At 47.4% G+C, this 576,716-nt stretch overlaps 2 protein-coding genes and 1 long non-coding RNA gene across 5 annotated transcripts; 1 reads left to right on the forward strand and 2 right to left on the reverse strand.

The window, feature by feature from the left end:
* Window positions 1–23,423: 23,423 nt before the first annotated feature.
* On the reverse strand, window positions 23,424–34,797 carry LOC140429574 (uncharacterized). Its single transcript, XR_011949125.1, has 2 exons — window positions 32,152–34,797; window positions 23,424–25,539 (listed from the first exon to the last, which is right to left on the reverse strand). It is a non-coding gene; the product is annotated as an uncharacterized lncRNA (long non-coding RNA).
* Window positions 34,798–38,387: 3,590 nt separating this feature from the next.
* Window positions 38,388–162,020, reverse strand: LOC140429575 (hippocampus abundant transcript-like protein 1). Of its 3 annotated transcripts, none has more exons than XM_072516759.1 (12): window positions 161,703–162,020; window positions 115,209–115,301; window positions 96,345–96,407; window positions 93,096–93,223; window positions 85,885–85,999; window positions 73,461–73,679; window positions 72,070–72,183; window positions 69,242–69,313; window positions 67,589–67,701; window positions 67,223–67,320; window positions 47,703–47,848; window positions 38,388–41,338 (listed from the first exon to the last, which is right to left on the reverse strand). In XM_072516759.1, exons 1-12 carry the CDS (start codon window positions 162,003–162,005, stop codon window positions 41,129–41,131), a joined length of 1,674 nt encoding a protein of 557 aa, XP_072372860.1. In that variant the 5' UTR covers window positions 162,006–162,020; the 3' UTR covers window positions 38,388–41,128. The 3 variants fall into 3 exon arrangements, with proteins under 3 accessions (XP_072372860.1, XP_072372859.1, XP_072372861.1); XM_072516758.1 differs by having other exon boundaries at window positions 115,209–115,304; XM_072516760.1 differs by lacking the exon at window positions 161,703–162,020 and adding an exon at window positions 134,936–134,965.
* An 8,774-nt stretch (window positions 162,021–170,794) lies between these two features.
* LOC140429576 (kelch domain-containing protein 3) lies at window positions 170,795–475,084 on the forward strand. Its single transcript, XM_072516761.1, has 19 exons — window positions 170,795–170,889; window positions 171,046–171,132; window positions 182,576–182,648; window positions 192,036–192,078; window positions 223,949–224,027; window positions 240,728–240,816; window positions 243,385–243,531; window positions 244,174–244,225; window positions 271,624–271,724; window positions 291,749–291,834; window positions 291,930–292,008; window positions 328,482–328,567; window positions 356,516–356,603; window positions 369,785–369,833; window positions 411,748–411,835; window positions 420,010–420,110; window positions 455,993–456,077; window positions 464,208–464,312; window positions 474,712–475,084. The coding sequence occupies exons 2-19, from the start codon at window positions 171,071–171,073 to the stop codon at window positions 474,814–474,816; spliced, it is 1,518 nt and encodes a 505-aa protein (XP_072372862.1). The 5' UTR covers window positions 170,795–170,889; window positions 171,046–171,070; the 3' UTR covers window positions 474,817–475,084.
* The last annotated feature ends 101,632 nt before the right edge of the window (window positions 475,085–576,716 follow it).

A 576,716-nucleotide genomic window follows, 5' to 3' on the forward strand; every position in this document is an offset into this window, starting at 1 on the left:
ACAGATATCTCAACTCCACCTTATCAAAGACCTTCTCTGCATCCAGCACCACAATCACTTCCTGTTCATCGCCCTCTGCCTGAGACAACGCCACATTCAACAGGCGCTGCACATTGGAAGGCAATCACTTACCCTTCACAAATCCCGTCTGATCCCTCCCAACCTGAGCAGCAACTGCTTCGCCAAAACCTTTACGTCCATATTCAACAACAAGATAGGTCAGTATGAACCAAGTTCCACCGGTCCCCTATCCTTCTCAAATGGAGGCCTGACTCATCGTTTCTGGGAGCACTCCTGGAGCCACAACATCCTCCAATTCTTCCACCAGCAGCAGAACCAACCTGCCTGTGAACTTTTTATAAAGCCCCACTGGGAACCTATCTAGCCTTGGGCCTTCCCCATCTGCATATTCCCAATTGCCTTCCTGACTTCCTCTTTCCCCAGTGACTCCTCCAATCCCTCCAGGTCGTCCTTTTCCACCCTTGGACAAACCAACCCCTCCAAAAAATCAACTATGTCCGAATGGTTAGCACTGTTGCTTCACAGCTCCAGGGACCTAGGCTCAATTTCGGCTTTGGTCACTGTCTGCAGAATCTGCACCATGTCTGCGTGGGTTTCCTCCGGGTGCTCCGTTTCCTCCCACAGTCCAAAGATGTGCTCGTTAGGTGGATTGGCCATGCTAAATCGCCCTGACTGTCCAAAAAGGTTAGGTGGGGTTACGGGGATAGGGTGGAGGTTTGGGTTTAAATCGGGTGCTCTTTCCAAGGGTCGGTGCAGACTCGATGGTCCGAATGGCACTGTAAATACTATGATTCTATGAATTGCACTGAAGCAAGATCTCAAAACCCTTTGCTATTCAGTGACAATAGTGTAGGCCACTGACAATAGTGTAGGCCAATGTCAAGTTTAAAACATATTAATATGCACTTCTGCTCTACTTCGGATTGACACTTTCCCATCATTTATTGGAGATTTGGTTTAGCACGAAATGAATTGAGAAACACTGTAATATTAATCACAGTATATTACTCCTACATTTTACATTTTGACTTCACAAGTAAGCGCATACAATCTGATCCCCAATGATGAATTGTAACTTCAGAATCAAACTGTAGGAACCAATCCCCCATTTATAACATTGTTCCAACCAGTCAACCGGTTCCAAAGGAGTTAAAAAAGCATACTTATCAATCCAAAACTGACTTTTGCAACTTGACCGTTGATCAGGCTACAAAGTGGGGGTCACCTCTGAAACTTTTTTGACAACACTTCTTGTCCAGAATCTTGCCTCTTCGGGTGCTTCCAGTACAAAACCAGCGACGGGCCTATCACAGCTTTGGGTTTTATCCCTTTACATGAACATCATGCTATGTCAGGTCAGACTACTATTAGCTTATTGATCGGTTCCGGACGTTGTTTAATTTAATTGGTCTTTAATTACATAACATGTCAGTTCAAAACGGACAGTTTATGGAAGACAATAACTGCTTATTTACTAATCTTGATCAGATTGTGAACAATGAGTGTTATTCTTCAGCTAAATCTTGGCAGCCCATGATGTTCCGTGGCTTATCGAAAGTCAGAAATATTACATTGTCTGAGCGGTTCCTGCTAGCATGGTATCTTTCAGAAACAGGCTTACATTGATTTGGAATGAAAATCCATTTTTCCCAATATACTTATCAATTGCATTGTTTCACTAGAACTCAATCAAGGTACATTTCTTAAAAAGATTACTGGCCGTAACTTTCTCTGAGTGACAATCAGCGGCGCATTGTCACTCACTCCTGACTTATCTGCGCTTAAATTCTAAAGCACCTGTCTTGCACAAGGAGCAGTACAAATGAGAACATGCTCCCTTTTTACAGCACTTGCTGCTGTAAAGCAGGTGAGTTTAAAGGTCCAATCGAAAGGGACAAGGTAGGTTTCAAAGGTAGGTTAATGAGATGTGGGGATGGGGGTTCAGACATCATGGGGATGGGGGTTCAGACATTGGAGGTGTTGGAGTGTTTGGACATCCGGGGGGGGGGGGGTGTTTGGACATTAAGGGGAGGGGAGATCCAGGCCTCGGGGGAGTTGGGGGGAAGGAGTCGGACATCGGGAGGGGGGTCAGGGCATGGGGTGGCCGGGGTGGGGGAAGCGTGGTCTGGCCTATTGTGGGGTGGAGGGGCCATTCGGTCGAAGGAGAAGGTGGGGCGTTGTGTCCATGTCGGGCTCGATCTGGGTCTGTAAAATAGTTAAGCTGATATTGGAAGTGCTTTTATTACTTCTAACTCTTTCAGAGTAACAATGTAAAACTGGCATATCCTTCCGAAGTTAGTGCAGTGCAATTGGTCCAGGGTAAATGAGGTCCCAGGTTCGACCCCAGCTCAGGGTCACTGTCCGTGTGGAGTTTGCACATTCTCCCCATGTTTGCGGGGGTTTTGCCCCACCCAAAAATGTGCAGGGTAGGTGGATTGGGTAAGCTTAATTTTCCAATAAATTGCCCCTTAATTGGAAAAAATGAATTGGGTACTCTAAATTTATTTTTTAAAAAGAGGTGTAACATGGTTTTTAACAACATACTGAGTTCCTACTTACTGTTGACAAATCTCGCTAGCCCTGGAAAATAAATCATTTGTGGAGTGCAAAATTTCTCCATTAAGATAAATTTTATGTTTTTATAAAACTGTGAGATTATATTTCATCTTCTACATTAATCCCATGTGCATGTTCCAATCATTTATTTTGCTCTCTATAAAATTGATTTAAAAGTGAAGGGAAGTCGGTGCATTTTACTTAATGGTTTACTGTATGTGAGAATACTTTCAATGTTATTAGCTTCTTTACCGTGCTTGATGGTTTCAGTGCTGTTGGATACTTTATGATTCCCTTGACTTGGTGTCAGATTCAAACTAGCATCAGGAAAGGGGAAATCCACCCTGCAGAGAGTATTAGATTGTCAGGAGCAAATGCAATTGCTTTGCCACTAATTGCATAACCTGGGCTGTCATAAAATATTTCTTCAGTGAGTGCTTGGCGCAATGGGTAATATGTGAGTCAGGAGGTTGTGGATTTGAGCTCCTTTCCAGGAGTTTGCAAGGAGTAATAATCAAAGTATCGTCTTGCATCATTGACTTTGTCTATATATGTCTTTCTGGAACCCATCTCTTCATTCACCTGAGAAAGGAGCAGTGCTCCGAAAGCTAGGGATTCGAAACAAACCTGTTGGACTTTAACCTGGTGTTGTTGTAAGACTTCTTACTGTGCTCACCCCAGTCCATCGCCGGTATCTTCACATCAAGAGTAATATTGAGGAAGTGCTGCATTTCTGGGAGTGCAGTCCTTTGGATGAGATGCCAAATGGAGGGTTTTTTGCATTTCCTTTGGTATGCAGAACAATACTTTTCCCTGTACCTTGGTACACATAACAATAAATCAAAATATATTTGAGACTAATTGAAGAACTATACAGAATTAAATCGATATCCTGACCACCCCCCCGGACACTACCACTAAAATCAGATTGACTGGTCCACGACATTGTTATTTGTGGGGTCGTGCTATGTGATGCATTTGTGAGGTGTTTCTGATGCAAAGTAAATTTTGTTTTCTGGGGTGTTCGTTTAGGAATATTCCTTCCTACTCCTGTGCTCACTGTTTCTTTGCCAAGTTGCCTTGATTCTTTTCTCACAATCTTGGTGAGAGAAATAAATCTTACAGTGGCATTAGCACCTGCTTTGATGTCTAAACATACAATTAAATCGTGGAGAGGCAGTTGGTAACTTTGAAAGTTAAACAAACATATGGTTTTGTTTTTCTCCAGACATGCTACTTTCTTGATCTTAAATTGTGTCTCCTTGTAAAGCAATAGGAACAATCTTACTTTGTCATAACTATTTGTCATTTTGAAAAGTTCCATCAAGTCATTCCTGAACCCGTTCAATTTTACGGAAAAGTACCGAACACCTCCACATTCTTCACCCATGCCATCTCTTATCCCAGTCAGTCTACAATGCACATTTGCTGCTGTTTTATATCCTTGCTGTAATTGTCCTCCACTGCGGTGAAACAAGTAAGGTCTTGTTTGCACAAATCCAGCATTGTCTTTGCCCTTTTTGGATCCTATATCTCTACCTACAAAGCCAAAAGTTCAATGTGACCTTTCAATGGTATAATTTACTTGATTGTCATCTTTAATGATTGCACACCAATTCTTTCACCTTCAAGTGGAAAGGGACTGACTACTTCTGTTCGGGAGAAACTGATTGAGGGAGTGTAACACAAAATAATTACTAAATTGAGCAGATTTTTAAAAAATTATATCAGTTTTAACTTATATAATATGCATTTCTGCAAGCTGCTGCAATTTGGATTGACAATTACCCATCATTTATAGAAGATGATAGTTTTGGCATTAAATACACAGTAATATTAATCACAGTGTATTACTCCTACAATTTATATTTTAACTTCTCAAGTAATTGCACACAATCTGACCCCCAATGAGGAATTTAAAAAATAAATAAATTTAGAGTACCCAATTTTTTTCCCCAATTAAGGGGCAATTTTGCATAGCCAATTCACCTACCCTGCACATCTTTTTGGGTTGTGGCGGTGAGACCCACGTAATACGAGGAGAATGTGCAAACTCCACACAGACAGTTACCCGGGGCCGGGATCAAACCCGGGTTTTCAGTGCTGTGTGGCAGCAGTGCTAACCAGTGCACCACCGTGCTGCACTCCCAATGAGGAATTGTAACTTCCGAATCAAACATCAAGGTTATGCTGGGATTTTCAGATGGGTATCTTATCTATTAAGGATTTAAGTGCGACTTATTTGGGTAGGTAATTATATGTATTTTAAGGTTAAAATACCATACAGTAAACTGATTTTTCTAAACCTTTCTGCCTTTTACTCTTTGTTAAAGAATAAAAGTGAATGACACTTAATGCGCTAGGAGTAAATTTCTTTCATCTCTGCTTTTGAAGTTGTTGTCCAAACACAGGAAATTGTGCTATGAAAAGATCACAATGGTGTACACCTTATACAGAAAGGCAGCATAAGACTGGGGAAACTGGAGACATTAGATCTAAACATGTAGTTTAAATGGAAGTTGATGTCCATCAAAATTCATTGAAAGTTTTCTGCAAAGATCACAAAGCTTTCACATTTGCATAATAAGCCAGTAGTGGTTTGCTGCCCCCTATTGATAATTTCGCATAAGAGCAGAATTAATAGCATACAGCAGGGTTGTCCAACCCCCAGCCCATGAAGCCCACCATGCTTCTGTATTTAGGCCCACGGACCCCATTTTCAAAATGTCAGTAAGTGAGGTAGAAAATTTTGCAAGGATCAAGCGTGCCTGTCAGTAGCAAATATGGGAGAGAAACAGTCTCTAAATGGAGGAACATACGACTTCGGAACAGGAATAAACCATTTAGTCCTTTAAGCCTGTTCTGCCAATCATAGCTTTTAAAAATAAATTTTGTATCCTCAATTCATTTTTTCCAATTAAGGGGCAATTTAGCGTGGAAAATCCACCTACCCTGCGCATCTTTGGGTTGTGGGGGCAAAACCCATGCAAACACGGGGGGGAATGTGCAAACTCCACACGGACAGTGACCCAGAGCCAGGATCGAACCTGGGACCTCAGCGCCATGAGGCAGCAGTGCTCACCACTGTGCCACCGTGCTGCCCTCTGCCAATCATAGCTAACCTGGTTGTGGTTTCAGTTCCACCTTCCTGTCTGCCCACCATAACCCTCGTCCCCCTCACGATCCACTTCCATTTATCCAAGCACCTCAGCGCTATGGCCAAGAGCTCTATTGCCAGTGCAAACAGGAGGGGGGACATAAGGGAACGCCGTATGCAACGGAAAGTACCCTGAATTCATCTATTTTGTGCGCACACATGCCATCGGATCCTTATACAATTTCACCCATTCAGAAACTTAGGCCCAATCCCAAACCCCTCCAACACCGCAAACAAATAACTCCACTTCCACGATCAAACACCTTCTCTGCATCCAACGACACCACCACCTCCAACTCCCTCCCTTCTGCCGGAGAAAGCATCACATTCAACAGACGCCACATATTAGACGACAACTGTCTGCTCTTTGCGAACCCCGTCTGATCCTCCCCAATCACCTTCAGGAGGCACTCCTCCAACCTAAGCCTCAGTACCTTCGCCAGTATCTTAGCATCAACATTCAACAAAGATGTAGGCCTATACAACCTACATTCCATCGGGTCAAACAAAGAACAAAGAACAAAGAAATGTACAACACAGGAACAGGCCCTTCGGCCCTCCAAGCCCGTGCCAACCATACTGCCCGACTAAACTACAATCTTCTACACTTCCTGGGTCCGTATCCTTCTATTCCCATCCTATTCATATATTTGTCAAGATGCCCCTTAAATGTCCCGATCGTCCCTGCTTCCACTACCTCCTCCGGTAGCGAGTTCCAGGCACCCACTACCCTCTGCGTAAAAAAACTTGCCTCGTACATCTACTCTAAACCTTGCCCCTCTCACCTTAAACCTATGCCCCCTAGTAATTGACCCCTCTACCCTGGGGAAAAGCCTCTGACTATCCACTCTGTCTATGCCCCTCATAATTTTGTATACCTCTATCAGGTCGCCCCTCAACCTCCTTCGTTCCATTGAGAACAAACCGAGTTTATTCAATCGCTCCTCATAGCTTATGCCCTCCATACCAGGCAACATTCTGGTAAATCTCTTCTGCACCCTCTCTAAAGCCTCCACATCCTTCTGGTAGTGTGGCGACCAGAATTTAACACTATACTCCAAGTGTGGCCTAACTAAGGTTCTATACAGCTGCAACATGACTTGCCAATTCTTATACTCAATGCCCCGGCCAATGAAGGCAAGCATGCCGTATGCCTTCTTGACTACCTTCTCCACCTGTGTTGCCCCTTTCAATGACCTGTGGACCTGTACTCCTAGATCTCTTTGACTTTCAATACTCTTGAGGGTTCTACCATTCACTGTATATTCCCTACCTGCATTAGACCTTCCAAAATGCATTACCTCACATTTGTCCGGATTAAACTCCATCTGCCATCTCTCCGCCCAAGTCTCCAGACAATCTAAATCCTGCTGTATCCTCAGACAGTCCTCATCGCTATCCGCAATTCCACCAACCTTTGTGTCGTCTGCAAACTTACTAATCAGACCAGTTACATTTTCCTCCAAATCATTTATATATACTACAAAGAGCAAAGGTCCCAGCACTGATCCCTGTGGAACACCACTGGTCACAGTCCTCCAATTAGAAAAGCATCCCTCCATTGCTACCCTCTGCCTTCTATGGCCTAGCCAGTTCTGTATCCACCTTGCCAGTTCACCCCTGATCACGTGTGACTTCACCTTTTGTACTAGTCTACCATGAGGGACCTTGTCAAAGGCCTTACTGAAGTCCATATAGACAACATCTACTGCCCTACCTGCATCAATCATCTTAGTGACCTCCTCGAAAAACTCTATCAAGTTAGTGAGACACGACCTGCCCTTCACAAAACCGTGCTGCCTCTCACTAATACGTCCATTTGCTTCCAAATGGGAGTAGATCCTGTCTCGAAGAATTCTCTCCAGTAATTTCCCTACCACTGAAGTAAGGCTCACCGGCCTGTAGTTCCCGGGATTATCCTTGCTACCCTTCTTAAACAGAGGAACAACATTGGCTATTCTCCAGTCCTCCTGGACATCCCCTGAAGACAGCGAGGATCCAAAGATTTCTGTCAAGGCCTCAGCAATTTCCTCTCCAGCCTCCTTCAGTATTCTGGGGTAGATCCCATCAGGCCCTGGGGACTTATCTACCTTAATATTTTTTAAGACACCCAACACCTCGTCTTTTTGGATCACAATGTGACCCAGGCTATCTACACCCCCTTCTCCAGACTCAACATCTACCAATTCCTTCTCTTTGGTGAATACTGATGCAAAGTATTCATTTAGTACCTCGCCCATTTCCTCTGGCTCCACACATAGATTCCCTTGCCTATCCTTCAGTGGGCCAACCCTTTCCCTGGCTACCCTCTTGCTTTTTATATACGTGTAAAAAGCCTTGGGATTTTCCTTAACCCTATTTGCCAATGACTTTTCGTGACCCCTTCTAGCCCTCCTGACTCCTTGCTTAAGTTCCTTCCTACTTTCCTTATATGCCACACAGGCTTCGTCTGTTCCCAGCCTTTTAACCCTGACAAATGCCTCCTTTTTCTTTTTGACGAGGCCTACAATATCACTCGTCATCCAAGGTTCCCGAAAATTGCCGTATTTATCTTTCTTCCTCACAGGAACATGCCGGTCCTGTATTCCTTTCAACTGACACTTGAAAGCCTCCCACATGTCAGATGTTGATTTGCCCTCAAACATCCGCCCCCAATCTATGTTCTTCAGTTCCCGCCTAATATTGTTATAATTAGCCTTCCCCCAATTTAGCACATTCATCCTCGGACCACTTTTATCCTTGTCCACCAGTACTTTAAAACTTACTGAACTGTGGTCACTGTTACCGAAATGCTCCCCTACTGAAACATCTACCACCTGGCCGGGCTCATTCCCCAATACCAGGTCCAGTACCGCCCCTTCCCTAGTTGGACTGTTTACATATTGTTTTAAGAAGCCCTCCTGGATGCTCCTTACAAACTCCGCCCCGTCTAAGCCCCTGGCACTAAGTGAGTCCCAGTCAATATTGGGGAAGTTGAAGTCTCCCATCACCACAACCCTGTTGTTTTTACTCTTTTCCAAAATCTGTCTACCTATCTGCTCCTCTATCTCCCGCTGGCTGTTGGGAGGCCTGTAGTATACCCCCAACATTGTGACTGCACCCTTCTTATTCCTGATCTCTACCCATATAGCCTCACTGCCCTCTGAGGTGTCCTCTCGCAGTATAGCTGTGATATTCTCCCGAACAAGTAGCGCAACTCCGCCTCCCCTTTTACATCCCCCTCTATCCCGCCTGAAACATCTAAATCCTGGAACGTTTAGCTGCCAATCCTGCCCTTCCCTCAACCAGGTCTCTGTAATGGCAACAACATCATAGTTCCAAGTAGTAATCCAAGCTCTAAGTTCATCTGCCTTACCCGTAATGCTCCTTGCATTAAAACATATGCACTTCAGGCCACCAGACCCGCTGTGTTCAGCAACTTCTCCCCATCTGCTCTGCCTCAGAGCCACACTGTCCCTATTCCCTAGTTCTCCCTCAATGCTCTCACCTTCTGACCTATTGCTCCCGTGCCCACCCCCCTGCCATACTAGTTTAAACCCTCCCGTGTGACACTAGCAAACCTCGCGGCCAGGATATTTATGCCTCTCCGGTTTAGATGCAACCCGTCCATCTTATACAGGTCACACCTGCCCCGGAAGAGCTCCCAGTGGTCCAGATAACGGAAACCCTCCCTCCTACACCAGCTGTTTAGCCACGTGTTTAGCTGCTCTATCTTCCTATTTCTAGCCTCACTGGCACGTGGCACAGGGAGTAATCCCGAGATTACAACCCTCGAGGTCCTGTCTTTTAACTTTCTGCCTAGCTCCCTGAACTCCTGCTGCAGGACCTCATGCCCCTTCCTGCCTATGTCGTTAGTACCAATATGTACAATGACCTCTGCCTGTTTGCCCTCCCCCTTCAGGATTCCCTCTACCCTTTCGGAGACATCCTGGACCCTGGCACCAGGGAGGCAACATACCATCCTGGAGTCTCTTTCACGTCCACAGAAGCGCCTATCTGTGCCCCTGACTATAGAGTCCCCTATTACTATTACTCTTCTGCGCTTTGACCCTCCCTTCTGAACATCAGAGCCAGCCGTGGTGCCACTGCTCTGGCTGCTGCTGTTTTCCCCTGATAGGCTATCCCCCCCGACAGTATCCAAAGGGGTATATCTGTTCGAGAGGGGGACAACCACAGGGGATTCCTGCACTGACTGCCTGCCCTTTCTGGTGGTCACCCATTTCTCTGCCTGCACCTTGGGTGTGACCACATTTACATAACTGCGATCTATGACGCTTTCCGCCACCTGCATGCTCCTAAGAGCATCCAATTGCTGCTCCAACCGAACCATGCGGTCTGTGAGGAGCTCCAGTTGGGTGCACTTTCTGCAGATGAAGCCATCCGGGACGCTGGAAGCCTCCCGGACCTGCCACATCTCACAGTCAGAGCACAGCACCCCTCTAACTGACATTGCGTCAATTAATTAAAATTAAAATTTGTCTTTTTTTTAAATACTTTTTTAAAAATTTCAAAGTTACTGTCAACTATCTGTTTCCTAGCACTAGATTTCTAATAGAAATGCGATAGCTAACTATAATACTCTCCGATCTCTGGCTTAGATATCCTCTAAATTATAATTAAGTTATTATGTTTAATTAGTTCCCAAATACTCAAATTTTTTTAAAATTTAGGTTAGAATCCCAACCAGCCACTCTGGCCACAGCTTTTCTGTGATGTCACTTCAGTTTCCCCCCGACACACACGATTTGAAAAAAGGTATAAAAGTAAAAATAAGTAAAAATCACTTACTTACCTTCTTACCTTCTGAGTGTCTTAGATGTTCTCAGGTTCTCTCGCTGACAGAGACTGCTCCTCCACCTCTGAACCTTGACCTGCACAATGCTAATAATATAATAATAATATAATATGGCACTTACCTTACACCAATGGGTCTTATTATTAGGTTAGAGGAGGAGGGCGGGTGGGAGACACTACACGTGTAGTGTCTCGGGTTTCCTCTCCACCAGAATTTATTAGTTTGGGGGGGGGGGGGGGGGGGGGTGTGGGGGACTTGCCAGAGGTCCGCGGGTCGAACTTCCGGTTCCCGCCTTATATAAAAACAAATAAAACAGAAAAGAAGAACAGACACGGGACCAGGCAAGGCATTTTAAATACACTACTCACCTCCAAGAAGGCCCCTGCGCACCGCTGCCGCCGAAATCCAAAGGGCTGCTCCTGTAAAGGCAAGGCTTTTTAAAGTAAGTACTCACCTCCCAGAAGGCCCCTGCGCACCGCTGCCGGTGTCCTTGTCCTTCTCAAGTAACAATGAAATGGACGCCTGTCCCATTGTCTCCGGCAGTGTCCCCTTAGCCACCACATCCTCAAACATCTCCACCAACAGCGGCAACAACTTAGCCATAAACATTTGTTGCTCTTTTATCTTTATAAATAAGAACCACAAGGCACACGTATGTTCCTTGTATTGGACAAATGACCACACAGTATATTAGTTTAATTATTGTTTATTATTAAACACAGGCTTGGTTTTATGCGTAATAAGCTACAAGCGGCTACACTTTAAACTATACCCAACGGCTTAACTGACCTTTACTTAACTTTCAAGTGACCGGCTCTGTGCAGGTTAGACAAAGCCTTTGTCTAAATCCCCATGTGTGGCGGCTGGAAGTCGTCAGGTACGTCAAGGCTGCAGCTCGTCCTTCAGGTAGCGATCGCAGGTCCTTGAACTTGGCTGGTCGAGGTGCTGCAGTTGGTAGGGGCAGAGGCCGGTCCCAAAAGAGACAGAATGTTGGTCGCGCAGTTCTTCTTATCCTCCGATCTTTCGCCCTCTTTTGGGCGGTCTCAACGAGGAATCCAATGGATTGATAGGATTTTGATCACCCTAATCAATTCTGGCCAATTAGGAGTGGGTACCTTGATAACTGGGCGGGTCCTAGTTGTGATTTTACAAGGCACGTAGGCACTCCCAAATAAGGTAAATAGGCGCCCCCGAGTCTGTTACTGCTGCTATGTTTTAATCTGTGTCCTAATGTCCTGGGGAAATCGGTGATTGACCTTTAGCAGGTGCAAGTATCTGGGTAGGTCAGGTTTCTTCTGCACAATACACAGGGGCTGTGCATCGTCTGTGTCCCAACCTGACCACAATTCCCATTATCCTTTGCAGGCGGCCATTTTAGATGGTCACACATTTTATAAAACTCTACCGGGAAACCATCAGGCCCCGGTACCTGTCCCGACTGCATCTTCACTATCGCTACCCGCACCTCTTCCACCCCATTGGCTACTCCAACCGTGCCCTCTCCTCTCCTACTTCGGGACCCCACAATCCCTCCAAAAACACCCTCATGTTCGACTCATCCTCCAGAGGCTCTGACTTATACAATTTTGTATAGGATTCCTCTAATGTCTTGTTCACCTGCTCCGGAGTGCCACCAGCTCCCCTGGCCCATCCCGAACCCGAATAATCTCTCTCGCTGCTGCCTGTTGGCAGAGCTGGCTCACTAACAAGCAGCTGGCCGTCTCCCCATTCTCATACACCGCCTCGCCCACCTCAACTGCCGAACTGCCTTTCCCGGGAACACAAGGTCAAATCTCGCCTGGAGCTCCTTCCTCCTCATCAGAAGATCTGGAGTCAGATCCTTGGCATACCTTCCATCTACCTCCAGAATCTCCTCTACCAACCACTGCCACTCCTTTCTTGCCTCTCTATCCACCAAAGTCTTAAAGAACATGACCTCGCCCCTCACTACTGCTTTCAATGCTTCCCATACCACTAACGGTGAAATCTCCCCATTCCTATTGAGCCCCCCATAATCCTCAATCAACTTTCCCATTTTGATACAGCAATATTGGTCGGCCAAGAACCCCACGTCCAACCTCCATGCAGCCCCTGAGCTGGGCCCTTCTCCAGGACCACATCCACCCAATGTGGAGCATGGTCCGAGATAACAATCGCAGAATATTCTGCCCTCCTCATCCCGACCAACAGCGCCTTTCCATAAGATCATAAAACAAAGGAGCTGAATTAGGCATTTGGCCCATCGAGTCTGCTCCGCCATTCAATCATGGCTGATATTTTTCTCATCCCCATTCTCCTGTCTTCTCCCCATAACCCCTGATTAATCAAGAATCTATCAATCTCTGTCTTAAAGACACTGTGATTTGGCCTCCACAGCTTTCGGCAGCAAAGAGTGCCACAGATTCACCACCCTCTGGCTGAAGAAATTCCTCCTCATCTCTGTTTTAAAGGATCGTCCCTTTAGTCTGAGATTGTGTCCTCCAGTTCTAGTTTTCCTTCAAGTGGAAACATCCTCTCCACATCCACTCTATCCAGGTCTCGCGCATCCTGTAAGTTTCAATAAGATCCCCCCTCATCCTTCTAAACTCCAACGAGTACAGACCCAGAGTCCTCAAACGCTCCTCATACGACAAGTTCTTCATTCCAGGGATCATTCTTGTGAACCTCCTCTGGACCCTTTCCAAGGCCAGCATATCCTTCTTTAGATAAGGAGCCCAAAACTGCTCACAATACTCCAAATGGAGTAGCCAGAGCCTTATACAGCCTCAGAAGTGCATCCCTGCTCTTGTATTCCAGCCCTCTCGACATGAATGCTAACATTGCATTTGCCTTCATAACTGCTGACGGAACCTGCATGTTAACCTTAAGAGAATCTTGAACTAGTACTCCTAAGTCTCTTTGTGCTTCTGATTTCTGAAGCATTTTCCCAATTAGAAAATATTCTGTGCCCCCATTCTTCCTCCCAAAGTGCATAACCTCACACTTTTCCACATTATATTCCATCTGCCACTTCTTTGCCCCTCTCCTAGCCTATCCAAGTCCGTCTGCAGCTCCCCTGCTTCCTCAATACTACCTGTCCCCCTACAGATCTTTGTATAGCCTGCAAACTTAGCAACAGTACCTGCAGTTCCTTCTTCCAGATCCTTAATGTATATTGTGAAAAGTTGTGATCCCAGCACCGACACCTGAGGCACACCACTAGTCAACAGCTGCAATCCTGAAAAAGACCCTTTATCCCCACTCTGCCTTCTCCCAGTCAGCCAATCCTCTATCCATGCCAGTATCTTACCCTGAACACCATGGGCTCTTAACGTATTTAACAGTCTCCTATGCAGCACCTTGTCAAAGGCCTTCTGGAAATCTAAATAGATCATAGACCCCACGCTGTCCCAAATTGGGGCATATACGCTTACCAACATCACCAACTGCCCCCCCCAAAGCACCCTTTACTATTACGTACCTATCTCCCTGGTCAGCCACCACCTTCTCCATCTGGAACCTCACCTTCTCACGCACCAGAACTCCAACTATCAAAGCTCGAGTGGAACACCTGACTCACCCAGCCCGTGGATGACATGGTGGCACAGTGGTTAGCACTGCTGCATCACAGCTCCAGGGACCCGGATTCAATTCCGGCCACGGGTGACTGTGTGGCGTTTGCACTTTCTGCCCCTGTCTGCGTGGGTTACCTCCGTGTGCTCCGGTTTCCTCCCACAGTCCAAAAATGTGCAGGTTAGGTGGATTGGCCATGCTACATTGTCCCTTGGTGTCCAAACGGTTAGGTGGAGTTAATAATTTATGGGGATAGGGTGGAGGCGCGGGCTTAAGTAGGGTGCTCTTTCCAAGGGCTGGTGCAGACTCGATGGACCGAGTGGCCTCCCTCTGCACTGTAAATTCTATGATTCCGAAGCCTCACCTGGTCCTTCACCCTCAGGTGGTTCTCTTGCAACATCACGATGTCGGCTTTTAAGCTCTTTAAACCCAAGAAATCTCTCGCTCTCTTCACTGTTTCCCCAGCCCTTGCACGTTCCACGTCACTACCCAGACCGGGAGTCTCTAACTCCCCGGCTCTTCCTATTCCGTCATAACTGCTACTCCTGGCCAGTCCACTAGGCAGGACCCAGCCCCGCCCCGAGACGCCGTCAGCCCCCTCCTCCCCCAAGATTCCACTTCCTCTTGAAACCGCCATACTCAGTATTGTCCCTATCTCCCACCATTCATACATCCCAGGCCCATCAAAACCTGTCCATACAGGTTCCAACGACCGTTGCCCCTCTCCCCACCTCACTCCCATTCACTAGCCAACTCGCATTTGCTCCTTCACCACATTAAACAAACAAACCTCACCCCCCCCCCCCCCCAATACCCAAACATTCCAAACTCCCAACACCGCAATATCTCAAACCCAAAAGAAACACCCCAATCACTACAATGTCCCCAACCATCCTTTCCCAAGTGCAACGTAAGCAGAGAAAAAAGATAACCCCCCAAAAGACAAAAGAGAAAGGGGAAGTGAAGAAAAACCCAATAGAAAAAAGATTAGCACCATCAAAGTCCAAACTCATTTCAGTCCCAGTTCTTCAGCTTTCACGAATGCCTCTGCTTCCTCCGCTGGCTCAAAATAAAAGTCCAAGGAGTTACATGTGACCCTCAGCATTGCAGGATAGACCACCCCAAACCTCACGTTGCTTTTATACAACACCGCCTTCACCCGACCAAAGGCCACCCACCAGCTCTGCCGTGAGATCCTGGTATATCTGAATACCAACACCTTCCCACCTCGCCTCTAGGTTCACCTTCGGCTATCTCAACCTTTTCCTTCACCTGATAGCTGTGAAAGCAGATGATGACAGCTCTGTGGTTCATTTACCTTTGGTTTCGGCCAGAGCAACCAGTGAGCCCTGTCCAACTCATAGAGGGAGGAGTCCTTCTCCTCTACCATCAACTTGCCGAACATCTCCGCAAAGTACTCTATTGGCCTCCGGCCCACCAGCTCCTCAGGCAGTCCCACGTTCCTTAAACTCTGCCTTCCTGACCAGGTCCTCCACTTTGGCTCTCAGCTCTTTGTTACTCTCCACCAACCTCTGCAGCTCCTCACCCATTGAGGTGAACTGGTCGCTGTGCTGCGACAATGCCTCCTCCACTCCCTTCAATGCCTCTCCCTGCTCCCGCACCTCCCTGAACGTCTTTGCCAAAGCCTCTTTCATTGGGGCAAGAGTCTCATCCACCCACTCCTTGAAAGAGGTCCTCATCTCCTTGCAATGCTTGTCAAAATCCTTCAAAAACAACCGCTCAAACTCCCCTGTCTTCACTTCGGCCAGCTTATCCACTGTAATGGGTGTGGCCCCACTTGACAAGTCTGCACCCACCATCGTTTTCTTTCTCTAAACTAAGTCAGCAGCTTAAATTAGGAATGGGGATATCTAAGCACTGCATCAAATTTATAGCTTAGCTTGTCAACTAACATTGTAGAACTACAAATAATCATTGAGTGACATTTCAAAACTTGAAAACCTAATTCATAAAATATAGTAGATTTAGTACCTGTAGCACCACCGAGTAATCCACAGCAACCACATGTACAATGGCTACAGTTCAAGGAAATTCAGCTTAAGTTTTCCTGAGCTGGAGTCCAATCTTCAACACTGTGCTGCATCAGGAAGGGAGGATGTTACCTGGTCATTTTGCTCTAGCAGACAGTCACACCCCTTCCATTAAGTATTTCAGATTTGGTCTGTTGTCAGGGACAGGTATATGTTGATATGGCTGAGGCAAGTATGTGGATCCAGAAGATAGCATTGGATGAGCCTCAGCCCATGCACGTCTTCACCAGGTAGAGTTTAGATGCAATAATATAAAGCCAACTTGTATGGATGAGAAGAGGGACTCCAGCGAGGATGGGCAAATAGTACTGGGGGAATAAAGTTTTAACGTCAGGTAAAGTCGCCATAGTCCCAGATGACAATTTGCTGCTTTCCCCTTTGAGGAGGGAGTGCTGACTGGTGGTGATTTAATCTGAGGATCACACCTCAGGCAAGGGACAGGGTTGAGAAGATGGGACCTCCATGAATAACCTCAGCTGGTATGGGAATTGAACCTGCACTGTTGGCCTTGTTCTGCACCACAAACCAGCTGTCCAGCCAACTGAGCTAACCTAGCCTCCGAGGAATAAAATGGAATACAGTAGTGTTGGGGGGAACAATATAGTCCTCTGCAGCCAAAAGCCCAAATCTTGAAGGGGTGTGTTGATTACCCATTTAATGGATTAAGGACACTCCTTGAAGATGGAAAGGGACTTAAGAGTATGAGGGAAAGATCCAGTTGTTGCGGTGCATGTGGGTACTAATGACATTGGGGGAACTAAGAGCTGGATTTTTGCTACTGAGGAAGGTGGCTTGAATCAGGAGTGGGTGTGGATTTAGTTGGGTTTGCTGTCCCTGGAAGCTGATCAGTGTTGCCTATAGGGGTGGCTGGGGCCTGCCTCAGTTCTCTGGGACTTTGGCCCAGTTGTTTCAGTAAACTTTAAGCCCTCCTAACCCATCACCCGAACCCCCGCCTCCTGCCAAATCCATGCCCCCATACACTCTATCCACCCCATGGCCCCTTTTAACCCCCCTGCCAATTTAATGCAAAGATTCACCACCCTTTATGCCAACTCACCCAGCATCTGGGTAGAATGGGCAGAACCTCACGCGCCATGTTGAGATGTAATAAATTGAAGGTTTAAAATTGTAATAACACCTTCACTATATTTAAAAAAGCACATTCAAAGCTAACCTTAAGTGGTTAACCTTATAAAAACAAACAAAGAACAGAAATAGTCCAGAGCCTGCTCTGCTGTTCAATATGGTGGGGCAGCACGGTAGCATTGTGGTTAGCACAATTGCTTCACAGCTCCAGGGTCCCAGGTTCGACTCCCGGCTTGGGTCACTGTCTGTGCGGAGTCTGAACGGTCTCCCCGTGTGTGCGTGGATTTCCTCCGGGTGCTCCGGTTTCCTCCCACAGTCATAAGATGTGCGGGGTAGGTGGATTGGCCATGATAAATTGCCCTTAGTGTCCAAAATTGCCCTTAGTGTTGGGGGGGGTTACTGGGTAATGGGGATAGGGTGGGGGTGTGGGCTTGGGTGGGTTGCTCTTTCCAAGAGCCGGTGCAGACTCGATGGGCCGAATGGCCTCCTTCTGCACTGTGAATTCTATGATCACAGTTGATTTTCAGCTTCAACTCCATTTTCCCGCCAGCTCAAATAACCTTCCATCTGTCTCTCTCAGCCTTGAATATGCTGGATGTTGGAACATTCACAGCCCTCCGGGGGGGAGAGAATGAGAATGTTAACGGCTCACAACCCTCTGAGTCAAGACATTTCTTCTCATCTCACTTCTAAATGATCAATCCCTTATCCTGAGACTGTATCCCAATTTTGTAAAATCTCCCAATTGGGGGAAGCATCTTCTCATACCTATCCAATCAAGCTGGTATGTTTCGATAGGTTTGTGTGTCATTCTTCAGATTCGGAGCCCAATTTACTCATCACAGTATAACCCTCTCCTCCCAGGGACCAGTCTAGTGCAACGTTGCTGTGCTTCCACCAAAGAGTAGCTGAAGATAGAGATCCAAACTCAAGTGCTTAAATTGTTAGATGCACGTATTTATAATTTATTGAATCCCTTATTTGTGTAGAGGTTAAATATTTGTTGAAATGGGTTTTTGTTTCCTCGGTCACTTCTTTAAAGTAATGTAGTAAATCGTACTCATGTGCGTAGAAGTTGAAAAATTTAGACTTCATAGTTTCTTGTTTTAAGATTAATGTTAATCACAGTTAAACAATGACAAGTACAGTCACTCACTTTAATTTGCAACCTGTGACCTCCTCCAAATTGAATTCCCACCTAGCTTTGTACTGTGAACAAATGTATATTACACTAAAGTGGTTGGTATATTCCTGTCTGCCTTTACCATCAAGTCAGGGAGCCAAACTTGGTTCAATGAGGAGGGTAGAAGACAAAGCTAGAAGCAGCACCAGGTGTACCGAGAAAGGCTATACAGACCTGATGAATCTACAACAATACATAATGTATGCATGGTACAGGCAGAGGTACATGGTTTTACAAGCAATGGAAAATTTACCTCATTTTAATTTAATTTGACCAGAAACTGAACTGGGCCATCCAATACTGTGACTACAAGAGGGTCGGAATTCTGGGGAGTGTAACTCACCCGCCGACTGTCCAAAGCCTGACCAAGGCTCAAGTCAAGAGTGTAATGGAATACTCTCCACTTGCCTGGATGAGTGCAGCTCCAACAACACTCAAGAACCTCAACATCATCCAAGACAAAGCAGCCTGCTTGATTAACACCCCATCCAATCACTCCCTTACCAATGCACAGTGGCAGCAGTGTGTGCCTCTACATGATGCAGTACAGCAACTCACCAAGTGGGCTTCGACAGCACCTTCCAAGCTCATGACCTCTAACCCCTAGATGGGCAAGGATAGGAGATGCATGGCAGCATTACTGCCTGCAAGTTCCCCTCCAAGTCACATCCTGACAGAAATATATCGCTGTTCCTTCACTGTCACTAGGCAGAAATCCTGGAACTCCCTCCTAACAGCACATGGGAGTACCTACACTGCATGGACTACAGTAGTTAAGGAAGACAACTCACCACCACCTTCTCAAGGGGCAATTAGGGATGGGCAATAAAATGCTAGCCAGCAATACCCACATCCCATGAAAAAAAGGTTGAAGAGGATAATCACATTTTTATTTTAAAAAGAGTGATAGAAAAGCAGTCTAAGTAGTTCCAGAGTAGCAAAAAAATGGATGGTTTCTTTGCGGGGGAAATAATTGAATCCATCAGATTAACACTGCTATTTGAATTTGCGATCATTTAGAAATGATAAAACATCAGCTGCTTTATAATGGGTTAACATCAAGGGCAAAGAAAATGTTCAACTCACACCAGATGAAAATTTCTGATTGCTATTTAAAAACAATGAAAGCATCGAGTCAGATAGTTCCATTCTCCAGTGCTCAGGAGATAGAAGGTGAATTACAGGAGTGTGTAAAATCGAATGAGGATGTGATCGAGTAAAGGAAATAGAAGAAAAATGGAGCAGCAAATAAGAATTGGAATAATTCACTCTGTGTAAATGGAACATGGTGTTCATGAACATTTTATCAAAGTCAAATGCAGATAAGACTAATAAACGGAGATGTTTGTATCCATGCCTATGATACAAGGGATTTAAGGGATTTGATGGTCTAGCTTAGGTAACTGTTCCACCTGATCAGGGTTGTATGTTTTTCAAGTCTGAATGCATGATTATTATACAATTGCTTCATAATCAAATCACTTTAAAAACACTTGCTTTCAACCCCCTTTTTTAAGTGACTCCCAGCTCAAAATATTACAACCCCTCGAGATCAGCTTTTTGTTTCTTTCTTATAAATTTAGAGTACTCAATTATTTTTTTTTCCAATTAAGGAACTAAATGCCGTGGCCAATCCACCTAATCTGCACATCTTTGGGTTGTGGGCGTGAAACCCACGCAGACACAGGGAGAATATGCAAACTCCACACAGACAGTGATCCAGGGCCGGGATCGAACCCGGGTCCTCAGGGCTGTAGGCAGGAGTGTTAACCACTGCGCCACCATGCCACCCCAAGATCAGCTTTTCTCTAATGTATTAAACTTTTTGGGGGGGCACATATATAGTGTTCTCCATCATCATCTTAAAACATATTATTTTCTGGTCACTATTGCCTAGATGATCCCCTACCCTTCTCTGGATTAGTCCCCATTAATAAATCCCATAACAAATCTTACATGGTGGGGACTTTTACAGATTGGGTTGGAAAGGAGTCCTGCAAACATGTTAGAAGTCCATTCCTTTATCCCCTTCTTCCCAATTAATATCCAGTGTAGTTGAAATCCCTATGATTATTATTCTCAGTTTTTATTTACTCAATTCCCTAATTTTACTGCATATTTCTTTCACCATCTACCTTCAACTAATAGTTTGTAAGCTACACTGATTGATCCTTTCTCATCTTTTATTTCTACCTGTATGCATTTTATTTTTGTCTTGTTGATATCTGCATCCCATCTTCTATCGTAATTCAACCCATTATAGCACAACTACTGCCCCCCCCCCCCTCTCAGCCTTTTAAATATACTGTACCCTGGATGTTTAATCCCCAGTCTTGATTTTTCTGTAGTCATGGCCCAGACACCTCCTTGACATTGCGTGCAGACTTTCCAGCCGATTAGCCAATGCATCAAGCATTTCATTGAGCATACCACTAACCTGTGTACTCATCAGAGAGCTCTACAGCAGAACCTTGCTTGTTATCTTTACTCCTGCCCTGGCTGCATCCCTCTCAAGCCTGGTGTCTCACTATATTTACATCCCATTTCTGATCTATCCTCTAAGTTTGCAATATCCGTACCGGTGGTGCTTGCTGCAAGCGGTGCAAATGTTTTTCATCGTCACCATCTCTTGCGCCTCCAACACTCTCCTGTCACCATAGAACAGGATGGTGTGGGGGGGTCATTCAGCATGAGGCTATATTCATGTAACAGGTTCAGGGAGCAGTTCTCCGACCTGAACATCAATGAGGAAGAGTGGAAGATATCAACAAAGCAACATGCATGCAGTCTGACACCATGGGGAACCCGTAAATTCACTCTGTTGCTCCCTGGCACGAGAATGAAACTTACTCCGTCATCTTTGATTGGAATATGTAAAACAATTACAAATATTTCGAACTTCAGGCTGGAAGAAGCACAATGAATGGAGCTTCATTGTCACAGTCATCTTCACAGCAAGTGGCTGTGCCGGGTGGGTCACAATTCTTCAGTATTTGAAAAGAGAACTCCACAAACTACAGTTGTAGGAAGGAACAGCAAGAGGCACATGTCCACAACACCTGCAGCTTTTAAATGAGAAGAGTGAGGATTAGGAATGAAGATACTATTATTTATCCACCACAGGCCATGGCCTGTTAGCACCTATGAAGTGTGCTCGTTGAGTGTCTTGCAGTGAGTATGATGCAATGTACCTATCACGGTTGAACAGATGTCAGTTTGTGAAAACTGAGATGTTGGTGTCAGGCTAATAGCAGTGTTAACTGTGTGAGAGAGGGGAAATTACAAATTTAAGTACGAGTCATGATTGACAACGATGGGGTTGGGTGCACCGAGCAGCATGAGGCTAATAATAATGTATTTAGTACAAATTTGCATTGCACGTTGCAGTCACTAAACTTAACCACTCGTGAAGCAATTGAACTGGCATTGCATCCAGATGCTTGTGGCTTGATACCTGATCTCCACGGCGATCTGACCCCACTGCTTTCTGCCAGTTGTCTGGAGGATCACCTGTGGGTACAGTGCATACCTCCACCTCTGCACCTCTTCAACTTCCGTGCAGCATCAAAATATGTTGTAGCCTACTCTGTCACACATTGTGCCATTGACTTTCCTAAGTCAGATTCAGTTGTAAATTTACTTCTCAAGCAACTACTCCAGCAGCAATGCACCACGTGAGAGGTACAGGCTGGCGTAAACTGTGTATGCTAGCTTAACCTCTGCTGCTTTCGAGGTCTCTGCTGAGCCAGGAAGCTATCATGCCTGTTTTCAGGGGCCATCTAGTTTAACTTCCCAAAAATCAAAGTACATTTTGCCCTGTTCCTGAAGAAAATTGTGTTGTTCACTAATATTTTGCCTGCACATTTTGGCCATTGGTTTAACAATGTTTTCCCATTTGCTTCTTTGAGGTCACCTTCCCACTCATCTTCAACTCATCTTTAAAACCAGATAGTGGACTCGTAACAAACATTTCTGGGCATCGTGCTTCAGCTCGAAACACTGTGGCAAAGAAAATACAGATGCAAGAGAAAAAGGGGTGAAGGAATCATAGAATCCCAAGTGCAGAAGGAGGCCATTCGGCCCATTGAGTCTGCACCGACCCTCTAACAGAGCAACCAACCCAGTCCCTCACCCTATCCCCTGCAACCCCACCTAACCCGCAAATCCCTGGACACTAAGGTTCAAGTTAACATGGCCAATACACCTAATCTGCACATTTTATAACTGTGGGAATAAACCTACACAAACACTGGGAGAATGTGCAAACTCCATACCCAAGGCCAGAAGAACCTAGGTTCTGGTGCTGTGTGGCAGCAGTGCTAACTACTGTGCTACCGTGCTGCCCTAAAATGGGAGAGAGGGAGCCAAATAACCAGATGCATAAATCAGAAAGTCAGGTACATCAGCTACAATAAAAACAAGTTCTTTGACACAGACAAAAGTCATAAAAGAAAAAGCCAGCCAACCACACACTGATCCAGCAGAACAGACCGACATCAAAGCGGCACTGACCAAGACCAGGACCAAGAAACACATCCTTAGAAGTACAAAGATCCCGGTGACTTCCGGTGGTGGCCACGGAGTAGGAGGTCACTTATTTGGTAGCTCCCACTCGTGGTGGACCTTTGGGACCTTTTCTCCCGACTTTTGTGGGATTTGATCGGTAAAATTGGAGGCGGGTGAAGTAAAGAGGAGGAATCCCCCACCAGTTTATGGAGAAGTGGACCTGAGGTGGTCTGAAAAGAAGAAATTGCCGGGCAAAAAAGAAGGGTGTGGAACCTACAGCACAGGAGAACATGGCGGAGGTACAGGAGCTGGGATTGGTGGCCCTGTGGTCAACGGAGCAGCTGGTGAAATTTATACAGGAGAGTTTCACCAAGCAAAAGCGGGAATGTTTAGACCCGATTAAGACGGGGATTGATCGAGTGGAACAACAACTAGAAGCCCAGGGACTGGCAATCCAAATGTAGAAGTCAATATTTTCCTGCTTCTTTGACTGTGGTAGGAAGACTCAACAATAGATTGTTATGGTAAAATAACAAGGCTTTATTTACAAAAAGACCGCATGCAGTTTTGGCTGAAACTTGAGGTCGGAGAACAGTTACTACCACTGCTGATTCCTTGTCAAGTCCGCGCTTTTACAGAAAATCAGTTCAGTATTTATACATTATCATTATCAATATTGCATGACTACAGCTTCGTCAGGAATTCGATTGGAAGTAGAAACGGAAGCAATGTCATAAACCTGCTGACCTCCAAGGACTCTTTGTCTCATCACTCATACCATTATCTTGTCCTTGGATAGAACATTAAAAGGTCGTAGGAGACTCATCGATTCCTTATCTCATCTTATTCATATTGCCCTGGGTTATGACGAGTTAGCCTTATCAGAATTTACAGAGGTCAGGCATTTTGGAATAGCTTGACCTTTCATGCTTTAGGTTATGCGGAGTCAGCCTTATCGGTCTTACCAGGGTCTGGTATATTGGAATGGCTAGATCAGCATTACTTACAAAGGGGTCTGGTACATTGAAATGGCTAGGTCAACTTTTGATTGTACCGAATAGTTGACCAGTCTTCCCATTGACCAGTTTTCCCATCATGCCATTACTTAATTCGTACAACATCACATTCGCTCCTTTTGTCATATCATGTCAAGTAGTTAAATAGGGATATCCATGACTTGATTGAAAATGCATTTACAAAAGCAACCAAGCAATCCTATCCCTAGTAGCATTAGTAGTAGTAGCATGAAGGCCTTAAAGATCCAATAAAATAATCCGTGACCCAACCATCCTAGCCAACCCAGTGCGTTATAGTCATGAAATTCACTGCCAATCTCTTGAATTTGTTCAGCCTGTCTCTTAATATGGTCGGCCAGGTTAGTGATATTTTAAAGAGCCATCTGGAATATAAGTACAGCACTCCTGACCTACAATAGCACACGTTCCCCCCCTGCATGGCTAACAGATAATCCAAAGCCAGTCGATTTTGTAATGCCGCAGGACAGCCACTAGCTCAGCTGAGCCCTCAGCCAGTGCCTGTCCAGTTCCCTGGCTTCTGCTGCCGTTACGTTCGGCAGTTGTTCCAATGCTGAGGCCATGTGGATCAGTTCGTTGGCTGCCTTACCCGTTCCATACAATGGAAAGGTAATCATGAAGAACTGTTCCATTTTAGTAATAGTCCTTTTGGCTCGCGAGGGGGAGTGCTTAAGTGAGGGTAGGTGACGCATTTGGGGTACGACATATCTCAGGTAACAGGATCCTGTCCAATCAATAGGGAGCCACGGATATGCTTAAGTGCCGCATATGAAATATGTTCCATTATAGGCCTTAAAGTCATCAGCTAATGTCATCCAGGGGATTGGGGATGTCTGTCCCCATGAACTATTAGAGGTTATAGTCCATACCCTGGACCAATCACAGTTAAACATGCCCTTGTGGGATATGCCTGGTACTGGTCCTTGCCAGTCAACTGTAAGGTTGCACCTACTTTGCCCCATTGACTTTCCTTTCCCTGATTTATTAAAACACATGGTACCTTGAACATTATTCGAGTGGACGGTGAGGGAGGGTGGAGTCAAAGCATGATAAGCAGGTCGATACGAAGCCAAAAATGTTGTCACGTCATAGCCAGCAGATCTCCATATCCCCACTGATCCCTGTTTGATTTTGTCGTAAAATCCATTCAACTGTCTCTGCGATATGGAAGAGGAGGGATTGGAAAGGGATGTGGGTACAAACCCAACACTTGCTTACATTCAATTTTTCAGCATAAAGATATGACATATATAAATAGGTATTAGCATGCAGTTCCTGGGTAGTCCGTTTTTTTACTGCGGAGTGGCCATTGAGGCCAAATAGTCCAGAGAGTCCAAAAATTATAATGAAGATCTTCATCCTGTTTTCGCGTCTGGGTTGGAGACTATCTTCTTGCAATTGGATAGATGTATCCAACTTAAACGTCCTTCAAGCTTGACAGAAGTTGGTGTAGTCAGTAGTACTAGGAAAGGTCCACTCCAGTGTTGTCCTAGTTTCTTTCTGTCCCAGTTCTTTACCAATATATAGTCTCCGGGTTCGATCACTGGATATCGAGGGACGGCTGTCCTTGCTGTCATTGGGAGATGTGCCTCTTTCACCTGTGAGTGGAGAAACTTCAGAGAAAGTGTTAATTGCTTTAAATAGTTCTGCATTTGTTCCCCCATCACATGGAGGTCTATTCCCTCCAGGAGGTTTTCATGGGCATCCCAGGGAGTCCTCATTGGCCGACCATAGACTATCTCTGCAGCTGACAGTCCGGTCTGCGAACGTGGAGTCACCCGCATGTGAAACAGTGCCAATGTAACCCAGTTTCTTCAATCATTTTAGATAGTTGTTCTTTTAAAGTCCCGTTGGCTCTTTCCACAAGTCCTGCTGCCTGCAGGGGATACGCGCAGTGCAGTTGCTGTTTAATTAAGAGTGCTTCACACAATTCAGTATTGATCCAAGCCACAAAATGTGGTCCATTGTCTGAGCTCACGATTTTGGGTACCCCAAAAACGAGGACTAACTTCTGTTAACAACAACTTCACCACCGTATGTGCAGTACAATTCGTGGTGGGGAAGGCTTCAATCCATTTACTAAACACATCATTTATCACTAAACAATATTTGTAGCACTGTACTTTTGGTAATTCAATAAAATCAAGCTGTATACAGGCATAAGGGCCATTTGGCAAGGGGGTGGTTCCTGGAGGGCACTTAATGCCTTTACCCTTATTATGTTTCATGCAAAAGAGGCATCGATCCAGCCGTGTGTGCGCCGTGGTATTCAAATCTGGATGCCACCAAGTTTTCAGGAGTAGTTGTACCATTCCCTCCTTGCCAAGATGGGTATAAGAATGTAAATAATCAATAAGTACCGGCAATAAAGAATTCGGAATACAAACTTGACCAACTGGAGTAAGCCAGAGGTCCCGTGTCAAGGAGTGCGAACACACCATTGACTTCCATAGTGCGCGCTCGGAATCAGAGGCGTCCCTCTGTAAATTTTGAACCTCAGTTATCTCTGGCATGCCCTTCATTCCTAATGCAGGTACCTGATTTAGAGCCTGATTAGCCCCACTGGGAACAATCAAAGAGGCTGATATAGCCGCAGCCTTAGCAGCTGAATCAGCACGGGCATTCCCTAATTGAACAAGAGTGTCCCCCTTTGTGTGCACAGCACATTTAATAATTGCCAATTGATGAGGAAGCTGAATAGCATTGAGTAGATTTTTAACCCAAAGAGCATTTTGAATGGGAGCTCCCGCAGAGGTGAGAAAGCCTCGTTGTTGCCAGAGGCGGCCAAAATTGTGGGTCACGCTAAAGGCATACCTAGAATCGGTGTAAACGTTTGCACTTTTATCTGCGGCCAAAATACATGCTCGAGTAAGAGCAAATCATAGAATCTACAGTGCAGAAGGAGGCCATTCGGCTCATCGAGTTGCACCGGCTCATTAAAGAGCACCCTACCCAAGCTCACACCCCCACCCTATCCCCATAACCCAGTAACCCCACCCAACACCAAGGGCAATTTTGGACACTAAGGGCAATTTAGCATGGCCAATCCACCTAACCTGCACATCTTTGGACTGTGGGAGGAAACCGGAGCACCCGGAGGAAACCCACGCACACATGGGGAGAATATGCAGACTCTGCACAGACAGTGACCCAGCAGGGAATCGAACCTGGGACCATGGTGCTGTGAAGCAATTGTGCTAACCACTATGCTGCCGTGCTGCCCATAGCTCAGCTTTTTGTGCAGAGACAGGGGTCTGGAAGGCAGCTGCTTCCCGAACGTCAGTGTCTGTTACAACGGCATATCCCGATTGTGGGGTGCCAGTGAGAGAAATGGAGGTACTGCCATCAACATAAAAAATGAGATCTGGATTGTCAATAAGCCGATCTATTAAATCCGGGCGAGGCACGGTAAGGAAGTGATTCCTAAGCAAACAATCGTGCGGTGGGTCAGCAAGGTTATCGGGGGGGGGGGGGGGGGTGTTCAAGGAACACAGCAGGATTTAAGGTAGAACAGTAATGAAAAGAAAGGTAGGGGTTCTGCAATAGTGAAACCTCATAGCGGCTCAAGCGAGCTGGAGTCAGATGCTGAGACGTTAGGAGAGCCGCAATAGAGTGTGAGGGATGCACTTGTACTGGCTGGTGAAGGGTCAGATTAGAGGCCGCCTGCGCTAGCAAATGGACAGCCGTAAGAATTTGGGTGCAGGGAGGTAGACCGCAAGCTACAGGATCCAATTTAGTAGAATAGTAGGCGACCGGGCGACGCCAGTCACCGTGCTCTTGTGTCAGAACACCAGTGGCACATTCATCAAGAACATTAACGTACAACTGAGAGGGTCTGTCACACATAGGTCGTCCTAGTGCTGGGGCGGTAACCAGGGCGTTTTTGAGAGTAACAAAAGATTGCTTTGCCGAATCGGGTAGTTCGAACTTAAGAGGAGCATTTTGAGAGGAGTACGGAGTTAATTCTTTAGTATGGACAGTAACATTCGGAATCCATTGTCTGCAAAAGTTCACCAATCCTAAAAAGCTCGCACCTGCTTGGGCGAGGTAGGAAATGGGGTCTGCAGTATAGGAGTAATGCGTTCCTGAGTAAGGGAGCGATCAGTAGCACTTATTAGGACACCCAAAAATTTGACCTGCCGTTGGTTTTTATGAACTTTAGTGGGCGGGATCACATATCCCCACGAATTAAGACGGATGAGCAGGTAAACGGTGTCACACTGGTTAGGGATGAAGTCAGGGCTGGCAAGGTTAGACCCGTGGAGGTTCGGACGGCCAAGAGCGAAGGAGTTTTCTTTCTTTTCCCACGTACACAAAGTAATACTCCCGGATCGATTTTTTCATTCTGAACAGAGCTCTACTGGCGGGGGTGGTTGATACCGAGTATTCGGCGATTGCTGTGTCGGACTATGCCCCACATTGGGTGGATTTACAGGTGTGCAAGGAAGGGGGCCAGCGACCACAATGGAGATTGGATGTAGGACCGTTAGCGGATGAGGGGGTGAATGGACATGTGAGGGAGGCCATCCAGAACTACTTGGAAATAAACAATACGGGGGGGGTGGGGGGGGGAAAGAGTCTCACAACAACAGTGTGGGAAGCACTGGAGGAATGGGGGGGGGGGGGGGAACTAATTTTGATACGGGCCCATAAGGAGAAGGCTGAGCGAGCAGAGATAGATAGGCTGGTTAGGGAAATACTCCAGGTAGACAGGAGCTATTCGGAGGCCCCGGACGCAGTGTTATTCAAGGAGCGGCAGAAGCTACAGATGAGTTTGGTCTGTTATCTGCAAGGAAGGCAGTGTATATGAGTATGGGGAGAAGGCCAGCAGGATGCTTGCACACCAGCTAAGGAAAAGGGAGGCGGCCAGGGAGAGAGGAAGAGCGAAGGACAGAGGAGGGAATACGGTCATCGACCCAGCAGGGGTGAACGGGGTGTTTAAGGAGTTTTATAGTCGGCTGTATGAGTCGGAAACCCCAACTGGGGTGGAGGGGATGAGACAATTCTTGGAGAGTTTGGAGTTTCCGAAGGTGGAGGAAGGGTTGGTGGAGGGGTTGGGAGCCCCGATGGGGATTGAAGAGGTAGTAGAGGGATTGGAGGCCATGCAGTCGGACAAGGCCCCAGGCCCGGACAGATACCCTGTGAAATTTTATAAGAGGTTTTCTGAGATGCTGGGCCCATTGCTGGTGATGGCATTTAACGGGGCCAGGGAACTTCCCCCAACAATGTTGCAGACTTCGATATAATTGATCCTGAAGCAGAAGGACCCAGAGCTATGCGATCATACAAGTCAACCTCCCTACTGAATGTTGATGCCATACTGCTGGCGAAAATCTTGGCCTCAAGGATAGAAGATTGTGTCCCGGAGGTGATAGGGGAAGACCAGATGGATTTTGTTAAAGGCAGACAGCTAACGGGCAATTTTAGAAGGCACTTAAACGTGATCATGACAGCCTCCGAGGGGAGGGAGATGGAGGTTGCGGTCGCTATGGACACGGAAAAAGCCATCGACCGGGTGGAGTGGAATTATTTGTGGGAGGTGTTGGGACGGGCTTTATTGACTGGGTTCAGCGGCGAGGGTAAAGAAGAATGGGCTGATGTCAGACTACTTAATAAACTGCACTGGGGGACAAGGCAAGGACGTCCTCTCTCCCCACTGTTGTTTGCTTTGGCCATAGAGCCACTGGCGATGGTGCTAAGAGCATCAAAGGAATGGAAGGGAATAGTCCGGGGTGGGGTTGGAACATAGGGTCTCGCTATACGCAGATGACCTGCTCCTATATATTTCAAACCCGTTAGGGGAGATGGGGGATATTATGCGGATCTTAGGGGAATTTGGCCGGTTTTCGGGGTACAAATTGAATATGGGTAAAAGTGAGGTGATTGCAATCCAGACGAGGGAACAGGATAGGAGATTGGGGGAGCTGCCGTTCAGAGTGGTGGGAGGGAGCTTCCGTTATTTGGGAATTCAGGTGGCACCAGGATGGGAGCAGCTGCACAAGTTAAATTTGTCCCGGCTATTGAACAAATGAAGGAGGGCTTCCGGAGGTGGGACATGCTCCCGCTGTCACTGGCGGGGAGAGTACAGACCGTGAAAATGACGGTCCTCCCGAGATTTCTGCTTGTTTTCTAGTGCCTCCCTATTTTTATACCAAAGGCCTTTTTTAAACGGGTGATCTCTGGTTTTGTGTGGGCGGGTAAAACCCCACGAGTAAAGAAAGTGCTGCTGGAGCGGAGTCGAGGGGTAGGTTGGCTGGCACTGCCGAACTTTAGTAACTACTACTGGACGGCAAATATAACCATGATCAGGAAGTGGGTAGTAGGGGATCGGTGTGGGAACAAGTAGAGGCAGCATCGTGCAAGGGCACAGGTTTGGGGGCATTGGTAATGGCTCCTCTGCCATTCTCGCCAGCCCGGGACTCCACAAGCCCGGTGGTGGTGGCGGCTCTGAGAGTTTGGGGACAGCGGCGGAAGCATACGAGAGTGGAGGGAGCATCGGTGTGGGCTCGAATTTGTGGTAATCACCAGTTTGTTCCGGGGAGGCTGGATGGGGGTGTTGGAGATGGCAGAGAGCAGGGATTGAGAGGCTGGAAGATCTATTTATTGATGGGAGCTTTCCCTGTTTGGAGGATTTGGAGAAGTTTGAATTGCTGGGAGGGAATGGGTTTCGATATCTGCAGATAAGGGATTTTGTGCGAAGGCAGGTTTCGATCTTTCTGCTCCTACCGCCACGGGGATACAGGACAAGTTAGTCTCTAGAATGAGGGTGGGGGAGGGGAAGGTTTTGGATATTTACAAAGAGCTTATGGAGTGGGAGGTAACCCAGACAGATGAGCTAAAGAGTAAATGGGAAGATGAACAGGCTGGTCTGTGGGCGGATGCTTTAAGCAGAGTCAACACGTCCTCATCATGTGCCAAGCTCAGCCTGATACAATTCAAGGTGGTTCACCAGGCACACATGACGGTGGCCTGGATGAGCAAGTTTTGCGGGATAGAGGACAAGTGCGTGAGGTGTGCAGGAGGGCCAGCAAACCATGTCCATATGTTTTGGGCATGCCCGAAGCTTAGGGAATACTGGCAGGGATTTGCGGATGTCATGTCCACGGTACTTTAAACAAGGGTGGCAGCGAGTCCAGAGGTGGCGATCTTTGGAGTGGCGGAAGATCCAGGAGTCCAGGAGGCTGATGTTTTGGCCTTTGCTTCCTTGGTAGCCCGGAGATGGATATGGTCAGCGTGGAGGGACCTGAAGCCCCAAAATCAGAGGTTTGGGTTAGCGACATGGCTGGGTTTCTCAGACTTGAGAAAATTAGGTTCGCCCGGAGGGGGTCAACGTGGGGTTCGTCCGGAGGTGGCAGCCGTATATCGACTTCTTCAAGGAAAGCTAAACTGTCAGCAGAGGCAATAAAGGGGGGGGGGGGGGGGAGAAAGAGAGAGAGAGTTAGGCTACTGTGTGTTTAGGGCAGGTGGGATTAGTGAGAGATGTTTTTTGCACTATGTTTATGTCTGTATTTATATTTGTACCGTTTATTGTTATAAAATGCCGTAATAAAATTTTTTAAAAGAAAAAATTCAAAGATCCCAAGTGACGCTGACTGGACAAAGAAACATGCAGGAATTGAGAGAGAATCAAGAAATAAGTCGGTGACCGAATTGGAGACAACATAGGTGAGGAAGGAAAGAAGAAGTGTGGGAAATGCTATAGGAGATCAACTGGTATTTTATAGAATCATCAAATTCCTACAGTGCAGGAGGCCTTTTGGCCCATCTATTCTCTGAAAGAGCACTCAACCCAGGCCTACTTCCCATAACCCCTCTATACTCTACATAAACATTATGCAACATTAACATTGAATTCACCATCCCAATCTTTGTTCCGAGGAGAGAAATTCATCAATCTCGCATAAGAATAATTTGGAACTCCTCCTTGTAGTTCATAACACACAATGCAAACCAAATATGAGAGAGGCCAGCATCATTATATACATCAAAACACTGGCAATGTGTTGCCACTAGAAGTCACTGTTACTTAACTATGTGGGTGAAAATGACAAAAGGATACCAGTACATGTTCCAAACTGCAAATTAAAAGGCTGATGATGAAAAATTTGATTTTAAGGTTCCTGAGCCATGGAAAGTTTAGCAATTTGAAAATCAAAAAAGGAAAACTAACATCTTTCCCAAAATATAGAATACTTAAATCAATAAATTACCTGAATTAATGGTTGAGAAATAAAGACTCCAAGGTAAATGTATTTTTAATCTTTATTTAAATGCTAATTGGGCCACCTGAAGGTCACCATCCGATCTGTATGTTCCAAGGAAATAAAAATGTTTTTACATTACTTTCTCCCAATTAATTGCCATTGATACTTAATGAAATTAATTATTTGTGGGTTTAACACAAAGTATGCTCTTCGTATGTTCAATTTGCAAATTTAGAGTAATTCTCTACATTTTCTGTATACTGGCATTATTCAATTCGTCATTGGAGGCATTTCACACCACTGCGGCATATGCACAGTTAAATTCCCCGCACCTTTACACAGAATTTGCACTACTTCCATAGTGATATTTCCTCATTTCTGCAAAAGCTGCATTGCAGATTTGTAGGCAGAAAAACTGTTCTACAGGGAAGCTGTGTGGAAAGAACAGAAAATAACAGGCAGGTGGGAAGGGATAAGGAGGAAGGAAAGATTAACTGCAGTTTAAAAAAATAGAGCCATTACTGCATGCCAGAATATCCTGCATTGCAGTCACCATCAGAAAAGTAACCTAAAACCCTCTATGCAGCCTGGAATTGGACCATTGGCAAAGTGTGTTATAATATTTTATTCTGTTATGCAGCTACCAGATAGGCAGGATTCCTCCTTACCCCTCTCCCCAATTAAACAAGAATGATCAAGTTCCTTTTTGCAGATGTTACAACCACAGAATTCGGCAGCGCATGCTGCTTTGCTCTATTTTGCCTCAACATTACGTACACTCAGATTTCTGTGTAGCAGTATCTGATATCGTTTAACACCAATGTCTGAGCCAGCAAAGATAAATGCGTTAATGGAAGACAGAAGCAACTGGTTTTCTGTAGCTATGTGCAGCAGCTTTACATCAGAACCTATGGTACATAGCAATTTGAAGACTTAAAGGGAACCAAGTAGTTTAAGACGCTTTTTCCTCAAAGATTGATGTGCCAGCAGGGGCTAAACCCACACATACAAGCTTGGTGCTCCTTCCCCAGTTCTGAATTGTGGGGAAAAAGAACTAATTCAAGCGATGTCTTTTTCATTAGGAGCGGTACAGTGGTTAGTATTGCTGCCTCAGTGTCAGGTACCGGGCTCAATTCTGGCCTCGGGTGACGGTCTTGTCTGGAGTTTGCATGTTCTTTCAGTGTCTGCGTGGTTTTGTCCCACAGTCCAAGGATGTGCAGGTTAGGTGGATTGGCTATGCTATATTTCTCCTCAAGTGTCCATGTGGGCAGCATGGTCACAGTGGTTAGCACTGTTGCTTCACAGCACCACGGTCCCAGGTTCGATTCTCGGCTTGAGTCAGTGTGTGTGGAGTCTGCACGTTGTCTCTGTGTCTGCATGGGTTTCCTCCGGGTACTCTGGTTTCCTCCCACAAGTCCTGAAAAACGTGCTGTTAGGTACATTCTGAATTCTCCCTCTGTGAATGTGGCGACTCGGGGCTTTTCCCAGTAACTTCATTGCAGTGTTAATGTAAGCCTACTTGTGACAATAAAGATTTAAAAAAGAGACTAGTTGGCATTATGGAGACAGGTTGGGAATTGGGGCTGGGTGGGGTGCTCTTCTGGAGAGTCAGGGCTGACTCAAAGGGCTGAATGGTTTCCTTCTGCGTCGTAGTGATTCTATTCTATCCTTATGGTGCTTGTTCATGTTGTGACCTAGTTCCACAGCTAATAGTCCTCAGGACCTTCATTCATCAGCTTACACTTTGAATGATAGTTGCCTCAGCAAACAGCGGTTCAAAGAGTTGAAAGTGTAGTGATCTGTACATCACATCTGCACATACACTAGGGACTGCAGCACAGATGTGACAGCCACAGCATCACTAGAGGGAGCATCAGAGACGGGTATAAAGGGTCGAGCCCAAGGCAGGATCCGCCTCTTTTAGAAGCACAGAGCTAGTGAGCAGCAGCACACAGGGATAGCTCAGCATAGGCAGTTTACCTTAGTTTCACTGGTGATACCTCTTGACTGTTTTACATCTAGTTGAGCTCTGGAAGCAGAACAAACTCTTTGAATAAAGTGTTTGTAGTTAACTAAGTCTACAATCGACTTCCGGTTGCAGCTATGCCTAGGTAGGTCGCACATTCGGCAGCTCCCGCCGGGAACGGACTTTTGGGCTCTTCAGAGGGGCCCCAACGGCAATTGTTCGACAGCTTCCAGTGTGGGAAGGTGACAGCAAGGTCCCCCCGACATTATATGGATTGGACCAGGAGTGGAGCGGTGAAAAAAGTGATCTTGGAGCAGCGAAAAGTGAGGGGGCAAAAACAAGATGGCGGCGGGTGGAGACCAAACAGCATGGGCGCAGGAGCAGCAGGGGTTTCTTCGACGCTGCTTTGAGGAGCTGAAAACTGAAATGCTGGCGCCAATTGAGAAGCTAGTGGAGACCCAGAAGGCCCAAGGGGCGGCAATCCGGGAGGTGCGGCAAAAAGCCTCGGAGAACGAGATCTTGGGCCTGGCGATGAAGGTGGAGGCGCACGAGGCGCTGCACAAGAGGTGGGCGGAAAGATTTGAGGACCTGGGGAATAGGTTGAGGAGGAAGAATCTTCGGATTCTGGGTCTCCCCGAAGGAGTGGAGGGGCCCGATGCTGGGGCATATATGAGCACGATGCTCAATTCGCTGATGGGTGCGGGAGCTTTCCTGAGGCCCCTGGAGCTGGATGGGGCTCATCGGGTCCTGGCAAGGAGACCCAAAGCCAACGAGCCGCCAAGGGCTGTAGTGGTGAGGTTCCATCGCTTTGTGGACTGAGAGTGTGTCCTGAGATGGGCCAAGAAAGAGCGGAGCAGCAGGTGGGAGAACACGAAGATCCGAATCTACCAGGACTGGAGTGCAGAGGTGGCTAAGAAGAGTGCGGGTTTTAATCGGGCTAAGGCGGTGCTCCATCGAAAGGGGGTGAAGTTCGGTATGCTGCAGCCAGCGCGATTGTGGGTCACCTTCCAGGATCGGCACCACTATTTCAAAACGCCTGATGAGGCATGGAGTTTTATGCGGACTGAAAGGTTGGACTCAAATTGAGGGTTTGTTGTGGGGGGATGTTTACTGTGTATATAGTGTTTATTACGTTTAGGGAATGTTCCTCTGGTTTGGGTGCTGGATGGGGATGGGTGAAGGGATTGGATGGGGAGACTGTGGGAGAGTGTGGGCGTCGGTGTTGGAGGGGCAGACCCCCACGAAGGAAGAGGGGGAGTGGAGTCCCGGGGATGGGGAATTGGGGTAAGGCCGCAAAAGGAGCTGCGCCAGAGGGGGCGGGGCCGGCTCAGGAAAGCACGGGCTTTTTCCCGTGCTAGGGAAGGTGGTGGGGGGGGGGGGGGGGGGGGTATGGGCAGTGCTGGAGAGGAGCGCACACTGACTGCCAGGGAGGGGGAGGGGGGATTCTCACATTGGAGGGGGTCGATGAAATGGCGGGAGAGGCCGGGGTCAGCAGACTTACGGGAGTGTTATGGGGGGAGCAAAAGGGCTAGATGTGGATCTAGCGGGGGTGAGGGTATAGGGTTGCTGCTGCATTGGCCAAAGGGGAGTTGGAAGTAGGAGAGGTGGTTGGGGTTGGGGTCCGCCCTCTGGGGGACTGGGGGGTGCGGGCACGTGGCTGGCCTAGAAAAGGAGATGGCCAGTCCGGGGGGGGGGGGGGAAGGAAAGAGGTGAAAGAGTAGCCCCCCAATCCGGCTAATAACTTGGAATGTGAGGGGCCTGAACGTGCCGGTCGAGAGGGCCCGGGTGTTCGTGCATTTAAAGGGACTGAAGGCAGACGTGGTTATGCTCCAGGAGACACGTTTGAAGGTGGCAGATCAGGTTAGGCTGAGAAAGGGATGGGTAGAACAGGTATTCCATTCAGGGTTGGATGCGAAGAAGAGGGTTTGTAATACTGGTGGGGAAGCGTGTATAAAGGGTCGAGCCCAAGGCAGGATCCGCCTCTTTTAGAAGCACAGAGCTAGTGAGCAGCAGCATACAGAGACAGCTCAGCATAGGCAGTTTACCTTAGTTTCACTGGTGATACCTCTTGACTGTTTTACATCTAGTTGAGCTCTGGAAGCAGAACAAACCCTTTGAATAAAGTGTTTGTGTTAACTGTAAGTCTACAGTCGTTATTCAGAATTAGAGAATAACAGAGAAAGGTTGACCATTTCCAATTCAAACTCGAGGATAAAGAACCCCCAGCCAAATTTTTCTGCCCACTGGTACTCCAGCTGAGATCGGTTAGTTCTACACAGACCAGTGATTTAAAGTGGTACTGCAACATCCCGATTCATATGATTCAATATATCACTGCATTGTCATGTACTCATGAATTCATCATGACAGCAGGCCATGTTTATTAGATCAGTGATAATGTGCCATCATTACATATCAGAAACAGAGGGTAATCTAGGGGATAACAAGAGTGTTGCCCTTCAGGTAAGAAATCTCAGCAAAGTACTGGAGAAATCACGGTTGACAAATTCAGAGCAGATAGGGACAACTCGTAGATGGTAGTATAATTGTATTTCCAAAAGGCATTTGATAAAGGTGCCTTACAAAAAGTCAATACCCAGGATAAGGACTTCTGGAGTTGGGGTAAATATACCAACATGGATGAAAGATTGGCTAACTAATAGGAAACAGAATCCAGATAAATGGTGATTTTCAGGTTAGCAAACTATGGTGGGGTTCCATATGGATGAGTTCTGGAATTTCTGCTCTAACTTAGATGAAGCATAATATATCTAAGTTTGCTGATGATTTAAAGCTAACTGGGAATGCAAGCTGAGGAGGACACAGGCTGCAGAGTATGGACAGTTAAGTGAGTGGACAACAAGCTGGCAGATGGCAATTAGAAAGGCAAATGTCATGCTGGTCTTTATTGAAAGGGGATTGGTGTACAAGAATAAATAAATCTTGTGGGCAGCATGGTGGCACAATGGTTAGCACTGTTGCCTCACGGCGCCAAGGACCAGAGTTCGATCGCGGCCCACTGTCCATGTGGAGTTTGCAAATTCTCCCCGTGTCTGCGTGGGTCTCATCCCCACAACCCAAAAAGATGTGCAGGGTAGGTGAATTGGCCATGCTAAATTGTCCCTTAATTGAAAAAAAAAAAAAAAATTGGATACTCTAAATTTCAAAATATAAAATCTTGTTACAATTGTAGTGTTTTAATGAGACCATACCTGGAATACCATCTTTTTGGTCTCCACATTTCAGGAACTATTTACTTGCATTGGAGGCAGTACAGGGAAGGTTAATTGCCCCATGATAAGATGTTGAGTAAATAGGTTCTATATTCTATGGGGAGTCTAGCAGTCAACTGTGCAAGATTCTAAGGGGCTTGAATGCGTAGACAAGAGTTTGTTTCCTCCCCTGCCTGGGGAATGTACAACACCAGGAACAGTCTCAGGATAGGGGGCCAATCATTTAGGACAGAGATGAGACATTTCTTCACTCAGTGTTGCGAACCTTCAATCTTGAATATACAGGAGAGGGAGAAAAGAGGGAGAAGAGAGAAAGAGAGAGAGGGGTTGATTTTTGGTCTCTTGAGGATATCGCAGAGAATATGGGGGCAGGCAAGAAAGTGCAGTTGAGCCGAAGATTAGCCACGATCATAACACCAGCCATGATTCAACAGGCTGCATGGGCTATTCTTGCTCCTATTTCTTATGCTCTTACTCCAGGCCTCAACTCCAAACACAATGCATAACCTAGCAGTGACTTTATCCACAGTATGTGCACCTAATCATGTTCCTAAAGTGGAACTAATTAGAATCACAATCACTACAGTGCAGAAGGAGGCCATTCAGCCAGTCAGGTCTGCACCAACCTCCCCCCGAAAGAGCATCCCACCCCACCCAACGTTTTGGATACGATAGGGCAATTTAGCATGGCCAATCCACCTAACTTGCACATCTTTGGACTGTGGGAGGAAACCCACACAGACACAGGGAGAATGTGCAGACTCCACACGGACAGACAGTCACCCGAGGCTGGAATTGAACCCGGGTCCCTGGCGCTGTGAGGCAGCCGTGCTAGCCACCAAAATCATCATGTGGGTGAATTCAAGTGAAACCAAAATGCCATCAACATTATTGCTGAAAGAAATGACAACGCCAGTGTGGGTTCTAGGTAATAATCCTACATAAAAATGGAGATTGTGATCCTTCAAATAGCAAAATAAAAAGCTGGCAAGTGAATTATAAATGTCACAGGTACAACAGAATACACAGTACTACATGACCAGTTTGCTGGGTTTACTTATTTTAATAAATTACTTTGAAGTTTTTTTTTTAATGTACATTTTATACAGTTCCAGATGAGGCACATTTGAAGAAAGTGGTAATATAACTAACAGGATAGGAACAATACCAGTGCCAAGATACCTTTAATCTCTGCTTTTGTGAATTTCTAGTTCAGAAAAATATATTTTATAATATATACTTTTTTTTAAAAACTGAAAATGATTTTCCTTTTTAGGAATTTTCTTCACAATATACAACACATTGCACTTGAGCACAATCTGTGTGCATACAGATCATTATCAAACTCCACAAAAAGTGACCAGAAATCAGATGAGCCACATTTTCAATTAATTTAGAAATTCTCAATTAAAAATTTAATGCAAACTTTAGTACATCTAAAAAATAATGAAGGAACCAGTTATTTTCTCTGAAATCTAAAGTTTATCTTGGACTGTAATGGATAAGAAAATCAATTGGGTAGTTGAGGTTTTGTTGTGTAAAAGACCAATATTATCAAAGTGCCAATAATGATCTAACTGGTGAATCTACCAGTGGTAAACTACAACTTGTAGTGCTCATCAGGAGCACAGTTTTATTAATGCTCAATTTTAGAAAATCACACCTCCCTCAACACAATCGTGTGATTGATGACAAATTCTTGTTCTTTGCCACTTTTCTCCACATTATTTATCCAAGTAGAAACTTTATGGTTTCCAACCAGATATAGGAATTACAGAATTTAACAGGAAACCTACTGCCAAGTAAATTATCACCTTATTTTAAGGCATAACCTATCCTCAAAATGACCATGTTTAGTGCATTTCTTTACTTAATATTTGATGGCAAAATAACTCCAGTATCAAGGAAAATTCAAAAGGATTGAGGAGGACATCCATATAGATGATATTGAAAAATTGATTCATGAAAATTTGGAGGGGGGTTGGGCTCTGAAAATTAGATTTTTCACAAATTATATCTGATTATTTAAACACAGCCACAGGGAAACCATTTTCCAAAGTTTACAAAAAAACATCTGAATGAAATGCACAAGTTATACATTTTTATAATCATATCTAACATTTATTTCTACCAAATTAAGCTTTTTTTTCTGGGATTACAAAATTATATTCAATGGAACTGTTTAATTAGTCAAGCTTACCCAAGTACACTGGGTCAAAAGGTCTTTCATGGGAATGTGCTTCTTCCATCAAAATGAACTTCTGGCAAAGCAGACGGTTCAATAATATAGAGAGATTTTAAGTGCCAAAAGAACCGCACAAAAACAGCATCCCACTGGTTCACAAGTGAACTCAACCCAGTTGGTTTATGCTCTAACGCACATAGTAGCAGAGAAGAGATCAGAATTAACAGTAGCAGGCCTACAAAGCTGCTTGCATATAGGATAAAGCTGAGGTAGCAGATTATGTGTTTGAGGCTATGCACGGTTAGCAGCTGAGGCCAAGTGCAAGGAAAGAACAGGGACATGGTTAATCTGCCAAACTGTGACAACTTTCTGCAGTTTTAGGGAAACCTTTTTGACTTTAAAAACAAAAAGCAGCTTTTCACTCCAGTACAAAAAGGTTTCTCTAAATTCCCCACAATATTTGCTTGAAACATTAAATATAAAATTCATGTCAAAAATAGTATTAGATAATCCATACATATTTGTTCTTTAAAAAACTGCAGTTACTTTCGCAGGTAAAGTTTCATCCTTACCTGAAAGTTATATGAAAAATAATCTCCTTTTAACAGATACTTCAAACCACAGCCTTCTCAAAATTAAAAAAAGAGATATGCAATAGGCCCTTGATATTTTCTTGCTTAACGAGCCTTACAAATGAAAAAAACAAGCGTTTCTTTTAATCTTAGTAGCTCAATTGCCTGGGATGTTGACACAAGAATCTACAGCTTAGTTATTACAACCGTAGCTATTGAATAACTTTTGTTTTATTCATCTACAAGCCAAAGTAGTGAATTTAATATTTCCACAATGTACTGTATTCAAATTTTGTAAGAAGGCTGAGGGAAGTTAGGGTTGTAGTTTCACAGATTGCCTTCCTTAATACTTTGCAAAGTGAAGTTACTTTGATTCTCCCTGATTTGCATAGCCATCTTCAAAAATCTATGTATACATTTCTATGCAAGTCATTTGGATCCCTTCTCTTCACTTCCCCACCTGTGGCATTCTGTGGAATTTCATGAATTCAACGGAAACAAATGCACTCTGTGAAAGTATACAGACTTGGTGGATTGGATGATTTTTCATTTTAGGGGTAATAGTATAAATTACCGCAGCCAAAGGGAACACAAACTGAAATCCAATTGGTAAAGAGTTTATTATTACAGGGGTAGTAAAAAGATCAGATCAACCTTAACAAAATTTTCCTTCCCTGTTTCAATTGGTGTACAAGTTACAACCCTGAGATGTGGCTCAATGTGTCCCTTCTCCAAAATTATCTGGGTGCTGGTCACCAGCATCCAATGGAAGTTCTTTTCATCAGGATGACACTTTGGATAGTACTTTAACTGGCAGTGCTGAATATTGGATTCAAGTAGCTTGCATTAAAAATGAAGCAATTAAAACCACATGGCTACATCCACTTCCACAGATCTCAAGGTAGCCCTTCTTCAAAATGTTTCCAATTTTCATAGGCCATTTGGTCTTTCTATGTCCCGTAGATACAGTGGAGTCAACACATTGTTCTTTATTTAGATCTGCAATTTTTCTTCAAAGCTAATATCCTCACACACTGCTGTCCTGCAGCAGTGGCTCATTGTCCTCGTCACTGCTAATGGGGGGAGTGGTGGGATTGTTGCCAAGACTGCTGCTATGCTTCCTTGCAGTACTGGCTTTACCAGGGGTGCCATGTTCAGGAATAAATAAGGCAACCATAAAAGCTACCAGGACTGTAATGGCTCCAAACAAGAAAGGTGGTCCAGGGATAATGGAATCCTGAATGAAGAAGAAAGGAATGAAGGAATCAGCAATTGCCAACAGCTATCATTTATACAGCACCTTTATAACACTGGAAAAATATTCAAACATGTTTTACTTCGAATATTGGGATGGGGGTTCAAATTTAGTCAAAAAAGCTTTAAGGAGGTGGTGGTTTTGGGGAAAAATTCTAGCAATGGACTCCAGACAGCATGGATTTGTTAAAAGAAGGTCTTGCTTCACAAAAATGATTGAATTCTTTGAGAATAAGAAGAGTTGATGAAGGTAGTGCAGTGGATGTTCATAGAATCCCTACAGTGCAGGGGGCCATTTGGCCCATCGAGTCTGCACCGATCATGCGAAGCCCAATCCCCCACCCTTTCCCCATAACCCCACCTAACCTTTTGGACACACTTGGGGGCAATTTATTATGGCACTCCACATAATCTGCACATCTTTGGGTGGTGGGAGGAAACCCACGCAGACAAGGGTATAAAGTGCAAACTCCACAGTCATCCGAGGTCGGAATCGAACCCGGGTCCCTGGCATGGTGAGGCAGTAATGCTAACCACTGTGCCACCGTGCCGTGTACATGGATTTAGTAAGGCATTTGACAAGGTCCCACATGGCAGATTGGTCAAAAAAGTAAAAGCCCATGGGATACAGGGCAATGTGGCAAACTGGATACAATTTGGCTTAGTAACAGGAAACAAAAAAAGTCATTGTCAATGGATGCCCTTGTGAATGGAAAGTGTTTCAAATGGTGTTCCACAGGGCTTGGTGTTGGGACCCTTACTGTTTGTTAGATATTAACGATTTGGACAAGAACGTGGGGGGCACAATTGGGAAATTTGCAGATAACACAAAGATTGGCCCAGTAATAATCTCTAAAACGATATAGATGGGTTGCTGGAGTTCACAATAAATGGGAATATACCAAGAGGGGTAGGTGATGTGAGAGATCTTGGCACACAAGTACACAGGTCCCTAAATGCAGCAGTTCAAGTAGACAAGGTTGTTGAGAAAGCATATGGAATGCTCTCCTCGATTGGCAGAGGCATGGAATATAAAAGTACGGATATAATGTTGGAACTGTATAAAACACTGGTGAGGCCACAACTGGAATATTGTGCGCACTTCTGGTCGCTACATTACTGGATAGATGTACTTGCTCTGTGAGTGCAGAGGCAGTTTACACAAACGTGGCCAGGGCTAGAAAAATGTAGCTACGAGGAGAGATTGGATAGGGTGGGGCCGGTTTAGCTCAGTGGGCTAGACAGCTGGCCTGGCTTGTAATGCAGAACAAGGCCTGCAGCGCGGGTTCAATTCCCGTACCGGCGTACCCGAACAGGCGCCGGAATGTGCGACTAGGGATTTTCACAGTAACTTCATACTTGTGACAATAAAAGATTATCTTCCTTGGAGGCTATGGGGTGACTTGGTTGAGGTGTACAAAATGGAGGGGAAGAAATAGAGTGGATAGGATAAAATTGTTTCCCTTGGCGGAGAATTTTAGAACCAGGGGACATAGATTCAGATACGTGGCAGAAGGAGAGGGGATAAGAGGAAGATCTTTTTTTTGCACCGAGGACAGTGAGAATCTGAAATTTGTTGCCAGAGTTGGTAGTGGAGGCAGAGGCCCTAAACTCTTTTAAAGTACCTGGATCTGCACCTTAACTGCTGCAAGCTACATGTCTATGGGCCAGGTCCAGGAAGGTGGGATTAGAAAAGGCACCTGGGTGTCCTCTGGCTGGCATGGATAGGATGGGTCGAATGGTCTCCTTCTGTGCTGTAACATTTTTATGATTCTATAACTGAAAACATGTCTGTCAGTGGTTGGGCACAAGAGTCGGGAATGCAAAGGCAGGCAGAAGTGAAAGTTTGAGGGCGACAGTTACAGAGCTGACAAAGGTTACAAAGATGGGTGGGGCTATGGAGAGATTTAGATGTAAAATTCTCATTCTTGTATTTAAGAAATTGGGGGAACAGGGTCCAATGAAGTTTAGCAAAGGCAGGGATTTCAGGTAAACGGGACTTAATGTGGGACAAGATATAGCTTTAGATGAGTTCCAACTAAAAAAAAAAGAAGAGGGTGAATAACAGAAAGCCAGCCTGTAACGTTGGAATAAGCATTAGAATAATCAAGTCCAGAACAAAAAAGTTCCAAGGATGGGGGTTTTAGTGGCAGATGGGCTGAGAAAGTATCACGTTATGCAGGTGGAGCCAGCCAGTGTTTGTGATACAGAAGATATGGGGTTTGGATAAGAGCTGAGCCAAATAGGATGCTGAGATTGTGAACAATCTGGTTTAGCCGGAGACAGTGACAGGAGTGGGAATTCGTAGATAGCAGCTGAAGTGGAATACAAAGGCTTGAGTTTTTCCAACAATCAGCTGGAGAGAATGGCAGCTCAGACAAGACTGGATGACATATAAATAAACCAGCAATATAGAAGCTCTACTGGCCTTGAGAGAGGGTGTAGAAAAGTTAATCAGGTGGCATCAGCATGCAAGTAGAGCTTGATCTCATATCTGCAATGAAATCAGCACACGGCAATATTACAATGAGGAAAAGCCAAGTCTAGAGCCTTGGGATACTCCAAAGATAATGATGGAAGGGCTGGAAGAGAAATGTTAAAAAAAGGAGGACAAGCACTCATGGAGCTAGCCAATTTTACTTCGCAGACGTTAGGTGTTATTTTCCTTTGTGGCTAGTATTGGTTAAAAGCCACAGAAGAAAATGTCTTCCTTACAAAACAGAGGACTGGGGAAAATCTTCAGTTCACTAATAAAATAACTGCCTGAGGATAGGAGAGGAGATGTGGAAGAGAGAGAGGAAAGTACATTAAAATAGGTACTCGGGTGGGCTTCATGAACTTCCTGTGCCAAGAACAAAATGCAGATTTTCACAGAACAGAATTAGTTGCATTTTTGAAGTACAAGATTTGAATAATAGGAGTAGCTTCAAAATTTCCATAAACTGGTGATAAATTAACAAACTGTCCCACCTGTATGACAGAAGTTAAATATGGCACAATGCTGAAGAAGCATCAAAAGGTTTGTGCAACATACTGAAAAATGATTAATAAAACAAAATGCAGCAAATCCATGTTCATTAGGTAAGGATTAAAGCACTTAACAGTCAAGACAAGGGCAAAGATAACGGGTAGGAATTTCCCACAGAGTGCTGGCTGAGGTGGGAAAACTGACATGAAGCTCACCATTGCAATCGACTTTTCTCTTCAGATAATAAAGCACTTGGTGCAACAAAATATGCAGCCATGGCCCACGCTGTCATGGTTCAGGGCCCTGTTTTTAAAAGGGCACTCCAAAACAAGATCTAAACCTCCACAGGCGAAGGGGGACCACCCCTACCACAGACAATGGGGACCCCCCCAATCCTCCCGCAGACAAATGAGACCACCCCCTAACCCCCCCTTCCCAAAGGAGCTTACAGAGGGTTCCCCTCATACCTATGGGCAGTGCTGGGGTACTGCCTGGGCATGTTCCCGTCCTCCCAAGGTAAAAGGTGGGACATGCTCCCGCTTTCTCTAGCGGGGAGGGTGCAGACCGTTAAGATGACGGTCCTCCCCAGATTTTGGTTTGTCTTCCAGTGCCTTCCCATTTTCATCCCCAAGTCCTTCTTTAAGCGGGTGAACAAGATCATTTCGGGATTTGTATGGGCAAATAAGACCCCATGAGTAAAGAGACTGTATGTAGAGCGCAGTCAGGGAGCGGGGGGGGGGGGGGGGGGGGGGGGGGGGGGGCTGCCGAATGTTTGCAGCTACTACTGGGCTGCTAATATAGCCATGACTAGGAAATGGGTATTGGGGGAGGGGTTGACGTGGGAGCGGTTAGAGGCGGCCTCATGCAAAGGCACCAGCTTAGGGGCACTCGTAACGGCACCTCTGCCGTTCTTGCCGGCACTAAGGATCTGGGGTCAGTGGAGAAGATACAGGGAGGTGGAAGGAGCCTCAGTTTGGACCCCAATACGCAACAATCACAGATTTGTCCCGGGCAAGATAGGCAGAGGGTTTCAAAGCTGGCATAGGGCAGGTATTAAAAGGATGGGGGACCTGTTCATAGACGGGACTTTTTCCAGCTCGAAAGCGCCGGAGGAGAAATTTAATTTGCCCTCTGGAAATGCCTTCAGATGCCTTCAGGGGCGCTCCTTTCTTAAAAAACAGGTGGTTTACATTTCCGTTGCTACCCCCGCGTAGGATACAAGATATGGTGGTCTCCGGCACCTGGGTAGGGGAGGGGAAGGTGTCGGACATCTACGAAGAACTACAGGAGGCGGAGGAAGGCCAGTGGTGAAACTTAAGGGCAAGTGGGAGGAGGAGCTAGGCGGGGAGCTGGATGCGGGCCGGTGGGCGGATGCCTTAAACAGGGTTAATTCCTCTTCATCATGTGCCAGGCTTAGCTTAATCCAGTTTAAGGTGGTCCACCGGGCACACATGACGGCAACGAGAATGAGCAAGTTCTTTGGGGTTGAGGATAGATGTGCAAGGTGTGCTTGCGGGAAGCCCAGCGAACCATGTCCATATGTTCTGGGCATGTCCGGCTCTTAAAGGATTCTGGCAGGGATTCGCTACGGCAATGTCCAAGATCCTAAACACTCGGGTGGTCCGAGTCCAGAGGTAGCGATCTTTGGTGTGTCAGACGATCTGGGAGTTCAGGAAACGAAAGAGGCCGAGGTCTTGGCCTTTGCCTCCCTGGTGGCCCAGAGACGGATCCTTTTAATGTGGAGGGACCCGAAACCCCCGACTGTGGAGACCTGGATTGGTGACATGGCTGGGTTTCTCAGTCTCAAGAAAATAAAGTTTGCGTGGAGAGGGTCCATGACAGGGTTCTGTCGGAGGTGGCAGCCGTTCCTTGACTTTCTAGGAGAGCACTAAAATGTCAGCAGCAGCAGCAATCTGGGAGGAAGTTGCGTATTCTTGATATTTTTTCTTTATATAATGTTAACGTTCACCTTGTTTTGTTAAATGTTGTTAATGGTTATGCAAAAATTGTGTTTTGATAAAAATCTGAATAAAAATAATTTAAAAAAATTTTAAAAACAAAAAAAGTTACTGGCTGGGGGTCAGGGAAAATCAGAAAGTGAGATTGTGCTGGCAAAACTCTCGTTTGCAGCTCTAACAGGATTTTGCGCCTTGGTGAACACGGGCACAAAATTCCCCCAACTTCATACTTTAAGTGTTATCAAATAATAAGTAAAAATATGCATTCATTTTAAAGGGAATTACTTGCCTGAAACCATGCAGAGGATATAAAAATGCTGCAACAAAGCATTAAATTTTAGATGTTAGAAGGACTATGAATGCAAATGTTGTTGTTTCTTTTGCATGAAGCTTTATCAATTAATTACTAGGAAGTCTGATCGTATAGCATTTTTACTTATTGATTGGAGGATTGGACATAATAACAATAATAAACATTCCAGGTCGATTTTGTGTTGACCATCTCGCTGGAGTACATTATGCTCCAATCTAGGAGCTTGGGCACAGCACCACTAATAAAAACATGGGAGCAAGTTACTTTACCATCCTGAAACTGAGATAATGCTGCATTGCAAGAGATGAGGTGGGAATATTTTTTTCAAAAAAGATCAGCACTGTGACATGTTTTAGCCTCGAAGAGATGACAAAGGGAGCGATTTAATGGCCACAGGAAGTTAGGAAGCTAGAGGCAGTTTCCCCTCGCTACAACACGCAAAGCTTTTTCCATTAAATCGTATCCAAAGACGGATTAAAAAGTGAAGTGTTGCAATTAGCTCAAGATCTTTTATTTGATGGTGCCGGGTTCGATCCCGGCCCCAGGTCACTGTCTGTGTAGAGTTTGCACATTCTCCCAGTGTCTGCATGGATCTCACCCCCACAACCCAAAAGATGTGCAGGGTAGGTAGAATGGCCACGCTAAACTGACCCTTAATTAGAAAAAAAAGAAAAGAATTGGGAACTCTAAATTTATAAAAAGAAAAAAAACGATCCGTTATTTGGTCTGTAAGCCACATGATCATTCACTGATATCATTAGGAGTCAGGCAGAAACTGACGCCATTGTTTTTGAAATTCAAATTGAAATCCAAGGTTGATTTCAATGGAATTGAAAGATAATTCATATCCAAATAACAAACTCAAAATACTATATCAGAACTCAGGATTACTGATGGTAGAACAAATTCAATGGAAACCAAGGTTTTTAAAAAAACTTCAGTTGAAGTTAAATGTGAAATATTCTACTGTATTAGCATACAATCTCCTGCTCACCCATTTTTACATTCAAATACAGGAATGATATAAACATTAGTTTGCTAAATAAGGAATTAGTAACTAAATACGGAAAAAAAAATAGTAGCTAACATATCTGGTGTCAAAATTTACCTCCATTTTGGAATTTTGTACATTGACCTTCTTGTCAGAGATTGCATCCAGCTCCACATGAAACATGTAGAAAATAAAACCATATAGAGCAGGTCCAAGGCCATTGCACAGCCCTCGGATTCCTGTGATCATTCCCTGCACAACACCTAAAGAAATCAAAATATTAAAATTATTTGAAGAGATATAGAAGCTTAACTGGCAACTTAATAATGATGTCACAACAATTTTTTTTTTTTTTTTTAAAAGAAAAAGAAAGGAAATTAGAGGGAAGAAACCCCTGGTCTTAAAAAATTCCACCTTTTATCTTTGCAATTTGGTGGCTACAGCAATAATTAAATGCAAGTTCAATTTCGGTATTACACTGGCTACCTCAATTCTTTTCAGCAATATCAAAACCCCATGAGGCATATTTCAGATAGATCGGAATTTGAGCAAGTGTTGCATTTCCAGAAACGCATTGCGTAACGGAGCTGCTACTCGGATAATTGTTGCCTTTAAGTTCCTCAGAAAGATGAGAGCAGGGGGATGAAGAAAACAGTACTTTAAAAAAAATTAAAATGATAGATAATAAAGGAGCCGAAGGGCCTGTTTCCATGCTGTAAACTTCTAGGATTCTATGGGCAACTGGGGCTAGCTTAATGGTAAAAACTGGGTGGCATGGACTGGTTGGGCCGAAGGGCCTGTTTCCATGCTGTAAACTTCTATGAGAGTTAAGGGAGGTGGTAGCATAGTGGCATTGCCATTGGACTAGTAACCCAGAGTCATGGTCTGGGGACTCAGCTTCAAATCTCACCACTGCAGATGGTGAAATTTGAATTCAATAAAATCTGGAATAAAAGTCTAATGATGGCCATGAACCATTATCAGTTGTTGTAAAAACCTATCTGGTTCGCTAATGGTGAATATTCTTATCTGATCTGGCCGACATGTGACCCCAGACTCGCGTCAAGTGGTTGACTCTTAAATGCCCTCTGTAATGGCCTAGCAAGACACTCAGTTCAAGAGCAAGGAATGGCCAACAAATCCTGGCATTTGTCAGCAATGCCCATCTCATGTATGAATTTAAAAAATCTACAACAAAATCGGTCTGCAAAAGGTATAGTGATTGGTTGGGGTGTATTTGCCACGTGCAAACCTGTGGCATCTACTGAGCAGTGCAGCTTGCAAACAGTAGCAACAGGAAGTTGGGGGGGGGGGGGGGGGGGGGGGGGGGGGGGGGGAGGGAGGCTGTTGTTAATTTTAACCGAGGGGATAACAGAAAATACACAAATAATCAAATCAGTAATTGTATAAATCAAAGGGTATTTTTATTTAAGAAAAAGGATGGGATTGCTGAAATTGTCTGCAATTCCTGTGCTGATTGGGATCTCCAGGGAGGCTGTGTGTGTAGGAAATACCTCCATTGTTCAAACACAATTTCAAGGTTTCTAAGCTTAAGAAACAGTCAGAGGCATTTCTCAGAGTGTATGTTCCAAGAAGTGGTCATCAAGCAGCTGCAGATAGTTTCAGAGAACAGTAAGTGGGCGTCCATCTGGGAGGGTACGAGGTGGCAGGCAGTGCAAGAACCTTCCAGGGATTTGCCACTCCCAAGACCAGTTTTCAACACTGAATATCAGAGTGTGACAACAGGTTGGACTGGAGCCTAGAATACATCCATGCACTATGGGGCAAATAATTTTACAGGGGAGGGGAGCGAGGAGGCACAAGAAAATGATGAACTAGACTATGAAGTTCAAATCTCACCCTGACACCCCAAATTCAATTAATTAATTAATCTGGAATAAAATGACAGCCATCATTAGTAATAGTCATAAAATGACCAGATTGTTCTTAGAAGCCATTTGGTTCAGTCCTTAACCGGTCTGTCAGAGCACAGCAATCCCAGCCCAGTCAAAACAAAAGGTCCTCCTCACTAACATCTAGGGACCTGTACCAGAATTTGAAGAACTGTCCCACAGACTAATGAAGCAACAGCCTGACCTGGTAGGTCAATTAACACCTACAACGGATAGTGCTCCTTCACGTTGAAAACCACTTGGATTGAGTACCAAGGTTATCAGAACACAATGCACTTTGGGTATGAGAATTTAATTATCACCACCAATAACTGAGCTGGTTGATTCCTGAAGGGCACAGCTACTTGAACACAACATCAAACGAGCCTTTACGTGACAGGATCGATAAGCTTGGCCATCGCACAGTTCTGTAGAGAGAAGTTCCTTGACACTGAGGACACCCTCCGTAGTGATATCAGGCACTGCCACCAAGTTAAACAGAATAGACTCAACAGATCTAGCAGTTCAAACTGAGCATCCATCTGGTGCTGTGGGTCATCTGCAGCAGAATCATATTCAACCACAATCAATAACTTCATGGCCCAGAATTTCTCTCACTCCACCATTACCATTCAGCCAAGCAATCCAACCATGCGTCAAGAGGAGTGAAGGAAAGTATGCCAGGAACCATGTATACTTAATGAGATGCCAAACTGGTGAAGGTACAATACAGGACCACACAAGTTAAAAAGCAACTTGATGCTACAGACAGAGCTAAGCGATCCCAAAATCAACGTCAGATCACTGTGCCATATCTAGACATGCATGGTGATGGATGATTAAACAATTAACAGAGGCAGCAACTCCAAAAACATCCCCACCCTCAATCTTTCGAGGGGTGGACAGGCTGGTCCCATCGTGTGGGCAGCGACGGTAGCGAGGATAAGAAAGGTGGTGCTCCAAAGAGAGCAGCATTTGGGGGGGCTTGGCCCTTCCAAACTTATTGCACTATTACTGGGCGGCGAATGCAGCGAAGGTGCGGGATGGAGTACGGAGACGGAGGCTCTGTGGATGCGGTAGGGGGCAGGTTCATGTAAAGGGTTGGGGTTGCAGGCGCTGGCAATGGCACCGCTACCGTTCGCCCTGGGGAGGTATTCGGGTAATCCTGTCCTGGTAGCCACACTGAATATTTGGGGGCAATATCGACAGCACTTCAAGTTGAGGACAGGTTTGAGGTTGATGCCAATAAGAGGGAATCACTGGTTTGAGCCAGGGAGGATGGATGAGAGGTTCTGGGAATGGGAGGAGAAAGGGGTAAAATAGGATGCGTTTCTGGAGGGGCGATTTGCAAGTTTGGAGGAGCTGGGGGTGAAGCATGGGATCCAGTGTGAGGAGGGCTTCAGGTATATGCAGGTGCGGAATTTTGCAAGAAAGGTTTTGCCGAGCCTCTTGGTGGCACCATCCTCCTCGTTGTTGGAAGAGGTGCTGCAGGTGGGGGAGGGAGGGGTCGTTTCAGCCATCTACAGAGGATTATGGAGGAGAAGGGGTGCGTGGAAGAGGGTATGGCCAAATGGGAGGAAGAGTTGGGAATGGGGCTGAAAGAAGGATTATGGTATGAAGGTCAATGCCTCAACCTGGTGTGTGAGGCTGGGGTTGATTCAATTAAAAGCGATGTATGGGGCACAGTTAACAAAGGCAAGGATGAGCCAGCTGATGAGGGGGTGGAGGATAGTTGTAAATGGTGCGGGAGGGGCCCAGCCAATCATGTCCATATGTTTTGGTCCTGCCTGAAGTTGGAGAAATATTGCGGGCCATTTTTCAGCATCATGCCCATGTAGAATTGGAGCCAGGCCTCTGGAAGCCATATTCAGGATGTCAGACCTGCTGGAGTTGCAGATGGGCGGAGGCAGATAGTTTAGTCTTCGCCTCATTGATTGCTCGCAGGCAGGTTCTGTTGGGGTAGAGGTCAGCTTCTCCCCTCCAGTTCTTTCGTGTGGCTGGGGGATCTAATGGAGTTTCTGTGTTTGGAGAAGGTGAAATTTGCTCGGAGAAGCGGAGCTGTTCGTTTTATATTTTAGTGACCTGGTTGTGGTCAAAAGGTAAAGGGAGGTGGGTTGAGTATTTTAAAAATGGTCAAATGTTGAAAATGTGAATAAAAATATTTTAAAAAAAAAATAAATACTGTGACTACTGAGCAGGGCAGAAGCTGGAACTCCTGCAGCAAGTAACTCACCGCCTGGCTCCCCAAAGTCGGTCTACAATCTACAAGGCATAAGTCAGGGGCGTAATTGAATACTGTCCACTTGCCTGGATGCGTGCAGCTCCAACAACACTCAAGAAGTTCAACACCATAGAGGACAAAGTAGCCCAATTGATCAGCACCCCATCCACCATGTTAAGCATTCATTGTCTACACCCCCCACAGCAAGCAGTGTCTGCAGATTTCATCATATAGGAGATGCACTGCAGTAACTTGCGACGGCTCCTACAACAGCACCTTCCAAACCTACAACCTCCACAATTTAGAAGGACATGGCAGCAGAAACATGAGATCACCAACACCAACAAGTTCCCCTCTGGGAATACACCATTTTGATTTGGAATTTCATTACGGTCACTGGGACAAACCCTGGAACTCCCATCTGAAGGGATTGTACCCATGTTTTTGAGACAAACAGGATTGTGGTCAGCAAATAACACGGTCAACTCAGTAAAGTTTATATCAGTGCCCCAATATCCTGTCCTACATAATCCATGGTGTAAAGAGGAAACCAACTTTTTCTTTTTTGAAAATCTTTTTATTGGCTTTTCTCATATTTATAAACAGTTGTTACTTATATACATTACATTTTTCTTGCCCGCGCTAATTTGCTTTATTTTACAGAGAAGTTTGTTTTGTCCTTCATTTGAATAACTGTACGTACATTTTGCTGCCCTCTGGATTAGTCTATGATATCCCCCCTTGCTCCCCCCCCCCCAACCATTGGTTTCAGCACCCTTCCTCTTCTCTTGTGGTTTCCCCATTTTTCTCCAACCCCCCCTCCCGGGTTCCGCAGTCCTTTGGTTCTTCATCTCTGTTTTTTTTTCCCCTGGCTTACTCGTTGCTGGCCTTGAACAGGTTTTGGAACAGGCCGACGAACTGCCCCCAAGTATCCAGGAAGCCTTCCTCTGACCCTCGGATGGCGTACTTAATCTTCTCCAGGTAGAGAAATTCTGAGAGGTCAGCCAGCCAGTCTGCAGCTTTTGGTGGTGCTGCTGATCGCCAGCCGAGCAGGATTCTCCGGCGTGCGATTAGGGAAGCGAAAGCAAGGCGTTGGCCCCCTTCCCCATGTGTAGCTCTGGCTGCTCTGATACCCCGAAGATTGCCACTATTGGGCATGGCTTCACCCTCACCCCCACAACCTTGGACATTGCCTCGGAGAAGACTGTCCAGATCCCAGCAAGCTTGGGGCAAGCCCAAAACATGTGGGTGTGGTTGGCCGGGCCCCTCTGGCACCGCTCACATTTGTCCTCCACCTCCGGGAAGAACCTGCTCATTCGGGTTCTGGTCAGGTGCGCTCTGTGCACCAGCTTGAGCTGCATTAGGCTTAGCCTTGCGCAGGAGGAGGTGGAGCTCACCCTGCTCAGTGCTTCGCTCCAGAGTCCCCATCCTACCTCTGCCCCCTGTAGGAGTTTGTCCTCCTATTTGTGTCTGGTCCTGTCCAGTGGTGTTCAGGCCCTGTCCAGTAGCTGTCCGTATATTTTCACACACAGCCCCCCCCCCTTCTCGCTGCCCCCCCCTTCTCGCTGCTTGTGCCTATCAGGTCCTCTAGTAGTACGCTTTCTGGGGTCTCGGGGTACCCTGCTATCTCTTTGCGGAGGAAGTGCTTTATTTGGAGGTCTCTCAATTCCTGTCCTCTTGCTAGTTTCCACTTCCTCATCAGTTTGTCTAGTGTCGCCAGTCTGCGCCCGACGTAGAAGTCCCCGACCGTCAGTGTGCCCCGTCCCACCTCCATCTTTTGAAGGTGGTATCCAGCATGGCTGGGGGGAATCTGTGATTGCCGCAAATGGGAGCCATAAGGGACATTTTGGTTATCCCGAAGTGCTGTCTCAACTGGGTCCACGTTCTCAGCGTGGCCGCTACCACTGGGCTTGTTGTGTACCTTGTTGAGGAGGATGGGAGTGCTGCTGTGGCCAGGGCCCAGAGGGTCGTTCCTTTACAGGATGCCTCCTCCATTTGTACCCAATTTGAGTCGGGTTCTTGTACCCATCCCCTCACTTTTTCTGCCGTTGCTGCCCAGTGGTAGGATTGTAGGTTTGGTAGAGCCAGGTCCCCTCTGACTTTCCCTCTTTGCAATGTCGGTTTCAGAATTCTCGGGTTCTTGCCCCCCCACACAAACGCCATGATTAGCCTGTCTTCTGTTTTGGAAAAAGGCCTTGGGGAGGAAGATCGGGATGGATCTAAACAGGAAGAGGAATCTTGGCAGTATGTTCATCATGATCGTCTGCACTCTTCCCGCCAGGGAGAGTCGGAGTGAGCCCCACCGTTGGAAGATCTTTTCTTACTTCCTCCACCAGGCTGGTCAGGTTCCACTTGTGGATCTGTGTCCAGTCTCTGGCTATTTGGACCCCCAGGTAACGGAATCTGTTCTGGGCCCTTCTGTTCGGGAGCCCCTTCAGCTCTGTCCCTCCCCCTTTTGGGTTCACTGGGAATGCCTCGCTTTTGCCCAGGTTAAGTTTGTAGTGCAAAAAGGTTCCAAACTCTTTCAGTAGTTGCAGTATTGCCTTCAGTCCCTCCTGTGGCTTCGAGACATAGAGGAGCAGGTCATTTGCATAGAGTGAGACTCTGTGCTCTCTGTCTCCTCTCCGGATTCCCTTCCAGTATTTTGCGTCCCGCAGGGCTATCGCCAGGGATTCGATCTCTAGTGCGAACAAGGGTGGGGACAGGGGGCAGCCCTGTCCTGTTCCTCTGAAAGTATTCAGAGCTGGTGGTGTTAGTTCGGACACTCGCTTTGGGAGCGTCGAAGAGGAAACCAACTTTGGCATCCTGCCCCTGGATGAACAATGAGGTGGACAGGAACCGACTGCGACACGTAGGATGGGAATATCAGAAAAACAACTTTATAATGGACTCAAGATCCTAGTATACAACAGGTGGCAGGATGGGGTTAAATCATGAGCTGATCACAAGTCATCATTTTGATTAAAGTAAATTTTAACCAGATAATATAAAAGTGACAGCTCCAAGGAATGGATCAAGTCCAGCTGGGGTGGGCAATTGGTGTTTTTACCAGTGTCAGACAGATTGATTTTGGCATTTATCCAGATCTTTCTCCCATGTACATGGACCAAGCTTGGAATAATAAAGACGTCTTAACCAAGATCATGTGTGTCTGCAGATCTGTGTATTCAGCTGAGCCATAATTAAGAGGGAGGAACCCCACGTAAAAGCTAGCTCAATACTCAGGCCTTGGAAATGCTCCTACACCATCCAAGAGCACTGCAGCATAGGAGGTACCACATGGACTGCAGCAGTTCAAGAAGGGGTCTCACCATCAGCTTCTCAAGCTCATATAGACAGGCAATAAATTCTGGCCTTGCCAGCTATTCTCACAATCCAAGAATGAATTTTAAAAAAAAGTTGCAGTGTTAGGCAGATTTAATTGCAGGAAACTGGAGATGTAACAAGAAACCAGTGATGTAGTAATCATGAGGGACTTTAATCCTAGCATTGACTGGGCAAACCAAATTTACAGATAGTGTGGAGGACAGTTTTTCATGTGAAGGATCAGCAGGTCAAGGGACCAACCATGCAGCAAGCGTAAAATAAGACAGTATTAATTAATTATCGTGCAATAAAGAAATCTCTAGGGAAGAATCCAATGATGAATTTATATTGAATTTAAGAGCTAGTTAATGGAGTTTGAGATTAGGGTCTTGAATTCAAGCAAAGCAAAATACATGAGGTACACGTTGGCCAAGATAGAATGTGAAAGTAGGTTTAAAAATGATAGATAAGCAATGACAAACATTTAAACAGATAATTCATAATTATACATTTTCATGTGAAATAAAAACTTGATGGGAGAATGCGTCTAACCATGGTTCATTAGAAAAGTTAACGGTGTGTCAGATTAAAGGAAAAGCTTTGTTAATGTTGCCAAAAAAAGTAAGCCCGATGATGGGGAAGATTTTAAAATTTAGCAAAGGATGGCCAAAAAAGAGAATAGGATGGAGGTAAACGAGCAAGAGATATAAAACAGCTTATAAAGGTTGCATAGATATGCAAAAAACGATTAGCAAGAGTAAACAAGAGATCCTGACAGGCAGAGAACAGAGGAACTATTGTAAGGAGTAAGAAAATGGCAGATATTAAACAAATACTTGGTACCTGGCTTCCTGGTAGAAATCATAGGAAACATTCTGGAAGCAGAGCAGAAGATTTTAATGAAAATAAGGCAAAGAAAGTAGAATTGGTAAAGTAATAGCACTGGAGAAATGAATGGGATTAAAAGATAACCCCCTTCCTGGAACTGAATGATTACAACCTAGGGTTTTCAAAGTGGCTATAGAAGCAGAGGATGAATTTAGCTTTACTAGTCCAGAATTTTCCAAATTCTAGAATGGTCCTGCATAGGTAAGACAACAGTAAAGGTAACCAACTATTCAAGAAAGGAAGACAAAGTAACGGAATTATGGGTCAGTTAGTTTGACATTAGTAGGGAAAATGCTAGACTCTATTAATAGGGACGTTGATAACAGGGCACTTAGAAAATCTTAATATGACGAGGCAGAGTTATAGAGTCAGGAAAGAGCAATTGAGTTTGATAAGTTTGTTACAGTTTTGAGATGTAATTAACTGTGACTATAGGGAATTTGGATTTTCAGAAAGCACCCAATAAAATGCCACACAAGTTATTACAAAAAATTAGGACTTAATAAATATTGGAGTAACACATTAGCACAGATAGAGGATTAGGTCATGGACAGAAAATAAAAGGAATAATGTATCTTTTGGGGTTGACAGGTTGTTACTAATGGAACCACAAGGACTAACACTTGGGCCTCGGCTACTTACAATCTGTATCAAGGGACTTGGGAGCAGGCCCTTTGAGCCTGCTCCACCATTCAATAGGATCTGATTGTGTTTTTAACTCTCAACTTTTTTTTCCTTGCCTATAACCCTGGACTCTCTTGTCTATCAAGAATCGAATTCAGCCTTCAGTAAATTCAATGATCCAGCATCTGCTACACTCTGGGAAGGAGAATTCCAGACTAATGACCTCCGAGAGAAACAAATTCTCATCCAGTCTTAAAAGTAGGCTTATTCTGAATCTGTATGCCCTAGTTCTAATTACCCCCAACAAGGTAAACACCCTCACAGCATTCACCCTCTCGGAGTCACCTCAGGATCTTGTATATTTCAATAAAATCACCTCTCATTCTTCGGAACTCAAATGGCTTTAGGCCAAACCTGTGGGCAGCACTGTGGCAAGCACTGCTGTCTCACAGCGCCAGGGACTTGGGTTCAATTGCGGCTTTGGGTGACTGTCTGTATGGAGTTTGCAAACTCTCCTAGTGTCTGCATGAGTTTCCTCCAACAGTCCAAAGATGTGTGGGTTAGCCATGCTAAATTGCCACTGTGTCCAGGGATGTGCAGGTTAGGTTATGGGGTTACGGGGATAGGGCGGGGGAGTGGACATGCTCTTTCGAAGGGTCAGTGCAGACTCGATGGGCCGAATGGCCTCCTCCTGCACTGTCGGGATTCGGTTATCCTTTCTTCATAAGATAAGCCCCTAATCACAGTAATGAGTTGTACGAACCTTCTCTGAACTGCTGCTAATGCAATTCTATCCTTTTTCAAATAAGGGGACCAAAACTGTACACAGTACTCTAGATGTGGTCTCCCAATGCCCTGCATAACTGTAGTACAACCTGCCTACTTTTATACTCCATAACATAACGCATCACCAAAATCACTGATAGAGATTGTAAACAGTTGAGGTCCCAGAGATGATCCCTGTGGCACTCTTAACTAGTTACAGCTTACCAACCCGAAAAAGACCCATTGATCCCTACCCCTCTGCTTCCTGTTGGCTAACCCATCCTTTATCCATACTAATATGGGGGCAGCACGGTGGCGCAGTGGGTTAGCCCTGATGCCTCACGGCGCCGAGGTCCCAGGTTCGATCCCGGCTCTGGGTCACTGTCCGTGTAGAGTTTGCATATTCTCCCTGTGTTTGCGTGGGTTTCACCCCCACAACCCAAAGATGTGCAGGCTAGGTGGATTGGCCATGCTAAATTGCCCCTTAATTGGAAAAAAAAAATGAATTGGGTACACTAAATTTATAAAGAAAAATAAATCCATACTAATATATGTTTCTAATGTATCCTGCTATACCATCCTTAATAATAGACTCCAGCAATTTTCCTCTGCTGTTGTGTTTTCGGCCCCCCTCCTTTCTTGAATAAAATGGTGGTATGTTTGCTATTTTTCAATCGGCTGGGTTAAATCTAACAAATTTTGGAAGATTATAACCTCCACAACTGCTTCTTGTAAGACCCGAACATGCAGGCCATCAGGACGTGCTGAAAAAAAATTTCCAACATCTTTTTCCTGGTGATTGTCATTGTTTTAAGATTCATTGCTTGATTTTAAAATATCTTTGGGAAGTTTCTGAAGTCTTCCACAGTGACGTTAATGAGAAGATAGAATGTAACATACCTAAATTTGTTGATGCATAGCTAGGTGGGAAAGTTATGTTGTGAGGCCGCAGAGGGATCATGGAGTTTTAGTGAGTGAACTAGAACATGGCAGGTGGCTTATAGTGTGAAGTTATTACTCTTGGTAATAAGAAGAGCAACAATATTGGAGAGGAGAGATTGGAAAATGTTGAATGATGGCATAACCTGGAAGAGACTGGACTTCCAAGGTTTTCTGGTGCTGCACAGAAGCCTTGGGACATGGAGGAAAGGAGGCCTTCCTGACACATGCTCAGAATGGGGTGCTCAGAATGGAGTGGAGCAGACAGTCAATGCCAGGACTCCCAAGCTCAGAGCACCTGGATTCAGTTCCACAAGAAGTTAAATGACCTCACACAAGTGGTCAAGCCTAGTGAATGGGTTTACAAATGTCATATTCTACCAATTACACCAAGTGTCATAGACTTCTCATTTTGCCACATCCCCATAAATCACCCATCAACTATTTATTATCACTACTACCAATACTCACACCTTCACCTCATCCTCACAGACTTAGCACTGTAACAAGCCTCACCTACATCTCACAACTTGAACAGACAGTCCACTGTTCAACCTAGACAGTCCACTCATCACCCAAACAAGCACAGTACCACAATTATAACCTCTCTTTCTCTCCTTCTCTTTTCAAGACAAGGTATTGCATAACCAGACAGGCACAGCTACATGCTCTTAGCACCATGGAGGAGATGGTGTTCACCATCATTGCAGCAGCCATAGCTAGCAGTGGAGCTCAAACCAATGGTGCCAGTATGTTCATGCACCTCTTGGCTTCCCACCCACCTTCCCTCACTGCAACTCTACCGTGTGCCTTTCTCCTTTCCATTACCCAAGAAGCACAACCTGGTGAGGCAGCTGAAGAACAGCAACACCAAGATGAATCAGACCAGCTCAGATACTGATGTTATGGGTAATTTAGAGTATAGTTTGGTGAGGAACCAGGCCCAATTGGCATGTAGCAAGGGTTGGATGCCAAGGATCAAGCAGGTATCAGCTCATGAAGACCAGCTCAGAACTCAGATAAACATGTCAATGTGGCAGCCTAAAAGAGAACACTAACGATTGTAGAACAAAATACTTCAATGCATTGGGAAACCTGCAGTCAATATGAAGTATGGTGCAGGGAAATGCACAGAGCTTTGAGCCCATCCTTTCAAGCAGCATACCTCTGGACCCAAAGATGCTGCAGTGCCTAATGGCTCAGCTTCCACTGCAGCGCAAACAGCTTTCACCAGTGGAAGTTCAGACTTAAGTAATGACAGCTTGCTGCCGCAGGTGGTGAGACTGCTACCTTATAATGTGCAAAAGGAGAGTAATTGCAGCCTCACAGACTTGGCACTGTATAGTGCCTCAAGATAGATAGAAAGCTGGTTAGCAGACAGGAGGCAAAACATTGGAATAAATGGGTCTTTTTCTGATTGGCAGGCAGTGACTAGTAGGGTAGCGCAGGGATCTGTGCTAGGACCCTAACTGTTCACATTATATATTAATAATTTGGACGAGGGCACTAATCACATTATCTCCATATTTGCAGATGATACAAAGTTGGGTGAGAGGGTGAGCTGTGAGGAGGATGCAGAGATATTTCAGTGGGATTTGGACAGGCTTGAGTGAATGGGCATATGCATCGCAGATGCAGTAAAAATGTGAAGTTGTCCACTTCGGTAGCAAAAATAGAAAGGCAGATTTTTATTTGAATGGGTGTAAATTGAGAGAGGTGGATACTCAGCGAGACTTTGGTGTCCTCACATGCATCAGTCGCTGAAAGTAAGCGCACAGGTACAGCGGCAGTAAAGAAGGCAAATGGTATGTTGGCAGTTCTAGCAAGAGGATTTGAGTATAGAAATAGGGATGGGTTTACTGCAATTGTGTAGGGCATTGGTGAGGCTACACCTGGAGTATTGTGTGCAGTTCTGGTGTCCTTATCGAGGAAGGGTGTTCTTGCTATGGAAGGAGTGCAGCAAAGGTATACCAGGCGGATTCCTGGGATGGCGCGACTGTTATGCGAGGAGAGACTAAGTCAGTTAGCATTATAGTCATTAGAAGAGTGAGAGGGGATCTCACAGAAACTTATAAAATTCTAATAGGATTAGACAGGGTAGATTCAGAAAAATGTTCCCGATGGTGGGAGAGTCCAGAACTAGGGGTCATCGTTTGAGGATAAGGAGTAAGCCTTTTAGGATTAAGGTGAGGAGAAATTTCTTCACCCAGTGAGTGGTGAATCTGTGGAATTCACTACCACAGAAAGAAGTTGAAGCCAATATGTTGTGTAATTTCAAGGAGGAATTAGATATAGCTCTTGGGGCTAAAGGGATATGGGGAGGGAGGCAGGATCAGGGTACTGAACCTGATGATCAGCCATGTTCATAATGAATGGCGGAGCAGGCTTGAAGAGCCAAAGGGCCTCATGCTGCTTCTATTTTCTATGTGAGTTTCAATGAGATGATGGCTTTTCAAAGCCAAAAGCTGACTGAAGTTGTTCTGCAAGGCCATCTTGAGGCTCCTATACTGAATGCCATAGCCTTTCACCGGTCACATGCAACCACTGGGGTAGCATTGTAATAGAACATTAGAACTGATAAAGGTATACGGAGGTCATGCATAAAAGGTGATTAGTTGCCTTTTTATACGCAATGTGGAAGACTTCACTGATAACTTACTTTGGAATGTTTATTTTGTGAATTGTGGTCAAGCAGATACTGCCAGAGTCAATGTCAGAGAGAAGGTAAGAAATGTCAGACTGTTGTACTCTTCACGGATGGCTCAGCCTGCAGGGGGCTGGCATTATTACCCTCCTCCTTGTATAACTGGGTGGCAAAAGCTGTCCCCTTCATGATAGTGAGGTTGTGCAGCATGCAGATGACAAAAAGAGTTGGCACCCACTCTGCAGGCTAGAATAATACTTCCACCTGGACAGAGGAACCTTCCAGCATAGTATGGCAGCAGAACTTCCATTGTATGCATAAAGGTACCGAAGTGCATGAATTGCACCGGAGTCAACTTTGGAGTTAGCAAATAGCTCAATCGCTCCGAAGTCATCCTTTGGTTTGCCATGATGATGTAAAATCAATTTGCAGAGCAGCCGTCAACAGAATGAATGGATCCCAACTGCCACCAGGGGTGACCTACAGGATTCTCTGCCTTGGGTCACACACCAGCATTCAGTTTCTGTACAGGACAGAGTTGATATATAATGTAATGTAGGTGCAGGATGAGGGAAACTGACATCTTCATGAAGCTGCACGCGCTCTCTGCCCTCTCGGTCGGCAGGGAATTGTATGCAATTATCACTCAATGGAGAAAGAGCATCCGTGACTGACCTTGTGTAACACTGGGAGATGTTGCAAATACCTCCAGCTTCAGTCCGGAAGGAGCCAGGCAGATCATCGCTACACAAGCACTGTGTGATCTTTGCCCCGCTGGGAGATTGCAGTTACAGCTGCGGTGTGCAGCAGATTTCAATGTGGGTGGCCTATCTGAAGTGTAGATGTCACATACATCATTTCCTGCTGAGGTTCATATATTTGAATACATTATATATACAGCACAGGTGGGAGAACAGATTCCTGAACATCCTGTGTAGATAAAGGGTCCTGCGGAGAGGCCTTGTCCCACTGCCAGCAGCTTGTCCAGTTCTGGCGTTTATTCTCAAATTCATTCTGTATTCAAAGGCGAATAGCTGCTAGTAAACCAGTGTCTGGGAACAACTGGCTTGTGGAGAAGTCTTGAAGTCAGTAAGAGCTTCTTAAGCACCTTCCACACCACTCTGTTGGATCAGCGCACAGTGCTGAGTGATAAAGGTGGCGTCATCTTGTCCCTGTGGTAGCTTTTAAACAATTAGAGAACACGCAAAGCACTTGTAGAATTGAAGCAATGGCCAGAAGAAATCAATTAGTACCGAACTTGCAAGCAATTGATGATCTCTTATGTGGCATGTCTTCCCTGTTGCTAAACACGTATTCAGCTACCAATTGTCTTCAGGGCACTTGCAGTGAACTGAGCTTCAAAATTGCACCACCCTGTTCATTGAACACTACCTCAACTGATGTCACAATGTTAGTGCACTACATTCTTCGGGCAGCAATAACCTCATCACTATGGTGTTTGGGATAACACACAGTAGAATTGTGTGCGCAAGCCATAGATGCCATATTGGTTCTCTAACAATACTGTGGTACCCAAATAATGGGCACTAGCAAGCCCCAATTCACTTGGAGGTTGAAATGAGACAAGTGTGTGTCTTTGGAGAGCAGGAAATCAAGCCGAAAATAGCAAGTACCACCATGATAAGAGGGACAAAGAGAGAGTGTGGGAATACATCCTCGCTGTTAACATAAAAGGGAATCCAAAAGCCTATTTTAAATGCAAAAGGGTATTCAAAGGAAGTTTGGATCTTATTTAGAAGGCAGAGGCCACGGCTGAGTTAATGAACGAGTAATTTTCACCCGTCTTTATTAGAGAACTAAATGCTGCCAATTTAGTTTAAGGAACAGACAGTAACAATACTGGATAGGACAAAAGTAGAAAAAGAGTTACTTAAAAAGTTGACTGCCCTCAGTCATTTCTCTCGAGGCGATGCATCATCAGCTATGCAGGGAAGCAAAGGTGGATTTGATAGGCATTCAAAACCTTGAATTGTTTTGATAGTTACTCTTTATTTACTGTTCAGTGGTAGAAGAGTCAGTCACCAGAGAACATAGGTGATTGGCAGAAGAACCATAGGCACTATTTTTTTTTTTTAAAACCCCGACTTGTGATCTAGAATGCTTCAAATGCATGGGCGGTGGAGGCTGATTCAATAATAATATTCATAAGAACTAGATGGGCAAATGGGGAAGAGATATGGGAATGAGGTTAATTAGTCCTATGAAAGATGGGCTCCTTCTGTTTTTTTTAAAGTTATTTGTATGGTCGGGGGGACAGCTATAGTTTACAAGCAGTTGTTTGGCGATACAGAACTTGATTATTGCTGAAAAAATATGTTTTGTTGAAGCTTTTAGTCTCGCACTCATCAGGACAATCGCAAGAATATCAATGTCAGGGGAAACAATAACTTTATAATAATAATAATCGCTTGTCACAAGTAGGCTTCAATTAAGTTACTGTGAAAAGTCCCCAGTCGCCGAGATGGGTTTGCAGTTGCCATTTTGCTGGGTGTGGAGTGCTTTCCAGTGGGCTCTATAGGGTTTCAGCAAGAGCTGTATCATTTTGCAATTGTATGATTCCAAGTACAATCCTTCACTACTTTAACTAGCAAATTCGTAGTGGGATTTAAAAGGAGCCAGAACATTACCCTGGGGACATAGGACTAGGCACAGAACCAAAGGCCACATGGCATTAAAAACTCAACTTGCAGCCTAGGCTATGGCAAAATTTACTCTGTAAACAACTAATTTAACTAAATTGTACACTAGCAGTATATCTCAAAAAGCAAAGACATTTTAAATAACATTTTTGAATGAAACTCAATCTTACTAAACCTTTTTGAGGGGATTACGAACACGAATATGTAGTGATAGAAACAGAATGACTTCAGAGGCCATTTTACAGGTTTCCTCAATTACCATTGGGTGGAGCCCAATAAATTTAAAAAAATACTTTTAATGACAGGAAACAAAAACAAAGTGTAGGCCATCAATTAAGCAAAACCAAAATCAACTCACCCATAGACAACAGTTCTTAGTCTACAGTAATTTTGTTGGAATAATCACAGGGCTCCAAGAACAGCAATAGAGTAGCAGTAACTATTAAATTTAGCTATTTTTAACAATGTGATTAAATCATTCTTAGTTCTGTATATGCTTGTTACTCAGTGGCACATTATAGCTGTTTAGACCAAGGTAAAAGGGTTGAATTCAATCTTATAATTGTCGCTAGTGACAGTCAAAGTCTCCCAGATATCTTTTCAAAGTCATTAAAGTGCTGAGAATAACCAAAACAATCTGTTTTGTTTAGTAACTTAATTTATTCAAAAGAGATGTTGAACTGTATCCTCACTCAAAGTTGACAAAATAACTACATTGGTGACACCAAAGGAAAGGGGGGGGGGGAAAGAGAGAGAGAGAGAGAGAGAGAGAGAGAGAGAGAGAGACCTAATTTTGAGAATGAGGGGGTATGGGCAGTTACAAAGTCCAAGAACAACAATTTATATCTTGCAAAACGTCAACACACTGCTTCCTTCACATCCTTGCCCATGAACGCAATATTATATATTTTCACTACAATCTCAGTGTTCCCCATTTTGTCAGTGTGAATTTTAATGAAATATGTGCCAAGTCTTAAAGGCATGTTCCAAAACAGATTAAAATGCAACACTGCACCTTAGAAATAAATCAAGCCAAGTATATGGAAGAGGCCTCAAGCAATATTTTATGGTTTCATCTTAAAAGGCAGGCTGGGTCTGTGTTTAACGTCTCATTCGTAAGCCTTCGTCTTCAACAATATAGAATTGGAATATCAGCCTAGACGTTGTATTGCAGTCACTACAGTGGGACTTGATCCCATAATCTACTAACTCAGCAGTTAATATACTACCATGAATAACTGAGTTCGTGAAAATTTTGTTAACATTCACGAGCATGTTCCACAGCAGCTGGCACATTCATTAACTTGTGCACGTAAGATGCTACGTACAATACTAATTGCAATCGTATGCCCATATTCCTTCTACAATGGCTGTAATGCTATGCAGTGTGCAAGTAAATGTGCAAAATTACTGTGCAACTTGGTATGGGTAGCTGATCCAAGACTTGGATGTGCACAGTACAGTCCTGGTAATTGGCCAGGAAACATGGCTGGTGTCGGAAGGCAACAGTGTTGTCTGCGCTTGCTGCCATAACAATTGTCAATGTGTGCTAATTGCTCTCATTCCTTATCAGAATTTCTAATATTTCACAAATATAGATAGTTCTATTAGAGGTTATTGAAATCTCTCTGGATCAGTCAACTCCTGGAACTAGATAACGGGCGGCACAGTAGTTAGCATTGCTGCTTCATAGCACCAAGTCTGGTATTGTCAAAGGGCTGAGGGGCCAGTACTTTAGTGTGGGCCGAAATAAATCACTAGGTGAATGGATTCTTGGGTCAGAAACACTGAGCAGTTGCAACAAGTCAGGAGTGGGGCTAAAGGCAGTGAGCGAGGCGGCGAACAGCCAGCACAAGTCATTTATTGCACGTGGTTAAGTGAGCTCAACGACTATCCTGTGCTTCGATATTATCCCCATCTCTACTGTCACAATTCCATCGCTCACTGGATTTCCAGGGCTAGGACTGTGTTCATGCCCCTGAATCCCACACACTCCCTGTGTTAACAAAAGTGCAGTCCGCAGCTCTTCTGGCACTTGCCGCGACCCACCCGCGCATTGCAACCTGGAAAAACCCCTGACCAACGTTATCACCAAGTCCCAAAGCAGAGCTTGAACTTAACCTTCTGACTCAGGGGTGAGAAGTCAAAGATGCCTCTGTATTGAACACCAATCAGCTCACAATGTAGTAGCAATTTTACTGTTATACATACAGAAAATAAACTATCATGAAGCAAGTCACACTTTCAGAACCCCTACATTAATCAATAATCAGCAGATTAGTATATTTGCAGTCCTCAACTCATAGAACCATACAACACAGGAGGGGGTCATTTGGTTCTTTGAAAGAGCTATCCCACTCAGCTGCTCTATCGCTGTAGCTCTGTAAATGTTTCCTTTTCATGCTGTCATGCGAGAGTGCCTTTAAGACATGGATGTTTAAGCAATGTACCTTTAAGAAAATAGTGATGTCATAGAGTGGGTGGAGTTCAGCTCAGTTCAGCCATTTTGCAGTCTGTGTTTTGCAGGTTTTTAGTTTCAGTTTTGAAAAGAACCTGGCTGTTTTTGCTGAGAGCAGCTAAAAAGTGCCTGGCTGTTTTGCTGGAGCTGAAGGCAACCAAGCTAATATATCTCTGCCATTCTACAGAAAATATATATATCCTTTAACCTGATGTGACACTGTTTAAAGGTGTTAAGTCTCTTGGAAGTTTGAAGGAACATTTTAAGGAGTTATTTACTGTTGCAATATTTTCTGAGTTATCTTTGAATAAGGGGTGTTTAGAGATCCAATGTTTATTTAAGATGTTAAGTTGAGTTCATGGAATAAACAGAGTTTTGTGTTTAAAACCCACGTGTCCATAATTGTAATATCACACCTAGGGTAAAAGCCGTGTGCTCGGAAAAGCAACAAATCCATTAAAGGGAGAGGTTGGTCGAACTCCATGATATATTTTGGGGTTCTGAAAATGCCTCGCCCATAACAATGCATATATCAAATTCCATTTGAAACATATAGAATATCTACAGTGCAGAAGGAGGCCATTCAGCCCATCGAGTCTGCATCGACCCGTGAAAGAACACTCCACCCAAGCCCACACCTTCTACCCGTAATCCTGTAACCCGTCTAAACTTTAGACACTAAGGGGCAATTTAGCATGGCCAACCCACCTAACCTGCACATCTTTGGACTGTGGGAGGAAACCGGAGCACCCGGAGGAAACCCACGCAGACATGGAGAGAATGTGCAAACTAAACTCCACAGATAGGTACCAAAGGTCAGAATTGAATCCGGGTCCCCGGCGCTGCAAGGCAGCAATGCTAACCACTGTGCCACCCCCAACTTCCACAAATCTCCCAGATCACAACATGCCATGCAAAGAAAAACAATTTTTCCTCCGATTCTTTTGCCTCATATATATTCAAAAAGCTTAACTCTGAATTAATAAGAGGCACAGTGAGAAAATCTGGCTAAAAGTGCCAATACAGTAAAAGCAATTTATCTTCTAAATCTTACTGTCAAAATGGAATCCACTGCATGCATCAACATGGTATTCTAAGCTGCTAGAACGTAGATTTGCTCTTCGAACTTTTACGTTGGCCAATACCTCAATTGTCATTCCTCATTTCAATCATAAATTGAATGTTAACTAAGAATGAAATTTGCTTGCTGCAATCAAAATTGTGATGGTGAATCACTCACCCTGTTGATCAGAATCTGCATTTCTTGAAACCAGAGCACTGACTGCTGGAAAAGTAATACTGGACATTGCTGCCACAGCTCCTGCTGCCCACATCATCCTAAGAAAGCAAATGGCAATTAAAGACAGTGCCAGAATATTTACTTAAAATATCCTGTTCATATGGTTGTGAGAGGCTCACCCTTCCCACTCAGGATCAAAATTATAATTTGTATCTTGAGATCTTGAAACCAGACATAAATGCAGACCGACACAAACATACACCAGGCATTCAAAATTCTACATAACCGGTTTGTGTTGTCACTGGATTTCTATAACAGCATTTTACAAAATACATGTCAAAGTCCCAGTGAAGCATGCCTGCTTACCAGGGCTGGGATCCAAAGCCGTACCAAGCCAACTGTAACATCTGAAATCCGAGGCCTAGGAGAACAGTGTTCTTATTACCAATGGACCTCATTAGGATACTAAGAAATACAGTCTGTGAAAACAAAAATATGGTTAAAAAATCATTAATGCGAGCCTAATTTCTTTTAAAGAACTTTTGCACCTGTAACGATGAAGAATCTACTTAGTAGGAGAATGGAGGCGAAATATTTTATTCCTGCAGAAAATAAAAAATCTTAACACCATCCTTGATTCACCAATAGCCAACTTTTAACATTCTGACAAGCAACAATGAAGTTATTAAAAATCTGTTGTTTGAATACTGATGCATAAAACACTTGTTGGTTACATGTTTCTACTCAGGTCCTATCCATAACTTCTTGGATAGAAGTTAACTCTGCCCAGCATATTTGCGTAATAGCAGAGTTACAAAACACACTTTCTGAAAGGGTCCCAAATTATTCATTATGAAGGTTCAATGAATAAATGACCACAAAATCTGGCACCGAGACAAAATCACAAGATCCCAGAGTTAGCCCTTTTCAGTTAAGTTACTGTTATGGGAACAATAAAACAAACATCACGGCTTACACTCATGGTTACCATCCAGTTAGCCCAACTAGAAACTGCAGGTGTAGCAAAAGAGGTCAGGTGTGCCGTAGTACCCCCAGAGTCAATTTGTCTACTAACACCAAAAGATGAAAAACATCCATTTGGGCCAGAGTTGTCCTCCATCCATGAATTCACCAAAATAAATATTCCTTTTCAACAAAATGAATTAACCATAACCACAAACCAAGAAAATTTTAGTCAGAGATGCAATAATGAAAGGATGGCTCTGCTGTAACATCTGTACACGTGGAATCACATCTGATCAAGGCTCATAAGAATGGGATAAGATTGGAAATATAATACAGGAATGTGAACTCATTAAAATCAATGCCAGTGACAAAATGGAACTAGGACAACTGGAAGAGAACGGATCGTACAAGAGAGTGGGCAAAACATTGGCAGACTGAGTATAATGTGGGAAGACGTGAACTTGCCCACTTTGCCAGGAAGAATTAAAAAAGCATTATATTATTTAAATAAAGATATTTTGAACAACCCTGAGGTACAGAGGGGCGTGTGTGTCTTGGTACATGAATCACAAAAAGTTAACATGCATGCAAGTGATTAGGAAAGCAAATTGAATGTTGGTCTTTATCGAGGATGGTAGAATCCATTCCCTGAAGGACATTAGTGAATTGGATGGGTATTTTAATGGTAGATTTATGGTCACCATTACAAAGGCTAGCTTTAGAATCCAGACTGATTAAGTGAATTTTGAATTCCACCAGCTGTCTTAGTGAGATTTGATCCAGTGTTCCCAGAACCGACATTACCACTATGCCACCATCTCCCTCAAATCATTATTTATTACTACCAATGTTGCTTCATTATTCTTTAGTAGTGGTTGAATATTATCTTGCACCTATTTGTGACCACACATGTGGGTCACAAGTAGGTGTAGGGCCTGAACTGGTAATTTTTAAACTACCAAAAGCTTTAGATAAAATTTCTTGGTGGCAAATCATTACATGTTTGAAGAACAGATTGTAGCACAGGTAGACCAACAATTATTCAACACTTACCTGCGCTATTATAGAGAGGATTCCCACTACAGCTATAAAGGCTGCTAAATTCCCAGCAGAAAAGTCGATGACCTATTAAAAGAGGAAAGGTTGCAAACAGGTGAAACAAACATTTTGATATTGATGACTTACTCTGCTAATAGATAGCTATGCAAGTTAAAATGGCCAAAATAACCACATCAGCATTTAAAAAGCACTTTTTCTATCATCGTGGTTTCTAACATTTGATTAATGATCAAAGAAAATATATACATCCTACAGATGACGAGTAAAAGTTATCTTCTCCGATATGGGCTGAATTGCTGATTTCCACCACGTAGCAAAGACACTCCAAATACGGTCAGTGCCCTGGGTTCAGGCAAGGGCGGTGGCAGAGAAAATAAATAAATAAAAGGGAGAATCAAGACACAAGAACACAAGGATTATGGTGGGGGAGGAGGCTAATGAACCCTTTGAGCTTGCTTCATCTATCGATAACATTATAGCAGATCTGATTTGGGTCTTCACGCCACTTTCCTGTCCACTCCCATAGCCTCCAATCCCTGGTTTATCAAAAATCTACTTTAGTTTTTAAATATATTCCTGACTTGGCCTTCAATGCTTTCTAGGGGACCAAAGCTGTACACGTAGGAGACCAAAGCTGTACACAGTATAATGTGGCCTCTCCAATACCCTGTACAGCTACAGCAAATATGTCCCTCCTGTTATGTTTGATTCCGCTTGCAATACAGGTTAACGTTCCATTTGCCTTCCTTATTACCTGCATACCAACTATTTGCAAATCCTGTATCAGGATACCCAGATCTCCCTGTACCTCAAAGAGTTCTGCAGTCTCACTCCATCAAAATAATATATTGCTTCTCTATTCCTCCAGACAAAGTGGACAAGTTACATTTTTCCCACATTATACACCATCTGCCAAATATTTGCCCACTCTAGCTAAACTCCTTCTCGACTCCACGTCTTCTTGTCAATTACTTTCCCCAACCCAGCTTTGTGCCATCAGCAGTTTAACTACCATATATTCGGTCCTTTGTCCAAGTCATTGATATAGATTGTACGTAGTTGACGTCTGGGCACTGACCCTTGCGTCACTTCACCAGTAACAGCATGCCAACTTGAAAATGATCCATCTATCCCTACTTCCTGTTAGCTGACCAATTAGTCACCCATGCTAATATATTAGCCCCTCCAGAATCATCCACTCTTAAAAGCCCCCACTTTTTTCTCCCTCTATACTCCATTCTTTTTTGTTTAATTTAGAGTACCCAATTATTTCTTTTCCCAATTAAGGGGCAATTTAGCGTGGCCAATCCACCTAGCGTGCACATCTTTGGGTTGTGGGGGTGAAACCCACGCAAGCATGGGGAGAATGTGTAAACTCTACACGGACAGTGACCCAGGGACGGAATTCGAACCCGGGTCCTCAGCGCCATAGTTCCAGTGTTAACCACTGCGCCACGTGCTGCCCCCTGTATATTCCATCGTACAGTGTAGCTACTGTTAGGAGGGCTGTAAACTACTCCTGCAAATGACTTCTTTGGTGGATTCTCCGGCTTCCCAGCCACATGTTGCGTGGCAGTGGGATTCTCTGCTCCCGCCGCTGTCAATGGGCATTCCCATTGAAACCACCCCACAGCGCCGGGATACCCGTGGGTGGGATGCGCTGTCGGTGGGACAGGAGAATTCCACCCACCAGCAAACAGCCTGAGAATTCTAGCCCTTATCGTCCCTATTTCTTCTCTCTACCCAAAAGGATTCTGCCCCTTGATCAGTAGTGAGGTCAACTCTCACTACTGTACTAAACAGAGGTACCCCACCATCTTTTCCTCGCTTTCTTTCTTTCTGAAATGTCAAATACCCTTGTGTAGACCTCCACCTGGGTCACCTTGCAACTACACAATGGCCATCAGGTTATACATATTTATCCCTATTTGTGTTATCAATTAATTTGGACACAAAGCGATAATTCTAACATTTTAACAATTCTCGCAAACTCTGACCATATCTGCTGGAGCACTTGCACTGTCTCTTCCTCTTACACTCCGCTTATTACTTAGGTCGTTATCTTGCTCTATTGCCTTGCTATTTCTCAATTTTACCACATCTCCCCTCACATGAGCCTTACCTTCACTATTTAGTTTAAAATCCTTTCACCCACCCTAGTTTTAGGACTCACCAGAAAACTGGTCCCATCACAGTTCAGGTCCTTCCCCCCCAACCCCCAGTACTGATGCCAGTACTCTTGCATTCAACACCCTAATCTCATTTACCCTATCCTAATTTACTTATGCGCCGCTAGTAATTCAAAGATAATCATTTTTGGGGTTCTGCCTTTTGATTTAAGTCATCCGGGATTCTCCTTCAGATCAATATTCTGCTGCAAGGGCGCACGCCTAAAGTTAACATTGTGCTGTGACCCTCATTCAAAGCCAGGTGATCTGCTGACATGTTAAAAGCTCAAATATAAATAATGGTTACTTGGGAAAAATGTCACAGTCAATTGATGCCTGCAGAGCTACATCCCTGGAAATGATAAGCATATTCAACGAAGGAGCAGCGGTGGAAAAAAACTGGCATGGAGGTTTTCCTTCTCAAAATCACGTTCAGTTTAAAAGCCAAAAGGACATCTTTACATAATTACTAGCCTTCGGTAATAAAACCCAATTTTCATGAGGCTAGAATGTGCTCTATAAAAATCAGTGTTTCAGCCTGCATTCTCATGTTTACAACAGATTAATAACCATGCTGGTCAACTAAATAACAATTCTTGAAAATGTATAAGGCAGCAGGAAATGCTTGAGGGGGAAAAACATTGGCAGACACACCTGTTTAAGATAAAGGAAAAAGCTGGAGTATTGTCCAGCCTCAGGCAGGTATGAAAGAAATACAGTTATACAGATGAGCAGCACAGTGGTGTCCTTCCCAACCTTCTTCAAGGACTGTAACAAAAGAAACAACGTTACCGTACAAATGTTGTCAGCTTTAAGTTGCTTATTCACATTGTATGGTACAAGTTCAGATCAGAAACACACAACCTTCAATGCTTGATCCAGCATCCTGGAATTTAATGGCACTGCACGAGAAATACAAAACAATGCAGTTGTAAAGATAGTAGCAGGATTGGTGGCAAAAAGACTGGGATTAACAGTGGTCTTGAAATTCCTGAAGACAAACAGGGATGGATAGTAGATTCTGGAAGTAATTTTGCATTTGTTACAGCATTTGGCAGGCCCCACCTGGCTGTGAGCCTCAGTATCACATCTAAGGTACAACCTGCCTCTTTGGGCCAGATTAACTTCTCGCCCAATTCTTAGCTGCAATTAAAGCCGTGAATGGGTGATTTGGACAATGAATGAGATTGCTGGATAAAGCAGTTTATTCGATTTTGAAGATCTTGTATAACTGGTACAAACATTCGCATTTGTAAAAGCTGCTTTTAAATCAAACATTTGTGTACTGAGCCTTTTTGTTTTTTTCACTTAATTGTTCACAACATTGCCCCCAACATTATTAAATTCTCAGTCTGCTCAAAAAAATGCAACGCAATCTAGACTGGTCCAACTAATGCTGCAAGATGAACGAGTGCTTCCATGAAAGATGAAATTTGACATCACCAATGTGCAACACTGCCAAATAAAATCGGTGCATTCAGGAATTAATGAATAAAACAGCTTGTACTTGTAGTGCCTTTAACATAGTCAAACTTCTTAAGGTGCTTCACCAGAGCATTACACAACAGAATTTTCACACCGAGCCTTATAAAGAGATATTACAGCAGGTGACCAAAAACTTGGTTAAAAGCATGTTTTTAAGGAGCAGAGCAGAGATGTGGAGTGTTGAGGGAAGAAATTCCAAGGCTCAAGGCCTTGGTAGCCGAAGGCACAGTTTGCCAGCGCACATGGTGGAGTGATTAAAATTAGGGAGACGTAAGAGGCCAGAATTGGAGAACTGCATATTTCTCAAGATGGTTGATGAGCTGGAGTTGAACACAGGCAGCATGGTCATGGAGGAATTCGATAACAAGCGCAAGAATTTTAAAATGACAGCATTGATTAACTGAAGGCCAATGTAGGTCAGTGAGCACAGAAGTGATGGGTACAAGTTACGACATGCATAGCAGCATGGCCCTTTACATGGGTATGGTTTACTCAAAACTACAGCAACAAATCCAGTGTTTTGCTCATTATAGTTCAAATACAGATTATTGAATGCTTACAGAAAAAGGGTCTGCTTGCTCCCAAGAGAAAGGTGAGCCCCGTGAAGCTGGTCGAACCTTCTCAGGGAGAGATTCGGGCACAGCCACCAAGATAAAACAGATGTCCAATGCTGCAATCACAGTGGCAACAAGTACCACAAGGTTATCACCATATTTACTTGAAAGATAAGCACCAATGGCAGGACTGGTCACTAAGCTTGCTGCAAATGTTGCTGACACCTAGAGGAAGAGAAAATTTAAAAAAAGGTTTTACTTGCAAGCTCATTAACGTATTAATATTTAAAATATGAACGTTCCCAAAAACAAGAGAAGCAACCTAGAAGATATAATACCCGACAGGCACAGTGGGGATAAAATTGGTTATTGCAAACAGGCTCAAAATGAAATTAGCAGTCGATTCCATATTGTGCCCGATTTTCCTTTCAACAGACTTCAATGAACAAGAAAATCAAGCATATTTTTGCATGGCTGGCCAATTCACCATGAGTAGCTCATTTGCACTACTAACAGAGGCCAATTTTCCCAGCCATATTATTTTTGAACTTGAAGTATTTCCTTACACTTAGACCACCAGAAACAGGAGTGAAGAACTGAAATGCGATAAATTGTACTGCTGCAAACTGGCCATCAATCTCACTACAGCTTGACCTGGAAGAAGTGTCGAATTGTTATGGGACTTGTCACTAACTCATGCATTCTAACAAAGAATTAGGTCCAATTTAAAAACTTGACCCAACGTCATTTATTTTGTACTGGAGGCAAAGTGGATTTAACAGGAGCTGAAATCTTGATAATATTCTAGTGAATACAACCCAGCAAAAATGCTGCCAGACTCAATGAAAAGCTGCATTGCTTGAAGGCTCAGTTTCATCACAAAGTAAGTTTGCTGACACCACTTAGAGACAGATGCCATAGAATCCCATTATATAGTGAATTCCATTTTAAAAAATTAATTTGCACAATTAAACAGTTTAAAATGCAAAATGAAATTTGTAATATCAGCTTGACAACAAACAGATCAAGTAAAAAGAGTTACTTTGCTTAACTGGTTCACAAATCAGGTCGGTCAATATCATTTTTAAAAATCTAAATTTTTGCTGGTTACTCATTACGAGAACTGAATTCTTCAGATGATCATTGATAACATCTAATATATCGGGGCTGCACGAACACAGTCACTTTTTCCCTTCTCTTATGACTAATGGCATTGCACTTAGCATAATGTAGTGTATAGCCAATAGCAATAGGAAGGCAATCATCTGGCAATTATTTTGCAATGAAACATAAAACATGACATGGTCTTTTTGTAATATAATTAGCTCCTTTAAAAAGCGAAAAGTATAAAACCAGAAAACATTATACAGACCATTGCGAATATTAGTTTTCTTCATTTTCAGTTTCTTTGGATCACAATAGTCTTAAGTTGCGATCGAGAGCTGCAAATGTAAACTTTTCTATGTAAAAGTACACATCAATTTTGTTTAATCCGGAAATGCAAGTAATATTGAATAAGTAGAATTATACTCCATGAAACAAAATGATCCAGGCTATATATTCTACTCACAAATTATTTGCAAAATATGTAGGAGCAAGTAGGGAAAAACAATACTTTAAAACACATCTACTATTCTGTGAAATTAATATATGCCCTGATGATAAAATCTAAGTCAATTTCAGTTATGAACACTAGTTCAAAGTGGAGGAGAACAAATGCTGTTAAGGGATTGCTTCTTTAAATGCTTTACAATAAATGAATGTGCTTTTTTTTTTTAAAAAAAGAAAAATCATTCATGGGATTTGGGCATTGCTGGCTAGGCCAGCATTTACTGCCCATCCATAAATGTCCTCAAGAGGTGATAAGCCTCCTTATTGAACTGCTGCAGTCCATGTGGTAAAGGTACACCCACAGTACTATTAGGAAGGAAATTCCAGGATTTTGACCCAGGGACAGTGAAGGAATGGTGGTCAAGTTCCAAGTCAGCATGATGTGCAGCTTGGAGGGGAACTTGCAGGTGGTGGTATTTCCATGCATCTGCTGCCCATGTCCGTATTAGGTGGTGGGCTTAGAAAGTGCTTTCAAAGGAGCCTTGGTGAGTTGCTGAGGTGCTTTCCGTATATAGTCTAAATATTATTCAAACAGAGTTTTACTATTCAAAACAGTCATAAGGCACCATGCCCGATTTTCCAGCCTTGAATATAAATGGCTTCTGTAAAGGCATGTGTTCCTCTCGGCTTGATATTTTTATCTTCATTGTACCTAAAGCAATCCAATAGTCACAGGAGCAAGATGATCCAGTCAATCATCTCTATTTGTTACTTTCTCTTTCATTTCCCACAGGGAATTGAAAATCTATGGAATCTAGCATAAAAGCAAAATATTGTGTAAACTGGAAATCTGAAATAAAAACAGAAAATTCTGGAAATACTCAAAGGCCTGACAGCATCTGTGGAGACAAAAACAGGTCTTTATTTTGTGGTGTTTCAGGTCTGTGATCGTGTTACATAGGCTTCCCTACATCCAGAAGGAATGGTCTGATAACAGCAGCTAATCTTCTCTCGGATTTCATTTGTCTTCCATTCCATATAATTTAATATACTAATGAGTTGTTCTATTAATTTTATGGTAAATGATGCCCAGCAGAATTTCAGCCCTACTTTGCATCCAAGTTAGAGCATCACATCCTGCTGCAGACCATTCAATATTTCACATGCATTAATCAGCTTTGATCGCCAAATATGAACCATTAATCTTGCATGCAATGAAACTAATTTCAATATGAATTGAACATGCCTAATCTTAAGTAAATGATGCAAATAAGCCACGTTTATCATATACTTAGGAGAAGGTTGTGCAATACCAATCAGAAAGGGAACAAAAACGTGAAGCCAAAAGGCAACAGAGTTTCACCTACTCAAAGCTTAACTGCAGAGGAGTGATAACACCACTGGTTTGGCAGAAGTCCACAGCTCAATGTATAATGACAAACAGGACAGAGATATCACAGGAGGTCAAAGAAATGTAGTGACGCTACAAAGGACCAGAAACACATCTACAGTTTAAACCCCAGTACAGACTAAACAGCTAATTGGAGGATCAAAAAAATATGCTGCTCCTCTTTTCCCATCTTCCAGTTTTTGAAACAATTGGGGGGGGGGGGGGGTTGCTAGAGCTGTTGGGGAGAGTTTAAACTAATGTGGCAGGGGGATGGGAACCAATGGAGGAAGTTGGAAGGTAGTAAAACAGGGACAGAAATAAAAGGCAGTAAGGGGGAAAGTGTAAGGCAGAGAAGCCATAGTCAAAAATCAAAAAGGGCGACAGTACAAGGTACAGTGACTGAGGGGAGCTCAGTGAATAGGACCAGGAATACTAAAAGAAATAAAACGGGAAGTGAAAACATTAATGGTAAGCGACGCGGCAGGTTGTTACATGAAGATATGGGTTCGACGACAAGGAAAATTAGGAGAAAGGTTAAGAGGAAATATAACTTAGGAGAGGTTACTGATCGAGGTGTTAAGATTCAGAACAGAGGTAAAAAAGCCAACATGAGTGTACTTTACCTGAATGCTCATAGTATTCGGAATAAGGTAAATGAGTTGATGGCGCAAATCATCGTGAATGACTAGGATTTAGTGGCCATTACTGAAACATGGTTAAAGGATGGTCACGACTGGGAGTTAAATATCCGAGGGTATCAAACTTTTCGGAAGGACAGAGTGGATGGTAAGGGAGGTGGTGTAGCTCTGTTATTTAAGGATGACATCTGGGCAACAGTAAGGGATGACATCGGTGCTATGGAGGATAAGGTTGAATCCATTTGGGTGGAAATCAGGAATAGTAAGGCGAAAAAGTCACTGATAGGAGTAATCGATAGGCCACCAAATAGTAACATTATGGTGGGGCAGGCAATAAACAAAGAAATAACAGATGCATGTAGAAATGGTACAGCAGTTATCATGGGGGATTTTAATCTACATGTTGATTGGTTTAACCAGGTCGGTCAAGGCAGCCTTGAGGAGGAGTTTATAGAATGTATCCGCGATAGTTTCCTAGAACAGTATGTAATGGAACCTACGAGGGAACAAGCGGTCCTAGATCTGGTCCTGTGTAATGAGACAGGATTGATTCAGGATCTCAGTTAGGGATCCTCTCGGAAGGAGCGATCACAATATGTTGGAATTTAAAATACAGATGGAGGGTGAGATGGTAAAATCAAGTACTAGTGTTTTGTGCTTAAACAAAGGAGATTACAATGGGATGAGAGAAGAACTAGCTAAGGTAGACTGGGAGCAAAGACTTTATAGTGAAACAGTTGAGGAACAGTGGAGAACCTTCCAAGTGATTTTTCACAGCGCTCAGCAAAGGTTTATACCAACAAAAAGGAAGGATGGTAAAAAGAGGGAAAATCGACCGTGGATATCTAAGGAAATAAGGGAGAGTATCAAATTGAAGGAAAAAACATACAAAGTAGCAAAGATCAGTGGGAGACTAGAGGACTGGGAAATCTTTAGGGGGCAACAGAAAGCTACTAGAAAAGCTATAAAGAAGAGTAAGATAGATTATGAGAGTAAACTTGCTCAGAATATAAAAAGATAGTAAAAGTTTCTACAAATACACAAAACAAAAAAGAGTGGCTAAGGTAAATATTGGTCCTTTAGAGGATGAGAAGGGAGATTTAATAATGGGAGATGAGGAAATGGCTGAGGAACTGAACAGGTTTTTTGGGTCGGTCTTCACAGTGGAAGACACAAATAACATGCCAGTGACTGATGGAAATGAGGCTATGACAGGTGAGGACCTTGAGAGGATTGTTATCACCAAGGAGGTAGTGATGGGCAAGCTAATGGGGCGAAAGGTAGACAAGTCTCCTGGACCTGATGGAATGCATCCCAGAGTGCTAAAAGAGATGGCTAGGGAAATTGCAAATGCACTAGTGATAATTTACCAAAATTCACTAGACTCTGGGGTGGTCCCGGCGGATTGGAAATTAGCAAAGGTGACACCACTGTTTAAAAAAGGAGGTAGGCAGAAAGCGGGTAATTATAGGCCAGTGAGCTTAACTTCGGTAGTAGGGAAGATGCTGGAATCTATCAAGGAAGAAATAGCGAGGCATCTGGATGGAAATTGTCCCATTGGGCAGACGCAGCATGGGTTCATAAGGGGCAGGTCGTGCCTAACTAATTTAGTGGAATTTTTTGAGGACATTAACAGTGCGGTAGATAACAGGGAGCCAATGAATGTGGTATATCTGGATTTCCAGAAAGCCTTTGACAAGGTGCCACACAAAAGGTTGTTGCATAAGATAAAGATGCGTGGCATTAAGGGGAAAGTAGTAGCATGGATAGAGGATTGGTTAATTAATAGAAAGCAAAGAGTGGGGATTAATGGGCGTTTCTCTGGTTGGCAATCAGTAGCTAGTGGTGTCCCTCAGGGATCAGTGTTGGGCCCACAACTGTTCACAATTTACATAGATGATTTGGAGTTGGGGACCAAGGGGAATGTGTCCAAGTTTGCAGATGACACTAAGATAAGTGGTAAAGCAAAAAGTGCAGAGGATACTGGAAGTCTGCAGAGGGATTTGGATAGGCTAAGTGAATGGGCTAGGGTCTGGCAGATGGAATACAATGTTGACAAATGTGAGGTTATCCATTTTGGTAGGAATAACAGCAAAAGGGATTATTTAAATGATAAAATATTAAAACATGCTGCTGTGCAGAGAGACCTGGGTATGCTAGTGCATGAGTCGCAAAAAGTTGGTTTTCAGGTGCAACAGGTGATTAAGAAGGCAAATGGAATTTTGTCCTTCATTGCTAGAGGGATGGAGTTTAAGACTAGGGAGGTTCTGCTGCAATTGTATAATGTGTTAGTGAGGCCACACCTGGAGTAGTGTGTTCAGTTTTGGTCTCCTTACTTGAGAAAGGACGTACTGGCACTGGAGGGTGTGCAGAGGAGATTCACTAGGTTAATCCCAGAGCTGAAGGGGTTGGATTACGAGGAGAGGTTGAGTAGACTGGGACTGTACTCGTTGGAATTTAGAAGGATGAGGGGGGATCTTATAGAAACATATAAGATTATGAAGGGAATAGATAGGATAGATGCGGGCAGGTGGTTTCCACTGGTGGGTGAAAGCAGAACTAGGGGGCATAGCCTCAAAATAAGGGGAAGTAGATTTAGGACTGAGTTTAGGAGGAACTTCTTCACCCAAAGGGTTGTGAATCTATGGAATTCCTTGCCCAGTGAAGCAGTAGAGGCTCCTTCATTAAATGTTTTTAAGATAAAGATAGATAGTTTTTTGAAGAATAAAGGGATTAAGGGTTATGGTGTTCGGGCCGGAAAGTGGAGCGGAGTCCACAAAAGATCAGCCATGATCTCAGTGAATGGTGGAGCAGGCTCAAGGGGCCAGATGGCCTACTCCTAGTTCTTATGTTCTTAATACCAAATATCTAATTTCTTTCCATAAATCATGTTCCCAGAGTAATATTTCATTTTACAAACTGATGAAATGTTAAACTGAGTGCTGGAAGTCTGTATTTCGACGGCAGTAACAATTGCAACATTATGTGAAAGGTTGTTGTGTCTAATGAGCTCACACAATTTGGATGCAGAAGGAGGAGGCAAGGTTTGTTACAAGTTCCAAAAGTACCCAAGAGTTATCTAAAAGTACCTTGGAGTAGATTCTTGTACCTTGCTAGATCACTTTTTATGAAAGAGAATTGCTTCAAATATTGAACAGCATAAATAGTGTACAGTACATTTTATCAGAAAAGTCCAGATTGACGAAATATACCAAGACACAATTATGGATCGGGAATGTCTGTTCGTAATTGATAGTGGGTCCGGAGGTCACTAAAAGGTCCAATGCTGGATTCATAGAAATTACAGTGCAGAAGGAGGCCATTCGGCCCATCGAGTCTGCACCGGCCCTTGGAAAGAGCACCCCACTTAAGCCCACGCCTACACCCTATCCCCGTAACTCAGTAACTCCACAGCATGTTTTGGACACCTTGGGGGCAATTTATCATGGTCAATCCACCTAACCTGCACATTTTGGACAGTGGGAGGAAACCGGAGCACCCGGAGGAAACCCACGCACACACAGCGAATCGAACCAGAGACCCTGTAGCGGTGAAGCAACTGTGCTGCCCACTCTGCCACAGGTGGGAGTAGTGTTTGATGAGGCAGTGGGTTGGATGCTCAGATTTTGGTACACTTCTTCCAGTGTTTGCACTTGGCCTCCAACTGACCCTGTTGAAGATGTTCAGAATTATCGACACCTCCATGGACAGTTCTCCTCCAGTTTGGGCTGTCTCAAGCAAGAGATTCCCTAATGTTGATGGGGACGTTGCATTTTTTCCAGGGAGGCTTTGAGGATGTCCCAAAAATGTTTCTTCTGCCCTCCTGGTAGCTGCTTACTGTGACAAAGCTCGGAAAAGAGAGCGGTTTTGGGAGTCGTGTGGCCCGTCCAACATAGCTGTTAGCCATAATCAGTGCCTCAATCCTGGGGTGCGGGTATAATGAAACAGCTCGTCTAGAGGCGCAGTAGCCAATGCAGCTCAGATCCATAGCCTTTTCCTATGTCCAATGCGCACGGCCATTTATGTCATGCGAAGTGAACTGAATTGTACAAAGATTAACATCTGTGATATCGGGGACCTCGGTATGAGGCAGAGGTGGATTATCCACTCAGCGCCGCTGGTTGAAGATGGCAAATGCTTCAGCCTTGGCTTTTACAACCATATACAGGGCTCTGCCATCAGGAGGATAGGGGTGTCCATGGAGGAGCCTCCTCTCATCAACTATTTAAATTCCCACCATTATTCATTACTAGAGTGGCAGCTTTACTCTCACTCCAGGATCACTAAAGTTTATCTACAGTCTGCTGTTTAGAATGCATGTAGTCTTGAATTATAGCTTCACCAGGTTGGCACCTGATTTTTTAGATTCTCATTGAACCAGTGCTTATCCCCTGGCTTTTATAGTATATATTGGGGGGTTGGAACCAGGACCACTGCTTTTCTTAATATGGATCAATATAAACTTTGGTGAACAGGGCACAATTTTTAAATTTGCAGATGAAACAGACTTGGAAGTACTGAGAATTGCGAGGAGCATATTGATGGGCTTCATGATGAGACATGTCAGTGGAATGGGTGAACACGCGTCAGATTAAATTTAATGCAGACAAGTGTGAAGCGATTCATTTTGGCAGGGAGAGTAAGGGGAGACAACATAAAATAGAGGATACAATTCTAAATAGGTTGCAGCAGCAGAAGGACCTGGAGGTACTTGTGCACAAATCATTGAATACAGCAGGACAGGTTGAGAATGTTAATAAAGCATATGGAATCTTGGGATTTATAACAGAAGCACAGTTCTGCAGAACCTTTACAGGACATTGGCTTAGCCTCGGTAGGAGCCAAATTCTGAACACCACACTTTAGGAAAGATGCAAAGACTTTAGAGGGAGTGCAGAAAAAAATTACAAGAATAATTCCAGGGATGCAGGACTTCAGTTATGTGGATAGATTAGAGAAGCGAAGGTTGTTCACCTTAAAGAATGGAAGGTAAGAAAAGATTTGATTGAAATCATGTATCTAGGCAGAGTAGGTAGGGAGAAAATTTCCTCATGGGGGAAGAGTCAAGAAACAGAGGGCACCAATATAAGTGAATGGCAAAAGAACCAAAGGCAACGAGGAAAGGTTTTATGTTAAGTGGTTACGATCTGGAATGTCTCAGTTTTGTGCAGGCGGATTCAACTGTGGCTTTCAAAAGGGAATGGATAAGCAGCTGAAGAGAAGGGGGAAAAAAAAAAAAAAAAGAGAGAGGGTTGCCAGGTGGAACTAGCTGAGTTTTCTTGCAGATAGCCAACACGAATACAACAGGCCGAACTGCTCCCATTGATTCCCGGCTTGGGTCACTGTCTGTGCGGAGTCTGCACATCCTCCCAGTGTGTGCGTGGGTTTCCTCCGGGTGCTCCGGTTTCCTCCCACAGTCCAAAGATGTGCAGGTTAGGTGGATTGGCCATGCTAAATTGCCCTTAGTGTCCAAAATTGCCCTTAAATGTTGGGTGGGGTCACTGGGTTGTGGGGATAGGGTGGAGATGTGGGCTTGGGTAGGGTGCTCTTTCTAGGAGCTGGTGCAGGCTCGATGGGCCGAATGGCTTCCTTCTGCATGTACATTCTATGATCTGTGCTGTAACCATTCTATGATTCGGTTCATTGATTTTTTTCGGGTCAGCTTAGTAACCATTTAATTGCTTGCTGGGAATAGCTTGCCTCTGTGAATGTGAGATACAATTTTCTACTTGTGTAGGTCACAGGTGAGCTACCTATGAGAGCTGGATCACAGAACAGTTAAAGCACAGGAGGCTATTCAGCCCACTGCATCTGTGTTAGCTTTCCGTAGCAGCAATTAACCTCATGCCATTCTCCCATCATTTCCCTAGTAACCCTGCATTTTCTTCCTTTTCAGACAACAGTCTAATTCACTTTCGAATGCTTCGATTGAACCGGCCTCCATCACACTTTGAGGCAGTGCATTCCAGATCCAGATTCTATTTGCTGCATGAAAAAGCTTTTCATGTCGCCAATCCTTTTTTTTTTAAATTTAGAGTACCCAATTCATTTTTTTCCAATTAAGGGGCAATTTAGTGTGGCCAATCCACCTAGCCTGCACATCTTTGGGTTGTGGGGGCGAAACCCACGCAAACACGGGGAGAATGTGCAAACTCCGCACGGGCAGAGCCGGGATCGAACTTGGGACCTCAGCGCAGTGAGGCTGCAGGGCTAACCCACTGCGCCACCGTGCTGCCCTCATGTCGCCAATCCTAACCGCTCGCTGTGTGAAAAAGCTCTCAGGTTGGCATTGCTTTTTTTTGCTAATTATCTTAAATCGGGTGGATTTTAAGATGCAAAGCTCACCAAGGTGTTAAGAATAGCTAACATTGAATCACTGGAAAGATTAGATTATTGCACCTGTCTATGATTTTCATTTCACACTCTAGTTGCTTTTTCCATAGGTGTAAAGATTGTCAAGAAAATCTGCTCGCAGTTTGTTTGTTTCCCTGAAACCCATTTGTGATGGGCAGTTTAATTTAGAACTATTGCAGTTTATAGTACAGAAGGAAATTAAGGGTTATGGGAAGATCAGTCCTGATCTTATTGAACGACGGAACAGACTGAAAGGGACAAATGGGTGACTGGTGCTCCTAATTCCTATGTCCTTATATGCTATTTGGGGCACCTAGTCTATGCTGGTTGTTTGCTCAAATAATTAAACCCTCATTTCACTGTATCCATCCATCTTGCTGCCCAATGTCTTCCTTTGTTTTAAGTATTTATCCAATTTTCCTTTGAATGGTCGCTGCCTCAACCACACCCACATTAAAAGAAATTGATTTTAATCGCCCCCCTTGCTCACAATAAATATTTTAAGGGAACAATCACTGTCACAATCTCCTCAGAGGAAGCAGTCTTTTCCTCTTCAACTACCTAAACTCTTTTATTTAAGAACTAACAAATCTCTCCTTAGTAGAAACAGTCTTAGTATCTCAAGTCACATTATATCTTCTCATCCTGTTATTTTGGAGACTCCCTATTGCTTTGAAGTTTTTATAATGCAGTAACAAACAGTACTATGACCGAATACTATTTTCCACCAAATGTATTACTTTGCTATCAGCCCCCTTATGTCTGTACTCACAGTTCTATTTAATTGTAAAAGCTAATTTTTTTAGATCTTCCTTCGTCTCAGCTCAGGGCTCAAAAAAGAGAGAAAATATTAGCTTCTAGTAAAATAACTATTTCCCCGATCACGAGGCAAGGACTCCGTTTGCCTTGCCCACAAAAGTGTTACATCAAGAAAATGGGCAATTTAAACAACTGAAAAGAACGGATAAATCATTTTATAACTATCGTTTTGACAGATGCCAAGTACGTAAAAACTGCTTTATCATTTTGCTATGTTTACTTTTGCCTCAGTTAAATTGTACTTCCTGATAAAGGGCTTGCATTGACTGTCCTTCACCAATTCAGAATGTCCCTGTTTCAGTATATACAGCAACTGTAAATTGGGTTATTCTTCAGGGCTCCCAGATCGCATCAAGTCGAATGACATATCTCCAGAATTACAATCTTTTTCCCATAAAGCCCCTGCAGTCCAATATTCCAAAGAATGGAGCGGTTTAAACAAATAGCGGCTGTCCGTCAATTATTACAATGCTAAAGCTTCTCAGTGCCAAACACTGTACCTTTCAGGCTACCAGAGAGTAATGGAAAATAAACAAACTCGATGCCACCACTTAAAAATGTGGAATTACCTCAAATAAAATGCTGCAGGGCAAGAAATTGGAGCAACATATTTCACAGTTGTGTACATTTTGTAGAAACATTTGTAAGATCTGAAAGCACTTAGATGGAAATATTTCAGTTAACGTTCAAATGTGAAATGGCAGTGGAATCCCAAATCAATATTTATCTACCTGATATGGTACTTAGCTATCGATTTGAAGAAAAATGGTGGGCTTGACAGGTAAAGAAAGGAAAGACATTGCATATATAGACCTCCTTTCACAACTTCCAAGACATTCATTTCAAGGTGTGTATCAGCCTTTTAAAGTATAGCTACTGTTGAAAACCCAACAGGCAGCGTGACAACAGACAATCAGTTGAAGAATAAATATTGGCCAAATCATTGGGTAGAATTTGCCTGCTCTTCTAAAGAGTGTGTGTTGGGTGATCTTTTATATCCACCTGAAGAGGTAAATGGAGTTACATATAAATTGCCTGCTCTGCAGCAGTATGATTCAATTTTATATCTTCTCCTTTAGAATCCTTATAGCGTTGAAGTTATTTTACAATGGGCTATCCATAAGACAGCAGTGGGAGTGCTACAAAGTGTCAACCTAGATGATGATTCATAGTCTTCTGACTCAAGAGAAAGTTTTACTCATTTGAACCACTAGTTTGGTCACTCTATAGGAAGTCAGTTTTAGAATCCCAATGTTAGATGCTAGTGTTATTCTTCCAGGGGACTTCTCCCAGTATCTGCGTGGGTCTCACTCCCACAACACACAGATGTGCATGGTAGGTGGATTGGCCACGCTAAATTGCCCCTTAATTGGAATTTTTCTTTCAATTGGAATTAAAATTCTTCCAGGTTACAGGTTCAAGTGAGACTTAAGGAAGTTTTAGAAATCTAGTCCTGAAGCATCATGTGTACCACCTCAGCACTCAGCAAAGGACAGGCATGATTCAGCCGATTAAAACATATCTGTCGAATCAGGATTGGAGTCAAGAATCTATACAGACAGCAGACTGAAGAAAGAGGAGGGTGTAAATAGAGGGGGGGAAAAAAAACCAAAGGCACATCAAAACAAATGCAAAACTGTCAGTGTCATATGTGCAAAGTATAAAAAGTGTATCTTACCAACCCATATGCTGTACTTCTCTCGTGTTCTTGAGTAATGTCAGCTACATATGCAAATATTACTGAAAACGTAACTGCAAAAACACCAGACACTGAAATAACAGCAAAATACCACCTACAAAAACAAACAGAAACAAGAGTAAGGAAAGAAGCACCACAAATGACACTTCCATTATAAATTAAAATTAGCATTTTACTTCAATCCGTAAGATTTACTTTTACAAGCATGTTTGTTTTACTTTAATATTAAAAAGCTTCTCTCGAAAAATAATTTGAAAATTAGAGTTGAACCTAGAAACAGAGATACTGGCATTCGACAGTTCTTTTGGTGACACAATCATCCAGATATCTCATTTTGTGTAAGAATCACTTGATTGTATGTTGACAGGGATAATTAATGTATTGGAATCCTCCAGCCATATATGCCCAGCACTAAACAGTCCAGTGGGCACAAGGTGCTGATGACACAACTAAGGATTCACATGGATGCCTTTTAGAATGAATTTTGCAAAAAGAGTATTTGGATTTTCTAACTGGTTTGCTCCTTCCTAAGTTGCCTTGAATTTGAAGCCGATGTTTTCAGATTACAAAGATTTGGGTTTGCTGCTGACCAGTAAATAAAACCTTCATGGCCCAAGCGGGTTGTGCCAGATTTGACCTGAAGTCAGGAAAAGAGATCAAATGTGCTATTTAAAAACCAAGCTCTGAATTTTTAATGTTCTCTCCTCCTATAATAATAATAATCTTTATTAGAGTCACAAGTAGGCTTATATTAACATTGCAATGAAGTTACTGTGAAAAGCCCCTAGTCGCCACACTCCGGTGTGTTCAGGTACACAGGAAAAATTCAGAATGTCCAATTCACCTAACAAGCACATCTTTTGGGATTTGTGGGAGGAAACCAGAGCACCCAGAGGACACCCACACAGACAGAGAGAACGTGCAGACTTCGTACAGATAGTGACCTAAGCTGGGAGTTGAACCTGGGTCCCTGGTGTGGTGAAGCAACAGTGCTAACCACTGTGCTGCCCATCTCACCTCCAATACTATTTTTATTTAAAACATTGTCTCATAGCTTAATAATTCATTGCTGATGTGCAGCAAATGGTCACAATGCAAACTGAGATGGTGCAGGAAGGAGGATTTCAGATTTCTGGGACATTGGAACCGGTTCTGGGGGCGGTGGGACCATTACAAATCGGATGGTCTACACCTGGGCAGGACTGGAACCAATGTCCTAGGGGGTGCTTTTGCTAATACTGTTGGGGAGGTGTTAAACTAATGTGGCAGGGGGATGGGAACCAGATTAGGAAGTTAGAAGTCAGTAAAGAGGCAGCAACTAAAGCCAGTAAGGTACTAGATAATAAACTCATTGTGACTAAGGCGAAGAGTAGACAGGGAAGAGATGATGAACGCAAAGGGACAGGTGGTCTGAGGTGCATTTGTTTCAATGCGAGACGTGTAGCAGGTAAGGCAGATGAATTTAGGGCTTGGATTAGTACCTGGGAATATGATGTGGAGATGCCGGCGTTGGACTGGGGTGAGCACAGTAAGAAGTCTTACAACACCAGGTTAAAGTCCAACAGGTTTGTTTCGATATCACAAGCTTTCGGAGCGCTGCTCCTTCCTCAGGTGAATGAAGAGGTATGTTCCAGAAACATATATATAGACAGATTCAAAGATGCCAGACAATGCTTGGAATGTGAGCATTAGCAGGTGATTAAATCTTTACAGACCCAGAGATGGGGTAACCCCAGGTTAAAGAGGTGTGAATTGTGTCAAGCCAGGACAGTTGGTAGGATTTCGCAGGCCAGATGGTGGGGGATGAATGTAATGCGACCTGAATCCCAGGTCCCGGTTGAGGCCGCAGTATGCAGAACTTGGCTATACGTTTCTGCTCGGCGATTCTGCGTTGCCGCGCGTCCTGAAGGCCGCCTTGGAGAACGCTTACACTGAGTTCAGAGGCTGAATGCCCTTGACTGCTGAAGTGTTCCCCGACTGGAAGGGAACATTCCTGCCTGGTGATTGTCGCCCGATGTCCGTTCATTCGTTGTCGCAGCATCTGTATGGTCTCACCAATGTACCAAGCTTTGGGACATCCTTTCCTGCAGCGTATGAGGTAGACAACGTTGGCAGAGTATGTACCGCGTACCTGGTGGGTGGTGTTCTCACGTGTAATGGTGGTATCCATGGCAATGATCTGGAACATCTTGCAGAGATTGCCATGGCAGGGTTGTGTGGCGTCATGGTCACTGTTCTGAAGGCTGGGTAGTTTGCTGCAAACAATGGTTCGTTTGAGGTTGTGCAGTTGTTTGAAGGCAAGTAGTGGGGGTGTGGGGATGACCTTGGCAAGATGTTAATCTTCAATCGATGACATATTGAAGGCTGTGAAGATGTCGTAGTTTCTCCGCTCCGGGAAAGTACTGGACGACGAAGGGTATTCTGTCGGTTGTGTCCCATGTTTTTCTTCGGAGGAGGTTGGTGCGGTTTTTTGCTATGGCGCGTTGGAACTGTCGATCGATAAGTCAAGCGCCATATCCCGTTCGTACGAGGGCATCTTTCAACGCCTGTAGATGTCTGTTACTCTCCTCCTCGTCTGAGCAGATCCTGTGTATACGGAGAGCTTGTCCATAGGGGATGGCTACTTTAATGAGTTTAGGGTGGAAGCTGGAGAAGTGGAGCATCGTGAGGTTATCCGTGGGCTTGCGGTAAAGCGAAGTGCTGAGGTGACCGTCCTTGATGGAGACGAGTGTGTCCAAGAATGCAACTGTTTTTGGAGAATAGTCCATGGCGAATCTGATGGTTGGATGGAACTTATTGATGTCATCATGTAGTCGTTTCAGTGGTTCTTCGCCTTGGGTCCAAAGGAAAAAAATGTCATCGATGTATCTGGTGTATAACGTCAGTTGAAGGTCCTGTGCGGTGAAGAGGTCTTGTTCAAACTTGTGCATGAAGATGTTGGCATATTGAGGTGCGAATTTGGTCCCCATGATTGTTTCGTGCGTCTGGATGAAGAACCTGTTGTCGAAGGTGAAGATGTTGTGATCCAGAATGAAGCGGATGAGTTGCAGAATTGTGTCTGGAGATTGGCAGTTGCCGGTGTTGAGTACTGAGGCTGTTGCAGCAATGCCGTCGTCATGGGGGATGCTAGTGTAGAGTGCCGAGACGTCCATTGTGACGAGGAATGTTCCTGGTTCAACTGGTCCATGGGTGCTGAGTTTCTGTAGGAAGTCCGTTGTGTCGCGACAGAAGCTGGGCGTACCTTGTACAATGGGTTTCAAGATGCCCTCGATGTAGCCAGAGAGGTTCTCACACAGGGTCCCATTGCCTGAAACGATAGGACGGCCTGGTATGTTGGTCTTGTGTATTTTCGGGAGGCAGTAGAGATCTCCAATGCGGGGAGTACGTGGGATGAGAGCACGTAGGATCTGGATCCAAGGTCTTGATCAGTCTGTTAAGTTGGCGGATGTGTTCCTTGGTCGGATCTGCGGGTAACTGTCTGTAGTGTTCTTGGTTATTGAGTTGTCGGTATACTTCTTTGCAGTAGTCCGTTATGTTCAGTATGACAGTGGCCCCTCCTTTGTCTGTTGGTTTGATGACGATGCTGCGGTTGGTCTTGAGAGCGCGGATGGCATTGCGTTGTGCTTGGGTGATGTTCGGGGCTGTCTTGTTAATGCGACTGATGAATCTGGCATTGACGCGACTCCTGACGGCTTCAGCATACATGTCGAGTCTAGGGCAGCGGCCTTCCGGAGGGGTCCAATTCGACTCTTTCCTCTTCGGTTGCGGCACCGCAGATCTCTCGGTCTGCTGTTCCGGCTTATTGGTAGTCTCCTTGGGTTCGCTGTTGGCCTTTTGGGGTCTGTGGAAGAATCGCCGAACAGAAACTTATAGCCAAGTTCCACACACGAGTGCGGCCTCAACCGGGACCTGGGATTCATGTCGCATTACATTCATCCCCCACCATCTGGCATGCGAAATCCTACCAATTGTCCTGGCTTGACACAATTCACACCTCTTTAACCTGGGGTTACCCCATCTCTGGGTCTGTAAAGATTTAATCACCTGCTAATGCTCACATTCCAAGCATTGTCTGGCATCTTTGAATTTGTCTATATATATGTTTCTGGAACATACCTCTTCATTCACCTGAGGAAGGAGCAGCGCTCCGAAAGCTTGTGATATCGAAACAAACCTGCTGGACTTTAACCTGGTGTTGTAAGACTTCTTACTGGGAATATGATGTTATTGGTATTACGGAGACTTGGTTGAGGGAAGGGCAAGACTGGCAACTAAATATCACAGGGTTATTGATGCTTCAGGAGGGATAGAGAAGGAGGTAAAAGGGGTGGAGGAATTGCATTACTGGTCAGAGATTATATCACAGCTATGATTAAGGAGGGCACGATGGAGGATTTGAGCACTGAGGCAATATGGGTAGAGCTAAGAAATAGGAAGGGTGCAGTAACATTGTTGGGACTTTACTACAGGCTTCCCAAAAGCGAGCGTGAAGTAGGGGTACAAATATGTAGACAGATTATAGAAAAATGTAGGAGCAATAGGATGGTTGTGATGAGAGTTTTTAACTTCCCCAGCATTGAATGGGACTCATGTAGTAGATGGAGCAGAATTTGTAAGGAGCATCCAGGAGAGTTTTTTTTAAACGAGCAGTATGTAAATAGTCCAACTCGGGAAGGGGCATACTGGACCTGGTATTGGGGAATGATCCCGGCCAGGTGGTTGAAGTTTCAGTCGGTGATTACTTTGGGAATAGCGATCACAATTCCGTAAGTTTTAGAATACTCATGGACAAACATGAGTGGTCCTAAAGAAAGTGTGCTAAATTAGGGAAAGGCCAAGTATAACAAAATTCGGCAGGAGCTAGGGAATGTGGATTGGGAGCAGCTCTTTAAGGGTAAATCCACATTTGAAATGTGGGAGTCTTTTAAGGAAAGGTTGATTAGAGTGCAGGACAGACATGTCCCTGTGAAAATGAGGGATAGAAATGGCAAGATTAGGGAACCATGGATGACGGGTGGAATTGTGAGACTAACTAAGATGAAAAAGGAAGCATACATAAGATCTAGGCGACTTAAAACTGATGAAGCTTTGGAGGAATATCGGGAAAGTAGGACAAATCTCAAACGCGCAATAAAGAGGGCTAAAAGGGGTCATGAAATATCTTTGGCTAACAGGGTTAAGGAAAATCCCATAGCCTTTTATTCTTATATAAGGAGCAAGAGGGTAACTAGACAAAGGATTGGCCCATTCAAAGACAAAAGAGGGAATTCATACATGGACTCAGAGGAAATGGGTGAGATTCTTAATGAGTACTTTGCATCGGTATTCACCGAGGAGAGGGACATGATGGATGTTGAGGCTAAGGATGGATGTTTAAATACTCTAGGTCAAGTCGGCATAAGGAACGGGGAAGTTTTGGGTATTCTAAAAGGCATTTAAGGTGGACAAGTCCCCAGGTCCGGATGGGTTCTATCCCAGGTTACTGAGGGAAGCGAGGGAATAAATAGCTGGGGCCTTAACAGATATCTTTGCAGCATCCTTGAGCACGGGTGAGGTCCCGGAGGACTGGAGAATTGCTAATGTTGTCCCTTTGTTTAAGAAGGGTAGCAGGGATAATCCAGGGAATTATAGACCTGTGAGCTTGACGTCAGTGGCAGGCAAACTGTTGGGAGAAGATACTGAGGGATAGGATCTATTCACATTTGGAAGAAAATAGACTTATCTGTGATAGGCAGCATGGTTTTGTGCAGGGTAGGTCATGTCTGACAAACCTAATAGAATTCTTTGAGGAAGTGACAACGTTAATTGATGAGGGAAGGGTTGTAGATGTCAAATACATGGACTTCAGCAAGGCGTTTGATAAAGTTTCCCATGGAAGGTTGAAGGAAAAAGTGAAGTTGTATGGGGTTCAGGGTGTACTAGCTAGATGGATAAAGAACTGGCTGGGCAACAGGACACAGTAGTGGTGGAAGGGAATGTCTCAAAATGGAGCAAGGTGACTAGTGGTGTTCCACAGGGATCTGTGCTCGGACCACTGTTGTTTGTGATATACATAAATGATCTGGACAAAGGTATAGGTGGTCTGATTAGCAAGTTTGCAGATGATACTAAGATTGGTGGAGTTGCAGATAGCGAGGACTGTCAGAGAATACAGCAAAATATAAATAGATTGGAGAGTTGGGCAGAGAAAGGGCAGATGGAGTTCAATCCAGGCAAATGCGAGGTGATGCATTTTGGAAGATCTAATTCAAGAGCGGACTATACAGTCAATGGAAGAGTCCTGGGGAAAATTGATGTACAGAGAGATCTGGGAGTTCAGGTCCATTGTACCCTGAAGGTAGCAACGCAGGTCGATAAGAGTGGTCAGGAAGGCATACAGCATGCTTGCCTTCATCGGACGGGGTATTGAGTATAAGAGTCGGCAGGTCATGTTACAGTTGTATAGGACTTTGGTTAGGCCACATTTGGAATACTGTATGCAGTTATGGTCGCCACATTACCAGAAGGATGTGGATGCTTTAAAGAGGGTGCAGAGGAGATTCACCAGGACGTTGCCTGGTATGGAGGGTGCTACCTATGAAGAAAGGTTGAGTAGATTAGGATTGTTTTCGTTGGAAAGACTGAGGTTGAGGGGAGGCCTGATTGAGGTCTACAAAGAGGTCTACAAAATTATGAGGGGTATGGACAGGGTGGATAGCAACAAGCTTTTTCCAAGAGTGGGGGTGTCAATTACAAGGGATCACGATTTCAAGGTGAGAGGGGGAAAGTTTAAGGGAGATGTGTGTGGAAAGTTTTTTACGCAGAGGGTGGTGGGTGCCTGGAACGCTTTGCCAGCCGAGGTGGTAGGGGCGGGCACAATAGCATCATTTATGATGCATCTAGACAGATATGAACGGGCGGGGAACAGAGGGAAGTAGATCCTTGGAAAATGTGTGACAGGATTAGATAAAGAATCTGCATCGGCGCAGGCTAGGAGGGCCGAAGGGTCTGTTCCTGTGCTGTAATTTTCTTTGTTCTTTGAAACAAACTATTCCACACCAATTTATTTTATTTCCAGGCTAGTTATTAATCCATTCTCAGTTTATTAAAAATAGCAAAATAGTCAAAATGTATTGTAGGAGTATGTTGTTTCTGCTGCCAGCTGTTTATCTGTGAACACAGATTCCACAATTATAACCTACAGTCCTTACCATGGACTTATCCTCATTAACGGAATTGGAACACAAGTGAAGAACACCGTCAGCAAGAGGAATGATCTCCTCCCCCACACATCAGACAAAGCACCAATTAGCGGAGCACTCATAAATGATAAAAAACCCTAAAAAAGGAGAAATCGCAAAATTAGACCCAACTGCAGTAGAACAGATAATTTATACATTGCTGCAATAAGCTTTCGTTATAAAGGATCTATATTTGTATTGGTAAACATTCAAAATAAGGTACAGCTTTAAGGTAATTTTAACCTGTACTTAGATTCATGCTGGACAAAAGATGTGAATGGGGGGGGTGGGGGTTACGGCATGAAGAATAAATAGATTAACAGGATGCTTTGCAACTGGAGCACTTGTAAAAACAAAAGGCTTTTAAGCTTTGGGTGAATTGATGGGCAGTTAGACAGGACCTCGGGGAGTGAACATCTCTCAACTCTGCCTGAAGACAGACTAGACAGGATGGGAGCTGAAAAGAGGCAGGCTTCCTAAAGTGCAAGTTACAGTGCAGATAACCAGGGAACAGCGACAGAAAGAATGCTTAAGACGACTGGAGGCAAGAGGAGACCAAGGTATTGCTCAGAAGAGTAAAGGAAGAGTAAACAAAGTATTCTCTGTTAAAGAAACAACTGCAGATTTATGTTGGACAGCAGACTTCAAAAAGGTAAATCAAACATCTGATGCCATTTTAGTACAGTCTTGGAATCGAGTGTAAAAGCAATTATGAGCAGTTTGCACAGCAGTATAGACAAAGAAATCCTAAAGGGGTTTATGCAAAATACTGCACTGGATTCACTGTTAAAAATGGAGTGGAGGCTTTGTTTAAAAGTGTAACTTGGAAAACCTCATGTGGATTGCAGAATGCAATCCGCAAAGGCAAAGCATAATTGTGAGAGTAGATTTTAAAGTATGTTTTTGGGAGTGGAGTTTGGAATCTCTCACATGATAATCATTGGAGGATCCCGAGGAGACAGTCACAAACATTCACTTGGGGTTCAGAATTCAGAGTATTCGCCCAGTGTGCTTAAAAAGGACTGTGCGTTAATTAAACCTTTGTAGATTAACATGAACTTTGTCATCAGTGTTAATCCTAAAACCGGTGTATAATTGTTAAAAAAGGGAGAGTAAAGGTGTGTTGTATCGTAATCCTGTTGTATCATATCCAATTTTACATATACGATAAATCTTTTTTTATTATTAAAACTAATTAGGCGTCCTGTGACTCTGTTCCTCCACGTTTTATTAAAAAAGTTATGGTCATTTGAGCCAGAACTCCATTCTGGGATCATCCCATCCAGTTATATCAATGAAGATCTTAACAATAGACACACAATGGCTTTTGCATCAGGGAAGCCAAAATCTGCAATTCTTCTCAAAACAAAGAATTAGAGCTCTCAAAAATTTAAATGCCAGAAATAAGATATCAGTGATGGGCATTATTTTACCCAACTCTCCCATACATACTGCTGATATAAATTAGCCTAATCAGTGACATTAGTTCTCTTAAATACTGCACATTCACATCTAGAAATTATTAAAATTTGAAATCAACCTGCTAAAAGCACTGTACAGCTAATTAATGCAGCTTAAGTATATGGAACAGAGTGGAGCTACACTGCCTTCAAATAATGCAACTTGGCTGTTGAATCACACTGATTTTCTTTCACTACTTGCCAAAGTGGTGCCTACATGTCTAACATTGAGTCCTGCAGACGTTTCAGCAAGTCAGATTTTGAAAGTAACCTAATATGTTTGGAGCAATTTTGTACTCTTGATTTTGAATTGAAATCTCCAATTAGAGCACTGCACTGTCAACAAGGGGTATGGAAATGATATTTAAATACAATGCAAAAGTGGAAACACTCCAAGTCACAATTCAACGGTTATAAAGGGTTCTATCATGGTACAATACACATTGTTGTTGTTTTGGCAAGCTGTAGAAATCCTCTGGAGTGAAAGCAATAAATTTGGCAAATACCATCTGCACTACAAAGTCTGTTTATCCAGGGCATTCCTTTCACAGTCATGCTCAATAACTAGTGCTGACTGGACCTGAAGTCTCACACACATCTATAAGTATTCAGTTTCATTTTTAATATGTTGAATCTGCCAGATCATACGTTGAATCTGCCAGATCATACGTTGAATCTGCCAGATCATACGTTGAATCTGCCAGATCATACGTTGAATCTGCCAGATCATACGTTGAATCTGCCAGATCATACGTTGAATCTGCCAGATCATACGTTGAATCTGCCAGATCATACGTTGAATCTGCCAGATCATACGTTGAATCTGCCAGATCATACGTTGAATCTGCCAGATCATACGTTGAATCTGCCAGATCATACGTTGAATCTGCCAGATCATACGTTGAATCTGCCAGATCATACGTTGAATCTGCCAGATCATACGTTGAATCTGCCAGATCATACGTTGAATCTGCCAGATCATACGTTGAATCTGCCAGATCATACGTTGAATCTGCCAGATCATACGTTGAATCTGCCAGATCATACGTTGAATCTGCCAGATCATACGTTGAATCTGCCAGATCATACGTTGAATCTGCCAGATCATACGTTGAATCTGCCAGATCATACGTTGAATCTGCCAGATCATACGTTGAATCTGCCAGATCATACGTTGAATCTGCCAGATCATACGTTGAATCTGCCAGATCATACGTTGAATCTGCCAGATCATACGTTGAATCTGCCAGATCATACGTTGAATCTGCCAGATCATACGTTGAATCTGCCAGATCATACGTTGAATCTGCCAGATCATACGTTGAATCTGCCAGATCATACGTTGAATCTGCCAGATCATACGTTGAATCTGCCAGATCATACGTTGAATCTGCCAGATCATACACAGGCTGAACAGTTTCACATTCCAAGAGAGTCAAAAGATGCAAAGATACCGTGGTTGCAACATTAAAACTTCCCCCGAGTTTCATTGTGAAAAACACTTCACGTTGTGATTGAAAACTAAGGAATTCCTATTAATGCAGAGCAACCTACCACGTTGTCTATATATATTTTGCGACTAAAGTAAGGGATCCCAGCGGCCAGGCCCAGGGCAAGGCAGTAGCCAGCACAGAAAGATCTAAGGTACAGGACAGAGTGATACTATGAGCAGTAGACCACCTTTATTTGAAATCAAATAGTAATTGCATTATATCCAGCGATTTATTTTACTTGCACGCAATTACAGAAATATTCTTACCTTTACACCCTGAATAAGGCCGTTCATCAAAAATGTATGCTTGGGAAAGGTTTCATGCAGAACCTGTTAAGAGAACAAAAATATTAAATATACGAAAGACAGACCCTGAGAATGTTTAATTTACAAAATGAAAAGAATTCAGAATTAACAGACTCAATTGTTCATGCTTTAATTTTGTTGAGAGCAGCTATATTTATAATTTTGTTGGCAGCAGCTATATTTATAGTGATGTAAGCAAATACTACACTAGTTATGCTGAGAATGACACTAGCAACATTCCCTCTTTTTTGACTGTGCAGGTGGTTTATTTAAACAAACAGCCCTTTTAATGTTTTTGCGTGACTGATTTATGCATGGCAATTTGCAGGCTGCTTGCACAGTTAAACTTTTACAGGAAACACAGATCAATAAGAACAGAAAAGCAGTGTGACACCAAACCTGTTCCAATGCAAAGGTTTTGTTTTGCTTTATACAAGCATGGTAAAATATGATTTTTATATTCTACAATTAACAACCTTCCCCATTTCCCAGTAATTGGCATATTAGTAATGCCACTGGACTATGAAATACTACCGACTTTGCTAAATAACTCTATTCTGTCCACAAGTGAGCTTGCCAATGTAACTCCCTTTCCAGCCTCTGGATGGGGGCTCCCCCATTGTTGCAAGCTCAGGGATAACATCTGCTTTTTCTCTTGGAGAATCTGCAGCCTTCTGCTTGCAACACTGACGTTAGTTAACTCCACAATTAAATAATATTTCTCTGTCTACAAGAAGACTGCACAATAGAAAAACAAAGCCAATATTTCAGCTTGGGGGGATTCAAGAATGTGGAACTGGCTAGAATATTGGAAAAGGTTAAACTGAAGGAAAAAAAAGAGCAGAAAAAATGAATTGTGGGAGGTAGGGAACAAAGAAGATCTGCAGATGTAGGTCAATTAGAAAATGCTAGAAACAAGTCAAGTCGAAACTACTAAATAGCCTGGCCTTGGATTGCTATGACCAGAACCATGTTCTGACAGAATATCTGCACTCAAATATCACTCCACCTCGACTTTGTATTTTCCTCTCCCACCGCACAACTTTGATGGATCCACCTCCTCATTCTAAGCACCAACACTGCCTGAGAGAGAGAGAGAGAGACTGCCGACTCAATGATCTCATTGCTGTTTGTGGGATCTGGCTATGTGGAAAATAGCTGTGTTTTCTGATATTACAACAGTGACTACAATTCAGAAGTACTTAATTGTCTGTGAAGCACTTTGTTCACCCCAAGGAGACAAAAGATCCAATAAAAATGAGAAATGCAGGACGTACTCAGCCATTAAGGTACCATCCTTGGACAGGAAAATAGAGTAAATTTTTTTGGTCTATGTTCTGACGAAAGGTCTCTACCCAAACCATGAACTGTTTTTCTCTCCACAGATGCTGCCAAGTATCGCCAGCATTTTATGTTCTTATTTCAAACTCCACTGCATATTGTTGTTTCTTTAAAAAAATGTAATTTCTTTACTTTCAGCAGCTTCTGCTCAAATGTTCCAGCCCACCATGATTAATAAAACATGCACTAATTTTAATAGGTTTGTGTTGGGGAAACTTGCTTTGTCTAATTTACCCAACTGTCTCAACAAATCACATCAATTTAATAGGAATGAATGCAAGATCACTATGGTACCCCTCTACGCACTAGTGTATTACTGCCATCATCAACCAATGCAATCAGTTAACAATTTCCTCGACAGGTCAGCAGTTCATGATGTTGTAGGGAGCAAAGTTTTCAGTCATTCCTTTAACTGAATCACAAGCTATTATTACAGTACATTCTGATTCCCATAAGATCAGTTTTAAGTTACGCAAGATCAGTTTTAAGTTACATTAGAGCCTTTTACCAAATCAATATTATTTTTTCTTAAATTAATTGCGGTAAGTGCATTAGGATTGTTTGGTGTCTTATTGATGAGATCTTGAGACTTGTATTTTTAAACATGAGCCATTTATTGATAATGAAAAATGAAATGAAAATGAAAACGCTTAGTGTCACAAGTAGGTTTCAAATGAAGTTACTGTGAAAAGCCCCTAGTCGCCACATTCCAGCACCTGTTTGGGGAGGCTGGAAGGGGAATTGAACCGTGCTGCTGGCCTGCCTTAAAAGTCAGCTATTTAGCCCTGTGCTAAACCAGTCCCTCATTAATCATTAACATGTACAGATCCCAGTTACAGCTAAGCACGATGCTGCTCCCATGTAGGTCCCTTCTAGGCTGTTCCGAGAGTCTATCAGCATGTGACTCTATATATCATATTGCGGATGGTGCTATTCTCCAGTTCCACTTTAACCATTGGCTCTACAGAGCACATTTACTTTAAAAAAAAAATAATAATTTTACTGGAATTTTAGCACTTGCTCTCAATTTAAAAACCAGAATAAAAATTTACAAACCAAAATAAAAGGGGTAGCACAGTAGCATAGTGGTTAGCACGGTAGCATAGTGGTTAGCTCAATGCTTCACAGATCCACTTTCCCAGGCTCGATTGTCAGCTTGGGTTACTGTCTGTGCAGAGTCTGCACGTTCTCCCAGTGTGCGCGCGGGTTTCTTCCGGGTGCTCCGGTTTCCTCCCACAGTCCAAATATGTGCAGGTTAGGTGGATTGGCCATGCTAAATTGCCCTCAAGAGTCCAAAAATTTCCCTTAAGAGTTGAGTGGGGTTACTGGATTATGGGGATGGGGTGAAGGTGTGGGCTTAGGTGGGGTGCTCTTTCCAAAAGCCGGTGCAGACTTGATGGGCCGAGTGGCCTCCTTCTGCACTGTTGATTCTATGATACGTATCACAGGTTGTCACAGCGTCTGTGACCATACTCCAAGTTATAACGTTTCCTTATTTACAATAGTGTGCATAGTAAAGAGAATATATTATTTACAGTGACTGAAGGAATCAAATTAGTCCATCAATTACAGAGGATGAGACAGGTGTTCCGTCGCCCCTGCCTCATGTGTGGGCGGAGCCTGTGCCCTTCCAGCGGCAGAGCCAACCTCCCAATTTATCCTCCGTGTTGCATGTGTTTCTCTCCCCCCCACCCCCCCCTTCCCTCCGGATGTTCTCCCTTCCCCCAACCTGTGCCACCCCTCCCTCCCCTAGTTGCTGGTTACGAACAGGTCTTTGGAGAGATCGGTACATTTGGTCCATGAATCGTTATAATTTCTCAGATCTTCTGATTGAGAATTTTATTTTTCTGCCAGGTCTGAGAACCACTCCGAGGCGCTGACGACATCCAGCAGAGCACAAGTTTCCACCGGGCAATCAGGGAGGTGAAGACCAGGGCCTCTGCTCCTTTTCCTGTGAAGAGCTCTGGGTACTCAAATACCCCAAAGATCTCAACAAATGGACATGGCTCCATCCTAACCCTCAAAACCCTGGCTATGGCCTCAAAGAATGCTATCCAGAACTCATCAAGCCTGAGGCAGGGTCAGAGCATGTGGGTGTGGTTGGCAGGGCCCCCGACACTCCTCGCACCTGCCCGCCACCCCAGGGAAGGATCCGCTCATCCGTGTCTTGGTTAGGTGCACTCTTTAATGGACATAGCCCAGTGTAAGAGGAGGTAAAGTTGACCCTGTGCAGCGCCTTGCTACAGAGTCCACGCCCAGTTCCTCCCCACATTTCCGTCATGTTTCATCCAGCAGGATCCTGATCTTTTCTACAAGTCGTCCATATATGTTGCCACATTTGTCTCCCCCTGGCCAGTCCAGCATTACCATTCTGTCTAAAAGTGTGTGTGTCCGGGAAGCTGGGAGAACATATTGGTCTCTTTGCGGAGAAAATCACGCAGCTGCAGGTACCAAAGCTCCCTTTCGAGATTTGGAGCTTCTCGGTCAGTCCCCCCTGGTTCCAGAGCACATTTACATGACAATGACATACAGACACATACAGTAAGAATAAACATTAGGATTTGGATTGGTTTTGTCATGTGTACCAAGGTACAGTGAAAAGTATTGTTCGGTGTACAGTCTAGCCAGATCATTTTATACAGGACATACATAAATACATAATGTATAAGAGATGTAGGAAGAGGATCTGTGGGAGAGAGCTCGCAAGACAGTCACCACACCCCTGCACCATCTTGCTCGTATAGATACTCCATTACGCTTGCACTTTTTAAACTGATAAAAATAATCGAGATTTTAATTTTGCAAGCAATTCATGTTTACGTATCTCAATTTAACACAAAGACAGAAGATGGTTCCAAGAAAAAAAAAATGTTCAAACTATCCAATTCCAGTAACTTTAATGGCCCACATGTTCTGGTATGGGAAGAGGCCTCCAACACCATTTGTGAATTAGGAGTAGGCCATTCGGCCCTCAAGAGCCTGCTGTCACGCTGCTGATGCTCGTCAGGACCCAGAAGTCCCCGCATCCACACATCCACAGTACTTACACAGGTTAAATTCCTGATTGTTGGTTGACCCTGCCCAGACTGCTGCATTATTCCTACATCAGGTGGTCATATCCACAGAGACTTGGGCCATTTGTGCTATACTTACAGAAGTATACTTACAAAAACAGAAAATGCTGGACAATCACAGGTCTGACAGCACCTGTAGAGAGAAAAGGAGCTACTGTTGAGTCTGGATGACTCTTTTCAAAGATGGAGAAAAGTGGGGTCAGATTTCCAATGTTATGGGAGGATCAGTGGGGCTGGATCGGGGCCAGTGATAGGTGGAGATTGACAAAGATGCCATGGCCAGAAAGACAAAGGGAATGTAAATTGCAGTGATTAATGCTATTAAAAGGTGCTGATAGTGACACATTAAGAGATTAGAATGTGTTCATGGCAGAATAATGGTGAGTGATGTCAGAGGGGGAAACAATGGCGAGGGAAAAACAGATCAATGGAAGGAATGAAAATAAATGGATGGAAATAAAAATGAGGTGAAGGTGGAGGAGAGTGTTCACAGTCTGAAGTTGATGAATTCAATATTAAGTCCAGAAGGCTCTAACGTGGAAGAGGAGGTGCTGTTGCTCCAGTTTGCGCTGGGCTTCACTTGGAGCAATGCAGCAAGTCAAAGACAGACATATGAGCGTGAGAGCAGAACGGCGTGTTGAAATGGCAGGCGGCAGGAAAGTTTGGGTCCTACTTGCGGATGGACCAGAGGTGTTCTGCAAAGCGGTCACCCAATCTGCGTTTCATCTGTCCAATGTAGAGTAGACCACATTTGGAGCAGCAAATGCAATAGACCAGCTTGAAGGAGGTGCACGTGAAGCACTGCCTGCCTCTCTTGAAAGTAGTGTCCAGGGCCCTAGATGGTGAGCAGAGAAGAGATAAAGGGGCAGGCGTTACACCTTCTGTGATTGCATGGGAAGGTGTCATGGGAAGACAGCGAGGTCTTGGAAGTGATGGAGGAATGGACCAGGGTATCCCAGAGAACACGGTCCCTGCAAAATGCTGACAGGGGGAAGTGAGGGGAAGATGTGTTTGGTGGTGGAATCATGCTAGAGTTGGTGAAACTGGCAGAAGATGATTCTGTAGCCATCGCAGATGGCCACCTGCAAAGGACCATGGGAATTATGGCCAACCCAGGACTCCGACACACTCGGAGCTTGTGTGTATATTTGCAACCCAGAAAGCTAGACACAATCAAAACCCCCGCTCGTTTACATTCTAATGGCCTATTTCCCCAGAACTAAAGGACTGTACTCCGGTAACCGTTACAGATGCAGACTAACTGGCGCCACTCCCTTTGCTAAGAAAGCCCAACAGCCAAAGTCAATGACCGCTCAGGACACACCCAGCCATCAAGGCACCCGCCCCTTTATTGGCCAAAGTCAAAGGCAGTGATCGAAGCCGGTCAAATTATTGGGTCCCAAGCTAAGAACCGCCCCAAAGAGCATAAAATCCCAGATGGATAAAAAGAGACACAGCCATGTGTTCGGTCTCTCTTGGCCCTGGCCTACACCTAAAACCAAGTGTAGCATTACAACCAGAAAACAAGTTCAAGACCAACGATTGCTGCCAGACGGATGAGCCCAGCAGAAACGAAGCCACTTCTTCTACCCAGCCACGCAAGATCCGAACAAAGGCCTTGGTCATCTGCAAAAAATCGGATGCCTTGAAGTTAAGTATAGGTTATTGTAGTTGTTAGGTGTAGTTTAACTTGTAGTGTTTTATGTTGCATGTCGAAGTAATCCTTTTGTGTAAATAAACGATCTTTGAACGGACTAACTGGTTGTTTGGTCTTTGATCGATATCTGATAAAGCCTTGTGGTGGTATCATTGGATACCTGGCAACTCAGAAAACCATCATTATCATTAATAACTGCCATAGCTAGTTAATTTGGCAACATTATTGGTGACACTGGTGGGATAGTATTCCACTCATTAAAAAGAGCAATATTATTAGTGGCTCCGGTGTCGATTGGCAACAATTCTCTGAATGGTTGAGAGCCCTGCTATACTTACACTGGTTTTTACATGGGTACAGTAAAATGGTAAGCGGGCTGATTAAATTTGGTCTGCATAAAATTCAAATCTATCCGCTGTAACACTGATGTGAAGACCTGGACCAATGTCTTTTCTGACAGTGCCTCCCCATAAATAATATTTATTCCAATTCAGGTTGCAAAATATAGCTAAATTACTACAGTGATAATCCTGACCACGACTTAATTGGAGACAGTGCGCAAATGTGCAGTCAAATAAACACCAGACTTGCAGATTGAAATTGGGAGAGGATGCAGGTGAAGAATAAAGAATGGGAGATTGGTAAATGAAGCAACTCCATCTTTTCACTGCACAGGAAAAACATTGCTGTAAACTACGATAACTGACAATGGTCACCACTCAGCACTTTTTATTTCACATATCGCTGCATATGCATGCAGCCATCTGAGGTGGCCACCTGCAAAGGACCATGGGAATTATGCCCAACCCAGGACTCAGATAGATACAGAGCTTCTGTGTATTTGAAAACCAGGTTGCTAGACCTGATCGAAACCCCCACTCGTTTGCATTTTAATGGCCCATTCCAGAGAACAATAGGACTCCAATCAAGAAACCGGTACAGCCACTGACTGATTGGCGCCACTCCCTTTACTTAGAGAGCCCAACTGCCATGGTCAATGACCGCTAAGGACCCGCCCAGCTACCAAGGCACCCGCCCCTTTATTGGCCGAAATCGAAGGCAGTGATCTGAGTACTGTCGAACTATTGGCTCCAAGATCAAGGACCGCCCCAAAGAGCGCAAAATCCCAGAGGGATAAAAGGGGACACAACCATGTGTTCTGCCTCTTTTGGATCCGGCCTGTGCCAGCCTCCTTTGAATCCGGCCTGTGCCAGCCAACTGTAGCAAGAACAGCCAGCCAAGTTCAAGACCAACGATCGCTATCTGACGGATGAGCCCAGCAGAGACAGAGCCACTTTCTTCGAACCAGCCAAGTGAAATCCAGATAAAGGCCATATCCATTTGCACAGTGGCAGTCGCCCTGAAGTCAAGTATAGGTTATTGTAGCTGATAGGTGTAGTTTAACTCGTAGTAGATATTGTGTTTGCATGTCGAAGTAAGCCATTGTATGTAAATAAACCACCTTTTGAACTGACTAACTGGTTGTGTGGTCACCTGAACGATACAAGGAAAGGCTTGTGGTTCACCAAGATAAATAGAAATACCCACAGTATTGGCGACACTGTTGGGACATAACATCATATCATAAAGAGCACCATGCATCAGTACAGTTGCAGCCAACAATAACCAGACCAGGTGAAATTCAAGGGATTAGTGACAGTATTCAAAAAACTGGTCAATGAGATGATCAGTCAATATGTTTCAAATGAGGCAAATGTTTGCCACAGAATTAAAAACCTTGCTCTAGGAATAAAAAATGCCATGGGATTTTGTTTTCAAACAATGACCCAAATAGAACAATAGGACCTTGATTTAATGTTTCACCTGAAAATATCATGACAATGCACAATAATTTAGCTTCAACTCAGATTAGTTTCACAATTTTGTGCCAACTCTGATTAGATCCTGCAGCGGTCCTTGAACTCAAGGCATTTTGACTCTTAAATGTGCCACCTGATTAATGGTTATGATGTAAAAGTTAAACCTTTGTTAATACCCAGAAATGTGGCCATAGATTAGATTAGGAATTCAACAACTGAATGGTGATTTATTAAGAGGACACAAAGTAGAATTTTAAATGAATCATGAAATCTTGATACATTATCAAAACAGTACTGCTGCAGAGTGAAATATGCTGCAAGTTCGTTTAACTCATGTCTTCATAAAATTGGTTAACAATCCAACTGTGCCGTGTACATGTTCTGAATTTATAATTTACAGATCTACCGTTGTAAAGAAAATACGGGATGTGGGCGCGCTGGCTCGGCCAGCATTTATTGTCCATCCCTAATTGCCCTAGAGAAGGTGGTGGCGAGTTGTCTTCTTGAACTGCTGCAGTCCCTGACGTATAGGTGCACCCACAGTGCTGTTGGGGAAAGAGTTCCAGGATTTTGACGAAGTGACAGTGATGGAACGGCAATATGTTTTGAAGTCAGGATGGTGGGTGACTTGGACGGGAACGTTGAGGTGGTGGTGTTCACTGGTATTTGCTGCTCCTGTCCTTTTAGATGGTAGCGGTCAAGGGTTTGGAAGGTGCTGCATAAGGAGGCGCTGCAGGGCATCTTGTAGATGGTACACTGTTTGTCAGTGGTGGTGAGAATGAATGTTTGTGGAAGGGCTGTCAGCTGCCTTGTCCTGGGTGGTATTGAGCCTACTTTGGGTTCGAAAGGAAGTGTCTTCTATCACACTGCTGACTTTGTGCCTTGTTGTGACAAGCTTTGGGGAGTCTGGTGCCAAGTTACTCGCTGCAGAATTCCAAGCCTCTGGCCTCTTCTTGTACCCACAGTATTTATATGGCTAGTCCAATCCAGTTTCTGGTCAATAGTAACCCCCGGTATGTTGGTAGTGGGGAATCAGCAATATTAATACCACAGAATATCATGGGCAATGGTTAGATTGTCTCTTGTTGGAGTTGGTCCTTGTCTGCCATTTGTGGCACAAACGTGCCACTTTTTAGCCGATACCTGGCTATCACCCAGGTCTTACTTCATTTGGACATGGACGGCTTCAGCATCTGAGGAGTTACGAATGGTGTTGAACACGGCAATCATCATTGACCATTCCCACTTCTGACCTTTATGATGGAAGGAAAGCTTTTGATCGAGCAACTTAAGATGGTTTGGGAAGTGCCGGAGGAGCTCCTGCAGTGATATTCTGAACGGAAAAATTGAACTCCGACCACCACAAACATTTTCCTTTGTACCAGGATTGACTCCAACCTGCAGATGGGAATTATTCACAGTTGACTGCCCAAAGCTTTTCGACCACCTATAGGCACATGTCACGAGTGTGATGAAATATTCACTCGTCCAGAGCACCCAAGAAACTCAACACCACCCAGGACGAAGCAGACTGCTTGATCTGCGCCCCATCCATCAATTTAAATGTTTATCTCTACCACCAGTGCTACTGGTTCCACTGTGTACCATCTACAAGACAGAATGCAGCAATTCCCCGAGACTTCAATGGCATCAGCCAAGCCGACAATCTCTATCACCTGGAAGCTAACTTGGCAGTTATCAGTGGGTGAGAGTCACCAGCTACTATAAATCATGTTTTGCAATGGCAGAATAGGAGCACACGGTGGAGAGATAAAGCCAAATTGTGATGAGAAAAAGAGGGATAACTTGAGAATTGGTAATCGTTCAAAAGCATTAATTTGATGCGCATAGAGGCGAGTGGTTGGCATTTTTAAAGATTTTGTCCTTCTAAACAGTGGTCAGTAATTTAAATTGGTACTGGGAAGTTATTAGAATTGCATAAGGATGCCTTTCAGGCACTCACCAATGTTCCTTGGGCAACACCTTACAAACCCACAACCATCTAGAAGGACAAGGTTGTTATATAATTAGGAACACCACCACCTGGAGGTTCCCCTCCCAGACACTCACCACCCTGACTTGGAAATATATCGCCGTTCCTTCACCATCGCAGGGTCAAAATCCTGGAACTCCCTCCCTATCAACACTGTGGGTACACCTACAGGGGTTGCAGTGGTTAAAGAAGTCTGCTTACCTCCGCCTCTCAAGGGCAACTTGGTATGGACAATATATGCTGGCCGAGCTACTGACTGCCACATCCCGCAAATCAATAAACACATGTACTGCTCAACTAGTTAAAATACTTAATATAACTACAGACAACAGTGGAGTGATAGTTCTAAACTACAAAAAGAACTAGTTAAATAGAACACAATAAAAAAGGGCAGGTAACCTTTTACAACTCCAGCATGCAGGAACTGTTTGAAACCAACATGATCCATGCCAGCACATCTGCAGTAATAGCTCCAGCTCAAAGAATGAGAAGTCCAGACACTGATGCATCAGGGAGTTGGAAAGTTATCAAAACAGGTTATAAAGAATAATAAACCTGAGGATTGGTATTCCTTTAGAAACCAGCAAAGAGCTCCCAATATAAAATAGTATGTGGGTGTCACTGGCTAGGCCAGCATTTATTGCCCATCCCAAATTGCCCTGGAGGTGGCAGTGAGTTGCCTTCTTGAACTGCTGCAGACTATGTGGTGTAGGTACACCCAGAGGGTTGTGAGGGAAGAAGTTCCATGATTTTGATCCAGAAACAGTGAAGGAATGCGGACATATTTCCAAGTCAGGATGAGGAGTGACTTGGGAGGGGAACTTCCAGGTGGTGGTCTTCCCATGTATCTGCTGCCCATGTCCTTTTATACGATAGTTTGTGGTCGTATGTACAGAAAGCAAGGTCATAGGAGCCTTGGTGAGTTCCTGCAGTGCATCTTGTAGATGGTCCACATTGCTGCCACTATGCATCGGGAGTGGAGGGAGTGAATGTTTGTGGAGGGGGTGCTAATCAAGTGGCAGTTTGGTCCTCGATGGCGTTGAGCTTCTTGGAGTATTGTTGGGGCTTCACTCATCCAGTAAGTGGAGAGTATTTCATCACACCCTTGAATAGTGCCTTGTAGATTGTGGAGAGGCTTTGAGGAGTCAGGAGATGAGTTACAAGTCACAGGATTCCTAGCCTCTGACCTGGTTTTGTAGCCACAGCACTTATATAGCTAGTCCAGTCCAGTGCAGTTTCTGGTCACTGGACCAGAATGTTGATAGTAGGGGACTCCGCATTGGTAATGCCACTGAACGTTAAGGGCAATGGTTGGATTCTCTCTTGTTGAAAACCAGAGCAAGAGGAGGAAACCCACACAGATACGGGTAGAAAGTGCAAAACTCCATACAGTCACTGCAAGTCGTAATTGAACCTGGATACAAAACAGCAGTGCTAACCACTGTGCCACCATTTTGCACATAACTAATAATACTAATATGGCAGATTTCTACATAATTTTGATGACCAGCAGCATAAACCACAAATTTTACTCTCCCTCTCTATCTCTCTCCCCCCACCCCCCCCTCTCCACCAATTCTTTCTGGAAATTACACAATGTTTTGGTCTCAACTACTTTTTGTGCTAGTGGTAGAATTACCACTCTCTGGGTGAAGACATTTCTCATCACCTCAGTCCTAAAAGGTCCTTTATACTCAAACTATAACCCCTAGTTCTGGACTCCCCCACCGTCAGGAGCATTCTTTCTGAATCTACCCTGTCTAGTCCTGTTCGAATTTTGTTTCAAAGAGATCCTCTCTCACTCTTTTAAACTCCAATGACTATAATCCTAACTTGCATTTATATGCCGCCTTTCACAACCCAGAACACCCCAAAGCACTTTACAGCCAATAAAGTGTGCACTGTTGTCATGCAGGAAGCACCGCCAATTTTCACACAACATTCACCCCAAAACTGCAATGTGATAATGAATAGATAAATCTGTTTTAGTGATGGTGATTAATGGATGGATCATTTGCATCCACCTGGGTGAGCACATGGGAGCTTGTTTCCAACATCACACTCTAAGGACAGCACCTCCGATAGTGCAGCACTTTAGTACAGCATTTGGATCTTAGCCTTGATTTTGGTGCTGAAGTCCTGCAATGGAACATAAGCCTAACAACATGCAGACTCGGGAGGCGACAGCGCCATCAACTGAGTCACTGTCCACACTCTAAAAGCTAAGAGAACAGACAAATAAAAATTAGCAAAGCCTTCTTTAAGAGTGTTGTTTAAAAAGTTTGTAAAATAAATTGTTTTTGCAATGAGGGAGCACTGGCACTGCACTGTGGAGTTTGAGCAATGTGGGAGAGGAATCACATGTCGGTCAGTCAAGATAGGAGTGGCATATTTCCTTCACTGAAGGCAATTTATAAACTAACTGGGTTCACATGACAATCCTGTAGCATTCATACTAAAACATTAAACAACAGATTAGAATTTGTCAGCTGCCAGGAAGCAAATGCACCAATGGTAAGTCTGTCCTTTAAAAGCACTTGTCTTTGCAGGGGCAGGCCAGTCGATTTCGGCGGGAGAACAGCTGGTGAGTCAGTTTCAGCAGGAGCAGTGCGGAAGTGGCTGCTGGGAGGTAAGTCTGTCCTTTAAAAGCACTTGTCTTTGCAGGGGCAGGCCAGTCGATTTCGGCGGGAGAACAGCTGGTGAGTCAGTTTCAGCAGGAGCAGTGCGGAAGTGGCTGCTGGGAGGTAAGTCTGTCCTTTAAAAGCACTTGTCTTTGCAGGGGCAGGCCAGTCGATTTCGGCGGGAGAACAGCTGGTGAGTCAGTTTCAGCAGGAGCAGTGCGGAAGTGGCTGCTGGGAGGTAAGTCTGTCCTTTAAAAGCACTTGTCTTTGCAGGGGCAGGCCAGTCGATTTCGGCGGGAGAACAGCTGGTGAGTCAGTTTCAGCAGGAGCAGTGCGGAAGTGGCTGCTGGGAGGTAAGTCTGTCCTTTAAAAGCACTTGTCTTTGCAGGGGCAGGCCAGTCGATTTCGGCGGGAGTGGAGCTGGCTGGTTAGTCAATTTCAACAGGAGCTGAGAATTTTTTTTTTTTTTTAAATTAGTGTTTTAGGCGGGAACAGGAAGTCGACCCGCGGACGTCTGGGAAGACCCTCACCAATAAATTCTGGTGGAGAGGAAACTCGAGACACTACACGTGTAGTGTCTCCCACCCGCCCTCCTCCTCTAACCTAATAATAAAACCCATTGGTCGGAGGTAAGTACCATATTTTATTATATTATTATTTTTTATAAAAAATTTAATTTAGTTGTTAGCCAGATCTTGGTAGAAAGTTAGAGGAATGGCAGGGAAGAGAGTGCAATGTTCCTCCTGCAGGATGTTTGAGGTGTGGGATGCAGTTAGTGTCCCTGCTGATTTTACCTGCAGGAAGTGCTGCCATCTCCAGCTCCTCCAAGACCGAGTTAGGGAACTGGAGCTGGAGTTGGAAGAACTTCGGATCATTCGGGAGGCAGAAGGGGTCATAGATAGCAGCTTCAGGGAATTAGTTACACCAAAGATTGGAGATAGGTGGGTAACTGTAAGAGCGACTGGGAAAAAGCAGTCAGTGCAGGGATCCCCTGCGGTCGTTCCCCTGAGAAACAAGTATACCGCTTTGGATACTTGTGGGGGGGACGACTTACCAGGGGTAAACCATGGGGTAGTGGCCTCTGGCACGGAGTCTGTCCCTGTTGCTCAGAAGGGAAGGGGGGAGAGGAGCAGAGCATTAGTAATTGGGGACTCGATAGTCAGGGGCACAGATAGGAGATTTTGTGGGAGCGTGAGAGACTCACGTTTGGTATGTTGCCTCCCAGGTGCAAGGGTACGTGATGTCTCGGATCGTGTTTTCCGGGTCCTTAGGGGGGAGGGGGAGCAGCCCCAAGTCGTGGTCCACATTGGCACTAACGACATAGGTAGGAAAGGGGACAAGGATGTCAGGCAGGCTTTCAGGGAGCTAGGATGGAAGCTCAGAACTAGAACAAACAGAGTTGTTATCTCTGGGTTGTTGCCCGTGCCACGTGATAGTGAGATGAGGAATAGGGAGAGAGAGCATTTAAACACGTGGCTACAGGGATGGTGCAGGCGGGAGGGATTCAGATTTCTGGATAACTGGGGCTCTTTCTGGGGAAGGTGGGACCTCTACAGACAGGATGGTCTACATCTGAACCCGAGGGGCACAAATATCCTGGGGGGGGGAGATTTGTTAGTGGTCTTTGGGGGGGTTTAAACTAATGCAGCAGGGGCATGGGAACCTGGATTGTAGTTTTAGGGTAAGGGAGAATGAGAGTAGAGAGGTCAGGAGCACAGATTTGACGTCGCAGGAGGGGGCCAGTGTTCAGGTAGGTGGTTTGAAGTGTGTCTACTTCAATGCCAGGAGTATACGAAACAAGGTAGGGGAACTGGCAGCATGGGTTGGTACCTGGGACTTCGATGTTGTGGCCATTTCGGAGACATGGATAGAGCAGGGACAGGAATGGATGTTGCAGGTTCCGGGGTTTAGGTGTTTTAGTAAGCTCAGAGAAGGAGGCAAAAGAGGGGGAGGTGTGGCGCTGCTAGTCAGGAGCAGTATTACGGTGGCGGAGAGGATGCTAGATGGGGACTCTTCTTCCGAGGTAGTATGGGCTGAAGTTAGAAACAGGAAAGGAGGTCACCCTGTTGGGAGTTTTTTTTATAGGCCTCCTAATAGTTCTAGGGATGTAGAGGAAAGGATGGCGAAGATGATTCTGGATAAGAGTGAAAGTAACAGGGTAGTTATTATGGGAGACTTTTAACTTTCCAAATATTGACTGGAAAAGATATAGTTAGAGTACAATAGATGGGTCGTTTTTTGTACAGTGTGTGCAGGAGGGTTTCCTGAAACAATATGTTGACAGGCCAACAAGAGGCGAGGCCACGTTGGATTTGGTTTTGGGTAATGAACCAGGCCAGGTGTTGGATTTGGAGGTAGGAGAGCACTTTGGGGACAGTGACCACAATTCGGTGACGTTTACGTTAATGATGGAAAGGGATAAGTATACACCGCAGGGCAAGAGTTATAGCTGGGGGAAGGGCAATTATGATGCCATTAGACGTGACTTGGGGGGGATAAGGTGGAGAAGTAGGCTGCAAGTGTTGGGCACACTGGATAAGTGGGGCTTGTTCAAGGATCAGCTACTGCGTGTTCTTGATAAGTATGTACCGGTCAGACAGGGAGGAAGGCGTCGAGCGAGGGAACCGTGGTTTACCAAGGAAGTGGAATCTCTTGTAAGAGGAAGAAGGAGGCCTATGTGACGATGAGGTGTGAAGTTTCGGTTGGGGCGATGGATAGTAACAAGGTAGCGAGGAAGGATCTAAAGAGAGAGCTAAGACGAGCAAGGAGGGGACATGAGAAGCATTTGGCAGGCAGGATCAAGGAAAACCCAAAAGCTTTCTATAGGTATGTCAGGAATAAGCGAATGACTAGGGAAAGAGTAGGACCAGTCAAGGACAGGGATGGGAAATTGTGTGTGGCGTCTGAAGAGATAGGCGAGATACTAAATGAATATTTTTTGTCAGTATTCAGTCAGGAAAAATATAATGTTGTGGAGGAGAATGCTGAGCCCCAGGCTAATAGAATAGATGGCATTGAGGTACGTAGGGAAGAGGTGTTGGCAATTCTGGACAGGCTGAAAATAGATAAGTCCCCGGGACCTGATGGGATTTATCCTAGGATTCTCTGGGAGGCCAGGGAAGAGATTGCTGGACCTTTGGCTTTGATTTTTATGTCATCATTGGCTACAGGAATAGTGCCAGAGGACTGGAGGACAGCAAATGTGGTCCCTTTGTTCAAAAAGGGGAGCAGAGACAACCCCGGCAACTATAGACCGGTGAGCCTCACGTCTGTAGTGGGTAAAGTCTTGGAGGGGATTATAAGAGACAAGATTTATAATCATCTAGATAGGAATAATATGATCAGGGATAGTCAGCATGGCTTTGTGAAGGGTAGGTCATGCCTCACAAACCTTATTGAGTTCTTTGAGAAGGTGACTGAACAGGTAGATGAGGGTAGAGCAGTTGATGTGGTGTATATGGATTTCAGCAAAGCGTTTGATAAGGTTCCCCACGGTAGGCTATTGCAGAAAATACGGAGGCTGGGGATTGAGGGTGATTTAGAGATGTGGATCAGAAATTGGCTAGCTGAAAGAAGACAGAGGGTGGTGGTTGATGGGAAATGTTCAGAATGGAGTACAGTCACAAGTGGAGTACCACAAGGATCTGTTCTGGGGCCGTTGCTGTTTGTCATTTTTATCAATGACCGAGAGGAAGGCGCAGAAGGGTGGGTGAGTAAATTTGCAGTCGGTGGTGTTGTCGATAGTGTGGAAGGATGTAGCAGGTTACAGAGGGATATAGATAAGCTGCAGAGCTGGGCTGAGAGGTGGCAAATGGAGTTTAATGTAGAGAAGTGTGAGGTGATTCACTTGGGAAGGAATAACAGGAATGCAGAATATTTGGCTAATGGTAAAGTTCTTGAAAGTGTGGATGAGCAGAGGGATCTAGGTGTCCATGTACATAGATCCCTGAAAGTTGCCACCCAGGTTGATAGGGTTGTGAAGAAGGCCTATGGAGTGTTGGCCTTTATTGGTAGAGGGATTGAGTTCCGGAGTCAGGAGGTCATGTTGCAGCTGTACAGAACGCTGGTACGGCCGCATTTGGAGTATTGCGTACAGTTCTGGTCACCGCATTATAGGAAGGACGTGGAGGCTTTGGAGCGGGTGCAGAGGAGATTTACCAGGATGTTGCCTGGCATGGAGGGAAAATCTGATGAGGAAAGGCTGATGGACTTGAGGTTGTTTTCGTTGGAGAGAAGAAGGTTAAGAGGAGACTTAATAGAGGCATACAAAATGATCAGGGGGTTGGATAGGGTGGACAGTGAAAGCCTTCTCCCGCGGATGGAAATGGCTAGCACGAGGGGACATAGCTTTAAACTGAGGGGTAATAGATATAGGACAGAGGTCAGAGGTAGGTTCTTTACGCAAAGAGTAGTGAGGCCGTGGAATGCCCTACCTGCTACAGTAGTGAACTCGCCAACATTGAGGGCATTTAAAAGTTTATTGGATAAACACATGGATGATAATGGCATAGTGTAGGTTAGATGGCTTTTGTTTCGGTGCAACATTGTGGGCCGAAGGGCCTGTACTGCGCTGTATTGTTCTATGTTCTATTTATTTAATATTAATACATATTAAATAAGTTTCATATTTAAGCCTATGAAGCAAATCAGAATTGCTCTGAATATGGGGCAGCATGGTGGCGCAGTGGGTTAGCCCTGCAGCCTCACAATGCCAAGGTCCCAGGTTCAATTCCGGCTCTGGGTCATTGTCCGCATGGAGTTTGCATATTCTCCCCGTGTCTCCGTGGGTTTCGCCCCCCCCCACAACCCAAAGAGGTGCAGGCTAGGTGGATTGGCCACGCTAAATTGCCCCTTTTTTGGAAAAAATTAATTGGGTACACTAAATTTATTTAAAAAAAGAATTGCTCTGAATATTGATAGAATCATAGAAGAATCATAGAAAAATTACAGCACAAAAGGTGGGCATTCGGCCCATCCTGTCCATGCTAATCCAAGGATATTCAGGTGCCCTTTCTAATCCCACCTTCCTGCACCCAGTCCATACCTCTGTAGCTTAGAACAGTTAAGATGCAGAGCCAGGTATCTTTCACTGAAGTGTTATTTCAAAACATGACAGGAACAATAAAATTGTCTCAGGAACAATAAAATTGTCCATTCTTCAAAAAAATTCACCTGGGTGATATTAATTCTTAAATTTTACACTTTGAAATTTGAAAAGATGATAGAAAGATAAAATTACTTTTGTTAGGGTTCGATGGTACCTCTGAAATTATTTCTTTTTCTGGCTCGCACTCCCGTGATTTAGTAAGCAATCAATGCTTAGGTTTGAGTATGATCATTCTAAACTATTTACTTTTAGGTCATCAATTGGTTGCAATTCATTTTCCAGAACTAGTTCAAGTAATGCTTCACTGCCTGTTGAGGCTACCAAATGCTGACTGGGAACACAGTTTTAGACATATTCCAAATAACATCTCCCGGTTTACCCCAATTACTTAATGTGCCATAATTATGACTTCATTATTAGTTACAAATTTCATCCTCAACTTCCTTGCCACTGTTTGACAGTTTATATCATTCTCCAACAGTAATGTGACTGCCTCCTTGCTATTCCATCAGTGCAATCAGGAAAGGATTTTGGCTGAACAAATTGTTCATTTAAATCCTTACACACTCATACTACAACAGTCTCAATATTGCCATGTCATTTCCATCCCTCTTGAATTTTGTACAGGAATATTTATTGGTAATCTTGACTTCGCTGTAGCCACACCCTAGCTCCCATTACTTCACTGTGATTTGCAATATCATATTTTCCCAACGTACACTATGTATAAAAGGTAATAATTCACCTCGGTTTAACATGATGAAAGTTCTTGTATTGAATCTGTAACTTGGCTGGATGCAGTGCAGGAAACCAGCATAAAATGTTACCCTGGTAGAAATTTCAGCACGATTTTTAAAAACATGGCTTAGTGCAAGTCTATGAAATAGTGCTGGCACAGGAGCGATATAAACAGCAGTTAACACTCTTTATTTCCTATGTTCTTATGTAAATTAATTGCTACTGTGTACATTTTGAAGCATGACTAGAATTTCAAAGCTTCTTTATAGATAGTAATTGCCCAAATGGGAGTCAGATCAATTGGTAAGGTTTCCAGATCAAGGACTGTGCTGCATTAAAAGACTTGATTCGATCATTCACAATATTCTCAATCCAAAGGAAGAAAAAGACGACATGTATTACTGGACCAGTTCAGAATGGAGTCACATTTTCTTTAATGTAGTCAGCATGTACCAAGAAGCGTACTGTACTTACGGTGAGCATCGGAGTGGTCAACAGTCCCCAGGCAAAGAATTCTAAAAAGATGACAACTACTGCATGATAAACACTGGGCCGTCCAATTCCGTGCTGCTGAAAAACAAATATGGAATAGCTTACCATCAGAACCAAATCAATCATAATAAAACTCACAATGCAAACAGATGTTTTGCAAAGTATAGTAGTCTGATGCTTAACTAACGTAGTATTTCCAGTACACAATCATTTGAAACGAGAGCTGGTTGTCGATATTTCATCCAATGCATGAATTCATATTTTGTATAATAGTAAATGAAGGCATACATCATGTGTATGGAATTAAGGCACACATACACATGATACATGTGCAATTAGCTAGATTATAGTAATTATGTTTCTTACATTTAAACTAATCCTGATCCTTCTGTTCTCCCATCTCAATCTTCCTTTTGACCTCTTAACATTTCTCAAATACGTTCTTGCTTCCTGCATCCATGCCCAGCATTCTCTCAAAATTCCTGCTCAAATTCCTCTAGTCTGCCTGCCATCCTAACCAGAATCAATATTTGCTGATGTGGCTATTTCCGAATGCTACCCTTCTTTGCCTTCACTGATTTGTCTAGAAGTGTAAAATACTGCAAATTTTGGGAATTTGAATTAGGAAGATAGGAGAAGTAACCAATTTGGCATTTTTGAGCCTGCTGCACCATGGAGCAAGATGATGGCTGATCTGCTTGGGGTCTCAGCTCCACTTTGCTGTCCGACTCCCTTGTCCAACAAAAATAATCTAACTCTGCCTTAAATAAATTTTAAAGAGTCGCTTCCACTACTTTCTGGGGAAGAGAATTCCACAAACCAAAGATCCTTTTGGGAGAGAAAAAAAAATGGAAACTGCTGCAAGTACAAAAACGGTATTTGATCTGCAAGGTTAGACCGGTCTACAATGTTTTGCAATGAACAAAATGTTATCCTTCCCCCATTGCCCTCCCTCTGTTCAGCTTTGTAGGAATGCATTCATGTAGTATACAATAATGAAACATTTATTAAAGCTATCCAGACTGAACATATGAATGAGGAAAAAGCCAAGAAATCTGTGACATCATGAAAGAACTGTTTTCTACAAACAGCAAAGGGCTTGATTTAATTTTTCGTTTAAAATAGTACTGAAACACACATCAACAAGTAATGATTAGGCAAAAAGAGAATAGAAAATCTTATCATTCAGATGACTAAACTGCCCACTCACACCATTCAAAACAATAATGATTTTCCTGTATCCATTTATATGTGCACTATGTAATATTCTTGCATCTACATTAATTTTTAAATCTGACAAGCAGTTCATCAGTTAGGGGAGGTTGCAACCATCACAGTTGCTCAAACTAAAACCCTGCATTAAAAAATTTTTCTGATGCTCAACAGATGTACCCAAGCAAAGAGGTGTTTTACACAGAGGAAGACAAGGAATTTTCATAATCCCAGATGAAATTGTAGCTATCATATCTCAGTGGTAGTATATTAGTATTGTAGAAGCCAGGGAAAAAGATTGCTATCCTTTTAGCGGGGTATGTTTCTCGTCCCAAAAATTGATCTCATGTACCCAGCACTTCATGGATGCCTAGTTTGGGCTGTTGAATCTGTCCTTAGACCAATGCAACTTTACACAATGAAAGGTGTCCACAAGCTTGCGGCATGGTTTTGCCTTCACAAAGACTGCAGGGTGAGATGGTGATGTAGTGGTAATATTGCTGGGCTATTAATCCTGAGTCCAAGATTAATTCTTCGGTGGTGGGGGTGGGATTTAATTTAATAAAATCTGGAACTGAAAACTAGTCTCAGTAATGGTCCCCATGAAACAATAATCATAGTCATAAAAACCCATCTGGTTCATAATGCCCTATAGGAAGGAAATCTGTCATCCTTACCTGGTCAGGCCTACATTAGACTCTAGACCCACAGCAATGTGGTTGATTTAATTGCTCCCTGAGATGGCCTGGCAAGCCACTATGGGGAAAAATGCTGGCCATGCCCACAATCTACGAAAGAATAAATAAAATTCTACCAATGCACTGTATGAACAGATGTACTTATGAGCGAGTGAAAATAGGGTGAAGTAGGTTCCTTCTTTCGGTTGGTTCCCTTCCTCTACATCCTAGTCTATTAACCATGTTCTGAAAGATTTAGCGAGCAGTGATCACAACCAAAAGGGGTTCAGTGTGCGAGGATCCTCCTGTTTAAACCCGGTTTGTTTCCTGCTTTCCCTTTTCTTTTGCTATTACAATTGTGACCTATGGATGATTTGTGAACATGTCTTGAAGGCAACCTGTATCTTTAACTCAAGTAGAAGCAGTGACTTTAAGAAGCAGTCTGCATGATGCAGTCTTTAATTCAAAGCAGCACATTCCAGAGGGCTGTGCTGCCTTTAATTCAAACGAACAAACAGATTCCCGAACAATTTGACAGACTTGGCTGGCGGCCAATGGATTGGCTTGAAATGCTGGGCTTTGCCGATAGAATCTTGGTTCTGATTTTTCTGAAATGTTTCTCTCTCGCCTGTAAGGCTGGGTTCTTGTTTTGTTTTCAGTGAAGAAGCATCTCGGCTTTTCTCTCTCAAAAATTTGATGAATTCGTAAGAACTATTTTCTTTCCCCAGGAAGGATGGATGTAATTCTAGTGAAACTGCAAAGGATTGAGATTAAAATTCGGGCTGGAAGCTGGGTTTAATACAAGACCAAAGGAGAGTAGTAGTGTCAAAAATGGACTTTTGAACTGAAGGCTATAAAGTGTCTGTCCAGAGGAAATCCTATTGCCTGCGAGTGCTTGTTTCTGCCAGAAGACCATCACCAACTGTACAGTCGCTGCTTCTGTCACATCATGCTGGGAGGGCAGCCTGTGGCAAAGAATTCAAAATTGATAGCAAGGACTCTTACCTTTCTTTTAACTTAACCTTTATTATTTTTTACCCCTTTCCACCCACCTGGGTTTGCCGGTCTTGTGTGCACGCATGGATAGAGGATGGGACAGCTGAAAGGGGACGGGCGGAGGGGGGGGGGGGGGAAGAAATAGTAGGTTAGCTTGCCGCTATTCCATTGTAATTACTGCAAATGTCATATTTGTTTCTGCTTTAAATAAACAGTAATTGTGTTTCGACTCATAAACCTGTTGATAGTAAATTATTGAGCAGCCAAGGGCCAAAAGTTTGGAAATTTTATACAGATTTCTGGTTAATTCACTTGTGTTTCCGGGCCTTTGGGGCTGGAATCAACAGCGCACTAGCCCAGGGTATCGTAACAAGTGTTAAACACTGAAGTTCCCGAATCTAGAGAATATTGTGTGTAGTTACTTCCCTTTAGTACTTCCTCCAAGTGACATATAACAGAGGAAAACTGACCAATAGTGTTGTGGGAATGGTGTTCAGCATCGATCAACAGGAGGTTTATTTGATTTAGTTTGACTTGAAGCCTCAAGACTTTATGACATGCGCAATGTTGAGGATGTCCAGGACTATTTCCACCTAAAAGCTATGCCCCACTTGATGGTGGATACATCTTACCAACAGGACAAGATATACCTAAAAATTGGTGATGGAGTCAAATAGAATTGCAGCAGAGATAACTTTGCTGCTCAATTAAAGAAATACTTTAAATGTGTATTGTGGCTCATTACTAAAAAGTAGCAAGTTTGTGACATCACCCGAAATGCAACATTACAAGCAAAGTTTTTTTTAAAAAATTGTGCTAAATACCCAACAGATGATTGGTAAATATAGTCTTAAACACAAAAATTTGCATAAGGCAAACAAACAGTAAAAAAAGCAGCGAGTATGGTCACTTCATTCATCAAAAAAAAATCTACATAATCAGCTGTAGGTTGGGCCATCACTTCATCCATGTACAACAAATATATACAAACAAAAATACTGTGGATGCTGAAAATCGGAAATAAAAAACAGGAAATGCTGGGAAAGCACTGAAACAGGTGACTGGTTTAGGACAGGGCTAAATAGCTGGCGTCTAAAGCAGACCAAGGCAGGCCAGCAGCACGGTTCAATTCCTGTACCAGCCTTCCTGAACAGGCGCCGGAATGTGGAGACTAGGAGCTTTTCACAGTAACTTCATTTGAAGCCTACATGTGACAATAAGCGATTTTCATTTCATTTTTTTTTTCCATTTTCACATTGAGGAATTTGATCATTTTTTCAATTCGAATGCAATACAAAAGTAATAGCATGATTGATTTAAGTCAGTTATAAATACCCCACACTCGCCAGACTGTAATTTCCTGTTAATTTTTTTTTTTTTTTTTTAAAAAGGGTGGAAGATGAGGACTGGTGATAACAAAAGTAGAAAATAACCACCATAAGCAGCAGTAACACAAGTTATACCAAATGCGCCATGAATAATTCAACGTCATTTTTCAGTACACATACAGCATAGAGTAGGAAAGGTTTCAAAATAACTCATCCAGATATTCTCCAATTCCCATAGCCAATTTAAAATTAAATTTCTCACCCAAGTTTTTACAATTTGAGTGTCTTATCCAATGCATAGCTAAAAATAAGCTATGGGATTCAATCCAAATCTCACCCACTGCATTCATTGATTATTCGAATTTACAGTGCAGGAGGCCATTCGGCCCATCGAGTCTGCACCGGCTCTTGGAAAGAGCACCCTACCCAAGGTAAACACCTCCACCCTATCCCCATAACCCAGTAACCCCACCCAACATTTAAGGGCAATTTTGGACACTAAGGGCAATTTATCATGGCCAATCCACCTAACCTGCACATCGTTGGACTGTGGGAGGAAACCGGAGCACCCGGAGGAAACCCACACACACACGGGGAAGATGTGCAGACTCTGCACAAAGAGTGACCCAAGCTGGAATCGAACCTGGGATCCTGGGGCTGTGAAGCAATTGTGCTATCCACAATGCTACCGTGCTGCCCACAAGCAACTAAAATAACGGTCCCTCACGTCTCCGTATCCTCTATCTTTTGTTCATTGAGGTACTGGGAATAGGCAGGGGACACAGGACATTGAACATGCCAAATGAAACTTGCTGAGCAACAATTCTGCTATGATTCACAAGCGAAACATTGAAAATCTCTAGCCATTACTTATTGCTGTTAAACTTATTTGAGCAAACATCCAAATGCACTTTCAATCAGCATCCTTAACTTCTAGGCATGTGTTTACATCAAACATCCAATAGAGGTGTTGAGTAGCTGTTTAACAAAGTAATTAAATAACTTTCTGTTCCTCATTCCCCACCCCTCCCAATTGACTAAAAAAAACAAATGGACAAAAACAGAGGCTTTTACAACCTTTTTTTACTGTCTTTACTTGCTAATTTCTTTCTTCTCCAAATTATCCCACATCAAGCACATTTTGTTTGGCAGATAATTTGCTTGTTCCTACTACAAATAAGAATTCAGTTCCTGAGGCGGTGCACATTTTGACCTTTGTCACAATTGATGTGGATTTCTTAATAAAAAGGATAGGTTTGCACATCACAAAAAGGTAGAAAAACAAGAGCTTTATTGGAAAGGTGTTTACTCAACAGGCCATTAGGATATACTGCCCGTTTACTCGCAAAACAGCTGATGATACCATCAATACATCATGTAATCAGACTCAAGTAACCTTGCTCCAACTAGGAACAAACAGGAATACATAACTCACTTGTCAACTGATTCGGAAAGAATTTACGGTGAAATCTTGCCGAACGTGCACTGCACACTGTTGTGGAGAGAATACTTAAAGTTGTGACATCATCAGGCTAGAATGTTTACGATGTCGTTGAGCACAGCAACAGGCTCCCTGTCCCGTCCCCTTCCAATGATTGAATGGTGAATTGAAAAGGAGGCAGACATACATTTATAGAACATGTTACGTTCCAATGCACTTCACAGCCAATCTTTGCAGAATGTAGTTATTGTTAAGCAAACACAGCAACTATTTGCTATTTGTCTAAAGCAAGGTTCAAGGTCAAGCACACATTGGTGGTGGGGGGTGGGGGGAGGGGGGGGGGGGGGGGAAAGAGAGAGAAGGAGAGAGAGAGAGAGAGAGAGAGAGAGAGAAGAATCTCAGCTTGATATCTCATCCAAAGGGGAACATCTCTAACAATACAATGCACCTTTCAGTTCTGTCTGGATTAAGTGCTCAAGTCCTGAAGCAGTGTTGAATACAAGTTTGCAAGAGATAAAAGTACGCAGACACGCATGAACATATACATAAACTAGTTAATAATTTCCAATTGGAGCATACTATAATTTTCATCATAGCGAACTCTCATTAACAACCATGTCAGACGGTGAAAATTTAAATTGCTCCCTGGAGGTAGGCAAATTACAGGGGGGTTAAAGAATTTTAAAGATGAGGTTTTCTGCTCACTCTTGATTTAAATGATATACAGCGCCATAATTGTTTATTTTAAAAGAGACGCCAATTAGAACCATCAATACATTACAGGAACAAAAATATCCTCATTCAAAATGCAACCTATTTTATAAATGGGAGAGAGAGTAGAGTACAATTTGAAACTTCTTAATCTACAGGTGCAACTATCTAATTAATCTACATTACAATTATGAGCATATTTGAGGTTCGCCAAGACAACGAAAGTACAGGGTAAAATCTGGTTCAGGTTAACATTCAGTGCACAGGGGGATTTCTTTCACTTTAAAAAGTTATCAGTGACAGCAGTAATCCATTGGGAAGATTTTAATCATTAATCTGCCAGTCAAGGAGAGATGAAGCTTGATTATCAAGGTAAACAGAGGATGAGAAGATTGTTGTTGTGATTTTGTTGTATACATGCCAGTGCAGATAATGATAATGACATGTACCTTTAAGAAGCTGCATTGTCACATCACTCTGCCATCATGTGCAAGGCTGGAGGACAAAAGGTACAGCCTCCATGTTCAATGTTCACACTTGACCACGATCTCTACAGCAGATGTTCACCACTACCTGTGACTCTGTATTACTGAGACTTCACGCTTGTGAGTCAGGCATATAGTCAAGTAATTAGCTTATGTAACTGTCATGACCCAGGCTAGATCAAGGCCTGTGCAGAGCTATACATAGTTGCTGCTAGTAATAAACTGTGTTCGACCAGAACCCTAGGCAGTCTCAATAATGGCCTGTAACCTCCTCAGGGTGGCAATCTCCAGTGGATTGATACTTTTGATGGACTTATCGACTTGAAATTGCAACACCAGTCTTGCACAACCCTCTTCACTCAGGCTGGGTGAGATGGCAGCAGCGAAGTGCACCCCAGGCTGGTGTATGGAGTAACTGGGCCGCAGAGAGGAAATACGTGCCCCCTTTTAGGTCATCAGCTGTCATAAAGGTGGCGTCTGAAGGGACAAATTAAAAAGTGAGAAGTTTCAATGGCAAGTGGTTAAGACAATGGAAGGTGTGGGGGGAGATAGTCAGGTGGAAGGGGGCTGGTGTGTAGGGCCCCCTAGAGGGTCATATGCATGCAGGGGGTCCCATGAAAGGCTAGGTGTTTAAATAGTTACTCTGGAGTTGGAGCCAATTTTTCCTTCTAACTCACTCATGATAAAACTGACAAAACCATCCAAAGTTGGCCATTTAAATTGTTTCTGTCAGATAATTCCTAGCCAGCACAATCTACCAGGGGAAGTTAGCACTCCTGGACAATTTTGGGGTAAACCCTTACGTGGGAACTGCCAAGCAAGGTTTGTTGGGGTACCTCCTAAATACAATGCTGGGGAACCAGGAAGTTATGGCCCAATATCTTGCTCAGCGTTGAGACAGATCCCTTGTGGTCTATTTCGTGACCCTCAATATATGGTGGCAGCAGACTGTAAGAGACCACAATTGTGGACTGTGTTTTCCTCCAGATTTGTATCTAGACACACTCAATCTGGTGATCAATTGCTTAAAAGATTGTAAACTTTTGAGTATTGCTAAGTTTCCTTGATTTTCAAGCCCTGTCCATCAAATCCCCTCTCAAACATGTGAGTGAATCTCCATCCACAAAACCTTTTGCATTTGTTCAGGTGATGGGGTGGTCTCCACAACATGATCAGGTTTTCAGATGAACAGGTAGTTTCATTTAAACTGAAGAATTTTAAAAAGGTTTGCCCCTTTTGTGGTCCACTCAGTATTTTTTTTAGTCGCATTTTTAAGACACATGTCACATGAAAAATCTAAACACTATCCTGATTGCAGGTTCTTAGACATGCTATGCCTGCGTGATGATTAAATAAATGGAACATGAATTGAGTTTCCAAAGACAACTGGCGTGGAATTTATGATTTATGACTATTTTAAACCCGGGCTCATGCTAATTAAATTGGGAGAATCAGGCAGAACAAGGGACAATAAGGAGTGCATTTTCAGATTCAACTTCTGCGTTGAGGAGGGAAATGCAGGTCAGTAACAATTTTCAATTTGACAAGAAGTTAACTGTAGGGAGAAGAACAAGATTATGATCTGGCATTAGTCCTCAAGTGTGCTGTATTGTCAGAATGAACACACCTGCTCCTCATCTTCTTTCCTAAGCCACATCCATGTCACAGCCTAACAACAAAGCAGTCCAACTTCTCAGTGGTCATAGAATCATAGAATTTACAGTGCAGAAGGATGCCATTCGGCCCATCGAGTCTGCACCAGCCCTGGAAAGAGCACCCTGCATAAGCCCACCCCATAACCCAGTAACCCCACCGAACCTTTTTGGACACCAAGGGCAATTTGTCATGGCCAACCCACCGAACTTGCACATCCCCGGACCGTGGGGGGAAACCCGAGCAGCCGGAGGAAACCCACGCAGACAAGAGAATGTGCAGACTCTGTACAGACAGCGACCCAAGCCGGGAATCGAAACTGGGACCCTGGAGCAGTGAAGCAACAATGCTAACCACTGGGCTATCGTGCCACCCCCAGGAGCAGAAAAACATGCTCCAAGAACTGTGGGGAGCAGACTTTAAATAAAGAGGGCCATTGGGACAAAGGTACACTTTTGAAAGTGTTGCTATGCTGGACACGGCCATTGCTTTGAAAGTATGCTTGTAAGCTTGCGTTGAGAGTACTTGGTCCTAAAAGAGATCTTCAGCTTCTCATCAGGATACAAAACCAGTTTGAACACCTGAAAATTATCAAAGGCCAATTACAGCACCTTACATTTTCTGGAGATTCATGAGCAAAATTGGTCATTTTTGTTCCCCAGTAAGAAAATGGGGACATGCACAGTAAGGATCTAATTTTCCCAGCAGTTTCATGTAACCAGAGTTTTCATGGATCTACCTCTTTGTTGCCGGGATTAGCAATACAGGAATAATGGACAAGCAGGAACAGCCTTTAGGTTTGTCAACCAGGCAGCACGGTGGTGATGGTTAGCACTGCAGCCTCACGGCGCCGAGGATCCCAAGTTTGATCCCGGCTCTGGGTCGCTGACCGTGTGGAGTTTGCACATTCTCCTCGTGTCTGCGTGGGTTTTGCCCCCACAACCCAAAGGTGTGCAGTCTAGGTGGATTGGCCACGCTAAATTGCTCCTTAATTGGAAAAAATGAATTGGGTACGGAAATTTATTTAAAAAAAGGTTTGTCAATCCACCTGTTGATCAAGACCCTAAGCCCTGGAGATACAATTGTTACATAGCACTTGAGACATAAGAATTGTCCCATGGTATTTTACAGGAGCATTAAACATATTTGACACCAAGCTACCCAGCATTATTAAACATATTTGACACCAAGTTACCCAAGATTATATTAGAATGTGTGCCCAAAAAGCTTGATAAAAATGGTAGGTTTTGAAGAGGTGGGAATTCCAGACCTTGCCCACACATCTGAATACAGTGTCATCATTGTGACAATATGTATATTGTATAGTAAATGAAGGGTTAACAATTTGATGCGAATGCTTCCAACCACTAGATGGTGATCATGAGCACACACACATGAATCACGTGACGCCTTGATTTGGGGAGCAAGTGATTAGGCAGGATAGAGTGTAGTCGTGTTTTCAGATGCTCTGTAGACAGAATAATAGTTTTAGTGTATTTTGTAATATTTGTATCTTAGTAAGTTGATTCGAATCTAGTTTAGTTGTAGTGTTAATAAATAAGCTTTGTTTAAAACATGGCTTTTGTTTTAAATATTTTTTTATTCTCCTCCTTTTTCATCTTTTCCCCTAAATTTATACCCACCAACAATAAACAATAATCAGTTACAAATATGTCAATCCCCATATCAATAACAACGATCCCATCCTCCCACCAAACACCAAAAATTAGCCCGCATGTTCACATAAACAAATAACATAAAAGAATCAGGAAACACCCATAGTCACCATTAATACACACAGCCCCCCTCCCCCCACCTAATGTTCGATGTTATCCAATTCTTGAAAGTGCATGATGAATAATGCCCATGAATTGTCAAACCCCTCCATCCTTCCCCTCAGTTCAAACTTAACCTTCTCAAGAGTCAAGAATCCCAACAGGTCCCCCCGCCACGCCAGGGCACAGGGTGGAGAGATTGCTCTCCAACCCATCAGGATCCGACTTAGAGCGATTAACGAGGCGAAGGCTACAACATCTGCCTCCGCACCAGTTTCCAACCCTGGCTGGTCCGACACCCCGAATATGGCCTCCCGGGGGCCCGGGTCCAGTTTCATGTGCACCACTTTAGAAATTACCCTAAAAACCTCCTTCCAGTAATCCTCTAGCTTTGGATAGGACCAAAACATATGAACGTGTCCCCCCGCGCAACGCTCACACACATCTACTCCTTCAAGAATCGGCTCAGCCTCGCCCTCGTGAGGTGTGCTGTGTATACCACCTTCAGCTGTATCAGCTCCAACCTCGCGCACGAGTTGGAGGCAGTCACTCTCCGGAGCTCTTCCAACTCTTCCTCCCACTTTGAAACCTGTGCCGTGTGGCAGCAATGCTAACCACTGCACCACCGTGCTGCCTGCTTCGAGCTTCTTGTGTTGTTGGAGCTGCACTCATTCAGGCAAGTGGCGTGTAATACATAACACTCCTGACTTGTGCCTTGTAGATGGTGGACAGACTTTGGGGGGTCAGGAGGCGAGTTACTGGCTGTAGGATTCCTAGTCTTTGACCTGCCCTGGTAGCCACAGCATTAATGTGGCTAGTCCAGTTCAGTTTCTGATAAATGGTAACCCTCAGGATGTCGATTGTGGGGGATTCAGCGATGGTAATGCCATTAAATGTCAAGGGGCGATGGTTAGATCCTCTCTTGCAGGAAATGGTTATTGCCTGACACTTGTGTGGTGTGAATGTAACTTGCCACTTGTCAGCCCAAGCCTAGATATTGTCCAGGCCTTGCTGCATTTGGACATAGACAGACCGGTTCATTATCTGAGGATCCGTGAATGGTGCTGAACATTTGTGCAGTCATCCGCAAACATCCCCACTTCTGACCTTATGATGGAAGCAGGTCGTTGATGAAGCAGCTGAAGATGATTGGGCCTTGGACACTACCCTGAGAACTCCTGCAGTGATGTCTTTGTGCTGAGATGATTGACCTCCAACCACCACAAACGTCTTCCTTTATGCCAGGTATGACTCCAACCAGCGGGGAGTTTTCCCCCGGATTCCCATTGACTCCAGTTTAGCTGGGGCTCCTTTATGCCATACTTAGTCAAATGCTGCCTTGATGTCAAGGGCAGTCACTCTCTTCTCAGGGGGCTCGACAGGGTAGATGCCGAGAGGTTGTTTCCCCTGGTGGGAGACTCTAGGACCAGATGCATTATATCAAAGTAAGTGGTTGCCCATTTAAAACAGTGATTAGGAGAAATTTCTTCTGAGAGTATTCGCTCAGTGACTCTGTGGAATTCATTACCACAGAGAGCTGTAGTGGCTGGTTCATTATTTTCAAGGCCGAGACAGACAGATTTTTAAATCAGTAAAAGAATCAAGGGTTATGGGGATACGGCAGGAGCGTGGAGTTGAGGATCATATCAGATCTGTCCTGATTTCATTTGAATGGTGGTGCAGATTTGATGGGCCAAATGGCCTACGAGAGAAAGAGATCCATTTACAAAAGCTATTCAAGGCAGCATGGTGGCACAGTGGTTAGCATTGCTGCCTCACGGTGCCGAGGATCTGGTTTCGATCCCGGCCCACTGTCCATGTGGAGTTTGCACCCCACATCTCACAGATGTGCAGGCTAGGTATAATGGCCATGCTAAATAGCCCCTTAATTGGAAAAAAAAAAGAGTTTGGTACTCAATTTTTTTTTTTTTTTTTTTAAAAAGATAGAAAAGCTATTCAATCCAGTCCACTGTGGTGCCAGAGCAGGGTGGCCATACTCTGAGAGAAATCAAAGTGCGACATCACAGGAAAATGGAGAGGAGATTAGCTGGTTACAATTTTGCTTATTTGTCTTCAAAATCATGTAATGTATTAGTAACTGTAGGGTTTTATTAATTGCAGTAAGGTTTATTGGCAGAGTAAAGATTATTGGGAACAACCGAGTGTAATCGTTATAAATTAATTAACACAAGTTAAAGATCACAGGGCAGGAGGTGTTGCAACTGCAAAATGAGAGTTACTGTGCACTGGAGTGAGCCAGGGCAAACAAGTGTCCGTAGCTTGAGAACCTTCAGCTCAGAGTCATTGAACTGGATGTCAATCTGCAAACGATGCATGCATCAGGGAGGGGGAAAAGTTACCTGGCCACCTTGAACCAATGAGATAGTCACACCCGTAGGATACATTCTTCTGATTTGGTCAATGGTCAGGAACAGGCAGCTGTGAGTGGTGTAGGTATGGGGACGTACAAGATAGAAGAGAACGAATCTCAGCCTTTGTACTTTATCATAGAGTTTATCATAGAATTTACAGTGCAGAAGGAGGCCATTCGGCCCATCGAGTCTGCACCGGCTCTTGGAAAGAGCACCCTACCCAACGTCAACAACCCCACCCAACACTAAGGGCAATTTTGGACACTAAGAGCAATTTATCATGGCCAATCCACCTAACCTGTACATCTTTGGACTGTGGGAGGAACCCAGAGCACCCGGAGGAAACCCACGCACACACCGGGAGGATGTGCAGACTCCGCACAGACAGTGACACAAGCCGGAATCGAACCTGGGACCCTGGAGCGGTGAAGCAATTGTGCTATCCACAATGCTACCGTGCTGCCCTAACTTGTCCAATAAGTTTAAAGTTCTTGCCTGTACAGGTAAGTGGTGGCTTCAGAGTGGATGAACAAACTCACCATGGCACCATGGTATAGGAAGTCATTCAAGCAGTGAGAGATGAAATGAATGTAGTGGTGGCCAGTGGCAGTCACAGTACTTGCTGCTGAGAGCAGCAGTCCAGATGTGTTGCCTGTCCAGTGCCAGGGTTCCGGACATCTGCTCTGGGCTGAAAAGGAACTTGCAATGGGAAGCAGGAGGATCCGGTGGGCTGGATACAATTAACAGAAAATCAGGAGGTATAAAAGGTTAGTGGAATTGCGGATAGCGATGAGGACGGTCAGAGGATACAGCAGGGTTTAGATTGTTTGGAGACTTGGGCGGAGAGATGGCAGATGGAGTTTAATCCGGACAAATGTGAGGTAATGCATTTTGGAAGGTCTAATGCAGGTAGGGAATATACAGTGAATGGTAGAACCCTCAAGAGTATTGAAAGTCAAAGAGACCTAGGCCACTGAAAGGGGCTACACAGGTGGAGAAGGTAGTCAAGAAGACATACGGCATGCTTGCCTTCATTGGCCGGGGCATTGAGTGTAAGAATTGGCAAGTCATGTTGCAGCTGTATAGAACCTTAGTTAGGCCACACTTGGACTATAGTGTTCAATTCTGGTCGCCACACACCAGAAGGATGTGGAGGCTTTAGAGAGGGTGCAGAAGAGATTTACCAGAATGTTGCCTGGTATGGAGGGCATTAGCTACGAGGAGCAGTTGAATAAACTCGGTTTGTTCTCACTGGAACGACGGAGGTTGAAGGGCGACCTGATCGAGGTCTACAAAATTATGAGGGGCATAGACAGAGTGGATAGTCAGAGGCTTTTCCCCAGGGTAGAGGGGTCAATTACTAGGGGGCATAGGTTTAAGGTGAGAGGGGCATGGTTTAGAGTAGATGTACGAGGCAAGTTTTTTTTTTTTTATAAACAGAAGGTAGTGGGTGCCTGGAACTCGCTACCGGAGGTGGTGGTGGAAGCAGGGACGATAGTGACAATTAAGGGGCATCTTGACAAATACATGAATAGGATGGGAATAGAGGGATACGGACCCAGGAAGTGTAGAAGATTGTAGTTTAGTCGGGCAGCATGGTCGGCATGGGCTTGGAGGGCTGAAGGGCCTGTTCCTGTGCTGTACATTTCTTTGTTATAAGAGAGGGACATAAAACAATCACCATGGCACACTGAGAAATCACACTGAGAAAATTATTAGAACTAAAAGTTAACAAGTCCCCAGATCCTGATCGACTGAGGGTCTTAAAAAGAGCGGCTGCTGAGATGGTAGATGCATTGATTTTTAAAATTCCCTAGACTCTGGAAAGGTCACATCAGATTGGAAATAGTGAATCTGTCTTCTCAAGAAAGAAAGGAGATGGAAAAGAGGAAACTACAAGCCAATCAGCTTAAGATTTTTTCCAGGAAAGCACTTTAATCTATTTGGAGGAGGTTACAGTGGAGCACTTAGAGAATCTCAAAGCAATCAAGCAAAGTTAACATGGTTTTGTGAAAGGGAAATCAGGTTTTCTAAGTTAGTGTTATTTGAGAAACTACCAAGCAATGTGGATGAAGGAGATTTCCAGAAGGCATTTGACAAGGTGCCACATCAAAAGGCACGATGCAAAATAAGAGCTCATGGTGTATAGGCTAACATATTAGCATGGATAGAGGACTGATTAGCCAATAAAAGGAAAAAGCAGAGAGCAGGTCATTTTCAGGTTGGCAAGATGTGATGAGTGGAGTGCCACAGGGAACAGTGCTGGGGCCTCAACTATTTACAATCTATATCAATAACTTGGATGAAGGGACCAGATGCATGGTTGCTAAATTTGCTGATGACACAAAGATAGGTAGGGGACTAAGTTGTAAAGAGGACGTTGAAATCTGCAAAGGGACATCAATAAGGTAAGCGAATGGGCAAAGATTTGATAGATGGGAGTACAGTATAATGGAGAAAATGTGAACGTGTCCACTTCGGCAGGAAGGATAGAAAAGCAGCATATTACTTAATTGGAGGGATTCCAGAACTCAAGGTATGGAGGAATTTGGGTGTCAGGAAAAATTAGTATGCAGGTAATGCAAGTGATTTAAGAAAGCAAATGGAATGTTAGTCACTAGTATTGATCCTGAACCAATTTTACAGGCTGGATGCAGAAATTTGGTTAGACTAGAACCAGAGAACGCAGTTGAAACAAGGCAGAGATGAGAATTTTTAAAATTATGCTTTCCCTCCGCTGCTTCCATCCAGGCTTCACCCTCTCCCTTAATCTTAAAAAGAGTGCAATTTAACGGTAAAATTTTGAAGTGTAATTTTGGCCGTGATTGGCAGGGTGTTTCTCGATGGCCACCAGGACAAGATAGAGGCCCATATTTCACAGAATTTATTGCCGAAAATGAGCCCCCCCCCATGAGCTTCTCGACGGCTGATTGGCCAGACTCCTGCCTCAACTTCTCACCACTAACAAGGGTGAGCTCCTTTTAAACGCTCCCTCGCCATTCACTCCAGTCAACAGATAAGCATGGCAGTGCACAGACCTGCTCCTCGGTTTGGGAATGCCGACCTGGCTAGGCTTCTCAACGTCGTCTATGCGAGGGGGATGGAGGATCAGGGGGATGGAGGATCAGGGGGATGGAGGACCAGCACCACGGTCAGCAATATCACTTGGGAGGCAGTGGCAGCAGCCGGCATTATAACAAGGACCACAAACTATCTCCACCGAGCTGCAAGGGCAAGTTACAACCTCTTTCCTGGCATCAGTTCTGCTTGCTACCCCGCAAATTCTCAAACCCCACGACCCCCCCACAAAATCGCTGGCTGACACCTTGCACCCTCCGCACATCCAATCTTCATGTTTGTTCGTCATAACCTCCTGGCATCCACCAGCATAACCCCTTCATGTCCAGGTGTGGTGCCCACACATGCCACCTCCTATAGACCACCCCAAAATCCATCCAGCGCACAGTTCACAAAGCCCTCTGTTTGTTCCCACAGAAGATAATGAGCAGGAAAGAGGCAAGATCCGGAGGCGGGGAGAGAGAATACGAAAGAGAGATGAAGAGCCGGGTTGTCCGGAGAGAGCAGTCACTGACAGCAAGGTTGGCGTGCGGCACATAAATGAGGATCCACCACCCTCTTCATCCAGATGACCAGTCTCGTGAGTTGTTCATGTCAGACAAAATGATCCTTCCCCTCACTGACCACAAGTCCATTTTCCTGATCTATCTATCTACCTATCTCCCTCCCTCCCCCCTCCTCTTACGCCCCCCCTCCTCTTGCGCCCCCCCTCCTCTTGCGCCCCCCCTCCTCTTGCGCCCCCCCTCCTCTTGCGCCCCCCCTCCTCTTGCGCCCCCCCTCCTCCTCCTCTTTCTCCCCTCCCCCCCTCCTCCTCCTCCTCTTTCTCCCCTCCCCCCCTCCTCCTCCTCCTCTTTCTCCCCTCCCCCCCTCCTCCTCCTCCTCTTTCTCCCCTCCCCCCCTCCTCCTCCTCCTCTTTCTCCCCTCCCCCCCTCCTCCTCCTCCTCTTTCTCCCCTCCCCCCCTCCTCCTCCTCCTCTTTCTCCCCTCCCCCCCTCCTCCTCCTCCTCTTTCTCCCCTCCCCCCCTCCTCCTCCTCCTCTTTCTCCCCTCCCCCCCTCCTCCCCCTCCTCCTCCTCCTCTTTCTCCCCTCCCCCCCTCCTCCTCCTCCTCTTTCTCCCCTCCCCCCCTCCTCCTCCTCCTCTTTCTCCCCTCCCCCCTCCTCCTCCTCCTCTTTCTCCCCTCCCCCCCTCCTCCTCCTCCTCTTTCACCCCTCCCCCCCTCCTCCTCCTCCTCCTCTTTCTCCCCTCCCCCCCTCCTCCTCCTCCTCCTCCTCCTCCTCTTTCTCCCCTCCCCTCCTCCTCCTCCTCTTTCTCCCCTCCCCCCCTCCTCCTCCTCCTCCTCTTTCTCCCCTCCCCCCCTCCTCCTCCTCCTCCTCTTTCTCCCCTCCCCCCCTCCTCCTCCTCCTCCTCTTTCTCCCCTCCCCCCTCCTCCTCCTCCTCCTCTTTCTCCCCTCCCCCCCTCCTCCTCCTCCTCCTCTTTCTCCCCTCCCCCCTCCTCCTCCTCCTCCTCTTTCTCCCCTCCCCCCCTCCTCCTCCTCCTCCTCTTTCTCCCCTCCCCCCCTCCTCCTCCTCCTCTTTCTCCCCTCCCCCCCTCCTCCTCCTCCTCCTCTTTCTCCCCTCCCCCCTCCTCCTCCTCTTTCTCCCCTCCCCCCCTCCTCCTCCTCCTCCTCTTTCTCCCCTCCCCCCTCCTCCTCCTCCTCCTCTTTCTCCCCTCCCCCCCCTCCTCCTCCTCCTCCTCCCCTCCCCCCCTCCTCCTCCTCCTCTTTCTCCCCTCCCCCCCTCCTCCTCCTCCTCCTCTTTCTCCCCTCCCCCCCTCCTCCTCCTCCTCTTTCTCCCCTCCCCCCTCCTCCTCCTCCTCCTCTTTCTCCCCTCCCCCCCTCCTCCTCCTCCTCCTCTCTTCTCCCCTCCCCCCCTCCTCCTCCTCCTCCTCCTCCTCTTTCTCCCCTCCCCCCCTCCTCCTCCTCCTCCTCTTTCTCCCCTCCCCCCCTCCTCCTCCTCCTCCTCCTCTTTCTCCCCTCCCCCCCTCCTCCTCCTCTTTCTCCCCTCCCCCCTCCTCCTCCTCCTCCTCTTTCTCCCCTCCCCCCTCCTCCTCCTCCTCCTCTTTCTCCCCTCCCCCCCTCCTCCTCCTCCTCCTCTTTCTCCCCTCCCCCCTCCTCCTCCTCCTCTTTCTCCCCTCCCCCCCTCCTCCTCCTCCTCCTCTTTCTCCCCTCCCCCCCTCCTCCTCCTCCTCCTCTTTCTCCCCTCCCCCCTCCTCCTCCTCCTCCTCTTTCTCCCCTCCCCCCCTCCTCCTCCTCCTCCTCTTTCTCCCCTCCCCCTCCTCCTCCTCCTCCTCTTTCTCCCCTCCCCCCCTCCTCCTCCTCCTCCTCTTTCTCCCCTCCCCCCCTCCTCCTCCTCCTCCTCCTCCTCCTCCTCTTTCTCCCCTCCCCCCTCCTCCTCCTCCTCCTCTTTCTCCCCTCCCCCCCTCCTCCTCCTCCTCCTCTTTCTCCCCTCCCCCCTCCTCCTCCTCCTCCTCTTTCTCCCCTCCCCCCCTCCTCCTCCTCCTCTTCTTTCTCCCCTCCCCCCCTCCTCCTCCTCCTCCTCTTTCTCCCCTCCTCCTCCTCCTCTTTCTCCCCTCCCCCCCTCCTCCTCCTCCTCTTTCTCCCCTCCCCCCCTCCTCCTCCTCCTCCTCCTCTTTCTCCCCTCCCCCCCTCCTCCTCCTCCTCCTCTTTCTCCCCTCCCCCCCTCCTCCTCCTCCTCCTCTTTCTCCCCTCCCCCCCTCCTCCTCCTCCTCTTCTTTCTCCCCTCCCCCCCCTCCTCCTCCTCTTTCTCCCCTCCCCCCTCCTCCTCCTCCTCTTTCTCCCCTCCCCCCCTCCTCCTCCTCCTCCTCCTCTTTCTCCCCTCCCCCCCTCCTCCTCCTCCTCCTCCTCTTTCTCCCCTCCCCCCCTCCTCCTCCTCCTCCTCTTTCTCCCCTCCCCCCTCCTCCTCCTCCTCCTCTTTCTCCCCTCCCCCCCCTCCTCCTCCTCCTCCTCTTTCTCCCCTCCCCCCCTCCTCCTCCTCTTTCTCCCCTCCCCCCTCCTCCTCCTCCTCCTCTTTCTCCCCTCCCCCCTCCTCCTCCTCCTCCTCTTTCTCCCCTCCCCCCCTCCTCCTCCTCCTCCTCTTTCTCCCCTCCCCCCTCCTCCTCCTCCTCCTCTTTCTCCCCTCCCCCCTCCTCCTCCTCCTCCTCTTTCTCCCCTCCCCCCCTCCTCCTCCTCTTTCTCCCCTCCCCCCCTCCTCCTCCTCCTCCCCTCCCCCCTCCTCCTCCTCCTCCCCTCCCCCCCTCCTCCTCCTCCTCCTCTTTCTCCCCTCCCCCCCTCCTCCTCCTCCTCCTCCCCTCCCCCCCTCCTCCTCCTCCTCTTTCTCCCCTCCCCCCCTCCTCCTCCTCCTCCTCTTTCTCCCCTCCCCCCCTCCTCCTCCTCCTCCTCTTTCTCCCCTCCCCCCCTCCTCCTCCTCTTTCTCCCCTCCCCCCCTCCTCCTCCTCCTCCTCTTTCTCCCCTCCCCCCTCCTCCTCCTCCTCTTTCTCCCCTCCCCCTCCTCCTCCTCCTCCTCTTTCTCCCCTCCCCCCCTCCTCCTCCTCCTCTTTCTCCCCTCCCCCTCCTCCTCCTCCTCCTCTTTCTCCCCTCCCCCCCTCCTCCTCCTCCTCCTCTTTCTCCCCTCCCCCCCTCCTCCTCCTCCTCCTCTTTCTCCCCTCCCCCCCTCCTCCTCCTCCTCTTTCTCCCCTCCCCCCTCCTCCTCCTCCTCCTCTTTCTCCCCTCCCCCCTCCTCCTCCTCCTCCTCTTTCTCCCCTCCCCCCTCCTCCTCCTCCTCCTCTTTCTCCCCCCCCTCCTCCTCTTTCTCCCCCCCCTCCTCCTCCTCTTTCTCCCCCCCTCCTCCTTTATTCCCTCCCTGCCAAAGAAACCTCAGAATTCCAAGATCACCATTGAAGCATCACAGCTGTCACCCCCATTGTCCACCAGCACAGATACACACCTCAGTGGACGACATTAGTGGACAGGCTTCTTGGGCACAATCTAGTTAGCGCCAAGTTGCTTATGGACATCAGGTGGAGGCAGGAACTTCCAAGGGAGGCAGTGGAGTAGTGGTTTTGTCGATGGACTAGGAATCGAGGGACCCAGTTTGAATCCCACCACGGCAGGTGGTGGAATTTAAACTCAATAAAATTATCTGTAAATAAAAGTAGAATGATGACCATGAAACCATTGTAGATTGTAGTAAAAACCTATCTGGTTCATTAACATCCTTTAGGGAAGGAATCTGCCATTCTTACCTGGTCTGGCTGACATGTGATTCCAGACCTACAACAATGTGGTTGACATGCAAAGGCCCTCTGAAATGGCCTAGCAAGCCACTCTTGTATGCAATCACTGCAAAAACACAAAAAAGGAACGAACTGGCATCGAACCGGACACTGGAAATGACAACGGCAAACAGCCGTGTTGACCTTGCAAAGTCAGCCTTACTAACACCTGGGGGCTTGTGCCAAAGTTGCTGTCTCACAGGCTAATCAAACAACAGCCTAACAATCATACTTTACAGAATCCCAGACACCACTATCACCGTTCCTGGGTGTGTCTTGTCTCACCAGAGGTGACAGCACAGTGGTATACAGTCAGGAGGGAGTTGCCTTGGGAGGTCTCAACATCGACTCTGGATCCCATGAAGTCTCATGGTTTCAGTTAAACATGGGCAAGGAAACCTCCCGCTGATAGGGCAGCACGGTAGCATAGTGGTTAGCACAATTGCTTCACAGTTCCACGGTCCCAGGTTCGTTTCCCGGCTTGGGTCACTGTCTGTGCAGAATCTGCACATTCTCCCAGTGCGTGCATGGGTTTCCTCCGGGTGCTCCGGTTTCCTCCCACAGCCCAAAGATGTGCAGGTTAGGTGGATTGGCCATGCCAAATTGCCCTTAGTGTCCAAAATTGCCCTTAGTGTTGGGTGGAGTTACTGGGTTATGGGGATAGGGTGGAGGTGTGGGCTTGGGTAGGGTACTCTTTCCAAGAGCCGGTGCAGACTCGATGAGCCGAATGGCCTCCTTCTGCACTGTAAATTCTATTATTCTATGAAAATGATTACCACGTACTGGCCACCATCAGCTGATGAATCAGTACTCCTCCATGTTGAACATCACTTGGAGGAAGCACTAAAGGTGGCAAGGGCACAGAGTATATTCTGGGTGGGGGACTTCAATGTCCATCACAAAAGGTGGCTCGGTAGTACCACCAGAGGCTGAGCTGCTAGACTGGGACTGCAGCACGTGGTGAGGAAACCAACAAGAGGGAAAAACATACTTGACCTCATCCCCACCAACCTGCCTGTTGCAGATGCACCAGTTCCTGACAGAATTGGTAGGAGTGACCATCGCACAGTCCTTGTGGAGACAGAGTCCTGTCGTCAGATTGTGGAGACCCTCCTTCATGTTCTGCGGCACTATCATGCTAGATGAGATAGATTCAGAACAGATCTAGCAACTAAGACTGGGCATCCATGAGGCGCTGTGCGCCATCATCAGCAGCAGAATTGTACTCGACCACAATCTGCAACCTCATGACCCAGCTTATCATCCAATCTACTATTACCACCAAGCCAAGGGATCAACCCTAGTTCAATGAAGAGTGCAGGAAACCATGCCCGGAACAACACCAGACATACCCAAAAATGAGGTGTCAACCTGGTTAAGGTGCCAGAGTCCCAGATGACCATTGGCTGCTTTCCCTTTGAGGGGAGAGAGCTAGTGGTGATTTAATTGGAGGTTCACCACACCTCAGGCGAGGGGCAAGATTGAGAAGGCGTGCCTTCATTAATAACCTCCACAAATATATATTTTCCTCAATGATGGAGGAGCCCAGCACATCTGTGCATTTGCAACAATTTTCAGCCAGAAGTGCCAAATGGATGAGCCATCTTGGTCTCCTCTGGAGGTCCCAGCATCACAGATGCCAGTCCTCAGCCAACACAATTCACTCCACGTGATATCAGGAAACAGCTGAATGCACTAGTTACTGCAAAGGAAATGGATCCTGACAATATTCTGCAATACTACTGAAGATTTATGCTCCAAAACGTGCAGCACCCCTAGTCAAGCTTTTCCAGTGCAGCTATGACACTGGCATCTACCCAGCAATGTGGAAAATTTCCCAGGTGCCTGTACACAGAAACAGGACAAATCCAATCCAGCCAATTATTGCCCCATCAGTCTACTCCCCCATCATCAGCAAGTGATGGAATGAGTCATCAACAGTACTATCAAGTGGCACTTACTCAGCAATAACCTGCTCACAGACATCCAGTTTGGGTTCCACCAGGGTCGCACAGCTCCTGACCTCATTACAGCCTTAGTTCAAACATGGACAAAAGAATGCCAACGGTGAGGTGAGAGAGACTTCTCTTGACATCAAGGCAGCATTTGACAAGAAGCCCTAGAAAACTGGGAGTCAACAGGAATCATGGGGAAAGCTCTCCGCTGGTTAAGAGTTATACCTGGCACAAAGGAAGTTGGTTGTGGTGGTTGGAGGTCAACCATTTTAGCTTCACAACATCATTGCAGGAATTCCTCAGGGTCGTGTCCTAGGTCCAGCAACCTTCAGCTGTTTCATCAGTGACCTCCCTTCCATCATAAGGTCAGAAGTGGGGATAGCATTCAAGACTCCTCAGATACTGAAGCAGTACATGTCCAAATGCAGAAAGACCTGGACCCTCAAAGCCTGTCCACCATTTACAAGGCACAAGTCAGGAGTGTAATAGAATACTCTTCACTTGCCTGGATGAGTGCAGTTCCATCAACATTCAAGAAGCTTGACACCATCCAGGACAAAGCAGTCCACTCAATTGCTACCCCTTCCAGAAACAATTCAATCCCTCCACAACCGATGAACAATGGCAGCCGTATGTACCATCTACAAGATGCACTGCAGTAACTTGCCAAGATTTCTTAAGCAACACATTTTAAACCCACGACCACTAGCACCTGGGTGGGAACCCCACCACCTGGAGGTTCCCCTCCAAGTCACGCAGCATCCCAACTTGGAAATATATTGCCAGTCCTTCACTATCACTGATCAAAATCCTGGAACTCTCTCCCTAACAGCATGGTGGGTGTATCTACACCTCAGGGACTGCAGTGGTTCAAGAAGGCAACTCACCACCACCACCACCACCTTCTGAAGTGCAACTAGGGATGGGCAACAACTGCTGGCCTAACCAGCGACACCCACATCCTTTAAAGGATTTTTTTTAAAGTCAGCAATCGGAGGTCTGCTGGATCCCAGGACTCAGCTGAGACCCAATCAGATGCAAACCTCTGCACAAAGTGATGATAGGACACAGCCGTGAGATTTAGATGGGGAAGTCAGTGACATTCCAGCAAGTGCACAGCTGATTGGAGGAGCCCCAAATGTTACAGGCATAGGAGATGCCTATAGTGCATGGCACCGAGGCCAACACTGCTAGGGTTGCGACCACAGTGGAAAGCCTTCAGCGCAAGGTCAGCGTCTTGTGGTGTCCAAGGAATGGCTCAGTTTGTAATAACCATAGCGGAGGATCATGTCCCATCCACAGGTGGACATTGCTTGGTGCTGTACAGCCTGGCCTGGTCACGGAGGAGCATCACTGAAGGTGTCAGCACCATGGTGCAGACAATGGGGAACTGCCAGGACTGGCAGAACAGCTGACTCAGAGCCTCTGGAGTTCACTCTAGCTTCCCCTCCATCCCATGGAGATCCACAGGGCCCTACAGGCACAATCAGCGAGGAAGAAGCAATGGAGGCCAACCCAGACCTGCCACCAAGCAGACAACAAGTCTCCCAAAGGCTTTTAGACAAAGCCCGAGGTCTAGCCACTGATTTCCAGATTTATTTCAAATAATGTCACCCAAACTGTAGTCATTTCTCACAAACCTTAGCACTATCACAGATATCTTTCTGGCTTTGCATGATCCAATGTCTTTTCAACGCTGCCTTTACTGAACAGTGAACTGATGTGCTTCCTAGTTCTCTGTTCTGTTAATTCCAGACTTCTTGGAAACCTCTCTTCATTTCTCTAGTTTCCTTAACTAGCTAGACTTTAGGTTCCAGCATTGGTTTTCTTATCCATTACTCCACAGCATGGCTTTTCTTCTAGCAAGGCTGAGAGAGATGTCCCCCTCTTTCGCCTTTTAAAACCAACTGCTTCTAACAGAGCTGTGAGAGCTGCCTTCTCGTTCACTACCTATTTCCAACTGCAATCAAATTTAGCTAACTAAACTTAAAAACTTCTCCACAGTGGGTGGTGTCGCATTAAGAGCGAGCGGGAGCAGCTGAGTTTTCTCAAGCTCTGGCTCTACGCACATTTTAATTCTTTTTTTCTCCTGATGCACATTCCATAATTACTTGCTTTTGGGGTATATGGCTTGTACTATGTCCCTGGAGGATTGCAGCTAGATTTTGGAAATGAATGGCCAAGTCAAAAAAAATCTTGTTTGATTGAGACAGGTGGAGGTGGCTGGGATTGGGCGCAGCTTGCAGTGGGAGTTTTCTTAGTGAGTGGCCTGCACCTCGGCAGTGCTGTCATCAGAGAGATTATGGCTGTCATTGCGAATGATGTTGTGGCCAATGTCAACTCCATGGCACATGTTGTAGGTCCTCATTTTGGATGAACTGCAAAATATCCTTTAGCGAGTGGTGGAAGTGGAGAAGACAATCCTGTTACTCAACAGAGCAATCTTTCTGATGGGGGTTTGCCTACGGTCCTTGAAAATCCTTTTGCATGGTATGCCATTTATCCTGACTGCCTCGGGGAGTAGTTAAGGCGGCAAAAGGCATTTTGGCCTTTATTGCAAAGGGGTTGGAGTTTAAAAATAGGGACATTTTCTTATAATTGTACAGAGCATTGGGGAGGCCTCACCTGGAATATTGGTTTTGGTCCCCCTACCTAGAAAAGGATATTGTAACATTGGAGGCAGTCCAAAGGAGGATCATCAGGCTAATTCCTGGGATGAGATTGTTGTCCCATCAAGAGAGACTGAATAGTCTGGGTCTGTATTCCTTGGAGTTTATAAGCGAGTGGCAACCTTACTCAAATAGAAGATCCTGAGGAGGGCTTGACAGGGTAGATGGTCAGATTTCAGTAGTGGGAGTCTCAAACAAGGGCCGGTCATTTGAAACTGAGGTGCATAGACGTTTCTTCTCACAGAGGGTGGTGAATCTCTGGAAGTCTCTGCCCCAGAATGTGGTGGAGGTTGGATGATTAGAAGTATTTGAAGTGGAGGTGGATAAATATTTGATACACCGAGGAATAGAGGGCTATGGGGCACAGAAAAGGAGTTGAGGCTGACATAGATCAGCCATGATTGTAATAAATGGTGGAGCAGTCTTGGCCTATTCCTACTTCCATTTCTTGTGCTCTTACCGACAAGGAGTAGCTCAATCACACTGACTACAGCTGTTCAGAAAGAGAAGAATGAGCAATAAATGCTGGCTTGCCAGTGGCCGCCATATCTGCAGATGAATAAAATAAACCGTTCTAAAGACCTTCCATTTCTATTTATGGTTTACAACTAATAGGCATGCACATTTCTGAAAATTTCAATTTCTGGGGATTTAAACCAGTGTGTTATTCCTTCAAAGTAAATATTGGATTTGTTTGGAGGAGGAAAGCATAATATGCTAATGTCTAATGTGATCTTCAACTTGATTCTTAATTAGATTTAATGCCTCAAAAGGTCAATCATGTTAACACAGCATCGCACGTTTGCTAGTTAACAAGAACATTTAGTGACTTCTTTTGGTTATTAGCTTTTCAAGTACGTATTTATATAGTGACTTTAATGTAGCAAAATATTAACTAGCAGGAAAAATGTTGCCAAAAAAAATCTCAGTTATAGTCCAAACGATTATAGTAAACTAGTTTCATTTTATTTTACAGATATAGTTTTACAATCATGATTCAAACATTTCTGACAAAATACATGTGCACTATTGTCATTTCTACAGCAATTTATTTTGAAGTTTTGAATTGACTGCCATGACTCATTAAGCAAACACAATCCCTCTAGCCATGCATACTCCAATTACTCAGTTTAAGTTTCTTCGAGCCAAAATCAGATTGCCTCTTTTTGTTCAGCATAGTTCCTGAAATTAAACCTTTGAAAAGTTTCACTTCTTCAAAACTTATGGTAAATGGTTGAATAATTGAACAGTGGGACATAGAATCCCTCAAGTTCCAGTACACACGAACAACCTCAATCAACAACTCCAACCATACAACTTCCCCCATTGACCAAAAGACTAACATGCACTTTGACGGTTACTACCTACAGAATAATGCCAATTCCAAACTTGTCCCTCCCTGTACAGACTTGTAGAAATACGTGAACATTTTTGCCTAATATCTGTATTGAACTGTGCAATTCCAGTTTTGCATCAAAGCATCTCACCAGGCACCTTCCTTTTTAAAAACAGGAAATGTGATCATAAAGTTGATTCTGTCAATGAACATGTGGCTCCAATAAAACAAGCTCCTGGTCTGCAATTGGCTCTGCAGCAACTCTAGCATCCATGACAGCACAGGCTACCCCAATGCAAGTAACATCTGACAGAAGAACAAATCTGGCACGGCAATTAGCTGTGCAGGAGCTATTCCAGGAATTAGAGTCAAACCAAAAAACACCTTTCAAGAAAGATAACTGCCATAATCAGGCAGGTCTACTTTATAATTGTGTGTTTAATTATTCTGACTATATTTCCTCAAATGTAAAGAATGTTATGCTAATATAACTGCTTGCTCAAGACTGTACTTACAGAAGATGCAGAACAGAAGCATAGCATGTATCAATCAAGACATGCATGGTTGCTTGCAGAATAGGAAAATATAGCAGAAAAAAAGCCCTGGAGCTCCTAAATCCAATACCAATCACCCACTGCCTTAAGTGTCAATCTAACTTTTCCAAATTTGTCACCTCTTTAGAGAGTTCACTTCACACATGTGTGCACATTCTTTCTTCCAAACTAGATTCTGTGACCTTCCTTCAGAAATTAGAGTTTTCACTGCTGATTGCACATTTCTTCACTACCATTCACAACCAATTACGCCTGCATGTAGCAAGATCTGAACAACATTCATGTTTGGGATAGTAAGTAACGTTCATGCCACACAAGTAGCAGATCATCTCCATGAAGAATGAATCTAGCCACCTGGAAAATCCTGAAATGGCCTAACAGCATTGTGGATGAAGCTACACCACATGGATTTGTAGTTTAAGAAGTCAGCTCACCACCATCTGATCAAGGAGAATTAAAAATGATCAATAAATGTTGGTCTTGTCAATGACACTCATTCCAAACAAATCCCTCAGTTCCAGATTGTGTGACCATCTGGAACATAGATGGCTTCAATTTACCTCAAGAGCCTTAAATAACTGAATAAACCTGGGCCTTTTCTTCCCCAAAAAAAGGGGGGGGGGGGTTGTGACACAGTGATATCGTCAGTGGATGAGTAATCTAGAGACCAAATAGGGACCCAGGTTGGAATCCCACTACAGCAGATGAAATCTGAATTCAATTAAAAATTTGGAATCAAGGTCTCATGATGACCATGAAACCATTGTCAATTGTCGTAAAAACACATCTGGCTCACTAATATCCTTTAGGGAAGAGAACCAGATGTCCTCACCTGGTCTGGTCTACATGCAACTCCAGATGCATTGCAATGTGATTGAATCTTAAATTCCCTCTGAAATGGTCTAGCAAGCCAATCAGTTGAAGGGCAATTAGAGATGGGCAATAAATGCTGGTCCAGCCCCTGACAGCACTAATGAATCACCCATGAAAGAATTTTTAAAATTCCCAAATCTTGTATTGGTCCTTCTCGCTAAGGCATGCCAATGTCAGGATATTTTTGCACAGTATGCCAACGAAAACTGCACAAAATACTTTACACAAACTCATTAGCACCTTCTGGGATATGTGCTCCACCCTTTTGGCTATACATGCTTAAATACAATTAACCTTCCTTGCAAAAAGGGCTGCTTTCAGTTAACAGTTCATCAATCGCTCCAGATTCCTCCCCATGTTGTGTGCAGCCGAGAACCATATAGTTTATATCCCCACAGTTCTTACCTTGAATTTGTCTACATAAAATATCATTCATCCGTTCAACTTTGCTTTCTATCCAGATTTCTTATTGTTTGCCTAGAGTTCTTTCAAACAATATGCATTGTATGTTACAAAACTTACAATGTTGTCTAACACATTATACGGGGTGAAACGCTCACCTTGTAGTAGCATTTTAAACTGAATTCCATGATATTTAGAACTCGGTATTTCTACTAACAATATAGGGCTAAAATGGAAACCATCTCTCGGCCAAGTCTTACTTTATTCAAGCAAAAGTTTTGCTTTATTCAGGCAAAAGCTAAATTTTGACTTTATTCAAGTGCCAGAAAGTCACACAAGAACAATACTGAAACTATTAAAAGTTGCCATCATCCCAGATGACCATAATTTGCTTTCCCCTTTGAAAATCTACAAACAACTATCAGTTTGAAATGTCGAATTGCACAGCAACTGCAGGAAAACAGAAAAAAAAAAACTTTAAATGTTCAGTAACATTGAGGTAAATCTGTAGCTCATCATCCTGAGGTCTGAACTTTTCCTGAAGTATTCCATCACTTGTTTGCAGCTTAATTTGCATGCTTTCCTTCTGTTAATTACATCCAGAACTGGGTGTTATAGCAAGTCACCTTTCTTTGGTTGACATAATGTCTTATATTAAATTCAGGATGCCATCTTTAGCAATATAAATAATTATTTTCTCAGGAATATTAATTTTTTTTTAAAAAATACCTATACTACAAAACCCAATTACTTGATCAGTTTAGCAAAACCAGGCAATATAATTGAATAAATAAATAATAGCATTCTTTCCTGCATAGCCATTACAACACCATTACCCAAGACTCTCACTAACCAATACTAAAAATTTTCCATTTCGTGAAACAAAATTCAATGATTTATAAAATGTTATTAGTTGCAAATAATTGAGTGGTGCATATCAAAATGATCCATTTGTTTTTAGATCTGTTGCCTCTATGCATTAATTACTTTACATAACTCATCAGGTTAGTTAAATTGGCCACTAACTTCCAGTTTATAAATAATGAAGATTTGTGTTACACTCGGAGTTCTGCATCAACCATGTACTGAGTGTAATTATAATACCCAACCAGTACTAGAAAATAACCTGGTTTTATATAGCACCTTTCATGACCTTAGCATGTCTCAATTAAGTACTTGGGGGCAGTTGTGATGTTGGAAACAGGGGAAACCAATGCACAAGCGGCCAGGTCCCACAAATAGCAATGAGATAGTGCTTCCTTCATTCCTTGTAAAGCACTTCAAGAGATCTGGTGGTCATGAAAAGTGCTATATAAATGCAAGCCTTTATTTGTAGTGACGAAGACTTTGTGGTGATAATGATGACAAAGCTGATGGTGTTCACTGTCATTACGCCACATAAATACATCTTCGGGAATCAACAAACACATGGCATAATGCAGAAATCCTCAGCTGCTGGCAGCGATTTTATGTTCGAGGAGGGTGTGCCACTACGGTCCCCCAATGTGAAATCCTGAAGCAAGTAAGTGAACAGGCATAATCTTCCACTTTTACACAGTCAGTCTTTCCATAAAACCCATTGAAAAAGGCTTGTTGAATGAGATGCAACTGGGTTTTTAAAAACAGCATACCTAGTTCATAATTGTTAAACATCTTGACTATTCCTGTAAAGCTATGAAGCTTCCGGTGGTGGCTATGAAGGAATAAGTCGCACATTTGGTGGCTCCCGCTCGGGTCGGACTTTTGGACCTTTTCCCCCGATTTTCTACTGGACTTGAACTGTAAAACTGAAGACAGAGGCAATTGTGTACTGAATTCCCACATCTGTGCATGGAGAGATGGACTGGTAGTGCTCGTAAAGGCAGAAACAGAAAGACAGAGAATGCTTGGGCTGAAGCTGCAGCGGGAGACAGCATGGCAGAGGACCGGACCTCTGGTTTGTCGACCCAGCGGTCAACGGAGCAGCTCATGCAAGTTATTCAGGAAGGCTTTGCTAAGCAGAAAAGGGGCTGCTTCGACCCGATAAAAGATTTTGGTGTTTTTCTGTCGGGCAATTGTGTGGGGATTGTTTGATGTTGGAGTATGTTTGTATGAGTGGGGTGAACAATAGGTGGGAGACTATCCGGCGCCAGGGTTGAGAGCCACCAAGCTAGCTGGGCGGGCTAGCTCAAGAAGCGCAGTGGGGGGGGGGGGGGGGGGGGTGCACATGTTTGGTTTATTAAAGTGGTTGGGTTACAGAGTGTTGTTACTGGGGGGATGGGGGGGAGAGAATGTTCTGCTGACGAGGGAGGGACTTGGGCCAAGGGACAGAGAGGAGGTTGAGGGCAGGGTCTGCCTGGGAGCAGGCTGGTGGAGGCAAGTAGCATGGGCTGGAGGCGGGCCCAAAAAAGGGGGTGGCTGATCGGCGAAGGGGGTTGGGGAACAATGAGCCCCCCCAACTAGGCTCATCACCTGGAATGTTCAAGGGTTAAATGGGCCGGTCAAGAGGGCATGTGTGTTCACGCATCTTAGGGGACTGAAGGCGGACGTGGTAATGCTGCAGGAGACGCACCTTAGAATAACTCACCTGATTTGATTGAGGAAAGGCTGAGTCAGTCAGGTCTTTCATTTGAGACTGGATACAAAGACGAGAGGCGTCGCGATCCTGATCAATAAGCGGGTGGTGTTTGAGGCGGGTAGAATAGTTTTGGATGTGGGAGGTCGGTACATTATGGTCAGTGGGAAACTGGAGGGGGTGCAGGTGGTAATAGTAAATGTGTATGTGCCAAATTGGGATGATGTGGAGTTCATAAAGAGGATGCTGGGGAAGATACCGGACCTGGACTCGCACAGGTTGGTCATGGGAGGGGACTTCAACATAGTTATTGACCCTGGCTTGGACAAGCCACGGTCAAGCTCGAAAACAGGCAGGGTGCCAGCAATGGCAAAGGAACTAAACTAAAAGGGTTCATGGAGTGATGGGGGGGGGGGGGGGGGGGGGGGGGGGGGGAGAGATGCATGGAGATTTGGGCAGCCAAGGGTGAAGGAGTTCTCCCTCTATTCACACGTGCATAAAGTGTACTCCTGGATCAATGTCTTCATTTTTTGAGCAGGGCCTTACTGGCTGGGATGGTGGACACGGGGTTCTCGGCGATCACAATCTCAGACCATGCTCCGCACTGGGTTGACCTGCAGGTTAGCAAAAACAGTAACCAGTGCCCACACTGGAGGTTAGATGTGGAACTTTTGGCTGACGAAGGGGTGTGCGAGCAGCTGAGGAAATGTATTCAGAACTACCTGCAGGTCAAGACACGGGGGAAATTTCAGCAGCGATGGTCTGGGAAGCACTGAAGGCGATGGTCAGAGGGGAGCGGATCTCGATACGGGCCCATAGGGAGAAGGTGGACAGGGCAGAGACGGACCGACTGGTTAAGGAGATACTACAGATCAATAGGAGGCCGGCGGAGGCTACAGGCGGAGTTTGGCTTGTTAACCACAGGGAGGGCGGTGGAGCAGCTGAGAAAGGCGAGGGGGGCGATCTATGAGTATGGAGAGCAGGCCAGCAGAATGCTTGCACAGCAGCTCAGAAAGAGGGAGGCAGCCAGGGAGATAGGGAAAGTAAATGACGGAAATGGGAACGTGGTTGGAGATTCAGCAGGGGTGAATAAGGCGTTTAGCGATTTCTGTAGAACGCTGTATAGGTCGGAACCCCCTACGGGGCCGGAGGGGATGAGGCACTTCTTGGGGGGACTGAATCTCCCCAAAAGGTGGACGGGGAGCTGGTAGAAGGGCTGGGGGCCCTATCGGGTTGGCAGAGATAGTGGAGGGTCTGAAGGCCATGCAGGCAGGTAAAGCCCCGGGGCCGGACGGGTATCCAGTGGAGTTCTATAAAAAGTTCTCTGGGAATTTAGGGCCGTTGTTGATGAGGATGTTCAATGAGGCAAGGGAAAGAAGGGTGCTTCCCCCGATGTGACAGGCAACGATTTCGCTGATTCTGAAGCGGGACAAGGACCCGGAGCTGTGTGGGTCCTACAGGCCGATATCCCTGTCGAATGTGGATGCCAAGCTGCTGGCCAAAATTGGGTCCTCCAGGATTGAGTTCCGGACGTTATTGGGGAGGGCCAGACGGGGTTTTTTAAGGGTAGGCAGTTGGTGGCCAAAGTAAGAAGGTTGTTAAATGTGATCATAATGCCCACGGAAGGTAGGGAGGTGGAGGTAGTGATCGCAATGGATGCAGAAAAGGCTTTTGATCGAGTAGAATGGGAGTATCTGTGGGAGGTACTGGGACGGTTTGGATTTGGGCGAGGCTTTATTGACTGTGTCAGGTTGCTGTATCAGGCTCCTGTGGCAAGTGTACGGACGAATAAGACAACATCGGACTATTTTAGACTGCACCGGTGGACGAGACAGGGATGCCCCCTCTCCCCTAGCTATAGAGCCATTGGCAATTGCTCAGAGAGCCTCAAGGGGGATTCTTGGGGAATTTGACTGGTTTTCAGGGTATAAGCTAAATAGGGGGAAAAGTGAGGTGTTTCCGGTCCAGGCGAGGGGACAGGAGAGGAGATTGGGGGAGCTGCCGTTTAGATTAGTAGGGGGAAGCTTTAGGTACCTAGGCATTCAAGTTGCGCGGGAATGGGACCGGCTGCATAAATTAAATCTGGTCCAGCTAGTGGACCAAATGAAGGACGATTTTCGGAAATGGGACGCGCTCCCGTTGTCATTAGCTGGGAGGGTGCAAACGGTGAAGATGGCGGTCCTCCCAAGATTCCTGTTTGTGTTTCAATGTCTCCCCATCTTTATTCCGCGGTCCTTTTTTTAAATGGGTCTGGCTTTGTTTGGGCGGGCTAATCCCCGCGGGTAAGGAAGGTAATGCTTGAGCGAAGTCGGGGAGAGGGCAGGCTGCGCTGCCAAATTTTAGTAACTATTACTGGACGGCGAATATAGCCATGATCAGGAAATGGGTGGTGGGGGAGATGTCGGCATGGGAGCGTATGTAGGCGGCTTCATGCAAGGGCACCAGTTTGGGGGCATTGGCAACTGCGCCTCTGCCTTTCCCGCCGGCACGGTACTCCACCAGCCCTGAGAGTCTGGGGGCAATGGAGGAGACATGTGGAACAGAGGGAGCATTGGTCTGGTCCCCAATCTGTAATAATCACCGGTTTGCCCTAGGAAATATGGATGCTGGGTTCCGGATATGGCGGAGAGCAGGGATTGAGAGGATGGGGGATATGTTTATCAAGGGGAGCTTTCAGAGTATGAAGGAGCTGGAGGAGAAGTTTGGGTTGGCGAGGGGAAACAAATTGAGGTATCTGCAGGTGCGGGACTTCCTACGTAAACAGGTGTCAACCTTCCCTCTCCTGCCACTAAGGGGGATTCAGGACAGGGTAGTTTCTAGAGGGTGGGTAGGAGAAAGGAGCATCTCGGACATTTACAAGGAACGTATGGGGTCAGAGGAGACGCAGACTGAGGAGCTGAAGTGCAAGTGGGAGGAGGAGAGATAGAGGATGGGCTATGGGCGGACACTTTGAGTAGAGTCAACGCGTCCGCAACATGTGCCAGGCTCAGCCTGATACAATTTAAGGTCGTTCACCGGGCTCACTTGACAATGGCCCGGATGAGCAGATTCTTTGGGGTGGAAGACAGGTGTGCAAAATATGCGGGAGGACCAGCGAACCATGTCCACATGTTCTGGGCATGTCCGAAGCTTAGGGGATTTTGGCAGGGGTTTGCAGATATCATGTCCACAGTGTTAAAAACAAGGGTGGCGCTGAGTCCAGAGGTGGCGATTTTCGGGGTGTCAGAAGACCCGAGAATCCAGGAGGAGAGAGGCAGGCGTTCTGGCCTTTGCTTCCCTGGTAGCCCGGAGACGGATACTATTAGCTTGGAGGGACTTAAAGCCCCCGAAGTCGGAGACCTGGCTATCAGACATGGCTAGCTTCCTCTGTTTGGAGAAAATCAAGTTCGCCTTGAGGGTCACTGTTAGGGCTCGCGAGGAGGTGGCAACCGTTCGTCGACTTCTTCGCAGAAAATGAATAGTCAGCAGAAGGGGTGGGACCTGTAAGGGAGGGAGATGTCTTTTGCACTATGTTTATAGTTTCATGTACATTGAAAGTCAAATTTCTTCATTACTTCACCTTTTATTTAAAACCTAAGTTTATATTTAGCTTAATCTAATCAATTATTCTAAAAGGTTAACGGTGAAGTGGCAATACATATTTTTAACTTATTGGTTTGCGAGAATACTTAAATGTGATTTCAGCTAAATAAGCAGCCATCTTGGACCTAGAAATTCTCTTGACATGTCAGATTTAAATAGCCACCAGAAAAGGGGAAATCTAGACCACAAATCTTTCTGGGCAACTCTTCAAGGTCGGTGGTGAGTGCCATTGCTTCACAGTTGACCACAAAATCCAGTCTAATTAACCAGATAAACTACTTTAGTGATGTTGGTCAAGGGATAAATTAGTGCCAAACTGGAGTGCCTGGTTTATGTGCTCAAACATGAGACTTGAACTTCCCAACTTAAGGGGTGAGATTGTTACAACTAAACCATGGTAGATATCTGGAGAATCTATAGTACTCAGTCAACCAAAGACAAAGCTCTGCACAGTCATGCTCTCTAGCAGAACTATTTTGAATGTTTTCAGTGTAGCCATAAGTAACTACTTTCACAAATTCCTCAGCTTAAATTTACAAATGTCTGGGGAATCATAGAATTTATAGTGCAGGAGACCATTCGGCCCATCGAGTCTGCACCGGCTCTTGGAAAGAGCACCCTACCCAAGCCCACACCTCCACCCTATCCCCATAACCCAGTAACCCCACCCAACACTAAGAGCAATTTATCATGGCCAATCCACCTAACATGCACATCTTTGGACTGTGGGAGGAAACCAGAGCACCCGGACAAAACCCATGCACACACAGGGAGAACATGCAGAATCCGCACATATAGTGACCCAAGCCGGGAATCGAACCTGGGATCCTGGGGCTGTGAAGCAATTGTGCCAATCACTATGCTACCCAATCCAGCATGACACCACACTGGGACCAAAAAGCATACATGCGGTGGGTGCTACCCTCTGAAAGGAGATTAGGAGTCAGATTAGCATCAGACTCTTTTCTTTAACTATCTTTGCAGCAACATAATGCTCAAAAAATAGCTTCCCTACATAATTCACACAATGCGTTTCAAAAGTATTAGGCTGCAAATGAAATGCGGAGGCATTTCTGAGACATGACAAAGGTATGCTCTTGCAAGCCATATTTGTTTTGCCTGCAATGTTCAGGATACAAATTATAACATGATTTTATTTCTCCCCGACCCACTTTACCCTCTCACCCAACCAACTTCTCCACTTACCTCTCTCTCAATTGAGAGTGCCTTTGGGACCTTAACTTTCTATTACTGGAATGTGGCAGCTAGTTATGTGAAAGGGGATACCCGAAGATCTCTGCACTACAAAGGAAAGATTTCTCAGAATAGGAATGCTTTGCATTTCCAAAAAGATCCGGTTCAACGGTCTGGCCGAGAAAGGTGGAGCGCCCGAGTGTAAACAAAATCAACCTCCATCAACAGCCTTCTTTTAACATCAAACAACCCCCCCCCAGTTCTGGCTCTGCAGGTGCTCTCCCTCTTCTTTCTCTCACCCCACCCCCAGTCTCCCACCAAAACTCCTCTATCCGCATCACAGGCCTCATCTCCCTTCCGTGCCCAGAGACCCCATATTTAAGTGGTCCTGGATTCCTTGAACATTGACTCTGAGACCTACTTGCAGCTCTCGGCTTGTCCACTGCAGCTTCTGATGTCCCTGGGACTAGTGGCTGGCTGCTCTCTTAAGGCGGGACTTTTTCCCTCACTCATGCCTTAAATTGCTGCAGGGCAGCCAATATCGGAAGCAATGCACTCACTGCCGACTCCTTGGGTGGCAGGAAGAGAAACACTGCCACCTGAAAAATATTGGCCGAAGTACTAATGCTGCCAGATTGAGACAAGTTTGAGGGCTTCACAGGAGTACTTAGAATATGTTTTTAAAAAGGTATTATTTTTCACTATTCAGGAAGCATGTTACAAAATTATATGTAAATTTGAAGCAGAGACTGGCCACTTAGCCCAACTGATCCATGCCCATTTTATGCTCCATACAAGCCACTTCCCATGCTACTTCACGTCCTCAATTCCTTTCCACCTCTTGAACTTGCCTAGATTTTTCGTTAAATGCATCTATGTTAGTTGCATGTGGTAAGTTCTGCATTCCATTAAATTTTTGAATATAAAAGCTTATTGTAAGATTTTTAAAATTGTAAAATATTTTATAATTATCCCTAGCTTTGGACTTCCATACAAGTGGAAAGATCTTTTCTCCAAATAGATTTTAAAATTTTTTACAATGCTTATTGCTATTTCCTACACTGAAAAGGAACATGCACGAGGATGTTTCTCTTAAATTCCAACTGATAAAATAGCCATAGATTTAATTTTCATGCAGGTAGGTATACAGTCACTTCCATAACAATCTAAAAAGGTGTTAACTCTTAATATTTTTTAAAGGTCATCATTGGTACAATGCTCATCTCAGTCAGCCAGAAATCTCACCCCAAGCAAGACTTCAGCACATAATCTGGGCTGACATTTCAGTGCAATATTAAGGGAGTATTACACTTTCAGATGTGATCTATAAACCATGACGTGAAGTGTCTCTTCAATGTAGTAAAAAAAAAATCAATGGCACTATTCCAACAAAAACAGGAAGGGTTGTCAACAGCCTGGTTACGATGAACCCTCAACCAACATTTTTGAAAGATTAATTGGTTATTTATCGCACCAGCTATTTGTGGGAATTCACTGTCATTAAAACCAATAAGTAGTCTAACAACACCAGGTTACAGCCCAACAGGTTTGTTTCAAATCACAGCTCCTTCCTCAGTTGAATGCTCCAAAAGTTAGAGATTTGAAACAAACCTGTTGGACTTTAACCTGTTGTTTTAAGACTTCTTACTGTGCTCACCCCAGTCCAACGCCGGCATCTCCATATCATGGCTGCCATTAAAACCAATGACCACACTTCTAAAGTAATTAATTGGCTGCAAAACAGACTTTCAGGAGGACAAGATGGAAAATTGATGCAACTTTCTTTTTCAAAGCATATTCAAAAATAAAACATATGGCTCCACATTTTGCGTGTCTGCGTGGGTCTCATTCCCACAACCCAAAAAGATGTGCAGGGTAGGTGAATTGGCTAAATAGGAAAAATAAGAATTGGAAACTCTAAATTTATAAAGAAAAAGAACATATGGACCCACACTTAAAAAGGTTGCTGCAAAGTCTGTCCAAAGACAAAGCAATGCACAAATCAACAAAATGCAAGTCTCCCCATTTCAGAACTTACTTTTCCACCCAATTCCCTGAACCAAGCACAGCCTGGCACACAATCAATATCCCTCGGGGATAACCACTACGAGAACTCAAAAGGATAACACTGCAGATGCAGAAATAAAAATCAAGAAAAATGCTCAGACCTGGCAGCATGTGTGCAGAGAAACGGGTATTAGACACAACTTATGACAATAAATTTAATTAATGAGTTCACCTATAACAGTTGCTCTGTATATTCACCTTACTGTGAAATAATGCTTTTTAAAAATTTATTTTTAAAATGTTATTCCTTTCTCAGAGTTAAAGCTGTTTATCCAATTCTATCAAGCTTCGTCTTACCAAGTGTTTGCTTGACTCGTCTTCAAAGAGCCTCATGTGAAAGATATAAAAATTCAGTTCCTGATGTCACCCACCCCAGACACATCATTGTACAAGGAGACACAGGGAAGTGCAAATGAACTCCCAGAGAAATAACAACCGTTTATAGAACTGGTTGACCTCACTGAACCCATGGAAGTATCTGCATCAAACATGAATTTATAAAAACTGCAAGTGAAGACTATCACACAGCTTAAACATGTCCAACTTACTGTCCAGTGCAGATATGCAAGTGCACAATGCAGGCAACTTGACACTTGGAAAAGTTGTCCACAGATAATCAACGGTTATAGTTTTAAAAATTGGATCACAGAAATTGGTTCACAGAATTGCGGCAACAGCGCAATTATTGCTCACCCCGAAATGCCCAGAGAGGATGGGCTTTCTTTTTGAAACACTGCAGTCCTCAAGGTGCTGAACCTACCATAGAAAAGCAAAGAATGACAAGATTATAACCTAACAATTAAAAATGTTCAAGTCAGGGTGATTTGTGACTTGGAGATGATCATTTTTGCATTATATTGCTGCTCTTGTACATCTTAGTGGTACGGGATAGAGGGATAGGAAGAGTTATGCAAGTCAACTTGACAAATTGCTACAGTGAAAGATTGTACAGACTGCAGCCCCATTTTCTAGTGGTAGCACATACAAAGCAGAGGCCGTTGCCAGGTTCTGGATGTTGAATTTCTTTTAAGAATATCTTGTAGTACAGGTGAGTGGTAAGTGTTGCATCACATTCTGTCTGCAATTCTGTAGATGGAGAGGTTTTAAGCAGTCAGGTGATGAGCCACTCATCATGTCCAGCATCTGTTCGGCAATACACATGGCATATCAATATGGCTAGTCTAGTCTACTTAATTTTCTGGTTAAGTGATGACTTTCAAGGTGTTGATGGTGGGGTCTTGGCGACATTGGTGGTATTGGAGATCCAAGAGAAGTGGTTGGGCTCTCTAGAGTTAGAGATGTTATTTCTGTGCTGTACATATTTACTGTCACTTATGCCAGCTGTGTCCATTTTACTGCACCAATTGGATTGCCAAAGGCATATGTAGAATCATAAAGATCATTAAAGAATAAAAGCAATCAGAGGTGTTTTAAGTGGCAATGGTAAGTCACGTCCCTCCTTTCACACCTGCAGCCCGGGTCAAGGACATCTAGACTGCTGGCATAAAAGGCGCCATTGCCCGTTAGCTGCAGAGGAGATTAATTGAATTGGAGCACTGCTATTCTAAATAGGGAAGGAATATTACCAAACTGTTAATTAGGTACTAACTGGCAACCAGGTCCAACAATAAGCCCACAAGTTGATGAAATGGGAAGAAGAAAAAAATAACCAGTGGTGCAGAGGGTGTGTTTGAAGTTGGAATGGAAGCACACTCCAGGTTAGAATACAAACTTACCCACTCTCAAATGCCACTGATCACTACCGTCTACTTTATTTCTCAGGACAATGTTACTCCAGCTTTTCACTTGCCCCTGAATGTTTTCAAGAACCAAAATTTTGTACAACCTAACCTACACCCCTGATTTACTGGCATTGTCTTTTCAGGATTTTTAACTCTGCTCCTACACTATGGATCTTGTATATCCATCCACACGTAACTGTGCTTCATTTGAACAATGATTGCTACACCATTCCAGAGATAAAACATTTTTCACCTCACCTCAAAAAACCACCAACACATTTAAACCAACAGCAGCCACTAAAATAGAGATCCAATTTCTTCAGTATGTTCAAAGAACTCAATCTGCCTGTGTGGAACTAGACAAACAGGGAACCTGACATTAAGGAGACTGGAGAGGCACCTTTGGTTATATTCTACTGATAGTTGGAGGGCAGTAGTGCTAATATACAATCTGCAGTCAGCAAACCTCAACTTAAAATACTCAAAATTAAGCCTGCTGCTTAAGAGATAGGGTTGGAGTTTAAACATAAATTGCTTTGATTTACAAAAGTAACCCAAGGTGCAACCTTTTTAAAACATGCCCCAGCATGTTGAGAAATTATAGTGTGCGTAACATCAAGGCAATAAATTGAGACAAAGTACTGAGATGCAGGCTCCATGGATAGTATTTCACAATACAGTCAAAATGGGAAGCATTGCTGATTCTTGTCAGGTGGCACAATGGTTAGCACTGCTGCCTCACGGCACCAAGGACTCAGGTTTCACCCCCACAACCCAAAGATAGGTGGGTCGGCCACCCTAAATTGCTCCTTAAAAATGGGAAAAAAAGAATTGGGTATTATAAATTTATTTTTAAGAATTTGTGTTTCTTGTCTAAACACACCAAATAAATGTCATGTTTGCCATGTTTGGTTCAAGCAGGTTCAATTAGTTACATAGCTACAGTACGGGGCTTGGGTTCAAGAAAGTACTTCTCAACTTGACCACAGAAAGGCATAGCTCTAATGCCCCCTTGTTCTGGACCACCCACCAAAAGAAATAGTTCATCTTAAAAATCCATCACCTATAAAATCCTTCAATCATGTTAAATATCTCAATTAGATCACACCAGCATCTTCTATACTGAAGGGAATGCAAGCCTAGTTTGGGCAACATGCCGTCAAATGTCTTTCAGCCCCAGAATCATTCTGGTGAATCTGCAATGCACCCCCTCCAAGGCAAATACATCCTTCCTAAGGGGAGATGCCCAGAACTGAATGTGGCACCACTGTCATCTCCTCAAATATATTCCCAGTAACATTGAAAAGCAGCTTTAAACCCCCCTTAAAATGCAATAGTCTCAAGCCGCTTATATGAGCCGAGAAAACTGCATTACCAAAGTCTTTTGGAATCACATTGCTCAAAACTGTAGCAAACGTTCTTTCAGTGGCTCAACTCCGATGAAAAGTTACATTCCTTAAAAATTGGAACTCAGCAATAACGATAATTAGATGTATTGTGTTTAGCTTGGCAGTCAAAGACCAATTTTACAAACACTTCCAAACAGAATCTCACTCACCAGGAGGATTACACATTAGGCAGTCAACTTCCTGTGAAATTTGGTCCACTATTTTTAATGGATGCAAAAACATTCCCAAAATTGCATTCCTGGGAGGCAAAGCATACAGCTCGTGGCAGTTATGTAAATTCAGTTCCAAATGTTTTCAGTTTAGAATCATAGAATCTCTACAATACAGGAGGAGGCCATTTGACCCATCTAGTCTGCACCGATCCTGAAAGATCACCTATCTCCCCAAGCCCAACTTGGACAATTTTGAACACCAAGGGGTAATTTAGCATGTCCAATCCACCTAACCAGTGGGAGGAAACCGGAGCACCCGGAAGAAACCCACAGACACAGGAAGAATGTGCAAACTCCACAGTCACCCAAGACGGGAACTGAACTGGGTCCTGGTGCTGTGAGGCAGCAGTGCTAACCATTGTGCCGCTCTGTTTATTTCCTTGCGCCAAGAAAAGACTGCAATGTCTGGGTGCTAGTCATAGCTAACATGCTAGAACATTTAATTGCAAGAAATAGCTTGGTAAAACCACATGTTGGTACACAGAAAGCTTGTTACAGAAGTAAGACAATGATTCATGCCTATACTCTCCTCCAAGTTCCTGATCGCTGATAAGCCAGAGAGAGAAAAGATTGTGAATGAAACCACAGAAGTGGAAGAAATAGCAAGTAAGGTTCCTGTGCAACTTCTTGTAGGGAAACAAGAGTGGTTGTGCTAGACGGCTGGAGCTAGGTCACAAATGCCACAGGGATGACAGTGCATGTATAATGCTTCCACAGTAGAGTCAAGGTAAAACTTATTACCTAGCCATCCACACTGCACTACACAGAACCAAGTACACAAAATATGTGAGGTAGCAATAATGCTACACGCCTTCAAAACTAAAATGAAAGGCAAATAAATTTAATATTTCATGTGTTTAAAAAGTGGTATAATGTAAATGATTTTCAAACTCTTTTTCCAGCGACCCACTTTTACCAAATAGCTGGTCCTCGCGACCCACATCACGTTCACTGACAACTTAGGTGAGACTGTCCTCCCTTTCTTATTTATAGATATTTTTATTCTCCTCCTTTTCCACATTTGTATCCAAATTTACACCCACCAACAAATAATCAACGGTAACAAATACAATGCCAATCCCCTGGCCAACAATCCCTCCCTCCCATCAACCCCCAATATTTTAAATACAAACATTAAAAAAAGGATACAGGAATCCACCATCCACCCATGCATAGTCACCAACAACATATACAGTCCAATACCCGCCCCCCCTAATGTTCGATGTCATACAATTCTTGAAAGTGCATAATAAACAAAGCCCATGAATTGTAGAACCCTTCCAGCCTTCCCCTCAACTCAAACGTCACCTTATAACACTCTGTTGGAGTGTTATAAACTCCAACAGAAACCGCCCCCCCTCCCCGCCACGCCAGGGTACAGGGTGGAGAAACTGACCTCCACCCCAACAGGATGCGCCTTCGGGCGATCAGCAAGGCGAAGCTAAAACATCTGCCTCTGCACTTGCTTCCAACCCAGGCCGATCCGATACCCTGAATATGACCTCCAGGAGGACCTGGCTCATGCCTCACCACCTTCGAAATTACCCTGAACACATCCCTCCAATACCCTTTGACAAAGAGTCATCGGACTCGAAACGTTAGCTCCTTTCCCTCCCTACAGATGCTGCCAGACCCGCTGAGAATTTCCAGCATTTTCTCTTTCGTTTCAGATTCCAGCATCCGCAGTAATTTGTTTTTTCCTCCAATACCCCTCCAGTATTGGGCAGGACCAAAACATACGAACGTGGTTTGTGCTCGCCGCCCCACCTCCACGTTCACGAACATCAACTACCACCTCAAAGAGTCGGCTCATCCTCGTCTTTTGTGAGGGGTGTCCTATATACCACCTTCAACTGTATCAGCCCCAACCTTGCGCACAAAGTTGAGGCATTTACCCTCCGGAGCACCTCACACCACAACCCCTCCTTCCATGCGTTCTCCCAACTCTTCTTCCCACTTTGCCTTAATCCCCTCCAGCGGTGCCTTCTCTTCTCACAGAAACGCCCCTTAAATCACCGACACCACCCCCTTCTCCATTCCCCCTGTCGTCAGCACCTGCGCCAACAGTGTGGAGGCCGGCGCCACTGGAAAGCTCTGCATCTCGTTAGCAAAATCTCAGACCTGCATATACTTAAACATTTCCCCCTGCCCCAACCCATATTTCACCCCCAGCTCCTTCAATCCCGCAAATCAGCCCCCGAGAAACAAATCCTTTAATACCCCGACTCCCTTCTTTCTCCTCCCATTCCACTTTCCTGTCATCGCATTTTGAAATTGATTCAACAGCAAAATATTTTAATGCACACGGGGAAATATAATGCAATGGATTGTGAGATAATGACAATACCCGTCAAACTCCTGCCTTCATGGTGGGATATTCGAGACACAGGCAGAAGCCACTGACTAGGCAAGCTGCATAATGCTGCTTCAGTCGCAATCTAAAAGGGATTCACTGCACATTTAAGAATACACTTTTCTCTCCCAATTCTTACCTTTTACTTTCATAAAGTTCACGTAACTTGAATTGTATGAGGCAGTACTAAGCTTTTGCGCCACATCAAACGATTGCATGCTGGCAATGTCATTGTTTGCGAGGTCCTCATTGTAATACCGCCTTCTACAAAATGCACACTATAAACAGAACAGAACCGGACCTATAGGTAAGGTATTACGATCCCAGACCATATACCAACACTGGCCAGGATACTGGACCAGAACCCCAATATTTTAGTTTATTTTAAGACTGTGCAGAAAGACTGATTCGCTCCAGGAGAGTTTGCATGAAAAAATGGGGCTTTAGTATTTCTAAAACAAAACTGATTAAATGAATACAATATTAACTTTTAGCTTCACACCAAAATGAACAGCTTACAATTACCTCTTAACACAACTGTACAATTTCCCATTAAACGACAAGAAACAGCTTTTAATCCAGTTTAAAATTAGCAGGCCATAGAGTAATACTTGCTTTATAAAACAGATTTGGCTCCGGTTGGAACCCCTTCAGGCTTTCGCTGAATGCCTTCAAATAGCTGCTTCAACTAGGTTGCTTCAGCCTCTTCCTCATCTTTGGACAAGACTGCTCAGCTTTAAAAAGTTTTTTTTTTTTAAAAAGCTATCCTACTTGGAAAGAATCATGGACTTAGTCAGGCGAATCAGAACTCAGCTGCTCTCTCTCCCAAAGCTTCTCCATACTTACTGCTTCTCTGCCTTTCTGAGCACCACACAGCAATGACCTCATCTCCCCAAGTGTAAAACAACATATCTCTGTAGGCTGCAAAGCACATTAACTCCACAGGGACTTCCCCAGTCAAACCACTGTCCATTAGTCAAGACTGAAAAACACATTCATTCATCAATTTCACCTCCTGTTTCAGAAACAAAACAAAATATTTTTGAAAAACATGACAATTGCAGGCAACACACTACCTCCAGGCTTTTACCTCTTAACTTGTCCCAATATTGCAAACATCCTCCAATCGCCACAAAACACTACACCAGTGTTGATCCCACAGTAACTCCAAATATTAGATTTCATAATGAAACATGGTATAGGTATATTGGCTAAGTGTTAAATTTAACCTTATGAACGTGAAAGTTTTTTTTTGAATAGGATCAGTTTAGTGCAGCGAGAATTTAGAGAAAAAAAAACATCAGGCTATCTTTGGTGACCCATTTTTCAACACCCGTGGGTCACGACCCCCACTTTGCCAAACACTGTTATAGTGCACATACCAACATGTATATGCACAGAACTAAAGTCCAAACTATACTTTAAAAAAATACACCCCAATCCACTTTTGAGTTCAGCAAATAAGGATATAGTTTTAGCAGCAACTGTATGCCCAATTGGATAGCCAGCATTACAAAGGTGCATCATGTTAGCATTGCTGAACTCCAATTACTTGAGCATTTCTGGGAAATTTTAATGCATTGCATTATGTCCTGCAGCTTTTTGCACTGCAGGAATTTCCCCAATTGAGAAATCATTTGATGTGTCTCAATACAAAATAATACAAGTCAAATTATTTTCAGTCAATAATAGCAATTTATTTAAAATGTGTATTACAATGGTGTAAAGTTTACTCAATATATGTTATAATAATCTTTGTCAAAAGTAGGCTTACATTAACACTGCAATGAAGTTACTGTGAAAAGCCCCTAGTCGCCACACTCCGACACCTGTTCGGGTACACAGAGGGAGAATTCAGAATGTCCAATTTACCGAACAGCACATCTTTCGGGACTTGTGGGAAGAAACCGGAGCACCCAGAGGAAACCCACGCAGACACGGGGAGAACACGCAGACTCCACACAGATAGTGACCCAATAGATAAATAACAGTAATCTAGTAAGACACCGAGATAAGAAACTGCAACATTGAAACTTGTGCATCACCTCAATAATCTCCTCGATCTTTTTACCATATGTGTCTTTGCAACACAATACGTGAAAAAGAATTATTCTGGCTTTGGAAGTTTGCACGAGAAGTTACAATTTAGTGACAATTTGTACGTGAACATTGCTGCAGTTCAATTTTTTTTTAAATCAACAGTATGGCAATAAAGCATGATCCACACACACCACTCATTTTATGCTGCTGTTACTTTAGATTTTTTATTTTATTTTAAAAAACCTCCACCTTTTGCACATCCAAAAAGGTCCTGAGTAGATTCATAGGAACAGCCAAATTTAAAAGAAGCTGTTAGTGGAATATTAATATTTCGGGTTTAAAAAAATGATAAGTTTGATTATTTAGATCATTTGCGAAGAAACGTTCAAATTCTGCTCCCACAGCTTTGTTCCAGTTTCACAAGCCACACCCTTACGTTACGTTATCATTTGCGACATCAGGGAGTAAAGGGAGTGAATATTTATTTTTACATTCACCATGTTTGATACACAAAAAGGTATTAGAGTTACTCAAAGACTGAAAAATACCCGCCACTTCGGCGAATTTACAGAAACCGTGGGAAATCGTACATTTAGGCAGATAAACAAGTTGAGGAGAGGGCGACAGTTCCCCGTTTAAGAAATTCTAATTGGCGAATATACCGATAAGACGGGCAACTGGGGAAGATGTCCAACTTTCTTTCGCTTGTCAAGCACGTTTTATCTTTGTAATGTGGAGGCAAGGAAGGCCACTGGCAGAAAGGCGTCCGGCAGGGTTTAAAAGATGGCAGCTTCTTGATTTGGGCCGACATCACAACACATTAGTATAATGTAGTGGGTTTTTAAAAAAAATTATGGGCGTCTATTCTGGAGGTAAAACGATGTTACAAAACCTCATTTTACAAGTCATCTGCTTGAAATTATCTTAGAATTTTAAAAAGCCATCAAAGAACCGAAAATTGGCAAATACTCTACTCAGAATTTTTGAAAAGAAAATGGAGAAATGATGCATTTTGGAAGGATTTGATATTCGTCATGTTTCTCACTGGGGAAGGGAGTCCATGAATATCCTCAAGCGGTTTTTGTTTGCTGTACTTTTAATCCTACAACAAGAGATGCGCTGGATGTTGGTGCAATCTGTCTCAACATCCGTCCGGAGAATACCGTAATCAGGTTCTCAAATTCTATTTCTTAAATAAAACAAAACCCGGTGTCGAGCAAGTCCAAACTCCTCGTTCAAACAATTTTCGGTGCAATGAAGTGGAAAGCAAATCGTGGGGGGGGGGGGGGGGGGGGGGGGAGCTGAAGCAATACAGTCGTCAGCCATTTAAAAAAGTCATTAATTGTTGCAAAAGACACGATTTCCCCCCCAAAGACCATACACACGCAAAATAATAAAGCTTCTAGATGTCTATACAGCAGGTCACGGTAACTTAACTTTAGAGGGGTGGGGGTTACAATAATTACAGAGCGCTTTACTGAAATCCGGGTTACTTACTGGACTAGGATCCCTCATGATAATATTTTTGGCCAGCATGACGGTGCGGCTTGCTCTTTTTTTCTCCTGTGTCATCTTGTCACATTGTACCGGGGTTGCAAGGCGCTCTGCCGCCTCCGCCTGCGGTTGGGGTTTCCGGCCGAGGCGAGGCGGCTGCTGGCCGGCAGGGCTGAGTGTGGGAGTGCCGAGCGAGGGCTCTGCGCTCTCACTCATCAAGGGATACAATCCGACCTCAGCCTTGTTCCTATTCGCAACATTGTGGCCGCCACATTCCTCACTCCCGCTCCCCTCCGCCGCCGTCATGTGACCCGACCTGCAGCAACGCGAGAGCCAGAAGCTTCTCTCAGAGGAGAGCTGCTTTCGGCGCCAAACACAAAAATAAAAACCCTTACGGTGACCCAATTTATCACGGTCTTACCAGGGTGCTATTTATAGAGACAGAACACGGATTGCAGTCAGTCCAGTCTGAACCTTAAAGAGGCGGATGCTGGAAATCCCAAATGAAAACAAATGTATCGGGGCATACACAGTAGGTCGTGTGTATCTTTTTTATAGTCTCAGTTATATACAAATATTTTTAATTTAATTGACATCTCAAGAATACAAAAGAATCACAAAATGCTAAAAACAGTCACGAAAATCAGTAATTTGCGAAAAGCATTTACAAGACACCAAAAAACACTAGAATCATAGAATTTACAATGTAGAAGGAGGCCATTCTGCCCATCAGGTCTGCACCAGCCCTTGGAAAGGGCACCCTACTTAAGGCCACACCTCCATCCTTTCCCCTTAACCCAGTAACCCCAATTAACCTCTTTTGGACACTCAGGGAAATTTAGCATGGCCAATCCACCTAACTTGTACATCTTTGGACTGGGAGGAATAATAATAATCTTTACTGTCACAAGTAGGCTCACAGTAACACTGCAATGAAGATACTGTGAAAAGCCCTGAGTCACCATATTCCAGCGGGAGAAGTCAGAATGTCCAAATTACCTAACAGCCCGTATTTTGTGACTTGTGGGAGGAAACCGGAGCACCCGGAGGAAACCCACGGAAATATGGGAGAACGGAAATATGGTAGCCCCAAATCGGTGGAAAGGCACCCAAACGAGCAGCAAAGACCACAGGAAAAGGACGCATCGGTGCAGGGCACGGTGTTAGAGAAAGAACACCCCTCTCCTCCCGGGGACACAATTCAACTTAAAACAGTCCCTTAAAACAAACCGACTGCAAAACCAGCACACGGCACCTCTTCCCCCACCCCTTCCCAACGGTAACCCCACATTGGTGGAAAAGTGCTCAAATAAGCAGCACATACCACCGGAAAAGGGAACACCGATATGGAGCATGACAGATGAGAGAGAGAACGCCCTTTACAAAAAAAAACAAGACAAAATACAGAGCAGTACAAGAAGCCCAACAGCATAGACCACCGGAAAAGGACGTATCAGTGCAGGGCACGGTGTAAGAGAGAGAGAGAACACACCTCCCCTCCCAAGAGGAGGCATAGTTCAACCCCAAACTGTTTCCTTTAAACAAACCACCAGCTGCAAAGCCAGCACACACAGCCATCTCTCCGCCCTCCCCACAACTCCCCAATGGTAGCCCTACATCGATGGAAAGGTGCCCAAATGAGCAGCACAAACCACTGGAAAAGGACACACTGACAGGGGGCATGGCTGAAGAGAGTGAGAGAACTCACTTTACAAAGAAAAACAAGACAAACTACAGAGCAACCACAAGAAACCCAAATAACAATAAACTACAAGTCAAAGCAGCCAGCACTCAAGTCAATGCACTCAACCCCCCCCCCCCCCCCCTCACCCTCCCCTGGTTCCAGCAACAGCCCCATGTTGGTGGAGAGGCACCCGCAAGCAGCACAGTTCACCGGAAAGGGACAGGAAGCGCACGGTTGAGGAGAGAGATAGAACACTCCTCTCCCTCACTAGCACCAGGAGTGGCCCTTCAACCAGTGCACAGAAGCAGGAGGGCCGCAACTGGCAAGCACCCAGCCACTAGGCACAAAGAAAAACAATACACAACAAAAATACAATAAGAACCATAAAATCCCCCAACAATAAAACAAAACCAACATCAGTACAAGCAGTACAAATAGAGAATTGGGCCATTGTCATACTGCTCTCCCAGTTCCGGCATCCGGTTTCCTGACACCATCCAGTCCAAAACTGCAAAAGCGAGTCCGTTCTCCTCCACTTTTAGCCCAGCAGCAGGCTAACCAAAATCCATCCCGCGATCCACTCCCAGCTGATATGCAGAAAGGCAACCAGTAACAAGTACGAATCCCAGGCATGGCAACTGCAGACAGGTAAGTTCTCTCCTCTCTCTCCCCTGCAAACAACTGGCAGCAGCAACAGGCTCTTCTTCCCCTTCATCCAACCGGTCATAGCACCGTTCTCCCTTGCCATAGTCCAGGCTTCCAAATACGGAAAAGGCTACCAGCATACAGAAGAACATACCAGGTCCGGAAGGAGGGTTACAGCCAGAGCGGCAGGAGCTCAGAGAAAGATCCCCCATCCACACCTCAGAGTATGAGCTGCCGAGGTGATTGGGGGAGACAGGGCCCCCCCCTGATTGGAGGATACCCACTGGATATAAGCCCCGACCTGTGAGAAGCAGGGGACTGGAGTGGAGAGTGGAATATTGTTTGCAGTAAATAAACCAAGTTGTATCCTGCCTGCCTGGCCATGTGTGAAGTATTTGCCTTGGGTCTTAACACTGGCGACAAGGATAAAGTGGAGCTGCCACTGGACATTTTGCCACCAGCCAGCTTCATCTGGGCTAGAACCTCTGTCCCAAGTGGCGCCATGGCGTTCATCGGTAAGCTAGAACTATTGACGACAACACTGAAGATTGGTCCTCGTATGTTGTGCGGTTAAAACATTTATTTCGAACAAACGCCATCACAAACGGCAAATAACAGACCGTCACACTGCTGTCAGCGGTCCGGCCTACTCATTAATCAAGAACGTTGCATACTCGGACAGACCAGACAGGCTGCCATTTGCAACACTGATTGACGCGGTCGAAAGACACCTGAATCCGCAACCCCCTATCATGGTCCTGAGATACTGATTTCACATGGCTTCACAGGTCCTGGCTGAATCGAATGGAGAGTTTTTGGCGTGCCTGCGAGGACTCTGATTGAGTAGATTATACAACCCCAAGAAGACAAAAGATAAACGGTTGGATGCCCAAGTGGTTGAAGTAGATGCAAAAATGGGAGATATGTACAGCATGCGAAGCTCCGAACAAAGACTTCCAGAGGTGCTGTCCTCAGGGCATTATCTCAGATCGTCATCAGTAAATGGCCAGCTCCAGTACAAGAGGTTCCCACCCTTTAGCTGTATCATGATGAAATTGGCATGTCCAACGGAGTAATTTTCAAGACTGGACTAGTAATAAGTATGAAGTTACTTTGAAAAGCCCCTAGTCGCCACATTCCGACGCCTGTTCGGATAAGCTGGTATGGGAATTGAACCCGCGCTGCTGGCCTTGTTCTGCATCACAAACCAGCTGTCTAGCCCATTGAGCTAAACCAGCTTGTCAGTGCTGAAAACTGAACCACTTTGTCCGTGTTCATTTACAGCAGGGTCACATCAGCATTGAAAGAACAAGACGACTTGCATGTGAGACAGGTTATTGGCCAGGGTTCAATAATGACATAGAATGAGCTGTGAAGATGGGTGATGCATCAGCCAAGTCAACACAAAGGGCCACCTCATCTTCATGATCTTCTGGCAGATCTATGGTCAAGAATAACCGCTGACTTGGTTTCCTATCATTCGCCAACTGAGGGATACATCAAATGGATCGGGTGCAAGTACAACAAATACGATTTTCAGCCTTTTTGGTTCCCTGGAGGAGATAGTGTCAGACAGTAGTCCACCGTATAGCAGTTAAACCCTTCCAAAACATGTGTGCAAAGTAGGCTGTGAACCACCTAGCATCATCACCACACTATCCAAGGTCAAATGGGCTAGTTGAAAGGGTAGAGCAGACAGTAAAGTCACTGAATTTGAAATATGTTCAAATAGCAATGATACCTATGAGCAACATCACTAGATACAGGATTACCATACCCAGCAGAGATCATGTTCAGAAGGCAATTCAGGCCAACTCTTCCAAATCATCATCTGATCAGTTCATCATTGGTCCCAAAATAAATTATTAGAAAGATAAGAGGAAATGAAAATCACACATGACAACCATGCAGGTACGGAGTTGCCGCCTCCACATGTAATGCAGGAGATCAAAGTGATCAACCCACAAAAGAGGACATGATTCCCTGCAGAGGTGTCAAAGATATGTAATGAGCTACGGTCATATGAGGTGATGCAATGTTGAGGAGATTCAGAGAGTTATCCAACAGCATCATACCAAACACTCCTATGGCATCAAGAACAAATGTACAATCAAGTTCTGAGAGTGGAGTTTAAAAAAAATTTAGAGTACCCAATTCTTCTTTTTCCCAATTAAGGGGCAATTTAGCATGGCCAATCCACCTACCCTGCACATCTTTGGGTTATGGGGGTGAGACCCATGCAGACACGGGAGGAATGTGCAAACTCCACACGGACAGTGATCCGTGGCCGGAATCGAACCCGGGTCCTCGGCGCCATGAGGCAGCTGTGCTAACCACTGAACCACCGTGCTGCCCTTCTGAGTGTAGAGGTAAGGGAGATGACACATACAACACTCAAGTGCAAGATAATTGTGAGTATATCTATGAGCCAAGAGTTGACAATTCCAGATCTCAGCAAAGTTTCACTGTTACCAGATCACATTGAGTCAGCAGACCTTCTGTATGTTTCAGAGACACTTGAATAATGTAATGTGAGAGTCAATACATGTGTAAATACAGTTCACAATAACCTTTTTCATGATGTACATAGATTTTAACTTGACTTTTTTTCTGTTCAAGGAAAGTGAGATGTTGTGATATTGCTTTGTCGTGCATGCAGTTTAACATACTGAATAACATGTTGCTCAATATGTAAACCATATTACAGGAAGTGATGCAAGTTTATATGTGATATAGTAGATGGAGTGGTGTTGATCAGTCAGTAACACATGCATGAAGAGCTCTCCTAGAATCCTGTTATTCTTCATTAAAGAACCCTTTGTTTAGTTTGCCCATCATTGTCATAGTGTTTGGTATGGCTGTGTTAAGAGACAATAACACAACACATCTTCAAACAGATTCCTTACACCCATCTGATCATGCCCATGGGACCTCAGTTGTACATCATTCAAAACCTAGCACATTTGGCAATGCATGACATCCACACGACTGCACTACAATGCCGGCCTGAAGTTGTTGAATGGGACTTGAATATATAATGTTCTGACTCGAGGTATGTATTATTTTGATGACTCATGCTGTTAAATTATTACAACTGCTAATTCAATAATGCTGACCTCCACAGTAGTATTCACTCACTTTGACTCTGCAACTGCTATAATTCAGTTCAATTAGGGTGCATAACACTGAAACTGGAAAAGAGGCAAAAATGCACAATTAATTATAAAATATTAGGAGAATTGTGGTTTTCAACAAAATTAGAATTTTTGTTTTGTAGAAAACATATAAATCTATAGTTCACAGAGCCCACACCTTGTGTTTAATCACTTGTCACACACAGAATATATTTGTTATCCTACTATCCATAATCCCCATGTTTTGTATGGAAAGAGGTGTGTCTCCTCTTAACCTTGGAATGTGTGTCTCAATTCAATAATTCAGCAGCAAGCTTTTGTGCGTTTAAAATAAAGGTTATTTATTCTCATACACTTGCCACAAATTAACACATCATACACTCAGTCTCACATAGGTAGAAACATACACACAAAGATTAGATACAGATAAAGATAGTACACTTTTATAGATCACAGTTAATTCAGTCTCTGATTTACAAATTCCAGTGTCTAACGTGGCAGACCTGTGCTTTCTTGAAGGTTGAAGTGAGGGTCTTGCAAAGCAAAGAGTCTGCAGCAGGTTGTGAAGTTTCTTGTAGCTGAATATCTCGGAGGTTGGTTCTCAGGTGAACTTTGAAACTGGAGCATAAGACCATAAGACATAGGAGCGGAAGTAAGGCCATTCGGCCCATCGAGTCCACTCCACCATTCAATCATGGCTGATTTCAACTCCATTTACCCGCTCTCTCTCCATTGCCCTTAATTCCTCGAGAAATCAAGAATTTATCAACTTCTGTCTTAAAGACACTCAACGTCCCGGCCTCCACCCCCTCTGTGGCAATGAATTCCACAGACCCACCACTCTCTGGCTGAAGAAATTTCTCCTCATCTCTGTTCTAAAGTGACTCCCTTTTATTCTAAGGCTGTGCCCCCGGGTCCTAGTCTCCCCTACTAATGGAAACAACTTCCCTACGTCCACCCTATCTAAGCCATTCATTATCTTGTAAGTTTCTACTAGATCTCCCCTCAACCTCCTAAACTCCAATGAATATAATCCCAGGATCCTCAGACGTTCATCATATGTTAGGCCTACCATTCCTGGGATCATCCATGTGAATCTCCGCTGGACCCACTCCAGTGCCAGTATGTCCTTCCTGAGGTGCGGGGCCCAACATTGCTCACAGTATTCTAAATGGGGCCTAACTAGTGCTTTATAAAGCTTCAGAAGTACATCCCTGCTTTTATATTCCAAGCCTCTTGAGATAAATGACAACATTGCATTTGCTTTCTTAATTACGGACTCAACCTGCAAGTTTACCTTTAGAGACTACTGGACTAGGACTCCCAAGTCCCTTTGCACTTCAGCATTATGAATTTTGTCACCGTTTAGAAAATAGTCCATGCCTCTATTCTTTTTTCCAAAGTGCAAGACCTCGCACTTGCCCACGTTGAATTTCATCAGCCATTTCTTGGACCACTCACCTAAACTGTCTAAATCTTTCTGCAGCCTCCCCACCTCCTCAATACTACCTGCCCCTCCACCTATCTTTGTATCATCGGCAAACTTAGCCAGAATGCCCCCAGTCCCGTCATCTAGATCGTTAATATATAAAGAGAACAGCTGTGGCCCCAACACTGAACCCTGCGGGACACCACTCGTCACCGGTTGCCATTCTGAAAAAGAACCTATTTCAGAATCTGGGGTTGGATTCCCTGCACCGTGACGGCGAAATCGCGTTCAGCAACGAGAATCCGTTTTCCCGCATAAAATTGGGACCGCCGCCAGTTCTGCTATTCTCCGCCCCCAGAAAAGTAGCGTACACCGCCGAGTATCCTCTGCCTCAGGCCATTGCTATTCTTTGTCCCCGACTGGCAGAATTCCCGACTGTGTGGTTCTAATCTGGTCCTGCCGTCCGGGAACCTTGCGTGACGGCTGCGGACTCAGTCCGGGACCGCTGCAGTCGGGGGGAGGGGGGGGTGTCGATCGGCGGTCAGGGGGGGCCTCATTCGGGACTGGGGGCTTTGTGTGCGGGCGGTCCGGGTTGGGCGAGCGGCCGATGCGGAGCACTATTTTGGCGGTCCAGCTGAGTCCGACATGGAGCATGGCGCGGCCGCTGTAGGCTGCCACCATGTGCATGTGCGACCGCTGACCCGGAAGTGCGGGGAGCTGTATTGGCAGCTGGAGCTGCGAGCTCCACGACAGATGCCTGCTATCCCCTGCAAGACGTTGAATCTGTGGCCTTTTGCCGCCAGTTTTCACGACGGCGTGGAGCCATAGTCCCAAAAACGGAGAATCCTTAGACTGGCTGATGACTGGTGGTTCTTATGAATCACCTGGGTCCTGGAGTAATAAGCTGTCACTGCAACCAGTTTCGATCTCAAGACGACTGGGTTTACACTTCTGAGGCCCACCTAACCTAGTTTGGATGGGGAGGTCATTATGATAAATTGGGAAGTTGATAGCGGCCATTGAATTTCCATCTTCCTTTGGGTCCAGTGTGAAACATGGAGACAGGCAGTCTGAAAACTCCATAGTATTTAGGTGTTGGCCTATCCTTAAACAATAAGGTGTGTGAATTCCACAATTGGCTGTGAGGTACCCTCACCTATGCGCACTCTTAATTAGCTATTGACCAGAGACTTGATGCTCTGTAGGCCAAATGCCAACAGTCACATAACTTATGGCAGCCATGTTAACAACTTGTCTGTGTCAATTTTTTGAAAGGATTGACTGAAAATTCATTATATGACATGCCTGTATTGGTCATAACACACTGGAGATTAGTTTGCCAAGTAGGGGATTTTGCCATTTTGACCACTGAAATTCGGAATATGTCAGTGTGCTGAATCAGTTTTACTGGTCTATATCAGGACCTGAGTTATAAATTTCCCAGCTGAAGTTAGAGCAGGATCCGGAGGCCAGTTAGTAATGGCAAACTCAGCTCATGTTTCTTGGTGTAAATGAATTCCATGAATAAATAATACATACAGTTAAAATTCGTATTATATTTAGCAGCTATACCTTGTTACAATACAAGAAGAACAAGCACAGATTTTAGGCTGCGAAAATATGTTTTGAAATATCTGATCATGATTATATACGATGCATGGATATACTCGGGATTTGACTTCAATGTATATCATCATGGCGAGACCTCTCATCGCTAACTATTTTTATAATGTTACTAAGTCCTTAAAATCCCACTTTCAAAGCGGCGAAACAAAAACATTCAAATGTTATATGCAATTCTAATCTCTCATTAGATCCACCAAATACACAGCAATGAGACATTTAAATTTAAAGTTTACGTGGAAAAGGGCATCTCAGGTTATCCCCGTCCTTTCTCTCTACTATCCAATAAAACCCCTTGGGTCATTGCACAATTAAGTTATAATCTGTCGTTCGATCTAAGCCGTCAGCTATTCACGACATGCATTTAGATTTATAACTATAATCAACCGGATAGAAAACACGCAGCGTTAACTACGTTGTGCACAGAGAGCCTCGTGGCTGCTACATTTACCGTGTCAATGTTGGGTGCTCCAGGTCAGCTGTTCGCTTGGGTTTCTATGGATTTCAAATCACCCCGGAAACACTGCCAATGGCAGTCATTGGCGGTCAGCGGGTGGCATAGCAACTGCACCTGGACAATGTGACAGTCTGCAATTGCATTGAGTTAGTGTCAGAAGGAAGCGCAGTTCTATCTGGCGTGGATACAACAGCAACCTGAACTGCCCCTTGAAGCGAGTGAGTAAACACAGGGTTACAGGTCGTCTTGTGTTAGGATTAACGGTGACACACTTGGAATAAACTGTGTCACATGCAGCATAACTACCTGTATGTTATTGATCTGAGGATTTTGGACCATGCTTCTGAAAGTGTATTTCACTATTTACGCTGCAGAATGGATGTGATGTGGTAAGACGGAATGGCCCTGGCAAGTGGACACTGGATTAAGAAAGAAGTCAGAGGGGAACCCCCGTGTCCCAGGTAAATTGCACAACATGAAAATCAGCAATTTGGAGGCAGAAACCTGCCTAAGAAATCCAAATAAATACAATCTTTATTAGATTTCAGCTTGTTTTGCATCTTTAGTTAATAAATAATATGTTATGTTTCCAATACGTACACGGTGTACTATTAACGGACTGCAGTATATTAATACTCCAAAATTAGTTCTCGTACTCGAAATCACAGGATACTTATGGAAGAGATACACAATTATTACAGTGCGGAAGGAGGCCATTCGGCCCATCGCGACTCAGTGCAATTCTTCCCTGCACATTATAATAATCTTTATTATTGTCAGAAGTAGGCTTACATTAACACTGCAATGAAGTTGCTGTGAAAAGCCCCTCGTTGCCACACTTGGACACCAGTTCGGGTACACTGAGGGAGAATTCAGAATGTCCAATTCACCTAATAAGTACGTCGTTTGGGATTTGTGGGAGGAAACCGGAGCACCCGGAGGAAACCCACACAGTCACAGGGAGAACGTGCAGACTCCGCACAGACAGTGACCCAAGCCAGGAATCGAACCCAGGTCCCTGACGCTGTGAAACAACAGTGCTAACCCCAGTGCTATCGTGCCGCCTATTCCTTATCAGATAACAGCCTAATTCCCTTTTGAATACATTGATTGAATCTGCCACCATCACAGTCTCAGGCAGTGTATTCCAGACCCTAACAACTCACTTTGTGAAAACTCTTTTTTCCTCATAATGATTTTTGCTTCTCTTGCAAATTATTTTAACTTTTGGCCCTCTTGTTCTCACTTCTTTCCCAAGTGGGTACAGGTTCTCTATCTACTCTGTCTAGGCCTCTGACGGGCTGAATTTTGCATGTTCCCACTGGCAGATTTGAGAGTGACACTGGCTGTAAAATTCTTTGGATGGCCATCCTAGTGGGCTCTCCCCTGACTTCTCCTCAATTTTACAGTGGGGCAGATTGGGCCAACCCCCACTGCTCTTGTCCCAACTGAGGTTCCTAATTGAACAATTACAGAGCACTTAAAGTCAAGTTCTCACCCAGCCTCCATTTTCATGCTGGCGGGACGAGTCCACAGCCAGTGGGAAACCGGAAAATTCACCCTGTTCAGGCATCAAGCGTGAACGAGGGGGGTGAGAAAAGGGGCAGAAAGGGGGTCCCTCCTCCATCAAAAGCCTCCTTTTAACATTGGGTTTTCCTATCTCAAAGGTCTGGCCTTCCTCCCTTCTGTCCCCCCCTGGCCTGTCCACCAATACTTGTCCCGTCCCTCCCTTCTGTCCACATCACCCCCTCTGGTGACCGCAACACAGTTGGGTTCATTGAATAGAGAAAGATAAAAGTAGTTTCTCGATGAGTTCTCAGTCAGCTGTACTTTGCAGTGCACAAATCAGGTCACTGGCTCTCCATGGTTCCAAAAAAATCCAATTTCCAGTAGTTTTAAAATGAAAGGTTAGATTAAGTTCCCATTTTATAGTCAGACATTTGTCTTTATTTTGTATATAATGCTATGGTTTTATATTTATAGTAAAACTGCAAAGCGCTATGACAATTTAGGAAGAAGGGAAGTAGAGTTGGTTGGCAATGCAAGAACTAGATTTCACTGGCCTTGCTAGAGAAGGGTTGGTGCATGACCGTCACCCCACCATAACCTTGTTTAACATCAAAGACTGACCTTTAAACAGGATCTTTGCCACCGAGGGGGAGCCCACCGCGGCTAGGAGTGCATAGCAGATGCGGTAGGATCGCATTTAAAAGGAGTAGAAGAGTCCCATAAATCATTGTTATATTGTTTCACAGTGAACCAGAAAGCGATAAAACTAAGTGTCTAAGCGGAAGTAAAAATGAAATAAATGCAATTATTGTGGATTTTGTGCATTAAAAACTACTGATGTTTAAAATAAGAAATAGCATGGTAGCACAGTGGTTAGCACTGTTGCTTCACAGCGCCAGGGTCCCAGGTTCGAGTCCCGGCTTTGGCCACTGTCTGTGCGCAGTCTGCACGTTCTTTCCATGTCAGCCTGGGTTTCCTCCGGGACCTCCGGTTTCCTCCCACAAGTCCCAAAAAAGGTGCTGTTAGGTAATTTGGACATTCTGAATTCTCCCTCTGTGAACCTGAATGTGTTGACTAGGGGCTTTCCAAAGTAACTTCATTGCAGTGTTAATGTAAGCCTACTTGTGATAATAAAGATTATTATAAAATAAGAAGCAAAAGCACATGACCTATGTCTGTCAGTTTAAATAAAAAATACCTGACTCCACTTTCCATTCTTGTTGTATATTTGATGGTGAAACAATTGATTCTAACAGTATTGTTTGGCTCACTGGATGGTGCGCTATCAATTACGACGAGACGAGAGTAGAGAGTAATCGAGGCTTTATCAAGCAGAGATGTGTTGCCTCCTGCAGCTGCTGCCGAAAGGACTGCAGCTCGGTGAGCACACACATTTATACTCCCCCTACTGGGCGGAGCCAGCAGGCAGGGATCTAACCCCGTACCTGTAGTACAGGAGCCTTACCGTATTACTTCTCATATACGTAATATATACAAACAGTGGTGACTACCACATTCACCCCCTGTTAAAAAAGAGTCCAGCGGGGGTGGTGGAAAAACTATTTACACGTGTGTGAGCATTTTTAAAGTGTACAGTTTGGGGAAAGTTCACAAATTTAGCCGGTCGGGTGCCTTGATCCTCCGTTGTGAGCGCCGCAGTCCCGGTGGCGATGCAGGCGCCGGCTTGGTCGCCGGTGACTCCGGGAGCGTGTAGTCCTCATCTTCATCCCCGTGTAGGACCAAGGGGAGGACGGATCATCCTGGAGCGGGGGCTGTGTTGAGGTGCACTGGGGGAAGGATGGGTGGCGCAGGGGCAATTGGGGGGGGGGGGAACCAGCTGGTGCCAGATCCCTGAGGGAGACTGTGTCTTGGCAGCCACGTAGGCGTACTGCGGGTTTGCATGGAGTAGCTGTACACTCTCGACCAATGGGTCTGCCTTGTGGAGCCGCACGTGCTTGCGGAGGAGAATTGGTCCTGGAGCTGCCAGCCACGTTGGGAGCGAAACCCCGGAGCTGGACTTCCTAGGGAAGGCAAGGAGACGTTCATGGGGGGTTACATTAGTCACAGTGCAAAGTAGCGACCGGATGGTGTGGAGGGCATCGGGAAGGACCTCCTGCCAGCGGGAGACTGGGAGATATTTAGACCGTAGGGCCAGCAGGATGACCTTCCAGACAGTCCCGTTCTCCCTCTCCACCTGCCCGTTTCCCCGGGGGTTGTAGCTGGTCGTCCTGCTCGAAGCAATGCCCTAGCTGAGCAGGAATTGACGCAGCTCATCACTCATAAAGGAGGATCTCTGGTCGCTGTGGACGTAAGCGGGGAAACCGAACAGAGTGAAGATGCTATTGAGGGCTTTGATGACTGTGGCAGACGTCATATCGAGGCATGGGATGGCGAAGGGAAATCTGGAGTATTCATCGACCACGTTAAGGAAGTACGTGTTTCAGTCGGAGAAGGGGAGGGGCCCTTTGAAATCCATGCTGAGGCGTTCAAAGGGACGGGAGGTCTTCACCAGGTGCGCTCGGTCTGGCCGGTAGAACTGCGGTTTGCACTCCGCGCAGACCTGTCTTTGGTGACCGCCCTGACTTCCGCAAAGGAGTAGGGAAGGTTGCGGGCCTTTATGAAGTGAAAGAACCAGGTGACCCCTGGGTGACAGAGACCATCGTGTAGGGCTCAGAGTCGGTCCACTTGTGCGCTGGCACATGTACCTCGGCATAGGGCATCGGGGGGGCTCGTTGAGCTTCCCGGGGCGATACAAAATCTCGTAACTGTAGGTGGAGAGCTCGATCCTCCACCTCAAGATTTTATCATTTTTGATCTTGCCCCGCTGTATGTTATTGAACATGAAGGCAAACGACCATTGGTCAGTGAGGAGAGTGAATCTCCTGCCGGCCAGGTAATGCCTCCAGTGCCACACAGCTTCCACGATGGCTTGGGCCTCCTTTTCGACGGAGGAGTGACGAATTTCGCAGGCGTGGAGGGTGCGGGAAAAGAATGCCACGGGTCTGCCTGCCTGGTTGAGGATGGCGGCCAGAGTGACGTCTGATGCATCGCTCTCGACTTGAAAGGGGAGGGTCTCGTCGACCACATGCATCGCGGCCTTGGCGATGTCGGCCTTGATACGGTTGAAGGCCTGGTGAGCCTCGGCCGTCAGAGGGAAAACTGTGGAGTGAATGAATGGGCGGGCCTTGTCTGCATAGTTAGGGACCCACTGGGCGTAGTATGAGAAGAACCCCAGGCACCGTTTGAGGGCCTTGGGGCCGTGGGGGAGGGGGAGTTCCATGAGGGGGCGCATGCGGTCGGGGTCGGGCCCTAGAACTCCATTTTGCACCACATAGCCAAGGATGGCTAAGCGGTTGGTGCTGAACACGCACTTCTCCTTGTTATACGTAAGGTTCAGGAGTTTGGCGGTGTGGAGAATTTGAAAAGGTTAGCATCGTGGTCCTGCTGGTCGTGCCCGCAGATGGTAACGTTATCCAGGTATGGGAAGGTGGCCCGCAGTCCGTACCGGTCAACCATTCGGGCCATCTCCTGTTGGAAGACCGAGACCCCATTAGTGACGCCGAAGGGAACCCTAAGGAAGTGGTAAAGGCGGCCGTCTGCTTCGAACGCAGTGTATTGGCGATCCGCCTTGCAGATGGGGAGCTGGTGGTAGGCAGATTTCAGGTCCACTGTAGAGAAGACCCGATACTGTGCAACCTGATTGACCATATCAGATATGCGTGGGAGGGGGTACGTGTCGAACTGCGTGTACCGATTGATTGTCTGACTGTAGTCAATGACCATCCTGTGTTTCTCCCCAGTCTTTACAACTACCACTTGGCCTCTCCAGGGGCTGTTGCTGGCCTTGATGATGCCTTCCCGCAGTAGCCTCTGGACCTCCGACCTGATGAAGGTCCTGTCCTGGGCATTGTACCATCTGCACCTGGTGGCGACGGGTTTGTAATCCGGGGTGAGGTTTGCAAACAGGCAAGGTGGGTCGACCTTAAGGGTCATGAGGCCGCATACAGTAAGGGGTAGTAGGGCCGGCCGAATTTCAGAATTAAACTTTGGAGGTTGCACTGGAAGTCCAGGCCGAGTAGCAAGGCAGCGCAGAGGTTGGGGAGGACGTAGAGTCTGAAGTTGCTGAACTCTACGCCCTGGACGGTGAGGGTGGTGGTGCAGTACCCCCGGATCTCCACGGAGTGGGATTTGGAGGCCAGGTAGATTTGTTGGTTAATGGGGTGTACCGTGATGGGAGGAAGATGGCGGCGCCCACGGGCTGCACGTTGGTTGCGGGGACGAAAATGGCGTCGCCCACGGGTCACACGTGGGGGTGCAGGAACAATGGGCCGGGTTACAGCGGCGATCGACCGGGCCTGGCACACCGCAGCAAAGTGTCCCTTCTTCCCGCAGGCCTTGCAGATTGCACTCCGCGCCAGACAGCGCTGCCGGGGGTGCTTTGTCTGCCTGCAGAAATAGCACTTGGGTCCCCTGGGGTTGGCTGGCTGCCGCGCGGCGCAGGCTTGGGGTTGGCTGGGGGCGGTTGCTGGTGGGGTCCTGATGTCCAGGAGGGGGGCGCCGTGCGGTTGGGGGCGTACGCTTATACATTACGGGAGGCTACCGTTAGTGAGGTCTCAAGTTTCTTGGTTGCAGCGAGGTCGAGCGTACCCTCTTCTAAGAGGCACTGGCAGATGTACGCCGACCCTATGCCTGTAACGAAACCGTCCCTGATTAGGAGTTCGGTATGTTCAACGGCCGAAACTACCTGGCAATCGCAGTTCCTTCCCAGGGCGTGCAGGGCACGCCAGAAATCTTCCAATGACTCACCAAGGAGTTGTTGCTGCATGGACAGGAGGTGCCTGGCGTAGAGTTTGTTGATCGGCCAGGTGTATTTCTCTTTCAGAAGCCCCATGGCATCAGCGTAGTTGGGTGCGTCCCGGATAAGGGGAAAAGTATCGGAGCTCAACCGTGTGTCCAGGATCTGGAGTTTCTGTGCTTCTGAGGGTTGTTCTGTTGCTAATCCAATGAAGACTTCAAAGCAAGCTACGACGACGAGGCGTTGTCTGCTTGAGGGTGCAGCTGCAGGCGATCTGGCTTGATGCATAGGTCCATCACTGTAAAATCTCTGCTTAATAAACTGATGCACTATCAATTACGACGAGACAAGAGTAGAGAATAATCGAGGCTTTATTACGCAGAGATGTGTGGCCTCCTGCAGCTGCTGCCGAAATGGCTGCAGCTCGGTGAGCACACACATTTATACTCCGCCTACGGGGCGGAGCCAGCAGGCAGGGATCTACCCCCATACCTGTAGTACAGGAGCCTTACCATATTACTTCTCATATACGTAATATATACAAACAGTGGTGACTACCACAAGTGGTTAGCACGCTGCCTTACAGCGCCGAGGTCCCAGGTTCGATCCTGGCTCTGGGTCACTGTCCGTGTGGAGTTTGCACATTCTCCTCGTGTTTGCATGGGTTTCGCCCCCACAATCCGAAAGATGTGCAGGCTCGGTGGATTGGCCAAGCTAAATTGCCTCTTAATTGGAAAAAATGAATTGGGTACTCTAAATTTATTTTAAAAAAATAACAGTATTGTTATTGTGAGTTTAACAATAGTACTTAAGTGATCCTTAAAAAAATGTTTTTATTGATTTTCATATTTTATGGTACGGATCCCCCCTCCGATCAGGGTGAGACGAGTGTACATATATACATGTTTCGATCTGGAACTTTCTGGCTGTCTACCTGTTTCTTTCCCCCCCTTTCCTGTGGCTGCAGGCCTTATCTGGCTGTCCCGCCCGTTTGGGCACTTTGTGTTGGCCCTGGCGTGTGTCGCCAAGCGTGCTGTTTCTGACTCTGCTCCCTTCGGTGAAATTATTTTCTCCAGTTGGAGGACTTCCAACAGTCTGCAGCTCTGGTGGTGCTGCCGATCGCCAGCCGAGCAGGAGTCTTTGGCGGGCGATAAGGGAGCAAAGGCTTGGGCATCAGCCCCCCTCCCCATGATGTGTTCTGACTGGTGTCTGAGACCCCGAAGACTGTCACTTTTGTGCTTGGCTCCACCCTCACTCCCATAACCTTGGACATTGCCTCAAACCACAACCTTGGACATTGCTGTCCAGAACCCGACAAATCTACGGCAGGCCCAAAACATGTGGATGTGGTTGGCCGGGATCCCTGGCACCTTTCGCTTTTATCCTTCACTTCCGGTAAGAATCTGTTCATTCAGGTTCTGGTTTGGTGCGCTCTGTGCATCACATTTAGCTGCATTAAGCTCAGCCCTGTGCATGCGGAGATGGAGTTTGCCATGTTCAGTGTTTCGATCCAGATTTCCCCCCCCCTCCCCCCCACACACACTTCTATCCCTAGTTCTTCCTCCAATTTTTCACTCGTCCCGTCTAGGGGGGAGCTGGCCTCCTCCAACAGTTGCCCATTCAGGTCCCCGCAGTTCCCTTTCCCTAAGTCGCCCGCATCCAACAGTTTGTCTAAAAATGAGTGTCTCGGTAACCGTGGGTACGTCGTCGTTTCCCTACGGAGGAAATTCTTAATTTGAATATGTCTTAACTCATTTCTTTTGGGCAGTTGAAACCTCTCCATAAGTTCTTACAGCGTCGCTAATCCATCATCTGTGTATAAGTGGCTAACTGTCACCATCCTGTCTCCATCTTTTAAAGGTGGCGTCCATTGTTGCTAGCGTGAACCTGTGGTTATTGCAGTTGGGGGCCATGGTGGACATTTCAGTCAGGCCGAAGTGTTTTATCAATTGGTACCGTGTCTGGAGCGTGGCTACCACCACTCGGCTCCTTGAGTGTTTGGTTGGCAGGGATGGATGTGCTGGTGTGTCCTGGGCTCAGATGGATGTCCCTGTGCAGGAACTCTCCTCCATCTTCACCCACTCTGCTCCCGACTCCTTCACCCAACCCCTCACTCTCTCTGTTGTGGCCGCCCAGTGATAGATTTGAAGGTTTGGAAGGGCCAGGCCTCCCATTTTTGGGATCCTTGGAATCCAACCGCCCCTCCACCCCCCCACACACATACACAAACACCATGATCAGTTTGTCTACCATGTTAAAGAAGGCCTTGGCGATGTAGATCAGTATGGATTTGAACAGGACAAGGAACCTGGCAGTACATTCATCTTAGTCGTCTGCACTCTCCCCACCAGCAAGGATGGGTGTGTGTCCCACCTCTGCAGGTCCTCCAGCAGACTCACCAGATTCTATTTGTGGATCCAAGTCCACTCGTGGGCAACTCGGTAGCGGAATTTATTTTGGGCTTGTTTGAATGGCATTCCCTCCAGCTCTGCCCCTCTCCCTTATTTGTTCACTGGGAAAATGTCACGCTTGCTCAGGTTGAGTTTGTAGCCCGAGAAGTCTTCAAACTCATTCAGGAGCTTCATGATTCCCTTTGTGCTGGCTTGGGGGTCCGAGAGGTAGAGTAGCAGGTCATCTGCATAGGGCAAAACTATGCTCTCTGTGCCCTATCTGGATACCTCTCCAACTTTTCGCCACTCTGAGGACAATCGCCAGTGGCTCGATTGTTGGGGTGAACAGAAGCGTGGACAACGGGCATCTCTGCCTTGTACCTCTGTGCAGCTGGTCGTATTTAGAGCTGGTGGTGTTAGTCCACACATTTGCCATTGGAGCGCTGTACAGGAGTTTCACCCATGCGATGAACCCTGATCCAAGCCCGAACCATTCCATCTCTATGAGATACTTCCGCTCAACTCTGTAGAAGGCTTTTTCTGCGTCCAGGGAGATGATCACCTTTGGTGTTCTCTCCCCAGCTGGGGTCATTATCACGTTCAGCAGGTGCCTGACGTTCGATGGTGGCAAAGCCCATCTGGTCCTCCGCAATCACCTCTGGTACGCAGTTCTCCAGTCGCCTAGCCAGGCTTTTGGCCAGGATCTGCACCTCTACATTGAGTAGCGGGATGGGCCTGTAGGACCCGCACTCAGTCGGGTCTTTGTCTTTCTTGGGTATCAGTGAGATTGAGGCTTGTGCTAGTGTTTGTGGCAGAGTGTCCCTTACTAGTGAATCTGTGAACATCTCCCGCAAGTGCGGGGCAAATCTTTTGTAGAAGTCCGCCGAGAATCCATCTGGTCCCAGCGCCTTCCCCATCTGCATGGAGTTGATGCTCTCCTTGATTTCCCCCACTTCTAGAGGTGCTTCCAGCCCCCTTTTCCTACTCTCCCCCACAACTGGCATATCCACTCTATCGAGGAACTGTTTCATCCTCGAGTCCCGCTTGGGGGGCTCAGAGGTGTACAGCCCCCGATGGAAGGCCTCGATTGCTTCATTGACCTTTTCCGGTTCAGCTACTAGCCTGCCGTTATTGTCCCTGATTTGCGTAATTTCCCTCATGGCTGCCTGCTTTCTCAGCTGATGAACCAACAGGCGGCTGGTTTTGTCTTCGTGTTCATAAAAGGTCCCCCAAGTCTGGCGGAGTTGGTGCACTGCTTTCCTAGTGAAGAGCAGGTTAAAGTCCATTTGTAGCTTTTTTCTCTTCGCCAGCAGCTCTATGGTCAGGGCCTCAGAGTATTGCCGGTCCATCTCCAATATGGAGTTGACCAGTTGTTGTCTAGCGCCATCTCCTTCCTGCCTTTGCGCGCTTTATAAGCGATGATCTCTCCCCTGATCACAGCCTACAGCGCTTCCCAGAGCATGGAGGATGAGACCTCCCCATTCTGGTTACTGATTATGTACCCGTATATGGTCTGTGATATTGTTTCGCAAAATGCCTTATCGGCCAGGAGGGCCATGTCCAACATCTATGGGTGGCACAGGGCATGGCCTGCCTCCAACCCCACATCCATGTAGTGTGGAGCCAGGTCGAAGATTATAATTGTGGAGTATCCCATTCTTACCATCCCTGTAAGCACTGATTTCCCCACTACAATTAAGTCAATCCTGGGAAAAGAAGAAGAACTCCTTCTCCCCTGGGTGTGTGAACCTCCACAGGTCCATTGCCCCATCTGTTTCATGAAGGCCTCTAGCTCTTTCGCTATGTTTGATGTTTTCCCCGATTTGGGGTTCAATCAGTCTGTCAGTGGGTCCTGTTCACCGTTAAAGTCTCCCCCCCTCCCAATAATGAGTCGGTGTGTGTCTTTTTGGGGGATTTCCGCCATGGTCTTCATAGAAATTCAGCATGCACTCATAATTACTTAATAATAATCACATATGGGGCAGCACGGTGGCGCAGTGGTTAGCACTGGGATTGCGACGTTGAGGACCCGGGTTTGAATTCCGGACCTGGGTCACTGTCCGTGTGGAGTTTGCACATTCTCCCCGTGTCTGCGTGGTTTTCACCCTCACAACCCAAAGATGTGCAGATTAGGTGGATTGGCCATGCTAAATTGCCGCTTAATTGGAAAACAAAAATGATTGGGTACTCTAAATTCCTTTAAAAAATAATAATCACATATAATAATTATCACACATATACTTGAAATTACACACGTGATAATACTATTTACTACAGAATTCACTGCTTTACAGGTTTTAAGACCAGGTCCTATCAGATCCTAAACAATCGTTTCAACACCCCATTTTATATATTTTTTTCCCCAATGTGTATTTATGTATTACCAAAAGATGGTCATATCCTATTGCTCGCTTAATGAGCTTCAGTTTTATCCAGAAGATGTCCCATTCACGTTATCAAGTGTTCATCTTGACTGGAGTTGTCAGTCAAATAATTTAACTGGAGACAGCTACAGAGACTTGAGTTACCATTTAACTGTATGTCACACCATTTAGCTAAGGAGTTGGATAAATAAGCTACAATTGCTCAAAAGGTTGGCACCATCACCCAATCAACTATCTGACAACTGCATGACTTGTGACATGCTGTCCTGACTGCATGACTCAATCCAATTGGCTAGCAAAGCCTGGCTTGCCTCTGTTCAGCTCTTTTTAAAAATAAATTTACAGTACCCAATCATTTATTTTTCAAATAGGGGGCAATTTAGCGTGGCCAGTCCACCTACCCTGCACATCTTTGGGTTTGGGGATTGAACCCGGGTCCTCAGTGCCGTCGGCAGCAGCGCCACCGTGCTGCCTTCCTCTGTTGAGCTCTTATCAGTCAGATATTCCTGTCCTTGCTTTTCATTTCTCTGGAAATGAAACTAAAACCAAAATCTCCAGTCTTCTAACAGAATCTTAGTAAGTAAGAGATATAAACGTTAATATATCCTTGTATCCCTATTAACATGCATTTTGGGAAATTCCCAGTCACAGTTCATGATTTTAAACCCATTTCCCAATTTCCACAGAGGGAGGTTGCTGCTGGCAGGCAATCTCACAAAATAGCTGAACAAATTCACTGGCGCCAAGCTCTGTCCTCTATTTGCATTGTGATTTGAGTTTTGTTCTTGTGAAAGTGTGTTTTAAAATTAAGTTTTGTCATTTGTAGGCATGGCCATGGTTTGGCAGTGGCTGGAAACATAGCATTCATATTTGGAGGCTGTTCCACTATTAGCATGAAAGTGAGTAATCCTGCAAGTGTTACTTTCATTTTTATTCAGTGTGTTTCATGATATTGTAGATTTATGATATCTTTGATCTGATAATACGTGTGATACTGACCTTCACTATTCAGTTATTTACACTATCATAATCTTTGAAGTTTGGACACCCACATCTTTTTTGACAGTTACTTTTCCATTGTTAGCAGGATGTTATAGGCAAGCAATTGTCGACTTCAGACGATCAATGGAAACTTTACAGCCTGCTAACTGAAGGATTTTCACAGTTCATAGCTAATTTTCAGTTTCTCAGACTGATTATTCCTCATATATCCGTCATTTCTACACCAATGCCGCCACATTTGCAAAGAGATCACCAAAATCTATGTCAAAGAGATTGGTTTTAAAGAAGATCTAAAAAGAGGAAAGCAAATAGAGGTTTTTAAAAAGGGAAATTCCAGGATGTGGGGCGTAGCCAGCTAGAGACTCAGACACAAAAATAGACTTTGGGCCCAACCAACCCATGTTGCTGTTTTTATGTAAGCAATTCATTCCGATTACATTTACTCACCCTGTTTGCATATCTATTTTTCCTTCATCTTCCCGTCTAATCTAGAACGTTAACATTGTTTATGCCTAAACCTGGAAGTGATTCTAAAGGCGCGATTCTCCGGTAGTGAGCGGGAACTGCGGCGAGCTTCCCGGCGTTCATCCCCATAACCCAGTAACACCACCTAACCTAGCCTCCCACTCAGCACTCGGCCCAGCAATGCCGCCAACGCAATTCAACGTTAATTGGTCCACTTAACGAAGCCCCAGGGGCTTAATGCTGCAAATGAAGGCTCGCCAGCTGATTCACCGGGACCGTACGCGCCAGTCCCCGCCCCACTAACAAGGTCGGGCAGCACTTAAACAGGTCTTACATAACCCCTCTCAGCTTGCAGCCATGGCGTTGAGAAGACCGGCCCCAAGGTTTGAAGAGACGGTCCTGGGGAGATTCCTAGATGCGGTCGGGGCCATGAGGGATGTCCTGTTCCCCCGAGGGTCCCGGAAAATGAGCCACAGGGTAGCCAGTGCCGTCTGGGATGAAGTAGCAGCAGCCATCAGCTCAGGAAGCGTGACCAAGAGGACTGTCTTCCAGTGACGCAAGAAGGTAAACGATCTACACCGAGCAGCACGGATGAGTTCAGACCACTTCCCCCCCCCCCCCCGAAACCCCCCGCCCCCTCAACACAGCCAGCTCCCCAAACCCTCCATTTGCCCCCCCAACCCACCCTTCACTCCCCTCCCTCCAATCCCCTCCCTTCACCCTTCCTCAATCCACATCTCCAACCCAAATCTCCCATCATCCCAATCCTTCCTTCACAACACCTCCCACCAACAATGTGAATCGCATGTGTGGCTAATGATGCCCCCTCTGTGTCTCCACAGGAGGAGATCTCCCACAATCGCGGGGAGAGGGCCTAGACTGGCGGCGGGGTGCCGAACATAAGAATCCTCATGACGTTCGAGGAACAGGCCCTGGAGGTTACAGGGGTGGCCAAGGACAGGGTGGTCACCAATGCGGAAGTCAGCACACGCCGCAGAGGTGAGGATCCACCGGGCCCCACCCGGTTGGACTGTCACATGTGAGTTGTTATTGCAATACAGACTGACAATCCCTCCCACTGACCATGTGTTCATTTCCTCCCCTGGTCCTCCAGCCGACGGCACTGGCCAATCTGGGATTGCCCCTTCCCCTGCCTCCCATGAGACCACCTCAGAGGAGAGCTCTGAGGATGGCACAGTCGATGCATCACAGCTGTCATCCACACCCTGCACCAGTGCAGAGACATGTACCTTGGTAGGCAACGTTAGTGGACAGGCTTCTGGGGCACAATCTGGGGAGCACCACCCAGTCACTAATGCACAACAGCTGGAGGCAGTAATGACCAGGCGAGACAGCAGTCGGAGGGCTACTGGACCCCAGGACCCAGCTGGGGAAGTCGCCGGCAATACATGGCACCGAGGCCAACACTGCTAGGGTGGTGAACGCAGTGGAGAATCGTTCGAGCATGACGTCGGCAGCATGAGTAAAGGTGTCCAAGGCGTGGCTCAGTCGGTGATGCCGATGGCTGAGGTAGACTGACTCACTGTTGAGGGATGTGACTCAGTACAAGGCAAACCTTTTTTTTTTATAAACATTTTATTAAGGCATTTATGGTTTTATAACAACAAAAGATACAAATACAAATGTAAACATAATTCAGTACATAACACCCCCCCCCAACCAACAACCATAACCCGCCAACACAGCTTATACACACAATTCCCAAGTCCCTCCATCTCCTCTCGCTGAACTAAACTAACTCCCCCTACCCTCCCGTTCCCTTAGCCCCCCATTATTGTATCTGCTGACAGTTAATTTTCCCCAAAGAAGTCGATAAACGGATGCCACCTCCGGATGAACCCTAACATTGACCCTCTCAGGGATCAACTTAATTTTCTCAAGCCTGAGAAACCCGGCCATGTCGCTAACCCATACCCCCGATTTTGGGGGCTCCGAGTCCCTCCACACTAATAAGATCCGTTTCCGGGCTACCAAGGAGGCAAAGGCAAAATGTCAGCCTCTCTCACCCCCTGGACTCCCGGGTCTGCCAACACTCCAAGGATCGCCACCTCTGGACTCGGCGTCACCCTCATTTTTAGCACCATGAACTTGGCATCGGCAAATCCCTGCCAGAATCCCCTAAGCTTCGGACATGATTTGCGTACCATCCTGCACACCTCACACACCTCTACCCAAAAAGCCTGCTCTCCCAGGCCACTGTCATGTGTGCCCGGTGAACCACCTTGAATTGTATCAAGCTGAGCCTGGCACAGGATGAGGACATGTTGACTCTGCTCAAAGCATCCTCCCACATACCTGCCTCTAGCTCCTTACCCAGCTCATCTTTCCACTTGTGCTTCACCTCCCCTATCTGGGTTCCCTCCCATTACGTAAGTTCTTTATAAATTTCCGAGACCCTCCCCTCCCCCACCCCCGTTTTGAAACTACCTTGTCCTAGAATGTCAGGGAGTGGGATAGCTTGATCTTGGTTTCGGACAAAGCTTGGCACAACAGCGAGGGCCGAAGGGCCTGTTCTGTGCTGTACTGTTCTATGTTCTATATCCCCTGTGGCGGTAGAAGCGGAAAGGTCAAAACCTGCCTTCGAACAAAGTCCCTCACCTGCAGATGGTGAAACCCATTCCCCCCGGCAATTCAAACTCCTCCTCCAAATCCTCCAAACAAGGAAAGTTCCCATCGATAAACAGATCCCCCAGCCTTCCAATCCCTGCTCTCTGCCACCTCCGAACCTCCCCATCCAACCTCCCCAGGACAAACCGGTGATTGACACAAACTGGAGCCAACACCGATGCTCCCTCTACTCCCAAATGCTTCTGCCACTGTCCCCAAACTCTCAGAGCTGCCACCACCACCGGGCTGGTGGAGTACCGAGCTGGTGAGAACAGCAGAGGTGCCGTTACCAATGCTCTTAAACTTGTGCCCCTACATGATGCCGCCTCTACCCACTCCCATACCGACCCCTCCCCCACTATCCACTTTCTGATCATGGCTATATTTGCCGCCCAGTAGTCATTTCTAAAGGTCGGCAAGGCCAACCCTCCCCACCTTGGCTCCGCTCCTATAGCACTTTCCTTACTCGCGGGGGTTTTACAAGGCAAACCTTTACGAGGTGCTGCAGGACATGTCCCGCGGTCAGATAGGAATGGCCGAGGCATTGTGGAGCTTGTCCCAGTTACAGGTGGGCATTGCCGAGGCGCTGCAGAGCATGGCGCAGTCACTGAGGATCATCGCTGAGAGCGTTGACACCAAGGTGCAGACATTGGGGAACCGCCAGGTCTGGCAGGGTCAGATGATGCCGGGTCAGCCGGGATGCAATCCAGTTGCCCCGCCATCCCGAGGTGAACCCCAGGGCTCTATGGGCACCGACCGGGAGAAGAGGGCGCTGGGTGGCAACCAAACCCATCCTATGGACTGGCAACAGTGGCCACCAGCTCTCCCGATTTCTACCCTTCTGATAAGGCTGCATCTCGCAGCCTGCACCCGGAACAGGCGGCGTGGCTGTGCATGTGCGCTGACAAGTGCGCGTGGCCCTCCGGCCTCAGAGCCTCCAGAGGACGCTCCACCTCTGATGTGCATTCTCGGGATACACCTAGACATAGCAGTACAGCAAGGAAGGCCAAGTACGTTAGGTTAGGTTAGGTGGGGTTACTGGGATATGGGGATAGGGTGGAGGTGTGGGCTTAAGTAGGGTGCTCTTTCCAAGGACCAGTGCATATTCGATGGGCCCAATGACGTCCTTCTGCACTGTAAGTTCTATGATTCTATGATATTCTAGGATCACCGAGGACACTGGGCAGAGGGGGAGGGGCGAGGGTCGGTGGGGGGTAAGGGGTGGAGTGTGTTTTGGAGGGAGGGGAGGGGATATTGTGGGAGTTTGGGGAGGAAGGAGGGAGGGTGGGGATCAGGACCCATCCCCTCAGTGATCGAAGGTAGATTGCTGCGTCTGTGGCGCTGCTTCTGCAGTGTTCAAGCACAGTGCCCATGCATCAAGGTATGATTAGGATGCTTGGCAATGAAACTCACATGCAAAATGGCTTCCCTACCTACTGGAATCCACTTGGGATGTGTGAAGTCTGCTCTTAACCACGATTGCCAATTCCCGATTAGCACCATCCTCAACTGGGGCTGCACCCCCCGGTTGCCTCCTATCCCTCCCAAGCACAGGGGTAGCGTGCCCAGTGCCTTTGGGCTCATGGCCTGTGAGCAAAGATGGCTGCTCACCTCCTCGGCTCCCCACAGCGGCTCATCCGCCTGGTTCACATTTTTCAGAAGGAGTGCTACTAAGCGTGACCACTTGCTGGGGAGGCCGCTGATTCACGGGAGGCCATTAGATGTGGGGTGGCTCCCCTTAACTGTATGGAAATAGGGCTGAAGTGGTGATAATTATTTTCAACTTTATTTTCAAATTCTTTCCAATTTCAAACTTTTTAATCAAATGTAATATTTCCCATTCACAGTTTGGTAAATAACAACCACAATGTTTATTTACATATAAATACAATGCAGAGGCTTGCAACCTCGTAGCTTCAAGTCAGCTTCCAGGATCGAACTGATGGAGAAACTCGGTCTTGCTAGGGTAATTCCCTCACCCTGGTGCCTGATTGGTTACCGGGTCACGTGACCCTCTCAGCAGATCGTCCCATAAAGGGAACAAACACCACTTCCAATCACCTTATAAGCCATGTTGTTTTAGTAATCAAGCCCCAAATGTTCAAAATTTCTTCTTTGTATTTGTGTTTCCTCCCACCAAGCAACATACTAGTTTCGCAACATCTCAAAAGCTTTAAGGGGGATTTTCCAGCCCCGTTCGCCGCGGATTCAAATCCTGTATTGGCTGCTAACTCTCGAAAGAGGAGCATAAAGAGATTTGCGCTGGGGGCATCTCAATATGAGATCTTCCCCGACCCCACCCCCAGTGAGCACGTGAACCTGACTACCATGCATTTGCATGGGCCTTATACAGTTGCATTCGGGTTCACTGTATGTCCCCCGCCCACGCCTGCCATTCCAGCGGGAATCATTACTGGTTTCTGAAAACGGAAACCAGTCATGATGACCACACCAGAGGCTCAGAGATGAGTATAGCCCCCGGGTGGTAAGGGACATGGTTGGGCAGTGCCTTTGCACAGCCCCTGGCACTGCCAGATTCATACTGCCAGGGTGAGAGGTCAGCGGTGCGGCCTCAACAGAATTCATGGCGGGCTGTTTCACAATGTTTGGTGGAGGGTGATACTGGAGAGGGGGTGTTGTATCTGTAAAACCTCAGAAACTTTCGACCAGTTTACTTACTCAATGGTTTACCTAGATGTCTTTAATAAGGAGGAGAACAAACCACAAACCCAAATTCAAGTTTAACAATATTTATTTAATGCAATTAACCCATAGGTTACCCACAAAATTACCAGAGGTACCCAAGATCAGTGTATACTACCTGAAAAGATGGCTTGGTAGGCTATAGATTCGATCACTGCGTTCCTCTGGTCTGTCTTCACGAGGGTGGTTCTTGCTGGCAGTCTCTTCCTTCCTTCTCTGGTCTGGTCAAGGTAATCTCACACGTCATGTCATCGCTCCTGATGTTTCTTGGGTACCTGTTTTATCCCTCTTCCTTCGCCTTTTGCCACTTCCACTCGCTCTCTGCCAATGATGCCTCGGGAGGGGGTCTCAGCACCCAATGATCCGGTTGATGACCGTTTGACAGGACACCTGGGCCTGCCCCAAATGTCCCATCTCTGATGGTGTGGGCTGCACATAACCTTTTCCCATATAAGGTAACAGCAGAAACTCTGGGTGACAGAAAGTTTGGCCCGATCTGGGTTACTGACAATCGACCAGTGCATATCAAAAGCGTGTGATGATCTCCTTTTTAAAAAATAAATATCGAGTACCCAATCATTTTTTTCCAATTAAGGGGCAATTTAGCGTGGTCAATCCACCTAACCTGCACATCAGGGTTGTGGGGGCGAAACCCATGCAGGCACGGGGAGAATGGGCAAACTCCACATGGACAGTGACCCGGGTCAGGGATTGAACCTGAGTCCTCAGCACCGTAGGCCATTGCGTGTTAGCCATTGCGCCACTGTGCCGCCCGTGTGATGATCTCCTGATGGCTGATTGACAGGGCAGATCTGGACATGTCTTGGCAACCAATCTGATGTTAGTGTATTCAAACTTGGCCAGTTCGAATTCCCATGGTGCTGTGTGCTGGAGCGTCTGTGGCTTGATTTAAAGTGCCCAATTCTTTAATTTACAATACCCAATTTTAATCGGACCAAAAACTAGGCCTTGCTAGATTACCACAGGGGTGTTGTGCCTGCAGGCGGTGGATGGGTGGGGGGAGGCGAAACTTGATGCTGTTGGTGCCTTGATGCTGGTGAGGGTGCTCGGGGTTGGTCGGGACACCCTGAGACCTGCATGGTGTGGGGGTGTGGGGTGGGGTGGGGGGGCGTTGACCTGGCCATTGAGTGGCAGGGGACAAGGTTGGCCCTCTCTGGGTTGGGGGTATTTCCCTTCACTTTGAGATCGGGACGCCCTTTAAAATGATGCCCTGTTCTCAGAATCCCAGCTTTGCCAGTGAGTTTAGCCCACTCCTCCAGCTGACTGTGTAATTCTCGGCAGCACTTTGAAATTGCACAGAATGCCGTTTGCTCTGGCTAGAAAAGGCAGCTGTAAACCAGCGAGTTTCACACTTCTTTTCTCACCTGATCCAGCAATGTTGATAAAATTCTGCCCTTTGTATGCTTCTTACAGAATAGAGTCCAATACTTCACATTCTGTTCTAAGTTTCAATGACATCAAATATATGAAGAATGGAATGTGGGAGGATGACCAGGAATTATTAAAATAGTCAAATCTAGAGATGAGAAGGGCATAGATGTAAGTTTCATCAGCAGATGAGATGAGGCAGGGAGTAGGCTGTATTACAGAAGCGGAAGTCGACGGACCTGGTGGTGGCGTGATATGTATCCAGAAGCTCGTTTCGTAGTCAGATGTGACACCAAGGCTGCAAACAATCTGACTGAGCCTCATACAGTTGCCAGGAGAAAGGATGGTGTTCTTGGCTAGTGAATGGAGTTTGTCAAGGAGAAGGAAGACAATGGGCTGGATTCTCTGCAGCCCCGCACCAAACGCGATTTAGGAGAATCCACTTTTACACCCGAATTGGGCCCAGCGCCGCTCCCACGATTCTCCCGTCCCCGGAGAATCGCTCGCGCGCGATTTACACGGCGCGGCTGTGGGGTCATTGCCAGAGGCTCTCCCAGCGATGTTCCGGTCCCAACCGGCCAAATTCCCGACGGCATGGTTCTAACCACGTCTGGCCGGTCGGGACTCTCGCGTGGTGTCTGCGGAATCAGTCCGCGGCCACCCTGGTGGGAGGTTCAAGTACCGGGGGGGGGCCTTATGGGCTGCCGGGACGGCGATCGAGCGGGATAGATGGAGCGGCATGGGGCAGATCGTTGGGACCTTCTTTGTTGGTCCAGGTCCACCGGCTGAGTCCGCCATATGCGTTCGGCGTGGCCACTGGAGGCCGCCGCCATACACATGCGCGGACTCGGAACCGGAAGTGCGGGGGCCCGTATCTGCAGCTAAAGCTGCAAGATGCACTCCGGGGCCCTGCCAGCTCCCTGCAGGTAGGTGAATAGGTCTTAATTTTTTTAAGGAACGTCTGGGGTGAAATGCCGTTTTTACGCCGGCGTGGGGACATTGCCCCATTTTTGGAGAATCCAGCCCCATGGCTTGGATCTTCCCAATATTTAATTGTGAATCTAATACTGAATGCCAGATAGCTGCAATTTGCTTATTGCATCTGAAGTGGATACTCTACTTCAATGTCTTTAATGTCCTGTGGATCTATACCTATGAATTTATGAATCTGAACCTTCGAATCCTCTTCTGTTTCACAGCCCCAAGCCTACTTTACTTCCATTTATCTGCCCTGACACAATTTGGTGTTCTAGTTTGGTACTGACATTTCCTCTCGTTGGATCTTATGCCTCATCATATTTCGATCACAACTCTGTACACTCCTTGCTTCAGTTAACTCCTCTACCTGATCTGCATTACTCATAACCAGATTTAGCAAAACCTCAGCCATTGTACTAGCATACAGCGTGATGAAAGAATCCTGTAAGCGCTTTAGATATATCATTCCTTTTTCTCAATTGATAGCTGGATAACTAAAATTTGTCAGAACAACATTATGTTATTCTCACTCCTTTCTCTATGATGACAGCAAATTTTCTCTTCCATTTCCTTCACCGCAATTTGAAAGTTTATAACACAGGATACCACTATTAATATAATAAATCCTTTCTTTAAACTTTGAGCTCTAATCACATTGACTCTATTCATACCCCTTCTTATCTACACTGATGCACTTTGCAGCATTCTTTTACCAGATGCCACTACAAGTCTTTTCTTATCTTTTCTATTCCTCAATTTTAGCAGAGGATATTGGATAGAAATTCAAGCGTGAATCTTCCTGGTTGAGATCAGCTTCCAGGGAAATTGAGTAAGAACAAGCACAATAAGTAGAATTAGTTTACTAGTTTACTTTGGTTTATATATTCTATTAAAATATATAAATGATTGCTTTAGAACTTACGGTCAGCATTTTAATTTTCTTAAGAGGAAAGCAAAAACTATAGATGCTGTAAAACTGAAATAAACAGCAGGTCAGTTAGTGTCTCTGAATGGAATAGATATGTTATAGTTTCAATTGTAATTAATAATTTACATTCATACAATATGTCACTGTGAAATATTTGAGTATAATTCTGGAACAATAATCTTGTGTTTGTTAGGTTGAGCACCCCAAATATTTTGGTGATTTCTACATGCTAACAGGTACGTAGCTATCGTGACATTTGTCTATTTAAGAAAAGCAAAACAATGAATGGTTTATTTAAACCCACCCCTTTTTTATGCATTACTTCTGGTGATTCCCAGTGGCTACAAAACTCATGTTATAAGTTGCAGGGTTATTGCTGCAATTCCCCACATGAAATGCTTTTAATCCCCTGGGGGAACCTTCCATGTGGGTCAGGTACCTCCTGCATAGGCAACAGAGCAACATTGGTAGAGGCCTGGCAGCTGTTATATCTGCCTGCTTTCTCAGGCATGGTCCAAAGCCCAGGGAAAGAAAAATGATAACGAAATATGAATAATTTGCTGAAATCAAGAAACCATTCTTTATTGCCACGTCTTTCGGCATGTTAATATTCGATAAGTCATTTTACTTTTCAAGTAATAGCAAGCAAAGACTGGGAAGAAGATGCAAAAAGTTCAGCTATCAGGCCTAGATAGAGTTGAAAGTTAAGAAAAACTATGTGGGCAAATTTAACATAGTATGATACTGAGCCAACCAGAAGACCATGTTTACTGATTCACTCATTGCTCTATATTGTTTGTTTATAAATGGCTAGAATACTCCGTACTATGAAAATTAACTGGGAGTGGGGTCTGCAGTGGTGTTGGGGAATGTGTTGTTCCCACAATTGATAACAATCCAGTGACCATTGTTAGGAACTGTACTTGGCATTATTATGGACAACCACTTGGACTGGCTTGGCTAGGAAGGCATCTGTGATCCAAAGGCCATCCATTATCCAGCCTCAAAAGTGACCATGTGGATGAATTATTGGAGGGAACCAAGTGCCCGTGGAACTGCAGCTTGAAAAATGACAGAAAATTGGATGAGAAATAAGCTTCAGAAACTTTTGAAATCTTGCTTTGTTAATGCTCATCTGAAAGATAGCACCTCCAGTAATGCTCTGAAGTGTCTGCCTAGATTATTTGCTCAAAACTCTGGAATGTGTTCTTCACATATAACCTTCAGATCTGAAGCAAGAATGCTACTGCTGAACTAAGGCTGACACCCGCAAGAAGGTTGAATTTCCTTTGCGGTTGTTATTTTGTTAAAGCTCTCTGGTAGTTGTCATGAAGTTCCACATATGATTAGCATTCTATTTGAGGGAATTTAATTTTCCCCACCAGGCGGACTCCTGGCAGAGCACAAGTTGAATGGAGCAAGTCAATCTATTGCTCAATTTCAGCAGTTTCAATGGTGCTGTTTTACCATCCAGTTCAGTGAAGTCTTGAGTAGGTGGATGCCGGGATGTTTTCCCAACACTCAGATTTATTAATTAGGGTATAGCTAGATATTCAGTTAATTGTAAAACAGAACATTTGCAATGTCACCACAACTTGAAACTATTGAATTAGTGAGTAAATAGAAATAATTCAACAAGAAATATCATAACCATCTATCTACTGGGTTAAATATGTGAGTTGGAATAGTAGGATCAGAGCCAAGAGTAATGTGTGTGGCAGGTGTGTATGGCGAATATGTATGAAGTGTATGACTCACAGTTTGTGAGTCAATTGGACAAACTGCAGGACGAGGAAGCTTATTGGTGAAATTGTTCCAGATGGTAGTCACCCCACAGGTTTCAAGGAGTAGAGGAGCTGGTAAAGAAGACTTGGTGAAGGTAAAAGGATGGAATCACATACAGGCTAGACCAAGTGAGAACAACCGGTTTCCTTCTCTTAAGGACATCAGTGAACCAGATGCATTTTTATGATAATCTAACAGGTTTGTGGCCATTTTTACTGATACAGATTTATTGATCACAAGGTCATATCTGACTAACATAATTGAATTTTTTGAGGAGCTAACAAGTAGGATCGATAGGGTAGCGCAATTGATGTAGTCTATATCAATTTTAACAGGCTTTTGATAAGGTCCAACATAGCAGAATGGAGCCAAAAGTATAAGCCCATGGACCCATTGCAAAGTGGCAAGTTGGCTGGAGAATTACATTGCAAAGGATAGGCATAACATAAGATTTACAGTACAGAAAGAGGCCATTTGGCCAAACCGATCCATGCCAGTGTCCATGCTCCACATGAGTCTCCTCCCATCGTTCCTCATCCAAATCTATTGTCATAACCCTCTATTTCCTTCTCCTTCAAATACTTGTCGAGCTACCCCTTAAAGGCTATTCACTTCATCCAATCCCTGCAGTGCAATCTCCACATCTCACCAATCTTTGAGGAAAGAAATATTTTCTGAATTCCCTGTTGGATATCGTGGCGATTATCATCTCGATGGCCTCTAGTTATACTTTTGCACAAAAGAGAAAATATTCTCTCTATCCACTTTTCATAACTTTTCATACATTTGCATACCTCTATTAGATTACTGCTCAGCCTACTCTTCTCAAAAAGAAATTCAGCCTGTAAATCCTTTCCTGATATATATAGCCACACATTTCAGGTGTAATCCTTGTAAATTTTCCCTGAACCCTCTCCAGTGACTCCATAGGTGGAATCTTCCGATACTTTATCAAAGTGTCGGTTTCAGTGAGAAAACAGGACAGAATTCCGCTGACGTCATCGGCGAGAAAAGTTGCCATATCTTCAGCCACTTTAAAAGAAATTTTTTTTGCATGAGTTTCATGCCCCGCTCGTAGGCTTGCCTCTGATTTGCTCGCCCCGGTGTCACTTGATCTCAGCAATCAAGTGGGCGCACCATTTAAATGCCTCCCAGTACTTGTTCCAAGTCCAAGTGGGGGTATGTCAGCCAGGAAGACAGCTGAAGGATCTAAGAGGGAGCCCTTACCAAAATGTTGGATGGGGTGTAGCAGAGGTGTGACATTCTGTACACTCAGAGAGGCAGACGGACAGCTAGCAAGGTCACCGACCCCACATGGAAAGAGGTGGTAGCACGAGCAAGCATCAACTAACTTCATAAAAGGGCAGGGATCCAGTGCAGGAAAAAGATGAATGACCTTCATGCAGCCAGGGTAAGTCACCCTTCTCATTTGTTACCACTCACACGCTCATCACACATGTTGGGGGCCCAAGAGGTGGCTGTGAGTGAGCTCACTCACAGCCACCTTGTCTATCCCCAACAATTGCCCTCCCACATCCCCCCCCCCCCCCCTCCTTATCCCCCCACTGGCTCCTCTCCTCCTCGCATCCCTGCTCTCACTCATCTATCACGCATGCCATCTTTACCATCTGATATGAGCATTTACTGTGGATGCTGGAGTCTGAAACAAAAACAGAAAATGATAGATAACCTCAGCAGGTCTGACAGCATCTATGGAGAAAGCACAAAGCTAAAGTTTCGAGTCTCGATGACTCTTTGTCAGAGCCAGAGAGAACTGGAAAAAGGACGAGGTTTATACTATTGTGGGGGGTGGCGATGGAGCCGTCTTGCTGGATTGAGGGCCAGCGACAGGTGGGGCCTGGGGAGAGATTGACAAAGATGTTGTGGACAAAATGACAAAAGGAATATGTAGTGATCTGTACATCTGTACATACATCTGCACATACACCAGGGACTACAGACAGATGTAACAGCCACAGCATCACTAGAGGGCAGCATCAGAGACGGGTATAATGGGTCCAGCCCAAGGGAGAATTCGCCTCTTTGAGAAGCACAGGGCTAGTGAGCAGCAGCACACAGAGACAGCTCAGAGTAGGTAGTTTACCTTCGCTTCACTGGTCATACCGCTTGACTATTATATCTAGTTAAGCTCTGGAAACAGAACAAACCCACTGAATAAAGTATTTGTGTTAACTGGAAGTCTACAATCTTTATTCAGACTTAGAGAATAACATAGAATATAAATTGTAGTGATTATGGCTAAGACGTGTGCTAATGGTGGCACATTGAGATCAGAATGTGTTAATGGCAGAACAAAGATAAGCAGTGTGTCAAAAGACAACCTGGAACAGGGAAAGATGGCCCTCATGGGGTGGGGGAGAGGTGACGGTGGTAACGAAAACCACGATGGAAAACAGGGTGAAAAGTGAGATAGAAAAATGAAACAATGGAAGGAATAAAACAAATAGATAGATATAAAAATGGGGTGAAGTTGGAGGAGAGAGTTCACATCTGAAGTTGTTGAACTCAGTGTTAAGTCCAGAAGGCTGTAATGTGCCTTATTGGAAGATGAGACACTGTTCCCCAGTTTGCACTGGGCTTCACTGGAACATTGCAGCAGGCCAAGGACGGACATGTGGATATGAGAGCAGGGTGGCCTTGCTTGTGGGTGGACCAAAGGTGTTCTGTAAGCGGTTACCCAGTCTGCCTTTAGTCTCTCCAATGTAGAGTAGACCGCATTCAGAGCAGCGAATGCAATAGGCCAGATTGAAGGAGGTGCACGTGAAGTGCTACCTCACCTGAAGAGTGTTTAGACCCTTGGATGGTGAGCAGGGATGAGGTAAAGGGGCATGTTTTGCACCTTCTGCGATTGCATGGGAAGATGCCGTGGGATGGGGATGGGTTGTTGGCAGTGGAATGGACCAGGGTATCCTGGAGGGAATGGTCCCTGTAGAATGATGATGGAGAGGGAGGGGAAGATGTGTTTTGTGGTGGCTTCATGCTGTAATTGGTTGAACTGTCGGAGGACGATCCTTTGAATGTGGAGGCTGGTGGGATGAAAAGTGAGGGCAAGGGGAACCCTATCCTGGTTGTGGGAGGGAGGGGAAGGAGTGAGAGAAGAAGTGTGGGAGATGGGTCGCACACAGTTGAGAGCCCTGTCTGTTGTGTTATGTTACCTCGAGTAACATAAGCTGCCACTTGATGTAGGCTCTGCTGAAAGATGCACCAGACTCGGAGATAAGTTTAACGTATTTATTGAACGATTAACAATGCTCTTAAATGAGTTCGACACTACTAATCTGCCTCTAGTAACTCAGTCTACTCTGCTAACTATACAAGCTTGCTCTCGACCACGTGCTAGGGTGTGATGTTGCTGATAATCAATCCTGTCCTGCTCTCTTGGTTTCTGCCGGTGGAAGAGGCAGAGCCTGTGTGCTTTGTCCTTTTTAACTGGGTCGTGTAGTGCCCCCTTGTGGTAATGCCACCTCTGGGTGTCCTGATTACCCATTGGTTGTGTCCTGTTCTAATGACTCATTGGTTGCGTGTCTGCATATCATGACATCTCTGGTGCTCCCTCTAGTTACTTAGTTGTAGTGTATTTACATTAACCCCTGGTGTATATACAGTGATGCATATCACTACACTGCCAACCACAGTAGGTGTGAATATACGATTAAGGAAGAATGACAACATGTCAGCAGTACCATTTGAAAAGTGACACCATCGGAACAGAGGCGATGCAGGTGAAGGAACTGAGAGAATGGATGTGGGGTGTGAACAGCTGTGGTCAAGGTTGCTGTGGGAGTCGGAGGGCTTGTAATGGATACAAATGGACAGTCTATTCACAGAAATTGAGATGGAGAGGTCAAGGAAGGAAATGAAATGTTGCAATTGGATCATGTGAAGGTGATAGAGGGGTGGAAATTGGAAGCGGTCCAGACTAGAACATGAAGCAACACTGAAATGGTCATCAATGTATTGATAAGAGTTATAGGATTGGGGCCAGAGTAGGACTGGAGCAAGGAATGTTCTACATACCCCATAAAGAGACAATCAAAACTGGGACCCATGCAGGTACCCATAGCCATTTTGTTGGTTTCGAGTAATTGAGACAAGTTAAAAGAGAAATTGTTCAGTGAGAGGACAAGTTCAGACAGGCGGAGGAGAGTGGTGGTGGATGGGATTGTTCAGGCCTTTGTTCGAGGAAGAAGTGCAGAGCCCTCAGACCATCCTGGTGGGGAATGGAGATTTAGAGGGATTGGACATCCATGGTGAAGAGGAGGCAGTTAGCGCTGGGTAACTGGCAGTTGTTGATCTGACGAGGGCATCAGAGGAATTGCAGATGTAGTTGGGTTGGGACTGGCAAGAGGAGAGAGTATGGAGTCAAGATAGGAAGAAGTGAGTTCAGTGAGGCAGGAACAGGCTGATACAATGGGCCTACCGGGACAGCCCTGTTTGTGGATTTTGGGGAGGAGATAGAAACAAGCTGTCCCCGGTTGGGAGACTGAGATTGGAAGCTGTGGAGGAAAGATCTCCAGAGGAGATGAGGTCAATGATGCTCCTGGAAGCAATGGCTTAATGCTTGGTGGTGGGGTCATGGTCCGGGGGAGGAAAGAGGAAGTGCCTGACCCATCTGACCCACCACGCGTCCTGCCTATACTCCTCCATCCCCATCTGTCTCATTGCAGGACGAGCTCAAGTACAATCGGTGTGAGCAGGAATAGAGCCGGCCGGTGTAATGTCCGAGATGAAGACCTTCACGCTGATCGGGGAGAGAGCCCTTGAGCTGGACTGCACCTGTGCTGTGGGTGAGTTGGGGGCAAGAGACAAAGCGAGGATCCTCATTGAATCCAGCCGTGGCGCCAGCCTCACGTGAAATATGTTTCTTCTATCCTTATACCCCTGCCATGCATTAATGTCATTCCACTTCCCTTGCAGGTCAACCAGTGGACCAAGACAGCCCATCCTCTTGCTCTTTGGAGAATATGGACCTGAGCAACTCCAAAGAAAAGAAGATTAGCATGAAGAGGCTCCACAACTGTCATCCGCTCCCTCCACCAGCGCAGATACTCGCACCACGGTCTGAATAACTAGTAGACAGGCTTCTGGATGACGTCAGCTGTGAGGTGCTCACAGCTGACAGTCCAAAGCAGGAGGAGGCAGGGACGTCTTAGGAATCCAGCACTCCCCCTGCTGTCTCACGGCGCTGAGGTCCCAGGTTCGATCCCGGCTCTGGGTCACTGTCCATGTGGAGTTTGCACATTCTCCCCGTGTTTGTGTGGGTTTCGCCCCCACAACCCAAAGATGTGCAGGGTAGGTGGATTGGCCACGCTAAATTGCCCCTTAATTGGAAAAAATGAATTGGGTACTCTAAATTTATTTTAAAAAAGGAATCCAGCCCTCTGAGGGATGCTGGAACCCATTTTTTATGGGCCAGGGTTTAGAGAACCCCAAAGTGTATCATGGAGTTCACCTGACCCACGGCTTTTACTAGATTGTGGTATGGGGAACACACGGCCCACGCTACAGGTGTGGTGCAGCAGAAACTTAAAGGTAATTTTTAGAGCAAAACAATGTTTATTCTATGAACTCAGTTAACTTTTTGAAACATACAGTGAACATCTTAGCAACCATCAATTCAAATACACCCCCCAAAGAATACAACACCCTAAGTAATCCTTAAACTTTCCTTTCAACGTCCATAAGACAAAAATCCTTTTTACAGAAGCACATCAGGTTTAAATTCTCTACTGAGAGCAGTTATCACTCTGAATTCACCAAATGATCTAGAGAGAGTCTTTAGATGGCAGAGAGATTGAAATTACACCTTCTTTGGCTGGCTTCAGCTCCAACACTAAAACAAAACCAAAAAACACAGACACACCCAAGCTTTTCCTCAAAGCGAAACTAAAAAGCAGAGCCAGAGCTCAGCTCCACCCACACTCTGACATCACTGCCGCCACTTGAGTAGATAAACATTTCTCAAAGTGACATTCGCATGACACCTTTCATCTGTGGAAGCATTCTTTCAGCATGAGAAAGCTTGTGAGAGTCTATCAATTTGCACCATAGGTGCAGGCAGCACCTCTAACTCAGAGAAGCAGTATCAGCAGTGATGGGTCATTTAGCGTCTCATTGCCAAATATCACCCTGTTCAATGACAGATCGTGTTCAGGTTCCTGTCAGGCAGGAGTCAGCCTTTCGCAGGAGATATGAGGAACATTACTCTGTCCTCACTGCAAGCCTTCATCATTCTCCTGCACTATTTTGTTTTTTGGGGTTCCACACCCTGTTCATGAAAGGTGTGTGTCATGATATGCAGGCACGACTTCCGGTGACGGCGGGCGGGAGGCAGCCGCGTGTTGGAGGGCTCCCATTCGGGAACGGCATTGTCGGGGATTAACGCCTGGTCCTAGGGCCAGCGAAGGCAGTAAAAGTCGGGAGAGAGCACAGAGGAGAAGAATGTCGAAGAACAGCAAAAAAACGGCCGTGAAAAAAGCGGCTGAAAGTCCGTTGGGGAGTGGAAAGGTCACCGTGTGGTCAGTGAAGAAAATGGAGGCTGGAGCACCAGGGGAGGCCGCAGTGCTTACGGCTGAAGGAATAACTAAGGTGATGGCTGCGGAATTCGAAAAGCAGTTGGCGCAGATTGCGAAATGCATGGAGACGGTGAGGAAGGAGGTGAGGGAGGTTTTGAGTGCGCTGGTGGAGGAGGCGGTTTCCCCAGTGAGGACGCTGGTGGCGAGCGCAGTGGCGGAGGTGCGAGAGCAAGGGGAGGCGCTGAAGGAAGTGGAGGAGACGTTATTGCAGCACGGTGATCAACTTGCCTCGATGGGGAAGGAGATGCGGAAGGTGATGGACACTAACAAGGATCTGCGAGAAAAAATGGAAGACCTGGAAAACAGATCCAGGCGACAGAATTTGAGGATTGTGGGGCTGCCCGAAGGAGTTGAAGGACCAAAGCCGACTGAGTATTTTGCTGCGATGCTGGCAAAACTATTGGGGGAGGGGGAGGATCCCTCCCGGTATGAATTGGATTGGGCTCATCGGTTATGGAGGCCTGTACCAAAGGCGAGTGAGCCGCCAAGGGCAGTGACTCTGTGCTTCCGTAGGTACAGGGTGAAGGAGAAGGTCCTGAGCTGGGCCAAGCAGAAGCGGGTGGTGCAGTGGGCTGGAGCTGGTATACGTGTATACCAGGACTTTACAGTGGAGCTGGCGAGGAGGCGGGCTGCCTTCAACCGGGTGAAGAGGGCACTGTACATTAGCAAGGTGCAGTGCGGCATTGTATATCCAGCGAAGCTGAGGGTGACTTATAAGCTCAGGGACTTTTATCTTGGAACGGCGGAAGCAGCGGAGGAGTTTGCGAAGGCAGAAGGACTGTGGCAGAACTGACAAATTGAGGAATGGCCATGTGCTGATGTAACCTCATGACTGTATTTTCTTCTTTTTTGTTTCACTGCGCATGGGTGTAGGGGCTAAAGGAGCCAATGTTGTATATATTTGGACAAGGGAAGGGATGGGACTTTCACTCAAAATGAGGGCTCTTTGGGGTGTAGGTGGATATGCGGGGTTTGTGTGCTAAAAGGGGATCTTTGGGCTTTCCTAGGGCCGGGCAAGGGGGGAAGGGACCCGGGCGGGGGCCTCCACGCTGGCCGGTTTAAGCCGGCCAGTGAACGGGAGTGAGGTGGGGGGAGGGGCTGCGGCCATCGGAGCCTGGCAGAACAGGGTCCGAATGGTCTAGCCGGGGTGGAAAGTTGGGGGGAAGGAACCGAGGTTGGGAGGAGGAGTTTTACAAGAGGCAGTGGACAGGAAGAGCTGGAGACTTGGGGGGGGGGGGACACACAACTCTGGGGTATCATGTACGGTACTCTTTCAGAGGCTGGATGGCATTGGTTGGGGGGGGGGGGGCGGGGAGGGGAGCTGTGTAGATTAAGGGTGACTACGGGTAATCCCTGATTCCTTTTTGTCATTTGTTTATGTAAACATGATGCGGGTTGAGGTTTGGGGGTTGGTGGGCGGATGGGATTGTTGTTATTATGGGGATTGACATATCTTGCTGATTATTGTTTATTGTTGATGGGTGTAAATGTGGGAGAAAATGTGAAAAAGGAGGAGAATAAAAAATAAAAAATAAATAAAAAATGATATGCAGGCACACACACATACACACATAATGATATACAGACAAGCAGCTAATGGACACAGAGAACAGGACATGACCAATAAGCAGGCAGGACACTCAGGGGTGGGATCTGACTATAAAAGACACGAGGCACTCACACTCCGCCTCTTTCCACTGATGAACATCTAGAGAGTCAGTCAAGGGTGTTGTTCCAATCTCACACCTCCACCACGTGGCTAAGAGCTAGTCCGGTTCAGTCAGACAGAGTGACCACACTTAAGTTAGCAGAGAGTCGAACTCACAGAGAACTGTGCTAACTGTGCTATTAGTTCAGTAAGCCTGATTGAACTAACTTCAAGGTTTGGAGTATCTTTCTGATCTCAGCTTCATCCAGTTGCAGCCAGTGTTAGACCAGTGTACCTAACACGACATGATACCAAGAGACTACTAATTTAAGGTGCTTACCTCAGTCCATTCTGTGATGACAGCTCATGTATCCCGGCACCATGGAGAAGATTCAGGCTCCTCACCAGCTCAGGATCTCTGGCAATCTCAGTGCCAACTGGCGGATATTCAAGCAAAAGTTTCTGCTGTACATCGAAGCATCAGACCTCGAGGGTGCGTCTGATGCAAGAATGATCACGCTTCTCCTCTCAACAGCAGGTGATCAAGCCATCGAACTCTTCAACTTGTTTAACTTCACCGAAGGCCAGGACAAGACAAAGTTTCAGACCATCCTGGACAAGTTCAATAGTCACTGTGAAGTGGACACCAATGAAATCTTCGAGCGCTACATATTCAAATAACGTCTTCAAGGTAAAGATGAATCTTTCAATGCCTTCTTAACTAGCCTCCGCCTGCTAGTGCTGTCCTGCAACTTTGGTGATATTGCTGACTCCATGATCAGAGACCAAATCGTGTTTGGAGTTCACTCTGATTCTCTGAGAGAGCAGCTCTTAAAAATCAAGCATATGACCCTGCCAGTCGCGATTGAAACATGTACAGTGCATGAGCACGCAAAAAATCGGTATTCCCAATAAAAATCGGCTGAAAATGAGAAACTTGCCTCCCACGAGGCAGTGAGTGTGCAGGCCATCTCCCGGATGCAACGCCTCAGCATTGAAGACAGCGGCCATCTCGCACGCTTTTCCCGGAGCCCCACGCATGTGCGATCAACCTGACCACCTCCCGGTGCTGCAGAAGGTGCAGCAACTCCGAGACCGGCAAAAACAGGGCCATGATGCTCATGCCACCGATTTGCCCGTGTTATCCCCGTCCGACACTGTTCGGGTCAAGATCCCTGATGGAGGCTGTCGTTGTTCGACAGGCTGCCCCCCGCTCGTATGTTGTGCGGCGTCTGGCTGATGGTTCTGTTGTGTGACGAAACAGACGGGCACTGCGCAAAGTTGCCTGCCCGCAACCACATTCTTCTCCATTTCCTTCTGTTGTTTTGCCACCTCCTGATACCTCGACTCACGAGGCCACCAGTCAGGCTTCAATCTCGCCCATCAAGGCGCTGTCATCCCCACCACCACCTCTCCGGCGGTCGACCAGGATCAGACGCAAGCCACAGAGACTGGACTTAAGAACATTTATTCTGTTTGCTATGTTCTGTGTTCTCGCATTGACAGCTGTTTTCACATGTACACATGTTCACAATCACTGCATGTATATATGTTAATATTGGCCTATTCTTGTAAATACGCTCACATATGTCATCCAAACATTAAAAAAAGGGAGAACTGTGCTAACTGTGCTATTAGTTCAGTAAACCTGATTGAACTAACTTCAAGGTCTGGAGTATCTTTCTGACCTAAGCTGCATTCAGTTGCAGCCAGTGTTAGACCAGTGTACCTAACATGACAGAGTGATCTAACAGTAAATGTCCTGCTGGCAGCACGCAATTAAGAAAATAACAGCGGGTGGGGTGGGGGGGTCCCAGGTTCAATCCCGCCTGTCTGAACTTGTCCTCTCACTGAACAATTTCTCTTTTAACTTGTCTCACTTACTCGAAACCAAAGAAATGGGCGGGTGGGGGGGTGTGGGGGGCGGGGGGGGGGGGTGTGGGGGTGTGGGGGTGTGGGGGTGGGGGGGGGGTGTGGGGGGGGGGGCGGGGGCGGTGTCCGGACATATCCGACCATCCTAAGCCTCTCTGGGGAGGGCCAGGACATCAGGGAATTCTGAATCCCATTCGGGCATTGGGCATTGTCGGAGGTCCGTCTTCAGTCTCTTCCAGGAGTTGCCCCTCCCTGTCCTCCTCATCTGAGGAGGTGTGGCAGTTCTCCATCTCCTCCTCGGCTAGCTCTTGCTATGTTGTAGCATCAGGTTATGGAGGGCGCAGCACACCATGATGGTACATGATCCCCTTTAGGGGCTGAACTGGAGGACTCTCATAACCAGTCTATGTACCAGAATGCATCATCATCAGGCCGATCTACCAACACGTGTCCAGCAGCATGAGCCTTATTGTATCAGGTTTCAGCTGATGTTTGTGGCCTCAACACTGACATCATCAGCCACCTCCTGATGGGCTACCCCTTGTCCCCGAGGAGCCATCCATCTTGCTGCTGCTCTCCCTCGAAGATCGTCGGGATCTGAGAGCGGCCAAGGATGTAGCTGTTGTGGACACTCCCTGGGAAACGGGCGTACACCTGCATAATATGCTTGGCGCTGTTGTAGACAAGCTGCACATTGAGGGAGTGGAATCCCTTGTGGTGGATGAAAGGCGCCCCATTCCGCCATGGGAAATGCAGAGCCATGGGCATGCAGTCAATTGTACCCTGCAGTTGGGGCAAGCCAGCCACGCAGGCAAACCCCATGGTCCTGGTGTTCTGGTTAGCATGGTCACGGTCAAAGTTGATGGAGTTCTCCGCCCTCGCGAAGAGCGCAGTGGTCACCTCCCTCATGTACCTGTGTGGCAGACTGGGAGAAGCCGCAGAGGTCACCCATGTAACCCTGAAATGAACCGCTAGTGTAAAGTTGAGCGGCTGTATCGCACAGCCCATGTGGTGCCAATTCCTGCATCACCTGGCATAGGTGGTTCAACATCCCTCAGCACATACGCAGTTATAGCCGGCACTGGTTCTCCATCATCTTAAGTTATGTCATTCTCCTCCGGTAAACCCGTGCTCGGTGGTGTCGCCTCTGAGCCACGTCCTTGTGTTTTCCAGCCCGCAGTAACTCAGCTGGCCCTGGGGGCAGCACAGTGGCGCAGTTGTTAGCATTGCTGACTCACAGCACCGAGGTCCCGGGTTCGATCTCGGCCCCGGGTCACTGTCCGTGTGGAATTTCCCCGTGTCTGCGTGGGTCTCACACCCACAACCCAAAGATGTGCAGGCTAGGTGGATTGGCCGTGTTAAATTGCCCCTTAATTGGTAAAAAATGAGCTGGGTACTTAAAATTTTTTTTAAAACTCAGCGGGCCCTGCCACCACCTCCCCTGCAGGGCGCAGGTCCTATCGACATGCAGCTGCACATTGACTTTGTCTCTCCTGACCCACGGCAATAAGAAATACAGCCAACTTCACTGGCTTCATGATTGTCACAATCCAATAACCAAAGAGAAGGAAGCAAAATAGCGAGTAATGAGGAGTTCTGTCAATGCAGTGAACCATTGCCCCATCAAACCATGGGACATCCACTCATGGCCATTCCCTTTTATATGAGCGCCTTTCCACTGAGCTTCACTCCTTTACACTCACACACAATGGCCATGACCCCACACAAGCCTTTCCCAACTTTGCATGGCAGATGGGTGGCTGCCTTGGATAGCCTTCGTGGCCCATCAAACCCCCCCCAAGAGTGAGGACTGAGGGCACATGTGTCAGTTGACTGGACCTGTGTTCTGATAACCTAGTGGGGGAGCCGCTCCCACAACACTTGTTGAATCAGGACTGCCTACTGAACTCTGTAATCTTTGCCTTTTGTATTGGGGGCTGAACCTATGTCACCTCTCTTACAAAAAGCTGAGTGCCAGGCATGGAGTTCAATGCTTGGGGGCTTATCTCCCAACAGGTTAACTAGTGGATGCCAATCAGTGGCAGCATCATCCATTACAATATTGACTTATTGGGCATAATTGACTCGTCAAGGAAAGGTCAGGGATGCTATTAGGGAAATGGCTTCCTCCTGTGGCTGTTGAGCCTCCCCATAATATTTTCAAGCCTCCGGATTTCATTCAAGTTGATCATTCACATCCGTGTGGAGTTTGCACATTCTCCCCGTGTTTGCGTGGGTTTCGCCCCCAGAGCCCCAAAGATGTACCGGGTAGATGGATTGGCCGTGCTAAATTGCCCCTTAATTGAAAAAAATTAATTGGGTACTCTGAATTTTTTTTTTTTTAAAGTTGATCATTCACTTTAACCTTCATTCTGCCAGCTCCCATGGATAGATCATACAAGCCTTCCATCTTGTACACCCAGCCATCCTTGATGACAACCGTGATGGCCTGGCCTCCTGGACCATTGGCAGGACCCACCCACAATGCTCATGCCCTAAAGCTGTTCCTTTTAGCCTGAGGATGGGGAGAAATGTAAGTGGTGTTGTTATCCTCTTTGTGCCATGGAGCTAATGAACACCCCTTGCCATAGACCCCCACATTGCCCATCCGATCTGGAGTATCACCGATCTCCACCTTGGGACCTCTCAGTTTCCCCCTGTGCTGACCATGTGGCTGTTCCCACTCCCACACCTTACCAGCTACAAACCCAGAAAGGCAATCCCTCCGAGGAACCAGCGCTTAAACTCCAGCAAGGGTGACCCAAGATGCACAAAGAGCACATTAACGCCCTCCTCCTCAATCGGCAAACCCACGAAAGACTAACAGCACCACAATAACGGAGGCCCACACTAGGCCAGAAACCAACAGCACCACAATAACGGAGGCCCACACTAGGCCAGAAACCAACAGCACCACAATAACGGAGGCCTGCACTGGGCCAGAAACCAACAGCACCACAATAACGGAGGCCTGCATTGGGCCAGAAACCAACAGTGCCACAATAATGGAGGCCTGCACTAGGCCAGAGATTAACAGCACCACAATAACAGAGGCCCGCACGAGACCAGAGACTAACAGCACCAGAATGACAGAGGCCTACGCTAGGCCAGAAACCAACATCACCACAATAACAGAGGCCCGCATGAGACCAGAAATTGACAGCACCACAATAACGGAGGCCTGCACTGGGCCAGAAACCAACAGCACCACAATAACAGAGGCTCGCACGAGTACAGAGATTAACAGCACCACAATAACAGAGCCCGCACGAGACCAGAGACTAACAGCACCAGAATAACAGAGGCCTGCACTAGGCCAGAAACCAACAGCACCACAATAACGGAGGCCTGCACTGGGCCAGAAACCAACAGCACCACAATAACGGAGGCCTGCATTGGGCCAGAAACCAACAGTGCCACAATAATGGAGGCCTGCACTAGGCCAGAGATTAACAGCACCACAATAACAGAGGCCCGCACGAGACCAGAGACTAACAGCACCAGAATGACAGAGGCCTACGCTAGGCCAGAAACCAACATCACCACAATAACAGAGGCCCGCATGAGACCAGAAATTGACAGCACCACAATAACGGAGGCCTGCACTGGGCCAGAAACCAACAGCACCACAATAACAGAGGCTCGCACGAGTACAGAGATTAACAGCACCACAATAACAGAGCCCGCACGAGACCAGAGACTAACAGCACCAGAATAACAGAGGCCTGCACTAGGCCAGAAACCAACAGCATCACAATAACAGAGGCCCGCATGAGACCCAAAATTGACAGCACCACAATAACAGAGGCCCGCATGAGACCAGAAATTGACAGCACCACAATAACGGAGGCCAGCAATAGGCCAGAAACCAACAGCACCACAATAACAGAGGCTCGCACGAGTACAGAGATTAACAGCACCACAATAACAGAGGCTCGCACGAGTACAGAGATTAACAGCAACACAATAACAGAGGCTCGCACGAGTACAGAGATTAACAGCATCCCAATAACAGAGGCTCGCACGAGACCAGAGATTAACAACATCATGATAATGGAGGCCCGCACTAGACCAGAGATTAATAGCACCGCAATAATGGAGGCTCGCACTAGACCAGAGAATGACAACACCATGATAATGGAGGCCCGCACTAGACCAGAGATTAACAGCACCACAATAACAGAAGCTTGCACTAGGCCAGAGATTGACAACATCATGATAATGGAGGCCCGCACTAGACCAGAGATTAATAGCACCACAATAACAGAAGCTTGCACTAGGCCAGAGATTGACAACATCATGATAATGGAGGCCCGCACTAGACCAGAGATTAATAGCACCACAATAACAGAAGCTTGCACTAGGCCAGAGATTGACAACATCATGATAATGGAGGCCCGCACTAGACTAGAGATTAACAGCACCACAATAACAGAGGCTCGCACGAGTACAGAGATTAACAGCAACACAATAACAGAGGCTCGCACGAGTACAGAGATTAACAGCATCCCAATAACAGAGGCTCGCACGAGACCAGAGATTAACAACATCATGATAATGGAGGCCCGCACTAGACCAGAGATTAATAGCACCGCAATAATGGAGGCTCGCACTAGACCAGAGAATGACAACACCATGATAATGGAGGCCCGCACTAGACCAGAGATTAACAGCACCACAATAACAGAAGCTTGCACTAGGCCAGAGATTGACAACATCATGATAATGGAGGCCCGCACTAGACCAGAGATTAATAGCACCGCAATAATGGAGGCTCGCACTAGACCAGAGAATGACAACACCATGATAATGGAGGCCCGCACTAGACCAGAGATTAACAGCACCACAATAACAGAAGCTTGCACTAGGCCAGAGATTGACAACATCATGATAATGGAGGCCCGCACTAGACTAGAGATTAACAGCACCACAATAATGGAGGCTCGCACTAGACCAGAGAATGACAACACCATGATAATGGAGGCCCGCACTAGACCAGAGATTAACAGCACCACAATAACAGAAGCTTGCACTAGGCCAGAGATTGACAACATCATGATAATGGAGGCCCGCACTAGACTAGAGATTAACAGCACCACAATAGTGGAGGCTCACACTCGGCCAGAGATTGACAGTGCCACAATAACGGAGGCTCATACTACGCCAGAGATTGACAGCAACATAATAATGGAGGCTTGCATTAGGCCAGAGATTAACAGCACTACAATAACGGAGGCTCACACTAGGCCAGAGATTAACAACACCATAACGGAGGCTCGCACTAGGCCAGAGATTGACAGCACCACAATAACGGAGGCCCGGAGTAGGCCAGAGTTTGGCAGCACCACAATAACGGAGGCTCACAAGAGGACAGAGATTGATAGCGCCATACTAATAGAGGCTCACACTAGACCAGGGTCTAACAGCACCACAATAATGGTGGCTCTCACTAGACCAGAGATTAACTGCACCATAATAACGGAGGCTTGCACTAGGCCAGAGATTTACAGCATCATAATAATGGAGGCTTGCACTAGGCCAGAGATTGACAGCACCACAATAACGGAGGCTAGAACTAGGCTAGAGATTGACAGCACCATAATAATGGAGACCTGCACTAGGCCAGATAATCTAACCCATTAGCCCTATTTGCTGCCTTATTCATGTAGTCAGCTCGCAATCCATTCTGCCACTTTACCCCTGACTCCATGCTCTCTAAATGTATTGAGTAATCTATTACGGCGTATCTTATTGAAGGCCTTTTGAAAATGCAGATAAATTACAAGCATTACTATTGTCTACAGTCCCTGCTGCACCCTGGAAAATGCAATAACATTGGTCAAGCAAGATTTTAACATCTATGCTGACTATTCATTATTATATTTAAAATTTCTATATGTATTCAATTCTGTCCTTTAGTCGAGATCAAATTATTTTTCTACCATCAATGTTAAGCTTACTGGTCTGTAATTACCAGGCATTTTCTGTCCTCCTTCTTAAAAATAGGAATTTATATTAGTTTTATAACAACACGGTGGCACAGTAGTTAGCAATGTTGCCTCAGAGCGCCAGGAACCCGGGTCTGAATCCAATCATTGGTGACTGTCTGTGTGGAGTTTGCACGTTCTCCTTTTGTCTGCGTAGGTTTCCTTCGGGTGCTCTGGTTTCCTCCCACAGTCTAAAGATGTGCAGGTTAGGTGGATTGGCCAGGCTAAAATTCCCCTTAGTGTCCAAAGATGTGCAGGTTAGCTGGACTGGTCATGTTAAAATTGCCCCCAAATGTTCAAAGATGTGCAGGTTAGGTGGGGTTACGGGGATAGGGTGGGGACTGGGCGTGGGTGGGGTGCTCTTTCGGAGGGTTGATGCAGACTGGATGGGCCGAATTACCTCGTTCTGCACTGTAGGGGTTCTATGGTTCTATGGTATCCATTTTTTCTAATGAAATATTTTTTTTTTTTTAATAATATTTTATTGAAAATTTTTGGTCAACCAACACAGTACATTGTGCATCCTTTACACAACATTGTAACAATACAGATAATAATGACCTTTTTTAAATTTAAACAAAAACAACAACAAATAAATAAATATTAAATAACAAAAAATAAAAACTAGCCCTAATTGGCAACTGCCTTGTCTCAGGCCACACCCCCCCCCCCCCATCCCCCCCCATCCCTCCCCCCCCCCCAAGTCCTGGGCCGCTGCTGCTGCCTTCTTTGTTCTCCCCTATCTATCTTTCCGCAAGATATTCGACGAACGGTTGCCACCGCCTAGTAAACCCTTGAGCCGACCCCCTTAGGACGAACTTAATCCGCTCTAACTTTATGAGCCCCGCCATATCATTTATCCAGGTCTCCACCCCCGGGGGCTTGGCTTCTTTCCACATTAGCAATATTCTGCGCCGGGCTACTAGGGACGCAAAGGCCAAAACATCGGCCTCTTTCGCCTCCTGCACTCCCGGCTCTTGTGCAACCCCAAATATAGCCAACCCCCAGCTTGGTTCGACCCGGACTCCTACTACTTTCGAAAGCACCTTTGTCACCCCCATCCAAAACCCCTGTAGTGCCGGGCATGACCAAAACATATGGGTATGATTCGCTGGGCTTCTCGAGCACCTCGCACACCTATCCTCTACCCCAAAAAATTTACTGAGCCGTGTTCCAGTCATATGTGCCCTGTGTAATACCTTAAACTGAATTAGGCTCAGCCTGGCGCACGAGGACGACGAGTTTACCCTGTTTAGGGCATCTGCCCACATCCCCTCCTCAATCTCCTCCCCTAGCTCTTCTTCCCATTTCCCTTTTAGTTCGTCCATCATAGTCTCCCCTTCGTCTCTCATTTCCCTATATATATCCGACACCTTACCGTCCCCCACCCATTTCTTTGAGATGACTCTGTCCTGCACCTCTTGTGTCGGGAGCTGCGGGAATTCCCTCACCTGCTGCCTCGCAAAAGCCCTCAATTGCATGTACCTGAATGCATTCCCTTGGGGCAACCCATATTTCTCGGTCAGCGCTCCCAGACTCGCAAACTTCCCATCCACAAATAGATCTTTCAATTGCGTTATACCTGCTCTTTGCCACATTCCATATCCCCCATCCATTCCCCCCGGGGCAAACCTATGGTTGTTTCTTATCGGGGACCCCCGCAGTGCTCCGGTCTTTCCCCTATGTCGTCTCCACTGTCCCCAAATCTTCAGTGTAGCTACCACCACCGGACTCGTGGTATAGTTCCTTGGTGAGAACGGCAATGGGGCTGTCACCATAGCCTGCAGGCTGGTCCCCCTACAGGACGCCCGCTCTAATCTCTTCCACGCCGCTCCTTCCTCCTCTCCCATCCACTTACTCACCATTGAAATATTAGCGGCCCAATAATACTCACTTAGGCTCGGTAGTGCCAGCCCCCCCCTATCCCTACTACGCTGTAAGAATCCCTTCCTTACTCTCGGAGTCTTCCTGGCCCAAACAAAACCCATGATACTCTTTTCTATCCTTTTGAAAAAAGCCTTCGTGATCACCACCGGGAGACACTGAAACACAAAAAGGAATCTCGGGAGGACCACCATCTTAACTGCCTGCACCCTCCCTGCCATTGACAATGCTACCATATCCCATCTCTTGAAATCTTCCTCCATCTGTTCCACCAACCGCGTCAAATTTAGCCTGTGCAATGTGCCCCAATTCTTAGCTATCTGGATCCCCAGGTAACGAAAGTCTCTTGTTACCTTCCTCAACGGTAGGTCTTCTATTTCTCTACTCTGCTCCCCTGGATGCACCACAAACAGCTCACTCTTTCCCATGTTCAATTTATACCCTGAAAAATCCCCAAACTCCCCAAGTATCCGCATTATTTCTGGCATCCCCTCCGCTGGATCCGCCACATATAGTAGCAGATCATCCGCATATAAAGATACCCGGTGTTCTTCTCCTCCCCTAAGTATTCCCCTCCATCCCTTGGAACCTCTCAGCGCTATCGCCAGGGGCTCAATCGCCAGTGCAAACAGTAATGGGGACAGAGGACATCCCTGCCTTGTCCCTCTATGGAGCCGAAAATATGCCGATCCCCGTCCATTCGTGACCACACTCGCCACTGGGGCCCTATACAACAGCTGCACCCATCTAACATACCCCTCTCCGAGCCCAAATCTCCTCAACACCTCCACAGATAATCCCACTCCACTCTATCAAATGCTTTCTCGGCATCCATCGCCACTACTATCTCCGTTTCACCCTCTGGTGGGGCCATCATCATTACCCCTAACAACCTCCGTATGTTCGTGTTCAGCTGTCTCCCCTTCACAAACCCAGTTTGGTCCTCATGAACCACCCCCGGGACACATTCCTCTATTCTCATTGCCATTACCTTGGCCAAGACCTTGGCATCTACATTGAGGAGGGAGATTGGTCTGTAGGACCCGCATTGTAGCGGATCCTTTTCCTTCTTTAAAAGAAGCGATATCGTTGCTTCTGACATAGTCGGGGGCAGTTGTCCCTTTCCTTTGCCTCGTTGAAGGTCCTTGTCAGTAGCGGGGCGAGCAAGTCCAAATATTTTCTGTAAAATTCAACTGGGAATCCGTCCGGTCCGGGGCCTTTCCCGTCTGCATGTTCCTAATTCCTTTCACCACTTCTTCTACCGTGATCTGTGCTCCCAATCCCATCCTTTCCTGCTCTTCCACCTTGGGAATTTCCAGCCGATCCAAAAACTCCATCATTCTCTCCCTCCCATCCGGGGGTTGAGCTTCATACAATTTTTTATAAAATGTCTTAAACACTTCATTCACTCTCTCCGCTCCCCGCTCCGCTCTCCATCTTCGTCTCTCACCCCCCTATTTCCCTCGCTGCTCCCCTTTTCCTCAATTGGTGTGCCAGCAATCTGCTCGCCTTCTCTCCATATTCATACTGTACACCCTGCGCCTTCCTCCATTGTGCCTCTGCAGTGCCTGTGGTCAGCAAGTCAAATTCCACATGCAGCCTTGCCTTTCCCCTATACAGTCCCTCCTCCGGGTGCTTCCGCATACTGTCTGTCCACCCTCAAAAGTTCTTGCAACAACCGCACCCGTTCCTTACTCTCCTGCTTCCCTTTATGTGTCCTTATTGATATCAGCTCCCCCCTAACCACCGCCTTCAACGCCTCCCAGACCACTCCCACCTGAACCTCCCCATTGTCATTGAGTTCCAAGTACTTTTCAATGCATCCCCTCACCCTTAAGCACACCCCCTCATCCGCCATTAGTCCCATATCCATTCTCCAGGGTGGACGCCCTCTTGTTTCCTCCCCTATCTCCAAGTCTACCCAGTGTGGGGCATGATCCGAAATGGCTATAGCCGTATATTCCGTTCCCCTCACCCTCGGATCAATGCCCTACCCAACACAAAAAAGTCTATGCGTGAATAGACTTTATGGACATAGGAGAAAAACGAGAACTCCTTACTCCTAGGTCTACTGAATCTCCACGGGTCCACCCCTCCCATCTGCTCCATAAAATCCTTAAGCACCTTGCTGCTGCCGGCCTCCTACCAGTCCTGGGACTTCGACCTATCCAGCCTTGGTTCCAACACCGTGTTAAAGTCTCCCCCCATTATCAGCTTTCCGGTCTCTAGGTCTGGGATGCGTCCTAGCATTCGCCTCATAAAATTGGCATCGTCCCAATTCGGGGCATACACGTTTACCAACACCACCATCTCTCCCTGTAATTTGCCACTCACCATCACGTATCTGCCCCGTTATCCGCCACTATAGTCTTTGCCTCGAACATTACCCGCTTCCCCACTAATATAGCCACCCCCCTGTTTTTTCGCATCCAGCCCGAATGGAACACCTGCCCTACCCATCCTTTGCGCAACCCTAACCTGATCTATCAGTTTCAGGTGCATTTCCTGTCACATGACCACATCTGCTTAAGTTTCTTAAGGTGTGCGAGTACTCGTGCCCTCTTTATCGGCCCGTTAAGCCCCCTCACGTTCCACGTGATCAGCCGAGTTGGGGGCTTCCCACCCCCCCCCCTTGCCGGTTAGCCATCATCTTTTTCCAGCTTCTCGCCCAGTTCCCACGCGGCTGTATTTCTCCCAGACGGTGCCCCCCCGCCCATCCTTTCCCGCACCCACTCCCCCCTTTCCCCAGCAGCAGCAACCCAGTAATTCCCCCCTCCCCCCCGCTAGACCCCCCGCTAGCGTAATTACTCCCCCATGTTGCTCCCAGAAGTCAGCAAACTCTGGCTGACCTCGGCTTCCCCCGTGATCACGGCTCGCCCCGTGCGGCGCCCCCTCCTTCCTGCTTCTCTATTCCCGCCATAATTATCATAGCGCGGGAACCAAGCCCGCGCCTCTCCCTCGGCCCCGCCTCCCATGGCCAACGCCCCATCTCCTCTCCCTCCCCACCTCCCCCCATCACCACCTGTGGGAGAAAGAAAAGTTACCATACCGCAGGATTAATCATACAATCCCTCTTCCCCCCCCCCCCCCCCCCCCCCACCCACTCGTCCCACCACTTTGTCCAAACGTTCATTTTCGTAGTCCAATCATTCAATTTTTCTTCTACAATAAACGTCCACGCTTCATCCGCCGTCTCAATGTAGTGTGTGCCTCCCCTGATATGTGACCCACAGTCTTGCCGGTTGCAGCATTCCAAACTTTATCTTTTTTTTGTGAAGTACCGCTTTGGCCCGATTACAGCTCGCCCTCCTTCTCGCCACCTCCGCACTCCAATCTTGATAGACGCGGATCACCGCGTTCTCCCATTTACTACACCGAGTTTTCTTCGCCCATCTAAGGACCATTTCTCTATCCTTAAAACGGAGAAACTCTCACCACTATGGCTCTGGGAGCTTCTCCTGCTCTCGGTCCTCGCACCATAATTCGGTATGCTCCTCCACCTCCAACGGACCCGTCGGGGCCTCCACTCCCATTAACGAGTGCAGCATCGTGCTCACATATGCCCCGAAGTCCGCCCCCTCCACACCTTCAGGAAGGCCAAGAATCCTCAAGTTGTTCCTCCTTGCGTTATTTTCCAGTGCCTCCAACCTCTCCACAGATCGTTTCTGGTGTGCCTCCTGTATCTCCGACTTCACCACCAGGCCCTGTATGTCGTTTTCATTCTCTGCTGCTTTCGCCTTCACGACCCGAAGCTCCTGCTCCTGGGTCTTTTGTTCCTCTTTCAGCCCTTCAATCGCCTGTAATATCGGGGCCAACAACTCTTTCTTCATTTCCTTTTTTATCTCCTCCACGCAGCGTTTCAAAAACTCTTGTTGTTCAGGGCCCCATATGAAACTGCCACCTTCCGACGCCATCTTGTTTCTGCTTGCCTTCCTTGCCGTTGTTCCAAAGGATCCGCTGCAATCCGGCACTTTCCTCTCCTTTTTCCATACCGTGTCCAGGGGGAACACCCTTCTGGTTTACCGCACGGTGTTTTCAGCCGTTAAAATTGCCGTTGGGGCTCCTATCAAGAGCCCAAAAGTCCGTTTCACAGGGAGCTGCCGAAACGTGCGACTCAGCTGGTCATCGCCGCACCCGGAAGTCCTAATGAAATATTAATATATGTAGCCTCTACTATCTTCCCTAGATTATGTCATATGGGGAATGGTTGAGGACTCTTGGTCTGTACTCGTTGGAGTTTAGAAGAATGGGGGATATCTTATTGAAACTTACAGGATACTGAGAGGCCTAGATAGAGTGGACGAGGAGCAGATGTTTGCACTAGTAGGAAAAACTAGAACCCGAGGGCCCAATCTCAGAATAAAGGGACAGTCCCTTTAAAACTGAGATGAGGAATATTTTCTTCAGCCAGAGGGTGGTGAATCTGTGGAACTCTTTGCTGCAGAAGGCCGTGGAGGCCAAATCACAGAGTGTCTTTAAGACCAAGATAGATAGGTTCTTGATTAATAAGGAGATCAGGGGGTATGGGGAGAAGGCAGGAGAATGGGGATGAGAAACATATCAGCCATGATTGAATGGCGGAGCAGACTCGATGGGCCAAATGCCCAATTCTGCTCCATTTGTCTTGTGATCTTATTATTTTGAAATAGGTGGATGCAATCCATCTGGGCCAGGAGTGTTATCCTCTTTGACTTTGTTTAGGTTATTCAAAGATACCCTTTCTTATTTTGAATACATTTTCTTATTTTAAATACTCAGCTCATCATTCAATGTCATGTCCACCTGTTCTATCTCCCTGGTAAATACCAAAGCAGAATACTTAATTATTTAATATTTTCACCATCTCTCTGTCGTTACCTGTGATAGTATCCTGTCTATTCTTGAATGATATTATTCCCATCACATCCTTCCTATTTTCTATTGAAGTGTCAGTAATATATTTTACTATTTTGTTTGACGTTGCTTGATAATTTAATTTTGTATTACCTCCTACAATTTTAACTGTTTTTTTACTTCCCTCCTAATCACTTCATATTCTCCCTTATCCTGCACTCCTCTGTTATCTATGTACTTAATATGTGCCTTTTCCAACCTGTTTCTCATTGTTGTTCTATGTAATTGTTTGCCTTATTAAGACCCTGCTGATGTTTCCTACAAGAGCATTTTCAAAATCCTGAAGAATAACTTGAAACACTGGCTCTTAGTGGTGTATATTTGTTTGGAAGAATGTGAGGAACAATGTACAACCCAGTAAGGAGCCAGTTCAGATGTTCTGTAAACAATAAGTAAAGAATATTTATTGAAGTAAAGAAAAACACATGATTAAAGACACTCTGTGACACCAAAGCAATATTGATAACTAAACAATCCGTGTTATCCAACTTATCTCTTGTTCCCACAATATTCCCACTTTCTCTGAACTCACTGAGGCACCCCTTTTCTCAACCAACATCCAATTTTTGTAACTATATAGGTTAAATCCAACTAATAGTTACCACACTTTACTGCTTAGGTGACAAAATCTGGAAAAGGCCTCTTCCTGGTTCAGCAAAGGCATGAAACTGCTTTGTTTAGAGGAGAATATCTGCAATCTGCCATGGCTCTATAGGTTAGATATAACAGGCCTCCATGCTCGGATCATAGATGAAGCTGGCCTATCTGACTGTTGGATGGAGAACTAGCCTCCTTCCCAAATTAGGTGCTAGAAGTTACATTGTTCTGGTCTCTTTGATGTCCCACCCTGTGGATTCAGCTGCCTATATCTCTCAAATTATTTGCCTTTAGAAGTTATCATTTGTATAACCCCACTGATCTTTGGTCAAGATTTCTAATATGGCAATTCACGCTTCAATGTATCTAGATGCCTGCTAATCTTGTTACTGGGCAAATAGCTCTAGACGCCAGTTAGTCTTGTTACTTGTCTGTTATTTTGTTTTCATCTCAAGTTCACTGTTAACCTCATTAATTTCCCAAATTCCTAACAGCCAATATTGTTGCTCATTTTACTTTCCCAAGTTCTATTCTCAGATCCTGAAGATCAGATTTCTCTAACTTGTTAACTTGGTTTTCATCATACTTATTGCCTCCTCTATCATCACCTTAAATCATACTATTTTATGGTCACTATCGTCTTGATGTTTCCTTATTTTTATTTATTTTTTCTATTCTGCTGCGTTCCCCATTACCAGATCCAATAGCAAATCGTGTCCTGTTGGTCTTTTTATATTTGCATTGCAAAGGAGTCCTGCACACATTGCCGGAACTCCATTCTTTATCCCCTTTGCTTCTTCTGTCCATATGATGTCAGGGTAGTTGTAATCCCCCATGATTATTAATCTTTTAAAATAAATTTAGAGTGCCCAATTCCTTTTTTTCCAATTGAGGGGCAATTTAGCATGGCCAATCCACCTACCCTGCACATCTTTGGGTTGTGGGGGTGAGACCCACGCAGACATGGGGAGAATGTGCAAACTCCACATGGCACTGACCCATGGCTGGGATCAAACCCGGGTCCTTGGTGCTGTGAGGCAGCAATGCTAACCACTGCGCTACCATGCCGCCCTAATAATTATTAATCTATTTATAATTTAAGACAATCCCCTAATTTGTCTGTACATTTCATATTCCACCTCCCTTTTACCAGGTGGTCTCTAGATTGCACATAATTAGTGTGATTGATTCTTTATTTTTTAAAACTCTCTATCCATGTAGATTCCGTATTTAGTGGAGAGCTGCTGCTCTTCTACAGTCTTTTTAAAAATAAAGTTAGAGTACCCAATTATTTTTTTTTAGCAATTTAGCGTGGTCAACCCACCTAACCTGCACACTTTTTTGGGTTGTGGGGGTGAGACCCACGCAGACCCGGGGAGAATGTGCAAACTCCACACGGTCAGCGACACGGGGCCGGGATTGAACCCGGGTCCTCACAGCCGTGAGGCAGCAGTGCTGGCCACCGTGCTGCCCCAGCTCTTCTACATTCTTAGGTTATCCCTAAAAGTTCAGCTACTGTACCTCCACCTTTTCTCTCTCTATTTTTTCTAAATCAATGATGTGATGTTTAATTCCCAGTCTTGATTTTCCCATAGCGATGGGTAAAATTTAACAGGGGGTGGCTTTCCCACTCTCCTAATGAAGAGTTGGTGGGAATTAACATCCCGACTGATCATGGTTGTTCCTTTGCCAATTAACATTCAAGGAGCATTCATTGATTGGAGACAAGACCTCTGCCACCACTTGGGCCTCCAATACCTGTGGGACAATCGAATCGACAGGTAGCTCATTGTCCCAGCAGCGCCATTGCAAGTTGTGGCCAAGGATGGGATACACCCAGGCCCAGCAAAGTATAGCCAGGTTCAACATAAAGGGGAGGAGGGGGGGGGGGGGGGGGGGGGGGGGGGGTTGGCTGAAGCAGGACAGAAGGCCCTTGGGGCAGGTAAGGGGGGTGGGGGTCTTGATTAAGAGGTCAGGGTAAAGGAACACCTGGTGAGGGGGCATACCTTGGCACCCCCTTTATCTCCTGAGGCCCAAGCACGATAACCTGCCAGGTAGGAAACATTCCTTGAGTGGTCATTAATTGGGGTAACAGCCTTGTCCGCACCCTGTATTATTGCGAACTGGCCAGGGGCAGGCAGGAAGGTGGTGGGAAGGACAGACACTGGGAAACATTTATGGGCCCCGCTGCCAGCAACCTTTAAAATTATGTCCCATGTGACAGTAATCCCTACAATGTCTGGTTCCCTCAATGCATAATTGCCTCCAGTTCACCTGTTTTATTACAGCCATTTGAACTCATTTTTAATAGTATTTCCTCTCACTTTTATGTTTTGCCATCTTTTTAGATTCCTCTTCTATAAATCCATTTTAACCTTGCCATCAATTTCCTTCCTTACTTTGTTCATTATTATTCTCTCCTTCCGTGTTTTGTTTATGTAGAGGATGCTTTACTTTCTTGTGAATCCCTAAGTACATATTACTAGTTTCAAGCTTTTGCACCTCCCTATTTACTCTTCCTGCTGGGACACTTGTCCCATCCTGTTCAGGTGGAGCCCATCCCATCGGTGCAGCTCCTTCCTGTCCCAGGATTGGTGTCAGTATCCCATGAAAAGGAACCCTTCTTTCCTACACCAGACTTTAAGCCACAAATTAATTCTCCAGCATCATCTGCTCTGATACCAATTTGCATGTCACTCAGAAAATAATCCCGAGATTATTAACCTCAGTGTCCTGATATTTAATTTAGAGCCTAATTCCTTATGCTGTCTCAGCAAGACCTTCTCCCTGTTCCAACATAGACCACAACAACTGGAAAGCCCCTCCCTTTCCAGGTTCCTTTCTAGCTGCCCTCAGATAACCTTGGCACTGGATGAGCAATATGTTCTTCGGGATTCTCATTTTTGGCTGCAGAGGACGATATCCACCCCCTTCATTACAGAAAGCCCTATTACTACCACATTTCAATTCTGTTTTTCTCTTTACTGGACAGCCTCTGTGCCTTGGTCTACATTGTGTCTGAATCCCTGCAGTCTTTCTCCTTGTTACATTGAGTACATCATACCTCGGGCCACCTTTTTGAAAGGTTGCCCCAATCTCTAAATGAGCTTGAGAGTGCCCCACATCCCCCACTCATGGGCAGTGTCACCCCTTGCACACATGGGCATTACCCACATGTACCCCCCCCTCCAAGTGAGGATACCCTGCTTTAGGGTTGCTGAGGGCCCCCACCCATCAGGCCTTCCCACCCCACTTTTTGGCCCCCCTTTCAGTACCCCACCCTTAACCTCCCCAATATCCCACCCTTCATAAACCCCCTCATCCCCCTTACATGGGCATGGCCCTTCTCAGGCCTCTTGGCAGGGACACTGTGGCACCCGGTCACCCTGGAACTGCCAGGCTAGCACCATGACCATGCCCTGCCCAGGTTGACAATGCCAGGATGGCTGGGCCAAAGTGCCCGGGTGTCAGAAAGACAGCCAGAGGGCTATACTGCCCTATCCCCGGCCACCCAGGGATCTCCAATGGCTGAGGAAACCCTCAAGGTGCTGTTACACCAGATCCAGGTTTGTGCGAACCAGTACTAAATGGTGGCTGGTCGAGGGGAGGTTGTTAGTTTCCTGGGCGCCGGGAGAATCCGGCGCAGACATACTTAAATGAGCCAAATAGCTCACTTAGGTATGCTGATCTGAATCTTGCCCAGCAAGGGCGTGATCCAGATCGCAATGTCTGGCAACTTTCCGTTAATCTCGCCAGACATCACACGCATTACGATTCTCGCGAGAGGCCTGATGGGTAGGGGCCCACAGTGACCCCAAAGGGCAGCACGGTAGCATAGTGGTTAGCATAATTGCTCACAGCTCCAGGGTCCCAGGTTCGATTTCTAGCTTGGGTCGCTGTGCGGAGTCTGCACGTTCTCCCCCGTGTGTGCGTGGGTTCCCTTCGGGTGCTCTGGTTTCCTCCCACAGTCCAAAGATGTGCAGGTTAGGTGGATTGGCCATGCTAAATTGCCTTTAGTGTCCAAAATTGCACTCAGTGTTGGGTGGGGTTACTGGGTTATGGGGGATAGGGTGAGGGTGGAGGTGTGGGCTTGGGTAGGGTGCTCTTTCCAAGAGCCGGTGCAGACTCGATGGGCCGAATGGCCTCCTGCACTGTAAATTCTATGAAAATGAGATTCAGCGGCCCCGTTTGCATCACCAACTCGGGCACGACATGGCCGGTTGTTTCTGAGACTTCCTTCTCAACCTTTCCTAAATTCCCGCAACCTTGCTCACTCTATTTGTCACACCCTGTCTTCCCTGAAACAGTTTTTCTCTGAAGTGTGAGTGTATTCTGGATAAAACTGTCCTGAATCTCCTCTCCCTTATGTGTCGGAGTCTCTTCAATTCACACTCCAGCTCAGTGACTCTGAGCTTGAGAGATTTGAGATGGAGACATCTCCTGCAGACATGTTTGCTCCAGGCAGTATTGTGAGAGCGACATTACTGAAGTGTGGAAAATTAAAAGGGACTAGATAGAGTAGATAGAAAGGCCCTAGTGCCTTTGGTTGAAAAGCCCATAACCAGTGGGCATAAGAGATTGAAAGTTTAAAGGGGTTTCGAGGAGATTTTCGTTTTCACCGAAAGGGGTGATTGGGATCTGGAATTCAGTATCTGAAAGCATGATAGAGGGAGGAACTTTCATAACATTAAAAAAATACTTGGATATGCACCTGAAGTGCCATAACTCACAAGGTTATGGATCTAGGGCTGGAAAGTGGGATTAGGGTGGATGTCTTCTTGTCAGTCAGTGGAGACGCAATGTGCTGAACAGCCTCCTGTGGTGTAAATTTCTCTGATCCTATGACTCCCCACCAACTAGGAATGAAACAACGGACCTTTCCACCCCATGTAACTCAGTGCCACACCACAGAGTGGATTTACCCATGAGTTTAAATTTTTTTTAAAAACAAGTTTCAAATGAATCAATGAAGCTGATGCTATGCAATGATGCTATTTACTTTAGGTAAACAGAATCAATACGTTGGAATTCTCCCATCCTACCCATAGCAGGTTTGGTGATGGGTGGGAGCGGAGAATCTAGCAGGAGCCAGAAAGTTGGAAACTGTCACCGTAAAATCAGGTTGCAATTCTCCTAATGCTGGGTAATGGTGAGTCAGTCTTCCTGCTGGCTAGTGGCGTGAGTTCCATTTACATTCATTTGCATCTCATCAATGCTCTTTAAAGATGCCAGATGGCATCCCATAAGGGTTTCCAATCTTGCTTCATGCCAGCGTGAAATTATGTTGGTCCCAGATGCTACTGGGACTTGATGGTTTGAGTTATAAGGAGAGGTTGGATAGACTGGGACGTTTTTCCCTGCAGCGTAAGAGTTTCAGGGGTGAACTTATAGAGGTCGAAAAAAATGATGAGCATAGATAAGGTAGATAGTCAACATCTTTTCCCAAAGGTAGGGGAGTGTAAAACTAGAGGGCATAGGTTTAAGGTGAGAGGGGAGAGATACAAAAGGGTCTAGAGAAGCAATTTTTTCACACGAGGTGGTGAGTGTCTGGAATGACCTGCGAGGAAGCAGTAGTAGAGGTGGGTACAATTTTGTCTTTTAAAAACCATTTAGACAGTTATATGGGAAAGATGGGTATCGAGGGATATGGGCCAAATGTGGGCAATTGGGACTAGCTTAGTGGTAAAAACTGGTGGCATGGACAAGTTGGGCCGAAGGGCCTGTTTCCATGCTGTAAACCTCTAAAGCCCGATTGCTAAAGAGTGGTGTGCACAAGATGACCCTCCGTTCACAAGACATTTTGAGGTGAGTACAACATAGCCTTTCAGCCATAGTGCTGCGCTGCTCCTGATGCATACTCTGCCAGGGCAGACCGGTTTCCTGCCTTCCATCTCCACGCCGAACTGGTCTTCATGGACAGCACCATGCTATAGGACCCATGGCCCCCTCCTGCAGCACTGTCGCTGATCAGTACTCTGCCTAGGGTTGAGGTCTACACACTATCTAAACAGCACTGTGCTGAGGGACTCATGCAGCCACTGCAACAAAAGTCCGAAGCTCGACCGCCAGTGGATCGCGAGGTGAGACTGGGGGTGGGGGTGGGGGGGGTAATGTGGAAGGAGGGCTGTACAAGGGTGGGGGTAGGACAAGGGGTCACAATGGCAAGTAGAGGGACAATGAGGTGGATGAGGAGGATGACCAATGAAAGGTATAGAGAAGACTGAATGCAGGGAAGCTCGACCTCAACAAGGCTGCATGAAAAACTCACAAATTAAGGGGGGTTGAAGGAAACCACATTGTTTACTGGAAGGGGATGAAGAAAGACTCCAGAGGTGATGGGTAGAGGTCCAAATGGAGCATGGGCACCTCATAGGTAACAGGCTGGGGGGGTGTCTGGTTGAATTGGGGAACAGATTCTCCTTGAGACTGCTAGCCTTTTCCTCTTAATTACTGCCATTCTGCATGATCTGGTGAAGAATGTGGGATGGGAAGGGTGATATAAGTGCTGGGCTGGTATTTAAATATGCCCCCAGGACCTCCCGCCAGCTGATGGTGGGCAGACAAATCAGCTGCTGACCTGCCAGGTGACTCTAAGGGTAACTTGCCTTGTGCGCAATTAATGAGGTTTCAAGTGCAGAAGCTGACTGGGGTCCCGCCATTCTGGCCAGCGGGAAATGCGCTGTCAAGCTTCCCACCACCGCACTTGGCCTCAAAACACAGAGTATTCTGTCCAATGAGTTTGAACAGTTTTAAAGTCTTAATGTTCCTAATTGACTATTTCAATTGTTAAAAAAAATTACTGTATTACAATATTATTTAGTGCCATATGTTCTGTTCACAACAGTAACACCCTGTGATCTGACCTGGGAAATTATACCACAAAGTGGATACATACCATCATCCAGAGAAGGACACTCCTTGTGGTAAGACAGAACAGATTATTGGAGTGACAACTGCCAGATACTGGGGTGGATATCTGATTAGAATGATTAGGATTGTTGCCGTCACAGCATAACTCGCTAAGAGTAATAACATTGAATGAGGCTGCCATCAGCAATTTTTTATTTGGTGCGAGCAGTGGAAACAAAATTGGCGTTTGTTCCAGAAGTGAGTGCTGTGCCCTCAAGTGGGATGGGTTGGTTTCACTTCCAATGTGATTCTTCTCCCACTATTTTGTGGTGTCGGTAATATTGACAGGGTCAGTTAGAGGCCGGCTCAATTCCACCCCTCAGTGGAGCAGGAGTCAAGCTATTGGTTGAGCAAGCGATTTGTAAGTTTTGAACAAAAATAAACAAGATTATGTTCCTACAACAATTCTCTAGTGGCAGCAGCAATAGGTAGACACTGAATTGCGTGTAAAGATCTGTTGTCATTGACATTAACATGTTTCCTTTTGCTGGTTACCAGTTTGAAGAGAAATTGTAAAGTTGTGCAAAAATCAATGTTTATTTCACTTGAATGAAGCCACTGATGAAAACTAAGCCATCATTATGAACCCCTGAACAGGAGGCTAATTTGCCTGGAGCCAAACTCTGAGATGTTTATGATATCTTGGCAGGATAAAAATACTGGTGCATACACATGGAGTTCTCATACCTGACTGAACTGATTTATTCTGGTTTGGTTTATATTCATACATACAAAATAATCACAAGAGGGTGTTATTACTTCCCACCCTCCTTCATGAAAAAGTCACACCACACAACTTATATCATTTCTTGATTTGTATTTACTTACGAATCTAACATATCCATTTGTTTCCTATTCCTAAGAGAGTACCGGCTTTCTTGACCCAAACTTTCAAAACCTGGGGAAGGACTTTGACCCATCATGACCTGAGCCTGATTTTGCTCTTGACTGTCAGTCGAATTTTCCACTTCATCAGACATGTCAGTCTGACTGACTCTGATCTGAACTATTTTCAGGCACAACTTGTACTGGGGTAACTGTTAGTACTCTACTCGTATACTAGCTAACTAATTCCTCAGAATCATTTGATTGTTATTCATCACGAACCTCTGAAGGTAAACATGATAACATAATCTATATGTACAAACCTAACCTTTCCACTACCAAACATCTTGACCAAATATGTGTTAGGACTACATATTTTCATGACTCTTCTTGGTAACCACTTCAACTACTTAGGATGGTTCAACTTGTTCTCCAATGTCATCTGTTCTGATTGGCATCTCTATGTGTGAAAAGAAGACATCTTCCCTGTTGGGCTTCACCTGTAATGGGGTGGTAATCTAGTCACTGCATCAGCATTACAATTATGTTCTGATCATCTGTATTTGGTGTGCTTATAAACAGACAATGTCAACGCCCTCTACATTAGCTGCATGGTAGCACAGTGGTTAGCACTGTTGCTTCACAGTGGCAGGGTCCCAGGTTTGATTCCCGGCTTGGTTCACTGTCTGTGCGCAGTCTGCACGTTCTCCCCGTGTCTGCATGGGTTTCCTCCGGGTGCTCCAGATTCCTCCCACAAGTCCTGAAAGACATGCATGTTAGGTGAATTGGACATTTTGAGTTCCCCCTCTGTGTACTCAAACAGGCGTTGGAGTGTGACGACGAGGGGATTTTCACAGTAACTTCATTGCAGTGTTAATGTAAGCCTACTTGTGACAATAGTAAAGATTATTATTATTAACAAAACTGCTGCTAAAGTGAGTACTGGAAACTGGGGGCGGGATTCTGCGAAAACCGGCGGGGCGGGCAACTCCGGCGGGAAGGATTGGCGTGAACCACTCCGGCGTCGGGCCGCCCCGGAGATGCGGAATCCTCCGCACCTTCAGTGGCTAGGCCGGCACCGGAATGGTTTGCGCCGCGCCAGCTGCTGGGGAAGGGGCTTGGCGCCACACCAACTGGCGCCAAAGGGCCTCCGCCAGCCGGCGCGGGTTCGCGCATGCGCCAGAGTGCCATTGTGTGCTGACGTCATCCCAGCGCATGCGCAGGGGGGGTTCATCTCCGCCTTGGCCATTGCGGAGGTCCACAGCAGCCGACACGTAGGAATAAAGTGCCCCCACGGTGGGCCCCGAACGCGGGCCAGGCCATCGTGGGGCACTTCCAGGGGCCAAATCCCCCTGCGCCCTCCCCGAGGACTCCGGAGGCCGCCCGCGGAGCCAGGTCCCGCCGGTAGGTACCTGTTGTAATTGATGCCAGCGGGATCGGCCGAAAACGGGCGGCCGCTCGGCCCATCGCGGGCCGGAGAATCGCCGGGGTGCCGCTGCCAAAGGCCCCCGACCGGCGCAGCGCGATTCATGCCCCTGCCAAATCCCCGGCGCTGGAGAATTCGGCAGCCAGTGGGGGCGGGATTCATGCCGCCCCCCCGCCGATTCTCCGACCCGGCGGTGGGTCGGAGAATCCCGCCCTGGATTCCTATTGGTTTCTATTGTTTAACTACGACCATGCAAGTATTTATGAAATCTTCTTACTCCAAAAATGCTACATGTTCTATCTGAGCAGAATTCTGCTCACTGGCACTGAGGGTGCATGAACCAAATGCAATCAGTCTACCCTCACTATTATCCAATACACAAGAGATCACAGCACCTACTCTGTAAGGAGAGGCATCATGGGCGTCATTCTCCGACCCCCCGCCGGGTCGGAGAATGGCCGTTGGCCGCCGTGAATCCCGCCCCCGCCGAAGTCTCCGAAGGGAGAAAAGTCGGCGGGGCGTTAATGGCGCCGCTGCCGCGGAGAATGTCACGGGTCTGCGCAAGGCAGCCGATTTTCGGCCTGCCGATATTCTCCCTTCCGGATGGGCCGAAGTCCCGTCGACGTGATGACCGTTCACGTCGACATGAATCAAACCTCCTTTTCATCGGCGTGACCCGGTGCTCCAGGCTCACGCCGACCAGCGAGGAGGTGAGTGACGGCCTGGGGGGTTGGCTCTGGGCAGGAAATGGCGTGGCCGCAGACTGATTGCGTGAGGAGAGGTGTGTCTCGGCTTGTGTGTGTGTGCGGCGGCGGGGGGGGGGTTAGAGTAGGCTGGGCTCCGGGGGAGTGCCGGGAGGGGGTCCGTGCCGGGGTGGAGGTTGGGGGTTGGGGGGGGGTCCGTGCCGGGGTGGAGGTTGGGGGGGGCGGTCCGTGCCGGGGTGGAGGTTGGGAGGGGGGGTCCGTGCTGGGGTGGAGGTTGGGGGTTGGGGGGGGTCCGTGCTGGGGTGGAGGTTGGGGAGGGGGTCCGTGCCGGGGTGGAGGTTGGGGGGGGGTCCGTGCTGGGGTGGAGGTTGGGGGTTGGGGAGGGGGTCCGTGCCGGGGTGGAGGTTGGGGGGGGGTCCGTGCTGGGGTGGAGGTTGGGGAGGGGGTCCGTGCCGGGGTGGAGGTTGGGGGTTGGGGAGGGGGTCCGTGCCGGGGTGGAGGTTGGGGGGGGGGGGTCCGTGCTGGGGTGGAGGTTGGGGAGGGGGTCCGTGCCGGGGTGGAGGTTGGGGGGGGGGTCCGTGCCGGGGTGGAGGTTGGGGGGGGGGGTCCGTGCTGGGGTGGAGGTTGGGGGTTGGGGGGGGTCCGTGCTGGGGTGGAGGTTGGGGAGGGGGTCCGTGCCGGGGTGGAGGTTGGGGGGGGGGTCCGTGCTGGGGTGGAGGTTGGGGGTTGGGGGGGCGTCCGTGCTGGGGTGGAGGTTGGGGAGGGGGTCCGTGCCGGGGTGGAGGTTGGGGGGGGGTCCGTGCTGGGGTGGAGATTGGGGGGGGGGTCCCTGCTGGGGTGGAGGTTGGGGGTTGGGGAGGGGGTCCGTGCCGGGGTGGGCGATGGGAGGACAAATGAGTTGGTCCACCTGGCCAGGTGCCAGCCTCCAACAGTTGGACCCATGCGGTCCATGCCACCTGGCTGGGGGGAGGAGGGGATATGGGCAATGATGACATGTCGTCGTTCCCCTCCCCCCCACCAGGCCGTCATGTTTTCAGACCATCCAGCGATGTTGGCCGCCGTGGTGGCAGCCGCTCATGTCTATGTTGCCCTGGTTGAGGAGGAGGAGGAGGAGGAGGAGCGTGCCAGAGAGGCGGCGCAGGCTGCCGCAGAGGGGCAGGCGGCAGCTGGCCAGGCTGGAGGGACACCTGACCGACAGGACGAGGAGGGGGAGGAGGACGTCGCGGCCCCACGGCAACGGAGGCACCCGAGGGCGCCCCGTGTGTACCGGCCCGGCAGTCATACCAGGACCTCACGGACCGGGAATGCAGGAGGAGACTCCGGATGAGCCGGGAAACCGTGGCACACATCTGCCACCTGCTGGCACACCTGTCACCACGTGGCACTGGCGGGGGACACCCTCTCCCCGTGTCCGTCAAGGTTACGGTGGCCCTGAACTTTTATGCAACGGGGTCATTCCAGGCACCGAGTGGGGACCTGTCCGGCATATCGCAGACATCGGTGCATCGGTGCATCCGGGCAGTGACAGATGCCCTTTATGCCATGGTGCACCGCTACATCTGCTTCCCCGTGGACCGGGCCAGCCAAGATGCCCGGGCCGTGGGCTTCTCTGCCGTTGCCGGGTTCCCCATGGTCCAGGGCGCGATCGATGGGATGCACGTCGCCGTGCGGCCACCTGCAGAGAACAGGGCCGTGTTCACTAATAGGAAGGGGACCTATTCAATGAACGTACAGGTGGTCTGCGACCACCGCATGATGATCCTGCACGTCTGCGCCCGTCACCCAGGCAGTGTACACGACTCATTCGTGTTGTCGCGGTCATCCATCCCCGGCATGTACGAGGGACGCCATCCCCGGCTGAGGGGCTGGTTGCTGGGCGACAGGGGCTACCCATTGCGATCGTGGCTGATGACGCCTATACGGAGGCCACGCAATGAGGCGGAGAACCGCTACAATGATGCCCATGTAGCGACAAGGGGAGTGATCGAGAGGTGCTTTGGCGTGCTGAAGATGCGTTTCAGGTGCCTTGACCTCTCTGGGGGCGCCCTCCAGTATCGGTCAGATAGGGTCGGCCGCATCATTGTGGTGTGCTGCGTCCTGCACAACATAGCCCAGCAGAGGGGCGATGTGCCGCAGGCAGAGGAGGGCGGAGTGGAGGAGCAGCAGGAAGAGGCCCAGTCCTCCCCAGATGAGGGGGATGGGGGCAATGGTCAGGGCAGACGGGGTAGACACAGGCGGGTGGCTGTCCACCGTTACCGGCTGGCCCAGCGGGCACGGGACAGACTGATAGACGCCCGCTTCACTGACTAGATGGGCGTGGGAATCGGGTAGTATGGCCACAGACCGCACACCATGACAACAGCCGACCACCCACACCCCCCACCCATCCACCCACCCAGCACCCTCACCCCCCTCCCCAACCCCACACACCCCACCCGCATGCACACCACCCCCCCCTCCCCCCAATTGCCGATCCACCGGCGGCACAACGGGCCGGGCTCACCCAGTTGCGGGTGGACTCGTGTCTATCGCAGGCCATGGAGGATGATGACAACCCGCCTCCGATGAGCTCCTGGCTCTACATCGTTGGACTATGTCTGACCCATGGCCACAGTACCACCATCCACCCGGACCATCCCTGCATGCGGCTGTGACACTGCAGCGCACGGTCCCGTCCTCTGCCCGGGGGATGTTGATGGCGGCCCAGGGGGAAGGGGGCAGACTCACCTGGGGCTGAGGTAAGACCACCCGTCACACACACACTTGCGCTCAACGTACATGACACGCCCGCACACTTTGGACAGAGCACAAAGGCAGCTTCGGTAGGCGTAACATTGACTTTAATAACCAAAGGAGTTCATGCACGTGCCCTAGCCCCTAAAACTCATCTGTGCCCTGCACCCGTGCCAACTTACTCAGTGTCTAATTGTTTGGCCTTACGGGCCCTTTGACTACGTCTACGTGGTTCCCCAGACGGTACAGCAGAACTGGAGGTGGACTCCTGTGATTCCTGCCCTCTGACACTGGATCCCTTTGGCGGCCGTTTCCTGGGGCGTCCTGGCCTAGATGGGCCAGGCTGCGGCCCGGGCGACTGGGATGGCGAGCTGCCAGCCTGTCCTGCCCGTTGCCCACCCGATGCACCTGGGACGGAAGGGGGGGAGTCCGAGGTGTCGCGGTGTACCGGGACCTCCCCTACAGAGGGAGCCGGGACGGACCACACCACCTCCTCCTCCCTCGGGGTGCCCGATGGCCCCCAGGCTTCTACATGGGTGGGGGATGCGAACGGACTGGCCATCCGACGTGCCCCCGACATCTGGCGCTGCCAGTCCTGGAGGCCCGTGCTGGTATCGACAGGGGTCTGCAGGTTTGCAGCCATGGAGCCCAGGGGGTTGTCGAACCCTGTCTGTGACAGTGCGACGCCGGCTCGCACATGGCCACTGGCGCCGATGCCCTCAGCAATGGCCTGCTGAGACTGGGCCATGGCCTGCAGAGACTGGGCCATGGCCTGCAGAGACTGTGCTATGGCCTGCTGAGACTGGGCTATGGCCTGCTGAGACTGGGCCATGGCCTGCTGAGACTGGGCTATGGCGTTGAGCGCCTCTGCCATCTGGCGCTGGCACTGGCTCATGGCCTCCTGTGAGAGGGCAGCCATTTCCTGGGCCACAGACGCCGCCTGCACGGAAGGCCCCAGGCCTCGCAAACCGTTCCCCATGTCTGACACCGTCGCACCCATTGCCTCCACCGCGGACGCCACCCGTGCGGTGTCAGCCTGGGTGGCACGCATGACCGGGACCACTCCCAGCTCCTAGACGCGGGTGGACTCCTTCACCTGCGACCGCAGCCGCCGCAAGCCACCCGTCACCCTATTCGCTCGTCTCCGTGTCGGTGGTTGCATCGGATCTATGTGTGGGTGTGGTAACTGCAGGAACCCGGGATCCATCTGGGCGGCAGATGTTCGCTTGGCCTGGGCTGCCCTCCGACCGCCCGGTCCCTCTGCTGCTCCTACCTCCACCTGCTGTACCGGGACGGCTGTGTTGTGCGCACCAGTGAGTGTACCAGACGCCTCATCACTAAAGTGCCCAACCGTGGTGAGTGTTTCTGCGATGGTGGAGGGTGTTGGTGACAGCAGTGGCGTTGTGTCGTGCTCTTCGTCCCACTCTGAGTCCATGGCACTTTGGGGTGGGGGTTCGTCTCCACCCATCCACTCTGAGTCACTGTCCGGTATTTCGTCTTCCCGGGTAGTGCTGTCCCGGGTAGTGCTGTCCCGGGTAGTGCTGTCCCGGGTAGTGCTGTCCCGGGTAGGGGTGTCCTGGGTAGTGGTGTCCCAGGTAGGGGTGTCCTGGGTAGTGGTGTCCCGGGTAGGGGTGTCCTGGATAGTGGTGTCCTGGGTAGTGGTGTCCTGGCTCGGATGTGACGGGGGCCTGTGGCTGCCCCCCTCATCGCTGGGTGGTCGCTCCCGCACGTGACGGGGGTGTCGTCTCCCTGTTGCTCCAGGTCTCTCCGTCTCCCGTGGTGTGCGAGGGGCATCCTGCGGGCGTCGCATGCTGGAGGGTCCGGGTCTCTCCGTCTCCCGTGGTCTCCGAGGGGCATCCTGCGGGCGTTGCATGCTGGAGGGTCCGGGTCTCTCCGTCTCCCGTGGTCTCCGAGGGGCATCCTGCGGGCGTCGCATGCTGGAGGGTGCGGGTCTCTCCGTCTCCTGTGGTCTCCGAGGGGCATCCTGCGGGCGGTGTGCATCTGCGGGCATGGGTGCCTGGACGTTTGGTCCTGCGATACACAATGAAGCATGCATGGTTAGACATCAGGCAGTGATCAGGTGATACGGGGGAGGGGGATATAGGGGAGGGGGGATATGGGGACGGGCTGTTGGTGGCTCACTTGCTCGTGGGGCCCCGACCTCTGCATCAGCAACCTCCCGGTCCTCAGGTCCGCCAGCCAGTTCCAGGGCCCTTTCCTCGTGTACGGTCAGTGGCCTCTCATCAGCGGGCCCTCCTCCAGTCCTCACATGCTCCCTATTGTTGTGTGCGCGCTTCTCCTGTGGGGGGGGGGGGGGGGTGGTGGCAGGGGTAAAAGGCAACAGTGTTAGGCAGGTATATGAATGCACGCCATCGGTTGCGCGTGCATTGCAGAGGTTAAGGTTAGGGCTGGATTCACCTGGGGATATGGGGGTTATGGGAGAGGGGGGATATGGGGGAGGGGGGATATGGGGGAGGGGGGTATGGGGGATATGGGGGAGGGGGGATATGGGGGAGGGGGGATATGGGGGAGGGGGGATATGGGGGAGGGGGGGTATGGGGGAGGGGGGGTATGGGGGAGGGGGGATATGGGGGAGGGGGGGATATGGGGGAGGGGGGATATGGGGGAGGGGGGATATGGGGGAGGGGGGATATGGGGGATATGGGGGAGGGGGGATATGGGGGAGGGGGGATATGGGGGAGGGGGGATATGGGGGATATGGGGGAGGGGGGATATGGGGGAGGGGGGGATATGGGGGAGGGGGGTATGGGGGAGGGGGGATATGGGGGATATGGGTGAGGGGGGAGGGGGGATATGGGGGAGGGGGAGATATGGGGGAGGGGGGCTATGGGGGAGGGGGGATATGGGGGAGGGGGGATATGGGGGAGGGAGGATATGGGGGAGGGGGAATATGGGGGATATGGGGGAGGGGGGTATGGGGAAGGGGGGATATGGGGGAGGGGGAGATATGGGGGAGGGGGATATGGGGGAGGGGGGATATGGGGGAGGGGGGGATATGGGGGAGGGGGGATATGGGGGAGGGGGGGATATGGGGGATATGGGGGAGGGGGGATATGGGGAGGGGGGAATATGGGGGATATGGGGGAGGCTCACCCTGCCTGCTCTGACGAGGTCGTTCACCTTCTTGTGGCACTGGGTGCCTGTCCGTGGTGTTAGGGCCACAGCGGTGACGGCCTCTGCCACTTCCCTCCACAGACGCCGGCTGTGGCGTGGGGCAACTCTGCGGCCGTGCCCGGGATACAGGGCGTCCCTCCTCTGCTCCACCGCGTCCAGGAGCGCCTCCACATCGCGTGACTCGAACCTCGGGGCTGAGCGACGGCCAGCCATCCAGTCGGGTGTTGCGGTCGGGTGTTGCGGTCGGGTGGGGGGGAGCTGCGGGGCCTTATGAGCCGTCACGCCGTGCAGCGCGTATGACGCTGCACGGCGTGAACCATTGCGCAAGCGCGGATCCCGTCACGTCGCTGCTAGCCCATTTCGGGCCGGAGACTATCGGCCCATTTTTATGACGTGACGCAAGTGGGATTTGCGCCGTTTTTTGCGCCGATCGGCGGACTTTCCGCCGATAACGGAGAATTTCGCCCCATATGTTAGAACATAGAACATAGAAAATACAGCACAGAACAGGCCCTTCGGCCCACGATGTTGTGCCGAACCTTTGTCCTAGATTAATCATAGATTATCATTGAATTTACAGTGCAGAAGGAGGCCATTCGGCCCCCTGAGTCTGCACCGGCTCTTGGAAAGAGCACCCCACCCAAACTCAACACCTCCACCCAACACCAGGGGCAATTTTGGACACTGAGGGCAATTTATCATGGCCAATCCACCTACCCTGCACATCTTTGGACTGTGGGAGGAAACCAGCTTAATAGGTTTGGGCACATTGCAATGTACAAGCATTGTATGCCAACTGGCTTATTTTTACACAGCTTGAATGCTTAGTCACTACTTTGTTCAATTCCACAGAACATCCTTCCTCAAGAGTTAATTTCATAGATGCAATAATGTTACCAAATTTGGTATGAATTTATTATGGTAATTCACGCGACACATAAAAGATCTCGGGCGAAATTCTCCTACCCGCCCCGCCACATTTCTGCGCCGACCGGCCGGCGGGAGCCTCCGTAACACCGGCCGGTCAATGGGGTTTCCCATTGTGGGGCACCCCCACGCCGTCGTGAAACCCCCGGGCGCCGGCAGAACGGAGACTCCCGCCGGCGGAGAATGACGCCCCTGAGCTCAGAGATATTCTGAGTGTGTGGCACATTTCCTATCGCTTGAATCTCACTCTTGATAGGATGTAAACTCGCTTTGACTACTCAGTGGCCCAAGTACTCTACAGTTTTGAAACATTTGTCACTTGTGTGTCTTCACCCGAACTCCATGCGTTTCCAAACATTTGAGCACCTCTTTCAATCTATCATCATGGGCTGGTTGTCTGGAGCTTAAATAAGTATGTCATCTAAATAGCACAATACTCACTCAATTCCTCATGCCCCATTAAAAAATTCCAGGGACCGACGATACACCAAATGAGCCGATGAAACTGAAAAAGACCCATGTTTGTATTAATAGTCAGAAATCAGGCTTGGGCTGTCAAGTGGGGCAAGTAACATATGTGCCACAGAATAGCCATCTCCAACAAGAGAGAATCTAACTATCGCTCCTTGACATTCAATGGCATTACCATTACTGAATCCCCTACTATCAACACCTGGGGGCTGCTATTGACCAGACTATGGCCTAGCCATATACTGTGGCTACAAAAGCAGGTCAGAGGCTGGGAATCCTGTGGCAAGTAACTCGCCCCCTTGGCTCCCAAAGCCTGTCCATCATCTACATGGCACAAATCAGGAGTGTGATGAAATACTTTCCCCTGACCTGGATGAGTGTCAGTCCAACAATACTCAATAAGTTCAACACCAACGAGGACAAAGCAGCCCCGCTTGATTGGCACCCCATCCTCAAACATTCACTCCCTCCACCGCAGTAGCATCAGTGTGTAACATCTGCAGGATGCACTGCAGGAACTCACCAAATCTCCTTAGGAGCATCTTTCAAACCCACGACTGCTACCATCTAGAAGGACAAGGACACCAGTTACCTGGGAACACCATCACCTGGATGTTCCCCTCCAAATCATTCACCATCATAATTTGGAAATATATTCCTGTTCCTTCATTGTCGAAGGGTTAAAATCCTGGAATTCCCTCCCTAACAGCACTGTGGGTGGACCTACACCTCAGCAACTGCAGTGGTTCAAGATGGCAGCTCACCACCACCTTCTCTTTTTGATTTTTATTTATTTATTTATTTAAAATTTAGAGTACCCAATTAATTTTTTCCAATTAAGGGGCAATTTAGCGTGGCCAATCCACCTACACTGCACATCTTTGGGTTGTGGGGGTGAAACCCACGCAGACATAGGGAGAATGTGAAATCTCCACACGGACAGTGACCCAGAGCTGGGATCGAACCTGGGACCTCGGTGCCGTGAGGCAGCAATACTAACCACTGCGCCACCATGCTGCCCAGCCACCACCTTCTCAAGGGCAACTAGGGATGGGCAATAAATGCTGGAAATTGTATGACCTGGCAAATGTGGACCATTCTCGACTGTTAAAGCACGGGCCATTGTCGCTCATGACGGTGATTGGGATGCCATGCCTTGAGAACGTCTCCTTTGATGACGGTCCGAGAGATGAGGTCCGGGAGCTTCAGCACCTCAGGGTAATTCGAGAAATAGTCGATGATCAATATGTCGTCGCGACCATTCGCATGAAAGAGGTCAATGCCAACATTGGACCACGGATAGGTCACTATGTCATGCTGTTGGAGCGTCTCCTTGCTCTGCGCTGGTTGGAACCGCTGACAGGTAGCACAGTTCAAGACCATGTTCGTGATGTCCTGGCTGATGCCGGGCCAGTAGACAGCTTGCCGGGCTCTGCGTCTGCACTTCTTGATGCCCAGGTGTCCCTCATGAAACTGGCGCAGCACCAAACTCTAGAGACTGAGCGGAATGACAATCCTGTCCAGCTTGAGGAGGATACCATCAATCACCGTCAAGTCATCCTTCACATTGCAAAAGTGTGGGCACTGCCCTTTCTGCCAGCCATTGGTGAGGTTGCGGCTGACGCACTGCAAGAGGGGGTCTTTGGCTGTCTCATCACGGATGAGAACTACCTTCTCATCTGTCGCCGGGAGAGTGCTAGCACACAGCTGCACCTGCGACTTGATGTGCTGGATGATCTCCAGCGGCTCACTGGGCGAGGTGACGGAGCGGGACAATGCATCAGCGATGATGAGCTCCTTGCCAGGTGTGGACACCAAGTTGAAGTCATACCTCCTAAGTTTAAGCAGGATTCTCTGCAACCGAGGCGTCATGTCGTTCAGGTCCTTGTGGATGATGTGGACCAGAGGCCTATGATCCGTCTTGACGGTGAATGTTGGCAGGCCATAGACATAATCATGAAATTTGAGGATGCCGGTGAGAAGACCCAAGCACTCCTTCTCAATCTGTGCATATTCGGGCAGCACGGTAGCATTGTGGGCAGCACGGTAGCATTGTGGATAGCACAATTGCTTCACAGATCCATGGTCCCAGGTTCGATTTCGGCTTGGGTCATTGTCTGTGCGGAGTCTGCACGTCCTCCCCGTGTCTGCGTGGGTTTCCTCCGGGTGCTCCGGTTTCCTCCCACAGTCCAAAGATGTGCGGGTTAGGTGAATTGGCCAATGATAAATTGCCCTTAATGTCCAAATTGCCCTTGGTGTTGGGTGGAGGTGTTGAGTTTGGGTAGGGTGCTCTTTCCAAGAGCTGGTGCAGACTCAGGGGGCCGAATGGCCTCCTTCTGCACTGTAGATTCAATGATAATCTATGATTAATCTAGGACAATGGTTCGGCACAACATCGTGGGCCGAAGGGCCTGTTCTGTGCTGTATTTTCTATGTTCTATGTTCTATGTTCTATCTGGTTTCAGTAGGCGTCATCACCCTTGATGCGTAGGCTACTGGTGCCCAGGATGATGTGACATCTCGTTGAAGCAACACCGTACCAATGCCATCCTGACTCGCATCTGTGGATACCTTTGTCTCCCGGTCCAGGTCGAAGAATGCCAGGACTGGTGCAGTGGTGAGCTTGGCTTTCAGCTCCAGCCACTCTGTCTGGTGAGCCGCCTTCCACTCAAAGGCAGTTGACTTTTTCACCAGGTTGCGTAGGGCCGTGGTGTGTGTGGCCATGTTTGGAATGAAGTTGCCCAGAAAATTGACCATACCCAAGAAGCGCAGCACTACCTTTTTGTCCTCAGGGACCTTCATCGCCTCGATGGCCTTGATTCTGTCTGTGTCCGAGCGCACACCATGCTGTGAGATCTGGTCGCCTTGGAACTTCAGCGTCGATGTGGCAAAACAACATTTGGACCTCTTTAACTTTAGGCCGTTGGCATGGACACGACAGAATACCTCCTGGAGATGGGACACATGTTCTTCAGGGGTCGTGGACTATATGATGATGTCGTCCACATACACATGAACCCCTTCAATGCCTTCCATCATCTGCTCCATGATGCGATGGAATATCTCCGATGCCGAGATAATGCCAAATGGCATGTGATTGTAGCAGTATCTGCCAAAAGGCGCGTTGAAGGTTGACTCTTCCAACTGGATTTGCCAAAATCCCTGTGATGCATCCAATTGGGTGAAGAAGCACGCGTGTGCCATCTCACTCGTGAGTTCCTCTCGCTTCGGGATGGGGTAGTGTTCCTGCATGATATTCTTATTGAGATCCTTGGGATCAATGCATATGCGCAGGTTTCCTGAAGGCTTCTTTACGCACACCATCGAGCTGACCCAGTCAGTCGGTTCGGTGACCTTGTATATGATGCCTTTTTGTTGAAGATCCTTGAGCTGTGCCTTCAGGCTCTCTCTCAGTGGAGCTGGGACTCGTCATGGTGCGTGGACCACTGGCTTGGCATCAGGTCGTAGCAGAATCTTGTATCGATATGGCAGCGTGCCCATCCCGTTGAACACATCAGGATACTGGGCGAGGATGTCGTCAATGCCGCCTGAAGATCCACATGGGAGGATGTCAAGGTGTAAACCCTTTGAATGAGGTTCAGCTGCTTGCAAGCGTGCGCGCACCTAGTAGGGATGCCCTGTCCGGCTTAACAGTTTCAAAGCGTAACTGTGCTTGTGTGTGTCGGTTGGATACGTGCAGATGGCAGTATCCCAGTGCCGTGATGGCATTCCCGTTGTAATCCAGGAGCTTGCAGGCAGCTGGCAGGACCGTGGGGTGCTTCTTAATGCGTCTGAAGTCTGCCTGTGAGAGAAGGTTGGCAGAGGCACCTGTGTCCAGCTTGAACTGGATGGGGCAGTGGTTGACCTTCATCACTGCTCGCCATTCGTCCTCGGAAACCACAGTTAGGATTGACTAGACTTGCGATGAGTCTGGTGTGGCATATTCACACGTTGTAATAATGCCCCCACGGTAGGCGTTTCCCAGGCATTCATCATCTGGATCCGTTGCACTGCCAGGATCAGAATCCTGTAGGCGTTGTTGTACACTCCGGATGCGCCGTAGTCAGAATTGGGAGCGCTGGCTCCTGACTGGTGGTGCAGATCTGCACAGGGCTGCATAGTGGCCTGGCTTCCCACAGTTAAATAGCGTCTGCCTCTTGCAGGGCATTGTTTCTTTAAATGGGCGGTGCCACAGTTCGAACATGTCATGACGTTGGCGTGCTGACGCTCCGTGCGTCGCTGCACATGCGCAGTGCGGTTCTCAGACATCTGCCCCTGCGCAGTGCGGGTTTTGGCCGCTTTGTTATTCCGTTCGCATCGCGCATGCGTCGGGCCCCGGGAAGAGCGTGCGAAATGGCCGCTTTCGTCAATGTTGAGGCGCTGCATCCGGGAGATGGTCTGCACACTCTCTGCCTCGTGGGAGTCTAGTTTATCATTTTCTGCCGTTTTGTACTGGGAATAGCGATTTTCAGCGTGCTCATGCACTGTGCATGTTTCAATCGCGACTGGCAGGGTCATATACTTGATCTTCAGTAACTGCTCTCTCAGAGGATTAGAGTGAACTCCAAAAATGATTTGGTCTCTGATCATGGAGTCAGTGATATCACCGAAGTTGCAGGATTGCGCTCGCAGTCTAAGGTTAGTTAAATATGAGTTGAAGGATTCGTCTTTACCTTGCAATCGCTGCTTGAAGATGTAGCGCTCAGGGCAGCACGGTGGTGCAGTGGGTTAGCTTTGCTGCCTCATGGCGCCAAGGTCCAAGGTTCAGTCACGGCTCTGGGTCATTGTCCGTGTGGAGTTTGCACATTTTTCCCGTGTTTGCGTGGGCTTCGCCCCCGCAACCCAAATATGTACAGTCTAGGTAGATTGGCCACGCTAAATTGCCCCTTAATTGGAAAACATTAATTGGGTACTCTAAATTTTAAAAAAAAATATGCAGCACTCGAAGATTTCGTTGGTGTCCATCTCACAGTGGCTGTCAAACTTGTCCAGGATGGTCTGAAACTTTGTCATGTCCTGTCTTCGGCGAAGTGAAAGTAGTTGAATATTTCCAAGGCGTGATCACCCGCTGTGGTGAGGAAAAGAGCTATCTTCCATGCATCAGACACACCATTGAGGTCTGATGCTTCGACGTAAAGCTGAAATTTCTGCTTGAATGTCCGCCAGTTGGCACTGAGATTGCCGGAGATTCTGAGCTGGTGAGGAGCCGGAATCTTTTCCATTGTGCCGGTATACATTCGCTGGTTGTCACGGACCTTGCTTAGTTGAACTAACTAGATTGAACAGACTCCAGGTATCATGTTGTGTTACGTAATTTGAATATCACAAGCTGCTACTTGATGCAGTTTTGAGTAAAAGATGCTCCAGACTTTGAAGTGAGTTCAATGTGTTTTATTGAACTATTAGCACAGTTCTCAAAGAGTTCGACTCTCTGCTAATCTAAATGTAGTAACTCAGTCTAACTGAACCAGCCTTTCTCTAAGCCACGTGCTGGGGTGTGATGCTGAGGATACACCCTGTCTCACTCTGTAGATGTTGGTCTGTGGAAAGAGGCGGGGTGTGAGTGTCTCATCCCTTTGATAGTGAGATACCACCCCTGAGTGTCCTGACTGCTCATTGGTCGTGTCCTATTCTATGTGTTCATTAGCTGCATGTTTGCATAACATGACAGCCGGTGTACACCACTCCGGTGTTTACGCCGGGCGTCAACACTTGGCCGGGATTTCGGAGAATCCCTTGCCCATGTCACTTGGGAGCTCCTTTTACTCGTGGTGTGATTATTTAGCCTGTATAACCTTTGTTTGCTAGAATTTGTGATTTAAGTTATGTTGTACACTTTTAGGAGCACTTTTAACTCTATTGAAAATTATGGAAAAATGGGTGAATTTGAGTGAATGAAACAAGGGGGTCTATGTGTCTTGTGTCAGGATGTCACTTCTTAGATCCTGCTCCCTATTCTCCCTACGGCTATTTATCCTGAAATGTATTACAATTTATGCTGGAATCTAACTCTGAAATTTTTTTAAAAATTGCAGCCATACAGGGAAAAGGCAGGGGAGTAGCACTCAGTGAATTGCTCCTTTAGAGGGCCAGCACCGACACAAGGAGCTGAATGGCCTCCTCCTGTGCTGAAAACATTCTATGGTTAAATTAATGTTTTTCCATTTCTATTTCTAAATCCAATGTAAAAATCATTATAACTACGGAATATATATATTATAACTATATATCTCAACTAGCAATTTGTTTGTTGGCATTTGAGCATTGAGTTATATTGGCAGCATATTTTCCTTCCCTGTATTTCCCATTCCCTACGCCTCACATAAAATAATATTAATCCTTTTTCATATTCTAATAACTTTGTTCATAAATGAACTTGCCACTTTTCAACTTAACTCCAGCTTTTCTTGTACAATGGGGTTTTGTAAAGTTAAATGCAGCAGCAAAACATTTAAACTTTTGCAGAACCTAAAAAAAATCCTTTGTTTTTAAGTGTTGTGAAAGGAAAAATCTATTTGTTTGGAGGTCGATCCTACCATTTTGTCGAGGAATGCATACCTGGAATGTACTGCTTTGATATAGGTAGGTTTCTAACATTTTACCATTTAAAATATAAACGTCCTTTCTAGTTTTTTATTCATCATTTGCACATACCACCTCGGTCTTTATCGAAACTATTGTTTGCCCGAAAATTGCAATCATGAAAGAACTTCAGATTATTTTTCTTTCTCTCACAGAATGAATACATTCTACTAAAGGAGTCACAATCACATAGGCTGGATAAATGGGGACAGTAGAAGAGACAGAACAATACTGGGAGGCATGGCCAAACATGACCTCCTTACCCCAAGGTCTGTTTCCTCCCTTTGCCTACACCTGGACTGTCAGTACTTGCTCTTTCTCTAACCATCATCCACCCATCTTACCACCGCTACCCAAGACCAGGGTAGTAAGAGGTGGCAGTAAGATCAGGGTAGCAACAATAATGACCACTTCTCCCTCCATTCAGTTTGCTTACTGAAGCCCTCAGTCTTGGCTGGGGCCTTCAGTAAAAGGTCAGGTCTCTTTGGACGCTACCTCTTTGGTCCAACTGTCCAGGATTTCCCTCATTTGCAGCAATGGCTCCTACCTGACAACAGGAATCATTCTGGGAGCTCTATCTGCATGCCATACCATCCAGAAAATGGACCAGGGTTACAAGTGGATGACTCAGATTTTGTTTAACGCATTCTGTGATTTCTGTAATTTGCCACCTGTTATTCTCCTAGTTGGATATCATTCATAAAATGCATAAATGTACATTGGGCAGAAGTTAATGATCCCCTGTGGCCGGGTTTGCAGCTACAGGGCCCATAAGATTCTGCAGTCAACTTTCCTGCTGTCTATCCACCCAACCCTGACCTCATCTGTGCCACCCTTGTTCCAATTGAGCCCCATTAATGGCCACTTAAGGGCCATTTCTCACCCTGACCACAGTGTGGTCGGCTACAGTGGGGTGGGAATATCTGGCTGTTAACCTGATCTGGCCTCTGAAAAAGGGATAAGTCTGGGTCTGTCTCTTGCAGTGGCCCCATTTCCGATTGCCCCCCGCCCCCCCCCAATGACTGCCCTATCCCAGGTGGCCAAGGCCAGCCCCGGCCTTTGCACCCTGTACTCCACCACCCTTGCCTTGCCCACCACCCCCTCCGAAAACCCCCCAAAATTATCTTTCGTATGTCTCTTGATTCTTTGTTCTCAGGGGCTGAATAGAGTCCTAGGACTGAATGGCACATTCCCGGTGCCACAGCTGGGACCAGAGAGTTGCCAGCCAATCAGATGGCCGGCAGCTTTCGGAAGCGAGATCTCCTCCCCAGATAGGGATGGAAGGCCTGTCTCCAGTCAATAAATGCTCCCCAAGCATTAAATAGCTGCCAGACAGTCATCAGGATGTGCAGGTGAGTTCCCCACTGACATTTTCTGTGGTAGGATGGAAATAACCTTGCCACACCTTCTGTGCAGTGAGTTCTGAATCTATTGAAGGAAATTGGAAAGAACAGGCAGCTTAATATTGAGTGAGCCCTCGGGGACTACATGGGGCATAATTCCACCACCCCTTAAATCTTACATATTGCTTTCTTTATTGTTCCATCTTGTTCCATTTTGAATTTGTACCTGAATCCCCAATGAATTGAGCACACTTTGTAACCGTTTATGTGAACTTTATCAAATTTCTTTAAGTGCAGAATATCTTAGGATTTACTCCAGTCAGCTTTGAGTTATCACTTCTTTACAGAAATTAAGCTATATGATCAGATAGGATCAGATAGAATAGATAGGTGTTTGATGTCCAGCACAGTCTTGATGGGCCAAATGGCCTCTTTCTGTGAGGATCATCTCTATGTCGAGTTATGTTGACTGCTGATTACTAGATTGTTGTTGTACAAGGAATCCTCAGGTTTATTAGCTAATCGATTTTCTAATTAAAATTTTTTTTTGTTCATTTTCAATGAATTAAGATAAGATGATATCAATTCCCTGGGGGTAGGTAGTGCTGCAGGCTTTCAGCCTGCGTGGTTGCTCTCTTGATAGCATTGAGGGTTGATGTGGGGCTGCACACCAGGTAGTCACTCATGGTGCTGCCTGCCTTTGGGGAATTCAAGTGTTAATATGCAAATAAATCTTCCTCCCCATTATGTTTCGGGGTCACAACTTGTTGCCTATTCTACTTTATTAAACTGGGAGTAATGCTCCAAAGAGGCACCTCCAGGGAACCCTTTCACTGCAAGGGTACCACAATCAATCTGTAACCTGGCTCGAAATAATAGCTTAAGAAAATTCGAGATGGATTACTTTCATCCAAAGTACTGTCCCAGAGCCTACACATAAGCAAGCAAACTCTTCAACCTGAAGCAGATAGGCATAAACACTGAGGAAATAGTATGATGAGATATATTGCCATTAGTTATATTTTCTTAATTTTGCTGCAACCATCATTTTTCAGTCCAGATAATACCAGAGGAACTTCCTGCATCCTAAAACAGCTCCATTCACTTTTCAGAAAGACAGTAGGGTAACACTTTGTCTTGACTTGTCTTCTTTTTTAAATTTTTGCCTTTTTCTGAAAAAGACCAGAAAACAGAATTATAAAGCTATTTTCATTGATTTATCCAGAGTCTTTAACATGGGAGAAGCTGCAGATTAATGGCATTGCGCCATGCACTTTGAACCACAGTGCAGCATTGGTTGGGGACAACATTTTCATCTTTGGTGGAATCCAGAATGGCACCGTTTCTGATGACCTTTTCATGTTTAATACAGGTTGGTACAACACTTCAGCATGTATACCAATTAAGGATGACACTAAGGACAATAGGGGTAATTTTGACTTTGGGCAATGTAGTAAAATGGATGATTTATGATCAAACATTTATATATTTCTCTTGATTTTCTTTTCTGTTGACTTCAAAATCAACTTTGCCCCATAAAACTTTGCTAGGTTTCACTTTCAAAGAAATGCTCTGGGTCACCCAAACGATCACTATCCGTGTGTCAGCTGGTAGTCAATTTTAGGATGCCATTCAAGAACAATGGCCGTCTTAGCCTTTCTTACGTAATACAATTACCACATTAGCAAGGACGACAGTAATTAGGAGTGGAAATGCTTTCCAACTTTAAATAAATCAGCTATAGAACCTGGGACCATTTTATGGTCTGTATTTGCTGGCCTTTATGGTATAGTATCAGAGTAACTGCTATATTTACCAATTAATTAATTGAGGCAGCTGCAGTCTGTAATTTAATCATTTTAAGCTACTTACGCATTTGCAAAAGCTATTGAAACTAGTATGGCAGATAAAAAGAAGTTTAAAAGAATGTTACATTCTCAGTGTTTATGCCTATCTACTTCAGATTGCTTATGTGTAGGCTTAAATAACTTATTGCTTGTTTTATGTTATTTAGTGTCTCTGACCTGGATCCCAGTTAGGACTATTGGCCTGACTCCAGCTCCCAGGTAAGTTCAAGTTTAAGCTGTGACACCCAACATCAGAAATGTGTTCAGTTGCTGACACAAAAAGATACAAGTTAGCAGATATTATAAAGAGAAACTTGTTAAATAGCACTGGGCACGATTCTCTGGTCTCATAACGCTCTCACTCGAGCAAAGCGACGACTGTGAATAGTGGGAGAGGCCGAAAACAAGAACCAGGCCAGGCGCCAAACAGTTTGCGATGCAACCGGCCCACTTCCATAGGTGAAAACGGGATCCCGCCGTAGCATTCTGGGAAACCAATTATCACCACTTAAGCCCTATTTCCATACAATTAATGGGAGCCACTCCATGTCCAACGATCTCCCGTGAATCAGCGGCCTCCCCAGCAAGTGGTCACACTGGCACCGAGTAGTATTCCTTTTGAAAAACGTGAACTTGGCGGAAGGGCCTCTGTGGGGAATCGAGGAGGTGAGTAGCCATTCTTCACCCTCTTTCGCGTGACATGCTGGCACACAGTTGAAGTGAGCAGGACAGAGCCAAAAGGGATAAGGGCAGTTGCATGTTCTTAGCTCTACAGAGGAGAAAGTTCCCAGCATCATGGGGCCAACTGCAACGTGGTCTGCAGTATCAGATGTTGCTGAGGGCACTGAGGACAGAAGCATCCATCTCATCCTGCTACCTGGCATGTTGAACAACCTGCTAGATGTGTCCATGGACATCTTGTTTTCCACTCTGCCTCACTTCACTCATAACTATCTTCCCCTTCTGAGTTTCTGGTTGGAAGCCATGTTCCAGCTCTTTCGATGTTACTCTTAATTGACTTTAATATAGTTCAATATGGTTACATCTGGCACATAAAGTGTGTGGGAGGAGTTCAGCGCAACTATTTTGGGCCAATTGAATGGGCGTCCTATTAATTACCTGCTTACGCCATGGAGAACAAGACACAGGTTTTGAGCATCAAGTGCCCAATAAATGTTTTGCTGCTTTACTGATGGTGCACATTCAGGTGAGAATCCATTAAGTCTTGGTGCTGCACTGAAGTTGGTCTGAATGACCATCCCTTGCTGACGGAAGTATGTTGAAAATTGAAGGAGGATCAAACAACCAAGGGCCACAGCTGCTCGACAGAAGCTGCACGCACATTACAAACCTCAAAATTCCCATTATACTGGAAGGCACAGTCTTGCCTGAGTGAGTGCTCAGACACCTGTGAACCTGCAGGATGTTATTCAGCTGGAAGGGATGTCCTGGGGATGTCATTTATAGACTGAGAGCAGGCCAAGAGCATGACACTAGATCCATGGTTTGGAGATGTTCAATGGGAATTTGCAATGATGTTTCAATTGTATTGATTGACAGATACAAGGAAAAGAATGCAAGCTGCAGGCAATGCTGCCTTGTTAGCTGTGATTCAAATGAAGAGAAGAAGGGTCCATCACCATTGGCACAGATCAGTAATGAGCTTTGGCCTGAGCATCAAGAGGCAATGGGAATGCAGGAAGTCCCAGAGCCTACCAAGAAGGGGCAAAATTTACGAAGATGTCTGGCATGACTAAAGGTATATAGAAGATGGAGCTCATACATGGAGATGAGCTGAAGACAGTATTGCAGGCTCCTTTGTTTGTCTAGGGATGCTGTAGCATACATTTGCGGCCTTCTCCATTGGGAATCCATGCTGCAAGGACTTGGGAGGACATCCCGTGCCAGTGGCATTTAATGTGACTGCTGCACCCAGCTTTTGTCGTTCCAGGGCTCCACTGCAGGACCTTTGTGGAATATCACAATAGGCGGTACACAAATGCATAAGGAAGGTGACAGATTATTTGTGACCATAGAAAGTAGAGCATGCGTGTTTGTGCTAGGTATTTAAGAATCTCTCGTGACTCTTCCAGCTTGACTCACCCGCAGGTGCCACAGACCTTTGAGGGACCTCGGTGCTCACAGGCTCTATGGGGATAAAGGGTACTCCCAGAATACTTTGTTAATAATGCCTGTTTGCCACTCTCATAGTGCAAGTGGGTAGAGATACAATGCAGCACATTCACCACAAGGTCCTTAAATGGAGCAAATGATTGGTTACCTGAAGATGGATTTCCGATGTTTTGACCGGTCAGGTAGGGTTTCCAGTGCTCACCACAGAGTGTCCCACATCAGTAGTATTTGCTATAACCTTACACTGCAAAGGAGAGATGTGTTGCCTGAGGAGAATTTGACGAACTAGACATCACTTCAGACGTTGGGGACATTGAAGAAGGTGAGGATTCAGATGAGTCACATGGAGATGCCATTGCTTGGTTATGATGTTGCAGATGCCTTCAAGGCTCCAGCCTGCTAAGTGTCTCCTGTTCAGGTATAGGTGGACCCTCCTCAGCCTGACCCCTGATGAACATACGAATTAGGAGGAGTAGGCCACTTGAACCCTGGAGCCTGCTCCACCATTCAATAAGAGCATTGCTGATCTGATTGCAATCTCAATCACCAATCTCTACCCTTGATAACCTTTCATCCCCTTGTTAATCAAGAATATATTTAGCTATGCCTTAAAAATATTTAAAGATTCTGTTTCAGTCCCCTTTTGAGGAAGACAGTGCCGAAGATTCACGACCCTCTAAGAGAAAAACATTCAGCTTATCTCTATTTTGAATGAGTGATCCCTTCTTTTTAAACAGTGACCCCTTGTTCTAGATTATCCCAAAGGAGGAAACATCCTAGGTTCAGGTGATGTGAGTGCGGGAGTGGCTGCGGTTTTCCCAAGTCCTGACTCTGCTCGTCTTTTAATCCATTATTTTATCCTGGTGCACGTTCATAATTTCCTTTTTGGTTGGAGTTTGTGATGAGGAGCCGAGTTAAATCGTAAAGAATCCTCGAGTGACTGAGGCAGTCGGAGTTGTTTGGATGGGGTCCAGCTTGCAGTGGTGTTATTGCTGATGAACGGGCCTGAGCCTCAACGGTGCAGTGGGCATCAGGATGGCAACCGCTCTGAGAGTGTTGTTCTGGATGGTCTCTCGCGAGATTTGTGATGCTCAAGACGTCTCACGAGATTCAACTGAATGTCGTAATCTGGATCTCGCCCTTATGAAATGAAATGAAAATCGCTTATTGTCACAAGTAGGCTTCAAATGAAGTTACTGTGAAAAGCCCCTAGTCGCCACATTCCGGCGCCTGTTCGGGGAGGCTGGTACGGGAATTGAACCCATGCTGTTGGCCTGCCTTGGTCTGCTTTAAAAGCCAGCTCTTTAACCCTGTGCTAAACCAGCCCCTTATTGCGCTCTTTCAAATTTGCATGTGCCAGATTCTCCCGGCGATGGGGAACTAACGGCCTCCCCAGCGAGTTGGGTGCTGTTTAGTCCTGGTCCACACAAACGTTGGGGACACGGCAAGGTGGTACCCAGGCTCTCCCTCTGGCACCCAGGCACCTTGGCACTGACACCTGGCACAGCAAGGGTGCCCATGTGGCACTGCCAGGCTATAGGGGCACTTCTAGCATGGGCAGTGTCAGGGTGCCCAGGTGGCACTGCCAAGGGAGTCCTGAGGGGGGGGCCATGCCCATGAAAGAGCTGGTGAATTCAGCCCCCCTCCCCACAATGGGCCAAGAATATGATATTGTTGGCAGTGTGGGTGAATATCGATGTGGATCACGCCCAATAAGCCGGCAGGAACCACCCTGCCAAACTTTGCCAACATGACACTTTGGGCAGGCGAGACGCAGACAATGGAAAAGTGGGCATAGCCAAAGAATCCCGCACTTAGAAAGAGCCCATAATTTTTTTAAAAAGAGGAAACATCCTCTCCACATCCACCTGTAAAGACCCCTCAGGATATTATGGGCAGATATTATGGACCCCTCCGGATATTCCTCACCTTGTTGACGCCGGAGTCGTTGGCATTGGCTTTCCCGCTAGCGTGGAGACTTAGTCCCCTGAAGGGAGAATTCCGGCCTATATGTTTGAATGAAGTCGCCTCTTGCTCTTCTAAATTCCAGCAAATACAAGCCTAACCTCCCCAAACCATTGTTCATAAGACAATGCGCCCTTTCCTGGTATTGGTCTAGTAAACCTTCTCTGAACTGCTTCTAATGCATTTACATTTTTCCTTAAATAATTCTGTACACAATACTCTAGATGTGGTTTCACCAGTGCCCTGTACAACTGAAGCATAACTTCTCTACATTTATAATCAATTCCCCTCACAATAAACTGTAACACTCCATTAGCTTTCCTAATTACTTGCTGCATCTGTATACCAGCCTTTTGTGATTCATGCACCAGGACACCCAGATCCCTCTGCACCACAGAGCTCTTCAATCTCTCACCATTTAGATGCTAAGTTTTTTTTTGTTAATTCTTCCTAATAGAATGGACCATTTCATATTTTCCTTTTGTAGCCTCGTTATATCCTCTTCACAATTTACTTTCCTACCTTAGCCTACCTTTGTGTCAACAGCAAATTTAGCAAGCAATACCTTTGGTCCCACCATCCAAGTCATTTATATAAGTTGTGAAATGTTGAGGCCTCATCACTGATCCCTGATTGATGGGGTCACTGACAGAGGGAAGTTGGAGTTTAAGTGCTCTCTTGGAATGTCCTGGGTGGATACCCTCAGGGTGCCAGCGCCTGGGTGATTGAGGTGCCCTATACCCCTCTCGCCTAGCCATTGCTGGGATGCACCCATGGCTAGAGTAATGGTGTTCAGGTCTGTAACAATATGTATATTATAAGAAATACAAAGGGTTAACAATATGATGTTAATACTTCTCACCACTAGATGGAGATAAGGAGCAGTCTTATACATATCATGTGATTCCTGGGATTCTGGGAGAAGGTGTTTAGACGTGAGATCGATTAGTTGCATAGTGTAGAGTTCTGTAGTTAGCGATATCGTATAGTTAAATTTAATAACTTATACCTTGTGGACTTGTTCGAATCTTATTTAAGTAGTGTAAATAAATCAGCTTTATTCAGTGACATAGCTTGATGTTCTTTGTTAACACAACGTTCTCAAGACATCCTGATAAACACAAAAGAGAACATCACAAGGCCCAAGTGCAAACCAGTAGAAACTGCTAGACCTGTGTCTCCAAGGTGGTTGCCACCCTTCCCATGGAGACTTTGAAGCACTCGCATGCCAGAGCTACAACAGCAGACAGAGCGTGGATGGACTTCTGCATTCTTTGGTCCAATCTGCAGACGGCCTCCCTGATGACTCTATCTGATGTTTCCTTGCTCTCTCTACATCTCCAACACGTCGCTTAGGGACAAGACCAAAGGCTCGTCATCGAACTCGGCACAGCAGGGGCCTGATCTCCAGCAGCTGTCTGACTGTCACTGCCTCTGCCAGCTGTGGACCCCTGTCTGTGAGGTGATCACCATATTGTGAGCTCAAGCCTACTCTCAAACTAGGTCCCTTTGAGGTGCCTGTATCTGAACTGATGGAGGATGCAGGTGAACATAGTGACGGTATTTCCTCAGCGGTTAATTCTGCTTCCACCTCAGATGTGGACTGGGGGCTCAGGCTGAGCCTTCTGGGAGAGGAAGTCCTCCTTTTCTTGCAGGTACTAGGAATAGAGAAAAGAGAGAATTAATGATTGCCTAAGCAGGCTCATGTATTAAAGATCATTCACAGTCATTGCATGCATGTTGTCCATGTGTACTGGATGCATCCTCACTGGCTTGGAGGGCAATCTTGCTTTCCATGCAGGAACAATCCCTCTTCTGAACAGTGAGCTCTGCAGCTGTTCCTTAAAACTTGAGAGGGTCCAGATCTCTGGGACTCCCCCTCTGTCCATCCATTTCCTGCACTGCAGGGCAGTCCTTTTCTGGACCCCACGGTGCTTACTTCCCCAGAGACTTCCTCCCAGGCCACCATGGTCAGGTGGAATGGACTCCTGCTTCGAAAGAGGACATCACACCTTTCCTGAACAACCCGGAAAAGAATCTGCACGTCTTCGCTGAACTGTGGGCAGAGGGTTTCCTTCTTTTGGGTGCCATAGTTTTCTTCATCACTGCAACACCTCGGAACATAGGGACAGGCGAAGGCCATTCAGCCCCTCAAGTCTGTCCCTCCATTCAATGAGAACATGGCTGATCTGTGGCCCAACTTCATATACCTATCTTTGGCCCATATCATATGACTTAAGGATCATATCATATGTCCTAATGAGTTTAGATTTTACAGTTATGTTTATTCTCCTGATGTTGCTGCACTGAAATCTGTTCTATGTGGATCTTATAGGTTTTAATGGCGACCCGCATTGGAGTCATTCTAACTTGGTACATCTTTCAGTGGCCTCACTGGAATGTCTGCCCTGCTTGATTGTGGGTTACATTTCAAGTAAGAGTGGGGGACCTTAACCACTCATAGTGGCATTTGGTGTGAAGTTGTGACAGCTGGACATCATACCTATAGTAATTCCCACCATGCACCGGTGCTTGATGCAAACCTTGCTCACACATGGTGACTCCTGAAATGCCTGCTAGGCAGTCACAACCATGGAGAGGTGGGTGCAGAGGCGTGTGATGTCGGGAGGATGCTGTTTTTGCATCTTAAGGTCTGGCTAGTGTGGCTTGGTTTAATCCTTGAGATAGCTCTCCAATGTGAAATCAATATGGTTATCTGATCATGACAGTGCTATCAGTGTCCCAGATTTCCTTGTGTACATCTGACACTGCTGGAATGAAAAGGTGGTGGCTTCAAATGGGACCAGAGTGACAATGTGTGTTTTATTATCCACAAGGTTATGAAGTAATGTTTACATACTGTGTTGCGATTTACTGGGCCACCTGGCTGCTTTGACATTACCACCTGCTTTCCCACCTACAGCATCTCATTGAAGGATATCTATTGATGAATTGTTGTGGCTGCTGCCAGGAAGCTCTTAGTGCCATGTATAAGTAGCTGTTCGCACCCTGCACCTGTGGGAAGCTGGAGCTGCAAATCCCACAGCCTTGGCAGCGAGGCTGGTTTCATCCAGGGAAAACTGTGTAATTGTACTATCTTACTGACCTTTGTGATGCATTTACGAGGGGAGGATTGCAATATTCTGCAGAGGTCCACAGTGCAAGCCTGGAATGAGCTACTTGCAAAACATTGAATGCAGCAGTCACATTTAGAGTCACTTTGCGCCAGACCCTCGCAAAATATTTTGCAGATGTGAGCCACCACATTCCTTGACAAATGAAGGGGTTGATGGCACTTTCACTCGCCTTACCTACCAGTTCCCCATTGAGAAGCTCCAAATGCCTCCCTTGAATGTGATTGTGCCATCTGTGGCATTGTATCAAGTCACCAACCCCCAGGACTCAAATGTGTGAGGACTGGCTGCCCTGTACACCCATGTTGTGACGATCAATGCAGCATGACAGCCCTCCTCCTCCCTGGACTGGGACCAGGACAAATGTGTCAGGCACAGCCTTGTAACATGATGCACACTCTCCCTGGACTGCCTTTACTTTCTGGCCTCGGCTGAATAGTCCGTACTGCCCCATGACCACTTTTACTTTCTGGCCCTGACTACATGGTGCGCACTATCATGTATCTCTGCTCACCCCTTCTGTTCTGTGCTCCAGTCAACCCCCCAACCATGTATCTTTTTCGACCCTTCCCTTCAGTCACTGCCCCCCATTCCCCCAGTCAAGCTTGTGCCTTCCACGCCCATCCTGTCCACGATGAACTATTTTAATCATAATCTGAGAATTAATTAACAGAATGATGTAATATTATTCACATATTCTAAATCCACTGCAGAGCTCCATAATGAGTCGAGCTCCATTTTATGTCAAAAGCTTTTGTGTAATTATAATAAATTAATCAAAGTGGCGGCACAGTGCTGCCTCACGGCGTCCGTGTGGAGTTTGCACATTCTTCCCGTGTCTGTGTGGGTCTCACCCCCACAACCCAAAGATGTGAAGGATAGTTGAATTGGCCACAATAAATTGCCCCTCAATTGGAAAAAAAGATTTGGATACTTTAAATTTATTAAAAATAAATTAATTAATTCATCATTTGAAATTCTATAATTTTGAGACATTTTAATTTTATAAAATGCACATTTTGGGTGTTATAGGACAGGAGGTATTAAATTGAATTACATGATAAGTGTGTATATATGATTAATGAGGAATTGGATGTAGTTAATATTTTTACTGAGCAAACAAAATCATTTGTTTTTTATGTATTGCTTTATCACAAATTGTCATGGCACCTTAATATATTCATCATTGGCATTACAATTTAATCTGAAAATTAATCTCATTGCCATCTGTCACCTTCGGTGTCAAATTCCTATTAGTTACAGAGTGCAGCAGCTGCAAATTCACCTGGGGCTCATGAATCCTTTAAAAGCTGAGCAACTGACTCATGTTTGTTTATTAAAACTCATGATGTGCGCCAAGGTTCTTGGATGATGCACTGGAGGCTTTAGTAGAAAAGCTGAAAAGAAGGAGAGATGTTCTGTATCCACAGAGGACCAGGAGGCCCACAGGACCCATGGTCAGAATTGATAGTGGGAGCAGATAGCCAAGGAGGTCACTGCCAGAATTCAAGATCTGAGGACAATAGTCCAAAAAACTAATTAACAAACATGAGTGGCGAAAGTCAGTGACTGATCTTCAAATGCCATACCCTAACAATAGCACTAGGCACTGACATTGCTCGTTCATCCCAGTCCTATTGTTCACCTGTCACCAATCTCTATTAGGACTCATACCTGAGACTGTAGCCTGTGGAGGGACTGAAACTATTGGAGATGATGGTATCGTCATATCTAACCCTCCTCCTTGTTGTCATAATATACATGCAGGTATATGATGGTGCACAGACAGGCAGTGATTGACACACAGGATGACCAGTGAACACACAGAACACAGCAGCCAATCATTAGACAGAACACGGCCACTATAAAGCCAGAGGGCACTAGTTTTTCCGCTCTCTTGGGATCCAGCCTCTGAGACAGTCAGAGCCCGTGAGCAGCAACTAGAACATGCACCATGTGGTAGTAAGATAGTCTGGTCAGGTTAGCCTCAGGTCTCCAGTCAAGTCAGCATAGTGTCAACCCACAGTTAAAGTATGTATGATAGTTAAGAGCTCAATAAAATCGAGTTGCATTTCTTCAAGCGTTGGAAGCCTGTCTCTCTCTCTCTGCTGCAGTAAAAGCTGTCCTCGCAGACCCGGCATACCCAACACATCATGGTACCAGTGAGTCATGCTCGAGTTTGACGGACCTACCTTGAGATAGTCTGCCTTTGACCAGCGATCAGCCATCCGGTAACATGGACAGCGTCCACCCTCCCCCGCAGCTCCGCATCGCCGGCAACCTTGGTGCTAACTGGAAGATTTTCAAGCAGAAGATCCAGCTGTATCTTGACGCCACCGACCTCGAAACCGCATCGGATGCCAGGAAGATCGCTCTCTTCCTCTCTACAGCCGGGGACCATGCTATCCACATCTTTAACTCCCTCACCTTTGCTGAAGGCGAGGACAAGACAAAGTTTAAAACAGTCCTGCTGAAGTTCGACAGCCACTGTGACATCGAAGCCAACGAGAGCATTGAACGCTATGAGTTCCAGCAGAGGCTTCAGGGTAAGGATGAACCTTTTCAGTCCTCCTTAACCCATCTCCGTATCCTCGCGCAGTCCTGCAACTACGGCTCCACTTCCGACTCCATGATCCGCGACCAGATCGTTTTCGGGGTCCACTCCGATCCGCTTCGCCAGCAGCTCCTTAAAGTTAAGCAGCTCACCCTTACCATCGCCATCGAAACCTGCGTCCTCCACGAGCATGCTAACAACCGGTATCAAGGCAGCAGAGATGGCGCGGCAAGGCCCCCACGATGCGGAGCGGGTGCAGGCCGTAAAACAGCTCCAGGGCCTGAGTCTGGATGAGGGCGGCCACCTCGCGTGCATTTCCCGGCCTCCTGCGCAAGCGCCACGACCAAGGGGACGGCGAGGCCGACGACCAAACTGCGCAGGTGCGCACATCGTCCGACCACACCGCGCATGCGCTGTGGCGCACGGAACGTCCTGACGTCGGCGCCATGACGTGCAACAACTGTGGCTCCGCCCATTTAAAGCGGCAATGTCCCGCAAAATCACGATGCTGTCTCCAGTGTGGCAAGCTTGTCCACTACGCAGCCCTGTGCAGATCTGCTCAACTGCCCAATACACAGCGATCCCAGTCGCAGTGCAGGAACGTCCGGTCAGTACAGTAACCCATTGCAGACTCCGACTCTGACATGGTTTCAGATTCCGACACCGAGGGTCTCACATCCCCATTCCAGGTGGGCATCATCATCAAGCATACGATGCTTCCAGCGAAGAAGGTGAAACAATTCCCAGTGAAGAGCACTGATCTGGACGACGAGTGGTGTGCCACCCTTACGGTCAACAAGGCTCGCATACGCTTCAGGCTGGACACCGGCGCTTCAGCAAACCTTATTTCAAAGTCTGACCTTGACACCATCCACGTCAAGGCAAGCATTCTTCCACCGGCCTGTCAGCTCCTCGACTACAATGGCAATGCCATTGCTGCCAGTGGCTCATGCCAGCTTGCGGTATCCCATCGTTCTTCAGAAGCAACCCTGCGTTTTGAAATTGTAGGAACCAACAGAGCTTCCCTGCTCGGTGCTCGGGCCTGCAAAATCCTGAATCTTGTGCAGCAGGTTCACACCATGTCGTCCGTAGAGGCAACGGCCTCGCCAGATGTCAATTCCAAGCCCAATTAGATGACATCATAGCACAATAGCACAGCGTCTTCGAAGGTATGGGTACACTACCTTACCGATACAAGATACTGCTGAAACTGAATGCCACACCTGTTGTTCATGCACCGCGTCAGGTGCCGGCACCCCTTAAGGACCGCCTCAAGCAGCAGCTGCAAGACCTCCAGATCCAGGGCGTAATTTCTAAGGTCACTGAACCCACGGACTGAGTTAGCTCCATGGTCTGTGTCAAAAAACTGTCAGGGGAACTTTGCATTTGTATCGACCCCAAAGATTTGAACAGTAACATCATGAGGGAACACGACCCTATACCTAAACGAGAAGAGCTCACCAGCGAAATGGCTCACGCCAAGCTTCTCACGAAGCTGGATGCCTCCAAGGGGTTTTGGCAAATACAGCTGGGTGCGTCCAGTCGAAAGTTGTGTACATTTAACACCCCGTTCGGTCGCTACTGTTACAACCGGGTGCCCTTTGGCATCATCTCCGCCTCGGAGGTGTTTCACCGCATAATGGAGCAAATTATGGAGGGCATCGAGGGGTTGCAAGTGTACATCGATGATATTATTATCTGGTCCACAACTCCTCAAGAGCACATCGATTGCCTCAAGCAAATGTTCCACAGGATCCACGAGCATGGCCTCCGACTCAATAGAGCCAAATGCTCGTTCGGTCAAGCAGAAATAAAGCTCCTCGGCGACCATATTTCGCAGTTCGGTGTGCAGCCAGATGCAGACAAGGTGTCGGCAATCAATGCCGTGAAGAACCCGGAGGACAAGAAGGCGGTCCTCCGCTTCCTAGGAATGGTCAATTTCCTTGGGAAGTTTATCCCCAACCTTGCATCACACACCACAGCTCTCCGCAACCTTGTCAAAAAAACTACGTACTTCCAGTGGCACCCCGCTCATGAGCAAGAGAGGCGTGGGCTCAGGGCCCAAAACTCACCAAGGCCCCAGTACTGGCGTTTTTCGACTCCGCCAAGGAGACGGAGATCTCCACCGATTCGAGCCAGGCTGGCATTGGGGCAGTACTCCTCCAGCGGGACGAATCCTCCTCCTAGGCCCCAGTAGCATATGCCTCTAGGGCCATGACACCTACTGAGCAATGATACGCTCAGATTGAAAAGGAATGCCTGGGCCTCCTCACAGGGATTGACAAATTCCATGGTTACATGTATGGACTCCCCAAATTCACGGTTGAGACAGACCACAGGCCATTGGTTCACATCATCCAAAAAGACCTCAATGATATGACGCCACGGCTACATCGCATCCTCCTCAAACTCCGCCGCTACGATTTCATCCTGGTCTACACCCCGGGCAAAGAGCTCATTGTGGCCGATGCACTCTTTAGATCCATCACCATGCCGTGTGAGCAGTCGGAATTTGCCTGTCAGATAGACGCTCAGGTGAAGTTTTGTGCATCCAACCTTCTGGCCACTGATGAAAGGGTTGTGCAAATTCGTCAGGAGACGGCCAGGGATCCTTTACTCCAGCGGGTAATGCGACATCTCACGGATGGTTGGCAAAAGGCGCAGTGCCCCAGTTTTATAATATAAAGGACGATCTAGCAGTAGTGGACGGCATATTAATGAAGCTGGACAGGATAGTAATCCCACAGAGCATGTGAGAGCTGGTCCTCAGCCATATCCACGAGGGTCACCTGTGGGTTGAAAAGTGTCGCCGTCGAGCCCGAGAGGCAGTATATTGGCCAGGCATCAGTCAGGATATCGCCAACACGGTCCTCAATTGCCCAACGGGTCAAAGGTTCCAGACGGCTCAGCCCAAAGAGACTCTACAGCCGCATGAACTGGTGTCCTCCCCATGGTCCAAAGTTCGTATTGACCACCTTCACACGAAGGGCTGAGACTATGTCCTCCTCGTGGACTACTTTTCCAACTACCCCGAGGTGGTCAGACTGACTGACCTCACATCAGCAACAGTCATCAAGGCATGCAAAGAGACTTTAGCCCATCATGGCATTCCACTTACAGTGATGACTGATAATGGCCCTTGTTTCTTCAGCCAGGAGTGGACGGATTTTGCCCGGCTGTACAATTTTACGCACGTCCCTTTAGGCCCCCACTACCCCCAGTCAAATGGGAAGACTGAAAGAGGGTCCACATTGTTAAAAGACTGTTGTGCAAAGCTGCTGACTCGGGTTCGGATTTTAACCTGGCACTGTTAGCCTACAGGGCGACTCCTTTGTCCGCTGGCCTGTCCCCAGCACAGCTGCTAATGAACTGCACACTACGGACGACGGTGCCGGCTATCCACATCCCGGACCTTGACAATTTTCCGGTCCTGCAGAGGATGCAACAGCCTTGAGCTCAATGCAAGTCGGCGTACGACGCCCACGCCACAGATCTCCCTGCTCTGGCTCCTGCTGACCGAGTTCGTGTTCAGCTACCTGATGGTGGCTGGTCTGCCACAGCTGTGGTGGTTAAGCAAGTGGCCCCGAGATAGAACATAGAACATTACAGTGCAGTACAGGCCCTTCGGCCCTCGATGTTGCGCCGACCTGTGAAACCACTCTAAAGCCCATCTACACTATTCCCTTATCGTCCATATGTCTATCCAATGACCATTTGAATGCCCTTAGTGTTTGCGAGTCCACTACTGTTGCAGGCAGGGCATTCCACGCCCTTACTACTCTCTGAGTAAAGAACCTCCCTCTGACATCTGTCCTATATCTATCTCCCCTCAATTTAAAGCTATGTCCCCTCGTGCTAGGCATCACCATCCGAGGAAAAAGGCTCTCACTGTCCACCCTATCCAATCCTCTGATCATCTTGTATGCCTCAATTAAGTCACCTCTTAACCTTCTTCTCTCTAACGAAAACAGCCTCAAGTCCCTCAGCCTTTCCTAATAAGATCTTCCCTCCATACCAGGCAACATTCTGGTAAATCTCCTCTGCACCCTTTCCAATGCTTCCACACCCTTCCTATAATGCGGCGACCAGAACTGCACGCAATACTCCAAATGCGGCCGCACCAGAGTTTTGTACAGCTGCAACATGACCTCATGGCTCCGAAACTCAATCCCTCTACCAATAAAAGCTAACACACTGTACGCCTTCTTAACAACCCTCTCAACCTGTGTGGCAACTTTCAGTGATCTATGTACATGGACACCGTTTAGTGTCATCTGCAAATTTACTCACTCATCCTTCTACGCCCTCCTCCAGGTCATTTATAAAAATGACAAACAGCAATGGCCCCAAAACAGATCCTTGTGGTACACCACTAGTAACTGGACTCCAGTCTGAACATTTCCCATGAACCACCACCCTTTGTCTTCTTCCAGCTAGCCAATTTCTGATCCAAACTGCTCAATCACCCTGAATCCCATGCCTCCGTATTTTCTGCAGTAGCCTACCGTGGGGAACCTTATCAAACGCTTTACTGAAATCCATATACACCACATCAACTGCTTTACCCTCATCCACCTGTTTGGTCGCCTTCTCAAAGAACTTAATAAGGTTTGTGAGGCATGACCTACCCTTCACAAAACCGTGTTGACTATCTCTACTCAAATTATTCCTTTCCAGATGATTATACATCCTATATCTTATAAACCTTTCCAAGATTTTGCCCACAACAGAAGTAAGGCTCACTGGCCTATATTACTGGGGTTGTCTCTATTCCCCTTTTTGAACAAGGGGACAACATTTGCTATCTTCCAGTCTTCTGGCACTATTCCTGTAGACAAAGATGACTTAAAGATCAAAGCCAAAGGCTCAGCAATCTCCTCCCTAGCTTCCCTTATCTTAGGATAAATCCCATCCGGCCCAGGGGACTTATCTATTTTCACACTTTCCAGAATTGCTAACACCTCTTCCTTATGAACCTCAAGCCCTACTAGTCTAGTAGCCTGAATCTCAGTATACTCCTCGACTACATTGTCTTTTTCCTGTGTGAATACTGACGAAAAATATTCATTTAGTACCTCTCCTACCTCCTCGGACTCCACGCACAACTTCTCACTACTGTCCTTGATTGGCCCTACTCTTACCCTAGTCATTCTTTTATTCCTGACATATCTATAGAAAGACTCTCTCTTTAGGTCCTTCCTAGCTAATTTGTAACTCTCGAGCGCCCTAACTGAACCTTCATGTCTCATCTTTACATAAGCCTACTTCTTCCTCTTGACAAGTGTTTTGACTGCTTTAGTAAACCACGGTTCCCTTGCTCGACCACTTCCTCCCTGCCTGACAGGTACATACTTATCAAGGACACGCAGTAGCTGTTCCTTGAACAAGCTCCACATTTCCATTGTGCCCATCCCCTGCAGTTTTCCTCTCCATCCGATGCATCCTAAGTCTTGCCTCATCGCATTATAATTGCCTTTCCCCCAGATATAACTCTTGCCCTGCGGTATATACCTATCCCTTTCCATTACTAAAGTAAACGTAATCGAATTGTGGTCACTATCACCAAAGTGCTCACCTACCTCCAAATCGAATCCCTGTTTTGGTTCATTACCCAGTACCAAATCCGATATGGCCTCGCCTCTCGTTGGCCTATCTACATACTGTGTCAGGAAAACCACCTGCACACATTGGACAAAAACAGACCCATCTAAAGTACTCGAACTATAGCGTTTCCAGTCAATATTTGGAATGTTAAAGTCCCCCATAACAACTACCCTGTTGCTTTCGCTCCTATTTTGTTCATAATTCTGTTCACCACAATACAGGAAGGACATAATTGCTTTCGAGAGAATGGTGAGGCGATTTATAGGAATGTTGCCAGGGCTTGAAAATTGCAGCTATGAGGAGAGATTGGATAGGCTGGGGTTGGTTTCCTTAGAACAGAGGAGGTTAACATGTGACCTAATAGAGGTGTGCAAACGTATGAGTGGCTTAGACATGGTAGACAGGAAAGACTTGTTTCCCCTAGCTAAGGACTCAATTACCAGGGGACATAGATTTATGGTGATTGGTGGAAGGATTAGCGGGGCCATGAGGTGAAACATTTTCAGCCAGAGGGTGGTGGTGGGTCTCTGGAATTCACTGCCTAAATTCATGGTTGAGCTTGAAAAGCTCAACTCATTTAAAAGGCACAAAAGGCACCTGGATCGGATCAGCATCTGAAGTGCCGGAACCAGCAAGGCGATGGACCAGTAGCTGGAAAGTGGGATTAAAATGAGTGGCTAGTTTCTTTTTTCTCTTTTGGCCGATAGTCATGATGGGCTGAATGGCCTCTTTGTGCACCGTAGTTTTCTCTAGTTCTATGGTATCGACAGGATGCATTGTAGCAACTCAACAAAGCTGCTTAGACAGCTTCTTCCAAAACCATGACCATTACCACCTAGAAGGACAAGGGCAGCCGAAATGCTGAAACACCGCCACCTGGAATTGCTCCTTCAAGCCACCCACCACACTGTTCTTTCACTGTCAGAATGTTGGGACTCCTTCCCTAACAGCACTGTGGGTGCACTGCACCACATGGACTGCAGCGGTTCAAGAAGGCAGCTCACCACCACCTTCTCAAGGGCATTTAGGGATGGGCAATAAATACTGGCCTAGCCAGTGATGCCCACATCCATGAATGAATTTTTAAAAATGGCAGAGCAGACTCAAGAGCCTACTGTTCCTAATACCTACGTTCATATGTCACTTGGATGGACAAGATGAGCTGAGCTAGATGACCTTTGTCAACCATAAATATCTCGTGAACAGAGGATGGAATCATGTCCGGAGTTCTGTTTATTTTGTTGCTTATAGGAGTTTACTGAGCAGGTTTTGTGGGGTGAAATTGCCAGGATAGGTATGGGAAATGGGCTCATAGTGAATCAGTAGCCTGTTTTACACTGCACATGATTCTCAAGAGCCTTTTTCAATCTTGACTTCAATCTTGTTAATTTGACAACTTACTTATTATCCCACTCTTATCTTGCTGTTTTCGGAATTTTTTGAGGTATTGGTGATAAAGTTGGCTTGCAGAGTAAATATTGAATATATCTTGAACTGAGAAGCAGCTATCAGCAGAGTCTCCAGACTTGATTGACACAATTGTGAACCATTCAGTCTTTGTGTTCTGGCCTCTTAAAAGTTGTGTCGCACAGAGACACCTGAGGTCTCTAACTCTACTCATTGACAATGAAGACCTATGTTGTTCAATCATTCCACTTGGTTGCTTCAAAGTCATTTCATCTTTCTTGCGCAAATAATAATAAATTAGCGTGTGAGATTTACCTTCCTCGTCGCACCTAACTTGCGATGAGGCCAGTGAATCTCGTGAAAGGCAACTCGCAAAACTGACAATGCTCGAGATTCAACAAGAACCTCATGGGACATTGCGATCTGGATTTCGAAGGCTCTCGGCGAGATCCAGGTCCCCACATTTAAATGAGCCATTAGGCCTCAACCAGGCACCGTTTAGTACAGGTCGACGTAAACATGAACCAGATATAACACTATCTGGGGTCTCTCAGGCCATTGGAGACCCCAAGATGGTCGGGGATAGGGCAGGATGGCCCCATGCTTCTTCTCTGGCACCCGGGCAGTGCTGGGGTGCCTGGGTGGCATTGCCAAGGGTCGGGGCTTGAGGGGGGCCATGTCCATGAAGGGGGGATAAGGGAGAATGAAGGGTGGGTTGATAAAGGGCAGGTATGAAGACGCCTCATAAAGGTTGGGGGGTGGGGGGTGAAGTGTGGGCGTCCTGAAAGGGAAAGCCCTAAAGTGATGGGTGGGTAGACCTGAAAACGGGGGACCCTAAGCTTTGTGAGGGCCACGAAGAATCCAGCACGAGTTTGTCGGATCGAAAGAAATATCATTATTTGCAATGACATATATACAACAGCAGCAGTGCTGCTCACTCCTTTCTAGCTGGTTCCACATTGGCCAGCTCTATTTAGGCAGGTGACTCTGCTAATGATTTCTCCACCCCCCTCATTGGGGAAGCCCATACTCACTAAGGATTGTGGGATTGCCATTAGTCCCTAGCCAGTAGTAATCAGGCAGGTTATAACACTAAGCAACCCGAGAGCAGGGTGTCCTCACTTGGGGGGGGTGTGGGGTAATGCCCATGTGTGGGGGAGGGGTGTGGGGACCCTTAAGTTCACTTCGAGATTGGGAGCTCCCAAAATCTCTGAGGAGCCAGTCTCGCCAGAGGTTCAGCTTCCCACTGATGGAAAAATTTCTAAGTGTGGGCAAGACTGGGGAGAAACTCCACAAGACCCCAAAAAATGCCTAGTGGCACGATCCACGAGCAGCGTCCCGCGGAACCGAGGTGCGATGTGGTTGGTAGAACGGGAGTGGTGTGGGTGGGGGGGGGGGGGGGGTGGCGTTCCCTGCTGGGGGACTAAAAGAATACAGAGAGCGGTTAGATAGTGGGTCGTTCCCAATGCTGCAAACGCTGGGAACGATCCCGCCCAGGACGCACTTTATTTTTTTAGTTAGATCGCACCCGAAGTGTGGGTGAATACCGGTGTGGATCTCATCCAAAAGGTCGGCTGGAAACGCCCCGCCAAGGCCGACCAAAATGACACTTGAAATGTTTTGGTTGAATTCCGCCCATCATGCAACTTATCTCAGTTACAAGTATTGAAACTTCTCCCCACTGTAAATTTATAGAACATAGAACATTACAGCGCAGTACAAGCCCTTCGGCCCTCGATGTTGCGCCGACCTGCAAAACCACTCTAAAACCCATCTACACTATTCCCTTATTGTCCATATGTCTATCCAATGACCATTTGAATGCCCTTAGTGTTGGCGAGTCCACTACTGTTGCAGGCAGGGCATTCCACCCCCTTACTACTCTCTGAGTAAAGAACCTACCTCTGACATCTGTCCTATATCTATCTCCCCTCAATTTAAAGGTATGTCCCCTCATGCTAGACGTCACCATCCGAGGAAAAAGGCTCTCACTGTCCACCCTATCCAATCCTCTGATCAGCATATCCAAATGGTGCAATGTGCAGAACCTGTTAATGAGGGCTAACGCAGCCACCAAAATCAGTGTTATCATTTGCAGAGTGTTATAAATAACACCTGGGATATTTTTCTGTCAAATTAATAACATAGCATGATGCTGTTGAAGTACAATTTGTATTCACTGTTTTTTAATGGTTGCGGTGGGATCAGTACACAAACTAACACTGCATTATTTTGTCGCTGCCCTTAATGTTAATGACCCATGTGGCATGGTGACATAATGGTTAGCACTGCTGCCTCACAGCTACAGGGACCCAAGTTCAATTCCGGCCTCAGGTGACTGTGCGGCATCTGCACTTTCTCCCGTGTCTGCGTGGGTTTCCTCCGGGTGCTCCGGTTTCCTCCCACAATCCAAAGCTGTACAGGTTAGGTGGATTGATCATGTTAAATTGCTGCTTGTTGTCCAAAAGGTTAGGTGGGGTTACTGGGTTACGGGGATAAGGTGGAAGCGTGAGCTTAAGTAGGGTGCTCTTTTCAAGGGCTGGTGTAGACTCAATGGGCTGAATGGCCTCCTTCTGCACTGTAAACTCTATGATTCTATGATGCTGTATATATATATATATATATATCGGACACCATTTATAACTAACTGCCAACAATGGGCATTATTATTTTACTCGGACCTTTCTGTAACTGTTTGGTGAATTGACTGGTGAAGTTGGAAAGGGGAAGAATATCATGCATCACTGAAGGAAAGAGTTCAAGGGGCGTGGGGGGCGGGAGGGGATAGAGGTGGGGGTAGTGTGGGGAAGTGGGTGGAATAAGGAGCCCAGAAACAGGAGAAGCACCAGGGCCAATTACTTCCCTCCCTTGCCCTGGCTGCCAGCAAAAGGTTAACACTATTCTCTGGCCTGTGCATGGCACCGCTTGTTGAGCCAGAGTGCAGGCCCTTGCTGTCAGCAATGTTTTCTTTGTCCCTCCAGCCAACAGTGAACACTGGACAATGGGATCTAACAGGAACTAACTGTGTTCAGTGTTTAATTGGAAAAATGATGGGAGGACAGCAGAAGTGATGGATGGAATCTTTGGGGGCCCCAAAGTTGAGAAAGAAGGCAGGGGGTGGCCTAAAAATATTGGCACCAGACGGCCTGTCTGGCGCAAAAGTCAAATGGGAAAAGGAAATTAGATCCAAGGAAGAGGCTCTCAAATTGATCAGGAAAAAGAACAGACCTGAGGATTGGGAGCTGTTTAGAATTCAGCAAAGGACCAAGGAATTGATTAAGAAGGGGAAAATGTGTGAGAGTTGCGGCAAGGTGGTGCAGTGGTTAGCATTGCTGCTTCATGGCGCTGAGGACCCAGGTTCGATCCCTGCCCCGCTCACGTTTCGTGTGGAGTTTGAACATTCTCCCCGTGTATACGTGGGTCTCAACCCCCACACCTCAAAGATGTGCAGGGTAGGTGGATTGGCCACGCTAAATTGTTCCTTAATTGGAAACTCTAAATTTATTTTTTTAAAAGAAAGAAAATAGAGTACGAGAGTAAGCTTGCGGGGAACATAAAAACTGACTCTAAAAGCTTCTATAGGTATGTGAAGAGAAAATGATTGCAGGGGAATTCATAATGGGGAACAAAGAATGGCTGACCAACTAAATACATACTTTGGTCTATCTTCACAAAGGAGGACACAAAAAGCACAAGATAAGGCAGCAGATAAACAAAGAATTGTCATCAGACTCAGAGTCTCTCGAGCCTCATCTGCTGAGAAATGGAGGAGGCTCCTGCTGCAACTTTGGCCACTCCGCTGACGGCCGAGATAGTTACAGGCCTCTTGGCCGTAGAAGAGGTTACGGCAGTGTTATAACCTGCCTATCATCAAGGAAGAAATAGCGAGGCATCTGGATGGAAATTGTCCCATTGGGCAGACGCAGCATGGGTTCATAAAGGGCAGGTCGTGCCTAACTAATTGAATGGAATTTTTTGAGGACATGACCAGTGCGGTAGATAACGGGGAGCCAATGGATGTGGTATATCTGGATTTCCAAAAAGCCTTTGACAAGGTGCCACACAAAAGGTTGCTGCATAAGATAAAGATGCATGGCATTAAGGGGAAAGTAGTAGCATGGATAGAGGATTGGTTAATTAATAGAAAGCAAAGAGTGGGGATTAATGGGTGTTTCTCTGGTTGGCAATCAGTAGCTAGTGGTGTCCCTCAGGGATCAGTGTTGGGCCCACAACTGTTCACAATTTACATAGATGATTTGGAGTTGGGGACCAAGGGCAATGTGTCCAAGTTTGCAGACGACACTAAGATAAGTGGTAAAGCAAAAAGTGCAGAGGATATGGAAGTCTGTAGAGGGATTTGGATAGGCTAAGTGAATGGGCTAGGGTCTGGCAGATGGAATACAATGTTGACAAATGTGAGGTTATCCATTTTGGTAGGAATAACAGCAAAAGGGATTATTATTTAAATGATAAAATATTCAAACATGCTGCTGTGCAGAGAGACCTGGGTTTGCTAGTGCATGAGTCGCAAAAAGTTGGTTTACAGGTGCAACAGGTGATTAAGAAGGCAAATGGAATTTTGTCGTTCATTGCTAGAGTGATGGAGTTTAAGACTAGGGAGGTTATGCTGCAATTGTATAAGGTGTTAGTGAGGCCACACCTGGACTATTGTGTTCAGTTTTGGTCTCCTTACTTCAGAAAGGACGTACTGGCACTGGAGGGTGTGCAGAGGAGATTCACTAGGTTAATCCCAGAGCTGAAGGGGTTGGATTACGAGGAGAGGTTGAGTAGACTGGGACTGTACTCGTTGGAATTTAGAAGGATGAGGGGGGATCTTATAGAAACATATAAGATTATGAAGGGAATAGATAGGATAGATGCGGGCAGGTTGTTTCCACTGGCGGGTGAAAGCAGAACTAGGGGACATAGCCTCAAAATAAGGGGATGTAGATTTAGGACTGAGTTTAGGAGGAACTTATTCACCCAAAGGGTTGTGAATCTATGGAATTCCTTGCCCAGTGAAGCAGTAGAGGCTCCTTCATTAAATGTTTTTAAGATGAAGATAGATAGTTTTTTGAAGAATAAAGGTATTAAGGGTTATGGTGTTCGGGCCGGAAAGTGGAGCTGAGTCCACAAAAGATCAGCCATGATCTCATTGAATGGTGGAGCAGGCCCGAGGGGTCAGATGGCCTACTCCTGCTCCTAGTTCTTATGTTCTTATGTTCTTCCCACTGGCTGGGGACTAATGGCAATACCACAATCCTTAGGGAGTATGAGCTTCCCCAAAGAGGGGGGGCGGAGAAATCATTAGCAGAGCCCCTGAATAAATAGAGCCGGCCAGTATGGAACCAGCTAGAGAGGAGTGAGCAGCAAGAGAGTACTGCTGCTGCTGTTGTATATATATATATGTAATTGTAAATAAATGTTATTTCCTCATATTCTACTGGATTCTTGTGCTGGATTCTTTGTGGCCCTCACAAAAGGCAGGCTGTCTCGAAGAGCTTCAACAAGGCCCCCATTTGTTGGGCCTTGGCAAAAACTGCCCAGATGGTAAAGGCGCATTGCACGGTGATACAGGGTGTGGAGGTGCCCCCTCGGGGCAAAGTGACCAGATTGACTCCATGGAAGCGGAGTTGACACAGGGGGCTGGAGGTAATAAGGCGCTCATGGCTAAGGTGAGTGATCTGGGGAATCGTTCCATAAGGCAGGACCTGAGAATCGTGGGGCTGCTGTAGCGTCTGGAGCGCCCGAATCCTATGGAATACATGTTGCAGATACTTGGAAAGGTGATGGGGGATGGTAGAATGCCACCCCCTCCTTAGCTGGATCGGGCCCACCGCTCGATCTGGCAAAAGCCCCGTTCTGGTGAACCACCTCGGGCGATCACGGTGTGGTTCCATAGCTACCCGGAGAAAGAACGAGTCCTGGGGTGGGTGAAGAACCGTTGGGACAATAAATGGGAGGCTCATACCATTAGGCTCTAGCATAATGTAAGAGCAGAACTGGCGAAGTGGAGTGCGGTGTTCAACAAGGCCAAGATTCGATTTGGAGTGGTATACCCTGCACGCGTTTGATTAACTTAAGACTCAGAAGACTATTATTTTGATGCACCGGAGGAGGCGAGGCGTTTTCAAAACCCCAAAATGTATCATGGAGTTCAACCAACCTCATCCTTTAATGTATTTGTTGGTTTTCCTAGCACACGGCTTGTTCCCTAGGTGTGGGATTACAATTATGGACACATGGGTTTTAAAACATAAAACAATGTTTATTCCATGAACTTAACTAAACATCTTAAATAAACATTGGATCTCTTAACACCCCTTACTTCAAAGATAACTCTGAAAATATTACAGCAGTAAATAATCCCTCAAAATGTTCCTTCAAACTTCCAAGAGACTTAACACCTTTAAACAGAATCACATCAGGTTAAAGGCTTTACTATTATGAGTTTAAATCACCAAAATGATGCAGAGATAGTCTTTCATGGCAGACATCACAGCAAATCTAGCTCACTGCAAAACACAGACACTCCCCAAGCTCTTTTCCTCCAAACTGCAGCTCTCTGGAAACACACAGACACACATAAGCCGCTTTTTCAAACTGAAACTTCAAAATGGCTGATCTAAAGCCCAGCTCCACCCACTCTCTGACATCACTGTTTTCTAAAAGGTACATTGCTTAAACATCCATGTCTTAAAGGTACTCTCACATGACAATACCCTGCACACGTTTGATTAACTTAAGACTCAAAAGACTATTATTTTAATGCACCGGAGGAGGCGGATGTATTTGTGAAGAAACATGGGCTGGGGATGAGCCAACTATCAATTATATTTTTTGTGAGATCTCTGTATGGGGGGGTGCGGCATATGATTTTGGGGATTTTCTGGGGGTGTTTCTGGGCTAGCTTGAAGATTGTATTTGTATTTTTTCTTGTTGGTTCATGGGATGGGTATTGTTTTTCTTTCTTTCGCTATTAGAGTTGGATGTGGGTGGGTGGTGTTATGGTTATTTGTTCTGCTTTTACTCTGAGTAAGGGCTGCCCTGCTAGCTGTAGCGTTAGTTAACGGGAGCGGAGTGGTGGGAGTAACTGCAGCTCATTACATTAGGGGAGTTTTAATAATGAGTTTAAGATTTTTGTTTTTGTTTTGTTTGGGGTGCGGGGTGGGTGGGGGGGGGGGGAACCTATGTTCACCTTGTTGCTGTTTGCTTATTTATTTGGGTGTGTTGTTGGTGGGAGGTGGATGGTGGGGGAGTGGGAGGGTTAGTTTTCTGATGATGTTGATGGTACAAAACTAGGTGGTATCCTGAATAATGAGGAGGATGCAAGGAAGCTTCAAGGTGATTTACACAAGTTGAGTGAGTGAGCAAAAATAGCAGATGCAGTACAACGTGGTGAAATGTGAAGTTATACACTTTGGTGTGAATAACTGAAAGGAAGGGTATTATCTAAATGGTGATATATTGGGAAGTGTGGATCTGGGTGTCCTTGTACATCCAATGAAAGTGGAGAGGCAGGTGCAGAAATCAATTAGAAAGACAAATGGTATGTTGGCCTTTATTGCAAGAAGATTTGAGTTCAGAAGTAGAGATGTCTTACTGCCGTTATACAGGGACTTGGTGAGATGACACCTTGAGTATTGCGTGTTTTGGTCTCCCCACCTAAGATAGGATATACTTGTCATAGAGGGAGTGTAGCAGAGGTTCACTTGGCTGATACCGGGGTTGATGGGACTGTCCTATGAGCAGAGATTTGTTTGACCTTATTCACTAACATTTAGAGGGATGAGAGGAAATCTGATTGAAACGTTTAAATTCTAACTGGACTGGATAGACGAGATGAAGGGAGAATGTTTTTCCTGATTGGGGAATCTAGAACCAGGGGACACAATCTCAGGATACGAGGTGGACTATTTAGGAGTGGGGTCCGGAAATATTTCATCGCTCAAAGGGTAGTGCAGCTATAGAATTCTCTACCACAGAAGGCTGTGGAGGCCAAGTCGCTGAATGTATTCAGGAAAGAGATAGATAATTTTTTTAGATCTTAGTGGCACCAAGATGTATGGAGTGAAAGGGGGATATGGCATTGAGGTCGAGGATCAACCATGATCATATTGAATGGAGGAGTAGGGTGAAAGGGCCGAATGGCTTACTTCTGCTCCTAGTTTCTATGCTTCTATATTCAAGCCTGCGATAGACAGAGTTTTGAACTATGGGGATTTTTTTTTCCTTTCCAATTAAGGGGCAATTTAGCTTGGCCAATCCACCTACCCTGTACATCTTTGGGTTGTGGGGATGAAACCCACACAGACACAGGGAGAATGTACAAACTCCAGAGACAGTGACCCGGGGCCGGGATCGAACCGGATCCCTGGCGCCGTGAAGCAGCAGTACTAACCACAGTGCCACTGTGCTGCCCCTTGAACTATGGGAAGTTAAGGGGTATGAAGAACAAACAGGAAAGGAAAGCCAAGGCCTAAATCGGATTTGCAGGCTCAAGGCCCCATATGACCATGTTCTTAATCTGCTCAGTGATGAAGTTGAAGGTTTACCCTCCTTTGTTGCAGTTCCTATCTGACATTGAAAACTTTCATACACAGAAAAATGTCTGTGCGCAGTCTGCACATTCTCCCTGCGTCTGCGTGGGTTTCCTCCGGATGCTCCAGCTTCCTCCCACAAGTCCAGAAACACTTGCTGTTAGGTGAATTGGACATTCTGAATTCTCCCTCTGTGTACCCGAACAGGTGCCAGAATGTGGCGACTAGGGGCTTTTCACAGTAACTTCATTGCGGTGTTAATGTAAACCACTAGTGACAATAATAAAGATTATTTATTTATTTATTATTTAAAAGAGAGGGGGAATTTTCCTGTATTCCCCATGGCATGTTTAATGGTAGACGGGGAGGCGGGTACCACAGGCAGACTTACACTTTTGGGAAGTGCATTCCCTCCTTGCGGGGTGTCCCACATCATGCCCCACTCTGGTGATGTGGCAGCCCATCCCAATGATGCCAAGCCCTGCCCAAGATGATGTCAAACCCCACCTCAATGACGTTGATGCCTTCATGACCCCGCCCACCCTCAGCTTACATAATGTGCGGAATTCTCTGATAATGGGGCGATGTCCCCGTGCCCGTGAGAAAACGGGCGTGAATCACTCTGGACTTTTTTCTAGAACGTCCAGATTCTCTGTTTTGAAGGGGGCTCGCAGGGCCCCGGAGTAGACCACGCAGCTCCGGCTGCCGATACAGGCTCCTGCACCTCCGGCCGTGGGTCTGCGCATGCGCGCGGCGGCGGCCCCGCGCAACATGGCGGACACCCACAACGGGCCGGCTCTGACAATATAGGCCCCCCCCCCCCCAGATCGCGCGTGCCCGCCGATCGGTGGCTCCCGATCATGAGCCTGGCCGTGCTGGACCCCCCTCCCACCCGGGAACAAAAAAAGTCTACTGAAGCCAAATGTTGATACAATCACCAGCAGCTGCTACATGAAGCCATGGTCCCGTCTGCAGGTCTTTTCATCTGCCTTTGTGCCACCTCCTCAAAGCTGGAATAATTCCCATGTGACCAGCAAGAAACAGAGTGGATAATTAAAATATGCAATTGTTTGGCTTTTTAACAAGCTCAATACATTTCCAAGTTAGAGTGGTGCATGACTGGAGGGGAATTTGTATGCAATGGTGTTCCTATGCATCTTTCCAGGTGGTAGACATTGCAGGTTTGGTAGTTATGGGTGAAATTCCCCGTTTTGACACCGGGAATGAACTGCATGTGGTTCCTGTTGGGGGGGCTATTTGTGGAGAATTCAGGACATGCTAATAGGCCAGCACTCTGCCGGCGTGCATTCCCAGTGATTCGCGGAAGGGTGGAGCACGCTGTGTCCAACCCGCTAATCATATTTAAATGCATGCAAATGGCAGTTTTGCATGCTGCCGCCGACACAGGGAACAAACCTTGTTATCGCCACCAGCGAGGGACCGGAGCATGGCGCCTTAATTGGTGCCGGGCGTGGACCTCGACTTGGCTGGATGCCCGATTCTCCGCCTGATTGCGATTCGTGGTTGCAGCATCATGAGGTGGAGAATTTCACCCATTGTTGATGAAGCCTCGGCAATTTGCTGCCATGCATCACACTGCAGCCAAAGTGCATTGGTGCCAGATGGAGTGAAAGTTAAAGCTGGTAGATGGGCCCCCAAGGAAGTTTCACTCTCCCGCCTTGTCTGACACCAGCCTGCATAACTAAAATTACCAGGCTTCCCACATGACGCGGATCTCTCCCTGCTGCAGTAAAATACTGGTGGACAGCCCTTGCCACCAGTAAAATGTCAGGCAGGTTGGGATGGGAGAAAGGCCACCTGCTGGATTTTCTGTGTATGGTAGGATTTGAACCTGGGCCTCTGCATTACTCGTCCAGCAGACATTACCATTACACCACCAGTTTCCCCGAATTGAATGTTTCAAAGTGGTACATACATTGATTGCTTTGGAGTGCACTAACTGCAGCTAAGCAGGAAAATAAACAGACATTCGGCCCCAAAAGCAGGATTTCAGTTTAACATCTTAGCGTTCATACAATCCATCTACAGCCTTGCAACACCAGTTAGAAGGTTTTCTGGAACATCTTGACATGTGTTTAAAAATTCCTGAGATAAGAAAGACATACAAGATTTGTTTGGAGATCCTTCCTAAAACTTAAATTGCAGTTTTAGAGGAGTTTTAATCTGATCTCAAAAATTATCTCAAAAATTATATTAACAATGTTCTTAAATATTTATTATGTAGCAAGAACTAAGTATTACCTTTCATTTTTCTTTTAGATACACCCACACTTTTGCTACAGTGGGAGAACTTCTATATTTGTTTGGTGGCTCTACAGTAGAGAATTTATATTATAAGGATATCCACGTGCTTGATACAGGTACTTCATTTAATACTGTTTCATCTACTAAAGGTTTGTTTATGTGCACTTGGTGGTATATTCATGATACGATATTCCTTTCTTACAGTTAGTGAAGCCATTTCTCACTTTTATATACACTGTATGGTACCATAGCACTTCCATTTATTGATGAGATCTCCTAGTGATACTTGTTGCATACAAACATATAGAAATATGTAGAATTTACCGCCCAAAACAGGATATTTGATCTAAATGAAATGAAATGAAAATCGCTTATTGTCACAAGTAGGCTTCAAATGAAGTTACCGTGAAAAGCCCCTAGTCGCCACATTCCGGCGCCTGTTCAGGGAATTGAACTGTGCTGCTGGCCTGCCTTGGTCTGCTTTCAAAGCCAGCGATTTAGCCCTGTGCTAAACCAGCTCCTAACCAACCATGTCAGCATTTACTCTCCATCTGAGGTAACTGATTAGAAGTGGAATGAAATCACCCCGCCCTACCCCACTAATTGAAGACTGCATCATGGTTTAGAATGTATTCTGAACGTTAATGATGTGTTAATGTACTGTGTTGTGACACATTTCACAACTAACATTATCATCTTAGAGAATCATCAAAGGCCATTCAATCCATTGCTTATTTGGTGGTTCTTTTAAGCAGAAATCCAAATAGTCCCACTCGCCTTCTCTTTTCCTATATCCTTACAATCTAGATAATAGGATAAAATCTTCCATCCTCATTCATGGCTGGGATTTTCCGGTGCCGTTGAACGTTAATGGAGGTTTGGCAGGAACACCAAAATTTTCTGTTCTCACTCGCAACGGGTCCCGCCATGAACACTGAGTGCTGAATTTGGTGCATTTGAGTGCTATAGTGAGAGTTTGGTGACTGAGGGATATAAAGGCTTCATTTTTATCTAAAGTCTAGTCTTCCTTTTATTTAGTTAATTAACTTAAATGTTGCTGTTTGGTTTAGAAGAAGGTGAATTTTCATTCAGCTTTAAACAAAGGTTCTACTTGTAGGTACTTGCAGCTGGAGCTTGTTAATTAGTTAATTGGATTAGGACAGTTTTCAGAGGCTAGATTCACAGTATAAAAGTGATCCCCCGACAGTGCAGACTTTGTTTGCACTGAGTGCTGAATTTGGTGCATTTGAGTGCTATAGTGAGAGTTTGGTGACTGAGGGATACTGAGTGCTGAATTTGGTGCATTTGAGTGCTATAGTGAGAGTTTGGTGACTGAGGGATACTGAGTGCTGAATTTGGTGCATTTGAGTGCTATACTGAGAGTTTGGTGACTGAGGGAGTTAGGTGAGGAGGGAGTAAGGTGCTCCTTTCATTTTGTTTCCTACATTTCTGCAAAGAGCGAGAAGGGAGCCAGGAGTTTACAGAGAGTGCAGCTGACTGGGAGCAGAGTCGGAGGCCGGAGGTCCAGTTGGTCCACAGGGCAGCTATATTCTGTAAGGTAAGAGGGGATGGAGGCTAGGCCAGTTGCATGCTCCTCCTGTAGGATGTGGGTGGTGAGGGATACCACCGGTGTCCCCGCTGACTATACCTGCGGGAAGTGCATCCAACTCCAGCTCCTCAAAGACCGTGTTAGGGAACTGGAGCTGGATGAACTTCGGATATCCGGGAGGCAGAGGGGGTGATAGAGAAGAGTTACAGGGAGGTAACCACACCCAAGATACAGGACAAGAGTAGCTGGGTTACAGTCAGGGAAAAGAAAACAAACAGGCAGACAGTGCAGGGATCCCTCGTGGCCGTTCCCCTTCAAAACAAGTATACCGTTTTGGATGCTGTTGGGGGAGATGACCTACCGGGGGAAGGGCCTAGCGGCCAGGTCTCTGGCACTGAGTCTGGCTCTGGGGCTCAGAAGGGAAGGGGGGAGAATAGAAAAGCAATAGTAGTAGGAGATTCAATGGTTGGGGGAATAGATAGGAGATTCTGTGGTCACAAGTGAGACTCCCGGAAGGTATGTTGCCTCCCGGGTGCCAGGGCCAGGGATGTCTTGGATCGTGTCTTCAGGATCTTTAAGGGGGAGGGGAAGCAGCCAGAAGTCGTGGTGCACATTGGTACCAACGACGTAGGTAGGAAAAGGGGTGTGGAGGTAATAAACGAGTTTAGGGAGTTAGGCTGGAAGTTAAAAGCCAGGACAGACAGAGTTGTCATCTCTGGTTTGTTGCCGGTGCCACGAGATAGTGAGGCTAGGAATAGGGAGAGAGTGCAGTTGTACACGTGGCTGCAGGAATGGTGTAGGAGGGAGGGCTTCAGGTATTTGGATAATTGGAGCGCATTCTGGGAAAGGTGGAACCTGTACAAGCAGGACGGGTTGCATCTGAACCAGATGGGGCACCAATATCCTGGGAGGGAGGTTTTATAGTACTCTTCGGGAGGGTTTAAACTAATTTGGTAGGGGAATGGGAACCGGATTTGTAGTCCAGCAACTAAGGTAGCCGATATTCAGTACGCCAAAGCATGTAGTGAGGCAGTGGGTAAGGGAACACTGACAAAGGAGAGTACTAGCAGGCATGGAGATGGGTTGAAGTGTGTATACTTCAATGCAAGAAGCATCAGGAATAAGGTGGATGAACTTAAGGCATAGATTGGTACTTGGGACTACGATGTGGTGGCCATCATGGAAACTTGGATAGAAGAGGGGCAGAAATGGTTGTTGGAGGTCCCTGGTTATAGATGTTTCAACAAGATTAGGGAGAAGGGTAAAAGAGGTGGGGGGGTGGAATTGTTAATTAGAGATAGTATAACAGCTGCAGAAAGGCAGTTCGAGGAGTATCTGCCTACTGAGGTAGTATGGGTTGAAGTCAGAAATAGGAAAGGAGCAGTCACCTTGTTGGGAGTTTTCTATAGGCCCCCCAATAGTAGCAGAGATGTGGAGGAATAGATTGGGAAACAGATTTTGGAAAGGTGCAGAAGTCACAGGGTAGTAGTCATGGGTGACTTCAACTTCCCAAACATTGAGTGGAAACTCTTTAGATCAAATAGTTTGGATGGGGTGGTGTTTGTGCAGTGTGTCCAGGAAGCTTTTCTAACACAGTATGTAGATTGTCCGACCAGAGGGGAGGCCATATTGGATTTGGTGCTTGGTAATGAACCAGGGCAAGTGATAAATTTGTTAGTGGGGGAGCATTTTGGAGATAGTGACCACAATTCTGTGACTTTCACTTTAGTAATGGAGAGGGATAGGTGCGTGCAACAGAGCAAGGTTTACAATTGGGGGAAGGGTAAATACGATGTTGACAGACAAGAATTGAAGTGCATAAGTTGGGAACATAGGCTGTCAGGGAAGGACACAAGTGAAATGTGGAACTTGTTCAAGGAACAGGTACTACGTGTCCTTGATATGTCCCTGTCAGGCAGGGAAGAGATGGTCGAGTGAGGGAACCATTGTTGACAAGAGAGGTTGAATGTCTTGTTAAGAGGAAAAAGGAGACTTATGTAAGGCTGAGGAAACAAGGTTCAGACAGGGCGCTGGAGGGATACAAGATAGCCAGGAGGGAACTGAAGAAAGGGATTAGGAGAGCTAAGAGAGGGCATGGACAATCTTTGGCGGGTAGGATCAAGGAAAACCCCAAGGCCTTTTACACATATGTGAGAAATATGTGAATGACTAGAGCGAGGGTAGGCCCGATCAAGGACAGTAGTGGGAGATTGTGTATTGAGTCTGAAGAGATAGGAGAGGTCTTGAACGAGTACTTTTCTTCAGTATTTACAAATGAGAGGGGCCATATTGTTGGAGAGGACAGTGTGAAACAGACTGGTAAGCTCGAGGAAATACTTGATAGGAAGGAAGATGTGTTGGGCATTTTGAAAAACTTGAGGATAGACAAGTCCCCCGGGCCTGACGGGATATATCCAAGGATTCTATGGGAAGCAAAAGATGAAATTGCAGAGCCGCTGGCAATGATCTTTTCGTTCTCACTGTCAACAGGGGTGGTATCAGGGGATTGGAGAGTGGCGAATGTCATGCCCCTCTTCAAAAAAGGGAATAGGGATAACCCTGGGAATTACAGGCCAGTTAGTCTTACTTCGGTGGTCGGCAAAGTAATGGAAAGGGTACTGAAGGATAGGATTTCTGAGCATCTGGAAAGACACTGCTTGATTAGGGATAGTCAGCATGGATTTGTGAGGGGTAGGTCTTGCCTTACAAGTCTTATTGAATTCTTTGAGGAGGTGACCAAGCATGTGGATGAAGGTAAAGCAGTGGATGTAGTGTACATGGATTTTAGTAAGGCATTTGATAAGGTTCCCCATGGTAGGCTTATGCAGAAAGTAAGGAGGCATGGGATAGTGGGAAATTTGGCCAGTTGGATAATGAACTGGCTAACCGATAGAAGTCAGAGAGTGGTGGGGATGGCAAATATTCAGCCTGGATCCCAGTTACCAGTGGCGTACCACAGGGATCAGTTTTGGGTCCTCTGCTGTTTGTGATTTTCATTAATGACTTGTATGAGGGAGTTGAAGGGTGGGTCAGTAAATTTGCAGACGATACGAAAGTTGGTGGAGTTGTGGATAGTGAGGAAGGCTGTTGTCGGCTGCAAAGAGACATAGATATGATGCAGAGCTGGGCTGAGAAGTGGCAGATGGAGTTTAACCCTGAAAAGTGTGAGGTTGTCCATTTTGGAAGGACAAATATGAATGCGGAATACAGGGTTGATGGTAGAGTTCTTGGCAATGTGGAGGAGCAGAGAGATCTTGGGGTCTATGTTCATACATCTTTGAAAGTTGCCACTCAAGTGGATAGAGCTGTGAAGAAGGCCTATGGTGTGCTAGCGTTCATTAGCAGAGGGATTGAATTTAAGAGCCGTGAGGTGATGATGCAGCTGTACAAAACTTTGGTAAGGCCACATTTGGAGTACTGTGTACAGTTCTGGTCGCCTCATTTTAGGAAGGATATGGAAGCTTTGGAAAAGGTGCAAAGGAGATTTACCAGGATGTTGCCTGGAATGGAGAGTAGGTCTTACGAGGAAAGGTTGAGGGTGCTAGGCCTTTTAACATTAGAACGGAGAAGGATGAGGGGCGACTTGATAGAGGTTTATAAGATGATCAGGGGAATAGATAGAGTAGACAGTCATCGACTTTTTCCCCGGGTGGAACAAACCATTACAAGGGGACATGAATTTAAGGTGAATGGTGGAAGATATAGGGGGGATGTCAGAGGTAGGTTCTTTACCCAGAGAGTAGTGGGGGCATGGAATGCACTGCCTGTGGAAATAGTTGAGTCGGAAACATTAGGGACCTTCAAGCAGCTATTGGATAGGTACATGGATTACGGTAGAATGCTATAGTGTAGATTAGTTTGTTCTTAAGGGCAGCACAGTAGCATTGTGGATAGCACAATTGCTTCACAGCTCTACGATCCCAGGTTCGATTCTGGCTTGGGTCACTGTCTGTGCGGAGTCTGCACATCCTCCCCGTGTGTGTGTGGGTTTCCTCCGGGTGCTCCGGTTTCCTCCCACAGTCCAAAGATGTGCAGGTTAGGTGGATTGGCCATGATAAATTGCCCTTAGTGTCCAAAATTGCCATTAGTGTTGGGTGGGGTTACTGGGTTATGGGGATAGGGTAGAGGTGTTGACCTTGGATAGGGTGCTCTTTCCAAGAGCCGGTGCGTACTCGATGGGCCGAATGGCCTCCTTCTGCACTGTGAATTCCATGCTAATCTATGATTAATCTAGGACAAAGGTTCGGGACAACATCGTAGGCCGAAGGGCCTGTTCTATGCTGTATTTTTTCTATGTAAACACAAAGAAAGAAAAAAAGAAAAACAAGACCGGAGAATCCCGCTCATACACTCAAGTGCCAAAGTGGGCTTCAACCCACATCGGGGCGGGATTCACCGATCCCCCGCCGGGTCAGAGAATAGCCAGTGGCTGGCGTGAATCCCGCCCCCGCCGGCGGCCAAATTCTCCGGCACCAGATATTCGACGGGAATCGCGCTGCGCCGGTCGGCGCACCCCCCGCCCCCCCCCCCCCCCCCGGCGATTCTCCGGCCTGTGATGGGCCGAAGTCCTGCTGCTGTCATGCCTGTCCCACCGGCGTGAATCAAACCACCTACCTTCCAGGCGGGACTAGGCGGCGCGGGCGGGCTCCGGGGTCCTGGGGGGGTGCACGGGGCAATCTGGCCCCGGGAGGTGGTCCCACGGTGGCCTGGCCCGCGATCGGGGCCAACCGATCCGTGGGCGGGCCTGTGCCATGGGGGCACTCTTTTCCCTCCACCTCGGCCAGACCCTCCACGATGGCCGACGCGTAGGAAACACCCCCGCTGCGCACGCGCGGGGATGACGTCAGAGGCCGCTGCCGCTCCCGCGCATGCATGGACCTCCGCCGCCCGGCGAAGCCCTTTCAGCGCCGACTGGTGTGGCGCCAAAGGCATTTCCCGCCAGCCGGTGGCGCGCCAACCACTCCAGCGCGGGCTTAGCCCCTCACAGTGAGGGCTCCGCACCTTTGGGGCGGCCCGACGCCGGAGTGGTTCCCGCCACTCCATTCCGCCGGGACCCCCCGCCCCGCCTGGTAGGGAAGAATCCCGGCCCAGATGTCCTGCATTTTCTAAATGCAAGGCTCCTTTAAATATCTTTCAGCCATGTTCCCACTGATAGGCAGTCTGATTTGAAAACTGGAGGCCTCTCGGATGGCAGCCTGCTTCACAAAGCTGCAACTGATGAAAGCAGGTAGGTGTAGTGGGGGTGTGAGGGTAATCCTGCAGGTAGGGTGGTACCCGATCACAGGGTGGGTCTGATTAATCTAGCACTGTAAATTCTGTAAATTCTATGATCTTTTGGAGAAAATTGTCGTGGAGATCTGATTGTAGTCATAGAATCATAGAATTTACCTGCAGAAGGAGGCCATTCAGCCCATCGAGTCTGCACCGTCTCTTTGAAAGAGCACCCTACCCAAGCCCCCCCTGCCACCCTATCCCCATAACCCAGTAACCCCACCCAACACTAAGGGCAATTTTAGACACTAAGGGCAATTTAGCACGGCTAATCCACCTAACCTGCACATCTTTGGACTGTGGGAGGAAACTGGAGCACCCGGAGGAAACCCACACAGACTCGGGGAGAACGTGCAGACTCCGCACAGACAGTGACCCAAGCCAGGAATCGAACCTGGGACCCTAGAGCTGTGAAGCAATTGTGCTAACCACTATGCTACCGTGCTGCCCATCAGGGGGGAGGAAAGAGCTGGTGGGTTGGTTGATGATTTTCTGGGTAGCCACAGCAGGCAGTTCTGTAAAGGCACTTACCTCAGAGATTCAACCCTTCACATCCCTTGCACTTGCTGTATTTACTGAGGACTGGGAAACCTTGCCAATATATGCTAAAAGTTAAATAACTGTTAAAATGAAGATAGGCAGTCTCATTATAATATATAAATGACCAATCCTTTCATATTGGTGGCATGATCATCTGTTCCTCATCCGGCTGCTGTTAAAACTGGAAATTTCAGGCGGGCTGGGTTCTTGTTTTAGGTTTTCTGTATTTTAAACTCTGACATGACCACAAGGCACCCATTTTGGGATCACTGATTCCCCAGTCCAGTGTGTCAAGTCATTGTCCTCTCAGCAGTGCTGATCTTTTTCTCTCTCCTCCACTTCCCCTTCCCCGGCCTCGGTCCTTGCTTAAAAGCTGTTGCAGCTCTCACTTCTGGCGGTGTTGATGAAAGGTCAATGACCTGAAATGTTAAGAGTTCGGAATTGGGGGGTGAGCAGGTGAGAGTAGTGTCGGGTGGGAGACTGGAAAATTAGGAAAAAATGTGTCTGTTTTGTCAGTGTGTTCACGCTTCCGCCCATTTTTCATGGGGCAGGTTGGTGGAGGAGTTGGGATCCCTGCAGCTGACGTGAAAAAACAATTGATAACATGAGGGAGGCAATTAAGAGAGATTTTCCAAGAGGAATTTCACTTATCCAATAGCAGAGCGGTCTCACGCTGTCTCGTAAATGGCAGTTAGGAAAAGGCGTGAGTTCCTTGGAAGGGACTTCCTCAGTAAAACTGACAAGCTTTGATCGGATACACTGAACAGCTCCAGAACTGACGAAGCAGTAAGGCTGCCTTGCAAAGCACTCCTTCTATCGGCAAGTGTTATCACCGTTTTACCAGTAATTGCCAACTTCCTGGAAGGCACTTCACCCACTCACAACTGCACTTCCATGATGCCAGCATTCAGACTAGCAAGGGAGTAGCTTTCGCATTATTGCTATTCCCCCTCTGTTGAAGTCTAGGGCAGGATTTTCCACTGCTACATGCCACATCATCAGCAGGGGCAACACCAGCACCAGCTGCTTTCTTCTCAGTTACATGCCCCATCATAGGGCAGAAGGGGATAGCCACCGACGTCAGATGGAAGGAGGCAAGATCCCAATAGAGGGGCTGCGTTCAAAGGACCAGGGATCCTGTCATTGCAAACACAGGTTCTTCATGAGGCGCAGTCCTGTCATGACAATTTGCTGCTGACATCAGGCGGGATTCTCTGTTTGGGAGACTATGAGCTGGATTCTCCAATTTTGAGGCTGTGTCCGGAGGATGTGTCTGGTTCGACGTCGAAAAATGTGGTGCCACCCCCACACAGATCTTCCGACTGGTGAGGGGCTAGCAGCCGCGCCACATAAAACGCAAGGCCTTCCCGATATAAACACCTGGAGAATTGTCAGGTCCATCTCACCACCTCACTTTCATGGGAATGTCACTTTAAGAAATGTTTGTCTTCTCAAATGGCTGCAGTGATGTCATTGTGTGGGTAGAGCTGAGCTCTGGCTCTGTTTTTTACTTTCGTTTTGAGCTGGAAGCAGTTTTGCAGCTGAGTTTTTGGTTTCGTTTTCAGTTGGAGAGCTGCATTCAAACCAAGGAAGTATATTTTGGGTCTTTCTCTCTGCATGCTAAAGAATGTCTCCAGATCACTTGATGATTTCCAAGTAATACCTGTTTCTGTAAGGAATGCAAACCTACTGTCTTTGTTAAAAAGGGTTTTTGACTTATGGATGTTGTTAGGAAAGTTACTAAGGGTTACCAATAGAGTATCAGTGTTGGTAGTTGATAACATGTTTACTGTGTGTTTATAAAATGTTAACTGGATTCATAGAATAAACATTTGTTTTTGTTTAAAAAATACTTTAGATCTTTGTTGCACCACACCTGTAAAGTGGGCCCTTGTGCTACCCATAAACAAAATCTATTAAAAGTTGTGGGTCAGGTGAACTCCATGATATACTTTGGTGTTCTCTAAACCCTGGCCCATAATACCACGCATGCGCATGCTAACGACCTGCAGCGGACGCGCCTTGCAACATGGTGCCGGCCACGCGCGGACCCGACCTGCCAGATAGTGCCCCCCTGGACACTCCCTCGTCACCCCCGGCCACCCCCCACCAGTCCCCGCAACCCTCGATGAGGCCGCCCCGGCCAGCAGCACGGCTCTCCTCCCAACTGGACACAATTCATAGTCTCTCAAACAGAGAATCTCGCCTGATGTCAGCAGCAAATTGCCATGACAGGACTGAGCCTCATGAAGAACTTGTATTTGCAATGACAGGATCCCTGGTCTTTTGAACGCAGCCCCTCTATTGGGATCTTCCTCCTTCCATCTGACCTCAGTGGCTATCCCCTTCTGTCCTACCCTGAGGAACTCAAGCAGTGATGATTTAGAGCTGAGGTGAATGACCTCCAACAATCGCACCAATCTTGCTCTGCACATCAAGTAATTCTTGCATTTTAAAATGTTCTACAAACTCATGATACCACATGTTAAGATTAAAAAATTAGACAAATGCATAAAGCTGCAAAATATATCTTGTTTCAGAGAATTTTAATAAAGTAAATATTAACCAAGATCAAGCTGTATGTATAATTACTTATCTAGACTTATCCTGTAAATCTGGCAGAGTTATACCATTATTACCTTAACTTTACTATGTTATTTTAAAATCTGTCCTCTAGTCTGGGAAGCTGAAATACAGAATATATATCGGGTCTGAATAAATATTTCAAAGTGAGAACGATGTGAAACATAGAACATAGAACATTACAATGCAGTACAGGCCCTTTGGCCCTCGATGTTGCGCCGACCTGTTAAACCAATCTAAAGCCCATCTACACTATTCCCTTATCATCCATTTGTTTATCCAATGACCATTTAAATGCCCTTAGTGTTGGTGAACCCACTACTGTTGCAGGCAGGGCATTCCACGCCCTTACTACTCTCTGCGTAAAGAACCTACCTCTGACATCTGTCCTATATCTATCTCCGCTCAATTTAAAGCTATGTCCCCTCATGCTAGCCATCACCATCTGAGGGAAAAGGCTCTCACTGTCCACCCTATCTAATCCTCTGATCATCTTGTATGCCTCAATTAAGTCACCTCTTAACCTTCTTCTTTCTAACGAAAACAGCCTTAAGTCCCTCAGCCTTTCCTCATAAGATCTTCCCTCCATACCAGGCAACATCCTGCTAAATCTCCTCTGCACCCTTTCCAATGCTGCCACATCCTTCCTATAATGCGGCGACCAGAACTGCACGCAATACTCCCAATGTGGCCGCACCAGAGTTTTGTACAGCTGCAACATGACCTCATGGCTCCGAAACTCAATCCCTCTACCAATAAAAGCTAACACACTGTACGCCTTCTTAACAACCCTATCAACCTGGGTGGCAACTTTCAGGGATCTATGTACATGGACACCGAGATCGCTCTGCTCACCCACACTGCCAAGAATCTTACCATTAGCCCAGTACTCTGTGTAAGAAAAACAAAATATTGCAATAAATATTGAAATAAAAACAGAACATTCTAGAAATACTGAGCAGGTCAGGCAGCATCTTTAGAAAGAGAAATATATTTAGTGCCATCAGATTGCCGCTCCCCTCCTAGTTACTTACCCTGTTGTGTAGCCACACCTTTCTGGGTCAGTAATATAGTTACCCAGGTGTTAGAAGCCATTTTAATTTTTCTAATTTTTTCTGGGTTACCATTGCTGTCAGACAGTTGGAAGCATCTGGAGCTTGCGATTTAAATTGGAGTTTTGGATACTTCCCAGTGCACGGTAATTTCTCAACGAAAGTTTGAACTTCCTGGAAAATTGCCATGCAATCCTTACATGGGTACCTCTGTGGTGACGTTTGGGGGTGGGGAAGAGAGGGGGGGGGGTTACCCCTTTCAGCTTGATGATCTCTCATCAGAGTGTGAGATACAGAATTGCAGGGAGAGAGAATGACTAGTAAATTGTTGTGCCTATATTCAGAAAGGCAACAAATCAGACATTGATCAAGTCTATACACATCTATTACTCTTGCATTAAAATATTAGATTTTGCTTTGTTGTTGACTTTGAAGTAAACTTACTTCAGAGATCTAACAGCCTCTATGGCAAAGTATTTTCTCTTTCCCGATGTTATTTTGATTCCAGTGTCAGCTCATGTCGGTGTCTGGGGCTCAGCAGCAGTGGTGTCATCACGCAGGCTAGACAACCAATCACACGGAAGAATTTTCATGGCCAACAACCATTGATTAGAAAGTAGAAAGCAACTTCTAATAAAATCCTTTCAATAATGTTACAGAGTGAAATGAACATTAGGACATACTTCTGGCTATCCGGTAGAAGCCAAAATATCATAAACAAACTTATTTTTTGTGAATTATTTTTTAAACAATCTATGGAATTTTTAAAATCAGAAATCGGGGGCGGGATTCTTTGACCGCCCGCCGGTGCGGAGAATCGCCGGGGGCTGGCGTGAATCCCGCCCCCACCGGTAGCCGAATTCTCCGGCACCGGATATTTGGCAGGGGCGGGAATCGTGCCTCGCCGGTCGGCGCCCCCCCCCCCCCCGCAATTCTCCGGCCCACGATGGGCCGAAGTCCCGCTGCTGGAATGCCTGTCCCGCCGGCGAGGATCAAACCACCTCTCTTACTGGTGGGACCTGGCGGTGCGGGCGGGCTCCGGGGTCCTGGGAGGGGGCGCGGGACGATCTGGCCCGGGGGGTGCCCCCACGGTGGCCTGGCCCGCAATCGGGGCCCACCGATCGGCGGGCGGGCCTGTGCCGTGGGGGCACTCTTTTCTCTCCGCCTCGGGCACAGCATTTACCATGGCCGACGCGGGAGAGACTCCCCCTACGCATGCGCGGGGATGACGTCAGCAGCCGCTGATGGTCCCGGGACCACCAGCGCCGGCCGGCAGAGTCCTTTCGGCCCCAGCTGGCGTGGCACCAAAGGTCTTCCACGCCAGCTGGGGGAGCGGAAACCACTCCGGCGCGGGCCCAGCCCCTCAAGGCCCTTAAAGGTGCGGAGAAATCCGCACCTTTGGGGCGGTCCGCCGCCGGAGTGGTTCCCGCCACTCCATCCCGCCGGGAACCCCCGCCCCGCCAGGTAGGGGAGAATCCCGCCCCAGAAATTTGACATTCCATGGATATAAAATTATTTTTCAGGGCTGCAGAAGCTATTCATCAGAAATTATGAACTTAGCATATCATTAAAAGTCCAAATATACTTCACTCAACAAAGTGTAAATTTTCAAGGGTTATTGCATTGAGGTAAATTGTGTAAAAGTGGAATTCGCATCAATTTGAGTGATTTCTAAAGGTTCATTTTCAGGACCTTCAACAACACACCCTGTGGAGGAGCAGAGAAACAGAAGTAGCAACCTTTAGATCTCTGCTTTTAATTGTGCCGCTGTCATTTCCACAACTGTAAAGCAATAAACATTGACAGTTTCACCATCATTGCAATCACAAAATCTGGAACGATATTTATTGTCAGGCAGCACGGTAGCATTGTGGATAGCACAATTGCTTCACAGCTCCAGGGTCCCAGGTTCGATTCCGGCTTAGGTCACTGACTGTGCGGAGTTTGCACATCCTCCCCGTGTGTGCGTGGGTTTCCTCCGGGTGCTCCGGTTTCCTCCCACAGTCCAAAGATGTGCAGGTTAGGTGGATTGGCCATGATAAATTGCCCTTAGTGTCCATAATTGCCCTTAGTGTTGGGTGGGGTTACTGGTTTATGGGGATAGGGTGGAGGTGTTGACCTTGGGTAGGGTGCTCTTTCCAAGAGCCGGTGCAGACTCGATGGGCTGAATGGCCTCCTTCTGCACTGTAAATTCTATGACAATCTATGATAATCTAGGTGTAGGTAGCCTTAAGAAAGGTAGCAGGGATAATCCTGGAAGCTGTAGGCCGGTGAGCCTCACGTCGGTAGTAGATAAATTATTGGAGAGAATTCTCAGGGACAGGATTTATACCCATTTGGAAACAAATGGACTCATAGGTGAGAGACATCCTGGTTTTGTGAAGGAGAAGTCGTGCCTCACAAACTTGATTGGGTTTTTTGAGGAAGTAACAAAGATGATTGATGAGGGGAGGGTGGTGGATGTTGTTTACGTGGACTTCAGTAAATCCTTTGACAAGGTGCCTCATGGCAGACTGGTACAAAAGGTGAAGTCACATGGGATCAGAGGTGAGGTGGTAAGATGGATACAGACCTGGCTCGGTCACAGAAGGCAAAGGGTAGCAGTAGAAGGGTGTTTTTCAGAATGGAAGGTTGTGACTAGTGGGGCGGGATTCTCCGACCCCCCGCCAGGTCGGATAATCGCCAGGGGCTGGCGTGAATCCCGCCCCTGCTGGTTGCCGAATTCTCCGGCACCGGATATTCGACAGGGGCGGGAATCGCGCCGCGCCGGTAGGCGAGCCCCCCCGGCGATTCTCTGGCCCGCGATGGGCCAATGTCCCACTGTTGGAATGCTTGTCCCGCCGGCGAGAATCAAACCACCTCTCTTCCCAGCGGGACTAGGTGGCGCGGGCGGGCTCCAGCGTCCTGGGGGGAGGGGGGGCACGGGGCGATCTGGCCCCGGGGGTGCCCCCATGGTGGCCTTGCCCGCGATCAGGGCCCAGTGATCCGCGGGCGGGCCTGTGCCATGGGGGCACGCTTTTCCCTCCACCTCGGCCACAGTCTTCACCATGGCCGACGCGGAAGAGGCACCCCCCCCCCCGCGCATGCGCGGGGATGACCTCAGCAGCCGCTGACACTCCCGCGCATGCGCGGACTTCCCTCGCCCGGCGGAGTCCTTTCGGCCCCGGCTGGCATGGCGCCAAAGGCCTTTCCTGCCGGTCGGTGGCGCGCCAACCACTCCGGCACGCGCCTTGCCCCTCACTGTGAGGGCTTGGCCCCTAAAGGTGTGGAAATCCGCACCTTTGGGGCGGCCTGACGCCAGAGTGCTTCACGCCACCATCCCGCTGGGACCCCCCGCCCTGCCGGGTAGGGAAGAATCCCATCCATGGTGTTCCACAGGGATCTGTGCTTGGGCCTCTGTTGTTTGTGGTGTGCATAAACGATTTGAAGGAAAATGTAGCCAGACTGATTAGTAAGTTCGCGGATGACACCAAGGTTGGTGGAGTGGCAGATAGTGTTGAGGATTGTCAGAAAATACAGCAGGACATAGATAGGTTGGAGACTTGGGCAGAGAAATGGCAAATGGAGTTTAATCCAGACAAATTGAGGTAATGCATAGAGGGAAAATATACTGTAAATGGGAAAACTCTTAGGAATATAGAAAGTCAGTGAGATCTGGGCGTGCAGGTCCTCAGATCTTTGAAGGTGGCAACACAAGTGGACAAGGTAGTCAAGAAAGCATATGGAATGCTTGCCTTCATTGGATGGGGCATCGAGTATAAAAACTGGCAAGTCATGCCACAGTTGTATGAAACCTTGGTAAGGCTGCACTTGGAATATTGCGCACAATTCTGGTCGCCACACTACGAGAAGGATGTGGAGGCTTTGGAGAGGGTGCAGAGAAGGTTTACCAGGATGTTGCCTGGTCTGGAGGGTGTTGGCTATGTGGAGAGGCTGAATAGACTCAGACTGTTTTCTTTAGAAAGACGGAGGTTGAGTGGTGACCTGATAGAGGTCTACAAGTTTATGAGGGGCACGGATAGAATGTATGGGCAGGCACTCTTTCCCACGGTGGAGGGGTCAGTCACCAGGGGGCATAGGTTTAAGATCCGTGAGGCAAAGTTTAGAGGAGATGTGAGAGGCAGGTTTTTTATGCAGAGGGTGGTGAGTGCCTGGAACGCATTGCCAGGGAAGGTTGTGGAAGCAGATACATTAATGGTGTTCAAAAGTCATCTTGACAAACACACGGATAGAATGGGTATAGAGGGATACGGCACAAGGAAGTGCTGAGGGTTTTAGCAAAGGTTGGTATCATGACCGGTACAGGCTTGGAGGGCCGAAGGGCCTGTTCCTGTGCTATATTGTGCTTTGTTCTTTGTAAACTCAAATAATATTATTGTAGCTTTGGTGGGAGATCAGCCACATAATAACTCAGTAAATAGCAGTCAGCGTGAATTCAGAAATGGAATATTCTGTCCGATCAACCTCCTTGTTTTTGAGGAAGCAACATCCCAAAGAGATTGAGGGAAGCCTGACAATATAGCGTACCACGATTTCCAGAAGTCATTTCTCAAAGTTTCACATGAAAGGTGGCAAAAAAAAAAGCTAAATTTAAAGAACTATGGATATTAGAGGAGTTACATTGGGCAGACGTAAGTTCTGAGTGGACGGCACCTGGGTTAGATAGGGAGCCTCAGCGGGGAAAGCGTGGCCGCGGCGCACATAGCCCGTTTTCTGTACTGAGGAGCTCCGCACGCCGGAACTAAAAGTCTTTCTTAATACAAATATTGACAGAAACATAGGTCAGATCTTTTAGGTCCCACCGAATTTGGGAACGGAGAAGAAACTAGGCTGGAATGAGATGTAGGCAGAGTGTGTGCTTTGGAATTTGGTTCACGTGGGAATTCAGTGCAATGTAGGTAAGAGATGTTCACTCTTCTACTTTTTAATTTCAGCCTCCAGTAGATGTTGAGTGTTATAACCCTCGTGCAGGTCACTGCATCAGGACTATCAGATTCCCCTTCTCCTCCACTAAATACAAACTCCCCCAGAAACAAGGGAGCTAATCCCTTAACAGGGGATTAGATCACTAGTATAAAAACCCCGACTTTAGTGCAGGTCGGGGAGAGAGACCCTTTGGGGTGTGGAGATTCTTGTATACCGTAAATAAACCTAACCTTTATTTTCTGCCTGCTTGGTCTACTTTAGCGGATTCTACATTGAGTTTTCTTCCTTTGTCTCCAAGCTAGGAGACAACCAGAGTAAACGTTTCAAATTGTGCAATTTAGGCTCCGAGTTTTTGAGCTGGCATCAGAGTTGCAGACATTGTGGGGCTTCAGGCAGGGGGAGAGTTGCCTGAACATTTGTTCCAGAAGGCAGTCACACCCTTTAGGTTGGGCAGAACTTTAAAGTTGGTCAATGGCCAGGCACATGAGGGTGTGGCTGCGAGTCAGGCAGGTACAGGGAATCAGCATGTATTGATGAATCAGCCTCAGCCCCTGACTCTGTCCAACAGGTTTGTCCAACAGGTGCAAATTGCTTGCTGTCTGTATGGATGAGGAGAAGGACTGCAAGGCGAATGAGTGGATTTGCCATGGCACCATGGTGAAAGATGCCATTCAAGTGTGGGGGTGAAGAGGAATATGGTAGTGTTGGGAGACAGTATGGTCAGGAGGATAGATATTGTTCTTTGCAGCTGCAACTGGTAGCTCTGAAGGTTGTGTTGCCTGCTAAGTGCCAGGATTCAGGACATCTATTTGTGGCTGGAGAGGAGCTTGGAGTAGAAAGGGGAGGCAGCCAGTTGTGTGATCGGTATGGGAACCAACAACATAGGTAGAAGCATGAATGATGTTCTGCTAAGTGATTTGAGGAGTTGGGGTCCAAATTAAAACCCAGAACATCAGACATCTGGTGGCGGCCATGGTGCGAGTGGTCACACGCAGACAACTCTTGCTTGAAGGGGTAGAAAATAACTCTTTTTACCCGAAATTGGGTACAATTTCGACAGCAAAGCGTAGCTGAAGGTCAGAGGAGAAATTCTTCTGGGAGTGGTATGTCTGCTGGTTACCAAACTCGGCAGAAGAAGGTGAAGGATCTGGCCAAGGAGTTGGAAGAGACCTGTGGTGCAGCAGCCAGTGGAAGGATGGCTGAGGGGGAAGGGCCAGTGCAAGTAACAAAGCCCCAGATGGAGCAGTTGTTGGCCTTCATCAAGGAAGAGTTCCGCCAGCAGAGGAAGGAGATGCAGGGGATCGCTCAAAGGCCATTGAAGGGGCAGTGGCACCCCTGAAGGACTCAATGGAGAGGGGGGAGAAATATCTGGAGGCTCAGGGGTCGCAGATCTGAGAGATTGAGCGGGTGATGACGGACCACAGCAATCGGGTGGTGGCATTGGAGGCAGGGGTGGGGCTCTTAGGAGACCTTTATAAGACGTTGAGAGCAAAGTTGGAGGAGCAGGAAAATAGATCGAGAAGGCAGAATCTGCGGATAGTGGGCCTGCCTGAAGGAGTGGAAGGTGCGAGTGCCACGAGGTACATTTCAAGAATGCTGGCGTGGCTGGTGGCAGAGGGTGTGGTGGATAAGGCCCCTGAAGTGGACAGAGCATACAACTGAGCTGGCAAAATGGGTTCAACAAAGCCAAGGTGATGCTATATCGACGGCAGATCAGATTGGGGGTGCTCTACCCGGCGAAGTTTTGGGTGACTTATCAAAGCCGGGATACGATTTTGAGACTCCAGAAGCGGTCAATGACTTTATCAAGGAGCATAAGCTGGGGGAGAACTGAAGTGAACAATTCTGGGAGACTGAGGTGCTGCCACTTTGAAGTAATTGGGAATACAGGTGGGCGTTGGAGGGAACAGGGGTTTTTCTTTTCCTCCGATGGGGAGAGCCTTTTTCTTTTCTTTTAACTGGGATAACGGGAGACGGGGAAAAAGGTTTTAAGGGGATAACTGTCCCCATCCTACCTCCTGCTGCCTGGGGCTGTGTTTTTTTTCTCTGCTGTTTCTTGGGAAAGGTGACCTGTGGTTTGAGATGAGTTTCTGTTCGGGTGGGGGAGGTAAGCAGGGTGCCTTCTTCACAGAGCAGAGAAGTGAGTGTGGGGGTCAGTGGGAGAAGCCTTAGACAGGAGTTGCCACGCTGGCAGGCAATGATGATGAACGGAAGGGGGGTTGGGATAAGGTTACATGTGTGTTGACAGGGGCTGGTGCAAGGGACGCGGTGCAGCCTATTCACCCTGGCTGCCCTGAGGAGATGGTGCAGTTTTTTATGGCACTATGGCCAGTCCTGGCGGTGTTGCCCACGGCACTCATGGTGTCTCCCACCTGCGCCCAGGCCCGGTGCATGGCAGTGGGTGGCAACCTCCTTCCCATCCAGGGGTCCAGGGTAGGTCGCCTCTCCTCCACTGCGTCTCCAGTTCCGCATCGGTGAAATGGGATACCTCTCTTCTTGTTGCCATCTTGTTGGCTGGAATGAGTGTGTTTGGGGAGTGGAGTGTTTATATGCACTTGCATCTTGTCAGCCTCTCGAGTGTCAATCCTGACTGGCGAATGAGATGCCGCTTTTCATTGGAATCAGTCATGTTCCATGTGTTGTCGGTGCTAGCCCATGAACAGTTGATGAATTGCTTTGGGATGGTGCCAATTTCCCCATCTTAGTATACCACCGATTCAGTCCTGGCGTCAATGCTTAGGGCCCGATCTACCAGCCACACTGCACCGGAAAAACAGCTCACCACGGCGCAGCGTTGCCGATGAAAGTCGGGAGACCCCGTTCCCGGGATCTACGCAGCTTGCAATTTAGAGTACCCAATTAACTTTTTCCATTTAAGGGGCAGTTCAGCGTGGTCAATCTACCAATCCTGCACATCTTTGGGTTGTGGGGGCAAAACCCACGCAAACACGGGAGAATGTGCAAACTCCACACGGACAGTGACCCAGAGCCAGGATTGAACCTCGAACCTCAGCGCTGTGAGGCAGCAGTGCTAACCACTGCGCCACCTTGCTGCCTCACCTCGCGAGATTTAACGCAATCTTGCGAGACATTACAAGGGGAATCCCACCCATGGGCGGGATCGGTTTTTGGCAAGTCTGCATATTAAAGCGAGGCAGTAAGCCTTACTCTAATGTGCAGATTCCCAAGGCACCTGAGGCTTTGGGATTAAATCCCTTGGTTCGGGGACCTCAGTTGAGTGCTGTTTTGTACGGTCCCCACAAACGGGTCTGGACGGAACTGCAGTTGTGGTGGTCTCCAAGGGGATTGTAGGCCCCAGCTACAAAAGTGTCCTGGCAATGCCACCTGGGTGCCAGTCTGGCACTGCCAAGGTACCCAGGTGCTGCTGGCAGGGGCACTGCCATGGTGCCAGGTTGGTACTGCCAAGCTGGCATTTTGTGTGCATGTGTGATTGGGCTGGGGTTGCCCACCATGGGTGTTTGGGCTGGGGGGAGGTTGGGGATTTTTTTTGTGGGTCTTGGACATCGGGATGCCATTTAAAAATGATGTCCTGATGCCTCGTTACAATGGGGAATTCCGTCGAGCAGAGCTCCCCGATGTAAAAAACAGGACTATGTGTGGCCTCGGCCGCGCGTTCCCCATTTAGGCCCCTTATTCAAAGCGAGTTGGATTGAATAGCCACGTGTTTCTCGGCACTGGTCACAGGAGCAAATAAACTGACATCAATTAAGAAGCCATTAGGTGCTGTAATAAATTTTTGGCAGCAATGTGGATGGTGTTCCATAATTATCTTACAGTTGCAGGAGGAGACCATTCGGCCCATCAAGTCTGCACCAACCCTCCGATCGAGCACCCTACCTAGGTCCACGCCCACACCCCATCCCAGTACTCCACCTAATCTTTTGGACACCATGGGGCAATTTAGCATGGCTAATCCACCTAACCTGTACATTTTTGGATTGTGGGAGGAAACCAGAGCACCCGGGAGGAACCCACGCAGACATGGGGAGAACATGCAGTCACCCAAGGCCGTAATCGAACCCGGGTCCCTGGCACTGTGAGGCAGCAGTGATAATCACTGTGCCGCCCCAAAGAGCTCACACAGACATGGTAGGCCGAATGGTCTGCTTGTCAGTACATTTCTTTGTTTCTGCAGCATCTGATACACAATAATTTAATTTTTATTTGTTAGGCTACAAATTTCATTTTATTGTTTCAGTATCATTGACTTGGAGCCAGTGTGAGGTCAAAGGTGAAGGACCATCTGGCAGGGGATGCCATACTTTCACATCGCACCATGATAAGGTAGATTTAAAGTTGTGCTGTATTGTGTTTTTCTGTATATTTAGCTCCCTTGTTAAAAATGTGTGAAATTACAGTAATAATATTGTTAAATACAGGATATCTATGTATTTGGTGGATCTTATGATCAAGGGGGAAGCATAACAACATTAAATGACGTTGTGAAATTGAGCCTTGGTAAGTGCCTTGTCGCTATCAGTTTTTGAATATTTATTGTAAATATAATCCAAATGCATGGGAAATTGCCTCGACAAATAAAGTAATTAGAATGAAAACTGTAATGTGGGAAACATGTCTTGTGCAGCTGTTCAGGGCGCAAGTATATTATTTTGAACTTGATTCATTATGGGATCTCTGGAGAAAGGTGTGATGAGGTTGTGTGGAGGGTTTTCTGGCGAGGAGAGGGAGGAATTGGGAGGAAAGGGAAATGGCCGTCAGTGGGCACCTACATATTTCCAATGCCCGGTCTCTCGATCAGGCCCTGAGTTCCTTTGAACAAGGGATCTCCCCCCCACCTCTTGGCGGTAGTCAGGTTTACTTATTAGTCTCTCCTCATGGCTCGTCCCCCATGCACTGCTGGCAGCATGAGGTCCTTGAATGGACATTAATTATCCACTTAATGACCTTAATTGGCATCCAGGCAGGAAAGCTGCCCGCAAACCTTCCCACCCCAGATTTATTTGGGAGTAGTTGGAGTGGTCTCCGTCCTGCACCCTCCAACCTGATCACATGCCCTCCTCAGGCCTCCAACCACACCTCTGCAAGGGGTACTAAATGTTGCCCATAGTTTCAGATCTAATTCTAGGAAATTAGATGGTACAAGTAAGAAACAGAAGGCGAGGGAAACATCTAGTCAACAATGATCAGAACACAATTCAGCCTAAGGTCTGACATGAAAAAGAGAGGAAATAATCAGAGATAAAGGTGCTGTATTTGACAGAGAAAAAGACCCATTTCAATGAGCGAGTAAGTAAACGTTCAAAAATATATCTTTTATTCATAGTTTTCACTTTATACAATACGAAATAACAAGAAAGAGTAAACACAGTTATATACATAAAAACCCAAACACACGAAGTAGCCCCTCACAAAACCTAACCCCCCCAAACCTTCCCCCCCCACCCCACGCTTAACAGCTAATGGTGACCAGTTCCTTCAAATAAATAATAAAAGGCTGCCATCTCTGATAGAATAGCAGCTTCGGTTGCTCCCCTCACAGTGTACTTGACTTTCTTGAGGTATAAGAACTCCATCAGGTCTCCCAGCCACACTGAGATACTGGGTGGACCGCAGACCTTCACCCCATCAGTGCTCACCTCCGGGCAATCAGTGAGCCGATGGCAGGACATCGACCCCCAGGCCCATCCACAGCTCCAGCAAGTCTGACACTCAATATATGGGCACGAAAGGAAAGGGTTCCAGCTCAATCTTCAGAATCACCGACATGGTACTAAAGATGGAGACTCAAAAACCCACAAGCTTTGGACACAACCAGAACATGTGCGTGTGGTTAGCTAACCCTCCTGAACAGCACTCGCACCTATCCTCCACCCCTGCAAAGAAATGACTCATTCTGGACTTGGTCAGGTGTGCCCTAACAACTACCTTAAGTTGGATCAAACTCAACTTCCGGTGGCGGCCATGGAGTGAGCGTTTGCACAATATGTGGCTCCCGCTCGTGGTGGATTTTTCAGATCTTTTCCCCGGGAAACAGGTGGATGTGAGGCGGAAAAAAGGTCCAGGAGAGTGGAAGAGATCGACCCTCTAGTGCATGGAGCTGAGGGCCAGAAGCGGTCGAAAAAGAGGGAATCAGTCAGCTGGAGCTGGCGTGGTGCCTGCGACGCTCATGGAGATGGTGGCGGGTAGGGGTGCGGCCCTGCCAGCTCAGTGGTCGACCGACCAGCTGGTGAGCTTCTTGAATGAGAAGTTCACCCAGCAACGGAAGGAGAGTCTGGAGGACCTGGCCCAGGCGGTGGATTCGATCAAGGCAGTGCGACCGCGTTGAGCCATGGCTTGTGGCCCAGGGTCAGGCGATCCAGAAGCTGGAGGAGGAGGAGGTCGTGGGGGAACACGAGGAGCAGTTTGCCTCGATGGCAGCGGAGATGGGGCTGATGCGGAGCCAACAGAGGTGGCTCCAGGAGGAGGTTGAGACCTGGAGAACCGGTCACGCAGGCAAAACATAAGGATTGTGGGTCTGCCGGAGGGGAGTGAAGGAGCCAATACTGACGCGTATGTGGGGAGGATGCTAGAGAAGCTGCTAGGAGAGGGTGTATTTGCAGGGCCTTTGAAGGTGGATCGAGCGCACAGGGCGCTAATGAGGAAGCCCCAGGGGAACGAGCTGCCGAAGGCGATGGTGGTGCGGTTGCACCGTTTCCTGGACAAGGAGCAAATTATGAGGTTGGCCAAGCAGACGTGTCGCTGCACTTGGGAGGGCAGTGAAATCCAAATGTACCAGGACCTGGGTGCAGAGTTGGCCAAGAGGAGAGCAAGCTTTAACAAAGTCAAGGCAGCCCTCTACAAGAAGTGGGTGAAGTTTGGGCTACTGTACCCGGCACATCTGTGGGTGACCTACGAAGGCCGGGTATTGTACTTTGGATCGGTGGAGGAGGCGGTAAAATTTGGTAAAGGCAATGGACTGGCAGGAGAAGGTGGACTTTGAACTTTGGTGGAGATGCTGTGATGCTGCTGTTAATTTGTGTTTGGGACCATTTCTTTCTTTTTCGACTTCAGGTTTGCTCTTTGTTCTTTGTTAAGGGATGGGGGTTTGGTCTCTTTGTTTGGGTTTGGGGAGGGGTTGTTTTTGCTTGTTTGCACTAATGTTCGAGCAGGGGGGTGGGGAATCAGTGGGGTGGGGGGTGGTGGTTGGATGCTAGGCGCCAAGGGTGGGGGCTGCCAAGCTAGCTGGGCGGGCTAGTTCACGGAAACGCAATGGGGGTGAGTGGAAGGTCAGTGGGGGGATGGGGCAGGGGTTGTTGCTGGGGGATTTGGGAATTGGTGAGGGGGGAAGTACTGCTGACTGGGGTAGGGCTTTTAAAGTGTAAGGGGAGACGGATCGATGACGGTGGTCACCCGAGGGCGGGGCAGGGGAGGTGCGGGACACGGGCTGAAGGCTGGCACAAGAGGGACTATGGTTGATTGGTGGGGGGAGGGGACCAGGCTGGTCACGTGGAATGTGCAAGGATTGAATGAATGGGCCAGTCAAGAGGGCCTGTGTGCCTGTGTGTCCGCACACTTACAGCGATTGAAGGCGGATGTGGCCATGCTACAAGAGACGCACCTGAAGGTGGGGAACCAGATTAGGCTGAGGAAGGGATGGGTTAGGCAAGTATTTTATTCAGTTTAGACTTTAAAACGAAGGGGGTGGCGATTTTGGTCAATAAACGGGTGACGTTAAAGGTGGGAAATATAGTGGCTGACTCTGGGGGAAGGTATGTCATGGTAAACTGGAGGGGATGTCGGTGGTGTTGGTAAATAGCTATGCCCCAAACTGTTGAATTTATGAGGCGGGTACTGGGGAGGATCCCTAACCCGGACTCTCATCGGCTGATTATGGGGGGGGGGGGGGAACTTCAATATAGTCCTGGATCTGAGACTGGACCGATCGAGCTTGAGGTCGGGGAAGGTGTCGGCTACAGCTAAAGAGCTTTGAGGGTTCATGGAGCATATGGGGGTGGGGTGGGGGGGGGGGGGGTGGGATACGGGGGAGGTGTTGGCAGGTATGGTTTGGGAGGCACTGAAAGCAGTGGTCATGGGGGAGATTATTTTGATTTGGGCACACAGGGAGAAGGCAGAACGGGTGGAGATAGAAAGGCTGGTGGAAAAAATCCTGCAGGTGGACGGAAGATAAAAAGAGGCCCCGGAGGAAGGACTGATAAAGGAATGCCAGAGGTTGGAAATGGAATTCGGGCTGTTAGCCACGGGTAAGGCAGGAGGGAGGGTGAGAGGGACGGTATATGAGTATGGGGAGAAAGCGAGCAGGATGTTTGCGCACCAGTTGAGGAAGCAGGAGGCGGCGAGAGAGATTGGGAAAGTGAAGGACACAGATGGGAATATGGCCTTGGACCCGGCCGGAGCGAATGGAATGTTTAGGGAATTTTATAGCAAACTGTGCAAGTCGGAACCCCCAGCTGTGGAGGAAGGGATGAGGAGGTTTCTGGGAGGGTTGGAGTTCCCGAAGATTGATCAGATGCTGGTGGAGGGCCTGGGGGCCCCAATTGGGCTTGTAGAAGTAGTAGAGGGGTTGGAGGCGATGATCGGGTAAGGCCCCGGGACTGGACGGGTACCCGGTGGAATTTTCAGGGGTGTTGGTGCCGCTGTTGGTAAGGGCCTTCAATGAAGCAAAGGAGTTGGGAGTGCTCTCGCTGACGTTGTCGCAGGCGTCCATCTCCCTCATTTTAAAACGAGATAAGGACACGGAAAACTGTGGGTCATACAGACCGATCTCCCTGTTAAATGTGGATGCCAAACTATTGGCGAAGGTCGTAGCCACAAGGATCGAAGACTGTGTCCCAGGGATAATAGGGGAGGACCAGACGGGGTTCGTTAAGGGGCCGCATGTGGCGCCCAACATTAGAAGGTTGCTTAATGTAATTATGGTGCCACCAGAGGGGCAAGGTTGAGGTGGTGATGGCCATGGACGCAGAGAAGGCCTTTGATCGGGTGGAGTGGGAATACTTGTGGGAGGTCCTGGGGCAGTTTGGTTTTGGGCAGGGATTTGTGGACTGGGTCCGATTGCTATACCAGGCACCGGTAGCAAGTATGCGGATGAATCGAGTGGGATCAGACTATTTCAGGTTACATCGGTGGATGAGGCAGGGGTGCCCACTTTCCCCACTGTTGTTTGCCCCGGCTATAGAGCCGTTGGCATTGGCACTGAGAACGTCGAGGGTCTGGCAGGGGATAGTACGGGGGGGGGGGGGGGGGGGGGGAGGGTGCAGCACAGGGTCTCACTTTACACGAACAATCTACTGCTGTATATATCGGACCCGCTGGGGGGGATTGGAGGGATTATGGGTATATTCGCGGAATTCGGATGGTTTTCGGGGTATAAATCAAATATGGGTAAGAGTGAGGTCTTTGCGATTAAGGCGAGGGGGAAGGAGAAGAGGTTGGGTGAGATGCCGTTCAAGGTGGTGGGAGGGAGCTTTCGATATTTGGGTATCCAGGTGTCGGGGGAGTGGGAACAGCTGCATAAGCTGAATTTGGGTCGCTTGGTAGATCAAATGAGGGGGGACGTTTGGAGGTTGGTTGCGCTCCCGTTGTCATTGCCGGGGCGGGTACAGACAGTAAAAATGACGGTCCTCCCGAGATTTTTGGTTTAGAACATAGAACATTGAACATAGAACATTACAGCGCAGTACAGGTCTTTCGGCCCTTGATGTTGCGCCGACCTGTGAAACCACTCTAAAGCCCATCTACACTATTCCCTTATCGTCCATATGTCTATCCAATGACCATTTGAATGCCCTTAGTGTTGGCGAGTCCACTACTGTTGCAGGCAGGGCATTCCACGCCCTTTCTACTCTCTGAGTAAAAAACCTACCTCTGACATCTGTCCTATATCTATCTCCCCTCAATTTAAAGCTATGTCCCCTCGTGCTAGACATCACCATCCGACGAAAAAGGCTCTCACTGTACACCCTATCCAATCCGCTGATCATCTTGTATGCCTCAATTAAGTCACCTCTTAACCTTCTTCTCTCTAACGAAAACAGCCTCAAGTCCCTCAGCCTTTCCTCATAAGATCTTCCCTCCATACCAGGCAACATTTTGGTAAATCTCCTCTGCACCCTTTCCAATGCTTCCACATCGTTCCTATAATGCGGCGACCAGAATTGAACGCAATACTCCAAATGCGGCCGCACCAGAGTTTTGTACAGCTGCAACATGACCTCATGGCTCCAAAACTCAATCCCTCTACCAATAAAAGCTTTCTTTTCAGACGCCTTCTTAACAACCCTCTCAACCTGGGTGGCAACTTTCAGGGATCTATGTACATGGATACCGAGATCTCTCTGCTCATCCACACTGCCAAGAATCTTACCATTAGCCCAGTACTCTGTCTTCCTGTTATTCCTTCCAAAATGAATCACCTCACACTTTTCTGCATTAAATTCCATTTGCCACCTCTCAGCCCAGTGCTGTAGCTTATCTATGTCCCTCTGTAACTTGTAACATCCTTCCGCACTGTCCACAACTCCACCAACTTTAGTGTCATCCGCAAATTTACTCATCCATCCTTCTACGCCCTCCTCCAGGTCATTTATAAAAATGACAAACAGCAGTGGCCCCAAAACAGATCCGTGTGGTACACCACTAGTAACTGGACTCCAGTCTGAACATTTCCCATTAACCACCACCCTTTGTCTTCTTCCAGCTAGCCAATTTCTGATCCAAACTGCTAAATCACCCTGAATCCCATGCCTCCGTATTTTTTGCAGTAGCCTATCGTGGGGAACCTTATCAAACGCTTTACTGAAATCCATATACACCACATCAACTGCTTTACCCTCATCCACCTGTTTGGTCACCAAACCTTATTAAAAGGTTTGTGAGGCACGATCTACCCTTCACAAAACCGTGTTGACTATCTCTAATCAAATTATTCCTTTCCAGATGATTATACATCCTAATCTCTTATAAACCTTTCCAAGACTTTGCCCACAACAGAAGTAAGGCTCACTGGTCTATAGTTACCGGGGTTGTCTCTACTCCCCTTCTTGAACAAGGGGACAACATTTGCTATCCTCCAGTCTTCTGGCACTATTCCTGTAGACAAAGATGACTTAAAGATCAAAGCCAAAGGCTCAGCAATCTCCTCCCTAGTTTCCCAGAGAATCCTAGGATAAATCCCATCTGGCCCAGGGGACTTATCTATTTTCACGCTTTCCAGAATTGCTAACACCTCCTCCCAATTTTTATCCCCAAGGCGTTCTTTAAAAAGGTGAATGCAATGATCTTGGGATTTGTTTGGGCGGGTAAAACCCCGTGGGTTAAGAAGGTGTTGCTGGAGCGGGGGCATGGGGTGGGGAGCGGGCCTGGCTCTTCCAAATTTCATTAATTACTACTGGGCGATGAATATCGCGATGGTCAGGAAGTGGGTAGTGGGGGAGGGGTCGGTGTGGGAGCGGGTAGAGGCGGCATCATGTAAGAACACGGGTTTGAGGGCATGGTTAATGACACCTCTGTCGTTCTCGCCGGCACGGTACTCCATAAGCCCAATGGTGGCGGTGGCCCTGAGGGTGCGGGGACAGTGGAGGAAGCACATGGGGTTAGAGGGGGCGTCGGTGTGGGCACCGATATGTGATAGCCACTGGTTCGCTCCGGGGAGGAGGGGCTGGACGGTGGGTTTCGGAGGTGGCAGCGGGTAGGGATTGAGAGATTTGGGGATCTCTTTATTGATGAGGGTTTCCCGAGCCTGGAGGAAGAGTTTTATTTGCCAGGGGGGTGTAGGTTCCGGTATCTGCAGATGAGGGATTTTGTGCGGAGGCAGGTTTCGACCTTTTTGCACCAGGATCTACAGGATAAGGTGGTGTTGAGAACAGGAGTGGGGGAGGGGAATGTCTCAGAGATTGATAAGGAATTGATGGAATGGGAGGGAGCCCCAATAGGGGAGGTGAAGAGAAAGTGGGAAGAAGAGTTGGGTGGCATGTTGGATGTGGGTTATGGGAGGGGCCCCTGAGAAGAGTTAATGCATCCTCATCGTGCGCCAGGCTCAGCCTGATACAGTTTGAGATGGTCCACGGGGCACACATGACCGTGGCCCGGATGCGCAGTTTCTTTGAGGAGATGGAGGATAGGTGCGGGCGATGTGCGGGGGGTCCTGCGAACCATGTCCATATGTTTTGGGCATGTCCGAAGCTGAGGGGTTCTGGCAGGGGTTTGCTGACGCCATTCAGAGGCCTTGCAAGTGAGGGTGGTGCCGAGTCCAGAGGTGGCAGTCTTTGGTGTGTTGGAAGACCTGGGAGCCCAGGGGGTCAGAAAGGCCGATGTCCTGGCCTTTGCCTCCCTGGTGGCCCGGAGAAGGATGTTACTGGGATGGAGACATTTGGAACCCCCGATGTAGGGGGTATGGGTGAGCGACATGGCAGCGTTTCTCAGACTTGAGAAGATTAAATCCGCCTCGAGGAGCTCGTTGCAGGGGTTTGCTCGGAGGTGGCAGCCGTTCATCAACTTCTTTGAGAAAAATTAAGCTGTCAGCAGGGGGGGGAGAGGGGAGTGGGGGGGGGGGGGGAAGAGGAGGCATGGGAGAGACGAGTAAGGGCAGAAGAACCAATGGAGGGCTGGCTGGGGAAGATGGCCTTGTTTTTGTAAGCCATGTTGGCTGGTGTTTATGCTCGGGGGGGGTTTGGCTGGGGGCTAAATCGCTGGCTTTTAAAGCAGACCAAGGCAGGTCAGCAGCACGGGTTCAATTCCCGTACCAGCCTCCCCGAACAGGTGCCGGAATGTGGTGACTAGGGGCTTTTCACAGTAACTTCATTTGAAGTCTACTTGTGACAATAAGCGATTTTCATTTCATTTTCATTGTTGGGTATATTGTGTTTTTGTTGAAATTTGATGTTGAAAATTGTGAAAGTTATAAATGCCTCAATAAAATATTTTCTAAATAAAAAAGTTGGATCAAACTAAGACTTGCGCACAAGGACGTGAATTCACCTTGCTAACGGCCTCACTCCACACCTTGTCATCTAATATGGACTCCAACTCCTCCTCCCACCTAACCTTAACCTTCTCCACTGACACATAAAATCCATCCATAAATACCGGAAGTGCTCCCCTCCTCACACCCTGCGAGCGAAAGAACCCTGTCCAATAGAGACGCTGGCGGCACCACGGGGAATTGTTTCACAAAGTTACGAACTTGAAGATATCTGAATGAATCTGAACCCGAGAGCCCAAATGTTTCCGTCAATTCCTCTAGGCTGGCAAACCGCCTCTCCAGGAACAAATCACTGACTCTTAGTTCGTAAGTAAACGTGTCCTGATGTGGAAAGACAAATTGACAAATATGCCAGGGCCCCAATGATAGAAAATGTTCAAACAAGGGAGCCAAATTCAAATTCAAATAAGACTTCTAAGCACTGGACAAATCTAGAGCTAATAGTACAAAGGAAAATCAAGCTGAATCTAGAAAATATAAAGAGGAAACAAATAGAAGATTATAAAAATGAGGCATGAAGTAAGATTGCCTTGTAACGGAGGGAGAATTTTGTAACTGTTACGACTGGGATGTGAGGAATGTGCAATTTATAAAATTTGTGATATTATTCCCGGCTAAACTCTGGGTAACATCTGAGGGGAAAGAGCTGTATTTTAACACCCCAGCGGCGGCTGAGAGTTCGTTAGAGCGAACAAGCTGGGGGAGGAGCACACGCATGAGGCACGATCAATTTGACTGGAGACGAAGTTGAATCCAAACTGCGGCTTTATTTGTATCAGATGTGTGGCCTCCCACAGCAGCTGGCGAAATGGCTGCGAGCTGGAGGCCACGCATATTTATACCCCGCCTCCTGGGCGGAGCTAGCATGCAGGGGACATAGGTGAACCTGTAGTGCAGGTTCTACCGTACAACCTCTAATATCAGAACACAGTGGTTTACCACATTCACCCACTGTTAAAATTGAGTCCGGCGGGGGTTGTGGATAACTATATACAATGAGAAATTTTAATATTTATAGAGCAGCAAAAAAAATGTCTCTTGGCATCCGGTGGGCCGGTCAGAGGTTCAGCCGGTCCGGTGCCTTGATGGTTCTTTGAGATCGACGAAGTGGTGACGGCGATGTGTGCGCTGTCGTGGTCGAAGTTGACTCCGGGAGCGTGCCAAAATCCTCTTCATCTACAAGCGTGGGCAGGGGGAGGACGGACGGTCCTAGGGGGGGTGATGGGAGCGGCGGGGGAGGGGAGGGTGGCGCCGGGGGTGGTGAGGGGGTGGAACCTGCTGGTGCCAGGTCCCTGAGGGAGACGGTATCCGGTAAGCGTACTGTGGGTTTGCTTGGAGTAGGTGCACCCTTTCCACCAATGGGTCCGCCTTGTGGAACTGCACATGTTTACGGAGAAGCACGGTTCCCGGAGCAGTAAGCCAAGTTGGGAGCGATACCCCGGATGTGGACTTCCTGGGGAAGGCAAAAAGACGTTCATGCGGTGTACTGTTAGTGGCAGTGCAGAGTAATGAGTGAATGAAATGTAGTGCATCAGGGAGGACCTCTTGCCAGCGGGAGGCCGGGAGATTCCTGGACCGCAGGGCCAGCTGGACGGCCCTCCATACCGTCCCATTCTCCCTTTCTACCTGTCCGTTTCCCCGGGGGTGGTAGCTCGTCGTTCTGCTGGAGGCGATACCCCTGCTGAGCAGCAACTGACGTAGCTCATCGCTTATGAATGAGGATCCCCTGTCACTGTGGATGTAGGCGGGGAAGCCGAACAGAGTGAAGATAGAATTAAGTGCTTTAATGACGGTGGCAGACGTCATGTCGGGTTGGCGAAGGTAAACCGGGAGAATTCATCGATCACACTGAGGAAATATGTGTGTCGATCGGAGGAGGGGAGGGAGCCTTTGAAATCCACGCTGAGGCGTTCAAAGGGGCGAGAGGCCTTCACCAGGCGCGCGCGGTCAGGCCGGTAGAAGTGCGCCTTGCACTCCGCACAGACCTGGCAGTCTCTGGTGATTGTCCTTACTTCCTCGACGGAGTAGGGCAAATTTCGTGCCTTAATGAAATGGTACAACCGAGTGACCCCTGGGTGACAAAGGCTGTCGTGCAGGGCCCGGAGTCAGTCTACCTGTGCTCTGGCACATGTGCCTCGGGATAGGGCGCCTGGGGGCTCGTTGAGTTTGCCAGGGCGATACTTAATCTCATAATTATAGGTGGAGAACTCGATCCTCCACCGCAAGATTTTATCATTTTTGATCTTGCCCCGCTGCGTGTTGTTGGTCAGTGAGGAGAGTAAATCTCCTGCCGGCCAGGTAATGCCTCCAATGTCGCACAGCCTCAACGATAGCCTGGGCCTCTTTTTCGATGGATGAGTGCCGATTTTCAGAGGCATGGAGGGTGCGGGAAAAGAATGCCATGGGACTGCCTGCCTGATTGAGGGTGGCGGCAAGGGCGACGTCCGATGTGTTGCTGTCTACTTGGAATGGAAGTGTTTTGTCTACAGCGTGCATTCCAGCTTTGGCAATCGAACTCCATTCTGGACTACGTAGCCGAGGATGTCTAAGCGGTTTGTGCGAAACACACACTTCTCCTTGTTTTTAAAAAATATATATATTTTATTCAAGATTTTTGGCCAAACATAACAGTACGTAGTGTTTCTTTTACACAACAATAAAGCAATATAAATAACAGTGGCCAGTTTTAAACAAATAAATAAATAATATATAAACAAAAACAAAAACAAAACTGAATGGCAACTGCCTTGTCCAAAATAAATACTCTCCAAAAATACAATCCAACAATCCAATATACAATTACCTATAGCAAATACCTATACATATACAATAACATCTCTGAGAGTCCGTTCGATTCCTCCCCCCCCTCCCCCCCCCCTCCCCCCTGGGCTGCTGCTGTTGTCTACTTCTTTTCCATTCCCTCTATCTTTCTGTGAGGTAATCGACGAACGGTTGCCACCGCCTGGTGAACCCCTGAGCCGAACCCCTTAACACGAACTTAATCCGTTCTAACTTTATGAACCCTGCCATGTCGTTTATCCAGGTCTCCACACCCGGGGGTTTGGCTTCCTTCCACATTAACAATATCCTGCACCGGGCTACTAGGGACGCAAAGGCCAACACGTCAGCCTCTCTCGCCTCCTGTACTCCCGGCTCTTCTGCAACCCCAAATATAGCCAACCCCCAGCTTGGTTCGACCCGGACCACCACCACCTTCGAAAGCACCTTTGCCACCCCCACCCAGAACCCCTGTAGTGCCGGGCATGACCAGAACATGTGGGTGTGATTCGCTGGGCCTCTTGAGCATCTCGCACACCTATCCTCTACCCCCAAAAATTTACTAAGCCGTGCTCCAGTCATATGCGCCCTGTGTAACACCTTAAATTGTATCAGGCTTAGCCTGGCACATGAGGACGATGAGTTTACCCTATGTAGGGCATCAGCCCACAGCCCCTCCTCAATCTCCTCCCCCAGTTCTTCTTCCCATTTCCCTTTCAGCTCATCTACCATGATCTCCCCCTCGTCCCTCATTTCCCTGTATATGTCCGACACCTTACCGTCCCTCACCCATGTCTCTGAGATCACTCTATCCTGCACCTCCTGCGTCGGGAGCTGCGAGAATTCCCTCACCTGTTGCCTCGCAAAAGCCCTCAATTGCATGTACCGAAATGCATTCCCTTGGGGCAACCCATATTTTTCTGTCAACGCTCCCAGACTCGCAAACGTCCCATCTACAAACAGATCTCTCAGTTGTACTACCCCAGCTCTTTGCCATGCTCCAAATCCCCCAGCCATTCTCCCCGGAACGAACCGATGATTGTTTCTTATCGGGGACCGCACCGAAGCTCCCGTCCTTCCCCTATGCCGTCTCCACTGCCCCCAAATTTTCAATGTAGCCACCACCACCGGGCTTGTGGTGTATTTCTTTGGTGAGAACGGCAACGGTGCCGTCACCATTGCTTGTAGGCTAGCCCCCCTGCAGGACGCCCTCTCCAATCTCTTCCACGCCGCTCCCTCCCCTTCTCCCATCCACTTACACACCATTGAAACATTGGCGGCCCAGTAGTACTCACTTAGGCTCGGTAGTGCCAGCCCCCCCCCTGTCCCTACTATGCTGCAAGAATCCCCTCCTCACTCTCGGGGTCTTCCCAGCCCACACAAAACTCATAATACTCTTCTTGATTCTTTTGAAAAAAGCCTTCGTGATCACCACCGGGAGGCACTGAAACACAAAAAGGAATCTCGGGAGGACCACCATTTTAACCGCCTGCACCCTACCTGCCAATGACAGGGACACCATGTCCCATCTCTTAAAGTCCTCCTCCATCTGTTCCACCAACCGCGTTAAATTAAGCCTGTGTAATGTACCCCAATTCTTGGCTATCTGGATCCCCAAGTACCGGAAGTCCCTTGTTACCTTCCTGAAAAATCCCCAAACTCCCCAAGTATCCGCATTATCTCTGGCATCCCCTCCGCCGGGTCCGCCACATATAGCAACAAATCATCCGCATACAGAGATACCCGGTGTTCTTCTCCCCCCCCTGAGTACTCCCCTCCACTTCCTGGAACCCCTCAATGCTATGGCCAGGGGTTCAATCGCCAGTGCAAACAATAACGGGGACAGAGGACATCCCTGCCTCGTCCCTCTATGGAGCCGAAAATAGTCAGACCCCCGTCCATTTGTGACCACGCTCGCCATCGGGGCCCTATACAGCAACTGTACCCACCTGATATACCCATCCCCAAAACCAAATCTCCTCAGCACCTCCCACAAATAATCCCACTCCACTCTATCAAATGCTTTCTCGGCATCCATCGCCACCACTATCTCCGCTTCCCCCTCTGGTGGGGGCATCATCATTACCCCTAGCAGCCTCCATATATTTGTATTCAGCTGTCTCCCCTTCACAAACCCAGTTTGGTCCTCATGAACCACCCCCGGGACACAATCCTCTATCCTCATTGCCATTACCTTGGCCAGAATCTTAGCGTCCACATTCAGGAGGGAAATGGGCCCTCCGCCATCTCGTCAAAAAGTCGACGGAATTCCAGTGGCTGCCCACGCATGAAGAGGACTGGCGCGAGCTGAAAGTAAAACTCACGACAGCCCCTGTCCTAGCGTTCTTCGACCCAACCAAGGAAATCAAGATATCAACTGATGCAAGCCAGGACGGCATTGGGGCGGTGCTCCTTCAGCGGGATGACTCCGCCTGGGCTCCAGTGACGTATGCCTCCAGGGCCATGACGCCCACTGAGCAACGGTACGCTCAGATTGAGAAGGAGTGTCTGGGCCTCCGAACAGGGATAGTCAAGTTCCACGACTATGTTTATGGCCTGCCGAAATTCACGGTAGAGACGGACCACAGGCCTCTGGTCCACATAATCCAGAAGGATTTAAACGATATGACACCTCGGTTACAGCGTATTCTTCTAAAGCTACGCCGCTACGACTTCGAACTGGTCTAAACGCCAAGTAAAGAGCTGATCGTTGCAGATGCCCTGTCCAGGTCCATTACCACAGCGCATGAACAAAGTGACTTCATCTGCCACATAGAAGCCCAAGTGCAGGTGTGTGCCTCGAACCTTCCGGCCTCCGACAAACGGGTGGTCCAAATTCGTGAGGAGACAGCCAAGGATCCTCTGCTGCAGCGCGTGATGCAGCACCTCAGCAATGGCTGGGAGAAGGGACAATGTCCCCAGTTCTATAACGTAAAAGACGACCTGATGGTGGTGGAGGGAATCCTTCTGAAACTCGACAGAATCGTCATTCCTCAGAGCATGCGTGCTATGGTGCTGGGCCAACTCCATGAGGGTCACCGTGGGGTCGAGAAATGTCGACGCAGAGCTCGGGAGGCGGTCTATTGGCCGGGCATCAGCCAGGGCATTGCCGACACAGTCCTCAACTGCCCTACCTGTCAGACGTTTCAGCCAGCTCAACCCAAAGAAACGTTGCAGCAGCACGAGATCGTGACCTCTCCGTGGTCCAAGGTAGGTGTAGACCTTTTCTACGCCAAGGGGCGTGACTACGTACTCCTGGTCGACTACTTCTCCAGTTACCCAGAAGTAGTGAAACTGTCCGACCTCACGTCGAAGGCGGTAATCAAAGCCTGCAAAGAAACATTCGCCAGGCATGGGATACCGCTCACGGTAAGGAGCGACAACGGTCATTGCTTTTACAGCCAGGAATGGTCTGACTTCATACAGTCCTACAACTTCCATCACGTTACCTCCAGTCCCCACTACCCGCAGTCAAACAGGAAGGCCAAAAAAGGGGTCCACATTGTAAAGCGGCTGCTGTGCAAAGCTGCAGACTCAGGCTCCGATTTTAACCTGCCGATGCTGGCATACAGGGCAACCCCACTGTCCACTGGGTTGTCTCCAGCGCAGATGCTCATGAACCGCACTCTGAGGACCACAGTTCCAGCCATCCACGTTCCCGACCTTGACCACCTCACGGTCCTACAAAAGTGCAGCAGTCACGGGCACAACAGAAAGCCATGTACGATGCCCATGCCACGGATCTGCCTGCGCTGGCCCCAACTGATCATGTTCGTGTCCAGTTGCCTGAGTGCGGCTGGTCAGCTGCAGCTGTTGTGCTCAAATAAGTGGCTCCAAGATCATTCTTTGTCCGCATGGCTGATGGCTCCCTGCTACGGCGCAACAGACGGGCACTGCGAAGAGTTCCACGCCCGCTACCTGACCGGTGTGCCCCGCCGCCTCTGATGCCTCCTCCGGTTGTACCCTACCACGAGGCCACCGATCTACCAGCAACCCTGCCGGTCCACGCGCCCACCGCGATGCCAGCGATCCCGCCTCTCCAAGCGCAGGCGGCTCCTAATCCGCCTCTGCGCCGATCAACTAGAATTCGGCACCCACCACAAAGACTGAATCTATAGACTGAGCTTTTGTACATTTTTGTAATTTCACCAATTGGACCTCTGTACATATCGTTTTGTTTACTATATATCTGCACTATCGCAACCTTCCTATGTATATACTTTCGTTTAGACATCTTTCTGTACATAGTCAGGCACATGTATATATATTTAGCAGCATCCACGCCTTAGTATTTATTTTTTTAAAAAGGGGGGGAGATGTCATAATATCCACACATGTATATAATGAAGTGCAGACAGGCAGTGGTTGACACACAGGATGACCAATAAGCACTCAGCACAGTGCAGCCAATCACCAGACAGGACACCACCACTATAAAGCCAGAGGGCACTAGGTTTCCTGCTCTCTCTAGACCCAGCCACTGAGACAGTCAGAGTCCACGAGCTAGCACAGTGCAAACACCATGCGGTAGCTAGTAAGTCTGGTCAGGCTAGTACTAGGTCTCCAGTCAGTTCAGTATAGTGTCAACCCACAGTTAAAGATGTATGTTAGTTCTATCATAGATTATCATAGAATTTACAGTGCAGAAGGAGGCCATTCGGCGCATCGAGTCTGCACCGGCTCTTGGAAAGAGCATCCTACCCAAGGTCACCACCGCCACCCTATCCCCATAACCCAGTAACCCCACCCAACACTAAGGGCAATTTTAGACATTAAGGGCAATTTATCATGGCCAATCCACCTAACCTGCACATCTTTGGACTGTGGAAGGAAACCGGAGCACCCGGAGGAAACCCACGCACACGGGGAGGATGTGCAGACTCCGCACAGACAGTGACCCAAGCTGGAATCGAACCTGGGACCCTGGAGCTGTGAAGCAATTGTGCTATCCACAAGGCTACCGTGCTGCCCGTTCTATCGTTCATAAAAATCGTGTTGGATCTTCTACAGTGTTAGAGGTCTGTTTCTCGCATCGCTGCATCAAGTGCAGTCCACACCGAACTGACCTACCAAACACATCAATGCCTACGGCCTGACGACGTTCACCGTCAAGATGGACCACAGGCCTCTGGTCCACATTACCCACAAGGACCTGAACGACATGACACCCTGGCTGCAGCGCATCCTCCTCACACTCAGAAGGTACGACTTTGAGTTTGTGCACACACCTGGCAAGGAACTCATTATTGCAGATGCCTTGTCCCGCTCCATAACCTTGCCTGCTGACCCGCCGGCATTCACCCAACAGATCGAATCACAGGTGCAGCAGTGGGCCAGCAACCTCCCGGCGTTGGATGAAAAGGTGGTCCGCATTCGTGATGAGACAGGACCCGCTTCTACAGCGTGTCATGCACCACCTCACCAATGGCTGGCACAAGGGGCAGTGCCCCCAATTCTTCAATGTGAAGGACAACCTGACGGTGGTTGATGGTATCCTCCTCAAGCTGGATCGCATTGTCATTCCACTCAGTCTCCAGAGCTTGCTGCTCCGGCAAATCCACAAGGGACATCTGAGTGTCGAGAAGTGCAGGCACAGAGCCCGGCAAGCTGTCTACTGGCTTGTGATTAGTCAGGAAATCTCAAATATGCTCCTCAACTGTCCGACATGTCAACGTTTCCAGCCAGCACAGAGCAAGGAGACGCTTCAGCAGCACAAAATCGTGACCTGCCCATGGTCCAAGGTGGGCATCGACCTCTTTCACGCCAATGGTCGTGATTATGTGCTCATCATCGATTATTTTTCCAACTATCCAGAAGTTGTGAAGCTCTCGGACCTCACGTCCAAGACCGTCATCAAGGCCTGTAAGGAGACGTTCTCCAGGCATGGCATTCCCCTCACTGTCATGAGAGACTACGGTCTTGCTTCAGCAGCCAAGAGTGGTCAAGATTTGCCCAGCTATATCAGTTTCATCACGTCACTTCCAGCCCACATTACCCGCAGTCCAATGGGAAGGTTGAGAAAGGGGTGACAAAGTGAAGCAGCTCATCTACAAGGCTGCGGATTCTGCTTCTGACGTCAACCTTGCGCTGCTTGTGTACAGGGCAACCCCTCTGTCTACCGGCATGTCACTAGCTCAATTCCTGATGAACATGGACCTGCGGACGACTCTTCCAGCCATACACTTGCCTGATCTGGATCACCTCCCGGTGCTGCATAAGGTGCAGAAACTCAGGGACCTGCAAAAGCAGGGCTATGATGCTCATGCCACCGATTTGCCTGTGCTATCCCCGGCGGATGCTGTTCGGATCCAGCTACCTGATGGAGGCTGGTCAGTTCTAGCGGTTGTTGTTCGACAGACTCCTCCTCGATCGTCTGTTGTGTGTATGGCTGATGGCTCTGTTGTGCGGCGAAACAGACGGGCACTGCGCACAGTTGCCCGCCTGCAACCACATTCTTCGTTGTTTCCATCTGTTATTGTGCCACCTCCTGATACCTCGAACCACAAGGCCACCAGTCCGGCTTCAATCCCACCTATCAAGGCGCCGTTGCCCCCACCACCACCTCTCCGGTGGTTGACCAGGATCAGACGCAAGCCCCAGAGACTGGACCTATGAACATTTGTTTTGTTTGCTATGTTCTGTTTTCGCACATTAGACACCTGTTTTCACATGTACATATGTTCCCATCTGCCATTTTATGTAAATAAGTAAGTTTTTCAGCCTACACATGTAAATACTTTCACATATGCTACAGAGAAACATTTCAAAAGGGGAGATGTCATTATATGCAGACATTGGGGTGGAATCCGACTATATAAAAGGCATGAGGCACTCACACTCCGCCTCTTTCCACTGGGGACATCTACAGAGTGAGTCAGGTGTATATATCACATAACACCTACAACACATGGCTAAGAGCTAGTCTGGTTCAGTCAGACAGAGTAATCACACTTTGGTTAGCAGAGAGTCGAACTCACAGAGAACTGAGCTAACTGTGTGACAGGTTCAATTAATCAAATTGAACTAACTTCAAGGTCTGGAGTATATTTCAGTTATACCTGCATCCAGTTGCAGCAGTGTGTGGTAGTCTGTATTGGGGTATTACAGTACCGAGGTTGAGCCTGTAAGACCATTGGTGTGGGAGGTACCTGAGGCATGAAGATCATTGGTGAAGCCTGCCTGCTGGTTCCGCCCAGTAAGGCGGAGTATAAGAGCCTGTGTCTCCCTAGCAGCCGCATTCTGTACCTGCACTGCTGGGGAAAACATCTAATCCAATAAAGCCTTCAATTGTCATCCAATCTCGCTTCTGGAGTTATTGATCGAGCATCAATTTATTGGACTAGATTTTAAAGAATGGAGCTCCGAATCAAGCCGGAGTCTCTGCAACTCAGCCCCCACGTGGCAAACTCAGCGGCAACCTTCAAACACTGGCTGGCGGGCTTTACAGGGTACCTCAGGACGGCTACGACTGAACCTACGGAGGACCAGAAACTGCAAGTTCTCCACTCGAGGGTGAGCCCAGAGATCTACACCCTCATCGAGGATGCGGACGATTTTGAGGCCGCGATGGCCCTGTTGAAAGGACACTACATTCGCCCAGTAAACCAGGTTTACGCCCGGCATCTGCGAGCGACAAGGCGACAAATCCCGGGGGAATCGCTGGATGAATTCTACCCGCGCGCTCCTGGTACTGGGTAGGAACTGTGACTGCCCGCAAGTTTCAGCCAGCGACGACACAGAACTTTTAATCCGTGATGCATCCGTTGCAGGTATGCTGTCCTCCCAAATCCGTCAGCGGCTGTTGGAGAAAGAGACACTAGGCCTCAAGGAAGCACGGGCCCTTGCTAGCCTCCTGGACATGGCCTCCCAAAACGCCCGCGCGTACATTCCCGACCGCGTGGCAGCCCCATGGGCAGTGTGGAACCCACCCGCGGCCGACCCCGATGCATCCCCCATCCCCCGACAAGCTATTGCTGCGCGGCTGCCAGGCAACCCTGGGGGGCCCTGCTATTATTTTTGTGGGCAAGCCAAGCATCCCCGGCAGCGCTGCCCGGCCCGCTCCTCCACCTGCAAAGGTTGTGGCAAAAAGGGTAATCTCGTGGCCCGGGCGGTCACCGCTGTCTCCGGGGGTGAACTGGGGCCGCCACCACAACTCTCTCCATGGGCCATGTGCGGGCCGCGGGTGCCACCATCTTATTTTTCCCCAGCCATGTGCGGGCCCCGGGCGCTGCCATCTTGTTCCCCAGGGACCACGTGTGAAGCGTGGGAGCCGCCATCTTGCCCACCCCCAGCCATGTGCGACCCATGGGCACCGCCATCTTGGCTGGAGTCTCAGGACCCTGTTTCGGATGACCTCACACCGCCCGAGAAAAATCTCCAATTTGTACCACGACTCGCCTTGGTGACCCTGGATCAGTCTCGGCCCCGTACACTCTCGACCACGACGACGACCGTACTCATCAATGTTTCCGTACCTCGACAATGTCACCATCTGCGGCCACGACCAACAGGACCACGACACCAACCTCCGCAAATTCCTCCATTCCGCAAAAACCCTTAACTTGACCTACAACAATGTCAAATGCGTGTTCAGCACCGACCGTCTAGCAATCCTCGGCTACGTAGTGCATGATGGAGTCATAGGCCCAGATCCTGAACGCATGCGCCCCCTCATGGAGTTTCCCCTTCCTCACTGCTCCAAGGCCCTGAAATGCTGCCTGGGATTTTTTTCATATTATGCCCAGTGGGTCCCCAATAATGCAGACAAGGCCCGCCCACTAATCCAATCCTCAGTTTTTTCTGTCGGCAGACGCCCGCTAGGCCTTCAGCTGCATAAAGGCGGACATCGCAAAGGCCACGATGCACGCAATCGTGAATCCCTTCCCTTCCAAGTCGAGAGCGACGCGTCCGACGTAGATCTGGCGGCCACCCTCAGCCAAGCAGGAAGGCCCATGGCCTTCTTCTCACGCACCCTCCATGCTTCAGAAATCTGTTATTCCTCTGTGGAAAAGGAGGCCCAGGCCATAGTAGAAGCTGTGCGGCACTGGGGGCATTACTTGGCTGGCAGAAGATTCACGCTCCTCACTGACCAACGGTCGGTAGCTTTCATGTTCGATAATGCACAGCGGGGCAAGATACAGAACGATAAGATCTTACAGTGGAGGATTGAGTTCTCCACCTTCAACTACGAGATCCTGTATCATCCCGGGAAGGTAAACGAGCCTCCTGACACCCTATACTGCGGCACATGTGCCAACGCACAAGTGGACCAACTCCGTGCCCTCCATGAGGACCTCTGCCACCCGGGGGTCACTCGATTCTTCCATTTTATCAAGACCCGCAACCTGCCCTACTCCATCGATGAGGTCAGGACCGCCATCAGGAACTGCCAAATCTGCACGGAGTGCAAGCCGCACTTCTACAGGCCAGAGAAAGCGCACCTGATAAAGGCTTCCCGTCCCTTTGAACGCCTCAGTATGTACTTCGAAGGGCCCCTCCCCTCCACCGACCGCGACACTTACTTCCTGAACGTGATTGACGAATACTCCCGGTTCCCATTCGCCATCCCCTGCCCCGCCATTAACGCAGCCACCGTCATAAAAGCCCTCCACAGTATCTTTACCCTGTTCGGTTTCCCCGCCTACATACCCAGCGATAGGGGGTCCTCCTTCATGAGCGACGAACTGCATCAATTCCTGCTCAGCAAGGGCATCGCCTCGAGCAGGACGACCAGTTATAAACCCCGGGGAAACGGACAGGTAGCGAGGGAGAACGGAATGATCTGGAAGACCGTCCTACTGGCCCCACGGTCCAGGAATCTCCCAGTCTCCCACTGGCAGAATGTCCTTCCCGATGAACTCCACTCCATCCGATCACTGCTGCGTACCACCACAACGAAACACCTCATGAACGTCTCCTTGTCTTCCCTAGGAGGTCCTCCTCCGGGACCTCGCTCCCAACATGGCTGGCAGCTCCTGGACCCATTCTGCTCCGCAAACACGTGCAAGCGCACAAGTCGGAGCCATTGGTAGGGTAGAGTGGGTCCACCTCCTCCACGCTAACCCTCGGTACGTCTACGTAGCGTACCCTGACGGCCGGCAGGATACGGTCTCCCTACAGGACCTGGCGCACGCTGGATCCACCCAGCCCCCACCCCCTCCCTCCCACCGGCGCACCTCACGGCTGCCTCCTTTCCAGGTTGTTCGGTTCTTCCACTGGTCCCATCCAGGGGTGATGAAGCTACCGAAGAAGCCGAAGTCACGCTCCCGATGTCACGGATGCCCAATCGGCGCCTGCATCACCGCCGAAACTGCGACGATCACAGAGGACGACTAGGGCTCCTGATCGACTAATTGTTTCATTCTGACATGGACATGTAAAATGAATACTGTAAATAGTCGTGAAATGTAATAAGACAAAACACTGTATCACTGTATGACGCGAGACCACCATTCCCGCTGTACTCTTTTTTAACAGGGGGTGAATGTGGTAGTCTGTATTAGGGGTATTACGGTACCTAGGTTGAGGCTGTAAGACCATTGGTGTGGAAGGCACCTGAGGCATGAAGATCATTGGTGAAGCTTGCCTGTAACTTCACTCAGTAAGGTGGAGTATAAGAGTCTGTGTCTCCCTAGCAGCTGCATTCTGTACCTGCGCTGCTGGGGAAAACATCTAGTCCAATAAAGCCTTCAATTGTCATCCAATCTCACTTCTGGAGTTATTGATCGAGCATCACCGTGTTATTTCAGTGTGCTTAACACGACAGTTCTATGTGCATAAGAACTTGGGAATGGGACTTTGGGAAATGGCCTGACTTGCGATTACCAAATCTATCATGAAAATCCAGCCCATGAAGTCTGATCTCCATCTGAACTTAGAGAAATACCAGAAATCCTGAGTATATTATAGAGACTTGATCAACACAAACTGTCCCCTCAATGCAGCAACCCAGTCACTAACCATGATGAGCGCCAACCCCCCATCAACATGATTATTGGTATTCATGGCCCCTTGCCACTGTTCCCAATTCGAGGGTTAGCCCCAGGACCAACCAAACTGCTAACCTGATGCAGTGACACTTTTGTTCCATAGTCGGTGTAATTCTAATGTGCAATGACTTCACAAACATTGGCCCGGATTTTGTGGTGGTAAAGGTGACAAAACCACGAGTGTTTACTGAGATTACACCTCTGAAACTGACAGAACCTTTTGGAGTTTACATATCCGCAGAAAAATACAGAAATCTTGAAGTTGCTCTCAGTGATTCGACACATCTCCGGAGGGTGTACTGATGTGGTCTGTCCAGAAAAGAATCAATCAGAAATCATTGAACTAACAAGAACTTTCACTGTTTTGCTATTAGGCTTCCTGGGGAAAACCCTTGAAAATGTACCTTGGTAAATTAAAAATAAATAAATTTAGAGTACCCAATTATTTTTTTCCAATTAAGGGGCAATTTAGCGTGGTCAATCCACCTACTATGCACATCTTTGGGATGTGGGGGTGTGACCCACGTAGACACAGGGAAAATGTGCAAACGCCACACGGACAGTGACCCAGGGCCAGGATTGAACCCGGGTCCTCAGCACCGTGAGGCAGCAGGGGTAACCACTGTGCATCCCCTGCACCTTGGTGAATGAGGTACAACTGGGTTTTTACGGTGTACTGAAAGAGTACTTTCTGAAAGAATAATTTTATATTTGGATAAAAAACACCTTTTGAAATATATTTTAAAGATTCTTCATGAAATTTTAGCTTTTATTTTAATCCTGTGTGTATGTCTCAATTATTTATTTCACGATCTGTAGAGTTTAAAATTAATGTGAAGGTGTTCAGTGGCTTTTACTTCCTGGGGGTTTGCTGTCCGCGAGAATGCATCAATGCTGCTTACCTTACTTGATAACATTCGTGCTGGTAGATGCTTGGAGTATCCCTTGACTTGGCATCAGGTTCAAACTGACATTAGGGCTATCTGAACTCTCTCCGACTTCATTCAACCATTCACAGAACAAAGCAAATAAACAAGGTTTCAATAGGCCATGAACAAGTAAACTATAATGGCACTTCATAAGACCATAAAACTATAAGACATAGGAGCAGAACTGGTCACTCAGCCCATCAAGTCTGCTCCGCTATTCAATCATGGCTCATATTTTTCACATCCCCATTCTCCTGCCTTCTCCCCATCACCCCGGATCCCCTTATTAATCAAGAACCTATCTATTTCGGTCTTAAAGCCATTCAGTGACTTGGCCTCCACAGCCTTCTGCGGCGAAGAGTTCCACAGATTCACCAAGAAATTCCTCCTCATCTCTGTTTTAAAGGATCGTCCCTTTAGTCTGAGGTTGTGCCCCTGGTTCTAGTTTTTCCTACTATAATTTGTGGCGTTTGTTTTAGGTAGTTTCCCGTTTGCTCTGCTGGAGAGTTCCCCAATGCTATTCAATGACACTTAGTTGCTTTTTATGGCCCCTTGGGAGTTTCTCACTGGTTTAGAATTTTGTTTAGCACTGGGGAGCTGAAGTCAGAGATCGGGCCGCCATTTTGAAAACATGCCCCGATCTCTAAGTGAGCTTGTCCTCCCCACCCATGGGCAATGTCACCCCCCCCCCCCCCCCACACACACACACACATGGACACTACCCCACATCCCACAAGTGAGGACAACCCACTATGGGGTCCCTGGAGGTACCCCCCCCCTTCAGCCACCTCCCCCCCACCCCCAAGTCCTCGTACAGCACCCCCTCCCTTCTAGGACACTCACCTATCATCCCCAACCTTCTGGAGGCCCCTACATGCCTGCCGTGCACTTCTCCACCCTTCAAACCCACCCTTGTTTCATGGGCATGGCCCCCCTGACCCTTGGCAGTGCCACCCTGGCACTTGGGCACCCTTGCACTGGCAACATGGCACCCAGGCAGTGCTCCTGCTGGCTTGGCAGTGCCATCTGGGCACCTTGGCAGTGAAAGGGTGACAGTGCCAAGGTGTCAGCTGGAAAGTGCCATGGTGCCTACGTTCTAGTGGGAGGAACAGGGGGCCACCCAGGGGTCTCCGATGGCCCAGGAGACTCCCGGGAGCTGTTCCGTCTGGTCCATGTTTGTGTGGACCAGCACTGATCGACACCCGACTGCAGCCTCACTGGGGAGGCTGGAGAATAGAGGGAGGCCGATGTATCTCAGGTGAGTAGGTTGTAAGTAGGTTTACGCCCTACTTCTGCGAGCGTCATTCGATCCCATCCATTTGGGGCAGAGTTCCGATTCCGACATGTCGCGGGACTTTGGTGAATCTCGCCAGTAACGGAGGCTGTTGGGAGGCTCGCTGCAGGCCTCTCCCGGGATTCTCCGGCTGCGTTGTGCTCTTGCTTGGTTTCAGAGCTTTTCAACTAGCAGTTGACAGTTCAGTAAGATCATTTTAAATGTGACTAGACAGTTATCCTAAATGGACATTAAAAGTATGATTAGATTGCCCATAATATTTGTCATTGAAAATTAAGGACAAAACAAATTTGCTTTAGAGTGCATTGATGATTTCAGTAGAGACAGTGGAATCTGTGGCTCCATCTTCTGGTATAACTATGCAATTCCAGGCATGACTCCGGCAGGTAATGGGAAAATCCGATTGAAATACGACAGACAGGTTTGTGTACAACATCAATACAAATTCAATATTTTACATAAGAATTTACAAAGGTGCAGCCAAAAACGTCTGCTAATCATGAAGTATAAAACATCAGAATCCTTCCAGAATAACTGAGAACACGGATGCAGCACTACATTATTCATTGTTGGCCTTCATCCTTTTCATAAAGTGTGCATTTAATTTATAAGGCTTTTAATTAATTAAAATAGTAAGTTGAAATATAAAAATAACTGGTTACATTTTCATCTAAACGTTGTATTTTGCCAACAAAAATAACATTCTAGATATCACAAAATGTTTAAGTTGTGTTTGAGCTTGTTTAAGTTCAAAATTAGTACCTGTACATAACAGTGTGAGCATAGAATATTATTAAGATTTTTGTATTTAAATATGAATTAGGAGCAAGAGAAGGCCATTTGGCCCCTCGGGCCTGCTCTGTCATTCAATAAGATAATGGCAGGTCTGATTTTGGCCTCAGCTCCACCTTCCTGCCTGACCCTGAGAATCCCGCCTTATATGTTTCAATAAGATCACATAGTACATTGGTATAGCAATTAGGAAGGAAAATAGAATATTGGCCTTTATTGCAAGGGGAATAGAATACAAAAGTAGGAATGTTTTGCTCCAGTTTTTTAAATATAAATTTAGAGCATCCAATTCCTGTTTTCCAATTAATGGGCAATTTAGTGTGGCCAACTGACCTACCCTGCACATTTGCTATAGTTGTACTGGGCATTGGAGAGATCAGATCTAGAGTATTGTGTACAATTCTGATATTCTTTAAAAAAGAATATAACTACATTGGAAGATTCACTTAACTGATGGGGGATTATGTTCTGAGGAAAGGTAGATCCATTGGAGTTTAGAAGAGGTGATCTTATTGAAACAGATTGGGCGGGATTCTCTGTCCCGCTCCACCCGTTTTCTGGTGCGGCGCGCCCCACCGGCAGCGGAATCTTCCGTCCTGCCAGCCGGCCAATGGGGTTTCCGTCAGGAAATCTGCGGGTGCGTGCGCTGCCGGCGAAGCAGAGGATTCCCCCCCGCCGGAAAATCCAGTTCAGGGGACTCGACAGGGTGGATACTAAAAGGGTGTTTCCCCTTCTGGGAAAGACTCTGCGGAACCAGGGGACACAGTTTAAAAATAAAAGACAGAGATGAGAAGAATTATTATTCGAGAGGAACTCTCTTTCCTGGAGAGTGATGGAGGCAGGGTCATTGGATGTTTTTAAGGCAGAGATAGATTGATTCTGGCATAAGGCCGGTGATTAGCGGGAGGCCAAAAATGAGTAACGCGCCAGGCTGCAAATGTTTGTGATGCAAGCGGCTCGTTCCCTCCGGCGAAATCGGGATCTCGCCATAGCGTAGCGAGAAACCAATTATCACCACTTAAGCCCCATTTCCATGCAATTAACAAGAGTGACCCCATATCTAACGGCATCCCATCATTCAGAGGCCTCCCCAGCAAGTGCTTACGCTGGCGCCGATTAGTACTCCATTTGAAAAACGTTGACCTGGCGGAAGGGCTTCAGTGGGGAGCCGAGGAGGTGAGTAACCATCTTTGCTCACAGGCAAAGAGCCCAGAGGTGCTAGGCTTGCCACCCCAGTACTCGGTGGAGGGCGGGGGACCTTCCGCAGGGGTGGGCAAGCATGGTGGGGGTGGGGGAATGCCTGGAGAGATGGGGAGAGGATCCGGGGGTCGGCCCGCATTAGGAAGAAAGTGTCAGAGCAATCATAATGATTTTGGGAAAAGGAATTTAATGTGTTGTCACAAACCCCACTCCCGATGGTGCTCCATGCCCTCAGTGCCCTCAGTGATCCTCGATGTGCTTTGCCCACCTAGCTCTACCACTACGTCTAGGTGTTTCCCCAGGATGCACATCAGAGGTGGGGCAGCCAGCTGCTTACCTCGTCCCGTGGCTTTCGATACCCCTGGCAGGTGTCCTCTGGAGCCAAAGGGCCCTGGCTCACCTGTTGGCCTCCCAGTCCCGTGTGCTAACCTCGAGACGTGACCTCATCAGAGGGGTGGAACTTGGGGGTGCTGGAGGCCAACATCCCCAGTCCATGGGACGGGTCCGGCTTAGCACCCGGCACCCCCTCCTCCCGACCATTAGGGCCCTGTGGTCCACCTAGGGATGGAAGGGCAGATGGTTCGAGCCTGGGCTGCCCCTGCATCACCTGGCTCTGCCAGCCCTGGCGGTCCCCCATGGTCTGCACCATAGTGTCGACTCCCTCAGCAATGTTCCTCAGTAACTGCGCCATGTCCACCTGCGACTGGGACAGGCTCTTCAGCACCTCGGCAATACTCACCTGCAGCTAAGACAAGCTCCGCAGAGCCTCGGCAATTCCCATCTGAGAGTGGGACATGTCCCGCAGAACCTCACCAAGGTCGGTCTGCTGCTGGGTGACATCCCCCAGCAAGTCGGACATTCTACCGAGACCCTCGGCCATGGCCGTCACCGAATGCGCGATGCCGTGGACACCTTCATTCATGGTGCTGACTCGTGCACCAGGCTCTCCACTGCGGTTGGCACCCTGGCAGTGTTGGCCTCGGTGCCACTCATCCAAGTGGGTATGGATCTGCTGGAGTGACGCTTACATTTCCCTTTGATCGCCCAGGTTGGTCCCTATCGTCTCCATCAGCTCCGGGTACCTCTGTATCTCAGGCTCAGTATCAGGTTGGGACTCAGCTAGGTCCTGGGATCCAGCTGACCTCCGACTGCTGTCTCTTCTGGGGGTTCCTGCCTCTACCTGATGTGCATCAGCAGCACTGTGGCGCTCACTAGATTGTACCCCCGAAGCCTGTCCACTAACATGCCCCATCGAGGTCCATGTATCTGCGCTGGTGGATGGTGGGGATGACAGCTGTGCTGCGACTATGGTTGCATCCTCGGAGCTCTCCTCTGAGGTGTTCTCGGAATCAGGAGAGGGTGCAGCCCAGGATGGGCTGGCGCCGTCGGCTGGAGGACCTGTGGGAGAATGGGCATGTGGTCAGTGGGAGGGATGGGTCAGTCAGTAAGACAATCACTACTCATGTTTGACAGCTCCTCCAGCCTCTTCATGGCTAACCGATCTGTCCTCGGCCACCAGCCACCTCTAGGGCCTGCTCCTCGAAGGAGGTGAGGATTCTTAAGTCCGGCACCCCTCTGCTGGTCTGGGCCCTCTCCCAACAATTATGGGAGAGCTTTTCCTGAGGAGACACAGAGAGAGCATCGTTAGCAACAGGCATTGTTCACAGTGGTGGGAGAGGGGATGTGAGGGAGGGGTTGGGGGGGGAGGGGTGATGGAGGAAGGGCTGGGGGTTGCATTGGGTGTTGTGGGGTGGATGCTCCTTTTTTGGGGGGGGCATTGGGTTCTACTCACCCGTGCTGCCCGGTGTGGGTTGTTGACCTTTTTCCGTCACTGAAGGCCAGTCCTCCTGGTCACAGTCCCCGAGCTGACAGCTGCCACCACCTCGTCCCAGGCAGCACTGGCTGCCTTGTGGCTGATTCTACGGGACCCTCGGGGGAACAGGACATCCTTCCTGGTCTCCACTGCACCTAGGAGCCTCCCCAGGCCAGCATCTCCGAATCTTGGGGCCGGTCTCCTGGGCGTCATTGTTGCGAGCTTGCTGGGGTTGGCTGAGCAAGTGCAGCCTAAGTGCTTCTCGACATTGTTAGCGGGGGCTGGTGAACGCGGTCCCGGTGAATCTGCTGGCGAGCCTTAATTTGCGACAAGAAGCCCGTAGGCTTCGTTAAGTGGACCAATTAATGTTGAATTGCGTTGCCGGCCTCGCTGGGCTGTGCGCCGGGAAGCCCACGGCAATTCTTGCTCACTACAACACTTAGACATTTTTCCAGAGAATTGAGCCCTTCATTTCTATTAACTCCCCTGCTTGTATAGCTTCCTGTACCCTGGTGCTGTGGCTAGTTTGATCATCTATCTGTCAACCACTGGTTTCATCCATACAGGTTGCAAGAACTTCCAACCTTTTGGACAATTGTAAAGACTGAGACTCCTCCACTTCCCCCTTCTGGCTTCTCCCACACCTGCCTCACTCACAGTCACACCCATTGTCCCTGACCATCGACCAAATTAGAAGACCCTATGCCCCCTGATACAAAGTGTCCAGGTAACTTTTGTGGTGTAAGAATCTGGCACATAAAAGTTGAATGTGGGATTGAGTACAATACTGTCCACATTGTGATGTAAGAGAATACATGACTTGCACCTAGGGGTCAGTGTAATGTTGGACAGAGCTGTGTGTAGAAGCAAGCATGGAGATCGCTTCCAGTTTGGAATTTTACTGTACCTATGTATTTAGTTCCTGGCAGTTAATAAATACTTACTGTTGACCTACCTAAGTCTATGAATATCTTAATAAGACCAACCAAATTACACCCAACACTTTACAACAACATGGTGGCACTGAATGGAAAAACTAAAAACTTCGCAGAGACTGCAAAAGAAAATTAAAATCCTGGACAACGGAAGGAAAAATCAAAGAAGCATTCTGATCTGAAGAAAAGCTCAAGAAATGATGGTGCAGAAGGAAGTCGCCATAGAAAAGCTCCAAAGGAGACTTGGAAGCTGAAGGCAGCAATTAGATTCCTTACTGCAAAAGATTCCATTGAATCCCGTGGGAGTTCAGCTTCAATACCCAGAGTGTGCAGAGTCAGCAGACCCAGCAGGGGTGAACTTAAAATAAAAAATTTCTGCCCAATACAAGTCCTGAAAAAGTTAAGTACTGTGGTCAGAAATTGTCATTTAAATCATTGTTGGAGAAACACAATTCCTGAGTTGGTTCCTGATCACCATCCGAGCTCAATCCAAGCAAAGAAAAAAATTAATTAAAAATTAAATGTGACTGAATAGACAGTTTAAAAAGCTAGCAAAAGCCAGGATTTGATGCTGCCAGCACCTGAGAACAGTGTGTTAAAGTGGGGAAGAAAGACTCTAACCAGTCAATCCAGGCAGTCATTGTCGAAAGATTTTCAAACGCCGAGATCGGGAACAGAGGAAAACCCTTTGTAAAGAAGCGGACGGCGACGCCATCTTAGATTTTTGGAAACCTCTTAAAGTTAAACCTGCAATTTAAAACTTTGAACCATGGATCAGAATCTTTGAAATGGATTCAATGGATTCAAAGGGATTAATTTAGCCAGCTGCCAGAGGACCTGTCAACTCCTTCATCAATTAGCTGTGCGGAATGGCTGAAGGTTGTGATTATAGAGACCAGAAAGCTGAGATAATCAGGGATAGAAAAGCTGTACAAGTGGCGGACAATGCATTTTCAGACATGCTAACACTTGGGAAAGCCATCCAAGATGTCAGCCAATCTGAAATCTGTTTGCAGCACAGTTCCATATTAAGAAAAAAAGCAAACCAAAAAAGCAAAGTAAACTCCACAGTCCAGTAAGTGAAACAGTGACAATCCAGGTCAAGGGAAGGGATACTCTAACTGAATACTTGAGCGACCATGCCATTGCTGTGGAGCAAAGCACCCCCACAGGTGTCATCAAAGTCCAATATTTCAGCCCAGAATTTTCAAGTTAGCCGAAAAGGACACCTCGGTCAGCTGTGCAAAGACAAAACATCAAAATGCACAGAAAATCCCAAAAGGGACTTTCAGAGACGAGATAGCACACCATGAGGACACACAACCATGTTTCTGGGGTGAAGTCAAAGATCCTACGTTGTCGATCTGGAATTCATACATCTCAGTTCATTGACTTCTCACAAACTTTACGTTGGTTACAACAATCAGAGATACGCCCCAATCGGACAAAGAACCATGGCTAAGAGACCTCTGGCTGCAGAAAACAGGACAGGCCACTTTATGGCTCAGGAACAATCCGACTTCCCATCATATGCATGATTTTGGGACCATTAAGGTACGGTGGCAAGCAAATCTTCGAGGTGATGTACGTCATCCGTAACCGGTCCTTTTCTCTCCTGAATAGAGTTGCCTGTGAATCTCCTCAAAATGGCAGAATATGTCAATGCAACCACTGTCGTAAATTATACAGAACTGTTTTCAGCTATTTTCCAGGGGAAGGGGTGTCCATATTGGCACCAGGCCCGTAGAACTTTGTAGCGCACAATGACTTACGAGAGAGACGAGAAGTGATGAAGTCGATTGAGGCTTTATTAAGCGAGACTTGTCCCCAGCAGTTCAGCAACAGAATGAAGCGGCGGGGAGAAGCTCGGGTTCTTATACTCAGCCTTCAGGGCGGAGCCAGGAGTCAGCAGCCAACCAGGACCCGGGATCTGTCAGCCAATAGCATCACGGCTTCACAGTCCCACATGACCCCTAATACATACCACCACATTCACCCCTTGTTAAAAAGGAACCCGGCGGGGTGGTGGTTCGCATGGTGGTAGGGGTTTACAAGGCTGGTCCTGGGAGGAAAATTTCGGACATGTTACTACAGTTTTAGCCCTACACTGGGCTATGTACAAAGTTTGTGAAACTATTTACAATATTAGTAAGAGAAAAATTTTTTTTTTTTGTTACAATACAACAACATTCTTGGTGTCACGCGGATGCCACGAGTCAAGCGGGCGGTCTGGTCTTCCTCGTCGATCGCCTCAGCCCCGGTGGTGGTGCAGGTGCTTGTTCAGGCGTTGTCGTCTCCGGGAGCGTTTCGGTGTACGTTCCTGTTTCACTCCTGGGCGGGCACGGGAGGAAGACCGATCCTCCCGGGAAGGGGGCGGTCGCGGGGTGCGCCGGTGGTAGGGAGGGGATGATCGGTGTCGGGGGTGTGTGTGTGTTGCCGGCGGGCGCCAGGTCCCGCAGGGAGACCGTGTCCTGTCGATTTGTGCGCCCGCACATGTTTCCGGAGCAAGATGGGTCCTGGGGCCGCCAGTCAGGTCGGCAGTGATGTTCCGGAGGAGGACTTCCTGGGGAAAACAAGGAGGCGCTCATGAGGCGTTTGGTTAGTGGTGGTACACAGCAGCGACCGGGTGGAGTGGAGAGCATCCGGGAGTACCTCCTGCCACCAGGAAACTGGGAGATCCCTGGACTGTAGGGCCAGCAGGACGGTCTTCCAGACCGTGCCGTTCTCCCTCTCTACTTGCCCGTTCCCCCGGGGGTTGTAGCTGGTCGTCCTGCTCGAGGCTATGCCCTTGCTGAGCAGGAACTGGCGCAGCTCGTCACTCATGAAGGAGGACCCCCTGTCGCTATGGATATATGTGGGGCAACCGAACAGTGTGAATATGGTGCCAAGGGCTTTAATGACTGTGGCCGCTGTCATGTCGGGGCAGGGGATGGCGAAGGGGAAACGAGAGTACTCGTCCACCACATTCAGGTAGTATGCGTTGCGGTCTGTGGAGGGGAGGGGCCCTTTGAAATCCAGACTGAGGCGTTCAAAGGGGCGGGAAGTCTTGATCAGGTGCGCTCTATCCGGCCTGAAAAAGTGCGGTTTGCACTCTGCGCAGATGTGGCAGTTCCTGGTGACTGTATGGACCTCCTCCACAGAGTAGGGGAGGTTGCGGGACTTTATGAAATGGTAGAACCGAGTGACCCCCGGGTGGCAGAGGTCCTCGTGGAGGGCTTGGAGACGGTCTATTTGTGCGTTGGCACATGTGCCGCGGGATAGGGCATCGGACGGCTCGTTCAGCTTTCCGGGACGGTACAAGATCTCGTAGTTGAAGGTGGAGAGCTCGATCCTCCACCTTAAGATCTTGTCATTTTTAATTTTGCCCCGCTGTGCATTATCGGACATGAAGGCTACCGACCGTTGGTCGGTGAGGAGAGTGAATCTCCTGCCGGCCAGGTAATGCCTCCAATGTCGCACAGCTTCCACTATGGCTTGGGCTTCCTTTTCCACTGAGGAGTGGCAGATTTCTGAAGCGTGGAGGGTTCGGGAGAAAAAGGCCACGGGTCTGCCCGCTTGGTTAAGGGTGGCCGCCAGAGCTACGTCGGATGCGTCGCTCTCGACCTGGAAGGGGAGGGACTCGTCGATGGCGCGCATCGTGGCCTTTGCGATATCCGCTTTGATGCGGCTGAAGGCCTGGCGAGCCTCTGTTGACAGGGGGAAGGTAGTGGTCTGTATTAGCGGGCGGGCCTTGTCTGCATACTGGGGGACCCACTGGGCGTAATAGGAAAAGAACCCCAAGCAACGTTTCAGGGCTTTGGAGCAGTGGGGGAGGGGAAATTCCATAAGGGGGCGCATGCGTTCGGGATCGGGGCCTATTATCCCATTGCGCACTACGTATCCCAGTATGGCCAACCGGTTTGTGCTAAAAACGCACTTTTCCTCGTTGTATGTGAGGTTCAGGGCGTTAGCGGTCTGGAGGAATATTTGGAGGTTGGCGTCGAGGTCCTGCTGATCGTGGCCGCAGTTGTCGAGATACGGGAACGTGGCCTGCAACCTGTGCTGGTCAACCATTCGGTCCATCTCCCGTTGGAAGACCGAGACCCCGTTCGTGACACCAAATGGGACCCTTAGGAAGTGGTATAGACACCCGTCTGCCTCGAAGGCTGTGTACTTGCGGTCACCTGGGCGGATGGGGAGCTGGTGGTAGGCGGACTTGAGGTCCACGGTGGAGAAAACCTTATACTGGGCAATCCGATTTACCATGTCGGATATGCGGGGGAGAGGGTATGCATCTAGCTGTGTGTACCTGTTGATGGTCTGGCTATAGTCTATGACCATTCTTTGCTTCTCCCCGGTCTTTACTACTACCACCTGGGCTCTCCAGGGACTATTGCTGGCCTGGATTATGCCTTCCTTCAGCAACCGCTGGACTTCAGACCGAATAAATATCCGGTCCTGGGCGCTGTACCGTCTGCTCCTAGTGGCAACGGGTTTGCAATCCGGGGTGAGGTTTGCAAACAAGGACGGCGGTTCAACCTTGAGAGTTGCGAGGCCGCAGATAGTGAGTGGGGGTATTGGGCCGCCGAATTGAAATGGTGCTCTTTCCAAGAGCCGGTGCAGACTCAAAGGGCCGAATGGCCTCCTTCTGCACTGTAAATTCAATGATAATCTATGATTAATCTAGGACAAAGGTTCGGCACAACATCGTGGGCCGAAGGGCCTGTTCTGTGCTGTATTTTTCTATGTTCTATGTTCTATGTTAGGCTCTGCAGGTTACACTGGAAATCTAATCCCAGTAATGTGGGCGCGCAGAGTTGGGGAAGGACGTAGAGCCTGTAGTTTTTAAACTCCCTCCCTTGCACCGTTAGGTTCGCGATGCAGAACCCTTTGATCTCTACGGAGTTGGATCCTGCAGCTAGGGAAATCTTTTGCGTACTTGGATGGATGGTCAGAAAACAGCGTCTTACCGTGTCTGGGTGAATGAAACTTTCGGTGCTCCCGGAGTCGATCAAGCATGATGTCTCGTGTCCGTTGATCAGCACCGTTGTTGTCGTCGTCTGGAGCGTCCGGGGCCGTGATTGGTCCAGAGTCACCGAAGCCAGTCGTGGTAGTAGTGTCGCGGCGTCTTCTTCGGACCCCGTGGAGCCGTCGATGCTGGGGTCCTTGGTTGTCATCCAAGATGGTGGTGTCCATGAATATCACGCGGCCGGGGGTGGACAAAATGGCCGCCCCCATGGATCGCACGTGGTCGGGGGTGGACAAAATGGCCGCCCCCATGAATCGCACGTGGCTGGGGGGTCACCATCCTCCCCTCATGGTGCCCGGGACCCAAAATTGCGGCACCCGCAGGTCGCACATGGGGCGCTGGGGGGGTTGGGGAGCGTTCGGGCTATGCTGGGCTCGTTCTTCTCCGGGGATTGCGGCGACCCCCCGGGACCGGCACACAGCCGCGTAATGGCCCTTCTTGCCGCAGCTTTTACAAATAGCTGCGCGGGCCGGGCAGCGCTGCCGGGGGTGTTTCGCTTGCCCGCAGAAATAGCAGCGGGCCCCCCCCGGATGGTCTGGCGCTTTAACTGCGCAAGCCTGTGAGGGGGGGGGGTTGTCGCGACGGGGGTCCACGGAGCCCCAGGGGCTGCCGCGCAGTCGGGGCCGTAGGCTCGGGCGTTTTGCGAGGCCACATCGAGGGAAGCTGCAAGGGCCCGTGCCTCTGAGAGTCCGAACGACTCTCTTTCTAAAAGTCTTTGGCAGATTTGGGGAGAGTTCATACCTGCCACAAAAGCATCGCGAATTAGCATGTCCGTGTGTTCGATCGCGTTCACCGGCGGGCAGCTGCAGCCCCGTCCCAAAATTAGCAGCGCGGCGTAGAATTCTTCTAGCGATTCTCCGGGACTTTGCTGTCTCGTTGCGAGTTGGTAGCGCGCGTAGACCTAGTTCACGGGGCGAACGTAGATGCTCTTCAGTAATGCGAGCGCCGCCGGGAAATCCTCTGCGTCTTCTATGAGAGGGTAAATTTCTGGGCTTACCCTCGAATACAGGACCTGCATTTTCTGGTCTTCTGTGATCCGGCCGGGGGCCGTTCGGAGGTAGCCTTCAAAACAAGCTTGCCAGTGTTTAAAAACTGCTGCCGAGTTCGCTGCGTGGGGGCTGATCCGCAGGCATTCCGGGGCGATCCGGAGCTCCATAGTCTTTTAAGCTCGCTTAATAAATTGTAGCGCACAATGACTTACGAGAGAGACGAGAAGTGATGAAGTCGATTGAGGCTTTATTAAGCGAGACTTGTCCCCAGCAGTTCAGCAACAGAATGAAACGGCGGGGAGAAGCTCGGGTTCTTATACTCCGCCTTCAGGGCGGAGCCAGGAGTCAGCAGCCAACCAGGACCCGGGATCTGTCAGCCAATAGCATCATGGCTTCACAGTCCCACATGACCCCTAATACATACCACCACAAACTTAAAGAATTTCAGGGCCTTTCAGGGTTCAGGGGCGGGATTCTCCGACCCTCCGTACCGGAATCGCGCCCGGCGCGGGGATGGAGAATAGCTGTTCACGCCGTAAATCTGGCACAACGGCGCTTCTGCGATTCACCGCGGACCCGCCAGTCCCACGCACGCGGTCAACGTGGCGTCGGTGGGGGCCATTGGAACAGGCCCCAGCGGTAATACCCCGCAGTCGACCGGCCGAACTCCCGCCGGCGTGGTTTACATGTGGTACTACCCGGCGGTAGCTGATGGAGGGGCGGGGTGTATTTGACTCCGGGGGGAGCCTCAGCGGTGGCCAGGCCCGCGATCGGGGGCCACTAATCGGTGGGCCATCGCGATTTGGGAAGGACCTACCTTCCTCCGTGCGGGCCCGCTGTGTGGCTCCGCCATGTCGGCGGCGCCCGTGCCGAGGTGGGCTTCCTCCACATGCGCAGACCCGCTTGTGGCCAGCCAGAGCTGCGGGACATACGCCAGGGCTCTGCTGGCCCTCTGGAAAATGGAGAATCACCTAGCACCTTCGAGGAAAAGGTCTGGAGTGATTCCCGCCCGTTTTCCGGTGGGCGTGTGGTCTTAGTTCCCAGAGGGAGAATCCCGCCCCAGATCTTCTGAATTTGGATGCTGAAGTATTCATTCGTATGTAAAAAATAAACCATATCAAAAGAATGAAGACCACAGATAAGTAAACTAATATGCCTTTATCATAAACATTATGATCATTTTTTGCAATGGACTTTAAAGTTGGCTTGTCTGGTAAAGGTTAAGAGGTTCAATGAGTCTCATGTTAACATCATTTCTATTACAGCAAAAATGAAGTGGAAGATGCCTTTATATGTTGGAATTTCCCCTGCACGTAGGCATAACCATGCAGCATTTGTTCTTCATAGTCATGTAAGTACAGGAGCCAAACATATTGAACATTCCCCTTTCAATCTTTCCCACACCCCCTTCAAAGTGCTGTCTAACTTTCAAAATGCTAGTAAAACCAGAGGCCTTTCTTTGGTGCATACTTCAATCGAGTTGTAATAATAATAATAATAATCTTTATTATTGTCACAATTAGGCTTACATTAACACTGCAATGAAGTTACTGTGAAACGCCCCTAGTCGCCACATTCCGGCGCCTGTTCGGGTACACAGAGGGAGAATTCAGAATGTCCTGATTACCTGACAGCACGTCTTTCTTTGGGACTTGTGGGAGGAAACCGGAGCACCCGGAGGAAACCCACGCCGACACAGGGATAATATTTGAGACAGGCAGTATCAGATTTGCCTCAGAATCGTAGAACAAAAAGCTTGCCTAAAAATATGTATGACTTTGTTCTGTTTATTAAGGATTAATCTCCTATGAGCAGACAGGGTTAAGATGATATTTGAAAGAAGTGTTCAAAATTCGGAGAGGTCTTGGTACAATACTTTTTAATATAGGGAGAAGCTGCTTCCTCTGGCAGAAGGATTGGTAAACAGCAGACACAGATGTAAAATAAGTGACAAAAATTGCAAGGGGAGATGAGGAAAATGTGATATTATTCAATGAGATGTTGGGCGAGATCTACCAGCCGCGTTGCACCCGAAAAGCAGCGCGGCCCAGCTAATAAATGCCGAGAGATGCGGGATCACTTTCTGGCAAATCTGCATATTAGAGTGAGACAGCTAGTCTCAATCTAATATGCATTCCAGAGATCTATCCAAGGTGTGGGATCGAACTCCCGCGCCTTGGAAAGGTTGGCAATCGCCGTTCTGTTCTGGTCTCCACAAATGGGGACCAGATGGATTGGCATTCGTGGGGGTCTCCCAAGGGATTGGAGGCCCCCAGGTGTTTGCCCTCTTGGCAGGGTGTTGCCCTAGTTTTGCTGGTGCCACCTGGGCACCCTGACAGTGCCAATGTGCCCAGTGTAGTGGTCTGCATATCTGTATGTATACAAGGGGTTAATGTATAGACATAACAGCTAAGTGATCACTAGATGGCAGCACTAGAAAGGGGTATAAAAGACAGACTCAAGCTGAGTTCCCACCTCTTCGTGTGTATAGTGACCAGTGACCAGAGGTAGAGAGAGATAGCTCAGAGTGCAGGTGTAGTTAATTGTGGTTAATTCTTATTCAATCTTGTTTATTTAATATCTAGTATAAGTATTGGAGAGAGAACAAACTCACAGTCTATTTGTTAAAGTTACTCAATAAATTATTTGCTTTAATTGGAAGACTACGTGTATTAATCAACATCGAGTAAGAGGTCATCTTGGTAAGAAGCAAATGAGTAACATATATTACACAAAGTAATATAATACCCAGGTGACATGCCGGCTGGCAGGGGCACTGCCAGGGTGCCAGGCTAGCACTGCCAACGTGTCAATCTGACATTTGTCACGCGATGGGGATGGGGCCTGGGGGTGCCCTGCGCTGGTGATGGGGGAGGGGAGGGGGTGCTGTGGACCCTTCTAGGTGAGTTGGGGGTTCAGGAGTCACATCGGGGGGCTGAGAGATCGGTACGGAGCTCCTCAGTACAGAAATCGGGACTAAGGTCTCGCACGCATGTTCCCCGCTGAGACCCCCAATCTACCCGAATGGCCATTCAATAGCGTGGTGTTCTCGGCACTCTGAGTGCGGGAAACACCTGGCTAATTGCGCACGCTATGGGACTCTGTTCCCATTTGAGTTGATTGCACCCTAAAAGCCAGGTGGATGTAAGATCACAGTAACTTTCAAAAGTGAATTGGATGTATACATAAGAATAAATTTGCGGGAGTATGGAAAAGAGTGAGGGGGTAGTCACAAATAATAGCTCTTTCAGAGAGCCTGTTACAGGCATGGTGAGCCACCTTCTGTGCTTCATGTTTCTATATCACTTATCCCATCTTTTATGAAGCATAATTGAATAGTGGGATATGTTGCAACTTTAGGGCGTAAACCCAGTAATGTCTTGTTTTGAAAATCAGTCCAGCATTCTGTCTGTTCTTTAGGTAGGTATTCAATTTACCATCCAATGTAAAAACTAGCATTGCAGATCAGAAATGAAAACTGGGCAATTTTTGTAATGAGTGGCCGCTTCACAATGTCAATTTTACACCAGGGCAGCAAATGAAAGTCTACCGTTAGATTTTAATTGAGAAGCAAAGGCACACACCTGTCATACCCCACGGGGTCAACCCAATTGATCTCCCGTGGTGCTTGTGTGTACGAACTCCCCCTGCTGAGGAGCGGAGTCCCAACAGCGGGGCTTGTTAATTCCCCAAGACTAAAGCCGGCCCAGGAAGCAGCCGGCATCTCAGGATGGTCCCAGCTGGGGCTTGGACTGTTGCCGAGTTGCTCTATTTCTTAGCTGTGAGTAGGAAATAAATTACTTTTGGGGCAGCATGGTGGCACAATGGTTAGCACTGCTGTCTCATGGCACCAAGGACCCGGGTTCGCCCTGGCCCCGAATCACTGTCTATGTAGATTTTGCACATTCTCCCTGTGTCTCCTTGGGTCTCACCCCCACAACCCAAAGGTTGGTGGATTGGCCATGCTAAATTGCCCCTTAATTGGAAATATTTTTTAATAAAGAAAATAAATTACTTTTGACCCAACTTTTCGGGACTCCTCATTGACTACAATATTGGCGATGAGGATAAAACAGAACTGCAGGCCAGTCAGACTATGGCTGCTTATCAACGCAAAGCAGCAAGGTTTGCACTGTTTCTGAAATACCGCTCTTCGGTATGCTCGATGCGTTTGATGCAAGTGTGGAAGACTGGGCTCAGTACCCGGAGCGTATGCGCTATTTCTCAAGGGTGAACGCTATTACTGGGCAAGATCTCTAGACGGTGATTCTTTTGACTGCCTGTGTGGTCCCCACTTTCAGCGTCATAAAGAGCCTAACCTACCCTGCGGCCCCGGACGGCAAGACTTTTGAGGAATTGGTGGTGCTCATGACAAGCCACTACAACCCCAAACTGTCGGTCATTGGCCAAAGATACTTAATTAATAAGGCTGAGTGGGCCCCATGGGAGTCTGTTAGTGAGTTTCTGACACAATTACGGAAACTGACAGAACACTGCGACTGTGTGCCATCCCTACCCGAGATGCTCCGAGACTGCCTTGTATGCGGTGTAAACAACATGGCAACCCAGTGCAAATTGCTGGTTGAGCCATTGTTGGACCTAAAAAGGATCACCAAGATCGGCCTCTCACAGGATAGCATAGAGAAAAGAGTCTAGGAGCTCCAGGGTATGTTGGGGATGGAGGCGACTAATGTAGCACTCCCCCCCATTCAGACGAACGGCGGTCCCTAGGAGCGGGACCTCTGCAATCCTGCCTTTGATCGAACACCGTCGGGACCAGGCCCGTTGGCTGAGGGCCACTGCAGCCAGGCAAGACATCTCCTCAGAGCCACTGGAGGGGGATTCACAAAGGTGCGGCACCTGTGGCTGGAGAAACCAGGTCTCCCAACAAGTGCATCACCTTATACGAGGGAGTCGCCTGCATAGAGCTAAGACCCTCCACCTAGAGCAGCCCGATGAGGATGAATGCATGCAGCTGAATTACATCACCATGTCGCGGGTCGCCTCCTTCAAAATCATTGTCCAGGTGTATGGTCACCTGCTAGAAATTGAGCTGGACACGGGGGCTGCAGACAGCAGAAGGCCCAACTAAAGTACTTCAGGGCCCGCCCAGTTCTGTACACATGGCTCACAAAGGTAGAGGATAAACTCAACCACTTGGAAAGCCTAGGAATCATCCGGCCGATACAGTTTGCAGATTGGGCAGCGCTTGCAGTCCCGGGACTGAAACCAGACAAAACCGTCCGCCTGTGCGGGGATTACAAGCTAACAGTAAACAAGGCCTCTTGTTTGGACGGACACCCGATACATTGAATAGAGGACCTCTATGTAAAGTTGGCTGGAGGGCATTCTTTTTCTAAACTCACACATACCTCCAATTGGTGCTAGACGCAGGTTCCAGAAACTTTATGACAATTAATACCCACAAAGACCACAATGAACATACAAGGTTGCCATTCGGAGTGTCATCGGCTTGCGTTATTTTCTAAAGAGTCATAGAGAACATTCTCCAAGGACTACCGCAAGTGGCGGTCTATTTGGATGACGTCCTGGCCGCTGGAGCCATCAAATAGGAGCCCCATTAGTAACTTGGGGGACGTTCTCTGCCTGTTCTCCGAGACAGGCGTTCATCTTAAGAGAGGAAAATGCGTTTTGTATGCCAAAAAGGTCAGGTACATCGGGTGTTGTGCCAACTGAGATGGCCTGCACCTAGTAGAGGAGAAGGTGCGAGCAATCAAATAAACCCCCACGCCGGAGAATGCAACCAAATTGCAGTCGTTCTTCGGACTCATGAATTATTACGGGAAATTTATCCTTAATCTGATGACTGTCCTCGTACCACTGCATACACTACTGAAGTAGCATCAAGAATGGGCGTGGAGGACTTCTGGTGGCAGCCATGAGTTCAGCAGTTACATGAAAGGTGGCTCTCATCTAAAAACTTAGACTATGGTCTTTTAAGCGCAACAAGTATTCATAATACCCCAGACTAACCCCCCCCATCGACCACACTGCTGCGTAGAATGGGAAAGAATCAGCCACCCAGCTGAAAAGCCCATAAAGACGAGGGGAGGGAAACCTCAGCCTCAGAGATTGATGGACAAGTTGATGTGCTTCATCACCTCCGAGCTCCAGAGAAATAGGGAGATGAGAAAAGACCGCCTGGCAGTCGTCGAGGCGGCAGTGGAAGCCACATTGGACTCCATAAGGGAGGCAATAGAAATATGGAGTGGTGGCTAGAGGCCCAGGTAAAGATGACACAGGACCTTGAAGAAGCAGCCAAGGACCAAGGGGACTGGATTACGATGCTCGAGGCCGAGGTAGCGATGGGTTGAAGGATAAAGTCAACGTCGAGGAGTGTCAGCAAAGCCTGAGAATCATGGGGTTGCCGGAGGGAACGGAGGGGAGAGACACCACAGAATACGTATCAGCGATGCTCGGGAGCTGGTAGGCGAGGCGGGCTTCACTGGTTAGAAAGTGGGGAAGGGGGGGGTAAAGTCAAGGGAGGAGGGGGGAGCACAAAGGTAGGGGGTACAGGGGGAGAAACAGAGGGGGGCAGGGGGAGAGTAGAGTGAGGGAGGGTAGAGCACTGGTTGCAGAAGCCAACACGTGGAAATGTCGAAAATGAGGAAGTAGTCAGCGGCTCGATAAAAACGTTGATGGTGCAGAAGCACCTCAACCACTTCCAAAGGGGGCCAGCGTCAGAACAAACCCTACTGGAGGAACCATCTTCCATCCCTAACGCCTTCGCACACGAGGGACATCACCACTGGGGCCCGACACTGAGATGTGTGAAATAGAGGATTTGGGATCAGGCATGGAGACTCAGACATCCAAGTTCTCGGACTATGGCATCGCCAGGGAACAGTTGCCGATGGTGCCCCCCAGATGGTCAGCATGAAAACGATGGCACCCGATAGGCTACACGCCCCCGGAACCAGCCCCACAACAGCCAGTGGTGCAACCGTGGACAAAGCGGAGAAGACAACCTCCTCCATTCCCTACAACAGAGGGACTTACGGACTTTTGAGAGAGGGATGTTATAACCCCCACAAAACCCTCTCGGACAACCCAATTGATCTCCCCATAGGGCTTGTTCGAGTATGAGCTTACCCGCTGAGGGGCAGAGGCCCAGCAGCGAGCTCGTTAATTCCCCGAGATAAAAGCCAGCCCAGGAAGGAGCCGGCATCTCAGGATGGTCCTGGCTGGGGCTCGGACTGTTGCTCAGTTGCTGTTTTTCCCGGCTGTGATTAGGAAATAAATTACTTTTGACTCACCTTTTCTGGATCCCTCATTGACTACAATAACACCCAAGGTCAAAAGTGCATGATGCCGTTAAGGTAAAAAAGCGAAAAAGAGGGAAATCAGAAAGTTACAATAAAGCAATTGCATAGCTTGTGTTTTTTTAATTTGTTCACAGGATATTGGTACCTCTGACATGAGATACAGCATGACCTGGAGAATGAACTCGGACCATGCAGAGTAGAACAAGATTCTGGAAGAGGGACAGGGAGGAGGGCATGAAGCTCCCAACCGGAGAACATGTTCACCCAGGGTATTCAGCGAACAATCTTCCTCCCTGAACTTCAGCCAGGAACATGTGAGAGATGTCTGCTCTTCAGGAAGGACGCCTTTAATGAAATCTGCCAGCTGCTGTAACCACAAATGCCCTTGGAGCAGGGCAAGGACAGCACTGCTAGTAACTATGAAAGATGCCCGTGGCCATGAGTTTTTATGTGTTTTGTTCCTTCCAGGTTGGAATTGGAGATACTTGCAAAATCTCACAGTTTGCTGTCCACTATTATGTAAGAAAGGTCACTGAGGCTCTCTATCAATGAGAGCTAATTACATTTAATTATCTTTTGCCAGTTAGAAGCAGGTGCAGTGAGTACTTGAGGTTCTTCTAAGATTACAGGCTTCCCCAAAGTACAGGGGGCCCAATAACTGCCTGCATATCACTTTGCCTCTGGTGCATGTCAACCCTACCAAGTACCGGAACCAAAGAGATTCCACTCCCCAATGTCCAGCTGATGTGTGGCCATAGGAAGTAAAGTGTCGGTCAATGCTGGTATCCTGGAAGCAGTCATGATGTCTTCATTTTGCAACAGTCCCATATACCAGCTATTTTGAGATATCACAGCAAATGAAACAATGGTTACAAAGGCTTTCAAGTGATTACATGACTGATACGATACGCAATGCAATGGTGCAGAACATTGGTGTGCTGCCTGGCCACACCGGAAGAACCCTGCAAAGCAAGTTTAAAGACTTATGGTGGTTTGCTGCATGCTGCACATCCTTGTCAACATGAGGAGACAGCCAAAAACAACAGCTATGTGGCGATGAACTGAAGAGCAGGAGCATGAGAAAGAGTAGGAGGAGGAGAAACAGGAGGAAGAAGAATAGAGAAGGCAACCTACACAGCCCTCTCTCTGAGAAAAGGACTCAATTACAATACCTGTAACCATAACCTCAATTCTCCAATCTCCAACAATCCCACATCTTATCATCTGTTTGTAACTGATAGTCACATGGCCATAATGCAAAAACAAAATCCAACACAAAATAAACATTCAAAACTAAATTTATAAATGAAATCATGCATTTTGCATTAAACATCAACTAACACTTCTGTACATTCTTCCATGTGACTTTGCCAGTGCTCCTGTTGCTATGCAGTACTACTCCCATAGCTGTAGCATGAGTGACTGGTGGAAACCTACAAACTTCCAGTTGAAAAGGCAGCATATGATCTTAGGGGACAAATTTAAGTACCGCTTTGTTACGTGACTTTCACACCTATTCGACGACAATGTTCCTCAACCCCCGCCCCGCCCCCCAACGTACGAGACAGCACTTAGAGTTTCAGTTCAAGAACTTTGTTACAGCTATAGCAGGGGAGTCAAGCATCCACTAGATGGCTTGCCAGCTTCCCGACATAAAACATACAGGGCGATTATAATTTACCGAAAGAGTACATTTGCTTAGGAATTATCTGTATCCATTCACAACTAATAAATAGGATTACATAATGTATAACATATGAGTATAAAACATATGTTTAATTATAATATCGTCAAATCCGTATTCATCTCTACTTATCTAATAACTGTTAGACATGAATAAGATAAAGATATGCCTGAGCTGTGGTGTACCATACTCCCCTTCCATCGTCTAGTGTGTTTGTTGGGCACACATGATTATGCAGCTGCATAATGAACCATTTAATTTTTTGTGTGCGAGCTTTGTGACTCCAGAATCCCTATAATTAATATAACACTGGTCCTTGAATGTTATCTGTAGACAGACTGAGCTGAAGCAACTGGTTTCTTATCACTAGTTTTCTCTCTTTGAGAATTTAGCAGCTAGCAGCTTGTGTGATTTTTAAACCTTTCACTCTGGGACTAGAACGCCCTGCTGCAAACTGTACAATCTTCGCATAAGTCTGAGATGGCTGACAGGCGACAGCAAGGCTACTGTATAACAGATCGGTGGGGTGAGAGGACAAATGTTGTCTTCCTGAGAGAACTCAGCAGCTCCTGCTCCAGGAGCCACTGCCACTCCGCATAACCGCCATCTCAACAATCGTAATAATCTGATAGAGGACAAATTTCTGAGCTATTTTGATGCCCAACATGCCCAATTCACATATTATACGTTTTAGTTGCTGTGATACGAAGAGTCTAAAGTTCTGTTCCTTTTTCACAAACACACACTTATTTCATTCTAACAGCCTTTTCACAAAACTCTAACTATACATCACCTCACAGAGGCCACCTGAAGCCCCTTTACATAGCAGTGTCAATTAATGGATACTTAACATAAATGAGACAACTAATTGCAATGTCTCTTAACCCATTACTTAACAGTCTCCCCGTCCTTGGAGAAAAAAAATAATTAGGTGAAAACAAAATTTCAAGAAACTCAAAAACACACACATGATTTCCCCCCCTTTTTCTTTTTGTTTGGACGAGAAAGAAAAAAAACAGTCACAGAAACAAGCGCCCTTCATTAACAATATCCAAAAGTTTCTGTGAACTCGCCCCTCTTTTCATAAAACAGTCTGACAGTTGATAGCTCCTGTCGACCCATTTAATTTGTGTTATTTCCCCTCTGTCCAACATCTGCTTCAAACGTGCGATGTCTATCCGTAACCTCTTTTCATTGACACTTTTTGTAGAGTGCACATTTTCCCCCAGGGATTTATTGTCAATGTGACAGTCAATAAGTGTATTACCCAAAGCCCCTAATCCCCAAATTTCTGTCAATATCATACTTATATAAAAGGCCATATCCACCGCCTCTACAAGGCTTAACGTCTCGGCAGCCGAAGTGCTTTTTACCACTCTCCTTATTTTCTTTGTTTCCCACACAAGCGGGCAACATTTACCATTGTTCCCCAAAAGGAAAATTATAAAACCTCCTGCGCTTGAAACCCCATCACATCAATTTGCGTAGGACACATTACTATAAACTATGAGTTTCAAGTGCCTAAGGTCACCTTAAACCGGGAACTTCAAAACACACTCCTGCATTTTTAGTTTGGCCAACGCTTTATTTGCTCTTATTATGTCTTCCACTTTGGGATCATTCATTTTTGTATTCAACTCTAAGACATCAAAACTCACTTCCGGTCTAGTCTGTCTACCTAACCAGTTCAGTTGCCCAATTAAACTTCGCAGTTGCTCTTTTTCTATCTTTGAAACCATTGCGTCTTTTTGTGAAACTCGGCCACGACTAATTGCTATTGGGCTGAATAATTGCTATTTGTTAGTGCTCTTTGGGGGGGGGGGGGTTTAAACTAATGCAGCAGGGGCATGGGAACCTGGATTGTAGTTTTAGGGTAAGGGAGAATGTGAGTATAGAGGTCAGGAGCTCAGATTTGACGGCGCAGGAGGGGGCCAGTGTTCAGGTAGGTGGTTTGAAGTGTGTCTACTTCAATGCCAGGAGTATACGAAATAAGGTAGGGGAACTGGCAGCATGGGTTGGTACCTGGGACTTCGATGTTGTGGCCATTTCGGAGACATGGATAGAGCAGGGACAGGAATGGATGTTGCAGGTTCCGGGGTTTAGGTGTTTTAGTAAGCTCAGAGAAGGAGGCAAAAGAGGGGGAGGTGTGGCGCTGCTAGTCAAGAGCAGTATTACGGTGGCGGAGAGGATGCTAGATGGGGACTCATCTTCCGAGGTAGTATGGGCTGAGGTTAGAAACATGAAAGGAGAGGTCACCCTGTTGGGAGTCTTCTATAGGCTTCCAAATAGTTCTAGGGATGTAGAGGAAAGGATGGCGAGGATGATCCTGGTTAAGAGCGAAAGTAACAGGGTAGTTATTATGGGAGACTTTAACTTTCCAAATATTGACTGGAAAAGATATAGTTCGAGTACATTAGATGGGTCGTTTTTTGTACAGTGTGTGCAGCAGGGTTTCCTGACACAATATGTTGACAGGCCAACAAGAGGCGAGGCCACGTTGGATTTGGTTTTGGGTAATGAACCAGGCCAGGTGTTGGATTTGGAGGTAGGAGAGCACTTTGGGGACAGTGACCACAATTCGGTGACGTTTACGTTAATGATGGAAAGGGATAAGTATACACCGCAGGGCAAGAGTTATAGCTGGGGGAAGGGCAATTATGATGCCATTAGACGTGACTTGGGGGGATAAGGTGGAGAAGTAGGCTGCAAGTGTTGGGCACACTGGATAAGTGGAGCTTGTTCAAGGATCAGCTACTGTGTGTTCTTGATAAGTATGTACCGGTCAGGCAGGGAGGAAGGCGTTGAGCGAGGGAACCGTGGTTTACCAAAGAAGTGGAATCTCTTGTTAAGAGGAAGAAGGAGGCCTATGTGAAGATGAGGTGTGAAGTTTCAGTTGGGGCGATGGATAGTTACAAGGTAGCGAGGAAGGATCTAAAGAGAGAGCTAAGACGAGCAAGGAGGGGACATGAGAAGTATTTGGCAGGTAGGATCAAGGAAAACCCAAAAGCTTTCTATAGGTATGTCAGGAATAAGAGCATGACAAGGGAAAGAGTAGGACCAGTCAAGGACAGGGATGGGAAGTTGTGTGTGGAGTCTGAAGAGATAGGCGAGATACTAAATGAATATTTTTCATCAGTATTCACTCAGGAAAAAGATAATGTTGTGGAGGAGAATGCTGAGACCCAGGCTAATAGAATAGATGGCATTGAGGTACGTAGGGAAGAGGTGTTGGCAATTCTGGACAGGCTGAAAATAGATAAGTCCCCGGGTCCTGATGGGATTTATCCTAGGATTCTCTGGGAGGCCAGGGAAGAGATTGCTGGACCTTTGGCTTTGATTTTTATGTCATCATTGGCTACAGGAATAGTGCCAGAGGACTGGAAGATAGCAAATGTGGTCCCTTTGTTCAAAAAGGGGAGCAGAGACAACCCCGGCAACTATAGACCGGTGAGCCTCACGTCTGTAGTGGGTAAAGTCTTGGAGGGGATTATAAGAGACAAGATTTATAATCATCTAGATAGGAATAATATGATCAGGGTTAGTCAGCATGGCTTTGTGAAGGGTAGGTCATGCCTCACAAACCTTATCGAGTTCTTTGAGAAGGTGACTGAACAGGTAGACGAGGGTAGAGCAGTTGATGTGGTGTATATGGATTTCAGCAAAGCGTTTGATAACGTTCCCCACGGTAGGCTATTGCAGAAGATGTGGATCAGAAATTGGCTAGCTGAAAGAAGACAGAGGGTGGTGGTTGATGGGAAATGTTCAGAATGGAGTTCAGTTACAAGTGGAGTACCACAAGGATCTGTTCTGGGGCCGTTGCTGTTTGTCATTTTTATCAATGACCTAGAGGAAGGCGCAGAAGGGTGGGTGAGTAAATTTGCAGACGATACTAAAGTTGGTGGTGTTGTCGATAGTGTGGAAGGATGTAGCAGGTTACAGAGGGATATAGATAAGCTGCAGAGCTGGGCTGAGAGGTGGCAAATGGAGTTTAATGTAGAGAAGTGTGAGGTGATTCACTTTGGAAGGAATAACAGGAATGCGGAATATTTGGCTAATGGTAAAGTTCTTGGAAGTGTGGATGAGCAGAGGGATCTAGGTGTCCATGTACATAGATCCCTGAAAGTTGCCACCCAGGTTGATAGGGTTGTGAAGAAGGCCTATGGAGTGTTGGCCTTTATTGGTAGAGGGATTGAGTTCCGGAGTCAGGAGGTCATGTTGCAGCTGTACAGAACTCTGGTACGGCCGCATTTGGAGTATTGCGTACAGTTCTGGTCACCGCATTATAGGAAGGATGTGGAGGCTTTGGAGCGGGTGCAGAGGAGATTTACCAGGATGTTGCCTGGTATGGAGGGAAAATCTTATGAGGAAAGGCTTATGGACTTGAGGTTGTTTTCGTTGGAGAGAAGAAGGTTAAGAGGAGACTTAATAGAGGCATACAAAATGATCAGGGGGTTAGATAGGGTGGACAGTGAGAGCCTTCTCCCGCGGATGGAAATGGCTGGCACGAGGGGACATAGCTTTAAACTGTGGGGTAATAGGTATAGGACAGAGGTCAGAGGTAGGTTCTTTACGCAAAGAGTAGCGAGGCCGTGGAATGCCCTACCTGCTACAGTAGTGAACTCGCCAACATTGAGGGCATTTAAAAGTTTATTGGATAAACATATGGATGATAATGGCATAGTGTAGGTTGGATGGCTTTTGTTTCGGTGCAACATCGTGGGCCGAAGGGCCTGAACTGCGCTGTATCGTTCTATGTTCTATGATGCTTTCCAAATAAGATTGCTGACGTAAAGTTGCCCCTAACTTAGTCTGTCCAATTTCCAGTCCAATATATTTAAATGCACCGGAAGCCTGACTTCCAACCCTGAATTCTTTCCTCAAACCAGACATTCCAATAGCTTCAAAATCACTAGTCCCACCCCACAAAAAATCATCGACATGCATCATAAAAATGCCAGAAAGATTTCCTTTATAGTGCCAGTAAAACATTGCGGGATCTGCTTTCAACTGGCAACAGCCTAACTTTAACAAAACTGACCTTACCGAAAAAATACCAGACTCTAGATGCATCATTTAATCCATATACACATTTGTTCAACTTCCAGAGTACCCCTTCTGTGTTAGCTGCTTCTTTAGGAGGACGGAGAAAAATGTCTCTCTGGAGCTGATGCCCCTGCAAAAAGGCAGCTTTTATATCTATAGATTTGCATTCCTTTGTGGCTAATAGAGCCAAGAATATCTTTAAAATAACCTTTTCTGCTGTAGGTGAATCTACCCTTAAATCCTGATCTTCTAAGTTTTCTTCAAATCCCCTTACCTCAAGCCTGGCCTTTGCCTGATAAGTTCCATCCGGAAGAACCTTTTCCGTGCAAATCCATCTGTGGGATAGAGCTCTTTGTCCCCTATCCGGTACTTCCGTGTATACCCCAAATTCACTCCAACTATGCAATTCTTGCTGTTTAGCTTCTTTGATAACTTTTTCATCAAATTTATTTGAAGCCACCAAAATCTCACATGCATGTGGGCTTCTACTCTTATTAGTATTCGTAGAGTTACTCATGTTCCGAGATCTTGATAAACTACGTCCCCTCTCCCGCCTGGTATCTCATTCTGTACTGCTACTGCTTGATCTTTACATTCTGCTATGGGATGTCCTTTCAATAGTTCTCTTCCTGCTGGACCTTTTCCTGCTGACCTGTTCACTATCCGATGTACTATCTGAACTGGCACTGCGTTTCTGTGCCCTCCATTTTTGAACTTCGTTATCCCAATCCATTGTCTTGACTCCTTCCCCTGAATGCTGTACATTCAACCAATGTTTATACTTCCAATGGCCTTCCCTGCTCTACTAATAACAGTTGCATCCTTCCATTGACTAGACCCTTCAGGCAAGTATGTCACTTTTGTACCAACTTTTGGCAGTTGCCCTTTCGGAAAAATGGCCTGTTCTAATTCATCAGAAGTATTGTGTTCCTCCACAGAAACCCTGTCTATATCAGTTAATTGGTCCTCATAGTTCTGTTACACATGCGTACCAGATGACTCTGGTTCCTCGTCATGTCTGCTCTGTCTAAGTTTGAAAATTTGTAATTTGTACCCATTATCCTTGATGAATGGACCCTAACAGTTTGATTACCATGTTGCAAAATAATTGTTTTGCCATCTATGCCTATGATCTTCCCTGGACCTTTCCATTCATTAGAATTGTCTCTCTTATGGTGTACCATGCCTCCTTGCTGAAAAACGGCATCTGATGGCCGTACGTTATGTCTTAATGCTCTGCGAATTCTTTCAGAGACTTCTGCTTCCAAAAAAGCTTTTCTACTGCGATGTAATGCATTTCAATGTTCAGCAAAACCAGAGCGAATTGTAGTCCCCTCCCAAGCTGGAGGCTTGTCATCCAAAATGGACGGAATTTTAGGATTTCTACCAAACACTAATTGATAAGGACTATAGCCCCCAACCATCTACAATGAATTCTTTGCATGTACTGCCCATGCTAAAGCTGAATTTAGCTTGCAATTTGGTCAATCTGCCAACATTTTCTGAAGCATGTCATCGATGACAGCATGATTTATTTCACAGACACCATTACTAAATGGGCTTTCTGCAGCCGTATTCATAACTCTGATATTCATGTTTTCACACATATCCCTAAACTCACCATGAGCAAATTCTCCCCCATTGTCCAGAAGGAATTTTGCCGGTGGACCCATTCCTGTCCCTATCCATTTTTCCAAAATCTGATCCAGAATTACTCTCTTTTCTTTACTTTGTACAATCGTTGATTAACTAAATCTGGTTGCTAAATCTACAAAAGGCAAAATAAATATATTATTTGCTTTATCCCAGATCTTAAGGACCATGGCCACAATGTCGTTAAAATCCCTGGCCAAAGGTAGGATTACTATCGGTCATGCTGGTATCCTTCTGTACTTCCTACAAACTTCACAGCGGTCACTAACCCGTTCTATCAGTTTCGTATAGTCGTCATCCCTTACCCCTGCATCCTTTAATACATTTTTCAGCCTCCAAGGAGACGGATGTGCCAATTGCCTATGCAGTTTTAATACCACAAGCTTTTTATCAGCTAACGTCCCATTTTCAACTGCCATTAACACATCCTTAACCACTCTACTTGAATTATTATTTGTCAGTAATAGAATACAATAGTGTCCCGACTGTGTAAATTGTAAGTCCACCGTCTTTCCAAAAACTGTTGCCTTATCCTGTTCCATATCCAGTTTCATGTGTGCTTTCTTCTTCGATGGTCTGCTCAGAAGCAAAGGTATCTCACTTGATACAACATCCGTGCTAATGAAATGATTCACTCCGGCAATATTGCAAGGGATCACCACTCTTTTCAGCGACTTCAGAGTATTATCATCCTCAAACCTGAAACTTGTGGAATTTTCAAATTCCTTAACCTTGTTACAATTTTCAGCATTCAAAGAGTCCAGGTAACATTTTAACCAGTTAATTCCACACACAGTAGATGTGCAGCCACTGTCCAATACAGCACAGTTGAAGGATTCTGCAACCAACACCCTCATTACTGGCGTAAAACTGCTTGTCAATAGGACAATGCCTTCTTTCTGGGCACTATCTTTTTCCTCTTCTGACTCTTCCGTGGCATGTGTCGCTTCAAACACTCTTATCATAACGGGTTGGACAGTTGGAAGCATAATGGTATTGAGAGTCACATCGAAAACATCGATTTATCATGCCCCGTGCATTTCTGGGGTTCATCTTCCTATTGAAGGTTCTAACTGGGTTTCTGTCTTCATAATTTCCTTGTCTCGGTCTTATTCTATCGTCTTGAGCCCTGTTCGCAGCCATACAATTTCACCACCCCGTTAGTAGTGTATCTTCCATATTCTGCCTCATTGCAGGCTGACCTATTTGGGTAATCAGAGCCATCGGAATCGAATGTTTCGCCTGAAACGTTTGTAAAGCTTTTGTCATCTGTTCGAATAAGGTATCCTTATCAGTAAACTAAACTCCTATCAAAACCAGGAGCCTGTCCATGTTGCTCACTCTAGCACAGTCAAGTAATTTAAAGGCCAACACAGATTGTGGAAATTCCAGGTTGTGTTTCTGCAGCCTTTTATATAGTCTGCCAAATTCCATTATATATTCTTCCATGGAGATATCCTCCATTTTCCGGAACTTATCAAAATCCGACCATGCTTCATACGCACTTAACAAGTCATCTTTCTTATAAATCTTATCCATATAATGTAGTAAAGTCTCCAGACCTTCTTCTGAATCTTATTCTTCCAATTCCAGCTCAGAAAGCACTTTGTTTTGGATTTTACTGCCATATGGTAGAGAAAGAGCCAATGCCATACCTTGTTTTCTCTTTCCCAAAGCAGTTACCTTAGTCCACATAACTACTGCACTTCTCCATTGGTTGTACGATTCCCTTTCAGAAAATAAGGGAGGATAGTCATATCCAGCCATCTTTATCCTCGGTTCAGCCATATATCCCTTTTTTTTTTCTTTTCTCACTCACTCCTTGGTTTGATCTGGAAAAGTTGTATCTTTCAACCCTTCACATTTACACAGCAACCGTCCTCTGCTACCAATTGTTAGACATTTTAGTTGCTGTGATATGAGGAGTCTAAAGTTCTGTTCCTTTTTCACAAACACACATTTATTTCATTCCAACAGCCTTTTCACAAAACTCTAACTATACATCACCTCACAGAGGCCACCTGAAGCCCCTTTACATATCAGTGTCAATTAATGATACTTAACATAAATGAGACAACTAATTGCAATGTCTCTTAACCCATTACTTAACATCACACTGTAATCCACAGCCAAGCTTGTGGTGATTGTATATCTGTGTAGAGGCAATACAACTGAGCAAGCACTAGAGGGAGCATGGGAGAGGTACATATACACACGAACAGGAAGTCAGGACACACTTCACAGGAATGGGAGTTGGTATCAAGACACACAGGCAGCACAGATGTAACAAGTTCAGCACTGAAGAGAGAACAAACTCACAATAAAGCATCTACTTCAACGTCAAGACTACGAGTGTTATTTTAAAAAAAACATTTTTTTTATTAAAGGTTTTCATAAAATATCAATAACAAAATGAGAAAGAAAAAAGAACCCAACAGGGTTAAGTACAAAACACAATCTAAAAAAGCAACCCCCGAAACCCCTCCCCCCTGTACATAAATAATAAATTAACATTAACACCCCGACTTAACACAACAGGTGTATACACCCCCTCAGACCCTCCAGTGTAAATAACATAAACAAAAATAAAGTAAACCCCACCCCCTCCCCGAGCTGCTGCTGCCATTGACCAATGTCTATCGTTCTGCCAGAAAGTCTAAGAACGGTTGCCACCGCCTAAAGAACCCTTGTACCGACCTCTCAAGGCGCATTTCACCCTCTCCAATTTAATGAACCCTGCCATATCGCTGATTCAGTATTCCACGCTTGGGGGCCTCGCATCTTTCCACTGAAGAAGAATCCTTTGCCGGGCTACCAGGGACGCAAAGGCCAGAATTCCGGCCTCTTTCGCCTCCTGCACTCCCAGCTCCTCTGCCACCCCAAATATTGCGAGCCCCCAGCCCAGTCTGACACTGGATCCTACCACCCTCGACACCGTCCTCGCTACGCCCTTCCAAAATTCCTCCAGCGCTGGGCATGCCCAGAACATATGGGTGTGATTTGCTGGGCTCCCTGAGCACCTAACACACCTGTTCTCACCCCCAAAGAACCGGCTCATTCTTGTCCCGGTCATGTGTGCCCTGTGCAGCACCTTAAACTGTATGAGGCTGAGCCTCGCGCACGAAGAGGAAGAATTCACCCTCCCTAGGGCATCTGCCCACGTCCCCTCTTCGATCTCCTCTCCCAACTCCTCCTCCCACTTACCTTTCAACTCCACCACCGAGGCCTCCACCTCCTCCTGCATCACCTGGTAAGTTTCCGAGATCTTCCCCACTCCCCCCCCCCCCCCCCCCCCCGAGAGCACCCTGTCCTGTACTGTGTGTGGCAGTAGCCGCGGTATTTCCACCACCTGCCGTCTGGCAAACGCCCTTACTGTAAGTACCTGAAGGTGTTCCCCGGGGGGAGCCCGTACTTCTTCTCCAGCTCACCCAAACTCGCGAACTTCCCGTCCACAAACAGGTCCCCCAACTTTCGTAACCCTGCCCTGTGCCACCCCGAAAACCCTCCACCTGTTCTTCCTGGGGCGAACTGGTGGTTCCCCCGTAATGGGGTCCACGCCGAGGCCCCAACTTCCCCCCTATGCCGCCTCCACTGCCCCCAAATTTTGAGGGTCGCCACCACCACCGGGCTCGTGGTATACCTCCTTGGAGGGAGCGGCAGCGGCGCCGTTGCCAGCGCCCCCAGATTCGTACCCACACAGGACGCCGTCTCCAGCCTCTTCCATGCAGCCCCCTCCCCCTCCATCAACCACTTGCACACCATCGTCGCATTGGCGGCCCAGTTGTACCCACAGAGGTTGGGCAGCGCCAGCCCCCCCCCCCCCCCCCCTAGCTCTACTCCGCTCCAGGAACACCCTTCTCACACTCGGAGTCCCTCGCGCCCACACAAACCCCATTATACTCCTGTTAACCCGTCTGAAAAAACCCTTCGGGATAAACACGGGGAGGCACTGGAACAGGAACAAAAACCTTGGGAGCACCGTCATTTTGATTGACTGCACCCTACCCGCCAAGGACAGCGGCAACGCGTCCCACCTCTTGAACTCCTCCTACATTTGATCCACCAGCCTTGTAAAGTTAAGCCTATGCAGGGCCCCCCAGCTCCTGGCCACCTGGACCCTAAAATATCTGAAGCTCCTCTCCGCCCTTTTTAGTGGGAGCTCGCCAATCCCCCTCTCCTGGTCCCCGAGCTGAACTACGAACAGCTCGCTCTTCCCCATATTGAGCTTGTACCCCGAAAAGTCCCCGAATTCCCTAAGGATCCTCATTACCTCTGGCATTCCTCCCACCGGGTCCGCCACATACAGCAGCAGGTCGTCCACATAAAGCAACACCCTATGCTCCTCCCCACCCCGCACCAACCCCCTCCAGTTCCTCGACTCTCAGTGCCATAGCCAGGGGTTCAATCGCCAGTACGAAGAGCAGGGGGGACAGGGGACACCCCTGTCTCGTCCCTCGGTGCAACCGAAAGTACTCGGACCTCCTCCTATTTGTGGCCACACTTGCCATCGGGACCTCATACAACAGCCTAACCCACCTGACAAACCCCTCCCCAAACCCGAACCTCTTCAGCACCTCCCACAGGTACCCCCACTCTACCCTATCGAAGGCTTTCTCAGAGTCCATCGCCACCACTATCTCCGCCTCCCCCTCCCTCGCCGGCATCATGATAACGTTCAAAAGCCTCCGCACATTCGCGTTCAACTGTCTCCCCTTCACAAACCCTGTCTGGTCTTCATGGATGATCTGCGGCACACAATCCTCGTGGCTAAGACCTTCGCCAGCACCTTGGCATCTACATTTAGCAAGGAAATCGGTCTGTAAGACCCACATTTCAGGGGATCCTTGTCCCGCTTCAGGATCAAGGAGATCAGTGCCCGGGACATCGTCGGGGGTAAAGCCCCCCCCTCCCTTGCCTCATTAAAGGTCCTAACTAACAGCGGGCCCAACAGGTCCATATATTTTTTACAGAACTCGACCGGGAAACCGTCCGGCCCTGGTGCCTTCCCCGCCTGCATGCTTCCTATCCCTTTGATCAGCTCCTCCAGCCCAATCGGGGCCCCCAGTCCCGCCACCAGTCCCTCTTCCACCTTTGGAAACCTCAATTGGTCCAGGAAATGGCCCAACCCTCCCTCCTCCCGTGGGGGCTCGGATCGGTACAATTCCTCGTAGAAGTCCCTGAAGACCCCAGACTACAAGTGTTATTAAGACACGAGGAACAACACAAAGCTGACAGTGGTCTGAGTCTGTACGGCAGCAAACTGACCTTGCACCCCAGCATGGCTTCCATTGCAGCACTCAGATTAAAGGGACGATCCTTTAAAACAGAGATGAGGAGGAATTATTTCAGCCAGAGGGTGGTGAATTTGTGGAACTCTTTGCCGCAGAAGGATGTGGAGGCCAATTCACTGAGTGTCTTTAAGACAGAGATAGATAGGTTCTTGATGAATAAGGGGATCAGGGGTTATGGGGAGAAGGCAGGGGAATGGGATGAGAAAATATCAGCCATGATTGAATGGCAGAGCAGACTCGATGGGCCAAGTGGCCTAATTCTGCTCCGATGTCTTATGGTCTTATTACATTTTATGCTGCTGTTATTAAGCTGTTACCTCAGCCATCAGATTCTGCATCCTGGTTGGGTTCAAAAGGATACAAACACAGTTGGTTACCACTTGCAACCTGGAAGGGATTGTTCAATGTAAAAACCCAGTGCCAGACTCGTCCACATTCATCGTCATTGAAACCTGACATTTTGGTAGGCTTCCCAATGCGCCAATATTTTAACTGCGCATAGCAAGCAGGGTTCTTCTGTCAGTTGCCCTTCAAAGTACTCTTAGTGCCCTGTAGCAAAACTCTTGGGCAAATATGCCCTCCTTGCCCCATGCTCTGTGTGTGGGCCACTTGTACTCCCTGTGTCATCATGTGTAGTTCATGCCGTTATGCTATCTTTTATATTACATGTAGTTTGGCATCTGGTGGCTGAGAATGTGATATCGACTGATGATATGTCTTCATTATCATTGTGTTCTTACTGTTTCTTCACTGCCTGGCCAGGTTGCAGTTCTTGTGTATATTGAGAAATAAAAGAGGCACATGGGCGATGCAATGAAACGGAAATGTAAGGTGCATCCACAGTTGGTAAAGCAGAGGAGAACTGGGATGAGGATTAGGCTAAATAGCTGACAGTGTGTTTAGGCAACAAAATGTGGATGAAGGCTTGTGGTAATACTATATTTGTGAGAATGTCTTGGTGCATCGGAATGAATCCTGATTGGTAGAGATTGTTGGTGGTAAGTGATGAGGGTGTGATGTCTGAGGCCAATTGCTCATGGGATATGTGATTTAAAGATGTATTCACTGACCTTGACCACTTTTTTCAGGCCATTGAACTTCTTGCAGAACTGCATCCACGTCCTTAGGCATAATCACAGGACTGACCTCCATGGCTAATAATTCCTGGACATGCGGAACGTAGGAGCCAGGAACATAGAATCTCAGAACATAGGAAGAGGGGTAGACCATTTAGCCCCTTGAGACTGTTCCTTAATTCAATTAGATCATTACTGATCTGCAACCTAATTCCATACACCTACTTTAGTCCCATATCCGTTTATGACTTTTGTTAACAAAATTCTTTCAATCTGAGATTTAAATTGCAAGACATATCTCCTTTCTAACTTCTCCACCAAAGTTTTGGTTCAGGGTTCAAAAACCTTGGAATCCACTGTCTCCCATATTGTAACATTCTTCAATGTTTCACAGATAAGGTTACTTTCTATGTGGACTTCCGGTGGGGGCCATGGAGTGTGTGGCCGCACTCAGGACAGCTCCTGCTCGAGGGCATAGAACTGAGTTCTCTTCAGCCAAAAACGGGAGAAATTTCGATAGGAAAGTGCAGTTGAAGGTGTGGAGGAGAGGTTCCCCCTGGGAGTGGCATGTCAGCTGGTTACCAGACCCGGCAGAAGAAGGTGAAAGACCTGGCCAAGTTGCTGGAAGAGACCTGTGGGGTGTTGTGTTCGATGAACCTGTCTTGCAATGATTCTACAGAACTGCTAGTGACTTAGCCAGAACAATGTTTTATTAATGTACACGTGGTAAGGTAACAATCAGATACAGACCAAGTTATCATAGAGTAACATTAGACTCTACTGGAATTACCCTTATGTGCGACTGTCCTCATATACGCCTTACAACCTTCTGCTGGTAGCCGGATGTCACCTACTGATGTCTGACGCCATTTGCTGGTGGGAAGTCACACTGCTGAATACATAAAATATTATCTACAGGCAAATCACCACACGGTGCAGCAGTTATTGGCTAGATGGCGAAGGGGGAAGGGCCGGCGCAGGTTGGGAAGCCTCAGATGGAGCAGTTGATGGCTTTTATTAGAAGTGTTCTGACAACAAAGAAAGATGCAGGAAGACGGATCAAAGTCCATTGAAGGGGCGGTTGGACCCCTGAAGGGCTCGATGGAAAGGGTTGAGAAGTGTATGGAGGCACAGGGGTTGCAGATCCGGGAGCTGGAGAAGGTGATATTCGACCACAGTGATCGGGTGGTGGCATTGTAGGTGGAGGTGGGGCCCTTGGGAGATCTTTGGAAGACGTTAAGAGCAAAAGTGGAAGAGCAGGAGAACAGGTCTAGAAGGCAGAACCTGCATATCATCGGCCTGCCTGAAGGAGTGGAATGCATGAATGCCACGTCTCAAGGATGCTGCCAGGGCTGGTGGCGAAGTGGGTGCTAGACAGGGTGCACAGGCCTCTAAGGCAGAAGCCAAGAGTGGGGGAGCCGCCATGGGCGATGTTTGTAAGACTCCACAGGTTTGTGGAAAAGGAAAAGATCCTGCAGTGGGCCAGGGAGAAACAGAAATGTGAATGGGAGGGAACAAGGTCCGAATATACCAGGACATTGGAGCAGAGCTGGCAAAAAGGCGTGCTGGAGTCAGCAGGGCTAAGACGGTGCTCTATCTACGGTAGATTACCGTCTACCCGGCAAAACTGTGGGTGACTTTTGAAGGTGGAGAGTATTACTTTGAAACCCCAGAGGTGGCCAATGACTTCATTAAAGAACACAAACTGGGGGAGAACTGGACATTAATGGGAGATGGAGGAGCTGGCACAATGGAGTTCAGTGGATACGGGTAGTGTGGGGGTTGGAGGGTGCGGGGGGTTTCTTTTCTTACTAGGTGGAGCTTTTTGTTGAGTCAACTATTTGTTGCAGGGGTAATAAGTTTGTAAGAGGGCAACACCCCCGCCCCCCACCCCCACCCCTCCTACCGCCTCTGGCGGTTGACGTGTTGGGTGTTCTGGAACACATACAGGTTACCAACACTTGAAATAGTGCAACACTATTTTATTGAATCATTAACTGTTTAAATATACTCAGACTGTGGGTTAATACGATACTAGCTTTAACTAAAGACCTTTGCCTTGTCCTAACCAGTTGATGCACTCAGCACATGGTGAATGTCTGTGTTGCAGGCTGTGAGCTCTGTCCTCCTAGCTAGCTGCTACTCGAATGAGCGAGAACTCTGATGCCCCCTGTCTTTATAGTGCATGTGCTGTCACTGGTGATTGGCTGAGGTGTTGTGTGTGTTGATTGGTCCCACTGTGTGTCCATCAGTGTGTGTCTGCACCATGATATACTGGTGTATATTAACGGTGTTTATGTTTTGGAGGAGGTGACCTATGGCTTTGGATGTCTTTCTTTGGTTGGGGGAGGGTAAGGTCCACGGGGAGCCTCCTCACAAGTCTGAAGGATGGGGGTGGTCTTCTGCAGGAGATGCACCTCCGTGTGAGGGACCAGGCAAGGCTGAAAAAGGGATGGGTGGGTTGGGTATTTCAATCGGGGTTTGACTCGAAGTCGGGGTGGGTGGCCATTATCTGAATAAAGAGATCAAGTTTGTGAGTGTGAAGGAAGTGGTTCGAGGGGAAATTATCTCCTTCAAGGTGCATAAAGATAGGAAACAGAGAGAGGAGTACGAACGATTATTGGGCGAGATAGTCGAGGTGAATAGGGAGTATTCGAGGGCCACCACCGTGGATGGTTTGGCAAAAAGGAAAAAGCTACAGGGTCAGTTCGACATGTTGATGACAGGAAGAGTGGTTGGGCAGCTACGGAGAGCGGGGGGTGGAGTAGGGAATATGAATATGGAGAGAAGGCAAACCGCATGTTGTCATATCAGCTACGGAGGCAGGCTGCGGCCAGGGAAAACTTGAGTGTACAGACAGGGATGGGGGAGGTGGTGTCAGAGCCAGGGAAGATAAAAAGGTGTTCAGGGGATATTACGAGGAACTGTGTAGTTCGGACCTGGTGGGTGAAGAGGGGGATATGGGACGGTTCTTAAACGGGCTGGAATTTCCACGGCTGTCTGAGGAGAGGAGGCAGGCGCGAGAGGAGTCCTTAGGGCTGAGGAAGGTAATGGAGAGTGTAAGAGGGATGAAGTCGGGGAAGGCCGGATGCTTATACGGCGGAATTTTCTAAGGAGTTTGCGGTAGAATTGGCACCACACCTACTGGAGGCATTTAGCGAGCGGCTGGAGAAGGGGAAGCTGCCGGAGACAATGACATAGGTGACAATTACGCTAATATCAAAGAAAGGGAAGGACCCGCTAGAGTGTGGGTCATATAGGCCCATGTGACTTAAATACGGACGTATATCTGCTGGCTAAGTTAGTGGCAGAGAGGATGGAAGGATGGGCCAAAGCTTGTGGCATGGGTTGTAAGTGGCCCCCGGTGGTGAGTGTATGGACCAATGAGTTGAATTCTTGGAGTTTTGGGTTGCACAGGGGAACAAGGCCCGCTGTTGCCGCTATTGTTTGCGCTGTTGAGAGAGCCCTTGGCGATGGCCATTTGGAGGTCAACAGAATGGCAGGGGATTAAGAGGGGCAGCAGGGAGCACCAGGTATCGCTGTACACGAATGATCTGCTATTATATATGTCAGACCTGCTGGAGAGTTCTGGGAGGATTATGAGCCTATTAGAGAAGTTTGGGGCCTTCTCAGGTCATAAGCTGAACGTGGGGAAAAGTGAGGTGTTCCCGGTGAATGGGTCGGGTCGGAGAGCCAGTTTATGGGGGGCTACCATTCAGCGTAGCCAGGGATAGGTTTAGGTGTTTGGGGATCCAGGTGACCGGAACGTGGGCGACGCTATATAAGTGGAACTTAACAAAGTTGGTGGAGGAGATAATGGTGAAGTTTAGGAGGTGGGATAGACTACATCTGTCGCTGGCTGGGTGGGTTCAAGTGGTGAAAATGAATGTCCTTCCAAGGTTCTTATTTATATTTCAGACGCTCCTGATTTGTATTCCAAAGGCCTTTTCGGAGTTCGTATGGGTGGGGAAGTTACCAAGGGTGAAAAGGGCACTGCTGCAGAGGCAGAAAGTGGCTCTACCGAATTTGCTGCATTACTATTTGGCAGTGAATGTGGAGACGGTGAGGCGATGGTGAGAAGGAGAGGGGTCGGAATGAGTTAGGATGGAAGAAGAGTCCTGTAGGTGGTCCAGCCTGAGGGCTATGGTGATGGCAGCACTACCTCTGGCACCAAGGAGATATACGGAGAGCCCGGTTGTACAGTCCATGATTAAGGTGTGGAACCAGCCGAGGAGACATTTTAAGATGGAGGGGATGTCAGTGTTAGCACCGTTATGTGAGAACCACAGGTTTAAGCTGGGGAGACGAACGGTATATAAAGAAAGTAGAGAGAGGTGGGGCTGGTGAGGGCGAGGGATTTGTACCTGGAAGAGAGGTTCGCAAGCATAGAGGAGCTGAGGGAGAGAGTAGTGCTCCCGAGGGGAAGTGAACTTAGTTATTTACAAGGGACTTTGCACGGAAGGGGTGGAAAAGGTTACCCAGGCTGCCAAAATATGCCCTATTGGAATGGTTGCTGCTTCCGGACATGGAAGGAGAGGGCAGGATTGGAGACATATACGGGTGGCTGGGAGAGCAGGGGCTGTGCAGATGGTGAGGATCAGGGACAAATGGGAGGGGGAGTTGGGGGGTAAGGTAGGTTGGGGAGTGTGGAGTGAGGCACTGCGTAGGGTGAATTTGACATCCTCATGTGCAAGGATAAGTTTGATACAGTTTAAGATGGTACACAGGGTACACATAAGTCAGGCGAGGATGAGTGAGTTCTATCAGGGAGTGGCAGACGAGAAGTGTGGGTGAAGACCAATGAACCACACATTTATGTTCTGGGGCTGTGAGAAGCTAGGGGTATAGTGGGCGGGTGTGTCCGAAACTCGCAAAGATTGTGTGGGTCGAGGTCAGGCCAGACCCTATGGTGGCGATTTTCAGGATATAGGAGAAGCCAGAGCTGATGGAGGAGATGTTGTGGCCTTCACCTCTCTGATTGCCTGGTGGAGATTGTTATTGGAATGGTGATCGATAACGCCACCAGGGGCGGCGGCCTGGCTAGGGGATCTATACGATTTCCTCTGGTTGGAGAAAATCAAGATTCAACTGAGGGGTTTAGCGGAGGGCTTTGAGGCACGGTGGGGACTGTTCGTGGCCATGTTTGAGGAGCTGTTCTTCAGCAGGGTGGGGGGGGGGGGGGTAATGAAAAGGGGAAGAATTTGTAAGACTGTAAAACTGTGAGTTGGGGAGTGTGTTCCCCGGATTATTTATGTTTCGTAACTGTTTGAATAAGTTTGGAATTAAATACATTTAAAACAAAAGGCTGCTGCCTACATGACTGTCGGAGCACCTGCTCAAGCCATGGTGTACCTTCTCTTTGAGAGGTGCTTGCTAGCTTTAAGCAGTGCAGGCTAGCTTCAAGTGGTGCCAGCAGCTCCTGACATTGGCCCCCAGCTAATGTGCCCAGCTAGTTAACTGCACACTGAGCATTGCTGGATGCTGAAATTATTCAATCAGCTGAAGCACAAAAGTTGGTATACTACCTGCATTGCAATTAACAAGTGGAGCGTAATTGCACATCAAGATCTCTACACTATCTAGTTTAGCCCCAGCTCTGTCCTGACCCTGATGGATTCTGAGATTAACAGTCAATTAACCTCTACAAACAGGACTGATGTCAGCAGCAGCCTAAGAAACATTGGGGTTTCTTGTTTATTTTAAGGATCAGCCCATGTTCAGTTGCTTGATGGTGTTTCTTAGTTCTGTGGTCTTTTGCCTTGGAACAGATATCTCACAGACAGACAGGAATTGACTGTATATTCCTCCGGCATAAATATAACAATTTATATGGCAGTGTAAGGACCATTGTGAGAACATTTTTGGTCCGCATGCGACAGGGGGTTGGATTCTCCAATCCTGCGGCTATGTCCAAAGGATCTGAAGGTCTTATGACCATAAAGTCGCCGCCGCCGCTCCCGCACTAATCCTCCGTCTGGTGGGGGCCTAGCAGCCACGTAGCATAAAGCCCCCAGCTTTACATGCGGATATGGCCGCAGAATGGCTGGGTCCATGGCCGCGCATGCGCACGGCGGTGACCTGTGGCGGCTGCAGCATGCAACTTGGCGCAGGCCACACGCGGACCCTGCCTGCCAAAAACTGCCCCTCTGTAACCAGGCTTGCCACCCCAGACCACCCCCCACCAAACCCCCCAGCCCTGCTGAAGCCCCCCCGGCCAGTGGAATGGCTTGCCCCAAGTGTGGCGGCGCTGGACTCAGTCCACAGCCGCCACGTGAGGTCCTTGAACGGTGTGAGCACACGCGAGCGACGCCGTTGGGGCCTCGGCCCATTGGGGGCGGAGCATCTGGGAGGGCTTCAGATGATGTCCTGAGGCCGTCCATATGGCGTGTGGCATACTCCCCGAGTACGCCGTTTTTGAGGAGGCGGAGCATTGCAAAAACGGCGCCGCCCCCAATTCCAGCGTATGCGTGGATTCTCCGGCTGATCGCCGAATGTGATTTCGCTGTCGGCATCGTAGAATCCTGCCCAGGGACTGTGCTGTAAGATTGGGAGAAAATTGCTCGATACAGGGCAGCACTGTAGCATTGTAGGGCAGCACGGTAGTATTGTGGTTAGTACAATTGCTTCACAACTCCAGGGTCCCAGGTGCGATTCCGGCTTGGGTCACTGTCTGTGCGGAGTCTGCACATCCTCCCCGTGTGTGCGTGGGTTTCCTCCGGGTGCTCCGGTTTCCTCCCACAGTGCAAAGAGGCGCAGGTTAGGTGGGTTGGCCATGCTAAATTGTCCTTCGTGTCCAAAATTGCCCTTAGTGTTGGGTGGGGTTGCTGGGTTATGGGGATATGGTGGAGGTGTGGGTTTGGGTGGGGTGCTCTTTCCAAGAGCCGGTGCAGACTTGATGGGCCGAATGGTCACCATCTGCACTGTAAATTCTATGAACTCTATGAGCAACAATTTACTGGCTAATTTGTCTTCTACTGAAAAATATAAATATGTTTTAAAATATGTGTTGGTCAGTGAATAAAACAAAATCAGCAAAAAGTAATTGAATCTAACAAAGTCAAGTTGTTTTCAAATTAAATATAAGCAGTATAACTTACAAATGGTAGAAATCTGAAGAAAAACAAAAATGTGAACTCAACACCTGTAAAGAAAGAGATTTTGTGTTTAGACTCAGTATTTTTTGTTTTTATTTAGGATTAAATATATTGCCTTGACTCATTATGTTAAATATAGAAATGAATGAGAAAGAAATACTCTTTCTTTCAGCTTTACATTTTCGGGGGAGTCAATGAGGAGCAGGAATTTAATGACATAAAGGCAATGAAGTTAATAAATCCATCTGACAGACAACCAAGTAAGTTTCATGGTTCCAGAAAGCACTTATAAAAATGTTATGGGGCAGTATTATGAAATTGCGCTCCCAGCACAAAGCTTTGCTCACAAGGAATTCAAGGGTGATGCGTGGATCTGAATTCCCCATATGCACAATTGGCAGGCAAAGTTCCCTGCCGGGGCTCAATTTCCTGAAATTACATCTTACATGCCATGCCATGATGAATAAAATAAATCAAATCACAAGCTGAATGGAAAGACGCATTAATTTAGTTAGTGGTACAATTCTCATGGCCCACAGCCCAGACAGCGACTTGCTCAAAAGGATCGAAAATCATAGTAATTGGGGTGGAGACCAGTTTATGGAGTTCCTGGTTGATGCCTGGAAAACTGGGAGTCTCGTAAATCAGGTATTCTCTGACTTCACAACAAGAGGAGAGCCTTAAAATTGTGGGGCTAGGTTCGTGCAAACCTAATCCTAAAATCACAGAAAATTACAGTGCAGAAAAGGCCCATTGGTCCATCGTGTCTGCACCGAAGCATGAAAAGCACCTGATCTACCAATCCTAATCCCATTTGCCAGCACCTGGCCCATAGCCTCGAATGTTAAGAGGTGCCAAGTGCTCATCCAGGTACTTTTTAAAGGATGTGAGGCAACCCGCTTCTAGGCAGTGTGTTCCAGACCGTCACCACCTTCTGGTTAAAAGGTTTTTTCCTCAAATCCCCCCTGAAACTCCTGTCCCTCAACTTGAACTTGTGTCCCCTCGTAACTGATCCTTTAACTAAAGGAACAGCTGCTCCCTATCCACCCTGTCCATGCCCTTTTCATAACCTTGTACACTTCGATCAGGTCACCCCTCAGTCTTCTCTGCTCCAGTGAAAACAATCGAAGCCTAGCCAACCTTTCTTCATAACTTAAAAGTTCCATCCCAGGCAACATCCTGGTGAAATGCCTCTGCACCCATCCAGACAACCCTTCCAATAATGTGACAATCAGAACTGCACACAGTATGCCAGCTGTGGCCTCACCGATGTTCTACATAACTTAAACATGACTTCCTTGCTTTTGTAATCTATGCCACGATTGATAAAAGCAACTGTACCATATGCATTTTTCACCATCCTATTAACCTGCCCTTCTGGTTTAGCACAGGGCTAACGAGCTGGCTTTTAAAGCAGACCAAGGCAGGCCAGCAGCATGGTTCAATTCCCGTACCAGCCTCCCTGTGGTAAACCACTGTGTTCTTATATTAAGGGTTGTACGGTTCTGCACTAAAGGTTCACCTGGGCCCCTGCATGCTAGCTCCACCCAGGATCCAGGTTATAAATATGCGTGGCCTTCAGCTCGCAGCCATTTTGTCAGCTGCAGCAGGAGGCCACACATCAGATACTAATAAAGCCTCAGTTTGAATTCAACTTCGTCTCCAGCCAAATTGATCGTGCCTCACTCCCCAAACAGGCGCCGGAATGTGGCAACTAGGGGCTTTTCACAGTAACTTCATTTGAAGCCTACTTGTGACAATAAGCAATTTTCATTTTATTTTCATTTCTGTGATCTATTTATAAACACGCCAAGATCTCTTTGTTCTTCAGGACTTCCCAGTGTGGTTCCATTCATTAAATATTTCCTTGTCAAATTGCTCCTTCCAAAGTGTAACACCTCACACTTTCCAGGATTAAATTCCATTTGCCACTTTTCTGCTCATTTGACCATCCCGTCTATATCTTCCAGTGGCCCAAGACTCTCAGTCTCACTGTTAACCACCCGGCTTATCTTGGTGTCATCCGCAAACTTATTGATCCTACCCTCCACATAGTCATCTAAATCATTTATATAAATATCGCATGATAAGGGACCCAGTGGTACACCACTGGACACTCACTTTCAGTCACTAAAGCAGCCGTCTGTCATCACCCATTGTCTCCTACAGCTCAGCCAGCTTATCAAGTTCCCCTGTATTCCGTGTGCATTTGCCTTCTTTATATGTCTCCCATGTGGGACCTTGTCAAAGGTGTTGCTGAAATCCACGTAAACTACATCAACTGCACTACCCTCATCTACGCACTTAATCATGAGCTCAAAAAATCCAATTAAATTTGTTAGGCATGACCTCCCTCTAACAAAGCCATGCTGACTATTCCTGATCAAACCTTGCCTCTCCAAGTGGAGATAGATTCTCTCCTTCAAAATTTTCTCCATTAGTTTCCCCACTGGGCTCAGGAAAGTGTGACTATGGAAAGAGATTGCGTGCTCCATATTGGGAATCCAGAAATTCTACCTGATGGATTTCTCTGTTGCTTGGTTTAGAGACTGACAATCTGGGTTTCCATGTGTGTCAGAAACCAGCAATAAAAACCTCTCCCATTGGTCCCATTAGTGGATGAATGTACCACATTGTGGGTCACTAAGTCATTCAGCTCCCCTATGTTAAATATCTTTGTTTTTTGTTGAATCATCTAACCTCCCAATAGGCACATAACAATTAGTGCCATATGGTTTGCTTAGCAAGGGCTAAGGACTGACCAAGTTTCTATGTTGAGGGTTGCTATCTTGCAACTCTTTCTGGAATTGCTTCCCTACGGGTGCAAGGTGAGGACAAGATTGGGTTCAACCGTGGTGGCCCGCATAATCAAATAGCATGGGTCACATATGATCAGTGGCCATTTGGCAAGGTATCAAGGATACACTGCACCCTGTTGGAGTTGCTGTCATCAGCGGTGGCACAGTGGTTAGCACTGCTGCCTCACAGCGCCAGCAACCTGGGTTCAATTGTGATCTTGGGTGACTGTGGAGTTTGCACATTCTCCCCGTGTCTGTGTGGGTTTCCTCTGGGTGCTTCGGTTTCCTCCCTCAGCCTAAAGAAGTACAGGTAAGTGGCTATTCTAAATTGTCCCTTCGTGTCCAAAGACGTGCAAATTGGATGGAGTTATGGGGTGATGCACGCTCAATTAAACTCAAAGACGAGGTTGTAACATAACTGAAGGCTTTAATCGACTAGAACTGTTCCCTAGCAGCTTCGGTACAGAAAGTGAGGGCTGCTGGGATGGCACCGGTTCTTATACCCCGCCTATTAAGGCGGAGCTACATACCAACAGCCAATGGTAAACTCCTAGGTTTAACCAATGGTCTTCGGCCTCTTGGGTACTGAAAAACCTGATAATACAACATTCACCCCCTGTTAAAAAAGAGTCCAACGGGGGTGGTGGCCAGTGGTTACAATTGCATCTAAATGGTATGATCAGATATGGAGGTACTGTGATACCTCTTTACAGAGTTGTGCAGAATATTTTACAAGCGTGGAAGATATATACATTCAGTGTACGTTTACAGTTTCAGTTACAGTGAAGCAATCAGTTGGTCGGGTGGCCTGGTCGTCCTCCTGGATCGTCTGGGCTTCGGTGGTGATTCTGGTGGGGTTCCGGACGTCTGCGACTCCGGGAGCATGGCGTTGGTCTCCATGGCAGCTTCGTCACCCCTAGACGGCGCTGGTGGGGCCAACGGTTGGGCCGAGAGGGTGATGCCTGTAGGGGGCGTCGGTGGGTGGGATGGCCTAGGTAGGAGTGGCGGGAGGACTGTGGTGGGTGCTGTGGGGGGTGGGGGTGGGTGGGGGTAATGGTACGGGTGCACGTGGGGTTCTGGAGGGCGCCAGGTCGCGGAGGGAGACTGTATCTTGCCGGCCGTCAGGGAACGCCACGTAGGTGTACTGGGGGTTAGCGTGTAGCAGGTGGACCCTCTCGACCAACGGGTCCGACTTGTGCGCCCGCACGTGCTTCCGAAGCAGGATGGGTCCGGGTGTCGCTAGCCAGGTTGGGAGCGAGGTCCCGGAGGAGAACTTCCTGGGGAAGACAAGAAAACGTTCATGAGGTGTCTGATTGGTAGTTGTACAGAGCAGCGACCGGATGGCGTGGAGGGCCTCCGGGAGGACTTCTTGCCAGCGGAAGACTGGGAGATTCCTGGACCGTAGGGCCAGTAGAAGGGTCTTCCAGACCGTTCCGTTCTCCCTCTCTACCTGCCCGTTTCTCCGGGGGTTGTAACTGGTCGTCCTGCTTCAGGCGATGCCCTTGCTGAGCAGGAATTGACGCAGTTCATCGCTCATAAAGGAGGACCCCCTATCACTGTGTATGTACGCGGGGAACCCGAACAGTGTAAAGATACCCTGGAGGGCCTTGATGACGGTGTTTGCGGTCATGTCGGGGCAGGGGATGGCAAATGGGAACCGGGAGTACTCGTCAATCACGTTCAGGAAATACGTGTTGCGGTCGGTGGAGGGGAAGGGCCTTTGAAGTCCATGCTGAGGCGTTCAAAGGGACGGGAAGCCTTTATCAGGTGTGCCCTCTCTGGCCGGTATAAGTGCGGTTTGCACTCCGCGCAGATTTGGCAGTTCCTAGTGGCTGTCCTGACCTCCTCGATGGAGTAGGGCAGGTTGCGGGTCTTAATGAAGTGGGAAAAACGAGTGACCCCTGGGTGGTAGAGGTCCTCGTGGAGGGCTCGGAGGCGGTCCACTTGTGCGGTGGCACACATGCCACGGGACAGGGCATCGGAAGGCTCGTTTAGCTTCCCAGGACGGTACAAGATCTCGTAGTTGTAGGTGGAGAGTTCTATCCTCCAGTGTAAGATCTTGTCGTTCTTTATCTTGCCCCGCTGTGCATTATCAAACATGAGCGCCACCAACCGGTGGTCAGTGAGGAGAGTGAATCTCCTGCTGGCCAGGTAATGCCTCCAATGTCGCACAGCTTCTACTATGGCTAGCGCCTCTTTTTCGACCGAGGAATGGCGAATCTCTGAAGCATGGAGGGTATGGGAGAAGAAGGACACGGGTCTGCCCGCTTGGTTGAGGGTGGCGGCCAGAGCTACGTCGGACGCATCGCTCTCGACCTGGAAGGGGAGGGACTCGTCGATGGCGTGCATCGTGGCCTTTGCAATGTCTGCTTTGATGCAGCTGAAGGCCTGGCGGGCCTCCATCGACAGGAGGAAGGTTGTGGACTGGATCAGGGGTCGGGCTTTGTCTGCGTAGTTGGGGACCCACTGTGCGTAATAACTGAAAAACCCGAGGCAGCGCTTCAGGGTCTTGGGGCAGTGAGGAAGGGGGAATTCCATAAGGGCACGCATGCGCTCAGGGTCGGGGCCTATGACTCCACTTCGCACTACGTAGTCGAGGATGGCTAGGTGGTCGGTGCTAAATACGCATTTATCCTTATTATACGTTAAGTTAAGGATTTTCGCGGTCTGGAGAAATTTCCGGAGGTTGGTGTCGTGGTCCTGCTGGCCATGGCCGCAGATGGTGACGTTATCCAGATATGGGAACGTTGCGTGTAAGCCGTATCGGTCAACCGTTTGGTCCATCTCGCGTTGGAAGACCGAGACCCCATTAGTGACAGCAAAGGGAACCCTTAAAAATTGGTAGAGCCGCCCATCTGCTTCGAAGGCAGTGTACTTGCGGTCACTAGTGCGGAGGGATAGCTGATGGTAAGCGGACTTGAGATCCACCGTGGAGAAGACCTTGTATTGCGCGATCCTGTTCACCAGGTCGGATATGCGGGGGAGAGGGTACGCATCCAGCTGCGTAAACCTGATGATGGTCTGACTGTAGCCAATGACCATCCTATGTTTCTCCCCGGTCTTCACCACCACTACTTGAGCTCTCCAGGGACTGTTGCTAGCTTCAATGACCCCTTCCCTCAGTAGCCTTTGAACCTCTGAACTGATAAAGGCCCGGTCCTGGGCACTGTACCGTCTGCTCCTGGTGGCGACGGGTTTGCAATCCGGTATGAGGTTCGCAAACAGGGAAGGCGGGTCGACCTTAAGGGTCGCAAGGCCGCAGACAGTAAGGGGGGGTATAGGGCCACCGAATTTGAAGGTCAGGCTTTGCAAGTTACATTGGAAGTCCAACCCCAGGAGTGTAGCCACGCAGAGGTGCGGCAGGCCATAAAAGCGGAAATTGTTGAATTTCCTGCGTTGGACAGTGAGGTCTGCTAGGCAGAACCCCTTTATCTCCACCGAGTGTGACCTGGAGGCCAGGGAGATTCTTTGGTTTACAGGGTGGGTAACAAGTGAACAGCGCCTTACCATGTCGGGGTGTATAAAGCTCTCCGTGCTCCCAGAGTCGATCAGGCAAAACGTCTCGTGGCCGTTGATGAACACCGTCGTCATTGCAGTTGCGAGTGTCCGAGGTCGATTTTGGTCCAGCGTCACCGAGGCCAGATGGAGCAGTTGCGGGTTGTGATCGGGCAGCGTGTAGTCGGCCATGCTGGGGGCCTGGGGAAAGATGGTCGTGCCCGTGGGTCGGACGCGGCCCTAGGATAGGGGGGTGGCGGTGAGTGCTGGCCGCCTGGGGCCCGAGGGGAAGATTGCCGCGGCGGTCCGGTGTCGCTGGAGACCGCGGCCACGGCTCGTGCCTGGCAAACCCTCACAAAATGGCCCTTCTTGCCACACCCTTTGCAGGTGGAGGTGCCGGGCAGCGCGAGCGGGGATGCTTCGCCTGCCCGCATTAGAAACAGCGGGGCCCGACGGAGTTAGCGGGCCGTCTTACGGCACAGGCCTGCAGGGACACGGGAAAGGTCAGTGGGGCTGCCGCTGCGGGATGCCACGCAGCCCAGGGGACCGCCGCGCGGTTGGGAGCATAGGACTGCGCGTTTCTGGAGGCAACATCCATGGACCCTGCCAGGGCCCGTGCCTCTCTCAGTCCCAGGGTGTCCTTTTCTAAGAGTCTTTGGCGGATCTATGAGGAGCTCATACCTGCTACAAAGGCATCCCGGATTAGAAGTTCCGTGTTCTCGCTCCCCGAAACTTGCGGGCAGCCACAGTTTCTGTCCAGCACCAGTAGCGCACGGTAGAAGTCCTCCAGCGATTCCCCGGGGCTTTGCCGTCTAGTTGCGAGCAGGTGACGTGCGTAGACCTGGTTTACAGGGCGGATATAATGTCCTTTTAACAGTTCGATCGCGGCATCACAGTCCTCCGCCTCCTCGATGAGGGTGAAGATTCCAGGGCTTACTCTCGAGTGCAGGAGATGCAGTTTCTGCTCTCCTGAGGGTGTGCCTCCGGCCGTCTCGAGGTAGCCTTTAAAGCACGCCAGCCAGTGCTTAAATATCGCCGCCGAGTTCTCCGCGTGGAGGCTAAGTTGTAGACACTCCGGCTTGATTCGGAGATCCATCCTTTCAGCATAAGTGTAGTCGATTAAATTGATGCACGATCAATTACACTAAAGACGAGGTTGTAACATAACTGAAGGCTTTAATCGCCTAGAACTGTTCCCCAGCAGCTTCGGTACAGAAAGTGAGGGCTCCTGGGACGGCACCGGTTCTTATACCCACCTATCAAGGCGGAGCTACATACCAACAGCCAATGGTAAACTCCTAGGTTTAACCAATGGTCTTCGGCCTCTTGGGTACTGTAATACCTGATAATACCACATGGGGTTACTGAGAATAGGCAGGGAAATGGGTCTGGGTAGGGTACTCTTTCAGAGGGTCAGTGCAGACTTGATGTGCCGAATGGCTTCCGTCTGCACAGTAGGGATTCTATGAAAAGCAGAGGAGAGATAAATGCAATGCACCGATGGAAAATTGCAAGATTTCATGTGCAGGTAATTGATATCCTTGAATAATGTTTTAAGCTAATTGCCCTGACATATGAAACACCTGGGGCTATGTTCCATCAAAGTTGTTGGACTACTAGTTTATTTTTCTGATTCTTTGTGGGTAACAGAAAACGCCCCATTGCTGCTGAATTATGAATCTGTTATTTAACACCTTGCACTTTTACAGCATCTCTTGGCAGGTGACCATATAAGCAGTTGGCAAATAGCCTCAAGCAGGTTGTTTGTTTGTTCTCACGGCCAAAGATAGCTATAGTGTTGAGAGATCACAGTCAGAGAATGGCAGAAAATCATAATTATTTCTAACATCTTTGGTCAGGATCAAGCCATGTCAGGAATTCAATGCAAAGGATTTTAGGTGCACAGGGCAGGAGCTCTGCACAAATTTTCATAAATGGCAAAAAATATTTCAGGGAGTCATGACCACCACATCCAAATTTCCAGTAAGTGCTTCCAGGGAATGAAGTAATACCCCAGGAGTATATGTGTCAATGTCAGATGGGCCAGCGGAAGCTTTTAGCGCTCTAATTTTCACCTAGCCCTGATGGTGGTATGAACACATACATATTTAGGAGCAAAGTTGAAGCCAATGGAATTAAAGGGATAGCAGAAGCATGGATACAAAGTTGGCTGAGTGACAGGAAACAGCGAGTGGTGGTGAATTATTAGTTTTCAAACTTGAGGAAGGTCTAGACATCAAGAGGACATAAACAGTTCGATTGAATGGATGGGCATATGGCAGATAAAATTTAATACAGAGAGGTGTGAAATTATACATTTTGTTGGGAAAAACAAGGAAAGGCAATATAAAATTAAGGTTACAATCCTAAAGGAGTTGCAAGAGCAGAGAGACCTGGGGGTATTTGCCCACACATCTTTGAAGGAGACAGAGAGCACAGATTGAGAAAGCAGTTAAAAAGGATACAGGATCCTGGCTTTATATATCGAGGCAACAATGACACTTCATCACTCAGTGAATTATAAGAGAGGATCAAAGTCAAAGCCCAGATGATAGATGATTCTGGTACAATCCCGCAGTCATTTGTCAATAAGTGCATCCCACTAATCCATCCACCATTGTAGCCCAGGGTACAAATATCCAAATGGTTTCAGAACGAGAAACAAAACCTAATAAGATGAGGTCCATCTCTTCTACATTAGAGGGTATACTAACCTTCCTACCACATCGGTGTTACTGCAATTTGAGAGGCAGCAAGATGTTAATCAAGCACCCTCCTCATCTCAGGAAATCACAATGCAGCATTCTCCAAAAATTTAGGGACCAGGGACTACATGGAGTCATCACTCTAAAGGCAAAGAATGGTGGATGAAATTGTTAAAAAGTACAAGCATCAGTTCAAAGAACAATGATGAGGAACAAAGTCAACATAAAGAAAGGGATAAACCCATGACTTCTGACCATGAAAGGGAAACAATTAAAAATGCAACAACAAGCAGAGGAAGCCAAGGATCATGTGTTGAACCTCAAGCAAACAAAACACAAAATATTACAGCTTCTACTGAGAAACAGCCAAGTCAAAACAAAGAGATCCCAGCTTGAAACTATCAATCCTCCAAGTTTCAAAAGAACACAATCAGGGACAGTTGTGAAATCTCCAGATAGTTTAAACCTGTTAAGTCAGAGATTTGGGGGGAGGGGAGAAGGGGTAGCATGTAAATATATTTGGATAAAATTGTGGGGTGGAAGTGTAGTATTCGAGTGTTCAGGTGGATGGGGGAGGTGTAGTATTCGGGTGTTCAGGTGGATGGGGGGAGGTGTAGTATTTGGGTGTTCAGGACTGAAATGCTGAATGTGGGACTAGTGAACACTCATCTGATGATATAAAGGAATTCGTATGAGTAGTAGCAGTCTGAATGAAGAAAGGTCCTGATTTAGATTGAAAAAGCCTACTGTCTTGTACATTTCTGCATAGTTATGTTCCACAATAAATGCTTACTGTTCAGTCTACATGGCTGTGATTTAGTGACTCTGCTAGCTGCAGGCACAAATTCTGTAATGGCCACTAAATCTCATGAGGTCTAAAACAGGATTTGCGCTGGCGAGATTTCCGAGTGCGATCTTCCCTGCCCCATTCTGATGATGTAATCAGGTTCATGCTCAGGAAGTGCGCCAGCCCGCTTAGCAAAAATTCTATTATATTTTAAACTCATTCGCTGCTTAATGCCACTACTTCTGCCCTCAAAGTATTGCCCCACCCAGTAGGCATGACATCACACCGGCGCTGGTTTTCACTGCTTGTTTTCAGAAACGCCTTTTAAAGATGGGGCCTGATCTCTATGGAGCCAACCTTGCTGGGTCGATCAGGCACTACCCGGCAGAGTGATGCCACAAACCACGCCTTGGCAGTGTGGATGAGCAGAGAGATCTCGGTGTCCATGTACATAGATCCCTGAAAGTTGCCACCCAGGTTGAGAGGGTTGTTAAGAAGGCGTACGGTTTGTCAGCTTTTATTGGTAGAGGGATTGAGTTTCGGAGCCATGAGGTCATGTTGCAGCTGTACAAAACTCTGGTGCGGCCGCATTTGGAGTATTGCATGCAATTCTGGTCGCCGCATTATCGGAAGGATGTGGAAGCATTGGAAAGAGTGCAGAGGAGACTTACCAGAATGTTGCCTGGTATGGAGGGAAGATCTTATGAGGAAAGGCTGAGGGACTTGAGGCTGTTTTCGTTAGAGAGAAGAAGGTTAAGAGGTGACTTAATTGAGGCATACAAGATGATCAGAGGATTGGATAGGGTGGACAGTGAGAGCCTTTTTCCTCGGATGGTGATGTCTAGCACGAGGAGACATAGCTTTAAATTGAGGGGAGATAGATATAGGACAGATGTCAGAGGTAGGTTCTTTACTCAGAGAGTAGTAAGGGCGTGGAATGCCCTGCCTGCAACAGTAGTGGACTCGCCAACACTAAGGGCATTCAAATGGTCATTGGATAGACATATGGACGATAAGGGAATAGTGTCGATGGGCTTTAGAGTGGTTTCACAGGTCGGCGCAACATCGAGGGCCGAAGGACCTGTACTGCGCTGTAATGTTCTATGTTCCAGACTGTTTGAGAAGGATGCATAATCTGTGGCTAAATAAGGAAATTAAAGATGGTATCAAATTGAAAGAAATACTGTACAAATTGGCAAAGATTAGTGGTACATCAGGAGTTTGGACATATGTCAACAACCAGCAAAGAATGGCCACAAAAAACAATACGAAGTCTTACAACACCAGGTTAAAGTCCAACAGGTTTGTTTCGATGTCACTAGCTTTCGGAGCGCTGCTCCTTCCTCAGGTGAATGAAGAGGTATGTTCCAGAAACACATATATAGACAAATTCAAAGATGCCAAACAATGCTTGGAATGCGACCATTAGCAGGTGATTAAATCTTTACAGATCCAGAGATGGGGTAACCCCAGGTTAAAGAGGTGTGAATTGCATCAAGCCAGGACGGTTGGTCGGATTTTGCAGGCCAGATGGTGGGGGATGAATGTAATGTGACATGAATCCCAGGTCCCGGTTGAGGCCGCACTCATGTGTGCGGAGTTCCACATCACAAAAAACAATAAACTGGGAGAAAGTAAAGTATTTCTATAAATAGAAATGGTGGAAACATTGAACAGATAGTTTGTGTCCATCTTCACTTTAGAAGACTTGAAAAACTTTCCAACTTGACAATCAAGAGGTGAAAGAGATGGAGAAACTTAAAACAATTACTATCACTAAAGAGAAGCGATTTGGAAAATTACCAGAACAAAAAGCTGAGAAGTCTCCAGGACCTGATAGCCTCTGAGAAGTGGCTACAGAGATAGTAGAAGTATTGATTATAATCTTCCCAAAATTGATCAGATTCTGGAAAATAAGAGCTCATTATGTAGGGAATAATAAATTAGCATGGTTAAAAAATTGGTTAGCTAACAGGAATCAGCGTAAGGTCTTCCTCAGGTTGGCAAGCTGTAACCAGTGGAGTGCCACAGAAATCAGTGCTGGGACCTTGACCATTTACAATCTACATCAATGACTTGGTTGAAGGGACCGAATGAATTGAAACTAAATTTGCTGGTGACACCAGGATGAGTAGGAGAGTAAATTTTCAAGAAGAAGCAAAGAGTACACAAAGGGACATAGTTAGGTGAATGGGCAAAAATTTGGCAAATGGAGTATAATGTGCGAAATGTGAACTTGTCCATTTTTGCAGGAAGAATAAAAAGGCAGCATACTATTTAAATGGTGAGAGATTGAAAACTCTGAGGTACAGAGGTGTCCTGGTGCATGAATAAAAATAAGTTATTATGCAGGTTCAGCTAGTGACTAGGGAGGCAAATGAAATGTTGGTGTTCATTGCATGGACAATGGAATACAAAATTTGGGATGTTTTAATTGCAGCTGTATAGGGTCTTGGTGAGACCAGATTTGGAGTACTGTGTACAGTTTTGGTCTCCTGATTTGAAAATAAGAGAATTGCATTTGAAGCAGTTCAGAGAAAGTTCATGTGATTCATTCCTGGAATGAAAGGGTTATCTTATGAAGAAAGATCGAATGGGTTGGGACTCTTTCCAATGGAGATTAGAGGAATGAGAGACGATCTTATGGAAACATACATGACCCTGGGAGGACTTGATATTATGGACCGGGAGGATGATTCCTGTTTTGAGGGAGACAAGAACTAGGGGACAAAGTTTAAAAATAAGGGGTATCTCATTTAAGATGGAGATGAGGAGAACATCTTCCTCTCAGAGGGTCGTTAGTCTGTGGAATTCGCTTCCACAGAAAGCAATGCAGGTTGGGTCTTATTGATTCAAGGCTGAGATCTTTGATAGACAAAGGAGTCAAGGGTTATGGGGTGCAGATAGGAAAGTAGAGTTGAGGCCACAATCAGATCAGCCATGATCTTATCAAATGGCAGAGAGCAGGCTTAAAGGCCCAAATGGTCAACTCCTGCTCCCAATATTTTCAGGCTATGGGGAAAAGGTACGGGGTGGGGGGTGGAACTAACTAAGGAGCTCTTACAGAGACCTGACAAGGACAATGTCCAACTGACATCCTTCTGCCCTGTAGCTACTCTATGATTCTGTGAAATCTTCCAAATATTTGGTGGAAGCAGAGAACCTTACCCACTGTACAATTCTTTATTCTTCAGTGTAATCCTCTGTCTTGTTAGCTGGCAGCATTATTACTGTGGTCCAGCAACATTGTAACACACAAAAATTAATCAAAAGGTAAGCAACAGATACTGATGTTGATGTTTCAAAATGAAAGCTCTCAGAGGGAAAATATATGTTTGAAATGTTACAGTTGGAATATACTTGACACTTGGAACACTATAAACACTGTTGTAATTTACGCTGCCAAAAACAGAAACTGCTGGAGAGACTCAGCAGGTCTGGCAGCATCTGTGGAGAGAGAAACAGAGTTAACGTTTTGAGTCAGTGTGAGTCTTTTACAGAGTAATTTACGCATTAATTTAGTTTCTGCCACACAATGAATTACATCTCGTAATACATTCCCAATTATCCGTACTTTAGCCCACTACAACCAATTTCATTTTTATAAAGAATTAATTTGTAAAAAAACTGAAATATTGGTTGTTTTTTAATTTCAGTAATGAAAGAGATTTTCTCGGAATTTGGAATCCATGAAGTCAGTAATAGGTTAGTGTTTTTCATTACATTTACGTTAATCACTTACTGATCTCTCTACTAAAGAATAAACATTCAGTGAAAATGTACGAGTTATTCCCCTGCTTTATAATTTAAAAATCATGTTTTGTCCAAGACAAGTGGTGGCACCCCACATTGGAACTCAATGTAGGTATCAGAGAATGATGGGAGACAGGATCAATCCTATATTCTCTACCTTTCTCAGCTCAGCTACTTTGCTTAAAGTAGCAATAAGCAGCAGTCTGTTACCTTATCAATCTGGGGAAGGAAAATTAAACAAAAGGGGATTAATAATTTTTTATGATGTCCCATTGAATCCAACTCATGCTGCCGGAAAACCTGCGGTGGGGGAGCGCCATCAACGGGACTGGAAGATCTTGCCAGCGTGACAGCCGGAAGATCTTACCCATGGTGTTGGAGTTTTTCATCTAGCACCTCTCAGGACAGATTCGCAAAAACTTCAAATCTTAACAGGAATAGCAATTTATACTGTATGAAAAGAGGGTACACATTGGTTGGCAAGTGGACCCAGGTTGGTAGAGGCATTGCCATGGAGAATGTACCAGTGAACAGTTAACTGCCAAGTTTTTGTTTAAATTCAAAGCAGGCAGGTTGACTCAGATTGGTCAAGGCATTGCCCTGGGGAATGAACCAGGGACTGGCGGTCCCCCATCATCCCTGTGCTCACTGAGCTACATTGATTCCCAGTCTTGATTTTAAAATTGTCATCCTTATTTTCAAATCCCTCCATGTCCTAACCACTCCCTATCTCTGCAATCTCCTCCACTCCCACAACCATCCAATGCATCTCTTCTAAATCTGGCCTCTTGTGCATCCCAATTATAATTGCTCAAACATTGGTGGCTGTGCCTTCAGTTGTCGAGGCTCCAAGGTCTGGAATTCCCTCCTGGCATCTTCCAACTCTCAAACTCATTTTCCTTCTTTGAGACACTCCTTAAAACCTACACTTTGACCAAGCTTTTGGTCATCTGACTTAATATCTCCTTATGTAGCTTGGTGTCATACTTTATTTTACAATGCTCCTGTGAGCCTTGGGTTAAAGGCTCTTTATAAATATAAGCTGTTGTTGCATTCAAATCAGTTTTCCAACAAAACATGGTGTCAATTCACTGCTCAAGGATTGAGGCAAACAATGGTCTAATTTATGGCCAACATTTTCGAAACAACCAGAGGGATAATCTTGAATAATTCCCATATTTTCTTTGCATCAGTCAAACTTTGGAACAGCATAGAAGGATAGGCAGATATTTACTTTTAAATGTCTGTTGAATTTACTTTCTATCTTAATCACTGTTGTAAGCTAATTTTCTCATTGTACAGAAGTGTAACACACTCAATCTTTCATTGTAAAAGCTATTAATTTTAAGTTTTGAAATGCCTTTTCTGAAAAGAGTGATTAAACTGACATACCCCTTTTGATGATTTCCTGTCAATTAGACCAATTTGAGAAATTAGTTCTCTATGTAGACAATTTGCTTTGGGGCAGATTCAGTTTGAAGTAATTCTGAAACAACAGAATCTTGAGAGGAAACCATTGCAGAAGTTTGGAGATAGGTTCATTACAGGGGGTTTGATTCTAATCAGTGCATGCAGGTGTATCCGCTTACTGACAGCCACAACAAGAATGATCTGCGACCCGCTACATGAGACGTGCACCAGCTGGAGTTGTTTAGCAAATGCATAAAGTGCCCTCTGTGCTGCTTTTAATTTGATGTAGCAGTTTTATTGGCATATGCACTGATTAGAATTGGTCCATGGAGCAAATTAATTTCCTCTAAATTGGAGAGAACTGGGTGGAAATTTAACATTTAAAAAAATTATAGATTAAGCTTGCTTCGCAGACCAAACATTTGAATTTTGGGAGCTTGTGGCAAGGGAGTCATGGGAGCTAACTATCCAAATTTCTAGATCAGCTAATATCTGTTTTAATATTACAACTAGACTTTGGGATGCGATTGAATGGAAACGTGTGGTGGCGAGCAGGAACTGCTGCGAGTTGCCCGACGCTCGGCCTGGGGAGGCTGTCACCAGTATACAACATTAATTGGACCATTTAACGAGGCCCCTCGGGCTTCATGCCACAAATGACTGTCCCGCCGGCTGATTCGCCAACCGCACTCGTCAGCCCCATGCTAACAAGGGAGATCAGCACTTAAACTGATCCTGCACAGTCAACCCCACACCGCTCGCAGCCACGTCACCATGGAGACCAGCCCCATGATTCGGGGACGCTGAACTGACCAGACTGTTGGGCGCAGTCAAAATCAGACGGGGTATCCTGTTCCCCAAAGGTCTCGGAGGGTAAGCCACGGGCAGCCAGCGCCGCCTGGGTGGAAATGACAGCGGCCGTTAGATCAGGAAGCGTCACCAGGAGGACTCTCTCCCAGTGCCACAAGAAGGCTAATGGGTGCCTCCCAGATGGGTTGGCACCAGCCACCTGGCACCGCCTCTCTGCGTCCCTGCAGGAGAAGTTGGCCCACAACTGACAGGAGAGAGCCCTGTAGGGCAGCGGGGAGCCGGATGTCAGAGTCCTCACTCACTGCAAGGAAAGGGCCCTGGAGGTCGCGGCGGTGGCCAAGGACAGATCTGTCACCAATGTAGAGGTTGGCATAGAGCGCAGAGCTGAGGTTCCACCGGACACACTCAAATGACTTGTCACACGGTGTTGTTCATGCCATACTAAATGACCCATTCCTCCCACTGACCACATGTCTATTCCCCCACAGGATACTCATCAGAAGGTGCCAGCCCAACTGGGGTGCCCCCCCCCCCCCTGCCTTTTATGAGAACACGTCCGGTGCGATCCCCTATCTCCTATGAGGACACCTCGGAGGGGAGCAACGTTTTTGCGGCACAGCTGTCATCCCCACTCTCCACCATTGGAGAGACACACACCTCGGTGAGCAGGCATATGGGGCACAATCTGGGAAGCATCACACAGTTGCTGATGTACACCAGGTGATGGCAGGAACGCCCAGGTGAAACAGCAGTCGGAGGTCTGCTGGATCCCAGGGCCCTGGGTCACAGTCAGATGTTGAGCTTCTGGGCCAGGTTTTCCTGGAGCTGATGCAGTCAATAGGGTGTGGCTGTGATATTCAGGGGGATGTCAGCGTCACTCCAGCAGATCCATAGATGATTGAAGGAGTACAAGAGGCAATGGGCACAGGAGATGTGTGGCACAGAGGCTAACACTGCTAGGGTGGCGACAGCTATGGAGTCTGAAGCCTGAAGCACGATGTCGGAAGCATGAGTTGAGGTGTTCAAGGCATGGCTCAGTCAGTGACGGCCATGGCTGAGTGCCATGACGCAGACATTGGGGAGCCATCAGGGCTGGCAGAGCCAGATGATGCAGGTGTAGTCGGGGTTCAATTCAGCTGCTTCTCCAGCCCAAGGTGAACCCCAGGGCTCTATGGGCGCCAACAGGGAGGAGGAGGCACTGGGTGCCAATCCGGATCCACCCTTTGGAATGGCGACGGCACCACCCATGACTCACTCCCCTGACAACAGCGCGTCTTGGAGTCAGCAAAAAGACAGGGTGGCAAGGCGGGGCATGTGCTGTCGGCAAGTGAGCCAGGGCCCACCGGACCCAGAGTCCCCAGAGGATGCCCGCCAGGGGCATCGAAGGCTACAGGACAAGGTAACCACAGACTCCCACAGCTATCTTGACTACAGCTCTTCGCACCTTACATCGTGTAAGGACTCCATCCCTTTCTCTCACCTCCTTCGCCTCCGTCGCATTTGTTCCGATGATGCCACTTTCCAAAATGGGGCTTCGAAAATGTGTTCCTTCTTCCTCAACCATGATTTCCCATCCACAGTTGTTGACAAGGCCCTCAACAGTGTGCGGTCCATCTCCCGCGCCACTACCCTCGCCCCTTCCCCTCCCTCCCAGAACAAGGATAGAGTCCATCTCGTTCTCACATTTCACCCCACCAGCCTCCGTATAATCCTCTGCCATTTTCGCCAACTCCAGCGTGAAGCCACTACCAAACACATCTTCCCTTCACTCCTTCTGTCAGCATTCCGCAGAGACCGTTCCCTCACCGATAACCCGGTGGCAAAATTGCTTAGTTGTGTGGTAGTCACCACTGTTTGTGTATAATACGTATATGAGAGGTAATACGGTAAGGCTCCTGCACTACAGGTACGGGGGTAGATCCCTGCCTGTTGGCTCCGCCCAGTAGGCAGAGTATAAATGTGTGTGCTCACCGAGCTGCAGCCATTTCGGCAGCAGCTGCAGGAGGCAACACATCTCTGCTTAATAAAGCCTCGATTACTCTCTACTCTCGTCTCGTCGTAATTGACAGTGCATCAAGTTGGAGGTCTCTCATTCCGTGCTTCTGTCCGGTTGGGCGACTTAATGCCATTCCTACACTTAGAGAAAATTAAATTCACCATCAGGGGATCAATGGGGAAGTTCTATGTGAGATGACAACTATTTATTTCTTTTTTTAAGGATCTCGACACCGTCAGCTGTTAAGGGATTTAGTTGTAGTGTTTAAGTTTAATTTTGTGTTTTTGTTTTTGCCCTCTTCCATTTTCGTTGGTTGATTGTTATTTTGTTTTATGTAAAATTTCAATAAACAAGCTTTTAAAAAAATTAGAAATAAGTTATAGTTTTAAGTGGCTTCAATTTAGTGTTTGTGTACTCATACTTGTAGTTTAGCATGAGACAAACAGCCTGTAGACATCACAGTACTGTCCTTACTCTTATAGTGTATCCGTCGTAGTGGAGCCATGGATGAGAATGTCATTCCTATGACAAATCACACCTTCAAGGCCCTCCAAGATGCCTGCCATAGTGTGTTGGAAGATTTTGGGTGTTGAGGCAATTCCAAACGGAACTCAATTAAAACGGAAGGAATGATAAACTTAGTTAAGAGTTTGGACTCTTCAACCAGTGGAAACTGCTAATAAGCCACTGATGGCATCTAATTTCGTGAAGACTGAGCTCCCCGCAAGCTTTGCCAAACTCTTGTCCATAGTTGCCATGGGGTGAATTTCTCTTTCTACCATATTATTCAATTGTGTGAGGTCGACACCAGTACACAAAGAACCATGGGTTATAGGTATGAGCAACACACTGGAGCATCAAGAAGTGGGCTGCATGACATGTGATATCACTTCCTGGTGTGGCATGATGTCTATCTCCCTCACCTTTTGTAAGAGCGGAACCTTCTGCAGGGTAAATAAGAACACCAGCGAGCAGTTGGTTTAAAGATGATGTGGTATGTTATTTGTACCTTTCCCAGTCAATTTAGGGAACTCTCTGCTGAACTTGTCAGGTCCATCTTGGTTGACCAGATCATCTGTCTTGCAATTAAGGTGCAAATCAGTATAAACTCTGCTGCTTAGTGAGGACTCCTGATCATGGATGACATAAAGAACTTTAGTAATTTCTCTTCCTTTATAATGAAGAGTGGTAGCCATCTAGCCCGTTCCTTCAGAAGAGTGTACCCTGAGCCATAGGGTTGGGCGGTGGACAGTTGGAGGAACCCTGGTTTCTGTCCAAAAAGGTTAGGTGGGGTTACTGGGTTACGGGGACAGGGTGGAGGTGTGGGCTTGGGTAGGGTGCTCTTTCCAAGGGCCAGGGCAGACTCGATGGGCCGAATGGCCTCCTTCTGCACTGTAAATTCTATGATTCTATGAAATGCTGCCCTAGCCAGCAACACCCATATCCCATAAATGATTTATTTTAAACTGTGAAGGAATGAAAAATGAATGACATACATGCCCTCCCCCCACCCCGCCACCTCTCCCCCCGCCCCAACAGAGGATCTGGAGTTAGGGGGAGGTGGCTATTTTTAAATATCACCCTGTGTTTGGGCTGCCAACAGTAGCACATCTTGCTTTTGTTGTGACTTTGCAAATTAAAAATTTACCACATCTCATCTAGAATCAATTTTCATAATCTGCATTTCATACACACTGGAAAACCAGACCTTAAAATTGTGTTTCAGGTAGTGGAAATTGCTACCATCTTCAAAATAGGCAGTGGGAACAGAGAGACGGGAGAATAATGAGAAAACAAAGAACAAACAAAGAAAAGTACAGCACAGGAACAGGCCCTTCAGCCCTCCAAGCCCGTGCCGACCATGCTGCCCGACTAAACTACAATCTTCTACACTTCCTGGGTCCGTATCCCTCTATTCCCATCCTATTCATGTATTTGTCAAGATGCCCCTTAAATGTCACTATCGTCCCTGCTTCCACCACCTCCTCCGGCAGCGAGTTCCAGGCACCCTCTGTGTAAAAAACTTGCCTCGTACATCTACTCTAAACCTTGCCCCTCGCACCTTAAACCTATGCCCCCTAGTAATTGACCCCTCTACCCTGGGAAAATGTCTCTGACTACACACTCTGTCTATGCCCCTCATAATTTTGTATACCTCTATCAGGTTGCCCCTCAACCTCCGTCGTTCACCTCAACCTCAAAAAAGAAAGAAATGGTTGGGATGGAGTGGAATAATTGTGTTTAGTTGGAAAAAGTGAGATAACACAAATAAATTAAAGAGAATGATTTAGTTAATTTAGTAATTTAAGGTAATGTTTCAATAATCATGATCGTAATGTCAATGCTTATTTAAATGCCAATTGCATGAGCTGATTCATAAGTGAAGGTAAAGTCACCATAGTTCCAGATGACCATAGGCTGCTTTCCCCTTTGAGGGGGAGAGCTGACTGGTGATGATTTAACCTGAGGATCAGGCGAGGGGCAAGGTTGAGAAGGCGTGCCTTCATGAATAATCTCAAACTGATTAGACCAGAGTTGGGGGTTTCCTGAATCTACCAACAGTCTATGAGTTTAAAGCATCAAGAGACTGTGGTGAGTCCATCGAAGACTTCTGGCGGGCCCTAATTCTATTCGTCCAGGACTGTGACTGTCAGACCGTTACGGCTGCCGAACGCGCAAATCTCCTCATACGCGATGCCTTCGTGACGGGGATTGCGTAGGACCAAATCCGAGAATGATTACTGGAAGGGGCCACGCTCGAACTGGCGGAGACGAAAGCCTTGGTGCTCTCCATGACGGTTGCATCCCGTAACGTACAATCGTACCCCTCCCGCCGCGCTGCCCACCCTTCTACTCCTTCCTACCCCTCCTGGAGTCCTGAGCTGGTGAGGAGCCTGAATCTTCTCCATGGTGCCGGGATACATTTGCCGATGATCTCCTCAGCCGGGGCCCTGCCTTCCCAATACGCCTGCGCCGCACGCCGATCCGCACACCCCGGGGGTCCCCGCTGCTACTTCTGCAGTCAGCAGAAGCACCCCCACCAACACTGCCCGGCCTGCACTGCAGTTTGTAAAGCCTGTAGTAAAAAGGGCCACTTCGCGGCTGTGTGCCAGGCCCGCGCAGTCCCTGCGATCGCGGCCGCTATCGCCCCCTCCCCCACGCCAGACGCACAATGGGAGGCGCCACCTTCTCCTCCCGGGTCCATGTGCGACCAATGGGCGCGGCCATCTTGTCCCCCTCCGGCCATGTGCGCCCATGGGCGCCGCCATTCTTTTCCCGCACCCTTCATGCCTCTGAAATTCAACACTCATCCGTCAAAAAGGAGGCCCAAGCTATCGTTGAAGCTGTGCGGCATTGGAGGCATTACCTGGCCGGTAAGAGATTCACTCTCCTTACGGACCAACGTAAGGAGAACTTCATGTTCAATAACACACAGCGGGGCAAGATCAAAAATGATTAAATCTTGCGGTGGAGAATCGAGCTCTCCACCTATAATTACGAGATCTTGTATCGCCTCGGTAAACTCAAGGAGCCCCCAGACTCCCTCTCCCGAGGTACATGTGCCAGCACACAAGTGGACCAACTCCGGGCCCTACACGACAGCCTTTGTCACCCGGGGGTCACTCGATTGTACCATCTCGTCAAAGCTCGCAATCTGCCCTACTCCGTCGAGGAAGTAAGGACAGTCACCAGGGACTGCCAGATCTGTGTGGAGTGCAAGCCGCACTTCTACCGGCCAGACCGTACGCGCCTGGTGAAGGCTTCCCGCCCCTTTGAACACCGCAGCGTGGATTTGAAAGAGCCCCTCCCCTCCACCGACCGTAACACGTACATTCTCAGTGTGGTTGATGAGTACTCCAGATTCCCCTTCGCCATCCCATGCCCCGTGACGTCTGCCACCGTCATCAAGGCCCTCAGCACCATCTTCGCTCTGTTCGGTTTCCCCGCCTACATCCACAGTGACAGGGGATCCTCATTCATGAGCGATGCGCTGCGTCGGTTCCTGCTCAGCAGGGGTATAGCCTCCAGCAGGACGACCAGCTACAACCCCCGGGGAAACGGGCAAGTAGAACGGGAGAATGGGACGGTTTGGAGGGCCGTCCAGCTGGCCCTACGGTCCAGGAACCTTCTAGCCTCTCACTGGCACGAGGTCCTCCCTGACGTTCTACACTCCATCCAGTCACTACTGTGCACCACCACTAATAACACACCCCATGAACGTGTTTTTACCTTCCCCAGGAAGTCCACATCCGGGGTGTCGCTCCCGACTTGGCTCGCTGCTCCAGGACCGGTCCTTCTCCGTAGGCATGTCCGACTCCACAAGGTGGACCCCTTGGTGGACAGGGTTCACCTGCTCCACGCCAACCCTCAATATGCCTACGTTGAGTTCCCCGACGGCCGCCAAGATACTGTCTCACTCAGGGACCTGGCACCGTCAGGTTCCACCCCAACACCCCCCCCCACCAATGCGCCCCCCCTACCTCCCACCGCGCCGCCAATATTGACCCCACCAGAACACCCCCCCCCCTTCCCTTTTCCGCACAAGAGGATGAAGAGGACTTCTGCATGCTCCTGGAGTTCCCCGATGACTGGTCAGCATCAGCACCGCCACCACCGCCATCGGTGCCACCTCCACCACCGCCAGCACCAACTTCGCCGCTCCCAACGAAGCACCAAAGCACTGGACCGGCTGAACCTTTGACGGACGCCGGACCGTCAACATGGACTTTTCTTTCCCTACCACTGTACATAATGGTACTAATTGTATATAGTTTCACGTGACCCCCGCCGTACTCATTTTTAACAGGGGGTGAATGTGGTGAACCACTGTAATAGGAGATGTAAGGTAGGACCTGCACTACAGGTTCACCGGTAGCTCCTGCCGGCTGGCTCCGCCCACGGAGAACTGTATAAATATGCATGACCTCCAGTGCCCTGCCATTTCGCCAGCTGCAGCAGGAGGCCACGATCTGACTGTAATAAAGCCACAGTTGTACCCAACTTTAGACTTTGTGTAATTGATCGTGCATCAGAGACTAAAGGAAAAACATCATTGGGCTTATTATGCAAGTAATTTGTATGTTTACCAGAACTGCAAACTCTCACCGGTTGATGCTAAATTGTGCTCAATCATGCCATTTCCCTTGGGGGTGAAAAAGGGGGGTTGTTGATAATTACATCATGCAATTTCCTTGAGTGAGGAAGAAGGAAGTTAAATGCAGCACTCTTCTATTTGTTTTCGTGTTCTTAATTACTGTCTTTCTGTCTCGCCATGTTTGTCTCCTCTTTTCCTTGTTTTTCTCCATCTTACTTTAGAACCCACCATGGAATTTTGGTGGCCTCAGCCAAATTAGTCTCAGAAACGTGATACCATCAATGGTACTGTACATGGGAATTTCAGAAGTTAATTTGAATGATTAAATGTTTAAAACTTTTGAAGTCTACTCGCCAAATAATTTTTCTCTTGTCTTCCGTCATCATGCTTTAATATTATTTTAAAGCAAACTTCTGGTGGCGGTGATGAGGTGAGCAGACACATACGTGGTGACTTGGTACTTGGTTTTGGGCCCTTTCTGCCTGGTTTATGGCCGATTTTGTTTTCGAGGAAATTGGTGTTATTTGAGGGAATAAGGCCCTCTTGTTCGAGTAATATCCGGTAGAAATAATTCAAAGCAGAAGTCGAGTAAGGGAGCGTCGTAGGAATCAAATATTCCTCGATCCCCAGCGGGGGATGATGCCGACGGTTTCTGATGAGTTTGTGGCCCCCTCTGTGGACGACTGAGAAGTTGGTTAGCTTCTTGACCGACGAATTTAAGAAGTAGTGGGCAGGCAGTCGCTGAGCGTCTGGAGAAAGCAATGGAGGGGGCTTTGTCCCCAATTCAGATGGCCATGGACGAGATGGACCGGCAGATAGAGGTACATGGGGTGAACATTCAATAGGTGGAGGCGGTGCTCTCTGACCACAGTGATCGGATTGCCTCCTTGGAGGCAGAGATGATGGTTCTGGCGAAGTAGTGGAGAACATTAAACGTCAAGGCTGACGACCTGGAGAACCCATCCAGATGGCAAAACTTGAGGATCGTCGGGCTGCGGGAGGGCTCCAACGCCATCTTTCCAGGGTGGAGCAGGAGAGAAGGCAGAAGTTGGAGATACTAATTGGGCTGGAGGAGATCATGAGCTGTATTCAGTTAATGCAGAGGTGAAAAGCACTGGGTCCGGATGGGTTACCCATTGAATTTTACGAACAGTTTGCTGGTCAGTTGGTCCCACTTCTGCTGGATATGTTTAATGATTCAGTGTCCCAGGAGGTGTTGCCCGCCTTGCTGACATAGGCATCAATTTCTTTGATCTTGAAGCAAGACAAGGATCCCATGGAATATGGGTCATATCGGCCAATTTTGTTGTTAAATACTGGCACTAAGCTGTTGGTTAAATTGTTGGCAATGAGGTTGGAGCCCTGCCCATAAGGGGTATTTTCAGAGGAGCAGGGATTTGCTAAGGGCCGGCAGTTGTTGGCCAATATTAGGAGATTGCTAAATGCTGGTTGTTGCCCTCCTTTGAGACTAAGCCAGACGTGATTGTTTTGATGGATGTGGAAAAGGCGTTCAATGGGGTTGAGTGGGGGTACTTCTTTGAGATCCTGGGGCAGTTTGGCTTCGGGCCAAAATTTATGTCATAAGTTATGGTTTTGTACAGGGCCCTCACCGTGCGTGTACACGCTAAAGCTCTGAGCTCGGGGTATTTTTTATTTTTAAAAATAAATTTTGAGTGCCCAATTCATTTCTTTCCAATTAAGGGGCAATTTAGCATCGCCAATCCACCTACCCTGCACATCTTTGGGTTGTGGGGGCGAACCCATGCAAACACGGGGAGAATGTGCAAACTCCACAGAGACAGTGACCGAGAGCCGGGATCAGACCTGGGACCTCGGCGCCGTGAGACAGCAGCGCTAACCACTGCGCAACCGTGCAGCCGAGCTCGGGGTATTTTTAACTGAACTGGGGTACATGTCAGAGGTGCCCCACTGTCTCACTGTTGTTTGTCTTAGCAATCAAGCTGCTGGCCATTACACTGAGGCCGTCTACTGGATGGAGGGGGATAGAGCATAGGGGGAGGGAGCATAGGGTGTCGCTATATGCGGACAATCTGTTACTATATATTATGGACCCTCTCTCCAATGTGGGGGAAATAATGGAACTGCTCAGGATGTCCAGCTCCTTTTCAGGGTACCAGCTAAAGCTGGATCCGAGTGATTATTATTCCGGTAAACCTCCTGGGGAGGGGGGCTCATTTGGGGAGGCTGTCATTTCATCCGGCCAAGACTAGCTTCTGGTATCTGGGTATCCTGTGGCCCATGATTGCGCCACTCTTTGTAAACTTAACTGTTCTAGTCTGGTGGACATGATGAACATCGAACATACAGGGCAGAAGAAGGCCATTCGGCCCATCGAGTCTGCACCGACCCACTTAAGCCCTCACTTCCATCCTATCCCCGTAACCCAATAACTCCTCCCAACCTTTTTGGTCACTATGGACAATTTATCATGGCCAATCCACCTAACCTGCACGTCTTTGGACTGTGGGAGGAAACCAGAGCACCCGGAGGAAACCCACGCAGACACTGGGAGAACGTGCACACTACGCACAGACAGTGACCCAGCGGGGAATCGAACTTGGGACCCTGGCGCTGTGAAGCCACAGTGCTATCCACTTGTGCTACCGTGCTGTGAATAGGTGGGATGACCTTCCGCTGACCTTAGCGGGAAGGGCACAGATGGTGGAGATGAATATTTTCCCGAGGTTTTTGTTTGTGTTTCAGCTTCCTAAGGCTTTCTTTTGCAGGGTTAACAAATTGATTTCTACTTTTGTTTGGGCTGGTAAGACTCCTCAGGTTCATAGGATGTTTTTGCAAAGGGATAGACAGTCAGGTCTGTAATTCTATTCCTGGGCTGCAAATACTGATTCGGTGCGGAGTGGTTTGAGGATCTGGACTCTATATGGGGGCAGATGGAGGAGGTTTTGTGCATAGAATTGAGTCTGAGGGCCCTGGTTACAGCACCACACCCTTTTCCCCCGCCTAGATTCTCTTTGAGTCCGGTAGTGCTAGCCACTTTGAAGATTTGGAATCAGTTAAGGCAGCCTTTTAAACTGGGCTCCATGTCTCTTTTGGCTCCGATTTGCTTGGATGTCTATGGGTAGATGTTGGCAACGGAGCGAGTATCTTTGGAGGAGGTAAAAAGGAAGTGGGTTTGGTCTTTGAGGGGAGAGTGTGGAATGAGGCTCTTCACAGGGTCACCTTCACATTCTCATGTGAAAGGGTAAGCTTGCTCCAGTTCAAGGTAGTGCACCTGACCAAGGAACGTATGAGTGGGTTCTTCTCAGGGGTGGAGGACAGGAGTGAGTGGTGCTTTAGGGGTCCGGCGAATCACATACACATGTTTTTGCCTTGCCCCAAGCTTGTTAGTTTCTGGCTCTCCTTTTTTGATACAATTTCAGGGATTTTGGACGTTCAGCTGGAGCTGTGTCCATTGGTGGCCATTTTTGGAGTATCAGACTTGCCAGTGCTGCAGATGATAATGATCTTCATTATTATCACAAGTAGGCTTACACTAATGCTACAATGAAGTTACTGTGAAAATCCCCTAGTCGCCACATTCCGGAGCCTGTTCGGGTACACTGAGGGAAAATTCAGAATGTCCAATTCACCTAACAGCACGTCTTTTGGGACTTGTGGGAGGAAACTGGAGCACCCGGAGGAAACCAACGCAGACTCGGGCAGAATGTGCAGACTCCGCACAGACAGTGACCCAAGCCGCGAATCAAACCTGGGACCCTGGTGCTGTGAAGCAACAGAGCTAGCCACTGTGCTACCGTGCTGTCCACATGGGGATGAGGGCAGATGTACTAGCCTTCACCTTGCTAATAGCCAGAGGCGAGTTCTGCTTGGGTGAAGGTCCCCGGTGCTGCCTAAGGCCTCAGCTTGGTTGAGGGACCTAATGGAATTTTTGCACCTAGAGCAGATCAAATATCCCATGATAGAGTCGGTGGAAGACATGTGCTTGAGGTGGCAGCCTTTCATCTCCTTTTTCAGTGAACTGGTTACCGTCAGCTGTTAGGGGGTTGAGGGGATTTATCTTTTTGGGTTAAGGTTTTGTTGGGTTAAGGTTTTATTAAGGTTTTGTTTTCTTTAGGGGAGTAAGGAGTTTCGGGGGTACTGGTTTGGTGCATTTCGGGAATAAGCTGGGACGGGGTTGGTTGTGTTGTTGGGTTGGTTAAATGAAAATTTTGTTTGAATAAAAATATTTTAAAGGAATATGTTATTTTAAAGCAACTGTAGGATTACAAAGTTCTGTTTTATAAGACAAACAAAAACTAGAAATTGGGTTTGATGCCAATTTCCGTACACTATATTTCACTGAAGACTCATTGTTCGTATTACTCATATCTTTAAAATTAAGCGCATACCTTACATTATGAGGTGATCTTCCAATTATCAGTGATTTTCCTGAAAATTTGGCAAACCAGTCTCCAATAGCAATCATCATTTAAACAATCTAATGCCTTTTTCATTTTGGTGTGGTTTGAATTGCAAAAACCACAGATCCTCATGAGTACCAGCTATTTAGACTTTTTGGGTAAAATTTTCTAAAATCCCACACCACTGGCACGGTTAGCACTGTCGACTCACAGCACCTGGGACCGGGTTTGATTCCTGCTTTGGGTGACTGCGTGGAGTTTGCACGTTCTCCCCGTGCCTATGTGGGTTTCCCCAGGGTGTCCCAGTTTCCGAAATTTAGGAAAGACAGGAAGCAAGGGAAAGCTGGATGGGTGGCCCTGTTAGTTAATGATGGTATTAGCACAGAGAGGAAACCAGCATGTGGAAACAGTTTGGATGGAGATGAGAAATGGTAAAAGGCAAGAAGTCACTTGTAGGAGTTGTGTACAGGCATCCTAATAATAACCGCAGGGTAGGGTGGAGCAGAGAAGGAAGAAATTATGGGAACTTGTCAGAAAGGCACAGCGATAATTGTGGGAGATTTTAATCTATGTATAGACTGGAAAAGTCAAAGGAGTGAAGGTAGCTTTGATTAGTTCATAGAATGTTTCCAGGATAGTTTTATAGAACAGAATGCTTTGGAACCAACCAGAGAGCAGGCTATACAAAACTTGGTGTTGTGCAATAAGGTGATTATAATTAATGATCTTATAGTGAAGGCACCCCTAGGTAGCAGCAACCATAATATGATTGAAATTTACGCTGTTTGAGGGAGAGAGGAGTGGGTCCGAGACTGTTTTTAAACTTAAATAAGGGCAATTATGAGGGCGTGAAAGCAGAGCTGGCTAAATTGAATTGGCAAATTAGGTTGAGTGGCAATAGTCGTCAATAGCGGTCAATAGTGGCAAACATTTGAATAGATATTTCAGAATGCACAGAATAGGTACATTCTGCCGAGTAAGAAAAAGTCCAAGGGACGGACATACTATTCCATGGTTGACTAGAAAGTTTAAAGATAGCGTCAACCTAAGACAGGATGTCAGAGGTAGGTTCTTTACCCAGAGAGTAGTGGGGGCATGGAATGCACTGCCTGTGGAAGTAGTTGAGTCGGATACATTAGGGACCTTCAAGCGGCTATTGGCTAGGTACATGGATTACCGTAGAATGATGGGGTGTAGATTAATTTGTTCTTAATCTAGGACAAAAGTTCGGCACAACATCATGGGCCGAAGGGCCTGTTCTCTGTTTCTGTATTTTCTATGTTCTATATTCTAAGTTCCCCCAGTCCAAATATGTGCAGGTTAGGTAGATTGGTCATGATCAATGCGCACGGTTATGGGGATAGGGTGGGAGTGGGCCTGGGTAGAGTGCTCTTTCAGAGGACTGGTGCAGAGTGGATGGGCCAAATGGCCTCCTTTTGAAATGTAGGGATTCTATTATCTTCAGTAACCGGCTTATTGAAAAATGAGCTATATATAATATAGGACCCTGACTGGCATATTAGAATCCACCTCTTAAAAAAATGCTGGTGCTTCCACCACCCTTCATCCAGAGTGATAGTGTTAATGGGGTGAACGCCCACCACGGTTAGAGATCATTATTGCCATCTTAACAATTGACCCCTGTTGCTCTTTTTATGAAGCTTCAATTCCAGTTATTTCCTTCTCTCTTACTTTACAGAATTTACCTATGTGATACCTGTAGCTGTGATGCCATTATCTCCATATAGAGCTCTACATGTAACTTCTCTGATCTGCACTTGAACTATTAGCAAAGACCCTCCCGCTACATTTTGCTCCACTTTGGTGGTGGGTGCAAGAGTCTTTGGATATTTCAAGGCAGAGGTGGATAGTTTTTTGGAAAGCAAGGGGGTGATAGGTTATTGGGTGTAGGCGGGATGCAGATTTGAGGTTACAATCAGATTGGCCATGATCTTATTGAATGACAGAGCAGAATCACAGGCTGAATGGCCTTCACCTGCTACTTGTTTGTACGTTCGCATTTACTGCGGATGACCACTGAAATTCAAGTTGAGTTACGATTTGAGTGTCCTGTAGCCATGTTCATTTTACCTTCAAATTCGTTCAATTGTTTTGGCTCTTGAAAGCTTTTACCTTTCACTAATTATATCTAAAGCAAAGGTGCTGAAAACTAAATAATAGAGACCTTCTGCCCAGTTTTGGCCTAGATATACAGCTTAAATGTTTCTAATCTTTGAACACTGAAGTATGATGCATGAGTAATTACCTATTGAAATATGATGCAATGTACAGTTCTGTGACTATTAATTCAATGTGGGTATGGAACAAATGTTTGTGTTTTCAATTTCAGGATTCAACAACCAAAAAAAACACAATGTTGCAGTTGTTTCAAGGTGTTACATTGCATTGTGTTGTAATAGCCACTTTTATCTGAGGTTGTTGGGTGTGAGCGCATTGTTGATCTGATTTGCCAAATTCAAAAGTCAGCTTTCTACCCCAAACTACTCACTGAGAATTGAAAAATGTTTGGGATTTCGGTGGGCGCGGTGCGCAAGTGATTTCTGGGAGGTAAGTTTCTCCTTTAAAAACACTTACCTTCACAGGAGCAGGCCTTGGGATTTCGGCGGGAGCGGTGTGCAAGTGATTTCTGGGAGGTACGTTTCTCCTTTAAAAACACTTACCTAGTCCCGTTTCTGTTCTTCTTTTCTGTTTTATTTATTATTTTTTTAAATATAAGGCGGGAAGGTAGATTAGTGTCTGATTGGCTGAAGCTGCCCCCACCATAAACTTAAATTAAACTAATTAATTAATTAGTGATGGCTGGTCAGGTGATGTGCTTGAGCTGCTTGATGTGGGAGCTGGCAGATCCCATTGCGAGCTGCAGCGACCACATCTGCAGTAAGTGTTGGCTGCTCGAAGAGCTTCGGCTCAGAGTTGATGAGCTGGAGTCTGAGCTTCAAACACTGAGGCACATCCGGGCGGGGGAGACTTACCTGGACACTATGTTTCAGGAGGCAGTCACACCTGTCAGAGTAAGTAGTTTAAATCCTGCCAGTGGCCAGGGACAGCAGGGTGTGACTGCAAGTCAGGCAGGTAAAGGGAACCAGCAGTCAGGAACTCAGGAGCCTCAGCCCTTGACTCTGTCCAACAGGTATGAGGCATTTGCTCCCTGTGTGGATGGCGAACAGGGTTGCAGGAAGGATGAGTCAGCTGACCAAGGCACCATGGTTCAGCAGGCCATTCAAGGGGAGGGAGTAAATAGGCAAGTTGTAGTTGTAGGGGATTCTATTATCAGGGGGATAGATAGTATCCTTTGTGAGCAGGATAAAGAGTTCCGCATGGTATGTTGCCTGCCCGGTGCTAGGGTGCAGGACATCTCTGACCGGCTTGAAAGGATACTGGAGAGGGAGGGGGAGGATCCAGTTGTTGTGGTCCATGTCGGTACCAACAACATAGGCAAGTCTAGGAAAGAGGACCTGTTTAGAGATTATAAAGAGCTAGGATTCAAATTAAAAAACAGGTCCTCAAGGGTCATAATCTCTGGATTACTGCCCGAGCCACGTGCAAATTGGCATAGGGAGGCAAGAATCAGGGAAGTTAACACGTGGCTGAAAGAATGGTGTGGGAATGAGGGGTTCCTTTTCATGGGACACTGGCATCAGTTTTGGGACAGGGGGGACCTATACCGTTGGGATGGTCTCCACCTGAACCGAGCTGGGACCAATGTTCTGGCGAAGAGAGTAAATAGGGTGGTCAATAGGACTTTAAACTAATGATTGGGGGGGAAGGGAAAGTCAGGGAACCAAGAGGTGAAGTATTCAGCGGGGAGCGTAGCTGCTTAGGAATACAAAAAAACACGAACAGACAAAACTCAAGAGTGGTTACGATTGTCCCCATCCCACAAAATATGACACAGTGTATGGAAAGGCTCAGTAAACCAAGGTCCACCACACTAAGAAAACAAAAAGGGACGGTCAATAGAGAATTAAAGGTGCTATATTTAAATGCGCGCAGTGTATGGAACAAGGTAGATGAGCTTGTGGCCCAGATTGTGACTGGCAGGTATGATGTGGTAGGCATCACAGAGACATGGTTGCAGGGGGTTCAGGACTGGCATTTAAACATCCAGGGATTCACAACCTATCGAAAAGACAGAGAGGTGGGCAGAGGGGGCGGGGTTGCCTTGATAATTAGGAATGAAATTAAATCAATAGCACTAAACGACATAGGGTCAGATGATGTGGAGTCTGTGTGGGTAGAGTTGAGGAACCACAAAGGCAAAAAAAACATATTGGGAGTTATGTACAGGCCTCCTAACAGTGGTCAGGACCGGGGGCACAAAATGCACCACGAAATAGAAAGTGCATGTCAGAAAGGCAAGGTCACAGTGATCATGGGGGACTTGAATATGCAGGTGGACTGGGTAAATAATGCTGCCAGTGGACCCAAGGAAAGGGAATTCATTGAATGTTTACAGGAGGGCTTTTTGGAACAGCTTGTGATGGAGCCCACGAGGGAACAGGCCATTCTGGACTTAGTGTTATGTAATGAGCCAGACTTGATTAAAGATCTTAAAGTAAGGGAGCACTTAGGAGGCAGTGATCATAATATGGTCGAATTCAATCTCCAATTTGAAAGAAAGAAGGTAGAATCAGATGTAAAGGTGTTACAGTTAAATAAAGGTAACTACAAGGGCATGAGGGAGGAACTGACGAAAATCAACTGGGAGCAGAGCCTAGTGGGAAAGACAGTAGAACAGCAATGGCAGGAGTTTCTGGGAGTAATTGAGAACACTGTACAGAGGTTCATCCCAAAGAAAAGAAAGGTTATCCGAGGGGGTATTAGGCAGCCATGGCTGACAAAGGAAGTTAGGGAATGCATCAAAGCAAAAGAGAAAGCCTATAATGTGGCAAAGAGTAGTGGGAAGTCAGAAGATTGGGAAGACTACAAAAAAACACAGAGGATAACAAAGAGAGAAATAAGGAAAGAGAGGATCAAATTTGAAGATAGGCTAGCCAGTAACATTAGGAATGATAGTAAAAGTTTCTTTAAATACATTTAAAAACAAACGGGAGGCAAAAGTTGACATTGGGCCGCTCCAAAATGATGCTGGTAATTTTGTGATGGTAGACAAGGAAATAGCTGAGGAACTGAATAAGTACTTTGCGTCAGTCTTCACAATAGAAGACATGAGTAATATCCCAACAATTCCGGAGAGTCAGGGGGCAGAGTTGAATATGGTAGCCATCACAAAGGAGAAAGTGCTAGAGAAACTAAGAGGTCTAAAAATTGATAAATCCCCGGGCCCAGATGGGCTACATCCTAGAATTCTAAAGGAGATAGCTGAAGAAATAGTGGAGGCGTTAGTTATGATCTTACAAAAGTCACTGGAGTCAGGGAAAGTCCCAGAGGATTGGAAAATCGCTGTTGTAACCCCCCTGTTCAAGAAGGGAACAAGGAAAAAGATGGAAAATTATAGGCCAATTAGCCTAACCTCGGTTGTTGACAAGATTCTAGAATCCATTGTTAAGGATGAGATTTCTAAATTCTTGGAAGTGCAGGGTCGGATTAGGACAAGTCAGCATGGATTTAGTAAGGGGAGGTCGTGCCTGACAAACCTGTTAGAGTTCTTTGAAGAGATAACAAATAGGTTAGACCAAGGAGAGCCAATGGATGTTATCTATCTTGACTTCCAAAAGGCCTTTGATAAGGTGCCTCACGGGAGACTGCTGACTAAAATAAGGGCCCATGGTATTCGAGGCAAGGTACTAACATGGATTGACGATTGGCTGTCAGGCAGAAGGCAGAGAGTTGGGATAAAAGGTTCTTTTTCGGAATGGCAACCGGTGACGAGTGGTGTCCCGCAGGGTTCAGTGTTAGGGCCACAGCTGTTCTCTTTTAATATTAACGATCGAGATGACGGGACTGGGGGCATTCTGGCTAAGTTTGCCGATGATACAAAGATAGGTGGAGGGGCAGGTAGTATGGAGGAGGTGGGGAGGCTGCGGAAAGATTTAGACAGTTTAGGAGAGTGGTCCAAGAAATGGCTGATGAAATTCAACGTGGGCAAGTGCGAGGTCTTGCACTTTGGAAAAAAGAATAGAGGCATGGACTATTTTCTAAACGGTGACAAAATTCATAATGCTGAAGTGCAAAGGGACTTGGGAGTCCTAGTCCAGGATTCTCTAAAGGTAAACTTGCAGGTTGAGTCCGTAATTAAGAAAGCAAATGCAATGTTGTCATTCATCTCAAGTGGCTTGGAATATAAAAGCAGGGATGTACTTCTGAAGCTTTATAAAGCATCATTTAGAATACTGTGAGCAATTTTGGGCCCCACACCTCAGGAAGGACATACTGGCGCTGGAGCGGGTCCAGCGGAGATTCACATGGACGATCCCAGGAATGGTAGGCCTAACATACGATGAACGTCTGAGGATCCTGGGATTATATTCATTGGAGTTTAGGAGGTTGAGGGGAGATCTAATAGAAACTTACAAGATAATGAATGGCTTAGATAGGGTGGATGTAGGGAAGTTGTTTCCATTAGCAGGGAAGACTAGGACCCGGGGGCACAGCCTTAGAATAAAAGGGAGTCACTTTAGAACAGAGATGAGGAGAAATTTCTTCAGCCAGAGAGTGGCTGTCAGGCAGAAGGCAGAGAGTTGGGATAAAAGGTTCTTTTTCAGAATGGCAACCGGTGATGAGTGGTGTCCCGCATGGTTCAGTGTTGGGGCCACAGCTGTTCTCTTTATATATTAACGATCTAGATAACGGGACTGGGGGCATTCTGGCTAAGTTTGCCGATGATACAAAGATAGGTGGAGGAGCAGGTAGTATTGAGGAGGTGGGGAGGCTGCAGAAAGATTTAGACAGTTTAGGAGAGTGGTCCAAGAAATGGCTGATGAAATTCAACGTGGGCAAGTGCGGGGTCTTGCACTTTGGAAAAAAGAATAGAGGCATGGACTATTTTCTAAACGGTGACAAAATTCATAATGCTGAAGTGCAAAGGGACTTGGGAGTCCTATTCCAGGATCCTCTAAAGGTAAACTTGCAGGTTGAGTCCGTAATTAAGAAAGCAAATGCAATGTTGTCATTTATCTCAAGAGGCTTGGAATATAAAAGCAGGGATGTACTTCTGAAGCTTCATAAAGCACTAGTTAGGCCCCATTTAGAATACTGTGAGCAATTTTGGGCCCCAGACCTCAGGAAGGACATACTGGCACAGGAGCGGGTCCAGCGGAGATTCACACGGATGATCCCAGGAATGGTAGGCCTAACATATGATGAACGTCTGAGGATCCTGGGATTATATTCATTGGAGTTTAGGAGGTTGAGGGGAGATCTAATAGAAACTTACAAGGTAATGAATGGCTTAGATAGGGTGGGCGTAGGGAAGTTGTTTCCATTAGCAGGGGAGACTAGGACCCGGGGGCACAGCCTTAGAATAAAAGGGAGTCACTTTAGAACAGAGATGAGGAGAAATTTCTTCAGCCAGAGAGTGGTGGGTCTGTGGAATTCATTGCCACAGAGGGCGGTGGAGGCTGGGACGTTGAGTGTCTTTAAGATAGAAGTTGATAAATTCTTGATTTCTTGAAGAATTAAGGGCTATGGAGAGAGAGCGGGTAAATGGAGTTGAAATCAGCCATGATTGAATGGTGGAGTGGACTCGATGGGCCGAATGGCCTTACTTCCGCTCCTATGTCTTATGGTCTTCTGGTCTTATGGTTTCATAAAAAAAACTGGCAACATTTACCAATGGGACTGCAGCGGCTCAAGAAGACACCTCATGACCACCAGAGCACCTAGGGATGGGCAATGAATGCTGGCCTAGCCAGTGACACCCACATCCCATAAATGAATAAATAAAAGATTCCAGGACACTTTTCCCCCTTCTGCACATTTCCCATGGCTCACAGCAAATAAGCCCTTTTTGCGTCTGGGACTGTAAATTCATGGAAATGGTGCCAGGATGGAAATGGGACAGAATCTGATCTTCGTGAGATTTTTTGGGTGTTGGGAAAAGAGCATCTGATTTTAAAGGAATTTTGGATTGATCCTAATAGAATTATGTATGGGTTGGAAAGTCTAATTTTTGTGGGATTTTGCGGGAGAAACACGTTCTATTGGCATTGCAGATTTACATCAATTCTCCACGGATAGATAGCGTCACATGGTGTCGTCAATGGTTTCAATTATTGTTATCTCCAGAGAAGATTTTTCTTTTTTAACTTTAGGGCAGAATTTGATCTGAATGGGATTTTATTTTGGAGGGAGGAAATTATTGATCCTCATGGGATTTTAATCCAGGCAGGAATTGGAAGCATTTACTTGTTTCTCTAGTTTCCACTTTGGAACAAAATGAACCTCATGGCAGTTCATTGAAATCCTGCTTTATTGTTCGTTTACTCAAAGCTGCAGGGGCTGTTTAGCACAGGGCTAAATCGCTGGCTTTGAAAGCAGACCAAGGCAGGCCAGCAGCATGGTTCAATTCCCGTATCAGCCTCCCCGAACAGGTGCCGGAATGTGGTGACTAGGGGCTTTTCACAGTAACTTCATTTGAAGCCTACTTGTGACAATAAGCAATTTTCATTTCATTTCATTGATTGGACAAAGTTGAATTTTCAAATCTGCTCTGCAAAAAAGGAATATAGTTTCCACTGTAGACAAACAGGGATATTCACAATAGAAACTTTTGCAACGGATTTGTAATGCAAGACACTACAGAGGTTGGTGAGGGCTTTTACCTGTTTTCAAATCAACAAGATGCTCTGAAGGAACTCACCAAGGCTCCTTAGGCAGCACCTTCCAAATCCACGACCTCTACCATCTAGGAGGACAAGGGCAGCAGACGCATGGGTACTCCACCACCTGGAAATTCCCCTCCAAGTCACTCACTATCCTGACTTTGAAACATATCGCCATTCCTTCACTGTCACTGGGTCAAAATCCTGAAAACCCCTCCCTAACAGCACTGTGGGCGTACCTACACCACATGAGGTTCAGAAAGGCAGCTCATCACCACCTTCTTAAGATAATTAGGGATGGGCAATAAATGCTGGCCTAGCCAGCGATGCCAACACCCCATAAATGAATTTTAAAAACTAGTAAGAGAGATTGCAAGTTATTGGAATCGATTTGGAGTTAGCTGATTTTTTTAAAGAATGAAAGTATTGTGCAAATTGGGGACAATTTGACAGGAAGTTTTTGCTGGTTTGAAATGGGCTTTTTCAATGGGTTGATCGAGGCCTTGGTATGTTTTCCTCTCTCGTGCTCCCTTAGAACACTCTCATGCTACACCGCTGGCTTTCCATGACGTCACTGCGCCGACTGCTCCCGGAATATGTCCAGCTAGAGTTGACAAATTTAGCCGCACTGTAGCACAGTGGATAGCACTGTTGCTTCACAGCTCCAGGGTCCCAGCTTGGGTCGCTGTCTGTGCATAGTCTGCACGTTCTCCCTGTGTCTGCGTGGGTTTCCTCAGGGTGCTCCGGTTTCCTCCCACAGTCCAAAGATATGCAGGTTAGGTGGATTGGCCATGTTAAATTGTCCTTAGTGCCCAAAAAGGTTAGGTCGGGTTACTGGGTTCTGGGGATAGGGTGAAGGTTTGGGCTTAAGTAGGGTGCTCTTTCCAAGGGCCGGTGCAGACTCAATGGGCCAAATTGCCTCCTTCTGCACTGTAAATTCTATGATTCTATGATTCTACTAGTCTGGAGAATAGTTGCCAGCACAAATAGAATTATAACCTGGTTTGAGTCACTGCTTTTCAGATCGTTGGGGACAAAAGAGAAAAAAAGCAATGTAATCGTGCATTGTGATTTTCAGGTCTGCTGAGTAATTATTCCTGATTATTTAATGTATTTCAAAACACTGGGGGCAGCCAGGAGGAAATGGTCTCATATGGTTCAGGAAGCTTAAGATAAATTTTCTCCTTAGTCTCACAATCAGAAACCACAAAGGAGACAAACAGCATTGTATCCACTGAGAATCTCCAGATCAAACTGCTACCTCTACTATAATTGTTCTTTAATTAAATGGGGTGGTGGGAGGGGGGCTGTGAGATCAAGAAAAGCGAACATTGTGCTGCCATGCTGTTGTATTGCGAGGCAAGCAACAAGGTAGTGTTAAATCGCAATAGTGATTTATTTAACTAAGAAGAACTATATATACAGGACACTGCATAGGTTTTCCCACAGCTCTCCAAACTAGGAATATAAAATACTAAAATGGATTGATAAAGTAAATGTAGACCAAATGTTACCCCCTTGTGGGGCAATCTAGAAAAGAGGACCCAGATATAGGTTGACAGGTGGTAGATTTAAAACTGAGATGAGGAGGCACTACTTCTCGCAGGGAGTGGTGAATTTGTGGAACAGGCTGCCCCACAGTGTGATGGAGTCCAAATCATTAAATGGTTTCAAGAGGGAGATACATATATTTCAGATTTTAAAAAAGGATAAAAGGCCTATGGGGAATAGGTAGAGAAGTGACGTTGAGACTAGGAAAAGATCAGCCATGATCTGATTGAATCAAGGGCTAAATTGCCTACTTCTGCTCCGAATTCCTATGTTCCTCTGTAAACTAACTCCGAGCAAACTGTCATGTGAGAGTACCTTTAAGAAATGGGTGTTTATAAATGGGTGTGTATATAAATATCTGTAGTGAGAGTACCTTTAGGAAATGGGTGTTCATTGCTGCAGTGATGTCAGAGAGTGGGTGGAGCTGAGCTGTCTGTCAGCTTTTTACTTTCGCTTTAGACTTTTTGCTGCAGGGTGGGTTTGGTTTCATTTTAGTTTTGGAGAAGCTGCAATCACAGCAGGATGTGTGTGAATCTCTGCAAGCTTATGAGTGCCCATTTGCTGATTTCAACGTGATAACTGTTCTCAGTAGCGAAGTTAAACCTGAGGTGCTTCTGTTAAAGTTTAAATTTTTGTTTTAAGTCTTATGGATGTTAAAAGGAAAGCTCAAGGATTACTTAGTGTTGTATTCTTTGGGGGTTATATTTGAATTGATGGTTGCTAAGATGGTCACTGTATGTTTTAAAAAGGTTAACTTGAGTTCATAGAATAAACATTGTTTTGCTTTAAAAAATACTTTCCCATTTCTGCTATACCACACCTATAGAGTGGGCCGTGTGCTCTCCATACCACAATCTAGTAAAAGTTGTGGGTCAGGTGAACTCCATGATTCACTTTGGGGTTCTCTAAACCCTGGCCCATAACAAATTGGGGGCTCGTCCGGGATAAAAGTCGATCTATTGGATTGGCTTAGTGAACTTAAAAACAGTGCGGGGTGAGCATATTGTGGTTGATTATCAGGTGTGGTATTCCAGCTTAAGTGGACTCTTTCAGAGGCACTGAAATTTTTGGGGGTGGAGACGGTCACACGCAGTACCTTACGGACAGAGACTAAAAGCAGACTGTTAGATTTGACAAAAACATTGCAGTTAACATTGCCTGACAAAATGCGAAAAGATGAGGTAATTATGGCGGTGGCTAAACATTTAAAGTTGCCTGAAATACAGTTTGACTAATTGGAAATGGCAAAAATTCAGTTACAAATTAAATAAATGGAACATGAGAAAGAATTAAAGCAGCTTGAATACGAAAGAGAGGAAAAAGAGAGAGAAGAAAGGAAAACAGAAAGAATAGCTCAAGCAGAACAAAAAGAAAGCGAAAGGGAGATACAGATCAGGGAACAAGATAAAGAGAGAGTTTGAACTTCAGAAAATGGCCAAGAAACATGACAGTCAGTTAAAACTGGCAGACGTAAAGGGAAATGTACAGTTGGATGATAGTGATGAGGATAGTGAGAAAGAGCATCAAAGTCGAAGACTTGGTGGGAATCTATTGAAATATGTCCAAGCATTGCCAAGGTTTGATGAGAAGGAGGTAGAAGCCTTTGTCATTTCATTTGAGAAGGTAGCTAAACAAATTAAATGGCCACAGGACATGTGGGTATTACTGATTCAAACAAGCTGATACGTAGGGCAAATTAAGTGTTTGCATCACGACCGGAGGAGGTATCTGGGACGTATGAGAAGGTGAAAAAATCCATCTTAAGTGCATATGAGCTAGTGCCTGAAGCTTACAGACAAAGGTTTAGAAATTTAAGGAAAGACTTTGGTCAAACATACATGGAGTTTGAAGGGATCAAACAGAGTAATTTTGATAGGTGGATAAGGGCTTTGAAAATAGACCAAACATATGAAGCTCTCAGAGAAATTATACTTTTAGAGGAGTTTAAAAATTCAATTCCTGATGTCATGAGAATGCCGCTTTAAGAAATGCTTGGCTGCTCATATTACTGCAGTGATGTCAGAGTGTAGGTGGAGCTGGGCTGTCTGTCAGCTTTTTACTTTTGTTTTAGGCTGTTTGCTGCAGGGCATGTTTTAGTTCCATTTTCAGTGTTGGAGCTGAAGCCAGACAGAGCAGGTGTACTGTTGATCTCTCTGCCATGAAAATACTATTTCTTGATCATTTGGTGAATTTAGAATTATAAATGTTTTCAGTAGTGACTTTAACCTGGTGGGCTTCTGTTAAAGGTTATGTTTTTGTAAGTCTTCTGGATGTTAAAAGGACAGCGTAAGCATTACTTAGTGTTGTACTCTTTGGGGGTTGTATTTGAATTAATGGTTGCTAAGATGTTCACTGTTTGTTTTAAAAAGGTTAACTTGAGTTCATAGAATAAACATTGTTTTGCTTTAAAAAATGCTTTTCCATTTCTGCTGTACCACACCTGTAGAGTGGGCCGTTTGTTCCCCATACCACAGTCTATTAAAAGTTGTGGGTCAGGTGAACTCCATGATACACATTGGAGTTCTCTATACCACTGATGTAGTGAGAACTCATGTGGAAAAGCAGAGGATTAAAACTGCGAGGTTAGCAGCAGAAATGGCAGATGATTATGAATTAGTTCATAAATCAAAGCTTGGTTTCCAACATCAGTTTCAGCCTGTGAGGGACAGAAACTGGGGACATGAGAAATACTCAAGTGGTAAAGGTAAAGGTGATCTGATGGGAGATAATAAGGAGCGTGTAAGAGAATGTACCTCAGATTAAAAAAGAAATCCAGGAGGGTGGAAGAGACATGAAGAATTTCAAATGTTTTCACTGCAATAAACTAGGCCATGTAAAGTCACTGTGTTGGTGGTTGAAGAAAAGCACTGGGAAGGCTGATGTGGTAAAACAGAATAAGACAGTGGGGTTTGTTAAAGTGGTAAAGGAAAGCCCAAGTGAAGCGAAGGAGGAGCAAAAGATTGTACAGCCTGATCAAGAGGTGATTGATAAGGAGGTGCCAGATCTCTTTAAAGAATTTACTTGTGTGGGTAAAGTTTACTCATGTGTATCAGGAGGAGCAGGTAAAGAAGTCACAATTTTAAGAGATACGGGAGCTAGTCGATCTTTAATGGAAAGAGATGAGGAGTTATGTAGTTTGAGAAGAATATTGCCAGAAAAGGTGGTAATATGTGGAATTCAGGGTGAGAGGAGTAGTGTTCCATTATATAAGGTAAGGTTGGAAAGTCCAGTGAAGAGTGGTGAAGTGATAGTAGGAGTAATAGTAGTAGGGGCTGTTTAGCACAGGGCTAAATCGCTGGCTTTGAAAGCAGACCATGGCAGGCCAGCAGCACGGTTCGATTCCCGTAACAGCCTCCCCGAACAGGCGTCGCTGGAATGTGGCGACGAGGGGCTTTTCACAGTAACTTCATTTGAAGCCTACTTGTGACAATAAGCGATTTTCATTTTTAATTTCAATAGAGAAACTATCCTGCCCAGGAATACAGTTTATCTTGGGTAATGATATAGCTGGATCGCAGGTGGGAGTGATGATTACTGTGGTTGATAAGCCAGTGGAAAATCAGACAACTGAAGTGTTGAAGGACGAATATACTGGGATTTTTCCGGATTGTGTAGTAACAAGGTCACAAAGCCACAGGTTAAGACAAGCGGAGAAATCAAAGAGTGAAGATGAAGTGGAAGTGCAATTATCAGAAACGATTTTTGATCAGATGGTTGAAAAAGAACAAGAACAGGTGAAGGATGAGGCGGATATTTTTAGTTCAGGAAAATTGGCGGCGTTACAACAGAAAGATGTGGAAATAAAACGGATGTATCAGAAAGCATACACGGAAGAGGAATCTGAGTGTATACCAGAGTGTTATTACCGTAAAAGTGATGTTTGATGAGAAAATGGAGACCTTTACATATGCAGGTGGATGAAAAGTGGGCAGAAGTTCATCAAGTTGTATTGCCGGTAGGTTATAGAAAGGAAGTGTTGCGAGTTGCACATGAGGTACCAGTGGGAGGTCATTTGGGAATAAGGAAAACTAAAGCTAAAAACAAAAACATTTCTATGGGCCTGGACTACATAAAGATGTAGTTAAATTTTGTCAATCATGTCACACATGTCAAGTGATAGAGAAACCTCAAGCAGTGACAAAACCAGCACCCTTAATACCCATTCCAGCATTTGAGGAACCTTTTTCAACGATCCTAATTGATTGCGTAGGACCGCTTCCTAAAATGAAAAGTGGGAATCAATATCTTTTGACGATAATGGATGTGTCTACTAGGTTTCCAGAGTCCATTCCAGTACGTAATATTACAGCTAAAAAGATTGTGGAGGAGTTACTTAAAATCTTTACCAGATATGGACTATCCACAGAAATACAATCGGATCAAGGATCGAATTTTACCTCAAAGTTATCCAAATAAGTTATGGATAGCTTAGAAATAAAACAATTTAAATCAACTGCATACCATCCAGAATCGCAGGGAGCGTTAGAAAGGTGGCATCAGACATTAAAGACAATGTTGAGGGCTTATTGTCACGATTATCCAGAGGATTGGGATAAAGGAATTCCATTTGTACTGTTTGCAATTAGGGATGCACCTAATGAGTCAGCCAAATTCAGTCCTTTTGAACTAATTTTTGGTCATGAGGTAAGAGGACCACTTAAATTGATTAAGGAAAAATTGGTGAGTGAGAAATCGGAAATTACATTATTGGATTACGTGTCAAATTTTAGGGAACGATTAAATAGAGCAGGTGAATTGGCTAGACAACATTTGAAAGTTGCACGAAATGTGATGAAACGGGTAGCAGACAAGAAATCCAAAGTTCGTAGTTTTGTCAGTGGAGATAAAGTTTTAGTTTTGTTACCAGTGGTAGGTGAGCCTTTAAAAGCTAGGTTTTGTGGACCTTATCAGATTGAAAGTAAATTAAGTGAGGTGAATTACACCAGATAGAAGGAACACTCACCGAGTGTGTCATGTGAATATGCTTAAAAGGTACTTTGAGAGGGAAGGAGAGTAAAAGGAGATTTTAATGATTCTAACTCAAAATGACGAACCAAATCCAGATGACTGTGAATTTGACATACCTCAAATTAAATTGGAAAATGAGGATGTTCTTAAAAATTGGGTTAAATTGTTGAGTTACCTTCCAGAGGACAAACTGACCTATCTGAAAGAGGTATTGATATCACGTGGGCAAGTTTGTAGAGATAAATTGTGAAGTACTAAAATGACTCTTATCCTATCCCATGTTTGGAGGATTGCATTGAGAAAGTGGGACAATCAGCTTTTATTTCCAAACTGGATTTACTTAAAGGTTACTGGCAGGTACCTTTATCCGAAAGGGCGAAGGAGATTTCAGCTTTTGTGACTCCAGATGATATATACCAATTCAAAGTTATGCCATTTGGCATGAAGAACGCCCCAGCCACATTTCAACAGTTAACTAACAAAGTTGTTTCAGGATTACCCAATTGTGCGGTATACATCGACGATCTGGTAATTTTCTGGCAGACATGGAAAGAACATTTAAAACATCTGATGGAGTTATTCGATCGACTTCAGGAGGCGCATTTGGTGATAAACCTAGCCAAAAGTGAATTTGGAAAGGCCCAAGTCACTTGGCGATACAATCGGACAGGGTCGAATGATCCCACGGGATGTGAAACCAACAGTTATTGAGGAGTTTCCCCCATCGCAAAGGGAAATAATGCGATTACTTGGCATGAATGGATTTGATCGAACATTTGTGAAAAATGTTTGTCGCGTGGTTGCTCCACTGATGGACTTGCTGCAGAAACGTCGAAAATTTCAGTGGACAGCGCACTTTCAACAGACATTTGACTGCCTGAAAGCTGTGATAACCAATGTGTGGCACAATGCTCCTGTGTTGGAGAATTACAAGGGACTCTGTGATCAGATTGAACTAAAGAATCTGACTTTAAAGAGAAATGCCGAGGCGTAGAGAAATGGACGGATCGTGCAGAGAGCTACAATCAAGAGGGATTTCAGTTGGAGGAAGAAGAACAAAAAAAAATGGACTATATTATTATTCCTGTGTGCGTGTGTTGGTTTTTTGAAACAAAAATGCATATTTACTGTGTGCATTTCTTAAAGCCATGATGTGGAGATGCCGGCGTTGGACTGGGGTGAGCACATTAAGAAGTCTTACAACACCAGGTTAAATGCCAACAGGTTTGTTTCTAACACTAGCTTTCGGAACACTGCTCCTTCCTCAGGTGAATCAGGTCATCAGCTCCCTTAAGGTCCCTTATAGATCCCTGAAATACAAAAATAGTAAAACTCACTTTTACAATTATATACAGACAAAGAGAGTTACAGTGAGGGGGTTTAAAACAAAGTTCACAATGTAAGTCTATCAGGTGACTTTCTAATTCTTGCCGAACATCTCAACTTGGAAACTAGCTCTTCCAGATTGAAGGCATAAGACCATAAGACATAGGAGTGAATTAGGCCACTTGGCCCATCGAGTCTGCTCCGCCATTCAATCATGGTTGATATTTTCTCATCCCCATTCTCCTGCCTTCTCCCCATAACCCCTGATCCCCTTATTAATCAAGAACCTATCTATCTCTGTCTTAAAGAGATCATCCGAGCAAGGCAGGCAAATTGGTAGAGTTCGAAGCAGGGGCAGTACTGGCTACCTCTTCATCTCCTCCTGTGACGCCTGATAATTCTCCTGGTGAAGAACCTGGTTCTAACACCACCCACTCGGTGGGTGGTAGACTGTGAGCTGAGGTTCGGTCCACCTGCCCCTTTGGAGGGACAACAATTTCTCTCCTTCTCAAATGATGAATATGGTTTCTTGCTTTGTGGCCCTGTAGATCAGGATACTGGCCAAGACCTGGCAGCAACCCTTCCAGGTAACCATTCTGGTCCTCCACCAAAATTTTGCATGTGCACAAAATCATCTGTTTGAAATGACATGTCATCTTGGCTGTATTGTGAGGCTTTTCTGTGAGGCTTGTTCAGCCTCTACCCGCCCCACAAATTTGGAAAAATGAGGTCAAGTCGGGTCCTGAGGGGCCTGTCTATTAACAACTCAGCTGTGGTGACCCCAGTGTTGGTATGCGGGGTTGAATTGTATGATAGCAAGATGTCTGCGAAGCAAAGCAGTAGTGGTCGATTAGTTTGATTTTTCATTGACACACTTCTGGACTGCTTTTTCAGCCTGCCTGTTTGATGCGGGGTGATAGAGGGCTGTTCTTACATGCTGGATCCTATTGCATTTAACCAAAAGTTGAAACTCTTCGACTGTTAAGGCAATACTGTTGTCTGAGACATTCACTTCTGGTCGGCCATGAATGGCAAAGATTTCACACAGCTTTTCCATGGTGGATGCTGCAGTGGTCGAACACATAGGCTGAATGTCCAGCCACTTCAAGAGGGCATCTACCACAATCAAAAACATTAGACCCAAAAAGGGACCCACAAAGTCGATGTGGAGCCTCGTCCAAGGATGCCTCAGCCACTCCCAAGGATGCAGACCTGCTGCAGGCAGAAGACTGTGTTGAGACTGACACTGTTCGCATCGGTTGATGATACTTTTTGAAATTTTTTTTATTGTTGCAAGGAGGACTCAGCAATGAAGTTACTGTGAAAAGCCCCGAATCGCAACATTCCGGCGCCTGTTCAGGTACACAGAGGGAGAATTCAGAATATCGAAATTACCTAATAGCACGTCTTTCGGGACTTGTGGGCGGAAACCGGAGCCCCCGGAGAAAACCCACGCAGACACGGGCAGACTCCGCACAGACAGTGACCCAAGCCGGGAATCAAACCTGGGACCCTGGCACTGTGAAGCCTTAGTGCTACCCACTATGCTACCGTGCTGCCAACATAGATCACCTTGTCGATCCCTGGTCTCCAAATGTAACACCTGGCCAGCACCTACATCTGGAGAAGAAAGAGTGATCCTTCACTCTGGAACTCCTTTGGAGGACCCCATCCTCACAAGTGATTTTGTTCCTACGTTGCATGTAGGGCCTAATCTGTTCTGACTTCTCAAAATGCCAGCCCGTGAAAACTATCCTTTTAACTTTTGACAACACAGGGGGCTGGATTCTCAGTTATTGGGACTATGTCCCCACGCCGGTGTCAAAACTGGACTTTCACACCAGAAAGACTGGCGTGAAAGGGCCACATATTTCTAGTCTGCAGGGGGCTAGCAGGGACCTGACGTAAGCAGGACATGCACGATTCCCGCACTTCCAGGTCGGAGACCGCGCATGCACACAGCGGCGGGCTCCAGCGGTCGTGCTCCATGGCGGACTCGGACCGCGGAGCTGGACCCTGAAAATAGACCCCCCGATTGGCCGCGCGCCTGACCTTGACTGCCCGCACAAACATTCCCCGGCCGCATATAAGGCCCACCCTGCCCTCCGATCGGCCCACCCCCGACCAGCGCGGCCACAGACTCAGTCCTCAGCCGCCACACTAGTTTCCTGACCGGCAGGACCACATTAGATCCATGCCGTCAGGTCTTTGGTCGCTCGGGTGCGGAGAATGGCGGAGCGGGCCTCCAGCAATGGCCCCAGGTAAGTGCTGCGTGGTGGCCCGCAGAATTGGGGAACCACCGCCGGTCCCGATTCTGTGCGGGGAAATGGATTCTCCGTCCCCGCACCGGCCGTGATTTCGGCATCGGGGTGCGGAGAATCCAGCCTAGGGTCTCTGAAGGTCCATGTCTTAATGTGGCTGGATGAAATATGTAAAGTATCAAGAGAATTTAGGGCCAGGATGATCTCCTGTGGAGCAGGACGCTTGGATACTGTATGTGGCAGTGGAAGCCTGCTTAAATCATCCGCATTTGATATCTGTGTTCCCGGTCTATTTTGAAAGGTGTACGAATATGCAGACAAGAACAGTGCCCATCTTTGCACTCGGGCTGATGCTATTGGTGGGACGGGTTTATCTTCACAAAACTGCCAAGTAAAGTTTTATGGTCCGAGACGATGTTGAAATGCTGGCCCTAAACATATTAATGAATCTTTTTTATGGCATAATTGACTGCCAGACTTTCTTTGTCGATCTGGGAATATTTCCCCTCAGCATTTGACAGTGTTCTGAGACGAAGGCAAGAGGCCTTTCCACATCATCTTCTATTTTGTACGGGAGAACCGCCCCAATGCCAGATAGTGATGCATCGCAAGTGACTGCGGGGGGTTTATCTGCATTGAAATGGACCATCAAGGTTTAAGACTGCAGGGGCTGTTTGACCTGCTCGAAAGACTTCCTCTGGGAATCTTCCACTTCCAGCATTGGTGCTTCTTCAGCAGTTGATGCAGGAGATCCAAAATAGCGGACAAGTTGGGTAAAAACTACCATAATAATTGACTGTCCCTAAAAAGGACTTCAATGGTAAAATTTTGTTGCTTCATATGGGTAAAAGAAGCAATCCGTAAACCCTCAGTCTTTTGGCCAAAATACGGTTCGGACGAAGATTGGGTGTGGCAAATTTTGAATATATATGTCAATGATAAAAGACCCTGTTCCGATAAAGAAGTAAGTTACGCGAGATGTTGGCTTCCTAGCAGGAAGGCCACCCTAATATATCCATTAATCCCACAGGGCAAAGACGCTCCGACCGCCCCTCTTAAACAATGGGACGTCCTAGATAATTTGCCACCCCCTTATAAGAATAAGTCAAACGACGATAACTCGCCAAATGACCAACAAGTGAATAAAGGCAAATCAGAGGAAGCCCCTGAAGAAGAAGGAGAGAGTAAAATGATATTAAGACCACAAAAGGACAGGAAAAGGAACCAGAAATAACAAAACTGAACCCCCTTCGGGAAGTCCCGATTGGAGATGGAGATGTAGGATTTGTAAATTCTCCTTTAAATTCAGGAGAAGTCAGAGCATTCAAAAAAGAAATGAAGACGTTAATGGAAGACCCCTTAGGACTGGCGGAACAATTCGATCAGTTCTTAGTACCTAATATATACACATGGACCGAATTAATGTTCATTATGAGTATCCTATTCACGGGGAAGAAAGGGGTATGATTAGAAGAGCAGGCATGTGACTGTGGGAGAATAAACACCCGCCAGGGGGAAGCGATAAAGAGAGAGAGAGAGAGAGAGACAGGCAGAGAGAGAGATACAAAGGCAGAGAGAGATACAGAGAGAGAGAGAGAGAGAGACAGGCAGAGAGAGAGATACAACACAGACAGACAGAGAGACAGAGAGAGAGTCAGGGAAGACGAGGAGGATACAAAAATAGTCAACCGACGGGGTGTTTTAACTGCGGGAGAATGAGTCACTTCAAACGGGACTGCCCGGACAGAGAGAGAAAGAGACAGAGAGAGAGATACAGAGAGAGAGATACAGAGAGACAGAGACTGAGAGAGAGACAGAGAGAGAGAGACAGAGAGAGACAGAGACAGAGATATGCAGAGACAGAGAGAGAGAACAGAGAGACAGAGAGAGACAGAGACAGAGAGATACAGAGAGCCAGAGAGAGACAACGAGAGAGATACAGAGAGAGACAGGCAGAGAGAGAGAGATACAGAGAGAGACAGACCGAGAGATACAGAGAGACAGAGAGAGATAGAGAGAGAAAGAGACAGAGAGAGACAGAGACTGAGAGAGATACAGAGAGAGAGAGACAGGCAGAGAGAGAGAGATACAGAGACAGAGAGCGAGAACAGAGAGATGGAGAGAGACAGAGAGATTCAGAGACAGAGAGAGAGAACAGAGAGACAGAGAGAGACAGAGAGAGAAAGAGACAGAGAAAGACAGAGACTGAGAGAGATACAGAGAGAGAGAGAGACAGGCAGAGAGAGAGAGATACAGAGACAGAGAGAGAGACGGAGAGAGACAGAGACAGAGAGATACAGAGACAGAGAGACAGAGAGAGACAGAGACAGAGAGATACAGAGAGAGAGACAGAGAGACAGAGAGAGACAGGCAGAGAGAGAGAGAGACAGAGAGATACAGAGACAGAGAGAGAGAACAGCGAGACAGAGAGATACAGAGAGATAAAGAGAGAGAGACAGAGAGAGAGAACAGAGAGACAGAGAGAGAGAGACAGACAGACAGAGAGACACAGAGAGAGACAGAGAGAGAAAGAGACAGAGAGAGAGAGAGACAGAGAGAGATACAGAGAACAGAGAGAGAGACAGAGAGAGAAAGAGAGAGAGAGAGAGACAGAGCGAGACAGGGAGGCAGAGAGAGACAGAGACAGAGAGAGAGAGATACAGAGTGACAGAGAGACAGAGAGAGAGAGACAGAGAGAGAGATACAGAGAGAGAGAGACAGGCAGAGAGAGAGAGATACAGAGACAGAGAGAGAGAACAGAGAGATACAGAGAGAGAGACAGAGAGAGAGAGACAGATACAGACAGAGAGAGACAGAGAGAGAGAGATACAGAGAACAGAGAGAGAGAGAGACAGAGAGATACAGAGAGAGAGAGAGACAGGCAGAGAGAGAGATACAGAGACAGAGAAAGAGAACAGAGATACAGAGAGAGAGAGAGACAAAGAGAGACAGGCAGAGACAGAGAGAGAACAGAGAGAGAAAGAGACAGAGAGAGACAGAGAGGCAGAGAGAGACAGAGAGAGAGATACAGAGAGAGAGAGAGAGACAGAGAAGGCTGCAACATGCCTGGAGTAACTGTTTCAATACAGAGAGAGAGAGAGAGAGAGACAGTTTGTTACAGAGAAGGCTGCAAATACTGAACTACCACCCATGGGAAGGCTGAAATACGTGTTAGTCCTGGTAGACCACCTTACGGGTTGGGTAGAAGCTTACCCTACAACCACCGCCGCCGCAGGCGGAGTCTCTAAAATCATTCGGGAGCAAATAGTTCCCGATACGGGTTGGTAGAAAATATAGACTCGGACAGGAGAAGTCACTTTACCTCTAAGGTCTTATCAACCGCAGTGTCAGTTCCCCGTCCGGCAAGTTCCCAATATAGCATACAACCCTGCCAACCGCAGGGGCCCAACAACCAGGCATTTCAAAATAATTATTATAATTAATAAATTATACAATATAATACAATCAAACAGTTGATTGATCAGTAATATTTCAATAATAGTATTTCAGCTCAAATTCATCGACTGGGAGCAAAAGTTGGATTGCTGCCAAATTCCCGTTATCAAATGTCCTTGAACGATCTGTTCTTTTTAATCAAAGTTGTTTTGGTTTTTTTAAGACCAGCTTCCACATCATTTTAAGTTTTAATTTCCAGGCTAATTCTAAACATTTATTTTAAAATATCAAACACAATAACTTATTAAACATATAGGTGTTCTGTAGATGAATTCGTCGATTCTATAAAAGAAGGCACTACTAGAAGTTTGGAGATAAATTGGGACTTCCACACTCCTTGGCACCCCCCCCCCCCCCCCCCCCCCCCCCCCCCCCCCCCCTCATCGGGACGGGTGGAAAGGATGAATCAAACTCTTAAAAATCATTTGTCAAAAATAATACTAGAAACTAGGCTCCCCTGGACAAAATGCTTACCGATAGCCCTTCTAAGAAAAGATTTGGGGTTGTCTCCCCATACGAAATGTTGTTCGGATTGCCATACCTTGGAACAATGGGAGAATTGCCCATTGCAGAATGTAAAGATATCTATGTAAAGAAATATATACTGGCACTCATAATCATTCCTCAGGAGACAAGGACTGCTAGCGCAGACACCTCCCCTTGAATTCGCAGTCCACAAATTTAAGCCAGGAGATTGGGTACTGGTGAAATTGTGGAAGGAAACCAAGCTTCAACCCACCTGTTCCTCGTTTTGTTAACCACAGAGACTGCCATACGAACCGTGGAAAAAGGTTGGACTCATTACAGCAGAACGAAGGGTCCCGTTAAATCACCACCTGAACAGGAACAATGGCATGTGGAGGCCACTGAGGAACCATTAAAAGATAAGAATGAGGCCCCCTGCTTGCACCTGCTGTCTTCCCCCTTGCTTAGTGGTTTCTGTTATTGTACATCCCATTCTTCCCCAAAGGTCAGTCCTGTACATAGTTACAACAACTTGCTCACTGTAGCTTACACAGAACTTGACATTTTAATTTCCCATCAAGCCCTATTGTTGACATCTTAATTGTGAACCAGAGTTATACATGTAAAAACAACATAAAATGCTCATTTCTCATAATTCCCCCTTTTTTTCTTTTTACTCTTGTTGCTTTTTACACTATGTAGCCCCTTCTAACCTACCCCAAAATTGTCCAACATCCTCTCAACCTCTCTTTCTATGGGGTCGTCCTCTCCTTCAGTCTTCCCTCTTTCTAGTAGGCAAATTGTATCCTGGCCTCCCTTACCCAGGGGTAATGGCATCTGCTTGGTCAAGGCTGTTTCGATGAGCCTGTGGTCTACCTGATGCGCAAGCATAACAATTGTTTTTCTTCAGCGTCTGGGCCGAATACCTCACCCACTCAATCCACGCATTCTTGTTCCTTATAGCCGGTTTCTATCTCAAAGGCTTGCTCTAAATCTTTTACTTCAATTATTTTGACTCCCTGTCCTTATTTTTTGTACATCTCTCAAAATCCCAATTCACTAACATCCGACCCACTGGACTTTCTGGTGGGATATTCTTAGGGATTTTCTTATCGGCGCCGTCTCCTTGTTTCGAGTTTTTACTTCCCATTGTAATATACTCAACTTTCACTTATTTCTAAGTAAAGTGTCTAGTTATGACCGGTCCGTCAAAACAATCACAATTCTGAAAGTACTTATATCATCAATCCGCCCATACACTTATACGCTTGTCTAGATACGAACCCAAGTCAACAAGGTAATACTTAAAAGTCGTTTTTCTTACCTTGCTCCGTGCACAGAGTTGCCTGACTTTCACTCACGGCATGCCTGCCACTATACTCCGTTATTTGCTTCTTCAGAATGACTACCCTAGGAACGTGTTCAGTTGACCGTGGGTAACTACTCAAGACGAAGTACGAGACCGTTTAAATAACGGGACGCATCTGCTCGGTTCCTCTTGAGCCGCCCCCCTTGATCAATGAAGATGGTCCCGGAAGAGCCCCCAATTGTGAGAAACACCGCTCACTTGATAATAATTTACACTTAGTCAAATTCTGAAGAAGTATTTTCTTCAATCGATCTTGCAAGAGCGGGTGCAACCCATCAACATTGGCAGACACAAAGAATTCATACAGCATCACTTTGTTATATACAATCTGTGAGAAACACATCCCACAAACTGCCGAAAGGGCAGTTTCCTTATCAGTGATTCCTTATTTGGACTTGTTATGTTCATTTTGTCTTCCCCCTTGCATAGTGGTTTCTGTTAGCTCCTGGTATATCCTTGGACCGTCAATTAAAAGATAAGAATGAGGCCCCCTGCTTGCACCTGCTGTCTTCCCCCTTGCTTAGTGGTTTCTGTTATTGTACATCCCGTTCTTCCCCGAAGGTCAGTCCTGTACATAGTTACAACAACTTGCTCACTGTAGCTTACACAGAACATGACATTTTTATTTCCCATCAAGCCCTATTGTTGACATCTTAATTGTGAACCAGAGTTATACATGTAAAAACAACATAAAATGCTCATTTCTCATAATTCTGACGTGTTCCTTGGTTCACGGACCCTTTTTATTGCCTTTACCTTATCTTTGAGTGGGTGTAATCTCTTCGCATCATCTCTGAAACCTAAATACATGACCTCATCAGCCTGAAACGTGCACTTCTCTCGCTTTAGCTCAATACCGGCTTCTTTAAACCTCTTGAGGACTTCTTCCAAATTTGCTCTGTGTTCTTCTGCTGTTTCCCCCATCACTATGACATCGTCCAGATACCACGACAACCTTCACATTTTTGTGCGCTGAAATAAAGTGCAGGCCAATGAAATACCGAAGGGCAATTTTGTGTATTGGAACAAGCCTTTATGGGTATTTATGGTAATGACCTTTCTTGACTCATCTTCCAGCTCCAGCTGCTGGCACGCATGACTAAATCAAATTAGGTATTTTTGAGGCCCCTGACAACATAGTATATAAATCTTCTATCCTAGGGATAGGATATTTATCTACTTTAACCACCCTGTCATCTTATAATTACTGCAGATTCGGACTATGCGGTATGGCTTCAACACTGGACCGATTGGTGCTGCCATTTCTGAAAAATGTACTGGGGTACTGTTACCCCAGGTCTTCCAGATGCTTCAACTCCACCTCCAAGTTTTGGAGTAGAGCACAAGGCACCAGTCTGGCACATAATAATTTGAAGACCTTGTGGTATTTCCATAGAATCTCCTGGAAAACCCCATCGGTGATGATGAATATTTCTAATTTGATTTTTTTTAGGTAATCCTGCCCCATGAGGCTTGGTGTTTGTCCCTTCATTACGATTAAAGGCAGCTGAGTTGACTGTTGTTGGTACCATATTAGAATGGATGCTGTGCCCAATACCTTCAATGCCTCCCCAGTATAGGTGGTTAAGGTGGCCGAAGTAATGCTAAGATTCACAGGCTGCAACCCTCCCTGCAGGTACCTGAACATTTTCTCATTCACTATTGTGACAGCCGCTCCTGTATCAACGTTCATTTTAAGCAAACGGTCGTTGACACCAGAACAATCTCAATGAGGGATGTTTTACTTAACCACACCATGTTAAGCTTCCGATTTTTCCTCCGGGACTTCTTCAAACTTGTTCACTGTAGTTGCCAACGTTTTTTGGGAACCTGGAGTAGATTGTCTGCCTCTGCATCTGGCTTGTATATGGCCTTTCATATTACATTTGAAACAGATGAATATTTTACACTCGTATCTGTCTTGCTCCCCCACAATGGGAACAACCCTTTAATCCTTGTGACTATCAGATAATTTTCATCCTCTCTAGCTCTGCTGCTTCCTCACTTTGGGAACCTCGAGTGGCTGCCACTTCCCGCCACAACTGGTTCATCTCACCCTGCGCCCTTTGAAAGTGCTTTGTTAAGCACTTTCAGTTGCTTGAACGAAATCAATTGCTTTGCCCAAGGATATCTTGGTTTCTGCCAGCAACTTCTTTTGAATATTTATCTTGTTGATCCCACAGACTAACTGGTCATGCAGCATATCACTGAGAGAATGACCAAATTCACAATGTTTCGTCATTTGTTGAAGTCTGGCTGCAGAAGTGGCGACTGTTTCTCCAGGACCTATAATAGTAGTTTGCATAATAATAGCTGGTCAGGGATTGTACTTATCCCTCACTAGTTGCACCAATTGATCAAAGGACTGGGGCCGCGATTCTCCAGAAAGATTTCTAAGTGTAGTAGCAAGTGGGAACTGCCGTGGCCTCCCTGGCAATTGGTCCGGTGAGGCCGGCAACGCTATCCAACGTTAATTGGTCCACTTAACGAAGCCCCATGGGCTTCACGCCGGAAATGAAGACTCACCAGCAGTTGCACAACCAACCCGACTCAGCTCGCAACCATGGCGCCAAGACGACCGGTCCCAAGGTTTGGAGACGCAGGCAACCCCCCCCCCCCCCCCCACCCCCTCCAACCACCATTGTGCCTCTTTGAAGCACTCTCCCACAATCGCCGGGTAAGGGCCCAGACTGGCGGAGGGGTGCTGGACATAAGAATCCTCATGTCCTTCGAGGAACAGGCCCTGGAGGTTACAGGGGTGGCCGAGCACAGAGCGGTCACCAATATGGAGACCGGCGCACACCACAGAGATGAGAAACCACCAGGCCCCATCCAGAGGACCTCTCACACGTGTGTTATTGCCATACAGACTGACCCACCCCTCCCACTGACCACATGTTCATTCCCCTACAGGTTCTCCACCAATGATGTCAGCCCATCCGGGGTGCCCCCTTCCCCTGCCTTACAGGAGAGCAACTAGGAGGACAGCTCCGGGGATGCCACAGTCGATGCATCACAGCTGGCATTCCCACCCTCCACCAGTGCAGAGACAAACACCTCGGTGGGTAACGTTAGTGGTCAGGCTTCTGGGGCACAATCTGGTGAGCACCACACATACGCTGATGCCGACCAGGTAGAGGCAGGAACATCCAGGCGAGACAGCAGACTACTGGATCCCAGAACCCAGCTGGGTCCCAGGCAGGTGCTGAGCCTCTGGAACAGATTTACCCGGAACTTATGAAGACCTTAGGGAGCGGGCGCGACATCCAGAGGGAGATATCAGCAATGCTCTAGCAGGTCCATAGCCGATTGGACAGTCCCTCACAGCACATGCTACACTTATTCCAATGACTCCCAAACTAACTCTAAGCAAACCCCAAAAGCCAGATCCGCAGTTTAGCTTCCTACAGGTACCATAAGTTCTGTGCTTATCACATAGCTCACAAAGGATCACCCTTAAAGGGGTCACGCTACCACACGCAACACTTCTCATGTGATAGTATCAGCACAGCGGGACAGATCTAATAAAATCTTTGGTTATAGATTCAGTGCTCTATTAATATTGCCTCATCTTCAATTCAGCATATTATAAATAAGTTACCTTGTGCAAATAACAGGCACATAAATACGTCGGAGAAAGTTTCCCTGTTGTTGCTTGTGGTGAAATGTGTTCTTCATGAATTCATTTACAGTTTCACTCCAAATAGTAAACACAGGGGCCTGAATTTCACGCTTATTGGGCATGTGTGATCAGTGGGTCCAGAAACGGTTGCATTGTCCGCTCAGCCCCCGAAAGTTGGAATAATGCGATTTCATGCTGGTTGATCAATGGCCGGCCAGCATGAAGCATGGCCGGACATTGGTGCAACACTGCCGGCGTGGGTGGGAGTTTGCAGGCGCCGGGTCGAATTGTAACCTGGAACAGGGTATATTACAAGTCCAGTTAACTCTCTGAAAGCTGCCAGGAGTTGTGGAGAAATGGTCATTTATTTAGTGCAATTTCATTTAATTATAAAACATTATTTTCATGAAGGTTTTCACCTACAAGGATTCCTAAAGTAAAATATGAATTGGCAGTCTGCCCATTTCCTGCACAACCAGATTCACCACCACCGGTACTAGTAAGTATACCATATTTAATAATACCTCTTAGTTGTGTTGCTGATTGGCCTTTGCTATTTATGTTGATGATTTATGTAAATTTAAGCCGTAGTTTTACTTTAGTGCTTTCTTTTGTGAATGCCCTGCTTGTGTAAGTGAGAAAATAGAGCACTTTCTATTTGGACATCGCAGTCCAGCTTTTCCACAAAATAAAGCACTTTATCCTCACAAGATGTCCCTTAGTCCTAAATCAGAATAGTACTCCTTAGTGGGTTACTGTGACATTTTTCCATTTTTCAATCTTGTGACTACCCTATTGGGAGTGAACTGAACTCTGGACTTCCTTTATTCTTTCATGGGATGTGGATGTCACAGGCCAAGGCCAGCAGTTCTGCCCACCTGTTGCAGTGATCATGGTTGTGTTGTAATTCACCGACTGACCACTAGGACTCTCACTAGTATATAAGTGAATGTAAAGTCAGTTGACGAGCTGGAGGAAGTAAAGGAGAGCTTGCATGTGCATGATTTTGCTGTTGTTCATCTGTTGTCTTATATATAGTTTATCCCCAGTTAATGTTAATAAATCATTTATAATTTTAACTACAAGCGTTCTTGTAATAAATAAGGCCATCCATCTAGAACATTACACCCGTAATGTCCTTCAACTGAGTATCTTGCTCGGCCAATTCAGAGGGCAGTGGGTCTGAAGTCACATGTCAGATGGCCTGTCCTTAAGGACATTAGTGATGGGATCCAGATGGGCTTTTTTGACAATCAAAAATAGTTTCTTGGTCACCGTGACTAGATTTCAATTTCTGATTTTTTAATTGGATTTCAACACGTGATCCAGAGCATTAGTCTGGGCCTCTGGATTACTAGGCCAGTGACATTGCCACTGTGCCATCATCTCCCCCGTTGTGCATATTAGGAGTCAATTGAGACTGCTGAACATTATTTCACATAGGACCTTACAGCTAGCAGATAATGACTCATTTTCATCCTATCAGCCTGGAGTGAGGTAAGGTGGGAATTTTAACATGCATTGGAGGGTAGACGTCAGTGTATGCGGGCGGTGGTTAACAATGGAAAAAATTGCTGCTTGTTGGAAACCCACTATTTCCAGATTTAACAGGTATGCATTTCAAGGTGCACAGAACTCCTGCTGTTGGCTTTGCTCTGCATCACAAATTAGCTGTTCAGCCAACTGAGCTAATATTTGTGCGTTAAGAAATATAAAATGCTTTCAGTTTCATTGAGGTTGTTTGTGAGTCTTGGTGCCTTGAAGTTTGGATCCACCCCTGACTAAAAGGGCAGGTCTTTTGGGTTTGTTTGTATATACACATTTTTAATGAGGTTTTACAAACCCTGAAGTTAAAGAGATGGTTTAAAAGGGGCTAGAAACTAAACGTTTAGTGATTGTGGGGAGAAAAACATGCTGCTGCCTAACGACAGTGGTTCAGGGACACATAGACAAAAAAAGATAGGAGTTGTGAGGGAGAGTGCTCAGTGTGTGTCAGAGAGAGGGTACAGGAATTTTAAGCTTTCTTGAGAAGTAAAATTATATGGCTGTTAGGACAGTGGTTAATTAAATAATCGGTTATAGGGCTCAGTAAAGTGATCCATTTAGCAGAGATGCTACTGGAAGACTGAGGCTCTGGAACTCATTTGTTGCTCTGCAGTTGAAGAAATAGTTAGTGTAGAGTGCGGTTTTTGGGTGTCTCAGGGAGAGATAGAAGTTGGTGAAAAGCATTAGGTGAATGTCCAGGAATTCACCAGAAGAAAAAGATTTGCAACTGCGCCAGTCACAAGTGTGAAGCCTTTGTGTCAATTTAGTGGTAACTCTTTGCTGGTTTATGTGCATGTAAAGATATTGGTGGGGTAAAGAAATAACCTGATTCTCAGTCACCTTCATGTGTTCATATTGAGATCTTTCCCAACTTTTGTCTGGTGTAATATATTTCATTTTTCTTGTTTAATATTTTATTCTAAGCTTTTTGTCTTTAAGCTGTTTATGTAGTTTCGGATGAAAAGAAGTAATCGGTAGTTTGTAAACATGGAGGTTACTTTATAGGTTGAGCAAGTCTGGAGCAAAGGCAATCATATCCAACAGAGATATAAATTATTCATATGGGCCACAGAATCAATGAGTTATGCTAAGGGTAAAACATGATTATTGCATTTTTGTTTTGTAAAATCTCTAAGCATGCCACATTGTCATAGACATTGGCCTGTGAGGGTTAGAATGTTCTTTTGTTTAATTTATCTGGACATTTCTCACAGAAGTCAGAAAGGGATTTGATCTTGTGTAGACTGTAGAGGGTTCCATCTTTGCTACTCCACTACTGGGCCGATATCTGGGGTTTGAGTATCTGTGTGTGTCTCCCTCCAGCTGGCACTGAAACTTCAGAGGCCAGGTGATGCCGCATGGGACACCTCCGCGGGAGAGAGCACTGAATCAAGCCTGCCGTTTATCCCTAACCGGAAGCCTGAGGCTTATATCACACAGATATCCAGACCCCCACCAATGCCCAGGTGATTCTCTCTCTTGCCGGTGGTACAACACCCACCCGGTTCCTACTTCGCTGGAGTAGCTTTCCCAAGAGAGAGAATAGGACACTGCTGTTTATTACCTAACCAGCAGCCTGTCCTGAGTGAACGGGTTTGAATCGTTCAAGATGACCCCAGATTCTCGAGCCCGGAATTAAGGTGAGGAATATCTTAACAATGACTTGGTCAGAGATCGCTGGTGAGAGATTGAAGAATTTAAACAACTCCAATTATCAGAAAATCGAGGTTTATTGCAAAACCCAGGTCAAAATCATCAAACAGAAGAAATTATAATAAAATCTTAAGCTCTAACACAAACTATGTCTATTCAGGAAGTACTATAACGGACACAACGTAAAATCTTATTGTTACACAATTTTAGCAATGGTACAAAACACAAATCAAGCCCCCTGCCCCAAAGCCTCAACCACTATCAAAGTCAAGGGAGTTTTGCACGCTGCTGCAGGGTACTTACGGTCCAAGGCTGCGGCTCGAGCGGGAGGTCAAGTCAAAGGTGGAGAGGTCAAGCCAAGAGACCCTCAATCGAAACACAGCCCCTTTTATATCCGTTTTACCTGGCATTTTCCTGTGTTCGGCCAGCCCCTTTTGCATTGAATCGGTAAGGTTTTAAAGTTCCCGCTGGTCCCTCCCCCTTTGAGCTGGTCAGACCTGTCAAGATGGGAGTACCTCCCCTAGGTCCGCCTCCAACTTGGTAGTTTGAGCTTGGCGCAGGCTCCGCCCCCTCCGACCATGGTTCCTGTCACTCAGACCTTCCAAGATTGGAGTACCTCCCCTAGGTCCGCCTCCAACTTGGTAGTTTGAGTTTGGCGCGGGCTCCGCCCCCTCTGACCAGTGAGTTCCTGCCGGTGGCTTCTGTCAAGATTGGAGTACCTCCCCTAGGTCCGCCTCCAACTTGTTTTTTTTCTACCGTTTATCTTTCCGGGGCTTTTCCAGCGCAATATACTAAGCCCAGACAGTCTGCTTTTTGAGATAACGAGGTTAAGCTCCCTTGTGAAGATTTTCAAAGTCTTCCATCTGCTCCGGAGATCGCTGCTATTCTCACCTCGCTATGTTGATGGGGTGTTGATTGGATTCTGCTCTGGTGGAGGCAAAGTCATTTACATCTGCATGGGGCTATGACCATCCCATTGTCCTGCTTGCAGGCTGGCCCCTTTGTATTACCATGCCCCTTTGTCTCTGTGTTTAATCTTATCTAGTTGTCTGGCTCCTTCTTCCTTGTAGCTCCGGGTTTTTTTTTTGTAAGTATCCATACACGTACCCAGCTCAGCAGGCCAAGCCTGCTGGGAAATTTGGTTATGTTCCAGTCTCTGGATTTTACTTTTGAACAGTCCAAAAAGGGCCGAATTGCCCGAAAACCTTACAAGACTGCAACTCACTTTGAGGGAAAAAGGAACTGGAAATTTTGTCTGGATAGGAGTTGGAGGAGAAAATCTGCAGTGACCCTCACAGTGAAAACAAGTAGTTATCTTGGAGAAAGCAGTGAAGTTAAGTTTGAGCTGAGAAATCCTTAGTCGTGAGGTTTTGTAGGGAAAAGTCGGAGGATTACATAGCCAAAAGCTAATGGAAGGATTCCCATCAAATTTTATACCATAGAGGATAGCTGGAATATCAAGAGGAACCAAAATAAATTCCAGAGGGAACATAGGAAATAGGAGCAGGAATCGTCCAATCGGCCCCTCAAACCTGCTCTGCCATTCAATTTGGATCATGACTGATTTTCTGCCTCAATGCGATTTTCCTCCACGGTCCCCATATCCCTTGATGCCTTTACCATCTAAGCAGATTCCAATTTTTCAAACATGAAATATTTATTGCTAACTAAAAGAACATTCTATAAAGCCGCAAAAGCAAATATAATTCAAAGTTTCGCACTATTTTAATAATTATCAAAATACGGTTGTAATTATGTACATACAGTATACAAAGCATGCATATTATGAAACACATTAAATTGGAAGCAATCATTGGTCTCCATTCAGTAAGTTGTTTCAGCTGTTATCAAGTTTGGGAACCCTTAAAGGAGGGGAAGGATGAGAAATGGGTAAAACAACTACAGGCTGTAAAGCCACAAACTGCTGATGATTTCCACCACATCACCCTTCTACTTGTCCTTGGGGGTGCTTTTGCGAACACTGTTGGGGAGGTTTTAAACTAATGTGGGAGGGGGATGGGAACCAGATTAGGAAGTTAGAGGTCAGTAAAGATGCAGCAACTAAAGCCAGTAAGGTACTAGATAATAAACTCATTGTGACTAAGGCGAAGAGTAGACAGGGAAGAGATGATGAACGCAAAGGGACAGGTGGTCTGAGGTGCATTTGTTTGAATGCGAGAAGTGTAGCAGGTAAGGCATATGAATTTAGGGCTTGGATTAGTACCTGGGAATATGATGTTATTGGTATTACTGAGACTTGGTTGAGGGAAGGGCAAGACTGGCAACTAAATATCACAGGTATAGATGCTTCAGGAGGGATAGAGAGAGAGGTAAAAGGGGTAGAGGAGTTGTATTACTGGTCAGAGATGATATCACAGCTGTGATTAAGGAGGGCACGAAGGAGGATTCGAGCACTGAGGCAATATGGGTAGAGCTAAGAAATAGGAAGGGTGCAGTAACATTGTTGGGACTTTACTCCAGGCTTCCCAAAAGCGAGCGTGAAGTAGAGGTACAAATATGTAGACAGATTATCGAAAAATGTCGGAGAAATAGGGTGGTCGTGATGGGAGATTTTAACTTCCCCCAACATTGAATGGGACTCATGTAGTGTTGGAGGCGTAGATGGAGCAGAATTGTAAGGAGAGTTTTTTAGAGCAGTATGTAAATAGTCCAACTCGGGAAGGGGCCATACTGGACCTGATATTGGGGAATGACCCCGGCCAGGTGGTTGAAGTTTCAGTCGGTGATTACTTTGGGAATAGCGATCACAATTCCGTAAGTTTTAGAATACTCATGGACAAAGACGAGAGTGGTCCTAAAGGAAGAGTGCTTAATTGGGGAAAGGCCAAGTATAACAAAATTCGGCAGGAGCTAGGGAATGTGGATTGGGAGCAGCTGTTTAAGGGTAAATCCACATTTGAAATGTGGGAGTCTTTTAAGGAAAGGTTGATTAGAGTGCAGGGCAGACATGTCCCTGTGAAAATGAGGAATAGAAATGGCAAGATTAGGGAACCATGGATGACAGGTGGAATTGTGAGACTAGCTAAAATGAAAAAGGAAGCATACATAAGATCTAGGCGACTTAAAACTGATGAAGCTTTGGAGGAATATCGGGAAAGTAGGAAAAATCTCAAACGCGCAATAAAGAGGGCTAAAAGGGGTCATGAAATATCTTTGGCTAACAGGGTTAAGGAAAATCCCAAAGCCTTTTATTCGTATAAAAGGAGCAAGAGGGTAACTAGAGAAAGGATTGGCCCACTCAAAGACAAACGAGGGAATTTATGCGTGGAGTCAGAGGAAATGGGAGAGATTCGTAATGAGTACTTTGCATCGGTATTCACCAAAGAGAGGGACATGACGGATGTTGAGGCTAGGAATGGATGTTTAAATACTCTAGGTCAAGTCGGCATAAGGAAGGGGGAAGTTTTGGGTATTCTAAAAGGCATTAAGGTGGACAAGTCCCCAGGTCCAGATGGGATCTATCCCAGGTTACTGAGGGAAGTGAGGGACGAAATAGCTGGGGCCTTAACAGATATCTTTGCAGCATCCTTGAGCACGGATGAGGTCCCGGAGGACTGGAGAATTGCTAATGTTGTCCTTTTGTTTAAGAAGGGTAGCAGGGAATAATAGACCTGTGAGCTTGACGTCAATGGTAGGCAAACTGTTGGAGAAGATACTGAGGGATAGGATCTATTCACATTTGGAAGAAAATAGACTTATCAGTGATAGGCAGCATGGTTTTGTGCAGGGAAGGTCATGTCTTACACACCTAATAGAATTCTTTGAGGAAGTGACAAAGTTAATTGATGAGGGAAGGGCTGTAGATGTCATATACATGGATTTCAGTAAGGCGTTTGATAAAGTTTCCCATGGCAGGTTGATGGAAAAAGTGAAGTCGTATGGGGTTCAGGGTGTACTAGTTAGATGGATAAAGAACTGGCTGGGCAACAGGAGACAGAGAGTAGTGGTGGAAGGGAGTGTCTCAAAATGGAGAAAGGTGACTAGTGGTGTTCCACAGGAATCCGTGCTCGGACCACTGTTGTTTGTGATATACATAAATGATCTGGACGAAGGTATAGGTGGTCTGATTAGCAAGTTTGCAGATGATACTAAGATTGGTGGAGTTACAGATAGTGAGGAGGACTGTCAGAGAATACAGCAAAATATAGATAGATTGGAGAGTTGGGCAGAGAAATGGCAGATGGAGTTCAATCCAGGCAAATGCGAGGTGATGCATTTTGGAAGATTTAATTCAAGAGCGGACTATACTGTCAATGGAAGAGTCCTGGGGAAAATGATGTACAGAGAGATCTGGGAGTTCAGGTCCATTGTACCCTGAAGGTGGCATTCAGGTCGATAGAGTGGTCAAGAAGGCATACAACATGCTTGCCTTCATCGGACGGTGTATTGAGTATAAGAGTCGGCAGGCCATGTTACAGTTGTATAGGACTTTGGTTAGGCCACATTTGGAATACTGCGTGCAGTTCTGGTCACTACATTACCAGAAGGATGTAGATGCTTTAGAGAGGGTGCAGAGGAGGTTCACCAGGATGTTGCCTGGTATGGAGGGTGCTAGCTATGAAGAAAGGCTGAGTAGATTAGGATTATTTTTGTTGGAAAGACGGAGGTTGAGGGGGGACCTGATTGAGGTCTACAAAATTATGAGAGGTATGGACAGGGTGGATAGCAACAAGCTTTTTCATAGAGTGGGGGTGTCAATTACAAGGGGTCACGATTTCAAGGTGAGAGGGGGAAAGTTTAAGGGAGATGTGCGTGGAAAATTTTTTACGCAGAGGGTGGTGGGGTGCCTGGAACGCTTTGCCAGCGGAGGTGGTAGAGGCGGGCACGATAGCATCATTTAAGATGCATCTAGACAGACACATGTACGGGCGGGGAACAGAGGGAAGTAGATCCTTGGAAAATAGGCAACAGGTTTAGATAAAGGACCTGGATCGACGCTGGCTGGGAGGGCCGAAGGGCTTGTTCCTGTGCTGTAATTTTCTTTGTTCTTTGTACTTGTTCTGGAAAACTTAAAGCCCTAAATTTAAAGCTTTAACTACAACAAGCCAACATTTGAAGTCAACTTGGTGATCGTCAATGTTCCAATAATGCTCCGTTTGAAGAATTTATGCAATGTGATTTATATATCTCAATTATTATGTGTTAATTGGGAGGTTCAGATGTTAATTAGCATCATGGAGAAAAGTATGACTTCTAAACTAAATCCAGCTGATTTGTTGGTATTACAGAAAGCATACCTGACTTTCAACCTTCTAATACAATGGAGTTTGCCATAAACATTTTGAGTTGCCCATGTTGTACTTCGTCCAGTGGATAACTTATCCTCCAAGTTTATCCCAAGCCCAAGTGAGATCAGAAAGTCACCAGATGTGAAAGAATCCAAGACATTCATGCCAAAGGTCTACGGATGCAGTTAAAACCTAGTGACCATCGTTTCTTTTAATTCATTTGCAGGCAACAGAATCCAGGAATTTGAGTTCTGTTTACAAGCAAGCTGTAGAAATGATTACAAATGCTTTCGCTACTTTGGACATTGAGTTTCAGAAACTGGACAGGTATGCTATGTCACACTTTAAAAATACTTTAAATACAATTGGTATCGGTGTAAACATCGTAGCAATAGATTGAAATCAAATGTAGGGCGCGATTCAATGGAAAAAAATAAATGTTCGGATTGTGGGTGCATTTAGCGGAGTGTTCCTCAGCAGCTGCAGCACCGAGAAATATCCAATGGCACTTTGTCGTTTCTTTTGGCCTCGGGCGTTTCTCTCCGCCAAGGCCACACTCGGGTAATTTCCTGCTGTTATCTCCTTGTAGCTCGGGGCACCATTTTGTCTGGCAGCTCTGATCTTTCCCATCCCCCTTTCAGCCCCCGCCCCCAGTAGTTTTCGACTTCCAACCTCGGGGAGGCCCCTGGGAACAACGCCCTCCACCTGGTAAGGCCTCTGCCGGGCCCAATCCCTGGCCAAACTGACATCCTAGCAGTGTCCCTGCCAGTCTTGCTGTGCCAGGGTGGCACATTCAGGGTGTCTGGGTGGCAGTGCCATTGTGCCAGGGTGACAGTGCCAAAACGCCCAGGTGCCAGAGGGAGTGCCAGGTGCCACCCTGCCCTGTCCCCGACCGCATGGGCGTCTCTAATGGTCTGGGAGCCCCCCCACAACTGGTTCATGTTTGTGAAAAACAGTACTGAACGGTGCCCAGGCAAGGTCTCCGAGGGCCAGCCGTTAGGTCAACGCCCTCGTCCCGACAGCAAGTCGGGCACAACGAAGTCGCTAAATAATAGTTTCTCATCTTCTTTCCTATAATTTAAATATTCACTCTACATGTGCAAGGAGAAAATGAACACCAAGCCAAAGAAGCAAATAGTAGGATGAGTGATTAAAAGCTTGGTTAAAAAAATGGGTTTTACTGAGTCTTAAAAGAGAAAGGAAAGGTAGAGAAACAGGGAGGTTTATTATTTGTTCTTGGTGAATATTGCATAGTGATGTAAAAAAATGTGAATATGAGCTCTGTACTATGAAGGTGGCAGCATATCTTTACAGATTTATTTATTTTAAAAATATATAAATTTAGAATACCCAATTCATTTTTTCCAATTAAGGGCAATTTAGCATGGCAAATCCACCTACCTTGCACATTTTTGGGCTGTGGGGGTGAAACCCACGCAAACACGTGGAGAATGTGCAAACTCCACACGGACAGTGACCCAGAGCCGGGATCGAAACTGGGACCTCATCGCCGTGAGGCAGCAATGCTAACCACTGCGCCACTGTGCTGCCCCATATTTACAGATTTATGAGGGTCAGTGTCATAGGATTATGCAGCCTGGCAACCAATTCATTTTGCAGTCTGCCTGCAATGTTTTTGGTGTAATATTGACTGTTGAATTTTTATGTTACATTAATGCGAAGAAAACACAAGAAAACAGACAAATGTGCACAGGAGCATTGTCATCTACTCAATGTACACATATATTTACTTAATGCGAACACACCTACACAACGATAAATAGTAATTTAGTAGAAAGAACTTGAGTATCACTGAAACATATATTGCGCGTGATTTACCAGCCGCGACATGCTCTCATTTGAGCGTGAAGTCGCCGTTAGATTGCGGGAGAGGCCACAATTATGAACACACCGGGTGCCTATCAGATTGCAAGCTAACCGGGCCGCTTCTGTTGGCAAGACGAGAATCCCTCTGCAGCGTGGCGAGAAACCAATAATCACCAATTAAAGCCAATCTCCACACCATTGGCGGGAACAACTCCCTATCTGACAGCCTCCCCAGCAAGTGGAAATGCGGGTGCCGATTAATACACCTTTTTAAAAACTTGAAGCAGGTAGAGTAGCTGCTGTGGAGATCTGAGGAGGTGACTAGCCATCTTCAAACCCACGCATTGAGACTGGGGACACTGGGGTTGCATCGGTCAAAGGTGGTGGACTGTTATTGGTTGGGGGGAGGGTGTCCCAGCCCCCGTGGTCTGCCATGCCACCCCCTTAGCTCCAAATGCCCCTGCGTCATCTGGCTCTGTCAGCCCTGGTGGTTCCCCAGTGTCTGCAGCACGGTTTTGATGCCCCCGGCAATGTTGCTCAGTGATTGGGACATGCTCTGGAGCACCCCAGCAATTCCCACCTGCAACTGGGACATGCTCGGCAGTACCTCGGCTGTGCTCACCTGAGACTGGGACATGTTCCTCAGTGCCTCGGCAATGCCCACCTGAGACTGGGACATCCTCCGCAGCACCATATCAAGGTCTACCTGCAACTGGGACATGCTATTGAGGTGTTAGCCATGGCTGTCGCTGACTGAGCTATGCATTTGGACATCATGCTACCAACATCGTGCACCAGACTCTCCACTGCGGTCACCAGCCTAGCAGTGTTGGCCTCGGTGCCATTAATTGCCGACCCCATCTCCTGTGCCCATTGTCTCTGGGACTCCGCCAATCGGCTATGGATCTGCTGGAGTGTCACTGACATCTCCCTCTGAATAGACCCTAGCGTCTGCATCAGCTCCGAGTAAACCTGGTTCAGAGGCTCAGTATCTGACTGCACCCAGCTGGGACCTGCGATCCAGCAGACCTCCGACTGCTGTCTCGCCTGGGTGTTCCTTCCTCCACCTGATGTGCAACGGCAGCTGTGTGGTGCTCACCAGAATGTGCCCCAGAAGCCTGTCCACTACTGTCCCCACCAAGGTGTGTATCTCTGCACTGGTGCTGGTGGGGATGACAGATGTGCTACGAATACACTTGTCTCCTTTATGCTCTCCTCTAAAGTGTTCTCATGGGAGGCGAGGGTGCGGGGGGGAGTCACCCCAGGTGGGACAGCACCGTCAGGTGAGGATCTTGCAGGAGAATGGACTTGTGGTCATTTTTATGAAGAACTTATGTACACATTTTTCTGTGAATACACAAAGCATCTTTCAACGAACCTTTCAGACCATAAGTTTATATGTTTAATAAGCTACTAGGATAACATGAAAAATCTGAACAAGGAACTTCCGGTGGTGGCCATGAGGGAATAGGTCGCACATTTGGTGGCTCCCGTTGGTGACGGACTTTTTGGACCTTTTCCCCCGATTTTGTTCGGAATTTGTTTGAGGGGTCAGTGGTGGATGAGACTGTGAAGAAGAATCCCACCCAGTATATGGAGACACGGTACAGAAGTGGACATAAAGGAAGGAAGAACCGAATTGAGCAGGCATGTGTAGATTCTGCAGCAAAGGAAAGCATGGTGGACTTCCGGGTGCGGCTATGCAGAGCTAGGTCGCATATTCGGCAGCTCCCGCTTGGAACGGACTTTTGGGCTCTTTTACAGGGCCCCCACGGCATTTGTTTGACATTTCCCGGTGTGGGAAGAAGACTGCAGCATTCCCCTGACGGTGTCCCCCAGGAATGTTGTGTCTTTTGGCTGCCAGACCCGGCAGAAACAGTGAAGGATTTGGCTTGAGCTGCAGCAATAGACAGAGGCCCCTTCCAGCATGCAGGCGGGGGAAGGGCAAGTTTAAAGCTGCAATCTGACTTGACTCTATCAAAGGTGAATTCTAGCAGCAGAGGAAACAACTGTGAAAGAATCTACCAAGGCCATTGAAGAGGCGGGGACGAGGCTTCTGTTCGCGGCCATGGAGGAGTAGGTCGCGCATTCGGCAGCTCCCGTCTGGAACCGACTCTCAGACCTTTTTCAGGAGTTTCCATAGACATTTGGGGGCAGACTGGTGAAGCAAACACTGCCAACTTCTATGAAACGGACCAGAAGTGTAACGGCCAAAGGAGCGGCACTGGAGCAACGGGAGAAGCGTGGGAAAGAAAACAAAATGGCGGCGACCAGGGACAAAGGGGAGCTGCAGGAGTTCATCAAGCGCTGCTTCGAGGAGCAGCGCGATGAGATGCGCAAAGAGATGTTGGCGCCTATGCTTTCGGCAATTGAAGGACTTGGGATCACGCAGAAGGCCCACGAAGCTAAGATCCAGGAGGTACAGAAAAGATTCAGTCAGAACGAGGACGAGCTCTTGGGCCTGGCGGTGAGAGTGGAGCAGAACGAGGCGCTACACAAGAGGTGGGCGGGAAGACTCGAAGACCTGGAGAACAGGTCAAGGAGAAAGAATCTGTGAATCCTGGGTCTCCCTGAGGGAGTGGAGGGGGCTGATGCCGGGGCATACGCGAGCACGATGCTCGAGACGATGATGGGCACGAAGGCCCCTTCGAGGCCGCTGGAGTTGGACGGGGCACATCGGGTGCTGGCGAAGAAGCCCCAGGCAAATGAGCCGCCAAGGGCGATGGTGGTGAGGTTCCACCGGTTCACGGACAGAGAGTGGGTCTTGAGATGGGCCAAGAAGGAGCGGAGCAGTAAGTGGGACAATGCAGAGATCCGAATATACCCGGACTGGAGCACGGAGGTTGCAAAGCGGAGAGCGGGTTTCAACCGGGCCAAAGCGGCGTTGTACCGGAAAGAAGTGAAATTCGGAATGCTGCAGCCAGCGCGACTGTGGGTCACATACAAGGGCCAACACTACTACTTTGAAATGCCTGAAGAGGCGTGGACATTTGTACAAGCCGAAAAGTTGGACGCGAACTGAGGGTTTGTGAGGGTGGGGGGGATGTTTTGGGGTTTGATGTGTGAGGGGGTCAATCACGCACAGGAAATGTTACATGGGCTGGGGGAGAGAGACAAGGCCGCGACAGGAGCTGCGTCAGAGGGGGCGGAGCGGGCTTTGGAAAGCGCGGGGGGTTTTCCTGCGCGCGGGAAGAAAGGCGGGAAGGGGAACGAAGGAATGCATATGGATTGGGAGACTCCCACGCGGGGAGGTCAATGGGACGGCGGGGGAAGCCGGGGTCAGCAGGCGTCTGCTGACTTACGGGAGTGACATGGGGGGAGCAAAAAAGCTAGACAGGGGTCTAGCGGGGGGGAGGGGAGGGGGGGGGGTGAGGGTTGCTGCTGCACTGACCGAAAGGGAATGGGACACAGAAGAGGTGGTCGGGACGGGGGTCCCCCCTTTGGGGGACTGGAGGGTGAGGGAGGCGTGGATGTTGAGTCTGGAGAAGGGTGTGTAGATAGCCTGGGTCACATTGAGATCCAAAAAGACGAGGTGTTGGGTGTCTTAAAAAATATTAAGGTAGGTAAGTCCCCAGGGCCTGATGGGATCTACCCCAGAATACTGAAGGAGGCTGGAGAGGAAATTGCTGAGGCCTTGACAGAAATCTTTGGATCCTCGCTGTCTTCAGGGGATGTCCCGGAGGACTGGAGAATAGCCAATGTTGTTCCTCTGTTAAAGAAGGGTAGCAAGGATAATCCCGGGAACTACAGGCCGGTGAGCCTTACTTCAGTGGTAGGGAAATTACTGGAGAGAATTCTTCGAGACAAGATCTACTCCCATTTGGAAGCAAATGGACGTATTAGTGAGAGGCAGCACGGTTTTGTGAAGGGGAGGTCGTGTCTCACTAACTTGATAGAGTTTTTCGAGGAGGTCACTAAGATGATTGATGCAGGTAGGGCAGTGGATGTTGTCTATATGGACTTCAGTAAGGCCTTTGACAAGGTCCCTCATGGTAGACTAGTACAAAAGGTGAAGTCACACGGGATCAGGGGTGAGCTGGCAAGGTGGATACAGAACTGGCTAGGCCATAGAAGGCAGAGAGTAGCAATGGAAGGATACTTTTCTCATTGGAGGGCTGTGACCAGTGGTGTTCCACAGGGATCAGTGGTGGGACCTTTGCTCTTTGTAGGATATATAAATGATTTGGAGGAAAATGTAACTGGTCTGATTAGTAAGTTTGCAGACGACACAAAGGTTGGTGGAATTGCGGATAGCGATGAGGACTGTCGGAGGATACAGCAGGATTTAGATTGTTTGGAGACTTGGGCGGAGAGATGGCAGATGGAGTTTAATCCGGACAAATGTGAGGTAATGCATTTTGGAAGGTCTAATGCAGGTAGGGAATATACAGTGAATGGTAGAACCCTCAAGAGTATTGAAAGTCAAAGAGATCCAGGAGTACAGGTCCACAGGTCATTGAAAGGGGCAACACAGGTGGAGAAGGTAGTCAAGAAGGCATACGGCATGCTTGCCTTCATTGGCCGGGGCATTGAGTATAAGAATTGGCAAGTCATGTTGCAGCTGTATAGAACCTTAGTTAGGCCACACTTGGAGTATAGTGTTCAATTCTGGTCGCCACACTACCAGAAGGATGTGGAGGCTTTAGAGAGGGTGCAGAAGAGATTTACCAGAATGTTGCCTGGTATGGAGGGCATTAGCTATGAGGAGCGGTTGAATAAACTCGGTTTGTTCTCACTGGAACGAAGGAGGTTGAGGGGAGACCTGATAGAGGTATACAAAATTATGAGGGGCATAGACAGAGTGGATAGTCAGACGCTTTTCCCCAGGGTAGAGGGGTCAATTACTAGGGGGCTTAGGTTTAAGGTGAGAGGGGCAAGGTTTAGAGTAGATGTACGAGGCAAGTTTTTTACGCAGAGGGTAGTGGGTGCCTGGAACTCGCTACTGGAGGAGGTGGTGGAAGCAGGGACGATAGTGACATTTAAGGGGCATCTTGACAAATACATGAATAGAATGGGAATAGAGGGATACGGACCCAGGAAGTGTAGAAGATTGTAGTTTAGTCGGGCAGCATGGTCGGCACGGGCTTGGAGGGCCGAAGGGCCTGTTCCTGTGCTGTACATTTCTTTGTTTGTTCTTTGGACACGGGACTGGCCCAGAAAAGGAGGTGGCTAGTCGGCGGGACGTGGGGGGGGTGAAAGCCCCTCCAATCCGGCTGATAACGTGGAATGTGAGGGGCCTGAATGGGCCGGTGAAGAGGGCTCGAGTGTTCGCGCACTTTAAGGGACTGAAGGCGGACGTGGCCATGCTCCAAGAGACACATCTGAAGGTGGCGGACCAGGTCAGGTTAAGAAAGGGATGGGTAGGACAGGTATTCCACTCGGGACTGGACGCGAAGAATAGAGGGGTGGCAATATTGGTGGGAAAGCGGGTGTCATTTGAGGCCAAGACTATTGTAGCGGACAATGGAGGGCGATATGTAATGGTGAGCGGTAGGCTGCAAGGGATGTGGGTGGTGTTGGTAAACGTATACGCCCCGAACTGGAATGATGCAGGATTCATGAAGCGCATGTTGGGGCGCATTCCGGACCTGGAGATAGGAGGCCTGATAATCGGAGGGGACTTCAATACAGTGTTGGATCCAGCAATGGACCGCTCCAAATCAGTGACTGGAAAGAGGCCAGCGGCGGCCAAGGTACTTAGGGGGTTTATGGATCAGATGGGGGGAGTGGACCCATGGCGGTTTGCAAGGCCGCAGGCCAGGGAATTTTCTTTCTTCTCCCATGTACACAAAGCCTACTCCCGGATAGATTTCTTTGTTCTGGGTAGGGTGCTCATCCCGAGGGTGGAGGGGACGGAGTATTCGGCTATAGCCGTTTCGGACCATGCCCCGCACTGGGTGGAACTGGAGCTGGGAGAGGAGAGGGACCAACGCCCATTGTGGCGGCTGGATGTGGGACTGTGGCGGACGAGGTGGTGTGTGGGAAGGTGAGGGGGTGTATCGAAAGGTACTTGGAGGCCAACGACAACGGGGAGGTGCGGGTGGTATGGGAGGCGTTGAAGGCGGTGATCAGGGGAGCGCTAATTTCCATTAGGGCTCATAGGGAGAAGACAGAGGGTATGGAAAGGGAGAGGTTAGTGGGGGAGATTTTGAGAGTGGACAGGAGATACGCAGAGGCCCCGGAGGAAAGATTACTTGGGGAAAGACAACGGCTCCAGACGGAGTTTGACCTGTTGACCACAGGGAAGGCGGAGGCACAGTGGAGGAAAGCGCAGGGGCGACCTACGAGTATGGGGAAAAGGCTAGTCAGATGCTGGCACACCAGCTCCGTAAGAGGATGGCAGTGAGGGAAATAGGGGGAGTCAAAGATGGAAGGGGAGCCACGGTTCGGAGTGCGACAAAAATAAACGAGGTATTCAAGGCCTTTTATGAAGAGCTGTACAGATCCCAGCCCCCAGCGGGGGAAGAGGGGATGAGACGATTCCTAGATCAGCTGAGATTCCCGAGGGTGGAGGTGAAAGAGGTGGCTGGTTTGGGGGCACCAATTGGGTTGGAGGAGCTGAGCAAGGGTTTGGGGAGCATGCAGGCGGGGAAGGCCCCGGGACCGGACGGATTCCCGGTGGAGTTCTACAGGAAGTACGCAGACCTGTTGGCCCCGCTACTGGTGAGGACCTTTAATGAGGCAAGAGAGGAGGGGACCCTGCCCCAACAATGTCGGAAGCAATTTCTTTGATCCTAAAGCGGGACAAGGACCCACTGCAATGTGGATCGTACAGGCCGATCTCGCTCCTCAATGTGGATGCAAAGTTGCTGGCAAAAGTGCTGGCCACGAGGATCGAGGACTGTGTCCCGGGGGTAATCCACGAGGACCAAACGGGATTTGTAAAGGGCAGGCAACTAAACACCAATGTGCGGCGGCTCTTAAACGTGATAATGATGCCATCGGAGGAGGGAGAGGCGGAGATAGTGGCAGCTGTGGACGCGGAGAAGGCCTTTGACCGAGTAGAGTGGAAGTACCTCTGGGAGGTGCTGCGTAGGTTTGGGTTCGGGGTAGGGTTTATCAATTGGGTTAAGCTCCTTTACAGAGCCCCGATGGCGAGTGTAGTGACGAACCGGCGGAGGTCGGTGTACTTTCGACTGTACCGAGGGACAAGGCAGGCGTGCCCCGTTCCCCCCTGTTGTTCGCATTGGCGATCGAACCATTGGCCATGTCATTGAGGGAGTCTAATAAATGGAGGGGGGTGTTCCGAGGGGGAGAAGAGCATCGGGTGTCGCTATATGCGGATGACCTGTTGCTGTACGTGGCGGATCCAATGGAGGGGATGGTGGAGGTCATGCAGACTCTAAGGGAGTTTGGGGAGTTTTCGGGCTATAAGCTCAATGTAGGGAAGAGTGAGCTCTTTGTCTTACAGGCGGGGGACCAAGAAAGAGGGATAGGGGACCTACCGCTGAGGAGGGCGGAGGGGAGCTTTCGGTATCTGGGGATCCAGATAGCCAGGAGTTGGGGGACCCTACATAAACTGAATCTGACGAGGTTGGTGGAGCAAATGGAGGAGGATTTCAAAAGATGGGACATGTTACCGCTCTCGCTGGCGGGTAGAGTGCAGTCGGTCAAAATGGTGGTCCTTCCGAGGTTTCTGTTTGTGTTTCAGTGCCTTCCCATCGTGATCACTAAGGCCTTTTTTAAGAGAGTAGGCAGGAGTATTATGGGGTTTGTGTGGGCGAATAAGACCCCGGGAGTAAGGAGAGGGTTCCTGGAACGCAGTAGGGACCGAGGAGGGTTGGCGCTGCCAAACCTGGGGAGCTACTACTGGGCAGCAAATGTGGCGATGATCCGCAAGTGGGTTATGGAGGGAGAGGAGGCAGCATGGAAGAGGATGGAGATGGCGTCCTGTAAAGGAACGAGCCTGGGGGCGTTGGTGACGGCACCGCTGCCACTCTCGCCGACAAAGTATACCACGAGCCCAGTGGTGGCGGCAACGCTAAGGATCTGGGGCCAGTGGAGACGGCACCGGGGTGCAATGGGAGCATCGGTGTGGTCCCCGATCAGGGGTAACCACCTGTTTGTCCCGCGGAAAATGGACGGGGGGTTCCAGAGCTGGCATCGGGCGGGGATTGGAAGAATGGGGGACCTGTTCATCGACGGGACGTTTGCAAGCCTAGGGGCACTGGAGGAGAAGTTCGAGTAACCCCCGGGGAAATGCCTTTAGATATATGCAGGTGAGGGCTTTTGTGAGGCGACAGGTGAGGGAATTCCCGTTGCTCCCGTCACAAGAAGTTCAAGATAGGGTGATCTCGGGTGTATGGGTCGGGGAGGGCAAGGTGTCGGAAATACACCAGGAGTTGAAAGAAGAGGGGGAAGCGCTGGTAGAAGAGTTGAAGGGTAAATGGGAGGAGGAGCTGGGGGAGGAGATCGAGGAAGGTCTGTGGGCTGATGCCCTAGGTCGGGTTAATTCCTCCTCCTCATGTGCCAGGCTCAGCCTGATACAATTTAAGGTGGTCCACAGAGCGCACTTGACGGGGGCGAGGTTGAGTAGGTTCTTTGGGGTAGAGGACAGATGTGGAAGGTGCTCAGGGAGCCCGGCGAACCATGTCCATATGTTTTGGTCATGCCCGGCACTGGAGGGGTTCTGGAGAGGAGTGGCGGAAGCAATATCTCAGGTGGTGAAAGTCCGGGTCAAGCCAAGCTGGGGGCTAGCAATATTTGGAGTAGTGGACGAACCGGGAGTTCAGGAGGTGAAAGAGGCCGGCATTCTGGCCTTTGCGTCCCTAGTAGCCCGGCGAGGGATCTTGCTAATGTGGAAGGAGGCGAAGCCCCCCAGCCTGGAGGCCTGGATAAATGATATGGCTGGGTTTATAAAGTTGGAGAGGATTAAGTTCGCCTTAAGAGGGTCTGCGCAGGGGTTCTACAGGTGGTGGCAACCGTTCCTAGACTATCTCGCGGAGCGTTAGAGGAAGGTCGGTCAGCAGCAGCAGCAACCTTGGGGGGGGAGGGGGGGGGGTGGAGGGGACGTCCTGGGAGGGGGGGGAGGGGGGGGGGAAAGGGGGGACTGCCTGGGAGGGTGGATGAGCAAGAGATAACATGAAGGGTTGGGGAAACTGGCACGTACGGGTGAGGGCCAGTGTACAAAGCTGTGTACATATATCATTTTGCCATGTATATATCTTGCTTTGCGCGATTTCTCTTTTTTTTTACTTGTAAGGGAGAAAAATTGTGTTAAAAAAATTTAATAAATATATTTTTTTAAAAAGGAAAGCATGGTGGATCTGCAGAGTACTGGCTCGGCAGCCCAGTGGACACCGGACCAGCTGGTGGAGTTTATTGGGAGGGCTTTGCCAAGCAAAAACAGGAATGCCTGGACCCGATCAAGGAGTCGATCACTCGGGTGGAGCAGAGACTGGAAGCCCAAGATCGGGCGGTCCAGAAGATGGCAGACACGGTGGCTGAGCATGAAGAACACCTAACTGCGCTGGAGGCGCAGGTGGGGCTGGCGAAAGAGCACCAGAAAAGGCTGCAAGACAAGGTGGAGGACCTAGAGAATAGGTCCCGCCGGCAGAATTTGAGGATCGTTGACCTCCCTGAGAGATGTGAGGGAACGGACGCAAGGGCTTATGTGGCGAATATGTTCGAGAAGTTAATGGGCGAGGGGTCGTTTTCTAGACCCCTGGAAGTGGACAGAGCGCACAGAATGCTTGCGAGGTTGCCGCGGGCGAATGAGCCACCGAGGGCGATGGTGGTACGAATGCACAGATTCCTGGATAAGGAACAGATTTTACGTTGGGCCAAGCAGACACGGAGCTGTAAGTGGGAGAATAACATTCTGCGCATCTACCAAGATCTGGGTGTGGACCTGGCCAAGAGAAGAGCGGGATTCAACCGAGTGAAATCGACCCTTTTCAAGAGGAAGGTGAAGTTTGGTCTACTTTATCCAGCTCGTTTATGGGTCACCTATGAAGAGCGACAATTTTATTTTGAGTCCCCGGATGAAGCAATGGACTTTGTGAAAAGCAAAGGTCTAGATAGAGACTGAGGTGACTGATCTTTGCTGTAGGGTCTCTGCTAAAATTTTTCTTACTCTTGCACTGCATGACAAATGCTGTTTGTAACGTTTTTTGGGCTGTTGCAAAGTTCTGTGAGTTACCTTTATACTGGTGGGGGAAGGGTGGGTGAATCTTTGATGTTTTTTCTTTGGATGTGTTTGGGTGGAAATGTGCCTTTCAAATAGGTATGGCCGAGCGGGATGAGGGAACAATAGGAGGTAAGATGTCTGGCGCCATGGGGGAGGGGAGTCACCAAGCCAGCTGGGCAGGTTTGCTCACGGAAGCACAGTGGGGGGTGAGCAGATGTTTTGTTTGTTGAAGGGGGTTGCATTTATTGTGCTGTTAATGGGGGGGAGGGGGGGAACTGTTGCTTGGAGATAAATGGGAGGTCGGGGACAGAGGCTACCTGGGGGGGCAGAGGAAGCACGGGGCACGAACTGGAGGCTGGTATAAGAAGGGGGATGGTTGATCGGCGGGGGGGGGGGGGTGAGAAGCCTCCCGACCATGCTGATCAGGTGGAACATCAGAGGGCTAAATGGGTCAGTTGAGGGCTCGCCTGTTCGCGCATTTGAGGGGATTGAAGGCGGATGTGGTAATGCTACAGGAGACACACCTGAGGGTAATTGATCAGACCAGACTGAGGAAGGGATGGATCGGGCAGCTATTTGACTCGGGGATTGATTTTAAGACTAGAGGGGTCGAGATCCTGATTAATAAGCGAGTGTCATATGAGGCGGGGAGAATAGTTGCGGATGTGTGTGGTAGATATATCATGGGTTAGCGGGAAGCTGGAAGGGTTCCCGGTGGTGCTTGTGAATATCTACGCACCAAACTGGGATGATATGGAGTTTGTAAGATGGATGTTAGGGAAGATCCCAGATCTGGATTCACACAAGCTGATCATGGTGGGGGGACTTCAATACGGTCATTGACCCAAGGCTGGACCGGTCGAGTTCAAGGACAGGGAGGGTGCCTGCAATGGCGAAGGAACTCATGGAGCAGAAGGGTGGGGCTGACCCATGAAGGTTTGGGCGCCCAAGAGCGAAGGAGTTCTCCTTCTTCTCACATGTACATAAAGTATACTCCCGGATCTACTTTTTTATTTTGACAGGGTTTTACTGGCGGGGGTGGTTGACACCGGGTATTCGGCGATTGCTGTGTCGGACCATGCCCCACACTGGGTGGACCTACAGGTGAGCAAGGACGGTGGTCAGCGCCTGCAATGGAGATTGGATGTTGGACTGTTAGCGGATGAGGGAATCCATCCAGAACTACCTGGAGATCAACGATACGGGAGAGGTCTCAGCAGCAACGGTTTGTGACGCACTGAAGGCAGTGGTCAGAGGGGAGCTGATTTTGATTCAGACCCATAGGGAGAAGGAAGAGAGGGCAGAGACAGATAGGTTGGTTGGGGAAATACTTCAGGTAGACAGGAGGTATGCGGAGGCCCCGGAGGTAGGATTATTGAAGGAATGATGGAGGCTACAGGTGGAATTTGGTTTGTTATCTATGGGGAAGGTGGTGGGGCAGTTGAGGAAGGCGAGGGGGGCGATACATGAGTATGGAGAGAAGGCTAGTAGAGTGCTGGTGCACCAACTCAGGAAACGTTGGGCAGCTAGGGAGAGTGAAGGACAGAGGAGGGAACACAGTAGGGGTCACCGGGGTCTTTAAGGAGTGTGGTGGTATGTATTAGGGGTCATGTGGGACTGTGAAGCCGTGATGCTATTGGCTGACAGATCCCGGGTCCTGGTTGGCTGCTGACTCCTGGCTCCGCCCTGAAGGCGGAGTATAAGAACCCAAGCTTCTCCCCGCCGCTTCATTCTGTTGCTGAACTGCTGGGGACAAGTCTCGCTTAATAAAGCCTGAATCGACTTCATCACTTCTTGTCTCTCTCGTAAGTCATTGTGCGCTACAATTTATTAAGCGAGCTTAAAAGACTATGGAGCTCCGGATCGCCCCGGAATGCCTGCGGATCAGCCCCCACGCAGCGAACTCGGCAGCAGTATTTAAACACTGGCAAACATGTTTTGAAGGCTACCTCCGAACGACCCCCGGCCGGATCACAGAAGACCAGAAAATGCAGGTCCTGCATTCGAGGGTAAGCCCGGAAATTTACCCTCTCATAGAAGACGCAGAGGATTTCCCGACGGCGCTCGCATTACTGAAGGGCATCTACGTTCGGCCCGTGAACCAGGTCTACGCGCGCCACCAACTCACAACGAGACGGCAAAGTCCCGGAGAATCGCTAGAAGAATTCTACGCCGCGCTGCTAATTTTGGGACTGGGCTGCAGCTGCCCGCCGGTGAACGCGATCGAACACACGGACATGCTAATTCGCGATGCTTTTGTGGCAGGTATGAACTCTCCCCAAATCCGCCAAAGACTTTTAGAAAGAGGGTCGCTAGGACTCTCAGAGGCACGGGCCCTTGCAGCTTCCCTAGATGTGGCCTCGCAAAACGCCCGCGCCTACGGCCCCGACCGCGCGGCAGCCCCTTGGGCTCCGTGGACCCCCGCCACGACAACCCCCCCCCCTCGCAGGCTTGCGCGGTTAAAGCGCCAGACCATCCAGGGGGGGCCCGCTGCTATTTCTGCGGGCAAGCGAAACACCCCCGGCAGCGCTGCCCGGCCCGCGCAGCTATTTGGAAAAGCTGCGGCAAGAAGGGCCATTACGCGGCTGTGTGCCGGTCCCGGGGGGTCGCCACAATCCCCGGAGAAGAACGAGCCCAGCATAGCCCAAACGCTCCCCAAACCCCCAGCGCCCCATGTGCGACCGGCGGGTGCCGCCATTTTGGGTCCCGGGCACCACAAGGGGAGGATGGGCGCCGCCATCTTGTGACCCCCCCAGCCACGTGCGATTCACCGCCCCGGCCATTTTGTCCACCCCCGGCCGCGTGCGATTCATGGACGCCACCATCTTGGTTGACAACAAAGGACCCCAGCATCGACGGCTCCACGGGGTCCGAAGAAGTCGCCGCGACACTACTACCACGACTGGCTTCGGTGACTCTGGATCAATCACGGCCCCGGACGCTCCAGACGACGACAACAACGGTGCTGATCAACGGACACGAGACATCATGCTTGATCGACTCCGGGAGCACTGAAAGTTTTATTCACCCAGACACGGTAAGACGCTGTTTTCTGACCATCCATCCAAGTACGCAAAAGATTTCCCTAGCTGCAGGATCCCACTCCATAGAGATCAAAGGGTTCTGCATCGCGAACCTAACGGTGCAAGGGAGTGAGTTTAAGAACTACAGGCTCTACGTCCTTCCCCAACTCTGCGCGCCCACATTACTGGGATTAGATTTCCAGTGTAACCTGCAGAGCCTAACATTTCAATTCGGCGGCCCAATACCCCCACTCACTATCTGCGGCCTCGCAACTCTCAAGGTTGAACCGCCGTCCTTGTTTGCAAACCTCACCCCGGATTGCAAACCCGTCGCCACTAGGAGCAGACGGTACAGCGCCCAGGACCGGATATTTATTCGGTCTGAAGTCCAGCGGTTGCTGAAGTAAGGCATAATCCAGGCCAGCAATAGTCCCTGGAGAGCCCAGGTGGTAGTAGTAAAGACCGGGGAGAAGCAAAGGATGGTCGTAGACTATAGCCAGACCATCAACAGGTACACGCAGCTAGATGCGTACCCTCTCCCCCGCATATCCGACATGCTAAATCGGATTGCCCAGTATAAGGTTTTCTCCACCGTGGACCTCAAGTCCGCCTACCACCAGCTCCCCATCCGCCCAGGTGACCGCAAGTACACAGCCTTCGAGGCAGACGGGTGTCTATACCACTTCCTAAGGGTCCCATTTGGTGTCACAAACGGGGTCTCGGTCTTCCAACGGGAGATGGACCGAATGGTTGACCAGCACGGGTTGCAGGCCACGTTCCCGTATCTCGACAACGTAACCATCTGCGGCCACGATCAGCAGGACCACAACGCCAACCTCCAAAAATTCCTCCAGACCGCTAACGCCCTGAACCTCACATACAACGAGGAAAAGTGCGTTTTTAGCACAAACCGGTTGGCCATCCTGGGATATGTAGTGCGCAATGGAGTAATAGGCCCCGACCCCGAACGCATGCGCCCCCTTATGGAATTTCCCCTCCCCCACTGCTCCAAAGCCCTGAAACGTTGCCTGGGTTTCTTTTCATATTACGCCCAGTGGGTCCCCCAGTATGCAGACAAGGCCCGCCCGCTAATACAGACCACTACCTTCCCCCTGTCGACAGAGGCTCACCAGGCCTTCAGCCGCATCAAAGCGGATATCGCAAAGGCCACGATGCGCGCCATCGACGAGTCCCTCCCCTTCCAGGTCGAGAGCGACGCATCCGACGTAGCTCTGGCGGCCACCCTTAACCAAGCGGGCAGACCCGTGGCTTTTTTCTCCCGGACCCTCCACGCCTCAGAAATCTGCCACTCCTCAGTGGAAAAGGAAGCCCAAGCCATAGTGGAAGCTGTGCGACATTGGAGGCATTACCTGGCCGGCAGGAGATTCACTCTCCTCACCGACCAACGGTCGGTAGCCTTCATGTTCGATAATGCACAGCGGGGCAAAATTTAAAATGACAAGATCTTAAGGTGGAGGATCGAGCTCTCCACCTTCAACTATGAGATCTTGTACCGTCCCGGAAAGCTGAACGAGCCGTCCGATGCCCTATCCCGCGGCACATGTGCCAACGCACAAATAGACCGTCTCCAAGCCCTCCACGAGGACCTCTGCCACCCGGGGGTCACTCGATTCTACCATTTCATAAAGTCCCGCAACCTCCCCTACTCTGTGGAGGAGGTCCGTACAGTCACCAGGAACTGCCACATCTGCGCAGAGTGCAAACCGCACTTTTTCAGGCCGGATAGAGCGCACCTGATCAAGGCTTCCCGCCCCTTTGAACGTCTCAGTTTGGATTTCAAAGGGCCCCTCCCCTCCACTGACCTCAACGCATACTTCCTGAACGTGGTGGACGAGTACTCTCGTTTCCCCTTCGCCATCCCCTGCCCCGACATGACAGCGGCCAGTCATTAAAGCCCTTGGCACCATATTCACACTGTTCGGTTGCCCCGCGTATATCCATAGCGACAGGGGGTCCTCCTTCATGAGTGACGAGCTGCGCCAGTTCCTGCTCAGCAAGGGCATAGCCTCGAGCAGGACGACCAGCTACAACCCCCGGGGGAACGGGCAAGTAGAGAGGGAGAACGGCACAGTCTGGAAGACCGTCCTGCTGGCCCTACGGTCCAGGGATCTCCCAGTTTCCCGGTGCCAGGAGGTACTCCCGGATGCTCTCCACTCCATCCGGTCGCTGCTGTGTACCACCACTAACCAAACGCCTCATGAGCGCCTCCTTGTCTTCCCCAGGAAGTCCTCCTCCGGAACGTCGCTGCCGACCTGGCTGGCGGCCCCAGGACCCACCTTGCTCCGGAAACATGTGCGGGTGCACAAATCGGACCCGTTGGTCGAGAGGGTTCACCTTCTCCACGCGAACCCGCAGTACGCCTACGTGGCGTACCCCGACGGCCGACAGGACACGGTCTCCCTGCGGGACCTGGCGCCCGCCGGCAACACACACAACCCCCCAACACCGATCATCCCCTCCCTACCACCGGCGCACCCCGCAACCGCCCCCTTCCCGGGAGGATCGGTCCTCCTCCCATGCCCGCCCAGGAGTGAAACAGGAACAAACACCGAAACGCTTCCGGAGACGACAACGCCTGAACAAGCACCTGCACCACCACCGGGGCTGAGGCGATCGACGAGGAAGACCAGATTGCCCGCTCGACTCGTGGCATCCGCGTGACACCAAGAATGTTGTTATATTGTAACAAAACATTTTTTTTCTCTTGCTAACATTGTAAATAGTTTTCACAAACTTTGTACATAGCCCAGTGTAGGGCTAAAACTGTAGTAACATGTCCGAAATTTTCCTTCCAGGGCCAGCCTTGTAAACCCCTACCACCATGCGAACCACCACCCCGCCGGGTTCCTTTTTAACAAGGGGTGAATGTGGTGGTATGTATTAGGGGTCATGTGGGACTGTGAAGCCGTGATGCTATTGGCTGACAGATCCCGGGTCCTGGTTGGCTGCTGACTCCAGGCTCCGCCCTGAAGGCGAAGTATAAGAACCCGAGCTTCTCCCCGCCGCTTCATTCTGTTGCTGAACTGCTGGGGACAAGTCTCGCTTTAGAAAGCCTGAATCGACTTCATCACTTCTCATCTCTCTCGTAAGTCATTGTGCGCTACAAGGAGTTTTACAGCAGGCTATCACAACCCCCAGCTGGAGTGGAAGGAATGAGGCAATTTCTGGGAGGGCTGGAGTTCCCGAAGGTGGACAAAGGGTTGGTAGAATGGATGGGAGCCCCGATAGGGATTGAAGAAATAGCAGATGGACTGGAGGCCATGCATTCGGGCTTGGCCCCGGGACCAGATGGTTACCCAGTGGAATTTTATAAAAAGTTCACTGAGATGCTGGGCCCACTGCTAGTGAGGATGTTTAACGAGGCAATTCCACAGGCCTTAAACCCACTGATCTTGAAGCGGGAGAAGGACCCTGAGCTATGCGGGTCTTACAGGGTGATCTCCCTGTTGAATGTTGATGCCAAACTGTTAATTAAAATCTTGTCCTCAAGGATAGACGACTGTGTCCCGGAGGTGATAGGGGAAGACCAGACCGGGTTCGTTAAGGGTAGGCAGCTAACGGTCAATGTTAGAAGGCTCTTGAATGTAACCATGATGCCACCAGAAGGAAAGGAGGTGGAGGTAGTGGTCGCAATGGACGCAGAGAAGGCCTTTGACTGCGTAGAATGGAACTATCTGGGTCAGGCTGCTGTACCAGGCACCAGAGGCGAATGTTCGAATGAACCGGCTGAAATCGGGCTAGTTTAACTGCACCAGGGGACTAGGCAGGGATGCCCCCTCTCTCCGTTGCTGTTCGCTCTGGCCATTGAGCCACTGACTATGCTGTTAAGAGCTTCCAGGGGCTGGTCCGGGGTGGGGTGGAACACAGGGTCTCGCTATACGCCGACGACCTGCTCCTGTATGTTTCCAACCCGTTTGAGGGGATGGGAGAGATCATAAGGACTTTAGGGGAGTTTGGCTGTTTTTTGGGGTACAAATTGAACATGGGGAAAAGCGAGATGTTTGCGATCCAGGCAAGGGGGCAGGAGAGGAGACTGGGAGAGCAGCTCTCCCAGTCTCCTCTCCTGTCCCCTTGCTTGGATCGCAAACATCTCGCTCTTCAGAGTGGTGTGAGGAAGCTTCCGTTATTTAGGGATCCAGGTGGCACGAGACTGGGGGCTGTTACATAAACTAAACTTGACCCGGTTAGTGGAACAAATGAAAGGGGACTTCCGAAGGTGGGATATGCGGGAAGGGTACAGACGGTCCTCCCGATATTCCTGTTTATTTTTCAGTGGCTCCCCATCTTTATCCCAAAGGCCTTTTTCAAGCGGGTAAATAAGATGATCTCCGGTTTTGTTTGGGCGGGTAAAACCCCGCGAGTGAAGAAGGGGATGTTGGAGCATGGCCAGGGGGAGGGTGGGCTGGTGCTGCCGAACTTTAGCAATTATTACTGGGCGGCAAATATAGCCATGATTAGGAAGTGTGTAATGGGGGAAGGGTCGGTGTGGAAGCGAGTAGAGGCAGCATCTTGTAAGGACACGGGTTTAGGGTCATTGAACACGGCACCTCTGCCGTTCTCACCAGCCCGATACCCCACAAGCCCAGTGGTAGTGGCGGCCCTGAGTGTCTGGGGGCAGTGGAGGAAACATGTGAGAGCGGAGGCAGCGTCGGTTTGGGCTCCAATCAGTAGCAATCATCGGTTTGCCCCAGGGAGACTGGATGGAGGTTTTCGGGGATGGCAGAGAGCAGGGATCGGGAGGATGGGAGATTTGTTTATAGATGGGCCCTTCCCCAGTTTGAGGGAGTTAGAGGAGAAGTTTGAGTTGACGGGAGGGGATGGGTTTAGATATCTGCAGATCCGGGACTTCTTGTGAAGGCATCTTCCAATCTTCCCGCTCCTACCGCAATGGGGGATACAAGATAGGATAATGTTTAGAGTATGGGTGGGAGAGGGGAAGGTCTCAGATATCTATAAAGAACTCATGGAGTCAGAGGAAATGCAGACAGAGGAGCTAAAGCACAAATGGGAGGATGAGTTAGGGGGAGGGATAGAGGCAAGTCTCTGGGCGGATGCGTTAAGCAGGGTCAACACGCCCACATCATGCGGCAGGCTCAGCCTGATACAATTTAAGGTTGTTCACCGGGCACACATGTCCAGTGGCCCGGATTAGCACGTTTTTGGGATAGAAGACAGGTGTGCAAGGTGTGCGGGAGGACCAGCAAACCATGTCCACATGTTTTGGGCATGTTAGAAGCTTGGAGGATTCTGGCAGGGGTTTGCAGATGTCATGTCCACAGTGGCAAAAACAAGGGTGGCACCGAGTCCAGAGGTGGCGATTTTCGGAGTGTTGGAGGACCCGGGAGTCCAGGGTGCGAGAGAGGCTGACGTCTTGGCCTTTGCCTCCCTGGTAGCCCGGAGACGGATACTGTTCGCATGGAGGGAGTCCCTCCATGCGAACAGTATCCGTCTCCGGGCTACCAGGGAGGCAAAGGCCAAGTCGAAGCCCCCAAAATTAGAGACCTGGGTCAATAACATGGCTGGCTTTCTCAGTCTTGAGAAAATCAAGTTCGCCTAAGAGGATCAATGCTAGGGTTCGTCCAGAGGTGGCAGCCGTTTGTCGACTTCTTTAGAGAAAATTAACTGTCAGCAGGGGGCGGAGGGGGTGGGGGGGTGGTTTAGTCTAGATTACTGTTCAAGGAAGGTGGGACCTGTGAGGGAGGTAGAGGATCATTGCACTATGTTTATAGTTGTTTTATATGGTTTACTGTTACTGTTATAAAATCACAAATGCCTTAATAAAATGTTTTACAAAAAAAAGGAAAGAAATGAACAAAAGTGAATAATACATAAATTGTCACTTGCAATGATAAATTTGATATTCAGTATTGAAGTAACATAGCAATTGCTTTGTAGTTTTAACTGTGAGAAAATAATTTGCTGCGTTCAAGAGTGTTATAACCTGCCTGCTTACCATTGGCTGGGGACTAATGACAATCCCACAATCCTGTGGGAGTATGAGCTTCCCCAATGAGGGGTGGCGGAGAAACCATTCGTAAACTCCAAGTATAAATACAGCTGGCCAGTTTAGGAACCAGCAGGAAGGAGTGTGCAGCAAGGGAAGTTGCTGCTGCTGCTGTTATATATATGTTATTGTAAATAAATGTTATTACTTTGTATCCTTAAACTCGTGCTGGATTCTTCGTGGCCCTTACAAAAAAGAGGAATGTGATATTTGGGCGTTGTCCAGTAGATTTAAGGCATTTTACACAAAGGTATATTTGTGGAGGGGATGGAGAAGGTAGAGAGGACTGTTAATTCAGTGACTACATTTGTAAGTTCAGAAAGGTCTGCAGTAAAGCGTGCAGAATGGTAATTAGTATCAGGTTTTGCTGTTCAGTTCCTCCTTGTGGTCCTCTTGTTGTACCTGGGGTTCTTACCCCTTGGGGCCTCCATAATAATATTTCTTTGCTGAGTGAAATTATGCAGAATACAGCATGTGACCCAGAAATTTAAAGAAAGCCATTTTGCAGAATGGCTCCAGACCAGGTGGGGTTGCAACATAGCAATCTCAGTAATTACTTGAGTGGATACCAGCACTTTATCACACCTGTGTCCAGATGATGACCCAAAATATCTTCAGCTGTCACGAGTAATGGCTCGAGAGGAAGCTGTTGTATCTGCCTTACTCAGATATTTTTGACCAGTTTACTTACTCAAAAAGGTTTACCCAAGTGTCTTTTAATAACGAGAACAAAGAACAAACACAAATGAGTTCAACAATCTTTACTAAACAAACAATTTAACCTGTAAATTAGCCCCATATGTATACTAGAAACACCCAAGATTGGGTTACACTGCCACAAAGATGGCTTGATTGAAGGGTGGGTCTGATTCCTGAGTCCCTCCGGTCTGTCTTCACGAAGGTGGGTCTCGCTGGCAGCTTCTTCAGTCTTGGTCAGTTCTTTGGATGGCCGAGGTCACCTCCCACGTCGAGTCTTCGCTGCCAATGTGTCCCGGGTGTCTTTATCCCATTTTCCTTCGCGCTCTTTTGCCACTTCCTCTGGCCTCTTACCAATGAGGCCTCGGGAGGGGGTCTCAGCACCCAATGGTCCAGTTAATGACCTGTTGACAGAACACCTGGGCCCGCTCCAGGTGTCCATCTCCGGTAGTGTAGTCTGCACATACCCCCTTACCAAATAAGGTAATGGCAGGAACTCTGGGCGGCCGGGAGTCTGGCTCAATCTCGGCTGCGGACAATAGACTGGCACAAATCAATAAGGTGCGATGATCTCTTGATGGATGAATGTCAGGGCAGGTCCCAGGCATGCCTAGGCAGCCTGTCTGAGTTTGTATATTCGAACTTGACCAAGTCCAAATTCCCAGCAGGCCATTTACTGGAGCTGACTAAAAGTGTCCAATCCTTTAATTTAGGATATCCAATTTTAATCTGGCTCAAAACTAGGCCTGATAGGTTACCACAAAGCTGTGACTGCGCAGGAGCATGCTGAAGCTTGCCTTTGCGGAGCTGGTATTGGGAGATAGTGGATTAAATAAAATTAACATAACAGCTGCATTAACTTGGTAAAGCTGGTGTTGCTGGTTGCCGATGAGCTTAACATTGGAATCCTGTCTTATTCATGCAGTTCAAGACACTAGGTTAAGGAACATGTAGGCTCCATAGTTAAGGGGCTGGATTCTCCGCCTCGTAACACCAGAAAGGCAAATCGCGATCGGGTAGAGAATTGGGTGTCAGGCAAAAATGGAGGTCCCTTCCTGGTGGTGAAAACAAGGTTTGCGTCCCATGTTGGCGGGGGCATGCAGAAGCGGCATTTACATGCATTTAAATGTATTTAGCAGGTTGAACCTAGTATGCTCCGTGCCTCCACGATGCTCCATCTCTCTCAGGCAAAGTCATAGAATCCCTACAGTGCAGAAGGAGCCATTCATCCCATCGAGTGTGCGCCGACCCTTCGGAAGGCACAATCCCAGCTCTAGCCCTGTACCCCCACCCAACGTTTAGACACTTAAGGGACAATTTAGCAGGACCAATCCACCTAACCTGCACATCTTTGGAATGTGGGAAGAAACCAGAGCACCCGGAGGAAATCCACGCAGACATGGGGAGAAAGTGCAAACTCCACACAGACAGTCATCCGAGGTTGGAATCGAACCCGGGTCCCTGGCACTGTGAGGCGGCAGTGCTCATGCCGCCCCAAGTCACACGAGCCCGATTTACCAAGGGTATTTATAAGCAGGGACTGGGTGCCATGGCTGCTGAGGGGGAGAGAGAAGGTAAGCAAAGTTTGAAAAAATGTTCACAATTGTAGAATTTGCTGGGGGGTGGCTGCCAGGGCCGGATGATGTAGAGGGGACGACTTGCTGACATACCAGTGGATTCGGGGTGTTCTCCTCGGGATCAGGGTTGCCTGACTCAGACCGCCATTGCTGCAGCATTTGTCTTAAACGCACCCATTTGGTACAGGCCCCTGGCTGCTCACTCTGCTGACTGCTCACTGTGTCCTGTAAATGTTCACAGAGCCTCTGATCATCAGGGAGCCAACGCATGCCTCCCCTCCGGAAACCCTCAGACCCCAGCTGACCCACCAACGGGATGGGCGTGGCCAAGCTCAATCAGTGTGATGAACTATCAATTATGACGAGACGAGAGTAGAGAATAATCGAGGCTTTATTAAGCAGAGATGTGTGGCCTCCTGCATCTGCTACCAGAAATGGAAGCAGCTCGGTGTGCACACACATTTATACTCCACCTACTGGGCGGAGCCAGCAGGCGTGGATCTAGCCCCGTACCTGTAGTACAGGAGCCTTACCGTATTACCTCTAATACAACTATTATACAAACAGTGGTGACTACCACATTCACCCCCTGTTAAAAAGGAGTCCAGCGGGGGTGTGGAAAAACAATTTACAGGTTTGTGAGGATTGGTGAAAATTTGCAAATTTAACCGATCAGGTGCCTTGATCCTCCGCTGTGAGCGCCTCGGTCCCGGTGGTGATGCAGGCGCCGACTTGGTCGCCTGTGACTCCGGGAGCGTGTTGTCCTCATCTTCAGCCCCGTGTGGAACCAGTGGGAGGGATCGTCCTGGGGCGGGGGCTGTAGTGAGGTGCGCTGGGGGGAGGGTGGGTGGTGCCGGGGCAATCGGGGGGGGGGGGGGGTGTTGGATGGTGTTGGGCCGTGGGTGGGGATGCAGCTGGTGCCAGGTCCCTGAGGGAGACTGTGTCCTGGTGGCCGTTGGGGTATGCCACGTAGGCGTATTGCGGGCTCGCATGCAGCAGTTGTACCCTTTCGACCAATGGGTCCGCTTTGTGGAGCCGCCCGTGTTTGCGGAGGAGGACGGGTCCTGGAGCTGCCAGCCACGTTGGGAGTGAAACCCCGGAGGTGGACTTCCTGGGGAAGGCAAGGAGATGTTCATGGGGGGGTTTCATTAGTCGCAGTGCAGAGTAGCAATCGAATGGAGTGGAGCGCGTCGGGGAGGACCTCTTGCCAGCGGGAGACCGGGAGAATTTTAGACCGCAGGGCCAGCAGGACGGCCTTCCAGACCATCCCATTCTCCCTCTCCACCTGCCCGTTTCCCCGGCGGTTGTAGCTGGTCGTCCTGCTCGAGGCAATGCCCTTGCTGAGCAGGAACTGACACAGCTCATCACTCATAAAGGAGGATCCCCGGTCGCTGTGGAAGTAAGCGGGGAAACCAAACAGAGCGAAGATGGTGTTGAGTGCTTTAATGACCTTGGCAGATGTCATATCGGGGCATGGGATGGCGAAGGGGAATCTGGAGTATTCATCGACCACGTTCAGGAAGTACGTGTTTCGGTCGGTGGAGGGGAGGGGCCCTTTGAAGTCCATTGAAGGCCTCCCGCTCAAAGGGGCGGGAGGCCTTCACCAGGTGCGCTCGGTCTGGCTGGTAGAAGTGCGGTTTGCACTCCGCGCAGACCTGACAGTCTCTGGTGACGGCCCTGACCTCCGCAATGGAGTAGGGCAGTTTGCGGGCCTTATGAAGTGAAAGAACCGGGTGACCCCTGGGTGACAGAGACTATCGAGTAGGGCCCGGAGTCAGTCCACTTGTGCGCTGGCACATGTACCTCGGGGCAGGGCTTCGTGGGGCTCGTTGAGCTTCCTGGGACGGTACAAAATCTCATAATTGTAGGTGGAGAGCTCGAGCCTCTACCTTAAGATTTTAGCATTTTTGATCTTGCCCCACTGTGTGTTATTGAACATGAAGGCAACTGACCATTGGTCAGTGAGGAGAGTGAATCTCCTGCCGGCCAGGTAATGCCTCCAATGCCGCACAGCTTCTACGATGGCCTCGGCCTCCTTTTTGACAAAGGAATGCCGAATTTCAGAGGCATGGAGGGTGCGGGAAAAGAATGCCACGGGCCTGCCTGCCTGGTTGAGGGTGGCGGCCAGAGCGACGTCCGATGCATCGCTCTCGACCTGAAAGGGGAGGGTCTCGTCGACCACGTGCATCGTGGCCTTGGCGAGGTCCGCCTTGATACAGTTGAAGACCTGGCGAGCCTCAGCCTTCAGGGGGAAAACCGTGGAGTGGATGAGTGGACGGGCCTTGATCGCGTAATTCGGGACCCACGGGGCATAATAGGAGAAAAACCCCAGGCATCGTTTCAGGGCCTTGGGGCAGTCGGGGAGTGGGTGTTCCATGAGGGGGCGCATGCGGTCGGGGTCGGGCCCTAGAACTCCATTTTCCACAACATAGCCAAGGGTGGCTAAGCGGTCGGTGCGGAACACGCACTTCTCCTTATTGTACGTGAGGTTCAGGAGTTTGGCGGTGTGGAGAAATTTGAAAAGGTTAGCGTCGTGGTCATGCTGGTCATGGCCGCAGATGGTGATGTTATCGAGGTACAGGAAGGTGGCCCACAGCCCGTACTGATCAATCATTCGGTCCATCTCATGTTGGAAGACCGAGTCCCTGTTAGTGACGCTGAAGGGAACCCTAGTGATAAAGGCGGTCGCCTGCTTCAAACGAAGTGTATTGGCGTATCCACTGTAGAAAAGACCCGGTACTGTGCAATTTGATTGACCATATCAGATATGCGTGGGAGGGGGTACGCATCGAGCTGCGTGTACTCATTGATGGTCTGACTGTAGTCAATGACCATCCTGTGTTTCTCCCGGCGATCTCCGCGAAAACTGGCGGGCATTCCGGCAAAAGGTTGAAATCTTCCTGGTGGCATCCGAACTAGAAGAAGTGGCTGATCCTGAAAAAACAGAGCTTCTCCTCACCATCACCGGTGCCAGAGCAGAAGAAATCTTATAAAAATTCAAGTTCTCCAAGGGGCAAAACAGGAGCGACTTCCAGGCAGTCCTGGACAAATTCAGCAAATACTGTGAGGAAAACACACTCCAACCAGCAAGAAAAGGTGAGAGAAGCGCCAGTACTCACCACGATGCCGAGATCCCGGAGCAGAGAGCAGTTTTGATCGGCGGCCATCCTTCTAAAGGGTCTGCACTTGCACAGTTGCGCGAGAAGCGCACAGAACGGGAAGGTCCGTTTGCGCATGCGTGAGACGCCGCGCGCACATGCACAATCACGAAAACGGCTATCGGTAAAGGAACAGCGATCTGCACATGCGCAATCGCTTCCTACGCGCTATGTCATATGCGTCATGACGTCAGAGGCCCTGGACCACGCCCATTTAAAGGGGAAACGTCCCAAAGCAAAGAAAAAATCTTTTAAGCCATAAAACAACCTTCCTTCACCTGGAATGACAGCACAATGCCTCAAATTGAACCAGGGAATGAAATTAACCTCCGAAGAACCCTGCAACAAGTAGTTACCTACCCCCAAACCGATGATTCCGACCTTGAATACTTCGATACCGACCTTTACATATTCTCTGGACCTCGCAAACCCAATGCCAACTCCGACGCAAACAGTGATGATATGGTCCTAGAAGACTATGACTCGGACGAACCTTTCACCTTGGGAGGCTACCCCAGTACCAAATCCGAACCGCAACTAGACGTGTTGCACATTGGCGACCCCCGTATTGAATCCGACGCAGACGCGGATTCGTTCTTCGGATTTGAGGATATTCAACCCAGCAGATATGACATCTCAACTCGTGAGTGCAGGATGATGCTGCAGCCTGAAACCAAGAGACAGAGAGCGGTACAAGCCCACAGAGAGCGGCCTGCTGCCACACAGAGCATGGTCCATGCACCGCTCAGGGTTCCCGACTCTACGAAAGAAGACACGCAAGGCTCCACACCGCAGTCCTTGCATGAACAAGAAGTGACTCCAGTGTCACAAGCCTCCGCAGTGAGCTCGTGGACAGCCTCCACGATAGAAGCAACGCAAGACTCCGATGCACAGTCCGTGCAGGAACAAGACCATGAGGGTCTAGCAACCTCCTCTGACCAACTAGCGGCAGACAATGCAAGTCTGCCATGCTCAAGTAAACAGTAGGAAGACTATGACAGTCTACCACGCTCCAGTGCACAGCAGGACGACCATGACGGTCTATCATGCTACAGTGAAGAACAAAGCGACAATGACAGTCCAAGCCCAAATGAAGGACAACAGCAAGACAATGACAGTCCACCCACATTGTTTGCGCCACCAGGTGAAGGCTCTGACAATTTACCCAACCCAAGTGAACAACAAGCAGCTACTGAGGCTCTACCCACGGCATGTGAGACGAGTGACGACAGCATCCCACTTCCCATGCAAGATGTGCAAAGTGATAGACCTCAGCTAGTGTGTATGGAGGCACTCGACGATCACTGTGAGACCACTGGTGACTCCGGTGACACCACGATACTTCCACCCTCATTCGCTCGAACCTCTCCACAAGTCAATGCATTCCTGCATGTTCCGACTCCAGACGCGCAGCTTCAAGAAATCTCAGCTGACTCCAGTGAACCTGCTAAGACTCCGGATGGGGAGCATCAACAAACCAACACTAACTCAGTTAAAGCAGACCAAACTCCAGATGGGGAGCAACCAAACGCCGACTCTGATTCACATAAGCCGGACTTTACTCCAGACAGGGAGTGCCGCAACCTCAGTGATGGCACGCTCAGGATGACAGAAAATGCCACAACGACAGGAGATGGATCACTTAATAATTACACTGGGTCAGTAATAACAAGCAGCGTCTACAGTCCAAGAGGGATACACCAATATTCACCACAGCTATATCCACACATTTTTTCCACACCAGCAGTGCAGCCAATGACAGTTCAAGCTGGACAAACCCAGTATTCAGGCATGCAGTAGCCAGCAGTCTATGCAGCATATTCTCAAACAGGCCAGCACTACGGATTGCCCACTAATGGAATCAAGACCGAAGAAGGACTACCGCAAGCGTAATCTGCACTACAGACTGGATGCCTTAGTTACAGCCCAGGATTTGCTGCACCCCAGCCTGGCCAGATGGCATATTCCTATCAGATGCAAGGTTCTAGTTTCACACCATCACCAGGTATTTATGCGAGCAGCAATTCTGTTTCCAATTCGACAAGCTTCAACGGTTCTCAGCAAGATCACCCTTCCAGCACAGCATGTGGCCAGAACTAGTATGTACAGTCTTATCCAACTTCAACATATGGCACATCCATGACCTCGAATGATACTGTTGATGGTACCTCTTCAACATCAGCACCTTATCAGCCACAAGATGCCATCCGACAGCACCATCACAAACATCGAAAAAGGAAAGGGACTCCGAATCAGATGGATTTGACCACTTCTTGGTTCCTGTGGCACAGGGACATTGATGGCGTTCGTAATCAAGAGAGACATTTGACCATGATGATTGATGGTTGATGGACTCACACGAATGATTTGGGCTTCTTGTTTAATCACTGTTCCCATGACTTGTATATACCTTACCTTATCTACCTGTTCTTTGTTCAATTTTCTCAAAGTGTACAGAAAATATGTAACATATAAAAAAAGGGGGATGTGGTGATGTGCATCAATGTAAATGCATGTAGGCTAGCTAGACACTAGAGGGAGCACCAGAAACATCACACACACACACTCAACCAATAGATCAGTTAGATAGGACGCGACCGGAGATGACACGACCACAGGGGGGCATTACACCAACCCATATATAAAAGACACCACACACATGATCTGCCTCTTTCCAGTGGAGACAGTCAGTGAGTACAGACACAGGGTTGATTCAATATTACACCCACCACGTGGATTGCAGCAGCTGGTTAGTCAGTCTGGTTGGCTATAGTGGGATTAGCAGTAGTGTCGAACCCGAGTAATAGAAGTGTAAACAGTTTAATAAACGTGTTGAAGTTATCTCCACGTCTGAACCTTCCTTTGTCAAGTGCACCACAAGGAAGCCGCATATGTTACACCTACAACATAACAAATCATTTACTACTACCACTTGGGCTCTCCAGGGGCTGCTGCTGGCCTCAATGATGCCTTCCCGCAGCAGCCGCTGGACCTCCGACCTGAAGAAGGTCCTGTCCTGGGCACTGTACCATCTGCTCCTGGTGGCGACGGGTTTGCAATCCGGGGTGAGGTTTGCAAACAGGGAATGTGGATCGACCTTAAGGGTCGTGAGGCCGCATAGGGTGAGGGGTGGTGGGAGTCTGCTGAATTTTAGAGTTAGGCTTTGGAGATTGCACTGGAAGTCCAGGCCGAGTAACAGGGCAGTGCAGAGGTTGGGGAGGACGTAAAGTCGGAAGTTGCTGAACTCTGCGCTCTGGACGGTGAGGGTGGCGATGCAGTACCCCCGGATTTCCATGGAATGGGATCCGGAGGCCAGGGAGATTCTTTGGGTAACGGGGTGTACCGCGAGCGAGCAGCGCCTTACCATAGAGAGGTGGATGAAGCTTTCTGTGCTCCCGGAGTCAAGAACGCAGGAAGTCTTGTGCCCATCAACTTTCACCGTCGCCGTCGCGGTTGCGAGGTTGTGAGGCCAGGACTGGTCTTGCGTGATGGAGGCGAGCTGCGGCTGGCGCTCGTAGGCCCCGGGCTGGTCGGCAACGGTGGCAGGCGATGAACGGCCAGACAAAGTTCCCGATGAACGTGGGTCCTGAGGCGCTGTCCAAAATGGCGCTGAAGATGGCGGCACCCACGGGCCGCACGTGGTTTGCTGGGGGGAAGATGGCGGCGCCCACGGGCCGCACATGGTCTGCGGGGACGAAAATGCCGGCACCCACGGGTCGCACATGGTGGGGTGCAGGAACGCTGGGCCTAGAAACTGCAGCGATCGACCGGGCCTGGCACACAGCAGCAAAATGTCCTTTCTTTCCGCAGGCCTTGCAGTTTACACTCCGCATTGGGCAACACTGCCGGGGGTGTTTGGTCTGCCCGTAGAAGTAGCATTTGGGCCCCCCCCCCCGGGGTTGGCTGGCTGCCGCGCGGCGCAGGCTTGGGGTGGGCTGGGGGCGGAAGCTGGTGGGGCCCATGATGTCCATGAGGGTGCCATGCGGTCGAGAGCGTACGACTGTACGTTACGGGAGGCGAGTTTGCGAGCTGCCTGGTTGCCACAAGATCGAGCGTACCCCCTTCTAATAGGCGCTGGTGGATGTCTGCTGACCCCATGCCCGTAACAAAAGCGTCCCTGATTAAACGTTCAGTATGTTCGACTGCCGAAACTGCCTGGCAGTCACAGTTCCTCGCCAGGATGTGCAGGACACGCCAGAAATCGTCTAAAGACTCACCAGGGAGTTGCTGTCTCGTGGACAGGAGGTGCCTGGCATACAGTTTGTTGATCGGGCGAATATAATGTCCTTTCAGGAGCTCCATTGTAAGTAGGCGCATCCCGGATAAGGGGAAAAATATCGGAGCTCACCCGTAAGTAAAGGACCTGGAGCTTCTGTGCGTCCAAGGGTTGGTCTGTTGCGGATCGGAGGTAGCTCTTGAAGCAAGCGAGCCAGTGGTCGAAGGCCGACGTGGCGTTGGCTGCTTGCGGGTGCAGCTGTAGGCGATCAGGCTTAGTTCCATCGCTGTAATATCTCTGCTTAATAAATTGATGCACTATCAATTACGACGAGACGAGAGTAGAGAGTAATCGAGGCTTTATTAAGCAGAGATGTGTGGCCTCCTTCAGCTGCTACCAGAAATGGGAGCAGCTCGATGTGCGCACACATTTATACTCCGCCTACTGGGCGGAGCCAGCAGGCAGGGATCTACCCTTGTATCTGTAGTACAGGAGCCTTACCGTATTACCTCTAATACAACTATTATACAAACAGTGGTGACTACCACACAGTGACTCACCAGGTGCTGCCACTCCTCAGTGCACTCATCAGAAGCACAGCCCCAATGCAGAGAAGCAGGGGAATAGCAGAGCTCACCCCAAACAAAGGACGCATGCACCGTGCCTTTCTCACCCTCCCAGGCACACTGCCCCACTCAGGGCAGAGGCCTCACCAGTCACATTATCAGGTAACCCACCCCTCAGGATGACCAACTGTCTCCAAGCCCAGCCTGCCCAACTCGCTCCTGCTCCCATCCATTCTGCCCCTGGTCAGGTTGTCACAACATGTGTGTCACACTCAGGACCCACATCACACTACAGCTACACTCCCAGCAGACACCCACCCTCCTCACTCAACCCCATCTGTAGGAACTGCCCACACACAATCCTAAACATGGAGGTGATTGGTTGCACACGTTGACCCTCTCCAATGCACAACCAGGTGCCACCCTGCTGGCAGGATAACACATGCCCCACCCAATGTGGATACCCACAGTAGCTTCAGTGCCAGCCATCCAACAGGCCAAGGAGGAGTTGCGAAGGAGGCGCTGCATCAGGCCACGTGTGTACCATCGCCGCCTGTCCTTCGAGGAGCTGCCGGACCGTGTGCTGCGAACGACTTCAGCTCTCCTGGGAGACTGTGCTCCACCTGTTTCAGATGATGGCTCACCTGGCAGGGCAGGGGTATGGAGGAGAATACCCGTTCCCGGTGGCCCTCAAGGTGACGGTCGCCCTGAACGTTTAGGCCTCTGGGTCTTTCCAGGGGCCGGGATCTCACAGACATCCGCGCACAGGTGCATCCACGCTGTGATGGATGCCCTATGTGCTCGTGCAGCAAACTATATAAACTTCAGTATGGACCAGGCACACCAAAATGCCTGGGCAGTAGAATCTGCCACCATCGCTGGCATGCCCCAGTCTAAGGGGTGATTGATGACACACATGTCCCCGCTAAGAGCACCAGCTCATCAGAGGGTGCCCTTCATCAGTCAGAAGGGGTTCCACTTCATGAATGTGCAGTTGGTGAGTGACCACCAGCTGCACATCATGCACATCTGCAACTGATATCCAGGCAGTGCGCATACATCCTGGCGAACTCGCCGGTTCCCGGCACATTCGAGGTGCTTCCTCGAGTGAGGGGCTGGTTCTTGATTGACAAGGGTTTCTCAGTGAGGTCTTGGCTAGTGACGCCTATCCGGAGGCATCAGACTGACACGGAGACCTGATACAATGGAGCCCGTGCAGCAAGCAGGAGCGACATTGAGCGGTGCATCGGCGTCCTCAAGATGCGCTTTCAATGCCTCCAATATTGACCCTCTAACATCATGCTGGCCTACAGCATCATGCACAACATTGCACAGAAGATGGAGGAGGAGGAGGAATGCCAAGCCTCATCTAATGAGGAGGATGGTCAGGGAAAACTGGGCATGGAGCCTGCACTAGCAGAGCAGGCCGGCCAATATATGTGCCAGGGCCACTGCACACGGGACAACCTCATCATCTCCCGATTTGCCTGGCCACTGGCAGCTCCTGCGCCCTGTCCCACCTCTCCATTTCCCTTCTTCCAAGTGGTGCCCCCTTCCACACAGCCACTCACACCCTCTCCTGTCCTTCCTACCGTTACTCCAGCCTCCCCGAACAGGCGCCGGAATGTGGCGACTAGGGGCTTTTCACAGTAACTTCATTTGAAGCCTACTTGTGACAATAAGCGATTCTCTCATTCTCCCACCACCCCGACTCCCTCTCCCCCATCCGATGGTCCTACCAGCATCACAACAGGGTATTGGCCCTGGGCAGGCAGAATCCAACGGGTCTTGTCCACGGGAGGGAGGATGATGACAACTCGCCGTGAGATGAACTCTGGTGCTCCTCATTGTTTGCTCGAATCTGACTGCTGCCTTCAGGATCCCTCGGTACACCCGGGTGATCCCTGCATGTGTGCTGGCCATTCCATCTCCCAGGCCCTATATATCCTTTTGGCAATAGGGTTGCGGGGGGTGGGGAGGTAATGGAGATGGTGAGTGGTGATGGATCACTCACTGGGTAAGCTGTCCTACAAGGCAGCCTCACACTTCTGGCCCTGTTCCCTACCACCTCTGAGGGTGACCACAGGTGGAATGTTCAAGTGTCCGGGGGGGCCCTGCCCCGTGCCATCCTCCAACACCACCAACCTTCCACAAATCCCCACCTGGCACACCCTCTACACCCAGCCCAGATCATCCCTCACACCCTTCAGGGGATTGAGGCAAATCGGAATGTTGATGAAAAGATGTTTAATTGTAACTATATAGATTGTTGTGCCCTGACCTCCAACTTCTAACCTATGTGCTGCACCCGTGTCAACTTAACTAGTGTCTATCTTTCTTACATTACATGCTGTAATGCTCCTTCTGGGTGTGACCTCAGAAAGCACTTCAGATGTGAAGGGGGCTTTCTGCATATCTTGCTCACTCACCTAAGATGCCTTTGGTGACCGTCCTCTGGAGGGCTTAGACATAGATGGGCCCGGCCAACTTTCAGATGTCACAGGTGACGAGGTACCACCCTGTTCTGCCCGCTACCCATCAGACGCGCCAGTGTCAGGTGGGGGGATTCAGAAGTACTGAGGCATTCATGGGACGGAGGTGAGTCCGGAGTGAGCTCCGGAGGCTTCACCGTCACCTAGCACTGCCAGTCCTGGAGGCCTACCCTATTTTGAACCAGGGTCTCGATGCCCTCAACCATGGAACGCGGAGACTGGGCCACATCCCTCAGCAAGTGAGTGATGTCCCTCACTACCTCGGTTACATCCCTCTGGCACTGTGCTTCGTCCCTCTGGGACTGGCCCCAGTCAGCCAGGGCATGGCCAATGTTCTCGATTCTCTCAGCCATGACCCTCTGTGAATGGGCTAAGCTGTGGAATGCCGAAGTAATGCCCATGTTGGCCCAGTACATGGTTGTCTGTGACTGGGCTCTCCTGTCCTGAATCTCAGCCATCAATCGCACAGATTGCCCCAAGCCTTGGACGTCTTGCCCCATGACCCAAGGCCTCCACCGTGGATGCCACCTCCTATTGTTGGCCTGGGTACAACACATTATCGGCACGATACCCTGCACCTGAAGGCTGTTGAACTCCTCCGGCTGCACCTGCAGGTGCTGGGACATTGCTGACACCCCCCTTCATGCAAATCCCAGCTCTGTGTCTGCATCTCCACCAGTGATGGGATCTTACTTTCCAGAAGCGCTATACCTGTCTGGACAGCAGCTGCTTCCCGGGATTGAGCAGCCCTCTGACTGTCCACTCCCTCGGGTGTCCCTACCTCTAACCTGATGTGCTGCAGCATGTATGAAGTGCGCACCAGAAGGTGACCCAGGAGCCTTTTCACTAAAATACCCCACTGAGGTGATAGTCTTTGCGATGGTGGAGGGTGCAGGGGACAGCAGTGACGAGAATTCGGTGTCTTCCCCGGACAGGTACTCGGGGGTGTGCAGGGGTTCTGGCTGGGGGCAAGGTACCCCAGATGGACCGGCATTGTCTGATGGTGATCCTGCGAGACAAAAGACAAGGAGACAATAAGATCCTGGGAAGGAATTGTCTTGGAGAGAGGGGTGACTCACTTGCTATAGAGACATCCTTTTGCATCGGGAGCTCACTTGGTTGTCGCATGCTGACCTCTGCATCAGAGATAGCCCTTTCCTTCACCTCCCTGGCTAGCTTCAGTGCCCTCTACTACACAGGGGTGAGAGCCCCGAGTTCCCGGATGCCCCCTCCGGTCTTCTCCCGCACCTTTCTGTCATGGGCTGTCTTTTCCTAGGGGACACAAAGGACATGATGAGACGCATGGAGGACAGTTACACGGTAGGTCTATAGCTGGCTCCACGTGTGTGCAAGGCACCTGGCTAAAGAGGACAAAACAGGTGTTAGGGTTTTGTGCAGGGTGGGATGTGAGGGAGATGTGGGTAGGTGGGTTTTGATTGGCCTCTAGGGGAGGAGTGGGGGAGGTGGGGTGGGGGGAAGGGTGAAGTGAGGAGTGAGGGACAGGAGTGATGCCAGGGGACAGAGATGGTGACTCACCCGAGCTGCCCCAAGGAGATCATTCATCTTCTTCCTGCACTGCATGCCGGTCTGCCTGGCTTCCTCCTCCCAGGCCCGGTTAAAAATAGCAGGCTGGAGCCTCCTTTCCACTCTGGGGAAGAGGGTGACCCGCCTCTCCTCCACTGCATCCAGCATCCTGTCAAGGTCCGGGTCCAGGAACCTCTGGTCAGGTCTTTGTGGAGCCATAGTCTTAGCTAGAATGAGACTGCGTGGGGAGTGGAGGGATTACAAGCAGCTCCAGTTTGTCAAGCTCCCCAACACTAATTCCGCCCCGAGCGAATCAGAAGCCAGTGGGAAGGGAGATTGCTCTCGATTCACATGGGCAGCGTCCTGAATTGCTCCACAAATAGTGCCCCCAATAAGAACATAAACCGTATACAATTTAGTCCCAGCATCAACATAGGGCTGGATTCTTCTGCCCCGCCCATCGCAAGATCGCCAAGGGCGGGACGCGGACCATGTAAAAGGTCCATTGACCTCGGGCAGGGAGGCAGCGGCTGGAAAATCCCGCCCATAGTCCCCCAAACTGAGAATCTCAGTCAAGATTGATAAACATCGGATCTTACAAAGTAGTGCCATTACTTGAAATACCACTTTATAAAATTTAATTCTGCTGATTGTTTTGCGGGGAATGAAATGAAGTTGTTTCCACAAAAATTTGTCTTGTTAGATATCTCAATAAATTACTACTGCCTAATTGCTGCTACACGTCAGAGCAAGGAGCAGGTTCCAAGAATACTTCAGGAACAAGAATCAAATCTGTGCTGTTGGCCTTATTCTGAAGCACATGCTAGCCATCTTGTTTACTGAGCAAACTGGCCTTCTAATATTGTAGTAGTAAAGCAACTAGAGAACCAGTACAAAAATTACTCTGCTATCTGTAAATCATGGTGCATGTAAAACAAAATACCAGTAAGTAACTTCTGTGCCTTTTTTTGATCAGAGAGAAAGCAGAACTTACTCAAGCTAAAATTGCCTTCCAGCAAGAAAAAGAGGCTTACAAAGAGCAGTTCAGAAATCAGCAACAGGTGAGACATGCCAGTTTTCTGTCTGCAGAAAGGGTGTCTATCATGAGCTCTGCCAAACTCTCCTGGAAGTTATAGAAAAGAAAATCAGGGTGGGAAAGGGAGTGCATAATTGGTGACAAATCTCAACAGATCGCCCTGTTGAAGGTGAAAATTAATCCCAGTGTTATTTATTTATTGGACATGAACATCCCTAATTAGTTAAGAGTCAACCACATTGCTGTGGGTCTGGAGTCACATGTATGCAAAACTGGGTAAGGTCGGCAGATTTCCTTCCCTAAAGGACATTTACAACAATCGACAATGGTGATCAGTAGACTTTTTAATTACAGATATATTATGGAGATTAAATTCCATCACGTGCTGTGGTGGGATTCAAACCCAGGTCCCCAGATCATCACCCTGCGTCTCTGACTCACTAGTCTAGCAACAATACTACTACGCGACTGCCTCCCCAGGTTATTAATGCTACAATAATGACCAATGGTAATGCAGACTTCCCACACTTACAATTTTCAAATTTCCATGTAAACAATTAGTCCTCAGTTGCTTTCTCTTGGGAATAATTGCTTAAACAGATTTTATAAAAATCAAACCAAAGTTCATTTGATAACAGAAAGCCATACTTGGTACAGAGTCCAGGTGCCTTTTAAGCCAGTTTTAACTGCGTCAATGTGAAATGATTTTAGCCTGACTTCAGTGTATCTGGATGTAACATTACTCAAATGAAATAAAGGCAAGTGCTGAGAAGAACTTCAATTTCTCTGGTGACATGACACTGAAGAGCCAGCAGTATAGTCCAGTGTCACTCGAAGCAGGTACCATATACCTCCAATACAATTACCTCCTTAAATCAAAACTGATGCAGTTTAAAAAGCTGTTGCATCATGCAAGTTTATTTTGCACATTGAAAAATTAAGTTCTAGCAGTTGCAATGTAACCACAAACCCAAATTCTGTGTAACATGGCACAGAATATCCTGCTTTTTGAATAGGTACGCCGGTACTAAATCTCAACAACATGATCAAAATTCTTATCTTTTAAACTTTGTCTATCTGTTCCAGGTGCCCTGCCACCCACTCAGACACATGCTACTTTTAAGTTCCTGGTTGCTAATTTACTTACCTAAATTTTGACTATAGGACCACATTCCTTTTTTTACCGATGTCCATGGTTCCGATGAGGACCACAAATGTTCATCCTTCCCATCTCAGGATGCTCTGCAGCTGCTCTGTGACATCTTTGATCTTGGTATCAAAGAGACAACACACCATCCTGGAATCACATTTGCGGCCACAGAAATGGCTATCTGCTCCCCTAGCTGGTGAATTACCTATCATTAATGCTATTCCCATCTTCTTTTTATCCCACAATGCAGCTGAACCACACTTGGTGCTATGAACTTGTCTCTGGCTGCACTCCCCAGATGAACCATCACTGTCCTCAGTATTCAGAACTGAATACTGGTTGGAGAGCCAATGCACTTGGTAGACTCCTGTGCTACCTGCCTGGCCCTTTTTGACTACCTTGTGGTTACCTATTCTTGCTCTCCCGGCACACTCTTAATCCACAGGGTGGCCATACCCAGAAACCTATCTACATAGCTCTCCGCCTCACAGATGCACCATAGTGCATCGGGGACGCACGGTAGCACAGTGGTTAGAACTGTTGCTTCACAGTGCCAGGGTCACAGGTTTCCTGCTTGGGTCACTGACTGTGTGAAGTCTGCACATTCTCCCTGTGTCTGCATAGGTTTCTTCCGGGTGTTCCAGTTTCCTCCCACAAGACCAAAAGACATGCTTGTTCGGTGAATTGGGCATTCTGAATTCTCCCTCTGTGTACCCGAAAAGAAGCCGGAGTGTGGCGACTAGGGGATTTTCAGAATAACTTCATTGCAGTGTCAATAATAATAATCTTTATTGTCCCAAGTAGGCTTACATTAACACTGCAATGAAGTTACTATGAAAAGCCCTTAGTCGCCACATTCCGGAGCCTGTTCGGGTACACAGAGGGAGAATTTAGAATGTCCAAATTACCTAACAAGCATGTCTTTTAGGACCTGTGGGAGGAAACCGGAGCACCCGGAGGAAACCCACGCAGACAGAGGGAGAACGTGCAGACTCTGCACAGGCAGTGACCCAAGTCGGGAATTGAACCTGGGACCCTGTAAGCCTACTTGTGACAATAATAAAGATTATTATTAGTGACGCCAGCTGCAGTTCAAGTTCCAAAATGTGGTGCTCAAGCTGCTGCAACTGACAACACTTCCTGCACAAGTGGTTATCCAGGACATGAAAAGGGTTCTGTCGTTCCCAGGTTGCATAGGACATGCATTCTTAAGATTGGAGCAGCCCTGTTATTCCTTTATTAGTAATCTTACTCCTGCTAAAAAACCTTACCAGTACTAATTCACTTTACAAGCACTAATATAACTGTAGAATCTTAGAAAAGTTATGGTACAGAAAGAGACCATTCAGCCCATTGTGTCTGCACCAGCTGAAAAAAAAAGAGACTAGCTGCTCATTTTAACCCATTTGCCAACACCTGATCCATAGCTTTGCAGGTTACACTTTGGATGCAGATCCAGGTACCTTATAAATGAGTTGAGATTTCAGCCTCAACTCAAGTTAGGCAGTGAATTCCAGATGTCCACCGCCTCTGGCTGAAAACGGTTTACTTCATGTCCCCTCTAATCCTTCCACCAATCACCCTAAATCTATGTTCCCTGGAAATTGACCCTTCAGCTAGGGGAAACAAGTCTTTCCTGTCTCGGCCACTCAATTTTGTACATCTCAATTAGGTCACCCCTTAGCCTCCTCTGTTCTGAGGAAAACAAGCCTAGCACATCCAGTCTCTCCCCATAGCTGCAGTTTTCAAGCTCTGGCAGACTTCTTGTAAACCTCCTTTGTGTTCTCTCCAGAGCAATTGTATCTTTTCCGTAATGTGGTGAGCAGAATTGTAATCAAAATTCCAGCTGTGGCCTAACCAACGCTTTATACCGTTTCATCATTACATCCCTGATTTTATATTCCATACCTTGCCAATAAAGGAAAGCATTTCAAATGCTTTTTTGAACACCTTGTCCACCTGTCCTGCACCTTCAAATATCTATGGACATGCACTCCAAGATCTCTTACTACTTCAACCGCTCTTAATACCTTCCCATTTATTTGCCCTGCCCAAATGCATCATCACATTTTACCGGATTGAATTCCATTTGCCAAAACCCTGCCTGCTCAACCAAGCCATTATAGTCGACAGTAACCGCTTCACTATTAGCTACATGGCCAATTTTCGTGTCATCTGCAAGTTTCCCAATCATGCCACCCACATTAAAGTCTAAATTTATTTAGTTAGCTAGTGAATTAGTTAATAATTTACACAGCTAAAGTAACACAATAGAAACTTGCACTTTGAGTTTAGAGATAAGTGTCGCAATTGAATGGCCACACTGCGCCCAAAAAACAATGCACCGTGGTCAATAGAAGTCGGGAGACCCTGCTCACGGGATCTACCCAGCTCATCTCATGAGATTTTGCAATGTAAATCCCACCCATTGTGGGCAGGATTACTTTTTGGCACATCTGCACATTAGAGCATATTATGCAGTTTCCCAAGGCACCTGAGGCACTGGGATCTGTCTCCTTCGACTCGGAGACCTTGGGTGAGTGCCATTCAGTACTAGTCTCCACAAACACAGTGGCGATTTGGGACCTCCCTCAGTGAGTTGCGGCTTGGAGGGGGGCGGGGCAGAGGTCTCGACGGGGGCTGCAGGATCAGGATGCCATTTTAAAATGTTGACCTGATCTCTCGCTACACTGAGGATTTCCGGTGAGCGGAGCTCCTCAGTGCAGAAAACGCAGCTTTATGCGACCACGGCCACGCGTCCCCACTGAGGCCCCCGATCTAACCTGAGTGCCATTCGATAGCATTGTGTTTCTTGGTGCTGTGAGCACCGGGAAACACGTGGCTAAATGCATTCGCTATGGGACTTTGTTCTCATTTAGTTAAATCATGCGCAAGGAAAGAAAAACTCACCAGCTTTTGGAGACTGATAAAGGTAGAAAATGGATCACCACTTTCCCTCTGTGCACCAAATTACCCCCTCAACAAAATTCCCAACTCCTCACTCAATCTGCATCTCAGTTAGCGTGGTCTCATGTCAGTGTGCCTCTTCTGCATTTGTGTATGGTAAACACTGCTGGCACTGTGTGTCAGCAGTGGGGGGAGTCAATTCTCAAGGTGGCAGATATTATGCTGATCAAGCAGGCTACTTTGTCCTGGATGGTATCGAGCTTCTTGCATGTTGTTGGAGCTGCATCCATCCAGTCAAGCAGGGAACATTCCATCACACTCCTGACTTGTGCCTTGAACACAAGCTGCAGCAATGTCCTTCAACAACTATTACCATCCTCCTGTGTGCTAGGTATGACTTCAACCTGTGGAGTTTTCCTCCTGATTTCCATTGACTTCAATATTCCTAGAACTTGATGACACACTCGGTCAAATGCTGCCTTGATGTTAGGGGCAGTCGCTCGTACCATACCTCATATTAACGCTTAAGAAGCACTGCAACTAGAAGGGATTCCATTCCCTCAATGTCCAGTTGGTGTTTGACCACACAATGCTGCAGTATATTCTGACGGCATTCATGATGTCTTCATTCTGCAGTAGTCCACTGCCATCCGCATTTGAGTCACCAGAACAAACCAGGAGTTGGTTATTGGATGACAAGACAATCCTTTGATGACATGGCTCATGACTCCAGAGTTTTATCCATGCACATGTGAGCAGTATACAAAACAAAAACCCTGCTGCCACACAAAATGTGTTAATGCACACCATTGGGATGCTTAAACAATGCATTTGCTGTCAGGACTGCTCTGCAAGAATGCTGGAGTACTCAGCAGAGTATGTGTCAAGATTTGAGGTCGTCTGCCAAATACTGCCTACATTTCCAGCATGTAGCAGAGGAGGAAGAGAAAGGAGACAATCAACAGAGCCCATGTTTATTGCCATAGTGTTTATTCCCCATTCACCAGCAGTCCCACACGTTCCCTTCCCTGTTATTTACTATCACAGCATCCACTTAGCCGCAATGCAAAAATAAAACGCACCAATGTCTCAAACAAAATTTATAAATTAAACCTTCCAATATTGCGTACTAATGACAACTTTATGCATTTTTCAATGTCTTTCATGTGCTTTTCCCTCTTGTCCCTGTGCTCCTAAGCAGAGCTATCAGAATTGCCGCATGGCTGATGAAAGTTCCCAGAGGGAGATTGGCCTTGCAGGTCAAATTTGAGTAGCTCTTCAGATTGCATTCTCTTCAGCATGACCGACAGTGATCTGGCCTGGCAAGCTGAAGGCAACAGAAACGCAAGGAGTGGCAAGAATAATGCTATCAGGATTCTTGAGCGAGGGGAATAGATTTAATCCTCATGGTGCCACGGTCACGCGAAGGTTGTTCAGCTGCTGTTATACCCTGCATACTTTTTTGAACACTGATATCTGCAGCCATGTTGACAGCAGTCTGAACCTGCATGAGAGCAGTCTAAACTTGTATGGCAGCAAGTTAAGCTTGCATGACTTCAGCCTGACATTGGGTGACTTCTGCTTGTTGTATACTGGAAGCTGAGACATTGGCCAACAGATGCCACACCATAGGAGAATCTGCAAGTGTGCTAACTGAGTTTTCGGCCACTTCCATGGTAGAAAAGATGGACCCAAGGCTCCATGAAAAGCCCACTGTAATTTTAATGTACTCTTCAATGCTGTGACATTAAATGCAGGCTTTCTGACAGACCTGCCAATATACAAAATGTTTCATTGTGCACACCCATTCTTCTGTAGGCTACAAGTTCTCGGAGTCCTCTGCAGTGCAACCTCTCTTGAGCTAGCAGTTAATTGTGCTAAGCTTTTCTCCTGGTCACCCATGACCAATGTCTCCATACCTGCAGAATCCGCCTCTATGCAGTGTCAGTATCTGTGCTGATAGCTGCCGGTGAGAGAGAGGGACGGCATTTCTTCTTAATCACAGTCTTCCTGACATTCCCCTCTTACTGTTCGTCCACTGCCAGGGGAGGGAGGATAAAACAAGAGATGTATACTTACACCATCCACAACTTGTAAACCAGAAGAGATTGTGGAATGAGGGAATATGGGATGGGAGAAGGAAGATTAGGTGTGAACATACTGTCTCCTGTGATTCTCTAAGTGCATCACCCGCCAGGGCCTCCATTATGATCCACTCAACTAGACTAGCCATATCAATACTGTGGCTACAAGAGCAGGTGAAAGGCTAGGTATCCTGCAGCCAGTAACTCACCTCATGACCCGCCAAACCCTGTCCACAATCTACAAAGCACAAGTCAGAAATGTGATGGAATACTCTCCCCTTGCCTAGATGATTGCAGCTCCGTCAACACTCAAGAAGCTCAACCAGGACAAAGTAGCCAGCTTGATTAGCACCCCATTCCCAAATATTCACTCTCTTCCCCCCTCCCCTCCGCCTCCGCCTCCAACCACCGATGCACCATGGCAGCAGTGAGTACCATCTACAAGATGTACTATAGGAACTCACCAAGCCTCCTTAGACAACACTTTCCAAACTCACGACCACTACCACCTAGAAGAAGAAGGAAAGTAGTTACATGGAAACACCACCACTTGAAAGTTGCCCTCCAAACCACCTGACCTGGATGAGTCATGATTAATAGAGATTGTTGGTATATGCTTGCTGGAGATGTAGTGCATGTGTGAGGATTGTGTTGCAGTTAGTGGGATATGGCATTTGAAGGTACATTCACTGACCTTGAACATTCAGGTGAGATCATTAAAATAATTGCGTTCAGGTCCTCGGGACTAGAGTTCTGGCATTGAATACCATTGCTAACTTGTCCAGCTGCAGTAGTAAAGTCTGTCTAGGGGGCCTCCTGCTTTCTGGCCCCACTGTGGGCAGGTGACATCTCTCTTCCTCTCCACCTCTTGCACCGAGCCTCCAATGCAGCATCAGAACATCCTGGAGTTTTGTCTTTGTCTTGTGCAATTCTGTGTTTGCCAGAACAAAATCACTCTTCGGATAATTTCAGCACCTGTTCCGGCCAAAATCCACCTTCATTATAAGAGGTGCTGGCTTGTTTTAAAGGCTGATATGATCTGGTGTTAGTTCAAGGTTTATTACCCCCTCCTCGCGGGGCTCAAACATGTATCCACTTAGTAGTGTACAAAATGCTACAATCATTTAAATTAGCAGGCAGCACAATCACCAAATTTCACAACTATTATCAAGTAATTTATTTCATTGCTGTTTGTAGGATCTTTTTGTGCACAAATCAGTTGTCACCTTTTCCTGCATTACAATCATGATTACATTTCAAAAAGTATTTCATTAATGCTTTGGGACATCCTGAGATCAAGTTCTTTCTTTTTCTAAAGTTGTTACAACAATTTATAGGAAGGATGTCTGAATATAAGTTGGTAATTGATATCAAGTTCCTAGAATACACTGCATGATGGAATGGCAACTGCAATGTAAAAATGCTGTGAAGTGCAATAATACAAGGCCTATTTCTCCATGGTGCAGCCATCCTCATTGCCAAACTAGACTTTTCCATAATTAGTAAATTACTTTCTATTTTCATTTTTGGGATATCGCCACATCATGTACCATGTTGGATGAAGTGATGGGCTTGAAATGTATTCCTACATCTATTTGAATATTCCTCTAAAGTCCAGTGCGAAAAGCTGTGTGTCCTTGTCAGGGTGACTATCCCTCTAATTTGCCTCTCTTTGGGACAATGATTGGCCTTCACATTGTGCCTTTCAGATAAAGAACACACTGCATAGAAAATCGGAACCTTTATTTGGTGTGACGTATGCTTGCTTTGCTGAGAATTTTATTTTAAGTAAATAGTCAAATTGATCTTTAATTTCAATATGGTACAATTCAAAAGTTTAGAATGACTTCATTTTGTAAATTAAAAGATCTGAAAAATTATTTCCTGTGTTAATTTGATATTGAATTTTACAAAATATCACCAGATTCAAAATTCTAAATTCACAGAATTAATTTTGAATAATTTGCAACTTGTTGGATTTTTTGAATGAAATACTCCTGACATTGTCTTTCAGGAACTTCAGGAGATGCTAGAAAAACATAAAGCTCAGAATGAAGCCTGGCTTAAAGCTCGGGCTGAGCAAAATGATAGAGAAAGACAGGAGCTGTTCAAGCAAAGGGTAAGGATTATCCATCTATTCCAAAAATAAAGGAGGAAAAATTGAGTTATTGCTGAAACTGGCACAAAAGCAATCATAGGCAAGCCCAAATACAGAGAAATAATTTTGCTTCATCGCCATTTTAAATGGGTGACCCCCTAATTTTTAAACAGTAACGCCTAGTTCTAGGTTCTCCCATAAGAGGAAACAGCCTCTTTACATCCACTCTGTCCCGACCCTTCAGGATCTTGCATGTTTCAATCAAGTTGCTTCTTACTCTTCTAAATTCTAATGGATACAAGCCTAGCCTGTCTCCTGCTTTGTGGTGGTCTGCTGTGCCCCCCACAACCTGGTGCACCAACAGGACAACGTGGAAGTGGAAGGGGAGGAATATGTGGCTACCAAGGAGCAGGAGGATGAGGTGGTGCCAGACCAGGAGAGGCTGGAGGACGCACAAGGGGAGGACCCGCAGGACCAGACAGAGAATGGAGGACAGGCAGCAGCGGTGAGGGGCCGGCAAGATCCGAGGGCGAGGGAGGCCCTCATCCTTGCCCGCTTCATGTAAAATGTGGCCTCATCTGTCATTCCCCCTCCCCCCCCACTCCCTCCTTCCTGCCCCCCACCCCCTCCTTCCCGTGCCCCCACCCCCTCTGGATCCCCACCGCCCCTCCCCCTCTGCATCACCAGCCCCCCTCCATCCCCTGCCATTTCCCACCCTCCCAGGGTCTGTGTAACATCACTCCAGGGTGCTAGGACTGTGTTGGCACTGTCAGTGGGTCACTGTTGAGGGCAGGGGGGATAACCTGCAGAGAGCTGAGCGCTAGTGCTCGTCAATCTATGCCATAGTCTGACCCCCACCTATCAGCTGAGTGCTCGCTCACACCCATCACTTGCTCATGGTGTGCCAGAGGCGGGGCTTGGGTGGCAGGTCCCAATGTCCGGGGAGATGGGGCATGGGATTGGTGCTGGCCCCGCATAGCAGAAGAAAGCGCCAAAGGCGTCATACTGGTTGAGTACAGCTATTTTAATGGGTGTCACAGAATTCCCACCACTGCCACACTCTCCCGATGGTGCCACTCCTCTCTCCCCACCCCACTCCACCCACATCCTTCCCCCACCCTCTTCCCCCCTCACGCACACTCACCTCCTTACCCCCTACCATTCCTCTTTCTTCCCCCCCCCCCCCCCCCCCCCCTCCAGTGCCCTCAATGTGTTCAACCTTCCGTGGTCTTCCACTACGTCTTGGTTTATCCCGAGGATGCACATCAGAGATGGAGGTGACCAGCTGCTTACCACGTCCTGTGGACTTCGATGCCCCTGGTGGGCGTCCACTGGGGGCTCTGGTGCCGGAAATCTCCGCTGCACTTGCTGGCGCCATATGCCCCATCATGTCGCATCGTACAGGGGGCTGACTGCGAGACATGGCACTGTCAGAGGGCTGGAACTTGGGCGATCTGGTGGCCGCTGTCGCCACTCCATAGGCTGGGTTTGCGTTGGCATCCAGTGCCCCTTCCTCCCGGTCGGTGGCCATAGGGTCCTGGAGATCACCATGGGACGGAGGGGCAGCTGGTTCGAGCCCTGGCTGCCCCTGCGTTATATGGTTATGCAACTGTACACCAATGTCTGCAGTATGGTGTCGACATCCTCTGCAATGCTCCTTAGTGACTGGGCCATGCTCTGCAGTGCCTCGGCAATGCCCACCTGCAACTGGGACAAGCTCTGCAGTTCCTCGGCTATTCCCATCTAAGACTGGGACATGTCCCACAGCTCTCTTCAAGGTCAGTCTTGTACTGGGTCACATCCGCCAGAGTCGGACATTCTACCGAGGCCCTCATCGACTGCGCTAAGTCTTGGACACCTCCACACGTGTCAATAAAACAAATACAACACCCTAAATACAAAACAATATAATGCTGCTGACATCATACACCAGGTTCTCCACTGCGGTCGCCACCCTAGCAGTGTTGGCCTTGGTGCCACGCATTGCCAGCAACATCTCCTGCGCTCGTAGCCACTGGGACTCCTCCAATCTGTCGCTGTTATCCCCCTTTGCATATTACGGCTGCACCCTATTGTCTGCATCAGCTCTGAGTAAACCTGGTCTTGAGGCTCAGCATCTGACTGGGATCCATCTGGGTCCAGGGATCCAACAGACCTCCGAAAGCTGTCTCACCTGGGCTCCACCTGATGTGCATCTGCAACTGTGTGGTGCTCACCAGATTGTGCCCCAGGGACCTGACCAATACCATTGCCCACCGATGTGTGTGTCTCTGCGCTGGTGGAGGGCAGGGTTGACAGCTGTGCCATGACTATTATGGTGACATTCTTGGAGCTCTCCTCTGAGGTGTTCTCATGGGAGGCAGGGAGGCGACCATCCCGGATGGGCCGGCACAATCGGCTAGAGGTCCTACGAGAAAATGATCACATGGTCAGTGGGAGGGATGGATTATTCTGTATGGCATTAAGAACTCACATGTGACAGGCCATCTGAGTGGCGGCCGGTGGATCCTCACCTCTGCGACATGCGCCGACCTCCACATTGGTGGACAATCTGTCCTCGGCCACCCCAGTTACCTCCAGGGCCCATTCCACCCCACCGCCCGCCTGGGCCCTCTCCTGTCTGTTGTGGGCCAACCTCTCCTTCATTGACACTGTGGAGGGCATCGTTAGCCGTACACGTGATTACACGCGGGGGGGATGGGCCCTTTTGGGGGAGGGGAGAGAATGAGGTGATGAGTATGAGGGTGGGGAGAGTATGTGATGATGGGGGATATGGGGGAGGGGTGGGTGTTTGTGGTCGGGGGTCCGGTGTGAACTCACCCGAACGGCCCGGTGGAAGTCGTTGACCTTATGGCACTGGGTGTCAATCTTCTGGTCACACTCCCCGAGCTGTTGGCCGCTGCCATGTCCTCCCAGGCAGCGGTGGCTGCCATGTGGCTGATCCTCCTGGACCCTCGGGAGAACAGGGCATCCTGCCTGGCCTACCATACGTCCAACAGTCTCCCAGGTCAGCGTCACCGAAGCATGGGGCTGATTTACTTGACGGCATGGCTGCGAGCGGAGTGGGGTTGGCTGTGCAGGAGCAGTTTGAAGCAGTTTAAGTGCTGCTGTCACTTGTTAGCTGGGTGGCTGGCAAGCGCCATATCGGGCAAATCAGTCGACGAACCATGATTTGCTGCGTGAAATGCACGGGGCCTCGTTATGTGGACCAATTAACGTTTTATAGCAGTGACAGCCTTGCCAGGCCGAGCGTCGGGAAGTTCACGGCATCTCACTACCACACTTAGAAACTTTTCCATTAAATCATGTCCAATGTGTTTCAATTAACTATTCATTATTTTATTCAATTATATATTTTATTTTTGCTTTTATATATTTTGTTAACCCTAGAACCAGTTGCTAGATTATTTTGAATGTGACGAGTAAAATAAATCTTAAACATGTACCAGAAACTCACCAAATAACTAGCTTCTGCTCCAGTACGTGGTCTGCGTAAGACCACTTCCTGAAGGCTGAGAAAGATAGATAGCAAAAAGCTAAGGAGCACCTTTTTCCCCGAATGCACCAACTTCCCACTTTGAACTAAATTCCCAAATATTCTGTCTGTGTCTCTCTGTCTCACACAAGCCAAAGTCACCCCGAACTGATTGTGCATCTCTTACTGATTGTGTGCTTTAAAAAAAGTCCCTTTCTTATACAGAGCTGTGATGGGTCATCAAGCTTCCTGCTACAGTAATCAACATTTAATCAGGCCCCATTCAGGCAAGGAACTTTTAGGTGATTAACAATTAACTGTCACTCAGGTAGCTGCCTGGTTAACTAGGCTACAATCCCGCCCCTGTCGGCTGCCTAATTCTCCGGCGCCAGGGATTTGGTGGGGGCGGGAATCGTGCTGCGCCGGTCGCGGCAGCGGCTCCCCCAGCGATTCTCCAGCCCGCGATGGACCGAGTGGCCGTTTTCGGCCGGTCTCGCCGGCGTACATTACACCAGGCATTTGCCGGCGGGACCTGGCTGCGCGGGCGGCCTCCGGGGTCCTCAGGGGGACGCGGAAGGATCTGGCCCCGGGAGTGCCCCCACGGGGCCCACCGATCCGCGGGCGGGCCTGTGCCGTGTGGGCACTCTATTCTTCCGCGTCGGCCGCTGTGCTCCTCCGCAATGGCCGACATAGTGATGAACCCCCTCCTGAGCTTGCGCTGCGATGACGCCAGCACACGCTGGCGCTCCAGCGCATGCGTCAACCTGCGCCGGCCGGTGGAGGCCCTTCGGCGCCGGTTGGCATGGCGCCAAGCCCCTTCCCCGTCGGCCAGCACGGCGCAAACCACTCCAACGCTGGCCTAGCTCCTGAAGGTGCGGAGGATTCCGCACCTTTGGGGCAGCCCGACGCCGGAGTGGTTCACGCGACTCCTTCGCGCCGGAGTTGCCCGCCCCGCCGGTTCCCGCAGAATCCCGCCCAAAGACTTTTAGTTCTGGGTTGCTAGTTCTACTTCAGAATCTGACTCTTACTCTAAAATTAAACTTGAGAAAGATTTACCAGTTCAATTTCCATTTTGAACCAAATTCTCAAACATACTCGCTTGATCTTTGTCTCACTCAGGCCAAACTCTCCCCTCACTGATTGTGCACTTAGGGGTGGGGGGGGGGGCTGTTTTGTTATGTTTCCTTTGTAACATAAGCGGCTTCCTTGTGTTGCATTTGTCAAGGAAGGTCGAGACGTGTAAATAACTTCAACTCATTTATTTACACTATGTACACTTTTATAGCTTGAGTTCGACACGACTGCTAATCCTATTGTAGCTACCTAAACTGAAGAACCAGCTGCTGTCTTCCATGTGTTGGGTGTGATAATGAATCAACCCTGTGCCTCTCCTCACTGACTGTCTCCACTGGCCGAAGGGGGCTGATCATGTGTGTGGTGTCCTTTATGTATGGGTTGGTGTAATGCCCCCCTGTGGTCATGTCACCTCCTTGTGTATCGTGAATGTCCATTGGTCGAGTGTGTGTGTGTGATGTTTCTGGTGCTCCCTCTAGTGTCTGTCTAGCTTAGATGTATTTACAGTGATGCACATCACCACATCCTCCCCTTTTTATATGTTCATATTTTCTGTACACTTTAAGAAAAACTGAACAAAGAACAGGTAGAGAAGGTAAGGTATATACAAGTCATGGGAACAGTGATTAAACAATAAGTCCAAATCATTCATGTGAGTCCATAAACCATCAATTATCATGGTCAAATGTCTCTCTTGGTTATGAATGCCATCAACAGGAACCAAGAAGTGGTCGAATCACTGCGCTGTCCGATTTGGAGTCTGTTTCTTTTTATGTTTGTGGTGGTGCTGTCGGATGGCATCTTGTAGCTGATAGGTCGTTGACATTGAAGAGGTACCATCAACAGTATCATTCGAGGTCATGGATGTGCCAGATGTTGAAGTCGGATGAGACTGTGCATACTGGTTCTGGCCACATGCTGTGCTGGAAGGGTGATTCTGCTGAGAAGCGTTGAAGCAAGTCGATTTGGAGACAGAATCGCTGCAAGCATCAATGTCTGGTGATGGTGTGAAACTAGAACCTTGCATCTGATAGGAATATGCTGTCTGGCCAGGCTGTGGTGCAGCAAATCCCGGGCAGTAACTAAGGCATCCAGTCTGTAGTGCAGACTGTGCTTGCGGTAGTCCTCCTTCGGTCTTGATTCCATTAGTGGGCAATCCGTAGTGCTGGCCTGTTTGAGAATATGCTGCATAGACTGCTGGCTGCTGCAGGCTTGAATACTGGGTTTGTCCAGCATGAGCTGTCATTGGCCGCACTGTCGGTGTGGAACAAATGTGTGGACATAGCTGTGGTGAAAATTGGTGTATTCCTCTTGAACTGTAGCTGCTGCTTGTTATTGCTGACCCAGTGTGATTGTCACGTGATCCATCTCCTGTCGTTGTGGCATCTGCTGTCACCCTGAGCGTGCCATCACTGAGGTTGCGACACTGCCTGTCTGGAGTAAAGTCTGGCTTACGTGAATCAGAGTCGGCGTTTGGTTGCTCCCCATCTGGATTCTGGTCTGTTTTTTGTTGATGCTCCCCGTCCGGAGTCTTAGCAGGTTCACTGGAGTCAGCTGAGATTTCTTGAAGCTGCATGTCTGGAGTCGGAACATGCAGGAATGCATTGACTAGTGGAGAGGTTCGAGCAATTGAGGGTGGAAGTAGTGTGGTGTCACCGGAGTCACCAGTGGTCTCACAGTGATCATCGAGTGCCTCTGTACGCACTAGCTGAGGTCTGTCACTTTGCACCTTTTGCATGGGAAGTGGGATGCTGTCGTCACTCGTTTCACATACCGTGGGTAGATCCTCAGTAGCTGCTTGCTGTTCACTAGGGTTGGGTAAATTGTCAGAGTTTTCATCTGGTGGTGCAAACAATGTGGGTGGACTGTCATTGTCTTGCCGTTGTCCTTCATTTGGGCTTTTCTTCTTTGGAATTTTAAATCTTCCCCCAGACATTACAGAACCTTGTTCATTTCCCTCAATTTCTCCCATATGTAGGGCATCAAATGTTAGATCCAATGTTTCTTTCGTCATTGTACTAGTTTCCAAAGAACAGTTTGTTTCAATTTTCTTCTCAGTTACTTCATATGCATCCTTTTCTGATGTACATGCCTTCATAGTCTCTGGCTCTGATTTTGCTGGGACTGGCACATTCACAGTCTCTCTTTTACTGTTCTCAATTGCCCACATTCTACTTCCCAGACATAAATGCTTAATCTCTGGAGTTAATGTGGTACAATGGATAATCGGGTCGACCTTATCTGCATCTTCACCATCACTGGAAAGCACAATTGGTTCACTTGAAACTGCTGCTGATTTTAAGTGCTTTCTCTAGCTACTCGATGTCGGTGTCCTCAGGATTCTTGCTCCAATGTTCTGCTCATTTATCAGTGGAGTGTGCAGAGGTTCAATGCGATTAATATTCCCATCAGGGGTTGAAGAGTCATTACTGACTAACTGCTGGTCTCTGTAGTTGGGACTTTGCGGTTTTGTGTTGAAGGGAGACAGTTGTCCCTGCTGTAGATATGATTCAGGTTGTGTTATTTCCATTAAATGAGGATCAATGTTGTGTCCATTTTTCCGATCCGTACTAAAGCAATGGCAATTTTCAGTCTGCTCCTTGCAAGTTAGACATACAAGCAATTTCTTTAGCAAGTCCTCAGCATCCTTCTGTAACTGTGCAGCATTATTAATATCTCTTCGGCTAGAATGATCCTGAAGGTCAGCGCATAATCCTTTTTTCTTCGGGCTTGGAAGAGGCGATTCCTTTGGCTTGTCTTCATTTGGGCTGAACAGTCATCAGCACTGTGCCCTTCATTGTAGCATGATAGACCGTCATGGTCGTCCTGCTGTGCAGTGGAGCGTGGTAGACTGTTATAGCCTTCTTGCTGTTTACGTGAGCATGGCAGACTTGCATCGTCTGCCGCTAGTTGGTCAGAGGAGGTTGCTAGACCCTCATGGTCTTGTTCCTGCAAGGACTGCGCATTGGAGACTTGCGTTGCTTCTATCGTGGAGGCTGGCCACGAGCTCGCTGTGGAGGCTTGTGACTCTGGAGTCACCTCTTGTTCGTGCAAGGACTGCGCTCTGGAGTCTTGCATTCCTTCTATCGTGGAGTATGTCCACGAGCTCGCTGTGGAGGCTTGTGACACTGGAGTCACTTCTTGTTCATGCAAGGACTGCGCTCTGGAGTCTTGCATGTCTTCTTTCGTAGAGTCGGGAACCCTGAGCGGCACATGGACCACGCTCTGTGTGGCAGCAGGCCGCTCTCTGTGGGCTTGTACCACTTTCTGTCTCTTAATTTCAGGCTGCAGCATCATCCTGCACTGATCAGTTGGGACGTCATATCTGCTGGGTTGAAGATCCTCAAATCCGAAAAATTAATCCGCATCTGCGTCGGATTCAATGCGGGGGTCACCAATGTGCAACACGAAAGGTTCGTCCGAGTCGTAGTCGTATAGGACCATGGAGCTGTCATTGGGCTCGCGAGGTCCAGAAAAAATGTAAAGGTCGGTATCATCGGTTTGTGCGTAGGTAACTGCTTGTTGCAGGGTTCTTCGGAGGTTACATTCATTTCCTGGTTCAATTTGAGGCCTTGTGCTGTCATTCCAGGTGAAGGAAGGTTGTTTTACAGCTTTAAAAGATTTTTTCTTCGATTTGGGCCGTTTCCCCTTTAAATTGGTGCGGTCTGGGGCCTCTGACGTCATGACGCGCGTGACGTAGCACGTAGGAAGTGATTGCGCATGCGCAGATCGCTGTTCCTTTACCGATGGCCGTTTTCTTGATTGCGCATGCATGGCGTCTCGCGCATGCGCGAACGAACCTTCCGGTTCTGCGCACTTCTCGCGCAACTGCGCTAGTGTAGTCCCTTTAGCAAGATGGCCGCCGACCTCAACCCAAATCGCTCTCTGGTCCGGGCCCTCGGCCTCGAGGTGAGAACTGGCGCTTCTCTTACCTTTCCTTGCCGATTGGAGTGTGTTTTCCTCACAGTATTTGCTGAATTTGTCCAGGTCTGCCTGGAAGTCGTACCTGTTTTGCCCCTTGGAGAACTTGAATTTTTAAAAGATTTCTTCTGCTCTTGCACCGGCGATGGTGAGGAGAAACTCTACTTTTTCATTATCGGCCAGGTCTTTAAGTTCGGTTGCCACCAGGTAGAATTCAAACGCCTGCCGGAATCGCTGCCAGTTCTCGCGGAGATCGCCGTGGCACTGGAGCGGCTGCGGAATCGGGAGCCCGTACATCCTGCTTGGGTATTGTTGGTTGTCAGTGTACGCTGAGGTATGGCTATCTGGATTGAAGCAGTTCACTACTGGTACCATGTTTTGTTATGTTTCCTTTGTAACATAAGCGGCTTCCTTGTGGTGCATTTGTCAAGGAAGGTCGAGACGTGTAAATAACTTCAACTCATTTATTTACACTATGTACACTTTTATAGCTTGAGTTCGACACTACTGCTAATCCTATTGTAGCTACCTAAACTGACTAACCAGCTGCTGTCTTCCATGTGTTGGGTGTGATAATGAATCAACCCTGTGCCTCTCCTCACTGACTGTCTCCACTGGCCGAAGGCGGCTGATCATGTGTGTGGTGTCCTTTATGTATGGGTTGGTGTAATGCCCCCCTGTGGTCGTGTCACCTCCTTGTGTATCGTGAATGTCCATTCGTCGCCTCCTATCTAACTTATCTATTGGTTGAGTGTGTGTGTGTGTGATGTTTCTGGTGCTCCCTCTAGTGTCTGTCTAGCTTACATGTATTTACAGTGATGCACATCACCACAGGGGCCTGAGGGTCTTGAGGAAGGGGGGGCTTAAGGGGCTCGAGGGGAGGGGTCTCGAGGACCCCCCAACAGGTGAGCTGGATGGATCTGGGGGTTGCGTCAGGGGTGTTGAAAGAATGGGGCACCTTCCAAAAATGGCGACCCGATCTCTTCCTGCACTGATGAGGGAACTGCGCTGTCTGTGCAGGAAATGCAGCTGAGTGTGGCCTTGGCAGGGCGTTCTCCGCTGAGGCCAAAATAAAAGAGTGCCGTTCAATAGCAGGGTCGTTCCCACTGCTGCAAGCACCAGGAACAAACCCACTAACCCACCCAGAACGGGACTCTGTAGTTTTTTCGTTAGATCGCGTCCCGAGTATCTGAATGTTCGGCATTCATCCCGAGAGACAGGGATGTTGATGGGTCAGCGATTGGTGTGAGCTACATTAAGCAGCGTGAGAGTTGGTGGAGTGATGAGTATAAGATGTCATCTGGAGTTGCATTCACTGACCTGACCACTCGTATGAGATCATTGAATCTTTGTAGCACTGCTGCCAGGTTCTTGATGCCTGATTCTGGGAATTGACCACCCTCGCCAACTGCTCTCATTCCCTTCTCGGAATTTTGAACAGAAGACACATGAATAAGGGAATAGACCATTTTTAGTTGCTCAAGCCTGTTCCCTTCATGTGCCTCTACAAATGCATTTCTTCTCTTATCCTTTCCACCTCTTGTATTAAGGCATCCAGCACCACGTCAGAAAACCTCAAAGCCCTCTTTCTTGCCCATTGCTCCATTTAGTGTGTTTTTGTTTCTCTTCAAGTCTTCCACCACACCTTCAGGCACTGAATTTAAATCTCCTGATCTCTCCTTTGGTTTTGAGCATCACTATTAAATCTCCCTTTAGCCTCCAATGCTCGAACACAAACAATCACAGTTCCCAATATGAAAAGCTCAAAAAATGGTTCCTGGGGTTGAAGTAAAAATACAAATTTTTCTGATCAAAACAAACAGTAAAAAAGTTAAAGTTAATGATTTTTAAAGGTTTGATTTTTAAAAGATGGATGCTATATACATGATCATGATGAGAACTGTGAGGTTAGACTCCCTGTTAAATTAACAGTAAGCCTTCATTTTGCAGGCGGAATTACTTCAGGAACAAGAGAAGTTGCATCAAGATCAGAAAAATCTTCAAATGCGTAGTCAGCAATTACTCGCCTTAATGCAGCAGTTTAAAGGGATGTGAGGAGTTACTTTAAGGATTAAAAAATGGATCTAAAAGTGCCCTACAAGGTTCAGTCTTTTCTCCTTTATTCTTAGTCAGCAGATTCCTTTCCTGCAAATCAATAGCAAACAGGTAGGTGGAAGATGCAAATCAGTACAACATTTTCAGTAAGACACCCAATGGTATAAGGAGCAAGATGGAAGCAAGATTTGTTCATAAATTTATCTAATGTTCAAGATTGTATTACTGTGGCTGACTTCCGCCTCGCTACATAAATTATAATTTATTATGTACAGTCTCTATATACTTATTTAGACAGTTGAAAGTCTTTGGTAATTTAATTGGTGAGAGATAAGAACATAAGAAATAGGAGCAGGGGTAGGCCATTCAGCCCCTCAACCTGCTCTGCCAGTCAATAGGATTAAGGCTGATCTGATTGTAGCCTTAACTCCACTTTCTTGCCTGTCCCCAATCCTTAACTTCCTCGTCAATCAAACATCTGTCTAATTCAGCCTTGAATATATTCAATAATCCTAACCTTACTGTTTGTGGGCAAAGAGAAATCCAAACACTATGACTCTCTGAGAGAAGCAATTCTGCCTCATACGTACAAACATATGAATTAGGAGCATGAGTAGGCTGTTCAGCCCCTCGAGCCTGCTCCACCATTTGATACGATCATGGCTGATCTGATTGTGGCCTCAACTTTACTTTCTTGTCTACCCCTTATATCCTTAGATTTCTGATTGACATGGGAGTCAATCTAACTCGGCGCTAAAAATATTTAGTGACCTTTCCTCTACAGCTGTCTGGGGAAGAGAATTCAACAGACTACTAACCCTCTGAGAAAGAGTTTCTCCTCATTTCCGTCTTAAATCGGAGGCCCGTTGTTTTTAAACTGTGTCCCTTAGTTTTAGCCTCTCCCACAAGGGAAAATATCCCCTCGGTATCCACCCTGTCAAGACCCCTCAGGATCTCATATGTTTCAACAAGATCTAAAATCCAATGCATACACGCTCAACCTCCAACCATCCCTCATAAGATAACCTAACCCCTTCATCCCCGGACTCAGTCAAGTCTTTTTTCTCTCTTTATTCGTTCATGGCATGTAGGCATCGCTGGCTATTTATTGCTCATCCCTGAGGATATATAAGAGTCGACCACATTGCTATCGGTCTGGAGTCACATGTAAGCCAGACCGGGTAAGGACAGCAGATTTCCTTCCCTAAAGAGCATCGGTGAACCAGATAGGTTTATATGACAATTAATAATGGTTTCAAGGCCATCATTAGACATTTAAAAAATAAATTTAGAGTACCCAATTATTTTTTTTCAATTAAGGAGCAATTTAGCATGCCCAATCCACATAACCTGCACATCTTTTGGATTGTGGGGGTGAGACCCACACAGACACTGGGAGAATGTACAAACTCCACACGGACAGTGACCCAGGTCCTCAGCACTGTAAGGCAGCAGTGCTAACCACTGCGCTACTGTGCTGCCCTATCATTAGCCTTTTAATTTCAGATTTGTATTGAATTCAAATTCCACCACCTGCCATGGTGGGATTCGCAGCCGGGTCCCCAGAGCATTACCCTGGGTCTCTGGATTACTAGCGCTGTGATAATACCACTATGACATGGCCTCCCCTAAACTCTTCTGAACTGCTTCTAATGCAATTACATCCTTTGTTACATAAGGAGACCATTTTAGTCTTAAATGGGAAACGCCTTATTTTGAATCTGTGCCCCCTAGTTCTAGATTCCACCATGATAATAATAATAATCGCTTATTGTCACAAGTAGGCTTAATGTGAAAAGCCCCTAATCGCCACATCCGGCGCTTGTTCGGGGAGGCCGGTACGGGAATTGAATCTGCGCCGCTGGTCTTGTTCTGCATTACAAGCCAGCTATTTAGCCCACTGTGCTAAACTAGCCCCTAAGGGAGCACATCTTCTCATTTTCTATCATGTCTAGTCCCCTCAGAACCTTATATGTTTCAATAAAACCACCTCTCATTCTTCAAAACCACCACTGATTTTACTGAAGTGATGTCAATGAATACAAGTTTCAGGACTGTAACTTGGGTAAACCCTGTAAAATTGTTAATCAGACCACAAAAATGATTTGATAAAGATTCACGTAGATATAAGGTGATTGGTAAAATGATTAGAGGGGATATGTGGAAAAACCTTTTCACCCAGAGGGTGGTGGATGTCTGAAATTCACTGCCAAAGTTGGTGGTTAAGACTGAAGCACTCAACCCATTTAAAAGGTACCTCGATCATCATCTAAAGTGCTGTAATCTGCAAGGCTGCAGACCGGGTTCTGGAAAGTGAGATTAAAATGGGTGACCAGTTAATTTTGTCACTTTTTTGGCCAGCGCAGACACGCTGGGCTGAACGGCCTCTTTCTGAACTGTAACATTTCTATGGTTCTAAGTTAACCAATTAAGCGCAATTTCATGGTAAAACTGGCATATAAGAAACTGTCTGAAATATAGAAAACAGCAGATAATGGTTAGAGGAGTAAAAGTGTGAAGGAAAATATTAAATGTGATGCCCCAGGAGTCAGTGTTGGTACCACTTCTGTTTATAATTTACAATAATGACCTGGATTCTGTAACACAATGGTGATTGGGACAAATTGGGAAAAATTGCAATCGATCACAAATTCATAGGGGCAATCAAATTGAAGGAGGCAGCCCAGGAATTACAGAATGTTAAGCAAAATCCCTGAGTGCGTTAAACAATGGCATATGGAATTCAAGGTAGAATACTGTAAAGAATTATATGCAGGAAGGAAAATTGAGGATTATGCATTCTTCAGGAATAATGTTAAATAAGTATGGATTAAGTTGAAAGAGGCTTTGGCATCTTAATAGACTGAAAACTCAAAATACCCAACCAACTTAGAGCAGTAATTAATAAACCCAATAGGATATTGCACTACATAACTAAAAGTACAATATAAATCAGAGGAAAGTCATAATCAAAGCTTTCGGTCCTCTGGTCAGATTGCACCTGAGTACTGTGCCCAGTTGTAGCCACTAATGCAGCAAGAGAGATATTAAGCCCTGGAGGCATCTCAGAGAAGAGCCACAAGACATGCCCGATATCAAAGTTCTAAGTTGTGGAAAAAGGCTGAAAAGAGTGGGTGTTTATTTTCTTCTATTATTCTGTCCCATTTCAGGTGTATAATGGTGGAAACAGTCATAAAATGAGGCAGTGTCATGTGAGAGTACCTTTAAGCAATGGGTGTTTATAAATGGGTGTGTATATAAATATCTGTAGTGAGAGTACCTTTAAGACATGGGTGTTTATTACTGCAGTGATGTCAGAGAGTGGGTGGAGCTGGGCTGCCTGTCAGCTTTTTAACTTTCGTTTTAGGCTGTTTGCTGCAATCACAGCCAGAAGGTGTATTAGAGTCCCTCTCTGTAATCTAAAGAATGTAAATCAATCCTTTGATGATTTAAAACGAATAACTGCTCTTAGTCGTGACTTTAACCTGATGTGCTTCTGCTGAAAGGTATTTTTTTAAGTCTTCTGGATGTTAAAAGGACAGCTTAAGAATTACTTAGTGTTATATTCTTTGGGGGTTTTATTTGAATTAATGATTGCTAAGATGTTCACTGTATGTTTTAAAAAGGTTACCTTGAGTTCATAGAATAAACATTGTTTTGCTTTAGAAATTACTTTTCCATTTCTGCTGTACCACACCTGTGGGTCATGTGCTCCCCATACCAAAATCTATTAAAAGTCGTGGGTCAGGTGAACTCCATGATACAGGGTTCTCTAAACCCTGGCCCATAACATAAGGGATAGCTCACTGCAACATCCAACTTTAGCTTCCCTCTGGGCTCATGTTTATACCCTCAAGCTAGCTTTTGCATGTAAATTGCAGCAAGGAGGTGGGGCCCTGTCTGAGGGCACAGCTTCAGACTGAAGGGACGACCTTTAAAACTGAAATGAGGAGGAATTTATTCAGCCAAAGGGTGGTAAATCTGTGAAAATCATTGCCGCACAAGGCTGCGGAGGTCAAGTCACTGAGTGTCTTTAAGACAGAGTTCTTGATAACTTGATAATTTTAAGATAGGTTCTTGATTAATAAGGGATCAGAGGTTACAGGGAGAAGGCAAGAGAATGGGGATGAGAAACATATCAGCCATGATTGAATGGCAGTGCAGACTCGATGGCCGAATGACCTAATTCGGCTCCTATATCTTATAGTCTTATGCCCATTTAATAATTTAAGAAGCAATTAGATGGGAGCGTGTAGTGCTCTTCTGGATGAATTTGTTAACATTGGGCTAAACGGTATAAGTATCTTGGAATTGTTTGATGTCAATCATATGGCTAGCAGGGAGGATACTCTAGCGAGGAGAACTGAGCTAAATTATAGTGCATCATAGTACAATCTAGGGGATCTAAATGAGTATGAGCATTTTTGGAGAGAAGTGTTCAAATGCATCTGAGCTTAGCTATTAACAAATTGTTTATGATCTCAAGGGATAATACAAGAGTTTCCATAAGTTACTGTAATGATATGTAGACAGACATGTAACTAAGGGGTTAATCGGAACACCCAGCTGTGGCATAACCATGAGAGGGCATTACGCAACCACTATAAAACCACAGCTCGCACAAGCTCTCGCTCTCACTCCCAGCAGAGACTGGAGGAAAACACGAGTGTAGCAGAGATCTCAGTCAAGCCACCACATGTGGCTTAGATACATTTTGTACAGCTAGTCAAGTTTGCTGTGTTGTTAGAGAGATCAACAGTGTCAAACTCATTCATTAGCTTAGTCTTTGCTAAATAAATACTTTCAACTTACTTTGAAGAGTGGAGTATTCTTCAACATCGTCTACAGTTAGTAGCGACTTATGTTACTCAAATAACATAACATAATAGTTACCACAGAACACAGCAATAACCCCTCCTCCCTGCTTCATTAAAATACTGAATATATAGTGGGCCCGATTCTCCGCTCCCGCGTCTAAGTGCCCACGCCGTCGTGAACACCTTCGAGGTTCACAACAGTGCGAAACGGCCCCGATCTCGACCGATTCAGGGCCAGAAAATGGGCTAGGATCGGGGCCGCGGGAAACTCGGGGGGGGGGGGGGGCATGTCGCGAAAGCAGCGTCGTCAGCGCGCGCCGGGCATTGGTGCCGCATAAAAGAGGTACCGCGTAAATGACGTGGCCGTTGGCGCGTAACTGGCGTACCTGGCGTCACCCGCGCATGCGTGGTTGCCGTCCTCTCCGAGGCCGCCCCGCAAGAAGATGTCAGATGGATCATGCGGGGTGCGGAGGAAAGGAGGTCCTCCTTCAGAGAGGCCGGCCCACCGATCGGTGGGCACCGATCGCGGGCCAGATCCCATTTGAGGCCCCCCCCCCCCGGTGCAAGAAGCCCCCTCCCCCCCCACAGGCCATCCCCCCAGCTTTCCTGCGCTGTTCCCGCCGGCAGCGGCCAGGTGTGGACGGCGCCGGTGGGAACCCGTCGTATTGGGCAGGCCGCACGGCCCACGCGGGCCGGAGAATAGCGGGGATAGTGGAGAATCGCCATTTTGGGTGTCTAGGGTGATTCACCGGACTGCGCCGTGCAGAACTCGATAGTGCCGATCTCGCCGCTTGGGTGAATCGCGGGAGGGCGTCGGACCGGCATCGCGTGAAAAAATGGCGCCCCAGGCGATTCTCCCAAACAGCGCGGCATCGGAGAATCACGCCCTGTGGGTGTGATCTATCGGCCGCGTTGTGTTCGAACGGGAGCTCAATGCTGCCAGGAGAGGTCTCCCGCGGGCTTCCCGGCAGCCAGTAGATCTCGCTACGTGTCATAATCAGGATCATACGCACAATGGGTGTGACCAAGCCTCATGCGCCGATGTCGGTTTTAAACCCACTTCGGCATGCTCACCCAGGATTTACCGGACTCCCGGCATCTACAGGCCCCCCACAAGGAGCCCTTCGCCGGGCGCTGTTAAGAACTGGTCCACACACATGTTGATGCTTTGGAATGCCACCTGAGGAGTCTCCCGGGCCATCAGAGGTCCTTGGGTGGTCAGGAACAGGGAAGGCTAGCCTCCTGACCTTTCCCCTGCAACGTGGGCACCTTGGCACTGCCAGGCTGGCACCAGGAGCACTTTCAGGATGCCAGAGTGGCAGTGCCAGGATTCCCGGGTGCCACTGTGGTACTGCTAAGCGTTAGGGCCTCTGGGAGCCATGCCCTGAAAGGAGGGTGGGGGAGGGGGGGGGGTATGAAGGGTGGGGGCTGCAGGGCAGGTATGAAGGGGCCTCTGGAATATTGAGATGAAGATTGGGGTTCTGGAAGGGGACAGGCGAGAAAGGGAATGTGGGAAGGCCTGAAAAGGGGTGGCCTCAGCGACCCCATAGTGGGGTGTCATCACTTGGGAGGGGGGGGGGCTTGTGGGGTATTGCCCATGGGTGGGAGGGATAAGCCTTCTTAGAGATCGGGGCACCCTTTCAAAATGGTGGCTTGATTTCTGAGGAGCGGTCTGGCCAGCAAGTTCAGCTCCCAGTGATGAAAATAATTCTAACTGTGGACTTGACTACGGAGAAACTCCCCAGGGCCCAAAAAGGTGATGAAGTGTGGTTAGATAGCGCTGGGGGACTTAAACATCGAACTTTGGCAGCTGATGTTATAGAGGATGTGTCCTCTGCGCTGCTGCTCCTCGCTATTGTACTTTGTGGATGACATGCTGAAGCATTGCTGCTGCTGCCAGGATAGAAAGCCCTTGTTGGAATGATGCCAAAAGGTAGATTGCCCCAGCATCTCCACTGACCGGAAGATCTGGTCCACTAGCTGAATTTGACTCCAATTCCGATGCTGCCCATGGGACAGTGACAGATGGGATAGGCCGACGACTGTGTTTGTCACTCCAACTGATCTGAAGTAAATGCCACCATGGGGGTGCAGAGGTCTGCTGGAGAAATTCCAAGAAAAATAACACTTTTTTTCTCTTATTCAAATTATAACAATAAGCGCAAGCATGGAACTAAGGTAAAAGAAGCAAGACAAAGACTAAAGAGGAAACTTTAGCTTGGGTGAGTGCATGGTTTGGGTGTGGGTGGTGGCAATAGTCATGGAACAATGGGAGCGCATCAGGAAGCCAGCTCTAACCTGCCAACTTCCACTATTAACTCCAGCATGTTAGGCTTTGTACATGCAATCCTCTTGGGAGAGGTGGGTTGTCAGTTTTAAAATGTTAATTCTCCAGCTAACCTCTTTCATAGCACTCCATTGCTCGGCAACAATACTTGTCTTATCATAGAATCACTAGAGTGCAAGAGACCATTCGGCTCATTAAGCCTGCACCAACACTCTGAAAGAGCACCCTACCTAAGCTCAGGCCTCCACCCTATCCCGTAACCTCATTTAACCTTTTGGACACGAAGGGGAAATTTAGCACGACCAGTCCACCTAACCTGCACATCTTTGGACTGTGAGATGAGAGGCCACTTACAAGGCATCAGCCAAGAATGGGAAAGACGGGAAAGTGGAAATGAATAATATTTCTGTTGCTTAAAAATAAAACAGAAACTTTCCAATCAAAAGTTGTGTTACACACCCATGTGCATATCCTTTAGGAACTACAATTCTCCACTCTTCCTCTGTGGTTTTGAGCACTGTGGGTTTAACAATGCTTCTTCAAAGCCCTGCTGTGGCTCCTGAGATGCTCTTGATGAACATATTCTGGGTTTTAGAGCCTTTGATTGCTCTGCTGTAAGGGTCTTTCCTGTTTATTCCCTTATTTCCCCTTTTATATTTTTGATCCACGGGTGACTAATGGACATGTATCTTTCAGTCAGCAGCAGAAAGAATGAGGAATTCAGATGTTGCAGGAGAGAGGAGCTTCAGCCATGTCAGCACCAGAGCAAACGATGGGCTGGGACACGGTTTGATTGATTGGCCCAAAAGGCTGTACTCTTCCCGGCAGCAGGTGCTGATTGAATCTTGTCCCAGTGGGATGGTTTTCAGAGTCCCAAGGAGTTTCAGTTTGACTCCTGGACACAGAAAGCCAAGGACCTACTTTTTTCTCTCTCTCCAGAAAGGCTTTGAGTGCTGTATTCTTCAGGCTGCAGAGAACCTGAATGAATGAGTCCACAGCAAAACCATTACAGGTTGCATCCAAGGACCAGAGCGGGATTCTCCGACCCTCCGCCCCGGAATCGCACCCGGCACGGGAGCGGAGAATAGCTGTTCATGCCGGAAATCCGGCGCGACGGCACTTTCGCGATTCTCCGCGGACCCGCCAGTCGCGCACGCGGGGTCGATGCGGCACTGGTCGGGGGCCGCTGAGCGAGGCCCCAGCGGTGACTGTCCGTGGTCGACTGGCTGAACTCCCGCTGAGTTCCGCCGAATCCTGCTGGCATGGTTCCAACCTGGTACCACCCGGTGGGAGCTTGGACCCGCGTCCGCGGTGGATGTCCTGGTGGGTGGGTGGGGGGATCTGACTCCGGGGGGGGTGCCTCCACGGGGTGCAGGCCCGCGATCAGCGGCTTCCAATCAGCGATCTGGAGGGGGCCTACATTCTTCCGTGAGGGCCCGCTGTAGGTCTCCGCCATGTTGGCCGGTGCCGGCGCGGAGACGGCAACCACGCGCATGTGCCGGTGCAGAGACGCCCATCGCATGCATGCGCGGACCCGCACTGGCCGTGCAGGACCGCCTTTCAGCGTTGGAGCAGCGCGCAGCATTCTGGCTCCGTGCTGGCCCCCTGAAGACCCCCTGCTAGGCCAGGAGGCCCTTTGACGCCGGCGTACACCACTCCAGTGTTTACGCCGTCGACAACACTTGGCCGGGATTTCGGAGAATCCCAACCCAGGATTCTCCCTCTCCAGGAAGGCTGAGAGTGCTGTAAGCCTAAAACTACAGAGGCCTGAATGAATCCACAGTAAAACCTCAAACTGAAAGTAAGGTTTGAAGAGGAGCAGGGTGTTGGAAACACCCATTTGAAACAAGGACTGTTTTTCTCTTACTTTGTTCCCCCTTTCTTCCCTTCTTTGTCTGTCTCATGTATGTGTAGAGAGTGGGGGCACATTAAAATGGGGAATTAGATAATAGTTCATCAGTTAGATTTGTTGCAGATTTCATTATAGTTCCTGTTATAAATAAACAGTAATTGTGTTTAAACTTACAAACCTGGTGACTGTAATTATTGGGCAGCCAAGGGCCAAAGACTTTGGGTATTTCTTCTAAGAATTATTAGTTAATTTACATGTGTTGGGTCAAGTGGGACTGCAATTGATCGTGCACTCGCCCAGGGTGTTGTAACTTAATTTGGGGGCTCAGGACTGGGATCTTTGGAACGGAAGATGGTGAAGTTTAGGTTACTGTATACATTAAACAAACACAAAGACACCAGGTTTATATAGCAGGATAGCTCTGGAAGCTGCTAAGTGTTTTCTTCAGGTGGGTGACTTGTCTCTAGTTTATTCAAAAGAGCTTCGAAAAGACAAGCTCGATTAAATGGCAGGGGATTAAGAGGTACCAGTGTACGGATCTCCTGTTTAATCCCTGTATGTTCTATTTTTCTCCTTTTAATTTCTGTTATTTTGCTATTTCAATGTTTGTACAGGGACAATTAATGTGCCTATGCCTTTAAGATGAATATAATCTTTAATTTGAGTAGCTGGCAAACTGAGGGTTGACCTATTACGCTAAGACAAAACAGGAAGTGATGTTGTGGTCTGACATCAGTGATGACATATCTCGATTGACTTGGCTGGTGGCCAATGGGTTGGCTCAAATTGCCGGGCCTTTGCTGATACTCAATGCTGATTGGTGCTGACCATTCTTGAATGTTCTGTAGAGTCAGGAGGATTGATTTTGCTTTCAGTTTTAAAAATCCAGCAGTAGAGCAACACCTCTGCTGGAGCTCCCTCCAGGAAAATGGAACCAGCTGGTTTTCCTTCTCTATCCAGTTTGTGAGTGTTTAATTCCTGAAGACAGAGCTGGAGGGTGTTGTGTTATGCTTCTTCATGTAGCATAAGCTGCTTCCTTGATGTATACTCTGACAAAGGAAAGTTCAGACTTGGAGATAGGTTTAACATATTTATTGAACAGTTAACAATTCTCCTACTTGAGTTTGACTCTCCTGCTGATCTTGCTATAGTAACTCAATCTAACTAACCAGTCTGCTCTAATCTATGCGGTGGGTGTGATGCTTCCTGATCTGCCCCTGTCTCTCTGAGTGTCGCCTGTGGAAAAGAGAAAGAGCATGTGTGCCCTGTCCTTTTATTTGGGTAGCCCCCTTGTGGTAGTGTCACCTCTGGGTGTCTTGACTGCCCATTGGTCATGTCCTATCTTACTGACCTATTGGTTGAATGTCTGTGTGTCAGGATGTCTCTGGTGCTCTCTCCAGTGTTTATTTAGTTCTAGTGTATCTACATTAACCCCTTGTGTATTTACAGTGATGCATATCACCACAGAGGGAACTCTTTGAGTTTCTCTCCCTGAAATGTTAACAGATCACTCTGAAGTCTTGTGGAAGCTGCTTCTCTAATACTCTCATTTTCCTCAGTAAAGCTGGGAGACATTCTGGTGAGACTGGAAATCAGTTAAGTTTAAAACCCAGGCTGGAGCTGGGGAGAAGTCTTAAGAATCAACTTCCCTGAGGCTGTTCCTTTTGAGTGAAGGCCCAGGGTAATGGAAGTTAAAGGAAACCCTACAGCCTGGAGGCACTGAATAAATGTTGCTGCCAGAAGATTCTCATTAGCAATCCAGTCTGTGGCTTCAATCACTTTGTGTCCTGGGAGAACAGCCTGATGCAAAGATTACAACTTCAAATGCAAGGAACCTCATCTCTTTATTTTAAACCATTATTATTTTCTCCTTTCGCCTCCCCATTTCCTGTGTTTGTTTGTCTTGTGTGTAGGGGGTAGAGGGCAAGACAGTTAACAGGGATAGGTAGTAAATTAGTTGCAGTTATTTGTTACAATTACAGCATATTTCAACTCTATTTCTGTTATAAATAAACAGTTGTTGTGTTTAACTTACAAATCTGTTGCCAGTATGTCATTGAAGAAATCATGGGCCAAAGATCTCAGAAATTTTAGACAAATTATTGGTTAAATCACTTGTGTTGGGACTCCGGGGCCTGTGGGACTGGAATTGACCATGGACTTGCGGTCAAGGCGCTGGGAACACAGAAGGGCCCACAAAGTAGTGTAGCATTAAAAACTATTGACAGCACGGTAGCACAGTTGCTTCACAACTCCAGGGTCCCTGGTTCGATTCCCGGCTTGGGTCACTGTCTATGCGGAGTCTGCACATTCTCCCCGTGACTGCGTGGGTTTCCTCCGAGAGCTCCGGTTTCCTCCCACAGTCCAAAGATGTGCTAAGCCCCATCAGCCAGGGGAAACATCCTTACTTCATCTATCTTGACAAACCCTGTAAGAATTGTGTATGGTATCTTTTTCCTTCGATAAGGAGACCCAAAACTGTACACAATGCTTCAAGTGCGGTCTCACTGAGGCTCCATTTAATTGCCGCAAGACGTACTCCTATATTCAAATCCCATTATAGTAATGGCCAACACACCATTTGCTTTCTTAGTTGCTTGTTGTACCTGCATGCTAGCTTTCAGTGACTCATGAACAAGGACACCCAAGTTCCTTTGAAGTTGAACACTTCCCAACCTTCACTATTTAAGAAATACTCTGTATTTCTGTTTTTCCTACCACAGTAGATAACCTGTCATTTCTCCATATTGTATTCCATCTACCAAATATTTGCCCACTCCATTAGCCTTTCCAAATCTCGTTGAAGCGTCTTTGCATCCTCCTCACAACTCACGTTTCCACCTTGTTTTGAGTCATCTGCAAACCAGGAAATATTACATTTAATCCCCACATCCAAATCATTGATATGGATTACGAATAGCTTGGGCCAAAGCACTGATCCTTGCCATATCCTACTAGTCACAGCCCAACATTATGAAAATCACACATTTATTCCTACTCTCTATTTTCTGTCCATTAACCAGTTCTTAATCCATGCCAGTATATTCACCCAATCCCATGAGCTTGAATTTTGTTCACTGACCTTTTGTGTAGGACCTTATCAAAAACTTTCTGAGAATCTAAATATATTACTCCTACTGGTTCCCCTTATCTATTCTGCTAGTTACTTCCTTAAAAAACTCCAACAGGTTTGTTGAACATGATTTTGCTTTCATAAATCCATGTTGACTCTGCTCAATCTGACCATTATTTTCTAAGTGTCCATTATCACATCCTTTATTATTGATTCTAGAATTTTCCCTGCTAGATATCAGGTTAACAGGTCTGTAGTTTCCGGTTTTCTCTCTCCCTCCTTTCTTAAATAGCGGAGTTATATTTGCCATCATCCAATCTGCAGGAACCATTCCAGAGTTTATAGGATTTTGGAAGATGATCACCAATGCATCTACTACCTCTAGAGCCACATCGGTCAACATTCTCGGATGAAGATCATCAGGTCCAAGAGATTTAAATCCCATAAATCCCATTCATTTCTCTATTAATATCTTGCAGTTCCACGTTTACACTAGTCCTTTGATTCTTCATTATTTCTGGGAGGTTTCAGTATTTTCCTCTGTGAAGACAAGCAAAAAGTCCACAATCTAGTGGCTGCAATTCCTGTAATCGCCGCTAAATCTCGCCGCAGGCCCAAAATAGAATTCGCGCCGGCAGTTTGTACCCTCTGATGACGTGATCTGGTTCACGCTCAGGAAGGGTATGAGCCTGATTAGCAAGCAGTGGCAGAGCCCAATATGTCTGCAACCTGCCTTTGCTGCTGGCCAGGCAGGTCACACCCACCACCTGGAGGCCTACAGAGGCCTCTAATTGAGCTCTGTATTTAACTCCTGGCCAATTAAGCAACTTGTATTAAAAATAGCTCAGGCATGGGGTCGGGTCAAAGACTTCATTTCGGAGTCAGGTTTACAGCCCAGCATTGTAAACCTGGCCCAAGGTCTCAAGAATCTCTTAAAGTTTGGGCAGTTGGTCATAAATTTGGGCAGTTGGTCATAAATTATCTTTTTGTTAGTGCATGCAGTTCAATCAGGACCTCTTAGTTGGAGATCTTGTCCTGGCAAGAGATGCTAAGGATATGCTGAGACAATGAGGGCAGAATTGTTCAGCATTTTCTCTTGATTACCATATGCTGTCTGTGGCTCACTAGACGAATGTGCTGAGGACGCAGGCTTGGCGGATTTGCAGTTTGGTGTTCTCAGTCAAGTTGCTATGTTCCACACTCTCACTCAGCTCCAAATAACAGATTGCTGATGACTGTGGAGCCTAGATATGTGAAGCTATCAACAACCTCCAGCTTCACATTGCCAAAGCTGATGGATGGTGATATGGCAATATTCAGGACCTCTTTACTGGTGTGAGAGAGCCTGTCCATTTGGTCCTGGAGCATACAATTCCACCAGTATTCACTGATAACCCAATTATGTAGCTCAGTCACGATCATCGGATGGATGATGGCTGTACCCACCATCTGTACATTGAACTGCCATTGGATCACGACCTCCTGCTCATCATACAACTGCTACAAGAGTACCTGCAAATGAGATTTGAAGATAGCAGACATCTGATAGCTGATTCTCTACCTGAAGATCTTTGGGCATGTGGGGCAGGACATCCTACAAGGTAATGGGATCCAGAATGTAGGATTTGTTTCCTGTTTTCTCCTTCTCGGACACTGCTCTGCCTCATCATTAAGGTCTTTGGATTCAAAGTATGTTGCAGCTCAATGGGCAGGTTGTCGCTATTTTGAATGATTGGTAGAAAGCTCCTCCCAGTCACCAATGTCAATGCTGCCGTTCTTCAAGGAACCAATAAAATAGTAACAGATAATTGCTCGGTTGAGGTATTCAAAAGGGAATTGGATTGCTTTCTGCAAAGAAAGAATGTGCAAGGTTATGAGGATAAGTCAGGGGAGTGAGACTAGGTAGAATGTTCTTTCATAGAGCCAGTGCTGACTCGATGGGCTGAATGCCTCCTTTGGCATCTTAAAGATTCTGTGATCCTATTGTTCTTGCATATTGTAACAAGAGTGCTAGATAGGTCCCTGATGGGATCAACGATGCATAAGCAATTACATTCCAAGGTTCCTGCTGTATTGATTTCTATATCTGGAGATAATATTCCAGGGAATTTAAAATACAAGCAGTCTTTAGATTACCGCACCAACTTGTTTTTTTGTTAACAACATATAGTATGTTCATCGCACTTTTAACCTAGCAAATAATCCATTTCACTTTACAGGAGTGTAATAAGGCAATAGAAAAAGAGTTAAAGAAGAACTAATAGCTTGGCCAAAAAGGTAGGTTTTGGAAAGCATGTTAAAGAAGACTAGAAAGTTGCAGAAGCTGAGGGGTTTTCAAAAGCTTAGGACCTAAATAGCTGAAGCCACAATTATCAATGCTGGCGTGAGCTTTGCGCACGAGCAGTGGGAGAGAGCACATCCTTAGTGAGACACAGCCAGAATGAGTGTGGGTATCAGGAATTTGGTGCACAATGGGAATTCAGTGCAGAGGGGCAAGTGGTGCTACTTGCTTTTTTTTCTTTGCTTTCTAGTTTTTTAAATCTTAAGAACATGGTCTTGCCCTGCAGCAAGTATTGGGTAGGATCGGGTAAGTATTTACTGCTTTTATTGCTTATAGTTTGGAAAATCCTTTTGTGGTTTATAGTTTGTAAGGGCTATATTCTGTAGTAATGTGGACCAGGAAAAATGGGCCCTAGGATAATTGATGATATGTGATATTTAACATCTTCAAAAGGTTTCATTTAAAGGGGTAAATCGTGGCAGGAGAGCTCAACCCGTGGAGTGCTCCTTGAGCTCCATGTGGGAAGCCAGGAACATTTCCAGTGCCCGGAGCCAACATGTGTGCAGCGTGTCTAGAGCGGCAACTCCTTGAAGCCTGGGTTTCAGAGCTGCAGTGGTAGTTGGGGACCCTGTGGGCATCCACAAGGTGGAGAGTATTGTGGACAGCATGGATAGAGAGGTAGTCACACTGCAGGCTAAGACTCCACAGGCAGGAAGGGAATGGGTGATCACCAGGCAGAGCAAGAGGACTAGGCAGGCAGTGCAGGAATCTCCTGTGGTCATTCCCCAGCAAACCGGTATACCGCTTTGGATACTGTTGAGGGGAATGATCTCTCCGGGGAAAGCAGCAACAGCCAAATTTGTTGCACCAATGTTGGCTCTGCTGCACAGGGGAGGAGTAAAAAGTGTGGGGATGCAATAATTACGACCATAAGACATAGGAGTGGAATTAAGGCCATTCGGCCCATCGAGTCCACTCCACCATTCAATCACGGCTGATTTCAACTCCATTTACCCGCTCTCTCTCCATAGCCCTTAATTCCTCGAGAAATCAAGAATTTATCAACTTCTGTCTTAAAGACACTCAACGTCCCGGCCTCCACCGTCCTCTGTGGCAATGAATTCCACAGACCCACCACTCTCTGGCTGAAGAAATTTCTCCTCATCTCTGTTCTAAAGTGACTCCCTTTTATTCTAAGGCTGTGCCCCCGGGTCCTAGTCTCCCCTGCTAATGGAAACAACTTCCCTACGCCCACCCTATCTAAGCCATTCATTATCTTGTAAGTTTCTATTAGATCTCCCCTCAACCTCCTAAACTCCAATGAATATAATCCCAGGATCCTCAGACGTTCATCATATGTTAGGCCTACCATTCCTGGGATCATCCGTGTGAATCTCCGCTGGACCCGCTCCTGTGCCAGTATGTCCTTCCTGAGGTCTGGGGCCCAAAATTGCTCACAGTATTCTAACTGGGGCCTAACTAGTGCTTTATGAAGCTTCAGAAGTACATCCCTGCTTTTATATTCCAAGCCTCTTGAGCTGTGGCCCCAACACTGAACCATGCGGGACACCACTCATCACCGGTTGCCATTCTGAAAAAGAACTTTTTATCCCAACTCTCTGCCTTCTGCCTGACAGCCAATCGTCAATCCATGTTAGTACCTTGCCTCGAATACCATGGGCCCTTATTTTACTCGGCAATCTCCCGTGAGGCCCCTTCTCAAAGGCCTTTTGGAAGTCAAGATAGATAACATCCATTGGCTCTCCTTGGTCTAACCTATTTGTTATCTCTTCAAAGAACTCTAACAGGTTTGTCAGGCACAATCTCCCCTTGCTAAATCCATGCTGACTTGTCCTAATCCGACCCTACACGTCCAAGAATTTAGAAATCTCATCCTTAACGATGGATTCTAGAATCTTGCCAACAACCGAGGTTAGGCTAATTGGCCTATAATTTTCCATCTTTTTTCTTGTTTCCTTCTTGAACAGGAGGGTTACAACAGCGATTTTCCAATCCTCTGGGACTTTCCTTGACTCCAGTGACTTTTGAAAGATCATAACTAACGCCTCCACTATTTCTTCAGCTATCTCCTTTAGAACTCTAGGATGTAGGCCATCTGGGCCCGGAGATTTATCAAGTTTTAGACCTCTAGTTTTAGTTTCTCTAGCACTTTCTCCTTTGTGATGGCTACCATATTCAACTCTGCCCCCTGACTCTCCTGAATTGTTGGGATATTACACATGTCTTCTACTGTGAAGACTGACGCAAAGTACTTATCTAGTTCCTCAGCTATTTCCTTGTCTCCCATCACTAGATTACCAGCGTCATTTTGGAGCGGCCCAATGTCTACTTTTGCCTCCTGTTTGTTTTTAATGTATTTAAAGAAACTTTTACTATCATTCCTAATGTTACTGGCGAGCCTACCTTCATATTTGATCCTCTCTTTCCTTATTTCTCTCTTTGTTATCCTGTTTGTTTTTGTAGCCTTCCCAATCTTCTGACTTCCCACTACTCTTTGCCACATTATAGGCTTTCTCTTTTGCTTTGATGCATTCCCTGACTTCCTTTGTCAGCCATGGCTGCCTAATCCCCCCTCTGATAACTTTTCTTTTCTTTGGGATGAACCTCTGTACTGTGTCCTCAATTACTCCCAGAAACTCCTGCCATTGCTGTTCTACTGTCTTTCCCACTAGGCTCTGCTCCCAGTCGATTTTCGTCAGTTCCTCCCTCATGCCCCTGTAGTTACCTTTATTTAACTGTAACACCTTTACATCTGATTCTACCTTCTTTCTTTCAAATTGCAGACTGAATTCTACCATATTATGATCACTGCCTCCTAAGTGTTCCCTTACTTTTTATCATGTCTGGCTCATTACATAACACTAAGTCCAGAATGGCCTGTTCCCTCGTGGGCTCCATCACAAGCTGTTCCAAAAAGCCCTCCTGTAAACATTCAATGAATTCCCTTTCTTTGGGTCCACTGGCAACATTATTTACCCAGTCCACCTGCATATTGAAATCCCCCATGATCACTGTGACCTTGCCTTTCTGACATGCCCTTTCTATTTTGTGGTGCATTTTGTTCCCCTGGTCCTGACCACTGTTAGGAAGCCTGTACATAACTCCCATTATGTTTTTTTTGCCTTTGTGGTTCCTCAACTTTACCCACGCAGACTCCATATCATCTGACCCTATGTCGTTTAGTGCTATTGATTTAATTTCATTCCTAATTAACAAGGCAACCCCGCCCCCTCTTCCCACCTCTCTGTCTTTTCGATAGGCTGTAAATCCCTGGATGTTTAAATGCCAGTCCTGAACCCCCTGCAACCACGTCTCTGTGATGCCGACCACACCATACCTGCCAGTAACAATCTGGGCCACAAGCTCATCTACGTTGTTCCGTGCACTGCGCGCATTTAAATATAGCAACTTTAATTCTCTATTGACCGTCCCTTTTTGTTTTCTTAGTGTGGTGGACCTTAGTTTACTGAGCCTCTCCATACACTGTGTCATATTTTGTGAGATGGGGATTATCGTAACCTCTCCTGAGTTCTGTCTTTTCGTGCTTTTTTGTATTCCTAAGCAGCTACACTTCCCACTGATTACTTCACCTCTTGGTTCCCTGACTTCCCCCCCCCCAATCTCTAGTTTAAAGTCCTATTGACCACCCTATTTACTCTTTTCGCCAGAACATTGGTCCCAGTTCGGTTCAGGTGGAGACCATCCCAATGGTATAGGTCCCCCCGCTGTCCCAAAACTGATGCCAGTGTCCCATGAAAAGGAACCCCTCTTTCCCACACCACTCTTTCAGCCATGTGTTAACTTCCCTTATTCTTGCCTCCCCATGCCAATTTGTACGAAGCTCGGCAGTAATCCGGAGATTATGACCCTTGAGGACCTGTTTTTTAATTTGAATCCTAGTTCTTTATAATCTCTAAACAGGTCCTCTTTCCTAGACTTGCCTATGTTGTTGGTACCGACATGGACCACAACAACTGGATCCGCCCCCTCCCGCTCCAGTATCCTTTCAAGCCGGTCAGAGATGTCTCGCACCCTAGCACCGGGCAGGCAACATACCATGCGGGACTCTTTATCCTGCTCACAAAGGGTACTATCTATCCCCCTGATAATAGAATCCCCTCCAACTACAACTTGCCTATTTACTCCCTCCCCTTGAATGACCTGCTGAACCATGGTGCCTTGGTCAGCTGACTCATCCTTCCTGCAGCCTTGTTCACCATCCACACAGGGAGCAAGTGCCTCGTACCTGTTGGACAGGGTCGAGGGCTGAGGCTCCTGAGTTCCTGACTGCTGGTTCCCTTTACCTGCCTGACTTGCAGTCACACCCTGCTGTCGCTGGCCACTGGCAAGATTTAAACTACTTACTCTGACAGGTGTGACTGCCTCCTGAAACGCAGTGTCCAGGTAAGTATCCCTCTCCCGGATGTGCCTCAGTGTTTGAAGCTCAGACTCCAGCTCATCAACTCTGAGCCGGAGCTCTTCGAGCAGCCAACGCTTACTGCAGATGTGGTCGCTGCAGCTCGCAATGGGATCTGCCAGCTCCCACATCAAGCAGCTCAAGCACATCACCTGACCAGCCATCTCTAATTAATTAATTAGTTTAATTTAAGTTTACGAGTTTAGCTGTGTTTTAAAAAAAAATTTGGGCAGATTTGCCCAGATTTGGAAAAAAAAGTGGAAAACAGGAAGTTACCGTTAGGTTTTTATACTCACGCAGAGACTGCTCCTCCTCCTCCGAACGGCTCCCGAAACTAGGCCCGAAGAAAGAGAGAGAAAACAGTAGGGAAAAAGCACCTTCTCCCACTCCACCGAATTACCTCACTGCACCAAATTCCCAAGTTTCAAATTCCCACTCTGGATGTGTCTCACTCAGGCTGATATAGGGGATTCAATGTAAGGGGATAGATAGGTGTTTCGGTGGCCAAAAATGAGACTTTGGGATGGATGTTGCCTCCCTGGTGCTCAGGTAAAGGATGTCTTGGAGCGGTTACAGGACATTCTGGAGGGGGAGGGTATACATATTGGTACAAACGACATAGATAGAAAAAGGTATAAAGTCCTAAAAGAAGAATAGTTAGTTGAAAATAGGACCTCAAAAGGTGGTGGTCTCAGGGTTACTACCAGTGCCACATGCTAGTCAGAGTATGTTAGGAGGAAGTAAATAGTAACGGTTAAGGTTTTACTACGGTTTACGATTTTCGGGCAGCACGGTGGCGCAGTGATTAGCACTGCTGCCTCACGGCGCCGAGGTCCCAGGTTTGATCCCAGCTCTGGGTCACTGTCCATGTGGATTTTGCATATTCTCCCCTTATTTGCGTCCCCACAACCCAAAGATGTGCAGGCTAGGTGGATTGGCCCTTAATTGGAAAAAATGAATTGGGTACTCTAAAGTTTTTTTAAATGATTTATGATTTTCTAGTAATATTTAAGAATTATGTCTGAGTATTAATAAAAAGTCAGAAAAACGGTTACAGGGTGTTACAATAATTCTAATTGAGTTTTGTAAAAGTCAGCAGAATCTGCAGCTGTGCTCTCGCAAGGACAGCTAGCTTCAATAACAAGTTTGGGAACAGAAGGTAATGGTTTTATCAGAAGCAGATAGGGACAATAGACAATACCAAGATCAGCTAAATGTGTCTGCAATGGTGTAGGTCAAAGTGCTCGTTTAAATGCAATACCAAATCGAAAATGTAAACAATAACTATGCATGTGTACAAAAAGGTATAAATATGTACCACTTTATGTATACAGCAGAATTGGGTCAACGAGCTTGCTCGTAAACATGCTCTGAGAATCCTGTGAATCGTTTGTTCGTAGACGTTAGCAAAAACAGAGTAAAAATAGCAGGATATATCGGATGAATACATGGCTGAAGAGATGGTGCGAGGGGGTAGGTTTCAAATTCCTGGGACATTGAGACCCGTTCCAGGGGTGGTGGAACCAGTACAAACTGGACAGATTGTACCTGGGAAGGGCAGGGACTGATGTTCTAGGTGTTGTGTTATGCTTCTTCGTGTAGCACAAGCTGCTTCCTTGATGTAATTAACAATTCTCCTACTTGAGTTCGACTCTCCTGCTAATCTAACTTTAGTAACTCAATCTAACGAAACCAGTCTGCTCTAAGCCACGTGGTGGGTGTGATGCTTCTGATCAACCCTGATGTACTCTCTAGATGCCTGTCTGTGGAAGTAGACAGAGCATGTGTGCCCTGACCTTTTAAATGGGTTGCGTAATGCCCCCTTGTGGTCATGCCACCTCTGGGTGTCTTGACTGCTCATTGGTTGTGTCCTATTCTAAGTATTCATTAGCTCCATGTTTGCATATCCTGACATCTCCGGTGCTCCCTCTAGTGTTTACTTAGTTGTAGTGTATTTACATTAACCCCTTGTGTATATATATACAGTGATGCATATCACCACACTAGGGGAAGTTAGCTAGAGAGGTTCGGGAACATTTAAACTAAAATGGCAGAGGGATGTAAACCTATGCAAGTAGTCGGGTGGGGGGGGGGGGGGGGGGGGGGAATCAAGGACAAGAACAAAAGACAGAAAGGGGAATAAGAAAAGTGATAGGCAGTTAAATCGAAGGTCAGAAACAAAAAGGGCCACAGTGAAAAATAGTGGGGAAAATAGTTATAGGGCAGCATGGTAGCACAGTGGTTATCACAGTTGCTTCACAGCTCCAGGGTCCGAGGTTCGATTCCCAGCTTGGGTACTGTCTGTGCGGAGTCTACACGTTCTCCCCGTGTCTGCGTGGGCTTCCTCCCACAGTCCAAAGATGTGCACGTTAGGGGGATTGGCCATGCAAAATTGTCCTTAGTGTCCAAAAAGGTTGGGTGGGGTTGCTGGGTTGTGGGGATGGGTTGGAAGTGTGGGCTTAAATGGGCTGCTCTTTCCAGGGGCTGGTGTGGACTCGATGGGCTGGGTGGCCTCCTTCTGCACTGTAAATTCTATGATTAGTCTATGATTAGGACAAGGAATATTAAAAAGACAAGTCATAAAGCTTTGTGCCTGAACGCACGGAGCATTCGCAATATAGTGGATGAATTAATCATACAAATACATCTAAATGGGTGTGAAATTGTTGGGATTACGGAGACATGACTGCAGGGTGACCAAGGATGGGAATTGAACACCCAGGGGCATTCAGTATTTAGGAAGGATAAAGGAAAAGGCGGTGGAGTTGCATTGCTGGTTAAAGAGACAATTAATACAATAGTGAGGAAAGATGCTTGGCGGGATTCTCCCTTTCATAAATTAAGTGTTGATGTTGGGACTGAATTGGCGGTGTTTGACAACAGGAATATTGGGGCCGTTCCCAGAGCAATTCATCAGCCGTTAAAGGGCTAGCACTGCCACCACGTGGAATACGATTGATTCCAATAGAAAACGGTGTCTGATTTGCTGGAGTCGGGATTGACACTCGAGAGGCTGACAAGGTGCTGCTGCATATAAGCACACCACTCCCCACGTACACTTAACTCAGCCAAAAAGATGGCAGCAAGAAGAGCAGCACCCCGATTCACCTATGCGTAACTGAAGATACCGCTCGACGCAGTGGAGGACAGACGGGCCAACCTTTACCCTCGGGTGAGAAAGAGGTTGCCACCCACCACCGTACACCGAACCTGGGCGCAGGTGGGAGAGGCTGTGAGTGCCTTGTGCAATACTGCCAGGACCGGCCAGCAGTGCTGTAAGAAACTACATGATCTCAGGGCGTCTAGGGTGAGTAGGCAGCACTGTGCACCGGGCACCAACTCCTGTCCTTCACACTCGTAACCCCCCACTACCTGGGGAGCGACCAAACTCCCACCCTGCACCCCATGCCAGCACCCATACCGACTGCTATGGCCGGGTGCCCTGGCCATGAAGGCCACTAGCGACCGACAGTCTAACACTGTGCGTTGTTTAATACTGTGTTTTCTGTCTCCACTCGAGGAGATGTCGGCTCACAAATGCAAGGAGGGGGAAAATACTGGAGGAGGACGATCGGACATGCTGCCCCTCACCGCAGCAAAGCAGCGGGTACTGGACCTGATCGGTGGACCAGCGGAGAGGGCAGTTACCGAGGCAGAGGTTGGCATTGGGCAAGTAAGTGAGACCCCGTTGAGTTGCGGTTCCCTATTAAAATGCCATAAAGATCTGCGTGTCGCCATCCCCACAATGCCCTCCACCACTACCACAACGCCCCCAACCATTCAGCACATGCAGGTACAGTTGGTGGAGTCCAATCGCCTGCAGGAGGGCTTTGTCCTTGAGTGGGCCACATGCTGCCCCACCTGGTTGGGGTGGGGAGGGGCAGTTGGTGGGGTGGAGGGTAGGGGTGAAGGGTGGGGACACCCATACGGTGGGTGGCACTTTGCACAACCACGGCTAAGGTGGTCGATCACTGGGGTGCGCAGCAAGATCTGCCTTGCCTGCCTCGGCAATGGCGGTCCATGCCTGGACACTCCAGTCCCTTGGGGGTCACCCCAACCCCACAGCCCATCCCCTGGTCATCCCCTGCTGCCCCCCTGGGCCTTGCAGACAACTCCCCACCCCGCAGCCAGCCCTGCTAGCAGCAGGACCGGCAGCCCATGGTCATGCCTCTGCATATCCTACCTCTTCTCTTTCTGTCATCGGCCATGGCGCCTGTTTCCTGATTTTTGAAACCACAAGTGAACCTCGTAATTCCCTCTGGCGGAGGCGGAGCATCTCGGTTGCCCCAGAGAAAACCGGGCCAGTCCCACTGATGATTTGCAGATGGAATTACGTAGAACACATTGATGCCACTGTGGAGGCACTGGCGCATGGCATTCTGGCATGCGCCCGGTGCCTGCCACTATTTTGGCTTCACGACCGATTCGCTGCCCAATCGTGTTTCCCGAATCCGACGGCGAATCCCACTCATAAGCTCCGGCAATGTGGAACTGTATGGGTAGAGCTGAAAAAAAATTAAGGGTCAAAAACCATGAGTGGGAGTTCTATATGGACTCCCAAACTGCAGTGTTGCTATTAGGAATGGCATTAAACAGGAAATTAAAGACGCATTCTATAAAGGAGCTGTGGTGATATGCATATCTGTAAAAAGCTGTTTATCAGTATATGTAATCATAGGTATGACCTCCTGGGTTGCGCCAGGCATGCATTACATGACTGATGTGACCTGCCTGTTGGTAGTAGGACGTACAGTAGGACAGTCGCACTTAGAGTAGCTCCATAGGAATTTGAGTAACTTTGTTTGTATATAGATCTGTTAGTTATCTTTCCATGTGTTTGACAATAAATCATCACTCTGGTTGAACACATAAATGTTGTGTGTGTGTGTCTTCATCATCGGGGGAACCACGAGATACAACATGGTACCAGGAGTGTTGAACAACTAAAGGTAACTACAGACGAGACCAGGGGAACTACGCTGCTGACTAATAGAATCAGAACAAACAAATTCTCCGCCAATCTGGTGAACTACGGATATTTGCGACACAATGGAACAGACACTGGTGAAGTTCGAGATGGAATTTTTAAAGGCTCCCCACCAGCTTCAAGTCTCGGATAATGTAGACGAAAACTGACGGGTTTTCAAGCAGCAGTTTGGACTCTATGTCTTAGCCCTTGGCTTCTAACAAAAAGTGCATTGCATTGCGTTGCTGCTCATGGCAGCAGGTCCTCAAGCACTTGAAATCTATAATACCTTTGTTTTTGATAGTGAAGAAGGAAGGAGTTACGATGAGGTATTTAATTGCTTCGATCGGCACTGCTCTCCGAGAAAGATTGAGACAGTTGAAAGATACGTATTCTGTATGCATACCAAAAAAGGTAATGAATCGTTTGATTGCTTTGCGACAGATTTGAAGTTGAAAGTCAAACATTTGAAGTCAAAATCTGCAGTCATCGGTGATTTGTAACCAGATAGTTTTTGGAACATCGAATGATAGGCTTTGAGAGCGATTGTTGAAGGAAGACAATCTTAGAAAATGTCATCAAGGTATGCCAGACAAATGAGTTAAATACACAGCAGAGCAGCATCCTCAGCTCAAAAGATGTTGCCGCCAATCTCGGAGAAGATGCTGGTGCCATAAGCACTGTGACGCAGTCCGAAAAGAAACGTGGACTCAATGCTGGTGGCCATTTTAGGGGCACTGTGATGCAGTCGAAAAGAACCATGGTCTCAGTGCAAGCGGCCATCTTGAGCGCACCATTACGCAGCATCTCAAGAAATGTGATCGCAATGCGGGCGGCCATTTCGGCCAACAGACCAGATCCGCCATTTTGTGCCAGAAATGTGGCAACAGGCTCTTGCCACGACGGTGTCCTGCATTTAAAAAGTCTGTAACATGTGTGGCAGAACGGGTCATTTTGGCAGGCGATGCATCTTTGGTCTCACAGTTGTCCGAACAGAAGCAAAGAGTGCGAAAAAGGATAAAGGCATCGATAACCAAGCCAATCTGGAACGCCCATCAGCTGTAAGCTCGGTATGGGAGCAAAGGCCAATCTGATCTCATTATCGGTGGTGCAATGTCTAAAAGGCAACCCAAAATTATTCCAAGAGCCATGCTCCTGAAGGATTACAACAGTTCTCAGATCACGACCTTAGGAGCAAGCGAGCTCGATGTAATGTGTAGTATAGTATTCTCCATCGTGCAGACAGAGCTTGAATCGCTCATTGGGGTGCAGGCGTGTGAAGAACTTGGCCTCGTCAAGAGGGTGTATACTGCAATGCACATGACACCCGGTGACATATCTCCGTGGAATCGATCATGAAGTACCATCTGGAGGTGTTTCAAGGATTTGCATCCAGCAAAAGGAGGATGCAAAGCCTGTAGTGCATGTGCCCAGATAGGTGCCTGCTTCGCTCAGAGATGAGCTGAAGGCTGAGTTACAAAGAATGACGGCTTTGGGTGTCATCAGGCGTATAGAAGAGCTCACCAACTGGGTCAACTCCATGGTGCATGTGAAAAAGAGGAATGGCGACCTGAGGATATGTATGGATTCCAAGGATCTCAACCTGAACATTAAGAGGGAGCACTACCCTTTCCCGAAGAGGTAAGAAATAGCGTGAAAAATGGCTGGAGCTAAGTGCTTCAGCAAGCTGGACGCATCACAAGGTTCCTAGCAGCTTAAGCTCGATGATGCTAGCATAAGATTGTGCACCGCCAACACACGGTTTGGGCGTTACTGCTTCCTACGAATGCGGCATAATCTCAGTATCTGAAATTGTTCATCGTATCATGGAGCACACAGTGGAAGGATTACCGGGTGTCTACATCGATGGCATTATAATCTGGGGATCCATGCGTGAGGAGCATGATGAAAGGCTTCTTCAAGTCCTCCAAAGAGTCAGCAAGAATGGTCTGAAGCTCCATCAAGCGAAATGCCAAATCAGAGTTGGCACCATCACTTTTTTAGGAGATAGGCTCTCGGCAAAAGGTCTGCGGCCAGATGATGAAAAAAATCAAAGCCATTTTAAAGATGCCACGGCTCACGGACAAAAAGGGCATCTTGCGAATACTGGGGATGGTTAACTTTGTGGGAAAGTTTATTCCTAACCTGGTGTCCAAGAAGTCCCAGCTTAGGGAATCGATAGACAAAATGTTGTTTTTCAGTGGTCGCGAAACATGAGCAGGAGTGGAAAGCGCGGCGCATCTCACTAACGATGGCGCCCGTCCTTGCCTTCCTTGGCCCAATAAAGAGGATAAAGATTTCCACTGACGCATCCCAGGACGGTCTTGGAGCAGTACTTCTGCAGCAGGGAGCAGACGATGATTGGCTGCCGGTAGCCTATGCGTCGAGAGATATGACTGAAACAGAGCGCAGGTATGCGCAGATCAAAAAGGAATACCTGGGGCTAGTCACAGGCCTAGAAAAATGTCATGACTACGTTTATGGGCTGCCTTCGTTTTTGGTAGAGACGGAACACAAACTGCAAAAGTACAAAAGAACTTGGTGTCAAATGTCCCCTAGAATACAACCGCTAATGATGAAGCTCCACGCTATGACTTTAACTTCATCTATACGCCAGACAAGTACTTGGCAGTCGCCGACACGCTCTCTAGAGCTACGGCCATCAATGAGGTTTGGCTGGGGACTGACTAAGTCCAGCTGCATGTCAATCTTGTTGCTGCGTCGCTTCCAGTCTCCGACGAGAAGTCACGCCTGATGAAGGCAGAAACAGCCGTCGTGCAGATGGTCATCAACAAATGTCTCAGAGAGGGTTGGCCAGGCTCCTGCTCTGCATACTACGATGTATGTTCCGAACTCAATGAGGCGAATGGTCTTCTCCTGCAGCAGCACAGAATTGTCACCTCGCATTTGTTGAGGCCGCTCATGCTTATGAAGCTTCACAAATTGCATCTGGCCATTGAGACATGCAAGCGCAGCGCCAAGAAAATGATCTATTGGCCAGGCATCACCCAAGGCATTGCAGGTATGGTCGACCACTGCGACACGTGTCAGAAATTTTGCTGCAAACAAAGCAAAGAGCCGATGGATGTGGAGACGTCATTGCTATTCTGTGGGAGAAAGTGGGTACGGACTTGTTGTATTTTAATGAAAGTGACTACCTGGTCATAATTGACTACTTCTTCAACGATCCGGTGATGGCGCAGTGGCTAACTCGACTGCTTGCTGTATTATACAGCATGTCAAAGCGATCTTTGTCCGGCATGGCTTACCATCTATTGTCATTTCAGAGATCGGGCTGTGTTTCAATAATCATGAATGGATTGAGTTTGCCCGCCTCTATGACTTCAGACACGTTACCTCTAGTCCGCTATATCCCCAATGGAATGGGAAGGCGGAAAAGGGCATACACATCGTGAAGCGGTTGCTGACGAAGGCCCTTGACAGCCAAGAAGATATGTATTTGGCATTACTCAGTTAGCGCTTGTCCCACTTGTGAATGGCCTTTCACCAGCACAGCTGCTCATGAACAGGCAGCTGCGGGCAACCCTGCCCACCACAGTAGCTCCCACTGTCAATTGGCGAATCAAGAGGAAGTTCGTTTTTCAAAAGAAAAAGCAGAGAGAGGTTTACGATGGGTTGACAAGGAAACTCCAGCTGCTGCAGATAGGAGATACCGTCAGAATTGAGGATCCCAATAGCAAGGGATGGGTGAAACTGGCAAGGGTCGTGCAACAGGCAGGCCCGTACGCATCCATGGTGGTCACCGAGGATGGTTCACTCCTGAGCCGGAACCAAACGGCCTTTCGTGCTGAACCCAGTGGAAGTGTTTGGGTGTATTCCTAAACTTGAGGAAGACACAGACTGTCCAGCACAGCCCGGGGTAAATGATGCATCCGCAGTGATCATGTGGAAAGACCTGCAAAAGTTGAAGGTGGGGCAAGCTCACCAACTCAGCCAATGCTCAGAAAGTCAACCAGAGTGAGGCGCAAGCCTGACCGACTGTGTATTATATATGTTTGTAAATACCTATATCTCCAAAGGCAGGCAGATGTGGTGATATGCAAATCCGTACAAATGTGTAAAGCTGTTTATCAGTATATGTAATCATAGGTGTGACCTCCTGCCAGCGGGTGGCGCTGAAACAATTTTAGCGCCAACATGGATGAAGAAGCCAGAGCTTTTAGTGCTGTGATGCATGTCATAAAAGAAACGTAGTCTCAGTGGGGGTGGCCATTTTAAACGACCGACAGGAGCCGCCCCTCAATCTTGTGCCAAAAATGTGGCACTGGACATCCCCCATGGCACTGTCCAGCCTATGGAAAAGTTTGGTCCAGGTACAGCCGTGTTGGGCACTTTGCAAAGCAATGCTTTGCACGTTCCAAAAAAGATTATGCACGAGCGGTGCATGCGGTAGATGAGATAAACACAGAAGAACTATTTTTCATTGATTTCTGTGGTGAACGTATTGTACTAACCATTCACCACTCTAACACGCTGTTGCCCATAGGCTCCACCTATGGACCATTGTACGATATTACACGGAATGTATCATGTTGGTGCCCTTGTAGGCTCCGCCCCTGGCCCCGCCCCATCGAGGGGCGGTATAAAGAGCAGCTGCCCTGTAGGCGGCTCTCAGTGCAGAGCAGTCGCAGGCAGCACTGTTCTCGTCGATTGAAGCCACTGTTCACTTCAACTCTCTGTCTCGCGTGAATTGATGGTCGCATCAATTTAATCGACTACAACATGGCTATGGAAGCAGCCCTCAAACCTGACCGACTGCAACTCGACATCCAGGCCGCGGAAGCCAAAGGGATATTTTCACACTGGCTCCGATGTTTCGAAGTCTACCTTGCTGCCTCCTCCTCGCCCTCCATCACTGATGACCAGAAGCTGGGCCTCCTCCACGTCCGGGTGAGCAATCGAATCTCTGTACAACTCGAGGAAGCCTCCATATACGCGGACACCCTCACAATGCTGAAACGCCTATACGTGAGGCCGGTGAATGAAGTGTACGCGCGGCATCTCCTCACCACTCGCCGCCAAGGCCCCGGGGAATTGCTGGAGGAGTACCTACGCGACCTCAAAGTCCTTGCGCGAAGCTGCAACTACCAGGCCGTCACGGCCTCTCAACATATGGAACTCACCGTCCGGGTAGCTTACATGGCTGGAGTCAGGTCCAACTACGTCCGACAGCGCCTGCTCGAGAAAGGCGCCCTCGACCGAGAAGAGATGGTAAAGCTAGCCACCTCCCTAGAAGTAGCATGCCAGAGCCTCAACACGTTCCCGTCCGATCACGCAACCCCCTCATGGACCCATGACTAGAGAGTACCCCAGGCCTGTGTCGTGCAGCTGCCTGCCCAACCCGGGGGGCTACCATGCTATTTCTGCGGCCAGCACCAGCACCCCAGGCAGCGCTGCCCGGCTCGGAACGCGAACTGCAGCGACTGCGGCAAAAATAGACACTTCGCTAAAGTTTGCCTGACCAGGTCCAAATCCTCCAAATCGCAGGCCCAACTCTCAGACTCTCAGGCCTGCAGACCCCGCAGTGTTGCTGCGTGCCTGCCGGCTCCGCCCCCTCCGGACGCATCATCTGCCTCGTGTTGTCCGTGGGGACAGCCATCTTCAACTCCGCACAACATGTGTGACTCACGAGGGCCGCCCTCTTGGCCCTCACGAGGCCCGCCCTCTTGGCCGTCTCCCACACGGCCCGCCACGTGCGACTCATGGGGGCTGCCATCTTGGACGCCATCTTCCTCGCCGCCCGACATGTGCGACCGACGGGGGCAGCCATCTTGGTCGCCATCTACAACGCAGAGAAACCACACGACTAACAGAAACAAAGATGGAAGCAAATTGGAACAAAGCATGAAGACAGTCAGAATGTTCCGAAACCTTTTATGTCTGTACTCAAATCAAAGGTAATTCTCAATGATACTTTAATTTGTTGTGACTTTGATCTAAAGTGTCAGCCAACCTCGTACGTCGCCATGATTTGCAGAAGCTGAATGTGCGGCGAGACTTTGCTAATCAGTCAGGGATCATGATAGACTTCGGCACAAGAACTCTTGAGACCTTTGTTGTTTGCGAATTAGTGCTCTCAGTGGCAGGCATAAAGCGCACACTACTCTTTCATATTCTAGATTTGGATGTGGACTCAGTAATTGGTATAAAATAGTGTGAATCCCTGAATCTAGTCGAGCGGCTAAATCTCCTAGGAGATAGCTGGTCAGCTGAGCACAGTGAATCACTGCAAGGCATTGCGGTGTGCACGGTGTATGAGAATTTAGAAGAAATCCTATTGGAAGACGACAAACCAGGCATAGGGACGGAAATGCCAACGAGCATTCCGCAATTCTCGTTAACCGTCTTGAAGAACGTGCACAGACTCAATGGCATGATAAGAGGAGATGATGAACCTGTATTAAAACATCTGCGAGATTTGAGTGTTAAATGGACAGAGATTGACAAGTCATGGAGCTTCACTTTGGAGTTTACATTCGGGCCTAATGAGTATTTCACGAATGAGGTGATCACTAAAGCATGTCAGTTGGACTCATGGCCGCTGAAATCGTACGTGGATGAGCTGCAGATCATCGGTTGCACAATCAATTGGCGGAAGGGCATAAATGTAACAGTACGAATAATTCGAACAAAACTAAAGTACAGGAGTCGAAGCAATCAAAGAACAGCGACAAGAACCATATCCATGGAATCATTCTTTAACTTCTTCAGTCCCACTGAAGTTTCACAGGGCAGAATTTAAGCCAAGCTTTGGCGGCCAAACAAAAGGCGCTATTTCAAAAACAAATAATTCCGTATGCAAAGTTATATTTTTTAGGTGAAAAGACTGACTATGTTGCTGTTTGAGGTTACTGACGATGATGAAGATGAGACGGATGATGAACAGTATGAGCTGCTTGTTCATCTCTCCAGCAGCACAGATGAGGCTTCAGCGGAAAGGCTCCGGTGGTCCACAAGCCATGACAAGGTGGTCACGGGGAACGCCCAAACCGCGCTGGACTCTGTGGTGAGCGGGAGTTTGGAGATGGCATATGTAGAATTCAAGGTTGCTGATACCACTGATCAGGTAGTGAGGGGACCAGAGAAACAATAAATCCGTCCAATCTCGGAAAAACTGGCCTCCGAGATATGTGATGTCCCGCCGCAAGTTCTTGAAATGGCTCCGGTAACTTACTCCCAAGCAGTCGGCGACACCGATGACGAATGGGAGGACATAGGTGAAGATGCTGATTGCAGCGATGGGAGGTTGCAATATTAGGCGACTCTGACACTGACTCCGAGGATGGCCTAATGACAATATCATTATGCAGCTCCACGGACCACTCGCACATTTGCAAGTTCGATCTATAAGACCCAGGCTTAGATCAGCTAAGCCAGACACTACAGTCATCTGCAGTGATGAGGACCAAGTCACCGACGCTCCAGCATGCCAAGATGAGGTGAGACCGCCAAATATGGTTCCATCCTCCATGCCAGCACTAGAAACCAAGGTGATCCAGCATGTTAATGAGGCCGCAGAAATGGGCGAGCTCACACCGATCAGAGATGAGGAGATGCCTAGACCTCTCCAGACACCTCACCACATGACAACAGTCAGTGCCACGCCACAGGCTGCTACAAAGAAGACAACCAAGAGACGCACTAGAATACTTCACCGTGTCCAGAAAAAGAAAAGGAAGAAAAGACTGGGAGAACTTACCGCATCCCGCCAGCCAACCAGTATCGAAAGCACTTGCAGGTAACAAGCAACAACGTGCTAGAAAATGAAAGCGACTGGTAACTTAACTTAAATATGGCGGTCTTGGACACAGGCCTTTCAAAGACACAGGGCGAAGCATAAGAAAAGCAAGCAGCAGGCAAGCAAGCCAGATTCTGTGGAAATGGACACCGACTTGAAACAATGACATATGCATATCAATGGACAAACGTTCAAAGAGTGAAGGGGTGAACTGCAACAATTGTTTATTCCTGCCTGGCGCAAATGTAAAACGGGGGGCCGTCTAGTGACGGTGATGTGCTGAGCAGTCGCACATCAAGTGGCTCTCCTCTAGAATACAATTAAATAGGCACTTGTAGATGAATTTAGCTCGAAAAACAAGACTTATTTCACCCACAAATAAGAAAGAGAGCGAACAGGTACAGCATGCCAACAAATGGGAGCTTGAGAGGCCACAGAGGAGATAGAAGCGGAGGAAAAGGCCAAGAGCAGCGGGCGAGTGAGTCGGCGGACCCATGAGGCGAGGGGTCCTCGGTCACGCCAGAGAGTGGGAGACCAACGACTTGAACGACAACGGCCCCCAACGCCCCCCTCCCCCCTTCCTGGAGAAGGAACTGATGGCAATGGGAGAAGCGATAAAAGTGGAGATCAAGGTGGCGGTGATGGAGGCGCTGGTCGCCATGCAGACAGTGAAAGATGAAATAGAGAAGAAACTGGAAACTTGACAAGATGATCCTAGAGCTTGAAAAGGCATTGACGGACCAGAGCGACAGGATTGTTGCTCTGGAGGCCGAAATAAAAAGATTGGTGGCGACCCAGGGGAGCCTGAATGGGTAGGTCGAGGACCAGGAGAATACGTCATGGTGCCAAAGTATCCAGATCATGGGCCTGCCAGAGGGACTATGTGGCCCAGATGCTGGGCAACTTAGTCGGGAGGGACAGCTTGCCCAAGCCACCGGAGATCAATAGGACACACAGGTCGCTCAGACTGGAGCCCAAATCTGGGGAGCAGCCAAGGGCAATAATTGTCGAATTACATAAATACCAGGATCAGGAAGAAGATCCTTCAGTTGGCAAGGTAGACAAAGGCGAGCAGCTAGGAAGTACGCAGAATATACCAGGTCATTGGGGCAGACCAGGCAAAGCGCAGGGCTGAGTTCAACCAGGTGAAATCGGCCCTGTACAAAAGCGGGGTGAAATTTGGAATGCTATTCCCAGCCAGGCTCTGGGTCACATTCCAAACAAGGAACGTTATTTTAATACTCTGGCAGAGGCAGACAAATTTGTGCGTATGAACGGGCTGGACAAAGCTGCAGACAAGGCAGCGTTGAGGATGAAACTGAGGAGGAAAGAGAAAAGAACTGTAAAGGACTTCTGAAATGTTTGTGTGGGACAAGATTGCCTCGCTTTGAGCAAAGGGGAATACAAGGATAAGAAAGGGAGGGGTTTCAGATCGGCTTCAGCAAGTAAGGTGCAGGTTGAGGGAACAAGATGGCACCGCAAGCAGCCAGTTTGGAGTGACCCTAAACAAAGGGAAACCCACGAGTGCAGGGGCACACCCACATGGCATACATACAGTTGGTGGCCATTGTTTAGTTCCCCCCTGGACAAGGGGAAACACCGGAATGCTGGGACGCGTCCACCAGGAAAGTATGGTTGATCATGCAGGAAGGAAGAGGTGCCAAAGCCCGCACCAGGATCGTCACCTGGAGCATTAGAGGAGTTAATGGCCTAGTGAAAAGATCCAGAGTCTTCACCCATTTGAGAAGTTTGAAAGCCGACATAATCCTCCTTCAAGAGACGCACCTGAGGGAGAAGGACCAACTGCGGGTAAGGAAGGGCTGGGTGGGACAGACGTACCATTCATGTTACGGGTAGAGGGCTAGGGGGTAGCGATCTTGGTTAGCAAGAGGTGCAGTGTTTACAGGACGGTTACATATCAAGGGGGACGGTACATCATGGTCAGCAGGATCCTGGACGGGGCACCGATAGTCCTGGTAAACGTGTACGTGCCCAATTCCCGGCTTGGGTCACTGTCTGTGCAGAGTCTGCACATTCTCCCTGTGTCGGGTTTGCTCCGGGAGCTCCGGTTTCCTCCCACAAGTCCTGAAAGACCTGCTTGTTAGGTGAATTGGACATTCCAAATTCTCCCTCTGTGTACCTGAACAGGTGCCAGAGTGTGGTGACTAGGGAATTTTCACAGTAACTTCATTTGAGTGTTAATGTAGGCCTACTTGTGACAATAAAGATTATTATTAAGTTCATGGAGCAGATGGGGACAATGAACCCATGGTGGTTCCTGCACGCAGGTGAGAAGGAATTCTTGTTCTTCTCACCAGTACATGAGATACATACTCATATCAACTTCTTTGCAGTTGGGAAATCAGTGCTTCCAGAAATAGTAAGAGCGGAATACTCCGCGATAGTCATCTCCGACCACGCTCCACATTACGTGGATGTGTGGTTGGAGACGAGCCATGCCCAACACCCCGCATGGAGGTTGGACACAGACCTCTTGGCCGACAAGGTCTTCTGCCAGAAAACATCACAGGCCATAGGTGAGTATACCACTAACAACCAGAATGTGAAAGTCTCACCTTCCACGTTCTGGGAGGCACTGAAGGCGGTGATTAGGGAAGAGATTATAGCCGACAAGGTACGTAGAAATAAGGAAGAGAGGACGGCTAGGAAACAACCGATCAACTCCATCATGGAGGTCAACAGAAAATACTCCGAGGCCCTGACTGTAGAGCTTCAGGCGGAGAGGAAAAAGCTAAAATTGAACTTTAACCTGCTTTCCACCAGAACGGCAGTGCACTAGCTCCACCAGACATAGGGGACCTTATATGAACACGGAGAGAAGGCTAGCTGCCTGTTGGCTCACCAGCTGCGAAAGCAGGCAGCCACAAGGGAAATAGCCAAGGTAAAGGATAGCAGAGGCAGACTGGTAGCCGAATGAAAAAAGGTCCACCAAACATTTGAGGCCTTCTACCGGGGACTTTACAGCTCCGAGCCCCCCGATGGTATACAGGAATGAAACAGTTCCTCGACTGCCTGGACAAGCCAGTCGTGGGGGACGATAGTCGGAGGAAGCTGGAAGTACCAATAGGACTGGGAGAGGTCATGGAAGGCATCAACTCCATGCAGGCGGGGAAGGCATTGGGACCCGACGGGTTCCCAGCAAACTTCTATAAAACATTTGCACCAGCTCTTGCCCCGCACCTATGGGAGATGTTCGCAGACTCACTAACAAGGGCACTTTGCCTCCTATGCTAACACAGGCCACCATATTGCTGATAGCCAAAAAACACATAGAGCCCCATGGAATGCGGATCATATAGACCTATTTCGCTGCTTAATGTAGATACAAAAATACTCGCGAAAGTCTTGGCCAAGAGACTGGAGAACTGCGTACCAGAAGTGGTCGTTGAGGACCAGATGGGCTTTGTCAAGGGTCAACAGCTAACTGCGAACATCAGACGACTTAAATGTGATCCTGACCCCATCTGGGGGAAGAACACCAGAGGTGATCGTCTCCCTAATGCAGAAAAGGCCTTCGTCAGAGTCAAATGGAGGTACTGGAGCAGTTTGGGCTGGGGATGGGGTTCACTTCATGGATGAAACTCCTGTACAATAATAATAATATAATAATAATAATCGCTTATTGTCACAAGTAGGCTTCAATGAAGTTACTGTGAAAAGCCCCTAGTCGCCACATTCCGGCGCCTGTTCAGTGAGGCTGGTACGGGAATTGAACCTGCGCTGCTGGCCTTGTTCTGCATTACAAGCCAGCTGTTTAGCCCACTGTGCTAAACCATCCCCAGTAGAAGCTCCCAAGGCGTGAGTTTGGACCAACACCACCAGCTCTGAATACTCCCAGTTGCACAGAAGTACCAGGTAGGGATGCCTGCTGTCCCCGTTCCTGTTCGCCCTGGCAAGTGAACCCCTGGCGATCGCCCTGCGAGATGCGAGAGGTTGGAAGGGTATCCAAAGAGGGGGCAGCGAGCACAGTGTCGCTCTATGTGGATGACCTGCTCCTCTACATCTCGGACTAGCAGAACAGCTTGAAGGAAACCATGAAGCTCCTAGAAGAGTTTGGGGCCTTCTCGGGCTACAAACACAACATGGGCAAAAGTGAGGTATTCCCGGTGAACCTGAACGGGGGAGGGACAGAGCTGGAGGGTCTACCATTCAAAATAGCCCAAAACAAATTCCGCTACCTGGGAATTCAGATAGCCCAGACTAGATACGGATCCACAAATGGAATCTGAAAGTCTGGCGGAGGAAGTTAAAAAGGACCCACAGAGATGGGATGCACTCCCGCTTTCCATGGCAGGGAGTGTGCAAACGATCAAGATGAGGAAGCGGGGGGAAGAATCCAAGGATCCCCAAGACAACACTGCAAAGGAGAAGGCCTGACCTGACCCTTCCGAAATTGTAATACTTATAATACCACTAAACAGCCATAGCGGAGAGGGTGAGGGGATGGGTAAGGGAACCGAGCAAGGAATGAGTGAGGATGGAGGAGTCGTCCTGCATGGGAATGACCCTTCAAGCACTCTCCACGGCAGTGCTCCCCGTCTGCAAAGCACATATCTAGCCCAGTGGTGGTAACAACACTAACCATTTGGAACAAGATGAGACAACACTTTGGCTTAACTGAGGTTTCCACCATGACCCCCATCTGTGGCAACCACAGATTCCCACCAGCCATGCTAGACGCCACCTTGAAGAGGTGGAGACAGGATGGGAGAGGACACTAGCAATTAGGGACCTCTACTTGGGGACAACCTTGGATGAGCTGCCGGAGAGACTGGAACTACCGAACGGCCAGGAGCTCCGACAGTTACAAATCAAAACTTTTCTCCGCAAGGAGATGCCGAGGTACCCGAGGGCTCCAAGAGACACAATGCTGGAGGAGCTGCTGGATGCAGACAGTATGGCGAAACGGAATTGTGGGGACATATAGGGATGACTTTTGGAAAGGCCGACAGCACCACTGGACGAAGCAAGGCAGAAACGGGAAAATTAACTACGGATGGAAGTAGGGTGGGGACTCTGAAGCGAAGCACTGAGTAGGGCCAACTCCACCTCTTCCTGCACAAGGCTCAGCCTCTTACAGTTTAAAGTGGTGCACAGAGCGCACCTAACCAGAACCCGAATGAGCAGATTATTCACGTGGGTGGGGGACAAGTGCGAATGGTGCCAGGAAGGCCCAGCCAACCATGCCCACATGTTCTGGACCTGCCCCAGACTTGTTGGGTTCTGGATGGCGTTCTTCAAGGCAATGTCCAAGGGATGAAGGTGGCGCCTTGCCCGAAAGTGGCAGTCGGACCAGCCAGAACTTCGCATGAGGAACAGGGCCGATGCCCTTGCTTCTTTAATCGCACGCTGGAGAATCCTGCTGAGATGGCGTTCAGCAGTGCCACTCATAGTTGCAGACTGCCTGGTAGATCTGTCGGAATTTCTCCATCTGGAGAAGATCAAGTACACCGTCCAAGGGTTGGAAGAGGGCTTCCACAAAGTGTGGGGGAAATTTATCAGCCTGGTCCAAGACCCGTTTGAAGCCAATAACAGATAAGGGAGATTGGGGGGGGGGCGGGTGGGTGGACCAATAGGAAGATACTAAGCAGACAGGAACAAGGGGGCCAGCAAGGGAGGAACCCAAGGAAACACCAGGAGGGTACCCTGTAACAAAAACAAGATGAACGATAGATTACGGCGGAAGAAATGGCCTAAGGCGTAGCGCGAACAACTGAAAAAGGGGGGGTGGGGAAGAGGAGGGGGTAGTGCCTAAGAAGGAAAAGCATATAAATTGTAAATAATATCCGTTTCAAACAGCTCCTGTATAGTGTTTAAATGGAAAATTGGCCTGCAGCTCGCTAAGGTGGGGGTGGTGGAAGTTTTCAATCAATTAACATCTCACCGAACATGAAGTGGTTGTGGAGCAGGTGGGTGAATCCCCATTGACTCTTCAGGTGGCTGGGTGAGAATCACCGCCATCTGAAAAATATTGCCCCTCCTAATACACACTGATTAATAGGGAAAATTCTATATATGAGATGCTCAAATTGCAAGGTGGCCTGAAAGGTAAATTCTTCGCTATTTTCTCAACTGTATTGATACATAAAATTAAACTATGCTGTGTCTTTAGTATCAAGAGGAATGTGGAGGAAATGTAACCAAGACAAATAGAGCTTTACTTCTCTTGGATTTATTATTGATAGCATTGTGTATTAAAGTCCTTGAAATTAATTTATCAGTAACTGTTCCATTCCAATAACATTCCACATGCACTGACAATCTTCAATTGGGCAAAAAAAAAAAATTGATAGTCACAGCTTCTAATCCAAATTTATCTTTACAAATCAACTGAGATAAGCTAAGAGTTAAAAGGTACTTCAGATAATGTATTGGTTTCCTTCTGATGGACTGAATTATGAAAAACACCCCACAGATCAATGGCAAATCTGAATCAATTTTCTGACTAGCGTATGGACTTTGGTGTGGATAGAGAAAAACAGATGGTATAGAACTCAAAATAACTCGGTGTTATGTCTGTTTAGCATTACAGTATCAGATGATCACCCTTGCTTTGATTTATGCCCATCACTTTGGTATGCATTTTAGCTTATTGAAACATAAGCATGTAATTGTTAACGGATATAAAATTCACACTGTACATGAAACTGTAAAGATTAAATGAGAGTTCAAACTCAAAATGGTCCTCATACTAATTGCTGTATTGTTATGTCTTGGGTTCCTAGATGTTTGAAAAAAAATCACTTTTAGACTCAAACTCTGGAATCATTGAATGTATTCCTCACCATGAAATGAAATGAAAATCGATTATTGTCACAAGTAGGCTTCAAACGAAGTTACTGTGAAAAGCCCCTAGTCGCCACATTCCGGCACCTGTTCGGGGAGGCTGGTACGGGAATTGAACCGTGCTGCTGGCCTGCCTTGGTCTGCTTTCAAAGCCAGCGATTTAGCCCAGTGTGCTAAACCAGCCCCATGTGCTGCAGACTGACACTGTTGGTTCGATACACAGATTATAGTGCAGTAGTGAGTTTTGTTGCACTCTGGATACTTAAGTATATACACGCATGAACATACAGTTCCTAAATCATACTGGTATAATGTAACATGGAGGACCCAATTTCCCAGCCGCATCACTTCCGGAATCGGGACGGGACGTTAGATCCTGTGAGAGGCCTCTTCCGGGTTTCCTGATGGTCATTACGCCTTGCGAGATCTCACGAGATGTCTTTTCTTGCACTGACGAGCGGAACTCTTTGCAGGAAATGCAACTGAGTGCGGCCTCAGCGGGGCATTTCTCGCTGAGGCCTGAAAGTGAAATGGAGTGCCGTTCGAAAGTGGGGTCATTCCCAGCACTACAAGCACGGGGAATGACCCTTCTAACAGACACTTTATTTTTTGTTAGGTTGCACGCATAGAGTTTGGTTTAATGTGACTCTCAGATCAGCCTGCACAATTTCATTCCTAAATCTCTCTTCATGTCAATGATGCTGTGATATCACAATCAGGCAACTAGAAGAGGTAGGCCTCAAGAACTATGTTATCCAGTGTAGGGAATAAAACCTTTGCCAATGGCATTACTCAGTACACTCCAACCAATTGAGCTAACTGGTCCTACTATTCTGAATTAAACAATGCAAACTGCTCACTTTTACTTTTGACAGTATTAATTTGGCAAAGACGCTCTGTACACTTGGAAAATTGTGGATGTTACTGAGTATTTAGTTTCATTATATTCAGATCAAGCTACATTTAGAGAGATCCTTTACTACTGATTGATTTATCAGAAACAGATTCTTTATCCTACCTGCTACTTTTCCATCCATAGATGCATAGTTGAGGCTTTGACCATCATTGTGTAAGTATTCACACTTACGTCCGAACACTACAACACAAAAAAAGCAAACTTACAACAAAAATGTAAATATTATGCAGCGCTGACTAAAATTAAGTTTGATTAAAATTAAACTACACAGGAAAGGGTTACACTGCCAGATCAATTAAAATGTAGGTGCTTGCAAAAGAAGCTTAAACAAGGGCATTGCTGACGTAAAGATGAATGTTCAAAATTTTAATATGTTGAGAGCAAACTGTCACTTTTATTTACATGTACAAATGGTTAACACTGTATTTAAAAGGCTGTGCTAACATAGGATACTACTGAAGAATAATGAAGGACCCCCAAGGCATGTGAAGGAAAGTGCAGGCTGACAGACATCTACACCCCCAAAGCATGTAACCAACCCTCGGAAACAAAGAACGCTGACAAACATGGAGGAATATTGAAAACCAGACAAGGAAGAATAACAGACAGCAGATGCCTGACATTGTGGTCCAAATATGATAAGTAAGCCGTGGGAACTAGTCAAAACAATTGGGTTATTAAAAACCTAAAGAAGAAAGTGAATTTGCTGTCGTCAAAAAAGAAAAAGCATATTAGAAGTTTCCACTGCTGGCCACTCTTTTCTAAAAAAAATAGGTAAAAATTGGGAGTAGGGGGGGGGAAGAGCACCTTGACCAAACGTTAATATATAGGACTCAGTTGATGTAAATTTCAAATGATATGTAAATTTAAAAAACAACCCCCTCACTTGAAACAGGTGAAGGGCTACCTAAATATGAAAATCTGAGTTCTGCACTATCTATAGGGCCCCAACTACAATCTTTTGGACAAATGGGCGGAGACTGCACTTTGCACACATCACTTGGTTATAGTAGCCGTTAGGCAACCTATCATTTGTCCCTAAGGGGACTGCCACAGGCCACTCAGAAAATAGCCCAGAAAGCATGTAACGGACCCAGTAAAGTGGTCTTCTTGTAGTAGTGATCTGCCTACGGGCTGATAATGTACTTACTTCTCCATGCCTTGCGGTATTGTGTTTTCCTTTTCGGTTGCTTATCGGAGCCTCCCATTTTTAATTTCAATATGACCAAGAAAAAGAATACATCAGCAGTTTCCCATTGCCTTCCCCATGTGTGTTTAAAGGAAACACATGCTCTCTTCCTGATGGATCCACCTCCACTTGTCAACAGCCTTTGTTCCTCAAGGTTCTAGGTCGTCGGACATCACCCCGGAATTATGCTGGTTCTGCTGTTTGCCACTGGGCACTGGATTACAACCTGGTCCTCCTCAGTTCTCCAAAAAACTCCTGCCCCTTAAGTCATTCAAAACCCAACCCCTCACCACTACATTGTACCACTTCACTCCCGAAAACCAAGCATTGCCAGCATAACATGGGTGCTGGATGATTTCTTGCCTTCTCAGAACAGCTGAGCAGCTTTGGGACATTAATGGTTGTTTAATTATGTGGTTAAAGATACACAGGTTTGTTTAAGGACTGAGAGCACACATTACAAGAGGGCTACCTGGGACACGATTATTCATCCTAAAACTAAATAAAGGAATGAGGCATGAGTTGGCTCAGATAGATTGGGGAACTTCATTAAAAGGCATAGCGATGAATAGGCAATAGTGAATGTCATAATATAAACCAGTATATTATGGTGCAGACCCACACACTGATGGACACACCGCAAGACCAATCAACACACACAACACCGCAGCCAATCACCAGTTAGAGCACACTCACTATATAGACAGAGGGCATCAGAGTTCCCGTTCATTCGGGATGCAGCCTCTCAGAAGGACAGAGCTCACAGCTTACAGCACACATCTTCCCCATGTGCTGAGTGCATAGACTGGTTAGGACAGGCATAGGTCTTTAGTTTAATCTAACATCGTGTTAACCCACAGTGAAAGTATATTCAACAGTTTCTAACTTAATAAAATAGTGTTGTACTATTTTAAATGTTGGTGGCCTGTATGTGTTCCACGGATCCAGAGTACCCAACACATCATGGTACTAGGAGTTGAGGGATGTTAGAACTTCTTGGACCTACCTGCAAGTGATCTGCCTTCCACCAGCACACAGCCATCCTGCAAAATGGACAGCGTCCGCCTGTCACCGCCGCTCCGCATCACTGGTAACCTAGGGGCCAACTGGACGATATTCAAACAACGCTTACAGCTCGACCTTGAAGGCACAGACCGGGAAGCTGCCTCAGACACCAGGAAGATCGCTCTCTTCCTATCCACGGCCGGAGAACATGCCATCCATATTTTCAATTCTCTCACCTTTGCTGATGGTGAAGATAAATCAAAATTCAAGACGGTCCTCCTCAAGATTGACAGTCACTGCAACATCGAGGCGAATGAAAGTTTTGAGCGCTATGTATTCCAACAGCGTTTGCAGGGTAAGGATGAACCTTTCCAGTCCTTTCTCACCCACCTCCGCATCCTTGCACAGTCTTGTAATTACGGGCCCACCTCCGACTCCATGATACGAAAACAGATTGTTTTCGGTGTTCAGTCGGACCCCCTACGCCAGCAGCTGCTCAAGGTAAAGCAGCTCACCCTAGTGATTGCAATCGAGATCTGCGTGCTACATGAACACACCACTAGTCGGTATTCCCACATCCAAGCGGCTGAAACGGCGCGGCAAGGTCCCCATGAGGCAGAACGGGTCCAAGCAATCGAGCAACTCCAGGGCCTCAGCCTGGATGAGGGCGGCCATTTTGCGCGCTTTTCGCGGACTCCCGTGCTTGTGCGCACCGAACGAGGGGACGGCGACGTCAACGTACATACTGCGCAAGCGCGCACCACGTACGACCACACCGCGCATGCGCGTGATGCAGCGAACGTACTGACGCTACAACGTGCGGCAACTTGGTTCCGCCCACTTAAAGCGCCAATGTCCTGCCAAATCCCGACGATGCCTGAGATGTGGCAAACTTGGCCACTATGCTGCTTTATGCAGATCAGCTCACCCTGCCAACACTCGTCGCTCCAGCCAGCCCCGCAGGAATGTCTGGGCCATTCAACCCAAGGTTACCGAGCCCGATTCGGACCTGCTACCCGATATTGACACCGTGGACCTGAAGGCGCCTTTTTGAGTCGGTATCATTATAAAAAACAGGGTGTCCCCGAAGCAAAGAATCCAGCCTCTTTATCGGTATACAGCATCGATCTAGACGATGAGTGGTGTGCCAACTTTACGGTCAATACAATTCAGCCTGGACACTGGTGCCTCCGCCAATCTCATTGCGCGGTCTGACCTCCAAAGCCTTCGTGTCAAACCACCCATCCTGCCATCAGCCTGCCAGCTATTAGATTATAATGGCAATGCCATTGCTGCCAGCGGCTCATGCCAACTTGAAGTGACGCACAGGTCACGCAAAGCCATCCTTCCCTTTGAAATCGTGGGCTCCTCGAAAGCCTCCCTGCTTGGCGCGCATGCATGCAAGCTGTTGAACCTAGTTCAGAGAGTTCACTCTCTCTCTCCTGCTGACACGTCTGCCTTTCAGGACACCGACTTCAGGGCGCAGCTCGACGCCATTATCAACCAGTACCACGACGTCTTTGAGGGCATGGGCACGCTCCCGTACACCTACAAGATTTTATTAAAACCGAATGCCACACCTGTGGTGCACGCACCTCGCAGGGTCCCAGCACCCCTTAAGGACTGCCTCAAGCAGCAGCTGCAGGACCTCCAGAACCAAGTAGTAATTTCCAAAGTCACGGAACCGACCGACTGGGTCAGTTCCATGGTATGTGTAAAAAAAACCTTCCGGCGAATTGAGAATTTGCATTGATCCCAAGGATCTAAATCGCAATATTATGAGAGAGCACTATCCAATTCCCAAGCGCGAAGAGCTCACATGTGAGATGGCTCGCGCCAAGCTCTTTGCCAAACTCAACACTTCAAAAGGATTCTGGCAAATCCAGCTCGATAAATCCAGCAGGAAACTCTGCACATTTAACACCCCCTTTGGAAGATATTGTTACAACAGAATGCCGTTTGGGGTCATCTCTGCATCAGAAATATTCCATAGGATTATGGAACAAATGATGGAAGGCATTGAAGGTGTTCGCGTTTATGTCGGTGACATAATCATTTGGTCCACCACCCCGCAGGAGCATGTTAGTCGCCTCCAACGCGTATTCAGACGTATATATGAGTATGGCCTCCGCCTCAACAGGGGCAAATGCTCTTTTGGTCAGACAGAACTCAAGTTCCTCGAGGGCCACATTTCCCAATTGGGTATGCAGCCGGATACGGACAAGGTAGCTGCCATCACAGCTATGAAAACACCAGAGGACAAGAAGGTGGTCCTCCGATTTCTGGGCATGGTCAATTTTTTAGGGAAATTCATCCCTAACCTCGCCTCTCATACCACGGCTCTCAGGAACCTGGTCAGGAAGACAACAGACTTCCAATGGCTCCCTGCCCACGAGCGCGAATGGAGAGAACTCAAGGCAAAACTGACCACGGCCCCGGCCTTAGCTTTCTTTGATCCTGCAAAGGAGACCAAATTTCGACCGATGCCAATCAATCCGGCATTGGAGCAGTGCTCCTTCAACGTGATGAGGCCTCATCATGGGCCCCCATTGCATATGCGTCACGTGCGTTGAACCCCACGGAGCAGCGCCACGCGCAGATAGAAAAGGAGTGCCTGGGCCTTCTGACCGATGTTGTTAAGTTTCACGATTATGGCTACGGACTTCCTCAATTCACCATCGGGACCGATCATCGCCCACTGGTCATATAATACAGAAAGACTTGAACGACATAACGCCTCGCCTCCAGCGTATTCTTCTCAAGCTCCGGCGATACGACTTCCATCTGGTATACACCCCAGGCAAGGACCTCAGCATTGCAGACGCTCTCTCCAGGGCAGTCAACACTGCACGTGACCCAGCGGGATTTGTCTGCCAGCTTGACGCCCATGTGGCAATCACGGCCTCCAATCTACCTGCCTCGGATGAATGCCTCGTCCAAATTCGCCGCGAGACGGCGGCTGACCCCTTGCTATAGCGTGTCATGTGCCACCTAACGGACGGGTGGCTCAAGGGCCAATGCCCTAAATTCTATAATGTCAGAGATGATCTGGCGGTAGTAGATGGGGTTCCTCTAAAACTGGACCGCATTGTCATCCCGCATAGCATGCGCCAGCTTGTCCTGGAACAACTACACGAGGGCCATCTTGGCGTGGAAAGGTGCCACCGATGGGCCCGAGAGGCAGTGTACTGGCCCGGCATTAATGAGGACATAGCCAACACAGTGCTCAACTGCCCCACTTGTCAGCGCTTCCAGCCGGCCCAACCACATGAGACCCTGCAGCTCCATGAGTTGGTCACGTCACCATGGACCAAGGTGGGCATCAACCTGTTCCACGCGCTGGGTAGAGACTATGTCCTGATCGTGGACTACTTTTGAATTACCTCGAGGTGATACAGTTGCACGACCTCACCTCGTCTGCAGTCATTCGTGCATGTAAAGAAACCTTTGCTCGACACAGCATCCTACTCACGGTTATGTTGGACAATGGCCCCTGCTTCGCCAGCCAAGAATGGTCCAACTTTGCCAGGCGGTACAATTTTGCCCATATGATGTCCAGTCCCCTGTACCCCCAATCCAACGGCAAAGCAGAGAAGGGAGTACATATCGTCAAACGGCTCCTATGCAAGGCTGCCGATGCTGGGTCTGATTTCTACCTTGCCTTGCTGGCCTATCGCTCCGCCCCACTGTCCATCGGCCTGTCGCCAGCCCAGTTACTCATGAGTCGCACCCTGAGGACGACGGTGCCATCCATCCATGTCCCAGACCTCGACTACGTTCCGATCCTTCGCCGGATGCAGCTGTTTCGTGCACGGCACAAGGCGGCTCATGACTCCCGTGCAGCTGATCTCCCTGCTCTGGCTCCAGATAACAAAGTCCGCGTCCATCTTCCGGATGGTGGCTGGTCTGCAACTGCTGTCGTCCTTCGGCAGGTGGCCCCCCCGCTCATTCCTGGTTCGTCTACCGGATGGCTCTATTCTGCGCCGCAATCGACGCGCCCTTAGTCACGTTATTCTCCAGTGTCACCTCGCCCTCCTGCTGACCCTGCCACGGACTATGCAGAGCTCCCTGTCACTCTGCCTCCCCCTGACTTTGACGCAGTCCAGCCTGCTCCTGAACCGGCGGCTCTCGACCCACCCTTGAGGCGGTCAACCAGAATTCGTCACCCACCTCAGAGACTAAATTTATGGACTCTCTGAATTGTTTTGTTGCTTTGTTTGATCGTTTCCCTGGTTTGTATATAGTGTTGATCCCGTTACTCTTGTTGCATACTGCTTCTCTGCACCAGGCACCTTCCCATGTAAATAGCTTAGTTCTCATGTATGTAGTCCTGTAAATATGTCCGCACCCCACACGTAGTTAGGAACATTCTCACCACACATTACTTATTGCCACACACATACATTTCTTTATAAAAGGGGGGATGTCATAATATACACCAGTATATCATGGTGCAGACACACACACTGATGGACACACAGCAAGACCAATCAACACACACAACACCGCAGCCAATCACCAGTTAGAGCACACTCACTATATAGACAGAGGACATCAGAGTTCCCGCTCATTCGGGATGCCGCCTCTCAGAAGGACAGAGCTTACAGCTTGCAGCACAGATCTTCACCATGTGCTGAGTGCATAGACTGGTTCGGACAGGCATAGGTCTTTAGTTTAATCTAACATCGTGTTAACCCACAGTGAAATTATGTTCAACAGTTTCTAACTTTAATAAAATAGTGTTGTACTATTTTAAGTGTTGGTGGCCTGTATGTGTTCCACAGATCCAGAGCGCCCAACACATCAGTGAATATTTTGCAACAGTTTTACATTCCTATCTGGCACAAAAAGACAAGAAAAATGGCCCAACCATAGCTAACAAAACAAATTAAGGGAAAATCTCAGCAAGTCTGGCAGCATCTGTAGGGAGAGAAAAGAGCTAACTAACGTTTCGAGTCCTATGACTCTTTGTCCGTCTCCCCCCCCCCCCCCCCCCCTCCAATCTTATCCACTTTTCTCCTCTTTGCTTCCCCCTTCTCCTCTCCCACATCTACTGATCCTCTGATGTTAGTTTCCCTGCTGTTTGACCTTTCACATCTTTTGTCCTCTCTGGGGACTGCCATTAGCACTCTCCCCTTGGTTTCTGTGGCCATTAGCACCCGGTCTCCCTGGGTTTCTGTGGCTATGACTCATCTTTCATTCTCACTCCACAGTATAAATATTTCCCACTTGCTCTGTCAGTTAGCTTTGACTAAGAGTCATCGGACCCGAAACGTTAGCTCTTTTCTCTCCCTACAGACGCTGCCAGACTTGCTAAGATTTTCCAGCATTTTCTCTTTTTTTTCAGATTCCAGCATCCGCAGTAATTTGCTTTTAAAACAAATTCAGGATCGTATTAGATCCAAAGAGGAGCCATATAAAATTGCTAACTAAGTAGTAAGCCTGAGGATTGGGAGTAGTGCAGAATTTAACAATGAAGGAGCAAGAGATTGGTTACAAGGGGATAAACAGACTATGAGAGTAAAATTGTGCGGAAAATAAAAGTGGACTGCAAAGGCATTATTTAAAAAAAATGTTTTTATTGGATTTTCATATCTTATATTTAACAATTCATAAGTTACACATGACAAAACCGTGCCAAAAAGGAAAATAAAAAGGAAAAGCACAAACCACCACAGATATATATGGGGTTCGGAGGTGTACAGCCATTAGAAGGTTGCAAAGGCTTTGTTGGTCTTTTCTGGTAGACCGACGAGCCCAGGCATTTTCAAAGTGGGGGTCGCGACTCGCAGGTGGGTTGCGGACGGGTGTTGGGAGGGTCGTGGAGCCAGCCATCATGGCGTTCCCAATCGCGGGAATTCACACGCAACAGCCGCAGCAGCTGGCTTTTAGCAATGCCGGCTGCGAGCGGCTTTGAAAATGACAGCCGAGACCAGCTAAAATAATGCAGACGCACTCCGCATGAATGCCCGCTCATCAGTGCGCATGTGGCACGCGAGTGTTGGGACCTGAACCCGGGTTCAAAGTGCAATCACGGCGTGGCAGCGGCTGACTGCGTGGTGATCACCGATGATGATGAAGTCTGACCTTGATCTGTTTTGCATCCCCAAACATTACTCAAATGATCTGGAGAGAGTATATATTACTCATGGTTTAATACTGGATAGAACTAAACGTTTGGCCAGGGATATAATGAAAGCCATGGGCAGGGCAGCACGGCGGCGCAGTGGGTTAACTCTGCAGCCTCACGGCACCGAGGTCCCAGGTTCGATCCTGGCTCTGGGTCACTGTCCATGTGGAGTTTGCACGTTCTCCCCGTGTTTGCATGGGTCGCGGCCCACAACCCAAAGATGTGCAGGGTGGATGGATTGGCTACGCTAAATTGGCCCTTAATTGGAAAAATTAATTGGGTACTCTAAATTTATTTTTTTTAAATAAATTTAGAGTACCTTTGAGACTACACTAAAGCATTGAATCGAAACAGTGACCAGTCAATCCCAATGATGGTATACTTCATCCGTTTGAAGAGTTACAGTGATGATCAGTCAACAGGGGAGCTATTCAGCATTTTCAAACTGAGGTATGAAATCCACGTTTTCCTCCTCGAGAAATTGTCCTCTCTGGCTGATTCGTTTGCTGATGAAACTTGGATGCTAACTATGTCTTACCTCTCCTCCTGTGAACCTGACTGGAGTGAGAGCATGAGGACCAAGCAGGCTCACCTCTTGCATTAAAGGGAAGAGAAAATGGTGGGCTGCGAAGGCCGGCCGGCATGGGTCGTGAAAGTCAGCCGGCATGGGTCCTGAAGGTTGGCCGGTGGGTAAAAATGGATCCCCCCAAAAAATGTTTGCTAAACACTGGACTAGCCTACCATTTCTTTCTTTAACCTGAGCTATTTCCCTCGTGGCTGCCTGCTTTCTCAGCTGGTGAGTCAGCATGCGGCTAGCTTTGTCTCCATGTTCGGAAAAGGTCCCCCATGTTTGGCTGAGCTGGTACATTGCTTTCCCAGTGGAGAGCGGGTCAAAATCCATCTGTAGCTTTTTCCTCTCTGTCAGAAGCTCTAAGGTGGGGTTGAGGAGTACCGCCGATCCACCTCCAGTATGGAGTCAACCAGTTGTTACCTATCCGCCCGCTCCTTTGTATCTTTGTGCGCCTAGTATGCAATAATATCCCCCCTTATCACAACCTTCAGCGCCTCCCAGAACGAGGAGGTAGAGACCTCCCATTCTGGTTGTTGGTAAAGTCTCTGGCCTGCGATATCCCTTCACAGAATACCTTATGGGCCAGAAGGGCCTGTGTCCAGCCTCACATTCACGTAGTGTGGAGTCTGGTCGGAGATTACGATTGCGGTGTACTACGCTCCCAGTACCCTTGGAAGCACCGCTTTCCCCACTGCAAGAAAGTCGATCCTGGTACATACCCTGTGTACCTGGGAGAAGAAGGAGAACTCCTCCCCTGGGTGAATGAACCTCCATGGCTCCACTGTCCCCACCTGCTCTAGGAAAGAATTGAATTTCTTTGCCATGTTTGATTTTTTTTCCCCCGATTTGGGGTTTGATCTTTCTGTCCGGGTGTCCTGTACGCAGTTAAAGTCCACCAATGATGTGTCGATGTGTACCTATTTTGGGGATTTCCACATGGTTTTCTTCATGAATTCCGCTTCATTCCAGTTGGGAGCGTACACGTTTACAAGGACCACTAGTGCCCCTTCCAGGACACCAATAATAACCATGACGTACCATCCCTCTTGGTCTGTAACTGTCCTTGTCACTGTAAACGCTGTTCTCTTATTGAGCAGTATGGCCACCCCTCCAGATCTCATCCCAGAGCACGATTGGTAAGTCTGTCCCACACAGCACTTTTTTACCCGCAGTTGGTCCTTTTGCCTCAGTTGAGTCTCTTGGAGGAAGGTTATGTCGGCTCTCAGACTTTTCAGATGGGCAAAACTTTGAATAATTTCACCGGGCCGTTAAGTTCCCTGACTTTCCAGGTGACTTTTCTGACAGGGGTTTCTCTTCCACCCCCGAGTGGTCAACCATACTTACCTTGTGGATACACCCCAGCACCAAGGGATTTCCCTTTGTTTGGGGGCCATCCAAGATGGCCATAGTCTCCGTACTCACTATGTGGCTATGACCCTGTGCTCTGGGGTTTCTTTTTGTCCAGGGGCCAGCCAAGGTTGTCGCCATTGTTATGTACGCCATGTGGATGTTCGCCTGCTCTCCGGCGTTTCCTTTTTTGGGGGGACCCTCCAAGATGGATGTTTGTGGTGCCCTTGTTTCAGTTGTCACCATGTGCGATCTGTCATCGCCAGCCATCTACCGCCTCGCAACTTATGACTTGCCCTTGGGCCTGGCCACCCCTCCCCCCACGCCAATGAGGACATCCCCCCACCCAGCTTTCCTCCCCCTGTTTTTCCCCCTTTTCTATGCCCCCCATCTGGAGTGTGTGTCGTCCGCTCCCCGCCCCCCGCTGTCAGGTACTCTCTCCCCGTCAGGAGTTATGCCGCGGCCCTCCCCTCCCCTCCTTCGTACTTCCCTGTGCGAGTTCACCCACTAGTATTGTTCCCCCCCCCTCCCCCGGGTCCGATCCATACCTTCCCCCAACCATTGCATTTCTCTTCCCCCACTTTCCCTCTCCTTGCCCCTTTGTGTGTCCTACCTCTCTCACCACCTCCTTCCTGAGACTAATAGTCAGATCGAAAATGAGTCAGTTCTGTCCCTCGCAAATATACTCTTCTTTTTAAACCGATGACACCAGAGTTCTGGTTCATTGCTGGTGTTGTTGCCTTCCCAGCTCGAGCTTGTGCACGGATTTGTCTACTTCTGACAGTGTGGTGAATTAGCACTCCCTACCTTGGAAAGTCACCCAGAGTTTGGCAAGGTACAGCATCCCAAACCGCACCTTGTTTTTGTAAAGGGCCATTTTGGCTGTGTTAAATTCCACCCGACGCTTTGCCAGGTCTGCCCCAATATCCTGGTACACTCAGATTGAGTGTCCCTCCCACTTATAGGACGTGTGTGCCAATTCAGGATCTTTTCCTGGTCTTGGCAGTTGCAGTTTAGTGATGATGGCCCGTGGCTGCTCGCCGGCTTTGGGCTTTGGCTGAGATGACCTGTGGGCTCTGTTCACTTGTGCGGCTTGATTGGATTTGGATTGGATTTGTTTATTGTCACGTGTACCTCGGTACAGTGAAAAGTATTTTTCTGTGAGCAGCTCAACAGATCAGTAAGTACATGAGAAGAAAAGGGAATGAAAGAAAATACATAATAGGGCAACACAACATATACAATGTAACTACATAAGCACTGGCATCGGATGAAGCATACAGGGTGTAGTATTAATGAAGTCAGTCCATAAGAGGGTCATTTAGGAGTCTGGTGACAGTGGGGAAGAAGCTGTTTTTGAGTCTGTTCGTGCGTGTTCTCAGACTTCTGTATCTCCTGCCCGATGGAAGAAGTTGGAAGAGTGAGTAAGCCGGGTGGGAGGGATCTTTGATTATACTGCCCGCTTTCCCCAGGCAGCGGGAGATGTAGATGGAGTCAATGGATGGGAGGCAGGTTCGTGTGATGGACTGGGCGGTGTTCACGACTCTCTGAAGTTTCTTGCGGTCCTGGGCCGAACAGTTGCCATACCAGGCTGTGATGCAGCCTGATAGGATGCTTTCTATGATGCATCTGTAAAAGTTGGTAAGAGTCAATGTGGACATGCCGAATTTCCTTAGTTTCCTGAGGAAGTATAGGCGCTGTTGTGCTTTCTTGGTGGTAGCGTTGACGTGGGTGGACCAGGACAGATTTTTGGAGATGTGCACCCCTAGGAATTTGAAACTGCTAACCATCTCCACCTCGGCCCCGTTGATGCTGACAGGGGTGTGTACAGTACTTTGCTTCCTGAAGTCAATTACCAGCTCTTTAGTTTTGCTGGCATTGAGGGAGAGATTGTTGTCGCTACACCACTCCACTAGGTTCTCTATCTCCCTCCTGTATTCGGACTCATCGTTATTCGAGATCCGGCCCACTATGGTCGTATCGTCAGCAAACTTGTAGATGGAATTGGAGCCAAGTTTTGCCACGCAGTCGTGTGTGTACAGGGAGTAGAGTAGGGGGCTAAGTACGCAGCCTTGCGGGGCGCCGGTGTTGAGGACTATTGTGGAGGAGGTGTTGTTGTTCATTCTTACTGATTGTGGTCTGTTGGTCAGAAAATCGAGGATCCAGTTGCAGAGTGGGGAACCAAGTCCTAGGTTTTGGAGCTTTGATATGAGCTTGGCTGGGATTATGGTGTTGAAGGCGGAGCTGTAGTTAATAAATAAGAGTCTAATGTAGGAGTCCTTGTTTTCGAGATGCCCTAGGGATGAGTGTAGGGCCAGGGAAATGGTGTCTGATGTGGACCGGTTGCAGCGGTATGCGAATTGCAGTGGATCAAGGCGTTCTGGGAGTGTGGAGGTGATGCGCTTCATGATCAACCTCTCGAAGCACTTCATTATGACTGAAGTCAGGGCCACTGGTCGGTAGTCATTGAGGCACGTTGCCTGGTTCTTCTTTGGTACCGGTATGATGGTGGTCTTCTTGAAGCAGGTGGGGACCTCGGAGTGGAGTAGGGACAGGTTAAAGATGTCCGTGAATACCTCTGCCAGCTGGTCTGCGCAGGCTCTGAGTGCACGACAAGGGATCCTGTCTGGGCCCGTCGTCTCAGGAGGGTGCTTTCCCCTCCAACACGTTTGCCCAGTATCTTGGCCATGCACTCCGTAGGAGTCCTGCCCTTGGTACCCTCCGGTGGGCCCACAATACGGAGGTTTTGACAGCACAACCTGTTCTCTTGGTCTGCAACCTTCCCCCTTAGCGTCCCTTGTGTCACCACATAACCTTTCCATCTCTGTCTCCAATGAGGCGATCTGGTCGCTCTGGTCAATCGCGGCCTTCTCCAGCTCTCTAATCTCTTGTGTCTCCAGACGCTGCTCCGTCTTTTCCAGCACTGCTTGAAGGGGGACCAGTGCCTCCACTACCGCCGCCTTCGCCATAATTTCTGGTTTGATGGCGTCTCTAAGCAATTGAAGCTCCTGTGTTAGGAGGTCCCTCCATTCATTTATCGGGGGATAGCCAGGCATATGTCCTGGTGGCTCATCCCAATCGGCTCGAGCTGAAGCCTCGGCGCCCCGTGTGTTCGTCATTGCCTCACTCTTCCTCTCCAGTCTTTTGCTAATTCTGCCTCCTTTTCAGCTCCTCAGATTGTTGCCTAGCATGCCTCATTCGTTGTGGTGGTGTAGGAGGTGGGTGTATTTTTTCCCCCAGGTTTACCGGGCTGTTTTTGGGTCAAGAGTGCCTAATTTCAAGTTTCCAGGAGAGCCATCTTTTATGCGTTCACTCAGCACATCCCCGTCATCAGAAGCCCTCTGTAAAAGCTTTTATAAAGTGTAGCGCACAAAGACTCACGAGAGACGAATAGAGATGAAGTCGATGAGGCTTTATTAAGCGTGACTTGTTCCCCGCAGTTCAGTAGCAGACTGGCCTGCGGGGGAGAACTCCTGGTTCTTATACTCCGCCTTCAGGGCGGAGCTAGAGGTCAACAGCCAACCAGGACCCGGGATCTGTCAGCCAATGACATCACGGCTTCACAGTCCCACATGACCCCTAATGCATACTACCACATAAGTATATAAAAAGAAAAAGATTAGTGAAGACAAATGCAGGTCCCTTCCAGTTCAAAACAGAAGAATTTATAATAGAGAGCAAGGAAATGGCACAGCAATTCAACAATTACTTTAGTTCTGTCTTCAGTGAGGAAGACACAAATGTTCAGGAACCAAGGGTCCTATGAGAAGGAGGAATTGAGGGAAATTCGTATCACTAAAAAAAATAGTGTTGGAGATATTTTTGGGATAGAAAGCTGATAAATCCCCACGGCCTGGTAATCTACATCCCAGGGTACTAAAGAGGTGGTCATGGAAATGGTGGATGTTTCTGTTGTCATCTTCCAAAATTCTGTACATTCTGGCTGATTGGAGGGTGGCAAATATAACCCTGCAAATATAACTGCTATTTAAAAAAAGGGCACAATAAGAAGTCTTACAACACCAGGTTAAAGTCCAACAGGTTTGTTTCAAACACTAGCTTTCGGAGCACTGCTCCTTCCTCAGGTGATGAAGGAGCAGTGCTCCGAAAGTTAGTGATAATAGGGCACTTGGAAAATATCAATGGGAAAAGACAAAGTCAACGTGGATTTATGAAAGGCAAATCATGTTTGACAAACTTACTGAAATTCTTTGAGGATGTAACTAGTGGAATAGATAAGGGTGAACCAGTGGATGAGGTGTATTTTGATTTTCAGAAAGCTTTTGATAAAGTTCCACAAAAGAGGTTGAAATGAAATGAAAATCGCTTATTGTCACAAGTAGGCTTCAAATAAAGTTACTGTGAAAAGCCCCTAGTCGCCACATTCCGGCACCTGTTCGGGGAGGCTGGTACGGGAATAGAACCGTGCTGCTGGCCTGCCATGGTCTGCTTTAAAAGCCAGCGATTTAGCTCAGTGTGCTAAACCAGCCCAGGTTACTGTGCACAATTAAAGCGCATGGGATTGGGGGTAATATAATGGCATGGATTGAAGATTGATTATTGGATGGGAAACAGAGAATAGGAATAAATGGTTTTTTTTCCAAGTGTCAGGCAGTGAGGTCCCACTGGGAGCAGTGTTTGGGCCCCAGATATTCACAATATACCTCAATGATTTGGAGGAGGGAACCAAATGTAATATTTCCAAGTTTGCTGATGACACGAAACTTGGGGGAATATAAGTGGTGAAGAGGATGTTAAGAGGTGATTGAGATAAGTTAAGTGGTGTGAAAATACATGTATTTATACGTGGATAAATGTGAAGTTATCCACTTTGGAGAGAGAAACAGAATGGCAGAATATTATTTAAATGGTGATAGATTGGGAAATGTTGATGTATAAAGGGACCTGTCTGTTTAGGAACACCAGTCACTGAAAGCAAGTAGGTGCAGCAGGCAGTTAGGAAGGCAAATGGTATTTTGACCTTCATTGCAAGAGAACATGGGCAAGATGAGGAGAACCTTCTTCACTCAGAGGGTGGTGATGTGGAATTCCCTACCACAAAAAGCTGTGGAGGTCAAGTCACTGAATATACTTAAAAAGGGAATAGGTAGATATCTAGACTCTAAAGGTGTCGAGGGGTTTGGGGAGAGTGCAGGAGTGTGGTGATGAGCCATGATCACAATGAATGGTGAAGCAGGCTCAAAGGGTTGAATAACCTACTTCTGCTCCTATTTTCTATGTTTCTATTGGTTCGGAGGCAGAGATTTGTAAAGCTGCATCCTGTAAATAAATCTACAAATAAGGAAAAGATCTGTGTCTTGTTTCATACTTCACCATCTGGCTTGAGTCCATTTAACATGGTAGCACAGAATAGTTGCTTAAAGGTAACGATTGGAAAGTAAGATTGTTTTTCCAGACAAATGATTGTAATCAGAGTTACATTTGAAAACAATGACTGAAACTAGATGTGAAATGTCAGGGTATGATTTTCCATGAATGCTCTTCGAATGTGAACCTTATGTCCAATGGAAAAATGTAGTAGATATTTGGAAATGAGTTATGTCCTTACTGAACAGGAAAAATTCCAAGCACTAAGTGATTTCCAATTACTCAAGCATGTGATTTCACCGCACTTACCTCTCTTTGATGTGGTCAATGTTTATTGGGGTTTCACCACTTAGGCCACTGAAGCATGAAAGGATATGAATGGATGAAAGCTGCAGATGGTTTGTAGAAGCTGTCAATCACAGATCACTACTAGAAAGCTGTGAATGGCTTGCAGAAAATGGATCTGTGCGAACCAGGCGCAGGTCACAGCTGCTCTCCTTCGAGGAATGGACACGGGGAGCTGTAAGGTAAGTATTACAACCAAAATGCTTCGCACTACCCCTGTCTGGATGTCTCTCTCGCATCCAAACAGGAGTACCTTTTTGGTGGGGGTCTCTGTGTTGAGGAGGGTCTTTGGAGGGGGTTTCTTTAGACAGGGGGTCCCTGTGCGGGTCCCACTATTACAGGGGGCTCTGTGTGGGGCCTCTCTATTACAGGGGCTCTTAGCAGGGTCTCCCTATTACAGGCGTCCCTGTATGAGGTTGTCCTATTACAGAGGTCCCAGTGGAGTCTCACTAATAAGGGGGTCCCTGTGGGGTACTTATTACAGGGGTCCCTGTGTGGAGTCCCCCCTAATACCGGGGTCCCCTAATAGGGGGGGTCCCTATGGGGTACTTATTACAGGGGTTCCTGTGCGGGGTCCCCTATTACAGGGGTCCCTGTGCAGGGTCTCCCTATTTCAGGCGTCCCTGGGGAGGTTGGTCGGGTCACCCTGTACTTGGGCAATCTGGGGGTGAGAGGCGCTGCTCTGTGGTGGGGTGAGGGGGTCAGAAACAATATGGGGTATCAGGGCCAATTTTGTGGTGCCGGAGGGGGGGGGAGCGATTTGCCGGCCACCGGACCCCGCTCCAGATCACAGCCTGATAGCGGGATTCCCTTGGGAATCCCTCATATTCTCACCATGCATGAATTTGCATGGCGTAGAACACTGAATTGTATCCCGCTTTACAACCGCAAGGGTATCGTAAACCTGGTGCAATTCAGCTCCAGCAGGAGAACATACAGCGGGATTCTCCATTGCCTGACAATGAAATTGGGAAAGACGATTGGGCAGAGAATAGATTCTGACGGCGAAATCGAGGCGGCCGCCAATTTGACAGCAAATCGCAAATCTTCACCTCCACAGCGGCGTCAATGCGGTCCAGAACGCACGTACAATAAACACTTTGCATATCGTTAGCGGACTCGACCTGGTATTCTCCGGGGCCTCCGCAATGCTCCGCCTCCAACGGGCCGAGTTCCCAATGGCGTGGTTCACTTGTGCTTTTAAAAATCATGAAACTGCCATCGTGGCTGATGAGGGAGAGAGTGGCGCAACTGGGCTGCTGGACAAGACACTGGCCAGGCTGGCTTTGGTGTGGGGGAGCCCTGCTAGGTGCTAGGACCGGGGTGGGGGGATGGGGGGATGATGGGGGATAAGGCTGAGAGACTGGGGTGACTTCTCCCCACCCCCGCCCCCCCCCCCCCCCACGGGACTGGGGCGGTGTCCAGGCATGGACAGAGCTGCGGCCTGCAAGGCAGCCATCTTGCTGTGCACCCCAGTGACCACCCACCTTGGTCCCTGGTTCTGCAGATTGACACCGACCATATGGGTGCCCCTATCACCGCACCCCACCCTCGCCATACTGCACCCCCAGCCGGCCCCAACCTGCTGGCGGGGCATCAGGCGGCCCACCCAAGCCAACAGGCACTATAATCCCTGCAGAGATGTTGGATGGATGCCGTGGAACGTACCGCTGGCACGGGCAGCGGCAGCCGTCAGTTTCCCCGGCATCTTGGACTGACTTCAGGGCCAGAGCCCCCACGGTATTGGGCAACAACGGGGCCAGGGGTGCGGAAATGGGGAGGACATGCGGGGGCAGAACAACCTCCCACAGTGCCGACAGGGGCCACCATGTAGCCCATTGGACCTGATTGGGCACAGGGGTGTGCACGATGCTAACATGTTGGCTTTTTGCCCCCTGCAAATAATGGATATTGAAATTCACTCAGAAATGATGGGCTTCCTGCTAGTTTCTGCATCCCTAGGGGATGCCCTGCAGCTGTACAAGCTGGAGCTGTTCAAAGAGAAGGAAGCTGCAGCAGTGGAGCATGCCACAGAGGAACAGGAGGCAGCCGCCCAGGATGCAGAGCCAGCCCCCAACAAGCCAAGGAGGAGGAGACGCCGCATGAGGCCCGACGTATCCCAGCAGCGCCTGTCATTCGAAGACAGTTGAAGACTACACATGGCGAGTTTGAGGACCAACCTCTTAATTTTTTTCAATGGATGCAGTGAGAACTTAAATCATCAGTTGAAGTCATTATCAGAAATGTAAGATTGAATAACAAAGCAAAGAGATCGTAAGAACCAAGCAGGCTCACCTGTCACACTAAAGGTAAGTGAAAATGGTGGGTCATGAAGGTCGGCCGGTGTGGGTCGCAAAGGTCAGCTGGTGTGGGTCATGAAGGTCGGCCAGCATGGGTCCCAAAGGATGGCTGGTTGGTTAATGTGGGTCCCGAGGACTTCCGGTGACGGCCATGGAGGAGTAGGTCGCACATTTGATAGCTCCCGCCTGTGTCAAACTTTTGGACCTTTTCCTCCTGTTTTTTTCTGGATTTTATGGGAGAAATCGGTGAAGAGTGAGACAGTGAGGAGAAATCCCCCTCCAGTGTATGGAGAATTGGACCAGAAGTGGCCGTGTGAGAAATAAAATCCTGTAAGGAAGACGCGAGCAGAACTGGCAACGCAGGAAAGCATGGTGGAGACCAAGGGCCGCTGGGAGACGGCCCAGTGGTCGACGGAGCAGCTGGTGAAGTTTTTCGAAGATTGTTTTGCTAAGCTAAAGAAGGACAGGCTGGACCCGATTAAGGCTTCGATTGATCAAGTGGTGGAGAATCAAGAGACCCACAGAAGAGCGATCCAGGAGGTGGAGCAAAAGGTGACTGAGCACGAGGAACACATAACCATGCTGGAGACCAAGGTGGAGATGATGAATGAGAGAAAAGAATGCAGGAGAAGATGGAGGACATGGAGAACAGGTCCAGGAGGCAGAATCTTAGAATTTTCGGCCTCCCTGAAGACAGTGAGGGATCGGATGCAAGGGCTTATGTGACGGACATATTGGAGAAGTTGATGGGGCTGAGGCGTTCCCTTGGCCCCTAGAAGTCAATAAAGCGCACAGAGCCCTCGCGAAGAAGCCCCGAGCGAACGAGCCGCTGAGGGAGATGGTGGTACGCTTTCATCGATTCCTGGACAAGGAACACCTTCTGCGGTGGGCCAAGAAAGAACGGAGCAGCAAGTGGGAGAATTGTGAGCTGCGCATTTATCAGGACCTGGGCGCGGATTTGGCCAAGAGGCAAGCTGGGTTTAATCGGGTAAAAACGGCCCTCTTTAAGAAGGGGGTGAAGTTCGGGATGTTAAGGGGCTGTTTTGATGGCTAAAGTTAATTTTGTCTTGCGGGGAGCTGGTGGGGGGGGGGGGGGGGGGGGGGGGGGGGCTCTGGGGCTGGTTTTGTTTTTGTGTTTTTTTTTTAAAGTGGCTGTTTCTTCAATGTTTTTTCTGATGTTTGTTTGGGGAATGTGATGCTTTAAATATGTTTGTCCAAGTGGGGGGAGAGGGGAGAGAACAATGGGGAGACAGACTGCTTAGTGCCATGGGCAGGCGCTATCAAGTCAGCATGGGTTAGCTGACTCACAGAAGCACAGTCGGGGCGAGCAAGTGTTAAGCTGGAGCTTGACTTGGGGGGTTGGGTTTCTAGTGCTGTTGCTAGGGGGAGCTGCTTTGCTGACAGGGGAGGAACTGTTACTAGGGGACAAATGGGAGGTTGGGAATGGCGAATACTCAAGGGGGGGGGCTCGAGTAGGCGGAGAGCGCGAGCTGGAGGCTGGCCTAAAACGGGTGATGGCTAGTCGGCAGGGTGGGGGGTGGGAAGCCCCCCGACCAGGCTGATTACATGGAACGTCAGAGGGTTGAATGGGCCGGTCAAGAGGGTTCGCGTGTTTGCGCATTTGAGAGGGCTGAAGGCAGACGTGGCAATGCTACAAGAGACACACCTAAAGGTTATAGACCAGACGAGATTGAGGAAGGGGTGGGTTGGCCAAGTATTCCACTCAGGGCTGGACTCAAAGACCAGGGGGGTAGCGATCTTGATCAATAAACGAGTGACATTCGAGGCAGGGAGAATCGTGTCAGACGAGGGGGATAGGTACATAATGGTGAGTGGGAAGCTGGAGGGGGTGCGGGTGGTACTCGTGAGCATTTATACTCCAAATTGGGATGATGTGTAATTTATAAGTATTTATAGAAATTTATAGGTAAGATCCCAAACTTAGAGTCACATAACCTGATTATGGGAGGAGATTTTAACACAGTCATTGATCTGGAATTGGACCAGTCAAAATCCAAGACTGGGAGGAGGCCAGCCGTGGCAAAGGAATCAAAGGGGTTAATGGAACAGATGGGGGGAGTAGACTCATGGAGGTTTGCACGGCCAAGGGCGAAGGAGTTTTCTTTTTCCTCCCATGTCCACAAGGTATACTCGCGCATTGACTTTTTTGTTCTGAGCAGGGCGCTAATACTGGGGGTGGTGGATACCGAGTACTCGGCAATCGCAGTGTCGGATCATGCCCCACATTGGGTGGATCTACGGGTTAATGTGGAGGGAGGGCAACGCCCGCTGTGGAGACTGGATGTGGGGTTGCTAGCGGACAAAGCGATCTGTGGGCGGGTTAACAAGTCCATCCAGAACTACCTGGAAATAAATGATACAGGGGAGGTCTCTGCAGCGACAATTTGGAAAGCTTTGAAGGCAATGGCCAGAGGGGAATTAATCTTGATATGGGCCCACAGAGAAAAGGCAGAAAGGGCTGAGAGGGATAGGCTAGTTGAGGAGATACTCCAGGTGGACAGGAGATACTCGGAAGCCCCGGACGCGGGGCTACTGAGGGAGCGGTGGAGGTTACAGGCGGAGTTTGGGCTGTTGACTACAGGGAAAGCGGTGGAACAGTTGAGGAAAGCAAAGGGGGAGATTTATGAGTACGGGGAAAAGGCAAGCAGAATGTTAGCGCACCAGCTCAGAAAAAGGGAGGCAGCCAGGGAGATAGTGAAAGTAAAGAGTAGAGGCGGGAATACTGTCCTGGACCCAGTGGGGGTGAATGAGGTGTTTAAGGACTTTTATAGTAAATTATATGAGTCGGAACCCCCGGCTGGGGTTGAGGGGGTGAGGCAGTTTTTGGATCAGTTGAGGTTTCCGAGGGTAGAAGAGGATCTGGTGGATTGAGTTTGAGGAAATAATCGATGGGCTGGAGGGCATGCAGTCAGGCAAGGCCCCGGGGCCTGACGGCTATCAGGTGGAATTCTATAAGAAGTTTTCAGAGATATTGAGCCCACTGCTGGTGAAGACATTTAATGAAGCAAGAGAGAAGAGAGTCCTCCCCCCAAAAATGTCGCAGGCCTCGATTTCATTGATACTGAAATGGGAGAAGGATCCGGAGCAATGCGGGTCATACAATTTCTCTACTGAATGTGGACGTCAAACTGCTGGCTAAGATACTGGCCACAAAGATAGAGGACTGAGTCCCGGGGGTGATAGGGGAAGACCAGACGGGATTTGTAAAGGGCAGGCAACTCAAGGCCAATGTCCAAAGGCTTTTAAATATTATTATGATGCCCTCAGAAGGAGAGGAGGTGGTAGCAATGGATGCGGAGAAGGCTTTTGATCGGGTGGTGTGGAATTACATGTGGGAGGCGCTGGGAAGGTTTGGGTTTGGTGAGGGCTTTATTGACTGGGTGCGGTTGCTCTATCAGGCACTAGTAGCGAGTGTTTGCTCTGGCCATAGAGCCATTGGCCATGGCGTTAAGAGCCTCTAGGAACTGGAAAGGGCTGGTTCGGGGGGGTGGGGGGGGGGTGGAGCACCAGGTCTCGCTTTACGCAGATGACCTGCTCTTGTATATTTCAAACCCGTTGGAGGGGATGGGGGAAGTAATGCTAATCCTGAGGGAATTTGGCAATTTTTCGGGGTCTAAATTGAACATGGGGAAAAGCGACATGTTCGCGATCCAGGCAAGAGGGCAGGAGAAGAGACTGGGAGAGCTGCCGCTTAGAATGGTAGGAAAGAGCTTTTGGTATCGGGAATCCAGGTGGCCCGGGAATGGGAGGCACTGCACAAGTTAAACCTATCCCGGCTGGTAGAACAAATGAAAGGAGACTTTAAGAGATGGGACATGCTCCCGCTATCGCTTGCGGGAGGGTACAGACCGTGAAAATGACGGTCCTCCCCAGATTTCTGTTTGTCTTTCAGTGCCTCCCACAGGTAGCCTCTCAGGATGTTTTCCATAACGCACTGAAAAAGTGGGCAAGCTGGTGACACTCCAAACATCAGTCTCATTTATTCATAGAGACCCCTGTGGGTATTAATAGTTCTGTAACACTTGGAACTGGCATCCAACTCAAGCTGAAGATAGTCATGGCTAATGTCGAGTTTGGAAAAGGAATGATCTCTGGTTAAACTTTGCGTATAGATCTTCTATTCCTGGCATTGGGTACCTATTCAGACAGGAAACCTTGTTGACGGTCAACTTATAATCACCACGCAGGCATATGGTTTTGTCAATTATTAATACTGGGACTACCAGCGCTGCCAAATCAGCAAACCGTACCGGTCGGATGATCCCAAGGCCTTCCAGTCAGCTGAGTTCGTCCTTGACCTTCACCAGCATCGCACAGGGGACCGGGCAAGCTTGGAAGCACTTAGGTTGGGCCTCAGGGTCCACAGATGTGCAGATTAGGTGGACTGGCAATGCAAAATTGGCCTTAGTATCCAAAAAGGTTAGGTGGGTTTACTGTGTTATGGGGATAGGGTGGAGGTGTGGGCTTATGTAGGGTGCTCTTTCCAGGGGCTGGTGCGGACCCGATGAGCCGAATGGCCTTCTTCTGCACTGTAAATTCTATGATCTTCTATGATCTATATAGTTTGGCCACAGCTCCCTTAATTTTGCCCAGGCCTCCCTGGAAAAGTTCAGAGTATTTCCCGAAACTTCATAGAGTCCTCCGGTGCCCTATCTATTTCCAGTCCAATCAGAGGCGTTGTAGCCAGTCACAGCCCAGTAGACACTGTCTGGGGCCCTTCACTATTATTAGCGGCAGCCTAAAGGACTGCTGCCCATAGGTTATCTGGGTCATTGTCGCATCCATTATGGCTAGGGGGTTCCCCGTATAAGTCACTAGCCTCACCATGGTGTCCCGCAAACTCAACTGTTGAACTCCAGTTCTGATTCTCTCTAAATTCTGTCACCTAATTACCAAAACTGTGGCCCCCGTGTCCAACTCCATCTCTAGCGGGTGCCCGTTTACCTGGACAATAATTCTAATGAGGAAATTCATGGTGCAGCAATGCAATTCAATTGCATATATTCCTCATCATCAGGTTATTCTAAGTAGAAGGTCCGGGCTCTGTGCTGGTGTCTCCCTCAGGTAGGGCGGCGAGTTTGCTGGCTCACCTGCGGTTTCCAATTCCTCTGATTCCGCCGGCCACAAGTGCCGCACTGCCTTGGATCACCCTCTAACGATTCTGGGAGGCATCCCCCCTGGCTGCAGCAGCCCTTGACCAATGGATCTGGTCCTGGCAAGGTTCGGGCCAGGATAGGGTCCCGGGGGTCCCAATCCAAGGGGGCACTGGGCGTTTACCTCCATCCTAAACATCCCCTGCAGTTACTGGACTCCTTTCGCCACACTTTCCCTTGAGAGGGAGATCTCAACTGCCTTTTTTAGAAACGGCTCAGCCAGCAATTTCCGCTGCGTCACCATATTATTTTCTCTGCATACAAGGCAGTCACGAAGCATTTCGAATAGAGATGACCCATTGTCCTAAAACACTGCCAATTTGTGCAATTGTGCCCAAAACCCATGAACAGAGTCCCCTGAGGTCCTCCTAGATATTGAATTGCTATCTCTGTATGATAACTGATAACTTGGGGTTGCAGTGGTTTGCCACGAGCGCCACTAGCTCTTTGAATGCCTTGGAGTTTGGGGTCATGGGGTACATCAGGCTCTTTATGACACTGAAAGTGGGGGTTCCACAGGCAGTCAAAAGAATTACTGTCTGGAAATTATCCTGAACAATAGTGTTTACCTTAAAAAAATAGCGCATACATTCTGCATACTAAGTCCAAATCTCTACACCGCATCAAATGTATCGAGTCTGCCAAAGTGCGGAATTTTCAAAATGGTGCAAACCTTATTCGTTAATGAAGAGAGGTGATTGTGATACAAATGGTTAGCAGCACCGTCTGTAGTTTTAATCTCATCACCATTTTTATTCGTTCCTGGTATGTGGGCGTCGCAGGCTGTGCCAGCATTTATTGCCCATCCCTAATTGCCCTTGAGGAGGCAGTTAAGAATCAACCACATTGCTGTGGGTCTGGAGGCACATGTAGGCCAGACCAGGTAAGGGCGGAAGATTTCCTTCCCAATATTGGTGAATCAGATGGGTTTTTACGATAATCGACAATGGTTTCATGGTCAACATTACACTTTTAATTCCAGATTTTTATCGAATTCAAATTTCACCATCTGCAGTGGTGGGATTTGAACCTGGGTCCCCAGAGCATTACTCTGGGTCTCTGGTATATCAGTCCAGTGACAATACCACTACGCCTACACCTCCCCATAGTAGTCACAGAGGAGAGTCAAAATGAATGGTTTATTACCAAAGTAAAGAATACTTTGGTAATAAACCATTCATCTTTACTTTGGTAATAAGTGGTTCCCATGGGCCTCCACGAGGCTTACGGGAACCACTCAGAATGGAGTCATACCTAGCACAATGAAAGATGTTTGTGGTTGTTGGAGGCCAATAATCTTGGCTCCAGGACAACACTACAGGAGTTCCTTAAGGTATTGTCCAAGGCCCAGCCATTTTCAGCTGCTTTGCCAATGATGTTTCTTCCATCAAAAGGTTAGAAGTGATGACTCCAGAGTATTTGGTGCCATTCATAACTATCCAGATACTGAAGCAGTCCCTATTGACATTCAGGCTTGGGCTGATAAGTGACAAGTAACAGTTGTACCACGTAGGTAATGACCCTTGATATTCAATGAGTTTACCATTGCTGAAACTTCCACCATCAACATCTTGGGCATTACCATTGACCAGAAACCTAACTGGACAAGCTAAATAAATACTGTGGTTACCAGAGCAGATCAGAGGCTGAGAATTCTGTGGCAAGTAACTCACCTCCTAACTCACCCAAAGTCTGCCCACCATCTACAGGTTACAAGTCAGGAGTGAAATGGAATATTCTCCATTTGCCTGGACGTGTGCAGCTCTCACAACTCTCAAGAATCTCAACACCATCCAGGCCAATCATCATTCCATCCATCACCTTAAGTATTCACTCTCTCCAACATTGATGCACAGTGGCAGCAGTGTGTACCATATAGAAGATGCACTGCAACTACTCGCCAAAGCTCCTTGGACTGCACCGTGGTCAAATCCGTGATCTCCACCACCTAGAAGGACAAGAGTAGCAGACTCATTGGAACACCAATACCTGCATGTTCCCTAAGCTGCACACTATCCTGACTTGAAACTATTTCGCCATTCCTTCATGGTCTCCTGGTCAAAAGCCCAGAACTCCCTTCCCAACAGCATTGTAGATGTACCTATGTCAGATGGACTGCAGCAGTTCAAGAAGGAGGCTCATAAGCACTTTCTCAAGAGAAATTAAGGATGAGCCAGCAATGCTGAGATCCTTTGAAAGTATATATAAAAATACAGTGTTGCACTCTATTCAAGAAGTGCAATGGATAGCTGATCTTGATGTTGTTATGCTACAGAAAAGCAGGTGCTCTACAATATTGTTTCCCATTCTCCATCAACATTCAAGCAATTAGTATTGAATCTTTTTTATTGCCCAGGATTAGTTATGAACAATAAACAAGATAATGCACCGCCTTTAATGGTCGAGAATTTGCTCATGCAGGGCATCACATGTGAGTTGGATTCTTTTCCTCACCATTTTGTACCACAAATAGCAGGAAGTATGAATTTATAATGGTGCAGAGAGGTCAACAGGGCATCTCATGATGAGCAATGGCCCCAACAGTCATGACTCAAATTTCAGGATCGAAACAAAGGAACAGCTGAGAGAGAAATAGGGTTACAGTTAGCAAACTAAGGAGTGGAAAGACAATTTGAATTGAGAAAGAGACGATAAGAAAAAGGGAAAAAATTTAAAAATCAAATTTTGACTTTTAAAAATCTTTAGTAATCATTTATTATTTGCAAGAATGAGACTCTGAAATTCCAGCTGTTTTCTTGTGCCTCTGAGTTTGAGTGGCATTACAGGAACATAAATATCATAATTAATAAGGTTCTTACATCGTTAAATGCCAGTCCTAATTTTCTGAGGACCATTTATTTAATTCAAACAGCAGAAATGGAGCAATTTCAAGAAACTCGTGGAAGTGTCTTTCTGAGGCTGTCAACAGAGCAGCGCAAATCATCCAGGAGTTTGTGTTAATTTATTGCACCCCTCTTTCAACTACTGCAGCCGTTTTTACACTAATAATGATATGTCCATTTAACTCTTTGTTATTTTCCCAGAAAATTCTGGGCCAGTGTACTTTTACATGTTTCTTAACCCCTAGGAGTTGAGATTAACTCGCCTGAGCAGAGTATAATTTGTTGCCGTTATGTTGGCTCCTCCTGTTTAGCAAGAGTCTCTGCAGACTCAACTACATCTCTTGGTTCAGGTAAATTTGTAGCTCCTAGTTTTCCATTTAATTTGTGCCAATTAACCATTTCCCCTGGTATCAATTACACGTGAGTGTACAGCAGCGTGCATTCTGATTCTATTTTAACATGGGATAGGTGGCTTCTTTATTCAATAACAAGTGATTTTCATATCACAGCGTCAAATGACAGGAGCCATATTGCATAGACAAGATTTGATGGGGGAAGAATGAGTTCATCTAACCAATTTCTGCAACTGTTTTAATCATAAAGCTGAGATTACTTCAATTTCCCTTATCAGTTGTGTTTAGGTGTTTCAAAATTATAGGACAAAGCCTGAAGGATCTGCTCCTGAATATACGTCACCCATTGAAAATACATCATCTTTAACATCTTATAAAGCAGAGATCTTCTAACTTCTCATTCATTTTGGTATTATTTCCTGTATATCCATTAGCTTTGAAGACCATTACTGCTATATAAGAAATTCGGTAAGTGATAATTTTATTGGAGAAAATGTTTATTTGCTATTGTTTCTAAAATTGTCTCATGCTACGTTTAGCAAAATCGTATTAAGCTTACCAAATCTGGTAGTTAGATCATGAGTCTAAGCCACTCACCTAGATTTCTGAATATTAAAAAGTGTCAAGCTTAGGACTCTTGAAGTAGCAAAGGACACTGTAAATAAGAGCTGAATAAAATTCAGAACAATTCGGCACATTAGGTATAAATTATTTGAATTTGGAAAATGTGTTGGTCTAGTTTCATGCATAAAACAGCAAAATACCCAACATACACTTACATTGGTACAACACTCATATCAAAGAATTGCCACCAATATTCAGTGTGGGTAGCACCTAACAACAAATATAGGTGCATCAAAAATTCAAGATGTCTTTAATGAATTTGGTTGCTGAAGGTAAAATGGTGTGTTAGTTGCTGAACATCAGGTTTCAGTATCCTAAATGGACAGTGAGAGCTTTCTGATTTCTGACTAAAGTAGCAAGGGGTGTTTGATTCTTACTGTAATGAGGACTAGCTGATATTTGACTGTGGTGAGGGAATCTGATTTCTGGCTGTAATGAGCAATGTCTGATTTCTGACTGTCGTGCCAGCTATCTGATTTCTGACTGTAATGAGAGCTGTTTAATTACTGACTGTAGTGTGTAAGGGGTACCTGATTTTGAATGGGTATTGGAGGATATTGTAATCTTGTTTGGTTTTGTAATCTTGTCTTGTTTGTAATCTCAATAAGAGATCTGGAGACTTTTGTGGTTGAACATAAAGTCTTTATTGTTAATACCCAACTATATACGTAACCAGGGGATAGTCCTGACTGGGTACTATCTCCATGCTGTCTTCTCCTAGACCATTACCGTACTCAGTCCACTACATCATACTGTGGGTGGCGTTGTTCTAAAATCCCACTTTGACCCATGCTAGACAAGCTTATAATAATCTTATAATCTTTATTATTGTCACAAGTAGGCTTACATTAACACTGCAATGAAGTTACTGTGAAAAGCCCCGGTTTGCCACACTCTGGCGCCTGTTCGGGTACATAGAGGGAGAATTCAGAATGTCTAATTCACCTAACAAGCATGTTTTTTGTGACTCGTGGGAGGAAACTGAAGTACCCAGAGGAAACCCATGCAGACACAGGGAAAACGTGCAGACTGCGCACAGCTGGGACCCAAGCGGTATTCGAACCTGGGACCTGGTGCTGTGAAGCAACAGTGCTAACCACTATGCTACCGTGCTACTATACAGCGCCCCAAGTCTTTATCCAAAATATTTACAATGCAATCTTTCTTTAGCGCTCCCTTCCCGGACGCTTTACTACTCTTCTAGATCTCATTCTCTTCCTATTCAGAGGAGGGATAGTTTTTTAAAACTGTCAACATCAGTGGCTGTGCTTTGCCCGACGCGTGTGAGACCGGTCCAGAGAATCTTTTCTCTGCTCATGATGCTGTCGCCACTGTCCTTGTTGACAATTTTATTTTAGCAATTTTGTTTTCTTGCCTCAATCCTTGTAGCTAGTAGCCAGTTTTCTCTTTTGTTATATGTCTGTGTTTACCACAAAGTGAAAAGGTATGGAGGTGTCATACACTTGCATTCTTATAAACACAATGAGAGGTTTTATTAGGAGATGTTGCTCATGCAATTTAAGTTGGAGAACTGAACCCCATGCAAACACCCTCTTCTGACATCTCTACAGATCACATGATGTTCCACCAGCAGGTATGTATTCTCTGATACATAACAGTTATGTACTTATTTTGCATTTGATCTTGAAGGCTGGTTAACTGTTCTTTCAACTTTTTATTTTTGTGTTTACCTCTTTCCAACTCATGCTGTTGTTCAGTGCATTGCTGTGTCATGACTGATAGTTCCAATGCAGCTTTTAATGAAGAAACCCCCATTTTTTTCCAGGGTCACAGATTGATTCTTCAAAGGTTTTTCAGGGTGTGACTTCTTTGAGTGCCTTTCCTGCTTGATGATTTGTCTGGCTGTACTTCTGGTTTAGTTCTTTCAACTCCGCTTTGATAAGAACATTTTCCCGTGGAATAGCTTCATTTTCTTTTTGCAGATTTTGTTGATTTGGGGTTTGTTGTAGCCAATGAGGAATCCCGAAAAGGAGAGTCAAAAATAGATGATTTCCTACTCCCGCTGGGAAATAGAATAACAAAGTAACAGTTCAAGCCCCAGCTAGGACCATCCTGAGATGGTCCTGCATTCCCCAGTCGAAGACGTCTGAACTGGGTTCACATCGATACTGCCTCTGAAGATCTTGACTGTGTTCTACTTTCCTGCTAATATTGGAGAACGTTAGGCTAAGGTGGGCTTGGAGCCTCCGGCCATCAACAGTTCAGTTGGTGCCACTCCAATCATGACGTGTGGTGTGGTCCGGTAACTAAACAAAAAACATGCCAGCCTTGTCTCCGCAGATCCCATGGCTTGTTTCATCACAATCCCATGGCTTGTTTCCTCATAACGTTCTTGAAAGTCTGCACTGCTTGCTCAGCCAGACCATTTGGGGAAGGCTGGTATGGGGTCGTCCGAATATGCTTCACCCCGTTTGTCTTCATGAAGCATTCAAACTCTTCACTGGTGAACTGGATACCGTTGTCCATGACTAGTATCTCTCAGGAGCAGAAAGAGAACCATAGCTTATCAAAGGTGCCCTTTTAAATGGTGGACGACATTCGATGCATGTCTAGCCATTTGGAATGGGCGTCCACCATCAGCAAGAACATTGAGCCTTAGAAAGATCTGGCAAAATCTGCGTGTAGGCGCACCCAAGGCAGGCCCAGCCACTCCCATGGGTGGATTAGTGCAGCTGGTTGGAGCTACTGCCATGTGGTGCATTGTTGGGCCAGTCGCTCAATCTCATCATCCAGGCCTGACTGCACGTAGCTTCTGGCTAGCATTTTCATCTTTGACACCCCCGGATGCGCATTGTGCAGGTCTTGATGTATAGACTGTCTGCCCTGGCTTGGAATCACGACGCAAGCTCCCCACAGGAGGTAGCTATCCTCCACACTGAACTCTTGCTGCTTGGTCTCAAAAGCCTACAACTCCATGGGTAGTTTTCCTTCCTGGCCCTTGTGTAAGACGACATGGTGTAACTTTGCCAATACTGGGTCTTTCTGTGTCCAGCCACGTTTCTGAGCAGTGGTAATCGGCAGGGTGTCCATAAGGTTTCGGGTCGATACGACCTTGTCAATCCTTGGTGGAGATGGAGGGTGCGTTGGCAATGGGAGCTGGCTCAGAGCGTCCGTATTTGAGATCTGCTTGCCCAGGCGATGCTCAAACACATACTCGTATGTCGCTAGCAATAGAACTAATTGCTGCAGCTGGGCAGATGCCATTGGCGGAATCGCTTGGCTTTTTTAAACAATCTGAGCATGGCTTGTAGTCCGTCACAATGGTGAAACGACGACTGAACACATACTGGGGTAATTTCACCACCGGAAAGATGACGGGCAGCCCTTCTTTCTCATTCTGGGCATAATTGCACTCCGCAGTGACCAAAGCCTGTGAAGCATAGGCTATCGTCTTTCCTGTCGGCATTCATGCAGTGAGATAATAATGCCCCAATTCCTATGGTGAAGCTTTGCAAATGACCAAAAGGGGCTTTATGGGGTCATACTGGGTCAACAGCCCTGATGACAACAGCCGCCATTTTACCCTGGTGAAGGCTTCTTCTTGCAGCATGCAGTGGTCCGAGGATGGTCGCCAGGTTAGGGATAAATTTGGCGTAATAACTCATGAGACCTGAGAATGACCACAATTCGTTCACGTTCTCTGGTGTGAGTGCTTGTTTGATTGCTCACATCTTCTCCTCCACTGGGTGCAGGCCACCTTGATGGACACAATACCCTAAGTACGTCACCTCTGTGATGTAGAAAACACATTTTCCTCTATTGAGGCGGATGCCTGTCTCAGAGAACAGACAGAAGACTCCCTCCAGATTGCTCAGGTGTTCCTTTTCGGTGACCAGGATATCATCCTAGTAGACTTCCACTCGCAGTAGTCCTTGATGGATGTGCTCCACGACTCTGGAAAATAGCGCAAGCCAATGATACTCTGAATGGTGTCATGTGAGAGTACCATTAAGAAATGGGTGTTTATAAATGGGTGTGTATATAAATATCTGTAGTGAGGGTACCTTTAAGAAATGGGTGTTTATTACTGCAGTGACGTCAGAGAGTGGGTGGAGCTGGGCTGTCTGGCAGCTTTTTACTTTCGCTTTAGGCTTTTTGCTGCAGGGTGGGTTTGTTTTCATTTTAGTTTTGGAGAAGCTGCAATCACAGCAGGATGTGTGTGAATCTCTGCAAGCTTATGAGTGTCCATTTGCTGATTTCAATGTGGTACTGTTCTCAGTAGTGAAGTTAAGCCTGATGTCTTTCTGTTAAAAGGTGTTTTTAAGTCTTATGGATGTTAAAAGGAAAGCTTAAAGGATTACTTAGTGCTGTAGTCTTTGGGGGTTGTATTTGAATTAATGGTTGCTAATATGTTCACTGTATGTTTTAAAAAGGTTAACTTGAGTTCATAGAATAAACATTGTTTTGCTTTAAAAAATACTTTTCGATTTCTGCTGTGCCACTCCTGTAGAGTGGGTCGTGTGCTCCCCTACACCACAATCTATTAAAAGTTGTGGGTCAGGTGACCTCCATGATACACTTTGAGGTTCTCTAAACCCTGGCCCATAACAAATTGGGGGCTCGAGGGAGATAAAAGTCTATCTATTAGATTGGCTTAGTGAACTTAAAGACAGTGAGGGATGAGCATATTGTGGTTGCATTTCAGGTGTGGTATTTTAGTTTATGTAGGAAGTGTGTTGTAGACAATGGCTCTTTCAGAGGCTCTGAAGTTTTTGGGGTGGAGACAGTCACACGCAGTACCTTACGGACAGAGACTAAAAGCAGACTGGTAGATTTGGCAAAAATATTGCAGTTAATATTACCTGACAAAATGCGAAAAGATGAGGTCATTATGGCGGTGGCTAAGCATTTAAAGTTGCCTGAGATACAGTCTGACTCATTAGAAATGGCAAAGATCCAGTTGCAGATTAAGCAACTTGAACTTGAAAAAGAATTAAAGCAGCTTGAATATGCAATGAGAGAAAAAGAAAAGGAGAGAGAAGAAAGAAACAAAGAAAGAGATAGAGAGGAAAGGCAAAAAGAGAGAGAGTTTGAACTTTTGAAAATGGCTATGAAACATAACAGTCAGTTAAAATTGGCAGACATTAAGGGAAACGTACAGTTGGAGGATAGTGATGAAGATAGTGAGAAAGAGCGTCTTAGTCGAAGGCTTGGTGGGGATCTATTTAAATACGTCCAAGCATTGCCAATGTTTGACGAGAAGGTGGTGGAAGCCTTTTTCATTTCATTTGAGAAGGTAGCTAAACAAATGAAATGGCCACAGGACATGTGGGGTTACTGATTCAAATAAAGCTGGTAGGTAGGGCTGGTGAAGTGTTTGCATCACTACATCAGGTATCTGGGATGTATAAGGAGGTGAAAAAATCCATCTTAGGTGCATATGAACCAGTGCCTGAAGCTTACAGACAGAGGTTTAGAAATTTAAGGAAAGAATTTGGTCAAACATACATGGAGTTTGAAAGGCTCAAACAGAGTAATTTTGATAGGTGGATAAGGGCTTTGAAAATAGACCAAACGTATGAAGCTCTCAGAGAAATTATGCTTTTGGAGGAGTTTAACAATTCAATTCCTGATGTAGTGAGAACTCATGTAGAAGGGCAGAGGGTTGAAACTGCGAGATTAGCAGCAGAAATGGCAGATGAAAATGAATTAGTTCATAAATCAAAGCTTGGTTTCCGACATCAGTTTCAGCCTGTGAGGGATAGAAACTGGGGACATGAGAAATACTCAAGTGGTAAAGGTAAACTGATGGTAGATAATAAGGAGAGTGTACCACAGATTAAAAAAGAAATCCAGGAGGGTGGAAGAGAAATTAAAAGTTTCAAATGTTTTCACTGTAATAAACTAGGCCATGTAAAGTCACAGTGTTGGTGGTTGAAGAAAAGCACTGGGAAGGCTGATGTGGTAAAACAGGATAAGACAGTGGGGTTTGTTAAAGTGGTCAAGGAAAGCCCAAGTGAAGCGAAGGAGGTGCAAAAGATTGTACAGCCTGATCAAGAGGTGATTGATAAGAAGGTGCCAGATCTCTTTAAAGAATTTACTTGTGTGGGTAAAGTTTACTCGTGCATCAGGAGGAGCAGGTAAAGAAGTCACAATTTTAAGAGACACGGGAGCTAGTCAATCTTTAATGGCAAGAGATGAGGAATTATGTAGTTTGGGAAGAATATTGCCAGAAAAGGTGGTAATATGTGGAATTCAGGGTGAGAGGAGTAGTGTTCCATTATATAAGGTAAGGTTGGAAAGTCCAGTGAAGAGTGGTGAAGTGGTAGTAGGAGTAATAGAGAAATTATCTTGTCCAAGAATACAGTTTATCTTGCGTAATGATATAGCTGGATCGCAGGTGGGAGTGATGCCTACTGTGGTTGATCAGCCAGTGGAAAATCAGGCAACTGAAGTGTCGAAGGACGAATATCCTGGGATTTTTCCGGATTGTGTAGTAACAAGGTCGCAAAGTCACAGATTAAGACAAGAGGAGAAATCAAAGAGTGAAGATGAAGTGGAAGTTCAATTATCAGAAACAATTTTGATCGCATGGTTGAAAAAGAACAAGAACAGGTGGAGGATGAGGTGGATATTTTTAGTTCAGGAAAATTGGCGGAGTTACAACAGAACAATATAGAAATAAAAGGGATGTATGAGAAAGCATATACAAAAGAGGAATCTGAGTGTATACCAGAGTGTTATTACCATAAAAGTGATGCCTTGATGAGAAAATGGAGACCTTTACATATGTAGGCAGATGAAAAGCGGGCAGAAGTTCATCAAATAGTATTGCCCATAGGGTATGGAAAGGAGGTGTTGCGAGTTACACATGAGGCGGGAGGTCATTTGGGAATAAGGAATACTCAAGCTAAAATACAAAAACATTTTTATTGGCCTGGACTACATAAAAATGTAGTTAAATTTTGTCAATCATGCCACACATGTCGAGTGATAGGGAAACCTCAAGCAGTGATAAAAGCAGCGCCCTTAATACCCATTCCAGCATTTGAGGAACCTTTTACAAGGGTCCTAATTGATTGCGTAGGACCGCTTCCTAAAACAAAAAGTGGGAATCTAGTGGGAACCTAGATGTGTCCACTAGGTTTCCAGACGCCATTCCAGTACGTAATATTATAGCTAAAAAGATTGTGGAGGAGTTACTTAAATTCTTTACTAGATATGGACTACCCACAGAAATACAATCGGATCAAGGATCAAATTTTACCTCAAGGTTATTCAAGGAAGTTATGGATAGTTTAGGAATAACACAATTCAAATCAACTCTGTACCATCCAGAATCGCAGGGAGTGTTAGAAAGGTGGCATCAGACATTAAAGACAATGTTGAGGGCTTATTGTCACGGTTATCCAGAGGATTGGGATAAAGGAATTCCATTTGTACTGTTTGCAATTAGGGATGCACCTAATGAGTCAACCAAATTCAGTCCTTTTGAACTAATTTTTGGTCATGAGGTAAGAGGACCACTTAAATCGATTAAGGAAAAATCGGTGAGTGAGAAAATGGAAATTACATTATTGGATTACGTATCAAATTTTAGGAAGCGATTAAATAGAGCAGGTGAATTGGCTAGACAACATTTAAAAGTTGCACAAAATGTGATGAAACGGGTAGTGGACAAGAAATCCAAAGTTCATAGTTTTGCCAGTGGAGATAAAATTTTAGTATTGTTACCAGTTGGTGAGCCTTTAAAAGCAAGGTTTTGTGGACCCTATCAGATTGAAAGGAAATTAAGTGAGGTGAATTATGTCGTCAAAACAACAGATAGAAGGAAGACTCACCGAGTGTGTCATGTGAATATGCTTGAAAGGTACTTTGAAAGGGAAGGAGAGAAAAAGGACGTTTTAATGATTCTAACTCAAAGTGACGAACTGTATCCAGATGACTGTGAATTTGACATACCTCAAATTAAATTGGAAAATGAGGATGTTCTTAAAAATTGGGATAAATTGTTGAGTTACCTTCCAGAGGAAAAACAAACTGACCTGAAAGAGTTATTGATATCACATGGGCAAGTTTGTAGAGATAAATTGGGAAGTACTAAAATGGCTATACATGATGCAGATGTGGGAAATGCTTTTCCAATCAAACAATATCCATATAGACTTAACCCTTTAAAATTGGCACAGGTTAACAAAGAGATTGAGAGTATGCTTAAAAATGGCATAATTGAAGTGGGCTGCAGCCAATGGAGCTCACCCAAATTGATGGTACCTAAACGGACGGTACCCAACAGTTGTGTGTGGACTATAGAAAGGTTAATGCAGTTACAAGAACAGACTCTTATCCTATCCCACATTTGGAGGATTGCATTGAGAAAGTGGGACAATCAGCTTTTACTTCCAAACTGGATTTCCGTAAAGGTTACTGGCAGGTACCTTTATCCAAAAGGGCGAAGGAGAGTTCAGCTTTTGTGACTCCAGATGGTATATACCAATTCAAAGTTATGCCATTTGGATGAAAAACGCCCCAGCCACATTTCAACGGTTAACTAACAAATTTGTTTCAGGATTACCCCATTGTGCGGTATACATCGATGATCTGGTAATTTTTACCAGACATGGAACGAACATTTAAAACATCTGATGGAGTTATTCGATCGACTTCAGGAGGCGGGTTTGGTGATAAACCTAGCCAAAAGTGAATTTGGAAAAGCCCAAGTCACTTTCCTTGGCCATACAATTGGACAGGGTCGAATGGTCACACGGATGTGAAACCAATAGTTATTGAGGAGTTTCCGATATCCTCATCGCAAAGGGAAACAATGCGATTTCTTGGCATGAGTGGATTTGATTGAACATTTGTTAAAAATATTTGTAGCGTGGTTGCTCCACTGATGGACTTTCTGAAGAAACGTCGAAAATTTCAGTGGACAGCGGAGTTTCAACAGTCATTTGACTGCCTGAAAGCTGTGATAACCAATGCTCTTGTGTTGGAGAATTACAAGGGACTCTGTAATCCGATTGAACTAAAGTATCTGACTTTAAAGAGAAATGCTGAGGCGTAGAGAAATGGATGGATTGTGCAGAGACCTTCTTGTTCAAAGAGACTGTCAATCAAGAGGGATTCCAGTTGGAGGAAGAAGAAAAAAAAGAAATGGACTATATTATTGTACATGTTTGCGTGTGTTGTTTTTTGAAACGAAAAAGTATCTTTACGGTGTGCATTTCTTAACGGATAGTGAAAAGGTGAAAAATGAAACCATCTTGAAGTTGATGGTTTATTTTTTTTCTTGGGAGGAGGTGTCATGTGAGAGTACTTTTAAGAAATGGGTGTTTATAAATGGGTGTGTATATAAATATCTGTAGTGAAAGTACCTTTAAGAAATGGGTGTTTATTACTGCAGTGATGTCAGAGAGTGGGTGGAGCTGGGCTGTCCGGCAGCTTTTTACTTTCGCTTTAAGCTTTTTGCTGCAGGGTGGGTTGTTTTCATTTTAGTTTTGGAGAAGCTGCAATCAAAGCAGGATGTGTGTGAATCTCTGCAAGCTTATGAGTATCCATTTGCTGATTTCAATGTGGTGACTGTTCTCAGTAGTGAAGTTAAGCCTGATGTCTTCCTGTAGTGAAGTCAAGCGTGATGTCTTCCTGTAAAAAGGTGTTTTAAGTCTTATGGATGTTAAATGGAAAGCTTAAAGGATTACTTAGTGTTGCAGTCTTTGGGGGTTGTATTTGAATTAATGGTTGCTAAGATGTTCACTGTATGTTTTAATAAGGTTAACTTGAGGTCGTAGAATAAACATTGTTTTGCTTTAAAAAATACTTTTCCATTTTTGCTGTACCATACCTGTAGAGTGGTCCATGTGCTCCCCATACCACAATCTATTAAAAGTTGTGGGTCAGGTGAACTCCATGATACACTTTGGGGTTCTCTAAACCCTAGCCCATAACAATGGCAACCTTGTATATTCATAGTGGCCTCTGTGGGTATTAATGGTCACAAATTTTCTGGAATCTGCATCTGGCTCCAATTAGAAGTATCGGTGACTCATATCGAGTTTAGAAAAAGAGTGTCCTCCAGTCAATCTTACGTAGAGGTTCTCTATTTGCGGTATCTTGTATTTGTCCAAATGTGAGGCCTTGTTTACGGTTAGTTTATAACCCCACAGAAGTGGACGGTTTTGTCCAGTTTCAGTACTGGGACTGCAGGTGATGCTCAATCTGAAAATTGTACCGGCCGAATGATTCCTAGGCTTTCCAAGTTGTTGAGTTCATCCTCTACCTTTGTCAGCCATGCGTAGCGAACTGGGCGGGCCCTGAAATAGTTTGTCTGGGCCTCAGGGTCTATGTGTATCTTGGCCAAAGCACTTTCAATTTTACCCAGGCCTTCCTAGAAAGCATCCGGTTTCTCTCCCACGTCTTCATATATTCCCCGGTGCACATCCTGAAAATGTGTGTCAGTCCAAATGGAGCCTCTGTCGTCAATCACAGTCCAGCAAACTCGGGCTGGGGCCCCACATTATTTTCAACGACAACCTGACAGACTCCTGGGGTCATTGTTGCACCTGCGATGGCTATGGGTTCCCCCGTGTAGAGCAGCAGCTCATCAGGGCCGCGCTCGGCAGCGGGAATGGTGAGGCTGGTCAGCCGTCAGATGCAGGATCTTACTTGAGAGTAATTGAGGGTCAAGGGATGCATGACCTTGCTGACTGACTCTCCTTTCCTCCCTCTTCCCCACTCTCCTCACAGATAAAGATGGATTTTGACGTTCAGCCAGCAATGCTAGCTATCTATCTTGTGAGTTCTGCGTAGTAGATGCATGGTGGTGAGAGTGCAAGGGCCAGCTCAGGCAAAACCCTGCCCTCGAACATCAAGGTCTCAGCACTACATGTCTGTAGAAGGTGCTGGTCCTTCAACGAGCCGACAAAAAACATGTGCCGGCAAAGACTGCATCTTCGCCGGCAGCCCGTGCAGCACCTGTGCCAAGTTATCACAGACCTGCACCATGTGGAAGAGGAGGAGGACACCCACTCACGATGGCCGTCAAACTAATGGCTGCCCTGAACTTTTATGCCACAGAATCTTTCCAAGGCTCGACCGGGGACCTGTGTAAGATATCACAAACGTCCGTGCACTGTGCATCCGTGATGCACTATGTGGCCTGATATCAGAGTACATCTCCTTTAACCTGGCCCAGGCCCAGCAGGATTCCCGGGTTGCAGGATTTGCTGCCATCGCCAGGATGGGGAGGTAGTGGCGTAGTGGTATTGTCGCTGGACTAGTAATCCGGAGATCCAGGATAATGATCTGGGGACCCGGATTCGAATCCTACCGTGGTGGAATTTAAACTCAACAATGTATCTGGAATTAAAAGTCTAATGATGACCATGAAACCATTGCCAATTGTCATAAAAATACATCTGGTTCACTAATGTCCTTTGGGGAAGGAAATCTGCCATCCTTACCTAGTCTGGCCTACATGTGACTCCAGATCTGCAGCAATGTGGTTGACTCTTAAATCTCCTCTGAAATTGCCTAGCCAGCCACTCAGTTGTATTCAACAGCTTTGGAAATGCAAAAACCGAATGAAACTGGACAGGCCACTTGGCATCGAACCAGGCAAACCCAGCCTATCAAACCTGAAAAGTCCTCCTTTCTAAAATCTGGGGGTTTGTGCCAAAGCTGGGAGAGCTGTCTCACAGACTAATCAAGCAACAGCCTAACACAGTCATATTCACAGAATCATACTTTAAAGACAATATCCCAGACACCACTATTCCTGGGTATGTCCTGTCGGTGACCCAGCAGAGGTGGCAGCACAGTGGCATACAGTCGGGAAGGAGTTGCCCTGGGAGTCCTCAACGTCGACTTTGGACCCCATGCAGTCTCATGGCTTCAGGTCAAACTAGGCCAAGGAAAACTCCTGCCGATTAACACATGAAATGAAGATGAAGATCGCTTATTGTCACAAGTAGGCTTCAATGAAGTTACTGTGAAAAGCCCCTAGTTGCCACATTCCGGCGCCTGTTCGGGGAGGCTGGTATGGGAATCGAACCGTGCTGCTGGCCTGCCTTGGTCTGCTTTCAAAGCCAGCGATTTAGCCGAGTGTGCTAAGGCCGGTCACCATCAGCTGATAGTACTCCTCCATGTTGAACCCAACTTGGAGGAAGCACTGAGGATGGCAAGGGGGCAGAATATACTCTGGGTGGGGCACTTCAATGTCCATCACCAAGAGTGGTTCGGTAGTATCACCACAGACCGAGCTTGCTGGGTCCTAAAGGACATAGCTGCTAGACTGGGACTGCAGCAGGTGGTGGGGGAACCAACAAGAGGGAAAAACATTCTTGACTGTTGCAGATGCACCTGCCCATGACAGTATGGGTAGAAGTGACCCCTACACAGTCCTTGTGGAGACAAAGTCCCGTCTTCACATTGAGGATACCCTCCATCATGTTGTGCGGCACTACCACCGCGCTAAATGGGACAGTCTTCAAACAGATCTAGCAACTCCAGATTGGGCATCCATTAGGGGCTGTGGGTCTTCAGAATCAGCAGAATTGTATTCAAGCACAATCTACAACCTCATGGCCCGGCATATCCCCACTTGACCATTACCACCAAGCCAGGAGATCAACCCTGGTTCAATGCAGAGTGCAGGAGAGCATGCCAGTAGCAACACCAGGCATACCGAAAAATGAGGTGTCAACCTGGTGAAGCTACAACACAGGACTACTTGTGTGTCAAACAACATGAGCAGCAAGTAATAGACAGAGCTAAGCAATTCCACAACAAACGCATCAGGTCTAATCTCAGCAATCCTGCCACATCTAGCCGTGAATGGTGGTGGACAATTAAACAACTCACTGGAGAAAGAGGCTCCACAAATATCCCCATCCTCAATGATGGAGCACATATGTGCAAAAGACAAGGCTGAGGCATTGGCATCAATCTTCAGCCAGAAGTGCCAAGTGGATGATCCATCTCGGTCGCCTTCAGAGGTCCCCAGCATCACAAATGTCAGTCTTCAGTCAATACGATTTACTCCACATGATATCAAGAAATGACTGAAGGCATTGGATATGCAAAGAAGTGGGCACTGACAATATTCTGGCAATAGTACTGAAGACTTATGCTCCAGAACTTGTTGCACCCCTCGCCAAGCTGTTCCCATACAGCTACAACACTAGCATCTACCCAGAAATGTGAAAAATTGTCCAGGTGTGTCCTGTACACAAGAAACAGGACAAATCCAACCTAACCAATTACTGCCTTATCAGTCTACTCCATCATCAGCAAAGTGATGGAAGCAGTCATCAACAGTGATGTCAAGCGGCACTTACTCAGCAATAACCTGCTCACGGACACTCAGTTTAGGTTCCGCCAGGGTCACTCGGCTCCTGACTTCATTACAGCCTTGGTTCAAACATGGACAAAAGAGCTGAATGCCCGAGGTGAGGTGAGAGTGACTACCCTTGACATCAAGGCAGCATTTGACTGAATATGGCATCAAGGAACCTTAGCAAAACTGAGTCAATGGGAATCAGGGGGAATATTCTTTGCTGGTTGGAGACATATCTGGCAGAAAGCAAGATGGTTGTGGTGATTGGAGGTCAATCTTCTCAGCTCCAGAACATCACTTCAGGTGTTCCTCAGGGTAGTGTCCTAGGCCCAACCATCTGCAGTTGCTTCATTATTGACCTCCCTTCTATCATGATGTCAGAAATGGATATATTTGCAGATGACTGCACAATATTCAGCACCATTCGTGACTCCACAGTTAATGAAGCAGTCCATGTACAAATGCAGCAAGACCTGGACAATATCCAGTCTTGGGCTGACAAGTGGCAAGTTACATTCGCAACACGCAAGTGCCAGGTAATAACCATCTCCTACAGGAGAGGATCGAACCATCGCCCCTTGACTTTCAATGTCACGACCATCGCTGAATCCCCCATAATCAACATCCTGGAGTTACCATTGATCAGAAACTGAACTGAACTAGCCATATTAATACTGTGGCTACCAGGGCAGGTCAAAGGTTCGGAATCCTACGGCGAGTAACTCACCTCTTGACGCCTCAAGCCTGTCGACCATCGACAAGGCACAAGTCAGGAGTGTAATGGTATACTCACCACTTGCCTGGATGAGGGCAACTCCAACACTCAAGAAGCTCAACACCATTCAGGACAAAGCAGTCCGCTTGATTTCTCCCCGTTGCACAAACAATCAAACCCTCCACCACCGCCGAACAGTGGCAGCCGTGTGTACCATCTACAAGATGCACAGCAGAAACTAGCCAAAGTTCCTTAGACAACACCTTCCAAACCCACAACCACTACCATCGAGAAGGACAAGAACATCAGATACCTGGAAATACCACCACCTGGAGTTCCCCCTCCAAGTCACTCACCATCCTGACTGGGAAATATATCGCTGTTCCTTCAATGTCACTGGGCACAATCCTGGAACTTCCTCCCTAACAGCTCAATGGATGTACCTATACAGCAGGGACTGTAGCGTTTCAAGAAGGTAGCTCACCACCACCTTCTCAAGGGCAACTATGGATGTGCAATACAAGTTCGCCTAACCAGCGATGCCCACATCCCATAAATGAATTTTTAAAAAATACCTCAGGTCCGAGGGAGTATTTGAAGGCACCAATGTTGCCGCTCAACAGGGGATGTTCTTCAGTAACAGGAAGGGTTTCCACTCCCTGAACGTGCAGTTGGTGTGCGATCACCAACACTTCGTGTATGTATGTGCATGGAGGGATCTTGTAGTGAGGCATTATGGGTAGAGCGCAGGAATAAGAAAGTTGAAATCACAATGTTGGGAATGTAATACAGACCTCCAACAGCCCGCAGGAGACAGAGGAGCAGTTGTGTAGTCAGATACTGAAAAGGTGAGAAAAACGTAGGGTAGTTGTGATGGGCAATTTTACCTTCCCCCATACTGACTGTGAATACCTTACAGCCAGGGGCTCGGATGGAGAGCAATTTGTTAGATGTGTCCAGGAGGGCCTTTTGATACATTATGTTGGCAAACCAACCAGGGAGGGGCCATACTAGACTTGGTATTGGGGAATGAGTCAGGCCAGGTGAGTGATGTTTCAGTAGTCTTAGTGACCATAATTCCATAAGATTTTGAGTAGTCATGGATAAGGACAAGAGTGGCACACGGGAGAGGGACAATTACATCCAAATAACAAGGAACTGGGAATGTGAATTGGCTATTTGAGGGCAAATCCACGTCTGATATGTGGGAGGCTTTTAAAGGCCAGTTGATTGAAGTGCAGGACAGGCATGTCCCTGCAAAAATGAAGGATAGAAATGGCAGGATTTGAGAACCATGGATAACAAGGGAAATTGTAAGTTTAGTCAAAAAGAAAAAGGAAGCATACAATAGGTCTAGACATCTAAAAACTGACGAAGCCCTAGAGGAGTATAGTGAAAGTAGGAAGGAACTTAAACGTGGAATTAGGAGGGCTAAAAGGGGCCATGAAATGTCTTTAGCAAATATGATCAAGGAGAATCCCAAGGCTTTTTATGCAAACATTAGGAGCAAGAGGGGAGCAAGAGAAAAAGTAGGCCCACGTAAGGACAATGGAGGGAAGTTATGCATGGCACCACAGGAAGTGAGTGAAATCCTTAATGAATATTTTGTATCGGTATTCACCAGGGGAAAGGACATGACAGATGTTGAGGTCAAGGATAGGTGTGTGAACTCTCTTGAGAACGTCAATATATCAAAGGAGGAAGTGTTGAGCATCCTAAATTGCATTAAGGTAGACGGGTCCCCGGACCAGATGGGAACTATCCCAAGTTAATGTGGGACGCAAGGGAAGAAATAGCTGGGACCTTAACAGATATCTTCACATTCTCTTTGACCACAGACGAGGTTCCAGAGGACTGGAGAATAGCCAAAGTTATTCCCTTGTTTAAGAAAGAAAGCAGGGACAATCCAGCAAATTATAGGCCGGTGAGCCTGACATCAGTGGTGGGGAAGCTTTTTAAAAGATACCGAGGGACAGGATGTATGCACATTTGGAGGAAAATGAACTAGTTAGTGACAGACAGCATGGTTTTATACGCGGAAGGTCATGTCTCACCAACTTGATTGAGTTTTTTGAAGAGGTGACAAAAGAAAATTGATGAGGGAAGGGCTGCGGATGTAATTTATATGGACTTTAATAAGACGTTTGACAAGGTCCCACATGGCAGACTGGTACAAAAACTAAAAATCACATGGGATTTGGGGTGGACTGGCTAGATGGATACAGAACTGGTTTGGTTATAGAAGACAGAGGGTAACAGTGGAAGGGTGTTTTTCTAAATGGAGATTTGTAGCTAGTAGTGTTCCGCAGGGATCAGTGCTGGGACCTCTGTTGTCTGTAGTATATATAAGTGATCTGGAGGAAAATGTGGGTGGTCTGATTAGTAAGTTTGCGGATGACACGAACATTGGTGGAGTTGCTGATAGTGCCGAGGATTGTCAGAGGATACAACAATATATAGTTAGATTGAAGACTTGGGCAGAGAAATGACAGATGGAGTTTAGTCCGGACAAATGCGAGGCGATGCATTTTGGAGGATCAAATCTACGTATGAACTATACTGAAAATGGCAGTGTAGTGATCTCTGTATCTGAATATACATGATCAATGTATGTAAATGTCGTACAGTAATTTCAACACTAGATGTCTCACTATCAGATGGTATAAGAACAACTTCCCCACTCTTTCTGAGAGAGTGTGCTTCAGGACAGTGAACCGACAAGACCTATATTAACTGGAGAGAGAGAAGTTTGTAAGTTATTTCATTATTACATTGTATAGTTAGTTACCTTTACTGTATTTTATTTCTATTACTAGTTGAGTATTAAGTACAAAGGACTCACAGAATATTATTCATATACTCATTAAATTAGTTAAGCTTTCAAAGAAGACTATTGTTTATTTCATCAACTCGCCAATGTAAAGTAATATAACATGGTACCAGAGTGGTTAAAACTTTTAAGGAAGACTAGTGAAAATTTAGAATCAGAAGATAAAAATAAATCGGAACCAACTATTCGACTGCAAAGTCATCGCAACATCGACAACTTCGACAAAAACAACCTTTTAATGGACCAAGTTCAAGCACCAAGACATCTCAAAACCACTGGTAATTTAAATCTGAATTGGAACTTGTTCAAACAACAGTTTCATCTTTATTTAGAAGTTAGTGACTTAAGTGCTGCACCAGAAGCTAGAAGAATTGTTTTACTTCTGTCCCTGGCAGGACAGCAAGTAATCAAAATCTTCAATTCCTTTGATTTTAAAGCTGGTGAAGATAAAGCAAAATTTGATCAAGTTGTAGCGAAGTTCGATGAACATTGCAAAATGCAGACCAATGAAATTTTAGAATTTTAATTTTCACAGAAGTGTTCAAAAAGTTGGTGAACCGGTGAATAATTTCATCACTGATCTCAAACTCTTAGCTAAAACGTGTAAATATGCAGATTTACATGATTCACTTATAAGAGACCAGATTGTCTATGGTATACTTGATGATTCAGTCAGAGAAGCATTAATTAAGCAAAATGATATAACATTACAAATCACAATTGATAAGTGCTTCTCCGTGTAACAGACCAAAAGTCAATATTCAACATTTTACCTGAAAGAAAAATGCGCGAATCTCTACCATGATGCAGAGAAAAACAAAATGGTGTTGCAGGCAAAGCAGAAGGCTGTGAGGAACAGAAGCTATCCTTCACAAGCATTTTCGGGCTCTGCACATGCACTACGCACAGAAAAGCGAGACGTCGAAGAAGTCGTCTGAGCATGCGTATACATCGCAAATACATCATAACGACAACGTGATTATGTGTCACATGTGTGGCAATGCTCACTTAAAGGGAAACTGCCCTGCTTTTGGTAAATGCTGCTTAAGATGTCAGAAGTTAAACCATTATGCCTGTGTCAATCATCTGCAAGTTACATTTCTCCTGCACAGAAAAAATATTATAAAGTGAGAGCTTTAATCAACACACAAGAAGATGTCAAGGAAGATGCTGAAATTTTCTCATTAGAAAACACTTTCTTCGTTGGTGTGGTTGAATCGCCCATCAAGAATGATCTGCAAGCAAGCAAGCATTATCTTAAAGCAACAAAGCCAGCTCATCAAGAATATGAACGCGATCTTCAAGCAACAAAAGATCAAAGAGTCAATATCGTTAGCAACGCATGGATGACTATTGCGTACATTAACACAATTCCAATTACTTTCAAACTGGACACAAGTGCCTTGGCGAATCCTTTGAATTTCAAGGACTTGTCCAAGATAAAAAGTCATTATGAGATGATACCTCCAGAATGCTCATTGTGTGACTATAATGGTAATCCCATTTTCTCGCAAGGTTCATGTTACCTGAGTGTCACAGACAGGGATGTTCAAATACAAGTAAGATTCGAGATAATAAATGATACTCATTCATCTTTACCTGGAGCTCAAGCGTGCAAAGATTTGAAGCTCATTAAAATAATTTTTTTTGAATACCTGTCAGTCGACTACGCTCAATGATGACATTCAACAACTCTTAAAGGAATACCCTGGTGTATTTCAAGGTATGGGTATGTTACCTTTTCAGTACAAAATTCAACTGAAAAAGGATGCCAAATCGGTAATCCATCCACCTAGACGTGTACCTGCTCCTGTTAAAGACAGACTAAAGGCTGAAATTTCAAGATTACAAATTCAAGGTATCATATCAAAGATTACTCAACCTACTGACTGGATTAGCTCCCTAGTCTGTGTGAAAAAAACCCGCAGATGAGGTAAGAATCTGTATGGATCTGAAGGATCTCAATCGCAAAATCAAAAGAGAGCATTATCCAATACCAAAGTGGCGGTATCCACTCTATATTAAAAACTGATCAGGACTGACTTTATATTAAATCATGTATTATCTCTATATTAAAAACCGATGACTGATGAAGTCATGTATCTCTTGTAAACCATTACTTATCGCAATAATGTTTTTCAACAAGTACTACAGACATTACCTTTGTAAAAGCCCAGCTGCAGTGAGCTCATTAAGTCTAGTGGCCTTGTCTAGAAATAAGCCTCACCAACTAAGGTTTGTCTAGTGGCCTTGCCAACTAAGGGAGGCTACTGTTTGTCTAGAAATAACTGTTGGGAGTTGATCTAGTATCTTCAGAAGCAGGTGCTCTGCTAAAACTCCCTTTGACTCCCTAAGTAAGAAAACCTTATAAATGTTCAAGCAAAGGCTGCGAAAAAGATTTGCTTTGAGAGCTGTTTAGGAGATTGCTGAATGTTTACCTGACCAAGCCGCTGCCTTTATCTTGACTCGTAGAGTTCTGCTCTTGATTGAGTATTGAACTCCGAGGCTACTAACCGTTGTAAGTATGAATTGTTTATAGCTTAAGCAATTATGTAGTTAGGGAGTTCAAAGGCTGACTCATCTATATCCTGTACTTGCTGAACTGTATCATTTACTAAAAACTTGTATTACCCTTATTCTTTAAATAAATTGCGTATATATTTTACCATACCAATCCGTGTCTACTTTCATAAATAAGTGTGACATTTAACTAAGGCTCATCATATTCTCACCTCTGAGGCTACTGGAGGATGACTTACCCATACCCGGCTCTCAGAATAAGAAAGATTTAGCTGCAGTTAAAGATAAGATAGCCCCCTAAGTGATAGTCTATCTCGTATACCGAAGGTAGTGAAAGCAAGGAACATTGTTGATACTATAATTAGACATCCCAAACAGCGAGTCTTACTTTAGATATTGACAAGACCTTGTCTGGTAGCTTACAACCTCAACTAATCGGAAAGATCTTAGGTAGAATACTCCTCGACTGTCACAATATTACTCCAGAGATGGCCAATGCCAGAATTTTTACCAAACTTGATGCCTCTCAAAGTTTTTGGCAGATGCAACTAGAAGACTCCAGTAAACTTATCCGTACTTTTAATACACCTTTCGGAAGGTACTGTTTTAACAGGATGCCCTTTGGAATTATCTCAGCTTCGGAAATTTTTCACAGAACAATGGAACAAATGACTGAGAACATAGAAGGCGTTCGGGTTTATGTTGACGACATCATCGTCTGGTCAACAATACCTGAAGAGCATATGGAAAGTCTTCGGGAAGTTTTCAAAAGGATTCATGAATATGGTTTGAAATTAAATAAAGCCAAATGCATGTTTGCCGCCTCCTCTCTCAAATGTTTCGGTGACAATGTCTCAGCTGAAGGAATAAAGCCAGATCAAGAAAAAGTGCAAGCTATCAACACAATGCAAATTCCTAAAGACAAGAAGGCAGTTTTACGCTTTCTTCGATTTGTGAACTTTCTTAGAAAATTTATTTCAAATCTAGCGAACAAAACAACTGCACCATGTCAACTAATTAGGAAGAATACAGATTTTACCTGGACTGAAAAACATACTGAAGAATGGACTGATTTAAAACAACAATTGATACCAGCTCCATGCTTCTCATTTTTTGATCCTACAACACCTGTAGTGATCTCTATATGTGCATGTACTCAAGGGGTTAATGTGTAATCAGTAGCACCACATGATCACTAGAGGGCTGGACCAACAGGGGTATAATAGGCAACCACATTGAGTATCTCTCTCTCTTGGGTGCACTGTGACCAAGGCAATAGCAGACTAGTTCAGATGGCTAGTGGAGTTACGTATAGTTACCGTAGTTAGATATTGTTTACTTTAAATTTGATACTAGTGATAAGGTTAAGAACTCATGCAATTATTGATATAGTTACTCAATAAACCTTTTGTTACTACTGGATGAGTTTGAGTCTTCATCGAGATTCAGAAGACCTCATCACTAACCAAGGTATGAGTAGCACATGTTACCTACCACACAGGTAACAAAACATGGTACCAGGCGTATTGGCTTTAACAGAACTAGTTAGATTAGGTTAGACAAAAAGAAAAGAAGTTTAAGACCGGATATTCGACTGTGGAAGACTTTGTAGCAAATAGATCCTTGACGACTAACTATGGGACTCATTGGACCTCTAGGGCAGCTGGGAACAACCGCTAATTTAAGTTATGACTCGAAAAGATTTGAACAGATAGTCCAAATATTTATCGCAGCTAATGATTTAAGCACGGTCTCTGATGCAACGAAAATAGCACTACTACTCTCAATAGGAGGGCATGAAGCTAGAGAAATCTATAATTGCTTTAATTACTTAGTAGGTGAAAACAACACCAAATTAGAAGTAATACTCAAGCAATTTGATGAACACTGTAAGAGTCAGTCTGGTGAGATGCTGGAAAGATTTAACTCTTGTCATAAATGCCAGAGAAACGGAGGGCCCATCACTGATTTTATTACAAATCTCAAGTTAATACCACAAGGCTATGATTATGCTGATTTCAGAGACACTATGATAATGGATCAATTAATTTATGGACTATCTGACAAAAATTTGAAGGAAGATCTTTCACAAGATAAGTATCTAACTCTAGAAACTGCTATACAAAAATGCCTTGCTTATGAACAAAAACAAAATCAATACTTTGAGTCTTAACAAACACAGAATCATTATCTAGAAAACAAAATTGATAAAAATGGCGTGAAAACTCACCACGAGGCAGAGGCAGGGTTCAAACAGAAGAAGACGGAAGTTCTGAGCGGCAGCCATCTTGCACATGTCCAGTCTGGCCAGACCGCACATGCGCACTACCCTAAAAGACGCAAACCGGCGAAACAGCGAGAAGCCGCGCATGCGCAGTTGCGAAAAGAGCGCACAGTAAAGGAAACTCGGTTTGCACATGCGCAATCGAGCCCTACACATGACGTCATGAGCGGCATGACGTCAGAGGACCCGGACCAGGCCCACTTAAAAGGGAAATGCACGAAAAAAAATTTAAAAGAAATTTAAAGCTGCAAAACCCAATTTTCTGACCTGAAAAGACAGAACAATGCCCGAACTTACACCAGCAGTTGAAAATAACTTTCACAACACTCTGGAACAAGCAGTCTGAAGAGCACAATGGCAAATCCGAAACCCAAGATGATGATTTGTTCATTGAACATGAAGAGAACGATAACAACTCTGAAACAAAAAAAGATGATTTGTCTACCGCATACACACAATACTACTCAGACATGGCTGAGTTATTCGGAAATGCTGATCACAGCATCAGCAACACAGTTGCAAAGTTCAACACGACTCTACTCATGGTAGATGATTCCAATACCATGATGCCATGGCAGATCGTCGATACATTGGATGACAGCAACCTGTCAAATACCCAAGAAGAAGATGACACCTCACAGAGATCACAGAAAGACTCCACAGAGAGAGCAATGAAAGACTCCCCAGAAAGAGTGGTGAAAGACTCCACAGAGAGAGCGTTGAAAGACTCCACAGAGAGAGCAATGAAAGACTCCACACAGAGAGCAATGAAAGACTCCACAGAGAGAGCGATGAAAGACTCCACAGAGAGAGTGATGAAAGACTCCACAGAGAGAGCGACGCAAGCCTCCGCAGACAGCTCGGTGACAGACTCAAAAATGGAAGCAAGCAAACACTCCATAGCGAACGCCATGCATGACCAAGACTATGAAGATCTATCTACCTTATCTGCGCAACCAGCAGCAGATTATGAAAGTCTACCCAGCTCATTTAACCAACAAGAAGACACTGAATGTCTACCCGCTGAATGTGAGAATAGTGACAATGTGATCACAATCGACATACAGGATGTGCAGGATCACAGCGAGACTGACAGATCTCAGCTCGTCTGTACAGAAGCACTCAACAATCAGAGGAGGGCTACTCATGAGTCCAGAGAGACCACGTCAATTGAAATCGTGAAGATTATGACTCCAGAAGAGGAGCAACATGTGTCCAGGGAGACCACGTCAATTGAAATCTTGAAGATTATGACTCCAGAAGAGGAGCACCAAGAGTCCAGAGAGACCATGTCAATAGAAATCTTGAAGATTTTGACTCCAGAAGAGGAGCACCAAGAAACCAAAGATGATTCAAATGAACCTGAAATGACTCCAAACGAGGAGCATCAAGAAATCAATGATGCTTCAAGTGAACCAGAAATGACTCTAGAAGAGGAGTACCAAGGAAGCAAAGAAGAGGAATCAAATCTACCACAAATGACTGATGTCACCAACATCAATGCAACATCAGATCATTCTCACAATTTTCAAGAAGAAATGCTCAATGTAACAGATACCACAAAGGACACCAATAACTGTGACAATGACTCAAATCATCCACATGGAACACTCATTGAGCGCAACAAGAACAACAAAAACCGCAAGAAGCACAGCAGAAACAAGAACAACAGCAACAACAAAAACAACATGCAGCGCAACAAGAAGCATAACAGAAACAACAAGCACGACAAGAAAAACAACAAGAACATCAGCGTAAACAAAAACAGAAACAACAAGCATGACAAAAACAACAAAAAGAACAACAACAACAAGAACGAGAACGAAAACGACCAAGACAGAAACAACAACAATGAAACAATGACCTGTACAACATGGTACAACTCTGCACATGAAGGACAATGCCACAGCACACTGCAAAACAATGGCAAGAGTACGAACATGCCATGGCATGGCAACAAATCTCACAAATTCACATTTGCTCCACAACAAGCAAGCAAACCAGCTTTCAAGAAAGATGACATACAGAATCAATACCACAAACACAAGAAAAAGTCCAGGTCAGACAACAAAGATGACATACAGAATCAATACCACAAACACAGGAAAAGGTCCAGGTCAGGCAACAAAGATGTAACACAGAAGCGCTACCGCAAGCATAGAAAAAAAAAAGCATAAATCCGACAACAAAGTGATTCGACCATTCAAATACCTCATTGATGACTTCTTGGTTACTTAAACACAGGAACACTGACGACGTTCACAAAGAAATAACAACATCTACATCACCACTTCAACAACAGAAGAAGAAAGCAACTCGACCGAACAAACTCAGAAAATATGGACTCACAAATTTTTTTTTTTTAAATTAAGATTGGACTCATAAATATTAATGGGCTTTGTATAACCATCAAGATCATCACAACTTGTACATAACATCATTTGTCAACCTATTTCGCGCAAGCGAAAAACCTAAGAGGCTAAATGTATTAACATTTGACAGACTACTCATTGATTTTATGTAATGCATTTGCAAACTGCATCCATTATGTTTGTTCAATTTTCTTTACAACATACAGAAAATATGTAACACTTAAAATAGGGGGATGCAGTGATCTCTATATGTGCATGGACACAAGGGGTTAATGTGTACTCAGTAGCACCACATGATCACTAGAGGGCCGAACCAACAGGGGTATAAAAGGCAACCACATTGAGTCTCTCTCACTCTCTTGGGTGCACTGTGACCAAAGCAATAGCAGACTAGTTCAGATGGCTAGTGGAGTTACGTATAGTTACCGTAGTTAGATCTTGTTAACCTTATCACTAGTATCAAAGTTAAAGTAAAGAACTCATGCAATTATTGTTTTAGTTACTCAATAAACCTTTTGTTACTACTGGACGAGTTTGAGTCTTCTTCATCAAGATTCAGAAGACCTCATCACTAACCAAGGTTTGAGTAGCACATGTTACCTACCACACAGGTAACAAAGCATCACCTGGACTGAAAAACATACTGAAGAATGGACTGATTTAAAACAACAATTGATACAAGCTCCATGCTTATCATGTTTTGATCCTACAAGACCTACTAAAATCTCAATGGATGCTAGTAAAAACAGCGTAGGTGCTGTCTTACTTCAACAAGATAATTTCAATAATTGGGTTCCTATTCCTATGCGTCAAGATTCACGACTGAAACTGAGTGTAGGTACGCCCAAAGTGAAAAGGAGTGTCTCGGATTAGTTACTGGGATTTCCAAATTCCACGATTATGTTTATGGTCTACCCAAGTTCACAGTAGAAACTGACCATCGCCCACTTGTACATATCACTGAACAAAACTTGAATAATATGACTCCCAGACTTCAACGTCTGATGATGAAATTAAGAAGCTATGATTTTACACTGAAATACACACCAGGCAAATAATTAGTAATTGCTGCCACCTTATCTAGTTCAGTCAACGCTGACATTCTCCAAGAAGAATTGATAAATGATGTTGATTCTCAACTGCAATTATTCAGAGAACTACTTCCTGTCTCTGATGTCAAATTTCAACAAATTTGCATTGAACCACTGAAAGATGCTATGTTGATGAAAGTCATGCATCATCTTACACAAGGATAGCCTAAAGGTAATTGTCCGCAATACCAAAGCATTCAGTCAGAACTGACTATTGACGATGGTATACTGCTGAGACAAGATCACATTGTGATTCCACAAAGCATGAGGTCTGAAATGCTGTCAAGACTTCATGAGGGCCACTTAGGCATTGAAAAATGTAAATGTCGTGTCAGATAGTCGATCCATTGGTCAGGTATCAACAATGATATCTCGGACATGATATCATTGTGTTCCACATGCCAGTCACATCAGTGCAAAGAACCACTGCAACCACATGATCTTGTAACATCACCATGGATCAAGGTTGGTGCTGATCTTTTTCACTTATTTGGTAAGGACTATCTCGTAGTCATTGATAATTTTTCCAATTTTCATGAACATAGAACATAGAACAGTACAGCACAGTAGAGGCCCTTCAGCCCACAATGTTGTGCCGACCATTTATCCTAATCTAAGATCAACCTAACCTACACCCCTTCAATTTACTGCTGTCCATGTGCCTGTCTAAGAGTCGCTTAAATGCCCCTAATGACTCTGACTCCACCACCTCTGCTGGCAGTGCATTCCACACACCCACCACTCTCTGTGTAAAGAACCAACCTCTGACATCCCCCCTATACTTTCCTCCAATCACCGTAAAATTATGTCCCTTCGTGACAGCCATTTCCACCCTGGGGAAAAGTCTCTGGCTATCCACTCTATCCATGCCTCTCATCACCTTGTACACCTCTATCAAGTCACTTCTCTGCCTTCTTCGCTCCAGTGAGAAAAGCCTTAGCTCCCTCAACCTTTCTTCATAAGACATGCCCTCCAGTCCAGGCAGCATCCTGTTAAATCTCCTCTGTACCCTCTCCAAAGCATCCACATCCTTGCTATAATGAGGCGACCTGAACTGGATGCAATATTCCAAGTGTGGTCTAACTAGAGTTTTATAAAGCTGCAGCAAAACCTTGCGGCTCTTAAACTCAATCCCCCTGTTAATGAAAGCCAACACACCATACGTCTTCTTAACAACCCTATCAACCTGGGTGGCAACTTTGAGGGATCTATGTACGTGGACCCCAAGATCCCTCCGTTCCTCCACACTTCCAAGAATCCTGCCTTTAACCCTGTATTCAGCATTCAAATTCGACCTTCCATAATGAATCACTTCACATTTATCAAGGTTGAACTCCATCTGCCACTTCTCAGCCCAGCTCTGCTTCCTGTCAATGTCCTGCTGTAACCTGCAACAATCCTCAACATTATCTACAACTCCCCCAACCTTTGTGTCATCGGCAAACTTACTAACCCACCCTTCCACTTCCTCATCCAAGTCATTTATAAAAACCACAAAGAGCAGATGTCCCAGAACAGATCCTTGCGGGACACCACTGGTCACCGACCTCCAGGCGGAATACTTTCCATCCACTACCACTCACTGTCTTCTTTCGGCCAGCCAATTCTGTACCCAGACAGCCAAATTTCCTTGTATCCCATGCCCCCTAACTTTCTGAATGAGCCTACCACGGGGAACCTTATCAAATGCCTTACTGAAATCCATATACACCACATCCACTGCCCGACCTTCATCAATGTGTCTCGTCACATCCTCAAAGTATTTAATGAGGCTTGTGAGGCATGACCTGCCCCTCAGAAAGCCATGTTGACTATCTTTTTTAAAAAATATATTTTATTGAAAATTTTTCGATCACAATTTTTTCCCTTTACACATCAAACATAAAAAAAAAAATTTAACAGTACATGTAACGTAATAACCACAGTCGAATAAAAAGTAACTAACCAACATGGTAACCTAATCAATTAACATAAAATAAAACTTTCCCCTCCCCCCTCCCCCCCCCTCCCCCCTGGGTTGCTGCTGCTGGTCATCTATCTTCCCTCTAACGTTCCGCTAGGTAGTCGAGGAATGGCTGCCACCGCCTGTGAACCCTTGAGCCGATCCTCTCAGCGCAAACTTCATCTGCTCCAGTTTTATGAACCCCGCCATATCGTTCATCCAGGCCTCCAGTCCGGGGGGTTTCGCTTCCTTCCACATGAGTAAAATCCTACGCCGGGCTACTAGGGACGCAAAGGCCACAACGTCGGCCTCTTTCGCCTCCTGCACTCCCGGCTCATCCGCAACTCCAAATAAAGCTAACCCCCAGCCTGGTTTGACCCGGACCTTCACCACCTTCGAAATCACTCCCGTCACTCCCCTCCAATATCCCTCCAGTGCCGGGCACAACCAAAACATATGTGTGTGGTTTGCCGGGCTTCCGCCGCACCTCCCACACTTGTCCTCCACTCCAAAGAACCTACTCAACCTTTCTCCCGTTATGTGTGCTCTATGTAGCACCTTAAATTGAATCAGGCTAAGCCTGGCGCACGAGGAAGAGGAATTTACCCTGCTTAGGGCATCAGCCCACATACCCTCCTCTGTCTCCTCCCCGAGCTCTTCTTCCCACTTTCCTTTTAGTTCGCCCACCAGCTACTCCCCCTCTTCTCTCATCTCTCGGTATATCTCTGACACCTTGACCTCCCCGACCCACACCCCCGAGAGCATTCTATCCTGGATCCCCTGTGTCGGGAGCAATGGAAATTCCCTCACCTGTTGTCTTGTGAACGCCCTCACCTGCATATACCTAAAGAAGTTTCCCCGGGACAGCTTATACTTTTCCTCCAACGCTCCCAAGCTCGCAAACGTCCCGTCTATAAATAAATCTCCCACCCTCCTAATTCCCAACTGGTGCCAGCTCTGGAATCCTCCATCCATCCTCCCTGGGGCAAACCTATGGTTGTTCCTGATTGGGGACCCCACCAGGGCTCCCAGCACACCTCTCTGTCGCCTCCATTGTCCCCAGATATTTAATGTTGCCGCCACCACTGGGTTTGTGGTAAATTTTTTTGGTGAGAGCGGTAGTGGCGCCGTCACCAGCGCCTCGAGACTCGTCCCTTTACAGGACTTCCTCTCTAGTCTTTTCCACGCCGCTCCCTCTCCCTCTATCATCCATTTACGGATCATCGCCACATTGGCGGCCCAATGGTAGTCGCCCAAATTCGGCAGCGCCAGTCCCCCTCTGTCTCTGCTACGTTGTAAGAACCCCCTCCCTACCCTCGGGACTTTCCCTGCCCACACGACGCTCGTGATGCTCCTGTCTATTTTTTTAAAGAAGGTCTTAGTAATCAGTATAGGGAGACATTGGAATACAAATAGGAACCTCGGGAGGACTATCATCTTAATTGCCTGCACTCTGCCCGCCGCTGACAGTGGCTGCATGTCCCACCTCTTGGCCCCGTAAAGCAGTTTGACCCAGCTAATAAACCCGTTCCCGAACCCGAACCTCCTTAGCACCTCCCATAGGTACTCCCACTCCACCCTGTCAAATGCCTTCTCTGCATCCATCGCTGCCACTATTTCTGCCTCCCCCTCTACTGGGGGCATCATTATCACCCCTAATAGCCGTCGCACGTTGACATTTAGTTGTCTCCCCTTTACGAATCCTGTCTGGTCTTCGTGCACAACCCCCGGGACACAGTCCTCTATCCTCGATGCCAGCACCTTTGCTAGCAATTTGGCGTCCACATTTAATAGTGAAATAGGCCTATAGGACCCGCACTGCAGCGGATCATTATCCCGCTTCAAAATTAGCAATATCGTCGCCTCCGACATTGTCGGGGGTAGAGTCCCTCCTTCCCTGGCCTCGTTAAAAGTCCACACCAACAGCGGGGCCAGCATGTCCACATATTTTCTATAAAATTCCACCGGGAACCCATCTGGTCCCGGAGCCTTCCCTGCCTGCATATTCCCCAGCCCCTTGGTAACCTCGTCCACCCCAATTGGTGCCCCCAGGCCTTCCGCCTCCTGCTCCTCCACCCTCGGGAACCTTAATTGGTCCAGGAACTGCCGCATCTCCTCTTTTCCCTCCAGGGGTTGGGACCTATAAAGTCTTTTGTAAAAGGTCTTAAACACCCCGTTCATCGTCCCTGCTCTCCGCACCGTAGCTCCTTTTTCGTCTCTAATTCCCCCTATCTCCCTCGCCGCTGTCCTCTTTCACAGCTGATGGGCCAACAGGCGACTAGCCTTTTCCCCATACTCATACCTCACCCCCTGTGCCTTCCTCCACAGCACCTCCGCCCTCCTGGTGGTCAGAAGGTCGAGCTCCGTCTGGAGTCGTCGTCTCTCCCTGTACAGTCCCTCCTCCGGGGTCTCCGCAAATTCCTTGTCCACCCTTAAGATCTCCCCCATTAGTCTTTCCCTTTCCTTGGCCTCTGTTTTCCCTTTGTGGGCCCTGATGGAGATCAGCTCTCCTCTGACCACCGCCTTTAGTGCTTCCCATACCACTCCCACTCGGACCTCCCCGTCGTCATTGGCCTCCAGGTACCTCTCGATACATCCCCGCACTCTTCCACAGACTCCCTCATCCGCCAACAATCCCACATCTAATCGCCAGAGTGCTCGCTGCTCCCTCTCCTCTCCTAGTTCCAGGTCCACCCAATGTGGGACATGATCCGAAATAGCTATGGCTGAATACTCAGCTTCTTCCACCCTCGAGATCAACGACCTTCCCAAAACAAAAAAATCTATCCGGGAGTACACCTTATGAACATGGGAGAAGAAGGAGAACTCCCTGGCCCTCGGTCTAAGAAATCGCCATGGATCCACTCCCCCCATTTGGTCCATATACCCCTTAAGCACCTTGGCCGCTGCTGGCCTTCTTCCGGTCTTAGATCTGGATCTATCGAGCCCCGGGTCCAGCACGGTGTTGAAGTCTCCCCCCAATATCAAGTTTCCTACCTCTAGGTCCGGTATACGTCCCAGCATCCGCCTCATAAATCCCGCATCGTCCCAATTCGGGGCATATACGTTGACCAACACAACCTCCATTCCCTCCAGCCTGCCACTCACCATTACATATCTGCCTCCACTATCTGCTACAATGCTCCTTGCTTCGAATGATACCCGTTTCCCCACCAGTATGGCCACCCCTCTATTCTTTGCATCTAGCCATGAATGGAACACCTGTCCCACCCATCCTTTCCTTAACCTAACTTGGTCCGCCACCTTCAGGTGCGTCTTCTGGAGCATAGCCACGTCTGCCCTCAGTCCTTTCAAGTGCGCGAGCACTCGGGCCCTTTTAATCGGTCCATTTAGGCCTCTCACGTTCCACGTGATCAGCCTCACTAGGTGTAGCGCACAAAGACTCCGAGAGACGAATAGAGTGAAGTCGATGAGGCTTTATTAAGCGTGACTGTTCCCCCGCAGTTCAGTAGTAGACTGGCCTGCGGGGGAGGACTCCTGGTTCTTATACTCCGCCTTCAGGGCGGAGCTAGAGGTCAACGGCCAACCAGGACCCGGGATCTGTCAGCCAATGACATCACGGCTTCACAGACCCACATGACCCCTAATGCATACTACCACATTCACCCCTTGTTAAAAATGAACCCGGCGGGGTGATGCTTCGCATGGTGGTAAGGGTTTACAAGGCTGGTCCTGGGACAAAAACTTTCGCATGTTATTAAAGTATGTACAAGGTTTTTTTGTTTCGAACTATTTACAGTAATCGTCAGGAGAAAAAGACAAAATGTTCTCGTTAAAAGTCCACATATTGTAGTGTTAGATCGACGCCACGAGTCGGTCAGGCGGTCTGGTCGTCCGTGTCGATCGCCTCGGCCCCGGTGGTGGTGGTGGTGCTTGTTCCGGTGTTGTCGTCTCCGGGAGCCTTACGGTTTCAGCTTGGGCTTCACTCCTGGTCGGGCCTGGGAGGAGGACCGATCCTCCTGGGAAGGGGGCGGTCGCGGGGTGCGGCGGTGGCAGGGAGGGGTGATTGGTGTCGGGGAGGTGTGTGTGTTGCCGGCGGGTGCCAGATCTCGCAGGGAGACCGTGTCCTGTCGGCCGTCGGGGTACTCCACGTAAGCGTACTGCGGGTTCGCGTGAAGGAGGTGAACCCTTTTGACCAACGGGTCCGACTTGTGCGCCCGCACATGTTTTCGGAGCAAGATGGGTCCTGGGGCCGCCAGCCAGGTCGGCAGCGACGTTCCAGAGGAGGACTTCCTGGGGAAGACAAGGAGGCGCTCATGAGGCGTTTGGTTAGTGCTAGTACACAGTAGTGACCGGATGGAGTGGAGGGCGTCCGGGAGGACCTCCTGCCACCGTGAAACTGGGAGGTCCCTGGACCGTAGGGCCAGTAGGACGGTCTTCCAGACCGTGCCGTTCTCCCTCTCTACTTGCCCGTTCCCCCGGGGGTTGTAGCTGGTCGTCCTGCTCGAGGCTATACCGTTGCTGAGCAGGAACTGGCGCAGCTCGTCACTCATGAAGGAGGACCCCCTGTCGCTGTGGACGTATGCGGGGCAACCGAACAGTGTGAATATGGTGTTCAGGGCTTTAATGACTGTGGCCGCGGTCATGTCAGGGCAGGGGATGGCGAATGGGAAGCGGGAGTACTCGTCCACCACATTAAGGAAGTATGTGTTGCGGTCGGTGGAGGGGAGGGGTCCTTTGAAATCCAGACTAAGGCGTTCAAAGGGGCGGGAAGCCTTAATCAGGTGCGCACCATCCGGCCTGAAAAAATGCGGTTTGCACTCTGCGCAGATGTGGCAGTTCCTTGTGACTGTACGGAACTCCTCCAAAGAGTATGGGAGGTTGCGGGACTTAATAAAGTGGTAGAACCAAGTGACCCCCGGGTGGCAGAGGTCCTCGTGGAGGGTTTGGAGGCGGTTAATTTGTGCGTTGGCACATGTGCCGCGGGATAGGGCATCGGACGGCTTGTTCAGCTTTCCGGGACGATACAAGATCTCGTAGTTGAAGGTGGAGAGCTCAATCCTCCACCTTAAGATCTTGTCGTTTTTGATCTTGCCCCGCTGTGCATTATCGAACATGAAGGCTACCGACCGTTGGTCCGTGAGGAGAGTGAATCTCCTGCCGGCCAGGTAATGCCTCCAATGTCGCACCGCTTCCACTATGGCTTGGGCTTCCTTTTCCACTGAGGTGTGGCAGATTTCTGAAGCGTGGAGGGTTCGGGAGAAAAAGGCCACGGGTCTGCCCGCTTGGTTAAGGGTGGCCGCTAGAGCTACGTCGGAGGCGTCGCTCTCGACCTGGAAGGGGAGGGACTCGCCGATGGCGCGCATCGTGGCCTTTACGATATCCGCTTTGATGCGGCTGAAGGCCTGGCAAGCCTCTGTCGACAGGGGGAAGGTCGTGGTCTGTATTAGGGGGCGGGCCTTGTCTGCATACTGGGGGACCCACTGGGCGTAGTATGAAAATAACCCCAGGCAGCGTTTTAGGGCTTTTGAGCAGTGCGGGAGGGGAAATTCCATGAGGGGGCGCATACGTTCGGGGTCGGGGCCTATTATCCCATTGCGCACTACGTAGCCCAGGATGGCTAGCCGGTTGGTGCTAAAAACGCACTTGTCCTCGTTGTACGTGAGGTTCAAGGCTTTAGCGGTCTGGAGGAATTTTTGGAGGTTGGCGTCGTGGTCCTGCTGATCGTGGCCGCAGATGGTTACATTGTCGAGATACGGGAACGTGGCCCGCAACCCGTGTTGATCAACCATTCGGTCCATCTCTCGTTGGAAGACCGAGACCCCGTTTGTGACGCCAAATGGGACCCTTAGGAAGTGGTATAATCACCCGTCTGCCTCGAAGGCTGTGTACTTGCGGTCACTTGGGCGGATGGGGAGCTGATGGTAGGCGGACTTGAGGTCCACGGTGGAGAAGACCTTATATTGGGCAATCCGATTGACCATGTCGGATATGCGGGGGAGAGGGTACGCGTCTAGTTGTGTGTACCTGTTGATGGTCTGGCTATAGTCTATGACCATCCTTTGCTTCTCCCCTGTCTTTACTACTACCACCTGTGCTCGCCAGGGACTATTGCTGGCCTGGATTATGCCTTCCTTCAGTAGCCGCTGGACTTACGACCGAATGAAGGTCCGGTCCTGGGCGCTGTACCGTCTGCTCCTAGTGGCGACGGGTTTGCAATCCGGGGTGAGCTTTGCAAACAAGGATGGGGGTTGAACCTTGAGGGTTGCGAGGCCGCAGATAGTGAGTGGGGGTATTGGGTCGCCGAATTTGAAGGTTAGGCTCTGTAGATTGCACTGGAAGTCTAATCCCAGTAATGTGGGGGCGCAGAGTTGGGGAAGGACGTAGAGCCTGTAGTTTTTGAACTCCCTCCCTTGCACCGTTAGGGTAACTATGCAGAAGCCTTTGATCTGTACGGAGTGGGATCCTGCAGCTAGGGAAATCTTTTGTGCGCTGGGACGGATGGTCAAAGAACAGCGTCTTACCGTGTCGGGGTGGATAAAGCTCTCCGTGCTCCCGGAGTCGACCAGGCATGGTGTCTCGTGCCCGTTTATCAGCACCGTTGTCGTCGTCGTCTGGAGCGTCCGGGGCCGTGCTTGGTCCAGCGTCATTGAAGCCAGACGTGGTCGTAATGGTTGAGCGTCTTCTTCGAACCCCGTGGAGCCTTCGACACTGGGGTCCGTTGTTGCCGTCCAAGATGGCGTCGGGGGTGAACAAGATGGCTGCCCCCATGCATCGCACATGGCTGGGGGGTCACAAGATGGCGGCGGGGGTGGACAAAATGGCCGCCCCCATGCGTCGCACAGGTCTGGGGTGGTCCAAGATGGCGGCGCCCCTCCTCCCCTCGTGGTGGCCGGGACCCAAAATGGCGGCGCCTGCGGGTCGCACATGGGGCGCTGGGGGAGTTGGGGAGCGTTAGGAACACGCAGGACTCCCTCTTCTCCGGGGAGAGCGGTGGTCGGGACCCAAAGTGGTTGCGCCTGCGGGTCGTACATGGGGCGCTGGGGGGGGTTGGGGAGCGTAAAAGGCGTGCAGGGCTCCCTGTTCTCCTGGGACAGCGGCGACCTCCCGGGACCGGCACACAGCCGCGAAATGGCCCTTTTTCCCGCAGCTCTTACAGATCGCTGCGCGGGCCGGGCAGCGCTGCCGGGGGTGTTTCGCCTGCCGCAGAAATAGCAGCGGGCTCCCCCGGTGCGACTTGGCGTTTGAACCGCGCAAGCCTGTGGGGTGTCCGGGAGGGGGGGGTGGGTTTGTCGCGACGGGTGCGTACGGAGCCCAATGGGCTGCCGCGCGGTCGGGGCCGTAGGCGCGGGCGTTTCGCGCGGCCACGTCCAGGGAGGCTGCTAGGGCCCGTGCCACTGAGAGTCCTAGCGACTCTTTTTCTAAAAGTCTTTGGCGGATTTGGGAGGAGTTCATACCTGTCACAAAAGCATCGCGCATTAACATGTCCGTGTGTTCATTTGCGTTCACCGGCGGGCAGCTGCAGGCCCGTCCCAAAATTAGTAGCGCGGCGTAGAATTCATCTATCGATTCTCCGGGACTTTGCCGTCTCGTTGCGAGTTGATAGCGAGCGTAGATCTGGTTTACTGGGCGAACATAGAGATTTTTAGTGCTGCGAACGCCGTCTGGAAATCCTCTGCGTCTTCGATGAGAGAGAAAATCTCCGTGCTTAACCTCGAGTGCAGGACCTGTAGTTTTTGGTCTTCTGTGACCCGGCCAGGGGCCGTTCTGAGGTAGGCCTCAAAACAAGTCTACTACTGAACTGCGCGGGAACAGTCACGCTTAATAAATTGTAGCGCACAAAGACTCCGAGAGACGAATAGAGTGAAGTCGATGAGGCTTTATTAAGCGTGACTGTTCCCCCGCAGTTCAGTAGTAGACTGGCCTGCGGGGGAGGACTCCTGGTTCTTATACTCCGCCTTCAGGGCGGAGCTAGAGGTCAACGGCCAACCAGGACCCGGGATCTGTCAGCCAATGACATCACGGCTTCACAGTCCCACATGACCCCTAATGCATACTACCACACTAGGGGGCTACCTGCCCCCTTCCCGTGTCGACTAGCCATCACCCTCTCTAGGCCAGTCCCACGTCCCGATTCCGCGCTCCCACTCGTTCCCCAGGTGTCGCCTTCCAGCCCCGACCACCCTTTCTTTAGCCAGTTCCTCTTTGATTTCTGCAGCAGCAACGCAGTTATCCTCCCCCCCCCCCCCACTAGATCCCCCTCTAGCGTGATTGCTCCCCCCATATTACTTCCGCAAGTCAGCTGACTTCAACTGACCCCGGCTTCTCCTGCACACTCCTTGACCCCCCCCCCCCCCGTGTGGGGAACTCCCATCTACCTTGCGCCTATCTTCCCGCCATTATCTTTCTGGCGCGGGAACATCTCTGTAGCTGACCCGCCTCTTGTGGCGCAGCTCCCTTTCCCACCCCACTCCCATTCCTCA

The sequence above is a fragment of the Scyliorhinus torazame genome, chromosome 9 (genome assembly GCF_047496885.1).
Source record: "Scyliorhinus torazame isolate Kashiwa2021f chromosome 9, sScyTor2.1, whole genome shotgun sequence".
NCBI classification, from domain to species: Eukaryota; Metazoa; Chordata; class Chondrichthyes; order Carcharhiniformes; family Scyliorhinidae; genus Scyliorhinus; species Scyliorhinus torazame.

Bases quoted from the DNA above. Each gene is read 5' to 3' on its own strand.
- LOC140429575 (XM_072516758.1), bottom strand. From the start codon at position 162,005: ATGACGGCGGCGGAGGGGAGCGGGAGTGAGGAATGTGGCGGCCACAAT. The intron at 73,680-85,884 runs GTAAGATACACT...CTCTTCCTCTAG, and splicing joins GAAGTACAGCATATGGGTTG to GTGTCAGCAACATTTGCAGC. The intron at 67,702-69,241 runs GTAAGTGTTGAA...TTGTTTTCACAG, and splicing joins TCCTCTCTATAATAGCGCAG to ACTGTATTTCTTAGTATCCT.
- LOC140429576 (XM_072516761.1), top strand. From the start codon at position 171,071: ATGGCCCTGGCAAGTGGACACTGGATTAAGAAAGAAGTCAGAGGGGAA. The intron at 182,649-192,035 runs GTGAGTAATCCT...TGTGTTTGTTAG, and splicing joins GTTCCACTATTAGCATGAAA to GTTGAGCACCCCAAATATTT. The intron at 464,313-474,711 runs GTAAGGATTATC...TTCATTTTGCAG, and splicing joins AGGAGCTGTTCAAGCAAAGG to GCGGAATTACTTCAGGAACA.